Genomic DNA, 576716 nt, shown 5'->3' on the forward strand with positions numbered 1-576716 from the left:
GCTCGTGTCTGAAATCTTATCCTTGGAACTCAAAATGACACTAGTAATTATTACGGTAGTAACAACCCATAATTACACTAGTTATTGTTTTGTAATTGTTTTATCTGCATTAGTTTTCTCTCCCGAACCTAACAGGGCTTTTTGAGGACAGGTTTTGTGACTTTTTTTCCCCACCTTTCCCCATTGGACTCAAGTATCTGAAAGAATAAAAAGGCATTTCATTTCCATAACACCTATTCTCTTCCCGTTTCCTGAAAGGACATGATAAATAGAACTGAATTTTAAACTTGAGAGTTTTTTTTTTTTAAATTTGTTTGTTTGTTTATTTATTTAGAGACAGAGTCTTCCTCTGTTGCCCAGGCTGGAGTGCAGTGGTGCGATCACCACTCACTGCAACCTCCGCCTCCTGGATTCAAGCAGTTCTCCTGCCTCAGCCTCCCGAGTTGCCGGGATTACAGGCACATGACACCATGTCCGGCTACTTTTTGTATTTTTTTAGTAGAGATAGGTTTCACCACGTTGGCCAGGCTGGTCTCAAACTCCTGACCATGTGATTCGCCTGCCTCGGCCTCCCAAAGTGCTGGTATTACAGGTGTGAGCCACCATGCCCTGCCTATTTATTTTAGTTTTTGTTTCTGTTGCCCAGGCTGGAGTAGGGAGGCACGATCCTAGCTCACTGCAACCTCCATCTCTTGGGCTCAGAGAGCTTCCTGCCTCAGCCTTCTGAGTAGCTAGGACTGAGTAGCTAGGTGCATCACTATGCCCAGCTATTTTTCAGAGTTTTTGTAGAGACAGAGTCTTGCTATGTTGCTCAGGCTGGTCTTGGACGCCTGGCCTCAAGCAATCCTCCTGCCTTGGCCTCCCACAGTGCTGGGAGTATGGGGAGGAGCCACTGTGCTTGGCTTTGAGAAGTGTTTTAAATAGAGGTCACATACTTAGTGCATTGATAGTACTGTCTATTCTCTGGAAGAAATATTTTCATTGATCGGCATCCCCTGTCCCTGTTCCCTTAACCTCCCTAGTTATCTCTTTCTCTCTGTCAATGAATGTTGTTGTTTAAACACTGAAGTCTCATCCATCTTCTCGTATGCTGGAAAGCCTAGAATCAGTAGTTTAGGGCTTCCCATCTCAGCTATAACACTGTGACACTTGTGTCAACAACAGTCTATCACCCTGTTGGAATCAGCCACACGGGGCTCCCACTCTGTTCCTGTTTGTGTAGGGAGAAGGACACATTTCCTTGGGAGCAAATCTGTTTCTGAAGGGTAGTGATGGGCTTGGCAGGAGACTCAAGGTGATCAACATTGAGAGACTGTTGACCACAAGTGGCCCAGATGAGTGGAGACTGGGCCACACTGAGGAGATTCTAAGCATTGGGTTGGGACTGGTGACCTTTAAGATCATATCTATATTTTAGGATTTTGTGATAAGTGACAGGGTGGGATGGGGTGGGGCAGATGGCTGATAGATAGGTGATTTTGGCCCCGTCCCTTCCCTCTGGGAATGTCCTAACACCCAGTCAGAAGAAAATGGTTAAAACAGGAGAGTCAGCTGTGAATTTAGTAATCCCTCAGGGCAGATGGAGAGCTGGCAAAAATGCCTGCTAGGTCCCCATGCTCTTCGAATGTCTCACTCGTCTTTGTCTTGATCTTTTAGATACTCAATGTGTTTGCTATTTAAATAATAGATTGTAGTTTAAAGTCACTTCTGCTTGACATCAGGTCCTCTATTTGTAGAACTTTCCTGCAAAGTTGAGAGGCACCTAAATGTGGTCTTTTTGTGTCTCTGGGCCTCCCCTAAGATTCTGATAACCTGAGTTTACCCTACTGATTCTCTACCAAAATTTTCTATTTAGAAAATGCTTGTGTGTCAGCATGAGTAAGTCCCACGGAGGAGTTTCAGTTGAAGACAGGGGGAGGAAGCTGAGTTAACAGAGGCTGGGTTAACAGAGGCAGGAGGCCTGGAGAGTTTTGCAGGCTCTGCATTGGTGTGCAGAGCTTCTAGGCTCCAGCTATTGCCTAGCAGGAGTGTGTTAAATCTAGTCTCTGTGTTGGAGCCCAGTTTCTCCGGTGTCTGTTCTGGAGTGTGTGGCCCGGACATCTTTGGAAGTCCTTGGACGCTTGATGGACGATCAGGAAAGAGTATACAGCTTTTGGTCAGGCGTGGTGGCTCACGCCTGTAATCCCAGCACTTTGGGAGGCTTAGGCGGGTGGATCACCTGAGGTCAGGAGTTTGAGACCAGCCTGGTCGACATGGCAAAACCCAGTCTGTACTAAAAATACCAAAATTAGTTTGGCATGGTGGCGCGCGCCTGTAGTCCCAGCTACTCGGGAGATTGAGGCAGGAGAATCACGTGAACCCGGGAGGCATGTTCATGCCACTATACTCCAGCCTGGGTGATAGAGGGAGACTCTGTCACAAACAAACAACAAAAAAAGAGAATACAGCTCTTGAGATTCCCATAGATGTACGATGAAGGTAAAGTACATGATGAGATATGTGACCCCAGGTTCACTGTCACGATTCCCACCTCTGGCCGTGCGGGTTCTGCACTGTTGTGGGAAAGCATTATCATATCGTCTTAGAAAAAAAAGGGCGTTTCCTCGTGAGACTTCTTCTCCAAGTGATTTGCTGAGCAATTCTTTTTCTGTTCAGAATGACTTAAAATTTAGAAGGTCATTAATTTGCTAAATGAACTCAGCTCATGGAGCCCCTGAGCATAGAAAAAATAGTCACGGAGACCAGAAGTTTCCAGAAGTTTCCACCGTGCATGCACTCATCAAAGTCAGCAGAAACAATCCATGGAGCCTTTGGCCTCTTTTGGTTTTGCCACCTGCTTCCCGCTGCCTTCCGTCTTCCCTGGTCACTTGTTTCTTGTCCTTCCCTCTTTAGTCTCCTGCTATGAAGACCCAGATCTGATCCTGTTTTCTTACTCATCTGCCCCAGGGCTCAGTGCTGCTATGCGGGTGGCACCCCGCCTGCCAGGCCTGAACACACAGCATGGTGGTGAGTGCCCAGATAGGGAGAACTGAAGACCAGGTTCAAAGCAAGTTGTGCTCACTTGGATGAGATAAAATTTTTTTTTTTTTTTTGCGATGGGGTCTCACTCTGCCACCCAGGCTGGAGTGCAGTGGTGTGATCTATCTCAACTCACTGCAACCTCTGCCTCCCGGGTTCAAGCGATTCTCCTGCCTCAGCCTCTCGAGTAGCTGGGACTACAGGCGCCCTCCACCAAGCCTGGCTAATTTTTGTATTTTTAGTAAAGGCGGGATTTCGCCGTGTTGGCCAGGCTGGTCTCGAACTCCGGACCTCAAATGATCCACCCATCTCAGCCTTCCAAAGTGCTGGGGTTACAGACATGGGCCCCCGCGCCCGGCGTCGGATGAGATAATTAATGTCTCGCCATCTCATTGTATTTCTTTATATAATAAGAGTCCCTGGTATGGGGGTTAATAGCATGGACTCTGGCGCCAGACTGCCTGGGTTTGAGTTCTGGCCCTGTTAGCCGTGTGACTTTGGGCAGGCCACTTGGCTCTGTGCCGCAAGTGCCTTGTCTGTAAAATGATGAGTCATCATAGTTGGGTCTTTTTCCCCTCCAAACCTCATGCTGAAATTTGATTCCTAGTGTTGGAGGTAGGGCCTAGTGGGAGGTGTCTGGGTCTTGGGGGTGGATCCCTCATGAAAGCCTTGGTGCCATTCCCACAAGGAGCGAGTTCTCGCTCTATGAGTTCCCATCAGATCTGATTTTTTTTTTTTTTTTTTTTTGAGACGGAGTCTGGCTCTGTTGCCCAGGTTGGAGGGCAGTAATGCGATCTCAACTTGCTGCAACCTGTACCTCCCAGGTTCAAGTGATTCTCCTGCCTCAGCCTCCTAACTAGCTGAGATTACAGGTGTGTGCCACTACGCCTGGCTAATTTTTGTGTTTTTATTAGAGACAGGGTTTCACCACGTTGGCCAGGCTGGTCTCGAACTCCTTACCTCAGGTGATCGGCTTCCCAAAGTGCTGGGGTTACAGATATGAGCCACCGTGCCCAGCCTCAGATCCGATTATTAAAAAGAATCTGCCCCCTCTCTCTTTTCCTCCTCCCTTACCACATGACATGCCTGCTCCCCCTTTTCCTTACACCATGAGTGGAAGCTTCCTGAGGCCTCCCCAGAATCAGATGCTGCTGCCATTTTTCTTGTACAGTCTGCAGAACCATGAGCCAAATAGAGCCCTTTTCTTTATAATTACACAGTCTCAGGCGTTCCTTTATAGCAACACAAATGGACTAAGACAAGGATGTATCTGCCTCCCTGAGATGTTGGGAAGAGCTGATGAATCACATGATAGAAGTTTGGAATGGTACAAGGCACACACTAAATACTATGTAAGTTTTTGCTGTAATTATCTAGCTGAAGGAGCATTGCATGATAAAATGGATACAAAACTCTTGGGCATAGTATTCAATACACTTTAGCTCTTTTGCTTATAACCTTGGCAGAGAGTAAACTCTGATTATTCCTCCTGATTTCCCATTAGGTTTTCCATTTCTCTATTTCAAAGCTCTCAGGATCAAACCTTCACCAGCAAATGCTTTTTGCCATCTAGCAAGAGAATACAATTTTTGGGATTCACTACCTAATATAGTTGGATGTCCCCTCCAAATCTCTTGTTGAGATGTAACCCCCGCACACTGTGTTGGAGGAGGGGCCTGGTGGGAGGTGTTTGGGTTTTGGGGGCGGGTCCCTCCTGGCTTGGTGCAGTTCTTGCCATAGCGAGCCAGTTCTCGCAAGATCTGGCTTTTTTTTTTTTTTTTGAGACGGAGTCTCCGTCTGTCACCTAGGCTGGAGTACAGTGGCGCAATCTCGGCTCACTACAACCTCAGCCCTTCCAGGTTTAAGCAATTCTCTGCCTCAACCTCTGGAGTAGCTGGGATTACAGGTGCATGCCAGCACGCCCGGCTAATTTTTTTGTATTTTTAGTAGAGGTGGGGTTTCACCATCTTGGCCAGGCTGGTCTTGAACTCCTGACCTCGTGATCCACCCACCTCAGCCTCCCAAAGTGCTGGGATTACAGGCACGAGCCACCACGCCCGGCCAAGATCTGGTTGTTGTAAAGTGTGGCACCTCCCTCTAATCTTTCTTGCTCCTTCTCTGCCATGTGAGACTCCTATCCCCACTTCACGTGGCCCCATGAGTAGAAGCTCCCTGAGGCTTTCCCAGAAGCTGTACTTCTTGTACAACCTGCAGAACTATGAGCCAATTAAACCTCTTTTCTATGTAAATTACCCAGCCTTAGGTATTTCCTTATAGCAATGCAAAAATGGCCTGACACACTAGTCGCTAGTGGTGGAAGTGTATCCTGAGTCTTAGCTTTTTTTCACCTGAGTATTGGTAATTATTATGCCTGCAGAGCAGGCAGAGTACATACTATTTTTTTTTTTTTTTTTTTTTTGAGTCAGGGTCTGGCTTCGTCACCCAGGCTGGAGTGAGCATTGGGAATCATGCCTGCAGAGCAGATAGAGTTCATACTCATTTTTATTTTTATTTTCGAGACAGAGTCTGGCTCTGTCACCCAGACTGGAATGCAATGGTGCGATCTCAGCTCACTGCAACCTCCGCCTCCCGGGTTCAAGTGATTCTCGTGCCTCAGCCTCCCGGGTAGCTGAGATAACAGGCCACCATGCCCGGCTAATTTTTGTATTTTTAGTAGAGGGGTTTCGCCATGTTGGCCAGGCTGTTCTCGAACTCCTGACCTCAGGTGATCTGCCCGCCTTGGCCTCCCAAAGTGCTGGGATTACAGGCGTGAGCCACCTTGCCCCACTGAGTACTGTTATCTCCACTTTATTGATGAGCAAACTGAGATTCAGAGATGAAGAGATTTGCCCACAGTCACACAATTAGTCAGCAGCTGGGTGGAGCCTAGAGGCACTTCTGGCTGTATCCCTGATGGCTGGGAGCTTTGGCTATTTCATGCTGCTGCCCCGAACTATTAGTCTTCTTTCCTCACTTTTGAAATCCAGATATCTTTCTTAAAAGAGTCTTAAATGAGTGGTTCACATGACTTGTTCTCAGTTGGGAAGAAGATTTCTGCTGCTTATATAAAATCATTGTGTTTTAGTTTTTCTTAATTGCACTACTTGGGACTTTTTCTGCAAAAGCATTGAACTATTCAGTTCATTAAGCTATATTTAGTGAAAATTGCACCCAGTAAAATTTCAAGGCATCTTTTTTATATCTCGATGCTGTAGCTCTGTGCTTTGATATCGTTTGTAATGGGAAAATAAATATAACTTACATGTTCTGTTTGATTACCTCTCTTTGCAGGTACCTTTTATAAGGTGTGAAAAGTTGCAAAGAGAAATACTGTTTTGCAGAGGGGTTACTGCTGCTTAAAAACATGGCATTGGGTGCTGTTGAAGTCTGTGAATGATGACAGTTTCTTGAGAATGATTGAGAATGTGCTAAAAATTTATTTTACAGCTGGACAGTGAATTTTTGTGATTGCTCTTAAATTTAAATGACAGAATTCGTGGTTGTAGCTTAAAAACTTATCACATTGAAATATGGGGTAGGATTAGTTATGAGAATGGGAAAACAACCTTTTAATTTGTTGTTTTAATTGGTCAAATCAAAAGAAACTTCCCGGTCATCACTGTTTTCAATTCTTGATATGTTATAGCCAGTGATCCCATTTGGAGAGAACTTTACAAAGGACTGTTTCAGCTGGACAGATGGTCCTTACGGGTGTTGTGGAACATTCATGCTAGAAGCCTCCTTTGAGAGAACTGGTGGTCTGGCCCATTTACTACTGATGGGAAGCCTAAGGCCCAGCCCAGGAACAAGGGCTTCCTGATCATAAACAATTATGTTTAATAGTTTCATGGTGGGGACATGATTAATAATTATTATTATTATTTTGTTTTTTTTGGCGGGGGGATGGGGTTTCACTCTTGTTGCCCAGGCTGGAGTGCAATGGCACGATCTCGGCTCACTGCAACCTCTGCCTCCTGGGTTCAAGCGATTCTCCTGCCTCAGCCTACCGAGTAGCTGGGATTACAGGTATGCACTGCCATGCCTGGTTAATTTTTTTTTGTATTTTTAGTAGAGACGGGGTTTCTCTGTATTGGTCAGGCTGGTCTCGAACTCCTCACCTCAGGTAATCAGCCCATCTCGGCCTCCCAAAGTGTTGGAATTACAGGCATAAGCCACTGTGCCCAACAATAATTTCTTAATAATTAAAAATTATTAAGAATAATTAAGAATTATTAAGAGCCAAGATCGTGCCACTGCATTCTAACCTGAGCTACAGAGTGATACTCTGTCTAACAAACAAAAAACATGGAATTCTTATTCTCCTTTACTTTTTTTTTTGTGTGTGTGTGAGGCAGGGTCTTACTCTGTTGCCCAGGCTGGCATGCAATGGTACGAGTCATGGCTCACTACAGCCTTGAACTCCTGGGCTCAAGCGATCCTTCCACCTCAGCTTCCTGAATAGCTGGGACTACAGGTGCACACCACCACTACTGGCTAAGTTTTTAAATTTTTTGCAGAGATGGGTGTTGCTGTATTACCCGGGCTGGTCTTGAACTCCTAGCCTCATGTGATCCTCCCATCTCCACCTACCAAGTCACTGGGATTACAGATACGTACTCTTTTACCTTTTTAAGAGACTCAGTTGTGTATATCTGCTTTACATCATTTGCGATGTGAACATCAAGGCTCTGAGGATAAGTACTTTGCCCAGGGTCATGCAGCTAGTGACTGCTGGAACCTTAGGTTTTCTGGATCTCTAGAACATGATCTTGAAGAGAAACTCTAGAAACCTTTTTCTAATTTAAATGAAACCTTCCAGCTTGATATTTTGCCAGCTCTCTGGTCATTTCCAGTTATCTGGCCATAAAATAGAAAGCCGACCTCATTAAGAGTTTTAGGATGAGGGTTTCCTTTTAGAGAAGGTGGCAGAGTTGAGGCAATTAAGAGTAAATCTGGCAATCTATTCCTTCTTCAGAAGTGAAGGAACAAGCAAGCATAAAGCCACCTGATGCGTGAGTGCCTGCCTGGATGGAGTGAAAGGAAGCAAGCCTTGGGCATTTATTAAGCACCTGCTCTGTGGCAGGCTGTGTTCTTTCACACATGCGGTGTCTAAACCCCTGACATTTTCCAGGCATGGGGTATTTGCAGGATTCACGGTTACCTTACGAAGCAGTGTTCTTTCACCTTACAGAAAAGGCAGTGGAAGCCTGGGGAGTTTTTAATTGGTCCAGTGGTGGGAATTGGAGGGCGAAGCACGTCTTGAATTCAGCTTCTGACCCACGCCTCCTGGCCCACAGCTTAAGTTACATAATGTTTCTTTATGTTGACGTGCAACATAAATCTCCAATCGCACGGCTGGGAAGTGCTTTTCACTGGCCTTGTTGCTTCAGCTGTCCTAAAGGAATGGCTTTCATAAACACAGAGAGGGAGCTGGATTTTCACTTTGCGATCATTCATATTACAAAAGTGGAGAAGGTCATTGCCACAGGAATTCCATTAATCCCTGAAGCTGTGGGTCCTAAATGAGCTGGCCTGCCTCAGGACAGTACATTTCTTTGCTTTTGCTGTTTATACCACAAATGCCATTTAAGAGAAATTTCATGAATGAAAATTTAGGACTCAAAGGAAAAAGTAAATCCGCACTCACAAATCTGTTATTCTTAAACAGTTACTGCTAGTACTTCTTTTTTTTATTGCACTAAAATATGTATAACATCGTTTGTCATTTCAACCAATTTTTTTTTTTTTTTTTTTTTGAGACAGAGTTTCGATCTTGTCACCCAGGCTGGAGTGCAATGGTGCGATCTCAGCTCACCGCAACCTCCGCCTCCCGGGTTCAGGCGATTCTCCTGCCTCAGCCTCCCCAGTAGCTGGGATTATAGGCATGCGCCACCACGCCCAGCTAATTTTTGTGTTGTTAGTAGAGATGGGGTTTCTCCACGTTGGTCAGGCTGGTCTCGAACTCCCGACCTCAGGTGATCCACCTGCCTCAGCCTCCCAGAGTGCTGGGATTCAAGGCGTGAGCCACTGCGCCCGGCCCATTTTAACCATTTTAAAGTGTCAAGTTCAGTGGCATTAAGTACATTTACAATGTAACATTGCCTGGCCACCAGCCATCTCTAGAACTTTTCATCTTCCCAAACGGAAACTCCATACCCATTCAACAACAGCTCCCCCTTCCACCCTCCCTCCAGGCCCTGCCACCCACCATTGTGCTTTCTGCCTCTGTGTATTTGACTGCTCTAGGGACCTCATGTAAGTGGAATCTTAGCAGTGTTTGTCTTTTTTTGGCTTATTTATCTTAGCATCATGTTTTTAGGGTTCTGTGTTGCAGCATGTGCCAAAATTTCCTTCCCTTTTAAGGCTGAATAGTATTCCATTGTATGGATATACCACATTTTGCTTATCCATTCATGCGTCAAAGCACACTTGGGCTGCCTCCATCTTTTGACTGTTGTTAACAGGAATGTACAAATATCTGTTCAATTTCTTGCTTTCTTTGGGGTGTTTGCTCTGAAGTGGATTTGCTGGATCATATGGTAATTCTGTTTAATTTTTTTTTTTTTTTTTGAGACAGAATCTCACTCTGTGGCTCAGGCTGGAGTGCAGTAGCATGATCTCAGCTCACTGCAACCTCTGCTCCCCAGGTTCAATCAATTCTCCTGCCCCAACCTCCTGAGTAGCTGGGATTACAGACACGGGCCACAACGCCTGGCTAATATTGTGTATTTTTAGTAGAGGCGGGGTTTCACCATGTTGACCAGGCTAGTCTCGAACTCTTGAACTCAAGTGATCCTCCTGCCTTGTCCTCCCGAAGTGTTGGAATTACAGGCACATGTTAAGTTAGGTGAACCACTGCGCCTGGCCCCATTTGTCTTTTATTTGAAATCCAGAGTACATTTTCTGTAAAAACAATGTTACCAGGGTGATCGATTTCCAGACTGTGCCTAAAGGCCAGAAAGCGACATGTGGATTCACTGGACCCGACCAGGCATGCTGAGAAGATCAGATTGCTGTTGTTTGCACCTGGCTTTGCCCCAGCTCCATGATGTGAGCTGCCGCCCCGCTTTCCCAGTCTAAGTGTTCCTGTGCAGTGGGGGTGATACTGACTTGCCTGCATTATTGTTGAGAAAGATAGAGTGACGGATGATGGTATTTGTTTCCTAAGCCACAAATTCAGTAACTTAAAAAAACACTCATTTAGGGGAGGCCAAGGTGGGTGGATCACCTGAGGTCAGGAGTTCAAGACCAGTGTGACCAACATGGAGAAACCCCATCTCTACTAAAAATACAAAGTTAGCCAGAGTGGTGGTGCATGCCTGTAATCCCAGCTACTTGGGAGGCTGAGGCAGGAGAATCACTTGAACCCAGGAGGCGGAGGTTGTGGTGAGTCGTGCCACTGCACTGCAGCTTGGGCAGAAAGAGTGAAACTTTGTTTCAAAAAAAAAAAAAACCTTCAAAAAAAACCCGGCTCATTTATTGCTTTTAGGTTCTGAGACCAGAAGTCCCAAATGAGTACCACTGGCCCCAACTGTAATTGGCAGGGCTCTACTTATACCCAAGGCTCCAGGGGAGAACTCTTGCCCCTCCAGCTTCTGGAATGAGAGAGGGGGAATTTTTCTCCTCTACCCATTTTAGGATTTCTGGCTGAGGCCTTATATGTTAGATTAGCAAAAGACAGATTAACAGGAGAAAAGCGTGCATATTTTATTTAGTTATTTTTACAAGTCCATGGGAGCCCTCATGAGAAAAATGAAAACTTGAAGGAGCAGTGAGGGCTGAGAGCTCATATCCTTGTTTGGACCCAGCGTAGTAAACTATGGAAACGTGGCTAGACAGCGGGGTTTGGGCTAAGGGAGTTGATCATGGAGGAGTGACTGGGAAGATAAGGGTTAGTGTAACAAGGTTTGTTTGTACAGATTTCTTTTGGCCTTGACTCGCCATCTCTGGTGCTAAGGAAGTTTCCTTCCTCCTGGTACAAGAAGGACATCTTTTGCATGGTTTTATTTCTGGCTTGCAGGAAGAAAAAGGAGGTCAGAGTGCCCTTCTTGCATCTGCTCTTACTTATAAGTGTCTTTAACTCAAAACTTTCCTTAAGCCAAAGTGGCATGTGTGGGGGTGGCGTATTCTACCATTGTACCAGCATTCCTTGGCCTCTGGCTGTATTGCTCCATCTCTGCCTCTGTGGTCACATAGCTTTTTCCTCTTCTGTGTGTGTTTTCTTCTCTTAGGTCTATGTGGAATCTCCCTCTGCCTCCCTCTTTAGGGCCTGGGGACACCTTTGGGGACAGTTTTAGTCTTCCACAATGAGTAATAATAGTAATAGTATCATCCATTAATATTTTTATGTTATAGGACTGTTTTAAAGTTTTAAAAATTTATTTATTTACAGAGATGGTGTTTTGTCATGTTGCTCAGGCTATCTTGAACTCCTGGCCTCAAGTGATTCTCCCGCCCTGGCCTCCTAAAGTGCTGGGATTACAGGCACAAGCCATGACCCTCAGCCTGTTTTAAAGCTCTTTACACAGATCTCCTGAGATCGTGTGATGGAGCAGGGAACCCTTGTGTGGTCTGCCTTTAGAGTTACAGCCTTAACTGCTGCACTGTGAGCCTTGAAGACCCTGGCATAGTGCCTGGCAAACAGAGAAGCCTAGAACATATGAATTCATTATATTCCCTTCCCTCCCCTCTCCTCCTCCCCTCCCCTCCCCTCCCCTTCCCTCCCCTTTTCGAGACAGAGTCTTGCTCTGTCGCCCAGGCTGGAGTGTAGTGGCACGATCTTGGCTCACTGCAACCTCCGGCTCTTGGATTCAAGTGATTCTCCTGTCTCAACCTTCCTGAGTAGCTGGGACTACAGGCGCCCGCCACCACACCTGGCTAATTTTTGTATTTTTAGTAGAGATGGGGTTTCATCATATTGGTCAGGCTGGTCTTCAACTCCTGACCTCATGATCCGCCCTGGCCTGCGGAAGTGTTAGGATTACAGGCGTGAGCCACCGAGCCCGGCCTGAATTCATTATATTTCTAAGGATTTTGTGCTATGCTGGCCTGTTATTCAATTTTATTCTGATTTTTATCTTTCTTCTTCTTCTTTTTTTATTTTTAGGTAAGTCCAGTTGTGTGAGCACCAATAATGTGTTGAGTTTTGCAGTGTGGAAGCTTGGAATCAGTGGCTCTAAGGAGGCAAGAGGATGTCACACCAAATATTGTGGGTTAATTTCACTTACAGAATTCTCTTCCCTAGGGAGTGGTTCAGCTCTGCTGTCCTGATGGAGCCAGTGATGACTCCTTTTGAGACATAAACCAGTGTCATTCCCAACATTTCCCTGGTGTGTTTCACTTTTAAATTTTATTTATTAATTTTTTTGAGACAGAGTCTTGCTCTGTCGCCCAGGCTGGAGTGCAGTGGCGAAATCTCAGCTCACTGCAACCTCCACCTCCTGGGTTCAAACAATTCTCTTGCCTCAGCCTCACTGGTAGCTGGGATTATAGGCGCCTGCCACCACTCCTGGCTAATTTTTGTATTTTTAGTATCTTTTGGCCTCGACTTGCCATCTCTGGTGATAAAGTTTCCTTCCTCCTGGTATAAGAAGGACGTCTTTTGCATGGTTTTATTTCTGGCTTGCAGGAAGAAAAAGGAGGTCAGAGTAGAGACGGGTTTCACCATGTTGGCCAGGCTGGTCTTGAACTCCTGGCCTCAGGTGATCTGCCTGCCTTGGCCTCTCAGAGTACTGGGATTACAGGTGTGAGCCACTGTGCACAGCCCCTAGTGTGTTTTATTTTTACTTTTTTTTCTTTGAGATGGAGTCTCGCTCTGTCTCCCAGGCCGGAGTGCAGTGATGCCATCTTGGGTCACTGCAACCTCTGCCTTCTGGGGTCAAGTGATTCTTCTGCCTCAGCCTCCTGAGTAGCTGGGATTACAGGTGCGTGCCACCACACCCAGCTAATTTTTGTATTTTTAGTAGAAACGGGGTTTTGCCATGTTGGCCAGGCTAGTCTTGAACTCTTGACCTCAGGTGATCTGCCTGCCTTGGCCTCTCAAAGTTCTGGGATTACAGGCGTGAACCAAGTGCCCAGTCCCTAGTGTGTTTGAGAATCTTACTGCAGACAATGGTCATGAACAGGAGCCACACATTAATTTTTCTCAAATCACTTGCTCCATGGAAATTCTGACCGAGTCCGGTTTTATTCGGCAGGATTCCTGGGTGCTGCTGGCGCTACATGCCTGAACATGCTGGTGGAGGTTCAGTAGCCTGTAAGGTTGTCGATTTCACACTGCCCTTTTCTGTTTTAGAAGAGGTTATTTAGGTTAGTTCAACAAGTGGGTGTTTATAGGGTGCCTAGCTTGTGCCAGGCTCTGAGGGACTCACAATGACAGAGTCCTGAGCTAAGTAGGGAGGAGGTAAAGTAGTGATTATGGTTGCTGAAGTGGGCACAGCTTGAGTGGGCATCAGCACCCCCTGGAGGGCTTGTGAAAGCACAGATTGCTGGTTCACCCCAAGTTTCTGTTTCAGTAGGTCTGGGGTGCAGTGCACAGATTTTGATATTGATGCCACTGGCCCAGGGACTGCACTTTGAGGTTTTCTGTGCAATAGGATGGTGGATAGAGTATCTAACTCAACCTAGAGGATGGGTGAGATTTTCCTAGAGAGACAAAAGAAGAAGGGGCTGCATGGGGAGGGTGGGTCATGATTTTGGAGTCGAGGCACGTGGGTTGATAGTGAAGAAAGGAAAAAGGTAGAGAACAAAGGGTAGGAGTCGTTTTTGGTTAAGGGCCAAACTTGGGTTTCTGCAAAAGTGTTGTCAAATCCACAATGTCCTTTGGTAAGAGTCACCGAACCAGGCAAGGCCCTTCTGCTTACTTCTGGGTCTGGAAGCTGTCTTGTGCCTGTGTAATAGACATAATGAGAGTTGGAAGCAAGAAATAAAGTGACTCTATCTTGCTTTCCATCTCTCCCAACTCCTAACATCGGTTTTCCACGGGAACAAAGTCTGCCTTGTCCCGTGGTTCCACCCAGCTGTGGGCTGCAGGAGGCCTGTTTCTTGCAGAGAGAGGGCAGCACAGCTGCATCAGCAGGGACCACACTCCAGACGTCCAGGCGTGTGCTCTGCAGTTCAGAACGCTGGAAGTTTTGAGGATTGTGGTTGTATCCAAATTCAGATCAATGTGATTTTTTTTTTTTTTTTTTTTTTTTTAGATAGCGTCTCACTCCGTCGCCCAGGCTGGAGTGCAGCAGTGCAATCTTGGCTCACTGCAATCTCCACCTCCCAGGTTCAAGCGATTCTCGTGCCTCAGCCTGCTGAGTAGCTACGATTACAGGCGTGGCGCCTGCCACCACACCTGGTTATTTCTTTTTTTTTTGTATTTTTAGTGGAGACAGGGTTTCACCATCTTAGTCAGGCTGGTCTCAAACTCCTGGCCTCAGGTGATCTGCCCATTTTGGTCTCCCAGAGTTCAAAAATCAATATGATTTTTTAACTTTCCAGCTTGTAACTTAACATTTTTGGCAGCTGCTTTCCTGGCCCTGAGCAATTGGTGGCTAATCTTCAGAACCCTAGAAGGAAGAACGTAGAATTTGTAAATTCTCTCATTAAACCAGATTGGTTGGATAATTACCTTTTTGGTCTTAAACAGTTTTTATTTCTTTAATCTTGGGTTTGCATTATGTTTGGGGGCAAACATCTTTGATTGTACAAGTCAGGGAGTCTGTTCTTAATTTCACCTCTTAGATCATGAGATACAGTTGAGGGTGGGATGAGGGAGGAGGATGGGATCAGAGCCGCTTTTGAAATACAAGGGAATTTTCCCTCCAGAAATGTCCCTCTGTTGCAGTCCTTAGGGGGATGTGCCAGAGCCTTATTACTATTTTGAGATGGAGTTTCGCTCTTGTTGCCCAGGCTGGAGTGCAATGGCACAATCTCGGCTCACTACATCCTCCGCCTCCCAGGTTCAAGTGATTCTCCTGCCTCAGCCTCCTGAGTAGCTGGGGTTACAGGCATGCACCACCACGCCTGGCTAATTTTGTATTTTTAGTACAGACGGGGTTTCACTATGTTGGCCAGGCTGGTCTTGAACTCCTGACCTCAGGTGATCCACCCGCCTCGGCCTCCCAAAATGCTGGAATTACAGGCATGAGTCACCGCACCCGGCTCCAGAACCTTATTTTTCCAAGTAGGTAAAGAAAACAACTGAAGGGCATGGTTTCTATACAAGAGTTTCCGTTAAAACAGATCCACAAGTTAGCTCTTTCAATGTAGGTGTATTCTGGTTTCTAAGGGGCTGATTTTGACAGTCTGATTCCACTGCTAAAGGATATGGAAGGGATGACGACTGCTGACAGGGTGAGAGCTTGTGGATCACCCTCCTGAGTGGCAGGGCTGTTTGTTTAAGAGTTTGCTTTTTGCAACATGGTAGCATTGAAACTCAAGAGGAAGTTCCCTTAATAGCAAACAGGAGCACCTATTGAGATAGTGAGAAAATTGATGAAGAAATCAATTAGAGCAGCACAGACTAGTGGACTGGAATCCCAGCTCTTAACTTTGGGCAGGTAGCGTCTCTGGGCCTCAGTTTCCCCACCTGTAAAATGGTGTCATATAGTTTACCTATTTCATAGGGTCATTGTGAGGATTAAATGAGTTAATGTTTGTGAAGTGTTTAACATAGTGTATGGAATATGGTATGTGTATATGTATGGAACATATATATGGCACGTGTGGAAATGTTTATTAAACAAAATAAATAGCATTGTTTTAGAAGTTAAGAATTATTTGAAAAAAGAGTAAATGTTAAACACTGAATTTTTAGCATAGAACAGTTAGCCCTCTGGAAGCCCTGTTTCCTCATAGTCTTTAATGTCTAGTCTCATATTATTTATTTTAGAACATTATAGTTTCCCCTGTGGTTAGAAAAGACTGTCTTTGGCCAGGTGCCGTGTGTCATGCTTGTAATCACAGCAGTTTGTGAGGCTGAGGCAGGAGGATCGCTTGAACTCAGGAGTCTGAGACCAGTCTGGGCAACATGGTGAAATCCCGTCTCTACCAAAAATACAAAAAACGAAAACGAAAACAAAAGCAAACAAAAAACAAAAACAAACCTAACCAGGCATGGTGGTCGCAGCGGTAGTCCCAGCTACCTGGGAGGCTGAAGCGGGAGGATTGCTTGAGCCTGGGAGGTGGAGGTTGCAGTGAGCCAGGATCACGCCACTGCACTTTAGTCTGGGTGACAGAGTGAGACCCTGTCTCAAAAAAAAAAAAAAAAAAAAAAAAAAAAGGAAAGGAAAAAGGAAAAGGCAAGACTGTCTGTGACTCTGGAAAAGAAAAGAAGGTCCTGGGAGTTTTCCTCAGAATTTATTCCCTGGAGTTAAATATTCTGAAAAAACGATGTAGGAAGGATTTTGCAGAGGGCCATGTCCATAGTTTTCAAACTGGGTCACAGGCCATTCATCAGTTTGTGTAGTGCTGTTGTGACATCAGTAAAAATAAAATTGTGGCCAGATAACATGGCTCACATCTGTAATTCCAGCACTTTGGGAAGCCGAGGCAGGTGGATTACTTGAGCCCAGGAGTTTGAGACCAGCCTGGGCAATGCAGGGGAGGCCCAGCCTCTACAGAAAGTGAAAAAAAAAATTAGCTGGGTAGGGTGGTATGTGCCTGTAGTCTCGGCTACTCTGGAGGCTGAGGTGGGAGGATCGCTTGAACCTAGGAGGTCAAGGCTGCAGTGAGCCAAGGTTGTGCCACCGTACTCCAGCCTGGGCAACAGAGTGACACCCTGTCTCAAAAAATAAAATAAAATAAATTGCAGTAGGATAAGGAAATTCAGTGCATCCCATGCAGCTTAGGTAAATGTCTTGTCAACGTTTTTGTGTGTGACATACCCAGGAGTTTGTGCAGCAGGTTGCCACGGGCTGTGGTTTGCCACTTGACCCTAACCTGCCGCTCTCGCTCATGCCCATGGCTGAGATGGTGTCTCTCTTGTCTATTTCTGCCTGTCACTTCCAGCTGATTTTTCAAATAGATTCTCAAATTAAATTTTCTTGTTTTAATATTTTTCCCTTGCCCTAGCAACGAGGTGTAAGCTTGGGGCATTTTAATCATTTAGGAATATTTCCTTTGTATTATTACATTTCCCCTTTCTGCAAAGTGCCTTCCTGGAACTTTGGTGAATTTTAAGGTTACACATGATCAGTCCAGGATCAGGGAGGCCCGACCCAGGACTCTTTGAGATGTCACATACAACTGAGAGAAGCATGCTTCGGTGACATAACTCTTTGTCGGGACTTAGCAAACCCTCGCATGGCTTGGACTCGGTGCCAGGCATTGATTACTCTGTAAGTATTGCCTCGTGATTTTCCTAGCAGGATGAGCTAGATACTATTATTATCATGCCCTTTTTACAGATGAGGAAAACTGAGGCCCTAGGTGTGTGTGTCTTGGCCAAGGTCAGGTATCTGGTAAGGGACAGAGCAAGGTTCTGAACCCAGGCAGTCTGGCCACAGAGTCCGCACTGAGAATTCCTCTGCTAGGCTGCATTGCAAGTCAATTATTGAATTTTATTAAAAGGAAATAATGTTGACGGAGGCTTTCTATGTGTGGCTAAGTGGCCTCAGAGGTCTGAACCTTTAGTGCCCAGCCAACTGCTCACCCTGGTTTCCTAGGGCCGAGTGTCCTAGTTGCCCTAACAAAGTGCCACCAACAGGGTGACTTAGAACAACACAAGTTTATTCTCTCGTTCTGGAGAGCACAAACGCAGACTCGACGTGTCCATGGTATTGGTTCCTCCCGTGATTCTGTGTAGAATCCTTCTTTGCCTTTTCCTAACTTACGGTGCTTCTCAGCAACCTATGGCGTGCTTTGACTTTTCTCTCTTCTGTTGCCACATGGCGTTGTCCTGTGTGTCTCTGCTTTCAAATGGTTACCTTCCCTGGGTGCATCTTTGTGTCTCTTTTCTTCTTGCAAGGATTCCGCTCATAGAGAACTGAGGGACCACCCCATTCCAGTATGTCCTCACCTTCATGAATTACATCTGCAAGACATGATCGTAAAATAAACAGTTTTTTTGCTTTTTTTTTTTTTTTTTGAGATGGAGTTTCACTCTTGTTGCCTAGGTTGGAGTGCAGTGGTGCGATCTCAGCTCACTGCAACCTCCGTCTCCTGGTTTCGAGCAATTCTCCTGCCTCAGCCTCCCGAGTAGCTGGGATTACAGGTGCCTGCCACGACGCCCGGCTAATTTTTTGTATTTTTAGTAGAGACAGGGTTTTACCATGTGGGCCAGGCTGGTCTCGAACTCCTGACCTCAGGTGATCCACCTGCCTCGGCCTCTCAAAGTGCTGGGACTACAGGCGTGGGCCACTGCTCCCAGCCAAACAGTTTTCAAATGAGGTCTGTTACGGGCTGAAATGTGTCCTCCCAAAACGTCCTATGTTGAAACTTCGTATGTTGAATTCCGAACCCTCAGTATATCAGAATGTGATTGTATTTGGAGACAGGACTTCTAAAGAGGTGATGGAGTGCAAATGAGACCCTTAGGGTGGGATCTAATCCATCTGACCGTTGTCCTTACGAGAAGAGGAAATTTGGACATAGAGGCACCAGGGATGTGCACGCACAGAGCAGAGGCCATTTGAGGACACAGCAAGAAAGAAGGCAGCATCTGCCCGCTGAGGAGAGACCTCAGGAGAAACCACCCTGCTGGCCCCTTGGTCGCCGACTTCCGGAACTGTAAGACAATAAGATGCTGTTGTTCAAACCGCCTAGACTCTGGTATTTTGTTATGGCAAGCCTCGCAAACTGATCCAGTTACATTTACAGGTACCCCGGGTTAGGACTTCAGCATATCTCTTTGGGGGACACACTTCATCCCATAGCCCCAGGGTTTGTTATTAGGAGGTCCTTTGATGGCTGTGCCTCATAAAGATGCTGGTTCTGGTCTGGGGTTATGATTTTCATGTCTTTTCTGCCTGGGCACTAATAGCTCTGCTTGAGATAGATAAACATGCTCCCGTGGTGTGGAGGGACCGGCAGTGGGTGTCAAGGCAGCAATTGGCTGACTAATCCCTGAAGTTGGGCGGACTCTCCGGGCATGTGGAACTTGCTGGTAGCAAGAACTGACATTCCAGGTAGGGGGCGCCCCTGAGAGAGACTTGCAGTCCCGTGTTTGTTGCAAGGGAAGGGCCTCTGACTTTTATCCCTTTTAAAGATGATCTCTGTCTGACAGTGTAGACAAAGCACAGGGCATGGAACTGTCTAACTCCCTGCCCCTCTCCCCTCTCTGTGGCTCCGTGATGCCTGCAGGGGACTGAGAGAGGCGTGCCTCGGGAAGGAGATGAGGCATGAGGCATGCTATGAAACGGCTGGTTATTTTTTCTTCCTGCCGGGGTGTGGGTGTTTGTGTTGACAGTGGCGGAGGAGGTGCGGTGATGGGTGCTGGAACACTTGGGTGCCCGAGCAGTGGGTGGGAAGTGGCGCCTGTGCCAGGCAGGTGACTTGGCGCTCACATGGCCCTCGAGTGGGTCCTGGGGGCTTTGCAGGACTCCAGGAGAGCTGGGTTTGCTCCCCTGTACGGGGGATGTCTGCTTCCTTTTTCCATGTCGTATTCAGGAGGCTTCCCCATGCCGCGCCTGACGCATCCAACCAGGGCGGGACACTCCCAGTTGTAGTAGTGGTTCCCTAAGTGGGTGATTCTGCCTGGGGTGACCTCCCAGTCTCAGCAGGTAGCGTTTGTCGGGTAGTCCTGAAGAACCATTGTGCAGGGTGCCCTCCATCCCCCATAATCTCCACCACTGAGGCACACAGATCCTCCAAATGTATTCAAACGTAGATCTCATGGAAAGTCAGTGGCCTGCTCTATGACCCAGCTTTAAGACTGCTTCCCGGCCGGGCGCGGTGGCTCAAGCCTGTAATCTCAGCACTTTGGGAGGCCGAGATGGGCGGATCACGAGGTCAGGAGATGGAGACCATCCCGGCTAACACGGTGAAACCCCGTCTCTACTAAAAAATACAAAAAACTAGCCGGGCAAGGTGGCGGGCGCCTGTAGTCCCAGCTACTCGGGAGGCTGAGGCAGGAGAATGGCGTGAGCCCGGGAGGCGGAGCTTGCAGTGAGCTGAGATCTGGCCACTGCACTCCAGCCTGGGCGACAGAGCGAGACTCCGTTTCAAAAAAAAAAAAAAAAAAAGATTGATTCCCTCCAGGGAGTCTCACCTCTTGCTAGCTTCTCTAGCAATATGGGTGGAGGCATTTTTGTTCATGACAAGGCACGGGGGAGGTGCAGGGTGAGTTCCTAGCACAGCCCAGTTTGCTAAATGTCCTGCAGCGTGTCAAGTCTCAATACCAATAGTGTGCCCATTGGTCTCCCATGGTGATAATCGGGATCCGCCCCTGTGGGCCAGCTTGAAAAAAACTCCAAGGGAATCTTAGGATCCCTTCTGCTGAGATCTTGGATATAGTCTAAGGGCACACTCACTCTACAGAGTCAGAAGCTGAGACTCAGGTCCACAGGCCAGGATCAAAGGTTGGTTAGAAATTTAAAGATGAGTCCGGGCGCGGTGGCTTACGCCTGTAATCCTAGCACTTTGGGAGGCAGAGGTGGGCAGATCACCTGAGGTCAGGAGTTCGAGACCAGCCTGACAACATGGAGAAACCCCATCTCTACTAAAAATACAAAATTAGCCAGGCGTGATGGCACTTGCCTGTAGTCCCGGCTACTCAGGAGGCTGAGGCAGGAGAATTGCTTGAACCCGGGAGGCGGAGGTTGCGGTCAGCCAACATCGCGCCATTGCACTCCAACCTGGGCAACAAGAGCCAAACTCTGTCTCAAAAGAAAAAAAAAAAAAAGAAATTTCAATATGAAAACCTAATTCTTTATTTCTCTTATCTCTCTCCTCTCCACTCCAAGGAAAGGTAGAAAAGAATCCGACCTAGGACTTTGCCACATTCCACCCTGTAGGGTTTCCTAGGGCTGTGCTAACAGGGTACCATGGGGGGGACTGTCAAGCCGTGGAAATGCAGTCTCCCACAGTTCAGGAGGCTCGAGGTTCACGATTGAGGTGTGAGCAGGGCCACGTTCACTCTGAAGGCTCTAGGGAAGAACCTGTCCTTGCCTCTTCCAGCTTCTGGTGGCTTCCTCAGTGTGCAGCTGCGTCCTTCCTGTCCCTGCCTGTGTCTTCCATGTCCTCTTTCCCCATGTGTGTGTCCAAGTCTCCCTCTTTTTATTAGGATATTGGTCATTAGAATAGGGCCCACCTTAAACCAGTACGACTTCATCGTAACTTGATTATGTCTACAAAGACCCTATTTCCAGTTGGGTCACAGTCACAGGTTCTGGGAGGGGTAGGACTTCAGCATACCTTTTAAGGCTCTCAATTCAACCCACAGCACAGACCTGCCCCTGGGCTACTGCTCTAAAACACCTTCCCATGATATGATTGATGGCAGAGTTACTGCTGCCTGCGTCAGTTTCACTGTTGTCTGTCTGCTCCAGATAGCTGCCTGTGATCTGATTCCTGTCTGTCCCTCCTGCTAGACCGTCCCAAGAGGATGGGGACCATGACTTGAGGTCATGATTGATTGTATCCCTGGTACATAGCCCAAGGCCTATCATATAATTGGTGCTGAATAAACATTAGTTGAATAAAAAAGAAAACATACTTTGCTATTATCTGTAGTTGTGGAGAAGTGTGGTATAATTTTAAAAGGGACCAGGCACGTCCCTTTTACAGGCTCACACCTGTAATCCCACCACTTTGAGAGGCTGAGGTGGGTGGATCACCTGAGGTCAGGAGTTCAAGACCAGCCTGGCCAACATGGTGAAACCCCGTCTCTACTAAGAATACAAAAAAATTAGTGGGGCATGGTGGCAGGCACCTGTAATCCCAGCTACTCAGGAGGCTGAGGCAAGAGAATTGCTTGAACCTGGGAGGCAGAGGTTTCATGAGCTGAGATCCTTCCACTGTACTTCATCCTGGGTGACAGAGCAAGACTCTGTCTCAAAAAAAAAAAAAAAAAAGAAAAAGAAAAAAGGTGCATGCACCTCAAAAAATTAAAAATAGAATTACCATATGATCTAGCAATTTCACTTCTGGGTCTCTACCCAAAAGAATTGAAAGCAGATATTTAGAGAGATACTTGCATACCCACGCACATAACAGCATTATTCACAATAGTCAAAAGTAGAAGCCACCTAAGTGTCTGTTGATTGAATGGGTCAACAAAATGTGTATACATATGATGGAATATGATTTAGCCTTAAGAAGGAAGTTTTTTGTTTGTTTGTTTGAGACAGGGTCTCCCTCTGTCGCCTAGGCTGGAGTATAGTGGCACGATCTTGGCTTACTGCAACCTCTGGATCTTGGCTCACTGCAACCTCTGCCTCCCGGTTACAGAGATTCTCCTGCCTCAACCACCCAAGTAGCTAGGATTGCAGGCTTGTGCCACCATGCCTGGCTAAGTTTTGTATTTTTAATAGAGACGGGGTTTCACTATGTTGCGCGGGCTGGTCTTGAACTCTTGACCTTGAGTGATCCAAGTGCTTCAGCTTCCCAAAGTGCTGGGATTACAGGCATGAGCCACTGTGCCTGGCCAAAAAGGAAGGAAATTTTGACACATGCTCCAACATGGATCAACCTTGAAGACATTATGTTAAGTAAAATAAGTCAGTCACAAAGAGAAATACTATGTGATTCCACTTGTATGAGGGACCCACAGTAGTGAAATTCAAGGGAGTTTGTGTTGGATGGGTATAGACTTTCAATTTAGCAAGATGGAAAGAGTTCGGAAGATGGATGCTGGTGATATTTGCACAGTAATGTGAATGTACTTAATAACACTGAACTGTACACTTAAGAAGGGTTAAGATGATAAATGTTATGGTATGTGTATTTCACTATGCCTTTAAAAAAGATATGGAAGGAAGCAAAAAGAAGAGGAAAAAGATGCGTATGCGTGTGTGTATGTGTGTGTGTGTACGTGTGAGAGTGCATGAGTTTAGAGAGAGTGCTATTAAGGATGGGAAGAGAGATGAAAATGGGGAGGGAGCCTGTGTAGGTGGCTGATTTCCTGCTGTGAAGAGAAGTAGTCGTGCTGGGCAGAAACCTATGAGAGCAGCCATCAGTGCCTGGGTTATAATCAGAGCTGTCTCCAGCAAGCTGTGGGACCTTGAGCAAGTCGATGGTTTCCTGTTGTGGGCATCAGATTTTTTTTTTTTTTTTTTTTTTTTTTTTTTTTTTGAGACAGCGTCTCACTGTGTCGCCCAGGCTGGAGGGCTGGAGTGCAGTGGCACAAGATCTTGGCTCACTGCAACCTCCGCCTCCCAGGTTCAAGGAATTCTCCTGCCTCAGCCTCCTGAGTAGCTGGGACTATGGGCGCCCGCCACCACGCCTGGCTAATTTTTATATTTTTAGTAGAGACGGGGTGTCACCTTGTTGGCCACGTTGGTCTTGAACTCCCGACCTCAGGTGATCTGCCCGCATCAGCCTCCCAAATTGCTAGGATTACAGGCGTGAGCGACTGCACCCGGCCTGGCATCAGCTTTTAAAAGGAGCTGGAATAGCAACCTTTGACGATCTTCCCAGCTAAGAAAACTTCAGAGGCTTTAAACATCTAAGATGGTAATGCTGATTCACTGATTTTTTTTCCCCCACAATTCTCTGCAATATCTGTACTCAATGGGTGCTCTCCCAATTCCGTGGGCTCCAGAATGTGCTGTTGAAGCAGTTATCTTAGTCATCTTTTTGGTTAAGAATTCCTTGTGTTTGTGAATGACACCAGTGAGTTTGGCTTAGGAAGAATACATTTGCTTTTTTTCCCTTGATCTCTTTTTACTCTTTGTTTATCCAGTTTCCAGGTCTTCTAGTTTTAACATTTCCTTGACCTTTCCTATCTTTTAACATTTATACTTCTTGATCTTAGCATGTAATTATTCATGCTGATGATAATATCTCCTGTAGAGAGCTACACTTTTTTGCATGATCCTATGTCAACACTGGGAGGTGGATTCATGATCTCTATCTTGTAGGTGAGGAAACTGAGGGTTAAGTAGCTTGCATGGCCTTGTGGTCACACGGCCAGTGACTGAGTTGGGATTGAATCTGGTTTGTTCTTACACACCATGGGATGCCACTTTAGGCCCAGGGGGCCCTCACTTCTGCGTCCTAAGTCCCTTTATGACAGGGATCGTATCTTTTTATTTTTGGTGCTTCTAAGGTCTCCAGTATGGGGCTGTCAGAGGCTACTAACAAATTTGTTGAAGGTACTTGCTAATTTCTTTAAAAGAGGTCATTTCTGTCTAGCAGTATCAGGGGAGGAGTGTCTATTATGTGGAGGAGACCATAGCCATTAAGTTCTTAGCTTCTGGGAGAAGGGTCAGGTGTCTCTAAAAGTTTTTCTTTTTTTTTTTTTTTTTTTTTTTTAGTAACAGTGCTTATTAGTAAGCATGAGATCTTGAAAAAATTCAGGCCTGTGAGTACTACTTTAACATCCAAAGAAGAAGGGGATGACTTGGAATCTGAACATAGAAAAACCAAATTGAGTTCCTGCATTTCCCCCTCCACTGCAGAACTCATCAGCCCGTGGTGCAGTCAGAGACATTGACCTGGAGAACTAGCCTTGGTTCCACTGGGATGAGCTAACTGGGGAGTAGGAACTTTCCCGGCTTTGGAACTTTTCATGTTTTAGTCTTTTCAGATCTAACAGAGGAGCGACCTACATCCCAGCTCCCCATATTGCATCTGCTTCTTACGTTGGCATTCTTGAACTTGGAGGAGTGGTGCATTGCTCTCAAGGTGGCTTCTGAAATTGCCAGGTTGTGAACTTGTCGTACCTTCTTTTTGACATAGTGGCAGCCCATCCTTGAAAAGTATTGGGGAATGCATTACCCCAAAGGGTTGGATTCCTCGCTTCTCAGCGGACGTGCCTACTCTTCTGGATGCACCCTTGCATTTCTGTGAAGATTAAATCAGATCTCCCTTTTACCTGCAAAGGCAACCCATCTCAGGCTGTTGTTCGTTGTAGGGCTGGGTTGCCCTGTAATGCCTGTGTAGGCAAGCAGGAACCTGTCACTCCTCAGCAAGTCAAGACAGACAGCATGCCAGCCCTCTGCATGCCCATGCTTAACTTGGAGAGCGTTCATGCTTCGTCTGGAAGATCCAGGCTCCTGTTCACTGTAAGATTGGGCAGGGATTAACAGAAGGGACAGTTACTCTTTTATCCTTTTGTGAATGAAACCATATAAGCATTAGAGATCTGCTCTGGGAAAGTGGATGGGCTGATCCTAACTCTTCCCTGGAATACCGGGGATAGTTAATCTATCAAATCGTGCTTAGAAGTTTGAACGTGGAAGGGTACACAGTCTGGCCCTCACTTATTATTATTGTTTTTAATACATAAATTAACCTATTTATTTTAGGCTAGTGATGTCTCAAATGGTGGTGTTTCTCCTGGTCTTTCAACTTCTCCAGTCTTCTGAGGGTGGACTGTGATGATGAAGACATATTATGGGTGCTGATACTATCAGCCACTGTTTTCATGCAGGAACCACAGTGCTGGATCCCGACAACCTATCATCTTGGTTTTGTCAGAGAAAAGCAAGTGTATTTTGGCACGCTGACTGATTTCAGATTTCTTCACTTGTCTTTCTCTCTCTCTCTCTCTCTTTCTTTCTTCTTTCCTTTCTTTCTCCTTCCTTCCTTCCTTCCTTTTCTTTTGTCTCTCTCTTTCTTTCCCTCCCCTCCCCTCCTCTTCTCTCTTTCTCTCTCCTCCTTTCCCTTCTCTTCCCCTTCCCCTTCCCCTTCCGCTTCCCCTTCCCCTTCCCCTTCCCTTCCCCTTCCCTTCCCGTTTCATTGCCTGCCTCCTTGCATGCATATGATCCAGACCTGACTGTTGTAGTCAAAGTGAACAACACGAAGCAAGGCCTTTTTCAATGTCCGAGGAGCAAGGCTGGTCTCGAAGTCCTGGCCTCAAGCAGTCTGCCTGTCTCAGCCTCCCAAAGTGCTGGTATTACAGCTCTGAGCCACCATGCCTGGTGCTTTCTCTTTCCCTACCTTTCTTTCCTTTTTTTTTTTTTTTTTTTTAAGATGATTGCCCGGGTTGGAGTGCAGTGGTGCGATCTTGGCTCGCTGCAGCCTCTGCCTCCTGGGTTCAAGCAATTATCCTGCCTCAGCCTCTTGAGTAACTGGGATTACAGGCATGCGCCACCATGCCTGGCTAATTTTTTGTATTTTTAGTAGAGATGGGGTTTCACCATGTTGGCCAGGCTGATCTTGAACTCCTGACCTCAAGTGATCCTCCTGCCTTGGCCTCGTAAAGTGTTGCGATTACAGGCATGAGCCATTGCGCCAGTCCTTTTTTTTTCTCTATTTTTGAATTGGCTCCTGCCAAGTCAATTTCATCATCCTAACTCAAGTAAGAGGTTGGAATATGAGGGTGCCTTGCTTGACTGATTGGCTTTCTTTAAACTTCCTTTGCTGTCCCTCTGATGGGATGATCCTAAGCAGAGAAATGGCAGGCAACCAGAATTGGAGAGTATGGCCACCTGGATTAGCAATCCTTGAATCATGAGGATCTGAGCGTAAAGGGAAACTACGAAATGCTTTAAAGGGTGCAATCCAGAGTGAACCAGGAAACTCAAGACAGATGATCTGGGCAAAGTACATCTTAAGGCAGCTTCCGGAATGGAGCAGAAACTCCTCTAGGCTTCGTGATCTACTTTTTTTTCTAGCTGAAATCCTGTCCTTAGTTCCGTTTTCCTCACGCTTGGTGCCGGCCGACCCAGATTTCGGGGAGGGAGGTAGGAAGTGGTGGGTGATGGTGGTGGTTGTGGTAGTAATGGACAAAGAAGTCAGTCCTCTCTTAAAATTGCTTCCAGGCTGGGTGCGGTGGCTTACACCTGTAATCCCAGCCACTTGGGAGGCTGAGGCCGGGATAATTGCCTGAGCCCAGGAGTTCGAGGCTGCCGTGAGCCTAGATTGCCTCACTGCACTCCTGCCTGGGCAACAGAACGAGACCCTGTCTCAAAAGATGATTACATAAAAAACAGATAATAAAATTGCTTCCTTCCTGACAGTGTTTGTGGGCCCTGAAATGTCCTCTCTGGTATTTCTCCTTTTGCCTTTTTTTCCTTTAAGATACGTTACTTGGCAGACTGGTTTGGTAAGCTTATTAGAACTGAAGCTATTGAGTCATTAATTCTGCCCGTTGAATTCCTTGACATGGGAACTTTCCCCCAGCTCTCAAAACAGTTAAGTAAAACCTGGGGGAGAATAAATAGGATGGACAAGGCAGTGCCTGCTCTTAGTCTTACTCTGATTGAATTCCCAGGTGGCTGCGGATGGGGCATTCAGCCCATTGGTCCCACATTTCCAAGCAAATGGCTTGTTATTGGTAAAAACCATTTTATGAGGCTGGGCGCAGTGGCTCATGCCTGTAATCCCAGCACTTTGGGAGGCTGAGGTGGATAGATCACCTGAGGTCAGGAGTTCGAGACCAGCCCGGCCAACATGGTGAAATTACGTCTCTACTAAAAATACAAAAATTAGCCGGGCATGATGGTGGATGCCTGTAATCCCAGCTACTCTGGAGGCTGAGGCAGGAGAATCGCTTGAATCTGGGAGGCGGAGGTTGCAGCAAGCCGAGGTCGCACCACTGCACTCCAGCCTGGGCAACAGAGCAAGACCCTGTCTCAAAAAAACAAACAAACAAAAAAAACCACTTCATGGATTTGGTGGGTTCCAGTGAGAAATACCAGTTTTGTCTTGAGAGAACAACAGGTAGATATGAAAGGCCAAAGAAAGCCATAGAGCTTGGGTCACTTCGGTCAATCAGGCCCAAAGGTTACTTTTTTCCTCCTAGCTGTGTAGTTGCCTGGAAGAGTGATTTTCTGCTTTGCATTGACTCTTTTCCCCTCTCTTCTTCCCATCCTGATTGACCTGTGATTTGCTGAGAGCTGATTACATTTCACACACAAAAAATTCCAGCCCCCCAGTTCTTCACCATTGTGACTGAGCAGCATTGGCAAGGGCTCCTGGCAGGCGCAATGTACGTGGGGTGTGAACCAGCCTCTGCGGTAATGGAGTGTGTGGTCCTGACCTTCTGGACTGCGTTTGAAGGTCCTTCTTTAGCTGTATCTTTGTCCCTTGGGGGAATCATTAAACAACCCCAAGTGGTGGCGGGTCCAATATGAGAGGGGCAGGGAGGAGGAGAGAGGGAAAAAAAAAAGAACCAACAAAACACCCACATTTCTCTTTCTGCTGCCAGGGCTTATTAGCAAAGATAGCCTTTCCTGAAATGTTATTTATTAGTTGCTTTTGTAAAAGTGTCCTGTTTTCTCAGGCAAGTCAAGAATTTGGTTTTTGTAGAGGGGAGGAGGATGTAGCTGTTTCCTCGGACTGCCATTATAACATAGCACAAATTAGTAGCTTCCAACAACAGAGATGGATCCTCTCACAATTCTGGAGGCCAGAAGTCTAAAATCAAGATGTTGGCCAGGTAGGTTCATTCTGAGGACTCCATGGGACCATCAGTTCCATGCCTCTTCCTAATTTCTGGTGGTTTTTCTGTAAGCCTTGGAGTTCCTTGACTTGTGGAGGCCTCCCTCCATTTTGTGCCTCCATTGTCCCTGTGTGTCTCTGTCTCTCCTTCTTCTCCTTCTGAGGATGCTAACCATACTGAATTTTAGACTGCTGTGCCCCCGTGTGACCTCTTCTTAACTTGATTACATCTGCAGTGACCTTATTTCCAAATAAGGTCACATTCCAAGCTACTGGGGTTGTAAAGTAAGGACTTCAACATATCTTTCTGGGAGATCCAATTTAAAAAATTAACAAAGTTTAAACAAAAATTTGAAAAATAAAATTAAAAAATTAATTAAATTTTTAAAAAATAAAATTAAAAAATTAATTTAATTTTTAAAATTGGATCCAATTAAACCCCTAACAGAGGACTTATGTGCTTGGCCTGATGACAAAGGGGAAGAGCCTCGTTGGCCAGGGGTCTACTACATGGCAGATGCTGTGTTAGACACTTGCAACTTCACCTTTTTGAATGTCACAGTTGTTCTTTCCAGAGATAACTGAGTTTCAGGAGTGAAGTAGCTGGCCCAGTCACATGCCGCCTGTCAGTGAAGAGCTGGGCCCGAATCCAGCTTTCTGACAGCGAGCTGGCCTTTCCAAGGGTGTACCCTTCCTCCTTTGCTGCCACGCCTCTTTGTTTTTATTGATTCTATTTTATTTTTTGAGACGGAGTCTCGCTCTGTCACCCAGGCTGGAGTGCACTGGTGGGATCTTGGCTCACTGCAACCTCTGTCTCCTGGGTTCGAGTGATTCTCCTGCCTCAGGCTCTGACTAGCTGGGATTACAGGTGCCTACCACAGTGCCCAGCTAATTTCTGTATTTTTAGTGGAGACAGGGTTTCACCATGTTGGCCAGGCTGGTCTTGAACTCCTGACCTCAGGTGATCCACCGCCTTGACCTCCCAAAGTGCTGGGATTACAGGTGTGAGCCACCGCGTCCAGCCGATTTTGTTTTGTTTTGTTTTTTCCCTGAGATAGAGTCTTGCTCTATCACCCAGGCTGGAGTGCAGTGGCTCGGTCTTGGCTCACTGCAACCTCCGCCTCCCAGGTTCAAGCAATTCTCCTGCCTCAGCCTCCTGAGTAGCTGGGATTACAGGGGCATGCCACCACACCTGGCTAATTTCTGTATTTTTAGCAGAGACGGGGTTTCACCATGTCGGCCAGGCTGGTTTTGAACTCCTGGCTTTGTGATCTGCCTACCTCGGCCTCCCAAAGTGCTGGGATTACAGGCGTGAGCCACCGCACCTGGCCTTTTTTTTTTTAATCTTAATTTTTTTTCAGAGACAGGATCTTGCTCTCTGGTCCAGGCTGGAGAGCAGTGGCGTGATCATTGCTCACTGTAACCTTGAACTCCTGGCCTCAAGTGATCCTCCTGCCCTCGAGCAGCGTGTACTGCCATGCCCGGCTAATTTTTGGTATTTTTTGTAGCGATGCGATCTCACCATGTTGCCCAGGCTGGTCTCAAACTCCTGGGCTCAAGCGATTTGTCCACCTCAGCCTCCCAAAGTGCTGAGATTACAGGCATGAGCCACCGTGCCTGGCCATATCTTTGTTAAAGTATGTCACTTATGTGTGAATGTGCCTCCTTCGTAGCTCCCCAGGGAGATGGGGTAAGGACCCTCCCCATCCATTATTACTGGTGTTTGTCTCCCTCCGCTGGACTGGGAGCTCCTCACCTGTGTCTTTCCAGGGCTTTGCTCATTGAATGACAGAGCCAATGCTCAAGGTATCTTTGCCAAATAAATAGATCCCATCATCTTAATGTTCCGGGGGAAAAGGACCTTCCCTTCCCTTCCCTTCTCTCCTCTCCTCTCCTCTCTTCTCCCCCCCTCTCCTCTCCTCTCCCCTCCCCTCTCTGTCTCTTTTTTTTTTTTTTTTTTTGATGGAGTCTTGCTCTGTAGCCCAGGCTGGAGTGCAGTGGCATGATCTTGGCTCACTGCAACCTCCGTCTGCCAGGTTGAAGTGAGCCTCCTGCCTCAGTCTCCCAAGTAGCTGAGATTCCAGGTGCCTGCCATCACGCCTGGCAATTTTTTGTAGTTTTAGTAGAGATGGCGTTTCACCATGTTGGCCAGGCTGGTCTTGAACTCCTGACCTCAGGTGATCCATCCGCCTCAGCCTTCCAAAGTGCTGGCATTACAGATGTGAGCCACCGTGCCCGGCCAGGACCCTGTTTTCTCATCCCATATCTTGACTTGTCACTAGTCCCACACCCTTTTTCAAATACAAATATCAATCACATTTCAGGCTACAGTTGATGGGGTACAAACATACACAGGTGTGCCCGATCAAATCCTCCCCCAGAACACTAGAGACTGGGTCTTGGAGCCGGGATCTTGACTTGGAGAGCAGCTGTGGGTTTCCTTAAGGGAGAGTGGGGTACTACGGGGTCCCTTGCCTGGTGTTCTGACAATTGGGAAGCCAGATGAGCTCACCATCTTCTCAGCCTGGCTTCTGCAGACAGTAGTACCTTCTTATCTTTCTGTGGTTATCTGAGAACTTGCTCAAGTCCCATAAAGTTGAACATGGCGAGTCTAGGCTGGTGAGAAGGTTCATTTCTTCATTCAGAATTGCTCGCTGCTGGAATCATCTGTGATCATCTTGGAAAGCTCTTCTATAGATTCAAGAATCTCTTTCCTTCAGTGACACACCACCAAATGGCTTGTTGGCTGTTATCTCCAAGGGAGGGAGGCTGCCACTGAAGAGGGCTGGATACTGTTTATGTGAGGGTTTGTCCTTCCGAGGAATGGGATATCCTCCTGAGGGCTTAGCAGGTTGTGACAATCAGATGGAGGACAGGCGTGCCAGTGTGTCACGTGATTCAGTCGTAGAACCAGCAGTATCAGCTTGGGGGAACAGGGCGATGGGGAATTGTGGCTTGTAAATCAATCACATAATTTATTTTATGTGAAAGTTCTGTCCAATTTAGGCTGAAACTTGATAGAACATGTTTTTCCAAGCCCCCAGCTTTACTTGTCTGGAATAAGCCCTTTCTAAACAGGCAGCTCTCCAAGCACCGTGGCTCATGGGGTCACATCTGGGCAGCAGCCTGCCAGGTGGCTTTTAGCTGATTTCTTGTGTTTCTCTGGCCTAAGCCACTCCAAACTGCCTGCTCACAGTATTATTTTATTATTTTCCTTGAACATATTTTCAAAGTAATTGTATTTCCTTTATTTATATTTTAAATACACAACATGTTCACATGGTTCAAAATTCAAAATATATAAAAGTAAATCGTGAAAAGTCTCCATTCCAAAGAGGTAACTAATGGTACCAGTTTCTTATCTGCCATTACGGATATAATATCCAAATAAATATATATCAGTACATTTTCGTCTCCACTTCTGAAATGAGTGATAATATTCCATACGTCTCATTTTGCATTTTTATTTTGCATATTTTAAAGATCTTATCAGTATAAAGCTTCCTTACTCTTGTAACTATTTGTTTTGATATTATTTCAGTTTCAGACTTACAGAAAAGTCGCAAGAATAATACAAAAAACTTCCATACACAGTTATGCGTTGCTTAACGAGTGGGATATGTTCTGAGAAGTGTGTCGTTAGGCAATTTCATCCCTGTACAAACAACATAGGGTGTACTTTCCCAAACCTAGATGGTACAGCCTACAACACACCTACGCTGGATGATAGCCTAGGGGATCCCAATCCCTGGGTGTTGACCAGTATTTGTCAGTGGCCTGTTAGGAACAGGGCCGCACAGCCGGAGGTGAGCGGCGGGTGGGTGAGCATTACCGCCTGAACTCTGCCTCCTGTCAGATCAGTGGTGGGATTAGATTCTCATAGGAGTGTGAATCCTATTGTGAACTGCTCAAGTGAGGGATGTAGGTTGCGCGCTCCTTATGAGAATTTAACCAATGCCCGATGATCTGAGGTGGAGCAGCTTCATCCTGAAACCATCCTCCCCAACCCCCCACCCCAGTCCATGGAAAAATTGTCTTCCATGAAACCGGTCCCTGGTGCCAAAAGGTTGGGGACTGCTGGTATTGTTCCTGGGCTACACACTTGTACAGCGTAGTACTGTACTGAATACTGTAGGCAGCTGTAACACACGGGACATAGCTGTGCATCTAAACATAGGAAAGTTACTGCAACAATACAGAATAAAAGATAAAAATTGCTATGCCTGGTTGGGCACGGTGGCTCACGCCTGTAATCCCAGTACTTTCGGAGGCCGAGGCAGGCGGATCACAAGGTCAGGAGATCGACACCATCCTGGCTAATATGGTGAAACCCCATCTCTACTAAAAAATACAAAAAATTAGCCGGGCGTGGTGGCGGGCGCCTGTAGTCCTAGCTGCTCAGGAGGCTGAGGCAGGAGAATGGCGTGAACCTGGGAGGTGGAGCTTGTAGTGAGCGGAGACTGCGCCACTGTACTCCAGCCTGGGCGACAGAGCGAGACTCTGTCTCAAAAAAAAAAAAAAAAAAAAAAATTGCTACACCTGTAGAGGGTACTTGTCACGAGTGGAGCTTGCAGGACTGGAAGTTGTGGTGAGTGAATCAGTGAGTGAGTGGTGAGTGAATCTGAAGGCCTAGGACATTCTGGGCACTAACATAGACTTTATAAACATTGGAATTTAGGTTACACTAACGGTATAAAATTTTTTTTTCTTTAATAATAAAGTAACAATAGCTTACTGTAGCTTTTTAACTTCATAGACTTTGATTTTTTAAACACTTGACTCTGTTGTAACCCTGTTTAAAACATAAGCACAATATACAGCTGTACAAAAGATACTCTTTTGTTTTTTTTTTCTTTTTTGAGATGGAGTCGCCCAGGCTGGAGTGCAGTGGTGCAATCTTGGCTCACTGCAACCTTCGTCTCCTGGATTCTGGCAGTTCTCCCACGTCAGCCTCCCAAGTAGCTGGGACTACAGGTGCACGCCATCACACTCAGCTAATTTTTGTATTTTTAGTAGAGATGGGGTTTCACCATGTTGGTCAGGTTGGTCTCGACCTCCTGACCTCAAGTGATCCGCCTGCCTCGGCCTTCCAATGTGTTGGGATTACAGGTGTGAGCCACTGCCCCAGCCAGTGTTCTCCTTTACATCCTTTTTCTGTACACTATTTTCTATTTTTAAGCATTTCATTTTTTTTTAACTTTTTAAACTTTTAGTTAAAAACCAAGATACGGACACATTCATTGGCCTAGGCCTACACAGGAGCAGGGCCAGCAACTATCACTGTTGTCCACTTCCACATCTTGTCCTTGTCCTTCGGGAAAGTCTTCAGGGGCAGTGAGAGTTCCATTGTAAATTTTTTTTTTTGAGACAGACCCTCACTCTGTTGTTTGGGCTGGAGTACAGTGGAGCAATCTCCACCCACTGCAACCTCCGCCCCCAGGTTCAAGTGATTCTCCTGCCTCAGCCTTCTGAGTAGCTGGGATTATAGGTGCCTGCCTCTGCACCTGGCTAATTTTTGTATTTTTAGTAGAGATGGGGTTTCACCATGTTGGCCAGGCTGGTCTTGAACTCCTGACCTCAGGTGATCCCTCCCCATCCCCCCCAACCCCACCGCCCGCCTCAGCCTCCCAAGGTGCTGGGATTACAGGCGTGAGCCACCGCACCCAGACTCCATTGTAATCTATAAGACCACTGTCGTATGTGGTTCAGACCACTGTCACTGACTGAAATGTCAATGTGCAGTGCATGAATGTATTGCTGTGGTTTGAATGTGGCCCCTCCAAAATTCAGGTGTTTCCAGTATGATGATATTGGGAGGTGGAGCCTTTAAGAGGCAGTTAGGCCGTGAAGGCTTCTCCTCGTGAATGGCATTAGGCCCTTATAAAGGAGACTTTGCGCAGCATTTGGCTCTCTTGCCCTTCCACCTTCTGCCAGGTGAGAGCACAGCGCTGCTCCTCGCTGGAGGATGCCACATCAAAAGGTGCCATCTTGAAGGCAGAGAGCAGTCCTCCCCAGACAACTGAACCTGCCGCTGCCTTGATCTTGGACTTCCCAGCCTCCGGAACTGTGAGAAAATAAATTTCTCTTCTTTATAAATTACCTCGTCTCAGGTATGTTGTTGTAGCTGCACAAGCAGATTAAGACATGTAGATGTTACCGAATTTCACCAGTTGTTTGCATTTCGTCCCATTTGCTTTATAATTCTCTCTGTATATATAAATATGTGCCCACACACTTTTGCGCCTGACACATTTATCCTCATACACATTTATATGTGCACACTTACACACACACTGTTTTTTCCCTGACCTATTTTAGAGTACTTTGGTAACATCATGTCCCTTTGCTGCCTAAGTACTTCAGTGTGGTGGCCTGAAGAATGAGGACATCCTTGCACGTTCTCAGAGAACCTTTAATTGTGTTGCACTTTTCTGCAGGTGTTGCTTTGTGCTGGTTATGTGGGTATACATTTTTGTTAATTTTTAGGACTCTTCTTTTTTTTTTTTTGAGACAGAGTCTCGCTCTGTCGCCAGGCTGGAGTTCAGTGGCGCGATCTCAGCTCACTGCAACCTCTGCCTCCTGGGTTCAAGTGATTCTCCTGCTTCAGCCTCTCGAGTAGCTGGGACTACAGGCATGTGCCACCATGCCTGGCTAATTCTTGTATTTTTAGTAGACACGGGATTTCACCATGTTGGCCAGGATGGTCTCGATCTCTTGACCTCATGATCCACCTGCCTCGGCCTCCCAAAGTGCTGGGATAACAGGCCTGAACCTCTGTGCCTGGCTGAGTTTTAGGACTCATCTACACTGACTTTTCCCCTGTAGGAGCAGAGAGGTGGAAAGCATCTTACTTTTTCATATCAAGCTGGTAAGGTATTCTTTCTTGGACCTATAGCCCTTTCGTGAAGTGTTTGTTAAGCTTCTGTGCTTTCCTCAACTTTGCTTTGGGAGAAAGAGGATCCTCATTGGAAATAGGAAAAGGGAGGGTTTGTGTTGATCCTTGGTGTTTAATCTGTGTGCTTTTTAGATTGGATCGCTTGTAGAGGAAGAAGGGGCAAGAGGAGCTGGCATCATTAGTTAGTGCCTTATGTGTGTTCAGAGCCTGTAGAGGGTAGAGAAATAAATTATTAGATGGGCCAGGTGCGGTGGCTCACACCTGTAATCCCAGCACTTTGGGAGGCCAAGGTGGGCAGATCATTTGAGGTCAGGAGTTCGAGACCAGCCTGGCCAACATGGCAAAACCCCATCTTTATAAAAATACAAAAATTAGCTGGGCGTAGTGGCTCATGCCTGTAATCCCAGCTACTGGGGAGACTGAGGCATGAGAATCGCTTGAACCTGGGAGGTGGAGGTTGCAGTGAGCTGAGATCACGCCACTGTATTCCAGCCTGGGTGACAGAGTGAGACTTTTTTTTTTTTTAAAAAAGAAATAGATCTAATTCCTGCCCACGAGAAACCCAGTTCACTTTGGCAAATGTCTGTGGAGCTGTCTATGCTCTACCCACTGTGCTGCCGCCAGCCATGGTTATACACTCTCTGCTTCTGCCCTGAGTGAGTGCAGACGCTGCTGGCTGGTCCCTTCTCCAGCTCCAGACCAGTTTACCTGCTGCTGCAGGATCCGTTTATTTCTAAAGCACAGCTCCGATGTGTCACTGCCAAGCCAGCCTGTTGTCCTAACCCTTCACTGCCTCTCAAACCAAGGCAGCCTGGCATCTGGTACTGCAGGTCTTGCCATCTGCTTTTTTTCTAAACCCATGACTTTCCTATACATAAACTTGCACTCTAGCTTATCTTGATACTCTACATTGTTCCCAGAATTCTTCTTCAAATTTTCTGTTCTTTGTCGTTGCTTAAGCTGTTGGTAGCCTCTGAAAACGCCAGTCTACCTAATTTCCATCCTTTGGTTTTCATTGCCGATGCCGCCTCTCTCATGACACCTTTCCTGAAATTCTCCATGTGATCTCTTCCTCATTTAAAGCTATCATTTCATATCTCTTTTGATCATTGATTGATTGTGTGCCTTACGTTATATGTGTCTGTATTTACCCTTCACATATGCCTTCCTGCTCCTAATCAGATTATGCATTCTTAGAAGGTAAAATTCATCCTCCTTCATGCTTTCCCTCATTTCTCATGTTCCAGAAGGAGTTCAAGGCCACTAGGGCTGTAACTGAAATATAACTGAATTCTTGGCAGAACCTCATGGTACCTGGAATGTAGCTGGCCCTCAGATTATGCAGGATTGAGCTTAATAAAGGTAAGAAGCTCAGTGAGTGGTTTTGATGAACTTACAGTTCCAAGCACTGGAGATGTCTAAGAACGCACAGATACTCATCATCAACTTAAATGACTTCATTAAAAAAAACCAAACAAACATATTTTGGCCGGGCGCGGTGGCTCATGCCTGTAATCCCAGCACTTTGGGAGGCTGAGGCAGGCGGATCATGGCCGAGGCGGCCAAGGTCAGGAGATCGAGACCATCCTGGCTAACACGGTGAAACCCTGTCTCTACTAAAAAATACAAAAAATTAGCCAGGCGTGGTAATGGGCGCCTGTAGTCCCAGCTACTCGGAAGGCTGAGGCAGGAGAATAGCGTGAACCTGGGAGGCGGAGCTTGCAGTAAGCCGAGATCACACCACTACAAGCCAGCCTGGGCAACACAGCGAGACTTCGTCTCAAAAAAAAAAACAAAAAGAAAAAACAACATATTTTAACTATTAACTTACTTCATTAAAAAGGCAAATTCATTAAAACACATCTTAAAAAAAATCTTTATTCCTCCTTTATTCCTCCAGATTCTTTCTGGTCTTTTCACAGAGCAAATGCTTTCTTTTGGAACCAGTATATATGTAATGTGATAGAGGGATTTTTTTCACTTAACATTTTTATGTGTATACATATGTTTGTCTGTGTGTGTGTGCGCGCGCGTAGAACCCAAAATATCTCAGGTCTCAATTAATTTAGAAAGTTTATTTTGCCAAGGTTAAGGACGTGCCCATGACACAGCCTCAGGAGGTCCTAACGACATGGGTCCAAGGTGGTCAGGGCACAGGTTGCTTTTATACATTTTAGGGAGAAATGAGGCAGCAATCAATATGTGTAAGATGTACATTGGTTTGGTCTGGTAAGGCCGGAGAACTCTAAGCGAGGGGCTTCCAGGTCATAGGTAGTAAGAGACAAAAGGTTGCATTCTTTTGAGTTGTTGATGACTCTTTAAAGTTTTCTGTTCTTTGTATAAGTTTACACAATTTAGTCTGGCTCAGTGAATCTGCATTCTTACATAAACAGGGTGGTGCAGGAAGCAATCAGATATGCCTTTGTCTCAGGTGAGCAGAGGGATGACTTTCCTTCCCACACCTGTGAAGATCAACTTTCAGTTCAGAACTGTTTTAGGGTAAAGATCTTGAAATTCCAAATTGTGAGGGAGGTATGTAGCTTTTTAAAAATCTTTTTAACTATCATATTTAGGAATAAAATGGGAGGCAGGTGTATCTGATGTAGTTCCCAGCTTGACCTTTCCCTTGGCTTAATAATTTTAGGGTCTTGAGATTTATTTTCCTCTCTTTCTTTCTCTCTCTCTGTGTTTATATACATATTCATATGCATATACATACATATATACACACATATCACACATATATGTACACACACATATATAAGTAATTATTTTTAATGCTTATGTAGTCTCAGGAAGTTAGTTCTTGAAGAATAACCTTGCAGGCACATAGTAGAGAAATTTTCTATCCAGTCAGATGTGTTATCTTTTGTTTATGTCTGTTTCCTGAGCATGGAGAATCCTACATTAAATTCTTATCTTTAACAAGATGATTTATGTACTGATTTATCTAGCACTGTCTCCCCCACCAACCTCCATCCTTGAAAAAATTGCTTTGGAAGATTTTCTTCTCCAAAGTCTCATAGATTCATCAATCAGTTTTATTTAATGTCTAAACTTAGGGATGACATTTAGCAGTGGGTAGTCTATAAATTGTGAAAGCAAAGAGAGCTTTTGAATCCTGGCTTTCACTGCTCCTTCTCAGATGGCCACAAAGCATCAATTTTCTACCTCTTGAATATGTCATAAAAGATATCAGTTGGTCAGCCTTCTGTTAGGATGAGTTACAGTCAGAGTGTGGAGAAAGGAGGGTTGGAAAACAGGTTGGTGACTGACAGGAAGTCATCATGAAGGTCCTGGTCACCTCTCCTCTCTGTTCTTCTCTGTGCCTTGCTGGGGATCTGGTCCAGACAATCTGACACATTGTCTTTGGCTTTAATATGTTTGTAAGATTCCAGACTCTTAGTAATGAGCCTTGGTGTATGGTGTTGTATCAGTTAGGATTAATTCATTAATGCAGCGATGGCATCAGAATCATGAGTTCTTCCCACTTTTCTACTCCACTGTCCTCAGTTTCTTTGCTTGATCCTTGTCTTTCCCTCCCTCCCTCCTTCCTTCCTTCCTTGTCTCTGTCGCCAGGCTGGAGTGCAGTGGCGCGATCCTGGCTCACCTCAACCTCCGACACCCCAGGTCAAGCGATTCTCCTGCCTCAGCCTCCGGAGTAGTTGGGATTACAGGCACGCCCCACCACGCCTGGCTAATTTTTGTATTTTTAGTGGAGACGGTGTTTCACCGTGTTGGCCAGGCTGGTCTCGATTTCCAGACCTCGTGATCCGCTCGCCTCGGCCTCCCAAAGTGCTGGGATTACAGGCACGAGCCACCACGCCCTGCCAATCCTTGGGCTTATTTCTACACAGTAGCAGGGGTGGCAGCTGGAGTTGCAGCACTGCCAGTAATTACAACAACACTTGAATGAAGAGACAGGCATTTCTACCAGTTGGCCTCTTTTCATCGGCAAAGAGAATCCTTCCTGGAACGCCCTAGTTTACTTCCTGTCTGTTCCATTGGTGGCAGCTGAGTCACATGGCCAGCCCTAACCCAATCACAGGCAAAGATTAGTGGGAGGCTCCCATTGGTTTATATCTGGCTTATTTGAGGCTGGGGCTGGGCAGCGGCAGTTCCCGGAGTCTGTCCTGGCCTGAGAATGTGAACTTGGACGATCAGTGTTCTGTTGACGGAGGGAGGCAACCAGGGGTGCTGTTGGAAAGGCAACTAGGGATTTATTATTATTGTTGTTATTATAAAGGCTAGGTGTAGTCCTGCTGGCAGTCTAAAGAAAACATCATTTTATTTCATGCTTTAATCAATGGTGACGTTTGGGTATTTTGAATCTCTGCATTTTTGGGTGTCATATCTTAAACTTTTGAGATTCTTCTTTAAACTTGAAGATATCTGTAAGAATTTTTTTATAAAGCCACTTAATTATTTTACATAAAGTAGAATTAGAGAGGGCCTCACAGTGACCCCAAGTCATGGTCACAGGGCGAGAATAGAAGAACCTGCCTCTCTGAGTTAACAAGAATAATAACAAAAAAGATTTATTAGATCATGGGCACCTCTGCATACAGTAGGTTTTTATGGTGGAAGGAGACTCCAAACAGAGAATTAGCAGTAACACATGTACAAGTTTTTTGGGAAAAAATTGGAAAGGCACACTTTTCAGTGAATGCTATAATTCTTTTCCTTTTTTTCCCTAAAACAAACTTTCACATGAAGGCCTGGATAAAAAAGTCTTCTTTTTCCTCTTACTCCCGTCGGTTAATAAAACTGCTGAAGGACAATTGTAATGATCTGGAAACCTTGTTTTTCTGGAAGTTTCTTCAAGTGCTTTGAGCATGAGCATGAACAGCCGGATGAAGTGGGATGGGGAGGGGAGGGGGATTTGACCTTCCCCTCCAGGGCTCTCCCTCTGGGCACTTTCTGCCCTGAGATGGATGAGGGGCTGACGTGCTGTCTCAGACTCTGGGGAGTGTTTTTCTTCAGGAGTGGATCCCTTACAGGTGTGCTGTGAGTGTGGCCTCCTGAGGATGGCTTCCTAAGGTCACGGTTGTAGAGGTATGATGGGTCCAAGCAATCCAAGGTGGCCCCTCCCATCTGCCAAGGTGGGGGTCTGCACCTTTTCCCTTAGCACAACCAACCTACCTACCTTCCTTCCTTCCTTTCTCCCTCCCTGCCTCTGTCTCCCTCTCCTCTCCACTCCACTCCTCTTCTCTCTCTTTCTTTCTCCCTCCCTCCCTCCCTCCCTCCCTCCCTCCCTGCCTGCCTGCCTGCCTGCCTGCCTGCCTTCCTTCCTTCCTTCCTTCCTTCCTTCCTTCCTTCCTTCCTTCCTTCCTTCCTTCCTTCCTTCCTTCCTTCTTTCTTTCTCTTTCTTTCTTTCCTTCTTCTCCTTCTTGTTCTTCTCTTGTTCATCTTCCCTGCCCACCCCGCTTCTCTGTCACCAACACTAGAGTGCAGTGGTGTAATCATAGCTCATTGCAGCTCCTGGGTTCAAGCCGTCCTCCTGTCTCAGCCTCCCACAGTGCTGCGATTGCAGGCGTGAGCCACTGCACCAGCCCACAGTTATTATTGTTACCTTTTAGTTGGCTGGTGCTGACGAAAATCTTGAAATATATGCTTGGCAGGTTTTTTTTTTTTTTTTTTTTTTTTTTTTTTTTTCCTGATTGTAGCATGCATTTTCCTTGGAGAGAATACAGGCAATACAGGAAGGCATAGAGAAGACAACAAAGGTTATTCATAATTTTGCCACTTCTGAATAGCTGCTGTGAACATTTTCACCTATGCTTTTGCTGTCTTTTTTTCTCCTGTGTGTCTGTGTTCTTCCCTTGTTCTCTTTTTTCCTCTCCCCTCAGGGTAAGATTTGTGTCCCCACCGAAATCTCACCTTGAATTATAATAATCCCCATATGCCAAGGGTGGGGCGAGGTGGAGACAGTTGAATCATGGGGGCGATTTCCCTCATACTGTTCTCATGGTAGTGAATAAGTCTCACAAGATCTGATGGTTTTATAAATGGCAGTTCCCCAATGTACTCTCTCTTGTCCGTCACCATGTAAGACATGAGTTTGCTCCTCCTTCACCTTCCGCCCTGCGCCATGATTGTGAGGCCTCGCCAGCCATGTGGAACTGAGTCCATGAAACTTCTTTCCTTTGTAAATTACCCAGTCTCGTGTATGTCTTTATTAGCAGCGTGAGAGCAGACTAATACACCTCCCGTTTCCCCTTCCTCCCCTTCCTTTTCTTTTTTCTGTCTGTACATATGAGGATCACACAGAATACAGGTATAATTTTGTATCTCCCTTCCCTCTGCTTTGGGCGAAGTGGCCACACAGCAGAAAAGTCTCAGTGCTCCCTCATGTGACATCCAAGGACCCGAGTGGTGATGTGACTCTCATTACGTCCCAAGCTGTGGACCAAAGTTCTTCTGTCCTGGGACTGCTCCATATCAAGACCACCAGGCTTTACTGGTCCTTGGGCTTCCATCAGGAAGGATGGTCCAGCCTGTTCCCCTCCTTAGTGGAAAGGGTGGATGCAGGAAGTTTCCACCTGAGCCTGGCTGCCAAGCCCGTGACATGAGTGACTGGGCAGTGGTCACTGAGGAGCAGTTGAATATGAAAAAGCACAACCGAGCCCAGAGCAGCAGCTCAGGACACAGAATATTTGTCAGACCTAAATGAAGTGCTTTGTAAATCTTGCTGCCCAGAGAGGGACAGGCTGCTGGAGCTGCTGACACACCCCCCGCCTTGTTCTGACCCTGTAGGATGACGCAGAATAGCGGGATGGTCATTTCTGCTGCTCCAGGTTCTGAATGCAGCCTCAGACATGAGGGCAGGATGACGGTGGTGCGGCTGGCTTTCAGAGGGATGGTAGGGAGTTCCTTGGGGGCCGCTGACTGGCTGTCAGAGGGTGAGGGTTCTCATTTTTTTCCCCGGGATGATCCAGAGTGGAAAGTGTACTGTGTTCCAGTGCTGGATGGCTGGGACTCCCAGTCCTCCTACAGGGACACGGGTTTCACAGTGCCCCATGGCACCTCCCTCCCAACAGTTCATGTTTTACTGTGGGCAAGAACTGGTTTTGAATGGTGAATCATCAGGTGGTAGAAGGATGGGATGTGCTGTTGGTTTCCACTCAAGGGCGTGCAGCTTGTTCCTGAGCCCAACAGGGGAGCAGATCGTGTATGTGAAGACAGTTGCTCGGAATCAGGGAATCAGAGAACCAGGCCCTGCGAACATGTGGTTAGGCGGGGCATAGAGCTAAGAGGAAAGGTTCTGCAGCTGGACCGTGACCTTGTAAAGGGAACTCAGTCTCTTCGTGCCTGGGTTTCCTCTTCTACAGAGTAGGGACTTTAGTAGCACCTACCCCTCAGGCAGGTGCGAGGCTTCAGCGTGCTCATACACGTGGGGGCTTAGACCAGTATCCGGCCCTGGTTGGTACCCAGTGGCTGTTGGTGGTGGTGGTGTTGGAATTGTTGGCACCTTGCTGCTTCCCTGGGACACAAGCTGTGCAAGCCACTCCCTTCAGGAGTGTGCTGTCTCTGGAGGGTAGGCTGTCTCTGAGGATGTGAGAGCTTATTGAGGTTCCTGACACAATGGTGGCTACTGGAGTCCAGCAGAGAGAATATGGTCATTAGGTGTTGGAGATTCCAGGTCTGAATTTTGATCTGTTATCCCAGAGTTAGTGTTTTGCTTTCTCTCTGTCTCCTCTCTCCACACTCTTATGCAACAGTGCATTAAATGTTTTCATTTTTTTGTCTTGGGATTAGCACGTGAATTTTATAGGCTCCTAGACAATGCTGCAGTGAGTTATAAATTGACCCCCGAGTAGTGCCACCTGTTGGTGTCAGAGTCGTTTTATGTTGTCCATTGTAAGATGTGAGGGTGAGAATAGCCCATGCCTGCGAAGCCCCTGGGGCTCCTTTCTGGGGACCAGTTGGAATGTGTGCGAGCCGTGGAGTGAGGCGTGCCCTGGTTTGTGGGAAGGCAGCGTGGTGCTCTAGACTTGCTCTTCAGTCTCTGTTCCTGTGTGGATGTGTTAATGCTACGACTGGTGCTTGTCTTAGTCTGTGTTTTGCTGCCCTGAAAGAATAGAAATTATTCACAACTGGCTAATTTATAAAGAGCAGAAGTTTATGGCTCATGGTTCTGGAGGCTGGAAAGTCCAAGATCAAGGCACTGGCAGATTTGGTGTCTGGTGAAGACCTGCTTCCTGGTTCATAGAAGACTGTCTTCTCACTGAGTCCTCACATGGTGGAAGGGACTATGTACTGGCTAGTACTCTGAGGCCTCTTTTATAAGGGCACTAATCCCATTCACAGGGGTTCTGCCCTCCTACCCAGTCACCTCCGAAAGGCTCCACCTCCTGATACCATCACCTAGGGGGCTAGGATTTCAGGGAGATAGGAATTTGGAGAGGTGGGGCACAAACATTTAGGTGATAGCACTGGCTGTACTGGGGGAGCCTCAGAACGTGAAGATGGCTATGGCTGGGGTCAGGGTCCTAAAAAGTCTATCAGGCCCCCCTTCCTGGATAAGCAGGATACTGAGATTATAGGACGCACAGTGCTGTGGACTTTGGGGCCTGCTTTAATAGCTGGGCCTTGAGTAGGTTTACTACTAGAAAGTGGTGGGCAAAAGATTTGAAACCCATAGTAGTTTGCTCTTTCAGGCTTCCTCAGTCCTTTCTTTGTGTGTTTCTTCCCGATTTTCACATTGGTTAAGAGCTGCTGTTTAAGTAATGTCCCTGCCCTGGAGGCAGAGGCAAGCTGGGTTTGGAGGCCACCCACAGTGCTAGCTCCATGGTGCTAGTTCAACCAGCAGGTGTTGACGTATTGAGCTCATACCTGCGGGTATGTGCCTGCAGATGGACCAGGGAGCAAAGCCCACGCAGTCCCCACCCCGGAAGCCTCTTTGTGGAGTCCTGTGGGGGACACTCTTTAAGTGACAGGCAGTTGGGGTACAGTGTTCTTAGTGGGTGTCTTCATCTGTTTGGGTTGCTGGCGCAGAATACCATAGACTGGGTGACATATAAACAACACAGTTCTGGTGGCTGGGAAGTCCAGGATCAGGGAGCCAGCAGATTTGTGTCTGGTGAGGGCTGGCTTCCTGGCTTATAGACAGCCAACTTTTGCCGTGTTCTCACGTGGTAGAAGGGTGAGGGAGTTCTTTGGGGTCTCTTTTATAAAAGCACTAATCCCATACGTGAGGATTGCACCTTATGGCTGATTACCTTTCAAAGGCCATCACATTTCAGGTGAGGATTTGAATGTGTGAGTTCTGCAGGGGACCTAACCTTTCAGCCTATGGCAGTGAATTTTCTGACTCCTTTTCCGGCAATGACCAGGGTTCCATGATGCCCTGGTTCACACCCTTTTTCCAAGGCTGCCTCAGATCTGCTTGGGTGTTCCTCATATTGGACCCTACCAGATGGGGACAAGGGACATTGTCTGTGGTCCTATGTGCAGATTTGTCAGGCTTTTCCTCACCTGGATGCACGGACTCTGTCATGAAGCAGTGCCTCTTGCGATATCAACTAGATTGATGATAGTCTCATTTTTCTTGATTTTGTAGGTATCTTGAGTGCTCGCAGAGCTCACATTGCTCCTGCCCTGCATATAAAACCAATCTTGGCCCCTTGGGATCCTCTGGTTGTCCTGAAATGAATGGAAGAGACTGTCAGTAGAAGCAGCTGCTTCTACTCTTAGAAATCCACATAGCAAAAAATGAGTCTCACCATGTCGAAACTGTGACATGTGTTTGAAAATAAAGTTTTAATTAGAAGGAGCATTTCTCAGCCTCAACCTGGTGCTGGCTGTCTTAACATTGAGACTAAAATAAACTGGCTCCAACTTCTTGGCACAAGACCTACTCTGTCTTTTACACACTGAATCTCTCGGGTTGAAGCGTGGGGTGCAGTGCGTATGTGTCTTTTCAAGACCTCAGATTTCATAAAACAAAGGAGTGGGAGGGTGCTTGATCCCATGGTGGTGGGGACTGCAGCACCATTTGCTGCAAGTCCTGTTAGTTTTGGCCTACTTATGTTTGCTTATGTTTATAAAATATCTCCTTCTTTCTAAACATCAATCTGAGGACTTCATGGAAGGAGCCAGAGAGACAGCCCGCCATGGTGTGATGCCAAGACCATGGCCTTTGCAGCCAGATACACTTGGGTTTGTGTCCTTCATTTACTGGCTGTGTGGCCTGGGGCAGTCACCTAGTATTTGAGCCTCTGTATCCTCATCTGTAAAATGGGCAGAACACTTTCATTACCAGTTTGACAATGATTATATACACACAGTGCCCAGGGCCTGGCACAGTAGCTACTCAGTAAATGGTATCTGTTCTTATAATCTCTTACATTGCTCTGGGTCACTGCCAAGGGCTCCCACGCTATTTTCAGTGTTACGTTGGCCTTGACTGGGGCTGCTTCTGGTTCAGCTGAGGACTGGCAAGCTTCAAATTCACTTTACCAGATGCACATGGGCAGGCAGGTGGGCGTGTCCTGAGCGTCAGCTTGCATATTACATCACCCTTCTGTTGTGCTTCTGGGCTCCCACTCTGCGCTCTCTCCTCCAACCTCCCACCAGAAGCCATCACCAGACAGAAACAAAACAAACTGGTACTGCCTCAGAGCCAGAAAATAAGCCCTTTCTTGATTCCCTCATGCGCAGGCTGATTTAGCCTAGTTGACAAGAGGGTGCCATCTTTAGGTTGGTGTGCAAGGCAGAATTTCTGGTTAAGATGGGTGTGATGGGCTGGGTGTGCACCTGTAATCACAGCCCTTTGGGAGGCCGAGGTGGGTGAATCACCTGAGGTCAGGAGTTCGAGACCAGCCTGGACAATGTGGTGAAACCCTGTCTCTACTAAAAGTGCAAAAATTAGCTGGGCATGGTGGCAGGAGCCTGTAATCCCAGCTACTTGGGAGACTGAGGCAGGAGAATCACTTGAACCCAGGAGATGGAGGTTGCAGTGAGCCGAGATGGCACCATTGTATTCCAGATTGGGTGACAGAGTAAGATTCCATCTCAAAAAAAAAAGAAAAAAAAAAAGGATGATTGTTATGGTAAGAAAAAAATACACATATGTGTATATATATGTATGTAAATACATATGTGTATATATGTATATAAATACATATGTGTGTATATATGTACATATGTATACACACACGCATATATACTTTTTCCCAGTTCCTGGCACACAGTTCTCCAAACGCTTGGAATCTCTGGAGTGGTAGAATGTCTTTCTTTTGTACACTGGGGACCTCTTGATAGCTTCGGGCTGAGGGCTGGTCTCCAGAAAGACCAAACCATGTGATTAGAGGGTTGAAACTTTCAGCTCCATCCTCTCTTTAGGGAGAGGAGAGAGGGGTGAGAGATTGAATTAATCATCAATGGCCAATGATTTACTCACTCATGCCGTAAGATCTCTAAACAACAGAATTCAGAGAGCTTCTGAGTTGGTGGACACATGTTGGTCCTGTGAGGTGGTGTGCCCAGAGAGGGCATGGGAGCTGAGTGCCCTTCCCCACACCTTGTCCTGTGCATCTCTAACATTTGGCTGCTTCTGAGTTGTGTCCTTGATCATAAACCAGTAATAGTAAGTTGGATGTTTTCCTGAGTTCTGCAAGCCATTCTAGCAAATTATTGAGCCTGGGGAGAGGGTCATGGGAACTCCAGAATTTGTAGTTGGTTAAGCTGAAGTGTGGGCACTCCATTTGTAGCTGGTATCTGAAATGGGGGCAATCTTGTGGGACTGAGCCCTTAACTTGTAGGTTCTCTGCTAGCTGTGGGTAGTTAGCGACAGTCTTGAATTGAATTGTAGGACCTCCAGTTGGCGTCCAGAGAGTTGGAGCATTGGTTGGTGTAAGGAAAAACCCCACACATTTGGTGTCAGAAGTGTGAGTAAAAGTAGTTCATGATGTAGGATAGAAACAGGTACCCCAACAAGGAGCTATGGCTTAACTTGGAAGTGTTGACTATACCTTTGGCATCTGGGTTAAATCTTATTGTTGTGTGTACAGAGGAGAGGCCATGTGAGGACACAGAGAGAAGGTGGCTGTCCACAAGCCAAGAAGAAAGGCCTCACCAGAAACCAATGCAGATAGCACCCTGATGATGGACTTCAGTGTCTAGGAGTGTAAGAAAATAAATGTCTGTTGGTCGGGCGCAGTGGCTCATGCCTGTAATCCCAACACTTTGGGAGGCCAAAGTGGTGGATCATATGAGGTCAGCAGTTTGACACCAGCCTGACCAACATGGTGAAAACCCATCTCTACTAAAAATACAAAAAAATTAGTTGGGCCTGGGGGCTTATGCCTGTAATTATAGCTGCTTGGAAGGCTGAGGCAGGAGAATTGCCTGAACCTGGGAGACGGAGGTTGCAGTAAGCCAAGATTGTGCCACTGTACTCCAGCCTGGACAACAGAGTAAGACTACTCTGTCTCAAAAATGAATGAATGAATGAATGAATGAATGTTGTTGAATCTCCCAGTCTGCTATTTTGTTATGGCAGCCCAGGGAGACTAGGACACTTTCCCTCCTGCCTTCCAAAGGTGATAGAAGGGTGTGGCTCCATTTGCAGCCACTGTGGAGGCCAGGGCTGGCTGGTGTCCCTGCCTTTACTCTGGCATGGGGCAGTGTGGTGATTTCTTTCTTGTCTATGCTATTTCTAGTCTTATGTCTTCATTTAATGGATTGGGTAGCTAAGGATGAGAAAGCTTAAGCAGTTTGCTCCAAGTCACGTTAGTGTATTAGGCATAGAACCCAAGGTTGCACCCCAAGCCTCCCTTGGGTAAATCCAGGACAGAGACAGTTAATTCCTTATTTAAAAACGCAGTTCATACTGACATGTGGATGCCATTGAGTAGCCAAGAAATGAAGTGGGCCAGTGACACACTGCACTGCTTTGTGACAAAAGTAGGTTAACTGATTTAATGGCAAACCACAATGTAAGGGAAAGTGGACCCGGAAAGCTTAAGCCCTTGGGTAGCTCCTGCTACCCAGTGATGACCAGGATAGAAGAAGTGCTGCTCTTGGAGGCTGAACCTTTTATCATCAGATGTTTTTGCTCTGCCTTGCAGCTAAAACCATTGCTTTAATTTAAAATCGATGGATTGGATGGTGGCCATGTGTCTGTCTTTGTGCTAGGCATTAAGCACCAAGAGCTAAAATGCATAGTTGCTGTGCAGAATTAGCTGATGCTTTAGCGGGGCCGACTAAATGGACAGTGGCTGCACTGTGTAGTAGGTATTTCCTAGGAGGTTGGAGACGGGTAATCACTGCAACTGTGAGAGCACATGTAGTGGCATCTCAGGTGGAGGGCAGACGCTGGGAATGGCTTTTCTAAAAGAGGCAAAACAGGCAGGGAATCCCATTGGGGAATAGGGTTGCAGGTGGAGAAAATGTGAAGTGTATCAATGTGGAGATACGGGGGAACAGCCGACTTGGAGGACTTTGTAGGCACTTACAGGTACTGTTTCTTTATCTTTCTTCTCCCCTTCTTACCCTTCCTTTTTCCCTTCTATCAGTGGCGTATTAGTAAGTGGGCTTCCCAAGGTGAATAAAGAGGCTTGATTTGTAGTGTTTTGTCAATTTCTATGGTGTAAATTTCCCATCATGGCCAATTTCAAGCTATCAGTATGATGTCAACTGGTCTACAAAATTCCTAAAACTGTAACAATTGGTCACAAGTGTGTACGGTCCCACTCCAGCAGATCTCTGCCTTCCATCCATCCATCCATCCATCCTTCCTTCCATTCATCCATCCATCCATCTATCCATCCATCCATCCATCCAGTCATCCATCCACATACATAATTATAACCGAACAGAATCACAGGAATACATCATGTTACAGATTTTAGAGTTTTTAAAATCAATTCCTCTCATTTTATAGACAAGAAAACTAATGTCTAGAGAGGGGAAGTGGCTTTAAAAAATTCTGTTCATTGAGCTATTAAGACCATTTTCTCCAGAATTCAAGTAAAGAATATGGTTTAGCAGTTCTCGAGTTGAAGCAATGTGGAATCTCAGTTGTGCAGAGCACAGTTGTGACAGTCCTAATGCTCATGAAGCTGTTTTTGTTCCTTGTCTCAGTAGTTGCTTGTTCCCAGCAGGCTCACGATTTCTTTCACAGGTGGTTAAAAATGTCCTTGTAGAAATCACATTCTTTTCCTAGTGCATAGCAGATAGTTTCAGAATCTAATTTAGCAGTTGGCTCTTAATATTTCTTGAGTCTTCGGTGTTTCTGGATTTCATTTATCTCTTTTTGGGTGATGTAGACATCTTTCCTTTAGGATTCCAACTGAAGCCACGCATTTGGGATGTCAGCTAGTTGCCTCCACCGCATTTGTGTTGGACTGGATTTCCTTGACACATCTATGGGGTTGAAACACTTTGGCTTCTAACAGTGTGCTTTGGAGCTTTTGCGAAGATGAATAATTGATCATTGTTTTGGTGGTCTTTAAATTGTTGTAAACTCATAGGTAGGGAGGGGGTGATTCTTACCAACTAAGAAGTTTTATTTTGAACAAAAGAGATGAAAAGAAAAAAAGGACACATTGGCTGGTGAATACTGAATGTTCCAGAGGACTCCATTTAAAAGTAGTTTCTATGCTATAACGTTGAGTGAAAAAGTCAGTTGCCAGGATATGTATTAGAATGTGACTTTCGTAAAAAGTAGGCAAACAAATTGTAAGTTAACCTCTGGGGACTGACAATGAGGATTTGTTCACTTTTAACTCTACGTGTTTCTGTATGGATTGATTTTTTTAAACTTTTTAATTACAAGTAGGTAGTAAAGCAAATCCAGACTAAACACAAAGCTTGGTTCTATTTTAAGAGGACTCATCTGGGAATGGATGATAAACTTTCTATTGTCTTTTTAAGGCAAGTTGCCATTTGCCCAATGCAAAGTTTACATGTGTCTAGTTTATAAATTGTTAATAATCCTAGAAACAATTCATTTTGCTTGCTAAAAATTAAAATTGCATAGCTGTTCACACCTGCTCAATAAAGCCAGTAATCTAACCTTAAACGTCACTGCGAGTTCTCCCTTCACCTCATAATTTTTTCCCAATTCTTTCCTAATGAGGTTAATCACCTGCGCGCACACACTGCCTAAGCTGGTTGTTATTCTGGACTCCCAATGGTAATTCATTCTAAGAACCTCCTGGAGATACTCTGTGAACTAACATAGGGCCTTTCTGTTTCTTTAGCATTTCTTGACTGTGAGGCTCTCAGCTGCCTGGGACACGGAAAGTCATTAGACTTCATTTGCTTCCTGGGAATAGCATCATGCCATGATACCAACGTGCTGCCTTCCTTCCTCTTTCCTCCTAAATGAACTTCTTTCATGCAGTTGGCAGTTCCGTCCTCATCTTCAGGATGTCCTCTGGGGTTCCTGAACTCAATTTAAGAAAAATGCATTTAGAGTTCGAGACCAGCCTGGCCAACATGGTGAAACCCTGTCTCTACTAAAAATGCAAAAATCAGCTGGGCATGGTGGCGTGCACCTATAATGCCAGCTACTTGGGAGGCTGAGGCAGGAGAATTGCTTGAGTCGAGGTTGCGCCACTGCACCGCAGCCTGGGTGACAAAGTGAGATTCCGTCTCAAAAAATAAAAAGCATTTAGTTCCCTTTCCTGAGTCGCTGAATATTTGAAAAGGTGGGGAATGTGTGGATATTGTACAAGAATCAGTCAAATCAGATTGTGTTAGTCTAAAATGGAAAAATAACTCTGACTTCTTATTCAGGCATTTGCCAGCAGATTGCCTCTCCCAACTCTTTCTTATAAAAAGAATTTCAGGAAATATGTGCCTTAGGTAAGTGATGTGTTATTGATGCAAGGCCCTATTATGATTACGCTTGTGGAGGAAAATAGTTCTTCTATTTCACAGACTGTGGAAACCTCCCTCTGATTAGGTTGACCCATATGAATTGCCAAATTGAGCTACCAAAAGGGCAATTTCTCCCAGTTCAACCTGAGATTGCCTATTTGCTGAGTTGTAAGCGCAGGAAATACGTGTCTGCATTAAGAAAGGGTATGAGATGGGTGTGCTCTAAGGAAGCCAGGCATCCCTTTTTTATTTGAACCTGTCTCTAATGGTTAGTGTTTACTTAGTTGACACTTGGTTTTTGCCTCACTAGCTTTCAGAAAGTATCTAGAGCAAAATTCGTTGCCTAGCAACATCTTCCAGCCCAGAGGGGTTGGAGAATGGGTCAGTGATTAACAATTATATACAATCAAGTTTAAAAATGCTTAGCAGCCGGCACCATTCCTGCTTTGACCACCAGGAAGCATCAGCATTCTACTGCCCTGGGTTTTGGGCGATTGTAAGTAAATTTATTGCAGTTGTGATCTTGACCTCACGGTGGCAATTAAGAAAAACTGTTCTGGACTGAAATAGGCTCATGGCGCCCCTCTGTGCATGGATCGATTTTGCAAAAGCATCTGACACCCATCATTTGGTTGGCTGCCTGTCTGGACACTCATCCCCTTGGAAAATGAGAAGAGAACATGAAGAATCTGGATATTTATGATTGTTGTCATCTCAACAAATTGGCCCCTATTAGTGAATCTGTAATTTACTAAAGAACAAGTACACACAAAATGAGTGACAGCAGCTCCCTTGCTCAATCCAGATCGTTCTTTCAAGAATTACCAATGCAGTGCAGATGTTCTTCCTGAAATGGCCCAAGCCCTTAATCGTTTCTCTTCCTTCCGTTCCAGCAAAAGAGAAGACAAATTTTGCATCAGCCAGTCCTTACTTAATCTTTCTGTCAGCACAAATACCAATGGTGTAAATCGTGAAAATGGCAGTGAAGCTAGGAGACATTTTTATAACTCTGGCAAAGCTAATAATGCACATTTCATTGTTGAGAATCATTGAGTTTAATTGGCTAATCAATTTTTAGGCCCTTTCCATTTGTATTTTGTTTAATCAACAAAAATAAATCGCCCTGCCAACCTTGAAAGACCCAAGTTGGAGAACAGTGGCAGATATTTCGTTTGTCCTGCTAAAAGTGCTTTTCCAACAGAAATGTCTTAATTTAAGATGATTTATATTCAGAAGTGCTGATGTTTTATCATTTGTCTAAAGAAGGAAAGAGCTGTGTAAGCAGGCAGTAGGCAGCCGTTTTAGGCATTGTTTTAGACATTTATCTATACTCTTTATCCTTCAGATGTTTATATAAAAATGACCTGCCCTAGCCTTTCTTGCTAATGATTCGGACATCACCTCATGAAGTGGTTGTCAAGTTATTCCCATAACTTTCGGTTAGAATCAGGATTTGCTGAGAACTCCAGGCCCGGATCGTTGCGCTGTTTTCTCTGCGTTTCCTGACTCCTGCTCTCTGGGCCGTGGGTGGAAAATGGCTGACGTCTCAGCATTGGAGGACAGGCCACTTGGGTGTGCCCTGGTGAAGTGCGCCGATTCTTGGTTTCTTGGCAGGAAAACATTACTATTTCCAGCTGGGCATGATGTCTCAGGGTACCCTGGGGTCTTGATCTGGGTAGGTGACATGCTTTCTGAGAGTTGCAAGAATGTAGTGTTTGCTTTGATTGCCTCCTTTGCACCCCAAGGAAGGGGAAGAGATGAAGAAAATAACATTTATTTAATACCTACATGGTGTAGTCTCATTTCTTACAATTCCAGGAAGTGGCCAAATCCTATGTAGCTGGTGAAGAAGATGGGTTTCAGAGAACTTCGTAACTAAAATGGCTCACAGCGCCGGATGCAGTGGCTCACTCCTGTAATCCGTCATCCTAATGCTTTGGGAGGCTGAGGAGAGGGGGGATCACTTGAGCTCAGGAGTTTGAGACCAGCCCGGGCAACATGGAGAAACCCTGTCTCTACAAAGGAATACAGAAATCAGCTGGATGTGATGGCGTGCACCTGTAGTCCCAGATACTTGCGGGGCTGAGGTGGGAGAATCACCTGAACCTGGGGAGGTTGATGCTGCAGTGAGCTGTGATCACACCACTGCACTCCAGCCTGAGAGACAGAGTAAGACCTTGTCTAAAACTAATAATAATAATAATAATAATAATAATAATAATAAACCAGCTCACAGTAACTTATGTGTGGAGCGGCTGCAGTTTGAATCCTGTTCTGTTGGTCTCTAATTGTCTTCCCATTTCACTGGCTGCAGGGAGCTGGAAAAGTTCCCCTCCCTACCCGAAACAGGTTTTCCCTGTAGGGCTCCCAGGGCGCAAGAACTGAAGAATAATAAAGGCTAAAGGTTGGCCAGGAGCGGTGGCCTGTAATCCCAGCACTTTGGGAGGCCAAGGTGGGTGGATTACCTGAGGTCGGGAGTTTGAGACCAGCCTGACCGACTTGGAGAAACCCCATCTCTACCAACAATACAAAATTAGCCGGGCGAGGTGGCGCATGCCTATAATCCCAGATACTCAGGAGGCTGAGGCAGGCGAATCGCTTGAGCCTGGGAGGTGGAGGTTGGAGTGAGCCAAGATTGCATCATTGCACTTCAGCCTGGGCAACAAGAGCGAAGTTCCATCTCAAAAAAAAAAAAAAAAAAAAAAAGGCTAAAGGTTTGTAAGTGCTTGTTGTTTGCCACTTTTCCAAGAGCTTCATATATATTAATTCATTTACACCTTACTTCCTGTTAGCTGCTGCCATCCTTATCTTACAGATGAGAAAACTGAGGCACAGAGTGCCTGAGGCTGGACCAAGGTTGCATGGCTAAATGTTGAGGGAACCCAGATTTGAATTCAGGTGATCTGACCCAGAGTCCTTGCTCTTAGGATTCTACTTTTCATTGACTGTATCCTTACTGGTTTAATATTCTCTGATAAGGTTTGGATACTTGTTCCCTCCAAATCTCATGTTGAAATGTGATCTCCAGTATGGAAGGTGGGGTCTGGCGGGAGGTGTTTGGGTCATGGGGTAGATCCCTCATAGATGGCTTGGTGCCATCCCCATGGTGATGAGTGAGCTCTCCGTTAGTTCACGGGAGAGCTGATTGTTTGATGAGCTTGGCACCTCCTCTGTCTTGCGCTCTCTCTCGCTTTGTGACATGTCTGCTCCCCGTTTGCCTCTGTCGCGAGTGGAAGCTTCTTGAGGCCTCACCAGAAACAGATGCTGGTGCCATGCTTCTTGTGCAGCCTACAGAACCCTGAACCAAATAAACCTCTTTTCTTTATAAGTTACCCAGTCTCAGGTGTTTTTTTATAGCAATGCAAGAACAGACTAATGATTCTTCAAGTCTCCAGTGCAGCGAGGCACCAGCTAAGGTGACAGAGGAAGGGAAAATAGTGATTTGATGGAACTTATTTCAGACTTTGTTATGGACAGTGGAGGCCACTGATTTAGTGATTGTCTCAATTCCTGGCACACTCATTGATCTTTGACTGTACTGGGACCCCTTTCCTGCTACTTTTTCTCTTCACTTCTGATTGTTTTCCTTGTGTGCCCCTGCTAAAGGTTTATTTTCCATGAGTCCCTCAGACTGACGGGAGGCCAGCTGTGCCCCAGGGGCCACCAAGAAGCCAACATAGTGACCTGAAAATTACTCCCAAGGGCAAAAAAAAAAAAAAAAAAAAACCTTAAATCAACCTGCATCTAATATGCAACTTAGCAATTTCTAAGCCATGTTTTTTTTTTTTTTTTTTTTTTTTTTTTAAATTCCAGCATTGTTTATTGAACACGCCACATTGGGGAGGGGCGGCAGTGGTTTCCACGGTCACCAAAGTAAGGCTTGTGCACTTGCTGAGCTTCCAGATGCGAGTTAGTAAGCTAAATTCAAAAGTAGAACGGGCATCTCCAAAGAGTACGATAAAAACATTTTGTATCAAACGTGATTAAAAAAATACAAAAGTTAGGCTGGGCGCGGTGGCTCACGCCTGTAATCCCAGCACTTTGGGAGGCCGAGGCGGGCGGATAACAGGGTCAGGAGATCGAGACCACGGTGAAACCCCGTCTCTACTAAAAATACAAAAAATTAGCCGGGCGCGGTGGCGGGCGCCTGTAGTCCCAGCTACTCAGGAGGCTGAGGCAGGAGAATGGCGGGAACCCAGGAAGCGGAGTTTACAGTGAGCCGAGATCGCGCCACTGCACTCCAGCCTGGGTGACAGAGCGAGACTCCGTCTCAAAAAAAAAAAAAAAAAAAAAAACAAAAGTTAAACCCACAGGCAAAGAGGAAAATGACAATCCTGAGAGCTGCCCTGAAATGTGAGCCTCGAACCTCGTCTAAATCCTGTAAGAAGGCAAACCCTGGGGAGGCCAGCACCCCTCGGGAGAGTGGGAGTGAACGGGGAGCCCACCTGGCTTCTATCCGGGCAAACCTTCATAGTGCCTCTGGCAGGATATGTGTGCAGTCCCCCGATGGGCAGAGGCACTGCGGGGTGGACACACGAGGGCTGGGGGGCGGTGGCGGAGCCGAACCCTGCAGCCAGGGCAAAGTGGGAAAGGCCTGGCCTCTCCAGCATTTCCCAGCTTTGGTGCTCCCAAGAGATGGTGGTTCCCACTTGCCCTGCCACAGCTGTGGCCAGGCAGCAGGGTCGGACCTGAGCCTGTGGTCACAGCAGACCGGCTACCACTCAGCTCCAGGCCCTTGTTTCCAATCCTGGGTGTCCAGGGGAGAAAGCTGGTCCCAGAGGCCCCAGGCCAGGGGTGGGAGAAGAGAAGGAAGGCCAGGCCAGGCCTCTGGGACCAGCTGTAGCCCTTCTGAGCGGGGGCCCAGCACTCAGCAGAAGCCAGGTGGGGACAGAGCATGGAAGTGGCATTCCTGTACAGAGAGGACGCAGGCAGGAGTTGCAGACGGTGGCAGCTGCTAGGACAGCATGGACTGCTGCACGGCCTTCTGCAGTGACTGCCGTGTCACCAGCAGGCGTACCACCTCCTCCGAGCGCTTGGTGAGCCGCTTCCGGGCCTGGTCGTGTGTGACCATGGTCATGTCCCAGCTGTTCACCTGCATGATCTTGTCTCCAATCTGCAGCCCAGCGATTTCAGCAGGGCCTCCTTCGGACACCCGTGTGACATAAATACCCTTGTCCGTCTTGTCTTCGGAAAAGGGATTCTGGGAAGGATCCTGGTCGATTCCACCTCCGATGCTAAAACTCAGGATTAAGTTCTCACCTTGACGCAGCTTGTGAATTTCAACTCTGCACCACGGCGGTGACCGGCTGGCCCGGGATGTAGGACATCTCGACCCCACTCTGGACGGCCAGCCCTGCTCCGAGAATGCCCCCCCTTTTTTTTTTTTTTGAGATGGAGTCTCGCTCTGTCCCCCAGGCTGGAGTGCAGTGGTGCTATCTCGGCTCACTGCAAGCTCCACCTCCCGGGTTCACGCCATTCTCCTGCCTGAACCTCCAGAGTAGCTGGGATTACAGGCAAGTGCCACCACGCCTGGCTAATTTTGTATTTTTAGTAGAGATGGGGTTTCTCCATGTTGGTCAAGCTGGTTTCTTAACTCCCAACCTCAGGTGATCCGCCTGTCTCAGCCTCCCAAAAGTGCTGGGATCACAGGCCTGAGCCACCTCACCTAGCCCTTGCCACTGCCTTTGGGCAAGGGCCCTGTGGAACTGGGAAGTTGATTCCATCAACTTCCCTTGTCACCTGCTGTTTGTTTGTACCCATGATCACCCCTGCAAGGAAGAAAACAGAAGAACTTTGATACTTATCCTAACACACTTCTGAAGGCATTTCCTGGGTCTTGCTGACATACAAAGCACATTTTCTACTTTATACTACAGCAGCCCTATGAGGTTCATTCTGAATGATTGTGTCTTTGTGGTAAAGGGGGAACCGAGCCTAGTGGGAGGGAGCTGCTGATCCTCCCAGCACAGCTCCCGAGGGGCCGATAAGGGCTCTAGAAGGGCTGACTGCTCCTCACCTGGGGTGGGAATCTGCAGACAGCTCCGGGCTTCGTTGTGCCCACCTGGGCATTTCCTGTGTGGTCCACTCTGCTGTTCTGTTGTCTCCTGAGTGTTTTTTCCCTCCTGGTTTGCTGCCTGGAGACTCTCAGCAGCCTGGAGGTTTTCAGAACAACACGATGAGATTTTCCCCAGCCGGGGAACTGTTTTTGCTGTTGCTTGTGCATCCGACACCTGCTGGGCTGATGAGCTTTGCAAATGTCACTGAATGTTGAGAGGGAGCTGTGAGAGATTTGCAGGAATGCACCATCCCAGCTGCCCCCTCCAGGGTGGGCGGTGGCCGGGGTTGGGGGGTGGTGCTGGTCCTTCCTCCAGCCCAGCACCCCTTGGCAGGGGGAGAGGTGGCATTCCTGCTCATGGAGCTGACCTGGGTGCCGGCCACGTACCAGTTCCTCTTTCTTCTCCTGGGGAGACAGTGGCTGTTTCTACGTGGTTTTTCTGACAGCATTGTCTCTTAAAATTTTTGGTCACCTTTTGAGGATATAGAAACATTTTGACCTTTTCCTTTCTGGATTTCTCTTTTCAGAAAAATGCACACATACATACACACAATTTTGTGTAGAAAATTCGAGATTTTAGCCAGACGTGGTGACTCACGCCTGTAATCTAAGCTACTTGGTAGACTGAGGCAGGAGAATCACTTGAACACGTGAGGCATGGGTTGCAGTGAACTGAGCGTGCCACTGCACTCCAACCTGAGTGACAGAGCCAGACTCTGTCTCCAAAAAAAAAAAAGAAAAAAAAAATTCAAGGTTTTCACTGACACTCTTACACTTGGAGGCTCCTCAGACAGTGCTCCACACCTACCCCCTACCCATGCCTGAAAATCTAGCTTAAAAATCAGGTTCTCTGTTTCTTCCCTCTCCATTGAGGGCAACGATAGAAAATCGAATTTGAAATTCTCTGCCCCTCTTCTTCTACTGTTGTCAGTCAGAGGCTTGGCAGGAAAATATATGGCACAGTCACAGGTGACAGAAGAGAGTCACGAGAGACGGTGTTTTCACAGAGTTAAGAAAAGCAGACCGGCTGGGTGCGGTGGCTCATACCTCTAAGCTTAGCACTTTGGGAGTCTGAGGCAGGAGGATTGCTTGAGCCTGGGAGTTCGAGACCAGCCTGGGCAACATAATGAGACCCTGTCTCTACCAATCCTCCCCGCTGCTGCCCAAATTAGCCAGGTATGGTGTGGTGGTGTGTGCCTTTAGTCCCAGCTACTTGGGAGGCCGAGGGGCAAGATCATGTAAGCTCAGCACGGGAGTTCAGGACTGCAGTGAACTATGTTCGTACCACTGTACTCCAGCCTAGGTGACAGAATGAGACCCTGTCTCAAAAAAGACAGGGATTGGGTCCCCTGGGGCAGCAGGAGGAAGCCCCTTTGTTCCCTAGAACTGAAGCCTGAGAGAAACAGGGACTTGTGATGATGAGACCTCCAAGTGCTGCTGTGGGGAGGAAGCAGGGTGTCAGTACTCCTACTGTCTTGACCCTCCTCCTACCCTCATCCCTGCCCTGGGTGCCTCGCCAGGGCCAGAAGGTGAGGAAGGGCAGCCTCTCAGGCACAGATCCCAGGGGAAAAAGAGGGAACGTCACCTGAAGGGCAACCCAAGAGTGTTGAGCACATCGCCCTTCTAGGTTTTTTTTTTTTGGAGACAGTTTTGCTCTGTCACATAGGCTGGAGTGCAGTGGCGCCTATCGGGTTCTGGTCATTCTGCTTCAGCCTCCCGAGTAGCTGGGACTACAGGCACCCGCCACCACGCCTGGCTAATTTTGTTTTTGTATTTTCAGTAGAGACAAGGTTTCACCGTGTTAGCCAGGATGGTCTCCATCTCCTGACCTCGTGATCCACCTGCCTTGGCCTCCCAAAGTGCTGGGATTACAGGCGTGAGCCACCGCGCCTGGCCTTTTTTCTTTTGTTTTTTGAGATAGCCTCACTCTGTTGTCCAGGCTGGAGTGCAGTGGTGTGATCTTGGCTCACTGAAACCTCCGCCTTCTGGGTTCAAGCGATTCTCCTGCCTCAGCCTCCCAAGTAGCTGGGATTACAGGCATGCACCACCACGCCCAGCTAATTTTTTTTTTTCTATTTTTTGAGTGGAGATGGGCTTTTACCATGTTGGCCAGGCTAGTCTTGAACTCCTGACCTCCAGTGATCCGCCTGAGTTGGCCTCCCAAAGTGCTGGGATTACATGCATGAGCCACCATGTGTGCCAACCCTTCTGGATTCTTAAATAACTTCTGCCCAGCAAGTAGATCGCACTTTTGAGATCAAGGAAGGCAGTTGTATCATCTTTATTTATTTCTACTTTTTTTTTTTTTTTTTTTAAAAAGAGTTTTGCTCTTGTCGCCCAGGGTGGAGTGCGATGGTGTGATCTCGGCTCACTGCAACCTCCACCTCCCAGGTTCAAGCAATTCTCCTGCCTCAGTCTCCTGAGTAGCTGGGATTACAGGTGCCCACCACCACGTCCAACTAATTTTCATATTTTCAGTATAGACGGGGTTTCACCATGTTGGCCAGGCTGGTCTCGAACTCCTGCCACAGGTGATTCACCTGCCTTGGCCTCCCAAAGTGCTAGGATTATAGGCCTGAGCCACCGCACCTGCCCTATTTTTACTTTTATTATTATTTTAGAAATGGATATTCTGTAACCTTGAACCCTGAACTCGAGCAATCTTCCCACATCAGCGTCTCAAGTAGCTAGGACTAAAGGCATGCCACCACAACTGGCTAATTTTATTATTTATTTATTTATTTATTTATTTTTTTATTTATTGAGATGGAGCCTCACTCTGTTGCCCAAGCTGGAGTGCTGTGGCATGATCTCGTGTCACTGCAACCTCTGCCTCCTGGGTTCAAGGGCTTCTTCGGCCTCAGGCTCCTCAGTAGCGGGGATTATAGGCGTGTGCCGCCATGCCCAGTTAATTTTTGTATTGTTATTAGAGACAGGGTTTCACCATGTTGGCTAGGCTGGTCTCTAACTCTTGACCTCCTTACCCCCCGCCTCGGCTTCCCGAAGTGCTGGGATTACAGGCGTGAGCCACGGCGCCCGGTCTTATTTTTATTTTTTAAGAAACAGGGAGTCTCACTCTGCCACTCAGGCTGGAGTGCAGTGTTGTGAACGTAGTTCATTGCAGCCTGGAACTCCCGGACTCAAATGATGCTCTTGCCTCTGGCTCTGAAGTAGCCAGGGCAACAGGTGTGTGCCACCACGCCCACTTAATCTAAAAAAAAGTTTTTGTGGAGATGGGGTCTTGCTGTGTTGACCAGGCTGGGGTCAGCTTTAAGTGCTTTCCTTTGGATTGGGGGATCATGGAACTTTGTTTAACTTTGCTAGGGTAATTTAGTAATTCTGTTAGTGATCGCAGGCTTCCTGGTTTTTGCCAGAGGCTTTTAGATTCAGTCTTTTAGTTTCAGTTTTTTTTTTTGGCCTATTTTATTTGTATGCTTGTCATTACAAGGCCACTTTGAAAAGCATCATTATCTTCACGATGATGAATCAATCTGCCTCGGTATCACAGGGAATTGTATGTAAATTGCTCACACAGCATTATGTGCAAAGGTAGTTTCCTCTTATTGTATGGTAGCTTGATGTTTAGAAACGGCCATTTCTAGATTTTGCAAAAAAGCACAATAATTATAATTATACTTGGGAAGAAATGGAGAAACTAGAAGGTGTTATGCGGTGTCAGGTATTACCGGGCACCAGCTATAACTCACCCCGCTGAGCTTGGGGCTGGGACGTCTGGATTCTGCTCTTTGCTCTGGCTAGTACTTGCCTATTGCCTTGGGCACCACCTCGAGGTATCAGCACCTCTGTTTGTTCCCTGGAGTTACTATTAAGGATGAAGACTTGCTCCTTGACCAAACTTGAATCCGGCTTCTCTGAGCCCCCTTCTCAGCTAGGCCTTTAGCCCACCCCCACCTTCCAGGCCTTCCCAGCTAGTTTTAGCAAGAATCTTGCTAAAGTTAGAGAGCTGCTAGATGAGTTTAGAGAGATATCCTCTATTCTGAATGTCTGATCACACCTGATCAAGTTCCTAGTTCCTATCCCTGTTGTCTAAGTCAGACTGCCTTGACTGCCTTTAGCAGGAATGCTGTTAAGTTGATTTAGCAAGAATCCCCCTGACTTTAATGTCTCTTCTTAGTAATTTCCCCTCCATGGACACCTCCCCCTGCTCATTGGCTACAGATCTCCAGACGTCTTTGCTGTATTTGGAATTGAGCCCAATCTTTCTCCCTGTTGCAATGAGCTTTACACCTGTTGTAGTAATCCTAAATAAAGTCTGCCTTACCATGTGTAAAAAGTGTCAGAATAATTTTTTGCTTTGACGTGACCCATCATAAAACCTTGGAATTGATTGGGATCCTCAGACCTCTAGTTCAACCTCGCCTGATATCAAGACCTTGAGAGGATCACTGCTCACTGCCAGGGGCCCAGTCACCGCGCTTACAGGCTGATTCTCATGGTTAAGAAGCCCTGCCTTGGTCTCAAGCCTGAAGTCTGCCTCAACTTTTACTCATTCGTCTTAATTCTGTCTTTCTTTGAAACCTGTTCCCTCCCTTATTAAGAGAAGATATTAGCTTTTAAGTAAGTATAGTGGCACACGCCTGTAGTCCCAGCTACTTGGGAGGATCGTTTGAGTGCTGGAGTTCGAGGCTACAGATCATGCCACTGCACGCTGCACTTAAAAATAAATAAATAAATAAATAAATAAATAAATAAATAAATAAAAATAATAAAATAAAATAAGAATATATTAGCTTTGAAAATTTTAACCTTTTTTTCTTTTTTCTTTTTCTTTTTTTTTTCTTTTTGAGACAGGTTCTTACTCTGTTGCCCAGGCTGGAGTGCTATGGTGCAATCACGCAATCATGGTTCACTGCAGCCTTGACCTCCCAGGTTGAGGGAATCCTCCCACCTCAGCCTTTCTAGTAGCTGGGACTACAGGTGCACACCACCGTGCCAGGCTGATTTTTTTCATTTTTATTTTTAAATTTATTTTTATTTTTTTAGGCAGAGTCTTACTCTGTCCCCCAAGCTGGAGTGCGGTGGTGCCGTCTCAACTCATTGCAACTTCCGCCTCCTGGGTTCAATCAGTTCTCGTGTCTCAGCCTCTCAAAGTGCTGGGATTACAGGCGTGAGCCACCGCATCTGGCCATTTTTTTGTTTTGTTTTCGAGACGAAATCTTGCTCTATCACCCAGGCTGGAGTGCAGTGACTCGATCTTGGCTCACTGCAACCCCTGCCTCCCGAGTTCAAGGGAGTCTCCTGCCTCAGCCTCCCAAGTAGCTGGGATTACAGGTGCACACCACCATGCCTGGCTGATTTTTTTATCTTTAGTAGAGACAGGGTTTCACCATGTTGGCCAGGCTGGTCTTGAACTCCTAACCTCAAGTAATCCACCCACCTCAGACCTCAAGTAATCCACCCACCTCAGCCTTCCAAAGTGCTGGGATTACAGGCGTGAGCCACTGTGCCCAGCCTATATTTTTTATTTTTTGAAGAGACGGTGTTTTGACGTGTTGCCGAGACTGGTCTTGAACTCCTGGGGTCAAGCAATCTGTCAGCCTCAGCCTCTCAAAGTGCTGGGACTGAGGGTATGAACCACTGTGCCTGGCCCAATTTTAACCATCTTAAGAAAATAAAAATAAAAAAATAAAAACGTATCACTCATCTTGTTTCCTTGAACCGGATTCTGAGCCTGGTTTGAAACTGTGTTGCCGACCTGGGAATATTGTTACTGTGGAAGGCTGTTAGGGAGATGCACAGGGGTTGACTCTGTGGACTCCATCTTTGTTTCAAGGTCGTGGTTGGTTCTCCTCCTCTGCTTCTAATTTTAAGGCCTTTGTTTCTTTCCTCTGCTATTAGCAATGGCTGTTGCCTCCTCTGGTAGAGTTTTATAAATGACGCATTTCTTTTTCTTCTATGGAATAAAATGGATGGGCTTTGTGGAAGCTGTTTGTCACTTAGAAGTTTTTTTTTTTGGTTTGTTTTTCTTACCTTCCAGGTTGATGGTCACGTTCCAGATGTAAACAGCTTTAGAAGCCTGACCGTCATATGGTGAGCAGTTTACACTCTCATATACGCCCTGTCATGTGCTTTGAAGGACTTTCTAGGGGCATCAAGGGTACGTGAATACATTTGCTTTTTCACTTATTTGTCTGTTATCTAGCCCGAAATCTGTGCCTGCTGTTTGTTGATTTTCACTCCTGTTCTTTTTTTTTTTTTTTTTTTTTTTTTTTTCCTGGAGACGGAGCCTTACTCTGTTGCTGGAGTGCAGTAGCGCTATCTTGGCTCACTGCAACCTCCACCTCCCAGGTTCAAGCCATTCCCCTGCCTTGGCCTCCTGAGTAGCCGGGATTACAGGTGCCTGCTACAATGCCTGGCTAATTTTTGTATTTTTAGTAGAGACGGGGTCTCGTCACGTTGGCCAAGCTGGTCTTGAACTTGTTACCTCAAGTGATCCGTCTGCCTCAGCCTCCCAAAGTGCTGGGATTACAGGCGTGAGCCACTGTGCCCGGCCTCTTACTTCCTTTTTAACATGACACTATTCTGTTGGATATGAGGCAAGAGCAAAGTCAGGGAGACCAGTTAGGAGGTGACAGTGATGAGGGTGCTGGCAATGTAGCCGGTACTGGCGATGGGCTGCTGGTGGTGGAGATGAGGCAGATTCTGGAACCCTTTGAGGGTCGAATTGGCAGGGAATTTGCTCTGGGCGGATTGTGAGGTATGAGGGGAAGATGTGTCCAGGAGAGGGAAGAACCCATGTATTTGGGGTTTGTGACGTGACAGTGGTTGATCACGGCTGCTCTGGGCTCCCTGGGCTCTTCTTGGCCCTTCAGCAGGTAGGAGTTCAAAGCTGGAGTGCAAAGGCTTATCGCCTGAGCGCTCACTGAGTAATTGATTACTTCCTGGGTAGGGTAATTCCCTGGTAGACCAGTTACCTCATTTGAATTGGTGACCACAGCCTGCGTCCCCAGCCCTGGTGTGCTGCTAGACACAGGAAGAAGCAGGCCGGCCCAGAGTGGTGGCTCATGCCCCTATAATCCCAGCACTTTGGGAGACCGAGGTGGGTGGATCACCTGACGTCAGGAGTTTGAGACCAACCTGGCCAACATGGTGAAACTCTGTGTCTACTCCAAATACAAAAATTAGATGGGCGTGGTGGCAGGTGCCTGTAATCCCAGCTACTTGGGAGGCTGAGGCAGGAGAGTGGCGGAGGTTGCAGTGAGCCAAGATTGCGTCACTGCACTCTAGCCTGGGCAATAGAGTGAGACTTGGTCTCAAAAAAAAAAAAAAAAAAAAAAAAAAAAAAAGGCCGGGCGCGGTGGCTCAAGCCTGTAATCCCAGCACTTTGGGAGGCCGAGACGGGCGGATCACAAGGTCAGGAGATCGAGACCATCCTGGCTAACCCGGTGAAACCTCGTCTCTACTAAAAAATACAAAAAATTAGCCGGGCGAGGTGGCGGGCGCCTGTAGTCCCAGCTACTCGGAGGCTGAGGCCGGAGAATGGCGGGAACCCGGGAGGCGGAGCTTGCAGTGAGCTGAGATCTGGCCACTGCACTCCAGCCTGGGCGGCAGAGCCAGACTCCGTCTCAAAAAAAAAAAAAAAAAAAAAAAAGTGAGTTTAGGCAGGCAGTTTGGAGAGGTCACTATAGAACCTCTAGGGGGCCGGGCACTGTGGCTCACGCCGGTAATCCCAGCACTTTGGGAGGCCGAGGCCAGTGGATCACGAGGTCAGGAGATCGAGACCATCCTGGCTAACACGGTGAAACCCCGGTCTCTACTAAAAATACAAAAAAATTAGCCGGGCGTGGTGGCGGCGCCTGTAGTCCCAGCTACTCAGGAAGCTGAGGCAGGAGAATGGCATGAACCCAGGAGGCGGAGCTTGCAGTGAGCTGAGATGGCGCCAGAGGGAGACTCCATCTGAAAAAAAAAAAAGAACCTCCAGTGGACATGCAGTTCAGGGGACAGACTCCATGATGGAATGTCGTTGCTTCTGTGAGGGAGAGGCCCTCGCGTCTTGAGAGTTGTGGTTGTTGAGAAATGATGCCTCCCTGGTATTAGATTGGTGCAGAAGTTATTGCAGTTTTTTCATTACTTTCAGTGGCAAAAACAGCAATTACTTTTGCACCAACCTAATACCTCTAGACTTGGTTTTTGTCTTACGAAAATATTCCTGGGTATAATCGGCTCGGCCTGGTGGATACATTTGGATCAACTGGATCTCTTTGCTTATTCCTGCTGTATTCTTATAGGAGTGTCTTAAGTGTGTCTCTGCTTCACTCCTCCTTTCTAGCACTCTGAGAACTAGAATAGGGGTCAGCAAATCACAGCCTGTGGGCCTGTTTCTGTAAATAAAGTTTTATTGGAACACAGCCATACTCCTTTGTGTACGTGTTATCTATAGCTGTGCTTTCTTGGTACCATAGCAGAGTTGAGTAGTTGTGAAATATGGCCTATAAGGCCTGAGATCGTTACTATTTGACCCTTTATTTAAAAAAAAAGCTTGGTGATCTTTGGGTTAAAAGAGACACAGAGGATAAATAAGGCTATAGTAGATGGATCACACAGAAGTACTCCTTGTCCTGGACACACTGTTCAGCCTTAGTACATGTGAATGTGAAATTTGTAGCTCACAAACTGTGGCTTAAAAGTATCAAAACTGGCTGCACATGGTGGCTCATGCCTGTAATCCCGGCACTTTGGGAGGCTGAGGTGGGAGGATTGCTTGAACCCAGGAGTTCGAGGCCAGCCTGGGCAACATGGAGAGACCCCATCTCTACAAAAATATAGAAAAGTTAGCCAGGCGTGGTGGCACATGCCTGTGGTCCCAGTTAGCTGGGAGGCTGAGGTGGGAAAATCACCTGAGCCTGGGAAGTTGAGGCTGCAGTGAGCCATGATCACACTACTGCACTCCAGCCTGGGCAATAGAGCGAGATCAGGTCTCACACGCACACACAAAAGGGTCGAAATTATTTAATTTTCCTTATTTACTCTTGTAATGTGAGACATTATCCTTATATTTGAAATATTGAAATTCAGCATGGGTAGGTTCATACTAAATAATGGTGTCCTTTTACTTCATCGATAATTGAATGCTGGCAGTCCCCACATTCAGCATTTTAAATTTTTTTAATTTTTATTTTTTTGAGAGAGGGCCTCTCTCTGTTGCCCAGGCTACATTGCAAGTGGCATGATCTTGGTTCACTCCGATCTTGGTTCACTCCAACCCCCGCCTGCCGGGTTCAAACAATTCTTCTGCCTCAGCCTCCCGAGTAGCTGGGATTACCTACATGCACATCACGCCCAGCTAATTTTTTGTATTTTTAGTAGAGACGGGGTTTCACCATGTTGACCAGGCTGGTTTTGAACTCCTGACCTCCAGTGATCTGTCCGCCTCGGCCTCCCAAAGTGCTGGGATTACAGGTGTGAGCCACCGCACCCGGCCTCAAATTCAGCATTTTGAGACCCGATTCGCTGTCCCCTCTTCCTTTACAGAGTAAAGCTTTCTCTTTCATAGGAGTATGCTACCATGTGGTTTATTTTATTTGTGTTTGGTCGGGAGTTCCCCATGTTTTTATTGACTATTTCATGCTAAGGGCTTTCAAAATAAGTAGATTTGTATTTTTTTCTCCCTAAATGGAATTCATCTTGTTTTATCTAAGTTATTCATTTTGTCCTTTGGCTATATTGCATGCTACATTATAATGGATGGCTATTGAATTCTTTATGTAAAAAAAATGAAATAGATTGAAAATTTAAAGGACTTCTTTTTTAATTGCATCTGAATATAAAAACAGGAGTTTAATTATTAAAAATGGTGGAAGAAAAGAATTAAAACAGTAAAATTGCTTAGCAAAGATTCTGTTTTATAATGCATTCAGATATAATTGGTGTCATAATGTGTCATTAACAGTCTTTGAAGTGTGAAGCTTAAGTTTGGGTGGATGAAGGACCTCTTAGGATGTGGGGATGTCTATACTTGTTCTTGAACAGTAGCACTTCCTTTTTCATTTTTGTTTTTGAGACAAAGTCTCGCTCTGTTGCCCAGGCAGGAATGCAGTGGCACGATCTTGGCTCACTGCAACCTCTGCCTCCCAGTTCAAGCGATTCTCTAGCCTCAGCCTCTTAAGTAGCTGGGATTGCAGGTGCCACTACCACGCCTGGCTAATTTTTATATTTTTAGTAGAGATGGGGTTTCACTATGTTGGCCAGGCTGATCTCGAACTCCTGAACTCAAGTGATCCACCTGCCTCAGCTTCACAAAGTGCTGGGATTACAGTTGTGAGTCACCACGCCCGGCCTAGAACAGTGGCACTTCCGAAGTGGTGCACAGGTTGTGGGGCTTTGTTATCTGCCTTTATGTGCGTGTGGTCGAAGGAGATGGTAGAAGAAAGGCTAGGACAGAGGATCATCCTCCGATGCTTGACCACCCACCCGTTACTGCCTGGGGTTTGTCAGGGAGGAGAGGACAAACTCCTTAATATGGGCAGTGGCTTCAGCTTCAGATCTCAGGCTAACTTCCCGGGGAGTTGGAGTCTACAATGTGCTAGACTGGTCTGGGGCTTGCTGTGTAAAACCTGCAGAGGAGCCTTCTTGGTGCATTTTCTAGATCCACACCCTAACCTGCGTGTGAGTCCCCCATGGATCTTGTTGCCGTGCTGGCTGGGAATAATAAGTATGAGGAAAAGCACCCTGAAGAAAAAGAGGGGAAGAGAATGGAACCTCAGGCTGAGAGTCTCAGCACCCGTTTTTTCCATGCATCATCTGGCTCCAGTTGGCTCTTTGAAGACTAGGAGACTAGAATACTCGAGAACACAAAATATGAGAGAGAGCGTAGGAGGCGGATCTGAGCTTATATTCACTGTTACTCTGGTCCAAAAGTTCCTTGCCCATTACTCCCTCTGGCCAGGCTTCTCCCAGGTGGTGGGTGTTCTTCATCACCCTCTGATGGTCAAATCCCAGAGTCCCAGCCTGTTGTAGAAAGTTACTAAAGGCTTCACACCAGAGTTTCCGGTTGTGGACGCCATCTAGGGTGGGGTGGGGAGGCAAAACTGCCCAGTACCCTTACTGGAAAGAGACCACTAATAAACATCTGGGGCCTTTTCTCTTCTTTTGAAGTAGCTTTTAGAGTGTGAATTCTTCTTTGGAATATCTTCATCAATTGCAGATATTTCTCTTGTTGGGTGTAAAATTTCAGTAAATTTCAGTAAAATTCTTTTTTATTTTTTTTGAGACGGAGTCTCGCTCTGTCGCCCAGGCTGGAGGACAGTGGTGTGATCTTGGCTCACTGCAAGCTCCACCTCCCGGGTTCACGCCATTCTCCTGCCTCAGCCTCCCGAGTAGCTGGGACTACAGGCACCCGCCATCACGCATGGCTAATTTTTTGTATTTTTAGTAGAGACTGGGTTTCACCATGTTAGCCAAGATGGTCTCGATCTCCTGACCTTGTGATCCACCCGCCTCGGCCTCCCGAAGTGCTGGGATTACAGGTGTGAGCCACCGCGCCTGGCCAAATTTCAGTAAAATTCTTAGTGCAGTTGCCTCTCAGTTGGTGTTCTTCTTCATTCTTGTCTGCATAGTGTCCATTCTCCACACAATAGCTAGAGGGATCTAAATAGTTTGCATCTAGAAGTTCAAGACCAGCCTGGGCAACATAAATAAAAAGAATTAGCCGGGTGTGGTGGCACATGCCTGTAGTCCTAATTACTCAGGCTGAGGTGGGAGGATCGTGTGAGCCTGGAAGGTTGAGGCCCCAGTGATCTTTGATCTGCAGTCAGCCTGGGCGACAGAACAAGACCCTGTCTCAGTCAATCAATCAATCAATCAATCAATCAATCAATCAATAGCAATCAAGTCCCCTTACTCCTCTGGTTGAACTTCCAATGGCTTCCCATTATAGTTGGTTTGAAAGCCAGACTTTCTGCTGGGACTAGGAGGCCTGAAGTGATTTGGCCCTGCCTCCTTCTCACCTCCTGTCCTCTTCATTTAGGGCACTTCAGATGCCTTCCTTCTGGGACTAGAATACAAGCAGCGTGCCTCTGCTGCAGGCCATCCCACTGCATGCCCCCAGTACTCTCCCTCCAAGCTCTGCCTGGCCAGCCATTCACTTCCTTCAGGTCTTGCTCAAATATCGCTTCCCCGGGCAGACTTCCCTGAGAACCTAAGCTGAAGTAGCAGCCCTCTCCCCAGCCCCCTCCCTCCCCTCCCCTTCCTGTTCCCGCTGTGTTCTCATCATGGCACTCACGGCCATCTGACTCTTTCTCATGGATGTAGTCATCGTTGGTTGCTCCCATTAGAGTAAAGGGTTCCCAAAGATGTAGGTGCACATTGTCTAAATCAGTGCAGGTGCTGTCATTCAGAGACAGGCCTGCTAAGCAGGTATATTCTTCAACTGGACAGTGTCTGGTAAGTACAGTTTCCTAAGATGAATACATTGAGGGAATAGTTCAGATTCAGAAATATATATCGTGGTCTATCTTGGTAACAAAACCAAACCAGGACAGTGTTCTTTTTTCTTTTTTTTTTTTTGAGATGGAGTTTTGCTCTTGTTGCCCAGGCTGGAGTGCAACGGCATGATCTTGGCTCACTGCAACCTCCGTCTCCCAGGTTCAAGCGATTCTCCTGTGACAGCCTCCTGAGTAGCTGGGATTACAGGCGCCTGCCCCCTATGCCCAGCTAAGTTTTGTATTTTTAGTAGAGACGGGTTTCACTATGTTGGCTAGGCTGGTCTCGAACTCCTGACCTCAGGTGATCCACCCACCTTGGCCTCCCAAAGTGTTGGGATTACAGGTGTGAGCCACCGCACCCGACTGATTGTTTTCTTATCGAACCTCATGTGTTAGGGTAGCCCACAGTGTGGAGGATTATAACACAGGATGTCTGACTTCCTGTGGCTTCAGGCCTCAGTAACCTCCCAAGTCCCCTTGGCCTAGTACCGTTTCACTTGGGTAACAAGGGGACTTGCCTATCTCAGGATCTCTCAGTTTCTGAACTGCTGACATTGTGGGCTGGATAATTCTTTGTGGTGCATTCTGTGCCAAGTATTGAAGGATGTTTCAGCTCAGCCTTGGCCTCTTCCCTGTAGAAGTCAGGACACCCTCCTAGTTGGGACAACCAAAATGTCCCCAGACATTGCTAAATGGCCCCTGGAGGCAGGAGGTTGGGGGACATAAGATCACCCTGGTTGAGATCCACTGGTTTAGTGAAACACCTGCATACCCAAGGTTCCACTATTAGCCTTTTATACCATTCTTTATCATTTACCTATTAGTGTGGTTGAGATTTGCTAATGTATAAGAAAGTGCTTTGAAACATAGCGTGTTATTCAAATTTAGATATGTTGATGACTGATGTTTTCTTTTATCATCTACATTTGTGGTCTCCATTCCTTTGTTATCGTTGTCTTACTTTTCATTTGTCATTTATGAAATATTTATCCCCTAACCAGAATACTGTTCTTCACTAATGTATTTAAGTGTGTTTGATACTTAAAATCACAGAGAAAGTCTTGACTGGAAGGAATCTAGAGGGACCTTAGGGCAAACAGTAAATATCCTGTTAATGTCCTTGTCATGGCTGTCATTATCATGATCTTTCTGAATCCCTTTAATTTAAAGATGAGGAAGCGAAGAGGGACAGTGGTGCACCCAAATCTTGGTTAATGGTAGAGCAATGACTGTCTGGGTGTTTCTGTGGAATTTACTTGCACTTTTGTTTTCTGTGAAGTTGGTGCTGGAATTAGCAGAGCTCTCTACCTCCTCCACTGAGCTCCCTGCCGGAGCCTGAACATAAAGTGCTGTATTCTGGGCCCATGGAAGATTTGTTAGTAAGAAATTTTCTTTACAAAAAAAAATGATCAGGGAGGAGACATGGGGAGTCAGTGAAAAAGAGGGAGAGAAGAGCATCTTAAACTGCAAAGATGTTGGACTGGAAAAGGAAAACTATGAAAAACATTGCAAAAAGAAGAGAAATAGAAGGAATCTGTGGAAGGAACTGAAGAATCAATTCAACCAAGTGCAGTGTTGGATCTTGTATGGATCCTGATTTGAACACGATGACTGTGAGAGAAGGAGAGAGAGGGAGACAAAATCAGGGACATTTAACCAGGAAATGGTTAATTGGTGGTGTTAAGGATTTTTGGGGGCTGGGTGCATACGATGATGTTTAGTAAAAGGTCCTTCTCTTTTAGAAATAAGTGTTGAGGTATTAATGGATGATGGAATAGGATGCTTATTTTCTTCAAAATAAATAAGCCAGTGTTGGGGGAGTATAGCGAACTAGGATTGAATAGTTGAAGCCATATTGTGAGTCCATGGGGATTACATACCTATCATAAAACATTTCCAAGTAACAACTTTTAAAAACATGAACGTTGATCAACTGTAGTACATCACAAACCTCTTCGCAACCTAAAACAATAAAGAAAGAAACAGTGTGAGAAATTTGCCAACTTTTTCATCTTATCTTAAAGGATCTTCCAAATGCAGCAGATGTTTCCCAGTTTTCCCTGGCAAAGGCCCTTTGCCCTGAGTGACAAGCGGATATGGGAACAGGAGCTCGAGGAAGCTCACCCTTGCCAGGGCGGCAGGGAGGCTGCTGGTCCTCATGCACCTGCTCCCAGGTTCCGCCTGGTCCCAGATTCCGCCAGGTATGACCCTCTCTGTGCCAGCAGAGAATGCACAGTGTCCCCGCAGAGCTGATAGGAGCGTCTTCCTTCCTGAGCCTCCTCCGTCTCTCCTGCACCCTTCCAGAAATGATCTGTGGACCAACCTATCTTTTTTTGCAAATGCTTTATACTTTAGATAATATACAAATTTTAAACAGTCACAGAAAGATGACAATGTAATACAAAAGAGATTCCTCTTCCAACAGCCCCCTTCTGGAACCACTTGAGTGTGGTGACATATTGACACTCTGCTACCCTGGAATTCTCGGCATATGCTTCCCACAACGAGGAATGTTCTCCTACGTAATCACAAGATAGCCATTGATATCCGGAAATTAACATGGACACATTACCACCCTCTAGTCCTCAGACCCCAGTCAGATTTCTCCTGTTGTTCCTGGAATGTCCTTTATAAGCAAAAGGATCTAGTTCAGAATCATGCATCACATGTTGTGGTTTCCTTCAATTCAGATCATTTCCTCAGTTTTTCCTTGACAGCCATGATTTTCCTTAACACCTTTAAGGATGGCGGGCTATTGTTATTGTGTTCTAGAAGATTCCTTAATTTTGGTTTGCCTGATAATTTTCTCACGATTAGAATCTGGTTCTGCATTTTTGGCAGCAGCGTCACAGAATTGCTGTGTTCTAGCGCTTCCCATCTGGTGGTCCAGATTTTGAGCTGTTCTACTATTAACTCGTAGTTTACTGTGTCTTGTTCAGTGGCCTGTATTCCATTACTCTCATTCTACTAAAAGTACAGAAATTAGCCGGGCGTGGTGGTGAGTGCCTGTAGTCCCAGCTACTCAGGAGGCTGAGGCAGGAGAATAGCTTGAACCCGGGAGGCGGAGGTTTCAGTGAGCTGAGATCATGCCACTGAACTCCAGCCTGGGTGACAAGAGTGAGACTCTGTCTCCAAAATAAAAAAAAAATTAAAAAATTAAAAATAAAATTATTTTGATGCTCATATTCCCACTCATCTGGCTGAGAGCAGCTTGTTTCTCTGTGCTATCATTCTTTGAGTACTTCCTTATTTTCTAGCCTATGTTCTAGGCTCTTTTTTTTTTTTTTTTTTTAAACCTGGATTTTTCACTCTTGTTGCCCAGGCTGGAGTGCAATGGTGCGATCTCGACTCACTGCAACCTCTGCCTCTTGGATTCAAGCAATTCTCCTGCCTCAGCCACCCAAGTATCTGGGATTACAGGCATGTGCCACCATGCCCAGCTGATTCTGTATTTTTAGTAGAGGTGGGGTTTCTCCACATTGGTCAGGCTGGTCTCGAACTCCTGACCTAGGTGATCTACCCCTACTCAGCCTCTCAAAGTGCTGGGATTACAGGCATGAGCCACCGCACCTAGACTCTAGGCTCATCTTATTCTTTGCTTGCCCCAGCAGGGGAACCAGCCATTTCTCTAAGGAGTCGTGGTTTCTTTTAGTTGACACGGACATAGAAACCAAAATCTGGGCTTAAGGTGTGTTCATTGCTTATTGAGGAGTCACTGTCCCGAGATGCTCACTAGGGAGTTACATCTTCACACACATGAGTTCACACTGATGCCTTCAATTCTGATTCAGCTCCACAAGGTTCATTCTAGTTTTCTCCTTTTCCACATTTAAATGGCTTCTCCAGCAAGCAAAACTCTGGTGCCCATTATCCTTCATATCTTCACTTATTTGGTCAATTGGCATGTATGTAACCAATCTCTTTTTCCTGGCTCTGCCTCCTCCCACGTGGATGCCCTCCTTGTCATGCTTGGCTTGGACATGTGTACTGGGCTGCTGTTCCACATGGCCCCTTCCTCACCTTGCTAGGTCGGGTTGGACACCCTACTCAGTGACACCATGGCCTCCCCTTCCTGTGTGAACGCCTACCTTGCTCTGGCCCATGTTAAGACTTCAGGAATGGATTGCTAGGAAAGGAGAGTTTTTGTTTTATACATATATAAGAAAGATCATAGTACACATGTTGTTTTCTGACATGCTCTTAAAATTTTTAACCTTATGAAATCTCATGGGCATCTTACTATAGTAATACATGTAGATCCATCTCATTGCTTAATGACTGCCTTGAACCAGTTAGTAAATATTTTCCTGAGCATGTGTTTTGTGCTATGTATTGTTCCAAACTCTTGGAATTTATCAGCAAAAAATAGAGACAAAAATCGGTCTTTGTGGAGCTTGCATTCTAGCAGGGGGAGAAAGAAAACAATCAACATAACAAATAGTAAATCTTATAGCATGGCAGAAGCTGATAAATGGTCTGGATGAAAGTACAGCAGCTCATGAGGTAACTGAAGTGCAGTTAAAAATACATTGGTTAGGGTAGGCATTTATGGGAAAGACTTTGGGCAAACAATGGAAGAAAATGTGGCTATGGAGGAAGAGCATTCTGGGAAGAGGTAATAACAGCTCGTGCTGGAGTGGGAGCAACAGAAATGTGGCCAGTGTGCCTGGACCAGGCTGAGCAAAGAGCGTATAGAAGGTTCAGTGAGGTCAAGCAGGCCAGGTCATATCGGTCTTTGTAGCACATTGATTTTTCCCCCTTTTTTGTCCGTTTCCTTTTTAACCCATGGAAATGTATTCATTTTACTGCACTTCCTTTTTTTTTATTTTTAAAATTTTATTTATTTATTTATTTAGAGATGGAGTCTTGCTCTATTGCCCAGGCTGGAGTGCAGTGGCGCAATCTCACTGCAACCTCTGCCTCCCAGGTTTAAGTGATTCTCCTGCGTCAGCCTCCCGAGTAGCTGGGACTAGAGGCATGTGCCACCGCGCCTGGCTAATTTTTGTATTTTTGTAGACATAGAGTCTCGCCATGTTGGTCAGGCTGGTTGTGAACTCCTGACCTCATTACCCGCACATCTTGGCCTCCCTGCTGGGATTACAGGCGTGAGCCACTGTGCCCTGCCCCCTGGCTTCTTAATGACTGTCAGCTGGAGGTCACCTCAGCGCTTAGAGGCCATTCTCACTATCTATAGACATCCACAGTTCCTGCCACACAGCCCCTCCATGGGCAGTTCCAACATGGCAATTTGCTATTTTTCTTTTACAGTTGACCCTTTCCTCTACCACTGAAAAGCAGCTTTATTGCTAAAAAGCAATCCGTTTATTTAGACATTCTCTTCCTAGGCAACTTTGTTTTTCCACTGCCATAACACTACTCTATTTTTCACTTTCAGTCTTCAAACACTTTTTTCAGGAGAATCCTCATCACTGTCTCTGTTCCTGCTTCTTTATCCCCTCCAATGAGAAGATCCAATGTATCTCCCACTTTGACCATGCTATTTTTCTTCCATAACTTTTCCCCATTCAGCCTGAGTTCGCCTTTGTAGAATGCATCTTCCGCTTGGTTTCTCCCAGTATCTAGGCCTGTCTTCAGGATATCATCGTACTGAAAAGACTGCACTGCTTTTTCCAGGTCTTGATAGCTTTTGACTATAGTAGGGTCATCCTCAAGCTCCTCTTCCTGCTCACTCATCTCCTCGTGATCGCTTTCTTCATCAGAGTCCTCTTCATCTTCTACTTTTTGTGGTGACTTTGTAGTAGATTTATTAGAGCTTTTATTACTTTTGAGTCTTACGGGAAAGGGAAAAATATATTCTGGAGATATTAGAAGCCTTGAGAATTTCAGTGAGAAAATATTATGGATAAGTCTTTTATAATTTGGTGCATGTAACTTAGTGCTGTATTGATTCCAGGAAGTACAGAGTTTGTGTGACGAAGGTGTCCCTTGGAGAACACCCCAGAGTCCAATCCAGGCATCTGGCTTTCTTAAAACACCGGCAAGCAATTCGATGCTAGTCATAGCCATGGCGCTTATAACCTTTCTTTTGCTGTTGTTATTTTGAAATAGGGTCTTGCTCCGTGGCCCAGGCCGGAGTACAGTGGTGCAATTTGGCTCACTGCAATGTCCGCCTCCTGGGCTCAAGCAATTCTCATGCCTTAGCCTCCCCAGTAGCTGGGACTACAGGTGTGTGCCACCATGCCTGGCCAACTTTTTGTATTTTTGGTAGAGACAGGATTTCATCATGTTGGCCTGGCTGGTCTTGAACTCCTGAGCTCGGCAGTTTGCTTTTTCAAGGCCCAGCCTACTTAGATGAAGTGTTACATAATGAAATATCATCTGTGGAGTGACATCCCATCATTTTGTCATGTCCTGCCTACTTTCAAGGGGAGGGGTTATATAAGAAACATGGATCATTTGGGATCGATCACCTTAGGATGTGCCCTCTATAAGGTGGTCTGCCAATCTTGGAAGTTCAACCTGAAACCCAAACTCACTGTTTTTGCTCTTCCAACTTCTTCATCTCTATTAGCATCACCTCCAGTCTTCCAGCCACTGGATTTTTAGCCTGGGTGTTAGCACTGACCCTTCTTTTTCTTTGTCATTTTCAGTATCCTTGCACTTATGAAGTACTCTCAAATTTTCCTGGGCATGTCCTTTGTAAACCATCTTCCTAAACACTAGTTTTTGTATTTCTCACTCTCTCTTTATCTCTCTTTCTCTTTCTCTGTGTCTCTGACACACACACAGACACACACACACACACACACGCTTTCACTCTGTCTGGTACCGAGTTTCTCCCAGAGCCTGTTGCCTAGTGTTGGCTTAATTGTCCACCCTTTTCTCTATGAACAAATTGCTTCACTTCCACATTTCTGCTGTGTTGGTTCGGAGCTTGTCCGTCCTTCCTGGGATGTCCTTGGCCACATTTCCCATTACCCCTCCCAAGCCTCTGCGTTTGCTCTTTCTCTGAACTGCAGACTCTGGTCCACTTAGGCCCAGTGCCTTTCTTTACGTTAGGATCATCAAGGTCATTGAAATTGGATGACTCAGCCATGTGTAGACTTGGCTAACTTCCCTCTATGCAGTGTGTATATATACATCTATAAAAGGAATGCGGGGTGAATTATCTGAATTTAAAAATTCATGAGAAAAATATGATAATACTAAATCAAACATGCTGCTGTTTGGCAGCCGGAGTCACCAAGCCCTCCTATCCCTGTGGCCAACTCTGCCGGTGGCTGGGCAGCTTGGTATTAGCCAGTGTGATGGATGGCGCTGTGGCAAGCCTGTGGCTCGGTGGGCTGGCGGTGCCTGTGACTCTGGGCCTGATTTATGCTGGCCTCGGAGCCGCATATCACTCCACGGGATGACGAAGATGCTGGGGCCTGTCCTAGCATGTGGGACCTCAGCCATATCCATCCAGAGCGAACCTTTGTTTTTACTCTGAGAATCTCAGTTTAGCTTCTTAGCTTAATTGACTACTAGGTGGATTAGGAGCTGCTTAATGAATTCTGAAGCCCACAAGGACTGTTTTGATGGACTCTTGATATGGTTTGACTGTGTCCCCACCCAAATCTCATCTTGAATTATAGCTCCCATAATTCCCACATGTTGTGGGGGGGACCCGGTGGGAGGTAATTGAGTCATGGGGGTGGATTCCTCGGTACTGTTCTCCTGGTAGTGAATAAGTCTCGCGAGATCTGATGGTTTTAAAAAGGGAAACCCTTTTCACTCAGCTCTCATTCTCTCTGGCCTGACACCAATGTAAGACGTGCATTTCACCTTCCGCCATGATTGTGACGCCTCCCCAGCGATGTGGAACTGTGAGTCCCTTGCACTTTGTTCTTATAAATTACTCAGTCGCAGGTATGTCTTTATCAGCAGCGTGAAAACAGACTAATACAACTATCAAGGAGGGAAGAGAGTCCCCCTGTCCCCCTGGTGCTTCTGTGGGTCAGTGCTGCCCTTCACTGAGGTCCTTTGAGTATGTGCTCTGCATTTTCCCAGGCCCAGGAAAGCAGTATGCAGGGAGAAAGCACCTGTTCTGCCTTGAAGAATCTGAGATCTGGGTGGGAGGCAGGGTGCCCAGGGGCAGGAATGACATTTCCTAACAATAGAGCTGCAGGAGGAGCTGGCACCGTTAAACCCGACCTGCTTCTTGCAGAAAGTCAAGGAAACAGTCCAAGAAACATCTTGGACATGCTTCTCTTTGGAATATGAGAGAAGCACTGTTGTTTCTGTAGGGAAGTTGGATAGGGCCTCTCTAAAAAGAGGTAATTTGGAGGATTCCAGTTATGATAGGATACAGAGTTGTCTTGTATATTCTGGGAAGAAGGGAAATTGCATCTTGCCTTTGTCCAATAACAGGCAGTGGGGAAAAGGGTAGCAATGCTTTCGGGGCCCAGGAGGCCTGTTTGCTGCAGCTGCACGATTCACGAGCAGCTCCTTCCATTATCCCTTATATTCTGCGGGGAGGGAAGAGGCAAGCCAGTTATGTGGTTGCTGCCTGATTATTGGCCTGGCTGCCCAAAGAAGTCCCCCAGACCTCTCTGGCCTCCTTCTCAGCCAACCTGCCAGGCATTTGCTTTTCTGCCTAATTCAATTATGCTTCAGTGTGAACATTTTCTGCCTAAGCTTGGTCAATCTGCAGGGACCTCTCTTGGTACTTGACGTAGTCAGTTGTCTGACTGCAAATCCGTGTCTACCCTGGATAGAAAGAAAAGGGAGTTGTGACAGTTGCCAGGAAGATTTCTCTGTGGAAGTGGCTGGTGTGTTTCTGGGCAGAAACTTTGTGGAGGAAAAAGGCATTTAATTAAAAAACAGACCGGGTGCAGTGGCTCCCGCCTATAATCCCAGCCCTTTGGGAGGCCAGGCAGGTGGATCACCCGAGGTCACGAGTTCGAGACCAGCCTTATCAACATGGTGAACCCTTATCTTTACTAAAAGTAAGAAATTAGCTGGGTGTGGTAGCGTCTGCCTGTAATCCCAGCTATTCGGGAGGCTGAGGCAGGAGAATCGCTTGAACCTGGAAATTGGAGGTTGCAGTGGGCTGAGATTGTGCCACTGTATTCTAGCATGGGAGACAGAGCAAGACTCTGCCTCAAATAAATAAATAAATAAATAACAAAACAAAACAAAAAGAACTATGACTGTTTTTTTTTTGAGCGCCTCGTATGTGTGTGGTATTGAGCTAATTCCTTAGTATCCGTTGCTGCTTTCTCATCTCATAACAATCCTGGCCGGCCATGGTCCCTCACGCCTGTGATCCCAGCACTTTGGGAAACAGCAGTGTGAGGATCACTTGAGCCCAGGAGTTCAAGACCAGCCTGGGCAACATGGTGAAACCCCATCTTTACAAAAAAATACAAAAATTAGCTGGATGTGGTGACTCCTGCCTGTAGTCCCAGCTACTCGGGAGGCTGAGGTGGGAGGATCACCTGAGCCTGGGAAGTTGAGGCTGCAGTGAGCCATGATAGCACCATGACACTCCAGCCTGGGTGACAGAGTGACCCTGTCTCCGAAAAAAAAAACCAAAACAAGCCAATCGTAGCAGGTAGGTACTGTTATATTTGCTGTTGCAAATGGGGAAACTGATGTTGGGAGAGGTCAAGTACCTAAGCCACAGGACTTGCAGAAGTAGATGCCAGGGGACTCCACTTGGTAGAGCTGGACTTTCTGACCCCAAACCCATGCCTATAATTTGGGGATTTGCCATCCTGTCTTGTAGAGGTTCTGAGAGCTGCCCCAGTTCTGATTGTGGAGTCTTGAGTGACAGGGAAGTTGCAGCCTGAGGTCTGTGGTGGAGCTGGGAAGGAATATTTGCAAGATATCGCCATGCTCAGCACCTTCCTTGGGCTTCTCCAAGTTGCACTTCTTTTTTTTTTTTTTTTTAATTGAGATGGAGTCTCACTCTGTCACCCAGGCTGGAGTGCAGTGGCACAATCTTGGCTCACTGCAGTCTCTGCTGCCTAGGCTTGAGCAATTCTCGTGCCTCAGCCTCCCGAGTAGCTGGGACTACAGGCACGCAATACCATACCCGGCTAATTCTTTTGTATTTTAATAGAGGTGGGGTTTTGCCATGTTGGCCAGGCTGGTCTCAAACTCCTGACCTCAGGTAATCCGCCCGCCTACAACTCTCAAAGTGCTGCGATTAAAGGCATGAGCCACCACACCTGGCCTCCAAGTTGCACTTCTAATTTACATTTTGTCATCTAATCTTGGTCAATGTAGATGTTTTAGGAGTGACCAGTGTTCCTTATGTGTTTTTGTTGGGGCCTATTACACAGTGAGTGCTGTGGTGGTTAATTTTGTGTGTCAACTTGACTGGGCCACAAGGTGCCCAGATATCTGGTCAGATATTCTGGTTGTTTCTATGAGGGTGTTTTTGGATGAGGTGAACCTTGAAATCAGTAGACTGAGTGAAAGAGATTGGCCTCGTCTCTCCTCCTCTCCTTTCAGCTGAAGGCCTAAATAGAACAAAACTCTGGCCCTACCCCTGAGTGAGGGGGAATTTGTCCTGCCTGACGGTCTTTGGAGCTGGGACATCAGTTTTTCCCTCCTGCTTTTGGTCTTGGACTGCAACTCCATCATTGCTCTCTAAGTTCTCCAGTTTGCCAACTGCAGATCTTCAGATGTGTTAACCTCCATAATCACACGAGCCAATTCCTTATAATAAATATCTTTATGCAGATGTATACATGTGTGTTGTGCATGTATGTACATATGTATGGATTCTGTTTCTCATGAGAACCCTGACTAGTACAAGCACTCATCCCTAGTCACTGTCCGCCTCCTCATTTCTCAGGCTGGCAGGCATCTGACCAGCATTCCTGCAGATGCTTCGGGGAACCACGTGAGCCACAGTCTCTTCACTTTCATTGGCTTCTGCCCCTCTTATCTCCGAACTCACAGCTCAGTTTTTAACATATTCAGATCATTCTCATATTCTTCCTCCTTTATTCTAATTTATTGATCTTAAGAGAATTTATTTCCTCTTTCTCTGCTTTCTCCATTTTTCTTTCCTTTTTTCCTTCCCCTTGCTTTTCTTCCTTTTTGTTTTTTTAAATCTTCTCGAGATAGGGTCTCGCTCTGTTGCCCAGGCTGGAGTGCAGCAGCATGAACACAGCTCACTGCAGGCTTGACCTCCTGTGCTCAAGCAGTCCTTCCACCTCAGCCTCCTGAGAGCTGGGACTACAGGTGTACACCACTACACCCCGCTAATTAAAAAATTTTTTTTCCCAGTTGCTAGCAGCTATAGTAAAATGAAGAAAGAAAAATTGTGTAGAGTTGGGGTTTCCCTTCGTTGGTCAGGCTGGTCTCGCACTCCTGGACTCAAGTGATCTCCTTCCTCAGCCTCCCAAAGTGCTCGGATTACAGGTGTAAGCCACTGTGCCTGGCCTACTTTTCTGTGTTTCTTATTATCCTACCCTACCCTGTCTTACCTTAAGGCCCACAATGGCTGTAATAATTGTGGTTCATAGTGGTAAGAATAATACTGATATCATTTGTCTTAACACAAAATGCCTCATACTAAACAAAACCAATGGTTTTGCAAACCAGAATTTCCAAGAATGTCTCCAGCCATCCTACTTTCTTCAGAGTAAATCTTCTTTTCTTGAAGATGAATAAAGTATTTCTATTTGAGCTTTACTGTTTTGCATTTACTGCAAGATTTGCAACTTTTCTGTGCTTAGCATTTGTTTTCACTGAAGATGTGCAGCACATCAATAACATTTTGCACGAAAAGGCTGTGGTGGGTTGGCTGAGAGTGGCCTGGCGGCTGCTATGGTACCTGCCACTGTGGCTAGAGGTCTTCCTTGTTCTATTTCCTGTTTGTGGTGAGTGAATATCTCTCATCGTTATGTCAGGGGCATATGCTTTGTGTTTCTTTTCTGTTTTCTTTGCCTTCTCTACATCTTTCGTATTCATACTTCATCACTCTCCCTGGCCTTCTCTCAGTAGTGCCCATAAACGTTGACCTTGCAGTCCACCATGGAAACGAGTGTGTAAGGTTTCACTGGAAGCTCAGCGTGCTCTCTGAAAGTGATCACCCGTGAATCTTAGCATGAGACAGATGGAATTATGCATGCTGCCTGCTGCCTATGCCCCTAGAATGGCTGTTTGGGTCATGAGGGCCAGGACTTACATACCTATCTTAAGTAGAAAGCAACTGGAACTTGCTTCTATTTTTCAGCTGCAGAAATTCCAGCCAATGGTAGTGTTAGTTAAAAAATGAACACAGTGGCTGGGCTAGGTGGCTCATGCCGGTCATCCCAGCACTTTGGGAGGCTGAGGCAGGTGGATCACCTGAGGTCAGGAGTTCAAGACCAGCCTGGCCAACATGGTGAAACCCTGTCTCTACCCAAAATACAAACATTAGCCAGGCGTGGTGGCGGGTGCCTGTAATCCCAGCTACTTGGGAGGCTGAGGCAGGAGAATAGCTTGAACCTGGGAGGTAGGGATTGCAGTGAGCCAAGATCATGCCACTGCACTCCAGCCTGGGCAACAATAGCAAAACTCCATCTCAAAAATAAAAAAATAAATTAAATAAAAATAAAAACAAACATAGTCCTCAAAAAACCAAAAGCAAAACCATGAAAGCAACCTTTCCAAAACCCAAACGTTAAAATACAACCAACAAACCCCATTCTCTCCTTTATCGTCTCTCCTCCCCTCCTCCCCCTGGCTATACTCATGTCCCTGAGTCAGAGAGGGCTGTTAAAATTCAATGGGTATAGTCTGACCCAGGAAACAATGGATGATAGTCTTGAATAAACTCTTGAATTTTACAAGGATTGGGGATCTTCTGGGTCTCCCAATGAAGAGAACAGGTCTTTGGATACTGCCTGCAGTTTGAGTGCCTGAGATTTCTGCAGGTTGGCAGTGAGAGGTAAGCATTTGGCATAATAGAATTCTGTGCAGTCACCAATGGGCTGTGTCTCTACTAATTGGAATTATAGACAACATCCAGAATGGCAAGTGGGAATATAACATCTCCTGGGTTTACCAGATTATTTTCCACAAAGTTTGGAACTTACATAAAGGAGTCTTTTGGAGTGGCCATTGCCCCTCTTTCAGCAAAACCAGAGGAAATGTCATACAGAAGAACTGTGGTTAAAGAACATTCTGGAAGACACCCGTATTAAACAGAGTAAGGCTGGTCTTAGCATTACAGAAGGTTGAAGCCAGCAGGGGCACAGTAATACAATGGGCCTAGATTCTTTATTTTATAGATTTAAAAACAAAACCTGAGGCCTTGGAGTTTCCATGTCTGCTCAAAGTCACGATTCACTCATCACCATAGCCTGTTTCTCACATTAGCCTGTGACATTTGATGTTGTATCTCGTATGCTAGGAGACATTTCCCACAGAAACATTATCTACTTGTTACTGGTCGTAAAATTGCCTACATCTGAAGCAGTACTTGTCTTTGCATTCTGTTCTTCCTTCCTTCCCTTCTTTCTTTCTTTCTTTTTTTTTTTTGAGATGTAATTTCACTCTTGTTGCCCAGCCTGGAGTGCAATGGCACAATCTCAGCTCACTGCAACCTCCGCCTCCCAGGTTCAAGCAGTTCTCCTGCCTCAGCCTCCCAAGTAGTTCGGATTACAGGCATGTGCGACCACTCACGGCTAATTTTGTATTTTTAGTATAGGTGGAATTTCACCATGTTGGTCAGGCTGGTCTCAAACTCCTGACCTCAGGTGTTCCGCCCACCTCGGCCTTCCAAAGTGCTGGGATTACAGGTGTGAGCCACCGTGCCTGGCCTGCATTCTCTTACCTTTTTTTTTTTTTTTTTTTGAGATGGAATTTCGCTCTTGTTGCCCAGGCCGGAGTGCAATGGGGTGCGACTTCCGCTCACCGCAACCTCTGCCTCCTGGGTTCAAGCAATTCTCCTGTCTCAGCCTCCCGAGTAGGTGGGATTACAGGCATGCACCACTATGCCCGGCTAATTTTGTATTTTTAGTAGAGACAGGGTTTCTCCATGTTGGTCAGGCTAGTCTTGAACTCCCGACCTCAGGTGATCTGCCCGTGTTGACCTCCCAAAGTGCTGGGATTACAGGCGTGAGCCACCGTGCCCGGTCTCTCTTATTTCTTAGAAAAGTTTGCCGACTTTTTAAAAAAATTGTCACAAATTTAATGGCAGACTGTAGTTCTTTGGATATTGGATCATTATTTGCTGAGGTCTTGATAATTAGTCCAGTCTCATTTCCCTCAAGCTGACGAATTTTGCTTCATGCCTTATAGAGAATGTAAGTATGAAATTAATATTGTAGCAATTTGTCATCTATCCCTCATTTTTTTTCTATTAAAGTCCCACAGCACGAACATGAAATTCATCAGATCGAACCCCTTATACTTAAAAACCATTGTGGCATTCTAGATATTTCACCCCTCCTTTGAACTATAATGCAATAAGGAATTTAGCAGAAACTTTTAGTAGAAATGTACTGATTTATTTTTAAATCAGGAAGCTGTATTTCTCAACAGCTGTTTTCTTGTGGGGTTGCAGGCTGACTCAGCGCCACGCTGTGAACGACAGAAAAGCCAGTGTGGATTCTAAATTTTAGTGCCTCCACTTAAGAGTGCATTAAAGTTGTTTGATAACTGCTGCTGTAATTTCCGTGGGACAGCTTATCTTTAATGCTGTTCATATAAACACCGGTCCCGCTGCTGGGAGCTACAGAGGTTAGGATTGATTTTCATGAAATTTTTTACTTAATGAAATCTCATCAATTTCTATCCTCCTGGATATTTTAATTTGAGACCAAGGAGGGTCTAAGGATGAACTGCAGCTTTGCTTTGACTTTTGAGAGGCTGCCTCCCATGAGGTTCAGCTTTTATGAAACATGTTCTAAATGACTTGAACGGAAGCCAGCTCTGTCTGATGTTTTATATTACGTAACCAGTCAGATTTATGTTGCATACAGTGAATTTCAAATCCCCAGTTTTTAGGGATCTGCAGGGGGGATAGGGATGCCTGAGCTTATTTGAGAAGAAAACTTGGAAAAACACAATAGTTCAGGGCTCACTGTAGAAACCATGGCTATAAAATATGATTCTTTTTGCCTCTAATAAACATCAGAAATTGTATTTCAGAAGCTAAAAGAGATTCACCACTGCTGGACCACAGGAGTCTGATATCAGGGATTTTATTCCAGTGGTGGGTGGTGGTGACTGTGGGTCAGGTGAGATTTCTTACATGAGGGCATTTAAACTGGTCCTCGATGGTCAAGGAGGACTTCAACAGGCAGATTTGCAAGGAAGGCAAGAGAGGTTAAAAAGCAGGAGAATGCATCGAAGGAACATTAACACTTATCTCTGCATGATAACGTTTAAAAAACCATTAAAATATCAGATCTTTCCTTAAAAGGAAAAGAATTATGCCACTGACATATAGCTGCATGGTCCGTAGACTCTGAACCCAATTCTGTAAAGCATTTTGGGTTATGGGCGCATCTCTACTGTAATTGTCTTGTGGGAAGAGGTTGCCTCCCCTACTTCCCATGCCTTTATAATATCTGGGGAGCTGGCCCTGATATGTCTGTTCATTATTTCTTGTCTGTTACTAGGGGGTTTAATTATTCCCAACGACCAAAAGCAGCTGGGGAGTCCAACAGGCCCGGCGTTATCCCACGTTGGGCACTTCTGTAACCCATTCCTTTCCATCCTCTTTTCCCTTTGTCTTTTCCGAGTTAAAGTTGTAAAATGAAACTCCACAGTCTAAGGTTTCTACTTTTCAGGCAGATATGCTTTCTGCGGAAATTGCTTCAAGGCAGTTCAAAGTTGCTCTCAATCCTGTGTAACATGTATGGAGAGCCGCATTGCAGTTTACTACACTAGTTCATTGAAACACTGGATCCAACCTGACCAATCCCTGGGGACTTCTTCAGGTCCTGCCTATGTGACCTGGTGCAGGTCTTCCTCAGCTTATTTTTCTTTCTAAATCTTAGTGAGCTTGTTAAATACAGAATTCCAGAGTCCTACCTTGACAATAATTCCTTCCTTGATGAAACCATAGTCAGGCTCCTCTGAGCCCTCTTTTTGACTAGGCTGTGGCCCTGGCCCCATCCTCTCTTTGGCCTGTCCGGTCCAGTCTTAGCAAAGAATCCTGCTAGGTTATCCTCTCATTCTTGATATCTGAACACCCTTGATAATCTGATTAAGTTCCTCATTTTCCATCTTTGATGTGTAAGTCCTTGGCCTGTCTTTAGCAAGAATTCTATTAGGCCAGTTTTGCAAGATTGCAAGAATCTCCCGGGTGGGCTCGGTGGCTCATACCTGTAATCCCAGTGCCTTGGGAGGCTGAGGTGGGAGGATCACTTGAAGTGAGGAGTTCCATATCAGCCCGGCCAACATGGTAAAACCCTGTCTCCATTAAAAGTAAAAAAATTAGCCGGGCATGATGGCGTGTGCCTGTAGTCGCAGCTGCTTGGGAGTCTGCAGTGGTAGAATCACTTGAGCCCAGAAGGTGGAGGTTGCAGTGAGCCGAAATGGTGCCACTGCACTCCACCCTGGCAACAGAGGGAGACTCCATTTCAAAAAAAAAAAATCCCCCTACTCCTGATGTTTCCTCTTAGTAATTGTCCATTGACTGACTCTGTCAGCTTCGCTCCTTGTCTGTAAGTTCCCACTTGTCCTTGCTGTGTTTGGAGTTGAGCTTGATCTCTTTTCCCTGTTATAATACCGTTATATATATATACACATATGTATTGGTTTGTTTTTGAGATAGGGTCTCATTTCATTGCCCAGGCTAGAGTGCAGTGGCACTGTCTCAGCTCACTGTAATTCCCACCTCTTGAGCTGAAATGATCCTCCCACCTCAACCTCCTGAGTAGCTGGGACTCCAGACATGTGCCACCCTGCCTGGCTAATTTTTTTTTTTTTTTTTTGTAAATGACAGAGTTTCATCATGCTGCCCAGGCTAGTCTTGAAGTCCTGGGCTCAAGTGATCCACCCACCCTGGCCTCTCCCAAAGTACTAGCATTACAGGCGTGAGCCACCATGCTTAGCTGATAGTTTTGAATTAAGTCTTCGTTACTCTTTTAACAAGTGTCAGTTTTTTTCTTCAGTGACCTCCAGATCTTACTTGCTATGTCTAAGACAGGAAGTTAGGTAGGGAACAAGGTCTGAAATTACAGTGGCTTACCCCAACAAAAGGTTATTTCTTGCCCACATAAAAGTTCTTTACCAAATGGTGATTCCCAGACCCAGGCTCCTTCCATATTGTGGCTCTGCTGTTGCCAACTTGTGCTTTCCAACGTTGCCGTATTCCTGGGAGTCAAGTCCTAGAAGGGGAAAGTGCTTGTAGGTTTGTGAGAGGGGCAGACACATCTCTCCCACTCACATTCCTTATTGGCTAGAGTCAAGCCATGCAGCCACATTTAAGAAGAAGGAATGAGTTTGTCAAATACCAATGCATGAATCTGCATTTTAAACAGGTGTCACACATGATTCTTACGCAGGGAGATGCTTGGGCCACAACTTGGTAAATGCTGTTTATAATATTTGCTAAGTTCCCTCCAACCCTGACAGTCCATGATTCTGTTGTGCTGTGACTTTTCACATGGAAAAAGGCAAGCATTTCCCTCTAAGATGAAAAGAGAAATTGAACCAGCAAAATCACAATGGATTCTTCCCATATCCCGAGTTCATAAAAGCATGGTGACCTGTTAAGACCGGCTGATTACATAGCCACTGGTACCATAATCATCTTGCTGGGACTCTTCTGCTTTGGGAACCCACTGAGCTATTACCTTATGGTGTTTCCTTCCATGATGGGGTGCTGGGAACTAGAATGGGGAACACAGAAAATGTAAATGCTTGTTTTCCTTTGCAGCTAACGAAAGTGGACAGTTTACTACTTCATTTGTATTCCAATCCGTTGGAAATCTAAAGGTTTTCTTAACCTCTTCTGCTAAGAATCACTGATCTGGGACCAGGACAACGCTGATAGTATCTGTATTAACTTGATCATTTGTGTTGTGACTTTTTTTTTTTTAAAGGTCAAGACTTTAGGTTTATTTTGTGTCAGGAATTAGGCTATAATCAGATACGTGGGACTTGGGGTTGGGGGAGTCAGCAGTGTGGTGATCAGATTTTCTTAATTCCACTAAGGACTAGGTAAGAAGAAATATTTGGACCTGCATGAGATGTAGTTTGAGCACACTGAAATTATAAGGGAAAGCTAGATTGTGAATACAGCCTTTGAGTGAGACTTTTTCTGAGTTTCTCATTTCTTAACACCTTAAGTTGCTAAGCTGCTGGCAAATACGGCACAAGCTGTTGGATGCTTTCTCGATCGAATATAGTTCTGACATCACACAATATTAGCTAACATTTGTAGAATACTTACTGCATATGACTTTTGTTATTCTCTTATTGCTTCATCCTAACAACACTAGGAGGTATGAGTACTATTTTATCCCTGTTTTACCAAACAAGGGAAACTGAGACACAGAGAGGTTAAGTAACTGCAAGGTTACATTGCCAGTGATCAAGACCCTATTGACAATTGGAAGCATCAGCCATCCTTGGTTTTGTTCCATCTCAGTCTGGTTTGTTCTGCACTAGCCGTTATATTCTTAGACAACCAGTGGTTCTTCGAGAGAGCCGTCCCTCTTTTTTAAACATAGATTACATGGTTCAGCAGAAAGTGGTTCTATTTCCTTTCTTGATAATTATGGTTTCTGGGTTAGCACTCAGTGCTGCCAACTTTTTGAGGATGTGGGTAAAGTCAGTTCTATTTCTTACCAGCCTTTGATGGCGTACAGTGTGCTTGGATAGAATAGGAAGCTTATACATATTAATGACTGGTCAACTGTAGTTTCTTCTGGGGATCATTTTGTAGGATGTTATAATCAAATGCATGTTAAAGAATACAATACTGTATGGGCGTGGTGGCTCATGCCTGTAATGCCAGCACTTTGGGAGGCCAACGTGGGCGAATCACTTGAGGTCAGGAGTTCAAGACCAGCCTGGCCAACATGCTGAAACACTGTACTAAAAATACAAAAATTAGCTGGGCGTGATGGTACATGCCTGTAATCTGAGCTACCCGGGAGGCTGAGGCACAAGAGTCGCTTGAACCCAGGAAACGGAGGTTGCAATGAGCTGAGATCATGCCACTGCACTCTAGCCTGGGTGACAGAGCGAGACGCCATCTCAAACAAACAAACAAACAAAAACAAAGAATACAATGCTTTTAAGGTTTCTCTTATTCTTCTGTGGGTTCAAGGGAAGATGGTATTGGGTGTGGGTCTCTTGGGGCCAAGTCTAGTTTTAATCACTGTTACCACCCCCTGTTCCTGTTCAGCTGCCTCTGGTGAGGTGGTGGGGATGGCAGACTGCCTTTCCCTAACCTGTGGCAGACATCCCCAACCAATGGTAGCACTTTCCCCTGCATGACATCACGTGATCGCTACCAATTGATTATAGTCAGCATATTAATGTCATTGAAACTGAATTCTCACAGCTCTAGTGGATCTTATCCTTGACTTTATTATCAAATAAGTAAATGATCAATTTAGATTATTGTTTCTTAACTGGGGATGAAATTGCCTTGTAGGAGACAGACAGTTGCCAATGTCTAGAGTTGGTTTTGGTTGTTATAATGGGGTTGGGGTGGGTTGTTACTGGCATCCCAGTGGGTGGAGGCTAGGGATGCTGCTAAACATCCCACAATGCACAGAACCTTTCTCCTTCCCTGTGACAATGAATTATTCAGCCCAAAATGTCAATAGCACTGAGACTGAGACTTTTGGCCTTTGGAGGGTTTCTTAACAGGTAGTTGGTAGTAAGAAGTGGGATACAAAAGAGGACTTAGGGGAGAGCAGGACACGTGCAAGAAAAAGAGGGAAAAGGGTTACATCTTAACAGGTTAGCTTATGATACATTTGTGCACAGATCTTTTCATTCCCTCCAGTGCCCTATTTGACAAACACACCATAGAGAGTCAGCTCATGGAAAAGATCACAAATACGCTGGGTGCAGTGGCTCACACCTGTAGTCCCATCACATTGGGAGGCCGAGGTGGGTGGGTCACTTGAGGTCAGGAGTTCAAGACCAGCCTATCCAACGTGGCGAAACCCTGTCTCTACTAGAAATACAAAAATTAGCTGGGCGCCTGTAATCTCAGCTACTCGGAGAATCGCTTGAACCTGGGAGGCGGAGGTTGCAGTGAGCCCAGATCATGCCACTGTATTCCAGTCTGGACAACACAGCGAGACTCTGTCTCAAACAACAACAACAAAAAGATCACAAATATGCAATTACATATGTATAGCCTAGTAACATGGTCACTTCTTGGGACCTTTTGTTGTCTTATGTTTAAGGTTAGTTAGTAAAAAGTAGTTGATGAGGGTAGCTGCTCCAATCATAAATTCCTGCACCATCATCTTGGAAAGGTTAACCTCTTATTAAGAAAGCAAGCTTTTGAGATCTGCCTGACCAACATGGAGAAACCCCGTATCTACTAAAAATACAAAATTAGCCAGGTGTGCTGGCATATACCTGTTAATCCCAGCTACTTGGGAGGCTGAGGCAGGAGAATTGCTTGAACCCTGGTGGTGGAGGTTGCGGTGAGCCGAGATTGCGCCATTGTACTCCAGCCTGGGCAACAAGAGCAAAACTCTGTCTCAAAAAAAAAAAAAAAAAAAAGGAAAAGAAAGCAAGCTGAGATAATTTGTGAATGTTCAATTACCAGAGGTGATCTAACTATCCAAAAACAAAGAAATACTTAAATAAGTTATGGAATACCCGTATGTGCTAGTCTGTTCTCGTCTGTTCTCGCACTGCTATAGAGAAATATCTGAAATTTGGTAATTTATAAAGAAAAGAGGTTTAATTGGCTTATGGTCCTACAGGCTATACTGGAAGAATGGCTGGGAGGCCTCAGGAAACTTACTTTCATGGCAGAAGGTGAAGCAGGCAACTCTTCCGTGACCACAGCAGGCGGAAGAGAGAGAGGGTGGAGGTGTTATACACTTTCAAAAAACCAGATCTTACGAGAATTCACTCACTGTCATGAGAACAGCATGGGGGACGTCCACCCCCATGATCCAGTCACCTACCACCAGGCCCTTTCTCCAACATTGGGGATTATAATTCGAGGTGAGATTTGGGTGGAAACACAAATCCAAAGCATACCACCATATTATGTAGTTGCTTTCTTTTTTTTTTTTTTTTAAACCGGGTCTCTATGTCACCAAGGGTAGAGTGCAGTGGCGCAATCATGGTTCACTCCAGCCTCCACCTCCCAAGGTCAATTGATCCTCCTATCTCAGCCTCCTTGAGTAGCTGGGATTACAGGTGCCTGCCACCATGCCCAGCTAATTTTTTAGTGACATGGGAGTATGTTTAGGATATTGGATATAAAATAAACTAGACCAGTAACTATATACAATATGAGCTTAACTTTGATATATTTACATTAAAAATAGACTGGAAACCTATAGTTTCAACAGTGGAGAACTATTTTCTCCATAATGTGATATTTTACTACATTTTTTCTTTTACAAAGACATTACTTTTGAGATGAGAAAAATGTAAATATTTCAGAGTTTGCTGCAGTGGTGAAGTTTTTATGTTGTATCGTTTTTTATTTTTATTTTTATTTTTGAGATAGAGTCTCACTGTGTTGCCCAGGCTGGAGTGTAGTGGAGTGATCTCAGCTCACTGCAACCTCCACCTCCTGGGTTCAAGCAATTTTCCTGTGAGATCCTGAGTAGCTGGGATTACAGGCATGTGCCACCACGCCTGGCTAATTTTTGTATTTGTAGTAGAGATGAGGTTTCACCATATGGGCCAGGCTGATCTCGAACTGCTGACTGCCTACCTCAGCCTCCCAAAGTGCTGGGATTACAGGCGTCAGCTGCCACGCCTGACTCTGGCCTATAGTTCAGATAAATGAATTTATCTTTTGGGAACAAGAGTCCTTTGCTTATTAAGTGGCTGCTATGTGCCAGAGGCAGTGGTGGACACTGGCGATTGAGTGACATGTGTATATTACATAGTACTCGTCCTTGAGGAACCTGCAGTCTATAGTAGAGGCTGATAAATGAATAGATAGATCCCACTATAGTGCAGTAAGTGTTGTTGTAGGGATAAGAATAAAGTTCTATGGGACAATAGAGGTTGAATAGCCAAGTTTCTTCACAGATACAAAGGAAGGCTTTATGGACAAAGTGGCATATGTGAAGAATCTTGTCTTAGTTTTGGGCTGCTATAACAAAATACCACAGACTGCATAATTCATAAACAATAGAAGGTTATTTGACTCATGATTCTGGAGGCTGGGAAGTCCAAGATCAAGGGGCTGCATCTGGCGAGAACCTTCTTGCTGCCCTGATGGACGGCATCACATGGCAAGAGAGAGTGAGACAGAACAAGAAGGGGCCGAGCTTGCTTTTATAACAAACCCACTCCCGAGATAGTGACATTAATCCACTGATGACAGCAGAACCTTCTTGATCTGCTTACCTCTTAAAGGTCCTACCTCTCAACACTGTTGCATGGAGATTAAATTTCTAACCCGTGAATGTTGGGGAACACATTTCAAACCATGACAGATCTTGATGGCAGTGTAGAAGTTTACGAACTGAAGAGGGACCAGTAAACACTAGGCCAGTTTTTCATTTGCTTTCTGTACTGTGAATGGGAGCTGCCTACTTAGTTTTATCCCATAATCTATACATTGCTCTGTGAATGAAAATTATTATCATTAGTACTACATGGAGCAAACATGTATGAATGATGCGGGGCTCAAATTCTACTGGGCCTTTTAATATGAAAATTAGATTCATCAATTTCCTGGAATTAATTAAAATATCGTTTACAACAATTGACAAGGCATCTTGTGACCTTATAAGCATGTATCTTTAGAGTAACTTTAAAGTGACTCTACAAGCATGTATCTTTAGAGTAATTCCTGGGTGCATAAAATAAACCCTTTTTATCTTCTTGCCTTAAACTTGAAGACGAAGAGCATTTTAAAGATTAACTTGAATGAAGCAGGATGTTCGTTTTAAAGACATGAAGGCTGAGACTGCTGGTGTGCAATGTGGGTTTCAGTGTTCTTCTACAAACAGGTTCAGTTCAGGCAAAGGGGTAGTGTGGCCAGTAGCTCCAAAGTTCTTGGCAAAAACCTTGGGGATCACTCTTAGGGAAGGAAGCCAAGAATCTGCTTAGTAGCAAAGACATCTCTGTAGTCTGTTTAGACTCATCTAAACATGAACAGCATATGAATTTAGCAAAGAGGATACATGCTGCCTGAGACTTTTAACCATAATACTTTATTCATATACTAAGTAATTAATTAATTAAGCAGTTATTCCTTGCCTGCCTACTGAGTGCCAGGCCAGAGGTCACTTGTTGGCAAAAGTCTCCCTGGGACATTACAGATAACTGGGATGGCCAAGCTTTTAACACAGAGATCACCACAGTCTTCGTAGTAGTGCTTCACTCTGGAGGGTCACTGTGGGTCTCACCTAGAGCCTGTCCACACACTCAGAGCTACTGCGTTCGGGACTCAAAAGATGGAAGGTGCAATTAACTATAACTGCAATGAAAACACTCTTGTGGTTAGTTGCAGTGATGGACTGTTAGGAAGTGAGGAAGCAAAAATTCATTATAAGAGCGTGTCTGAATTTTAAAAAGTTTAGCAGTATTGAGAAGAAATCTTTCCAGCTCTTGACCATGGTCTTCACAATATTTGAGCATAACATAATATATAAGTGACCATTTGCCATCAAGAAGCAAACACTTTAGCATGCCCATTTCAAATGGTGGCATGGTCGTCTATTTCAGCTTTGACTTCTCAACTCCAGGGCACTACAGGTTCTATTCAAGTTCCCTCTCCCTGTGCTAAGGCCTAGCAGCTGGGACACTGGGGCAGATCGGAAGGCTCATCTGTTCGGTATTTAGTCTGTTAGAGATCAGTGTCCTATGCTACCTGTTGTTCAGTGTCTGAAAACCATTCTTTCATAGATTTTATCCAATTTTTAAATTGTTTCAGGTGGGAGTATAAATCTGGTCCCTGTTACTTCATCTTGGCTGGATGTGGAAGTTCTGCAACATATTTTACAATGCGTTTTTTTTTTCTTTAAAAATAGGGATTTAGGCTGGACGCGGTGGCTCAAGCCTGTAATCCCAGCACTTTGGGAGGCCGAGACGGGCGGATCATGAAGTCAGGAGATCGAGACCATCCTGGCTAACACGGTGAAACCCTGTCTCTACTAAAAAAATACAAAAAACTAGCCGGGCGAGGTGGCGGGCGCCTGTAGTCCCAGCTACTTGGGAGGCTGAGGCAGGAGAATGGCTTAAATCCGGGAGGCGGAGCTTGCGGTGAGCTGAGATCTGGCCACTGCACTCCAGCCTAGGCGACAAAGTGAGACTCCGTCTCAAAAAAAAATAAAAAAAAAAAATAAAAAAAATTAAAAATGGGGATTTAAACACATTTTTTTTTGAGACAGATGGAGTCTCGCTGTCTCCCAGGCTGGAGTGCAGTGGCGCGATCTCAGCTCACTGCAAGCTCTGCCTCCTGGGTTCACGCCATTCTCCTGCCTCAGCCTCCCGAGTAGCTGGGACTGCAGGCGCCCACTACCACGCCCAGCTAATTTTTTGCATTTTTAGTAGAGATGGGATTTCACCGTGTTAGCCAGGATGATCTCGATCTCCTGACCTTGTGATCCGCCTGCCTCGGCCTCCCAAAGTGCTGACATTACAAGCGTGAGCCACCACGCCTGGCCTAAATACATTTAAAAAAATATTTGGACATTTAGGCCAGGCACCGTGGCTGTAATCCTAGCACTTTGAGAGGCCGAAGTGGGTGGATCACTCGAGCTCAGGAGTTTGAGACCAGCCTGAGCAACATGGCAAAACCCTGTCTCTAACGAAAATGCAAAAATTAGCCGGGTGTGGTGGCACATGCCTGTGGTCCCAGCTACTCGGGAGGCTGAGGTGCGAGGATCACTTGAGCCTGGGAGGTGAAGGTTGCAGTGAGCCGAGATCAAACCACTGCACTCCAGCCTGGGAGACAGAGCGAGACTTTGTCTCAAAAAAAAAAAAAAAAGACATGAGCTTAGAAATATTAAACTTCAGTTATGTGGTAAATTCACATGTGTGGAATAATGTATTCCCTGACAATCTGATCATTAAGTGGTGTCTGTGTGTGAGCGCTGAGTTAAGATGTTTCAGAGTATAAGTCAATTACCACCCTCATCTTAAAGGATAATTAAAATCTCTCAGCCTCTAAGGGATCAATCCTTTTTTTTTTATTTGCTCCCTTTTCTTCTTATGTTCTGAGAAATTGTTCTAAAAAGAATGATTTGAGTTTCCAGAGTTTGATATGCATTGCCCTAGCTTCCGACTAAAAGAATGGACCATAAAGCATTATTGTAGTTGAAGTATAAATCTAATTATTCCATGTACTTTCAGAGGTTATATCTGCAAATGGCATAACTGATGTATTCGTTTTCATTCTCCTTCTACCCAGTGTGCTCAACCTAATCACCTGAATGATGTTAATTTGGGTTTAAGGCACATTTCAGAAGATTTTGGCTGTAAAGAGCAAGGCAAACTTAGCTCTTCTGCATAGCTCTAAATGATACCAATAACTATAAACGGCATCATTCACCCTGGTGAAGCTTTTCTTACTTTTTAAAGGCTAAGATCAAATCTAGGAAGGCTTGGGTGACTTCTCTGCTCTGAAGAGCTCTGGCTCTCAATTTCTCTAGTACCTATTGCTTCAATTGGTTATTTATCTACCTTATGTTGTTTTGGAAATGGCATGAGAGAGACGGAAAAGAGAACACAAAAGGCCTTTACTTCAATGTTGGATAAAGACATACCCACATACATTTTAATTTGCTGCATGTTTCCCTTGCAGTTTCATTTGGCATTTCTTTATCTGTAATGCACAGAATGTCCCCTCCAGTGCCCCCTCATCATTCATCCAGCCATTAGAGTTGTTTTCCAACATGTAATTCTGATCATTGCCACTCCCCTTTGACGGGAGCGACCACATACAGATTAAAGTCTGATCTTCGTGATATGGCACTTGAGACCTTCCACAGTCTGGCCCCAAATTATTTTCTGCTCCTATCTCCCATCACACATTTTGTTTCATCCACAAGGCACATTTCTTGACACTGCAGGGGCATGTCCTTTATTTTAACACCTCCGTGTTTCTATTGTTTCCCTGGAAAATCTTTCTCACTGTGCCTTCCCCTCCCACTTCATGCATGTTGCCACATCTTTCCAGCCCTTACAAGTGGAGTTGCTTCTCTTCTCTGCATTCCTATGGCTTTTTCACAAACTGGCCGGAGGGTGTGTCTGGGAAGGCCATGGTCACTGTTACCAGGAAGGTAATTTAGAAAGCAGGCCAGATCACCCGAGTCTGGCTCCTGGGTTTGGTACTGCCAGCCTGTCATCATTATAGAGGTAGAAACGCAGGGGCAGAGTAAAGAGTATGGAAGGCCGGGCATGGTGGCTCACACCTGTAATCCCAGCACTTTGGGAGCCTGAGGCAGGGCGGATCATAAAGTCAGGAGATCGAGACCATCCTGGCCAACATGGGTGAAACCCTGTGTCCACTAAAAATACAAAAATTAGCTGGGCATGGTGGCACATGCCTGTATTCCCAGATACTCAGGAGGCTGAGGCAAGAAAATCCCTTGAACCTGGGAGGCAGAGGTTGTAGTGAGTTGAGATTTCGCCACTGCATTCCAGCCTGGTGACAGAGCGAGACTCCGTCTCAAAAAAAAGGAATCTTAGAGTTTTGACATTTTCACCCTATATTTATTAAGGTTTCCAGATTTCACAAACATATGATCAAGGAAGTCATTGTAAGATGGCATGTAACTCTGCACAGCATGCGATGTGGCATTCTAGTGATGGCAGCCATATGTATGGGAAAGGGTTTTGTTTACAGTCGTTATGCAGTGCATGTTGCATTTCGGTTAATGGATCACATACATGATGGTGGTCCCGTAAGACTGCATATATGATGGTGGTCTCATATTTTGACTGTATTTTTTTCTTTATTGGGATATGTTTAGATATGCAAATACCATTGTATTATAGTTGCCTACAGTATTCAGCACAGTACCATACTGTACAGGTTTGTAGCCTACAAGCAATAGGCTATACCATCTAGGTTTGTCTAAGTACATTCTCTGGTGTTTGTACAATGACATAATTTCCTAATGGCGTTTCTCAACGTGTTATCTGTTGTTAAGTGATGCATGACTATATATGACTGTATTTTAAAAAGTAAAATAAATACAGTGATTTCTGACCGATCTTGCACTAAGTGTCAGGTACTGTTCTTGGGCCTTAGGATGCAACGTTGGATAAAAGTCCCCACTTCAGGAGTCTCAGAGTCTAGCTCAGTGGTTCTCCCATGACTGGGATGACTCTGCATGACTGGGAGCGGCGCACAGAAGACTCCACGCCCTGGCCGTTGGACTGCACAGTGCCTGACCCAGCAGCCCAAGGGACTGTGGGAGGCTGCAGCCACCGGTGGTGCGCCCACGCTGAACTGCACATTCTTGCCCACTCCCACACATCCCTAATCTACTGAATCAGAAGCTCTAGGGGTCTATAGCCCAGCAACTTGAGTTTTAACAAGCCTTACAGCTGGAGAGACGGACACATTCAGTACAGTCTGGTAAAAGCTACTGAACATATGTGGAGTGCATCTCAGAGTAGTTTGGGAGGTGAAGTTGAAGGCAGTGCAGACTTAGGTAAGTCTTCGGATGAACCAAGTTCAAATTAAGTCTTAGATGATGAGTGGTTGTTCTTCCAATGGATAAGGGGGAGAAGGAAAGCATTTCAAGCCAGGAGACCCATACATGCAGAAGTACAGAACAATCAAAGGGCTTGGTCACCTCTGGGGATGACAATTGTTATTACTGTCATATGTCCTTATTATTACTATTACATATTCTTAAGTCAGGGTTATAAGATGAGCTAAGCTGGCAAGATCAGTGACCAGATCATGCCAAGAAGTTTGGCTTTTCTTCTGGAAAATAACCAAAAGATATTTTTAGCAGTGAAATGAAGTAATATCATATTTGCAATTCTGTTGCATATATACAAAAAATAGGGCCTTTTTAAATTAGAAAAATTGCTTTATGATAGACTCAAAATCTAAGGTGAGAGTGGAGGAAAAGATACAGAACAATAAGGAATTTAAGTGAAGAAAACAATAAAGCATTTAGAACCTAATTCTTAGAAATTCATACAAAATCTTAAAAGAATTTTAATTCTAAAACAAATCCATACAGAAAATCTACAGAAAACTTTAAAAACGGAAGAAACAAAAGCTAACTCAGTTCAGCCTAGACTGAACTATTTTTACTTTGCAGGTATACTTTGATTTCATCTTTTTTTCCCCCTTTGTCTGGTCTTTATTATACATAATACGTAAGTTTAAATTCTAGCTTGATGTCTTTCCCATTTAATGGTAAAAATGGTTGTGTTGAAAGTCGCCTTAAATCATTTGTAAATGTTCATTTCACAAGTGTTTCCTATTCCATGGCTGCTGCACTGGGGTTTACTTAGCTCTTGTTTGCATGCATGGTAATTATCAGTTAGGGTTTGGTGAGGTGCATGGCAGAGGGCTTTATCTTGGGGATTCCCCACTGTGCGCGCATATATATATATATATATATTTTTTTTTTTTTTTGAGACGGAGTTTCGCTCTTGCCGCCCAGGCTGGAGTGCAATGGCGTGACTTCGGCTCACTGCAACCTCCACCACCTGGGTTAAAGCGATTCTCCAGCCTCAGCCTCCGGAGTAGCGGGATTGCAGGCACCCACCACCACACCTGGCTAATTTTTTTGATTTTTAGTAGAGACGGTGTTTCACCGTGTTGGCCAGGCTGGTGTTGAATTCCTGACCTCAAGTGATCCACCCGCCTAGGCCTCCCAGAGTGCTAGGATTACAAGCCTGTGCCACCATGCCCGGCTCCCCCTGTGCAATTGTGGGAGCTGGAAGAAGTCTGCCGAAGCTGTTGTCACTGCTTCTGGCTGGGCCAGGAGTCAAGAAGGCATGTGGAATGGAAGGAGCCAGTCCGCGGTGGAGCCCATGTCTTGTTTCTTCCACTTCCCATCTGCATGACTGGGAGCGGCGCACAGAAGACTCCACAGTGCCTGACCCAGGAGCCCAAGGGACTGTGGGAGGCTGCAGCCACAGGTGGTGCGCCCACGCCGAACTCCACTTGACCTGCTTCTCCACTCCTGCCTTCACATACTGTGCTAACGCCCCATGGCTGCCACTCACTCCCTGCCGTCCAGGAGAGGGAATTCTGGGAAATGAGGGCTCACTTAACTACAGTGGCAGGGCACACCCCTCCCCCTCCCCAGGGTGTATTTTCAATTTTTATTCTCTTCTTAGGAAATACTGCAGTGGATGTCTTTATTTTCAGGTACAACGTTTTCTAAATCCTGGATCATTTCCTTGGGACAGATCCTCAGAAAAAGAATGAATGGGTCAAAGGGTCTGAATATTTTTGAGTCTTTAGATGTTGCCAATTTACTTTCCACAAAGGTAGGTTGGCCAGCGCTGTGTCTGCAATCCCTTGCAATCCCAACACTTCGGGAGGCCAAGGCAGGCGGATCACTTGAGCCCAGCAGTTCCAGACCAGATTCAGCAACATAATGAAATCCCATCTGTACAAAAAATACAAAACCCAGCCGGCCGTAGTGGTGTGCACACCTGTGGTCCCAGCGACTCAGAAGGCTGAGGTGGGAGGATGGTATGAGCCCAGGAGGCGGAGGTTGCAGTGAGCCATGATTGCACTACTGCACTCCAGCCTGGGGAACAGAGTGAGACCCTGCCTTAAACAAACAAACAAACAGACAGACAAACAAACAAAGTTAGGTTGTATCAATTATGTCACCAGAGTAGGATATGAAGCATGTTATCTTACCTCACCTTGGATAGTACTGAGCACTGTATCCACTCTACTTTCACTGTTTTTTTTTTTTTTGAGACAGGATCTGGCTCTGTCACCCAGGCTGGAGTGCAGTGGTGTGATCTCAGGTAACTGCAACCTTGACCTCCTGGGCTCAAGAAGTCCTCCCACCTCAGCCTCCCCAGTAGCTGGGACTACAGGCATGTGCCACTATGCCTGGCTACAGTTTTTGTATTTTTTGTAGAGGTGGGGTTTTGCCATGTTGCCCAGACTGGTCTCGAACTCCTGGCCTCAAGCCATTTGCCCGCCTCGACCTCCCAAAGTGCTGGAATTACAGGCATGAGCCACTGTGCCTGGTTTCTCCTTTTACATCTTGAGGTTTCCGTTTGAATTGTTTATTTCCAACCTTTAAATTGAAGAGTGGTGTGTGTATATATTTAATTAAATTGACTTTACAACAAGTAAACATTAGTAGCTTTGAACCTTGAGATAATTGCTTAATATATATCATGAGTAATAGGTATACCACCCTCTCCTGTCCTGGGGACTTACTAATCATAATAGCAATAAAACGAGAAGGCAAATTAGCTGACACATATATAGGAAGGGTTTTTAACAAGTGCAGTGGAAGTTAGAAACTTATTTGGTGCACAGTTTGCCACATTCAGTTTCGTTCTTCTCTCTCTTTCTTGCTCCCTTTCCCTTTCCCTTTCCCTTTCCCTTTCCCTTTCCCTTTCCCTTCCTCTTCCTTTCCTTTCCTTCGGAATTTTGCTCCTGTTACCCAGGCTAGAGTGCAATGGTGTGAGCTCAGCTCACTGCAAGCTCCGCCTCCTGGGTTCAAGCGATTCTGCTGCCTCAGCTTCCCAAGTAGCTGAGATTATAGGCCACCAGGCCTGGTTAATTTTGTATTTTTAGTAGAGACAGGGTTTCACCATGTTGGTTAAGCTGGTCTTGAACTTCTGACCTCAGGTGGTCCACCTGCCTCAGCCTCCTAAAGTGCTGGGATTACAGGCATGAGCCACCTCGCTTGGCCACATTCAGTTTCTATAGAGGATTTTGGGATGGTTTTTGGTTGCAAGGAATCAATTATTTGCTTTCTCTTTTAAAAAAGTTTTTCTTTCCCTTTCTACAAGAAGACTGCTTTTAATTTAATGTATTTAATTTTTTTAAAATTGTTTTTGAGACGGGGTATTGCTCTGTTGTCCAGGCTGGAGTGCATGGGTATGATCACGGCTCACTGCAGCCTCAGTCTCCTGGGCTCAAGCAATCCTCCCGCCTCAGCTGCCTGAGTAGCTGGGACTATAGGTTCACACCACCACACCTGGATATTTTTAATTTTTAATTTTTAATTTTTTGTAGTTATGAGGTCTCGTTATGATGCCTAGTCTGGTCTTGAACTCCTGAGCTCAAGCAGTCCTCCCACCTCGGCCTCCTAAAATGCTGGGATTATAGGCATTAGCTACTGCGTCTGACTCAATAATGTTTTTAATTTTAATTGGTTATCTTTAATTTTTTTAAATTTATTTTTATTTATTTATTTTTGAGACAGAGTCTCGCTCTGTCCCCCACTCTGGAGTGCAGTGGCAACTCCGCCTTTTGGGTTCATGCCATTCTCCTGCCTCAGCCTCCCGGGAGGATTGCTTGAGCCCAGGAGTTGGAGGCTGCAATGAGATATGATTGTGCCACTGCACTTCAGCCTGAGCGACAAATCCTCTGTTTAAAAAGTAGTAATAAAATAAAAATAAAAACTAAAAACACCCACCCCAAACCCCCAAAAGCATAGCATATTATTAAATATTTTAATTTCCCTCAAGTGCTTGTCTTTATAGCATCTGTCTTGTTGGTCGATGAGGCTCTGGGCCTTACAAATCGCTTTTTCTTGCTGTTCTGATGACTTTTCTTTCTAGTTAATTTTCACTAAGAACTGGCATGAAACCCCAGACTTCATGAAAACCAAAGTTAAAAAAAATCTATGCTGTGACTCTCTGCAAAGCGAAATGTTTGGACTCTCTTTCAGTTGTAGCTCTTGACATTGTGGCTTACCGAGAGACCTGACTGCATTTCTGAATCAGTTATTAGACCACATTCCACTGACTTCTGAGTTTTAAGTCCTATTTCAGATTCCCTTTAGAAACAGACCACATTGGTTTCTTTTCTTCCCCTGCAATCAAGCAGCCAATCCACTGGCCTGGTTTTAACGTCATGAAGATTTCATTTTCACAAACTGTGGAAGTGAAATATGTATGTTTTCTAACTCAACCTAAAATGAGCTGAAATGTGTTGGCTTGTGATTGTGTGCTTAGATTTACTGAAAACAGAATGATCCCATGGAGCCCCAAGTCTGAGAAGGTGGCTTTTCATTTGGGGTAAGGAATGTGATGTAGTTTCATTGCTACCCCAGCTACTCAAAGTGTCAAAAAGCAGGCCCTTATGCAAAGACATAAGAATGATACAATGGACTTTGGGGACTCAGGAGGAAGGTTGCGAGGTGGGTGAAGGATAAAAGACAACATACTGGATACAGTGTACACTGCTTGGGTGATGGGTGCACCGAAATCTCAGAAATCACCGCTAAAGAACTTATCCATGTAACCAGAAACTGCCTGATCCCCGAAAACTATTGAAATGGGCCGGGCATGGTGGCTTATGCCTGTAATCCCAGCACTTTGGGAAGCCGAGGCAGGTGGATCACCTGAGGTCAGGAGTTTGAGGTCAGCCTAGCTAACATGGCAAAACCCCATCTCTATTAAAAATTAAAAAAATTAGCCAAGTGTGGTGGCATGTGTTTGTAATCCCAGCTACTTGGGAAGATGAGGCAGGAGAACTGCTTGAACTTGGGAGGTGGAGGTTGCAATGAGTCAAGATTGTGCCATTGCATCCCAGCCTGGGCGACAGAGTGAGACTGTCTCAAAAAGGAAGAGAGAGAGAGAGAGAGAGAAACAGAAAGAAAAGAAGGAAGGAAGGAAGAGAGCAAGGGAGGAAGGGAGGGAGGGAGAGAAGGAAAGAAAGGAAGGAAAGAAAAAGAAAGGATTGAAATAAAAATTAAAAAATTAAAAGTGGTCCCTGGACCAGCATCATCTAGGAGTTTGTTAGAAATGCATAATTGCAGACCAGCTAAACCAGAATCACAGAATCTCAAGATCCCTAGTTGACTTAAACTCATTGAAGTCTGAGAAGCTGTCTGGCCTGCTCGGCACTCAATACCAGATTATCTTTTGCTGCCATCCATTTACCTCTTGGCAGGGCTGTATTTTGGGAAGACTCAGACCTATGGAGTGGCCTCCATTTTATCGATCTGTGTACTGATTGGTCCTGCTGAGATTTGTTACAATTTTGAAATTCCTTGGAAGCAGCGACTTGGGCCTCTCTGATTTCTCCGTTGTGAAGTCTGAGCAGGCAGCCTGCTTTCCTTTCCGTCTGTGCATTCCACTGGGTCTGGGAAGGGCCACCGTGGAAGAGAGTTCAGGATGGGAGTTAGGAGACTTGACTTTGGATTTTAAAAAATAGTTTATTTTTAATTATGGTAAAATAATATAAAATTCGCCATCTTAGCTATTTTGTTTTTTCGTTGTTGTTGTTTGAGTCGGAGTCTTGCTCTGTTGCCTGGGCTGGAGTGCAGTGGCGTGATCTTTTCTCACTGCAACCTCCGCCTCCCCAGTTCAAGTGATTCTCCTGCCTCAGCCTCCCTAGTAATTGGGATTACAGGCATGCACCACCACACCCAGCTAATTTTTGTATTTTTTTTTTTTTTTTTTTTTTAGTGGAGATGGGATTTTACCATATTGGTCAGGCTGGTCTCGAACTCCTGGCCTCAAGTGATCCGCCTGCCTTGGCCTCCAGAAGTGTTGGGATTAGAGGTGTGAGCCACCGCGCCAGCCCATCTTAGCACTTTTGAGGTGTACAGTTCAGTAGTGTTAACTTCATTTACGTTCCAGTGCAGTCAGTCTCCAGAACTCTTTTCATCTTGCAAAATGGAAACTCTGTGTTCAATAAATAATAACTCTGCATCCTCCCCCCACTCCCCCAGCCCCTGGCAACCACCATTTTCCTTCCTTCTCTATGAATTTGGCTACTCTAGGCACCTCATATAAGTGGAAGCACACAGGATTTCTCTTTTTGCAACTGGTTTATTTCAGGTAACATAATGTCTTCAAGGTTCATCCATATTGTAGCATGTGTCAGAATTTTTTTCCTTTTAAGGCTGAATAATATTCCGTGGAATGTCTATACCGCATTTCATTTATCCACACACCTGTTGATGGGTACTTGGGTGGCATCCACAAATCCACCCTTTTTCTTCTGGGAATAATGTGCTGTGATTGAGTTTGAATCTTAGGCTTCCTCACACTGGCTGTGAGATTGTAGACAAATCACTGAACTTCTGAGTCTCAGTTTTTATTTCTTTAAAAATGAGCAGCTCAGACCAGATGTTCACAAACATTTAAGCTCTAGTTACAGGATACTAAATAAAACCGAATCTGCATCTATTAAAAACAAAAAAGAAGACCATGCGTCTTCTAAAAGATTTCCATGGTTTCTCCCAATTACACCATTTTCCTTTTCTGAGCAAACTTAATTTTCAAATATCTGTAACAGCAGAACTTCTATAACTTTAACAGCTTTATTGAGATATAATTCACACACCATGCAATTCATGCACATAAAGTGTACAATTCAGTGTTTTTTTTTTAGTATATTCTCAGTGTTGTGCAATCATCGCTACAATCAACTTCAGAACACTTGCATCATGCCCCAAATCATTCCCTATTTCTTCCCAAACTGCCTTGACCCCCAGACAATCATTAATATACTTTCTCTGTGGCCTTGCCCATTCTGGACGTTTCATATAAATGGGATCATAACATGTGTGATCTTTTGTGACTGACTGCTTTCACGTAGCATAATGTTTTCAAGGTTGTTTTTTTTTTTGTTTTTTTTTTTTAAAAAAAAAACAACTTTCTAGGATGCCAAATGATCTCACATGTGAAGGATTTGTTTCTCACTATGAGCTCGTTATAGGGCTAGGGCCTAGAGGTACAGCAGTAGATAGTAGACACAGCCCCTGGCTGCAGAGAGCTCACAGGCTTGTGGGGAAGATGGACATTAAGTGAATGAGTACACTGATCTTAATCACAGGTGTGCTAGTTTCTGTAAGGGAGAAACTGGATTCTCTGAATGTGTATAATGATGGGGCAGGGACAGCCAGGGTAGGCTACTGTTGACTTTTATTTCACATCTTCAAGATAGTGCTGTTCACAGTTCTCTTATCAGGAACCCCCTCGATCAGTGTGTATTAAGTGACTTTTAAGCGACTCTGTGAGGTGACAATGATACAGTAGAGAGAGAGAGACTCTGCCTGTGGGGAGCTCCCCATGTCATGGGGCAGACAGCTGTCTATGCTGCAGGCTGGTCCACTGTGCTGCAGGAGCGATGGATGATTCTCCCTTAAGCGTGCTAGGGAATCTTTAGGGATCGATGATGCTTAATTGGGATTTTGGAAGGTGGACAGAATTTCTTTAGAAAGCCAGTATGTCCATGGGGGCAGAGGAACTTCTGAGTAGAGATCATGAGCAAAGGTACAAAGATCCTCAGTGTGTTCATGAGAGGTGCCCATTGGTGTGAAGGTGGAGTGGAGATGGAGGCACAGGACGTTGCTGGCGGGGTCGTGGATGGTGTGAGCGCAGGTATCAAGGGGTCATCTGGTTTTGGGTTGCTGGAACAGGGAGTTTGATGAACATCCCCAGAGGATGTTTTTGTTATATGTATGCTCAGCTCCCAACAGAGTTCTCGTAAATGTGATCAGGAGGCCAGTGTCACTAGAATCTGGGGTTCCTTGTTAAAAATACCATCTGTTGCAACAGGATCTTGGGTGGGGATTTGGGCGTCTGCACTCTAATGTCTTGCCAGGTAACGCTTATGCACACCAATGCTTAGGCACCACTGCTCGGAGGAACAAGAAAACTGCTTATAAAACCTTAACTTTAGCTTTCAGCATTTCTTCAGAAGTGTACCTTCCATCCTTGACACATGTCCCGAGACGGAGCTGTAAAGTAACGTGTTCTTAATATTCTCTCCTCTCAGTAATCCCTCTTGTGTGTGATTTTCTTGTCTTTACTTTGAGGCTTTTGTTTGTAGGTTGTATTCGTTTTCTAGGGCTGCCATCACATATTACCAGCAACTTGGTGGCTTACGAAAACAGGAATATATTCTCTCCCAGTTCTCTGGAGGCCAGAAGCCTGAAGTCAAGGTGTTGGCAAGGTGTGCTACCTTTTTTGTGGTGTTCGTGTTTTTTAGAGACAGGATTTGTTTATTTTTACATGTCACCTATGTAGGCCTATGGAACTCTTGTTTACCTGTAGCAACTCGACTGGAGTGCAGTGGTGTGATTATAACTCACTGCAGTCTTGACCTCCTGGGCTCAAGAGAGCCACCTGCTTCAGCCTCATGAGTAGCTAGAAGTACTGGCGTGCACTACCATGCCTGACTATTTTTTTTTTTTTTTTGTAGAGAGGGGATCTCACTGTGTTGCCCAGGCTAGTCTTAAAAGTCTAGCCTCAAGCCATCCTCCTGCCTTGGCCTTCCACAGTGCTGGGATTACAGGCGTGGCTCCTGCAGCCAGCTGGTATGCTCCTTCTGAATGCCTTAGGGCAGTGTTCCCCAAGCTTTCTGGCACCAGGGACAAGTTTCATGGAAGACAGTTTTTCCCACGGACCCCAGGTTTCAAAATGAAACTGTTCCGCCTCACATCATCGGCGTTCGATTCTCATAAGGAGTGCGCAGCCTAGATCCCTCCCATGTGCAGTTCACAACAGGGTTCACGCTCCTGTGAGAAGCTAATGTCACCGCTGATCTGACAGGAGGCGGAGCTCAGGTGGTAATGCCCGCCCGCTCGCCCACTGCTCACCTGCTGTATGGCCTGGCTCCTAACAGACCACAGACTGGTATCGGTCAGCGGCCTGGGGGTTGGGGACCCCTGCTCTACGGAGGAATTCTTCCTGGCTTTTATTCTGGTGGCTCCTAGCAATCTTTAGCGTTCCTTGGCTTGTAGCTGCCTCTCTCTTCACTTGGCCTTCTCTGTATGTCCTCTCTTCTTTCAAGGCCACTAGTCGCCGGGCGCGGTGGCTCAAGCCTGTAATCCCAGCACTTTGGGAGGCCGAGATGGGCGGATCACGAGGTCAGGAGATCGAGACCATCCTGGCTAACACGGTGAAACCCCATCTCTACTAAAAATACATTTAAAAAAATTAGCTGGGCGCGGTGGCGGGTGCCTGTAGTCCCAGCTACATGGGAGGGTGAGGCAGGAGAATGGCGTGAACCCGGGAAGTGGAGCTTGCAGTGAGTGGAGGTCGCGTCACTGCACTCTAGCCTGGGCGACGGAGCAAGACTCTGTCGCCAAAAAAAAAAAAAAAAAAAAAAAAAAAAAAAAAAAACCCAAAAAAAAAAAGGCCGCTACTCATTGGATTTAGGGCCCATACTAATTTAGTATGACCTCATCTTTTTTTTTTTTTTTTCTTTCTTTTTTTTTTTGAGAGCAAGTCTCATTCTGTTGCTCAGGCTAGAGTGCAGTGGCACGATCTCGGCTCACTGCAACCTCTACCTCCTGGGTTCAAGCGATTCCCCTGCCTCAGCCTCCCAAGTAGCTGGGATTACAGGTGCCGCCACCATACCCGGCTAATTTTTGTATTTTTAGTAGAGACAGGGCTTCACCATGTTGGCCAGGCTGGTCTCAAACTCCTGACCTCAGGTGGTCCGCCCTCCTCAGCCTCCCAAAGTGCTGGGATTACAGGCGTGAGTCACTACGCTTGGCCGACTTTATCTTAACTTAATTATACCTGCAAAGACCCTATTTCCAAGCAACATCACCTTCTGAAGTTCTGAGTGGATGTGAATTTTTTGGGGAGACCCTACTTGACCCACTATTTTTGGGGAGACCCTATTTGATCCACTATGTAGAAGTTTGAGTTCCAAAGGCAATTCTACTCTGCTGGACAAAGTTTGAAAAATACACACTTGGTTAAAACCGCATCCAACACTAATGATGATACAGACAACAGTAAAACAAGTCAGGTGGTCATTTCAATGAATTCTAAGTTGTTGCGTCATTTTGGACAATCTTACATGCTTTGCTTCGAGCCTTTATTGCATGTACTTACCTTTAGACTCTTCAGGGTCTGGGATACTGAAAAAGTTTTTCACAAATTTCCCTTAAGTAAGCCTCCCTGGAAAGGTCAACTGGTTCTTTCTATTAGTTCCTGGAGTCTCTGTGGAGCTTGTGTTTACTGATATCCAGAGGAGATGCAACAGAAGAAGAGGAGGCTGTGGCCCATGGGTATTTTTTACAGACGTGGAGGCTGATGTGGCTCTACTGGGCTATGGTGTGTTTTCTTCCTTTCAAGGCTTGTTTTCTATACCATGACATATTATTATTATTATTAGGTGGCAAAGTCAGGAAATTGCATCTCATCCAACTTTGCTCCTTTGCTAGGTTCTCAGGTAGCTTAGGTTCTCCCGACAGATATTTTTCCTAAAGTCACTTTTTCAAAAATTGCAGAGAAGTTTCTCACAAAGATGTTACATAGTTTATTTATTTTTTATTTTTAGTTTTTGAAATGGAGTTTTGCTCTTGTTGCCCAGGCTGGAGTGCAATGGCACGATCTTGGCTCACTGCAACCTCCACCTTCCGGGTTCAAACGATTCTCCTGCCTCAGCCTCCCGAATAGCTGGGACCACAGACACGTGCCACCACGCCTGGCTAATTTTTGTATTTTTAAGTACAGATGGGGTTTCACCATGTTGGCCGGGCTGGTCTTAAACTCCTGACCTCAGGCGATCCACCCACCTTGACCTCCCAAAGTGCTGGGATTACAGGTGTGAGCCACCATTCTCAGTCTAGGATGTTACATAGTTTATTTAATTGCTTCTTTTTACTTATCATTTTGTTTTCCACTTTTGTTTTTCTACTTGTGGGGTGTATTAACTGCTTTGTGTGTAAATCTTTGTATCTTTTATTCTATCCTTATATTAAAAATTGTAGATACAGATTTACTGATTAAAGAGTTTAAACTGTTAAATGCATCTAATGCATATTATTGCTGAATTAGTGTCCAGAAAGAGGGTTTTAAATGCTGTCATCAGCATCTGACCGTACTAGTATTAACAGTTCACTTGTAAGTGTTGCTGAAGATTTTGTATCTCTGAAGGATCAAGATCTTGGGGAGGATGGCATTTAACTGAAGGTGAGTCTTCTGTTCCTTGAATAGATGTTTTAGATGACACATCAGTATACAAGGTGGGTCACTATCCTGTTTTTATCACTCTATTGTTTAATGATGATGCATCTATTGCTTATGGTAACAGTAAATGTTTTCATTATTTCACTTTACTTAAAATGAATTTCTCATGCATTCATGTGCAGGTGAAGAGAATTAGCAATAATGATCCCAAGAATAACTCCCCTTTGCTGGGTACCATCCTTGTGCTGAGTGCTCGTCAGAAGTGAATCTCATTGAATACCGATTTTTGGAGGAGAAGTGAGGAGGTTGGAGGAGTTTAGTTACCAGGGTCTCAGGTTGAGTTGATTCCAGAGCTAAAGCTACTTCAGGAGGGTCACTGGCCAGCCCTGGTGTGCCCGGCAAATCTTGTGGGGACCATGGGAGGCACAGAGAAGAGCAATTTGCACACGTCTTCAACCTAGGATTACTAGGCTAGACCACTCGGTGGGGGCCTGGGTTTCAAAGCCACCTGAGTGTGTGACCTTGACTTCTTTTTCTTTCCTTCAACTGCAGTAAAAGAAGGGGTAGTTCTAAGAGGCCTCGCCACCCTGCTTGCTGCAAAGGGCCTCTCTCTGAAGCTGATTCTGTGCAGAGTCCAGAGGCTTTGGTATTTTCAGGGCGCCTTTCTTCTCTGGCGGTGTGTGTTTTCCTCTGTTTCCAGGGGAGCTCCCAAGAGAAGGTTGTCTCTCAGTCTCCTTTTCATTTGAGGTGACCCCTCTAACTCCTGTGTTTTAAGCTGGGCCATGCTTATTGCTAACCTTTCTAATAGCTTCTGTGGAGTTGGCCTGAAAAACTACAGAGAGCTCTGCTTTCATCCCTCGCCAGGGTGCTGTAGATCTTTGTATCTGCAGCCGCCGGGGTAGGGGAGAGTGGACACCCTTGGCCATTTTCTTAAATTCAAGCTGGTAGCTGGTGCACAGTCCCTGCCTGAAAACAGCAGCGGTTTAATTTGCATTTGGATGCTGCTTTTTCTCTTGCCTTCTCACCACCCTGTCTCTTAAACAGCAGCCAGAGGGCAACTGTTTTTTTTTTTTTTTTTTTTTTTTTTTTTTTTTAAACAGAGTCTTGCTCTGTCGCCCAGGCTGGAGTGCAGTGGTGTGATCTTGGCTCACTGCAACCTCCGCTTCCCAGGTTCAAGTGATTCTCCTGTCCCAGCCTCCCAAGTAGCTGGGATTACAGGTGTGTACCACCACTCCTGGCTAATTTTTGTATTTTCAGTGGAGACGGGGTTTCGCCATGTCGGCCAGGCTGGTCTCAAACTCCTGACCTCAAGTGATCTGCCTGCCACGGCCTGCCAAAGTGCTGGGATTACAGGCATGAGCCACCGCACCTGCCCTAGAGGGCACCTTTTAAAAAGTCAGACAGTGTCACTCTGCTCAGTACCTTTTGGGCCTTTCCAATTGCCCCAAAATAAAAACTGAAGGCCCTACAGAGGTTCCTGGCTGACTCGAGCTGCCCCTTCCCATCTTCAATTTCTGTTTCTCTCTCCACTCGGCTGTTGCTCAGACATATGGCCCCAGGCAAATGCCTGCCTCAAGGCTCTTGTCCTTGCTGTGTCTCTACCTGGAGCACTCTTCCCCAGGTAGATGCATAATGTACCCCCTTCGGGTGTGGGTTCTGTCATGTTTCTTTTTCAGCAAGACTGTCCCTGGTCATCCTGTTGAAAAAAACCCAACCTCCATGTCCCTGACTGTGCAGGTAGAGTGCGGCAGGAACTGACCTGCACGTGTACATCTGTTCCCTTCTGTCCCTGATGGCAAGTGCTTGCTTTTTGCTTATTAGGGCACTGATATGGTTTGGCTGTGTCCCCACCCAAATCTCATCTTGAATTGTAGCTCCCATGATTCTCATGTATTGTGGGAGGTACTCAGTAGGAGATAATTGAATCACGGGGGCGGTTTCCCCCGTACTGTTCTCGTGGTAGTAAGTCTCATGAGATCTGATGTTTTCATAAGCGATTTCCCCATTTGCTTGATTCTCATTTTTCCCCTTTGCCTGCCACCATGTAAGGCATGCCTTTTGCCTTCCACTGTGATTGTGAGGTCTCCCCAGCAATGTGGAGCTGTGAGTCCATGTAAACCTCTTTTTGTTTATAAATTACTCAGTCGGCCGGGCGCGGTGGCTCACACCTGTAATGCCAGCACTTTGGGAGGCCAAGGTAGGCAGATCACTTGAGGTCAGGAGTTCAAGACCAGCCGGACAAACATAGTGAAACCCTGTCTCTACTAAATACAAAAAATTAGCCGGACATGGTGGCACATGTCTGTAGTCCCAGCTACTTGGGAGGCTGAAGCAGGAGAATTGCTTGAACCCGGGAGGCAGAGGTTGCAGTGAGCCAAGATTGCGCCATTACACTCCAGCCTGGGCAACAAGAGTGAAACTCTGTCTCAAAAAATAAAATAAAATAAAATAATTACTGAGTCTTGGATATGTCTTTATCAGCAGCATGAAAACAGATGAATACAGTCAGCGTCCCCGTTAAACACATTCCTTTCACTCGTGTGATTCAGTCCCGCACCAAGATCTTTGCTTGGATCATATCAGATGTTAATTTGATTCACTTTAGGGCCCACTACATGATATCTCAACATAGTTTCAGTAGTCCCCCTTAATATGTGTCGTGAAGTAAAGTGGTTGAGAGCCCTGATCACTTTTATCTGGATATTAAACTTCATTTTGTGTGCACAGTAGCCAATGAGTAGAAAAAGAAAACGTGGCATATATATATACACACCTTGGAATGTTACTCAGCCACCAAAAGGAATGAAGTCATGTCTTTTGTGCAACTTGGATGGAGCTGGAGGTCATTATTCTAAGTGAAGTAACTCAGGAATGGAAAACCAAATATTGTATGTTCTCACTTATAAGCAGGCGCTAAGCTATGAGGATGCAAAGGCGTAAGAGTGATATAATGGACTTTGGGACTTGGAGGGAAAGGCTGGGAAGGAGGAGAGGGATAAAAGACTACATATGGGGTACAGTGTATACTGCTTGGGTGATTGGTGCACTAAAATCTCAGAAATCACCACTGAAGAACTTACCCATGTAACCAGAAACCACCTGTACCCCCAAAACTATTGAAATAAAAAAAATTTCACTATGTGGAGTGCATAGTATTTGAGGCATATCTTGCAGGGTGCTTTGAAGACTAGCCAGAATTGGGAGGCATTAGGTGGCAAAGGCATGCAGGGAAATGGTGTAGTGTGAAGGTGCGGGGCACGATAGGAGAGGAGTTGTCCTATGGGGCTGGTATGTAGGGTTTGTGAGGATTTGGTGAGAAGGGAGAAGAGAAAGCCCCGTTGGAGTCACGTTATGGAGGTCTTCTTAAAGGTAACCCCAAAGACCTTGAATTTTACTAACAGAAAGTTAAAGCCACTGAAAGCTTTTCATTAGGGAAGAATGAAATCTATGTCCTGCCTTGGAGAGAAATCCCTTGGGCAGCACTGGGAAGGCTGGTTGGTCGGAGGAGGCCTACAAGGCAGGGATGTGTGTTAGGAGCCTGTGGTCATAAACTAGGATACAGATGATCTTGACCTGGGAGGTGGCTGAGACAGAGACACGGAGGAGACAGTGTGGGGAAGGCATTCTATTGGGTCATGACCAAAAATGATTGAGAGGCCAGTTTTGTCCCCACCATCACCCAGGAGCTCAAACGTTCAAATTCTCTTCCCTGACCAGTAAAATGGAGTCACAGAGCCCTTGGAAACAAAGCAATGTGAAGAAAAGGGCATAGAAGCTGAGAATGATAAAACCAGAAGAGGCCCCAGCAATCCTATCATTTCTTCATATAGTGGAGAAGTAAAGGAGGAGAGAAAAATTGTGGTGACAGAGAAAAGCAAGCTGGGTGAAGGCAGTGTGTTATATTTTAGTTGCAATGAGGACATTGGGTCCTAGCATCAGTAACTGATCCCCCATATCCCTGATTCCTGGGTTAGAAATGGGAGGGGAAGAAGGGGCAGACATTGTGAGTGTTTGCACGTGGGTGATAGTGGACTTTGAAGGCGTATTTTGAATAGCTATGATTTCCGAAAGTGGTTCATTAGCTAACTCAATGGGTTTGCTTAGACGGTAACTGAGTTTTTAATCTCTGGAGGGAACACCTGCTTCATTGGCAGCTATGCATGTTGTTGTTAATAAGATAACCAATAACAGTATAAATTTTGGTTAACTTTACTGAGAATTCCTGACCTTGTGCTAAGCACTTTGTAGAGACATCTTATATGGGATAGTGGGATTTTCTCTTACGCTTTGGGGCCTTTGGGATAGAAGACCTTTATAGCTGGGGCTTTCCCATTTGTTTTATATGGACTGCTGATTTTGCCTTAGCTTTAGTTTTACAGGTGGAAGGAGACACTCAGTGTTGGAAGAGTCACACAGAACATTCCCTATCCCTCATCTTTCAGTGACTTCCTGCCTTCTGGGGGCCATCTGACCACCTGACCACAGAAACTTTTCTCAGGGACCATTTGTGGGAATGTTCCTTGGAGTGCATGACGATTTCAAATCGGTGGTGGCTTTCTCCTGTTGTGGGCGGTGTGTGTCCGCCTGTGCCTTTTGGGACTCTCTTCATTTGGTTGACATATTTGTTTGGACGTGACCTTTTTCCAGTTCCTCTTCCCTGGGTTTTTGCCCGCTGAGGAAATGATCCTCGGATCTCATCCATCTGCACTGGTGGCAACAGAAGAGAGAATTTCTTTTTTCTGTGGTTCAGGTCCAACTGCCCAGACACCTGTCCTTCAGAGGCTCATATTGTTCTGGTTGGTATCACTTCCTGAAGTAGACACTCTTTAAATATTCTAGTTCTGGAAGTCATCAAGTTGGACAAGAGACAGGAGGAAATGGTGGAGGGTCCTCAGCTGACCTGGGATGCTTTTTTGATTGTTCACTGGCCACATAGAAAGGGACTGTTGCTCCCACCTCCGTCTGCCACTGGCCCCTGGAAATTGGCCCTGTTAGTAAGCTTTTCCCAGTGGTGGCTGATTCATTCTGAGAGCTTTTCATATCCTTTGGGATCCTTCACTGTTAGATTTGAGAAGGAAAAGAACAACTTTGCTTTTAAGTCTGATGAAAACCACCTACAGAAGACATGTGTACATAACCTGTGTATTTATGCTTTTCTTATGGATGCCTGACTGCTGCCTTGTTGTTAAGGAGATTCACAAGAGGATGGGAACCTTCACATGGGAACCCTTAGCTTGTGTGTTCTGCTGTCACAAAGCAAATGAGTTCTGGCCATTTTTGAGGCTTGCCAAAGATTTTTCTCTGCAACTCTGGAATTGTCTTTCTTGTGCTTTCAGAGTGGCAAAATCCATGGGCTCCTGAGAGCCTGAGGTGGTAGGGGATAACTTACAGAGTTGAGCCAAATCCTAACTCTCCTTTTAGGCCTTTGCCATCCGCCAGATGTCATGTTTGCAGTTACCTTGAACTTGGAAGAATGCTCCCCGAGCACCACTCCCATCGCCAGGGTTGCTCTGCTGCTTTCCAGATGTTGACCTTGTGCAGGTGACGTAACCCCAGCTAATGTTACAGCGGGACTGGCTGAGTCACACTCACAACTTTGGGACTGGATCTTCCTCTCATTTAGCGGCAGGAACCCTGTGGAAGGAGATGGCACCTGGTTGGTCTGTTTGCACGTTCTTTGCCTGGGACTTCAAATCTGATCTGGAGCAGGTATCAAGAAACAGCATATCTGTGATGAGGGGCCTGGCGAGTGCTAGATAATACATTTTACCCATTGTTTTTTAATGGAGCAGAATGATAATCAATTTAATCGTATTCCTTTCTCAGGGGCACAAAGACAGGAGCAAAACTGAGGGGAGAATGGAGTGCAATGAAATATGCAGAAAGAGGAAGACATGTACAAGCCAGGAGCAAGGGAGATACAAATTAGTGGATGTGGGGAGACCTTCCCATGCAGGAACAGAAGCATCTGAGAAAGCAGAATTATGATATTATTTTGTTTCTTTATATTTTAATATATTGGTCTAAATTTATGGAATACATGTACGATTTTGTTACATGAATAGATTGTATAGTGGTGAAGTCAGGACTTTTAGGGGAGGGGTCTCCAATCCCCAGGCCATGGACCAGTACCTCTCTGTGGTCTGTTAGGAACCCGGCCACACAGCAGGAGGTGAGCGACCTGTGAGTGAGCATTACTGCCTGAGTTCTGCCTCCTGTCAGATCGGCATTAGATTCTCATAGGAGCACAAGCCCTGTTGTGAACTGCACATGTGAGGGATCTAGGTTGCATGCCCTTTTTTTTTTTTTTTTTTTTTTTCAATCTGAGAGAGTCTTGCTCTGTTTCTTAGGCTGGAGGTCAGTGGCATGATCTCAGCTCACTGCAACCTCCCCCTCCCAGGTTCAAGTGATTCTCCTGCCTCAGCCTCCCAAGTAGCTGGGATTCCAGGTGTGCACTACCACGCCTGGCTGATTTTTGTAGTTTTAGTAGAGACGGGGTTTCACCATGTTGGCCAGGCTGGTCTCGAACTCCTGACCTCAGGTGATCCACCTGCCTCAGCCTCCCAAACTGCTGGGCTTATAGGCATGAGCCACTGTGCCCGGCTTTGTGCCCCTTGTAAGAATCTAATGCCTGATGATCTGAGGTGGAGCAGTTTCATCCCGAAACCATCCCCCACCCCCTCATCCATGGAAAAACTGTCTTCCATGAAACTGGTCCCTGGTGCCAAAAAGGTTAAGGACTGCTGTTATGGAGTACCCATGACCCAAATAACATACATTGTACCAATAAGTAATTTCTTATCATCTACCCCCTGTGCACCCCACCACCCTTTCAAGTCTTTATCGTCTATTGTTTCACACTCTGCATCCGTGAATACACATTATTTAGCTCCGACTTAGAAATGAGAACTTGGAATACTTGTCTTTCTGTGTCTGACTTAAGATAATGGCGTCCAGTTCCATCTAGGTTGCTGCAAAAGGCATGATTTCATTCATTTGTACAACTGAATACTATTCCATTGTGTGTATATATCACATTTCCTTTATCCAGTCATCTGTTGATAGACACCTAGGTCGATTCTGCATCTTTGCTACTGTGAATCTTGCTGCAATAAATATAAAATGCAGGTGTCTTTCTGATATAATGATTTCTTTTCCTTTGGGTAGCCGTCTTGTTTCTTTAAAAGCGCAGATGAAATGCGCTTTCTAATGCTGTCCAATTGCCCATTGCACACATTCTTACACTTGATACCCAGCGGTTGGCAAACCACAGCCCACAGGCCAGATCCAGCCCGCCATCTGGTTTTTTTTTTTTTTTTTTTTTTTTTTTTTTTTGAGATGGAGTCTTGCTCTGTCGCCCAGGCTGGAGTGCAGTGGCCGGATCTCAGCTCACTGCAAGCTCCGCCTCCCGGGTCTACGCCATTCTCCTGCCTCAGCCTCCCGAGTAGCTGGGACTATAGGCGCCCGCCACCTCGCCCGGCCAGTTTTTTGTATTTTCTTTGGTAGAGACGGGGTTTCACTGTGTTAGCCAGGCTGGTCTGGATCTCCTGACCTCGTGATCCGCCCGTCTCGGCCTCCCAAAGTGCTGGGATTACAGGCTTGAGCCACCGAGCCTGGCCTGTCATCTGTTTTTCTAAATAACGTTTATTGGGGCTGGGTGTGGTGGCTTAAGCCTGTAATTCCGCACTTTGGGAAGCCGAGATGGGTGGATCACTTGAGGCCAGGAGTTTGAGACTAGCCTGGCCAATATGGTCTCTATTAAAAATAAAAAATTAGCTGGGCATGGTGGCAGGCACCTGTAATCCCAGCTACTCGGGAGGCTGAGGCAGGAGAATTGCTTGAACTCGGGAGCAGAGGTTGCAGTGAGCCGAGACAGCACCATTGCACTCCAGCCTGGGCGAGGGAGTGAGACCCTGTCTCAAAAAAAAGAGAAAAGTTTCTTGGGAAATGGCCACATCTATTCATTTATCTTCCGTGACTGCTTTTGTGCCTCTGTGGCAGGGTTGGGACATGCTGAATAGCTCCTGGAGTTTGAGATACTTCTTTGCTGGCCTCTTACAAGAAGTTTGCTAACTTCTGCGCTACAGTAACCTTTATTCAGACAGTGAAATCTGGGACATCCCCTGTATTTAAAATCTCTAGCTTTTAATATTTGCTGCTTTTTGTTAGTATTTTAAATTCAAGGCACAGCCCCTGCCTCTTACTCTCCTCTTTGCCCTTGGATTATTTCAGGAGTTTCATTTTCTGTGGGGTGCTACTTCCCTCTTGAGGACATTTAGCATTACGAGGTAGGGGCTTTTATGATTGAGGTGGGAGGCAGAGAGATGTTCTGAATCATCCCCAGTGTGCAGGACAGTCCCATCCTCAACGTCAGGAGCCCACTCACCCTCGGAGCCACTTGCCTTGTGGCTGTGATGTAACGTGGAATGTTTTTCAGGGGCTGTTTGTAACATTGTCCAGTGAGGGGCTGGCCCCTAATGCTCTCACTTCAGCTGAGTTCTTGCTTTTGTATGCCTTATTTTAGGTGCTGTCAGACACAGGAAACCACCAGGTAATTTATCTGCCTGCAAGTGGGAGGACTTAGTTCACTGGATACAGACTCTCTCCCCTTTCTGTCTCTGCTGGTCTCTCTCTTCTCTCCCCTCCCTCTACCTCTCTCTCCTCCCTTTCTTTCTCTCTGTGTCTCTCTCACATACACACTCACACACACTCTCACACCCTGTCTCATACATATACACATCAGCACACACACTTACACATAGTCACTGACACACACTCACACTCATACAGTCACACACAGTCTCATGCACGTACACTCACACTCACATACACACACTCTTACACAGTTGCTCACACATGCTAACACTTACACATAAACTCAGTCTCATGCACTGTCTCACATACACATGCACACTGTCACACACACTTATGCAGTCATTCACACACGCTCACATACATAAGACTCACCCTCACACAGTCTCATACACATACACACATACTCTCACACTGTCCCATATACATACTGCCACACACACTCTTACACACAGTTGCTCACACACGCTCACACGTACATATACTCACACACTCGCAGTCTCATACATATACTCACACACTGTCTCATATTACACATACACTATCAGACACAGTCTGACACACCCACACAGATATATACACTATCACACACATGCTCACACTCACATAATGCAGTCTCACACACACATACTCGCAATCACTGTTTCACACTGACACACATACACCCTTTCTCACACACACATATGCTCTTTCACATGTACACTCACTCTCCACACTGTCACACACACACAATCTCTCACTCACACACACACACTGCTACGCCCTCAGTGCTGCTTCCATTGACTTTAATAACTGCTTCAGTCAGTTCCTAGAACAGGATGTTGCTGCGTTTCCCTGGCTTTCTCCTGTAGTGCCAGAGAAAACTTGGATCTCCTTTTTTCTCTCAAAGGAATCAACAGCCGGCTTTTATGAATCTTGCTTAAAACAAAACCCCAAACCCTGGCTCCCCCGCCAAAAAAAAAGGCCTCCTTAACCCTTTGCCCCTCACCTAGCTGTCATTGCTTTTGGGGACAGGGTTAGAACTTTTATCCAGAAAAAGCCAACTGTCCCCTTCCCCCCACCAGGGAGGGAGGCCTTTGGGAGAGAATGGATTTTTCCTCCAGCCCAGAGAAGGCCCCAAGGCCACTGGAGGAGAGATGGAGACGGGCAGGGGTGTACTTGCAGAAGTTGGGGGACAAGCCGTGACTGCAAAGGAGGTGGGCCGGTGGTGTGGAGGTCTGAACGGGGCTCTGAGAGGGGTGGATCACCACTCCATACAGCTCTGGTGTGTGGAGCTGAGCGTGGAGTCCTGTGTGCTTGGCATCTGAGGAGCAGGAAGTCAGTGTGCAGAGTGACCGTGGGCTGTGGAACCTCAACCTAGAGGGATGTGGGGAGTGGGAGGTGGGGGTGGTGGGGCAGCCTGTGAGAAAACTCAACTTTGAGACTGTCAGAGAGATCTAAGAAAGGAGAAGGTCTGGCTTGGTGTTGTGGCTCACTCCTGTAATCCCAGCACTTTGGGAGGCCCAGGCAGGTGGATCATGAGGTCAGGAGTTCAAGACCAGCCTGGCCAACATAGTGAGACCCCGTCTCTACTAAAAATACAAAAATTGCTTGTATTTTTGGTGGCGGACGCCTGTAATCCCAGCTATTCGGGAGGCTGAGACAGGAGAATCCTTGAACCCAGGAGGTGGAGGTTGCAGTGAGCCGCGATGGTGCCACTGCACTCCAGCCTGGGTGACAGTGCGGGACTCTGTCTCAACAACAAAAAAAGAAACGAGAAGGTCTGAGTTGCTGCCATGTAGGGGAGTGAGGAGCATGAGTGTGGTACCAATGTGTTTACAGAGACCTTCTCAGGACCCACAGCACTGGTGAAGCCTGGAGGGGGGCAATGTGGATGATACAGGTGGTGGTGTTTTGGTGGCCGACAGCAGTGGCACTCAAAGCGTGTTGCATCACTGCCACCTGGAAGCTTCGTAAGGCATAGATCGCTCCACTTCTAGGTTTCTGATTCATTAGGTCTCAGGTCAGGCCCGAAAATGTGCGTGTCTAACGGTTCCTGGGTGATGCTGACGCTCATGTGGGGACCATACTTAGAGAACCACTCTCCTCGTGTGAGAACAGTAAACAGAGCTCATCCATGTCCTCAAAATAGAACTAATCTAAGACATGGGGAGAAGATGAAAAATAAAACTGGTTAGATATTAAGAATAGGAATTTGGTCCCCATTCACATTGATGAGAGTGACAGAATTTTCTAAGTTCTGGAAAGGGTTAAGCCAGTTTAGCCAAAATGTTATTGAGCAATAGCATGATAGTGGAGACTTTCATTAAAATCTAATTCCTCTGCATTTGGGGAATGTATTCACTATAAACAGGAAGAGTGTTTCAAAACTGGAGTTTTGGCTCTTTGTAATTTTGAATCCTTTTAGCTGACTCAGGAAAGAGAGTCCCTCATTTGAACTTTTATTTATAAAAGAAGAGAATTCAAGTGCCTGAGCGGTTTGTATCTTTCACCATCCTGGCTTGTCCCCTTGATAGCAGGATGACCACTTGATGTCAGCGACCTAAATTTTCAGTTGACAGACTCTCATTCCTTCTCTTTTTGTCTTTCTCTTTTCTTGACAAGTGTAAGATTTTGGCCACAAATGTAAACATAACTAAAATATAAACAAGAGAAGGATAGATAGACACATAGTAAACAGTATAATCAGGTGCTTCGAGAATATCCTGAATGATTTAGAAGTGAATCCTAGGTTTTTAACAGAACTGATGTCTTTGCCCTAAGTTTGGATTTGTTTTCTGTAATGTGAGATACAGCAAAACTTCAGGGAACCTTTTCATTTGCAAGCATGCAAGTTTCCAAAGAGCTCTTACTTCCTTGTGTGGGCACATTGGACAGGTCAGCCATTCATCTATTTCTTAAATATCCTTAAAAGGATTGATTTAGGCTGGGCCCGGTGGCTGATGCCTGTTATCCTAGTATTTTGAGAGGCTGAGGCTGGCTGATCACCCCAGGTCAGGAGTTCAAAACCAGCCTGGCCAACATGGTGAAGCCCCGTCTCTACTGAAAATACAAAAAAAGTTACCCGGGTGTGGTGGCAGGCGCTTGTAATCCCAGCTACTCGGGAGGCTGAGGCAGGAGAACTGCATAAACACGGGAGGTGGAGGTTGCAGCAACCGAGAGTGCACCAGTGCACTCCAGCCCGGGCGACAGAGTGAGACTGTGTCAAAAAAAAAAAAAAAAAAAAAAAATTAAGAGCAAATGACTCATTTGAAAAGGACAGTATTGAAATCCTTAACCTTGGAACTGGAGCCTGCTCCCGATGGCTCAAGCCATGGACTTTCTTTTGGTTTTAACCAGGATATCCGGTGGCTCACCTCAGCACCAGTGGTAGCACTAGTGCTTGGGAGGGGAGGTTGAGACTTCCGGGTCTTTTAGAGCTATGTTTATTTACAGGTTGTTGGGATCTTTGCCGAGGTGCTTGAGCTGCTTCTTCGTGTTTTGGTCCCACCATCTGTGAACTCCACTGATGGTGTGTAAATTAATAAAATGCTCCGTGAGCCCCGGATGAGAGACTTTGGAGGTGCCAAGAGGAATCGTAATAAATAATATTAAACAACTCCAGGGATTTTAGCAGTGTTTACAATTTTGGCTTCACACACTTAGAGGTTTGGAATCATTTTATAAAACTACTTGAAAACCATGTATTAGGCTTTCTTTGTGTGATTGGCAACACTTCAGAAACCACAAGGATCCCTGCTTCTCAGAGATGTTTCGAGAGAACCTCATCAATATGGCACGGAGCTCTGCCTCCTTGTGAGAGCTGTCACTTTCCCGGAATCCTTCCCTTGCTCATGGGAATGTCGGGGATGTCATTGGTGTATGACCGTAAAAGTGTCCTAGGAAAGAAGGAGAAGAAGAGAGGAGCATGGTTGTAGCCAGTAGTTCAGTGTTATTGGTATGTCTGGTGTTTTAATAGAATGATCTGCATTAAAAAACTCGTCTGATGGCACAAACTTTGTGTGAAACAGGGCAGTGCATTTGGGAATTTGTTTATTTATTTATTTTATTTTTATTTTTATTTTTTGAGACAGAGTCTTGCTCTGTCGCCCAGGCTGCAGTGCAGTGGCACGATCTTAGCTCACTGCAAGCTCCACCTCCCGGGGTCACGCCATTCTCCTGCCTCAGCCTCCCGAGTAGCTGGGACTACAGGCGCCCACCACCATGCCCAGCTAATTTTTTGTATTTTTAGTAGAGATGGGGTTTCACTGTGTTAGCCAGGATGGTCTTATCTCCTGACCTCGTGATCCACCCACCTCGGCCTCCCAAAGTGCTGGGATTACTTTTTCAAGGTGAAACTTGAATGAGGAGGGGCAGGGTGACACATACCACTGACATTTCACATCTGCTTTGTTGGAGTTTTATTTGTGACTCGTAAGTTCTACCTACAGGGCTGATAGCTCCGTTGGGCTGGTGGCACCAGCATCGTCTGACCTTTCTCTGTCTGAATATTTAGTAACATGCAGATTCTTCCAGAATCATGGCTGTGCCTTCTTGTATCTTGGATTCGTAGAGTTTGGGACCTAGGTGCTTGATAAAAGGTTATTGCGTTAGTAATAATAGTAGACAACACGTGCTTGCTATAGAGCAGGCCCTGTTCAAAAGCTTTTTTGTATTAATTATTTAATCTTCCCCAGAATTATAATGAAGCAGGATTCTAACTAATCCTATCATTATCTCCATTTTGTAGAGAAAGTTTAAGTAACTTGCTTAAGGTTATTCAGGTCTTAAAGGGTGGGTTATATACGCATCCAGCTAAAGGGATTTGACCTCTTTAGCATCAAATTCCTTCTCTTAATCATTGCTCTAGTATTAAAGTTCTCAAAAGTTTAATAAATTATAATGATGTCTGGATTTTATCTTGGGAACCTGCTCAAGAGTGACAATATTAGGAGTGATTTTTTTTTTTTTTTTTTTTTTTTTAAGATAACGTTTAAGCCATGGGACTCAATTTGTGTTGAGGTCGGGTAGGGGTGGGAGTTGAGCCATATTAATGACTGCCAAGGGGATCACCAGCGGGGCTTGCATGTTTGTATATCTTTGAGAAGAATTTAGGATGATGGCAATCTCTTTGAGTATGTCTTGTGTTTTGAATTCCACAGGAGCCCAGTCGTTTATACTTTTAAAGCAAATGTGGTTGAGGTTCATTAGAGTTAAGGCTTAGGAAGGTGGAGGTGAGTTTTGTGGTTGGAGACTGACTTGGGTTTGCTTTTCTTAATATTATTTCACTTTTAAATGTCTCCCATCTGTGTTCTGCGTGTTGGGAGGTGATGTGGTTTGGCCCTGTGTCCCCACCCAAATCTCATCTTAGAGCTCCCATGATTCCCATGTCTTGTGGGAGGGACCCAGTGGGAGATGATTAAATCATGGGGGCGGGTCTTTCCCCTGCTGTTCTTGTGATAGTGAATGGGGCTCACGAGATCTGATGGTTTTAAAAACGAGAGTTTCTCTGCACAAGCTCTCTCTTTGCCTGCTGCCATCCGTGTAAGATGTGTCTTGCGCCTCCTTCCCTTCCACCATGATTGTGAGGCCTCCCCAGCCATGTGTAACTGTAAGTCCAATAAACCTTTCTTTTGTAAATTGCCCAGTCTCAGGTGTATCTTTATCAGCAGTGTGAAAACGGACTAATACAGGGGAAATGGGCTCAGGAAGAGGGATTGGGGCAGAGCAAAGCAAAGGAATCTGTCCAGGGTGGGGATAGGCTGAGGACATTGACTTTCATGGACTCTTGAAGAGAACGAACTGTGCTGGAACTTTCTGGCTGCCGCTCCCAGGAGCAGGGTCATGTATTTGCTGAATTGTACCTGTAAGTTTTTTGTTATTGTGATTTATTCATTTATTTATTTTTGAGACAGGGTCTCGCCCTGTCATCCAGGTTGGAGTGCAGTGGCATGATCATGGCTCACTGTAACCTTGACCTCCTGGGGTCAAGTGATCCTCCTGTCTTTAGCCTTCCGAGTAGCTGGGACCATAGGTGTGCACCACCATACCTGGCTAATTTTTAATTTTTGTGTGGAGATGGGGGGTGGTCTCAGTTTCTCACCCAGGCTGATCTCAAACTCCTGGGCTCAAACATTCCTCCTGCCTCGGCCTCCCAAAGTGCTGAGATTACAGGCATGCCCACTATGCCTGGCCTGTATCTGCAAATTTTAAGGGCCAATATCAAAGTATTAGGATCTAGGAGGAAAAGGGAGCTGTTGGGTATTGGCAGAGCTCTGCAAAGTCATAAATGCCATGAGCGTTTTTTTAAACTTTTTATTTTGAAATAATTGTGGACTGACTTACAAGAAGTTGAAAAATAATAGAGAGGTCCTGGGTACCCACCACCCAGTTTCCCCCAGTGGTGACATCTTCCTTAGCTATACTGCATTATCGAAACCAGGAAACTGAAATTGGCACAGTGCAAGTCACAGAACTGCAGACGATAGGTGGAAGTGGTGGCTCAAGTCTGTAATCCCAGCTACTCAGGAGGCTGAGGTAGGAGGACCACTTGAGTTAGGAGTTCCAGACCAGACTGGGCAATATAAAGAGACCCCATCTCTTAAAAAACAAACAAACAAACAAAAAAGACCTTACTAGAATTTCACCAGCTTGGCATACACTCCCCCACCCCCGCTTTAAAATAGGACTTAGTGTAGAATTTGACCAGTGTTTTTTGATGAGGGACAGAACCTCTGAGTAAGACTGTAATAAATGTTTACAGACGCGTGGTTTTTTAGCATAGCTCTGTTTGCTAAAGTGTTACTACCACGGCAAACAGTTGAGTGGAATGTGAAGTCCAGCAGCTCAGTTACGGGGTAGAGACCAAGCAATTTGGTTATTTTCATTTATGGTCTTGAACTCTTTGGGGATATTATCTTCACTTTTTTGTTGCCTTTTCAGAGGGAGGATATTTTCTAAAGATAAAAGGATAATTCAAGGTCATCGTGTCATCTTAAGAGCTCTTGGAGGGAATGATAAACAAATGTTGTTTTTCCTGGAAAAGGTTGGGATTTCGATTAGTCAGATAAAAGGTAGGGACTGATAGGACTTAAAGATCATGGATACAATTTCATGATAACTGTTAGAGTGGATTTCCTTTTATAATGACAGCCCTGTGTGAGTTGCGGCCAAGTGTCGCCTGCCTGGCTTGCCTGTGATTAATTGCTCCTGCCTCTGTGATCCCATCACGCTTTGCTGAGACTTCCAATTAGCCTCTGTCACTATCTGCCCTGGATTTGAGCTATTTGTGAGGGTGACTGTCTTCTCAGCTAGACTAGGAAGTCTTTGAGGGCAGGGACTGTCTAATTCATTTTTTGACTTTTCTCCTCCTCCTTTCTCCCAGTATCGAGCAAGATGCATCGAGCAGAAGGAATCTCTCTATTCTCTAGCCCCCAGCAATTTTTAGACTCTTCCTTATTCTAGCTTCACTTCTTTATATATTTATCTGGGCATCTGTTTATATGTTATGTGTATTTGAAACCAGTAAGGCTGAATCCATACTAGATTATTTTGTAATTTTGAGCTATCATGAGTCAGACTGGCCTTGTTCTGTAGTGCTACCTGAAGAGCAGAAAAACAACCTAAGAGCTTGGTAGATTTTCTTCAAAAAAAAGCAGTGGGGAGTTGTTTTTGTTTTCTCTGTACTATGGATTTTTTTCTTAAAAAAGTATGTCAGCGGCCGGGTGCGGTGGCTCACGCCTGTAATCCCAGCACTTTAGGAGGCTGAGTCGGGCAGATCATGAGGTCAAGAGATCAAGACCATCCTGGCTAATACAGTGAAACCGCGTCTCTACTAAAAATACGAAAAATTAGCCGGGTGTGGTGGCGGGCACCTGTAGTCCCAGCTACTCAGGAGGCTGAGGCAGGAGAATCGCTTGAACCCAAGAGGCGGAGCTTGCAGTGAGCCGAGATCGCGCCACTGCACTCCAGCCTGGGTGACAGAGTGAGATTCTGTCTTAAAAAAAAAAAAAAAAAGTATATAATCTTTATATACTGTTAACTGTTAACCTTGGGATCATTCAAATTCTTCTGAGTCATACTGCCTTTTGTGATTTGGCATTTCAGGGATGTTGGCAATAGTCTGTGATTATGAGCCCTGCACATCAGCCGTGGCGCTGTGAGCCCCTGTCTTCTTGGAGACGTACAGAAAGATACATTTTTTAGTCACTTTTTCTTTTTGAGACGGAGTCTCGCCCTGTCGCCCAGGCTGGAGTGCAGTGGCGCGATCTTAGTTCACTGCAAGCTCCGCCTCCCGTGTTCACGCCATTCTCCCGCCTCAGCCTCCCGAGTAGCTGGGACTACAGGTGCCTGCTACCACACCCGGCTAATTTTTTGTGTGTGTTTTTAGTAGAGACGGGGTTTCACTGTATTAGCTAGGATGGTCTCATCTCCTGACCTCGTGATCCCCCCGCCTTGGCCTCTCATAGTGCTGGGATTACAGGCGTGAGCCCGGTCTTAATTCCAGATTTTTAAGTGAGAGTCTGTTTGGCCAATACCGAGTCATGTATTCACCTAGCTTCTGCTGGAATGCAAGGGTGCATGTATGATGGATGGTCTCAGACTTGCCCAGGCGGGCTCTCCAAAAAGCGGGGTTGTTGGGAAGCAATGATTGACGTGGCTGCCGTATCCCAATAAAGGAACAGTTTACTATTGTTTATATTCAGCTCTAGGCTACATTAGGAGGGCAGGGCCCATTTTTTCCTGCGTTGCGTTAGCTTCCAGCTTTTCCCAGTTAAAATTTCGGGTCTAGGCAGTCGAATGAGGAAGAAGTACAGAAGTGCTGGGGTCTATCTGTAGCTGATGAAGAGCTGGTTACTAACACTGACTAGGGACAGAGGTCATTGGATACATGACATCACCAATGAGTATTTAGTTTAAAAAATACTTTCATTCATGCTTTTGGATTAAATTAGTGCATATGAATTTATCTTTTCATATGCACTTGTTTACTTTTTGAGTTCCTAACTTCGACTTAAAAAATGCAGACTTACCCTGCAGTGATTCCACTTTATTTCTTTATGTATTTATGTATTTATTTATTTTGTGATGGAGTTTTGCTCTCGTTGCCCAGGCTGGAGTGCAAAGGCACAATCTCGGCTCACCGCAACCTCTGCCTCCCGGGTTCAAGCGATTCTCCTGCCTCAGCCTCCTGAGTAGCTGGGATTACAGGAGCCTGCCACAATGCCTGGCTAATTTTTGTCTTTTTAGTAGAGACAGGGTTTCTCCTTGTTGGTCAGGCTGGTCTTGAACTGCCGACCTCAGGTGATCCACCCGTCTCGGCCTCCCAAAGTGCTGGGATTACAGGCATGAGCCACTGCGCCTGGCCGGGATTCCACTTTAAAAATAGTCAAGGACTTCTGATGTGTGTTGAAGTCATTGGATGACAGGAATACAGTAACCAAATGGTAAAGACAGAGAAGAGGACTGGGCAAGACTTAAAGGCTTCTATGCCCCCTTAACCAGCTGTGTCACTTTGGTAACGGAGTTCTTTGAATTTCAGTTTCTTAGCTGTAAAACAGGGTAGGTATAGTACCTGTCTCATGATGTCGTTGAGAGGATTCCATGAGCTGAAATCTACTCAAAGGCACTTTACTAAGCAGTTGGGATATAGGAGTGCACAAAATCCACAAAGATATTGCTCTCCCGGAGTGTATATTCCAGCATATGCTGCCACCACTCTAATTTATAAATCGAAAAATATGGTGTCTGACCGGGCACAGTGGCTCATGCCTGCAGTCCCAGCATTTTGGGTAGCTGAGGCGGGCAGATCACCTGAGGTCAGGAGTTTGAGACCAGCTTGGCTAACATGGTGGAATCCCATCTCTACTAAAATTACAAAAATAATTTGCCAGGTATGGTGGCAGGTGCCTGTAGTCCTAGCTACTCAGGAGGCTGAGGTAGGAGAATTGCTTGAACCCAGGGAGCGGAGCTTGCAGTGAGCGAAGATCACGCCACTGCACTCCAGCCTGGGTTTCAGAGGGAGACTCTGTCTCAAAAAAAGAAAAGAAAAACAAAAAAGAGAAAGAGTGGTGTCCTTATATTTCGCCTTGTATTTCTTTCCAATTCTTTAAAATTTTAGTTTAGCTTTTTTTGTTTGTGGTTTTTTTTTTTTTTTTTTTTTGGGTAGATAGGACCATATATAGCTGACAGTCAGGTTTTTCTGACTTAGAAAAATCAGGATGTGTGAGTGTGTGTATGTGTGTGCCCATATACTATCAGGAACCCTTAGAAATCAACGAAAGTGTCAACATTCTTTGAAAAAGTTCTGTTTTCCAAGGCAAACGTGAAGTTAGCTTTATTTGAGTTAGGGGAATAGAGAACACTTGTGAGAGACATTTATGAGCTGGAATATTGGCTTTGAAGATCCCAGGAAAGGCGTGCCTATTTGTGCAGGGGGCCACTCATTTCGCTTGTATCAACTCAAAGTCAAAAATCTTCATGGGTTTTAATAATCCTAAATGTCATATTGAATTTAAGCTTGGAAACTTTCAGATAACACCTCTTTGTAACAGCTATGGTTTACTCATCTCTTGGGCTATAACATAGATCTCAAGATACAAATCATCCATTTTAAAAACGTTCACATTTTGCAACGTTTGCTGTGAGCAGTAGAAACTTTTGGGGCAAGCTCTCTCAGATGAAGGAAGCATTTCCCCCCACGGTGGATGCATACAATTCATTCTCTCAGCTAGAAGAAGCAATTTCCTTTCTTTGCCTTGGGATTTAAAGCAATAATATATTGTATATAATTATTTAATTTAGTTGACCTAAACGTTAATTTATTATTTTTAAAACTTTAATAGATTGTAATATATCTTAAAATCAGTTTAAAATGGCACGAAGTATTTAAGGATACTCTGGTATAAATTTTAAAGAGAGAACTTATCCAAGCCAATATTAAAAAAAAATAATTTCCTTGCTTTATAGACAAATTTTAGTATATCTCAGGGGGCATTAATGTTATATCTAAAATGTCAAAGTAAGATTTATAATAATAGAAATGTATTATTCTTTATTATACATAGTATAAATGAGTAAAGCAACCAGTTCTGCCTTGTGGAATTAATTTTGGCTTTGCTGTTTCTTTTTAGTTTCTGGAAAACGCTAATTTTATTTTATTTTATTTATCTATTTATTTTGTATTTTTAGTAGAGCTGGGGTTTCTCCATGTTGGCTAAGCTGGTCTTGAACTTCTGGCCTCAAGTGAGCTGCCAGCCTTGGCCTCCCAAAGTGCTGGGATTACAGGCGTGAGCCACCAGGCCCATCCCAAAGGCTATTTTTAATTGTTTGAGAAGAGACAGAGCCTGGGTGATAAGAGATGCTGACGTTTATATTTCTCTTTCTTCTTCAGTTTCACAAGATAAATGATCAACTCTGTATTCTCATATCACACTAAATAGTTCTCCATATCTGCCCAGGCACAGACTGAAGCCTGCTTAGATATTTATCAAAGTGGCTAATGCCCTTGATATTATAATTGGTTATAATTTTTTTTCTCCTTTACTGAGGGAGCACACAGAATTTTCCTGTCTGGGAACTGTGTACTGTGCTGTGAGGATGGCAGAGTTCTGCCTGCAGTGGGAATTTGGCAATGATAGCACAGCCACCATTTCTTTATGTGCTTGATCAGGAGTTTAGATAATTTGAAGTGTGATGGGAGAATAGAAAAGATGTGGGCTACGTCCCATGGCTATGTTATTTTTCATTTTTAGTGGAGTAAAGTTTTGTGGTGGTTTATTTAAGAAAAAAATTTTGACATTTTCTTCACTAACACAAACCATTACCACTGTGTGGGAAAACTGACCAGGTCTCCCCCAGGCCCAGTTCATCCATAGTTCTTCATTCAGAAGGATGGCATAAAAAGAAAGATTGTTTTACAATTTTCCACGCCTTTCTGAGAACAGGTGCTTCCTTTGTGAATTCGTTAGTGAATTTATGTGGTCATTTCAACCTAGTTTCAACTCTGGTTCTAAAGAACAAAGCGTTTTTTTTTTTTTTTTTTTTTGCCCTGAAGATTGACATTTGCTTGCAGAGATTAGGCACTTCCTGTGCTCCTGGGTCCCATTCTGCTGGTGCAGAGGGGAGGTTGGGAGGGGGTTGTAGAGGGGAGGTCAAAGGGAAGCCACCACATTGGTCCATGTTCATCCCATGGCAGTGGGAGGTGCTTAGAGTCTGTGCAAATCTACACAGGGGCAGGCTGAAGCTTGCTTAGAAGTTTTTCAGGTATTCCATGGTTCATCCATTCTACAAGGTAACAGGGAAGAATTCTGCAGTTCCTTTGTTCCTGTAAATGGTTAGTGTGAGACCTGTTGCCTCTGCCCCTTCTCATTTTCCCGTTTTCCATGTCTTTCCTTCTGCCCTGGCAGAAAGCAGCCCGGCATCTTCACATTCTGACTTCTGGAATGGAATGAAAGAGTTTCTTTCTGTATAGAGAGGTTTGTTTTACACAGAGCTGCCTTTGACTGGGAAGACTCCCCCTAACAGATTTGGATCATAACGTGTTGGCACCAAGCCAGGAAGGATGGCCATAAATTGTAATTTGAATGAGGTTTCACCAACTCTTTGTCCTGTTATCTCATTTCTGTTGCGGGGATATTGGGAAACTTAAACCAAGAGCTGATTTGGTCAATGTGATTGTCATTATTTAAATTAGAAATGTTCATTTTGGGTGGCAGGTATCAAGATTTTTGTATGTTGGTTTCTACTTTATGAGTTTTTTTTTCCAAAGGAATTAAAATGGGAGGAAAAGAGGAGGAGAGAAGGAAGAGAGGAAGGAAGCTATTTGAAACATGGACCCTTAGCAGAGCTTTTGGATGCAAAAAGATCTGTATAGGAATTTGGCACTTGCTGTATGTGTGACTTTGGCCAACTTCTCTGCCTCAGTTTTTGCTATTTATAAAATGACACTAATAAATGAGCATGATAGTTCTTTGTTAAGAGATCATACCTCTTCAGAGCCAAACATAGTGGTTAGTATATAAAAGATAACCTCGAAAATCTCAATTCCCTTTCATTACCTCTTTGATGTTGCATCTGAAGATCTGCAGCTAAATTGAACGCAGACCTTATCACTTCTAGGCCGGTCTGAATATAGGTCTTGCTAGATGTTGTTCACTTAAATACAATGATATCACAGCGATCCCAGGTCCTTTTGCTTTGGTTTCTTTCCACCAGCCTGGAGTACAGTGGTACCATCTCAGCTCACTGCAACCTCCACCCCAGGTTCAAGTGATTCTCCTGTCTCAGCCTCCTGAGTAGCTGGGATTACAGGCGTCTGCCATCAGGCCCAGCTAATTTTTGTATTTTTAGTAGAGGCGGGATTTCACCATGTTGGCCAGGCTGTTCTCGAGCTCCTGACCTCAAGTGATCCACCCGCCTTGGCCTCCCAAAGTGCTGGGATTACAGGCGTAAGCCACGGCACCTGGCCCGATATTTTGTTTTATATTAATATTCTTAAATATAATATGTGATTGTTATAATTGCTAATGTAATTAATATATAATATTTTATATTATTATATCATATTAAACATTTTTTATATATATATTTTGTATTTATTGAGGACCAACTGAGAGCCAGACAGTGTTTCGGGAGCTACAGTGGGGCAGGTAAGAGAATAGACATGGAGAGGGTGGTGGGTGTCTTGTTTTAGACAGGGTGGTCTGGGGATCCTTCTCCCAGGAGGTGTGATCCTGAGATCTGCATGGAGGAAGGGACCCCATGGAAATCCGGAGAAAGAACATTCCAGGCAGAGGGACCTGCGAATGCGTCGAAGATTGGCAGGAGGCATGTGTGGGAAAGGCAGGAATGGGGCAGGCACGGAGGTCACAGCCCAAGTCACTGCAGGAACGAGGTTTTTGTGTGGATTTTGGGCAGTAGGAATCGGCATAAGTTGAACCACAAAACAAGCCCCTGTACCCTTAAGAGACTTTGTTAGATGTGTTTAGCAGAGAAGATGGAAAATAATAGTGTATCTGTTACTTTGATTACAATTCCCATCATATAATAATTAACTGCTAGCTATAATTATAGGACTTCCTCTAATTTAGTTTAGCACTCTGGGGACCTCCATTAGCTTATATCCCAATCAATGTCACAGCCGTTACGGAGGAAAAAAGCCATGTTCCTGTTGAATTTTAAATCTAGAGGGAGAATGATGCACCCATTTGCTAGACATGCCTTATTTTGTTTTTGCTCCTTATTTTCTTTCTGTCCTGGCTCTCCCTGCTGGCCTGCTGTTTCAGGCATGTACATGTTGTTTCCTAATTAGGATAGATTTTTCACAGATAGTTGTTCATGAATTCCATGCATCTCACGTCCTTTTAGTAACCTCCCCAATTTATAAAGCAAAAATTTTCACCTGACAGCCAGGGGGAACGCGTGTGTTCCCTCCCCAAGATAGATGTTTTAGTCAATATTTATTCTCTTGTCTAGCACCTTTTACTACCCCCATGCCCTCTGTGTAAGTTCATTTATGTGGAGACGTGTAACGCAATCTGCTTTCTCAGTTGGAGAGAACAATACATTCTCTTGTGGCAGAAAATGCAAGGTTGGCCCTCCTCTTCGCCTCTGTGGCGTATCTGGTGATTGGCTGTGTTTAGATGACCTCGGCCTCCGAGGGCCCCTCTTGTCCAATTTTCTCTGCTGCTCTGGTGGCGAAAGCCGTCCTTACTGTCACATGGCTGCAGCGGCACCGTGTCCCCAGTGGACTGCTTCTCTCTGGAGGCAAGCAGTGATCTGTGTGTGGGGCCATTTGTCACTTCTCTAGAAGTAGCTCCCTGAGACATAGTGACATCTCCAGAGAGCGCCACTTACTAGTTTTGCTCTCCTCCACCTCTTCTTTTTTTTTTTTTTGAGACAGAGTCTCACTCTGTTGCCCAGGTTGGAGTGCGGTGGCGTGATCTCAGCTCACTGCAACCTCTGCCTCCTGGGCTCAAGCAATTCTGGTGCCACAGCCTCAGAGTAGCTGGGACTACAGGCACGTGCCACCATGTCTGGCTAATGTTTGTATTTTTGGTAGATATAGGGGTCTCACTGTGTTGTCCAGGCTGGTCTTGAACTTCTGACCTCAAATAATCTGCCCACCTTGGCCTCCCAAAGTGCTGGGATTACAGGTGTGAGCCATCATGCCTGGCCCCACTTACTAGTTTTGTAATAATGCTTGTAGCTCGTGGGTAGCAACTGGAATCGCTTCATACCTTGGAAGAAGAAAGCAAGGCTGTGGGCAAGGAGGTGGAGAGAATGGTTGCCCACTGCTGTCAGGCAAGTGGCCATAAACATGAGCCCTGTGTGTTTACTCTGGCTCCTCTGGCTGTGTGTGTGTGTGTGTGTGTGTGTGTGTGTGTGTGTGTGTGTGAGAGAGAGAGAGAGAGAATGAGAGAGGAGTAGATTTTCATTTTTAGAGCAGTTTTAGGTGGCCAGCCAAATTGGTGGAAAGCGCAGAGAGTTCCCATACACCCCTTCCTCCCTCACTCCTGGTCCACCTCCCGCACCATCAACATCCTGCCCCAGACTGGTGCATTTTTTACAAACAGCAAACCAATGTTCAACTGTCATCACCACCCAGAGTTCATAGTTTACCCTGGGCTTCACTCTTGCTGTTGTACCTTCTGTGCATTTGGACAAATGTATAATGACGTGTGTTCACCACATAGTATCCCACAAAATTGGTTTCACTGCTCTAAAAGTCTTTTGTGCTCTGCCTGTTCATCCCTCCTTTCCCCCACCCCTGGCAACCACTGCTCTTGTTACTGTCTCTATCGTTTTACCTTTTCCAGGATGTCATGTAGTTGGAGTCGTACAGTGTGTAGCTTTTTCAGATGGGCCTCTTTCACTTAGTAATATGTATTCAGGGTTCTTCCGTATGTTTCTGTGGCTTGCTAGCTCATTTTTTCTTAGTGCCGGATAGTATTCCTTTGTGTGATATACCATTGATTATCCCTTCACCTACTGAAGGACATTGTGGCTGCTTCCGAGTTTTAGCCATTATGAATAAAATTGCTATAAGCATTCACATGCGGGTTTTTGTATACACACAATATAAATATAAATGTATATTTACATAATATATAAATGAGGTTTATTTGTTTCTGATTAGGAAAAAACATGTGCTTTATTGTATAACATTTGGAAAATGTTAAAAAAGAAGAAAATCTTTAAGAATCAGTATAAGTCTATTTATTAATTTAATGTAATAAGATACATGAAATCGGAACTCTCCTGGAAATGCAGGCCATATGGTTATTATATAGCGTAACAGTCAGTGGTAAAGTCAGGAAGGACTTAGGGCGTTCCAAGTGCTGGTTCTGTTTCTATTAAAACCACTTCTTAAGTGACGTTTTATGATACTCCACATTCAAACAAACACTCTCAGCTTTAGAAAATGGCTAAGTTAGAAGTCCTCACAAACAACTGAAGTCCAAGGAGGTACTGAAATTCTTCTCTTAAAAAATTCAGATATACTTTAGCCATGGTTCTCAGCGGTGGTGGAGGGGATTCCCGACATTCATGTGGAATCCAGGAGTTCGGACACACACGGGTTTTATAAGGCACAATATGACTGCATTCACCTCTGGGAGCCTTCGTGTCTGTTGGGCATGTTCTGGGTGCAGAGGTAGAGGATGCTGCTGGGGAGGACAGGGTGGTGTTGAGCTCATGGAATAGTAATGCCTCAAAAGCAGCCTCAGAAGTGGACGTCAGTGGACAGCCTGTTGCATTTCATTTTTCATTTTTAAGAATTCTGGCAAAGTACTGTGTTAATCCATTTTTCATCGCTATAAAGCAATACCTGAGGCTCGGTAATTTATAAAGAGAGGGCCGGGCACAGTAGCTCACGCCTGTAATCCCAGCACTTTGGGAGGCCAAAGCAGGCGAATCACTTGAGGTCAGGGGTTCGAGACCAGCCTGGCCAACATAGTGAAAGCCTGTCCTAACTAAAAATACAAAAATTAGCCAGACATTGTGGCGGGCACCTGTAGACCCAGCTACTCGGGAGGCTGAGGCAGGAGAATGTCTTGAGCCCAAGAGGTGCAAGTTGCTGTGAGCTGAGATCGCACCACTGCACTCTAGCCGGGCAACAGAGTGAGACTCAGTCTCAAAAAAAAAAAAAAAAAAAAACCAGAAGAGAGGTTTATATGGCTCATGGTTCTGTATAAGCAAGGCACCAGTATTGGCCTGGCTTCTGTGAGGCCGCAAGAAGCTTTTACTCATGGCAGAAGATGAAGGGGGAGCAAGCATGTCACATGGTGAAAAGGAACAAGAGAGAGTGTAGGAGGTGCCAGTCTCTCTTAAACAACCCACTCTTGCTTGAACTAATAGAGCAAGAACTCACTCATGACCACAAGGATGGCACCAAGCCATTCATGAGGGATCCGCCCCCATGACCAGAACACCTGCTACCAGGTCCCACCTCCAATATTGGAGGTCACATTTCAGTATGGGATTTGGAGGAGACAAATGTCTACACTATATCAGGTATTGAAGATCATTTTCAGCACTTTTTTTTTTTTTTGGAGACAGAGTTTCACTCTTGTTGCCCAGGCTGGAGTGCAGTGGTGCCATCTCAGCTCACCACAACCTTCACCTCCCGGGTTCAAGTAATTCTCCTGCCTCAGCCTCCCGAGTAGCCGGGATTACAGGTGCCTGCCACCACGCCCGGCTAATTTTGTAATTTTTACTAGAGACGGGGTTTCACCATGTTGGTCAGGCTGGTCTCGAACTCCCGACCTCTGGTGATCTGCCCGCTTTGGCCTCCCAGAGTGCTGGGATTACAGGTGTGAGCCGCTGCACCCAGCCTCATTTTTGGCTTTTTAACAAGGCAGACAATACCAAATCAACCTAAAAATACCATCTTTTCATGGCTTCTGAGAATGAGAGTACAGATGCTCATCAGCTTACAATGAGGCTACGACTCAGGAAACCCATTGTAAGTTGAAAATACCTTAAGGTGAAAATACATTTAATACACTTAATTTACCGAACATCCTAGCTTAGCCTAGCCTACCTTAAATGTGCTCAAACGCTTACATTAGCCCACAGTTAGGCAGAATTATCTAACACAAAGCCTATTTTATAACAAAGTGTTGAGTATCTCATGTAATGTATTAAGTACTGTACTGAAAGTGAAAAACAGCATGGGTGTATGGGTACTTAAAGTATGATTTCTGCTGAATGCTTATTGCTTTTGTGCCATTGTAAAGTCAAAAACTGAAGTCGAACCTTCCTAAATCAGGTACTCTCTTTATATATCTAGCAGCTTTTAATTAAAAAAAAAAAAAAAAAGTTAGGCATTCATGGTCTCTTTTTGGTGGAAGAAAGCAGGCCTGTGAGCAAGAATACAAAAGAAGGTGCATATTACCTTTGTCTGGATATATAAAAGTTGTTGTAAGTCAAGCTAACAAATTGTAAAATAAAATGTATTCTCCTACCTTGACAAATAGACTTTCCATTGTTCATTTATTTATTTATTTGTTGTTGATGTTTTAGACAGAGTCTTGCTCTATCACCCAGGCTGGAGTGCAGTGGTGCAATCTTAGCTCACTGCAACCTCCACCTCCTGGGTTCAAGCGATTCTCCTACCTCAGCCTCTTGAGTAGCTGGGATTATAGGCGCCTGCCACCATGCCCAGCTAAGTTTTGTATTTTTAGTAGAGCCACAGTTTTGCCATGTTGGCCAGGCTGGTATCAAACTCCTGACCTCAGGTGATCCACCTACCTCGGCCTCCCAAAGTGCTAGGATTACAGGGGTGAGCCACTGTGCCCGGCCTAGACTTTCATAATGACTTGGAAAGCTGGATTCAGAGTTATAATTGTCAGACTCCTTGGAATACCATGTGGGATCATAAGGTAGGGGAAAGCCGGCCCCAGCCATGACCCCTCCTTATCCTCCTACCCTTGGCTCCATCTGGGACCATGAAAGGTTTTGTGGACACAACAGCGTATACAAAGAAGCCTCCTCTAAAATCCCCACCAAGAGCTGCCCTCGGACCTATGAGTGCACATGTAGTATCGTCCACTACCTTGGTAGGTCAGAACTAAGAAAGAGCCCCTAGAGGGCCTGGACGTGGACATTGGGTCCAGGGTGCCCTGGTATCTTCGAGAAAGGTATCTGCTTGTCTGCCCGGGAATCCTTGCCCCTTTAAGAAGGGGCGTGACTGGTAGAAGGCCAGGCAAGTCCCTTTGATGTGAGTGCCCAGGTCTGACTACGAATCTTTGAATGCTAGTCTGGTTTTGATCCTGGAAAAGCTAGTCATCACTTTCAGCATGAAGAAAGGAGAACGAGAAGCCTCCATTTGGAATGTATTAGAATTCAGCAGCATGCAATTAAAAAGTTGTTTTTAATGAGTGACCATCAGTGTTTTCTGGCATAGGTTCATTTAAAAAGCTCTGGGCTTGATCAAATGGCAAAATATACAATACATTTATACAAGGTGGTTTGTTTTTGTTTTCAGACTTTACTTTTCAAGAACCATAGTGAAGTTTTGATTAAAAACTGTCAGTCTTTGGTCCCATGGATCATGGCTGTCTTCTGGGCTGATACAATGTTTCACCTCCTGGAATCTTGTCTGGTGGCCTTCTTCCTGCTTGGAACATCTGTGATTGCACAGGTGCTCCTGCATGATTACTTCTTACTTCTAAGGGGATGCTGATGAGAAGAACTAATGTAATTTCAGTATATAGGAAAAGGCAAAGCCAAGATCAAGTTTAAATTGGAAGATACTATCTTAAAGGGTACAATAGTGAAGTGAACGTGTATACTGGCAAATCACTTGTCATTTTTGATAACAGTAATACAAAAGTTTTACAACTTGTCCATTAGTGAGATTCTCAAATTGCTTTAGAGAACAGAGAAAAACAAGCAAGTTGGAGTCCTGAGGTTCTGTTCTTCTGGTGATTGGAGAGAATTTAAATAATACCTTTTTACATCATTAATTATGTAATCAAAACTGAAAACATTATGCCCATAATACTGCATCCACAAAGTGGGTACTGAGGAATGAATGAATATAAATTCTCCAGACATCTCTCATTTCTCATTCTTGCTTAAGAAAGTATTTGTGCTTTCTAAAAAATTCCTCTGATAGATTTTTTAAAAGTATATCTTTAAAATGAGGAATCCATACTGAAAAGTGGTATGTTCCAAGGCTTCTTCCCACCACTGGAAATATTCCTGATTACTGAATGTAATGAAATAAATTTGTCATGTTGGACATAATGTGTGGTGGAGTGCAGAATGAAGAGCCCAAAACTCCGAGTGGAGCCTTGACGTTTATAGTTATAAATATGTGCTTTAGGAATTGATTTATGTAGAAAAATACCAGGGCTAAGATAGATAAATTGAAGCTTGTTCTCACTAAGTAGTTTAGACAGTTCATCAAATATTGGTTAAAATCTTTCTTTCTCTGGAGATCGAAAATAAGAGATTAAATGGCAGTGTCCCATGCATGGGACTCTGATTGTCTCGCTGACCAGTCTGTTCATATGAATATAAATGTAGTTGGGCAGCCTGTGTGTGCCTGGTGTGTAGCATGTGGTTCAGCAACTTAGCCGACCACTGCCTTGTTTCGTTACTTAGGCTAAGAATAGACTGTTTGGTTTTAAATGGTTGGGGAGCCTGGGGGCCATGGCTCATGCCTGTAATCCTAGCATTTTGGGAGGCTGAGGCAGGCAGATCACCTGGGGTCAGGAGTTCCAGACCAGCCTGGCCCACATGGCAAAACGCTGTCTCTATTAAAAATACTAAAATTAGCTGGGTGTGGTGGAAGGCACCTGTAATCCCAGCTACTCGGGAGACTGAGGCAGGAGAATTGCTTGGACCCGGGAGGCGGAGGTTGCAGTGAGCTGAGATCATGCCACTGCACTCCAGCCTGGGTGACAGAGAGAGCCTCCGTCTCAATAAAATAAAATAAAAATAATTAAAAAAAAAGTTGGGGAAAATATCCTAAGAAGAATAATGCTTTGTGATATGGGAAAGTTATATGAAATTCAAATGTCAGCATCCATGAGTAAAATTTTATTGGAATGTAGCCACACCCATTCATGTACATATTGCCCGTGGCTTGTTTCATGCTCCAGTGGTGGAGTTGAGTGCTTGTGACACAGACCTTATGGCCAGGAAGGCCTAAAATGTTTACCATCTGGCCCTTTGCAGAGAAAGTTTTCTGGACCCTGGCTTAGCAGAGCCAGTGCTTGTTGCTGCTGGCAGCCTGTGGTCACCCCTTCTTTTCCCTTGTCTTCTTGCTTTTACCTTAAATTTGTGTTGAATTTTAGTGATAGGTAATGCTTCTGTTGAGTGCTTACTATTTTTAATTTATTCAATTCTCATATGAACTCTGTGATGTAGATTCAATTATTATCCCCATTTTACAGATGAAGAAATTGAGGCATAAAAACATAAGCAGCAGGGCTTAACGTCTAGCCTCCTGGCTCCCTCCACTTTCCCTGTTTTTATTTTTATTTTTTATTTTTTAAGAGACAAGGTTTTGCTCAGTCACCCAGGCTGGAATGCAGTGGCATTATCATAGCCTTCAAGTCCTCGGCTCAAATGATCCTCCTGCCTCAGCCTTTTGAGTAGCTGTAGGTGTGCATCACCATACTTGGCTTTTATTTTATTTTATTTTAATTTTTTTGTAGAGATGGGGTGTTGCTTTATTGCCCAGACTGGTCTTGAACTCCTGGTCTCAAGTGATCCTCCTGCCTCAGCCTCCCAAAAAGTGTTGGGATTATAGGCGTGAGCCACCATGCCTGGCTCTGCACTTTCTCTTGACCACCTTGTCCCCTGTGTCTTGGATATCAACTTCTGGCATTTGTACCCTTCTTTATCAGATTCACCATATTCACTTAAGAGGTGTATGTGTACGTGTGTGTGTGTGTGTGTGTATATATTAGGGTCTTCTTGCATTGGATAAAGAAATACCTAAGACTGGGTAATTTATAAAGAAAAGGGCTTTAATTGGCTCGTCATTTTGCAGACAGTACAAGTAGCTTTTTGCTGGCATCCACTAGGCTTCTAGGGAGGCCTCAGGAAACCTATAATCATGGTGGAGAGTGAAGGGGGAACAGGCATGTCACATGGTGAAAGCCTGAGCAAGAGAGTGAGAGAAGGTGCCACACACTTTTAAACAACCAGATCTCATGAGAACTCACTATTCACAGAAGTCGTGCTCGGGCAGCCTGCGTGCTCGCAGCAGGAACCAGGCTCCAGGCCCCCTCATTAGGGCCACTGGGAAGAGGTGACTTCACTCTATACACCTGGCCCTGGGAAAGGTGCACCTGGGAGAGACCCACACACTGCTGCTGCCAGCTTCCCTCCAGGTCCACCTCCTCCCCCAGTGACGCTCACCATGGGCCACCATGCATGGCTACCTGGCACCAACTCACTGAGCCACCCACCACTGGGGCTGGCACCCTGCACCTTGGACCAGTGTCTGCAGCTGTGGAGAGAAGTCCCTGGTCTTCCCCTTCATCCTCGCTGGCTGCCTCCATGGGACAAGGACCGATTCACCCAGGTTCCTCTTTTCCCCTTCCCGACATCGTCAGAAGACGGCATCCCTACACACCATCCATATACAGCCCCTCCTTGAAAAAAGACAGAGGCCAGGCTCGGTGGCTCATGCTGTAATCCCAGCACCTGGGGAGGCCGAGGTAGGTGGGTCATTTCAGGTCAGGAGTTAGAAACCAGCCTGCCCAACATGGAGAAACCCTGTCTCTGCTAAGAATATAAAAATTATCTGGGCGGGGTGGTGGGCGCCTGTAGTCCCAGCCACTCAAGAGGCTGAGGCAGGAGAATTGGTTGAACCCGGGAGGCAGATCTTTCAGTGAGTTGAGATGGTGCCCCTGCACTCTAACCTGGGTGACAAGAGGGAAACCCTGTCTCAACCACCTCCCCCCCACCAAAAAAAAAAAGAGAATAAATTTCTACAAACGCCCTGTACTGAGCTTCAGTCTGCTCTCAGGGTGGGACGGGGTTTCCTCACATCTCTGGGAGAAGAGAAGGCTGTGACCACCTGGGGGGCCCAGGGTGGTGGGTCTGGCATGTGGTGACACAGCTAAGAGAGCAGGTACCGGAAGTTCTAAGAGGTGCTTAGACAAGAGCTGGTGCCGGGCCACGGGTGCCCATCCCAGCGGGACCATTCCACAGCAGATAAAGCTCAGGACGTCAAAAACACCCTGGACACCAAGGCAGAAACCAAGGACCTTCCGCAGGCAAATAAGCACCCAGCATCCATTCCGGCTGTCTGTGCCCCTGTATCTTGTAGTTATTCTTTTAATAATAACAAAAGCCGTTTATGGATTCCATCTAGAAGGAAAACCTTGTTTCAGTCACCTCTCTCTGGCTGTTACTTTCCTTCCACCTGCACCCTCCCTAGAATGTGTGTACCTGGCCTGTCCTCCCTGGGCCGTAGCTGTGGCGCATGTTGCACACGTGCACAGGCACAAGGATGTCTTTGGGTCCCTTGCCCTGCAGTTTCCAGGGGTCTCTGCTCCGAGTTCCCGAGCAGGCCCCTCAGGGAGAAATAGCCTCACATGGAATACGGATGTCTCAGTGGCCCGTCTGGAAGGGCTGCAACAGCTCCCCCATGTCTCCAGGTAGCCACTTACCTCTTGGGCTTAGACACCTTTGCACATGGTTGCATTTCTTTAGTCAACTGTGGGTCTTTCGGTGTGGGTTTGATTTTGCTTTTGCTTTTCTAGGTGAGATTTCCCAAATGCATCCTCAGAAGCTCTGGGCATGCCAGAGGACCCCCAGAACCAAGAAGGGAGGGTGAGTGGGTCTCCATTCCCTGAGAAGCCAGGGGCAGAGTGGGATGGGGGAGACCAGGAGCAGAGTTGAGCATCACAGAAGCCAACACAAGTCTCTTTAGCACCCGTGCCAGGGCTGCGGGCCCAGGGAAACAGCCCCATTTCATCACAGCCCCTCTCAGGGCCTCAAGACGGCTGGCGCGGGCTGCTGGCAGGAGAGGGATGCCCTGTCCCTTGCGGCCACTCCACATAGCATACCCCAGCATCTGCCACTACCTTGGCCCTTGCTTTGACCTTGAAGTTAACTCTCTTAGAGTCTAACTTTGGTTCATTTCTGCATAGGTACAATAAAAGATTTATTTGTTAAAAATGTTTATTATATATAATATAATATATTAATATCAGTATAAATAACTAATATACCATCAATTAATGTATTGATATATAAATAAATTAATATACCAATTAATATTGGTATATATAATTATATATTAAACATTTTAATTTTAAATCAAATATTTAAATGTATTATATATACATATTTGTTCATAAGATTTATGTTTTAAACAGCTGGTGTAGAGTACCTTTTTAAAAAAAAAAAAAAAAAATCTTCCAGTGCAGTATATTTTTTAAAGCACAAAATCGGTGCCAAGACTGGGTGAGGAATATACATTTCCCTCTTATTATTTTGTAGTTTTGGGACGTTACCTGTAAGACTCTTAAAGATTTTCCTCCCTCCTATTTCAGGGTGGGTTACATTCTGGTGAATGTTTCACTTGTACAGATCCTAGCTTATTGCCTTGACCCAGCCATCCCCACAGACACTGGGTGACTCTCTGGCTCTCCCTGTGTCTCCCACCCCAAAATGCCTTGGGACCCTCGACCCCACCCTTCTTTTGTTCCAGCCTTGTGGTTTGTATGGTTTGGAAACTCCCATTCTATTTTATGATGGTTGATTAAAATTATTAACCTAATAAAGTTTGTTTTTAAAAAATCTGTGTCTGTCTGTAAAGAACTCCCTATTGAAAGGACAGCATTGCCTGGTCAAATGGTGAAACCCTGTCTCTACTAAAACTACAAAAAATTAGCCAGGCATGGTGGCAGGTGCTTGTAATCCCAGCTGCTTGTGAGGCTGAGGCAGGAGAATCGCTTGAACCTGGGAGGCGGAGGTTGCAGTGAACCTAGATCACGCCATTGCTTTTCAGCCTGGGCAATAAGAGTGAAACTCTGTCTCAAAAAAAAAAAAAAAAAAAAAAAAAAGACAGCATGAAGCCATGTGGAATCTGTTCCTATGACCCAAACACCTCCCGCTAGCCCCCACCTCCAACTGTGGGGATTCCATTTCAACAAAAGATTTAGAGGGGACAGCATTCAAATCATGTCAGTGTGTGTGTGCTTGTGTGGGTGTGAGGTTACTTTACGTAGTCCTGATGTCATGGGCTTAATGTGCTGCTAATACATTTTTTAATACACATTGAAAAATAATTATAACTATAAAGATTAAACATAGTTTTCCATGTACCACTAAAAACGGTTTCCTGTTCCATCAGTGGTATGTGTAGCGCTTGTGTGCAACCCTCTTGGGTCTCCACTCACAGCTCTTGACCTATTTGTGGGACTTAAGGAAAGATATTTGTGGATTCTGGTTTTTAAATTTAAAGCAAACTCAAGCTGTATGATCCTGAAGTATAAGAGACGATACAGAATAATTCAAGGAGGTTGGGAAAGCTTTCTTTCTTTTGTTTTTTAGAAACAGATCTTGCTTTGTCACCCAGGCTGGAGTGCAGTGGTGCGATCATAGCTCACTATAGCCTCAAACTACTGTGCTCAAGCAATTCTCCCACTTCAACTTCCTGAGTAGCTGGGACTACTAATGTGTGCCACCATGCTAGCTAATTAAAAAAAAGAAAGATTTTTTTTTTTTGTAGAGATGGGGTCTTGCCATGTTGCCCGGGCTGGTCTTGACCTCTTGACTGCAAGCAATTCTTCTGCTTTGGCCTCCCAGGAAAAACATTTTTAATTTGGGTCCCTTCCCCCTTGATCTTTGACATTCCTTTTTTCATTTGATGGTGTGTTTGCTTGAATACTTCTATTTCCAAGGCCTCTTCAGATGTTACATATTTCCTTGAGTATCTTAATTGCCTTTTTCGTTCATTAAACTTACGAGGTGCCCAGTGCCCTGCTTGAGACTGGAAGCGCATCTATGAACACCACAGGATATGTGGCCCCAGAGTGCGTTACAAGAATATGGTCATCAGCCAGCAAATGTCTTCACCTGCTCTACTTAGATTTTAGCAATTTGCATTGCTCCTGAGGTGCTCGATTGCATATGATAATTTCAACACAGCAGGTCCCAGCAGATAGAGGAGCAGCTGTCAGATCAAGAAACCTGTCCATTGGCCCAGATTGTTCTGATGATTTGCAGCATAACCTTGGAAGCGCCGTTTCATTTTCTGTTCCAGGTTTTCACTCTGGAAAGTGGAGAATAGCAGCAAATGAAGCTGGTCTGAAAGAAATCAGGTGCCCCACGTACTGTAATGAGCTCTGCTTTTCATTTCTCATGCCTGCCTTATTTACGTGGACATGTCCTGTTGGTGTGTAACCTTATGTAGTAGATAGATACAAGCTATGAAGATACACATATGCAGTGTGATACCTGCAGTGTGATGTAGATACAGGAGGTTTTCTTTCCGAAGGCATATCAGGAATTGTCCCTGGAAATGACAGCCTGAAAGAGATAGGTGTGCAGTGTTGGTGGACAAGGCCGGTATCAGTTTGGTGAATCTGTGAAAGCCCATTTTGAGCCTGTTTGTAAGGCTGAGTGAAAGAACTGTTGAAGTGTAAAGAGGTGCCTGGGAAAGGACTCAACCTGCCAACTTTTGAGTTCCTGGGGAGTGGGATGTAGCCTAGGGTCGGGCACATAATAGGTGTTCACTGAACATCATTTTGCACAATCCCTGTAATACTTAGTGGCCCCTGTCTCTGAGAGAATCACTGTATGTTTAGATCGTGACAGGGCTGGGATTAAAAGCGTTACTCTTTTAAGTATTCTGAATTTATGAAACTATTATGTTTTACACTTTTTTTTTTTTTTTTTGAGAAGAAGTCTCGCTTTGTTGCCCAGTGTGGATTGCAGTGGCACCATCTCCGCCCACTGCAACCTCCGCCTCTTGGGTCCAAGTGATTCTCCTGCCTCAGCCTCCCGAGTAGCTGAGATTACAGGCGCCCACCACCACACTAGGCTAATTTTCATAATTTTAGTAGAGATGGGGTTTCACCTTGTTGGCCAGGCTGGTCTCAAACTCTTGACCTCAGGTGATCTGCCCTTTTCGGCCTCCCAAAGTGCTGGGGTTACAAGTGTAAGCCACCATGCCTGGCCTATGTTTTACACTTTTAAAAGATATTGATAATATTCAGACATCTAGTTTAAACATAAGTGCATAATGGTAATTCGCCAAGGTGAAATTGATTACTTTTCCATATCGAAGGCACAAAAGCGTATTTCTTGAACCAATAATGTCACGTGGGTGTTCTTTTACACTAGAATCACATGCTTTCATTAATTTTTTTAGTTTGCCGTGTCTTTTGTAGCAAAGACCTTGACTTTTGTGATCTCATTTAAAATATCACCAATTGACTGACATGTTAAAAAAATCTGTTTTTTAAACTGTCAAAAGAAAAAGCATAGGTACTTCAATCCTCTCATTCAGTGTGCTACATCCGTCTCATTAATTGCCTTTTCAGAGAGCAATGTCATTGGAGGTAATCAGTCTTTTGGAAAAAAAAAACAGACCAAAGAGTTGTCAGGAGGTTGTTTGGCTCTGAGATAATTCATTTCTTGCTTGCTTTCATAAGATACATAGGAATGTGGTAGCTAATGATCAGAAATGTGGAAATTGAAAATTGAAATTTATGTACTTGATCCTTGTACCTTGGTCAAAATATACAATCAATCTCGCTGCTTTTCATTTTCTTCTACCTTTATGTTCTAGACAGGGCGTAAATCTCAAGTCATGCCTTTTGTCACCTATGATTTTAGCCAATGGTTTCTACATTACCTTGTGGTTTTTCATACAGATATACAGTGTGCTGATAATCGTTGAAACATCTAGCCCCGGGGTCTCTGGTGTTTGGATAAGAGTTAGCAAAAGCATATTGCATGGGAGACGTGCTTATCGTTTTGTTCCTTTCCTTCCCTCTTTTCATTCTCTAATTCAAGAATTTCCGCTTGACCCAGTTTAAATGTCTTCTGCACAAATCTCTCCTCATAATGCTTTATTGGTCTTTGTCTTAGGCAGTTTGAACTGCTGTAAAGAAATACCACAAACAGGGCAGCTTAATCCACAAACTTATTTCTCACAGTTCTGAAGGTGAGGAAGTCCAAGACCAAGGTCCCTGCTGATTGGGTTCCTGGTTTGAAGACAGTCTCCTCTCTCTCTCTCTATCCTAACATGGCAGAGAGAGAGGATCTCTCTAGTGTCTGTTCTTTTTGTTTTTTATTTTTGAGATAGGGTCTTACTCTGTTACCCAGACTGGAGTACAGTGGTGTGATCATGACTCACTGCAGCCTCGACCTCCCAGCCTCAGGTGATCCTCTCACCACAACCCCCCAAGTAGTTGGGACTACAGGTGTGCACCACCATGTCTGGCTATTTTTTGTTTTCTTTGAGACAGAGTCTCACTCTGTTGCCCAGGCTGGAGTGCAGTGGCATGATCGCAGCTTACTGCAACTTCCACCTCCCACATTCAAGTGATTCCTGTGCCTCAGCCTCTCGAGTATCTGGGAGTACAGGCATGTACCATCATGCCCAGCTACGTTTTGTATTTTTAGTAGAGGTAGGGATTCACCATGTTGACCAGGCTGGTCTCAAACTCCTGGGCTCACGTGATCCACCTGCCTCGGCCTCCCAAAGTGCTAGGATTACAGGTGTGAGCCACTGTGCCCAGCTGCCGCCTGGCTAATTTTTTTCTATTTTTTGTAGAGGTGGGGTTTCAGCATGTTGTCTAGGCTGGTAGTGTCTCTTCTTATAAGAACACCAATACCATTCATGAGGACTCTACTCATGCCTAATCACCCCACAAAGGCTCCACCTCCAAATACATCACCTTGTGGATTAGAATTTCAACATACGGATTTTTAGGGGACACAAATGTTCAGTCCATAGCATTCTTATTATTGCAGCACTAAACAGCTTGGTGTAATAATCTGATCGAAGAAAGGGGCTGTATTATCTGTGTCTTCTAGCAAGGTTTAGTATGTTGCACACAAGTACTTGGTTTTGTTGTTGTTATTTATTTACTTATAAAGTTACTGTTTGAGTGCTGCACTGTGTCAGGTACTCACTCATCGGTGAAAGAAGCACTATTATTTTCCTCATTTTACATATAGAGAAGCTGGGGCTTGGAGGAGGATCCAAGGTCATTCAACATGTGAGTGAAGGGGTTGGGACTTAAACCTAGTTTCATTCCAAAGCCCCCTAACTAATCTGGTACAATGCAAATTATATGGAATTAACTATATAAACTGCTTTATGAACATTGTGGATATATTAAATTTAGGATTTTGACCCACATTTTAATGAACTAAAAAAACTAGGGTATTGAGTCTATTCCTTTTCTTTATACTGTGGTAATAGATTAATTATCCTCTAATGGATTTTTAAAAAAACAGCTTTGTTGAACTATAATTCATACCCCTTCCAATTCATCCATTTAAAATGTACACTTCCATAATTTTATTTTATTTTATTTTATTTTATTTTATTTTATTTATTTTATTTTATTTTTTGAGACGGAGTTTCGCTCTTGTTGCCCAGGCTGGAGTGCAATGACGCAATCTCAGCTCACTGCAGCCTCCACCTCCTGGATTCAAGTGATTCTCCTGCCTCAGCCTCCTGAGTAACTGGGATTACCAGCATGTGCCACCACGCCCAGCTAACTTTGTATTTTTAGTAGAGACGGGGTTTCACCATGTTGGTCAGGCTGGTCTCGAACTCCTGACCTCAAGTGATCCACCCACCTCGGCCTCCCAAAGTTCTGGGATTACAGGCATGAGCCACTTATATTTATTGTTTGAGACAAAGTCTCACTGTTTTGCCCAGGCTGGAGTGCAGTGGCGTGATCTCACTGCAACCTCCACCTCTCAGGTTCAAGCGATTCTCATGCCCAGCCTCCCGAGTAGCTGAGATTACAGGTGTGCACCATCATGCCTGGCCAATTTTTTGCATTTTTAGTAGAGAGAGGGTTTCACCATGTTGGTCAGGCTGATCTTGAACTCCTGAGTCAAATGATCCGCCTCCCAAAAGTGCTGGGATTACACGCATGAACCACCATACCCAGCTGGTTCCGTAATTTCAGTACATTTATAAAGTTTTGCCACTATCCTCAAAATTGTTTTTAGGACAGAAGAAACTCTGTACCCATTACCAGCCATCCATATTTCCCTCCAACTCTTCCTACCCAATTGCCATCCCCAACCATTTAATTTGTCTCCATAGATTTCCTGTTCTGGACATTTTATATAAAAGGAATTATGCAGTATGGAGTCTTTTTTGACTGGCTTCTTTCACTTGGCATGTTTTTGAGGTTCCTCTTTGTTGTATCGTGTCTCAGTACTTCACTTCCTTTTATTGCTGAGTAATACTCTATTGTATGGCTGTACCATATTTTATTTATCCACTCATTAATTGATGGATATTTGGGTTATGTTTCTTTTTGGCTATTACAGCCAGTGCTGCTAGGAAATACTTGTGTACAAGCTTTTGTGTGGACATACATTTCCACATTTTTTTTTTCTTAGGGGCAGAGTCTTCTGTTATCAATTTGGAGTCTAGAGTTACTTGTAACTTTTCTAAAGTCCAACCTTGGGTGATTCTTTGGCTGGGACGCCATGCAGTGTTTTTGGAAGCAGAAATTATTCATTGATATTATTTCATTAATGTCACCGTACTGTCATCCCTTGGTATTCATGGGGAATTGGATCCAGACCTCTGCTCCCCCATAGATACTAAAATCCATGGGTGCTCAAGTTCCTTATATAAAATAGTGTAGGCCAGGTGAGGCGGCTCATGCCTGTAATCCCCGCACTTTGGGAGGCTGAAGCGGGCAGATTACCTGAGGTCAGGAGTTCAAGACCAGCCTGACCAACATGACGAAGCCTTGTCTTTACTAAAAATACAAAAATTAGCCAGGTGTGGTGGCAGGTGCCTGTAATCCCAGCTACTTGGGAGGGATTCAGGAGAATCGCTTGAACCCGGGTGATGGAGGTTGCACTCCAGCTTGGGCGACAGAGCGAGACTCCATCTCAGTTAAAAAACAAAACCAAACAAAATAGTATTTGCACAAAATCTATGCATGTTCTCCAGTATATTTAAAGCAATCTCTAGATTGCTTATAATACCTGATGCTATGTAAATAGTTGTTATACTGTATTGTTTAGGGAATAGTGACAAGCAAAACAAGCCTGTACATATGCAGTACAGATACGATACAACCATCTATTTTTTCTTTTTAAAAATATTTTGGATCTGCAGTTCGTGGAACCCAGGGATGCAGAACCCATGGATACCGAAGGCCAACTCCCTTGGCCAGATTGTGTGGCAGCAAGTATGAGTGGGAAAAAGATGGACTTCGGGGAATCAGGGAAGCCAAGGAGAAGTGAGAGTACAATGGTTGAAAGCCTTGAGGGTTAAGATAATAAAATGCCCTTTGGAGAGCAGGGATCCTTGAGGATTTGAAGCAGGCTGGAACAGACCAAAGAAAGTTAATTACTGAATCAGCATCACCCTGGCAGGACAGGCTGCCCAATACCTTAATAGTAATTGGCAAAGTACCTTATGTAGGACACTCACTTTTTCTACCAGAATAGTTTCTATGTTAGATGGGACTCCTGTTTGCAAATAACATACATCAAGCCAAGATCATGTGAATTGTTTTTAAAGGAGGTTGGTGTTAGTTTTTTATGAAGACACAAGGTGCCTCCTGGCCAACATGAGCAGTAATGTTGTCTGTCTCGGGATTGTGCTGATGGTGAGGCCCCCCAGGATTCTGGGTTCTGTGGCTCTTTTGGCTCATCTTGTTTCTGCTTATTTATGTCATTCTCTCTCCTGCAGCTTTTAATGACTTAAAAAAATTTTTTTTTGAGACGGAGTTTCACTCTTGTTGCCCAGGCTGGAGTGCAACGGCGCGATCTCAGCTCACCGCAACCTCCACCTCCCAGGTTCAAGCAATTCTCCTGCCTCAGCCTCCCGAGTAGCTGGGATTACAGGCATGTACCACAATGCCCAGCTAATTTTGTATTTTTAATAGAGATGGGGTTTCTCCATGTTGGTCAGGCTGGTCTTAAACTCCCGTCTTCATGTCATCTGCCTGCCTCGGCCTCCCAAAGTGCTGGGATTACAGGCATGAGCCACTGAGCCCAGCCCACTTTTTTTTTTTTTTTTTTTTTTCCTGTATTCCTGAATGGACACAGCCAAAAATGTGGCTGCTGACTATTTCTGAACTGGATATCGCATCTGGATGGGAGACGTGGTATCCGAGAAGACCCCTGCAGGATCTTCGGTACAACGTCTAAATACCCTTAATAGCCCAGGATGGCAGACAGAAGAAACCTGCCAGATAACCTTTAAAAAGCAGGAATGTGATGTCCTGTACAGTTTGGGGACAATCAGATGAAAAGAATAAATTGTTGTACGTATACAGAAGGTTTGGCTTGGCATCAGTGTCTGTCAGAGGCGTGATGTGGTCACTGCACATAAATGAGCCTGCTCTTGGGCTAAAGGGAGCATAGTGTCCTGATCCCACTGAATTTTCAGGAGGGCACTCCAGCCCTTGAGGACTATAGCCAGCTCCATGGTCAGCGTTTTAAGGAAGACCTTGAGTGAGTGGAGTAGTCACACGAGCAGAACCAAAATGGTGACAGGACACCCTGCCAAGAGTAACAGCTTACCCAGAGGAGGAAGCAGTAAGGGAAGACAGGACCACTTTCTTCTGTTATTTGAAGGTTACCATACAGAAACGATAGAGAATTGGTCTGAGTTTCTCCAGCAGATGGGAGTTGTAGAAAGGCATCTCTTAAATCTATCTTAAAAAAAAAAAAAAAGTTTCAGCCGGGTGCAGTGGCTCACACCTGTACTTGTAGCACTTTGGGAAGCTGAGGCGGGCGGATCACTTCAGGTCAGGAGTTCGAGACCAGCTGGGCATGGTGGCATCCGCCTGTTATTCCAGCTACTTGTAAGGCTGAGGCAGGAGAATCGCTGGAACCCGGGAGGCAGAAGTTGCAGTGAGCTGAGATCGCGGCACTGCACCCCAGCCCGGATGACAGAGGGAGACTCTGATTCAAAAAATAAAATAAAATAAAATAAAAATTGCTGTCTCAGAAGCAGAGCAAGGAGTTGCCTAACTAGATTGAAGCTCCAATACTTACCATTCATCCAGGATATTATAGAATGTATTCTAGATTTCCTCTGCACTTTTAAGACCAGTTCAACTTGACATTAGTCAGCATGTAGGCGTTGAGTATGGAAAAGGTTCTTTTCTTTGAGGCCGATTTCACAGTTTTGCCATCCCTCCATCACCCACAAGTCCTTTCGATTGGCATCTCCTCCTCCCTCTGCTGTGCGTGTGTTTGGGGGAACACTAACTAATTTTGATGGTAGCCTAAGCAAAATGCAATTAGGGAAATCTCGTGCCAAACACGCATCTGTGCCAATGTTTGCCTTCATTAGCGTGCATAATCAGGAGTTTGCTTTAAACACTGTATGTCTTTTCCTGTGGGAACATGAAACAGAGAGGGTGCAGAGGGAGACCTGGGTACCCTGCATACCGTGGAGTGTGAGAAAGTGAGCCCAGTAGCCTGGGATAGCACCTGTAGTTTGGGGAGAATTATGTTCTTAGTGATTGGTGTTATGGTCAGAGACTGAGATGCATATATCAGGGATGGTGTGTGAGTGTGCGCACATGTACATGCATGTGTGAGTGTACACACCCATTCATGCTACCCATTTTAGCTCTACGTGGAGAAGCACAATTAAGGACATAGAGAACCAGAGATCTCAAAAAACAAAGGGTAAAATGTGGCGGTATCATTTATGAAACACTTGAAGGATATGTGTAGCAATTTGACAACGGACTCTATTTTCTTCTACTCTTTTTTTTTTTTTTTTTTTTTTTTGAGGTGGAGTCTTGCTCTGTCACCCAGGCTGGAGTACAGTGGTGCAATCTCAGCTCACTGCAACCTCTGCCTCCTGGGTTCCAGTGATTCTCCTGCCTCAGCCTCCCAAGTAACTGGGATTATAGGTGCCCACCTGGCTAATTTTTGTATTTTTAGTAGAAACAGGGTTTCACCATGTTGGTCAGGCTGGTCTTGAACTCCTGACCTTGTGATCCTCCTGCCTCAGCCTCCCAATGTGCTGGGATTACACGCGTGAGCCACTGCACCCAGCCTTTTTTCTACTCTTAATAAAAAGTTTTGCATATAGTAAAAAAAAGAGAAACTCAGCTTCACTTTCCAATTTATGGGTTTTTTTTGGTGGCACAGGGTGTGTGGGTTTCTATTTAGTGCCTGGCTTTTTTGATATGAGGAGATGAGCATACCTTATAAAAACATACATCTTCACATGTGTGATAAAAATAAAGTTGTTGATTTTTCCTTTTCTATATACGAATGATCACGGTGGGAAGTTTGAAAAAACAGAAAAGGTGGAAGAAGGGGAAAATAATTGTTATTTACTTACCACTGAAAGTGATTCTGATAGTTTTGGTATTTTGCCCATTCTTTAGTCTTTATTACTTGAACATACACTACACATGTATATGTGTATACTACATGGAGATATATACATATTCATGCACATAATGCATGTACATTTTTGTACCCACACACCACATATACCTAGATGTAGATGACTTTGCTCTGTTAGTGTTTGTTAGAATGTTGGTGGTAATTGGAAATTACTTTTTTTTTTCTATTAAACAGTGACTTTCTGATATTTTATTTATCTGAAATGTTGGTGAAGGCCAACCCCATACTGGATGTTTTTTAGCATATTATTTAGTAGTAAAGAATAAAGAGCCAAAATTAAGAGTTCAAAAGTGGGCATATTTCTCTGCTGTGTGTATAAAACATACAGAGAATTCTAGTGTAAGGTCAAGAATCTGAGTCACTGTGTCTAATATAAAGACCAGAAATTTTACCCTTTCTCTGCCATTTCTTGCTGATTTTCTCTCTGCCTTCCCCTCAGCACTGAACCTACGCCAAACTTCATTTTTAGTGGTTGAAAATAGAAATTTAATCTGTTTTTAAAGGAGGGCATTATCTGTTTAAAATAATGTAATGACCCAGAGGAATAATGAATATTTATTTTTCTTTTATAAACATATTCCAAATTTATCAGTTGGCTGGTTGTCGCTTTGGTCCTAGAAGTTGAATAAATAAATTCTGGGAACCAAGTGTTATCCCATATTGCCTTGGGACAGTCTGTCCCCCTGCTGGGAACCTGATGTTTTCCTTCACTTTGATGGGATGAACGTCTTTGCAGGAGCAGCGTGATGGGTGGGAACCCAGAGCAAGTGTCAGCTTCCCCCAGGGAGTCTTGGGTTTCACAGCCCCTCCTGTTCCTGTCCATCTCTTTCTTCCACCCTGAGATTCAGGTCAATTTGAGGAGTCAGGGAGGCAGGATAGCTGATCCTTTAGTCCTGAGTGCTGGATTCTAGTGGATGTGTGAAGCTGCTGAAGTTCCCTAGATGGTATCAGTGATGTAAAAGAAGAGCGTTCCAATGGGCATTTGGAGGGACGGATGCAGAATATTCCATATATGTAGGTATATGAGGTGGGAGAAAGAATGGGAGCCGGGGGAAGTTTGGGAAGAAATCGTCAAAGCTATAGGAGGGAAACTTGGATGCTGTAGTGGATATTTTTGGATAGTTTGCTCAGTGGTTGTTTCCCATCCTCTTCTTAGCAGCACCCAGTATCTGTTTTATGGGAGCACCCCCTGCCCGCTGCACACCAACCGTGCCATTTGGGAGGAATGGGTTCCATACTTGGTGTTTGCATTCTTCACAGTGCCAAGCACCGAGCGAGCTGGGCCTGGAACTTACTTGGAATTTTCTATAATTGGTACAGAATTTAAATGAGAGGATTCCCCAACAAGGGCATGGCTGGTGGTTTCAGGGGCATTTAGAGTGACACCAAGGAGGGGAAAGGCCATTTAGAGTGACAGAAGTGGTGGGGGTGGGGCTTCTGGTGACCTTGACTGGGGCTGTGCTTGAGTGAGGAGAGAGGATGCTGCTGCTTCCAGAGGGAGCTGTTGTAGATGATGGCGGCTTTGAGGACATGGGAGGTGTGGGGAGAGGAAGAGGGAACGACCAGATAAGAGGGATTTTGATTTAAATGATGGGGGAGAAGGAAGTATATTTATGTAGATGCGTGGCTAGATTTGATCATTTTCTTGAATTAGTTATCTCTAGTTTCTTCTGCTCATCAGCTTTCTCTTTAACTCAGCATCTCTCTGAATGGGCTTATTACTCTCCTCTCATCTCTAGTACTCCCTTGAAAGAAAAAAATTCCAGACACCTCCTGCCTCTCTTTCTGTTTCTTCCCTGTTCTTTTCTGCTGTCTCTTGTATCCTAGTGCTTTGCACAGTACCTGCCATATGTTAGGTGCTCAAGACATATTTGTTATATGAGCATGATATGGTTTGGCTTATAAAAAAGTCTCATGAGATCTGATGGGTTTATCAGGGGTTTCCGCTTTTGCTTCTCTCTCATTTTTCTCTTGCTGCCATGTAAGAAGTGCTTTTCGCTTCCTGCCATGATTCTGAGGCCTCGCCAGCCATGTGGAACTGTAAGTCCAATTAAACCTCTTTTTGTTTCCAGTTTTGGGTATGTCTTTATCAGCAGTGTGAAAACAGACTAATACAGAGCAAAAGAAAGGAGGTTTTATGACAGGGTCTCATCCTGTATCCCAAGCTGGAGTGCAGTGGTGCAGTCTTACCTCACTGCAACCTCTGCCTCCCGGGCTCAAGTGATCCTCCTGCTTCAGCCTCCTGAGTAGCTGGGGGACCACAGGCATGTGCCACCATGCCCAGCTAATTTTTGTGTTTGTTTTTATTTTTAGTAGAGAAGGAATTTCTTTTCTTTCTTTTTTTCTTTTTTCTTCTGTTTGTTTTGTTTTGTTTTGTTTTGTTTTGTTTTTGAGATGGAGTTTCACTCTTGTTGCCCAGGCTGGACTGCAATGGTGCAATCTTGGCTCACTGCAACCTCTGCTTCCTGGGTTCAAGTGATTCTCCTGCCTCACCCTCCTGAGTAGCTGCTGTTACAGGCAAGTGCCACCACACCTGGCTAATTTTGTATTTTTAGTAGAGATGGGGTTTCTTCGTGTTGGTCAGGCTGGTCTCAAACTCCCAACCTCAGGTGATCTGCCTGCCTTGGCCTCTCAAAGTGCTGGGATTACAGGCGTGAACCACCGCACCACTGAGTTGCCCAGGCTGGTCTCATAGTGATCCTCCTGCCTCGGCCTTCCAATGTGCTGGGGGATTACAGGTGTAAGCCATCTACCCAGCCAGTTTTGTATCTTTTATATCATGTTGGTACGTAACCTCTCTAGCTACCTAGTTTTTCAAACCCTGCCCCCACCCTTACCCTCCCCTGCCCCTTCCCATCCACGTCTTCTCTTCACCTCTGTGGCCACTGTCTCAGTTTCAGCTTTGGCCTTGTCTTGCCAGACTGATTTCTGTGGCTCCTCTCCCACTGCTCTCATGGTTCTCAGGTTCTGGCTGAGCCGGGGTTGGCCACAGATGTCCCCCTAAGGCTCCAAAGCCTCCATATTTCCTCCTGGGCACTGAGTTCAAACCTTCTCAGCTTACAGTGGTGGTGAGCAATTATGAGTTATAACCCGTTCATTTGTAGACTAATTAATGTGATAGAACCTGTGACCACTGGCCCAGAAGGAGCTCCTCGAGCCCAGTTTTTGATGCCCAGAAAACTGGGGAACCCCAGCCAAGTGATTGCTATGGTGCCTGTAGACCTTGGATGGCAAAATCTGATGATGTTTTCCTACTTTTTTAATGGGAGAAAAGAGTTGCTAACTTAAAGCCCATCAGAAGTGAGGAGAAAGCTGATGGGATGTGTGAGCCCATGAGGTGGAACTAGAGGAAAATGATCCTTCCATGTTGGGGAGCTGGGAGTATTACATGTACTCACTGTCCAAACTCATACTGCCTCAGGGTTGCTTTAATGTCTCTTCTTTCAGCTTGTCTGCCGTTGAATTAATTAAATTTAAAGAATAGTCTATTGTTAAGTGGGTGAGTTCACTTTGGGAAGAACCCATGTTCACCGAGGGTGGGCTCGGCAAACATGGCGGCCACTACATGATGTTGAGAATTTCCTTTGACTCAGCCGAGCTGAAGGGGTGAATGAATCTGAGAGCTGTTATGAAGAGCCTAGGATCTAAAAGAGTCTTCAGAGAACCTGAGGAGTTAGAAGGACTTTCCTGCCCTTCCTCTTACTTGTCTTCTTGCCTAATGAGAAGTAATTGTACAAGTGAGGAACATCAGCTAGGTGCTAGGAGAACTCGTCAAGAGTCATTCCTCTTACAGTGGTCCATTGAACAGGAATATCAGGACCCAAGTGGTTCAACCCTTCGTTCTTTTTAAGGTTGAAAATCTATCTTTTTCTAGAGAAATGTTGCTCTTGTTCCATAATCATACTGGAAAAGTATTTTGCAGGGAGTAAAAACGTGCAGGAACAAATTGTCATCCAGTAACTCTGGGATGTGTATAGGAGCTGTCAGCGCTCCATCTCACATTACATTTTCGTTCCCATCCCTTCCTCCAGAGACCCCTTGGAAAGTGGTGGGGTGAATTACTCAACCTCCCTTGGCTTGAGTCTCATTGTAAAATGAGGAGTAAGGTACTAAATGAGCTCTCAGCCCCCTTCCTGCCTTTGCATTCTGGGAGTCTGTGGAGCAAGACAGGAGCCAGTCCTGTTGCCTGAATGATAAGGAGAGTCGGCAGAACCGGCCAGAGGTCCTCAAGCCAAATAAACTTCAGAAACTCTGGGGTTTTCTTTTGCAGTCTGTTGACTACCCATATGTTTTGAATCACCGCTTTGTGTAATATAAACTAAAACTCTTCAAGTGCTTGAATTGAAGTTGTTGTCAGGAACTTTTGATGACTGGTCAGAAAACAAAGCTCTAGGAGTCTGGGCTGAGAGAAGAACACAGTCATTCTGGAAAGTTTGTCCCTGGCGGTTGGCACTGAGTTGCTGCTCTGAAAAGCCCGGGACACTGGGGGCCAAACTCAAATGGCCACAGACCAGGGAGGCCCCAGAAGTGTGTGGGTGCTGGGTCTGAGAGAGGGCGGCACAGTCTTCATTCCAGGGCTTGTTGCTATAGCCTACTGTTGCCAGATCTTTCTGTTTTTTCAAGATTAGTTGGAAATCCTAATTTTTATGTGAAGTCTTCTTATTTTTAAATATTGGATCAAAAAGGAAACAACATTTTTTTAAACAGTCCACTGTCCAAACAAAATATGTCTGCAGGCCACACACACCCTCAGGCCACCCGGAGGTATAGTCTGGGCATATAGACTACAGTATGTCTTGTACATATTGTTTTTTGAAAACCTTTTTATTGCGGGTAATTTCAAACATTTACACATTGAGAGGATAGTATATAAACCCCCACAGAAACTCTCACATACTCATCACCCACCTTCGAGGAATATCAACCTGTGGCCAATCTACTTTGACCTCCAGCCACTACACACATGTGCGTGCACACACACAAACACACCCACATACCCATACTGGATTGTCTGGATACGAATCACAGATACGCTCTCATTTCATCTGTATATACTGCTAAAGATAAGAACATAAAAAAGCCATATTGTTCCAGCCTCTGTCTGGGTTCAAAAAATAAAAAGAAAAGCCATATTGCCTATATATCTCAATATTATCAAGCATATGGTGAGTTTTCAAACTTAACCTCTGTCTCATAATTTTTTAACAGCTTATCTTTTTGAATCATGATCCGAATAACACCCATACATTGTGTCTTAGTCCATTCGGCTCCTACAACAAAGCACCCTAATCTGGGTAGCTTAGATACAACAGAAATTTATTTCTCATGGTTCTCGGGGATAGGAAATCCAAAACCAAGGCAGATTCAGTGCCTGGTGAGGGCCTGCTTCGTGCTTCACAGACTACTGTCTTTTCACTGTGTCCTTATGTGGTGGAAGGGAAAGGGGTCTCTCTTAGGCCACCTTTATAGGGACACCAATTATTTCCCAAAAGCCCTACTCCAGGCTGGAGTGCAGCGGTGTGATCTCAGCTCATTGCAGCCTCTGCCTCCCGGGTTCAAGCGATTCTCCTGCCTCAGCCTCCTGAGTAGTTGGGATTACAGGCGCGTACCACCACGCCTGGCTAATTTTTGTATTAGTAGAGATGGGGTTTCACAATGTTGATTCAGCAGGTCTCAAATTCCTGACCTTGTGATCCACTCACCTTGGCCTCCTAACCCTTATTCTTCTTTTAAATGTATTTTCCTTTTATTTTTAGTTGACATGTAATAATTGTACATATTTATGGGATACAGAGTGATATTTTGATACATGTATACAATGTGTAATGATCAAATCAAATTAGCATATCCATCATTTCAGACATTATTTTTTTTACATTGGGAACATTCAGAATCCTTTCTTCTAGCTTTTTGAAAATGTACAGTAAATTATTGTGAACTGTAGTCACCCTACAGTGGTATAGATCACTAGAACATATTCCTGCCATCTAGCTGTAATTTTGTATCTGTTAAGCAACTCTCCTTATCCTCCTTTCCCTCCTACCCTTCCCACCATCTAATATTTCACCGTCTAATACCATTTTCTTGGAGGTTAGGATTTCAGCATATGAATCCGAAGGACACACGGACATTGAGACCAAAGCACCTTGCAATGCGTGGGTACCTTCAGTCTCATGTAGCTTCCTCATTATCATCCCTTTCTTTCTTCTCTTTCCTCTTTACTTAAGAGTCCAAGTCCTTTGCTTTGTAAAGTATCTTACGTTCTGAAGTTTGCTGATTGCGTTATTATGGATTTGTTGAAAATCGACATGCTAATTTAATATCTTTAGTTTTATACTAAAGAAGAGTCTAGATGCTTGTATTTTACCAGTTTTGCCATATTTCCCCCTGCTGCTACTCTATGTCGTTTATCATTATGAGCTGCTGTTTTACTGAGTTTTTCTCCTGTCCTTTTCCTCTTACAAATAAATAAAAGTATACTGGAGACGGTCAAATCTAAAGTCTTGTCGGCCTGTGCCTGCCTTTTGGGATCTGTTCATGAATCTATTTGAAGCTTGTACGCTTTCTTGAAATGCTTTTTTCTGCCTTGTGATGTGAAAGTTTGGTCGCTATTTTTAGCTTTTTATACTCCTGGCAGCAAATCCGAAGCCTACAGAATAATTTTGGATTGGGATATTTTGGATTTGAAGTCAACTGTGGCACTCTAATTAAAAATGTTATGCGTGTGGCTCAGCCAGCTCAAACGAATAATTTGTTGAGCTACAAACAGTAACAAATTGCGGAAATGATTCACCTGGAGTTTGAGAAAAGGTTATTAAGAAAGCGTAAAATAAAATTATGATGGAGTATTAGAGCCCTTTTAAGAATGGGGCCTATGGAACAAAATAGGAAGTTATTAATAGGTCTTAAATAGTTTCCCTTAAAACCTTTGATGAAGTTAAAATAATTGGTGGACATCTTTTGTTAGGCTTGCCATCAAGTTGGTTAAAGTCCCTTTAACATCATATAAATAACTGAGTTTAAAATCAGAGAACGTGTTTTGAAATGAATTCTTTGAAAGTGAAACTTGGTGTGAAGTTTCCAGTTATACTGAGAAGCCTCTCATGAATACTCTAGAGTGATTATTTTTGGGTTCAGCTCATTGATCCGTTGGAACTGAGCCTCAGATGTTTTTTAGATCTTCTTTTGTGGTCCATGAAGCAGTTTAGGGAAGATAAATACCCAGTAAAGTAATATTGATTACGTGATTCCAAATTAGATGTCGTTTGAAGTTAAAATATTATAATTTAATGGCCCATGAGGATGTGGAAAATATAATATCAACACACAAGAACAAATATGTGACAAATGGGAACAAGCCTGTTTAGGGCTATAATTAATAAAGGACGGAGTTACCCAAATGGCGAAGAAACGGAATGTTGATGTCTTTGCTAATAAACAGGTCTCTTGGTTGCCTGCTCTTTGGTCTCAGATAGAACGCACGAGTCCTGTCAGAATTTCTGGATCCTCTTAAATGTGGCCTTTGGTAAGAAAAGAATAAAAACATTCTTGCCAAACTTATTAGGTAGGTAAGCTTGGGTTGAATACCAAGGTATACAAGTTCAGTTGCTATGGAGACTTCTTCACAAAGAGAAAAAGAATCCAAATGCCATTTAAAATGGAGAACTAGTGAATTCAAAAATGTACAGAATGAGGTTATTTTGGCCTGTTGGTCTGGGTACTTCTAGTCCCATTCTGTTGACTGGGAAACTACGTCTTGGTGCAAATCAAGCAAAGAGTTACTGATAGACCTACCTAGAGAAAGGCAATAGTGGTGGTCTTTAAGCTCTGTGTCCCCTTTGCTGTTCATAGGGCTTGCAACTGAAAGATACTGCTGGGGTGGGTGGGGATTGAGGGTGAACCAGGTGAGTTTCTCTGTTTGTGCCCTTCTTCTCTTCCTCCCTTCCTCCTTTCTTCTGTCCCTCCCTCTTTCCTTCTCTCCTTACTTTTTCCCTGCTTACCTGCCTGCCTGGCTTCCTGCCTGAGATTGCAATTATGTTTCTGGAGCTATTTTCTAGGACCCATCCAAATCTGAATACTCATTTCCATACAGATTCTCCTGTGGTTCTTTTTATTCCCTTTGTATATAGATTTGACCCTGGCATACATCTATTCAAGATTTCCAATAAAGTGTTAAAAAGAGGCTGGGCATGGTGACTCATGCCTGTAAACCCAGCACTTCGGTAGGCTGAGGAGGGCGGATCACATGAAGTTAGGAGTTCAAGACCAGCCTGGCCAACGTGGCGAAACCCGGTCTCCATTGAAAGTAGAGAAAGTAGCCAGGTGTGGTGGCGCATGCCTGTAATTCCCGGCTACTCGGGAGGTTGAGGCAGGAGAATCGCTTGAACCTGGGATGTAGAGGTTGCAGTGAGACAAGATCATGCCACCGCACTCCAGCCTGGGTGACAGAGCAAGACTCTGGCTGAAAAAAGAAAGCCCCTGAGCACCCTCTTTTTAATAGTCTCTGCCTTCCTTGGAAACTTAAGTATTGCAAAGAAAGCCTGTAGGATATGGCTACACAGTCCTCACCATGAAGATGACATTGAGCTTTCTCCTGATGGATGGCCTGGAGGGAGAGATGGATGGGGAAGAAAAGGAACCAGTAGTGTGTTCATTGCCCATCAATTCCCAAACTCAGGAGCCAAAGGGTGACATGTTTTTCATTCTCTGTTAATGGATGGATATGTTTCTCTTCATTTGGGACATGCATATGTTAAGTAACATCTGTGTGGTCACGGCAAGAATAAGGTAACTAGTTTCCTGCCTTTTACAGTGTGACAAACTAAGAGTTGCTTTTGGCAAAGGGTGAAATCCAGCTTCAAGGTAATGAGTACGGTTTATTTCCTATGACTTCTGTCAACCATCCCAAGGGCATAGTATTCATGGCTGTGATATCAGATAGGGGATGCCTGGTATCAAGGTGGATTGCCCTTCATGTCAGACTTTTTTTTTTTTTTTTTTTTTTTTTTTTTTTTTTTTTTTGAGACAGAGTCTTGCTCTGTCTCCAGGCTGGAGTGCAGTGGCACTATCTCGGCTCACTGCAACTTCCACATCCCAGGTTAAGCGATTCTCCTGCCTCAGCCTCCTGAGTAGCTGGGACTACAGGCGCGGCTAATTTTTTTATTTTTTTTATTTTTATTTATTTTATTTTTTTAATTTTTTTATTTTTTAGTAGAGACAGGGTTTCACCATGTTGGCCAGGACGATCTTGATCTCTTGACCTCATGATCTGCCTGGCTCAGCCTCCTAAACTGCTGGGATTATAGGCGTGAGCCTCCGTGCCTGGCCTCACGTCATGCTTTGACAGTGAAATCTTGTGGTTGTTGGGGAGTATGGTTTGATTCAGGGAATACCTCTCAAGCACCTGTTATATTCCAGGTACTATGCCAGGTGCTGAAGGTTTAGAAAGATGTGAGACACAGCCCGGGCATGGTGGCTCATGCCTGTAATCCCAGCACTTTGGGAGGCCAAGGCAGGCGGATCATGAGGTCAGGAGATCGAGACCATCCTGGCTCACATAGTGTGAAACCCCGTCTCTACTAAAAAATACAAAAAATTAACTGGGCGCGGTGGCGGGCGCTTGTAGTCCCACCTACTTGGGAGGCTGAGGCAGGAGAATGGCGTCAACCCGGGAGGCGGAGCTTGCAGTGAGCCGAGATCTCGCCACTGCACTCCAGCCTGGGCGACAGAGTGAGACTCTGTCTCAAAAAAAAAAAAAGAAATATGTGAGACACAGACCCTGCCAACAGGTGCTTCCTATATCCCAGTGGGCAAGATGGAAACATCAGCGCGTCCTTGCAGAATTATGCAATAAAGACAGAAGGAGAAGTATATACAGAGCACAGAATAGAAAATGTGCGTTGTGTTAGATCTCTGCCCAGGATCTGCTGGTGAGGTCTTCTTTCCTGATCACTATCCTGAGTGACTGGCGTGTTTGGACACTAGATCTGGGGTCCTCGAATTCTGGCCTGAGGGCCAAATTGCACTGATTCTTGGAAGATCCTTGAACTAAAAATGTCTTTTACATTTTTAAGCGGCTGGGGGGAAAAGAAGAATAATTGGTTTCATGTGAAAATCATGTGAAATTCAGATTTCAGCATTCATGAATAAAGTTTTATTGGAACAAAGTCATTTTTATTTACTTATTGTCTTTGGTTGCTTTTACATAACAAGGGCAGAGCTGAACAGTCACAAGAGAGAGTATATGGCTCGCAAAGGTTAAAATATTTATCTGGTTCTTTAAAGAAAAACTTCGCCCACTCTGGATTGTGCCATTACTCAGCAGTTATGGTGTGGTTGGCCTGTCCTCTGTCCTTCCTCCTCCATCAACACACACCCACTCAGTTGCAACTGCCACCATTCTTTATTCAGTCTGTCCGTTTGTCCATCCACCCATCCATCAATCCATCCATCCATGGTCCCTGGCCATCATGGTGTCAGCTGTTCCAAGATTTGTTAACAGAGAGTATAGAACTCTTATTATTAATGATTCCTATAGGTAGAGCTGCTCTTTCCTCTCCATCCGTGGCTGATATCTCCGTGCTTTCTCCATTCTACCGTCATGGGCTCAAACATAACCTCCTGCACTCCCCCACACCCACTTCAGTTGCTGGGGTCATTCATTGGCTCCCTCTGCAGAGGCTTAGATGTAAGTGAGGTATTCAGCAGAGATCTTTGGAGGGTTTTTCATCTGATCACAATCTTAGTTTGAGAAACGGAGCCTCATTCATTAAGCTGTAAGAGAACTCTCTACAAGCAATTTTATTTTTAAGTAGCCCTTTCGTTAACAAGTTTACTCCACTTGGGATGCTTTTTTATTTTTGGTGGCCCACAGAAATCTGAAACAGTGCAGTGCTGGGGCCTCTAATCTGTCTTTAGGAACGGGGGATACCGTGAAGCTCACCATGCAATTACTTAAGAAAGCTCCTGGCTAGTGCTACCGTGAATGTGTTTTTACCTTCCTGTAAAATGCTGAACTCACAGACTTTATTACTGGGATAATGGAGAAATGTATAAATTCAATGCAAGTGACATGACACCAGCAAGCCTGCGTGTTGGGTAGAGATGTCCTGGGGCCGTTTTGTCCTGCACTTTTCTTCATGGGTGTTTCTTTCTTGAAATTGAACACCACTGATCTCTCTTTAAGCAAAATGCTTCAGCAGATATACAGGAAGAGCCCCCCCCCCCCCCCTTTTCTTCCTGTGGTTTCATTGCATGTTGTGTGGTTTCAGAGGTACTTCCTTGGGTTGCCCCCAACCAACCAGAGTTTCCTCAGAACCGGAGAGCTTTCTTTTGGAAGAACTCGAAGATTGTAATCTGGATGCTAGCAAAGCATCTCCAGCTGCTCCATTTTTAATTCTTAATTTGGGAGTGATCAGCAGTTTCACAGAAGAGAGAAAAATCTTAAGACATTCATCGTGTGATCATTCAGCATTTGGAAAAGGGAAAAGGAGGACTGAATGAGGTAATAAACAAGGATGTTAATCAAGGAGAAGACATGTAAGGTGCAGTTTTAAAAGACATCATTAGAGGAAGCTTAGGGGACTAACAAGATGTTTTTGCACAAATATGTGGTATGGAGGAATGTTGTGGATCACAGGAGCAGATCTCCTCTGCTTCTTACCCCTGCAAAACAACATCAGCAATGAAATCATTTAAAAAACCCAGAAAGAACAAAATCCTGGTCCTGTTAGAATGTTGGATTGTAAGGATCAGAAACCTAAGTTGATTTAGGACCAAAGTGGAACTACGTTTGGCTGTGTACCAATCAGGGTAAGGCTGGGGTTAGGGGACAGTTGGACCTGGGGAAGTTAACACGATCAGATGCTCTCTGTCTTTCATCCCTGTTTTCCCTGGATCAGATTAGTTCTTCTCAGGCTAGCTTGCATCTGCAGTTTTAAAAGAAAAAAGTTCCCAAGGAAGTTCTCTGATTAGCTAATATCAATTGTGAACCCACCTCTGGACCAATCACTGTATACAGGGTTTGAGGTTCAATGACGATCCCAGCTGGATCCTGTGTCCAACGTGTGGTTAAGGACGGTGGAAGAAGTATGGAGGTACAGTACAGAGGAAAACAATTACAAATAAAGGAGGAAAGGAATGGTCTCTTCCACCAATCATATGCAGAAAAAACACCCATCAGAGAACGCGATGTCCTGTTCTGTAGGGCATCCTAATCAGAAAATACAGTGATGAACCACCTTACAGTGTAAGCAAGAATGAGAGTGAGCACTCCCTGCCCTAAGGGTTGATGGACTAACATTGCTTTAAAAATAATTGTCGGCTGGGCGCAGTGGTTCATGCCTGTATCCCAGCACTTTGGGAGGCTGAGGTGGATGGATCACTTGAGGACAAGAGTTCGTGACCAGCCTGGCCAACATGGTGAAATCCCATCTCTACTAAAAATACAAAAATTAGCCAGGTGTGGTGGGGGGCACCTGTAATCACAGCTACTCGGGAGGCTGAGGCAGAAGAATGGCTTGAACCCGGAGCCAGATGTTGCAGTGAGCCAAGATTGCACCACTGTACTCCAGCCTGGGTGACAAAGTGAGACTTTTTCTCAACTAATAATAATAATAATAATAATAATAATAATAGAACCTGTGTTAATGGGAAATGGATCTGACTCGTCATGAGGAGAAGGGCAAACCTTGGGTGGCTGGTTTGAATCTGTGGGCTCAGTGTGGGATAAGTCAGCTGTTCCCTCCTCACTTACTTTCTAGTGCCCTTGGGCTGGAAGTGTCAGGTCCATAACTCATCCAGGTCCGTGACACCAGAGAGAGAGTGAAGGAAGAGGGTGGATGCACTGAACTCACTCTTATGCTGCCTTCATTTTCAAATAAAGTCACAGTAAAGAGTATATTCTTTTTTTTTTTTTTTTTAAAGAGACAGGGCGACAGCTCTGTAACCGAAGGTGTAGTACAGTGGCACAATCATACCTCACTGTAACCTTGAATTCCTGGGCTCAAGCAATCCCTCTGTCTAGCAGTCCCTCTGTCTAGCCTCCCTGGTAGCTGGGACTACAAGCATGAGCCCCTGTGCCCAGCCAAGGAGCATGTTTTTGTATCAGTCATATATGTATACTTGAATGCATATATATGTGTATGTGTATATACACTTACATGCATGTATATATGTGTATATGTATACATGCCGAATGTATATACATGTCTGTCTATCCATCCATCCATCCATCCATCTATCTGTCTTTTCTTCCTTAAAGGAATCTGTGATAATATCATCTGCTATTAGTTTAATAGCTGGAAGAGGAGAATGTCTTAATGGACTAAATATCACCTTTAGTTGTCTAATCTGTCATTAAATGTCTTACTCATTGGGCTTTTGAGTGGTTTCATGAAGCAGTGGTATTTAGACAAGATTTTATATTTATAGCCAAAATCTAAAAGGCTTTCTGAATTGGGGAGGGGTTCCTATTCAGTGGGAAATATTTGTCTACAAGATAGTTTATGTGGATTTTATTAACTCTTCTTAAATTGTGAAACGTGCCACACATTCAGAACAGTGCACAACATGTGACTGTACAGCCTACTGGGTAATGTGGCCATCACCAGCTCGAGAAATGCAACATTGCCAACCCTCAAGAAAGCCTCCTCTCCCATCCTCAATCACAGTTTCTCCCTGCCTCCTAAAGATAACAACTGGGCTTGATTTTTACGGAATCATATTTTTGCTTCTTGTCACACATTTAGTACTTGAGTGTACATTCTTAAGCACTGTGGTTTAATTTTGCTTGTTTTTGAACTGTGTATCAGTGGAATCATACTTTATTAAGTATTCTGGGTCTAGCTTTATTTCCTCAACTTTTCTCTTGGGTGTATCTCTAGTTTGTACACTTTAATTATTATCCAATTTCATGGTATAAATAGGCTATAACTTCATAATCCATTCTGCTGATGATCATTTGGATTAATTCCAATGTTTGACTATTGTGAATAGTTCTACAATGGACTTTTTTTGGAGATACGTTCCCCAGCACTCATGTCCATGTATTTCTTGGGGTGTATTTCTAGAATTGAAATTGCTGATTTTTCATCTTTACTAAAGTGGCTGACCCAGTTACACTCTCCCTAGGAGGATAAGGGAGTTCCTCTTGCCTTATGCCCTCAGAAAACCTTGGTGTTGTTAGTCATTTTAATTCTAGATATTCTGGTCATAAGTGGATTTCCTGGTTTGAGTTTGCATTTTGTAAATGTGAAAAAACAGCATGGCCAAGCTCCTATTCGTAGGTTTATTGGTCATTGGAATATTTTCTTTTGTGAACTGCCTGTCAAATCACTTGTCATTTTTTATTTGGTAGTTGATGTTTTTCTATTGATTTGTACAGTTGTGTGCATGTGTGTGTTTTAACCTATTCTGCATGATATCTCCTTGTGGGTTGCATGAGTTGCAAATATTGTCTCTTCATGTGGCTTGCATTTTATTGTCTTGTTTATTTTTTAAGTAAATAACTAAGTTTTTACCCGAATGTAGTCAGAGTGATTAGTTACTGGCTTTTTGATGTCTGTCCTATTAAAAAACTCAGGATTTACCATAGCTACCTTGGATTGCAAAGTCATATATAAATTGATACTTCGAAGCCTTCCTAGATAATACAAGGACATTAGAGTATATTAACTCCTTTTATTCTCTACTGGATTATAAGATACAGTAAAATTTTTTCTTTTATACTATTCTAAACATCTAAGACATTATTGTTAATTATTATTATTATACTTCTGTCCATCTTAAATTATCTTTATTTCTGCTGCATATAGAATTCTCCGTTGGCAGTGATTTTCTTCAAACACTTAGAAGACACCAGTTCATTATCTTCTGGCATCTGTTCTTGCTGAGAAGTCGGCTGTCTGCCTAATTGTTGCTTCTTTGTACAATAACTCATCAGTCTCCTTGTTGCTTTTATGGTTTTTCTCTTTGCCTTTGGCTTTCCTGTTCTACTATGACATATCTAGGTGTAAGTATATTTTTATTTATTCTGTTCAGGGTTTGTAGGACTTCTTGAATCTATGGGTTGGTATCTTTTTTTGCATTTTGGGATATTTCCAACCTGTATCTCTTTAGTCCAGTTCTCTTTTTTTCTTCATATTACATCCTTTCATTGTATTTTCTTTTTCTTTTTCTTTTTTTTTTCTTGGAAACAGAGTTGTGGACTGTCTCCTGGGCTGGTGTGCAGTGATGTGATCTCGACTTGCTGCAACCTCCGCCTCCCGGGTTCAAGTGATTCTCTGCCTCAGCCTCCCGAGTAGCTAGGATTACAGGCACCCACCACCATGCCTGGCTAATTTTTTGTATTTTTAGTAGAGACAGGGTTTCACTGTGTTGACTAGGCTGGTCTCGAACTCCTGACCTCGTGATCCGCCTGCCTCGGCCTCCCAAAGTGCTGGGATTACAGGCATGAGCCACTGCGCCTGGCCCTTTCACTGTATATTCTGTGTCCCCTGCTTTCTCTTTCATTGTTTTATTTTTGTCCCTTTATGCTTCATTCTGCCAACCTAATGTTGTGAAGACAAAATACTATTTGTTCACTCAACAAATGTTCTTATTTTGAGATCCTACTGTGTGCTAGGCAGTGTCCTAGGTACTTGGGATACTTTGGTGATCAAAAAAGGCAAAGATCCTTGTCTTTGTGAATTGCTATTAAAAAATAAATAATTGTGTATTGTAATGAGTTATTATGTCTTCATTTTTAATTAAATTTAACTTAATGATTCAGTGTGTTGGAGGTGGGAAATGATATTTTAAAAAAGCAAAGTAGACCTGCTTTGGGTGGGTGGGCAGTTTTGGGAGGTAAGTGGGGCAGATTAGGGTATAGTGATGAGATGGTACCATTTGAATGAAGACTAAAAGAATGTAAAGAAATTAGCTAGCAGCCTACCTGGAATGTTCCAGAAAGAAGGAGTGTGTCTGGAAAGTTCAGGGAACATTGAGGAAGCCAAGCGTGGCTTTAATGGCATGAACAAAGGGAGAAGCAGCAGGAGATGAAGACAGGGAAGTAGTAATGAGGCCAGAGGGGTGACATGTTTTGTGGGTCCCTCTAGGGAGTTTGGCTTTTACCCCTTGAGCAGAGGAATGATGTGTCTGATTTATACTTTAAAAGGATCACCATGGTCCTGGATGAAGATGGATTGTAGAAGGACAAGAGTAGAAACAGGGAGACTTGTTAGGGGGCTTTGTTGTAATCTAGTAGAAAGAGAATGGTGGCTTAGATTATAGTGGCAACAGTGGGAGGGGGTGAGAAGAGATTTGGATTTGCACATATTTGGAAAGTGGGTGCAACAGAATTTTCAGACTGATTTGATGTGGGATGTGAAAGAAAGGGAAGGCAAGTATGGCACCAAGTATTTTGGTCTGAATAGTTGGGAGGGTTCAGTTGCCCTTAGCTCAGCTGGGAAAGGCATCTGGAAGATACCCAGAGGGTGTAAGTGCCCAGTGCGGTATTTGATTGTGGAGTCTAGGGGAAAAAGCACTGGCTAGGGACATGCATTGGGAGTTGTTAGCATATAGACGGTATTCACAGTCATGAGACTGGATGGGATCTCCAAGAATTGTAGGTTGATTTCTCCAGAAACAGGCAAGAAGATGGCATTTAGATGATCTGCGAAAGAAAGAGGAAGGAAGTAGGAGTGTGTGGAGAAGTCAAACAGTGATGTAGAACAACCTGGCTGGAAGCTCTGGAATTAATACTGCCCATCATCCTTGCCCTGCAGAGGCAGATATGACCAGTCCTTCATCCCCACCTCACTCAGTCACCAGATGTGGGCTACCCTCGGATGCCGCCCTCTGCTCTGAGACAGATCCTGCAGGAGCTGAAGGCTGGAGGCTGCCTTTTGACCACAGCCCCCATAGCTGAACAGCAAGTCTTTCCTTGGGGTAAGATTGGGACAGTGGATCTACGTATCTCCCTCACTGAGGACCGCAGTACAGAAAGAAGAGAGAAGAGGGCCAAGGACAAAGCCCTGTGGTTCCCCAACATTAAGAGGTCTGGGAAAAGAGGAGGAACGAGCAAAGGCAGCCAGCAAGGCAGAAGAATTATGGTGTCTTGGAAGCAATTGAAGAAAGTACACCAGAGCAGAATGAGTAATCAGTGGTGTCAAATGCTACTGATAGAATAGGTCAAGTACAATGAAGACAAGAAAGAAACATTGGCTTTATAAACTGGGAGGTCATTAGTGCCCTTGAGAACAGCACGTGGATGGATGGAAGACTCACTGGAGTGGGTTTAAGAGAGAATGGGAAAAATGGCAACATGGCAAATACAGATGCCTCTTTTAATATTTCTGCAAAGGAGAGGGAGAAAGCAGCAAATTTTCATGCTTATAATTTGATGATGTGGAGGAAAGAGAGGAAAATTGCTGGAACATTGTCTTTGAGTGAGCAAAGGGTGGAGATTGGACCTCATCACAGGTGGAGGGGTTGGCTTTAGAGAGGAGCATCGATAGTTGTCTACATCAACAGGCAGAAAGGTAGAGTATATACCTACATGCAGATAGATCACCAGAGAATATATATAGTCTTAGAAGTTGGTGGTAGTCCTCTCTGATTGCTTCATTTTTCTCAGAGAAGTAGGACGAAAGGTCATCAGATGGGAAGAAATTATTGGGAATTTGGAAGGAAAACAGAAGATAGTGGGTGAGAGAATAGACCGAGAATTTTGGGATGATTGCCAGTGGCATTTAAGGGAACACGTGACATTAGGGGTCATGAATTTAAAGTGAGACCAGCCAACAAGTTTGCATGCTTTTCCCTAGCCACAGTCGGCTGTCTGGGTACAGGTGTGAACTGGGCAGTCTGATGGGTTTAACCAGGTGTTTTTGCCAAAAAGATGTGACCAAGTAAAAGACGGGACCAAGTAAAAGATGGGCCAGGGAGATGTGACCAAGTAAAAGAGGGAGGGAAAGTAATGATAGATGATGGAATCTACACTTCTTTTTAAAAATTTTAAAAATGTTTATTCATTCATTTATTTTTTAAAGATGGGCTCTTGCTATGTTGCCCAGGCTGGTCTTGAACCCATGGGCTCAAGCCATTCTCCTGTCTCGGTGTCCCAAAGTGCTAAGATTGCAGGCCTGAGCCACTGTGCCCAGCTGGAATCTACGTTTCTTAAGGAGGAGCATGAAACATCGAAGATATGAAGGGATTCTTGGAGTGTGTCTTAGTCCATTGGTGCTATCACAGAATACCACAGACTGGATATTTTATAAACAACAGAAATGTATTTCACAGTCCGGAGGCTGAGAAGTCCAAGATCAAGGCAACAGCAGATGGAGTGTTTAGTGAGGGGCTGCTGCCTCTGGACAGCGCCTTGTGGCTGTGTCCTCACACAGCGAAAGAGATGAATGAACTCTGAGACCTCTTTTTAAAAGAGCACTAATCCCAATCCTGGGGGCTCTGCTGTCATAATCTAGTCCTCTCCCAAAGGCCCCCACCTTAGAATACCATCACCTTGGGGGTTAGGATTTCAACATATGAATTTCGAGGGGATACAAACATTCAGACCATAACAGAGTATGAGACTGAGTGGTCTGAAGAGATGGGAGGTGTGAGCTGCTGGGGGGATGCATGACGATGATGGCTCACAGGCAATTGGTATCTTTACCCCTTTTTGTTAATAATCTGTGTATTTCAGAGATTTGGCATGCAGTGTCTTGAAAATCCTTAGCAAATGTTATAGTATAAGTTGAAAACTCCAAGTGTTTGTGTATTATTGACATAAATGTCTATATCTCCTATTCCTTATTTCTCTCTTTGCTGTTAAGGATTTAGAAGGAATTGGTAAAAAGGGACTTTTTTGCTATGGTTAAAGAAGAGACCTCAGACCTGGGTGATTTTGATCGTGCTTCTTGTCTTGAATTATCATCACGGGGTAATGAATGACCGTTGTTCAAATCATCAAATATTTGTTGAGAGTCTACTGTGTATGAAGCCCTCTTCTAGGCACTTGCAATAGAATTGTGAGCAAAATAGATAAAAGTGCCTGCTCTTGTGGGGCTTATGTTCTAGTGGAGGACAGAAACAATGAACAAGAAAAAGTAAAATAAGAAAATATTCAGCGTGTGTATAAAGGAGAGAAAAATAGCCGGGCGCGCGGTGGCTCACAACTGTAATCCCAGCACTTTGGGAAGTTGAGGTGGGCAGATCACTTGAGGCTAGGAGTTTGAGACCAGCCTGGCCAACATGACAAAACCCCATCTCTACTAAAAATACAAAAATTAGCCGAGTGTGGTGGTGCATGCCTGTAGTCCCAGCTACTCAGGAGGCTGAGGCAGGAGCATTACTTGAACCTGGGACGTGGAGGTTGCAGTGAGTCAAGATCGTGCCCCTGCACTCCAGCCTGAGCAACGAGGCGAGACTCTTTCTCAACTAACTAACTAACTAACTAACTAACTAACTAACTAACTAAATGGAGAGAAAAATAAATCAGGGAAGTAAGAAAGGAAATGTGCCAGGGATGAGGGATGGGGCCACTGGCCAGGAGGACACCTTGATTGAGAAGGTGACGTTGGACAAAGACCTCAAGTCTTAAGGTTACCTGCACATGTGGAAGAAGAATAAGTTTGCATGGGAACGAATAGACCAAGTTGGCCACACGTCCTTAAGAAAATAAAAACCCATATTCATGCCAAAGGCCAAGAATATTGTTTTTGGTTAATTGAAATGGAATGAGTCAGTGGTGTCTGTGTGTATGTGTCTACCAGACGGGTAATGGGCAGTTCATTGCCGCTACCTTTTTTTTTTTTTTTTTTGCTGGTGGGGGAACAGTGTCTGGTGGGTGTTTCTGCAGAAGACTGCTGACTTCAGACCTAGCCGACCTGACTAATTTTTGCCAATGGAAAGTTATGTGTAAGGGATAACAGCTGTTCTTTAATGGGCTGAGTTCATCTGTGGCCAGAAAAAGAACAAAGGCTCCCAGGGTACGGGACTTTGGGAGGGGTGAGAAGCCTGAATCATAAGCCTGAGCCTAAGCAAGGTGTGTGAAGTTGTTGAGACTGAGAAAAGTAAAAGTCAGAGATGGCTTATGTTGGCGTCCACCAGCCCACAGCAAGGATTCTCAGCTGGGCAGGTTGTCAGCGTCGTGGTCCCATGCTGAGAAATTCCCTTTCTCAGAAACCAGGCATCCGAGAGCTAAACATTCCTTGGTGTTTTAGGTGATGTGGCGAAGTGTTTGTCAACTTGCTGGCTGAGCCTACTCCACACGAGTAGTAACTCCTGGTACCTGTGCCAGGAACTGTGTCATCCCTGTGAGTCACCTGTCATGTTTTACCGGGAAGTTGGGTGGTTCAGCTGCGAGCACGATGCTGTTCAGTACGTATTTCTTTTGATTGTGAACCAACATTAGTACTTCAGGGAGGTGTTATAAATAGTTCAGTATAAAATATTCACCAGCAGTTAATAATCTCAGTCTAGAGTTTGAACTTGCCTCTTCGTGTGGTGGGGGCGGGGGTTTGGGGGGGAGGTCCTTGGTTCTGTGAAAGGACCCCATGAATAAATTTAGGAATCTCCCACACATGCATTATGCATATTATTTGCCTCTTGTGCAGTTTAGCTGGCTCACGTTAGATACCTTGTTCACTCACCTTTCTCAGACGGAGTGATGACTAACTTCCAGGAGCTTCATGACAAACTCTGAAATATGTTGCTTGCCTGCCACATTTGTCCTTGAAAGGCAATGAGGTTCTCCATGAGTAAGTGTAGGCTTTGGGAGTCACACTCAGCCCTCTGACTTTGTGAACCCAGAAGCTGAGATTCATGACACGAAAGGTAGTGTTAGGAATAATAAGGCTGGGCATGGTGGCTCACGCCTGTAATCCAGCACTTTGGGAGGCTGAGGTGGGCAGAACGTGTGGGGATAGGTGTTCGAGACCAGCCTGGCCAACATGGTGAAATCCCGCCTGTACAAAAAATATACAAATTAGCTGGGCCTGGTGGTGGGCACCTGTAATTCCAGCTACTTGGGAGTCTGAGACACAGAATCACTTGAACCCAAGAGGCAGAGGTTGCAGTGAGCTGAGATCACTCCACTGCACTCCAGCCTGGGCAACAGAGTGAGACTCTGTCTTTAAAAAAAAAAAAAAAAAGATAAATAAATAAATAAAAACAAATAAATCAAGTGTAAGGATGTCAGGGATGATAATGACAAGACTGTAGCCCAAATGCAGTAGTGAGGTTGGAGAGAGCTGGGGTCCCAGCTTCACAGAGACTAGATTAGAATTTTAGACCTGCCTCTTGTTGAGTGGCTTTGGGCCGTTCATTTGAGCGCTCTGTGCCTCAGTTTCTTTATCTGTTAAATGGGTCTAGTGATAAGTAGTACCTTGCTGAGCTGTCATGAGGACCAGGTATAAAAATGAATAAGCAGCCCCTAGCCTAGTGGCTTTCACAGAGAAAGTGCTCAGAAAGTGTCCGCAACTCGTCATCAGAGTTGTCTTCACATAGCTTTATGAGGGAAATGTTCTTATTCCCATTTTACAGATGAGGGACTGAGGCTTTATGAAGATGAAGGGATAGGCCTGTGACTGGAAGAGGAATTCCTGGCTGACTCACAATTCTCACGTAGACTGCCTGACACCCCTGCTTATGTCTTAACTCCTGAAATTACTGTGGGTCGAGGGTACACCTGAATGTGGTTAGTTAACAGGTGTACCATTTAATATTTGCAATAAAGAGTTTGGGTTTGATTCATTTCCCCCACTGTTAGGGTTTTGGACTCGTATCTGACCCTTTTTGGTTTCTTGATGTGCTTTGAAATTTGGGATTGGGATGGGTTGGTGGAAGCAGCTGTTCCCTACTGCTGTGACTCCAGCATACTGTGCAAAGGTGTGCCTTGGTTTATCTTCATAACTGCGAAGGATTTACCTTGATAGGTGAGGCAATGTCATTTTATCTCTTACCACCAGAGAAAATCGCTTATCTGGGTGTGCGGAGATCATAGTGATATGACAGGGAGAGTTGGTTTATTGGAAGGCTTGGTTAATGTGCGTAAAGTTTTGATTAGTTTTGTTTTTAGCAGTAGCTTTTTGGTTTTTTTTTTTTTTTGAGACAGAGTCTTGCTTTTTTGCCCAGGCTACAGTGCAGTGGCATGATTACAGCTCACTGCAACCTTTGCCTCCCGGGTTCAAGCTATTCTTCTGCCTCAGCCACCCAAATAGCTGAGATTACAGGCGTGCGTCACCATCCCTGGCTAATTTTTATTTATTTATTTATTTATTTTAAGTAGAGATGGGGTTTCACTGTGTTGGCCAGGGTGGTCTTGAACTCCTGACCTCAAGTGATCTGCCCACCTCAGCTTCCCAAAGTGCTGGGATTATAGGCATGAGCCATTGCACCAGGCCAGCAGTTTTTTTTTTTTTTTTTTTTTTTTTTTTTTTTTTAATAGCTACATATATCTGAGCCAAAAAGTTGAAAATGATATTTTTGGAATATTTTTTAAAAGTTGTGGTAAAATATATATAACATAAGACTTGGCATTTTAGCTGTTTTTAAGTACACACTTCAGTGGCATTAATTACATTCACAATGTTGTACAGCCATCACCACTATCTATGTTCAAAACTTGGATATAAGTGGAATTATGCAATATTTGTTCTTTTGTGTCTGACTTCTTTCACTTAACATAATATTTTCAAGGTTCATCCATGTAGCAGCACAGATCAGAACTTCATTACTTTAAATGGCTGAGTAATATTCCATTGCAGAGATACACCACGTCTTGTCTATTCATTCATCTGCTGATGGGCACATAGATTGTTTACACCTCTTGGCTATCGTGAGTAAATGCTGCAATGAATATTCACAGACAAGTGAAAATGATGGTATTTTGTGGCATTAGCAGAGATGCACTTTTTGTTTGTTTTGGTTTTTTTTGAGACAGAGTCTTGCTCTGTTGCTTAGGCTGGAGTACAGTGGTGTGATCCTGGCTCACTGCAACCTCTGCTTCCCGGGTTCAAGCGATTCTCCTGCCTCAGCTTCGTAAGTAGCTGGGAGTACAGGCACACACCACCAGACCCGGCTAATTTTTGTATTTTTAGTAGAGATGGGGTTTCGCCATGTTGGCCAGGCTGGTCTTGAACTCCTGACCTCAGGTGATCTGCTCACCTCTGCCTCCCAAAGTGCTAGGATTATAGGCATGAGCCACCACGCCTGGCCAGAGATGAACTTTAAGTTCTTGGTATTCCAGGGGTAGAGCTTTCCTAACTGAGGAAGTCTGTGTCTTTGACCAGGTTGCTATCTTAACCCCTTGGGCACATGTGGATCTTTCTCCTGCATTCTTGCTGAGCCTGCCACTGTAATTTGTTTGGGAGGACGCTGGCTGCTGGTGAGTCAGATTGCCTCCAGCCATCTGGGTTTGACTGCGTCCTCCCTGCCAGGTCTCTGGGCCCCTTGCTTGCTTGTCTGGGGCTGAGCCAAGAATTTCTCATGTACCCACTTATTACGGTTTGCTTATTAATTCTAGATGGGCTCAATTTATATTTTTTAATTTGTATGTGCCTTTTGTGCTAGGTTGGGACCCCAAATTATATGTACATATACTGCATTGAATGTGCATTTTATGGAAATATTTTTTACAGGAGGTAATGAGTGGAACATACAGCAAGTTTATTTCTGTTGACCTGGGTACTGGGCTGAAGCTATCATGGTTTTATTATGTGAGCTTGAACAAGTCACTTACTCCTTCTGACTTCAGATGAATGAGTGACTTATAAGACCTCCTTTCTGCTCTTACGTACAGAGGTCTATGACCCTAAATGTGTCACCCCTATGTTAGATCATTTAATATTCTGAGACACAGGTTTGTCGTATTCTCTGATTGAAAGTAACCTTTGCATGTTTGGTTTTCGTTTGCATTAGGGAAGATGGCAGCAAATGCTCCTAGAGTGAAATCAAATGCCTGTATTATTGGAAGGGAACACAAGACGAGTGGATTCTCATTAACATGTTTCCCTGGCCATTATTCATTAGAAGTCACCTAATTTTAATTGATTATGTGCCTGTGTTTAGTACAAAACTCTGTAAGGTGTCATGTGTTACAAACAGGTCTATGGGTGGGGTCCTTTTCACTTCACCATCCTACCCCTGTGCTAGGTATCTCCTCATGTATTGGGCCATTCTTGCACTGCTGTAAAGAAATACCCGAGATTGGGTAATTTATAAAGAAAAGGGTTTAGTTGGCTCATGGTTCTGCAGGCTGACAGGACGCATGATGCTGGCATCTGCTGGTCTTCTGGGGAGACCTCAGAAAACTTACAGTTACGGCAGAAAGAGAAGCAGGAGCAGGCATGTCATGTGCCAGAGCAGGAGCCAAAGAGAGATGCGGGGAGATGCCACAAACTTTTGTACAACCAGATCTTGCGAGAACTGACTCACTAGCACGAGAACAGCACCAAGGGGATGGTGCTAAACTATCTATGAGAAATCCACCTCCATGATCTAATCACCTCCCACCAGGCCCTACCTGCAACACTAAGAATTACAATTCAACATAAGATTTGGGTGGGTACAAATATCCAAACTAGATCACCTTCTTAGCCAGTGTCATTCTCCACTCCCCGCCCCAGTATGTTTTGGCCGCCCCAAATTTTAAAGTGACAGTTACTGTATCTTAGTATAAAATAAAAATCAAAATGATTCCCACCCATAAATAACCATTAAATACCATTAGATTGGTTGGACCTGGTTGGTGCCAGGCCTTTGTCGCTCACCGTGTCTACCCTCACAAGGGTGGCCTGCTCCTGTCCCATAGTAGGGACTCTCTGGGAAGGCTTAGGGCTCAAGAGGTGAGCCCTCTGGGACCCCATCGGGAGGGGCCTCTGTTCTCTCTTGTGACACATAACTAGTGCCAGAACTGCACTTTTTACCAAAATAGCACTGTCAACGTGATAACATTGAGAACATTATAAACGCTAAGATCGTTTAAGATACAGGGTTGGCTTATTTCCTGATTGAAAATTGTCTTGACATGATTAGTGCCCATTTGCCCATTTAGAGGCAGTGTTGGGCATGTGCCCAGTCCAAAGCCTGTTAACCCATGCATTCCATCGCCAATAGGCATCTATTATTTGTAGTTCCCACTTTACTGAAGGGTAGGCAGAGTGGCTTCCTCTAAGTTACTCTTCTGGTTGTCTTTGGACCCTGGAGTTGAACCAGGTCTTCTCATTTTGTATCCTTGCTTCTCTCATGACCAAATGAGGCCTCCCCGATGGGATACTCCCTGACCCAGCTTTTTCAAGAGGCTATACTGAGGATTATACAGCTATCCTGGCATTCTTTGAAGAAATGGCAGGACTGAAGTTAGAACTTGACTCTTTGTCTTCTTAGTTATTCTATATGATCTTACTTCTAGTGCCAGTAACAATTAGTATTGTTTATTGTTGCCGAGCAGGGAGGTATCTGAAACGTCCCAAACTAGGAAAAGCTTAGATGCTTTTACCCCCATGAACACATGCACCATTTGTGCAAGACACTCAGGGCCCTTGAAATCAAAAGCCTTACTGTGTGTGTGGGTGGGACAGCATCTGGCCCCATATGGTTTATTGCTGGTGGGAGCTAAGAGCTCACGGATGTTTCCTTAGCCTTCTTTGTTACCTTTATCTGACTCTGGTTGCACTTCCTCCCTTTTCCCTTCACACTTTCAGTTACAAACCTGGCTTCACTTACAAGAATGTGGGCTACCAAGGAGCCCTGACCTTGTGGACTTTGACTTGTTAGATGAAAGTTGTTCTTCTGTAAGGAAATCTAATTTGGGGTAATGAAAGCAATGGGGCCTTTAAAATCGTGGAAACATATAATTGGAAGATAGAGCTCAGAAGGCAGAGAAAATTAAATCGAACATCATCATTTTATAGTCAAGGAAATTGAAGCCCTTGGATTTTAGAGAATTTGCCACACAGTCCCTGTGATGCATTCTAGAGGTGGTGTTTAAAAGCTATTAGAGTTTTCTGGCCTCTTTTTGGCTGGCCCTCTATTTTTTTAAGAATATCTCTATGTATTTGTTAGGTATTTCATTTTCAGATAGAGAGAACTATGTAAAGAGTCTGTGAGTTTGGTTGGCATAAGGTTTACTCTGAAGTTGTAAAATATTCTTGTATTAAATCAAATTTAATGAAGACTATGCTTTAAAACTTTGCCTAAAAAAGGTGAACCTTGTTTGTCTCTCAGAGAAAAGAAAGACCCCATCCAGGGCTGAAACAAGTGTTTCCAGTGTTTTCAAACATGTCCGTATTCCCGAGCAGACCCTCAGATTACCTAGCATGGGAGTGTGTGGGATGGATCCATATTTAGACCTTTCATCAGTTTCAAATATAAAGAATTGATTTTGGCAATCCGTTGGTAGTCAACCACAAAATGTATTTATGAAAAACCTTCTGCATTTCCATAGCGGTTCCAAATATGGATTCCGTTAACAAGATCCACATTTGGAACTTCAGTGATGCTGGGAAATCGTGTTTGGATTCAGGTAATTTGATGGTGTTAACACCCCTGTTGCGTATCACCCAATTTGAGGAGGAGGAGACTCTTCCCTGGCCTTGCTGCTGCTAACACTGTTGCTAGGTGACGTAGGTGAGGATGGGTTGGTGCCAGCACTTCTTACCTTGTTTTTGTTCTATGGAGGCTTGAAAAGGTGGAGGTAAGCTCCATTATGGCTGATGGCTTCAAATTCACAGATCTTGAAGACACCTTGATTCCTGACCAAGTTGGTTCTGGAGACCCCTGAAGAGAAATCCAGAAAATGCTTGCTTTTGGAAGTCATCTATGTCACTGAGAATGCAATTTGAAAGGAATTTTAAAGCCCAGCTATTGTAGATCTAATATATACATATATAGAGAGAGAGCAAGCAAGCTAAACACTGAGTTAAAATTTTTGGAGAGAATATACTTAAATAAACTCTCCATAGGTTTTCATTTCTGAGTGTAAATCCACTTGACAAAGGGAAAAAGAAGTTTAACCCTTTGTGACCTTTTCTCCACATGCCACATACTATTTTCCAACATGAATTTATTTTTTATGTAGTCCTCTTCTGTCTGTTTAGCCAGCTCTTGTGCAAATATCCACTGACAATTCACATACCTTCTAAGGATGTCATGGTTTACAGTTTCTCCAAATGTTCGTGCATAAATCTTTTCTTTTGTGGTGATGTGTATTGTTTTTGTATCATTTAGCATCATCCCCAGGTTCATCCCGATCTTGAGAAATTAACAACAAAAGTCAGCTGTGCTCCCTCTACTGGTTGCATTTCTTTGGAGCAGAAATACCATGCATTTGTGTGTAAGTTCATTGTTGCTGATGGAGCTCGGACCTGTGTTCACGTTTTCTTTTCCAAAATGTGCATAACTTTAAAAAAGCAAAACTAGTGGCTTTCAAAACCGCGGGTTAAGAAACTGGTACCTTTAGAAGGATAGGGCATCTTCCTTACTGCCCACTTGTCTAGTAGTGTTGTGGCGGAATCTTCCTGGGCAGGAGGACACAGCCCTTCTGCTCTAGGAGTAAATTCTTGGATGCTAAGTCCTGCTTCCCTCTGAGGCCCGAGGCCAATGCCTGGGGCCTCTCCAGTTCTGATATTGTTGTATTTTCACCCATATCAGGTCAGCCCTTCTGTTCAGATCTCTGAAAACCTGCCCGCCACTGTATGGAGCCAGCGGAGTTTATGTCACGTGTTCACATGTTGCTCGGACTCTTGATCTCAGGGTGTTCTTCTCTAGAAGCATCTACAGGGGACCCTTTATTTTTAGGCCTGAGCGATAGGGAAGCAGGTGGGGACTATTTGGTTTAATCCATCATGTATGTATTGCATCCCCACCACATATGTGGCTTTAAGAAAATTCAAGATGAGCAAACCTACTGTTCCCCACCTCCCCTTTTGAGAAACACTAAGTAACAACAACCAAAAGCTCTTCTGCCCTTCCATGCAGAAATTAAATAATAATATCAGAAAGAAGGGAAAAAAAGTATATGCCCCCCACCCCGCCCCCAGAGCTAAAAGAAACCTTCTTAGGTAATCATGAGACCAGAAAACCTGTAGGCAAGATGTGCTCCCTGTGTAAGCCCACTGCTCTGATGCTCTGACTGCTGACTTCATGGTGTTTGCCTTCCTCTTCTCATGAGTGATTTGAGACATTCTTTTCTATATGCTGTAATGAGATGAAATGCCTTCCTGTTCTGTGTAGAGTAGTTCCAGTGTAGACTCATAGTGGTCAATGGAGAAGTGACTGATGGGCCTCGCTAAGGCCGCTTTGTCTCTGTATCTGTCACATCTCTCGCTGCATACCATGTCGGCTTCTTGGAAGTGTGTGATCTCTGATTCTCAAACCAGTCTCTCCTGGCTTTACATCCTCCTTCACCCATCCCCTTCCTGATTGTTTTCATCCAGATTCAGCGTAAGTCCGTAGCTTGGTGATTGCATGGATGGCAAGGCTGCACCCAAAACCATGGGATGCTTTCCTGCCTCTGATCTCAGTGTCTGCTTTCTTCTGAGTCCATATGTATGGTTCTCAGCAATTGAATGCTGCACAGTGGAAAAAGAGAAGTGTTGTTTCATGGTTTTATAAGTCCCTGGAGACTCTCTTCAAATTGATGATGCTATATGGAATAGATGGAATACATTAATTAAATGACAGGTGATAGTGAAACTTCTAAATCAGGGTTTCTCAGCAGCAGCACTATTGGCATTTGTGGCTGGATAATTCTTTGTTGTGGGGGCCTGTTATATGCATGATAGGATGTAGAGCAGCATCTCCGGACTCTCCCTACTAGATGTCAGTAGCACCCCCCAGCTGTGACAGCCAAAAATGCCTCCAGATACTGCCAAATGTTCCCCGGAGAGGCAAAATCACCTCCAACTAAGGAGCTTTGCTGTATCCAAACATTATTCTCTTCCTTCGTTCTGTTCATTCATTTCTTTACTTATTTATTTATTTATTTTTAAGACAGAGTCTCACTCTGTCACCCAGGCTGGAAGTGCAGTGGTGTGATCTTGGCTCACTGCAACCTCCGCCTCCTGGGTTCAAGCAATTCTCATGCCTCAACCTCCCGAGTAGCTGGAATTACAGGTGCACACCACCATGCCTGGCTAATTTTTGTATTTTTAGTAGAGACGGGGTTTCACCATGTTTCCAGGCTGGTCTCAAACTTTAGACCTCAGGTGATCCACCTGCCTCGGCCTCCCAAAGTGCTGGGATTATAGGCGTGAGCCACCGTGCCCATTCTGTTCCTTTAGGTGTGTTTGTGGGCAGTCTTTTATTTGCTTAATTCATTTATCAGGTAGTTATTAAATTTTCTGCCATACCAGCCTTGATACCAGCCTATATTCTTTACCAAGAATATAAAGATGAACCAGGCATCTCTTTCTTCATGTTCATATACATATGAATATATATGTGAATACATATGATATATATGAATATATATGGATATATATACTATATATTTGAGTCAAGTTTAAATGTATCTCAGAGTTCCCTTTTTGGAGTTTTGTTTCCAGGCTGCATCCCTGGCTGGCATTTGAGTCATTATGACTTCTTTAATGAATGTTGGGTTTCTATTTTTGTAGCCTGTATCTTTGAGGAAAGTCCCTTGCAGGTGGATGAGTAGCCTAAGTTTTTGGCACAGCTTTTAACCTTATAAAATGATAATGCTCTATTAATCTATCAATTTCATCCATGAATGCTTCAACCATTTCGGATGTAGCCTCTCACTTGTCACTTCAGATTTACTGTTTTCTTCTTTTGTGATTTCTTTCATTCTCTTTAACCAGCCACCTGAGGCTTCATTTACCCTGAGGTCATTTAAAGTTTTATTTAAGGAAACTTCTGTTTGGAAACCAAGGTCAAGCACAGCAGAGGGATGTTCATTGCATGGCTTTCCGGTAAACTTGAAGTTAGCATGTTCTCTTTAACATTTTTAGAAACCGTGATATAAAAATTGCTCATGGGAAATCAAATTTGGGGCAGTTTTCTTTCCAGGGGGTAGGAAAGAGGGATGTGCATCAGCGAGGAAGAGGCTCACAGATAGTTTACACTATGTGAATAATTTTCATTTTTTATGCTACATGGTGGGCATGTGGGTGTTCATTATATTATTTTCAAATATATGTTGTATATTGGAAATACTTTCTAGTACCTATTAAAGAAAAGGCAGCCAACTGAAAGTTTGCTTCCTGTTTTTCTGCCCTCCACTCGTTTTCAATAGATGTTTAGGAGTTAGGTCTCCACTTGATGAGCTACCCACGTTTCTGCCCGTGAAGGGCTGGTGGTGGGCGCCTATGTAACATTGCTGGCCTTTTATATCTTTTAAGAGGCGCTGCTTTTTTGCCATGTGCTGTAGAAAATTGTCTGACAGGCGCCCATGCTTTGTGCAGGGTGACCAGGTTCATCTGTAAATTGGGTAAGACCTTTTTGAAATACATTGCCCCCAAGGATGCGGTAGGGAGGGTGCTGGGATTCTGAGTGACAGCCGGCGAATGCCAGAGGGAAGAATTAAATTGGAGAGGGAGGCGGAGAGGAGGGAGGTGATGGTGGGAGGAGGAAGGGAGGAGCGACCAACCCTCTCCAACACACCCAAGTGACCAGATTCATCATAGCACGAAACTTCACAAGTTACACCCACTGCCTCCGCCAGCAGCCGGGGAAGGCTGCTGCTTCCTCATTTGTGTTACTGGAAGTTCGAGACATGTGAAGCCAGACCGGGAGAAACGTGCGCGCCTTGTTGAGCAGGGGTGAGCTTGAATTTTGAAATCGATTCTTTCCACCGGCGAATCTCTTTGTGTCGGGTGGTCGGGGGAGGCAGCCGAATGTGGCTCTGAACGAGGATAGGTGAGAGCCCCGAGCTCGCTGCGCTGCTGGGGCAGGGGAACCGTGCGCCCCGGAGCCCCTTCCCAGAAAGAGCAAGCGCGTCTCCAAGCTGCGTCCCGAGGCTCGGCGCGCGTTGCGGGCTGAGCTGCAGGGGACGCCGGCGACGTTGGTTCCGGCTCCAGGGTAGAGATTCGGTCTTTGAAAGCTTCATCTTTCCCCTTTGACTTCTGTAAGCAAGGATCGTTGTATGGGATACGGGGTCGGGGAGGAGACTGCGGGATCACGTCACCCACCCAGGATGCGTCCTGCCCGGGGCTGTCCTGCTGCGCGTTGGGTAATTGCAGGTCAGTGCCATTGAAAAAGAACCCCATGGCAGGCTTGGGAATCAAGTGAGAAAAAAAGTTCCGAAGGAATATTCAGAAGGTGCGGCTCCCGACCGCACCTGGATGGGAGTTCTGGAGTGGGACATCGGAAGTCTCGTGTTTCTCATTAATTTTACAGCTGATTAAATTAGTTCGGCTCTAGGTTCCTGGCTGTGGATGTGTGATTTATTTATCTGGATAATTTTTTCTTTTTCTTTTTTTTTAAAAATGTCTGTCTTTCTGTGAAAGCTAGCTTATCTTCGGATTGATTGCCTAAATCAATTTTGGGTGGGGTGTGAGAGGAAGTTTGGGTGGAAGGTGGCACTGGGGGCTGGGCTTATTGCAAGTGACAGTATCTACCCGCAAAGGATAAACCTGGCTCAAATGAGGCTTCTCGCAGATAGGCTTTAGATTTTATTTCAAGTTTGGAGCTGGTCAGGGGGCTTCCATTTGGCCTGTGTAGCTTTTGCTCAGTGTGTAGAGGTCAGAGGGAGGCTATTGGGTTAACTGTTACCTGTTGCACTTACTTCATACCTGATCAACAGCTTAGTGATACACCAGCAGTTGGAGCTGGCTTTTGTTCTTTGTAAGCGAATCCTTTCATGAGAATGTTTACAGAATCATCTTACTTTTAGGGGAAGAAATGAAGGTGAAAAATGTGTGGCTTCTGTTGTATTTATAGCAAGCCAAATGTTCTTTCCCGGGTCTGGTGGGGGGGGACAATCAGGAAAATGTCAGTAGCTGATTTTATCATTTTTCTAATATCAAAGTGGAATTGCCTGACTCTCTCAGCATACCTTCCCTTGAACTTTGGGGGTCAGGAGGCAGGTTGCTGGGGCCACAGTTCACTTAGCTTGCTCTGACTCTCCCACTTCCTTGAAGTTAAAGATACAGATGGAAAGGAAATTACTTTTCAACCAAATCAGACATAGCTTAGGGAAGACCAACAGGTTGCATGATCCAGGGCTAGAGCCCTGAGTTCTAGCTCATTTTGGGCTCAAGAAAGGACCCAGCAGCAGGTCGATGTGAAACTGATGCTGACACGAGGCCTGTGACCTGCTCCCTCACGCCCCTCCACCCCACAAGGAACCTTTAGTAACTCACTCAACAGGAAAGACAACCAAATTGGATCTCATGATAATGCTGGTGAAACTGACTAATAGACGGAGTTTTATGGAACAATAATTCTTAGCTACAAAAAGGGGAACTGCACGGTTCACAGAGCAAAGGTTTTTAGATATTGTCACATGTGACTGTTAGAAGATACCATCATGAGGACATTTGAAATTGAGGTTAATGCTACTGTATGACCGTGTAGATGTGAGAGAAAGTGGCAATTTCTATATCATTATCTTTTCATGTTGTCTCCCTGCCTCTCCCAGTAAATAAGCTGGTTTGTCTCTGGTTGGTTATATTTTTAAATTTTATTCACTCATTTCTTCTTTTTAGAGATGGAGTCTTGCTCTGTTGCCCAGGCTAGACTGGAGCTCCTGGGCTCAGGTGATCCTCTCGCCCCAACTTCCTGTTGTAGCTAGGACTATAGGCGTCTGCCACCTTATCTGACTGTTCTTAAATTGTAAATTTGTTTAATAGGTACCAGATCATTAAAATTGTTTGTTTTAATAACTAATTTTTACAGAAATTTTCCCATTTTATGTACAATTTAAAATTTATTGGTATCATATTGAACATGATATCCTCATAACATTTTTAAAGACTGTATATCTGTAGATATGTTTCCTTTTTCATTCATGGCGTTATTTGTACCTTTTCCCCATCAGTCTTGCTAATGTATTATCAATTTTATTGGTCTTTTGGAAGAACCAACTTCGATTTTTGATGGTATCTTAATTGGAACACAAACAAAGGCCACCTCCTTTCTTGAGTTTATATTCATTTTAAAAATTCTGCCCAGTGGAACTCTGTCAAAAAGGACCTTAAACAGCCTTTGAAAATTAGCAACTGAGTTCCTTAGCTGTAAGTGGGAGGACACCACATATTTATCTTTGTATCTTTGACATAGATTATATTTTTTCAGTTTTATTAAAATATACTTTCTGTTTGTGAGCACCATGCACAGTGGACCAAATTGTTCCAAGATGGGTTTTGTGTATTCATTGAGGCACACCCTGTGATATTGTTCTGGAAAAATGTAACTAGAATTTACATAAGACTTACTGGTAATTTAAAGTGAATTGTAGGTACTTTCAACCCACTTGACAGTACAGATTTACCTTGTACAACAGCAGAACAAATTTGCTGTAATGACTGGAGAAGACACTTTATTTTGGTTCATATTTAATGCACGAGTCTGAGCATTTTAAAGTTTTCTCAGAACAGATTCTTTCTGAGTATATCAGAAAGGATGCTGGAGTCAGAAAGACCTGGCTTTGAATTCTTGCTCTGCCACTTTTGACTGTGTGGCCTCAGGAAAATTGCCTAACCTCTCTGAACTTGTATTTCCTCAAATGTGATCTGGAAACTGATTGTGAAATTGCACTGTGAATTCAGCGTATAATGAGATTTCATTATGAATATTCATGTAAGATTTCTATCCTTCATTTGGCACAAAGTAGGCATTTAATAGTGACATTGAGTGTTTTCAGTGTAACGATTAGTATTTTCTGCCTCCTACCCTTTCTTGTCCTACCTCCAACCTTACCACCTCTCTCAATGGAAGGTGAAGGAAGGTGAAGTTACTGTAGTAGAATAAAACAAAAACCACTTCCCCCATTTGTTCTCTCTTCATTATGGGCAAGTTCCATATTTTCAGTATTTTTATCTTATTTTCCTAGTTGATTATGTTACCATTTCTTCCCTCCAATTTTTATCTTACTTTCCCAGGATTTTCTTTTTTCTTTTTTTTTCCTGTCTCATCTCGTTGAGGATCTTATCCACTGCTCTGTTATTTTTTTCTTTCTTTTTTTTTGCCTGCCTTTAGTGTAAAAATGAAATGAGTACAAAGCCCAAAACTTGGCAGTGACTGGGATGTAAGTTAGTGGGTTGCTTCTATGAAGGCAAAGTGTGTTAAATTTAGTTACTCAAGAATTTAACTTGGAAGCTGATCATGGTGGTGTGTGCCTGTAGTTTCAGCTACTCAGGAGGCTGAGGCAGGAGGGTTCCTTGAGCCCAGGAGTTTGAGGCCGTCCTGGGCAACACAGTGAGACCCCATCTCTAAAAATTAAATTAAAACAGGAAAAGAATTAAACTTGAAGATAGAGAATGCTGGTGACTGCCATAGCATTTTTGTGCCACAGACCTTGGAGTACTGTTTCAGACCCTGGAGTTTCTAAGCACTTTTGGGCAAGTGTTGATTGTTTGGTATTATGGTTGATGTTGTAACCAAAAAGGGACAATAAGAGCATAGGATAGAGGAGCTTGACTGGTTAATATTCCCCGACAAGGGAATCTAGCATTATTGAGTTTGCCCAACCCTGAGCCATTGGTTCTTCTAGGGTCTCTCAGTTGACAAGGTCCTAGGGTATTAGGACCTTGTCCTATGTAATGGCGTCATTAGTTAGCATTTATTTATGCATCTAGTATTGCAAGGGACTGGACTGGGGATGGGAAGGGATTGTGAGCTGGGAAAAGGCTTCATTGGCTTTATGGTGCTATGCTAAAGTCGTTCTGCTTTGCTCAAGGAGTGAGTCTTAGTTTACATTTGGGGTAGTGAATCAGCTTCGAGTGTGGAGTTATTTTCGATGAAGACAGATTGACTAGCTGCACCTGGTCTGGCCTGCCCGCTATGACCCGGTGGTGCTATTTTGTTCTAGCCAATGCTTTCATGAGAATAGAGAACAAGGAGGCGTAGTTTTCATAAGTATTTTGCAACACCCGCTTCTCCAGTTTATTTTGATGCCGTTGCTTGAAAACAAGTGTTAGCATGGCTTTCATTGGTAAAACTTTTAGGGAAGAGATCATCACTTTTGGAAAGTTTTGTTTCTTGAAATGGTTAGGGTGGATTGATGTGTGAGCTCTTGTACTGAATGGTAGAGCTGCCTCTAGTACCTTGCAGCCACATGCTTCAGTGTTTCCATAGGCTATGAGATTTTGCTGGGCAAGAATCTTTATAGTCGAGGTGCTTTCTACAAAGCTGTAGAGAACTAAGCCTGGTAAATACTTCTTTATTAAAATATGAATTGCTTATTAAAATGTCAATACTAAATACTCATGTATTGAGTGTCTGCAACGTGTGAAGTACTTTTCCTGTGTTACCACATTAATGTTTCTGAGGATAATCTTGCAACCTCTAGAGGTATATAAAAAAGAAGCACAAAACCCATTATTTTCTTATGTTGCTCTTACAGGTAGAATCACTGTGGACTGAGACCTACCTTTCTAGACCGGAAGCCCAGGAGGAAGAGGAGGAGGCTGGTTGGTACCACGGGGGATGATGCTCTGAATCCTAGCGTCTCACCTAGTATGTGAGCAGTCCCTGCAGATGGCACATTTGGAGATCTTGATAAAGCCTCTTCTGTTTCCAATGGGGTAAGTGTGGTGTTTGCAGAAGGCTGGGGAATGAGGATTGAAGCTTTTAAAGTCTTCATTATCTTGATCCTGCCCAAATCCACCTTTTTTGGTACAATAGAAAGTTCATTGTTTGTGACGATTGTTTTGGTGGTTAAAGGGTTGCTGAGTCTCCCCACTTGCAATCTGAGGCTTTGAAATGGGTTTCCTGGGAACCCTTCCCATTCTTCCTGGGTGGTTCCCATGGTTATTTTGTTTTGGAGTTGGCTGCGGGTAATCCTCTGTCTTTCTGACTTCTCTTTTGCCTGCCCCCATGATACTAGGAAAGGGGAAGAAGGAATTGATTTGGATGCAGCTGGGGAAACTTGGTATCAACATGCTGGTTTGGGGGTTGTTGGGTGTGGGTTCACATCACTTTTAACGAGACAGGGTGAGCACTGATGTAAACTGCTAAGTGGTTTTGTTCAAGTGGGAATATTTCATGCGGTCCTCCCTGCTGCGGTGAAACTAGACGTCTTTATTGCGTGACAGGCTTGGGACTTTCACAGAATGGATCAAGTGGTCGCCGTGCAACGTTGGCAGTTACTCCAAGAGAAGAAATATGCTGCAAAGACACCCTCCCTACTTCCTGTATGTGGCACAGACCCCTTCTAGGGAATTCCAGCAGAAAGGGCTGTGCATACTTCAGTTTCCCTTCTGCTAAGTGGGAATGGTCACCTCTGCCCATGCAGTCCCCGTGTACTTCCTAGGAGGAGAATGACGTAGACCAAAAGGGGCTTTCTAGCTATGCGAAGTTGCTCTTGTTCTTTTCAACTTTGCCTTCCTCTCATGGACGAACCCACCTCGACCTTGTTAGCAGGTGACATCGGGATGCATGATTTAACCTTTACCAGGTTTGGCTCCTATGTTGTTGGTCCAGAAATTGAACACAATAGGAGACTGCGGACTTGAGAGAAAGCAGGAATCACAGATGCTTCCTGAGGCATGCGTGATTCCTGTAACTTTCAGTTTCCCACCCTGCATTCCGGGTCCTGCTTTGCAGATCTTGCTGTGACTTGTTCCTCCAGTCTTACCTGCTGCTCCGCTCTGCCTGCATCCAGACGCACAGCGGCGTAGCCACTCCTTTCTCTGAATGTACACAGTGGCTTGGAAAAACCTTTCTTTCAAGGGCTCTCTGGACACGCAGCAGATAAGACCTCCAAGTTGACCTGGAATAAGTGCACCCTCCTCAGGGTTAGCCCTTGCTAGGGATGCCCTGGGGATACAGGGACTCCCAGGTAGTTAGTTAAAGGGAATCCAGCCCCTAAGGGTACCCTCTAACAGAGAGCACAGCCAAAGCACTCACTTTCCCTGTGATAATACAGACACATTGTATTATCATAATTAGGTTACGTCCCTTTTTCAAGGGGTAAAAATAATAATAGGCCGGGCACAGTGGCTTATGTCTGTAATCTCAGCACTTAGGGAGGCCGAGGTGGGCGGATTACTTGAGGTCAGGAGTTCGAGCCAGTCTGGCCCACATGGTGAAACCCTGTCTCTACTAAAATACAAAAATCAGCCAGGTGTGGTGGCGCATACCTGTAATCCCAGCTACGCGGGGAGGCAGGAGAATCGCTTGAACCCAGGAGGTGGAGCTTGCAGTGAGCTGAGATCGCACTACCACACTCCAGCCTGGGCAACAGAGCGAGAGACTGTCTCAAAATGATAATAATAAAAACAACAACAATTAACCCTTTGGGGCACTGGCTGTCCACGTTCAGTCCCTATCCCTTTGGATCCCCTTCACCTGTCTAGTGAATTCCCTCTCCCTGAGTGCTTTTGCTCCTGCTGTCTTTGGTGGAGGGTGCCCTTAGGGGCTGGATTCCCTTTGGCCAACTACCTGGTAGTCTCTATACCCCCAGGGCATCCCTAGCAAGGGCTAACCCTGAGAAGGTTGCACTTATTCCAGGCCATCGCCTGGATAAGAGGTCTTATCTGTCCTGGGTCTAGAGTGCCCCCAGGGCTTCCATCCCTCCAAGATCTCCCCTACCTACTTTCTGGTTTTCTCTGAAAACACTTTCTAATCAAAAATGTATTCATGACTTCTCACCTCTGGCCTCAGTAACCTATTCAAAACAATAGCATTCAAAAGTGAGGTACCAGGATTTGAACCCAGGCAGCCTGGCCCACTGAGTCTGGTCTCCTGATCACTGTGCTATTGTGTATTGCTCCAGGGTGGGCTGCTTGGACTTCTTTATACTTGCCCCAGCATGGCTATAGTGACTGCCATGGTGTCCCTAGTAAATGTTGGCTGAACAAGCGGCCACACAGCCTGCCAGAATCCGCTTTGCTTTGCTGAGTCCTGTCTCAGGGCGCCTGTCCTTGTTGGTTACCCCCAGTGGCCTCCTGTCTGCTCTCTGCCGATTCAGATTTTACCTCGTTCAAGGTCAGTTCAAGTCCACCTCCTCCCGGCTGTCCTTCTGGACTGCCCCAGTCACTGTGATTTTTGCCCCTTGGAACCAGTGTTCCTTCTCAGATGATGTTACCCTTCCGAGCTGTCCCCCGAAGTAGGATCCTGAGTCCCTGAGAGCTGTGACTGTGCCCTGTGCTACATGTGCCACAGTGTTGAGGGATTCTTTTTGGGATTAAAATCTGGTCAGAGCTGTCCAGAGAAACGCCAACGTTGCTTCCAGGTTCTGTGAGCAAAGGAAAATAATGAGGTTAAAGAGCAAAACTAAAAAAAAAACACACACACACAAGGGGCAAATCTAAAACTTGTTAGCCCATTTCTTTGTGAGCCTGTGTGTGTATTTTCACACTGCAGCTGCTCGAGTTGAGTCATAGAATGGATGTGTCATCTCTTGGCTTCAGGCACAGTGGCTAGCCCGTCTTCCCCCCAGAGGGAGTTTAAGCACATTTATGTGATGAATAATGTGGATTCTCCCCCAATACTTGGAATGTAGTTCAACAGATTTCATGCAAATGGTAGGTGAAACATGTCAAGTGTCTTTTGTCCCCCATTCGAAAGATAACAGAAATATGCCTCAGCAGAGTCAGTGCGCTGAGTCTTAGCTGATGGCCAGCCGAATGCTCCGCGGTGGCTTCTCTCTTCACCTGTGCCGTCTTGTACATCTTCTGTCTCCTGGGTGCGCCCCCTATTGTAAGGCTGTGGAAGGAGGGCTAGGGCTGGAAAGGAAGATGCAAACATTGAATGCCTACTGTGTGCCTGGCATTCTTCTGCTTTGTGACCTCTAACAGAATACACGATTGCAGCTCACAGCCCCTCTGGGCCTGTGCGTATTCTCATCTCCAAGTCTACTTGGTGGAACCTAGGTAACTTGACTAAAATTACACTACTGTGGCAGTGACCCTGGACTTGAACTGGATTTTATCTGATTTCTAAACTCGTGACCATTCCCACACATCTTGACCGCTGGTTCTGAACATAAACAGAGACATTTAGATGAGGATGTCTAATGGTCATATTAACTCTAGAATTTGGAGATTCTTGAGTTTATTTCTTCTTCTTTTTTTTTTTTTTTTGAAACAGAGTCTCGCTCTGTCACCTAGGCTGGAGTGCAGCGGTGCGATCTCGGCTCGCTGCAACCTCCGCCTCCCAGGTTCAAGCAATTCTCCCACCTCAGTCTCCCAAGTAGCTGGGATTACAGATGTGCACCACCATGCCCAACTAATTTTTGTATTTTTAATAAAGACGGGGTTTCACCATGTTTGCCAGGATGGTCTTGAACTCCTGACCTCAGGTGATCCACACGCCTCAGCCTCCCAAAGTGCTGGGATTACAAGCATGAGCCACCGCACCTGGCTTGAATTTAGTTCTGATCTAAATCTTTTCTACATTAGCCAATTCCTCCTGGCACTTCACTGTTCATGAACCTGTTGAAGTCATCATTGTCTGAAATACCATGTTTAGGTTTAACTTTGTGGAGGGTTGTCGGGGGGCGGTCAGGTAATATTTTTAAAACTGCAAAATTAGGGATCTCATGTTATTTTTAGATGCTCATCCACAGGTGAAACATATCAGGCTGGTTCTTTGAACACCCTCAGGAAAGTTAAAGAGATTTGATGCTTCTCTTTAGGAACCAGGAACCTCTCCGGTTAGATGGAGGACTCTTCTTTCACTGTCGTATTTTGTGGCACAAACGGCCTGGGATGTCGATGCCTTGGGTCTGATGCAAGATACCCTGGAGCCTTCCCTGACCTGTCCCTCTTCTGCCCATGTTGCGTAAACATTGGCATGGCAGGGACAGATGGCCACTCCGGGAACTCCTTGGATGTCACATTTGGTTGCCTGGGTGGGGGGTAGGGAGGTTGCAGCCAGTCTCCGCTGGGGGGAGGAGAGGCCGACTGGGAAATACCCCCACGGCAGTGGGTAAACACCAGCTCACCTCCGGAAAGGCTGGGCGCCCCGTTACGTGTGCAGGCTGGGGCGGTAATGGAGTCAGATGCACATAAGTGTGTTTAGCTTGGGAAGGAGCCAGTCTGCTCAGAGCACACAGCCTTTTCCCCCTGCTCCTAATTGATGCTCAGCAGAGTTCGGTTTGCTTACGGGGATGGGAATGAACCGTGTGGGGGCTGTCAAGGGAGGGATGGGCTACAGATAACTACTTTCAGAGCTCGGAAAAAATTCTTTCCAGAGGCCTGGGTTAGCTTTACTGGAGGCGCAGGTGAGGGTATCTGAAATCCCCAGAGAGTCAAGATAGAGCAGTTAGATGCCCTTATCAGTGGGATTATTTTTGCTGATCAAACAGCTTCAATATGTGTAATGAGGACTGAAGCATTGATGAAGAACAGCCGAGTGCAGCGTTTCCTGCATAAAATCCCGTCGATTCCGGAGACTGAGCAGGGGAAGAATCCCTTGAGCCACGGAGTTTGAGGCTGTAGTGAGTCAGAACCACGCCATTGCACTCCAGCCTGGGCAACAGAGTGACATCCCAAGTCAGAAAAAAAAAGGGGGGAGGATAATAAAGAAACAGCGCCCAGGTGGGGAGGGCTGGAGGCAGCAGGATCCCTCTTCAAAGAAAGCACAAGAGTTGACATTAGGTGAAAATAAAATGGGTTTTCCGCGGTTTCAGCTTTAGAGTGGAACACCAGGGGTGGTTGCAATTGCCTGCATGCAAACCAAGTGTGGGGTTGGATCGAAGTGGAAAAGCCTATAGCCATAAGCGTTGATTGGAAGCGTTTCGGATTCTCACCTCTATGTAGTAACTGTTGCTGTTTATCTTTCTAATGTATTTGCAGAAGTCTTAAGAAGCCAAGGTAAGGTAGTGTATTCAAGTTAGCAGAGTGACATCTAGTTACTATGCTTCATATTAATTTTTTGGAGGGAGAGGGTGGTGTCGTTAGCTCATTCATTCTTTCAACCAATCATTTGTTGGGTAGCTATGAATATCATCTTTGGGATACAGTGTAGAATATCATCTTTGGGGTACAGTGTAGAATATCATCTTTGGGGTACAGTGTAGCTTACAGTATAGAAGGGAAGAAAAGATATACCATCAGGAATTCATAAGTGTTCAGGCCAGGCGTGGTGGCTCATGCCCAGAGTTGCAGCACTTTGGGAGGCTGAGGTGGGAAGATCACTTGAGCCTAAGGGTTTGAGACCAGCCTGGGCAATAAAGTGAGGCCTGGTCTCTACAAGAAAATAAAAAATATTAGCCAGGGTGTGGTGATGCATGCCTGTGGTCCCAGCTACACAGGAAGCTGAGGCAGGAGGATTGCTTGAGCCCAGAAGGTTGAGGCTGCAGTGAGCCATGTTTGCGTCACTGCACTCCAGCCTGGGCGACAGAGCCAGACCCTGTCTCAAAAGAAAAAACAAAAAGAGAGACAGTTCATATAAGGGTTCAAATGAGAGGTATAAACTAGAAGTTTGAGAAATTTGAAGAGTCAGGACATTTAATCTTCAAAGTAATCCAATGAGCTGTTATCATTCTAGTTTTACAGCTGAAAAAACGGAGGTGGAGAGCAGTAAAGTGCCTCAGCTAGGCTCAGCAGCCACCAGGCGGACACACCACGCCTACCCAGGTCCTCAGCCCTCTGGGCAGCTGAGAAACCCCGGCCTCTGTGGTCCTGATTTCCCTGTGTTGGTAGCTCAAGCAGTGAACTGTGCATCTACAGTCTTTAATTCATTTATTTATTTGAAATAAAAATTGTTTTTGAGAGATGGGATTTCGCCGTGTTGCCCAGGCTGGCCTTGAAATCCTGGCCTCAAGCAATCCTCCTGCCTCAGCCTCCTGAGTGGCTGGGACCGCAGTCACACATCACCATGCCTGGTTTATTTAGTTCTTTTTTTTTCTTTTCTTTTTTTTTTTTTTTTTGAGACAGAGTCTGGCTCTGCTGCCCAGGTGGGAGTGCAGTGGCACGATCTCCCCTCACTGCAAGCTCCGCCTGCCGGGTTCCCGCCATTCTCCTGCCTCAGCCTCCCGAGTAGCTGGGACTACAGGCGCCCGCCCCCGCGCTCAGCTAATTTTGTTTTGTATTTTTAGTAGAGACAGAATTTCACCGTGTTAGCCAGGATGGTCTCGATCTCCTGACCTCGTGATCCGCCCACCTCGGCCTCCCAAAGTGCCGGGATTACAGGCATGAGCCACCGCACCCGGCCTTATTTAGTTCTTTTTAAGAGTTGGGATAGAAAACCAATATGGACTCTTAGTATTTCTGCTTCACCTTCCTCAGTGTTTAGAGGAATCTAGTTTGCGCAGATGTCTGATGAGCCATTTAGGAAGAACTCTAACCAACAGACTTTTTTTTTTGTAGGTCATTGGAGGGTGATTTTAATGATCACCTACGAAGTGTGAATGTGAGTGTGGGCGTTTAATCGCGAGTTCCTTGGTGGTGGTTTGAGCATTTTCTCTGGGTGGTTCCACTGGCAGTGTTGATACAGCTAGAAATTGTTCCTGCTCAGGGCACAGTGATTTTTCTCTTTTGGTGAAAAAAAAATTTTTTTTGAATGAGGTGAATGAGGGTATTTCTGGTAAACTCAGTCATTTATGTTTAAACAAAATGATCACATATATATGATTTATATATGATTAATAATTATGAAAATAATTATTACAATTATTAATGAAATATGAGAGGGTGAGCACTGGGCTAGAAAGAGGTCAAGAGACCGAAGTTCTTATACTGGGCTCTTCCTGACTCTTCGAGCCCATTGCTCAGGGCTGTGTGAGTTGCATCCTTAGGTTCCTTGAGATGTAGAGAAGTTTCTCTCTCTATAGTTGGCAAAACCTGTAATATGGATATTAGTGCTTTTAGCTTGATAGTGCTGCATTATTTATGTACACATTTATTTGTTTCTTTCAGTCTCAGATGCTGTGGCTGGATTTTATATTTTTGGTGTTGTATTTTAAAATACCGTGTTAACTTCTGGTGGTTTTCTTTTCTTTCTTTCCTTTTTACTCCAGGAGTAGGGGTTTTCGTGTAGGATGAAAATGAAAACTAAAGAAAAAAATAGGATCTGGAAGTAATTTTGAGAGCAGAAAAATTAAACAAAATGGGAAAATACACCATTTTGTTACTAGCCAGGTGAAGAGAACACAGGACCGTGTACGTGCTTTTTCTCAGTAACTGGATATGTTAGACGCGGATTATGTTTTCGCTGGGACCTTGTAGTTAAAAGAAAGCAAAAAGCAGGTCTGGATGTTCAATATTTCCCTCTTCTCAAGAGCACATGAAGTTGGTATTGAAATGGGACTTGCCTGCCTCTTATTTTCATTGTTTGAAATCAGACTGAAATCCTGCATGTGGGACCCTCATTCTGTGACCCCTGTCTGTGTAGCCACCAGGCTTCCTTGCCAGCCCTCCTTTTGACTCACAAATGGCAGTGGGTGTGAGTGCCCAGGAATACTTAGTGGTCAGTACAGGATTTGGGAAATTTATCTGCAGAATGTCAGCCCTCAATAGGAAAGTAGTGCTGTCCAATGGGAGGTCTGGTCAGATGCCTTTTGATTGGATATTTCAAGCTGGTGTGGCATAGCCGGAGATTCCCAGTCCTCAGGAGTGTGGTAGGGTAGGCTCTGTCCTACCAGGAATGCATTTGGACTTCAGAGATAGTTGAGAAGTAATTTCTTTTGGAATCACATTTAGGGCACGTTTGGGTTCTGGGACATCCTCCTTCCTCATTTTTCCCCTGGGAGTCGTCGTGGCCGGTTGGGCCTGTGGGCCTGCAGGCTGTGTTTGATGTGATGAGCTCCCCTTTTCTTTTCTTTTCTTTTTTTTTTTTGAGACGGAGTCTCGCTCTGTCGCCTGGGCTGGAGTGCAGTGGCCAGATCTCAGTTCACTGCAAGCTCCGCCTCCCGGGTTCACGCCATTCTCCTGCCTCAGCCTCCCAAGTAGCTGGGACTACAGGCGCCCGCCACCTCGCCCGGCTAGTTTTTTGTATTTTTTAGTAGAGACGGGGTTTCACCGTGTTAGCCAGGATGGTCTCGATCTCCTGACCTCGTGATCCGCCCGTCTCAGCCTCCCTAAGTGCTGGGATTACAGGCTTGAGCCACCGCGCCCAGCCTGAGCTCCCCTTTTCTAAGGGATGGACCTATCTGCCTTGAGATGCCTACATTTTTGCAACTTTGGTTTAACCATTATATGTGGACTTACAGACATAATTGGTGGGATGGATGCTTACTTTCCTAATTCATTTCTACTCCTGTGTCCAGAAATTTGTAGGCATCTTTGTTTTAAAGTTTGTCATCATCTTTGTTGACTAGTTGAATCTTTGAAACGCATTCAACCCAGCTTTTTTTTTTTTTTTCTTTCTTAGCACTGGCTCTGTATGCCAGAGCAGTAGGTGCCTCACAGAACACGTGGGCTGGTAGTACCAGTTGGGCACACACAGCCTAAGTATAATGGAATATATAGCGCAGTTCCACACATGTGTTTATTTAACAGGGACAAAAGAAAATATTCAAATCACATTTTACCTTTCAGAGTTTATAAATCCATCTGAAGTGCTTGGAAAAAAAATCATAGTATTAGAAATGGATGCATGTGTATATAAAACTAACACTAGACTTCTTTGCCAGATTTAACTTCTCAAAAGTGTTCTTAGAAAGAGGAACTTTGTTGGAGAGTATGAAGTCTATTTTGTCTCTAACTCGCTAAGGTCATTCTTTTCATTTCTCTCTCGGTGTGTCTCCCCACACCACACTGCTATTAAAAACATACAGAGAACTTTGGGAGGCCGAGGCAGGCAGATCACTTGAGGTCAGGAGTTCGAGACGAGCCTGGCCAACATGGTGGAACCCCATCTCTACAAAAATACAAAAATTAGCCGGGCATGGTGGTGAACGCCTGTAATCTCAGCTACTCGGGAGGCTGAGGCACGAGAGTTACTTGAGTCTGGAATGGGGAGGTTGCAGTGAGCTGAGATTGTGCCACTCCAGCCTGGCAACAGAGGGAAACTGTCCCCCAAAAAGAAAAACAAAAACAAACAAAAAATACAAAGAACCATGCGAGAAATCAAAAACAACCCTGCACGTGGATGTTTATGGCAGCTTTATTGGAAACTTGGAAACAACCAAGATGTCCTTCAGTAAGTGAATATATAAACTGTGGTACATCCAGATAATGGAATATTATTCAGCACCGAAATGAAATGAGCTAGTCATGAAAGGACGTGGAAGAACCATCAAGGTGGTTGCCAGGGGCTAGGGAGGAGAGAGGGATGAACAGGCAGGGCACACAGGACTGGTGATCCCAGGGTGGTGAAACTACTCAGTATGAGACTGTGATGGTAGATACATGTCATTATATGTTCGTCCAAAGCCATGAAATGTACAGCTCTAAGACTGAACCCTAATGTAAACTATGGACTTTGGGTAATAATGATGTGTTAATATATGTTTATTGATTGCAACAAACGGACCATTGTGGTGAAAGATGTTGGTAGTCGGGGAGGCTATGCATGTGGGCAGGAGGTATACGGGAAATCTCTGTGCTTTCTGCGTAATTTTGCTGTGAACCTTGAACTGCTCTATAAAATGGTTTTATGAAACAGCAACAACATTCAAACCAAAGCTGAGGAGACACAGCACCGCATTCTACTCCTGACATCCAGTAAAGTGTCTTTTGACCTAGATTACTTCTCGAAGTTCTTTGCAGCCTGTCGGCTTGGGCAGCAGTCACTGGGCAGCGGGGGAGAATCCCTCATCAAGCAGGAGGCTCTGATACTCTGAGAATGGGATTTTCCCTGGCGGCTTCATAGCTGTGAAAGCGCTGACTTCACGTTCATGTTTTCTTCCTTCTGGCCATGTGCTGCGCTGTGGACACTAAGGATGCATTTTCTGGTGAGCCGATTCATATGGTAGATGCCGTGTTTGCCACACTTTCCTGCATCAAGGGTGGTTAGGGAGAGTAGGGATTTGGTCGTATTTGAAAGTACTGTGACCTGGGGACCAGAAATGGTCAAATCCCGCCTCAGTCTTATCACCCTTCCCACGAGGAGTCGCCAGGACTGTGTGCACAGGCACCTTAGCACGAAAGTGAGCAATTATGAGGATTTTTCCGGGAGCCGACCTCAGTGTTTCTCCTTGTGGGTTGTGTCTGACTTTTGAAGTCAGCATCTGTGTGTTGACTGTATTCACGTGCTCAGTTGCAGATAGTAAGGAGACAATAGGGCAGAAGGCTGGGAAGCATCTTTACCCTCAGGGAACTGATATTCTGAATACAGACAATATCAAGAGGTGTTGTCCATGCATATCTGTGGGGAGTTGGTTCCAGGACGACCCCTCCCTGCCCTGAGGACACCAAAATCCACAGATGCTTAATCTCTTATGGAAAGTGGCATAGCATTTGCATATAATTGAGGCACATCCTTCCACACTTTTAAAATCATCTACAGATACCTAAAACAAAATAAATGCCATGTAATAGTTGTTATACTGTATTGTTTAGGGAATGACGACGAGAAAAAAAAGTCTGGGCTAGGCATGGTGGCTCACACCTGTAATTCCAGCACTTTGGGAGGCTACGGCAGGAATATCACTTGAGCCTGGGAGTTGGAGACCAGTCTGAGCAACATAGCGAGACCCCATCTCTACAAAAAATAGAAAAATTCACCACAGGTTCTCACTCATAAGTGGGAGCTGATCAGTGAGGACACATGGACACAGGGAGGGGAACATCACACACTAGGGCCTGTCGGGGAGTGGGGGTCAAGGGGAGGGAGACAAATACCTAATGCATGCAGGGCTTAAAACCTAGATGACGGGTTGATGGGTGCAACAAACCACCATGGCACATATATACCTGTGTAACAAACCTGCATGTTCTGCACATGTATCCCAGAACTTAGAGTGGAAAAAAAAAAAAAATTAGCCAGGAATGGTGCGGTGTGCCTGTGTTCCCAGCCACTTAGGAGGCTGAGGCGGGAGGATCATGTGAGCCCAGGAAGCTGAGGCTGCAGTGAGCTGTGATTGTGCTGCTGCTTTCCAGCCTGGGCGACAGAGTGACACCTTGTCTCAAAAAATAAAATAAAATATGTACGTATTCAGTACAGGCACAATCATTTCTTGATTTATTTAGAATATTTTTGATCCACGGTTGGTTGAGTCCACAGATATGGAAGCCATGGATACTGAACCCGTAGATAGGGAGAGGCGACTGTAGTTATAACATGTACCATGTGGGAAGGTGATTGTTACAGTGGAGACCTTTGAAGCAAGGAAGTGTTGGGTGTTTGAGCTTTTGAACATAGGGGAGTTCGGAAGGCCCCACTGCATGGGTGACATTGGAGCCAGGATGGCAAGGGGTTGAGGAAGCGAGCCCTGGGCTGACAGAGGGAGCATTGAAGCAGAGGGCAGAGAGCTGGGCTGGGCATGTTGGAAGTTTGGATGGAAAGAGCAAAGTGGGAGAGCCAAGGCGATGCAGACAGAGGAGGGTCGTCAGTCCAGGGCTGCCGGACTGCTGATGAGATGAGAAGCCTTTGAGGGTTGTGGGTAGGATTAGGGAGACGCGGTCTGGTTTAGGTTCATAGGTTCTCCCTGATGGCTGCATTGGGAGGAGGCTACACACCATTTCATGTGGACTGTGGTTCTCAGTAAGCCTGTGTTTGAGCGTCCATTAGACTTTGTTATTGCTTACACAGTCTGATCCCACTGGTACAGAGTGGTGGGGGTGGGCACAAATATTTGCTTTTCTTTTATTTATTTATTTCTTTTTTTTCTTTTTTGAGATGGCATTTCACTTTGTTGCCCAGGCTGGAGTGCAGTGGTGCGATCTAGGCTCACTGCAACCTCTGCCTCTCTTGGGTTCAAGCGATTTTCGTGCCTCAGCCTCCCAAGTAGTGGGATCACAGGTGTGCGTCACCATATCAGGCTAATTTTTTCTATGTTTAGTAGAGATGGGTTTTGTCATGTTGGCCAGGTTGGTCTCGAACTCCTGACCTCAAATGGTCTGCCTACCTCGACCTCCCAAAGTGCTGGGATTACAGGCATGAGTCACCGCGCCCGGCCCACAGATCTCTTTATTTACAGAGGATGAGGAAAGGGACTTTTTATCCTACGAGGGTACTTAGCTGATGAATTCTAGAATGAGTTCAAGCATGGCTAAAAAATGCTCGAAGATAATTTCGGGTTCCCTGCAGCCCAGTGTTTCATTTGCCTTCGAGACAGAAAGCTCCTCCTCCCTGCACATGCTCCGTGTTGCCCCCTTGCCTTGCCCGTGAGCAGACTCGACCCTCTTTTCCATTGATCACTTCCCTTTTTGGTTCAGGCTGCTCCTCTGGGGTTTTAGTTCTGACATAAGTGAACCGTTTGTCATATCTGCTTCCTTCTCACTGGAGCTGCATGTTAAATCACGGCCAGAACACATCTGTCAGATCTCTGAGCTTTTCAAAAATGCAAACCTGAACGTTTTGGCATATGACCCTGTTAGCCTGTTTTAAGTGGCATGTGGTACACTTGCCCGCAGATGTTAGTATACCCGTCTGCTTTGAACAAAATAATAATAACTTTCACATCTGGTTCTCTTTTCATCTAGGGATCTTAAAACCCCAAGTGCATATTAATTAAACCTCACATCACTGGAAGGTAGGGAAGGGATGGAGGGCAATTGCTTTAATCACCACTGCAAGAAACTTAGAGGGATTGCCCCTGGGTAACAGATGCCTTTCATCTAGCATGTTAAATACTTCCCGAGTATTACCTGGTGGGAAGTGTATGACCACGTACATCTGCAGGGCGTGGGGAATACCCTGAGATACTAGGGACTTGCCCTATCTTTTTGGTGTTGTCATTGCAGAAGCCGCCTTTCTTTCCAGTTCATGGGCTTTTTACCACTTAATATGGATTATTTGGAGTCTGATGGTTTGCACTGAAGGATGGTGTCGTTAACTGGTAAAGCTGTTTGGTTTTCCTTCCATCTTTTTAGTTTGGTATGCAGATAGGCAGGAAGTTCCTTTGAAAATTTCAGCTGCCTTCCAAGCTGGTCATTGGGAAATCTCCATGAATGGCATGGTACATCCCCTTCCCTCTGAGTCTCTTCCCAGAAAGTCTCTCAGGTGAGCTGGGACAACAGAAAGACAGGAGAGGACCGTGACTTTGATCAGAGGACGGAGTGGCAGCTGCTCAACTCCATTCCTAGAGAATGGGGCATTCTATAAGAAAAATGGAGCAAAATAAAATCAGGAAATGGTATGGTCATGTCATTCACAGGTGAGGAATCCGGCTGCTCACCTGTGGGAGGGGAGATGGGGGTCTCACTGGGGTCAGGGTGTTCATATGCACAGCAGTTGTTCTCCAGGGGGACTCTGCTTGGCAGTGGAAAAGCAGAGGCCTCGGTGGGGTCTGGAGGGTCTGGACGGCGTGAGATACGTGGTTGGATGCTCTTCTTCAATTTTAAATGGAAAGTCTTTAGCTCCATTTTAAACAATTTCTAAATGCCATTGTGTAGTGTATCTACTGCTTTTATTCCCAGTTGCATTGAAAGTAAACAGTAAAGGAGAAGAATATTGAAAAGTGTGGGTTCTTCAATGCCCCCTCCATGTGACACCACTTAACTCACTGATGGCTGGTTTCTTTCCAGCTTTATGATTTAAAAGGTGGAAACCTATTTATGTTTCCCTAGATACACGATGAATATTTATGTTATTTTAGATGAACATTCTTCTGAATAAATTCATTTTTTTTTTTTTTTTTTTTTTTTTTTTTTTTTGATGCAGAGTCTCGCTCTTTTGCCTAGGCTAGAGTGCAGAGGTGCCATCTTGGCTCACTGCAACCTCTGCATCCGGGTTTCAAGTGTTTCTCATGCCTCAGCCTCCCAAGTAGCTGGGATTACAGGCGAGCGCCACTACACCTGGCTAGTTTTTTTATTTTTAGTAAAGACAGCGTTTTGCCATGGTGGCCAGGCTGGTCTCGAACTCCTGACCTCAAGTGATCCACCTGCCTCGGCCTCACAAAGTGCTGGGATTACAGGCGTGAGCCACTGCACCTGGCCCCTTCTGAATACATTCTAAAAACATACTCTGTGAGAATGTATCTTTCCATGATTCTTCTCTAGTAGTATGGAACTGTCAAAACTACTTTTCTTTTTTTTTTTTTTTTATTTTTGAGACAGGGCCTCCCTCTGTCACCCAGGCTAGAGTGCAGGGGCATGACTGATCACAGCTTACCGCACCCTCAACCTCCTAGGCTCAAGGGGTCTTCCCACCTCTGCCTCCCGAGTAGTTGGGACTACAGGTACACACCACCATTCCTGGCTAATTTTTGAATCTTTTTTTTTTTTTTTTTTCTTTGGTGGAGATGGGGTGTTGCCATGTTGTCCAGGCTGCTCTTGAACTCCTGGGCTCAAGTGATCTGCCTGCCTCGGCCTTCCAAAGTGCTGGGATTACAGGTGTGAGCCACCGCGCCTGGCCTGTAAAAAAACACTTCTGATCTTTCATTTGATTGTTACAGCGTTGGTATATTCATTGTTTACCCTGGTGGTACTACCGAGGTTTGCCGGTGTGGAGTAGGTATTCACCATTTCCCTATACTTTGGGGGCAGTACAGGGAAACATGACCAACATATTTCTTAAATAGGTTAATAATTGGAGCAAAGAAATGACTTTGTTATTTGGAAACCAAGTGAAGCCAAAACCTTTGTCTCCAGCCTGAATGTCACATATTCTAGTTGGGCAGTTAATCTCTTTGCTTTTGGCAATGTAGGGGGCCCTGTGGATAGAATCCTAGAATTCAGAGGTAGGCTCGAGGCAGCTTTCTGAAAGGTACAGGCAGAAAAGATGGCTGAGAGCAGCACCGTGGGAATAAAAATCACCAGCTCCACCATTTATAGGCTGTTTGGCCTTGGATAAGTCACCGAAGCTCTCTATGCTTTGGATTCTTCATTTATAAATGGGGATAAGTACTTTCCTGATAGAATTGTTAGAAAATTAAGAAACTTCTTCAGCATCTGACTTATATTAGGTCTGCTACAAGTGTCAATTACTATTACTGTTTTTATCACCATCATGGACATCATCCCTCTGCCCATAAGCAGGCACCAATTGAATTTTTTTTACCTTTTTTTTTTTTTTGAGACAGTTTCTCTCCGTTGCCCAGGCTGGAGTGCAGTGGTGTGACCTAAGCTCCCTGCAACCTCCACCTCCCGGGTTCGAGTGATTCTCCTTTACGGTATCCACCCACAGTCTGTCCACTGAATTGAGTTACTGTGGAATGTTAGAACACAATGAATTAAACTTACCTATGCATGCAGTTGTAGTTCTGTTTCCAAGGGGTCAAGCAGCCATTACAGTATCCACCATTACAGTATCATTCAGAATAGTTTCACTGTCCTAAAATCCTTTGTGCTCCACCGATTCTTCCCCTTTCTTGCTAATTCCAGGAAGTTGCTGATTTTTTTTTTTGAGACAGGATCTTTCTCCGTCGCCCAGGCTGGAATGCACTGGTGTGATCATAACTCACTGTAGCCTTGAACTCCTGGGTTCCAGTGATCCTCCCACCTCAGCCACCTGAGTAGCTGGGACTACAAACACACACCACCACACCCAGCTAATTTTTAAATTCTTGTTTCTTTCTTTTTTGAGACAGAGCCCCACTCTGTCACCCAGACTGGAGTGCAATGACGCAATCCCAGTTTGCTGCAACCTCCACCTCCCAGCCTCTAGCGATTTTCCTGCCTTAGCCTCCCAAGTATCTGGGATTACAGGCCCAGCTAATTTTTATGTTTTTAGTAGAGACGGGGTTTTGTCATGTTGGCCAGGCTGGTCTCAAACTCCTGATCTCAGGTGATTCGCCCACCTTGGCCTCCCAAAGTGCTGGGGTTACAGGCATGAGCCATCATGCCTGGCCTAATTTTTAAACTTTTTATAGAGACGGTGTTTTACCTTGTCGTCCAGGTTGGTCTTGAACTCCAGGGCTGAAGTGATTCGCCCATGTTGGCCTCCCAAAGTGCTGGGATTATAGGCATGAGCCACTGTGCCTGGCCTACCACTGATGTCCCTGAATAGTTTTGTTTTTTTCTGGAATGTCATGTACTTGGAATCCTGCAATGCGTAGTCTTTTCAGACTGGCTTAGCACCAGTTTTTTATGGCTTTATGCACTTTTTCTTTTTCTTTTTCTTTTTTTTTGAGATGAAGTCTAGCTCTGTTGCCCAGGCTGGAGTGCAGTGGCATGATCTTGGCTCACTGCAAGCTCCACCTCCTGGGTTCAACGATTCTCCTGCCTCAGCCTCCCGAATAGCTGGGACTACAGGTGGGTGCCACCATGACCTGCTAATTTTTGTATTTTTAGTAGAGACGGGGTTTCATCATATTGGCCAGGATGGTCTCGATCTCTTGACTTCATGATCCACCTGCCTCGGTATCCCATAGTACCAGGATTACAGGCATGAGCCATGGCGCCCGGCCTCTTATCTTTCTTTACATTGGCTGTGGAGCCCTGAAGTGCACCTATCAGTGTTCTACTATGGACTCCACCAAGGAATCGAGTTCCCTGAAGGGCACTTTGTCTCACCTGTGGGAGTTGCGTGGGAAAACCGTGAAGTGGGCCCTGCCTTGCTGAAGTGACCAGTGGCTGCTTGACCCCCTTGTGGAAATAGAAATACAATTGCATGCGTAGATAGGTTTAAAATGTCATTGCGTTTGGGACCTAATTTTCAGCCGTAGTTCAATTAAGTGGACAGACTGTGGGTTAGCTATTCCAGGTAGGGCCACAGCCCCTGCTTCACAGTGTGGCGGAGGTGACAGAAAAGTCAATGCATTGTGACACAGAGACAGGCAGTGGTGAAAATAGAAACACCCACGGGAGGGGCCAGGTTGTTGAGGCCAAGAGGCTGGGTTCAGGATTCAGTATGGATTTGAAGCCAGGTCTGTCACAGGCGAGCAGGGTGCCCGGGGACAAGTTGCTGTCTTTCTCAGGACTTCAGTTCCTTCCCCTATAAGATGGCAGATGATGGCACCCCCCTCACAGAGGTATCGTGAGTAGAACATGAATTGACATGTGTCATGACTTAGAGGAGTGCTCTCCACAGGTACACCTTTGTGAATATGAGCTAGAATTGTCCTCCCCATCATTATGAGGCAGATGCAACACACAGAGTGAGAGGGAAGACTGTGGTCAGGGAGGAGAAGGAGCAAGGAGAGTTGGAAGAAGCTGGACTCCAAGCTAGCATTTTCTTTCCTTTTTGTATATGATATTCTTAGATAATCATGCACATTCATTATAGGAACACTCGAATATATGGTTAAGCAAAAAGATGGCAATCAAAACTACCAGAGGTATTCACTATTCCTATTTAGGTGATTTCTTTCTAGGTTTTTATTTCTTCCTCTGCTGAGATTTTTTTTTTTTTTGATATGGAGTCTCACGCTGGTGGCAGGATCTTGGCTCACCTCCTGGGTTCAAGCCATTCTTGTGCCTCAGCCTCACGAGCAGCTGGGATTACAGGTGCCCGCCACCACACTTGGCTAATTTTTGTATTTTTAGTAGAGGTGGGGTTTCACCATTTTGGCCAGGCTGGTCTTGAACTCCTGACCTCAGGTGATCTGCCCACCTCCCAAGGTGCTGGGATTACAGGTGTGAGCCATGGTGCCCGGCCTGAGATGGTTTTTGAAGGCTGTCGAGGAGATTTAAAGTTTCAATCTGTTTGGCTTCTTATGTCATAAGGAGCAATTTTTACTGCTTTTAAAATTCTTTCCTGAACTGTTTTTAAAACACAGAAGAGGCTGGGCATGGTGGCTCACGCTTATAATCCCAACACTTTGGGAGGCCGAGGCAGGTGGATCACCTGAGGTCAGGAGTTCGAGACCAGCCTGGCCAACATGACAAAACCCTGTCTCTACTAAAAATGCTAAATTAACTGGGTTTGGTGGCACGTACCTGTTATCCCAGCTACTCTGGAGGCTGAGGAAGGAGAATCGCTTGAGCCCAGGAGGCGGAGGTTGCAGTGAGCCAAGATCGTGCCATTGCGCTCCAGCCTGGCCAACAAGAGCGAAACTCCATCTCAAAAACAAACAAGCAAGCAAAAAGACAGAAGAGCATGGACAATAATGTACTCTAAGAAGGCAGTGTGGACTGGCCTCAGATTATGTGTAGGAACCTCAGTCTGAGGTGGACGTGCAGGCCTACTGATGCTGAATGGCTTCTTTGGCCAGTCCCTGCACTGAGCACATCACTTAGGGAATTTCCTCTATCTCTCCCATAACTCTCAGGTCATCCCCTCACCCCCCCTTTTTCTGTGGCCCAGGCTGGAGCGCAGTAGTGCAATCATAGCTCACTGTAGTCTCAAACTCCTGGATTCAGGTGATCCTCTTGCTTCAGCCTCCCAAGTAGCTGGGACAACAGGTGCACACCACCGTACCCAGCTCTCCTTATTTTATTTTATTTTTATTTATTTATTTTGAGACAGAGTCTTGCTCTGTCGCCCAGACTGGAGTATAGTGGCACGATCTCGGCTCATTGCAAGCTCCGCCTCCCAAGTTCACGCCATTCTCCTTCCTCACCCTCCCGAGTAGCTGGGACTACAGGCGCCCGCCACCACGCCCGGCTAATTTTTTGTATTTTTAATGGGGACGGGGTTTCACCGTGTTAGCCAGGTTGGTCTTGATCTCCTGACCTCGTGATCTGCCCACCTCAGCCTCCCAAAGTGCTGGGATTACAGGCGTGAGCCACCGCGCCCGGTCTGTTGTTGTTGTTGTTGTTGTTGTTGTTGAGAGAGAGTCTCACTCTGTCACCCAGGCTGGAGAGAAATGGTACGAACTCAGCTCACTGCAGCCTCTACCTCCCAGGTTCCAGCAGTTCTGCAGCCTCAGCCTCTCAAGTAGCTGGGATTACAGGTGCGTGCCACCACGCTGGCTAATTATTGTAGTTTCCGTGGAGACGGGTTTCACCATGTTGGCCAGGCTGGTCTGGAACTTGTGGCATCAAGTGATCCGCCTTCTTCGGCCTCCCAAAGTGCTGGGATTACAGGCGTGAGCCACCGCGCCCAGCCCAGCTCTCCTTTTTTTCAATTCCACATTTAGCGAGGCTCTGAGAGGTAGAGGGAGTCACCGACCATTGCTCACTGGTCAGTGTGCAGCTGGGGTTGTCCTAAGCTTCTGATACCACATACCCTGAATGCCATTTTCTGGCTCATTCCTGCCTTGGAGACCTTAGACTCAACCATCATTGACCAAAGCCATTATTTTTTTTAATGTTACGGATTTTTTTTTGACTAATGATATTTAGAAGTACAAAGTGACTTTTTTGCTTTTGATAAAATATCTGTAATAAAATTTACTACTGTAGCCATTTTTAAGTGAACAATTGCACAGCCATTACCATGATCTATTTCCAGAACTTTTTCATCATCCCAAACAGAAAATGTACCCAGCAAGCAATAGCTCCCATTTCTCATCCTCCACCTCCCTGCCCCTGCTAACCTCCATTCTACTTTCTGTGTATGAATTTGCCTATTCCAGGTAGCTCGTATAAGTGGAATCATACATCATACTTAGCATCATGTTTTCAAGATTCATTCATGTTGTAGCATGTGTCAGAATTTCATTCCTGTTTTGGGTTGATGATTTTATATATATGCATCTTTTATATACGTTTATATGCACGTAAGCATAGGTGTATATATACATACGTTTTGTTGTTCTGTAAATGAGCATTTGGGTTGTTTCAGTTTTTTGGCTATTGTGAATAATATTGCTATAAACACTGTGAAACAACTCAGCGACAACGAAAAACCATGCAATTTAAAAAATAAGCATAGGACTTGGATAGACACTTTTCCAAAGAAAATATACAGGTAGCCAAATCAGCACATGCAAAGATGCTCAATATCTGTAGGGAACCGCAAATCAAAACCAATGGTGAGGTACCACCTTATGCACAGTAGAAAGGTTACGGTAATTTTTTTAAATGGAAAATAATAAAGTGTTGGAAGGAATGTAGAGAAATTGGAACCCTTGTGCATTGTTGGTGGGAACATAAAATAGCACAGCTACTGTGCAAAACAATTTACTGCTTCCTCAAAATGTTAAACATAGAATTTCTGTGTGACCCCACAATTCTACTGCCACGTATATGCCCAAAAGAATTGAAAACGGGGACTCAACTATGCACTTGTGTACCAACTGAGCAGCTTTGGAACATGTATTTTTTTTTTTTTTTTAAGTCAGATCACCCTTCCTAAGGCTGGTTAGTCACTGTCTGGGTGTTTAGCCTGTTGCATAGCGGAAACTGAAGCTCCAGAAAGAAGAGGCCTGGCAACCTTTATGCTGTACTTCATGATGGGAAGCCAAATGAGTAGAAACTGAGGCCCGGTTGTGATGCGCTGGAGACACACAAAAAATTTGATTCAAAATCAGAAGTTTAGCTGGGTATGGTGTTACAGGCCTGTAATTGTAGCCAGCTGGGAGGCTGGGGCAGGAGGGTCTCAGGAGCGTAGGAGTTCAAGGTTGCAGTGAGCTGTGATTGCGCTACTGCACTTCAGCCTGAGTGACAGAGCGAGACCCCGTCTGTGTAAAAAACAACAAAAACAAAAACCACCAACTCGAAGGGCATCTTGTAGTGTTTTGTTACCGAGGAAGCATCCTGAATGAGAAACCAGTCTGAATCAGATTTTATCTTTCTAGTAACATTGTCAAGATAAAGGCAAAATAATACCAAGAAGATTTATGTGCAGAAATCTTTCCATTTTTTCCCCTCCCAGACTCAAAGCCAGAAAGAACTATTTCCAGAGTAGTAAATTTTGTTGACCTTACCATGATGAAATTGACAGATTTTGCTAATCAGATTCGTAAACAGAAAATCTAAGTAGGAACCAGTAGGTTTTGGGTTCTTGGATGCTCTCTGTCTGCAGAGGAGAGCCTCTTGACTGCCTAGCAAATTGTTGGTAATTCATCCTGAATTTTTATTAGCCTGTGGGAATGTCTTGGGACACTCACCCTTGATATTTGTTATTTTGGAAATTCACTTTGAATGATAGAATTTGATCCTCTGGCTGGGCATGGTGGCTCACACCTGTAATCCCAGCACTTTGGGAGGCTAAGGCGGGCAGATCACTTAAGCTCAGGAGTTCGAAACCAGCCTGGCCGACATGGTGAAACCCTGTCTCCTGTCTCTACAAAAAAATACAAAAATTAGCCGGGTGTAGTGGTGTGTACCTGTGGTCCCAGCTACTCGGGAACCTTGGGTGGGAGAATCACATGAGCCTGGGAGGCAGAAGTTGCAGTGAGCTGAGATGGTGCCAGTGCACCCCCACCGAGGTGACAGACTGAGACTGTCTCAAAAAAGAAAAAATAATTTGATCCTCTTTCTGCCTAGACCTGGGAGCTGTACCCAAATTACCGTTTAACTCACTCTGCAAAGCTGCTGTTCCTCTGTGATTGTGCAGTAACCTAAAGAAAAATATCTTCTTTTTGAAATCCTGCTGAGCTGGGTCATTAGTTATGTTTTGATTTCTAGGAACTTCTCTGCTGTGTTGGGGCTGCCTGAGAATATGAATAAGACCTATAGTTGTCTCATCAAGTTGTCTCATCAAAACGCACATGTGGTTTTGTCCTAAAATTGGAAAGTCACAGATGAGTTAAGCAGTGGTGAGTTTTTCTGTTTGTTTGTTTTTTGGGTTTTTTTTTTGAGACAGAGTCTCACTCTGTTGCCCAGGTTGGAATGTAGTGGCATGATGTCGGCTCACGATACCCTCTGCCTCCTGGGTTCTAGGGATTCTCCTGCCTCAGCTTCCCGAGTAGCTGGGACTACAAGTGCGTGCCACCACGCCCGGCTGATTTTTTAATTTATAGTGGAGACTGGGTTTCACTGTGTTGGCCAGGGAGGTCTCGAACTCCTGACCTCAGGTGATCCACTCACTTTGGCCTCCCAAAGTGCTGGGATTATAGGCATGAGCCGCCATGCCCCGCCAAGCAGTGTTTTAAGTGTCGTCAATCCACTTGAAATTGAGAAGATGGAGAGGACAGAGTTTATTGGGATTTGAGCTCTTTTTCCTGCTTAATTTCTAGACCAACTGAGACAAACAAAGGGTTCAGCAAGTGGAGACCAAAAGCTCAGCTTTATTATTGGTAAATGTAGGATTGGAGGTTGTGACTCAGAGGTACAGCAATGTAGGGTTCCCGGACATCCCTGGCCATTTGAGTTAGGTAGACTTACCCACCTAGGCAGACCTGGCACTGGATAACAGGCCTCCATCCTGGGAGGCAGGATCTCTCCAGTTACCTCGCGATCCATGGCAGTTCCCCAGAGGCCTGGATTCCTAAGCAACTGGAAAAGAAGGACTTGATTTAGGCAAGTGTGGGTCATTCTCCCAAACCCTCTCCTCTGTTCACATCAATGACTCACCTTCCCAGAGCCATCCTGAGGGGTCAGAGAGGCCAAGAAGTTTACTGTAGTTGAGAATCCTTGATGTGGAAGGAAACAAGAGGCACAGGCATGCCAATTACACAATCCTATCTTGGCTCAGAACACTTTAGATCCAATAAGTCAAACCACACAGTCTTGATTACTTCTTAGCCAGAGAGCTTATTGTGCTCCAACCATAGGGTGAGGAGAAGAATGCACTGTTAGTGTTTTAATGGGCTTTCAAGTGGAAATGCAGTTTTTGATTTAGCCCTTGCAAAATAGTCTCCTTTATGAAAAATACTCATGCCTTTTCATCTGAGGGTGGCTACATCTCACCATTGTCTCAATCAATCAGTATAAACCTTTCCTTGAAATATTTTGGCTGTTAATTGGGACCAAACAGTGATAAAACGATATGATTTTTGGTTGAAACTCATCCTCTTTCAGAGCATTCTGTCAGGTTCTCTGTGGGAGGCAGGAAATAGGTGACAATCTTCAATTTTGTGGATTTCAGAATTGTAGTGTAATTACACTAGAACACTACAGAGGACATCAGGGTACCTCTCATGTAACTTCCTCCTTTTCCAGTTTAACCCAGAATCTTAATACAGTTGATCATCCTTGGTAGGCACTCAATATGAAGAAACGAATGAAAGTTATTGACAGTTGGCCGTGTTGCCACTCTTTGTTTTGTGACACAATTTCAGGGTCGTCATGGTTGGGATGATCTCCTCTCATCCCATGTTTATTTTTTGAGACGGAGTCTCGCTCTGTCGCCCAGGCTGGAGTGCAGTGGCACGATCTCGGCTCACTGCAAGCTCCGCCTCCCAGGTTCACGCCATTCTCCTGCCTCAGCCTCCCGAGTAGCTGGGACTACAGGTGCCCGTCACCAGGCCCAGCTAATTTTTTGTATTTTTAGTAGAGATGGGTTTTCAACATGTTAGCCAGGATGGTCTCGATCTCCTGACCTTGTGATCTGCCCGCCTCGGCGTCCCAAAGTGCTGGGATTACAGGGGTGAGCCCTGATGCCCGGCCCTGTGCTGCTAGTAGAGATGGCGTTTCACCATGTTGGTCAGGCTGGTCTCCGACCCCGGACTTCAGGTGATCCATCCGCCATGGCCTCTCAAAGTGCTGGGATTACAGGCGTGAGCCACCACGCCCAGCCTCATTGCATGTTAATTTTATTTATATTTAACCAAAATGTGGTTTTGATGCGAGGTTTGGTGACTCTCACCAAAAAATTAAAGTAGTTAACTAAATAAATACCTGAAACTTGGATGGATCCCACTTTTATAAAGCTGGTAGAAGCCATGGAACTACTCTTTATACAAATGCAGGTATGTCCCTGCACATAATTTTTACACTCAATTCCAAAAGGTTCAGATACCTTTGAAAGTCCTCCAGGGATCCTATGCTAAGCATTCTTGTCCTGGGTCCATTCCCAGGGCCTATGCAAAAGTGCTGAAATTAGCAAGTCTTTGTGATCCCTACCTTTACAAGCATGCACGTTTTAAAAATACAAATAGCTCCGTGTGCAAAATTGTAATTTCCGTCTGGGTAGCACATTTCAACTAAGAGTTGAAACCTTTTTGGAGTTTATAAAATAATTTTAGTGGTTTGTAGCCAATATTTCTAAAAAGTATATTGGAATAGGATAGAAAATAAACCAAGCTATTATGTGCGTGTACTGGGGTTGAGAAATAAAAATATGGGCCCCTGTTTAAGAAAAACTGATGTATGTGCTGCTTGTTTTACTATATATTTAGGGCAGTGGGAGCAATTTAAAGAAATATTTGCTTTCCTTTTCATTATATGCTTTGACTTTGTTGGCGCTTTTTCTTCTTCATAAGTAGGGTCAAAGAGTTTAGTGGGCTTGCTAACATTTTATATAATACATCCTACTGCCAATCATCATTTATCCACAGTTATTCTCAGGATACCTTTATTATCAGTGAACTTAAATCTGCTGAATGTTCTGATTTTCTGTAATAGTAAAGCTTAAAAAAAAAGAAAATCCTAGCCAGGGATCAGTGTGACTGGCCACTAGTTAACAATTTCACATGGGAGACCTCTCCTCCTTGGCCTCACTTTTCTCATTTGTAAGTGAGAAATGGTCCTGATAATAATGATATTTTTCTCTCTGGATTGTTGGGGAAGACTGAATGAGCTTTTATATGTGAAATTCATAGTATAATTTCTCCATAAACATTATTTTTAGTAGTGGTTGTACTGTTTGTCTACTATGCAGGAATCACATCTTAGACTCCCTTTAGGATTTCTGAGAATCTGTTAAGTTGTCCATTCTGACTGCATTAACTTAATGAATGGGCACTCTGGAGCATCTAGTAATACCTTTGTTTCAAAAGCACCTGTTTAATCTTTTTTTAAAAAGTGTGCTGGGCACAGTGGCTCATGCCTATAATCCCACCACTTTGGGAGGCTGAGGCGGGCAGATTACGTGAGGTCAGGAGTTTGAGATCAGCCTGGACAACATGGTGAAACCCCATCTCTACTGAAAATACAAAAAATTAGCTGGGTGTGGAGGTGCACTCCTGTAAATCCCCAGTTACCTGGGAGGCTGAGGCAGGAGAATCGGTTGAACCCTGGAGGCGGAGGTTGCAGTGAGCCAAGATCGCGCCACTGGATGCCAGCCTGGGCAACAGGGCAAGACTCTGTCTCAAAGAAAATGAAGCGTACTCTATTGAGCTCCTGAATTTTTGTATAAATTATTTTGCCCCCACACATCATGAATGACATTAAAAGAACAATCTTTCTTTTCTCTATATTGTGAACCAACAGACTGTTCACCTACAAATGTTGCAAATGGTGATTATTTGGAACCCAGATAGGAACCTCCCAGAAGACTCAGAATAGCATTGAAACTCCACTGCAAGGATTTGTTATTAAAGTAAATGTAGTGGGAAAAAAACACACAAAGAGCTAAGCAATTTTGCTGGTGTACTCCTCCCCACCCCCATCCCCCTCCAGAAGTACTTTTTGTAGGTATCATGTTGATTTTTAAGGAAAGAAACATACTGAATTTCCAGCATTATTAAGTATACTAAAAGCAAATGTCTGCTGCAAATAAATGTATTCACATTCTTAGAAAAGAAAATTATGCATGAAAACTTTGCTTCTGCACCACTGTGAACAATTTGCAAGAAGAATGTTTGGGCTTGTCGTATCTTATTAAATAATATGTAGGACACACTATGCACAGAAACATTCTTTTTGCACCGGGCAGGTGAGTAGCTGCCATAATTTAAGGGTTGTGTGTGATGTGGGCTGGAGAAGATTGCCGAGCTATGTCTCAGAGGGCCTGACCTTTGTTAAAAATGATGCCCCCGGCACACATTTCTGTATCATAACCTACCTCTTTCATTCGTCTTTTTTACATATTTTCATATTTTTTTCCTTTTCTTCCCCTCATTCTGTCTGGCTATAAAAAGCTTCCCTTAGAGAGAATGCAGTTACTGTATCTAGCAGAACCCTCCGGGAAAGGAGCATGAACTTAAGAGCAAGTGGACCTGTGTTGGAATTTCTACTCAGCTACTTTTGAGAACTTGGACAATATAGTTGACCTCTCCAAGCCTCAGTTTGCTCATTGTAAAGTGACCCTATTATTACGGATGGATTCAGTGAAAACACCTTCATTCGGATCAGGCTCAAATTTTTTTCCTTTTGGGCGTATGTATGTTTCTTAAGAAGAGAAATAATTAAAAAATCAAACAGTGAAATTTTGGATGAGGGAAAGTGTTTTGTGAACAAGGAGGGTCTTTTTTAGAACTCCTGAAATCTCATTATTTCTCATCTTCCCATGATCTGTAAGGGATCTGCCACTACAGGCTGCATATACTAATGACGCTAACTCACCTTTCATATTGTTTCCCTTCCAAGACCGGTATTATGTGCTTAACTCTCATAGCTCACCTGGGAGGGGGTCATTATTAGGAAGCTCATTTATGGATGAAAACCTGATGTTTAGTGTGTAAACCCCTTGTATTAGGGTTCTCTACAGGGACAGAACTAATAGAGTAGATGTATATATGAAGGGAAGTTTGTGGCAGAATTGACTCACACTGTCACAAGGTGAAGTCCCTCAGTAGGCCATCTGCAAGCTGAGGAGCCAGGAAGCCAGGTCGAGTCCCCATACCTCAAAAGTAGGGAAGCCAACAGTGCATCCTTCAGTCTGTGGCCAAAGGCCCAAGAGCCCCAGGCAAATCACTGGTGTAGGTCCAAGAGTCCAAAAGCTGAAGAACTTGGAGTCTGACGTTTGAGGGCAGGAAGCATCCAGCATGGGAGAAAGATGGAGGCCAGAAGACTCAGCCAGTCTAGTCTTTCCTCGTTCTTCTGCCTTCTTTGATTCTGGCTGTGCTGGTGGCTGATTAGATGGTGCCTCCCCAGATTAAGGGTGGGTCTGCGTCTCCCAGTCCACTGACTCAAATGTTAATCTCCTTTGGCAACACCCTCACAGACGCACCCAGAACAATACTTTGCATCCTTCAATCCAATCAAGTTGACACTCAGTATAACTATCACATTTCTCATCGTCTTTCTGGCCGCAGAGGTTAAATTCTTAATCACTGCTCAGTCCATATGAAGAAGTGGGTACTAGAGACTTTTGTGGCAGTAAGTACCAGGCATAAATAGGCTGGTGAGGAGATGTAGAGAATCCTCTTCTCCCCCTGAATTCATAGACTGCTCATCACACACTTAATACGTTCCATTGTGGCAGCAATGGAGCTATTTTGGCATTTTTGCTTAAACCCAGGTGTGAGATGGTCTTCAGGAAATTATTTGGACAAGGGTGATGGTAAAGCACCTTCCATTCTGTTTGGGCCATAATCCCTGGAACCCATGGTGGGCATATTTGAAATGATTTGACTTCAATGTTTAAAGCTTTAGTCTTTCATTGGGTAGTGTCTTAGAGAAAACAACTTCTTAGTAATATGAATTGTTCCCAAAGTGAAGTCCATCCCCTTTTTAGGAAACTGGCAGCCCAATCCAGGCCCTCCTGCCCCGCCTTTGGAGGGTCTTCGTTCCCCTGAGTTAACAATTTTGACAATATTCCTCTTGCTATATTGACCCCCCTCCCCCCAAAAAAATATTTCCTGACGGCAGAAACATCAGGGAGAGGAATCAAGTTTCTTCTCCTTTGTTCTGGAAAGAGCTTATTGGCAGTTCATTATTTACATATCGTGAGAGAGTCCTGCCAGGCCAATGCAGGTGTTACTGACTTGCTAAGACAAGTTTGCGCTCTATTTTCTCTTAAGAAAAGTTGGAATGCGGCCCTTTGTCAGAGGATTGCATTGCGCGAGTCACTGAGCTAAATGTAAATATCTGAAAATGCAAATTATGCTTTGCTGTAGAAATAAACATTTTGACATCCTGCCTTAAATAATTTTCCTCAATGACGGTTGTTAGTGCCATCCTTCTTCTCTCATCTCGCGTTGTGTAACCTTTCCTTTAGGGTTTTTGGCTACGCTAACAAGAGCACTTTTCTAACTTGTCTGCTTTGTCATTTTGGGGTCACCAAATTGGTAGTAGAAAGAAATGCAGTAGGTAGCGTTTTCCATCAGGGAGTGGTTACCTTCTGCATCTGAAAGGCAGCGAGTGACCTGGATTTTTAGGAATCAGGTGTGTCCAGGTGGTAAGTCTGTGAAATTAATTTAACTTCCATGGGGGTAAATGTCCCAGACTTTATTGGAGTGGTTTTGGTAGCTTTGTGACTACCTAGAAGATTCTCACAAAAGTTCTTTAACCCAAGGCCATTTTTCACCCAGACAGGCTGACTCCTGTAACGCACAACCCCAAATTTCAGTGGCTTCATGGATTTAGAGGTTTACTTACTGCCTATGTCACAGGCCAAAGCTGGCTGGCTGTGGCAGGGGACTGCTTTCTGTCCGTCCATGTGGTCATACAGGGACCCAAGCTTCCTCTATCTAGTTGGTTCTAAGCTCTCCGAATCCCCACCTGGCTTCTCTGCATTTGGTGTGCAGCGAATATTAGAGATAGAGCTTGGAAGCCCTCCAGGGAGGTGACTGGGGCAGGGTCTGGAAGTGGCCATCATTCCTTGCACCCACATTTCACTGGCCTGAACTCAGGTGTGTGGCCCCCACATAGCTGTGATGGGCCTGGAAATGTACATATCCTTACTTCCCAGGTAGAAAAGGAATTGATTTAGCATCTCTGCCACTGCTGAGTATTTAAACTTAGTCTTAAGGTAAAGTGTATCTAGTAGGAAGACGTTGGCTGTGCAATTTACTTCACTTGGTAGCTGGGTATTTGATTTGCATTTCTGGAGTTATTTTTGCCTTAGGTGGTTACGAGCTTCTCACAGATGGGAAATGAGGGGATTTGGGTTTTTTACTTTTTAAAATGCTGCACTGGAGACTTTTCTTCTTTGCCTGATGAAGTCTTTATATCCAGCTCAGAGGGCCAGAATGAATGTCTGGTCACGCATGATGGATTTTAGTTGAAATCTGATTTGGGTTTTTCGTATAGTTTCTTATAGGGATCTATGCTGACTTCAGAGATACCCTTAAGTTTGTCCTGAGTCTCTCACTGATCCTGGCTTTCCAGGGCTTGTAGACCGCATCTTCGTTTTTTTTCATTTCTGAAGCATTCTCGTGACTTCAGGAGGATGCCAACCAGACTCTCCAGTGCAGGACTCCAGAATTCTAGGTACATGACTCTTCCTGCTGAAATATTTTTTTCCCTCTAAGTTTGAAAGCTTTTCACCTTTGAAATAATTTTGCAGGACTTTTATTTTATTTGTTTTTTCATTTATTTATTTAGTTTTGAGATGGAGTCTCACTCTGTCGTCCGGGATGGAGTGCAGTGGTGCGATCTTGGCTCACTGCGACCTCTGCCTCGGAGGTTCAAGTGATTCTCCCGCTGCAGCCTCCTGAGTGACTGAGATTACAGGTGCATGCCACCGCACCTGGCTATTTTTTGTGTTTTTAGTAGAGACAGGGTTTTACCATGTTGGTCTGGCTGGTCTTGGACTCCTGACCACAGGTGATCTGCCTGCCTCTGCTGCCCAAAGTGCTGGGACTACAGGTTGCGCCACTGCACCCGGCCCAATTTTGGAAGACCTTTAAACCTTTCATTTGTTACTAGTCATCTTTGACAGAATATGTTAAATTACTCTAAATTGATCTTTAGTCAGTGTTCCCCTCCCACAGAATTGATTGGCATATCGTGCTGAGATGTGGTGAGGTGGAGGTCGTGGAGCTTGTAAGGCCTAGAATGGTGACGTTTTCAAGCTACCTGCATTTGCCTCCTATAGTTGCTTCATTTTTCATCCCCGTTTCCTCCTCTGCATCAGCACTAACTCCGTGCTGCCCCCCGCCCGCCCTGCAACGCCCAGCCTTTAGTTTGCTGTAGGCTGTCAAACCAGATAACCAGGCTTGTTAAATTGAGAATCAATAGGCTGTACATAGGGACTACAACAGAATGACTCTCATTATCGACAGAATCAGGTTCAGACTTCTTGTCCTGGCGTCTGTGGGCCTCTGGCAGCTGGCTCATCTGGCCTTCGCTGGTTGCACGAGTTGCTGCAACTGTCCCACCGCCATCACACACACACTGCATCCCCTTCCCGAATCACACCAGATTATAATGGACATTATCAATATCATCATAACAAATTACAACACGTGTTTATTGAGTGCATACTATGTGCCAGGTCCTTTTATAGAGTTAACTATAGTAAACATTACTGGAGACTGAAGCATTTAGAATATAGTAAATGTAGATTAAATTATGAAATGTTTAAAATAATTATATGTAATTACTATATAATATAAACCATATATTAGTGATTTAATAATTAAATATAGGTTAAATATTAAATATGTAAAATATATAGGCATATAGAATATATGAAAACATTGAACCCTCCTCCCAAGGATGAGTTAGATAATGCCATTATGTTCCTGTACAAATGAGGAAACGAGACAGAGGTTACCTAACTTGCCCAAGGTCATGCAGACTAACCATCGTGCAGCTTTTTGTTTTTTGTTTTGAGAAGATATCTCACTCCATCTCCCAGGCTGGAGTGCAGTGGCGAGATCTCAGCTCACTGCAGCCTCCACCTCCTGGGCTCAAGCAATCCTCCCACTTCAGCCTCCTGAATAGCTGGGTCTACAGGTGCACACCACCACACCCAACTAATTTTTGTAGTTTTAGTAGAGACGAGGTTTTGCCATGTTACCCAGGCTGGTCTTGAACCCTGACAGGGATTCCAATTTTGTTTCTCAAGCGATGTGCCTGCGTTGGCCTCCCAAAATGCTGGGATTTCAGGTGTGAGCTGCTGCACCCAGCCCATTGTGTAATATTGACTCTGATTGAAGTAACTTCACCCTCTTCTCCCCATCCTTTTATTTCACTTAGGGAAAGCCTCGTTTTTTTATCCTGTAAATTCAGCTGAGATTCTCCATCTTCCTGTAACCTTCCCTCCTCTCCAGTGTCTTCTTCCTGAACAGGATGGAGCCTGTGCTGTCTAATGAGATAATGTCCCATCTCCCCTTGCCCCTCAGTTTTCTAGAGGCATCTGTTTGCAAACCCCTCCTTGCTAGACTTGAGCTCCTTGAAGACAGAACCAGGACCCGGCCAAAGGGAAGATCTTTATTAAATGCTAGTGGAGTTGATCAGAATTAGATGTTCGCGCCCACCTCCCCAATTTCCAGATAGCAAAACCGAGGCCCAGTGTGATATTGTCACACAGTTCTCCGGGGTAGATCCGGGACTAGAACCCGTGTATTCAGAGTCTGTGACAGCATGGCCTTTGAAAGCAGAAGACCCGACAGGGATTCCGATTGCGTTCCTTAGTTCCGGCCGTGTTCTGGATGGTGTCCCGGGGCTCTTGGATGCAGGAGGTGTTTCTGAGCCCTCCGTGTACTCAGAGGGTTGGTAATGGTCATAAGAGTGGCTTGGCATAAAAAGACAGAGCAAAGCCCTGCATTTGCACAACCTGCTGGCTGAGGGTGTGGATACTCTGGTGAGGACAAGAAGAGCACATTAACCCATGTGGCTAAAGGGCCTTTTGTTTTTCCTAATAAGAAATTAGCAAATTTTATACATTGTCATTAATTCTCACATTAGTAGACTAAGTGATGTGGTAATTTGTGCCTCATTTCATTATATCAGTTATCCATATCTGTTTTCACTTGTATATGTAACTAAGAATAAATCAGCTGTCAGGTTTAAGATTTTTTTTTGTTTTGAAATTGCCACAAACTTCTAGAAAAGTTGGCGATGCAATACAGCATGAAGAATTTTATTTTCTGTAAATCATTTGAGAGTCCATGGCTCTTACCAAAGACATTAGTGTTTTTCAAGGCCACTGTTCTATACAGCAACCATACAGGGGTCAGAGGCTGGTCCATTCCTGCCAGTCGGTCGGGGAGCTGGAAAACAGCGAAGGTTTCCAGCAGAGGATCATGCCTTGCATGTGATTGTCTCGTGTCTTTAGACTCCTTCCGTCAGGAACCGTTGTGCAGTCTTTCCTGGACTTACGACCTTGATACTTCAGAAGAGTCCAGGCAAATTGTTGTGTAGGATGCCCCTCAGTTTGGTTTGTCCAGATATTTCCTCACGATTCACTCCACACTGGATCGTGGCATCACTGGCAGACACACCACAGGCCACGAAGGAGGGCGTCCTTCTCCTCTGTCTTCTCTGAGTGCTCCCAAAGTTGACCTGTCCTACTTCTGATGCTGCCGACTCACCTTGGCCACTTGGTTAAGACAGCATTGCCAGCCTTCCCGCTTGTGAAGTTATTCTTCCTCTTTGTCAAGGAAAGAAGTGTTAGTAAATGTTTTGTGGTGGGATCCTTTGAAATTAATGTCTCTTCTTACTCATCAGACTTCCAATTTTATTTTTCTCTATGTAGACTCACAGTTTCCTATTTTCTTCAGTGGGTTATAATCTCTAGTGGGGTATTATTTATTGATATATTTTTTAGAGACAGGGTATTGTTCTGTCACCCAAGCTGGAGTGCAGTGGTGCAGTCAGAGCTCACCACAGCCTCAAACTCCTGGGCTTGAGCGATCCTCCTCCTTCAGCCTCTTCAGTAGCTGGGACTACAGGTGCATGTCGCCATGCCTGGCTTATTTTTTAATTTTTTGTAGAGATGAGGTCTTGCTGGGTTGCCAGGCCATTCTGTTGTTTATTTTGATACTCAAATTGGCCCTGACTTGGCCTGTCAGTGTGCTTCTCTGTCTCATTGTGTCTCACCATCCTGTGCTCTGCCTGGACTGTGAGGACCCTGGCGGTCTCCCCCGGGGGACTTGCCCTTTGGGGCTTCTGACACCACCATGGCAGTCACCCCCGTGAGCAGACACTTCTGGCTCCAGTCACCACGTTTTTAAAAAAGTGTATCTTCTGGTTAGGTTGGGTTAAATAAGCCATAGACATTTTTTTTTTCCTGAAGGTTTTAGGGAGAGTTGTTTTTGTGCCTAAATTGAAAATAATGAGGCCTGTTTAGAATTCATAAACTGGCACAGAAGGGTAGCTCTGCGCCTCCAGGCAAATTCTCATACGAATTATTAAAAGACTCAGGAGGGGTTCGGTTGTATTAAAACCCCAGTTTGAAAATGTCGTAATCACTTTTCTCTCAGCACCTGGGTGTTGATAAAATTTCCAGGGAGCTAGGGGGGCAGCTTTTTAAAGAGCGGTGTGGGTGAGAGAGAAGAAGGTGAGCCTCCGTGAGGGGCAGCTGTCAGTGGAAACTTTGGGGATTGTTTTAAAATTCTCATCAAAGGTCCTGTAAGGAAGGAAAAAAGCTGAGAACTGTTCTTCTTTTTTTCATAGTTAATGTCCATTGCTCCTTCCCTAATCCATTTGCCACCCCCTTGCTGCTGAATCCTACCATCCAGCCTTTTTGGCCAGTTGTAGAACCAATCGCTCATTCAGTATCACCTAATTTCCTATATGGTTTATTCTCATTTATCACACGGAAAGTAATCAGTGAAAACTCTTGGCTCCAAATTTAATTTAAAACATTGTTTATAGATAGATTTTTTAAAAAATCAGCAGTTTAGTGGAGTGAGGTCCTAATGGACACTTCCAGAGGCACATCTTTGTTGAGAAAAATATTTTAAATTTTTACCATTTATTTTATAAATGTTGTCTCTCTGTCTCTTGCACACATTACTACAAAGCAGTGTGTGAAAGGTACTTATTGGAGACAGGAGTTGGGTGAATTAGAAATTCAGTAGGCTGGGTGTGGTGGCTCACACCTATAATCCCCAGCACTTTTGGAGGCCGAGGTAGGTGGATCATTTGACATCAGGAGTTCAAGACCATCCTGGCCAACATGGTGAAACCCCGTCTCTACTAAAAATACAAAAATTAGCCTGGCATGGTGGCAGGCACCTGTACTCCCAGCTATTTGGGAGACTGAGGCACGAGAATCGCTTAAACCCAGGAGGTGGAGGTTGCAGTGAGCTGAGATCGTGCCACTGCACTCCAGCCTGGGCAATGGAGTGAGATTCGCTCTCAAAAAATAAAAAAAATAAAAAATTCAAGACATACCAATGATACAATATTCTAATCTGTTGTCAGGATTTACTAAGACTGAAAAATTCTTTTTGTCTTATTGAAGTTTCAGCAGCCACAACCACATTTCTAAAAGAATCTCAGCCATGTTCATATTTTAGCACGATGCTCTTATCTGTGGCACACGGTACTGGTTTGGTTGAATGGAATTGAACTGGGCCCCTAGTTTTGAGACTGTAAGATGGATTTCTTTTCTTTTTTTTTTTTTTTTTTTTTGAGACGGAGCTTGCTCTGTCGCCCGGGCTGGAGTGCAGTGGCCGGATCTCAGCTCACTGCAAGCTCCGCCTCCCGGGTTTACGCCATTCTCCTGCCTCAGCCTCCCGAGTAGCTGGGACTACAGGCGCCCACCACCTCGCCCGGCTAGTTTTTTCTATTTTTTAGTAGAGACGGGGTTTCACCGCGTTAGCCAGGATGGTCTCGATCTCCTGACCTCGTGATCCGCCCGTCTCGGCCTCCCAAAGTGCTGGGATTACAGGCTTGAGCCAACGTGCCCGGCCAGATGGATTTCTTAAAAGCAGCTTTTCCTGATAGCTTCCAATGAATAAAGAGTATTTAAAAACTTCAGACTGGGATTTAATCTGTGTATCCTGATTCCCTTTTGACAAAAGCTTCCAAGATTATTTTGTCTTTTACTTTGTAATTTTATTTTCTTCCTTCTCTTCGTTTTCCTTCCCTCTAACTACATATTTGCATGGTTGCTATATTTACCATTTATTAATGCCTCTGGTACTAAGTTAGATAGGAAACCTTTAAGTTGGCCTGGAGTTTCTGAGAAAACTGGAAAAAGGACTTTTTCTTTGCTAGAGGAGTAAATGAAGTATATGAACGTGTGTGTAGCTCTCACAGCCAAATGAAGGCCAGAGCTCTCAGAAGCCCCACCAAGCCAGCATCTTCCATTTCGTTGCTTTTAGAAAGTAGAACCTCGGGACAGAGCTATGTTGTATTCTTCTGTCTCATTTGCTTTTTCTTTTCTCTCTCTTTTTTTTCTTTTTTTTTGAAGATGGCGTCTCACTCTGTTGCCCAGGCTGGAGTGCAGCAGTGCGATCTTGGCTCACTGCAACCTCTGCCTCCAGGGTTCAAGCAATTCTACTGCCTCAGCCTCCCGAGTAGCTGGGATTACAGGTGCCTGCCACCACACCTGGCTAATTTTTGTGTTTTTAGTAGAGACAAGGCTTCACTATTTTGGCCAGGCTGAACTCCTGACCTCAGGTGACTCACCCGCGTCAGCCTCCCAAAGTGCTGAGTTTACAGGTGTGAACCACTGCGCTGGACCACTTTTTGTTTTCTTTTGGTGGTTTTTTTCCCTAAGGGTGTTTTTTTAAAGGTCTAGTTCTTTTTTGTTTTGATAATTATAAATCATTTTGATGCTAATTATAATGAAGACAGTGCTGCCCTGTAAGCCAGAAGATTTAAGTTCAAAAGTTACTTAAATATCACAACATTACAAGAAAAAAAATAAACCAATTCTTTGTATTCAGTTTCCTAATGGGGTGCCATCAATAAGCTGAAATACAGCCCCAGAATTCAGTCAGCCACTCCTACCCACATCCTATTGGCCTTATTCATTTAAAATGAGTTAATGAATCCGCCAGATCTGTGAATGACAGAGATTGTGCTAAATTAATGCTGATTCTTTGTGTGTGTAGAAAACCTCTATAGAGCGCCTTTTCTTTCTTAGAGTAGGTAACCCAGTACAGTAGTTGTGAAACTGAATAATTAAAACTTTGGCTTCTCCTAGGAAAATAAGAGTTCCTAGTCATAGGTGTCCTATGGGGAAATTTAGTTTTTTAATGTCCTGTTCCTTAATGCTGCAAATTATCAGTATTTATAAAGTAACTGATTTTATACCTCTCTTTTATTACTGTGACTGTGGCAGAACAATGTCTTTTAGACTGTGTCTATGTGAAGTTGTTAGAATGCTATCTTGTTCATTTTAGTGATGTGAAGATGCTACTAACATCAGAGTTTGCCAGTTCAAATTCAGCGTGGCTGCAGCTGGTTAAGAAGTTGATATGATTATTCTTTGCTAGTCTCTCTTACTAATGAAATTATATATTGGCCAGTAAAATGGGCCTCCCAATTGCTGTTTCAGGAGATTTTTTAAAATCAAGGAACACTAGTTAGGAAAATAGCTCCAGAAAATATAGATAGATTTTATTTTTATTAAAATGGCAGTCTACATCATAATTGTCTTTTCCTGAGACTGTCTTTACCAGAATCTCTGTGAAATAATTAATCTTTTTCTACCGAAAGCAGTGAAAGCGGTCCAGTCTCCTTGAAAAGAAAATCTCTTGGATGTTTAGGAAGGCAGACTTGGCCATGATGCGGCATCCTGGCTTTTGTGGTGTAGTGCTGTGTGTTTGGAGTTAGTATGAAAACATGGATTACACCAAGTGGAAGAAATGTCTTCTTGCCCAGCTCATTCTTAGAACTTGAACAACACAACAGCTTCCACTTTGGCAATTATGTTGTAGCACCAGAGCCTTTTACGTGGGAGACAATGAGGGCTTGCGGTATGTCAAAGACAGCATTAATACAGCATTAACGTGTTACTCTTGCCTTGGAATCTGAAGGTCCTTAAGACTTCTTGGGTTTTGTTTTTAAGCAAAACAATGTGAAAACATTCAAGGTTGAAATGTTGCATTTGAAGTTATGATAGTTAAATATATTCATATTACCAAGACTATTGTACTGGAAGTGGTTTCTTTTTGTGTTACAAAGGTTTAATTTTACATAAGGCAGTTAGTTACTTAATGTGATTTTTAACCCTTAAAAAGGTGGAGATGTATACATTTGTTCACAATGCCATGAAAACATTTTCTTTCTCCTGAGGAAAAGTGAATTTCTTATCACAATATCAGGCTGGCCCTGTAATTTAAATTAAAATGCAATTTTGGAGAAACAAAAGGTAACTTAAAATTGATTATGGATAGCATTGCAGGCTATTTACATCTCCATTTTATATATGTTTTATATCTACACACACATATATACACACACATATATATTATCTCTCTCTCTCTCTCTCTATGTATATATATTATTTATTTATTTATTTTTTGAGACGGAGTTTCACTCTTGTTGCCCAGGCTGGAGTGCAATGGCGCGATCTCAGCTCACTGCAACCTCTGCCTCCCAGGTTCAAGCAATTCTCCTGCCTTGGCCTCCCGAGTAGCTAGGATTACAGGTGTGTGTGAAAATAGATTTAGAAACTTAGAAACCTTTAGAAACTTAGAGACTTAGAAACTTAGGAGCTTAGAAACTTATAGACTTAGAAACTTAGAGACTTAGAAACTTAGAACCTTAGAAAAGCCACACCAGGTGGCCATCTAAAAGCACCCACCCAATGACCAGGTGGCCATCGAAAAGCACCCACCCAATGACCAGGTGGCCATCTAAAGCACACGCCCAATGACCAGGTGGCCATCTAAAGCACCCGCCCGATGTCCGTGTGGCTATCTAAAACACCCACCCAAATTCCTGGAACTCAAACAGAAGAACAAGTCCGGGAAATACCCCGCGCGGGTTCAAACCAGGTTCAAACCAACCAATCAGAGTAAGACACCTTGCTCAGGCCATAACCTGCTCCAATCATCTTGCGCCTCAAGCTTTGTGAATTTTTGTGGTTTTTGCCTTTATAAACTGTCTGTACTAGGCATTCGGGGTCCTGTGGCCAACTTTGGACATAGGACCCTAGCGCGCTAGCAATAAATCTCTCCGCTGTGACTTCCGTGTCGAGTGGTCTCTCGCGGCGACCCCTGCCCAGGAAGGAATCTAAAAACTAGGTTCCTACATGTGCCACCATGCTCAGCTAATTTTTGTATTTTTAGTAGAGGGGATGTCACCATGTTGGCCAGGCTTGTCTCGAACTCCTAACCTCAGGTGATCCACTCTCCTCTGCCTCCCAAAGTGGTGGGATTACAGGCGTGAGCCACTGCGCCGTAATTTACCTAGAATGTGATTCCTGTCTGGTCTTATTTTTATGCTGTAGAATCCCAATGGTGTATTTTTTTAATACCCTCATCTATCTTTCATAGTTATGGGCTGCTTATTAAGAGAATCTAGAGAAGAATGAGAAATTGAACCCAGAGTTTTTATTGTAGAATTTTAAATCCCACTGTATTAATCTGGTTCTTAGGAATTAGGCCTTCTAGAAACAGGCCACTGGCTTCCTGGCCTGTTGTGGTCTGGGTCCTTCCAGGAGAACTCATGAGGATAGCACATCTGTATTCGAGCTGATACAACTTCCATCTCGCCCCTGTCCTAAGGACTGGGAATATTTGTAATAGCTGTTGTGTATGGTTGTTAACAAAAAGTGATCACATCTTATAATCTCACTCGGCTCCAAAATTCACAATGCAGTTTCATCGTTACTGTTATTTTCAAACATAACTGGGGGTTGTCTACTATAAGCCATATTTTTGGTGCTGGCTTTCTTGAGTCAACTTAGCAGCAAATACATTTTACTACTGGCACCTGCTACCATGAGATAGCTGGAATTTGATTATGCCTCAAAGGTGTGACTTTAAACATCTAAATATTATAGAATTAGTATTTTACCATATCTATGTTTGGTAAATCTGATTTGCTTTGTGCCTTTCTGATAAGTTCTGGAGCAATAAATAATGTTTGCCATTGGCAATGTTCTTTCCAAGATCCTTACATTTTTGCTTCTATTCATCTTTAGTCAACAACGGTTGCTTATGTTTAGAAGATGAGCTGTCTGTGACTTTAATCTTGAGCAACAATAATCTTTTGCAAAAAATGTAGTAAAGACATGAAGAAGCTAGAGAATTAGTGTATTATTACTTTGCAAGGCAGTAGTCCTTTGCATTGTCACTTCTTATCCTTGACGTTTATCATTGACGAGGGGTTCAGGATGCCCCTACCTCTGTTCTATGTTGTGCCTTCCTCTGGCCATGAAAGAGTTTGTGTGTTTTCATTGTAATCAAGAAGGAATGAGATTCTATGAATTCAGGCACTAATTTCAGAGAGCGTTTTTCATACTTGTTTATTTTTTGAAAAATCCCAGTTATTGTGGCTCATGCCATTCTTGCATTGCTATAGAGAAATACCTAAGACTTGATAATTTATAAAGAAAAGTTTAATTGGCTCACGGGTCTGTATAGGAAGCATGATGCTGACATCTGCTTCTGGGGAGACCTTAGGAAACTTCCATTCATGGCAGAGGGTGAAGTCAGAGGAGCAGGAGCAAGACAGCAAGTGGGGAGGTGCTGCACTGTTTTAAATGAACAGATCTCACGGAACTCACTCACTCAATCACAAGGACAGTACCAAGGGGGGTTGGTACTAACCCATTCCGTCATGTCCACCAGGCCCCACCTCCAACGCTGGGAATGACATTTCAATATGAGATTTGGGCAAGGACAATATCCAAGCTCTATCAGCCCAGGAGACTGGAGATTATGATGGCCAATCAATATGCAGATGTAAGGAAAGATCCCACTTTTTTTTTTTTTTTCCAGGCTGCCATTTATTGATCACTTTTGTGTTTCAGGCAGTGGGCTGTGATTTCCAACAGATTGTTCCGTGTACTCTTATTATTCCCATTTTACCAGTGAGGAAACCGAGGCTTGGTGATGTGAAGTGACTTTCCACTGTCATTTGGGCATCAAGCAGCAGAGGCAAAATCCCCGCCGATTCTGTCTGGCTCTGAAGTCCATTCCCCAAGCATGAATCCCTTACTCCCTACCACTTAATGGCGAACGTCGTGCCGTGGGACTTGAGACTGCTCTCGTCTGGGAACAGTCCCCATTTTAACTAATGCTGTTGGGTCTATTTCACAGTTGCTCAAGACCCGTTCATTATCTGTTTCAGATTTCAAGATTAATAATTAACCCGTAAGGGCTTTTCCATTGTGTCAAGTTCAAACAAAATAAGCTGACAAACTCCATTATAAACTGAACATACGTAACAAACAGTGCAAGCCCCAACAAGAAATAACAGTTGATAGGTTTAGTGTTTTCTCCACTGAAGCCTGGGCCAGTGTCAGCAGTTAATTGCCTTCTCAGAAATGTCATGGAAAGGAGAGGGTGGCGACGTGGTAGCATGACCAGGTTTACAAGTTAAAAAGGAGGGCTGTGAAAAGCATAGGGAGGGGCATTTATTTTTAATTGAATCCCAGAAGAAGCTATTGAAGTATTTTCAATAGTTAAATATGCCTATCATATTATAGATCATTTTTGAACAATTTGTTGCGTTATCTTAAAGGTTTATGGATGCACTGTGTTCAAAACAAAACAAGACAAGAAACCCATGATTAGAAATGTTGGTCTGTGGTTGTTGATGTTTTTGTTTCAATTAGTGTGAAGAGACTGCTAATGAGGTATATTAAACTCCAGATCTAAGTATTGTTGTTGAACCTGTGTTCCTGTTCGCCCTACGCCTCCCTCCTCCGATAACATTTGTTTAACACAGAGTGATATATTTGCTTCTTTCTCTGACTCATTTGTAGCAGGCCTGTGAAGAGGGATTTGAGGTGGGGAGGATATATACCATTATACTTCTCATGGCCCAGTTTCTCTCTTTCTCTCTCTCTCTCTCTCTCTCTCTCTCTCTCTCTCTCTCTCTCTCTCTCTCATTGTTTTTCTCTCTCTCTCTCTCTGTTTCACACACACACACACACGAACCCTCATTTGAATCACATCTGATCCATGCTTGGTGAGTAAGAACTACAGGAGCCAAGGATGACGTCTGTCAGGTTAGTTATTACCTTCTTCATGACCTATTGTGTGCGGTACTTTTATGGTTGTTGGAAAGTTTTAGATGAGGGAAGATAGACAATAAGAGAGGGAAGAGTACCAGATGGGAGTAGAGCTGACCAGGCATGACATTGATATTTGGAAATGTCAATTAAGTAAACACCTTGATCACTTGATTATTGCAAGTAGACAGAATCTGTAGGAATAGAACTGAGCACATTTCATTACGATTATTCCCACGGTAGTCACCGTGACACACTAACTCTTTCACAGGCTTTCAATAGACAGTTTACAAAATCAGTTTTCATGATTAAGAACGTTTAGGAAACACTAGGTTATATAAAGTGAAATCCATTTCTTTACTGTTGGAGTTGGAGTTCCCAACTTTGGCCGTAGAATGCATATTTCTTGGAGCACCTGGTAACATTCCTGTATTTCTACAGAAATATGCACAACTATTGGAAGGCAGTGTGGAGGAGTGAAAGGGGCACTGCAGGTTTGGAAGGAAGCCCACTTGGGTTCTGATGACAGTCAAGCCACTCCATCTGCTCAGCTGTGGACATGCTACTTACATAGAAATGGGTGTAAGAGTAAGTCATGTGTCCTCCCCCAGGTGGCTGTGATGATTAAATTATCTAATGTACATAGAAGCCTTTTTCAAATTACGAAGCACCCTGCAAATAGTAGTTATTATTATACCCTCTAATATTTTTGTTACCATAATATATGTATCGTCATACTCGGGCAATTGGCATTCCTTTTGAGCACCAGGATAACCTGTTAACTGTTCATCATAAAGAATTTCATTAAGTTGCACCCCTCCCTCTTCATAGCCCTCTGAGTTCATCGTATGGCACTTAACTCTTGAGCATTATATTGTATTTTTGGGGTGCCACAACCCTAACGTAAAACACACAATTGGCCATTGTAACCATTTTCAGGTGAACAGCTCAGTGGCATGAAGTACATTCACATCGGCCAGGTACGGTGGCTCAAGCCTGTGATCCCAGCACTTTGGGAGGCCAAGGCGGGTGGATCTCCTGAGGTCAGGATGTCGAAACCAGCCTGGCCAACATGGTGAAACCTAAAATACAAAAATTAGCCATGCGTTGTGGCAGGCGCCTGTGATCCCAGCTACTCAGGAGACCGAGGCAGGAGAATCTCCTGAACCCAGGAGACAGAGATTGCAGTGAGCCGAGATCTCGCCGTTGCACTCCAGTGTGGGTGATAGAGCGAGACTCCGTCTGAAAAGAAAGTACATTCTCACTGTTGTGTGGCCATCACCGCCATCCATCTCCAGAAGTCTTTTCATCTTGCAGAACCGAAACTGTGTGCCCATTCAACAACAGCTTGCCATCCACCTTTCCATTTCCGCCTTCATGAGTCTGACTGTTCTAGGTACCCCGTATTAGTGGAATCATACAGTATTTGTCCTCTTGTGTCCGTTTTATTCAATTAGCATAATGCTTTCAAGTATACCCTCTAGTTTGGTATAGTGTGAAATTTTAATTTTTATTCATTTTCTTAATTTACTCACCCCTAGTGCCATTCTTTTACATAGCATGAAGTTGGAAGGGTGCATGTATCCCTAGAGTGTTCCTCTAGAACAGCCCTGAAGAGTTAGTAGCATGATTTTAGGAGAAGGGATGTCAAGGATATGCCTTTAAGAAATGCTGATCAGAAATCCAGTCCAGGCTGGACGCGGTGGCTCACACCTGTAATCCCAGCACTTTGGGAGGCCGTGGTGGGTGGATCATGAGGTCAGAAAATCAAGACCATCCTGGCTAACACAATGACACCCCATCTCTACTAAAAATACAAAAAATTAGCTGGGCATGGTGGTACATGCCTATAGTCGCAGCTACTCAGGAGGCTGAGGCAGGAGAATTGCTTGAACCTGGGAGGCAGAGGTTGCAGTGAGCTGAGATCACACCATTGCACTCCAGCCTGGGTGACAGATTGAGACTCTGTCTCAAAAAAAAATTCCAGTCCAACCTCAAAATGAAACTAAAAGGACCCTGGACTCCCCTGATAAGAAGTCTCATTTTGTTTCTTCTGCAGCCAGGGATTTGAAATAGAAGGACATGAGTGTCAGCACCTAAGTATTGTCTTTTTCTCTTGTGGATTATCTTGCAGATTATTCATGCATAAGCAGGAGTTTTAAAAATTATGTATTTTGTCATTTCTACCTGTCTTAAAATGGTTATTCTTGATTTGGGGCTCTGTTGGGGAAGTCCTTTGTCACTTTTAGGTGATGATCACTTCAAATTTAAATAGTTGAAAATTTGAAATTATCTGTTTTTATTCATTTAAATAAAGGTTAAACCTTTTGAATGTGTGCATATTTTTTTTGGAATGAGTATTCTCTTCTATACCAGGATTTTAGGGTAAAAGTATATCCAAATACTCCTTATTACCCCAAGAAATAGAAATGTTTCCTTTCCCAAGGATTGCAATAGTATTCTGATTATACATTAAATAGTATATCAAAATGATCAAAATGATCATATTCTTTTCCTGAATAATCATCAAATCCAGGTTAAAAGAAATAAGAATTGACCATGTGCGGTGGCTCACGGCTGTAATCCCAGTACTTCGGGAGACTGAGGGGGGCAGATCACCTGAGGTCAGGAGTTCAAGACCTGTGTGCCCAACATGGTGAAAATCCATGCCTACTAAACATACAAACGATTAGCCGGGCTTGGTGTTGGATGCTTGTAGTTGTAGTTACTCAGGAGGATGAGGCAGGAGAATCACTTGAATCTGGGAGGCGGAGCTTGCAGTGAGCCAAGATCACTCCACTGCACTCCAGCCTGGGCAACAAGAGTGAAACTCCGTCTCGGGGGGAGGGGGTGGAAATCAGAGTGAAGAATCTTAGAATCCTAATATGCATATTCTCGAAAGGTACATGTATTCTGTACCTTTGTCCTGTTAAGGGCTTCTGCTGAATTGTAGAGACTCTGAGCTGTATTACCATACTGTGGCAATTGGCATTCCTTTTGAGCACCCGCATAACCTGTTAACCATTCACCATAAAGAATTTCATTAAGCTGCGCACCTCCCTCTTCATAACCTCTGAGTTTTGTTGTATAGCACCTAACTTTTGAGCCTTAGATTACATTTTTGGGGTCCCTGTCTCATTTCTTCATTCCTACCCATCCAAATAATATCTAAGACTCTTTTTTTTTTTGGGGGATGGAGTCTCGCTCTGTCGCCCGGGCTGGAGTGCAGTGCCGTGATCTCGGCTCACTGCAAGCTCTGCCTCGTGGGTTCACGCCATTCTCCTACCTCAGCCCCCCTAGTAGCTGGGACTACAGGCGCCTGCCACCAGGCCTGGCTAATTTTTCGTATTTTTAGTAGAGATGGGGTTTCACTGTGTTAGCCTGGATAGTCTGGATCTCCTGACCTCGTGATCTGCCCGCCTCGGCCTCCCAAAGTGCTGGAATTACAGGCGTGAGTCACCGTGCCTGGCCCTTTAAGACCCTTTAAGAAGTCTTAAGCCTTCCTTGTCCTACCATCCTGTGTGGAATCTTGAACCATGCCATCCACTAGGTGCGTGCTCAGCGTATGGTGACAGTGAATGGGGTTGAGTTGAATTGAGATGGAGGTCTGGAAGCCATAATTGAAGGGAAATTTTTAGATGAAAAATAGCGTCAGGATCTTATTTACCTTTTTGGAAAACCGAGCTGTGCTGGGTGGTGCAGCACAGATGGCAGGCTGTTCCTGTGAGTGTGGGGACGGAGTGAGAGAAACAGAACCAAACAGGTGGCTCAAGAGCTGCCACCCTGGTGCCAACATGCGTTCGGGCTGTGTGCGGGGCCCCCTTCCCTGTGCTTGTGCGAGTGAGGCAGCCGCAGAACCAGAAGGCTGATGTTATTTTGATCACCAAGCTCTATTTAGTGAATACACTTGATTAATTTCCCTCCTTCTTCTCATGGATGCTATTTTGAATGGAAAATCACTACTGGAAAAATAAATCTCTACATTAATGATGCCCACAATCCTGTTTTTTTTCTCTTTACATACCATACCCAATGACTCTCTTTTCTGTGAAGCCCAACATTTTTAAAGCCCTTACTAAGTGCTACATTTTACTGAGGAAGAACCTGAAACCACAGAGAAATTATCTGATTTTTCCCTAAGTTAACAGGTTACCCTGGTGCCCAAAGTGGAATAACAATTGCTTACCCACTGTGTATGTTCTTTGATTTGACCCTTGAAAATTCGAACTCCCTGCTCCATGGTGGAGAAGCAGAGTTAGAAAAGACTCCTAAGCCAACAGTCTCAGCTTGTTTTCTGTCTAGGTGGATATTTTCAGAAAGGGGTATACTTAGGGCTTGGAGGGGCTGAGTGGCTTCTGAGCCTTCTTGGGATTGGTTTGGTTTAAATGTGACTTGTCAGTTCTTACTAGCTGGGAGGAAATGCTCTCCCGGTGTGATGCATTAGTCATGAGCAGGGAGTGGGAGGCTGTTGAACAATCCTTCCAACCTCCCTCCCCACTGCTGGCCTTTCATGCTGAACTTTAAGCCCAGCTGCATTGGAATTGAGGACTTGCTGGGGACACCCCCCACCCCCGCCATGCTGTGTGCTTGAAGTCTTGGCTTAGAGGTGGGAGAGGGTAATGATTTCAGATCCAAGACTAGAGCAGAAATAATACCAACAAGGGTAGCTTATGTACCCAGGACCTCCATAATTTATGTTTGTTGGGAGGGGAGGGAGGGTGGTTAAAAGTAGGGGCTGTTTTAAGAACCAGAAGCTGTGGTATAAACTACCACATTGTTCCTGGATATGTGTGTTTTCTAATCTGTAAATATATTGTAATACAGTTTTCCATGTTGAAATAAAAGGTAGTCACCACTCTTGATGATGTTGGCTACCAAGAGACATAAACTTGGATGGTTGCAATTGTCTTGAAATATATGCAGAGGAAGACATTCTGTAAGCCTTGCCGCTCTTCTCAGCGACCTCTTCATGCCCCGGGGACTGTGGCTACCTGGAACACCTGAGCTGACCTCCCTACAGAGCACAGGATGGGTGGCTTTGTGGGATAGAAGAGAGTCTGTCAAGAGCACCTGTTGGATATTGCATTGTAGACATTCTGTGGAGAAATACATTTTATTCTCTTTCTTCCATTGGCTAATATTGATGGCATTCCTAGGTACTGGAGAAAAAGTCTGTTGTGTAGGGAATGATGATTCATTTGATCTGTCAACTTGGTAGGTTGTGGTGCCTAGTCGTTTGGTTAAATACCAGTCTAGATGTCTAGATGTTGCTGTCAGTTATGTTTGGATATCAGCATCTACATCAGTAGTGGTTGAGTAAAGCAAATGACCCTTCATAACATTGGTAGACCTCATCCAATCTTAGTCAAAGATCTTAAGACAAAAGACTGAGGTCCCCAAGAAGGAAGAAATTCTGCCTCCAAATATGCTTTTGAACTCAAACTGCAGCATCATTTTTTCCCTGGGTCTCCAACCCTACCTTGCAGATTTCAAACTTGAGAGTACCCACAAACACATGAGCCAATTCTTTAAAGTAAATCTTGGCCAGGCACGGTGACTCACATCTGTAATCCCAACACTTTGGGAGGCCCAGGAGGGCGGATCACTTGAGGTCAGTAGCTCAACACCATCCTGGCCAACATGCCGAAACTTCATCTCTACTACAAATACAAAAGTTACGGACTTTGAGAGAGTTAAACATTTTCTCCAAGAGTAATTAAGATGTGGCCGGGCACGGTGGCTCACACCTGTAATCCCAGCACTTTGGGAGGCTGAGGTAGGTGGATCACCTGAGGTCAGGAATGTGAGACCAGCCTGGCCAACATGGTGAAACCATGTCTGTACTAAAAATACAAAAATTAGCCGGGCATGGTGGTGTGCACCTGTCATCCCAGCTACCTGGAGGGCTGAGGCACAAGAATCCTTGAACCTGGGAAGTAGAGGTTACAGGGAGTCGAGATCATGCCACTGTACTGTAGTCTGGGCTACAGAGCAAGACTCTGCCTCAAATAAACAAACAAACAAGTAAATAAAAAAGTAAATCTTTTTCTTTCTGTCTTCATATAGATGTAGAAGTGTAACTATATTTCTCTCTATATAGGTTTTTTTTCTCTGGAGCACTTTGACTAACCCAGGGAGGCATGGGCCATCCAGCACTATGACAAAACGGAATGAGCTGTGGTCCCTTCTCTCATGGAACTTGTGATTCAACCAGAGAATAGGATTAAGTCAAGTATTCAAAAATCTGATAACCATGGGGATTCAGAGAAGAAAAGTGAAAAAGACAATTTTGGAAGATCAGAGGTTTGCAAAGTTTTCCAGTGAAACATCCCAACATAAAAAGAGAACGAGCTTCTAACCATTTCATGTGCCATTTTATTTTTAGGGGAAGATAGATATTTCATTTTAGAAATTCATACATATTTAAAATTGCATTCCAGTATCAATCTGCCCCACCTCCCCTGCTCACCCTAACTTCCAAGTAGAACTTTAGCACCCCTCTCTGCTGTGTATGCTGTGGTTGTTTGCACCTCAAGTTAGCAGAGCAGGGATAGGAGTGGTGGCATTTTTGAAGACAGTCAATGCACTTTCAATGTGGATTAGTTTAGTTGTACAGTGACATATGCATTAGGTAAATAGGACAGAAAAGAGATATTCACAATGGCAACTGAGGCCCGGATATGGTGGCTCAAATCAGCACTTTGGGAGGCCAAGGCAAGCAGATTGCTTGAGCTGAGGAATTCGAGACCAACCTGGGCAATATGGTGAAACCCTGTCTCTACCAAAGATATAAAAATGAGCCGGGTGTGGTGGTGTGCGCGTGTAGTCCCAGCTATTTGTGGGGTTGAGGCATGAGAATCACTTGAACCTGGGAGTTGGAGGTTGCAGTGAGCTGAGATCACCTCGCTGCACTCCAGCCTAGGTGACAAAGTGAGACCTTGTCTTTTTTTTTTTTTTTTTTTTTTTTTAAAGCAAGGTGCGGTGGCTCATGCCTGTAATCCCAGCACTTTGGGAGGCCGAGGCGGGTGAATCACTTGAGGCCAGGAGTTTGAGACCAGCCTAGCCAACATGGTGAAACTCTGTCTCTACTAAAAATACAAAAATTATCCTGGCATGGTGGCGCATGCCTGTAATCCCAGCTACTCGGGAGGCTGAGGCACGAGAATCACTTGAACCCGGGAGGCAGAGGCTGCAGTGAGTCAAGATCATATCCCTTCACTCCAGCCTAGGCCACAGAGCAAGACTCTGTCTCCAAAACAAACAAACAAACAAACAAGCAAACAACAACAACAACAACAAAAAACAATGGCAATTTTGAAAGTAAAGTGACCTGGATTAGAAAGGTAGGAATAGAAAGGACAAGATGTAGAAGATACTTCAGGGACCTTGGGGGAAGAACAAGGGGAAGAAGGAGACAAGAGGAAAAGAAAGAAATGAACATTTATTAAGCCCCGACTAAATACCAAGGAAAGGTGTGTTTACATACCTTGCCTCACTTAATTCCCAGTACAAACCTGCAGGCAGGTTTCCTGTTTTGCAGATGGAGAAAGTGGTTCATAGGGATGTTAAGTGCCTGGCTTAAGGTCACAGGTGCAGTGAACGGCAGGTTAGGGTCAGGTCTCTCAGATCCTAAGCCTATGTTACATTTATCAATCACGCTGCCCTCCTAAGGGTGGAAGATTTTGACCCTAAGTGGTGGATCATCAATAGGATAATCCCAGGAGGTGAGAAAGAGGGGTTTGTGCTGAAGAAGAGTCTGGAAGGAACTAGATGGAGCCAAGTAGAAGGCTGTGGGCAGAACCTACAGTTGGGGCAAGAGGAATATCTGACAGGTATACAGGCTCATGCCTGTAATCCCAGCACTTTGGGAGGCCAAGGCAGGCAGATCATCTGAGGTCAGGAGTTCAAGACCAGCCTGGCCAACATGGCGAAACCCTGTCTCAACTGAAAATACAAAAATTAGCCGGGTATTGTAGCGCGTCCTGTAATCCCACTTACTCGGGAGGCTGAGGCAGGAGAATCACTTGAACCTGGGAGCGGAGGTTGCAGTGAGCCGTGATCGCGCCATTGCATTGTTACCTGGGCGACAGAGCGAGACTCCATCTCAGTAAATAAGAAATAAAGGCATGGCATTCAAGGGAAGGGTGTGTATTTTGGAGGGGGTGCAGATGAGCAGGATCAGATGCAGATGGGAGGCCATAGCCATATGAGTTCCTAAGGAGAGCTCCTTCCATCTTCAGCAGTGACTTTCTGGATTGGAAGCTGGCCAGAGACAGGTTTCTGGAAGATGAAGCTTCTTTGTTGTTTTTTCTATCTGTGAGGAGAAAAGTTTTGTATAAAAATTTTTTTAATACTTTTCCATTGCTCATTATTGTTAGCCTTTATTCTTCCAGACTATAGAACTGGCATTTCTTGGCTGCTTATCCTGACTGTGTCTGAAATCACCCGCACCGAGAAATGCCATTATGGTTGGAAAGGTGTTTTTTGTTTACTGCGTCTTGGTGAATCACAATACACTCTATTGTCTTGACTGGTGGTGGGTGGGGATGAGTCCTTCTGTCTTACAATTTTCTTCTTCTATGTATGGTGCCGTTTTATTAACTACTGGTGAAGGGATAATTTGTTATTATCGTTGTTGCAAAAGCACAACTAATTTTAATGGTCCCTAGTGAGCGCTAGTGCTATCAGCAGATGATTTCAGAGCAGCCAGAGGATTTCGGCACATGTCTCCTGAATGGTGGTGTGCTACCTTCCTGAAGATTCTGGGAGATTTTGGCCGTCACACATAATGTGACTTCGTAATATGGCTAAAATGTGGATAATATTTTGACTGTACAGATGGGGAAACTGAGGAAGCACAGGTGGGGGTTTGCAAGTTGCAAAAGCACTCTTCAGCAGCAGAAAACAGATCCTCTTTGGTAAAAAGCTATTCCACAATCTGTTGTTAATTTTTTTTTTTTTTTTTTTTTTTTGAGATGGAGTCTTGCTCCGTTGCCCGGGCTGGAGTGCAGTGGCGCGACCTCGGCTCACTGCAACCTCTGCCTCCCGGGTTCCAACGATTCTCCTGCCTCAGCCTCTAGAGTAGCTGGGATTACAGGCATGCACCACCATTCCAGCTAATTTTTGTATTTTTTTTTTTTAGTAGAGATGAGGTTTCACCATGTTAGCCAGGTTGGTCTTGAACTCCTGACTCAGGTGATCTGCCTGCTGTGGCCTCCCAAAGTGATAGGATTATAGGTGTGAGTCACCATGCCTGGCCAATGTTTGTTTTTTTGAGCCTGAGTTCTGCACAGGTTGCCTTTTCTGATTTTTTTGGTAGGTTCCAGATTGGCCCTGTATTTCCTTGAGCAGTGGTCTTCAATATCAGAGGAATTTGCAAGATGAATTCATCAGGGCATGGAAGGAAATTTCAAAATATATGTTTCTTTTTATCTTTTGCCTTTAGATTTCTGTGTATTTCTGTTGGTTCAAATAAATTATGTGCTTTATAAATACATATAGAAAATTGAAATGTGCATAATGTATTTGAACAGTACTTCATGTATATAATCTATATATTAAATAAATAAGCAATGATAGGCATCCTCTTTTCGGTGGGTATGCTTAGAACTATTGTTTTGAATGGGGATGCCAATAAAACCATTTGCGTTGTAGTGCCCTGGACAGGAGTATACTCATTGATTCTTAGAAGGCAAGCCTAGCGTCTGTTTCACTTGCATTGTGTGTGGTCCCCTAGATATTACTTGGCAATGAATGTCAAGCTTTTAAAGCCCGTTGCTGTCATACTAGAAACAGATTTGCTTTGTGATTTTATATATCGGTTTTCTACATGGGGACTTTGATGTGTCATTGTTTGAGAAACGTTCCCATGACTCCCCGGGAACAGCCTTTATGTTAAAAGAGGCTGATTATCCTCTTATGATTTTTAGGGAGGGGAATATGGGGTCTGTTTGATTTTTTGTTTTCTTCTACTTTAACAAATCTGATTTGCAATGACTTCATATGCTTTTTATTCTTTCCCAATTTGTCATTTGGCTAGGATGAACATTAATTGTTGTACAGCCAAAAAATCTTGCACCGGCTTTTAAATGAGCTTAGGTCACTTTTCTGGGGTGCAGCTCAGTGGTACTTTTGCCTTAATTGAATCACTTAGATCCTGAAAAAAGAATACCCTGTAGAGAAAAATCTCATGGTGGTTACCATTGTGATGCCTGTGGCTTTTGACTTGAGCAAGTTAAGGAAACATGGACTTCGTTCCAGATGTAGGGAACACAAAAATTTCCAGACCATCCTCCTAACTTTAAAAAGAGTGGATACCCAGGAGAGTTGGGCCGAGTCACTTGTGACCCATAGTTAACCCATGTCTTTGTTGCCATCCCTCTATGCCCATCACCATGTGCTCTACTCTCATCCTTTGCTGGTCTGGTCACTCACATAAACCAGGGCATTGCCTGAGGTCTGCTTGGTGTTGCAAAGCTATTGACTTCTTATTTTATACACTCACAGAAAAGTTAAATGATTGTTCTTAAATGCTACATGTGTTTAAGTGGCACTTGGGCATGCTTATTTATGCATTGCAGATATATCGCACTGTGATGTGTACAGCTTTGATCACTTCCTGCATTCAGTGATACTATTTAAATAATAAGAGTGAGTTCAAGGTGTGAGTCAAGAGCATGATGGGTTTCCTGCAGCCTGAGAGTATTTTGGAGGCTGAACCTAAATCTAATTTACTTTTTAACTTCATGACGCCAAGGCCGAGATGTCCTATTTTTATTTTTGCATTAAATTATTGAAGCTGTTAAATCCATTTATTATTATGGGTATTGATTTAGTCCATATAAAGTGTGGTTGAGATAATGTTAGAAACTTCTGGTCTCTCATGGATAATTAGAGGGTTTGGTTTTTGGTTTTGTGTGTGTTTTAAGTTCCATAAATCTGCATTGAAATTGGCCATTATTTGTGTCTCCATTCCAATAGCCTTCTTGGTCTAAGGTTTTTGGGAGGTGCTATGCTCTGAATGTTGGTGTAAATTCATATGTTGGAACCTAATACCTGGATGTGATAGTATCATGTGGTGGGGACTTTAGGACGTGATTAGGTCTTCAGAGCTCAGCCCTCGTAAATGGGATTCGTGCCCTTATGAAAGAGACTTGAGGGAGCCTGTTTGCCCCTTTCACTAGGAGAGGATGTAGCAGGAAGCTTCCGTCTGTGAGGAACAGGCCCTCATCAGATGCTGAATCTGCTGGCAACCTGAACTTGGACTTCCCAGCCCCTAGAACTGTAAGCAAGAAATTTCTGTTGTTTATAAATTACTCAGTCTAAGTTATTTTGTTATAGCAGCCCAAACACACTAAGTCAGGAGTTTTTTTTTTTTTTTCTCACTGTATTGCTGTTCTAATGGGTTCCAGTCCTTTGTTTTTGAGGTCCTTTGTGGAATGGACACCAAATCTCCAGTCAGATCACTGTAAGTGAATTGTGGCCTGTCAGGGATAACATTTTAACCTGGTGCTTGATTATACCTCAGAGTGGAAGGTGTTATTGTCGCCTTCCATTTCAGTTACCAAACCAGGAACTTGAGAGAAGTCTGTGCCTCCTCGTTCTTCCTCCTTCTTTCCTCAAAGCATGTATGTGACCACTGAGTCCTGGTGATCCTACCTGTCATTCTCACTACTCCAAGGCACTCACTGTCCATGTTGGGCCATCCCATGTGATTGGTTGCTTGCAATAAGTCTTACCCTTCTCTTCCGAGCTACCCAGGTGGGGAAACTATGTTTGATCATGTAACTACCATAATAAAATATCATCACGTAATCCCATAAAATATAATCATGTTCAGTTCCTTTGTGTAGCATCCGTAGCCCCAGCCCATCTTTTTAGCTTCATCATCTCCAGCTTTTTCCCATGCACTCGCCTCCCTACAACTTTGGGCTAATGATACTTCGATTCCTCAGAGTCTTTGCTTATACTAACCTTCTCTTTTACTGGAAATTTCTGTTCTTCTCTTTGTGTAAACTCTCTCCTATCCCTGTTCATTTCCTCCCATCCTCCTAAGCTAAGCCAAATCCTATTAACCTGTCAGGACGAGGTTCAACTGAGAGCCTCTCCTAGCAGAATTAGTCTATTTCTCCACATCCTTCACTATTATTAATGCCAGACCAGCTGTTACAGCCCTGTCTGACTGGGTGAATGCCCACTGTCTCCCCAGATTATAGACATCATAAAGAAAGGGTCTATTTCCTCATTTCAAACGTGTAACAGGTGCCCAGTAAAATGTTGGCTGAGTTGAACTGAATGTGTGATCATCAGTAAAATTCTACATAGATACTCTGCCTTACCCAAACAATTCGTAAGCAGTTTTTAGATAGTCCTAAGTGTAGCTATTTAGAAGCCTATTTTTATATACTCTATTTCATAAGATGCTGTCATTTGTAAAATGCACCACTGTTTTGCATACCACTAAGAAGCAAAGAAAATGGCACCAACTAAATCCCAGTACACCATTGTGATTATAAGATATATTCAATTTCAGGGATGTTAAGAGTGAAAAATGGTGTTTCTTAAAATCAATGAGATAAATAATTATGTTTTTACATGTTAGAGCTTGTAGTCTTAATTGTATAACTGTGAAACAACTTGAAATGATTTGCAAATAAGAACTTAAGGTCATTTTTTTCCCCCCATTTTAAAATGAGGAGTGACTAAAGGAGAATTTGGGACCAAGTGCCCAGGGAGTGACTTGGGACTCAAGGCCTTTTGACCATGGTTACGTCACTCTATCTTGTGGTACCTCTGACAAAGTCCTCAAGTTTCAACCTCAGTTCTTCTCTTTCAAAAGATGAGTATTTTTGGGTAAAGAATCACATGTATTTTGAAAATCTGTGGGAAGAATTTCTTTAAATAAATAAATGCGCACACACACACATTTGTTGAGACAGGATCTCTCTCTGTTGCCTAGGGTGGAGTACCATGGCACAGCCACAGCTCGTTGCAGGCTTGATCTCCTGGGCTTAAGTGATCCTCCCGGACCAGCCACCCCAGCAGCTGGGACTACAGGTGCATGCCACCACACCTGGCTAATTTTTTTTTTTTTTTTTTAATTTCTTGTAGAGATGATGTCCTATTGTGTTACCCAGGTTGGTCTTGAACTTCTCAGCTCAAGTGATCTTCCTGTTTTGGCTTCCCAAAATGCTCAGATCACAGGCATGAGCCCAGTCCTGTAAATGTTATTATTTTAAAGAAATAGAGATGAGGTCTACCATGTTGCCCATACTGGTCTCGAACTCCTGGGCCCAAGTCGTCCTCCTGCCTCAGCCTCCCAACATGCTAGGATTACAGGCATGAGCCACTTACTGTGCCTTGGCCCTTTAAATATATTTTTTTAAATCATTAATTTTAAAGTGCAATATTTTTTTGCTGCACTGTGATGTTTGTTTAGTCTTTGATTAAAATCCTTTTGTTAGGTTATGCCACCTAAACACATATCAAGGTTGATGTTCATAATACCCCTCTAGCAATGGTGCAACACAGGATCCTATCACAATTTCACTTTTTACATATGGCAGCTCTTATTTCTCAACTATCGTGCTTGCCCAGTGCCTTTTAGTTATTAAATTAAGTTGCTGATCAATTATATACACACTCTTACATACTTAATATTTCTAGATTCTCTTGCTTCCTCTCCACTTACAATGTTATAACCTTAAAAGCTTTCTCATTATCTGAAGGATTGAAATCTCTCTTTTAATTAATTAATTTATTCATTTATTTATTTATTGAGCTGGAGTCTCACTCTATGCCCAGGCTGGAGTGCAGTGGTGCGATCTTGGCTCACTGCAGCCTCCACCTCCTGGATTCAAGCAATTCTCCTGCCTCAGCCTCCCAAGTAGCTGAGATTACAGGTGTGTGCCACCACACTCAGCTAATTTTTGTATTTTTAGTAGAGACAGGGTTTTACCGTGTTGGACAGGCTGGACTCTTTAACTCCTGACCTCAAGTTTTCCACCCACCCTGGCCTCCCAAAGTGCTGGGATTATAGGTGTGAGCCACCGCGCCTGGCCAGAAATCTCTCTTTAACCATGTTCTGTTAAAAGAATTTCATGCCGTCAACACAAGCGCAACAGCAGCAGAGACAGCCCCAAGGTGGAAGCAGCAAGTCCATGGGGGGAGTGATTCTTTTTGGATGGGCCCTTTAGACTCAAAGCATCCAGGGACAGCAAGGCAGATTTTCACACCCCATCCCTGTGACCTTGCCGGCGGGGCTTGGGGTTATCTTCTCTGTTGTCTGGGTGCAGGCAGTTCCAGCCCTTGTTGCCAACAGGCTTAGTTGCCACACTGGCCTCTCGAGTGCATGGCCTCACCAACCCCCACAAGCTCTTCCCTGATTCCAGAGTGGCCGCACCCCTCTGTGCGAAGGCAGCTCTGGGTCAGGAATTGGCTTGGGGGGTGGCTTTGGGAAGGAAATGTTTGATGACCACATCCTGTTCTGCTTCCTAATGAAGGAAGGGGACCCCTTGATATCCTGAGTGTATTTTCAGCTGAAAGACTTTCCTCTTGGCTGCGTGGGAAGGGAACAGGTCGGGGAAGCCAGGCTGCAGGGGTCAGAGGCTATCAGGGAAATTGCAGGTTGCACTTTCATGCTTTTGGGTCACTGGGGCTGGTCTGGAGAATGTCTTGGAGGTAGACCGAAGCTCTGAGTCTGAGAGTTCCTTGCCTTGCCTTTTTCCTTGACTTCCCACATTGGGCCATGTCTCTTAGAATGGAGATTCCCTTGTCTCCAGGCTGGCTCAAGGCTGAACCTCAGACTTGGAAAACAGAGAATTAGAACCAAATTTCTCACTTTGGGAGGCCAAGGTGGGCAGATCACTTGAGGTCAGGAGTTCAAGACCAGTCTGGCTAACTTGGTGAAACCCCATCTCTACTAAAAAAATAAGATAAAAAAATATTAGCTGGGTATGGTGGCACATGCCTGTAGTCCCAGCTACTCGGGAGGTTGAGGCAAGAGAATCGCTTGAACTTGAGAGGTGGAGGTTGTAGTGAGCCAAGATCGCACCGCTGCACTCCAGCCTGGGGACAGAGCAAGACTCCACCTCAAAAAAATAAAAAATAAATTCCTTTCCTGGAACTTCAGTCTTTGACAGTGAAAGAGGAGCTCTCTTTACCCCCCATCCACCCTGCCGTGTGTCCCAGGAAGCGTGACTTCTTCCTGCATCTGGTGCAGCTTCTACAACTTACATGGGAGTGGGAGGCAGCTCTGTCCAAGGGAAGAGACCTAAGGGTAGCTCAATTTTGGAAAATGAGTTGTTGAGTAAAGTGATTTGATTTTGACGTCTCTTCTAAACCAAGAGACGTTGATATGTTCTTGAGGCGATTATTTTGGTGTGCGGTTTAAGGATTATTACTCTCCTGTGTTTCATAGGAGGTATGAAAACACTGAGAATGAATACTGTCCTCTCCCACGGTCTTCTTGCACGATTAGCTAGTTCTGTCACAGGGAACACCCTGTACGTTAAGCCACAGTGTGGTGAAATAGCAAAGGACAGATCTCAGCGTTAGAAGTTAATGACATTCAGCTCCGTTTCTGTTTTCTTTGGGGATCAAATGTTCTACCCTGCCTTACGATGTAAACGTGCTTTTTTGATGTGACTGAAACTTGGAATTTAGGATCCAGGAGCGAGCCCAAAGCTGTGTTCTAGCATTCCATGGTCACTACTCTTGGAGTTTGGGATGGAATTCCCAAGTGTTCAGTAGCTTTGCGGGTTTAAGAAATGGGAAAAGGGGGTGGGTGCGGTGGCTTATGCCTGTAATCCCAGCCCTTTGGGAAGCCGAGGCAGGTGGGTTACCTGAACTTGGGAGTTTGAGACCAGCCTGACCAATATGGTGAAACTCCGTTTCTACTAAAAATTCAAAAATTAACTGGGCGTGGTGATGTGCGCTTGTAATCCCAGCTACTTAGGAGGCTGGGGCAGGAGAATTGCTTGAACCCTGGAGGCGGAGGTTGCAGTGAGCAGAGATCATGCCACTGCACTCCAGCCTGGGCGACAGAGCGACACCATCTCAAAAAAAAAAAAAAAAAAAAAAAAAAGAAAGAAATGAGAAAAGAGATGCTGCTTGGATTTTGGAGAAAGCACGTGATTCTCATGGTGTGTCCTGAAAAAGTTATTACATCCATTTCAGCGAGCTGGGGCCTCATCTGAACCATTCTTAGAGTCAGGCTGTATAAGTATTTGGGAGATTTGGACACTGGCTGTGTGACATAGCCCTTGGGAGTTGAGTGGCTTCCTAACCCTGTTGGGAGCAAGCTTTACAGGAAGTGACATGCTGTCAGTGTTGCAGTACGTTGGCAGCTGTCAGTCAGAGGTGTAGTTCCAAGGTGATAAACACCAAGAACTTAGGAGAAGTCTAAAGAGTATTTTGGCCTGATGCCATGAACACAGTGCCAGCCAGATAGTAAGCTTTCCATAAATGGTAGCTCGCCCTAAGTTGAGGTACATATTAACTTCACTTTGAAATGTACCGACTTTACTCCTGAGAAATATGGTAATGTCTATCCTGGCTGAACCTGTTGGTTAAGTATTGCCAAAGATTTACTACTCTAAAATTAAAGTTATGATTTTAGATAGTTCCCGACTTGTGGTTGACTTAAACATATTGATTGTGTGAATATGTTTTCTTGCTTAGTTTATTTAGGATATATTTGGATACATTAGGAAGTCACATTGCCCAAAACTAGGGCAGTCTATGGATATGGAAACTTCTGGGGTCTTTTTAATAATTTTCTGATTTGGATGTCTTTTTATACCTGCCTTAAAACAATGGTGGGGCTAAAACTATTTCATCATGCTTTATGGAGTAGGAACTTGGGGCCCCTAACACGGCTCATTCATCTGTTCGAAGGGATTGGTCTTTCACTGGGAGTCCTGGCCCTGCCCCAGGGCCATCAGTGGGAAGGTGGAGCAGCTCTGCTTTGTGCATGAATCCTTACTGCCATGTCAGCTTTCACAGAAGCCAGACAAACACACCCTTGGTGAAACAGTGGCTTTACACCAGATGGGGTGTGGTCATCTGTCAGCATGTCCTAGCTACAATCAGCTGTGAGCCAGAGAGTCCATCTCAAGGTCACCCCCCTCAGTCATGCTTCTGCACTCCGTGGAGGGCAGGCAGTGCTCAAGAAGAATTTCCTGGAAGGAACACCGTCTGTCCCTTCTGCAGCAGTATCCTGCATCTTCAAGACGGCTGTTTGCTGCTGAATTGTGATTTTTTAAAAAATAATTGTTGAGAGAAGAAGCATTTCTATGAAATTTGTCACTGAGCCTTCGTGGAAGGATGAGGTCTAGAGCATTGCTCATCACATCACAGTGGCCTCAGAGGACCACCAGTGGAGACTCCTGTCTGATCCGAGTACCAAGAACCAAGAACTTTTGTGCTTCCTTTGAGCCATCGATTTGGACATTGTGAATTTTACAACTGCCATGTTGTTCCTATTTGACTTGGCTGTTATAAAGCTTACTGTTAAATGGAGCTAGGTATGCAGCTCAATAGGATATGCATGGTTACCCTCTTTCCTCCTATTACTTTTTAAATTCTGTATCCTTGGAAGTCATTCCCAAGTTTTTTCTTAAGTAACAGTTTAAAAAGTGATGAGACTTCTTTAACTTTAATTTAATATCTGAGCCATTTAAAATTTTCTAATGCGCTAGATCCATCCATCTACATCTATCCATCAACCATCCATCAATGATCCATTCACCATCCACTATCCCTCTATCCATCCATCCACCCATCTACTATTCATCCGTATCTCTATCTCCATCCACCACCCATCCATCCATCTACCATTCATCCATGTATCTATTATCTATCACCATCTGTCCATCCACCATCCATCCACCATCCATCCATCCATCCATCCATCCATCCATCCATCCATCCCTCCATCCATCCACTTATCTGTCCATCCGTCTACCCATCTGCCATCCACCTATTTATCTGTCAGTACTGATTTGGGGTCTAAGTATGACTATTAAAAACTAAGGTTGTTGGTGCTTATTGCATATGAAATAAATGTTTAGGATTTTGATCCAAGACCTCTGCCCACACCGTTTAAGCTCCGTGTAAAGGAAAACTTCCTGATTGTCATTAACCTACTGGTTATGGAAAATTTGGGGACACTAAATCATAGTAAACACAGTAAGAATTTACATACTTATATAAATTTTACAGTTTATAGTGTTATAAACTTATAGGAATCTTATAGGAATCTTACAGTTACATAGCCATGCAGCTGTATACAGCTGTTAGCTGTACAGTTATACAGCTTATAGGGATCTTACAGTTTCCTATAAGAAAAGATATTAGAGGTAAGTATTGGTGAGGCAAACATATTATATCCTCATTTTTACTGATGGTTTTCAGAATGGGTAATTTACTATCCAAAAGTCACTTAATTTATGAAGTAATAGCACCTGGTAATTGAACTTGGGTATTTCCAGGGCAAATACAATACAGTATCTTTTTCCCTATACACTGATCCCTGGGACTTGCAAGGACTTAAAAATGACAGAATGCCCCTTATGAGTGTGTTTTTGTTGTTTGTTTTTTGAGTGAGGGTCTCACTCTGTTGCCCAGGCTATAACCTCAAACTCCTGGGCTCAAGTGATCCTCTGACCTCAGTCTCCCAAGTAGCCGGGAATACACATACGCCACCATGCCCAGCTAATTTTTTAAATATTTTTGTAGAGGTGGGTGTCTCACTGTTTTGCTCAGGCTAGTCTTGAACTCCTGTCCTCAAGCCATCCTCCCACCTCAACCTCCCAAAGCACTGTGGTTACAGGCATGAGCCTCTGTGTCTGTCCCCCGTCCCCCACCCCCAAGTGTCTTTGATACTTTGAAGGTGAAAAAGAAAGTTCTGGTTTGGCAGACATTTTTGGAAAAGCCAAGGATTAAATGCTGTAGACACACTATTTCTGACACTTACCGTATTTTCATCTTAAATAATATTACAGGAGTGGAGCAGTGGGACTTCTCAGCCCTATCAATTTTTGCAGGTATTTGAAGCCTGAGATTAGTTTTGGTAATACCTTCCTCACTTCCAGTACACGCATATTCCTGTGAAAACTGGTCATTTGACATATGACACGGGAATTGGCCATATGAATTGAGGATTGTATTAGTCCATTTTCATGCTACTAATGAACACATACCCCAAACTGGGCAATTTATGAAAGAAAGAGGTTTAGCTGGACTCACAGTTCCACGTGGCTGGGGACACCTCACAATCAAGGCAGAAGGCAAGGAAGAGAAAATCCCATCTTATTTGGCCACAGGCAAAGAGAGAGCTTGTGCAGGGGAACTCCTCTTTGTAAAACCATCAGATCTCTCGAGACCCACTCACCAACTGGGAGAACAGCACAGGAAAGACCTGCCATGATGATTCAACTGCCTTTCACTGGGTCCCTCCCATGACACATGGGAATTGTGGGAGTTAGAATTCAAGATGAGATTTGGGTGGGGACACTCCCAAACCATATCAAGGATGTCTCAGAGTGAGACTGAAAAACTTGGTAATCTCAGCATTCGGTTCCCTAAGAGTCATCTTAATGTAATGTAAGCAGGCCTACTGGTACTGCTGGATTTCATCAGTATGGCTCTGTGTGTGTGTGTGTGTGTGTGTGTGTGTGTGTGTGTGCGTGTGCGTGTGCGCGCGCGCGCATGTGTTGTAGCCAATTGAGTAGACCGCATGCATCTGATAGCTGGATTAGTTAATTCTCCAATTTGTTCCACAGCAAATTTAAGGTGAGTGATGTCATTCAATTTATAACATATGATTCAGTTTCAGTGAAGTGGGTATCATTTTGCTAAGGAGGCCTGCATAATACTGGCCCATTCTGTAGCACATTCCTTATGGTTTAAACATTTTAAATAGTAGTGGAAATAATAGCTAATGTTTATCGAGAACCGATCATGGGATATGGTAACGTTTATTGAGAACTGATAATGGGATGATTCTGTAACATAGATGATCTCATTTAATGCTCATGACAGCCCAATGATTTAGGAATCTTATCGTCCCCACTTGTTAGAGGGATAAGACATTTAGAGTTTGCTGCAGGTCACGCTGAAAGATTTGACTTGCAAAGCCAAGATGTGACCGGATACATGCAGCCCGACTCCCAGTTTGGACTGCCAACACTGAGCTTGGTGCGTAGCTGTCTCCCAGTGAAACAGTTCTTTGCAGCTCTTGGAGAAAACCCAGAGTACTGACAGTTCCCAAATTGCCGTGGTGGCATCCATTCACAAGGCCATGATGCAATTAACTTGCTGTAAGGGAAATGGATACGTACTTGTTGGCACGTTTTGACCTTAGCATATCTGCTGATTGTGGAGCTCTTCATTAGGCCGCGTCGTGGATCAGTTCCACAACCAGGGTCATAGGCAAATTTTTTCCCCACCAAAATCAGAAAGAAGTTATACCAAATCAACTCCGTTTTGCTCTCCTTTGTGTTTTACAAATAATGCCCTTTCTCCCTGTACTGTTTGTTTATTTGTTTATTTATTTATTTATTTATTTATTTATTTATTTATTTGCTCAGGGACTAGAAGAATATAGATAGAGAAAAAAATGTATTCTATCTGAATACGTAATTTTTTTTAAAGTATAGAAAATGCATTATCGGCCTCCGTTGTGCAGGTGGAAGGACAGCCGCCTGCCGGCCTCCTTTGCCAGCAAGAATCCAGCCTTGCAAATTATTGGCAGCTGGCACCGTAATGAGTCCATTTCAGCATAAATGGGCTATTGCTTATTAATTTCTGCCAGTTCCTAAGCAATTCAGGAACTGCTTTGGAAATGTGGAAATTTGCAGAGAGCATTTTAAGGAGGATGCCTAGGGAAAGGGAGTGAACTGGGTAGCAATGGGGGCATTGTAGAAAGGGAACATATTGTGGGGTAATAATGGGGTGTTGCTGAGAACTTGTGCTCCTTTCCCTGCAAGCATGAGTCACTAACTTCATGGTTAAATAGCATATTTTCCAAGATAAGGAAGAACTTTATTTGCTTACTGTTCCATTCTGGATAGACATATATATTTATTTACTTACTGCCTGTATGTGGCTCCTTTCCACAAAACAGGCAGTTTTCTTCAAGTTCCTGCTCAAAGTATTTGCCATCTCAGGTTCCCACCTGCTGAAATCACCAGGAGTGGGCAACCCAGGGAAATGTCTGGGAAGAAAGTACTAAAATGAAGCCACCCAAAGAGGCCCTTAAGGCCTTTGTTTTGCTTTCCTTAGAATTTGTCATTTCACCTCTACCAGCAGGCTTTAAAAAGATGAAGGAAATAAAACAACCCCATTAACCCGTGTGTTCCTGGAGCCCTTGTTCATTGATTTGCCATGTTAAATTACAGTTTGGATCTTTTACCTGAATTCTTTCCCATGCATATTCTTCATGTGTTTTCTCTGAATTTGATGTTTGCCTTCGCAAGAAAACGTGTATACAATGGAAAGTTCTATGTAATGGATTTGGGCTTCTGTTTTACTCTCTTTCCACATTTTCTTCAATATTTGTTATAAATACAGCACTACTTTGAGAATAACTGAGGGTTGCTGGTTTCCTCTCATTTCTGTTTCTTGAGACTCTGAAGATTGAGTGGGACATGGGAACCATTCCGTAATAACCTGTTTCTGTTCTCCAACACCTTAATATAAACAGATTAAAATAATAAGATTACTTAGTCTATAGGGCTATGGATTACCCTAAATGTTAATAGGCTGGTATTTATTTATTTATTTATTTATCTATTTATCTGATTTAAGCCTGTCATTTTATGCCTGTATCCAAATGTTACATCATTTGATTTGGGATGTCATATTGTTATAGGAAAGGGGTCCTGACCCAGACCCCAAGCGAGTGTTCTCGGATCTCGCGCAAGAAAGAATTCAGGGAGAGTTTTTAAAGTCAAAGCAAGTTTATTAAGAAAGTGAAGGAATAGCCGGGCGCAGTGGCTCAAGCCTGTAATCCCAGCACTTTGGGAGGCCGAGACGGGTGGATCACGAGGTCAGGAGATCGAGACCATCCTGGCTAACACAGTGAAACCCCGTCTCTACTAAAAAATACAAAAAACTATCCGGGCGAGGTGGCGGCGCCTGTAGTCCCAGCTACTCGGGAGGCTGAGGCAGGAGAATGGTGTGAACCCCGGAGGTGGAGCTTGCAGTGAGCCGACAAGCACGAGATTCCGCCTCAAAAAAAAAAAAAAAAAAAAAAGAAAGTGAGGGAATAAAAGAATGGCTACTCCATAGACAGAGCAGCCCCGAGGGTTGCTGGTTGCCCATTTTTATAGTTATTTCTTGATTTTATGCTAAACGGGGTGGATTATTCATGCCTCCCAGGCTGGAGTGCAAAGGTGTGATCTTGGCTCACTGAAACCTCCACCTCCTGGGTTCCAGCAATTCTCCCGCCATAGCCTCCTGAGTATCTGGGATTACAGGCACCCACCATCATGCCCAGCTAATTTTTGTATTTTAGTAAAGATGGGGTTTCACCATGTTGGCCAGACTGGTCTTGAACTCCTGACCTCAGGTAATCCGCCTGCCTTGGCCTCCCAATGTGCTGGGATTACAGGCGTGACCCAACGTGCCCAGCCCATGCCTCCCCTTTCTAGACCATATAAGGTAATTTCCTGACATTGCTGTGGCATTGTAAACTATCATGGCGCTGGTGGGAGTGTAGCAGTGAGGATGACCAGAGGTCAGTCTCGTCACCATCTTGGTTTTGGTGGGGTTTAGCAGACTTCTTTACTGCAGTCTGTTTTATCAGCAAGGTCTTTATGACCTGTATCTTGTGCTGACCTCCTGCCTCATCCTGTGACTTAGAATGCCTTAACTGCCTGGGAATGCAGACCAGTAGGTTTCAGCCTCATTTTACCCAGCTCCTATTTAAGATGGAGTTGCTGTGGTTCAAATGCCTCTGACAGTATTTCACAAAAAGTTGATGTCATAGAGTTGATGAAACGGGTTTGACAGAAAATGCCTATTTCCTTCCTTCTGCCTCATCATTTCCTTTCTGTTTTTCTATCTCCTCTGACCCGCTCCTCTCCAGGTTTTTGGCACATTCTTACAGACTTAGATGAAACTGTGATGGCCACCCCAGGGCGCAGGTGCTGACATCGTCCCCAGCCCAGTGGCTGTTCATCAGGACATCATTTCCAACCTCAATATCTAAATGCCACAGTGCTCTTGGAGCAAGTTGGGCTGGGGACCACTGTTGCCTTTTAAGGTAGGTTTGCATATGTATATTTGAGCCTATTATGTTTGTATGAATTAATGGAAATGCTTCAAAGGTGCTGGGACAGATGCATTTTACTATCGTTGTGTGTAGCTCGTGGGAAAAAGAATTTGGAATCACTTCCTTGAATTAGGGTTACACCTATCTGACAATTCAAAAGCATTAGCATTAAAACAAAACAGAAAAAACAAAGTAGGTGCCTATGAAATCCTTTTCTCCCTTGTGAATTGCCCTCAGGATCTCGTACATTTATCCCTGGGCTTCACCATCTTTATATCGGATTATGTTTGAAAAAGGCAAACCCGAGCTTCAAAATCTGACTTGAAAACAATGGTGAGTTTTGTTTCTGCTTTGGATAATCTTTAAAAAGTAAAAATAAACACAGTCAAAATAATAATCTTTTCGAAATCAAAGATCATCTTATATTTGTTGCAAAACTTTCCTGCTTAGTCTCTGGTGTTCAGGGTATTTGTGTGTGACTTCGCAAAACTCTTTTCATGGGTTGTAACGATTTAGCGAAAACTTTCAGAACTTTGTCTCAGTTTAATCTTAGCTCTCTCCCTCACCCCCACCCCCCAACACCGTCTTCAAGCTCAGCCTCCAGTAGGGAAAAAACAGGCTTGAAACCAAGACCTCCCACTAGAATCTAATTTTAAATTTGCAATCTGTTGTCTTGTGATTTCGCTTCAAATTTAACTTAGAAATAAATACATTTCATCCTTTCTCCTGCAGTTTTGGAGGCCTGTTTTCAAGTCATAGAAGGGTAATGATTACGTTTATTTTAATAAGTTTCTAAATACCTCAGGGGAGTGAGATTTTATATTATTAATCATCATAACTTACATCATTAAATGCCTTCTGGTCAGATTTCACAACGTCCTTCCCAACGACAGAGAAGCCTTGCTTTCACAGTTAACTGTTGACTTGAATATGATATAAATTGGATTATCATGGGCCCACCAGTGAGATCTAAGGTTTTATGTATTTGCAGTACCCTTGTTATAAGGGAGTGTCGGTGTTGAACATTCCCACTCAGAAGAGCTAGACTAAAATTTCAATCACAAGTAAGATATGGTTTCTGCCATTGAGATTTTTATAATAAAATGAGAAGAGGGTACTTCAAAACAAGACAGATGTGCCAGTGTACAAATAACCCTGCCATAGATACAATGAGAGGAGGTCAGTGTGCCATTGAAACATAGTGAAAAAGTGGAGTAAGTTCAAGCTAGGTTGTATTTTCTTCATCTTAGGTAATTTTCCCAGGCCATCTGTTTTAGAGTTTGGGTTTGATGCCGTTTTGTTGTAGCTGTCAGCATAGTGCCCACATCCTCACTCTCTTCAACTGTAAAAAAAAATTCAGTGACTTAAAAACCTGTTGGCATGTTCTATTTATTTTACTTTCCTTAAAATGAATTACATATTTAGTATAAAAACATTAGAAAATACCAAAAAAAGGTATAATTGTGAAAATTGCCCTACAAGCAATCCATCCGGAATAATTGCTTTTTAAAATTCTTACACAGATTTATCATGTATATAGGCATGTGAAATATTTACATATTAATATTCTTTTTTTTTTTTTTTTTTTCCTCCTGAGACAGCGTTTTGCTGTCACCTAGGCTAGAGTGCAGTGGTGTAATTCACTACAACCTCCGCCTCCCGGGTTCAAGCGATTCTTGTGCCTCAGCCTCCGGAGTAACTGGGATTACAGACTTCCCCCCCCACCACGCCCAGCTAAGTTTTGTAGTTTTAGTAGAGATGGGGTTTCACCATGTTGGCCAGACTAGTCTCAAACTCCTGACCTCAAGTGATCCACCTGCCTCAGCCTCCCGAAGTGCCAGGATTACAGGTGTGAGCCACTGTGCCCGGCCACATCTTAATACTCTTGGAGAGAATTTTTAACTCTCTCAAAGTCCGTATCTTAAATGTGCATCTCAAATCTAAGATTTTAATTCTGGAGGATGAGAAGAATTTGCACTAGAGATGTTTGATCCCAGTGGTGGAATCACCTTTTGGATTATTTACTCCCACACAGGAAAAGCCCTGGCCAGCTGACCCACAGGGCTAGGCATTGTTCATGTGGAACTTTCCTGTTCTTCCGCTAGAGGGTGGGGCATCCTACTGTCTGCCAGGAGCACCACTGGAACCTCTGGGATAATTGAGGGCATTAGACATCCTAATATTATTACAACCTCCTTAGTCCTCAAGGTGATGAAGTTGTTTCCAGATTCCCTTGTGTCTTTTTCTTTCCTTCCCTGTTTTCCCTCTCAACAATCTGTGGTTGTGGAAGTGTTTTTCTATGTTCTTTATACCCAGGACTTTGACCACAGGTTGGCTTTCTGTTAACTGGAATATTTCCTTACGCAGTACAGGTGGTTTAAAAATGCAAGGTATGTGCTGTATCTTGGGTCATATAGGGTTGACCTTTCTTTTTTATGTGTGTTCTATTTGTTTACTCATGTACTTTTTTTTTTTTTTTGAGAAGGAATCTCGCTCTATTTCCCAGGCTGGAGTGCAGTGGCACAATCTTGGCTCACTGCAGCCTCTGCCTTCTGGGTTCAAGTGATTCTCCTGCCTCAGCCTCCCAAGTAGGGTTGGGATGACAGGCGTGTACTTTGCCTGACTAATTTTTGTATTTTTGTAGAGATGGGGTTTTGCCATGTTGGTCAGGCTGGTCTCCAACTCCTGACTTCAAGTGATCCACCCTCCTTGGCCTCCCAAAGTGCAGGCATGAGCCACCACGCCCAGCCTTTACTCATGTATTAATATCATCATTGATGTTCATAATGATCTTACACAGGCATTGCAAGCAGTTAAGTTTCTCATTAATTTCAAGGGTGTTTACTTTTACTCAGGAAGCACACTTGCAATAGTTGCTTTAAAAGTCTGATAATTCCAACATCTGGGCCACCTTGGGATTGGCATCTATTGATTGTCCTTACCCCTGAGAGCTAATCAAATTTTCCTGGTTCTTTGAAATGCATTGTGGGCATTTTGAATATTATGTCGTGATACTCCAGGTCTTGCTTCATCATCTGGAGAATATTGATTTTTCCTTGTTGTTATTTTGCAGGCAGTCAACCTGACTGGGTTCAGATTGTAAGTGCTGTCTCACCTCCGTGGGTGGAGGCTCTAATGTCAGTTCAGTTTTCAAAGCCTTTGGTATACTACTTTGAATTTGTCCTGTTTGTGCACCACTCAGGTGTTAGTCTGAGGGTTGGGCTGTGGTTTATGTCTTGATTCAGTTCTCAAAGCTTTTGCTGTCTTGCTTTGAATCAGTCCTAGGCATGTGCATCTGAGGAGTGAGCCTGGCACTTGTGCAGATTTATATGCACCATTATGGGATGTTATTTTCCAGTTCTCTTTTCTCTGAGATCTCCACACTCTCTCTGGCTTACAGGGACCATTCTTGATTCCTCTGGGTAGAACAACAAGGTCTGATCCAGAGTTTTTGTTGCCTGTGTCGTAGCTTCACTGGAGCTATACTCACCCTTGGTATAAGGCTGGGTGAGAAATTAGGACAATAAAAACAAAATAGGAAACTCACCCTTAAATGGGTGGCATCCTCAGGTTTTGATCTTTTTTTTTTTGCTTTTGTTTACTTGTTAGTCCAGAGTTTTTAGTTGTCATTAGCTGGGGCAAGATAGGCGTTAGTTGGTTTACTCCAACTTGCTGGCACCAGATATTAAAAACTTATATTTTTCACTAGTTTGTTAAGACAGAAGCTTTATCCTCAGATAATCAATGTCACCTCTTTATTAAACCTCATTTTGGACCACTGTTCTGTGTTTGCTTTGTACTTTCTGATCACATTTTGCTAGATGATGCTCAATAAATGCTTGTTTTTTTTGTTGTTGTTGCCTAATTCATTGAAATTATGTTAGAATATTCTAGATGCTTTTCAGCTAAAAATAAAAGGGGATTCAACTACATTTTTTTTGGAAGAACTCTCACTTTAACCTACAGTTTCATTAGACTATTCAGTTAGTTAATTAAGACTCATTTTGTTTGTTTAACTTTTTATTTCAAAATAATTATGATTCACAGGAAATTGTATGCAGGAAATGTAACCATCACCCAGTTTTTTCTGATGGTTGCATCTTGCATAATTATAGTAAAATACCAAAGCCAGGAATTTGACATTGTTTCAATGTATGTGTATAGTTCTATATCTTTTTTTTTTTTTAAAGACTTAGTAACCTAATAAATCTATAAAAGCAGTCCCTGAGAAATGACCACCTATCAGATATATATGAACCACCCTAACAAACAAGTATTTATGCATATTGATAAAGTTTCTTAAAATACCTTTTGACTCCTTTACTATGTATAGACAGTCCCCAACTTAGGGTGGTTTGACTTGTGTTTTTTTTAACTTTACAGTGGTACACATGCAATCCTTTTGTTTTTCACTTTCAGCACAGTATTCAATAAGTTGCATGAAATATGTGTTGAATATGAAATACTCAACACTTATTATATATAAATATTCAACAAATATTCAATACTTAAAATAGACTTTGTGTCAGATGATTTTGCTCAACTGTAGGCTAATGTAAGTGTTCTGAGCACATTTAGGGTAAGCTAGGCTCAGGTATGATGTTTGGTAGGTTAGGTGTATTAAATGTATTTTTGACTTAGGATATCTTCACCTTACAGTGGGTTTATGATGATATGACCCCATAATAAATGGAGGAGCATCTGCATTTAATTTGATGGGATTTAAAGGCCTTTAAGGTGATTACTTACTGAAAAGTTTAACTCATCACTTTAAGAGAGGATCGTGGTATTGGTAAGAATAGAAAAATCACACTCATCCTATTGTCTTTGATCCCTGGCCCTAAGCACTCCCCTGGGAACTCCTGATGCTTTGACCCCATACCACTTTCAGATGACACTCTTGCCCATCATGCCACTTAGTCTCCTTTGCCCCCACTTTCTCTGGATCCTCCTAGGCCTGAGCAGTTCTGCACTCATTGCCCTGACTATGGGGAGAGCTGCTCTCTCAATTCTTAACCTCATTCCTGAACCTCTGCACTGCAGCTCCAAAAGGAAGAGGAAGATAGTAACTGAAGGCAAGAACTCAGTGGAATGAAACAGGTGCAAGCCCTTAATTCTTTCCCCAGGAAGCACTGGGGGTGGGGAGGGGAACACACTGGAGCACAAGCTGAACACCCTCACCCCTAAGTTCATAGATCAGGGTGACCTTCAACCCAGTGGTCCAGAGTAAGGGACGGACACAGACCTGCAGGTGGAAAGGGCCCAGGGAGCAGCGAGCTGATGGGGAAGTATCTTCCAGGCATCCTGAGAGAAGAGACTAGTGTATTTAAGACTGATGTGTGCTGTGTCTCATTCGCATTATGGTCATGTTCTCACCTATGTTGCATTGTAGTTGTATGAGTTTTCACATCTTACATTAAAGTGTCTGTCATTCATTCATTCCAGTATTTTTTTTTTCCTTTGAGTTTTTAGTGCTTTTTTAATGGACCACTTACAACCTCTCAGGCTGGGTTCTAGGCACTGAGGATACAGCAGGAAACAAGACAGTTCCCGCCCTCCTGAAGCTTAGGCTCTAGTGGGAAGAGAGAATAAGAGAGACCAGTAGAGAATAGGAAAGACCAGTAAGTGAAATATATATTGTTGGTTACAATTATGATCAATGTGAAGGCGAAAAGCGAAAGAAGAGGGGTAAGAAATGTTGAGTTCTGCAGCACTCGGTGTCATTTTAGATGGAGGGGTCAGGAAAGGCCTCCTTGACAAGGGGACATTTGATTGAAGGTCTGAAGGAACTTGGTGGAGGAGGCGGAAAGGCGGAGCGTTCTAGGCAGAGGGACAGGCACAGGCCCTGAGGCAGGCTAAGGAAGCCAGAACTCAGAACAGGGATGTCCAGTCTTTTGGCTTCCCTGGGCCACATTGGAAGAAGAAGAGTTGTCTTGGGCCACACATAAGATACACTAACACTAACGATAACAGATGAGCCAAAAAAACCCAAAATCGCAAAAAAATCTCCTAGTGTTTTAAGAAAGTGTATGCATTTGTGTTGGGCTGCATTCAAAGCTATCCACGTGGTCTGCGGGCTACGCGTTGAACAAGCTTGACTTAGAAGATTGGAACGAAAGAAAAGCACGAGAAGCCAGACTTGAGGTTTGAATATTGAGAGTTGTTCTTAGGCTAAAAACTTGTCCTACCTACCTCCTACCTAGTCCCTAAACATGAGAGCATGGGACCACTAACATTCTATAGAAGTAAGTCATAGTCGGAAATTAAGAGTTTAATGAATTTAAACCTGGTAATGTTTTCCAGCTTGAGATCTAGTACCAGTTTTCTGGCATCCTCCTTTTCACTGTCAATCCCAGTTTCTGCATTTCAGCTTGTCCTTCTTGTCCCAAATATTCTCTCTCCTACCTAGTGACTGTGTGATGATGTTGGTGAGGTGCTGGTCCTTCACTTTTTGCTTTTGTTACTAAAATGCACCAATATTTATGATTCTTTATCATGCGTAGAATATTTCTAGTCTTATGGAAGCCATAAAAAAAGTAAAAGTAAATTTCTGCCCTGAATTTGCTTCCTTTGTACTACAGGAGCAACAAAACCCAGGCAAATATAAAATGCAAATCAGGTTTTGTTTGTTGAAGATAAAAATAAAAAGGGTTAAGTAAGATGGAATAGGAAGAAATTAAGATGATGGAAGTAGCTGGCATTTTACATATGTACATGGAAAGGGTAAAACTTAAATTCACTGGCTGGGTGTGGTGGCTCATGACTGTAATCCCAGCACTTTGGGAGGCCGAGGCGGGCGGATCACGAGGTCGGGAGATCAAGACCATCCTGGCTAACACAGTGAAACCCCGTCTGTATTAAAAATGCAAAAAATTAGCTGGGCGTCGTGGCGGGCGCCTATAGTCCCAGCTACTCAGGAGGCTGAGGCAGGAGAATGGCGTGAACCCGGGAGGAGGAGCTAGCAGTGAGCTGAGATCGCGCCACTGCACTCCAGCATGGGCGACAGAGCGAGACTCTGTCTCCAAAAAAAAAAAAAAACTTATAATTCACCAACTTTCTGGGGCTTGCCAGTGGGGCAGGGGTTGTTTCTGAAGCGGAGATGCCGTCTCCTGTATGCAATGAGCTATTTCAACTTTTCACACTGATGTTATTTCAGAGTCCTCCACTGATCCACATGGGCTTTCATCGTTCTTACTAACCTTTCAGGAACAGCTTTCAAATTGAAAGGTGTTTCAGCAGTCCCTAGAAACTTATTTTTCTTAACTTCAGTTGCTTCAAACTTGCCACTTACGCTCCTTAGGCCATCCCCTGAGAGTTTCTCTTAGTAGGATTTAGGAGATTTGGCATTCCTGTCTACATTCTAGTTCTGAAGATAAAAGTGGCTTCTTGCCTACCTTGGCCAGCTGAAAAGAATCTTGCTACTAAAAATGCTATGAATATAACAGAGCCGTCAGCGTGATACATGGAGTGCGGTAATTCTTGAAGGTTGGGGCCATTTCCTTCAGGAAAACCTCTCCTGAGGCTTTTAACTTGATGAGTTTTCTGTTGGCAGAAACAAGCCTTACCAGAAAGCTGTTGTTGAAAATATATCTGTCAATTTATATTTGCAAACTTTTGATATATGTGCTAGAGGAGGGTAAATCTTAGCATATTTGAGGCAACAGTTTTGCCTTTTCTTTTACTCGATTTATTTCATCATAGTCCTTTCCTCTTTTAAATTGAAACCTTTGTGCTTCTTAAAATGGGGCTGTGACTAACTTTGGTTCTAAGTCTTTATTTATTGGCAAAACATATAGTTACATAGGCACATCCAGGTATCTCAATATATCCTTTAAAAAACTAAAGAACTCCAAGGCATTGGTTAAAGCCTTTAGTGTTATTGAAATGCACATTTATTTATTTTACTTGTAAGAAATGTAGCATGTGCCATTCTTAGGAATTTAGATAATATAAATGGTTGTGCACAGACCGTTGATCTTTTCGTTTTTATCTTTTTTCTTGCTTCTTAAAGATACCAGAGAAGCATGAACATATTGCTTTGAAATCTACTTGCTACTAGTAAAAAGGAGATTGTCTTTCTTGGAAAATTCCCTCTGAGATTCCTCTGATGTGTGACCTGGTGGGGAATATTCCAGACTGGGAATAGCTTAACATCTGGTGTCTGTATGAGTTATCCCTGAACTCACTGGAACATTCAATGGAGGGTTTCCCTTTGTATTGCAACAAATTTTATTTCAGTAAAGATGTGCTGGTGAGAGTTTCAGTAACATTTTAGCCTGAACAGTGGAATTATAGAGTAAGTCTAGGATCAATGTGAAGGTATATTGTATTCCAGGCTGTTTCGATCTCTTTGCAATGATCACGGTAATATCACTTCCTGCTTTGCCACCATGCCTTTTACTTTCTTGTGTATTGCGTGCCTTCCCTGGCTAGAATTTAGCTTCATGAGAGTAGGGGATGTGTCCCTTTTGTTCCCTGCTGTATCTCTGGCTTCTAGAACGTGGTAGGTGCTCAATGTGTATTTTCTGAATGAATGACTCGCTAGGTGGTTAAAAGAACCACCTCAGAGATATGCCTAGTTACTCTGTTTTTCTTCTTTCCTTTCCAACTATTTTCATGTGCGTTATCTTAAGTGCATAGAATTTGAAGTGTGCCAGAGAGACCTCACGGATCAAGGAGAATAGGCTAAGTAGAGTCACAGTTGTCGAGCTTTGAAGATGTGTCTCTTTCCCACTGTGGATAACAGAATTGTGTCATCGGGTCAGTGAGAGAGACTGTAAAAATATTAAGGAGGGACTTGAATTAATTGGGGGGCCCCAGAAGGCTGAATCACACTTAGTGGTTTCACAATGTGAATTTCTGTTTGCAGGGCACGCTGTACCAGATTAATGTTCGCAGGTTGGATTTGCTCCCAGAAATAAACCCATTAATCTACTGCTAAGCAGAGAGCGGAGTTTCTATTTTGTTTTGCCCATCCCCACCACTCCTCCATAGCCCTCCCAAAATGCCCCTAAAAATCCAGGTTCTCAGAAGACTGTGACATTAAAAGTCAAAAGCTTTTTTAAATTTTTGACTTTGATTTACTAGGAAAAGTTGATCAGACTTATACTTTGAGGTTTTCCATTTTTGATTGATTTTGAAGTATTATTAGAGCTCAAATAGAGAAAAAAAAAAAAAAAAAAAAAACCAAAAGTACCCATTGGCAGGGAGGGAAGGAGGTTACCAAACGCACCTCTAAGTTTTGTGTTTTGAAATATGTATATCATTTCAAACAGAAATTACTCCTTTGGTAAACATTTTGGTTTGTACTTTCAGAGTTTTCAATTTACAGATAGGAGTAGAGCTTCAGATATTTAGTAAGGAAGACCAGGTCAGCGGAGTTTCCGGCTGTACAAAAGCAGCGCTCTCAGCTGTGGCTTGTGGCCATCGTCCCTCTGGGCAGAGACAAATCTAACTGTCTGATGCTCATGTTTAAGAGCTCATTTCACATCTCAGGGGGCAGTCTCAGTAGATGATGTTACTGTTGACCTGCTCCCAGGTAAGAGTCCAAGAACCTACCAGGTGCATGGAGGAAGTTGTGCTGTTACTTTCCCGACAACCCCTGTGAGCCAAGGTGTTCTAACCCTCCCTGCAGGCTGAGCTCTTTCTCTGAGATGCCTATACCTGTACTGATAGTGACTCGGTTCTCCCCCTTTCCCCCCGCTTTGCTGCAGACCATAAAACCATGGGAAACGCAGAAAGTCAACATGTAGAGCACGAGTTTTATGGAGAAAAGCATGCCAGCCTGGGGCGCAAGCACACGTCCCGCTCCCTCCGCCTCTCGCACAAGACGCGGCGGACCAGGCACGCTTCCTCGGGGAAGGTGATCCACAGGAACTCCGAAGTAAGCACGCGATCCAGCAGCACCCCCAGCATCCCCCAGTCCCTGGCTGAAAATGGCCTGGAGCCCTTCTCCCAAGATGGTACCCTAGAAGACTTCGGGAGCCCCATCTGGGTGGACCGAGTGGACATGGGCTTGAGACCTGTGTCTTACACTGACTCTTCTGTCACTCCCAGCGTAGACAGCAGCATCGTGCTCACGGCAGCCTCTGTGCAGAGCATGCCAGACTCTGAGGAGAGCAGGCTTTACGGGGATGACGCTACATATTTGGCTGAGGGAGGCAGGAGGCAGCATTCCTATACATCCAATGGGCCCACTTTCATGGAGACGGCGAGCTTTAAGAAGAAACGCTCCAAATCTGCAGACATCTGGCGGGAGGACAGCCTGGAATTCTCACTCTCTGATCTGAGCCAAGAACATTTAACAAGCAACGAAGAAATCTTGGGTTCCGCGGAAGAGAAGGACTGTGAGGAGGCTCGGGGGATGGAAACGCGGGCGAGTCCGCGGCAGCTCAGCACCTGTCAGAGAGCCAATTCCTTGGGTGACTTGTATGCTCAGAAAAACTCTGGAGTGACAGCAAACGGGGGGCCGGGGAGCAAATTTGCAGGCTACTGTCGGAATTTGGTGTCTGATATTCCCAATCTTGCAAACCATAAGATGCCACCAGCTGCTGCTGAAGAGACTCCTCCGTACAGTAATTATAACACACTTCCCTGTAGGAAATCTCACTGTCTCTCTGAAGGTGCCACCAACCCACAAATTAGCCATAGCAACAGCATGCAAGGCAGAAGAGCTAAAACAACTCAGGTAAAGTGATTGAAATTTGTTTCAATATTTTGGGAATGGTGCATGAGTCTTTCAGTGCATGACTTTGCTCTTAGAATATTTCCATCTTTTAATCGGGTTTTACCCTGTGTGCCTGGTAGTTGCTGCAGCTGGTGCTGTTTTGGGAGGATTTCTGTCTCTTCTGCTTTGCCCCTCTTACAGTTCTGTGGTTAAGGGGTGGGGATTAAGGGAAGTGTGTGGGGGGAGTGGCGATGTGATAGGAGTGGGAAAAAAGCTAGTAAGTTCATATTGGGAAACTGCTTCTACATCTTAGTTCTTCAACAGCATCCCACTTATTCCAGCTTCCTTTCTAACTTGGTCCTTCCCGTGGAAAAACAGGCATGGTGGGTTGCAGACTCTTGGAACTTATTTCTTCACTGCAGCAGGTGGGAGGAGGTTAGTCGGCAACTCCTTTGAGGAGGCATTTTAAATTCTGGGCGGGTTTGGGTCACTTGTCAGCTCCTCTCGGTAGTTGGCAGGCTCGCTGCCTTACCGGGAGCCATTTCAATTTCCTGTTCCGTGCGATGCTGGCCAGCCCTGTCTCTGGAGGGAGGTGTAGCGGAAGGAATAACATGAGTGGCTTCCAGTTCTTACTTTGCAACCAGCTAGTTGTTTGACCTTGGGCAAACCCTGACTTCTAGTCGTTCCTCTGAAAAATGGGGATAAAGATGCTCAGCTTGCCTGCTTCGGGGTCTAGTGCACGAAACCGTGGGGAGGAAACTAAGAGACTTCGCTCCAGCCCGGGTGACAAAAGCAAGACTCCATCTCCAAAAAAAAAAAAAAAAAAAAAGACTTTGAAAGTGTTTTCCCAGTGAAAGGAGGCACCATTACCTTAGTTGGCAGTGATAATTAAGATTAGGATAATAAAATGTTGAGGAATTGAGCCGGCATGGTGGCTGCGGCACGGGGATGCTTTGAACCTAGGAGTTTAAATCCCACCTGGGCAACATACTGAGACTCTGTGTCAATAAAAGAAAGAAAGGAAGGTGGAGTAATCCTGCATGCATTGGGCCTTTTCTGGTACTTCCGTTCTCCAAGGCAGAGTTCAGGGAGTCTTGGCTTTTGCTGAGGATGGGGAGGTGGTTTGTAGATGGTGCTTCAGGTTAAAATTGCAGACTGGGCCCATTTGCCTTGACGGCGGAGCAGCCTCAAGGTTGAGCAGCAGACTTCCCTGCACAGCACTCTGATTGCCCAGTAGGAGGTGGTGCTGCACCTTCCGGCCTTGCTCCAGTGCAAGTCAAATGGGCATTTTGAAGGTATGTTCTGCCGGAAAGGGGGTCTAAATATAATGGGCATAGGATGGAGGACGTAGGGGGAGCTGATAAAAAGAAAACTGGCATTAGACTGTCTGTGTTCCTGCCTGAGGACAGGTTTTGCTGTTGGTGTCCAAGCCAGGTATCTTAACTCCACCTCTTCTTACCTGAGTGACTTTGGGTAAGTTGTTCACTTTCTTGTAGCCTTAATTTCTTCATCTGTCAAATGGAGATGATAAGGTTTTTTGAGAAAGTAGAATGAAATAATATGTGAAGCAAAGTGCCTGGTTCTTAGGAAGCAGCCAGTAAGGGCAACTTTGTTAGCTGTTGTAATATTCATCATTGTTGGTGGAACCATATGGGTTGAGGACCCGGGGTAGTTGTTTGTATCAGTATCTTGAGTACCTCATAAAGGTGGAAACAGTGGACACTAGGGATGCTAAAAGCTGGGAGGGAGGGGAGCAAGAGTTGAAAAATGAATTATTGGGTACCGTGTTCACTGTTTGGGTGATGGGTTCAGTAGAAGCCCAAACCTCAGTGTTGCACAATATGTCCATGTAACAAACATGCACATGTACCCCTTGACTCTGAGGAAAGAAAAAAACCGTTGTGTCCTAGAAATCAAGTTGCTACCAGGGCTGCATCTGTGGTCTGAGAAGGTAAGCCCGAAGCTTGCCTCTAGATGCACTCCCTGAATTTTAAACCCATCTCTTCTGAATTGAGAGTATAATGACACAAGTGACCAGATAACCCATCTGCAGCCCCTCTGTCTGCCCTGCGAGGGCTACTTCTGCACTGCCAATTGGACATCATGGAGATATGTGACCTATTAAAGAGTCACCTGAAAGGGATCGAAGGGCTGTCTTGAAGGCATCGTCAGATTGGCAGTGCAGGGCTGATTCAAAGAGATGATCTGTAGGGCCTTTGGAGCTTAGAGAAGGATACAGTGACACAGACTGTTAAAAACAGAACATCACCTTCGACTTTCACTTTCACCTGAACGGTGCTAAGTTAGTGCATATGCTATGTAAGGGTTGAGAGGGGTGCCCTGTTGTATTTTGGCTCTCCGTGGTTCTGACTCTAGGGATGGCTAGACCCCTGCTCTCCTTCACACTCCATGGCTGATAGAGATTTGAGCTTTTGAGTTATGGTTACCCCCAGAAAATCGGCAAAGCAAAGGACAGTTCTCCCCTCCAGGTCTGGTACCACTGAAAGCTCTCATGTGTCATTGTTCTATGAAATTTCCATTCTTTGGCTTGTCACCTTCTAAAATTGTTAATATATGGAAGTGAGATCATCTAAAGGTGGTGTCTCATAAAATCACTGCTTAGGCAGCTTAATGTAATGGGAAGTGCCATTGGCCAGGAATCCTAAGACGTGCATTTGCATCCTGGTGTGAGTGCTTACCCAGTGGTGACCTTGGGCCAGTCACTCCATCTTTTGTGGCCCAAGATCTCTTGCTGTCCAGTCTAAGTGACACTAGCCTCCCACAGGGCCATTAGGAGAACCAAATAGGATGCCATGCATGGAAACCTCTTGTGGAGCCTATAAAATGCACGGAAGTATTATTTTTGTATTGACTTTATATGTTGAGTGAGGATCTTTAATGACTTGAAACAAACCCCAGAATTATGCACAACACTATCCACCCGCCCACATTTCCTAGTCTAAGTTTGGTGTGTTCATCCAACGCGATTTCTTGAGAGCCCACTATGTTCCAAACAGTGTATTTTAAGAGGCAGTGGGTGTGGAAGCTTCCTTGAAAAGAACGCTTTTTAAAAATTTTTTTTTCTTTTTTTTTTTGGTAAAAGTTTTTGACCCAGGAGACCTCTCCAGTGAGCTTGAATCGTAGATATTAAGTCTCCTCGGCCGCCCTGGTGATGTAGTTGAATCTGTAATCGTCCTGTCAGCAGTTTTACTCCCCAGAAAAGAGTTCCTGGCAGACATTTGACCCAGGAGCGTGACCTCTAAGCCTGGAAGAAAACACATGTTATCTGAAATAATGTGAACAACTTCATTTGATTTGAAAATGATGAAAAAAGGGTTTTTGGCCCTTTTTCCTGTTTTTGGATGTTTTCAGTAGTTGGATGGATTATTGAAATGTGAAGGCACTGGAGTTCACATTTCAGTCTTGAACGGTGGCACATATGTTCTTCAGGGTCTGGCTGGCAATTTTTGGTTTAATCCGGGTATTTTATGAGCATGTTTGTTGTGCATGTGCACTGTGCAGAAAAGTTTGTCTTGGGGGTCAACACGAGTAAAGCCTCATGCTATTTGAAGCAGAATTTATTTCTGTTGGTTTCTGTAAAAGTACTTAATAGGTTACTCCTTGGATTTAATTGATGGCTAGTTCGTCTTTGGGCCTGAACTTTATGAATTTCTTTAGTTACAGACAGAGGAGGGGGCTGCCTAGTGTCAGACAAAGAAGTTAGCAGCATATCTGAGCTTGCAATTTTGAGGCTGTTACCTCTTGGTTATTTAACTTCTGTGGATCTCAGTGCCTCTTAAATGAGGTTGGAGATTCTGCAAATGAATGAATGGAGAACTCGCGGCATAGTTTTACACATACAGATGCTTAATAGGAATTGTTGTGATAGTGAAGACTGCCTCATTGTTCTAGGGTTCAGCTCTCCTGTGTCTTTGAGACTTTCAGTATGTGAGTTGGCGAGAGAACCCTACCGTTTGATGGAGTCTTATAGCCAGGTTCTGTGTTCTGTGGGAAGCTTTGGCGTGGAGCCGTTGTGCATGCTTGCAAGGAGAGCTTCATTCACCCACTTGGGAGATGAAGGAACATGGCCATGTTCTACTGAGCATGTCTCTGGGAACCTCAGCCTCAGGAGAGCAGCAGGGAGCCCTGCTCTCCGAGCATCCCTAGCCAGGTGTGGTGCTGGTGAATAGGTTTGTGAGTTTCACTGGCCAGTTTCAGACACAGCAGCATTCCCAGAAAATAAAGAAATTAGGAGATAAGGTGTCACAACCGGATGAAAACCCAGGTTATTCTTTTTTTTTGAGATGGAATCTCACTCTTTTGCCCAGGATGGAATGCAGTGGCACGGTCTTGGCTCACTGCAACCTCTGCCTCCCAGGTTCAAGCGATTCTCATGCCTCAGCCCCCAGAGTAGCTGGAATTACAGGCACGCACCACTGTGCCTGGCTAATTTTTTGTATTTTTAGTAGAAACAGGGTTTCACCATGTTGACCAGGCTGATCTTGAATTCCTGATCTCCAGTGATCACCCTCCCGCCTCAACCTCTCAAGTGCTAGGATTACAGGCGTGAACCTCTGCACATGGTCAAAAATCCAAGTCTTCTGACTTGCTAATCAGGGAGGGCCTTTTCTTCCAAAGCACACACCCACACTGCACTGCCTCCCTGTGCTTGAAAAGGTTTCAGCTCAATATCCTCAGATTTTAAGATCAAAACCCTCAATTGTGGTACACACACACACACACACACACACACACACACGGGCTTGGCTGAAAAGAAAATTGTTACTGCCCACTCTTGTCACCTAAAACAGTGATTACGGAGAGAGGTGGCCAGGATAACTCTAGCAGAGCCATCCCTCACGGCTGCCTTCTTTGATAAGCAAGTAGTCGCGTTGATGATTTCATTAATAACAAGGTAGAGTGCAGCATTGTCAGAAGAGGAGCTTGAGTTCCTAGAAAAATTGTCTTGATGTTTAAAATTTTGTTTTATTTTGCAACTGAGCTTCAATGCCTCAGAGATAAGTTTGTTTCATGGGCTGAAAATGCACATCAACAACCACATGATTCTTGACCTTTGCTTACAGACTCTTGAGAATCAGATGAAAAATGTGGACCTTTTCCTTAGAATAAAGACTTCTGCATATCATTTCAAGGGATCCATAGGTCCCCTAACGTTCATTCCATCTAGAGGCTTCTTTCTGGTTAAGAACCTCAGGTTTTTGAGAAACAAATTTTTTCACGTAAAATCGATTTGTAAAACACCCTTGTCTTTTTTCCCTTCTCCTCTGTCTTCTGTTTGATGCCTTTTTTTTTTTTTCTTTTCTCTTTATCTTTCCTTTTCTGACACGTAAGTTAAGCAGTGAGATATTTATTTTGAAATCGAACCCATGCATTTTCAACAAGAATATATATCTTCTTTGCCAAGATCTTTTTTTGGGAAGTGGGATAGTGGGTAGGTAGTTGAGAGATAGCTTATGTCAGCAGTTCTTAGACCTTTTTATACTCTTAAAAAAGTAATTCAGGCGGCCTAGGTGGGTGGATCATTTCAGGTCAGGAGTTGGAGACCAGCCTCTCCTACATGGTGAAACCCCATCTCTACTAAAAATACAAAAATTAGCCAGGCATGGTGGCGGGTGCCTGTAATCCCAACTACTGGAGAGGCTGAGGCACGAGAATCATTTGAACCCAGGAGATGGAGGTTGCAGTGAGCTGAGATTGCACCACTGCATTCCAGCCTGGACTACAGAGCAAGACTCCGTCTCAAAAAATATACACATATATATCTCTCTATATAAATATATATCAAATATATATGATATATATCAAATATATATGATATATATTTATATATCAAATATATATGATATATATTTATATATCAAATATATTTATATATCAAATATATGATACATATCAAATATATATGATATATATTTATATATAAAATATATTTGATATATTTTCTATATAACAAATATATTTGATTTATTTTATATGTTTTTATATATTGTATAAATATATATTTATATTAAAAATATATATATTTTGACCAGTCTAGGAAACATAGTGAGACCTCGCCTCTACAAAAAGAAAAGGAAAAATTAGCTGACCATGGTGAGTACCTGTTGTCCCAGCTACTTGTACAGCTGAGGTGGAAAGATGGCTTGAACTCAGGAATTTGAGGCTTTCATGAGCTAGGTCACACTGTACTCCAGCCTGGGTGACAGAATGAGACCCCTATCTCTAGAAGAATACAATGTTTTCTTGTCTAAAATAAAAGATGTGGGACAGAGGCATTGTTTTCCATTTTTGCAGATCTCTATGACTTACAGCTTAATAGAAGACACTAGCATCTCATACCTACTTTTGCATTCACTCTGTTGCAATATGCTGTTTGGTTGGACCCTATGAGCAGAACCTGGCCTTGCACAGGGTAGTTGGAAAAGGAAGAGCCTCACGGATTCCCTGGACGTATTTTAGGGAACCGTAGTCCATACTTTGAGAGCTGGTCATTTATGCTAATACAGGTTGGGAACATTCAGGATTATGAGTATTATTATTATTATTTGAGACAGGTCTTGCTGTGTTTCCCAGGCTGGAGTGCAGTGACTGTTTACAGGTATCATCATTGTGCATTGCAGCCTTGAACTGGGCTCAAGTGATCCTCCTGCCTCAGCCTCTTGGGTGGCTGGGACTACAGGCATGGACCACTATGGCCACCAGTTCAGCTTTTGAGGATCACATTCTTAGGTCGGGCACAGTGGCTCATGCCTATAATCCCAGCATTTTGGGAGGCTGAGGTGGGAGGATCACTTGAGCTCAGGAGTTCAAGACCAACCCAGGCAACATAGTGAGACTTTGTATCCACCAAATTTCAAAAAAATTAGCCAGGTTTGGTGGTGTGTGCCTGTAGTCTCAGCTTTGTAGTAGGCTGAGGTGAGAGGATTGCTTCAGCCTGGGAGGTCAAGGCTGTGGCAAGCTATGATTATGTCACTATATTCCACCAGCCTGCATGACAGAATGAGACCCTGTCTCAAAAAAGAAAAAAGAAAAAAAAAAAGATCACATTCCTAGTATAAGAATAGAGGAAAGTTGTGCCCCTTAACTCAAATTGGGTCATCATTGTTTTCTTACAGCATAAATGTACATGTATGACTGTTGGATGTGGCCATGAAGCCAGCCTGCCCTAAAGGCCTCACAGGGTCTCCATGGGTCCTAGGGGAGAACTTAGGAAACTCACCTGACTGGCCTGTCACATTGTCATTTGGGCCCAGTTGGCTTTGGACCACCAGTTGACTGAGCATCTAGCTTGGGCCATAAGATAGTTCAATATATCTTTCTTTCTTTTTTTTTTTTTTTTTTTTTTGAGGTGGAGTCTCGCACTGTTGCCAGGCTGGAGTGCAGTGGCACAATCTCAGCTCACTGCAACCTCTGCCTCCCCGGTTCAAGTGATTCTCCTGCCTCAGCCTCCGGAGTAGCTGGGACTAGAGGCACCTGCCACCACACCCAGCTAATATTTGTATTTTTAGTAGAGATGGGGTTTCACTATGTTGACCAGGATGGTGTAGATCTCTTGACCTCATGATCTGCCCGCCTCGGCCTCCCAAAGTGCTGGGATTACAGGGATGAGCCACCACGCCCGGCCTAATATATCTTTCTTACTTTCTCAATTTTTTAAAAGAGGTAACAAAAATTTAACATCCACACAAGACATAATCCATCTGGGTTGCGTGAAACCTACAAATGTAAGCTTTATAGCTAGGACTCATTTGTCACCTCAACTTTAGTTGAGCATGAGCTGAGTTGAGAAATGACAAAACCTTTAACTCCAGCTGCAGCGCATTCCATGAGAAACTGTTTTCCTTGTTTTGAGATTGTGGTGGAAAATGAGCAACAGTGAGTTCATTCAGCAATTATTTTTGAAGTACCTTCCCCATGCCAGGCTCTATTCTTGGCACTTGGGATGCGTCAACAAGGAACGATCCACGAGCTCGTGGAGCTCGTTGGGGTGAAGTGGGTGTGTGTGGCAGAAAACAGCACAATAAGTAAGCGATGTGCTGTGGAAGAAAGACAGGGCGTGTTGAGGAAGATGGAGTGTGGGGGATGCTGGGAGCAATTTCCGACAGGGTGGTCAGGGTGGGCACTCTTGAGAGGGCAGACCTGGATAGGGACTTGAAGGAGAGGAGGGGAGGAGGGAACTGGCTCCTGAGTTGCAATATGGGAGGATACATGGCACATTTCAGCAAGGATGAGGAGCTCAGTGTGGCTGGGGTGGGGTGGGAGTGGAAGAGGAGATGCTGTGGAGAGGTTGGCATGGCAGTTGGAGGAAGCACAGAGAAGGCTTCTGGTTGTAGTAAAGGGAGGACCTAAGTATTCTTGGGAGCGAGAAAGGTTGGGAGTATGCCCTGGAATGAGTTCTTCAATTTCACTGGTGGGCCAGGACATCTGAAGCCCAAGTGCTAAAGCCGGACACTGGGGGAGGGTCTGGAACAGCAGTCTGAGGAGTCCTCCTCATTGCTCCTGGAACATTTACCTGGCAGTGGTGTGCCAGATGGATTGATGGAAGGAAGATGGTTTAGGAGAGAGAGCTTATTGATCAACCAGTGATGTGGCACTCAGAAGGGAAGAGAAAAAACTGAGTCTCTGATATATCATGGATAGTGAGGAGGGAGGGGAGGGATGACCGTAAAGTATAAGCACATACATAGAAAAGCAGATGAAAGGAGAGGTGATGATTCGTTTAACTTAGAAATAAAGCGTCTCCAATCAGGAGTTACCTGAAGGAACATTTCAAGCTTTTGCCAGCGTACTTTGGAATCCCTTTTTGGTAACAGTAAGAATTTTGGTTCCAATGCTTGTAGCTGAAATTGTGAGTCACTCCCATTGGAAATCATTAGAAGAAAAGGAATGGGTGTTGGAAACATAAAAAGAAGGGCATAGAAATTTTGCCCTAAGAAAGGAAGGGGAGGGAAAATAGAGTTGATTTCCTATGCTGGCAAATCAAGGATGGCAATTATTAGTAATTCATAATAGTGACCAGTAGTTACTAATTTACGATGTAGAGAACGTCACCATTTTCCTAGTTTAGTGTGCTGTTTTATGAATGTGAAAACAGTGAACAAGCCTAATTAGTATTAGGCTAGCACCAGCATTGGTATGCCTGTGTTTTTCCCAGGTTTCTCAGAGACCTTTCTTCCATGTTGGTGCAGGAAGTGAGCAACTGAGTTCAGGCAATGCCTTCTCTCCTTGGGCCGAGATGTAAGTAGGGCTGAAGGTGGAGATGACCATAATTATAGTTAACATTTTTGAGCAAGTACTATGTGCTGGGCTCAGTTCAAGATACTTTTCCTGGGTAACTCAATCTCACAGTGTCTTACAAAGTGTCTTACAAAGTACATGTGTTGCTCTCCCCATTATACATATCAAGAAATTGAGGCACAGATTGGTTCAGAGTCGTTTACCTAGAATTGATACTTGCTGTACTGAGATTATTAAAGGAGAGTGTACTGAGAATACCAAGGAGATAATACTGAGAACCAAAGATGATATTCGTGTGTGTGTGTGTGTGTGTGTGTGTGTGTGTGTGTGTGTGTGTCTAATGAGAGGTACTTAACATTTTGGGGTTAGGAAGAAGATGATAAATCAGAGGAAGGACATGTTAGAATTTAACAAGCCAGAAACAGTGCTAATTCAGGATTTCTGCAGGTCCACATTTCTTTAACCCCTGGAATTCAGTGAATTCTGCATTATATTTAGCATCTTAACACAGGTATATTCAAGCTAAGCTGGATATATCAGGGAAATTAAAGTGACAAAGGAAACATTATCTAATTGCATTCGACTTATAACTTAACTACAAGTGGCCAATTGATTCTACTCGTCCTGGAATTGTCCCAGAGCCTTTGCACTTTCTGGCTAATTGCATTTTCAAAATTGTGTTCGCACATCATTAGCTCAGAAAACCTCTCCCTTTCGTAGTATTTGAAGTCTCCTGTCAAAACAACTGGAGCCTTACCACAATGTGTCATTAGTCTACATTCATGCTGCGTGACCCTCCAGTTTTTAAGGCGGTGAAAACAGGCTTTGAATTTGCCTCTTGCCTCCCTCATTTTAGTGTGGGAGCTCATTTAAGCATTTGTTGCCCAGCTCAAATGCTAAGAAAACTCTTGCCCACAGCTGTTGTATGTATTAGGCTACAGCTGGCCACTTGTGCATACATTCATTTTGGAGAAGCTGCCAGTAGAATGGAAACTGGTGAGTGCCCTGAAAATCTGGCTTCAGAGAATTTGTCCTGGGAGAACAGGATTGAAGAGCCTCTCTGCCCCGTGAATGTTGTTCGTGATCGGAAATCTCTTCAACGGAGTGCTTCTAACATGGAGAGTTTATTTGGAGCTGTTTTCTGGAAATCTCGGCTAGATCATGAACCATGTTAAGAATGATTTCTCTGTCTAGCCAGGATCTTACCATTTCTCTTGATTTCCTCTGCCTTTTTTGATTAAAATTTGGTATTTAACTGTAAGAGGGAATCTATCTTGCAGTTGCTACAAAAACTGCTGAAGCTGCCCTGGGACTATTCTGTGGTGTCAGTCTTCGGTATTTGTCGCTCCTGGGAAGACTGCGGAAGTTTCCAGGTGCTTCTGGGTAGGGGAAGGATCGGGATTCTCAGGTGGGTAGTAGGAGGAGCCCCCCTGAAAGATGACCACTAAGTGAATTTGCAACACAATGAAGGAAAGAACGGTGTTGAGTAGCACCTCTGGCTGGGTCATCACTATTTCCAGCAATGCTGGAGAATGGACTTCTGGGAATTTGGGACATCCCAAGCTTCATGACTAAATAAGGGCTGGGGCTGGGCAACCTGCATCCGTTTCTCAATGGGCTGGGTCACATATCAGTGGGGGCATGTGTACCACTGAGCCTGAATAACCACTTAAGGATTCAAGGTGGAGTTGTCTTGGATCACAGATGACAAGAGCATTCCCGGGTAGTGACACGGAGCTGTGTGCTTCCAAAGCATCCAAGCTCAGCTGGGGCCCAGGTCTTTTACCTGGAGTAATCACTTCCTTCATTAGTTTAGTGGTTGTCCCCGAGTTGAACACACATAGTCTGGGCCATGGCAGAGCTACAGTGTCAGTTGGCACGAGCACATGTTCAGGTCTTATACAGAGGTGAGTGTCCATTGAGGCCTTACTCTTAGTTTAAATACAGACAGATGTGAAGACCTTCTGTAAAGGGATGGATGGTATTGGGAATATAGTGGAATCTTACGAGACATGCTCTTGAGAGTCGGTCTTTCAGGTCTCTGCCTCTCTTTTCCTTATCCTTTCTTCATCTCCTCCTTCCACTTTCTTCCACTTGAAGGTTTTAGCTTTTTGCCAGGCAGGTCAAGGCAACTGGATAAACAGTCACTCAGCTTTTGCTGAAAAAAAGCTAGAAGAGCCATTGTTGGTAAGAAAAAGGGGAAGGCATGGGATTGGTTGGTTTGTTTTGTTTGTTTGTTTTGTTTTGTTTTGTTTTGAGACAGGGTCTCACTCTGTTGCCCAGGCTGGAGTGCAGTGTGCAGTCCTGGGTCACTGCAACCCCCGCCTCCTGGACTCAAGCGATCCTCCCGCCTGCCTCAACTTCCCTAGTATCTGGGACTACAGCCACCATGTCCGGCTGATTTTTTTGTAGTTTTATTAGAGACAGGGTTTCACCTTGTTGCCCAGGCTGGTCATGAACTCCTGACCTCAGGTGATCCACCTGCTTCAGCCTCCCAAAGTGCTGGGATTATAGGCATGAGCCACCATGCCCTGCTGGGACTGAATATTTAGACAGAATCTGGTCAGGTGCTACCTCCAGCTGAGCCGTGAGGTCGCCATATAATAGTGGAAAGTGTACTTGGAAGGATAGGTTTCAACCTCCCATCTGCCACCAGCCAGACTTGTGATTTTCTGAGCCGCAGGCTGTTAATCAATGAGATGACTTTGCCAAGTCCCTTCCTCTTCTGGAACTCTGGGAATTACAAGACGCCTGGGATCATTTCTCTCCTTTGTACCAAAGTCTCTCTTATGGAATAGTGATGTTACCTGTGTAGCTAAATTTCCCTGTCTTGTAGAGAAACATTTCACCTCTTCGCATTTTAGAAGAGAGAACTTAATAGCTGATTTTTTCATGCATACCAAACCTTCTTCTCAGAAGGACTGAGACTTGAAAATGAATCCAAAAGTTTGGAAAATTCACCCACTTATCTTCTATAACTCAGTGGTTATCCTGAATAATCAACAATTGTCAAATTTTCTTTTTGTCTTATATCAAGAAGGAAGCATATGGTCAGTGTCCCTGCCAGGGAGAAATGTGGGTTGATAACAGTGTTTTCCTGTTTGTGTAGAGGATTTTTACCAATTGGCTCTAGGTCTTTCATGACCACCCGTGGATGTTAATAAGCAGGATAGCAGATAGCAAAGCTGTGGGAACCAGCAGTTACAGGGGTCTGCATCTGAGCTGCATTCGTGGTTTCTTTCTTTCCTTAAGTCCCTCTAACTCCCAGGGGTCTAAGCTCCATTTATAATGGAGTTGATCCCTAGAAGCTCACCCAGCAATCTCCTGCTGCCATTCTACTCCCAGCACCCTCTTTTTTCCATGTCTTGCTATACACCTCTTTTAGTTGCTCACTTAATATTTCTTCATGATGAAGGTGAACTTTGAACAATTCTCAGAACCGACTAAGTGAGGTTCGTGGAGACAGAGGCACAGTGTCTGTCTGGGGCCTTGTGTAGGCCAGTATTAGTTTGTGGCATGGCTCGTACTACCCCCATTGCCTCTCAGCAAAGATAGGAGCCCAGAGCATTCGTTTGTATTGTAATTCAGAATATCTGGTTAGTTCTTACATGTTTGAACCAGAATTAGCCATTTGTGAGACTAAAGGCCCCCAAATTGATGAAACCGCCAAACCGTGTATTACTTTGGCATCTTCTATATTAGACTCAGGCTCCCATTCTCTTCCTTGGAGAACAGTCCGGCTCCTTTCTTATGCATAAGACTGTTGAGCTGTTCTGTCCAATATTGCAGTCAGTATCCTTCCTTGATGACTACCATAAGTTAATTATTGTTTATGGAAATGCCTGTAGCACTTCAGAGCAATTAAGATACGGATTTAAGAACAGACCTATCTGTCTCAGAAATGTTCAACTTCAGAGCAGAAGCAGTTTTGGAAGTTTCCAATGTTTTTAAACTGGGAATTGATGCCCCTAGTATCTTGGCAGTTGCCCTGAGCTGTCCCATGGCCCTGGGGCAGCAGGTAGCCTGCCCAAGGCTCCTAGCATCCCAGCTTTGAAAGGGCAAGGTAATTGGAGAGCTGGATGGAGCTGTGGGCCCTACAGACTTACTGAGCACAATGCAGAGTGCGAGGCTGCTTGTTTTCAAGAAGCGAAGCTGATTAGAGGATGAGGGTTCTTGCCTGCTCCTGGAACATGGGGCTGTGCCAGGTGAGTGGGTGAGGCGGTGCCCTAGCTATCTTTTCAGTCACCCCATTATAAAAGAGACTCCTAAGCAGGCCTTTTATTTATTTATTTTTAAAGATATCAGCTATAAAGACCTAGTTATTCATGGTCACTCCCTACGTCTGGAACAACTAACTCATCTGCCTGCAGAATTTCCTGGAGTTCAGGGCAAGCTGATGAGGCTGAGGGTGCTGGGTTCTCAGCATGGCAGCTGTAGAATCTCAATCGCGAATTTGCCAATTCGTTAATTATCTTAGAGAAATAATAAGCTCTTTGAAGTGTTCCTTATTTCTTTTATATTTCTTGAACATTCCAAATCGTTTGCTCTCATGGAGGGTGGCTGAAGGTTTCTTGAGCAGCTCTGCTGGGTCTGTGCAGGTCCGGGGTTGAGCAGGACCTGGTCCAGGAGCCGTCGGGAGTGGTGGTGCCTTATGCATCTCCCGGTGCTACAGAGCCCTGGCTGGACCCACAGGAGCTCCCAGGTTCCTTCTCTACGTGACGCTTGTCTTCTTTGCTCTCCCTTTCTGCTCCCAAGGATATTAATGCAGGCGAGGGCAGTGAGTTTGCAGACAGTGGGATTGAAGGGGCCACCACCGACACGGACCTCCTGTCCAGGCGATCCAATGCCACCAACTCCAGCTACTCACCGACCACAGGCCGGGCCTTTGTGGGCAGCGACAGCGGCAGCAGCTCCACTGGGGATGCGGCTCGTCAGGGGGTGTACGAGAACTTCCGGCGGGAGCTGGAGATGAGCACCACCAACAGCGAGAGCCTGGAGGAGGCCGGCTCAGCGCACAGCGATGAGCAGAGCAGCGGCACCCTGAGCTCCCCGGGCCAGTCGGACATCCTGCTGACTGCCGCGCAGGGCACGGTGCGCAAGGCCGGCGCCCTGGCCGTCAAGAACTTCCTGGTGCACAAGAAGAACAAGAAGGTGGAGTCAGCCACCCGGAGGAAGTGGAAGCACTACTGGGTGTCCCTGAAAGGTGAGAGCGGGACGGCCCTGGCTATGTGCCAAATGCACTAATAGATGTGCTCCGTGGTGCACATACTCATGGGATGGGTGGGTTTATTGTTGTTATATAGAATTTGAAAGTTATACTAATTTTAACAATTTATCATGGTAAGAGCATTTCGAATGAAATCTACCCTCTTAACACATTTTAAAATGTGCAATATGGTATTATCAACTACAAGTGCAATGTTGTAAGGCAGATTTCTAGAACCTAGTCATTGGGGCTGGGCATAGTGGCTCACGCCTATAATCCCAGCACTTTGGGAGGCTGAGGCAGGAGGTTCACTTGAGCCCAGGAGTTCAAGGCCAGCCTGGGCAACATAGCAAGACACCAGCTCATAATAAACAAACAAACAAATAAGCTAGAACCTATTCATGTGACTTAAGTGAAACTTTATGCCCTCTGAGTAGTAGCTCTCCCATCCCCACCCCTGCAAATGATATTTTATTTTCTTTTTTCAGTTATGCTAGAGGAGCATCTCATGTCTAGTTTTGGCATATATGCAACTGGTTTGATGACAGTTTCAAAGGATGAGTTCCAAAAACAAATCTTTTTGGAATCATTCAGCTTTGCATCTTTCAAAGTGACTATTTTGGAGGGAAATTTATTAGCTTGAATTCTATGAAATTGCCGTTTTTTAAGGTAAAGAATTGGTAGAATAACGTTAATTTCATAGGATTCAACCTGATATTAATGGAATGTATAGGCCATCATGTTTATGAAAAAGTCAGTCACTATTTAATAGTCAAACTTTGTGTTTTTTACTGTGTATATATAGATACAGACATGTATGTTAGATCACTTTATTTTCTGTTTATATAACCATGCTTGTATTTGTTGGTATTTGTTGTTATTTTGCACATTTTCGTGAATTACATGTACGTATTGTTGCACGTATCTGCGTACGTCCTGGCAGCGTAGAAAATGTAATTTATTTGTGAGCTCTGTATTTTAAAAAGAAAAACACTTCTCAAACACACAGAGTTTTCATCCCAAGCTAGACTTGAAACAGTGTTAATACATGGCAGGCTAGGTTAGCTATGTCAACAGGATTGATGGAAAGGCACAAGAGGAAGAAGCCTGGGCTTACCAGTATCAAACTAGACCATTTGATACTGGATTTCACAGACTGTCATTGGTTTGGGAACATGCAATCCTAGAGACGTGGAGCAGCCTAGAGCTCTGCTTAGTGAGGTGAACACAAATGCCTATGCAGGTGCAGATCAACCCTTGCACGAGTAGGACTTGGGTTAGCCCCATTACTCTTGGTGCCAGCTGTTGCTCAGATGCCTGATGACATAGGAAGGGAGGGTTTTGGTTAGGATATAGGTTTTGCATGTGCCAGAGACCCGCCATGCCATTCCCAATGCCGTAAGCAAGACAGAAATTTATTTCCCTCCCACCTATCAGAAATAGACGATCGAAGGCTTGTGTGATAACTCTTTTCTATGAAGTCACTCAGAGGCCCCGGCTCCTTCTGAAGTTTTGATGCTCAGCTATTCCTAGAGCATTATCTTTTCTTTTTTTTCTCTTTGAGACAGGGTCTCACTCTGTCTTCCAGGCTGGAATGCAGTGACACAGTTATAGCTCACTGCAGCCACAAATTCTTGGGCTCAAGTGATCCTCCTGCTTCAGCCTTCCAAGTAGCTGGGATTACAGGCATGTGCCACCATGCCTGGCTAATGTTTTTATTTTTTGTTGAGACAGGGTCTTGCTATGTTGCCCAGGCTGATCTCCAACTTTTGGCCTCAAGCAATCCTCCTGCTTTGGCCTTGGGTTTACAGGTGCATTGGTTCCTGGCCTCCTAGAACATTATCTTTTGATGCTTTTTTGCTGTTGTGGTCTTGCATATGAGACATAGATGTGCATCGTGTGGAAGCATTTTGGAGAACTGCAGTGTTCTTTCTCATGTGTGACCTGCCTCGTCTTAATGTGGAGGTGCTACAGGCTTATGTCTGAGGGGCCTGGATCACACCAGCTGCTCTGCTCTGGGAGAGTGAGAGGAGATGAGGGGAAAGGCTTCTTCTTCTTCCACTTCCTGCTTCTCCCCTAGATGGTCACACCACTGGACGCTGCAGCCTCTTATCCTTAGCAGCCCATCTTAGTGTTCATTTTATTAATTAGTGCCAAGTTCTTAATAGCTTGATCTGAAGATCACCTGCAGCACAGCCTCTTGAGGGTCTTTCTGGGTTGTACCCCACACCTTCTGAATCACAAGATTTGGATGTGGGCCCTGGATGAGTTTGCTGGGACTGCCATAGCAAAGCACCACAGCCTGGATGGTGGAAATAACAGAAATGTATCATCTCACGGTCGTGGAGGCTGGAAGTCCAAGATCAAGGTGTTGGCAGGGTCGGTTTCTTCTGAGACTGCTCTCCTTGACTTGGAGATGGCTGTCTTCTTCCGGTATCTTCACATGGTCTTCCCTTTACTTGTCTGTGTTCAAATTCCTTCTTCTTATAAGGGTACCATTTACATTGGATCAGGGCCTACCCATGTGACCTCATATTATCTTAATTACCTCTTTAAAGGCCGTATTTCCAAATACGATCATATTCTGAGCTAACTGGATTTAGGATGTTTGGAGGACACAATTCAGCCTGCAACAGGCCTTGACTTTGTGATTTAAACAAGCTTCCCAGGGGATTCTCACTCTCCGGTTGAGAGCAGCAGTGTTAGTGGTGTAAAATAAAAATGATTAGTTGGCTTTTTTTACTTTTGACATATCAGAGGGGTTTATTTTGTTTCTGCCATTCCCTCCAAGAGTAAATGATACAGGAAGTCAGGGTGCAGGTGTCCAGGAGCACAGCCCACAGGCTCTTTAGGGAAGGGAGTCTTTACTTTCTTGCTGACGCAGATCTGAGTGACACAACCTGTTGGAATTCAGGCCCAGAACATGGAGCCACTGAGTTCTTTGCTTCATCCTGATGGTTTCCCAGTATTTGTTGACAACCTCAGGGCTTTGTCCTTGCTGCTCAAAAGCAAGACTTGCCGCTGACTTTTTCTTAACAATGCTTGAATATTGGGAAATAAAAAGCAGAACACATTGGAACTGTGGGATAGAGATTTTTTTTCCCCCAAAGATTCTTTCCCATTAGGCAAAGTAGTTGATTTTTTTAAAAAAAGATTTCATTTGGAATTAGTCTCTGGAGTGTTTCCATGGGCAACGGAAGAACGTACAGATTATGTTCCAGGGAAGATGAAGGTAAACAGACTTTCATCAGGGGGAATGTGGTTCTCAGATTTGCTGCTTCGTGTTCATCTTAAAATTGGAACAAGTTAATCATTGAGTAAAAGCTGATTTTAGTCACCTTTGGTGGTGCTTTGTTGTGGATGATTCGAAATCAAAGTTGAAAAATTATAAAAACAATTACCTGATAGGACCATACAACATTCAGTAGGTGTACATGTTAGGATTTGTGAGTGTCCCCTAATGCATTATCCATAGACTTCTTTCTCTGTTCTTAACCCACGCTAAGGTGTGTTGCTCCTTTTATGTTAAGAATCTACTTTTCATTAGTGTTGAATTAGTCACAAAAACTATTTAGAGCAGGGTTTCTCAACAGTGACACTGTTGACATTTTCTGGATAATTCTTTGTTGTGAGGGCTGTCCTGGGCATTGTAGATGCTTAACAGCTTCCTTAGGTTCTGTCCACTAGATACCAATAGCACCTTCCCCCAAGTTGTGACAGCCAGAAACGTCACCAGACATTGCCAAGTTTGCCCCACCATGAGACCCTCTGATTTAGAGGAAAACAGTTTCGGCCTCCCAGTTTTGTTATTTCTTTCTGTCTCTAATCTATGCTAGCCTAAGGCATGGAAATAGGAGGTACAGATGATTCTGCTTTTTGATACAAGTGTTCCTGAAAAGCCTTGATATTCTCAAAATCTTTGGGATTTGAGAAAAATAGAGTTGGGGCAGGCTACTCTACAGGTATGTATTTAAATTACACCATGCAACTTTTAAACCCCAAACTAAAAAAAAAATAGCTTAGTGTGGTGGCTCACTCCTGTAATCCCAGCACTACAGGAGGCTGATGCAGGAGGATCACTTGAGGCCAGGAATTTGAAACCAGCCTGGGTAACATTGTGAGACCTTGTCTTTACAAAAAAAAAATATATACAGATTAGCCAGGTATGGTGGCATATGCCTGTAGTTCCAGCTACTTGGGAGACTGAGATAGGAGGTTCACTTGAGCTCAGGAGTTCAAGGCTGCAGTGAGCTATGACTGTGCCACTGTACCCTGGCCTGGGCAACAGTGGGACCCCATATCTAAAAAAAAAAATAGTAATAAAAAATAGAAATAACCCTGCAGAACTCCACTCAAATTTTTTAACAATAAGCAACATAAAACTTTATCTTTTTTTTTTTTTTTTTTTTTGGAGACGAAGTCTCACTCTGTTGCCCAGGCTGGAGTGCAGTGGCACAATTTTGGCTCACTGCAAGCTCTGCCTCCCAGGTTCACGCCATTCTCCTGCCTCAGCCTCCCGAGTAGCTGGGACTACAGGCGCCTGCCACCACGCCCAGCTAATTTTTTTGTATTTTTAGTAGAGATGGGGTTTCACCATGTGAGCCAGGCCAAAACTTTATCTTTCATTTAAATTTTTTTGTGGCAGGGTCTTGCTCTGTTGCCCAGGCTGGAGTGCAGTGGCATGATCATGGCTCAGTGCAGCTTCAACCTCCTGGGCTCAAATAATCCTCCCAGCTCAGTCACCTGAGTCGCTGGGACCATAGGCATGTCCGGCGAATTTTTTTTTTATTTTTAGTAGAGATGAGGCCTCACTATATTGCCCAGGCTGGTGTTGAACTCCTGGGCTCAAGTATTCCTTCCACCTTGATCTCCCAAAGTGCTGGGTTTATAGGCATAAGCCACTGTGCCTAGAAAACTTTATCTTTCTAAAAAGCGTTAGTATAAGGGGTTACCTTTGAAAAAAGAAGCAACTGTAATTTGAATGGGTAGAAGGAACAATTGAGACTCCTGAATTATGGAAACAAGGACCACAAGTATGAAATCATGATGCTCAGCAGCACCGTGCAATAAGGACTTGTAAGCAGAGCCCGTGGTCAGACTGTGCCAAGAGAAAAAATGTGAAATGAGTGGGCAGGGCATATCAATATGCTTCATTCATCTGTGTGAAAGGATGTAGAGTTCAACAGCTCTTCTATGGTAATGTGAAGTATTATAGGCTAGGAAAAGTTGCCCTTGAACCAGTGTGACCTTTCCATTGATCTGCATCATTCTACACTACTAATCGCATATAAGCAAATTTGCTTTACAGATTCCCATTGTAGCTGAATAGATTGAACTTTCAAGGGTTGTGCAGTTCACAGGAAGTGTGGCACTTGTTTGTGGTAAGGAAGATGGTGAAAATGTACGGATAGCTTATGTTGAAGTTGAGGAAGAGTCATAAAGTTATACCCTGGCTTCCCCTGAAATTGATTTCAGTTAGTTGAGAGTAAGTGTTCAGCTAGTAGTTGCTATTAAAGTGAGCCTCGAGTTTAGGTGATAATGGAGGGAATCTATGGAAGCCATCTTGCCACAAGTCTATGAAATATTCTGTTGCTACTATCTTGTTAGTTTCACAATGCAATTATGTATGGACCAGGACTCTGGCTTCTCCCAGGCCTTTGTATGTGTGCTATGGATTTCCTCTTTCAGTAGGAACAAGGGCATGGTTGGCTTCTAGAAAAAAATATAGATAAGATGTGAGACCAAAAATGTATCATTGTTTTTCTTATCCTTAACGTACTTAATGCTGGCATTATATATTGTTTTATCCAAGGGCATGGTCTGGAAACTACTGTTTCTAGATTTTTCTGGTTGCATATCATGTGAGACATATTTGAATAAGCTTCAGTCAGACGGTAGTGACTTGCAGTCCTCACACAGTGCCAGGCACAGTTCTGGCCTGGAGGACCATGTTTGTACTTGCCTCGGGACAGACGAGTCACAAGACCCTATGTCTGTGAAGAGACCTGTAATGAATCAATCTAAAACCCAGAGGCAGGGTTCGAGAGAACTTGAGGGCGTGCAGGAAGGAATCCCAGGCAGGCTGAGAAGCTACAATTTAAGATCTTTGACCTTCTTTAGTCCCATCCAAGACTTAAGTCCAAGCCTGGCTCCATTCTCTTTACTTCCTGGGTTCCACGTGCTTTAATTTTCAGCCTCTGACAGGGTGCACGTGTTAGATTCCACCATGGGTTCTTTTGTTTCCCAAGCACTAAATACTCATGCACACCCCTGTTCTGTTTCCTCAGGATGCACGCTATTTTTCTACGAGAGCGACGGCAGGTCTGGGATAGACCACAACAGCATCCCCAAACACGCCGTCTGGGTGGAGAACAGCATTGTGCAGGCGGTGCCTGAGCACCCCAAGAAGGACTTTGTCTTCTGCCTCAGCAATTCCCTGGGTGATGCCTTCCTTTTTCAGGTTTGTTGGGCACTTCCTTTGCAGGGCATTTCAAATCTTCTTTCCTTTTTCTTGCCTAGGTACCCAGTCTTCCTCCACTGCTTTTTTTTTTTTTTTTTTTTGGTGGTGAGATTAATCTGTTGTTCATTATAAAAACAAAAATGGTGAATGACAAAATAAACATCTATACTAAATTCCAAGAATAGGTACATTCAGAGGTTTTCCAAGTAAAGGCTAAGGAGGGCTATGAGTTGGATGTGAGAAACTTGCTCTGTTTGTCATGAGTTGAAGGATGTCTTTGTGTGGTCTCAGTACCACTTCTGTTGCATTTAAGAAAAGGATCATGAATTTCTTCTTTTAGACGTGATTTGAGCTGTCAAAAATTTTTATTTATAATATATTGTTTTCTAATATTAATCATAAAGTAAAATAATGACATCTTAGAAATGACTGGCGTCACCTAACAGTTTCTCTTCCTCATCTGATCAAAACTTTCTACTCAGCATCCTTGAATTTCAACTTGTAAAAAAAATATTTCTCTGCTAACTGCTTCAGGATTAACATTTTCTTTGATATGGAATCTTTTGAGTTTGGATAGTTGTAATATACTCAGCAAGAACTTTTTTATGTTTTTATGTAGGAAAGCTTTCTTCATTGATTCCATTCAAGAAATAATTTCTCAAATCTTTATTCTGTGCTTCCTATGTGCCCTGCATAGTGCTACTGAGCACACCAAGAAGATTTTGACAGTTTGTCTTTTTTTTTTTTTTTTTTTTTCACCCAGGCTGTAGTGCAGTGGCACAATCTCAGCTCACTACAATCTCTGCCTCCCAGGTTCAAGCAATTCTCCTGTCTCAGCCTCCTGAGTAGCTGGGACTATAGGCACCTGCTGCCATGCCTGGCTAAGTTTTGTATTTTTAGTAGAGATGGGGTTCCACCATATTGGTCAGGCTGGTCTTGAACTTCTGATCTCAGGTGAGCCACCCACTTCAGCCTCCCAAAGTGCTGTGATTACAGGTGTGAGCCACTATGCCGAGCTGACATTTCATCTTCTTCAAAGTGTTCACATAGAGCAGAGGAGACAGACACAGTAAATCTTTATAATATGGTAAAGCCTAACAATGACTATTAAAGGAAGAGCAGGTATAAATGGCATGACAAGGACAGTAAGAATATAACATGGAAGGAGGGGGCTGGAACAAAGGTATAGAGGAAGGAAATCATTTATTTCACCAAGTTTTTGGCTTTGGCTTCAGAAGCTGTTTCTATTTGGACAATTAAAGTAAGAAATATAAAGTGCTAATTTTGATTATGTAAAGACAAAGCATCTGTGTTTTCTTTTTTAAAAATCTGTGATGTAAAACACAGAAAGAAGAGTGCACACAACATAAGTGTACTGCTCAATGAGCTACCGTAAAGTAATTATGCAACCACTAACTAGGACAAGAAATAGAAGTTTCAGGCACCTAAGCCTCTTCCCCAACCCCACCCCACTCACAAACGCAACCTGCTAGTTGAATTGAGTGAATATGTCTTTTATCATCCAAGCCAAGACACTTTTGTTTATCTGGGAATGACTTAATTTCCCCTTCATTTTTGAAGGATAGTTTTGCTGGATATAGAATTCTTAATTGACCATCTTATTTCAGTGCTTTGAAAATGTCATCCTACTACTTTCTGGCCTTCATGGTTTTTGAAGAAAAATCAGCTGTTTATCCTATGAGGCTCCCTTGCTGATTTGAAGATCGTGACTTTGTCTTTAAACAGTTTGAGTATTATGCGTCTAGGTATATCATTCTCTTTGAGTTTACTTTACCTGGAATTGTCTTTCAGGTACATATCTTTTAATATTTTTTAAATTTTAAAAATTGTGAGTACTAGTGGCCACAAAATAAAATGTGTATATATTTATGGGGTAGTATTTTTTGGATCTGTAGGTTTCTGTGTATGTGTTTGTGTATTTAAATCACATTTGGAAAGTTTTTAGCTATTATTTCTTCAAATAATCTTCCTGCTTATTTATCTTGCTCCACTCCTTTGGTGACTCATGTTCTGTTTACATTAGTATGCTTGATGAAGTCCCACAAGCCTCTGAGACTCTGTGCATTTTTTTTTCATTCTATTCCTTAATCTCACTTGATCTGTCATAATTGATCTGTCATAAGTTCACTGGTTCTTTTTTCTTCCAACTCAAATCTGTTGTTGAGCTCTTCTGGTTATTTTTTTATATATACATTATATATAGTGTATATAATATACACTATATATTATGTATAATACATACAATATGTGTTATATAATACATAATATACAATATATAGTATATATAATATATACAATATATAAAAATATATATATATACATACATTTTTTTGTTTTTGAGACAGAGTTTTGCTTTTGTTGCCCAGGCTGGAGTGCAATGGCACAATCTCAGCTCACCACAACCTCTGCCTCCCAGGGTCAAGCAATTCTCCTGCCTCAGCCTCCCAAGTAGCTGGGATTACAGGCATGCACCACCAAACCCGGCTAAGTTTGTATTTTTTTTTTTAAGTGGAGGTGGGGTTTCTCAATGTTGGTCAGCCTGGCCTCAAACTCCCAAACTCAGGTGATCCACCTGCCTTGGCCTCCCAAAGTGCTGGGATTACAGGTGTGAGCCACTGCACCTGGCTATTTTTTCTTTTTCTTTCTTTTTCTTTTTATTTTGAGACAGAGTCTTGTTCTGTCCCCCAGGCTGCAGTGCAGTGGTGTGCTGATTTTGGATCTGACTTTTCTGAGACAGTTTCTATTGACTACTAGAATGTCAATAGAAGCAGTCCTCCCATTTTGGTCTCCCAACCCACTTTATTGTTGTTTATTGTTTATTTGCATGTCTCATAAATTGCCAAGTCTCTGCTCAGCTAGTTGAGTAGTCAGCTAATTATTAGAGAGAGATTTCCTTAAATGTACAGAAGCAATAAGTTTCCTAGTCTTTCCCAAGAACAGAAGTTTACAAGTTCAAGCACATCATCGATGCTCAGGCAACTAGCTTTCATCTCTGCCTTAGCCTTCATCTCTGCTTTCACCAAGCTGTAGGATAAGTGGTGTACTGATCACAGCTCACTGCAACCTCAGCCTCCTGGGCTGAGCAGTCCTCCCAGCTCAGCCTCCTGAATAGCTGAGGCTACAGGCGTGCACCACCACACCCAGCTCATTTTTTCTATTTTTTGTAGAGATAGGGGTCTCACTTTATTGCCCAGGATGGTCTCAAACTCCTGGCCTCAAGTGATTTTCCCGCCTCAGCCTCCTAAAGTGCTGGGATTACAGGCATGAGCCACTGTGCCTGGCCTGATTCTTTCAAACAAAAATTACATTTCTTTATTGACATTCTCTATTTAATGTGATATTAGTCTCATACTTTATTTCTTTAGACATGGTTTATTTTAGTTCTTTGAATATGTTCAAAATAGTTGCTTGAAATCTTTGTCTAGTACTCAACATGGGACTTTTCTGAGACAGTTTCTATTGACTACTTCTTCTTCTGTGTATGGGCCATACTTTATTTAATTGTTTTAGAGATAGGGTCTTGCTCTATTACCCAGGCTGGAGTACAGTGGTGCAATCATAGCTCACTGTAACCTTGAACTCCTGGACTCAAGCAGTCTTCCCACCTCAGTCTCTCAAGTAGCTGGGACTACAAGTGTGCACCACCACACCTGGCTAATTTTTAAAAAATATTTTTTAAAGACAGAATCTTGCTATGATGACCAGACTGGTCTCAAACTCCTGGCCTCAAGAAGTCCTCCCATTTTGGTCTACCAATCCTCTGGGATGATAGGCATGAATCACCATTCCTGGCCCATACTTTATTGTTGTTTATTTTTTATTTGCATGTCTCATACTTTTTTGGTTTAAATTGTACGTTTAAAATAATATAAATGTGGCAACTCTGAAAGCAGATCCACCTCCCATCCTCTGGGATTTGCTATTGTTGTTGATTATTGGTAGTGATAGTGCTTCTTTGTTTAGTGACTTTCTTGAGATCTGTAAAATATTTAGGTTTTGTCATGTGTGCCCACTGAAGTCTCTGCTCAGCTAGTTGAGTAGTCAGCTAACTATTAGAGAGAGATTTCCTTGAATGTACAGAAGCAATAAGTTTCCTAGTCTTTCCTAAGAACAGAAGTTTCCAAGTTCCTGCACATCGTCAATGCTCGGGCAACTAACTTTCTTCTCTGCCTTAGCCTTCATCTCTGCTTTCACCGAGCTGTAGGGTAAGTCAAACGGTGAGCTTAGGAACTTCTTGGGACTATCTGGGCTTGTGGACAGCCTTATACGTATTTGTGACTGTATTAGTCAATTCTCACGCCCCTATTAAAGACATACCTGAGACTGGGTAATTTATAAGGAAAAGAGGCTTAATGGACTCACAGTTCCACATGGCTGGGGAGGCCTCACAATCATGGCAGAAGGCAAAGGAGGAGCAAAGTCCTCTTACATGGCAGCAGACGAGAGAGTGTATGCAGGGGAACTCCCCTTTATAAAACCATCAGATTTCATGAGACTTACTATCACGAGAACAGCATGGAAAGACCTGCACCCATGATTTAATTACCTCCCACTGGGTCCATTCCACGACACTTGGGAATTATGGTAGCTACAAATGAAGATGAGATTTGGGTGGAGACACAGCCAAACCATATCAGTGACCTTACAGATTACAAGAACTGTGTCATAGCTTTTCAGAGGCTTTTGTGGAAATTGTATTCCCCGGCTTTTCCTCAAGTTTCTTGGTCAACTTCTCATTTGCTCGACTGTTATCACTGCTTCAGGCGACTGCAGTGTTAAACAATTGTCATTAATTGTTTTTCACAAGCGCCCCCTGGAGTGAAGAGTGTTTGCATGAATGAGGTCTGAGTCAGGTCAAATAGCAACAAGCTCTGTGAAGAGGTTTTTCTGGGACCTGTTAGACAGGTTGCTTAGTGATGGTTCTCTGAGAAAGGTGTTTTGGGAAAGATAGAGAGATCTACCTTGGAATGCCATGTTTAGTTCCATGTGTCAGACTTGAGGAAGGTAGTTTCCTCCTGTGGGGCTACGCAGCTGGTTTTCATGTGATTGTATAGATGAGGAGACAAAGATGGAAATAGAGCGATTTAAAATATCACAAAACTTGCTGTTTTTACTGAGGTTCAGCCATTTGTCTTTAATAAATGCAGCTCAGATTGTTACAGAACTTAAATTAATTTCTGGAATTGTGAAAAAGTTGATTTTGACCATTTTTTACCACTGTTCTTGTTGCTTTTGTGAAGGAATGGCTCTTTGGAGGTTCTTAACCCTCCTACCCCACCCCAACCCCCACTGATGTTGATGGCATTCACCAGGACACTTTAGAGAGTAGACACTATTAACAGATATGCCAGTATACCAGGTATAAGTGGCAACAGTCCCAGGCCAGCTGGGACATATAGCAGTCATTCCATAGGTACATCTGAGTTGTTCCCAGGTGTTAAGGATCGCAAGCAATGTTGTTGTGAGCACTCTTGTACCTGTTCTCAGATTATGTTTGTCCACATTTCTGCTGGACAAACATATATACCTAGGAGTGGCATGCAGGGTCATGGGTTAGGCACATATTCAGGATATGCCAGTTTTCAAAATGATTAGTGTGATTTATATTCTCATCAGCAGCCTCGGAGAATTCTAGTTATTCCTCATGTTTGCCAACTTGATATTGAGATTTTAAAAAATCCTTTTTAAGATATTAATGTGAAATTGAGTGCATTTTCATGCACTTAGTGACCATTTCAATATCATCTTTTGTGAAGTGCTTATTTTACTTTCTTGTCAATTTTTTTTCCATCAGAGTTTCTTTGTTAATGATTTATGGCAGCTCTTTGCATATTTTGTATATCATCTGTGTTGATTATATTCATTGCAAGTATCTTTTTCTACTCTGTGGCTTGCTTTTTACTCTCTTAAGGGTGCCATTTGTTGCCGTGAAACTTAATTGTAACCCATGCTCACTTCTCAAGCCTTCCTTAATGGGTAATGCTTTGAGTATCTTATTTTTTAAATCTACATGCTATAGCGTCATGAAAATTTTCTCGTATATATGTTATAAACAATTGTTTTGGCTGGGCATGACGGCTCATGCTTGTAATCTCAGCACTTTGTGGGGCCAAGGCAGGCAGATCACTGAGCCCAGGAGGTTGTGACCAGCCTGGACAACATGGAAAGACCCTGTCTCTACCAAAAAATAAAAATGAAAAAAATTAGCTGGACATGATGGCATATACCTGTAGTCCTAGCTAGTTGAGAGGCTGAGGTGGGAAGATCACTTGCTCCAAGGAGGTCAAGGCTGCAGTGATCCATGGTTGCACCATTGCACTCCAGCCTGGGTGACAGAGCAAGATCCTATCTTAAAAAAAAAAAAAAAAATTGTTTTTCTGCATCTGCCATAGTTTTTATTAATTGGAAATCTTGCAAATGAGGAAATGTCTAACTGTCTGACAGCAACAGTAACGTTCTTGTGAAATTAGTGGCTGTGTTTTACTTAGCCCTTATTGTATACTACCATCTTAATGTGAGTCACATGTAATTCTTAGAGCAGTAGTTAGTTGGATTATGTATCCACATTTTAACCCATTGATGCGTGTTGTATACCCCATTTGTTGAAGTCGAGGCTTACAGAAGCTAGTAATTGGACCCAAAGTCACATACTTACTCAACTCAAACCAAGCCTCTGTTTCTCCAAACCTTTTATTGTCTGAGTATACTATTTGTCCTATCACGATTGACCCTAAGAAGAACAAGGGTAAGAGTCAGTGGCTACCATAAAAAGGGACTAGCTTTTTCTCAATCCTAGAATTAAGCTACTCATTGGAAATATTTCTAAAGTGAAACCTAATTTTGGTCCTGCCTTGCCTCACTACACAGGTTAGATGATTATCAGATGGATTTCAGAAAGGCTCCCTTAAAAATTTGTTTTTAACCCTCAAGTGGAACCGGAAGGTTTTCTTTTTCACTTACACTTTTCTGATGTGAATTCCTTTTGAAAGGACCTTCATGGCCATGAAATTGCTAGTAGAATGTAAATACCCAATAGATCACATGGAGTAAACTTTTTTGTATGTGACAACATAGGATCTTATTTTTGAAAACCTTTGTGTTTTCACATACATTCTCTCTTTCAAAGAGAATGTTTGAAAACATTCTCTGCCTTCTGCTTATTATAAATCCACGTAACTCTGGAGCAGCCAAATCAGAATGAAACTTGTGTGTGTAGGGGTGAGGCTAAAGCACAGGCGATCAGCCATGATTATGGAAGTAATTTGTAGGTTGTTCCAGCCCCAGGGCTCAATTCAGTGCACACAGCTTCCAGAGCCTGTGTGCTGCTGATTCGACGCTGTTACTCAAATACCCACAGACTCACCCATGGAAAGGAGATTCATGTTACCAACAAAAGTAGGAAAGGAATTTTTATGTGTGAGGTCGGAGGAGGGTGGGAATGAGCAGGAATGTTAGAGCCGGGTATATGGAAGAAGTGCTAAGCTGTCTGCACTATTTTAATTTGAGTTCTTTCCTTCAACTTGAAGCCAGAGACAGTACCTACCACCTACAAAGTACAACTTCCTATTGGGCCTTCATTCATTCATTATCTTAGGATGTCACATGCAATTCCAAAAAGCTCACCCACCTTTATGATAATATATCCTAATATTAGTTATTAATTTGTCTGTTAAACGCCTTGGGAACATAGCTAGCAGGCAAATAAGAAAGATAATAGAGTAGAAAATCATATGCTGTTGTGTATCTAAAGGGGTATAGAAAATGTTATCTCTAGGAATTGATTGCCTTTTCCTTCCATAGAAAGTTTTCTCATCATTTACAAAGTCACTTGTGTGAGGGTATTACATGCATATTAAGAGACTCATATGCCATTAAGTTGAGTTGAAGATTTAGTGTGATGATGATGGTGTCTGATAGATAGCAAACGCTTAACAGTTACCATTTTAGTAATAAAGAAAAAAAGACCATTCCATGGGCTCCTCTTAAATAAGCAACTTTACAGAAATTAAGTGCGGCTTCACTGTGAAAAGACTAAGGTCTTGAGTTTCATCAGGGTCTAGAGAACTCCCTTGGAAGCCATGTCTAGCTGTGTGTGTCAGACTTGAGGAAGGTCATGGCCGCATGCCCTGGACAAGGGCAGCCAGGCTGGGGAAGAAGCTGTAAATCATCTTTCACAAGGAGGTGTCAAGTGGACTTGTGGTAGAAAAGACTTTAGTGGAGATTTGGCATCTTGACCCAGTGCCCCTCTCAAAGGGAGGTACGGTCCCTGCAAGACCCTGGCCAACAGGTGAGCCTACTCTCTGGGCAGCATCTCCCATTCCTGGAGATCTCCCAGCTTTCAACCATCTGTTTTGTTAGGCAACCGTAAGTCCTAGAAAGTTTTTCGTCGTGTTGAGACAATATGTTCTTTCTAGTGAGTCTTGCCATTTCTCTTTGTTTCTGTATTCACCCCCAGAGTCCTGTGCAAGTCTTCTGCTTATCCTCCTCATCACCTTTTAGATACTTAAAAACAGCTTTCATTTACCTCCTGCCACGTCTCTTTGGGCTACCCTGCGTAAGGTTTCCAAGCCATTCTCCCTGTTCTTACTTGTAAGTGAGCTTAGCATCCTGTGTGAGCCTCTGTGTGGTCTGCCCCATGCAGCCTGCAGTGAGGTTCCTATTGTCCTTGTTTCCTCTAGAGTCAATTCCTTTTATTAAAAGCCACATCAAACTGTTGACCAGACTGAGCTCATGGTATCTTAAACCCTCAAAATCAATTCTTACCCAACAAGACCTTCCCCATCTTATTTTAATAGATTTTTTTTTCAAAAACCCAACTCAGAACTTAAATGTACCTCTTTGATATGTTATCCTTGTGACTTTTATCCTTCTAATAAACTGTTGAAATCCTCTGGGATCCTTATTTGATCTTCCCTGGTGTTTATATTCCTCTTAACTTCACATTATCCGCTGATATGACAAGCTGAGTACAAGGTCTTCGTTCTCTTTGTTGGTTTCTGTGTTGACTTTTCTGTAGTTAAGTCCTGTTTTCCCAACTCCGTAGATTATATCCCTCCTCCTAGCCAGCCACTGTAGAAATATTTACCTTTGATTTTGGCATGGATTAGTTGTGGAGAAGGGCCAACTCTAGGATATGTGGAGCCCCAGGAAAATATTTTTTTATGGAGGCTTTATCTATATAAAGAATTTGGCTTACCTTGGATCAACTGTCAGCACCATTCTGGTGGCCCAAACTCAAGCAATCTGGTGAAAGAAATACCACACAGGCTGGTGGGTACGACTCACTAGCTACAGACTCAAGTTCGAGAGTTTTGGGCATCTTTTTGAGACCGCATAGCTGGTACAGGGTGAGAGAACTCCCTGAAGGGGAGAAACCTCCTGAAACCTCCCCTTTCCAGGAGCCAGAGAGAGACTTGGAAAATTTCAAGAAAAACCCTCCAAACTATGGGACCTCCTGAGGTGCAGAGCTCTGGCAGGGGCCCCACTTGCCTACCTCTTAGGAGACTATTAATGGAGAATATGGATATTGAAGTGCAAAATGAATATAAAAGGCTGGAAATCAGTTAGATTGCATGCCTTCTTGTGGGTGCCTCAGAGGTTTCCCCACACTTCAGAGGTATAATTGTGGTTGAGCTGGATCTTCCTATACAGTTTCTATACTGTTATGTATCATGCAAATTATGTTACTAATGGTATTCTTCCTTTTCTTACATTAGTTTAAATTTGTATTAAATCAATATCAGCATAGTTTAAAAGAATTCAGCTAACATTAAAAGGCTTAGAGTGAAATTATTTTCTTCCTTTTGCCCTCTTCGCCTCATGAGGCTTATTCCCAGAAGCAACTATACAAAACTATTTTAGCTGATGTTTTTGTTTCTTTGTTTTCTTGCATTTGCTCTCATTTCTCATTAACATGTTTATACTGCTGTTTCTAATGGATTTTAGGTACTACTGACTTTCTATTATGATAGATGAACATTTAGCTGTGTTAGCTATAAATTCTTCTTTCCTCATCTTCCCATATAGGTATATGAATATTTAGGATTAAAGCACTAGTCAGTGTTATTACATTGTTATGACTATATAAATAGTATTGGCTGCAGAGTCAAGTAGTGTACTGTGATCTTATTTCTTTTCTGTAACAATTTCTTGTTTGTTTTTTTCTATAGTTAATGACTGCCCTCTTTTTTTTGGGCGGGGGGAGAGGCTCATATTGCTTATTTTCCTGGTTATGTGGCAGTGATATTTTCTAAATCTCCAGCGTGTTAGCTGTTTCATCAGTGATGTTTTCCTTTGAAGCCTGCCCTCCCTGGCACATTGTCCTGCTCCCATATGGCTGCTCTACAGGCCTCATGTACAACAGCCTCCCTAGAATCACCAGCTGCTTCTTTTTCATGAAAATAACCTGTAGTAACTTCCTATAAAATGATGCATATTTTTAAATGTCTTCATTCTACCTTTTACTTGCATAATATTTGAGTAATTTGGAATTTTGGCTTGGAAGTCATTTCCCCTTGGTTTAATTATTTTCTGATAATGTTCTCATTTCTGATTAGCATATGTGTGTGTTTTTTTTTTTTCTTCTTTGAATCATTTAACATCATTTCTTTATCACTAGTATTCTGATCCTTGTTTAGTATATATGCTGCCGAAGCAAGCACAATTTCTTTTCTTTGGTTTTTTTTGGAGACAGGGTCTTACTCTGTTGCCCAGGCTGGAGTGCAGTGGTATAATCATGGCTGATTGCAGCCTCAGCCTCCCAGGTTCTCCCACCTCAGCCTTTCAAATAGCTGGGATGACAGGTGCACACCACCATGCTTGGCTAATGTTTGTGTTTTACGTAGAGATGGGGTTTTGCCATGTTGCCCAGGCTGGTCTTGAACTCCTGGGGTCAAGTGATCCACCTGCCTTGGCCTCCCGAAGTGCTGGGATTACAGGTGTAAGCCACTGCACCTTGTTGGTGTTCTGATCCTTCACAATGATTTCCTTCTATTGACATTTTAATTTTGGTTATTTTTTTTTTTTTAATTCTTAAAAGAAGCTTTCTCTCCCTCCTTCCCTCCCTCCCTTCCTTACTTCCTTCCCCACCTCCTCCCTCCCTTCCCCCTTCCCTGCCTCCCTTCCCCTCTCCCACTCTCTTTTCAATCTCGTTGTTCCTTTTTATTGTAAACTGTACTTTTCGTTCACTTGTTTATAGCTTTAGATTCCCTTGCTTCTCCAAAGGTTGTGTAGATTTCAGGGAAGCTTTCTCTGTTTCAGGCATGGCTTCTCCTTTCTCCTAGTACATTTTCTCCTGTGTGCTTTAGTCTCTGCCTTTCATGCTGGGGGTTTTCAGCAAATGTCTGGTGATCCTTGACTGTTTGGTCATATTTACGTGTGAGATACGAAAAAGCTGCTTATATCATCTGTGCACGTTAGAAGTACTGGGGCCTTTCATAGTATGGACAGATAGTAAGTGGCCTTGTGGAGAGACTCCAGTTGACCATATTTGTGAGTCTTTTCTTGGAGGTGACTGAGCTTTGCCAGAGATGAATCCTGCCACTGCCCTCCATCAGGCAGGCTGCCATCTGTTTGCCTCTTTGCAACACACGGCCCGTTTCCCTTGTGTCTGTCTTCCTGGAGTCTTCTCCAAAGAATGAACCTGGTGTGGGTGAGGGTGAGAGGGATCCATTATATCACTATTTTCAGTGAGGGAGGGGAACCTCAAATTTAAAGTGTTTTTTTTTTTTTTTGAGACGGAGTCTTGCTCTTGTCGCCCAGGCTAGAGTGCAGTGGCTCCATCTTGGCTCACTGCATCCTCCGCCTGCCAGGTTCAAGCAATTCTCCTGCCTCAGCCTCCCAGGTAGCTTAGATTACAGGCATGCACCACCACGCCTGGCTAATTTTTATATTTTTAGTAGAGATGGAGTTTTACCATGTTGGCCAGGCTGGTCTTGAACTCCTGATCTCAAGTGATCCCACTTCAGCCTCCCAAAGTGCTGGGATTACAGGCGTGAGCCACTATGCCTGGCCTTAAGTTCTCTTTACAGATATTAAAAATAATGGCTTAAATAAGTCTTATGTAAACAAAATATGATGAGTGTAGAATCAACAAGAAAAAAGCCTTTTAAGAATTCACACTGGAACTTTATTCCTATCTAGCCTCTTAAAAAATGGTAACTTTCTTTTTCTTCTCTTTTAAAATGAAAACGTTTGACCTACTTTACAATTATTCTTCTGCTTCTATAAACTTGGATTATCCAAAATTTTAGTTTCCTAGATTTGGCATACATTCCCTAGTATTTCTTGTGTTTAAAATGAATTTCCCTTTTCCTGCCACTTACGTAAACCATTGATTATCTGAAATCACCAAGTGTCCTCCATGCCGTTGGATAATTGAAGCTGGATCTATTTAAATACATAATGAAGCCCTGAGCTTCATCTTATCTCTGCACTCAAAGGGGCTGTTATGCAAAATGCATTTTTTGCTGATTATATTTGTCTGTTGGCAAGAACTTTGCTTATTCCCTTCACTGAACTGTATACAGTATTTATAGCATCCCCAGAAGGCAAAGGAAGAATCACAAAATTCACTCTCTTTACCTGTTTGCTGCTGTTTGTTTAATGGAAGGTGATTTGTGGTTAGCAAGTTGAGAGGGTACCATTGGGTGATCTCTCCTTCCTGCCCTTTTGACCTCTGGATTCTGACAAAGGGACCCTTCATGAGTCTGATGTCCCTAACTAACCTTGCCTGGTTCAAGAAGGGGAGGCAAGGTTAGTGGCTTCAGATGGCTTTTTCTAGCATGTCAGAATTTATATCCTGGAGAGACCTTGAGGAACAACATTGTGTCAGGTCAGGAGTCCCCAGTTGAGGTGTTAAGCCAATGAATGGTCAAGAAATGTTGCAAGACTTTTCTCCACCCAACTAGCTGTTGAAAGCAGTCAATGGAGAGTTCGTCTCCTCTCTTGTGGACACACAGCTCCCTGCGTGCCACTGCAAAAGGACAAAGTTTGCAGAAAAGCTCATTTATTGAATTGTCCTTCTGAGAAATTGATTTGGCTTAATGATAGAGAATGGTAGGGGCTGTCATTTTATTTAGACAGGACAGTGGGAGCAAAAGTTCTCTCTAATGGAACTGCCTTCAGCCATTGACAGATTTTTAAAAAGTTTGGGGGAACTGAGGCATACTTAATGGTGAAAAGGGCTGATGGCTAAATTTTTCGTACAGCTGTCATCACACATTTCTATATACGTTTCTCTAGGTTTGGGGGCTCTTTTTATTTTATAATGATTTTTTCTTTTAAATTGTGGTACACCACACATAAAATTTATCATCTAGCCATTTTTAAGTGGACAGTTGAGTGGCATTAAGTACATTCACACTGTTGTACAACTGTCACCATTATTAATCGCCAGAACTTTTTTTTTTTTTTTTTTTGAGATGGAGTCTCGCTCTGTCACCCAGGCTGGAGTGCAGTGGCGTGATCTCGGCTCAGTGCAAGCTCCACCTTCCGGGTTCAAGCGATTCTTGTGCCTCAGCCTCCCGAGTAGCTAGGACTACAGGCATGTGCCACCATGTCCAGCTAATTTTGTATTGTTAGTAAAGATGGGGTTTCACCACGCCCAGGCTGGTCTCCAACTCCTGGCCTCAAGTGATTTGCCCGCCTTGGCCTCCCAAAGTGCTGGGATGACAAGCATGAACCATTCTGCCCAGCCCATAACTCTTTTTCATCATGCAAAGCTTAAGCGCGATCCCCATTACTTAACAACATTCCATATCCCCTTCACTCCGGCCCCTAGCAACCACTGTCTGTCTTTATAAGTTCCAGGATAGCTGCTTTGCCAACATTAAATAGATACCATTCAAAGGGTGTTTAACTTTCGTCAGCTTCCTTCATTTTTACTTCTTAAGTGGAAGACAAAGGTGAACTCTCTGACGTCAGAATGGAGTGTGTTGCTGTTGGCTGAATTTGGCTGGGGTCTGCACAGGGGGAAGAAGAAGACCCACTTTCATTAAATAGGGAGAGCAAAAGGCTGTTGTTTCACAGAACATATCAGATTGTGGTCTTCCTTGGGCTTCCACGTGCACTACACAGACGCCTTTGTTTTTGAGACATCCCCTGTGTTGCAGTGGAATTCTTACTTTGCTGGGAGATCAGTCAGGATGGGTAGAATTATGCTGAAGTAAGGAGCACTTAAATCTCAGTGGTTTAACGTGCTTTCTCCTTCCTGGCATGATCGAGGCTGGCTCCAGAGCCGTACTCATCCTAGACTCTTTTGGATCCAGGCAGACAGAAGCTCTATCTTGACACAATGCTTCTGTGACTGTGGCACAGGGGCAAAAGCCAATCAGGCTTTTGTTGAGTAGTGTCGTCACTTCTACTGACATTTTACTGGCAAAAGCCAAGTGCCATGGCCATGCCTGGCTTCAGAGGGGGTCAGAAAGTTCTATTCTCCCATATTCCAGAATGAGAAGAGCTCAAAATATTGAATGGTCATGCCTGTAATCCCAGCACTTTGGGAGGCCGAGTCAGGGTGATCACCTGAGGTCAGGAGTTTAGGACCACCCTGGCCAACATGGTGAAACCCCTCTCTACTAAAAATACAAAAATTACCTGAGCTTGGTGGTGCATGCCTGTAATCCCAGCACTTTGGTAGGCTGAGGTGGGCGGATCACTTGAGCTCAGGAGTTCAAGACCAGACTGGCCAACATGGGGAAACCCCATCTCTACTAAAAATACAAAAGTTAGCTGGGTGTGTGGTTCCTTAGTAGCCTGTAGTCCCAGCTAGGGACTAGGGAGGCTGAGGCAGGAGGACCACGTGAACCTAGGAGGCGGAGGTTGCAATGAGCTGAGATTGTGCGCAGGCACACTAGCCTGGGTGACAGAGTGAGATTCTGTCTAAAATAATAATAATAATAATAATAATAATAATAATAATAATAATAATAATGGCTGGGTGCAGTGGGTCACGCCTGTAATCCCAGCACTTTGGGAGGCTGAGGTAGGCAGATCACGAGGTCAGGAGATCGAGACCATCCTGGCTAACATGGTGAAACCCTGCCTCTACTAAAAATACAAAAATTAGCCAAGCATGGTGTCGGGTGCCTGTAGTCCCAGGTACTAGGGAGGCTGAGGCAGGAGAATGGCGTGAACCCAGGAGGCGGAGCTTGCAGTGAGCTGAGATTGCACCACTGCACTCCAGCCTGGGCAACAGAGCCAGACTCCATCTTTAAAAAATAATAATAATAATAGTAATTGAATGGGTAATGCTCATGATGCTGCAGCCTGGCTTTCAGAGCAATTAACAAGAGCTGGGGGTCAGGATCAGTGTGTCATATTAAACAGGGAAAAAACAGAACCAAAGCATTTTTTTTTTTTCTAAGAACAGGGTTGGTGGAGATTGGGATTTATAATAAATGACTGTGTTTCCTACTTTTTCTGGGCTTTTTTTCCCTCCATCTGTGAAAAATGGTCATCTGAGTCCCTTCTGGATAAATATTTTTATTTAAATTCTTAAGTTCATAACACATATTCAACCAAGCTTGCTGTCAGAAATTTCAGATCTTTCTATCCGTTGCTCAGGTATTATGTCAGGGTTGTAGGTATTTCCTTTTCTTACTCCATGAGTTAGGGGGTAAGGGTAGGGGCTGGGAGGTTCTAACTGAGGCAGAGATGAGAGAGGTTTGCCTTGAAGAGATGGATGTGGACTGCCCCTGAGCTTCCACCTGCCAGGTGCTGGTGCAGTAACCATAGCCTCTCCTTAGTGCTCCATGCACCTCCGCAGGGATTGCATCTGGATGCCCCACATTATCCTTTAAAAATGGGTGAAGATGACCAGGCGTGGTGGCTCATGCCTGTAATCCCAGCACTTTGGGAGGCCAAGGCTAGTAGATCGCCTGAGGTCAGGAGTTCGAGACCAGCCTGGCCAACATGGAGAAACCCCATCTCTACTAAAAGTACAAAAATTAGCTGGGCGTGGTGGCGGATGCCTGTAATCCCACCTCCTCGGGAGGCTGAGGCAGGAGAATCTCTTGAACTCAGGAGGCGGAGGTTGCAGTGAGCCGAGATTCTGCTGCTACTGTGCTCCAGCCTGGGCGACAGAGAGACTCCGTCTCAAAGAAAAAACAGGTGTGAAAAAATGGACTCCACTAAAATCTAAAAGCTCCTCATTTCCACTGAGCCATACAAACAAAATGGAAAGCAAGTTTCGGGTCAAGGAACCAGCTTTTTATCAGGTACTACCAGGCACTTGGGAGGACAAGGAAATGGTGGAGAAGGGTGAAGCTTCTTGGAACTTCCTTTGTAGTTTTGTAAGGACAATATTTAATGAAAACTAAAAATATGAAGTATCGTATTTTTAGCATAGTTATAGAAAAATTATACTCAACTATTAGGATAATATACCTTGGAAGGATGTTCTTTGAAATTTTCTATGATAGTATAATGTATACACAGAAAAGGCACATTTTGATGGTGTTTAACAAACTGAACATACCCCTGTCATACACCCATGTAAGCAGCACCCAGATGAAGAAACAGAAGGTGGCCAGCACCCCAGAAACCTCTCTTGTGCTTCTTACCAGATTCTACCCATTGCATCTCATCCCACCAAAAAAACCTGCCCTCTTGACTTCTAATAGTATGTATTAGTTTATCTGTGTTGGTACTTGATATGGTTTGGCTGTGTCCCCACCCAAATCTCATCTTGAATTGTAGTTCCTATAATCCCCACTTGTCATGGGAGGGAGCCATTGGGAGGTAATTGAATCATGAGGGCAGTTACCTCCATACTGTTCTCATGATAGTGAGTGAGTTCTCACTAGATCTGATGGTTTTATAAGGGGCTTTCCCCCCTGCTTCATTCTGTACTTCTCGCTGCCACCATGAGAAGAAGTTGTTTGCTTCCCCTTTGCCATGATTGTAAGTTTCCTGAGGCCTCCTCAGCCATGCTGAACTGTGAGTCAATTAAACTTCTTTCTTTTATGAATTACCCACTCTTGGATATGTCTTTGTTAGCAGCATGAGAATGGACTAATACAGTACTTCATATAAATAGAATCCTACCGTATATATACTGCAGTGCATCTGATTCCTTCCCCAAAATGATGTGTGCAAGATTTATGTGTGTTAGTCTATAGTTATAGTTCCTCCATTCTTGCTGTATAGTATTTCATTGTGTGATTATCCCACATATTCATCCATTCCCCTATTGGTTGCATCTGGATGGTGTCCAGTTTCACCCATGATATGCTGCTGTGCATGTTCTGGTGTGTATATTTTTGTGTGCATATGAATGTGTTTCTCTTGAGTATGTAATTAGAGTGCATTTTCTGGGTCACAGGGTGTACATATATTCAACTTTAGTAAGTAATATCCAACAGCTTTCTAAAGCAGTTGTACAAGTTTACTTTCCAGCCAGCAGTCAGCAGTGCATAGCAGTTCTGGTTACTCCGTATGTTTGCCAACACTGGGTATTTTCATCTTGAAAGTTTTTTTGTTTTTTTTTTTTAAGGAAAAATACTTACCAGATTATTTTTCCATCTGAGCTGGTTCCTTTCCTAATTAAAACACAAAAAATGAGGCTGGGCGTGGTGGTGGCTCACACCTGTAATCCCAGCACTTAGGGAGGCTGAGGCAGGCAGATCACAAGGTCAAGAGATTGAGACCATCCTGGCCAACATGGTGAAACCCTGTCTCTACTAAAAAAAATACAAAAATTAGCTGGGAATGGTGGCGCACGCCTGTAGTCCCAGCTACTCGGGAGACTGAGGCAGGAGAATCGCTTGAACCCGGGAGGCGGAGGTTGCAGTGAGTCAAGATTGCACCACTGCACTCCAGCCTGGTGACAGAGCGAGACTCCATCTCAAAAAAAAAAAAAAAACAACGTGTGGAGGGAATAATCCCACCTAACGAGATAACCATTTATTGTGAGGCACTGAGAGATCCCGTGATCGAGCTTTGTACAGAACACCAGCAGGAACAAGCTTGGTGCTTTCATTAGCTGTAGGAGGGCCTCTCTTTTTCTGGTGGAACTTCAAGGTGATACATAAGGACAAACTATGAGATAATGACCTGCAAAGACGAGATAACTATAACATAAAGTAAAGTAAACTTAATCTCATAAATAGACATGCATTTTTTTCCCCCTAAGTTTCTCCATCTACAAGTCCTCACCTGTGGCTTCCAATGTCTTTATCGCCTCGCCACCTCCCACTCAGTCTTTACAAAGTGATTCCATTTGCTTTGTCAGGTGGTGCTTCTGCTGTTTCTTCTTGGATTGTCTAGCATATTGAAATCTTCTTTATCCACAGGCAAAATATTTGTTATCCACATAACAACTGCTGGACCAGTTAGGTTTGCCCAGTGGGAGGTGACTTTGTTGGTTGACACCATTTTTAATATTTGATGCTGTTTCTTATGTGGAATACAAAACTGATCCGATAAAGTACTCTCTTGACTTAAGTTCCAACTGCCAGCCAGCATAGAGTCATGTGCTGGTGGGGTCCTGTTAATAAAATGTTGTTTACAAGTGGCTGGGCAAGGTGGCTCACATCTGTAATCCCAGCACTTTGGGAGGCCGAGGCAGGTGGATCACTTGAGGTCAGGAGTTCGAGACCAGCCTAGGCAACATGATGAAACCCCATCTCTACTAAAAATATAAAACTTAGCCAGGCGTGGTGGCACGTGCCTGTAGTCCCGGCTGCTCGGGAGGCTGCATGAGAATTGCTTGAACCTGGGAGGCAGAGGCTGTAGTAAGCCAAGATCGCTCCACTGCACTCCAGCCTGGGTGACAGAGCAAGACCCTGTCTCCAAAAATAAAAAAAAAAACCCACCACCACCAACAAAAACCCAGAATTTTGTTTAAAAGCCATCACTCAAATGAGTCAGAAAACTAAGAAGGTGCTTCAGAGGAAAAAACAATGAAGTGTTTTTGTGCATGAAAAATGATGTTAGTAGCTCCTTTAGTATTGTCGTGGCTGAATAGACTATTTCTTGAGATGGGCTAACTTCTGAGCATTTATTTCACCTCTCTGGACTTAAGAGAATACCTGGAAAAGTCCAGTATCTCCTCACTTGTAAAAACTCATTGATTGAATTCCTAAAGAATCATTAATAGTGAGTTATCACACATGTGCTGTCTCTTGAAAACTATTCTGACGTGCCTTTCAGAACACCGAGTCACGCCAGTCCCACTTAGGTCACCATTGGTGGGTGTTGCTCACCATTTTCTTAATGCCCATCTCAAACAGGCCACTTTTAGCACGTGGAGTGTTGTTGGGCGGCTGCAATTCTTAGAGGCTCCCATGGAGTCCCCAAAGACAGTATTTCTTCTGGCTACCTGACCTCTTCCCGAACCCTAGTTCTGTCTTGCTGCTTAGCACCAGGATAGGACCTTTGGATCTGGGTTGCAGTGGTTCACGAGGGCAGGGCTGTTGTAGCTTCCTATGTCAGTAATGTCCCTCAGTCCCACTCATGCCCTGTAACTGACCAGACTTACCTGGAAACCGACCTTTGCATCACAGGCACCCTCCTGAGTAGACACCAATTTGTCTGTGTTAGGAGTGTCACTTTCACATGTGAATTCAGTAAGTACATTGAGTGAGCGGACGTGGTGGCTTCATTCAGGACAGCCCTTGAAGGGGAGGAGGGGAGAGTAGGCATCTGACCTGAGACTCACTTTTTGTTACTAATTTCCTGAAGGAAGAGGTGGTCAGGTTAGCCTTATCCATGGGTGTCTAGACCTGTCACCTCGACTGCCAGGCAGTGCTTCTCTGGAAATGCTCCAGTTCATTTTTCTTAAGTTCCTAAGAGGTGTCTTTTTCTTCCTGCCCCTTCTTCCTGGTACAGACCACTAGCCAGACGGAGCTCGAAAACTGGATCACCGCCATCCACTCTGCCTGCGCCACTGCGGTCGCAAGACACCACCACAAGGAAGACACGCTCCGACTCCTGAAATCAGAGATCAAAAAACTGGAACAGAAGATTGACATGGATGAAAAGATGAAGAAAATGGGCGAAATGCAGCTGTCTTCAGTCACTGACTCAAAGAAAAAGAAAACAATATTAGACCAGGTAATCGTTCTTCCGTGTTTAGATCCAGACAAAATTGTTAGGTCTCTAAAAGGTTTTTTTTTTGGCTGTTTTGGAATCGTGAAACATCATCAGATATCTCCTCGACAGCCTGTCATCCAGGATGCTGAGTTCTTTATTGTGACTGTCGGTGTTCTTCACTCTTTGTTTGTAGCTGATTGTTAACAGCTAAACGGAACAATATTACATTGAATGAAAGACAGAAACCCAATAGAGGAGCCCCCGGCCCCCACCAAGGATGTGCTGTTCTAGGGGGATCTGTGTAATTAGAAAGTTTGCAATTTCATTTCCCATATTATCAGACTGACCTGGAGTCCTCTTATGGTGGGGACTCGTTTCTGACTCCTCAGTAAATTTTGAATTCTTAATTTGGAAAAGGTAAAGTACATTCAAAAGATATATCTGGCTGGGTGTGGTGGCTCATGCCTGTAATCCTAGCACTTTGGGAGGCTGAGGTGGGCATATTCGGTTGAGCCCAGGGTTCAAGACCAGCCTGGCCAACATGGCAAAACCCCGTCTCTACACAAAAAATACAAAAATTAGCCACACCTATAGTCTCAGGAGGCCGAGATGGGAGGATCACCTGAGCCTGGGAGGTGGAGGCTGTAGTGGGCCAAGATTGTGCCATTGTACTCAAGCCTGGGTGACAGAGCAAGACTATCTCTCTATATATCTAGATATAAGTGTGTGTATATATATATATAATTGCTTTATATGTGCATAAGTATATTTCATGCTAAACAGAAAAGATTGAGTGAAATGAACAAAGGACATCTTTGCCTGCTATTGAGCTGTCAGTAACAGCCATCTGGTAATGCTTTGACACTTTGCCCTAATGCTTAGGAAATAATTACATGAATAAATGATATTTAAATATTTGAACAAATGACATGGGCCTTCCACATTTCTCTCCCTCTGGGGTTTCCCTTTGTTACCTGACATTGTGTTTTTTTAAATTGACGCAAAAATCACGTAATGTAAAATCAACCATTTTAACACGAACAATTCAGTAGCATTGAGTACGTGTACAATGTGGTGCAGCCACTACCCCATCTAGCCCTGAAATGTGTTAATCTGCCCCAAAAGGTAACCCCATACCTGTGAAGCAGTTGCTTGCCTCTGCCCCCGGCACTGTCTTCATGGATTTGCCTATTCTAGATGTTTCATGTGAATAGAATTCCACAGTATGTGGCCTTTTGTGTCTGGCTCCTTCCCTGAGCTTCATGTTTTGGAGGTGGGTCCACGTGGTAGCGTACATCAGCACTTTACTCCTGAGTGCTGGCTGAATCGTATTGCGTTGTATGTATACACCATGGCGTGTTTATTGGCCATTTGTTGATGGACATTCGAGCTGTTTCCACCTTTTGCGAGCAGTGCTGCTGTGAACACGTGTGTACAGTGATACTATATTCTGTTGAAGCGCAAAGGGAGATTTCAACCATTCATCATTATCTGTCAGCATCACTGAGCCTTTGCTCTATGCCAGACCTTGTCCTTAGGCTTGTATTATCTTTTTCAAACATTCCAACAGCCTTATGAGGTAGGTATTATTTTGCCACTTTGAAAAATGAGGGAATGTCTCAGAGACATGCTACAGTTGGAACTTTGTATTCCAGAGCCTAGGTCTCCACCATCTTGTGTTCCACTTCCACCCTTTGTTCCAGGCTACCACACTCTTCCCAAAAGCACTTGGTCGATTGCTTCTAGCCTTTAATTCGTCTCACTGTTCTTTATATGAAAACCCACCTCTTGTTAAGTCATATAGTTCTCTGGTGATGGAAATCTCTACATTTTTACTTCTTCAGTCTTGTGTTTGTGGCCCAGAGCTTGGAGTTGACAGACCTATCATGCCCCCAGTACGAACTCCAAGATAGGAGGGAACAGAAGAACTTGTCATTTTCTATTTATTATGCTGAATTTATGGCTGTAGATCTTTGCAGAAGGAAACATAAGTAACTAAGAAACTTAGGTACCTGTTGTTTATTCCTTAGGATTATAATGAATGTCTTTACGACATGTAGATTTGTATAGGATGAAAATATTAACATTTGTTTCCCGTTTTCTCACTTTTTCTTTTCCCATGTTTTCACTACCGTAGATCTTTGTCTGGGAGCAAAATCTCGAGCAGTTCCAAATGGACCTCTTTCGTTTCCGCTGTTATTTAGCCAGCCTTCAGGGTGGGGAGCTGCCAAACCCCAAAAGGCTTCTTGCTTTTGCAAGTCGACCAACGAAAGTGGCCATGGGCCGCCTTGGAATCTTTTCCGTATCATCGTTTCATGCCCTGGTGAGTAGAAGCTAATGAATTTTTGAAAAACATTAAGCTTGACACTTAATCCTGAGCAGGACTTGACAAGACTCTCCTAACTGTTTTTCGAGCTTCCTGCTGTATGTGGATTTCTGAAATGCCCTCCTATTGCAGTGGATGCAAATTTCCATTTAAACCTGTCCAAAATATATTACTTAAGCATCTCTTGATGGGGGGGCCTAAGCTGTTGTGCAAAGAAAATATGAAAGGTACCATCTTCAGCGTTGTTCATATGTAGTATTTGTTGATAGCTCTTGTCGTCTTCAGTGTCATGTTTGGAACCCAAATACCTATTTTTTATATTAACTTTGTGGGAATGGTGACTGGAGTGCTCACTCTCATACATCAATGCATTCTCAGGCTGGGTACGATGGCTCAGTACTGTGGGAGGCCAACGCGGGCAGATCACCTGAGGTCAGGAGTTCGAGACCAGCCTGGCCAACATGGTGAAACCCCGTTTCTATTTAAAGTACAGAAATTACCTAGGTGTGTTGGCACACACCTGTAATCCCAGATACTCGGGAGACTGAGGCCTGAGAATTGCTTGAACCTGGGAAGAGGTTGCAGTGAGCCAAGATCGTACCATTGCACTCCAGCCTAGGCGACAGAGTGAGACTCTATCTCAAAAAAAAAAAAAAAAAAAAAATATATATATATATATATATACACACACACACACACACACACACACGCATTCTCATTCTGTCTCTTTCTCTCAATCACTCACATACACATAATACATACACCATATATGGAACACAGATCTCTTTGGAGATCTCCATTTCACTTTATTTTTACTGTTGTTTTGATGACCACGAATACCCGATGCATTAGAGCAAGGCGACCTCTGTGATTCGCTGGCTGAACATATGCGTTGCTTGAGGAAGGGAATTTCCATCTGACCTCTACGGCGGCAGACTGTGTAGTTGTGTTGTGTGTTTATAATCTGTAATTTCATGTACTTGCTAAATTGCGAGCAGCTTTGTGTACTTTTGGCTCCTTCTCAAAAATTGCTGTATGAGTAACATGGTTTTAGTCTATCCAAGTTGACACCCACTTAAAATGTACTGCACCTTAGCACATTTGCTAGGGAATTAAATGTTAAGTCTCAGGTTCCAGAAACAGCTTTGTAAAACCTTAGCTGTGCTGTTCTTCTCTTGCTTTGTCAGCTGTACCCTTCGATTGCATTCAGAGCTATAATTCAGTCAGAGGCGTTTGTATTCTTTATAAATAGATTAGCATCATCATTCAGATAATTAGGGGTAGATTTACATTTTTAAAGAAGTCTTAAACCAATTTCTGGAGTTATTAAAACTGGCATCCTGATTTGTTCTGCTAATTACAGCTCAGCTCTTGGTCTCCCTGGCTACCACCTCTCTATACAGCTATTAAACCCTGTTTTTTCAGTGGTGGGACAAAGTGCTGTGTTGAATAAACTTACAAAAGGTTTTCAGTTTTTGACTCCAGATCTATTTCTTGGAGACCTGGACACCCATTTTTAACTTAGCCAAATCTCAGTTCACCTATTCTGCAAATCAAAAACAAACAAAAAAAAACTAGGATAGAAATTCTTCTTTATCTCCTCGTCAGAATATCATCCATTGAGGGCGCATTTTTATGAAGGGAACTCGTGGTGTCATTGAGGTACCATCTGTATTAATACTAAACCTTGAGCATCGAAGTGGCTCCCTCCTCTTACTGTACCTTCTAGATTTTGGAGAAAATAATTTTGCTTTCTCCCTAAAACTGGTACGCTTTCATTATTTTCTTCAAAGTCATTGGGCGCAACCTCCCTGAGAAGGTTACCATTTTACTCTTTCATAATTCATCTTCGGACCCTCTAATTTCCTTCGTCTCAATGTCTGTGATGTGTGTGTATACTTTTCTTTCAGGAGCAGGCTATTAAAATTTGGCCAGCTGAAGATGGGGATGGGAGAGTTAGTTACTGTGAGGTGTTTTGGTCAGTGGTTTTAAAGAGTATTGAAGTCCATACGTTCAACTGTCTGTTCCTTTGTTGGATTTTTGCTCGCTTTGTCAGTGATACAAGTCTGGGTGTTTCAGTATGTTCCTGCAACTTCTTTTTTCTGTGAGGGGTTTCATTTCAGACAGAACAAATCAGGCGAGCCTGTTGGGTGTCTGTTCCTGTTTGTTGCTTTAGCTCCTGTGGAAGATCCCGGGCAGGGAATTTTAGTCTGATTTATTAGGGACTCTTATTTTCTTTCCCTCCTCTCCTTGTCATTTGACCCCTGGGATTTTTTTTCTCCTTGGGGTTGAAACATTCTTCAATTTAGTCTTTGTCCAGATTTTTTTTTTTTCTTCTTTTTGGTAGGGGAGGAGGAAGGAGGAGGTATGAGGGTATCAGGGCTGGGTCGGAGAGAGTGGAGCTACAATTGAAGTAGCATTCACTGAGAAAGCTTCCCATAATGCTGCGTGATTTGCAGTAATTAACTGAAGGGCCCCCGCTGTACTCTTTGAAAGAAGGTTATCATTGTTCTTGTTTGCACAGATGAGCAGAATGATAGAGTAATCAGGTTCAGGCCACAAAGGGAGGCATTGTCTGGGCAAAGATCATTGAGAAACTCTTGAGCTCTGGTCCAGCAGTTCTTCTGCCAGCCCTTTTTCTAAATCCCTTTGCTCATTTTGAGTCATTATTGTCTTGGAGGTAGTGGTTACTTTTGCAGTTTACAAGGCTCCAAGCAATTTAGAATACTGCTTATAAGAAACTTAAGTAAAGTATTTTGTTAAACAGGCTAAACTAACTAGTCAGCTGGTTAACTGAGAATACTTTTGGGTGTATGGATTTCTCTTTCATGCTCTCTTTGTCTGGAAATTGTAAACTGAAGAGTTACCTTTTCATTTTTGTCACCATGTTACATAGGATATGCTTTTGCTTTGTGGTATTTATGTATTTATTTGTTCAAGCAACAAATATATGTAAGTTCCTGGCATCTGTCAGTTTTATCCTTGTGATTAGGACTATAGTGAACAGCACAGAGTTCCTGTCCTCTTGAAGCTTTTATTCTTGTGGGAGAGAAGGGTAAGAAATAAGTAAACAATTAACTAGACGCGGTAAGTACAGGTATTGCTGTGTGTATGAAGAAAGCAAATGGTAATATATGTCGACATATTTATACGGCTGCCTCTATGTATGTGTCACTATTAATGACTGGATTTGTTTATAAAATGACTGTATGACCGTGAGACCAAATGGACATTTTTTTTTCCTCTAGAATTTAAAATTTTTAACACCATTTATTCAGTGTTGACATAGTCATGTGAGCCTATGCATGTCTGCATGTTATAATTTATTCCTTTTACAACCTTTGTTTACCTTTAACAGAGAAAGTGATGAAAATAGAGAAAATTTTTGCATATCTTACGGTGTGTTTGTCTTGTGATTTTGTTCCCTGTGATGTCTCCAGTGTAATCTTAGATTAAGATCTTTCTCGTGAAAATTCCCACCAGTGTCTTGGATACCACATTTTTCTATGCCCTGATCTGGTTTTTTTTGTTTTGTTTTGTTTTGTTTTTAACCTGCTAAGCTGAGAAAATGCAAAATGCAAGACCTCTTAGCTCCCTCATCTTCCTATTTTTGTTTGGGTCCAAAAACCTTCCCTCTAATACCCTTGTAGAGAAGCTGTTTTGATTCCTGTTTTTAATGTACGTAGGGGTCCCTGCCAATCCACCCATGGGACTTCTGTGGTGTTTACATTGTCAATACTGAAGCCCCAGAGAGGCATGCCTTCCAACCAACACGCTGACTGCTGGGGAGGCCCCTCATGTTACCAACAGTGCCTCATCCCCTACATTGCTGCCAATTGGCATCTGTCACATCGGGAGCTGCCTGTGTGGGAATCTACAAGTAGGTTCCAAGACATTCACCTCTGGCAACAAAAGAGTGGGTGGAGAAGTTTCATTTCAAGTCTGACTTGCTGTTCCTCCGGCCACTCCCTTTTTTCTGAAAGGCAAGCCCGTGGGTGGCCCATGGAGACACCTTCTGGCAGAAGTTCTCTTAAGTTCCTGGGACTTTGCTTTTGCCACCTGGAGGATAAAGTTCAAGCCTGAATGTTTTGCCTGGGAGGACTTTCTGGAGTCCTTGTAGAGATTCTACTTGAGCAATTATCCTGTGACAGATTTACATTTAGGGCGTTCCCTTGTGAAATGCTTCTCTGGGATCACGCCACTGGACCCCATCCTGGGCGACAGAGCGAGACTCCATCTCAAAAGAAAAAGAAGAAATGCTTCTCTGGGTTGCTGGCACATTGTAATATCTCGACAGAGTTTAGCTTTTGTTTAACAAAAAAATACAAGTTTTCTTTCCCATTTACCTAAACATAGGACATGTAAGTGATGCAAGTCTGGTAAGGTGCCTTCATCTTCAGTGAGTCCGGTCCCTTTTGTCTTGTTATTCTGCCATCCTTGAACAAGCTTGGGTAGGGACATCCTCAACCACAACACATACCTTCCTTTTATCAGGAAAAAGAAAACAGATAGGATAGCGGAAAGGATAACAGAAAACCCCCTCCCATTGAGCACAGTTCCTGGAAGTTGCAAATAGTTGTTTTGCTTATGTGCCATTGACCAGAACTTAAGCCCAATCCATGCCCTGCTGCAAGGAGAATAAGTCATCTTGGACTTAGTGGCTGCATGCTCGCTTACATTTGAGATTTTCCTTTTTTTTTGAGACAGAGTCTCGCTCTGTCGCCCAGGCTAGAGTGCAGTGGCGTGATCTCAGCTCACTTCAACCTCCACCTCCTGGGTTCAAGCAATTCTCCTGTCTCAGCCTCCCAAGTAGCTGGAATTACAGGTGACTGTCACCACGCCCGGATAATTTTTGTATTTTTTTAGTAAAGACAGGGTTTCACCGTGCTGGCCAGGCTGGTCTCGAACTCCTGACCTCAGGTGATCCGCCCGCCTCAGCCTCCCAAAGTGCTCCCAAAGTGCCACCGCACCTGGCCTACTTTTGAGATTTTTCTGACTAAGATGGAATAGAGGATGGATATTGGGGGCCAACCATCAAATTGCCTGATTTTAAAACGCGATTATATCTATCCTAAGAAAACAAAATAGTAGAGATTGGTAATTTTAGATTTAACCTGGAAACCCAGGGGCAAAACTCTGCTGTTTTTCCACTATTGTTGCTGACGCTTGAGCACCATTTTTCAGTAGAATGCAGAAACAGCTCTGTGGCATTTGGAGAGAAAGCCTGGCTCATTTCCCTTGCTGTTGTAGTTCAAGCCTGTGACCAGAAGGACATGTCATGTTTGGAAACAGAACATATATGTTTTATTCCTATATTATGTATTTTTGCTGGTGATTTCAAACAAGGATTGAATTTGCAAACCTTTCATTTCCATTCTGAATCCATGAAGGGCTCTCAAAGTCCCAATATGTCTGGGTCATAGATTAAATAGGCGTTGGGGTCAGGGTAGGCTGGCATGATGGAGGAGGGTTTTTTGAAGGGTGGGACTTAATGGGGGCCTCAAGACATAGGTGGATGGTCCTGACGCATCTCCCTTGTGGCTGCTTGTCCTTGCCGTCCTCAGGTGGCAGCACGCACTGGTGAAACTGGAGTGAGAAGACGTACTCAGGCCATGTCCAGATCCGCAAGCAAGCGAAGGAGCAGGTTTTCTTCTCTGTGGGGTCTGGATACTACCTCCAAAAAGAAGCAGGGACGTCCAAGTATCAATCAGGTAGGTTCCAGAGCAGATGAAAAGCGAGCCCGCACAGATCGCTTCTGTGGCCACCTCAATTTGGGATGTATGTGTTTCTTCATTGAGGCTGAGTGTTATTTAAAATCAACTAGTTGACACAAAGAAGCTAGCTGTGCTAGACACTTTTAATAGGTAATGCATACCCATAATGTTGAACTCTACCATTAGTCTGTCACCAAGCTGCAGTTTCCCACCTGCATCCTTTCCAAACCCTTGTTAATTACAGACCTACTCAAAGCACACAATTCACCCTGAGTCTTCAGGAAAAAGCAGGGCTCTGCAGTGAAGCCAAGTGGGCACCTGAGTGCAGTCTTTGTTTTTTTTTTTTTTTGAGACGGAGTTTTACTTTGTCACCAGACTGGAGTGCAGTGGCACAATCTCGGCTCACTGCAACCTCCACCTCCCTGGTTCAAGTGATTCTTCTGCCTCAGCCTCCCGAATAGCTGGGACTATGGACATGCACCACCACGCCCAGCTAATTTTTGTATTTTTAGTAGAGGTGGGATGTCACCATATTGGCCAGGCTGGTCTTGAACTCCTGACCTCGTGATCCACCTGCCTTAGCCTCCCCAAGTGCTGGGATTACAGGTGTGAGCTACTGTGCCTGGCCATGCTTTTTAAGCTGCCTCTGGCACTGCATGAAAGGCATCTTCCAGGGAAATCTGATTATTCTATGCCCTTGACTTTTTGGAGTTGACATTAAATGGGCAGATCCTCTGCCTACTAGAATGAGGAGCCAGGAATCCGAGAGAGCTCACCCACTGCCACGGCCTCCTTCTGCTCAGGTCCAGGGGCTGGAACGGGATTTCGGTATGTCATGAGGGTGTAACATAGCCTGGTGCCGTGACGGGTGTCCTCTGACCATGTGCAGCCACCCAGTTCTTCCCCATTAATTTGACTTCTTCACTCGCCAAGGCCAGTCTCCTGCTGGGGTTACTTCCGGGAAGCTCACTGTCTGTTGTTATTGTCATCCTTGTCCTTTGACTTTGAGAAATGAGTAGCTCCAGAACTGCTTGTTTAGATTTGAGGGACTAAAGGTACATGAACATCTGTAGTCTTTCGGAAGAAGAATGTCCTGTTTGTGGGCTGCAGTGGCTGGAAAGTCAGGCCTTCAGCATTTTGGAGGTCATGACTAAGACTGCTAGTTTGACCTGTTCACCCCGTGCCCTTATGCAAAGTGAGAAGACGTCATCAACTGACTTGATAGAATGATCTCTCTTTTTTTGCTCTGACAGTTCCAGCCATTAACTTACTTAAGAAATGAATTTTAGAAAAGAGATTAGTCCTGAAAGCTCATGCACTGAGTCCCTTAGCTGACTATGATACTCACTGGCTTGTTTTGTTTTGTTTGTGATGGAGCCTCGCTCTGTCGCCCAGGATGGAGTGCAGTGGTGCAGTCTTGGCTCACTGCATCCTCTGCCTCCCAGTTAAAGCGGTTCTCCTGCCTCAGCCTGAGTGACTGGGATTACAGATGCTTACCACCATACACAGCTAATAGCTAATTATTTTTATAATTTTAGTAGAGACAGGGTTTCACTATGTTGGCCAGACTGATCTCGAACTCTTAACCTCAAGTGATCTGCCTACTTCGGCCTCCCAAAGTGCTGGGATTATAGACGTGGGCCACCACGCCTGGCTGATACTCACTGTTTCAATGTGGCATTTCCCTATCCTTGATGGAACCTGCAGAGAGCAGATGAGCAAATGCTAAGCGAGTGTGAGACTGAAGCAGTTTTGCAGTTTGTCCTGTGGTCTTTGGGGAGAGTAGATCATTGAGCTTTCTTCCATGGGTTTTGCTTTTATGTAAATCTAAAGAAAAAACTGTGGAGGAAAGTCAGCATTTCATCAGAAAAAATCACATAAGAGACTTGATGGTTCTCAGTTAAAACCTGCAAAAGGAGGACATGAATGATCAGCATTTCTCTCTCTTTTTTTTTTTTTTGAGACAGAGTCTCACTCTGTCACCCATGCTGGAGTGCAATGGCGTGATCTCAGCTCAGTGCAACCTCTGCCTCCCGGGTTCAAGCGATTCTCCTGCCTCAGCCTCCTGAGTAGCTGGGATTACAGTCGCCGGCCACCATACCCGGCTAATTTTTGTGTTTTTAGTAGAGACGAGATTTCACCATGTTGGTCAGGCTGGTCTCGAACTCCTGACCCTGTGATCTACCCGTTTTGGGCTCCCAAAGTGCTGGGATTGTAGGCATGAGCCACCACGCCCAGCCCGTTTCTCTTCTTTTGGGAGGTGGTGGTGTCACTGTGTATGTATCTTCTGCCCTGAGCGTTGGCTTAGCCCACTGCTTCTGGACTTCACAGTTTGGACTTGTTTTCTAGCAATACCCTTTGTTCATGTGCTTCTGCTTGATTGGCACCAGGTTACGTTACCGCCCATTTCTACTGAAATATATGACTGAATTTAAATGGATTCAATAGAATGTTTTCACATTTTTCTAAAATCAAAGCACAATGTAATGTCAAACAATTCTTTTGATTTTTTCTTAAAGTATGAGGTTTTTTTTATTATTATCCTTTAAGTTCTAGGGTACATGTGCACAACGTGCAGGTTTGTTACATATGTATACTTGTGCCGTGTTGGTGTGCTGCACCCATCAACTCGTCAGCACCCATCAGCTCGTCATTTACATCAGGTGTAACTCCCAATGCCATCCCTCACCCCTCCCCTCTAAAGTATGAGTTTTTAAGAACCTTTTGCTTAGCCATAAACATCCCAGTAGAAATCTACTCATTAATTCTGTAATTCAAAATGGACAAAAATTATGTTTTTTTTTTTTTTTTTTTGGCTAGGCGTGGTGGCTCATGCCTGTAATCCTAGCACTTTAGGAAGCAAAAGTGGGAGGATTCTTTGAGGCCAGGAGTTTGAGACCAGCTTGGGCAACAGAGCAACACCCTATCTCTACCAAAAAAAAGTTTAAAGCATTGTATGTTTTTGTATGTTTTATTTGCATGGAGGAAAGGCTTTTTCTTAATTGTGTACATTATCCTGATACTACATGCTATTCTAATTTTCATGATATCTTTAAGTTAGCAGGATTGATTACATTTCAAAGAAGAGACAATTTTCTATTTTTTAAATTAGGAATCCCTATGTTGCCATGTTGAGGTAAAAAACTATAATATTCTCATGCTCTACTTAGGAAAGTATCACAAAGCAAACATTTTTATTTATAAGTATCTAGTCGGGTATATGAGACTATAAGAGAAATGCTTCATTGTGGGTTTATCTAGCTCGTTGCTTTTGCTAGTTTCTTTTATTTATATTTATATTTTTCTCTTTCTTTTTTTTTTTTTTTTTTTTTGAGACAAGGTCTCAGTCTGTTGCCCAGGCTGGAGTACAGTGGTGTGGTCTCAGCTCACTGCAACCTTGACCTCCAGGGCTCAAGTCATCCTCCCACCTCAGCTTCCCAAGTAGCTGGGACTCCAGGAACATGCCAGTATACATGGCTAATTTTCAAAGTTTTTGTAGAGACGGGGTCTCACTCTGTTGAGCAAACTGGTCTAGAACTCCTGGGCTCAAGCAATCCTGCTGCCTCAGCCTCCCAAAGTACCAGGATTACAGATATGAGCCACCATGCCTAGCCTATTGTCTTTCTTTCTTTACTTTTTTTGAGATAAGGTCTTCCCCCATTGCCCAGATTGTAGTGCAATGATGTGATCTTGTGATCCTCCCACCTTAGCCTCTGGAGTAGTTGGGACTACAGGTGCGCACCACCATGCCTGGCTGATTTAATATAATTCTTTTTTTTTTTTTGTAGAGATGAGGTCTCACTATATTGCCCAGGCTGGTCTCAAACTCCTAGGCTTAAGCAGTCCTCCCGCCTCAGCTTTCCAAAGTGCTAGGGATTATGGGCTTGAGCCACCATGCCCAGCCTATTTTCTTTAAGTAGAGATGAATTATCCAGATTTGAGAGCAAATTTTTTTTTTTCCCCCCCAACTGTCAAAGACATAGGGAAGTGATCTAGATAGAGGGATGTGTTTTTCCAGGTCTGCTCCCATAAATTATTGTACCTGCTTTGGGATTTGATGTAGTAGTATCCGAACACGTGTGAAAGGTTTTGTCATAGCCTTGCCCATTTCCTTCCCCGCTCCTAGGTTTCGTATGCCCTGTTGCCCAGATTCCTTTTTAAGATGGTACTTTTGTATATGCAGGTGTTTGGAGAGGGAACTGAAGCTGTAAAGAAGTCTTTAGAGGGAATATTTGATGACATTGTTCCAGATGGCAAGGTAAAAATAAACATGTGTTTTCTTTTCTGAAAGTACCGCAAGTGCATCAACATATACATGGTGCCGTGTTGTCTTGAGCTACTAAAATTAAGTAAACTCAATATTAAAAGCTGAAATGATCAGTTTTTAAAAGTTATGTAATAAGTCAACAAGAGATGGAAAATCATTTTATATTTAAAACGGAGTGGTAGCGAGAACATTCTCCTGCTGACATCACATTTCCCATACTTACCATTCGATGTGTGAGTTTCTCACTAGAATGTAAGAGGAAATTTGGGTTCTGAATAGCTGAATACTTTATGCCATTGCCAATTTCTCTCTGTGTACAACTTCTCTTCCGAAGAGGTGTGTTCTTACTACCTCCCTCTGTGCCCACACATGCTGTTTTGCTCCCATTAGTTTCAAGGAACTGTTCCGATAGCGTGTTCGTTTAAAAAAGAAAAACAGCAAAAACGCATTTGCCTCCCAAGTCAAGTATTCAATTAAATATTCGGCCGGGCACGGTGGCTCATGCCTGTAATCCCAGCACTTTGGGAGGCCGAGGTGGGCGGATCACGAGGTCAGGAGATCAAGACCATCCTGGCTAACATGGTGAAACCCCATCTCTACTAAAAATACAGAAAAACATTAGCCAGGCATGGTGGCGGGCGCCTGTAGTCCCAGCTACTCGGGAGGCTGAGGCAGCAGAATGGCGTGAACCCAGGAGGCAGAGCTTGCAGTGAGCGGAGATGGAGCCACTGCACTCCAGCCTGTGACAGAGCGAGATGCTGTCTCAAAAAAAAGAAAAAAGAAAAGAAAAGAAAAAGAGATTCACAGACTTAGTTCAGCCTTGTGCTTGGATTTAACAGGGGCTTTCAAACCGCTCTGATTGAAAGCCCATAAAAATACTGATTTTCTTTTTTTATTGGGCACTTTTTTCAGTCTCTAAATAAATAGATGTCTCTCATTTTCAAGACCCTAGTAGTGATACTGGGAACCTGTTTGTGTGGGGGATGGGGGTGGTCTGATGTTGATAATGTGACCTTGGTGTGATCCTCTGGTTCTCAGGCTCAGAATCAATATGACAGAATTCAGCCCTCAGTTGCCATGTAACCAAGTAGTGTCAGTCATCAGTGGCTCAGCCTCATGTTGTAGATGGAACTGAGTTTCAGAATCCAGAGTGCCATGAGGAGTTCTGCTATTGGAGGGGGGAAGAGAGAAGAGTGGTCATGGGAAGGCCTTTTCTTTCCTTCATACCCAAACTGTTAATGAATGATGCTATCCTGGATATAAAGGCCACTGTCTTTGGAAATACTCATCCATGGCCACTTTCTGAGCATCTGTCTCTGATGAAATTTGAAGAAATTCAGTTTTTGGGCCTATGTGCAATGCAACCATAGTTTTTGATGTTAACTTGGTCATTTCTGAGGTTGGCCGGTTTATCTTGCATACCGTTATTAGTCCACATTTGATACTGAGATATCTTCTCTAGACCACAGAACTTGGAAACTGCAAAAGTTTGTCCATTGGATTTCTATGTAGCATTTTTGGTTTTCCATTTTTCCAAGATACCTCTTTCTCCCACATCCGGGCTAGAATGCCTTGTTCTCAGAGTATTTAGATGCAAAACTTGGGTTGATTCAGTGCTAAGGGGTATTTATTTAATGTGGCATGCTGGAACAGAGTCAGAAGATTCCAATTACAGTTAATGGAATTTAGGTATGCTGATTGCTTTTTGACAGTTCCTTCCCTGGAGTCCAGCTTATCTGCTAAAGCAACTCTGTTGAAAGTCAAGGCTGAAATTACCCTCCGCAGTTGGGTTTAGTTTAGTGGCTTTTATTAAAACATTTTCCCCATTCTTGGATCCCATTCTTCGTATGAAGGGAGGTTGTATTACCACTTCTCAACTTTCATTGGGAAATTTGTTTCTTGTAATTTGCTGATACCAGCCTTGTTCTTACTGATCAGTAGGTACATATTTACCAACTGGTGGCCTGCTTATAAATCAATAATGAAGGCCTATTACTTAGCATATATTGAACATCAATATTATGTTTACATTGCTGAAATCTAACATCATTCTTTCCTTGCTTACTTGTTGTGGGGGTGGGTGGGGGATGGGCTCCTAACATTGTATCAATCTAAGCAACATAACATTGTATCAATCTAAGGAACATCCTCTGCTTCATCTGCTTAGCTTGCTTAGGTTTAACCCAGCTGCTGAAGGAGGACTTCGGACCCTTCTCCCACATTCACAAATTTTCCTCCACTCCCTGGTCCTCAGGCACAGTGATGGGGGGGATATACAGTGATGGCAGCAAAGGAGGCTTGTTTTTGCTACATTGTGCCATGAGGTTATCTGTCAAGTTCTTTGACCTCCATCTGGAAAATGGAACTGTCTCTTTCCCCGGGGTCGTGCTGAAGGTCCAAGGAGAGCACAAAAATGATGCTCTCTATAAATATAAATATGTAGTGCTAACACATTATCTTTTTGAAAAAAAAGTATTGGGGCATCATCATTGCTTTGAACTATAAAGTTCACATGGCAGATATGCTTGCTGTAGGAATTCCCTGCTTGAAACTTGAAATGAGTTTGTGGAAGAAATAAGAACCATGAAGCTGAGCCAAATGGGTGACCCCTTTCTTTCTTTCTTCCAAATTTTGATGCCCATTCATTCATGCCGTGATCACCTATGGATGCTGTGGGCCAGGTGTGAAGCCTGCCTCACAGCTGAAGTTTGAAATCTCCCCATTGCACCATAAATCTGCCTTCTCAGTAGTTTCTCTCTCTCCAAGGGTTCCCCTGCCTCCCACCACTGCCTCTGCTTCTGCCGTGGGCCATGTTCATAGGAATCGGTGATTCCCGTGTGCAGTCTGGGGATCTAGGGTTGTCAGAGCTCCACTGCTGGTGCCCTGCTAACTTTGTTTCTTGTTATAGAGGGAGAAAGAAGTGGTCTTACCTAACGTTCACCAGCACAACCCTGACTGCGACATTTGGGTCCACGAGTATTTCACTCCATCCTGGTTCTGTCTGCCCAATAATCAGCCTGCCCTGACGGTCGTCCGGCCGGGGGACACTGCACGGGACACCCTGGAGCTGATTTGCAAGGTATGGAGCTGCTTTGGGTTGTTTCTCCAAGAACAGATTGGGTGTAGGAATCTTCTAAGGCACACGTGGAAACCTAGAGTCATGTGGGAGAGGAAGGTGCTTAAAACACACCTCTCTTTCATTTCCAGCAGCATTGCATTCCTTTGTGATAATATTCATAATTATATTAGTGAATGCTTTACCTTTGGAAGGAGAGGAACTCTTCTAAGTAGCATCTTTCAACGTGTGTGTTTGATAGATTTCTAATGCACGTATCACATGCTCATTGCAAACCTTTTAGAAAATCTAGGTGAAGAACACAACAGAAAATTAAGGCCACTTTTATTGACAAAATCCAAAAATAATTATTGTAAACGTTTAGACGTTTGACCATTCATTCTTTTCCCCACACACACACGTACATGTGTTCAGTGGCATATTATGGGTACCGTTTTGTCACCTGCTCTTTAATCAGTAACCGATACACTATGGGCATCTTTAGAATTTGGGAAAATGGAAGGAAATATAAGTTTGACCTCCACTGGTGGGAAATTCCTCTTTTGTGAACACAGAATTAGCCTTTTTAGAAACAGGACAAATGATTGAGCTCCTTTTCTCTACTTTCACCTTAAACCATGGAAGAAATGCCTTGATCTTTTTCAAAGTGAACCTGGTTTCATTTTTTTCCCCCTGACGGGTCGCCAGGTGAATGGCGTTAAGTTAGGGGAGAGAGCGGAAAGAAGAACTTTACTTGCATGCTTGTTTTTATTTTTACATAATGAATAGCATTAATAGTTCTATGTAGTAGTCATATCAGGTCTGAGCCTGAGAAAGAGCTGAGACTTTGTCATTGTACCCATGGAGGAAGTGAAGTTCAGAGGACCTTAGCTGCTTACCTGAGCTCACGTCACAGACAGTTGCAAAGGAGAGACTGAACCCACGTCTGGCTTCTCTACAGCTGGGTGCATCCTGCGGTGCCGGGTGTCTACAAGAACTCTCAGAACCTGGGTTTAGTCTTCAGGAAGGACAATCAGTAAGGCTCAGAAGAATCTAGAATATATTCTTAGGGGAGCGAATTGGTCTTCTTTGGGGCTGCTAAAAGAAAAAAAAATGAAAAGTTTTTCTATCACAATTTTATCCTAGAAGAGTTGGATGGATAAAATGACGTTTTAAAGATCTCATCATTCAACACAATGTTTGTAAATACTGAATGACTTTCACTACCTCCACAGGTACCTCAGTTTTGTAGTTCTACAATCAGCAATTTTTGTATTTTAAAAAAAGCAAATCACAGGCGGCTTTTTAAAGAAAAAACATGGCTCTTCATATGAATCAGGGAAATGGAACAGTCCAGCTCAAATTAGCCTCTTAAAATGTCTTATGGATGTGGAGGATAAACAGAAGAATCACTTGTTTTGGGCCATAACCAAAGTCAGCCCTGACATGGATGTTAAAAATAAATGATAGCACCTCTCTATGTGCTTTGAATCCTTCATGTACGAGGGTTCTGGCTTTTGGAGATAATGGTATCTCTGTTCACAATTTTTTTCATGTTAATTACTTAACAAAATTGGTCTGTAGAGGATTTCTGCATTCCTTTATTTATAGATTAGCACAATTCTTTAGAGACCCATTAACATTCTGCAGAGCTGAAGAGTTATTGTCAGATCCGCAGATGAAGGTGTTAAAAGTAGGACTTTCTGGCCTTTTTGTATAAGCCCAACTCTGGAAGGTGTTTCCAGAGGAATAACATGGCTTTGGAGCATCTTGCACACTGGCTTTCAACTCAGTCAGGAATAGAAGGTTAAGCCAAAGTTTTCCAATTACCATTGATTGGTGGAAGATTGATCAATGAGTGAAGCAATGAATGATTGGCCCAGTTTACATATATTTCAAGCTTTTGCTTTGGAAGAAACTAGGGGAATGAAGAATAATGTTGTCATTGCCAGTTAGAGACCATATCTAGATAATGTAGTGGACTGATCCCTTTTAAAGTGTTTATTCCTGTCACTTGAAGGGTTTCTGATGGCATTATTAAGGTACAAAATCCCTTTCTCCAACAGTAAAAGTCCTGCCCAATTTTCCCTAGGCCTTCAGTTGTTTTTCCCAAGACATAGAAATAAAAGCAAAGACAAGGTGGTGTAGAACAAGCTTTATATTTCATAAGTTTATGCCGGGCACGGTGGCTCACGCCTGTAATCCCAGCAATTTGGGAGGCTGAGGAGGGAGTCCAGGAGTTCGAAAGCAGCCTGGCCAACATGGCAAAACCGCATCTGTACTAGAAATACACAGAAAAAATCTCATGAGTTTAAAAATGGAAGACTTGTGTGTGCGTTTCAGAATTTGATGGTCTTTGGGAAAACACCCCTGTAGGAAAAGTGATATAGTATGCTCAGGGCCAGGTGCCTTCTAAAGCTTACTTCTTCCTTGGAAAACACCTTATTGTAATTAGTGGATCTGATTTTATTCTTAAGAGGGAAGGAGATAATGGGGAAAACAGTGCCCCATGTTATTAACAATCTAATGTCATGGTGAATCCCCCCCTCCCCCCCGCCATTGAAAACAAAGATGATTGTAAAAATGCCTGTCTTTTGTTTCATTATTGTTGTTCTCAATGTCTGGTGATAGATGCTTTCTCTAATATTTAATAATCAATCTGTTTCTTCTGTCTCTTGCATTCAGCTCATTCTCTTTCCTATTCTATTTGATCCACATCATTTCACATCAGTTTGCCATCTGCCATCTGAGCACCAGTCAAGTTCTGGTATAGTAAAAGTTTCAAGATCTTCATTTCATATACAATTCATGTCAGAGATGTTACTGGAATGATTGTTGCTAAGTATAGCAGGTAACGATGTTGGCCTATAGGTTTTGGATATATTCTGATCGTTACAAGTACAAAAATAATTGCAACATATTTTCATTCATTTATACCTACTGATATTATTCACATATGACCATGTGTCAGTTTTATTTCATACTTTTACTACGTCAGCTATGGCTTTGGATAGCTATAACCATTGGCGTTTAAAGAAAGAAAAAGTTACTTTGAAGGGGAGGGAAAATATCTTTAGAAATTCTGGCCGGGCGCGGTGGCTCACGCCTGTAATCCCAGCACTTTGGGAGGCCGAGATGGGCGGATCACGAGGTCAGGAGATCGAGACCATCCTGACTAACACGGTGAAACCCCGTCTCTACTAAAAAAATGCAAAAATTAGCCGGGCGCGGTGGCGGGCGCCTGTAGTCCCAGCCACACGGGAGGCTGAGGCAGGAGAATGGCGTGAACCCGGGAGGCGGAGCTTGCAGTGAGCTGAGATCCGGCCACTGCACTCCAGCCTGGGTGACAGAGCGAGACTCCGTCTCAAAAAAAAAAAAAAAAAAAAAAGAAAAGAAAAGAAATTCTACGATAGCACTTTGTGTGTGTGTATGTGGATACATATTTCTGTATGCAGTGACTACATGTTTGTATTTCTGTATACAGTAATTGCACGTTTATATGTCTTCTAGAAGTTTGACTGAAATGGAAGAATATGAAGAGAAATAGAAGAGCAAAACATAATGGATTAGGAGATCTAAGGCAATAAACTCTGAGACATGTTATCTATTTTAATTGGTGCAAACTATTTACTGAAAATATCTACATTGTGTTTTGCTGTTTCATCCTTTGAAATAGTCATAGTAAGATGCGAATTTTAAAAACTATGCCAACGAAACTAAAAATTGTTGTACCATAATACTTATGGTATAATTTGTGGCTCCATTGCCTGAAAATGAATCAAATGCTAGTAACTTAAGTACATGTACATTGGAAAACAAATTTATACCATTTAAATTTTTTCCTAAGTGACTTTTCCTTGACTGTTTTACAAGTCTGAATTTTCTTTTGAATTTTCACTTGAATGTTTTATGTCTAAAGCAAGGCCACACGTTTAGAATTACTATGTTTAAATATCCATTAACATTTGAAATTCTTTTGCACAAAGATATATTCTGAACATAGTTAGTTGTTTGACTTGCTTTGATATTGACTAACAGGTATCTGAGGAGCGTAAAATTGTTCTTGTTAGTTCTGATGATCTGATTTAATTAATTCATTAAGATTTTCTTTTTATGTTAAACCAGCCATGATTAACAAGGGAAGCTTTTACCAAAATAATAAGACACACTGGTATATATTTTGATCCACTGTCCTGTTTTGAGAGTAACTATTTACTGACCAAAATTAGGGCTCTTAAGTTACAAGTAAGACCATTATAATTTTTATGTTCGCTGCTTGTGCTGATTTTTTTTTTTTAAGTTATCAAGATACTATTGTAACTTAAACAAGTTTGAAAAATATGATGGTTGGTGGCAAGAATCTTTTTTTCCTTTTACTTATTTATTTATTTTTTTGAGACAGGGTCTCACTGTGTCTCCCAGCTGAAGTACAGTGGTGCAGTCATAGCTCACTGCAGCTTTGACCTCCCAGGCTCAAGCAATCCTCCCACCTCAACTTGCCGAATAGCTGGGACTGCAGGCTCACCCCCACCATGCCTGGCTAATTTTTGTATTTTTGATACAGACAGGGTTTCACCGTGTTACCCAGGCTGGTCTCAAACTCCTGGGCTCAAGCAACTCGCCCACCTTGGCCTCCCAAAGTGATGGGATTACAGGCGTGAGCCACCACGCCCAGCCAAGAATCATTCTTATTGCCATTGCTACAGTTATCATTCTTTAGTTCTCCGCAGTGCATTACACAGTTTAAGTGAGGTGCCTTGACATTCTCTGCATGTATGCAGAAACGTTTTCAGCACTGTAGCATTTAGGGGATGATGGAGTTCTCCATAGTCCACACCAGGACCACCTTAGGCTATCTGTGCCTGACAGTGGGCTGTCTCTCATACTGAAGTTTCAGGAACCAGAATCTTCTTAGGTGAGGTTGCTGTTTTGGCCTGATTTCTGGAAGACAGTCTGTTTCCGTGGCAGTCTCATTAAGGAGTGCCCACAAAGTGTTTATTAATGATGATGATAAGGTTTCCAAGTGGATTTGTTCCTGTTACTAAGAACCCATGAAATTTCATTTCTTTCTCTTCCGCCTCAGTCGGAAACAGATGGTGAACCAAAATTTTTGCTTCTAATTAAAGATTTCAGTGAGGACCCAGGTAGGTGGGAAGCATTTGCAGCTTCGATCTCTCTTAGGAAAACTTTTCTTGCTCAACACATCACCCTAAATATTAGTATTTTGCTGTTGTTTATTTATCTTGATTCTCCAGCAGTAGGTAGCACACTTAAAAAGTCCCTGTTTTATGTTTCCCCGGGCTTTCACCTCCACCCTTATTATCTTTGACATCAACAATCATGGATCTGTTGGACATTGAGCATCCGGTCTCAAATACAGACAGTGAAAGGACAAAAGCCAGGTGCACTGGGACGTGTTCAGTGAATGGCATCTGTGTCCGGCACAGCAGGCTGCAAACTATCATATTACTCAGGAGAGGAGAAAGGTTAGGGTTCCCAAGAATCACTGATAGAAAACTTTATCCTTCTGCTGTGTGTTCAGAGTGAACTCATTTCCACTTTCTGGAAATGTGCTTTTGCAAGAATGCAGGTTGCCTGTCTTGCATGTACGTATTTATTTAAAATGCTAAACCACTGTTGCCTCACCTCCCACATCTACATGGTTTTTACTTGCAGCTGCAGACAGTCCTGAAGACTGCATTTATGTTTTGTTAGTTTCTGTATTCTCACTACTGCACAAGGTGTCTGGCATATCTAAGAGTTGGTTAGATATAACTGAATATATATTACTGGAATAGTTATTGGAATGCTGTTAGTTTGACTTTAAAAGTATTATTTTGAGGGTGGGTTAAGTAGAAAGAGTACTGAACCAGTTAAAAATTAATTTTATTTATTTTGAAATAATTCTTACCTGTAGAGCTTTGAATGCGAAGAGGTTTTATATTTATTTTGTGAAAAATTTCCAATTTGTATAAAAGTAGGGAACAATGTAATAAATTCCCATGTATCTATCACCTAGAATCTGTAACGATCAAGTTAAGTTTTATCTATTTACTCACTCCCACCCCCAGCTCTTATTTATTTTGGAATCAAATTCCAGATATTATATCATTTCTATCTATTAGCGCTTTAGGATATATCTCTAAAAGATAAGGATGCTTTAAAAAATTAATTGGTTTAAACATTTTATCTCTAGCAATATATTTTCATGTTGCTGTGTAACTTTCGGAGAGCATTTTCTTTTTTCCCTGTATCCTCTTGACTGTCTACTATAAAACCATGTTGCTGTTATTACTTATTCCTCAAAATTAATTCAAGGATTACTTTTTAGACAGAAAAAAAAAAAAAAATCTATTGTCCCATCCTAGACCAAAGGAGAAGCCTTGAAAATTTCAATTTTAGAATTGTTTTCTTTAAGCAAGTCATTCAGTGTGTTTCCGTAGTTGGACACATGCCTATTAGCACTGCCCCCGGAGAGAGTCTCACTTGGGGAGTATATAAATAAGACTGAAGTCCAACACTTCACTTCGAGTAAGTCTTCACACTGACTCGCTTGCAAATGAACTGTTAATAACTGTCCCACTGTCCCCATGTGGTTAAAAAAACAACTTTGTCCGGGCACAGCCTTCTTCTTTCATTGTAAATACAGTATTTTCTTGCCTCTCTTGTTACCCTGTTCTTTGATCACCTGTCTATGAAGTTATATTTAAGAACCTTTTTGATCTGCTGTGTTTTGTTGAAAATTTCACCAGTGTTAGCACAATGAATCAAGTAAGATGTGGAGATGTGAGTCAGTTGTTGCCACTAAATCCTGCGATACCCTTGGAATGTTACCGATGTGTTCAATGAAAGTTATTTAAAAATTTTTTTGTATTTACGATACAGACTTTTTAAGACGTGTAGAAACCTTATACCCCCATTTAGTATCAAATCTCTATTGAGCCGGGCGCAGTGACTCACACCAGCACTTGGGGAGGCCAAGGCGAGTGAATCACCTGAGGTCAGGAGTTCGAGACCAGCCTGGCCAACATAGTGAAACCCCATCTCCACTAAGAATACAAAAATCAACTGGGTGTGGTGGTGGGTGCCTGTAATCCTAGCTACTCAGGAGACTGAGGCAGGAGAATGGCTTGAACCCAGGAGGCGAAGGTTGCAGTGAGCCAAGATTGCGCCATTGCACTCCAGGCTGGGCGACAAGTGAAACTCCGTCTCAAAAACAAAACAAAACAGGAAAAAACACAAAAAATCTCTCTTGGTCGTGGGAATACATAATATGTTGGTGGAGAACTAATTGTGCTTATTTACTATTGAACGGGCGTTTTCTTTCTTTCTTTCTTTCTTTTGTCCCAGACACATCAACTGGATCATTCTGCTCATTACCTGCGCCTGAAATTTCTAATAGAAAACAAAATGCAGCACTATGTTCCACAGCCCGAGGAAGACATCTATGAGCTGGTAATGTTATGACTGTTGTCCAGGCACATTTTATGGGAGATTATTTTCAAATTATGAGTGTTCTTGTGTTAATTGTAGTTGGTGGAGTGGAACGAGTTCAGAAATAAATGAGCTTCATGCAGAGCCCCTAAGTTGGTGGAGATGGCCTTACTTAGCTCAGTATTTCCAGAGTGGCATGACCACCTTCGTTTACACGAGAAGCAGTGCAGTGCTATCATGAAAAGCAAAATCTAGAGCTCTCTCTTACATTGAACTTTAGTCATTATTGTAATACTAGCTTTCCTTGCATTGGCAGTCTTTTATTTTATTGTATTTTAGTGTTTTTATTTTGTTGTTTAGAGACAGGATCTCACTCTGTCACCGAGGCTGGATGGAGTACAGTCGTGTGGTCATAGCTCACTGCAACGTTGGGCTACTGGGCTTAAGTGATCCTTCTGTGCCAGCTTCCCGAGTAACTGGAACCACAGGCACACAGCACCATGGCCGACAAATTTTTATTTTTCATTTTTATTTTTTTTAGAGACAGGATCCTGCTTTGTTGCCCAGGCTGGTCTTAAACTCCTGGGCTCAAGTGATCCTCCCCACAGTCTCCCGAAGTGCTAGAATTACAGGTGTGAGCCACTGCGCACAACCAGTCTTTTATTTTAAATTGATGACTTAAAGATCAGCTGCTTGTCGTTACAGAAAACAGTGCTAATTCTAATTTTGTGTGGCATCCGTAGGCGTGTTGAAGCTGCTGGGTCAAATCTTGTTGGGTGAAGAAAGCTACCATCTATGTTCTAGTCTTTTGGAACTGTATTTATATAGCTTCTCGGGGACATTTACATATATTTGAGTTTGAACATACTTATGGGACTGGGGTTGTGAATCAGACCTGCTTACTAATCATATGGAACTGGCCAAGAAAAAAAAAAAGAAATGCTAATAGTTAATTTCTAGGATTTTACACAGATTAGAGATAATACGCTTACTTGGTAAATTACAATGGTTGTTACTGCAGTAAGCCAGTGACAAGCTCTTTGCTTGTTAGCAAAGTGTTGCGTTTGTCAGTTCCAGGAAAGAAACATTTTGGGAGCAAGGCGCCTCTATTTTGGAGTTCCTGTGCTCTTTCTGTACTTAGTCATTCCTCTGGGGGCTCTGACTGCTTGCCATGGATGTGTGAATAACAGTGACTTCAGACAGGGTTTCACCACAGAAAGCGGAACTGAACGTTTAAACCCAAGTATTATTCTCTTTTTGGAAAAGGGAAGCATGATTTAAAAATGAGTAGGAAATTGTGTTTTTAGTCAACTTTATTGAGGTATATTTTACATTTAAGAAAACCCTCGCCAACTTTAAGGACACAATCCAATGAGTTTGGACAAACGTATACAATCTTGTTTCCACTACTGCGATCATGCTTTGGAACATTTCTGTTACCTAAAAAGTTACCTCGTGCCCCTTTAAGGGCTTTTAAGGAAATATAAGAGAGGGTGTGCTTTTGTAACACTTTTAGCATGTTATGCAATAGAAGATGATCAAAATAATGAGCCCTTTTTAAACTATCACTTAAATCGGTAACTGTTCTGTGTTCAGTACATTTAACAGAGAGAGCTGATGTATTTTTCTGGCCTAGGGAAAAGGCCAGATCTTGGTGCTGCTGTATGAGTAGAGGAAAGAAAACCCTTTTTTCTTACTTAAAAAAGGGAAGTGCTTTCCTACTAACACTAGAAGAGTTACTGGATTACGTATTTTGCATCTTGGGGTTAATGAATATTTTGCATCCTGAATTGTAGGGATCTTACCTAACCAGGTTCCGTGTTCCTCATATTTTACACATAAGAGGCATAGGTACCTCAGACATAGTTTTTGAAATTATATGGACTCATTTATTATTCTTAAGCCTTGCCCATTGTGTGGTCTCCTGCAACATAGGAGACTAAGGTGTGGCAAGCTTAGTCTGTTTGGATCTACAATTTTTGTATGCAGATAGCTATATATGTATTTTAAAAGAATCTAAAGTACAGGGAGACCATGGTATTATTTCTTGGCCTGTTGAAGAAGGTCTCCAGCCCATAGATCTCTAAGGAGGCAAATGCCACAGTCTTGCAAAACCTCTGTTTTGACCAAGGTTCTTAACTGTTTTGTCCTTTGGATATTTTTGGTAGCCTGGTGGAGCCTCTAGACCCCTTCTCAGAATGATATTTTCAATCGCATGAAATAGAATACATAGGCTTACCTGTGCCCTAAATATATTGAAATAGTTCTCAAAAATATTTTTTGAATTATAGGTAATATATGTTCTTATTTATTAGCTCATTAAATTATAAGACTTAATAGGTAGACATAAACCTAATAGCTAGACCATTAAATTACAAGACCTAGCGGTAAATCTAATAGCTACCACTGTTCTGAGGAATGATGAGAATAAGTAATATTTTGAGACATTAGCAGCAGCTAAAACATGATACGAAAATAACTGTGATTTCTGTTCGTGACAGAGTCACAGGCACTGGTACTATTTTACTATGTTTGTTGCCTACGTTCATTTAGGATAAAAGGAAATGCTAATTTTCAGTTTAAGGTTTATAAATACAAAGATATCACCTTTTGTGTGTGTGTGTGACGAAGTTTTGCTCTGTCACCCAGTCTGGAGTGCAGAGGCGCAATCTTGGCTCACTTCAACCTCCGTCTCCCAGGTTCAAACAACTCCCTGCCTCAGCCTCCCGAGTAGCTGGGATTACAGGTGCCTGCTACCATGCCCTACTACTTTTTGTATTTTTAATAGAGATGGGGTTTCACCATCTTGGCCAGGCTGATCTTGAACTCCTGACCTCGTGATCCACCTGCCTCGGCCTCCCAAAGTGCTGGGATTACAGGCGTGAGCCACCGCACCTAGCCAATATCACTGTTTTTTATCATCCGCATTCACAGACCACTTGAACTCTATCCATGGGTCTCTGGTTTTGAATCCCTGCTTTAGGCCATTAAGCTGCACGTAGTGTCATTCTGGAGACAGGGAGTTTCTGAACAGCATTCCTGGATGCTTTTTGAGAGTCTGCAGGTATTCAATGTCTTGTCCTTACTGAATAAGCATCAGACCACATACAGTTAATTGGTTTCCCTGGCTCACCTCCATTTTGATTTTGATGGACATGGGAAGCTTCAAGTGTTACAAGCCATTTCCCTATAAATGACTCATTCATGTATGACTCTCCCAGGATATTTTATTCTATGCCATTGTTTTGTCAAACAGTCTTTAGTAGCAAGACCAATAGTTATTAGCAAAAGTATGTGGTACATTTTAAAGATCTTTTTGGAGGGTCTAGTGTGTTTATTTTGGGGGTCAGGGGATTCTCTTGCTTATAGATAACCAGGAATAGTTAGCCATTGGTTTATCTCCTTTGCTGATTGTGCTGTTAATACAAGTAATACCTGTTTGGCCACTTTTCACGATGACTTGTTTGTTGGGTCTGGTCCACGGAGTGATCATGTACATGACTGTAGTCTGTGGAAGCGCTTTTCAAAAACCCACACTAAATGCATTTTTTTATAAAGTGACAGGTAGAAATAAAGTTTGCAGAAACACTGATCAATTTATTTATTCACTCATCCAGCAAATACATATACATTTTAAAATAGAGTCTCATTCTGTCGCCCAGGCTGGAGTGGGACAGTCTCAGCTCACTGCAACCTCTGCCTCCTGGGTTCAGGTGATTCTCTTGCCTCAGCCTCCCAAGTAACTGGGACTACAGGTGCCCACCACCACACCCAGCTATCATCTAGCAAATATTTAGCATTTGTATGCCTGGCACCATTCTAGCTGTTCTAGGCACTGGGGATACACCAAAACAATTCTGTTCCTGGTGGAACCTGTATTCAGGTTTGCAGAAACAGGTAAAAATACGTGCGAATGTGTAACATGTCAGGGAATGTTCAAAGCCTAGAGAGACAAGAAGTTGGGGCAAGTAGAGAGAGGGAGATGATGCATCTGCAGTGGGTCTTGTTGCTTTTTAATTTTATTTTATTTATTTTTCGTGTTTTTTTTTTTTTTTTTTTTTAAGATGTGATGTTTGAACAGGGTGAGTGAGTGAAGTGAGGGAGTGGAATCATAGAGGTATTTTGCAGACAAGTGTTATAGGCTGGTGCACGCCTGTAATCCCATCACTTTGGGAGGCTGAGGCAGGTGGATCCCCTCAGATCAGGAGTTCGAGACCAGCCTGGCCAACATGGTGAAACTCCGTCTCTACTAAAAATACAAAAATTCGCCAGACGTGGTGGAACACGCCTATAGTTGCAGCTATTCGGGAAGCTGAGACAGGAGAATCAACTGGACCCAGGAGGCAGAGGTTACAGGGAGCCGAGATCGCGCCACTGCACTCCAGCCTGGGTAGCACTCCAGCCTGGTAGAGGGCGCAAAATGGGGGATGCAGGAGATGAGGGGAGGAGGGAGAAAGGATAGGCCATGTAGAGCCTAAGTGCCATGGGAACGCCCAGAGAGCTGTTTTGAAAGGCTCACTGTGGCGGATGAGTGGCCCACAGGGCAGGAGAGGATGAGTAGCCAGGGCCCACAGGAGGCTGCAGAGAGTCTTTGTCAGGTAAGAGCATGACGGTGGCTCAGATCAAACCACCCAAAGGAGACAGAGAAAGAAATGATCCTGATTTTGTGAGAACTCAAGAGCCTAGGTAAGCAATTTGTTTCTTAAAATCTGGTGCTCTTCTCATCCAATTTTTGAAAACAGGGAAAGTTGCAACATTATCAGTTTAATAAAAGAAAGGGAAGATGTGAGCTATTTCATCGTTAAGTGCATTGATGTATAAAACTACTGGATTTCAAAACTTCTGGTTCCAGATATTGTGGTTGCATTGAAAATACATTTTAAAGTATAAACCCTTCTTGAAATTCTATATAGTTTTAGTGTTGTTCACTAAACCTGGCTTTAGTGTAACCAGCCTAAGGATGTTGTGGCCAGCCGGCCTGTCTATATGATACTGCATTGCTGTCTGAGACCAGCAAAAGACACAATGATATTCACACTAATTCCAAAGAAAACTAGGAAGTAGTAGTATGAAAAAATAGGAAAGATAATGCACAAAGCTCGATTCCCACTAGATCCTGTGGAAATGATTAAAACAAACAGTTGTATACTGCCACCTGGAGGTAGGGTTTGGCACTTGACGAAAGTTTTAAAAAATAAAACTAAGGGCCGGGCACGGTGGCTCAAGCCTGTAATCCCAGCACTTTGGGAGGCCGAGACGGGCGGATCACGAGGTCAGGAGATCCAGACCATCCTGGCTAACACGGTGAAACCCCGTCTCTACTAAAAAAACACAAAAAACTAGCCGGGCGAGGTGGCGGGCGCCTGTAGTCCCAGCTACTCGGGAGGCTGAGGCAGGAGAATGGCGTGAACCCGGGAGGCGGAGCTTGCAGTGAGCTGAGATCCGGCCACTGCACTCCAGCCTGGGCGACAGAGCGAGACTCCGTCTCAAAAAAAATTAAAATAAAATAAAATAAAATAAAACTAAGGCTCCTACTGAGTTGAAGTGAACGTAGTTGATAACGTTCCATTGAGCATTCTGTGTTGTTAGGGTATATACTGTAAACCTTATTGAATTTAGTATTTAGAGTTTTGGTGGCTGTTTTCTGAATGAAAAAGTAGTATAACTGATTTCTTCTTACTTGTAAATTTATTTGTATGAAACATTTCTAAAGTATAGCACTAAAGCCACATTCAGTCGTGCCCTTGACACGTTGCATGTGGTGGGAGTTGCATTAAATTAAGATGTTTAAGAGGATCCAAGCCGTCCTGTCCACGTTCCTACCCCCTACACTCCTTAGCCTTCTATTATAGCAAACGCTTTCCAGGCTCCTGAGTCATAAGTATTATGCTGACCTCTCAAATGCCCCAAGCAAATAAAGACAAGAGACTGGCCACTCTTTTCTACCTGCCCGAATAAAATTGTTTTTGGACAAAATGGCGGTGTGGTCAGAGATGTGGGCAAGTTTAAATAATCATCAAGACTTCTCTTTAGTGCTAACGGCCACAGTTTTTGTTCTTGACCTTGGCTCAAAATTGGTTTTCATTTCAAGATAGAGTAATAATTTTAAAAATCTATATGAGCATTTGACACATCTATTTGTTTGTGAGTTTTTATTGTAAATTTTGGATTTGAACCTTTGACTGACCTAGGAGAGTAGGTTCCCTTTGCTTTCATACCCTGTGTTCCGGTGAGGGCTGATCTGGGAGGCATTGTAGTGTAGTGGAAAGAGTGCAGCTCTGGAGCCAGTGAGCCCTGGGTTCATAATCCCAGCTGTGTGTGAACGGGTCTTCTGAACTTAGGAAAGTACATTCTCTTTAGGCTCTTGCCTTTATTTGTAAAATGGAGATCACGCTTGTCTCTTGGAGTTAGCGTGAGAGGCATGACATATGGTCAGAACTCCGTAAGTTATTGTCTTGATGATAGATCTTGACATTTGAAAATGAAATATCGATTAATTTAAACAATTTCTGATGTGTGAACTTTGCACCGTTCTCATCTTGACTATGCATAAAGCTCTTTTTCCAGCCTTTTTTGTTTAAAAAAATTTTTAAATAATGTTAACTCTTATTTTAGATTCAAGGGGCACATGTGCAAGTTTGTTACCTGAGTATATTCCATGATGCTGAGGTTTGGGGTACTATTGATCCTGTCACCTAGGTAGTAAGCCTAGTGCCCAGCAGTTAGTTCCACAACCCTTCTCCTCCTCTCTCCTTCCCCCTCTGGTAGTCCCCAGTATCTATTGTTGCCATTTTTATGTCCATGAGTACTCGTTGTTTAGCCCCTAGTTGTAAGTGAGAAGGTATTTGGTTTTCTGTTCCTGTGTTAATTCATGTAGGAAAATGGCTTCCAGCTGCTTCCGTGTTGCTGCAAAGGACATGATTTTGTTCTTTTCCATGGCTACCTAGTATTCCGTGGTATACGTGTACCACGTTTTCTTTATCCAGTCCACCCTGGGTGGGCATATAGATTGATTCCACATCTTTGCTATTGTGAATAGTGCTGCCATGAACATACAAGTGCATGTGTCTTTTTGGTAGAATGATTTATTTTCATCTGGATATATACCAAGTAATGGGATAGCTGAGTCAAGTGGTAGTTCTGTTTTAAGTTTTTTGAGAAATCTCCAAACTGCTTTCCACAGTGGCTGAACTAATTTACATTCCCAACAACAGTGTATAAGCGTTTCCTTCTCGGCTGGGCATGGTGGCTCACGCCTGTAACCCCTGCGCTTTGGGAGGCTGAGGCGGGCGGATCATTTGAGATCAGAGTTCGAGACCAGCATGGCCAACATGGCGAAACCCTATCTCTACTAAAAATACAAAAAAAAAAAAAAGCCAGATGTGGCAGCAAATGCCTGTAATCCCAGCTACTCGGGAGGCTAAGGCAGGAGAGTTGCTTGAACCCTGGAGATAGAGGTTGCAGCGAGCCGAGATCTCACCGCTGCACTCCAGCCTGGGCAACAGAGCAACACTCCGTCTCAAAAGAAAAAAAAAAAAAAAAAAAAAAAGCATTCCCTTCTCTCTGCAGCCTCACCAGCATTTGTTGTTTTTTTGACTTTTTAATAATAGCCATTCTGACTGGTGTGAGATGGTGTCTCATTGTGGTTTTGGTTTACGTTTCTCTGATGATTAGCGATGTGTACATTTTTTCATGTATTTATTGGCCACATATATGTCTTGAGAAGTGCCTGTTCATGTCTTTTGCCCATTTTTTGATGAGATTATTCATTTTTTGTTGATTTGAGTTCCTTGTAGATTCTGGATAGTACACCTTTGTCAGATGCATAGCTTGTAAATATTTTCTCCCATACTGTAGGTTGTCTGTGTATTGATAATTTCTTTTTCTGTGCAGAAGCTCTTTAGTTTAATTAGGTCTCACTTTTCCATTTTCTTTTTTGTTGCAATTGCTTTTGAGGACTTAGTCATAAGTGATTTCCTTTCTTGGGCTTTTAGAGGGCTGATTAATTTGTGTACTTCAGTATTCTAGCTAATTTCGATAAAGTTCAGTGGCTAAAAAAAGAATATCCTCTTTATGTAATTTGTTTTCTGTTTCAATGCTAACATTTGTCTCTACTTATTTGTACTATCATGAACTTTTTGGAAGGGAAGCATGGAGATTTATCTTATTTCCATGAATTCCATACCAAGATCTTTATAACCTCTTCCTGATTTTAATAAACTTTTTTCTCCCCACAGCTAGAGGCCTCCATTACTTTAGCATTATTTTTCAGGTCTATGAAAGACATTGGGTAGGAATAGATAGAGAGTGATGTGGAGGAATTATTTAGAAACCAAACTGTGGCTATGTTTGAGGATGACAGTTGTAAGTTTTTACTTTTTCTTTTTACTCTTAATGAGTTCCGTTTAATGAAAAGATTATGAAGTGCAAATTCACATAAGTATCACTTGTGAAAAAATAGACTTATGAAATGACGATTTTTTAACGTTAGTTATAATGAAATTCTAATTAGATTTCTCTTTGTAACTTTCAGCTATACAAAGAAATTGAAATCTGTCCAAAAGTCACTCAGAGCATCCACATTGAGAAGTCAGACACAGCTGCCGATACTTACGGTAAGTTTGTGTTTCTTTGTGTTTTAAGGTAAAGCATTTCTTATGTAAGCGTGTATTTATTTACAGTTCAACAAAATGCCTTTGGGTCCTGTCTAAAACAGACAGTGTATCTGGCTCCTGTGCTGTGGGGGGTAGCCACACTAGGGAAAAAAAGGGATATTTACTCTGGGTACGCTGTAGACTTTGGTGTTAAATTTCATAACTTTAGTTACTGGGGTTCTACTGTCATAAAAAGGAAGTGGGTAGGTTATTTTATATGTCAAAAGATAAAATTACAACTAGTTTAGTTATAAATCTGATTGGCTTTCATTTGTGATTCGTGCATGGGGCAGCCTCCGTTCTAGAAAATAGAATGAGAGCTCCCTCTGGGCAATGGCAGAACAGTGATTTTTGTAAGGTGGAGACAAGGAAACAGAACAGTGGAAGAAGAAACTTGATTGTCTAACATTAGCTTACTTCAGGTTACTTTTTTGTAAGGGTTAAAGCAGAGGGGACATACTTATTTTGCTGATTATGGTAGACCAGAATCTCTTGTTTTCAGGAAAAACTGGTCTGTTTGGGGATCTACCTGCTTCCTGAAAGTTTTAGTTTGATTATGTGGCATCCAGCATGAGTGATTCCATTTTTTATTTGATCTGGCCTTTTGGGCGTAATGCAGGAACTCAGTTCACAACAGCAGCCTCCCATAATTTTTGTTTAACATGTACTATGATGTACCTTAGTAATGTAGGAATTCTTCTTTTACACCCCTCTCTTGAAAACATAGACATTATCCTCCCTTCCCATACAAGTCATGTTAAAGGAACTTACTTTGGTTTTGTGTTGCGGGATCCCCAAGACCATCCCGAGGTTTGCTGATTCACTAGGAAGACCCGCAGAGCTCAGCATCTGGTCGTACTCACAACTGTTTTTTTAATAGCAAAATTATACTGAAGTGGCTTCATTGTCTTGGGTGAATACCCAAGGTTCATTGTCTCACACCAAGGGAATCGCGGATGCAGACACACAGGTGGGTTTAGGAGTAGAGGTTTAATAGGCAAAAAAAGAGAAAGGAGAATAGCTGTCTCTCCTGCAGGGAGAGAGGGGTGCCCGAGTGGGTCTTCCGGCCATCGGTGGAAGATTTTATAGCCAGGCTTGAGGAGGTGGTGTCAGATTTACATAGGGCCCACAGATTGGTTGGACCAGGTGTGACGTCTACACAGCATGCAGGGAAGCTGGCTGCCCTGTCCTAACTTTATTATGCAAATGGCGTCTTTGCCTGGCGGGGGCCATGTTCACTGCTCCTTACTGTACAGGTGGCTGGCAAAGAGAAGAGAGGATGGAGCCACCGTTTTGAACATGCTTAGTTCCAGCTCGCCTTTTCCTATTGGCACAACTGCCAGCATTCACCAGTGTCTATGTGTGCGGCTCAATTTTGCAGGCTGCTTTTTGTTAGAAAAGAAAATTATTTGGGGGCTGCTTTTCATTAAAAGGAAAACCTTACTGAGGACTTTCTTCCCTTCACTCTGTGCCTAAATCATTTCATCTTAACTCCTATATCAATACAAAGCAAAATCTGCAAAGGGAAAAGACGCGTGGAACAAAGTCTAGGGGAAACCAGGTGTGACTTCAGCGAGCCCTGTTTCAGTGGAGTCACGTAGAATGAGGATAACTTCCCCAGCACCAAGTTGTGAGGACACCTGAGAAATGCTCCCTCCTGGGGAAGGTGGTTAGAGACTCAATGCCCAGGGCTTTTCTGGGGAGGCCGGTTCCCTAGGCAAGCTCTGCCTAGCACGCACCAAAATTCCAGACTCCCAGGAGGAAAGTAGGCGTTCACCATGAATCCCATTGTTTGTACACACAGTTTAGGCACCGTGAGCCACGTAGGGTGTTGGGAACCCTCCCAAAATCCAGGTTCTCAGGATGCCAGCCAAGGTCCAAATTTGTAAGCGGGCCTTTCGAAGAATAGCAGTCAAGCCTACTGTGTTAATGCTTTCCTAGGCGGTTGTCTACGTTCTGGTGGAGTTAAATATATATTCCTTTCCATATGTTTAAGACCAGTCTTCTTTACTTAGCATTACAGTGTATGGCTTGAATAGTAACAGAATTGGTGCCTGAGTAAATTAAGTGAGGAAAATCCATACTGTGCTCAGTCAGGAGCGGCGAGGTTAGCTGAGGTGACAGACAGCCACCGAAGCCCAGTGGCTCGAAACAGTGACATTTATTTCTCACATTCACCATGCATCCTTTGTGGGTTGGCTGGGACTCCATACGTTGTCCTCATTCCACACCCAGGCCTGGAGCAGCTGCCACCTGGGACAGTGCTTGTCACTAAGCAGAGGGGGAAGAGGAGGTGGGAAAGCAGATGTTGTCCCACTCCCAATTCATTGGGAGTCACAGCCATACCTACCTACAACGGAGCGTAGAAGTGTGATTCTACTGTTTGGCAGAAGGAGAACAAAGTTCCTGGTGGAAAGACATAAAGACTACCGCATATGTTCACTTAAGATTTCTCTCTGAACCGGCCGGGCACGGTGGCTCACGCCTGTAATCCCAGCACTTTGGGACACCGAGGCGGGCAGATCACGAAGTCAGGAGATCGAGAGCATCCCGGCTAACATGGTGAAACCCCAGCTCTACTTAAAATACAAAAAATTAGCCGGACAGTGGTGGGCACCTGTAGTCCCAGGTAATCGGGAGGCTGAGGCAAGAGAATGGTGTGAACCCGGGAGGCGGAGCTTGCAGTGAGCCAAGATCATGCCACTGCACTTCAGCCTGGGTGATAGAGTGAGACTCCGTCTCAAAAAAAAAAAAAAGATTTCTCTCTGAATCAAGTTATTAAGCTTGCTTTCTTTCTTTTTTTTTTTTTTTTTAAGGACACAGTTTCCCTCTGTCGCCCAGGCTGGAGTGCAGTGATGCGATCTCAGCTCACTGCAACCTCTGCCTCCCGAGTAGCTGAAATTACAGGCATGTGCCAACATGCCCGGCTAATTTTTGAACTTTTAGAAGAGACGAGTTTTACTGTGTTGGCCAGGATGGTCTTGAACTCCTGACCTCAACTGATCCACCCACCTTGGCCTTCCAAAGTGCTGGGATTACAGGCGTGAGCCACTGCGCCTGGCCAAAGTTACTAAGCGTTTTAGCATTTGAAAATCTTTAAACTCTTTTCTGAGCAGTGGGATATTGCATTCCTTCTGCACCTTCCCCTGTAGGCCACCAATCTTCATCTCAGAATACTCAATAGAGGATTTGGGCCTAATGAAGAGAACCCATTTTTGAATCCTGGCCACTTGCATTATAACTTTATGCTGTTTATTTCTTGACCTTAAAACTAAAGACATCATAAAGCCAGGAGAATGTTTCTCATGGCAAGGAATAAATGTTTATGAGCGGCTTATTATGCAGCAAAAAGCCGACCTCAGTAATTGGTGGCAGTGAAGTGCCTGGATCCTCCAAAATTAGATGCTCCCGTAATGATGATTCTTTTTCTCTTCAGTTTACTTAATTTTTGTTGAGTAAGGATAAACTAGCAAGGATCAAGTTCAGAAGGCTGAATTTCAAAGCTCTTGGACTCTGATTCTAAGATTGAGTGATTCAGGGACCCCAAAATTGGAACTGGGCATAAAACTGCTATCGTTTGTATACTATTTAATACTTTTTGTTAAAGTGACTGAATTACTCACAGAACCCATTTACTTTTACCCCCTGAGGAAGGTATGACAGGGCACCAGGCATCAGTCTTGAGAGTATTACAGACAGTGCTTCTCAACCCATCTGATGCAAAGAAGCAGGTATTTTGTTTTGTTTTAATTTCCACTCTTTTGTAACTACCACTGCTTTTGTGAAATACTAAATTCCACGCTTGGAGGTTGTGGCAATGTCAAGGTTCCAAGAGGTTCTCAATGCTTAGTCTCGATTTCTGTCCTTACGTTACTGCCGTTAGCCAACAGTTGGCCCCGTTCCTGGACTTCACTTTGAAAAGCCCTGCCACAGGCCAGACGCAGAGGCTCACGCCTGTAATCCCAGCATTTTGGGAGGCCAAGGCGGACGGATCACGAGGTCAAGAGATCGAGATCATCCTGGCCAACATGATGAAACCCCGTCTCTACTAAAGATACAAAAATTAGCTGGGCGTGGTGACACGCGCCTGTAGTCCCAGGTACTCAGGAGGCTGAGGCAGGAGAATCACTTGAACCTGGGAGGCAGAGGTTGCAGTGAGCCGAGATCGCGCCACTGCACTCCAGCCCGGTGACAGAGTGAGACTCCGTTTCAAAGAAAAATGAAAAGCCCTGCCACGCATGGCTAATGAGCTCAGTTAAATCACTTCTTCTCCGTGCTCGGGTTGGTTTTGGCGTGTGATGTTCCAACAGCATATTGATTGAAGAGGTGAAAGATTCCCCCAATCCTCAGAGATCTGATTGCCTCTGGATTAAAAGCTACCACAGCATCGAAATTCAGCCCATCTGTATCTAATATTAACACCCCGCTAAGTGGCTTCCGGTTAGATACTGAGTTTGGTACAAGTAAAAGCTACTAGCGCAAACACAAAAACACCTCACCATACAGATCAAATGCTGCTTTCTATTTTAGAACACTTTAGGGAGGAAAATATAATTTAATAATCCAACTGACTGAACACATTTAAAGAGGGAACATTTACTTAATTTCTCTCTCTTGCCCGTCTCTCCACCTTCAGCTCACTCCCAGACCTTACTGTTGAAATTGGTTCACATATCCAATTACATGATACTTAGACTAAGCATGAGGCCCTAGGCTGCCTTGAAGTAGAATGCGTCATTTCAGCAGCTTAGTATTCCTTTTCTCTGGGTACTTCTAGTACTATTATATTTTTTAGTCATGTGTTCTCCTCATGTTATAGGTGCCTGTGCTTGTTATCTGAATTTTTGTTGTATCCTGGACTCTAGTTTTGAGTAATTCTCTATTGTTTATCATGTTATGGTTTTTCCAGGGTGAGGAATCTTTTGGTGGTTCATCTCATGAGTTTGTTCTTAGTTTCTTTTTTCTTTTTTGAGACAGGATCTTACTCTGTCACCCAGGCTGGAGTGCAGTGGTGGGATCATGACTCCCTGCAGCCTCAACCTCCTAGGCTCGAGCCATCCTTCCCACCTCAGCCTCCCAAGTAGCTGGGACTATAAGGCACTTGCTACCACGCCCAGCTAATGTTTAAAAAAATTTTTTGTTGAGACAGGGTCTCACTGTGTTGCCAGGTCTAGTCTCAAACTCCTGGGCTCATGCATTCCTCCCGCCTCAGCCTCCCAAGAGTGCTAAGATTATAGGCATGAGCCACCACACCCAACCTTAGTTTCATCACTTAGTTTTAAGCACTTCCTTCATTCTCCTGATCATTATTATTCCACTTGCCACTCATGATCCCTTCCTGTGTTTGAAGCAAACAGCCTTCCAATTGGTGGATACATCGATTTATATTGAATAATTTCCCTCCGCCCCCTGTTGGCAATCATTTTAGACGATATTAGAGTTGTCTGCTGAGAGTTACAGCATTGCTATCCTATTTAAAAGAAATAGATCTGACTTTGCTGATTAACTGTTACAATCATCATGTTCTTCATTCAGCTCCACTTAATCCTGCTGTAGGATATTTCATAATTTTCTTTATATTTGTTCATATAGGAGATGGTTATAATGTTTTCCCCCTAGTGTGCAAAGTATTGGCAACTTTAAATGGAAGCCGCTCACATGTTTGTTGCAAGGCAAGGTGTGGGGAGGGCTTCCTTCCTGGAACAGTGAGAGGGGGCTCCTGTTTGACCACTAAACCAGTGTCCAGTATGAATTCCAGTACAGAGCTAAAGTGCTATTCACTTTGGTAAATTTTTGGCTTTCATTCGGGTGATCTTCAAAAAAGGAGCTTAGGCCCATTATCCTTTCTCCCATCCTCTTTCCTGTCATAGAGATTTCCCCACTAATTAGAGATGTCTGATCTGTTTCTTCGACCTGTTCTTTTTACCCAGTTGTCCGGTACAAATTACATAATCAATTGCAGTCCTCAGACTGGAAGTCTCCTCTGTTCTCACTTCTATTTTTAACCTTTTGATTATAAAAAAAGAAGACCAAGAAAACAGGGAATGGCCGGGTATGGTGGCTCACACCTGTAATCCCAGCACTTCGGGAAGCCGAGGCGGGTGGATCACTTGAAGTCAGGAGTTTGAGACCAGTCTGTCCAGCAGACGAAATCTCATCTCTACCAAAATTAGAAAAATTAGCTGAGTGTGATGGTGTGTGCCTGTAATCCCAGCTACTAGGGATTTACTTTGTAAAACAAGAAATCGCTTTAACCCAGGAGGCAGAGGTTGTAGTGAGCTGAGATCGCACCACTGCACTCCAGCCTAGACAACAGAATGAGACTCCATCTCAAAAAAAAAAAACAAAAACAAAAACCAAACAAACAAAAAACACACACAAGAGGGAATGGAGCAAATCAATACCTGAGGTGTCTCCATATCTCCATCGACTCGGCTTCAGGTGACTTGCAGCAGGCTCTCACCGTGTTGCCTCTTCTGCCATCTTCCAGTTAAGCAAAGGTGTTTCCTGGTACCCCACAGGGGTGCTAATTTTTTAATAGAAAAAAAACTGGGGCCGGGCTCAGTAGTGCACACGTGTAATCTCAACACTGTGAGAGGCAGAGGTGGGAGGATCGCATGAGGCCAGGAGTTTGAGACCAGCCTGGGCAACATAGTAAGACCCCATCTCTACAAAAAAATTAAAAAATTAAAAAAATTAGCCAAGCGTGGTAGCACTTACGTGTAGTCCCAGCTCTTCTGGTAGATGAGGTAGGGAATTGCCTGAACCCAGGAGTTTGAAGCTACAATAAGCTATGATCACACCACTGCATTCCAGCCTAGGGGACAGAGCAAGACCTTGTCTCTTTAAAAAGAAAAAAAAAAAAGGTCTCATTGTAATAGAATGGTGGCATTTCAGAAAGGAAATTCCGATATTTAGATGAGTCCTATTCATTCTTTCCGATGACATAGCCCTTGATTCTCTCTGTCCTAACAGATTTTTAAAGAAATTTTCTACTACAATGCAGATAAATACACCTGTGTTAAGGCTCATGTAACTTAAATGATTCTTGTGTAAAAATATTTTGATTTCAGCAGGGCTTCTTGACTCTTAATCTGAAAGTTAGAAGTTGCTGAAAGGAGAGAATTTAAAATAAGAGAATGAAATGACTTTGGAGAGTCTTCAGGGGTGGCCCTGTGCCGTTCCCTATCTGAGGGGGTTATGGGACTTGAGAGGGCGATGGCAATTAGCACTTTTGCTGATGTGAGGTAATCCATTTCCTGGTCCTATAAACTAAACAAAAAGCCATATGTTCATCATGACATGGCCTCAAAAGGCTCAATGACTCCCTGGGACCCAGTCTTGATTCTGTTTTGCTGTTTGCCTGTTTGTTTTTTTGTTTTTTTTTCAACCACTGCTTTCCCCTCAGCATTAAGACAGCTATCTATATTATGGGATGATTTTTCTTCCAGAGCTGAAATTATTGCAGATATATACAATGACGTGTGTTCCCATTGTCCTTTGTAGAAATATCTGCAAAGGTATTTCTTTCCTTTAGCAAAATAGGTATTCATTGTGGACCCTGACGTAATTGATTAGGGAAGAATTTTACATGAGGCGGTCTGGAAACAGGAGTGACCAGGACCGGTAACCATAGAGTTTTGAGTACCTAAAATCCTCAAGCCACATAGAATACCTGGGCCTCACTCTGCTTTGCTCTCTGAAGGATGAAACAGAGCCCAAGGTTAATTAGCAAATTGGCTTTGAGCTCTGGAAGTCCAGAGAAGTATAAGATAATCTTCTGATCCAATACTGCTAGAGTGTGAAATCAGGTACAGTTTCTGTAATGTGTTATTCACATCACAGATTCGTAATGTGAGTTGCATCTTGCTCCTATTTGCACAATTGCATTAAATGAAACCAGTGTCCATATAGTCATACACGTGGATGAACACACACCCTCCAACAGTACAGTTGTAACATATTCTAGGACATAGATTGGATGAAAAATGTCTGGGGACTCTGAGGTAAGCTAATCTTTCTGTTTTCTGCTTTGGAGGAGAGTATGGAAAAAAAAAAAAAAATGATGGAGTTTACCAGGAAGCAGGATTAAACAAAATAATTTGCTTTCCTTTGAGTTGATTGGTAGGTAATATGAAGATAGGCATACCTAGTAATCTCTGTTTTTACAAGTAGTGACTTCCAGAGTGATCTAAAAATATACCTTTTCTGCTTTGTAAAACAAGAAGAAACAATCACTCCAAACTATAATGACAAACATGAAACATACCTAGTTCACAGCAGGCACTTCCTGTTGTTTGCTAAACATTCAGAAGGTGTGAGCCCTGCCATTCTGCCTTTCTGTGTTTCACAGGGTTTTTACTTTCTTCTGTGGAAGAAGATGGTATTCGAAGGCTGTACGTGAATAGTGTGAAGGAAACTGGTTTAGCTTCCAAGAAAGGTAAGTCAATGAAGGGCTGGTCTGTCCATCTTAAATGCCCTTTGGGGCTTCTCTAGTTTTTGAATGAGAAAGATTTGCCCAAAGGATTCATTTGTGAAAAGTATTTGAACATTTTCTCATTGAAAACCCTTCCAGGGAATGTGCATTTTATTCCATTAACTTAAGTGTACCAGAAAGGTCATATTCTTGAACTTTTTTTTTTTAAATTTTTAGAGACAAGGTCTTGCTCTGTCACCCAGGCTGGAGTCCAGTAGCGCAATCATAGGTCACTGCAGCCTTGAAATCCTGGGCTCAAGCCGTCCTCTCATCTCAGCCTCCCGAGTCGCTAAGAGAGTACAGGTGCATGCCACCACACCTGACTGATTTATTTACTTGCTTATTTTTCAGAGTCAGGGGTCTTGCTGTGTTGCCCAGGCTGTTCTTGAGCTTCTGGCCTCAAGCAATCCTTGTGTCTCAGCCTCTCAAATCACACATTTTTGGATTTTAAATCTGATTGAGCCCATTTCCATGGGGCTGGTGGGAAATCCCATTCTAATCATGTGGTCGTCCTTCTCCATCTTCTAGGATGGTGTGGGGTTCCTGGGGGGGTTCTTCCTGGAGCAGAGCATGGGGGAAGAACCCTCTGTACTTTGGTCCACCCTGATCAAAGCTGGCATTGGCCATTACCTGAGCCTGCAGAGCTCTTTCAAACCAGATGTTCTGTTGCTTCCATTCATAGAAGAATCTGCAGAAGTTGAGAACCTAGGGATTTGAGATCCAGCCTCCCTCCCCTTCCTTAGACAGCACTTCCCTGCTACATCCTGCCTGTTTCATTTCAGCCCTTCAATGGCCCATAATGCATTTGGGCTACTTGGCGAACCCCAGCTCTCCATCCTGGAAAGTCTTTTTTTTTTTTTTTTTTTTTTTTTTTTTTGTTGAGACGAGGTCTCTCTTTGTCGCCCAGGCTGGAGTGCAGTGGCCAGATCTCACCTCACTACAAGCTCCGCCTCCCGGGTTTACGCCATTCTCCTGCCTCAGCCTCCCAAGTAGCTGGGACTACAGGCGCCTGCCACCTCGCCCGGCTAGTTTTTTGTATTTTTTTAGTAGAGACGGGGTTTCACCGTGTTAGCCAGGATGGTCTCGATCTCCTGACCTCGTGATCCGCCCGTCTCGGCCTCCCAAAGTGCTGGGATTACAGGCTTGAGCCACCGCGCCCGGCCCCATCCTGGAAAGTCTTTGCAACCTAGATTATTTGCTTGCAGTGCTAATATCTTAGAGCTACTGTAATAAACTACTACACACTGGGTGGCTTAAAATAACAGAAATTTATCCTCTCACAGTTTAGGAGGCCAGAAGTCTGAAATTAAGGTATTGGCAAGATTGATTCCTCTGGAGCCCCTGAGGGAAGAATGGCTTCATGCCTCCTTCTGGTTTCTGGTGTGAAAGCAGCGTTTGGCATTCTGTGGCTTATGGCTGTATCACTTCAATCTCTGCCTGAAGTCACATGGCTTCTGCCCTGTCTCTGTGTCATTAACATGGCCTTTTTATAATAACACCAGTCATTGGATTTAGGACCTACTCTAAATCATTAGGAGTTGATTGTAACTTTCATGTATATTATTTAATTATAATGATTATAATTATTATATAATTATATAATTATAATGATACTATAATTATATAATTATAATGATTAATTATTATATAATATTATCTTGATAGATATGATATATATAAAAAATATGATATATATTAACTTATATAAATATATAATATAATCATTAATATAATTATACTATAGTACATATGATTATATAACAATTGTATATAAGTATAATTGTTTTATAATTATGTTGAGTTATTATATAATTACAATGATTCTATTATTATAATTTCATCTGTAATATATATCTATCCCTATTTCCAAAGAAGGTTGCATTTTGACATTCTAGGTGGACATGAATGTGGGGGGACACTCTGTTGGACCCACTATACTCACTGTAAATAAATGGGACAGGTAGGTAGGGCTGGAAATCCACCTTTGTTTCTTCTTGCTATGGGATTTGTAGTTTCATCCAAGCAGTGGCAAAATAATACATGCTGAATCTCAGAGATCAACACATCCAGGTCAACCGTGCTTAGATGTACTTACCTTGCATCTGTTTTGTTAACTACTGCTGAATGGAGCAGAAAAGGGAAATGGAGCGTTGGTCTTCGCCACTGCTTTTTTTGTCCTAGTTCAGCTGAGTTCTGGGTAGTTCATGGCTAGCTTTGCAAAGCCACCTGTGCAGGTTATATTGACCTGTCCTGTCAACACTGGAGAAGTGCAACCGCAGACTTGGCTCTGCATGGAAAAGCAAAGGCGTGATGAGTGGGAAGTAAAGTCAGAATAATGTATCTGCTGCTGACTGTCATGGAGGAGCATTTTTCTTCTTTTTTCCTTCCATACTTTCTAGGCCATAGGCAGCCTGGGGCCAGAGTTTGACACAGTCACTGAGCTGTATCTCAGCAAAGAGCAGAGATGACAGGATTTCTTCCCCTTCAAGCCCAAAGACTGATTTTTATCTCTTTCAGCACAACGAGTGTGCCGGTTTGCGTGGCACGGGGGTGGGGAATCTGCCGCCCTGGTTTCAGTCACATCCTGTTTTAGTTCTTTGAATCCGAGAACCCTGGTGTTAAATGAAGATGAACGGTCATCTGTACCAACCCCCTTGCTGTGTTCTCAACAGATGCAGGAGTGATGTCCATTCTGTCCTTCTGGTCCACAAACACGATCCCAACATCCAGCGTGTCTAGAAAGATATTAGGGGTATTTTACATTAAATTTAGCTGTGAATTGGCCGGGCACGGTGGCTCACACCTGTAATCCCAGCACTTTGGGAGCCCGAGGCAGGTAGATCGCCTGAGGTGAGGAGTTCCAGACCAGCCTGGCTAACATGGTGAAACCCTGTCTCTACTAAAAGTACAAAAATTAGCTGGGCTTGGTGGTGCGTACCCATAATCCTAGCTACACGGGAGGCTGAGGCAGGAGAATCACTCAAACTGGGGAGGTGGAGGTTACAGTGAGCTGAGATCGTTACAGTGAGCTGAGATTGAACTCCAGCCTGGGCAACAAGAGCAAAACTCTGGCTCAAAAACAAAACAGAACAAAAATTAGCCAGGCATGGTGGCACATGCCTGCAGCCCCACCTACTCAGAAGGATGAGACACGAGAACCCGGGAGACAGAGGTTGCAGTGAGCCAAGATCGTGCCACTGCACTCCAGCCTGGGCAACAGAGCAAGACTTTGTTTCAGAAAAATAAATAAATAAGCAAACATTTAAAAAAACTGTGGATCACCTGAGGTCAGCAGACCAGCCTGGCCAATATGGTGAAACTCTGTCCCTATTGAAAATACAAAAAATAGCTGGGTGTGGTGGTGAGTGCCTGTAATCCCAGCTACTCTGGACGCTGAGGCAGGAGAATCGCTTGAACCCGGGAGGCAGAGGTTGCAGTGAGCCAAGATCTTACCACTGCACTCCAGCCTGGGCAACAGAGTGAGACTCTGTCTCAAAAAACAAGCAAACAAACTGATTTCAGATATTTTCGAAACCTGAATAAGGATGTCCAGGGCGTGTGACTCTGTGAAGCTGGAAAGTGACTTCTTTGTGGGTCATTTTCTGCAGAATCTGAGTGGGATGCCCGAGGACCTGGGAGGCTTCTCGTTCCTGCAATTTATCATTTGTCTTTGCCTGCCCTTCACTCACTCCGTTTTTCAAGTTGGTTTTTCCATATTGGTATATAAAATTAGAAATTGGGCTCCTTCTCTCTTCCTAGCTGAAAGGATTATTTTATTTTCTTTCATGTTCTTCTCAACCTCTCCCTTTCTCAGGCTGCTGGAATGTTCTTCCAGTGCCGGTTTGAACTGCACCTTGGTGTCTCAACTTCCTGTTCTTCTAGGTTGGGCTTGCTCATGGTCATTCCCTTGGGTCACAAACTTTGGCAGTTCCCCTAGCTGATCCTTTGGGGATCTACTGAAAGAGATTCATCCCAAGGTTCTGATGTAGTTTGAAAACAAAACAAAAAAGGGCAAAAATGATTGCATTGGGTTCTTGAAACTGTCATCTTAGAGACATCCTTACTTCTGTCCTCATAGCCAGAGTGAATACCCTGCATTTTGGTTCCATGGAAATAATCAATAGATATTAGCTGGCTGTGACTTGAGTGTGCACTGAGGCATGAACATGCACAAAACACAGTGATGGCAGTCATCAGAGAGCACTGTCATTCCACCCTCACCCCGCCCCAAAAGTGTAGGAAGATAGCCTGAATTAATTAACATTTGTGAGAAGTTGGCAGATGCTTGGAACACTTAGATTAACGAAGGAGTAAGTTTGTTTGCTTGATGTATGAGGGACCGGCTAGGCATGTTGTCACCTGCAAATCTAGAACCTTCAGAATCTGAGGCCCACGTCCTCTCCTGAGGATCACTTCTGAGCACCGCAGCCTGTGTGCAGCAGCACCTGGGGCTGTGAGACCCACAGCAGGTGTGCCTTGTATGGCAGAGCTCCTAAGCTGTCGTGTTCTGATTATGTGTGTGAAATTAAAAATTTTCCATCTTGCGTTGGCAGGCCTGAAAGCAGGAGATGAGATTCTTGAGATCAATAATCGTGCTGCTGACGCCCTGAACTCTTCTATGCTCAAAGATTTCCTCTCACAGCCCTCGCTGGGCCTCCTGGTGAGGACCTACCCCGAGCTGGAGGAAGGAGTGGAGCTGCTGGAAAGCCCTCCCCACCGAGTGGACGGCCCTGCGGACCTCGGCGAGAGCCCCCTCGCCTTTCTCACCAGCAACCCAGGTATGACTGTGCGGGGTGGTGCTGGGGGTGAGTCTGAACTCCGTTCTGCCACGACCTGGGGGTTTATCACGCGGCTTGTGTGTTTCAGTGAGTGCCTCTGTCTGGCAGGTGGTATAAAATGTGTGCACAAGATGTGCTGATGACTGGCCCAGCATTTCCTGTTGAAATTTCAAAGGCAGAGGGATCTTTCTTTTCTCATAGAACTGTTTTGCTACAAATCCACCTGTCACCCATGGGCAGCTTTATAGTGCTTCTGCTGTTTCTCATTTTGGAGAAAGGTGAATGTTTAGAGGCCTTTGGCTGTGGATAGAGATACGGAGGCACAGAAGTGTTGGGAATTGGGCCACGTGTGGTGGCTCGCACCTGTAATCCCAGCACTTGGGAGGCGGAAGTGGGAGGATAACTTGTGGTCAGGAGTTTGAGACCAGCCTGGGCAACATAATGAGACTCTATCTGTATGGGAAAAAAAAAAAAAAAATGAGCTGGACACAGTGGAGAGCACCTGTAGTTCCAGCTCCTTGGGAGGCTGAGTCAGGAGGATTGCTTAAGCCCAGGAGTTTGAGGCTACAGGAAGCTGTGATTGCACCACTGCATTCCAGCCTGGGAGACAGAGGCCTGTCTGTTAAAGAAAAAAAAAAGAACAAGTGCTGGGAATCACATAAGATGCTGAGACTAAGTCCTACCTTCTCTGTCGTCATCTTCCAAACCACCCAGCCCTGCTTTCCTACTGTCTGAGAGGACATGAGTTGAGATGCTGAGAGGCCCAGAGTGGAAATGTGTGCGGAGCTCTTGTTTGCTCTGTCTTTTGGACTTCTTCACCCTGAAGGCTGAACCTGAGCCCATCAGTGACCCCCCTGCCCTTCCTTCCTCACCCCCTCCTTCTGGCAACCTGTGCTCATTCTACTAGAAGCAGTGTGAGTGCCACCTGCCTTTCGAAGTCTTCCTGTGACCCCACAGAGTTAGCTCTGTCCTCTGGGCCCCCACGACCCCTGCACGTTTGACTTCCATGTGGGCTCTCATTAGATCATGCGATTCTTACTTGCTTGTGTCTCTCTTTTTGCCTAAATGTGTTTCCTGAGACTGGATTTCTATTCCTCATTTTCGTCTTCCTGGCTCTTTACGTGTGGTTCACTACGTGGGTGGCCCCGTCTTGTTCAGCAAGGGAGTGAGTGGATGATGGAACAGATGAGCAGCATAGATTGCTATCGTTTATTTCTCCATGACTGGGTTCTAGGGTTTGGGTTGATTTAGCAAGTTGGGGTTTTGTCATTATTTTCTCTTTTCAAAGCTTGGGATTAAAAAAAAGAGGGTTCCGTTCAAAATCTGAAATGGAAGCCTCTTGGGTCCTTGGATGTTCTTGCCCTGCTATTGTTTTTCAAATCGTTTTCTGAAGCTTGGCTTGCTGAGGAAGCAGGAGCCCTCATTCTTTTGTTCATTGACTCCTTGGAATATTTTGACAAGTTGAAGCTTCAGAAAATTGATTGCCCTCAGTTACAGTTGACTTCCTTGACTCATTGTGTTATTGTGGTCCCCACATTTCAATCACGTTTTGGAAAAGTGACTCCAGTGAGTTGTGTACCCTTAATAAAGGAGAATGAAGACCATAAAGGCTGTTGTTTCATGTGACCACAAGATGGCAGGCTCGACCCCATCAAACGGTTCACAGATACAGTTGTTTCTGGAATATGACTTTGAATGAGACATGTTATGTTAGATTAGATTATTTAAAGGATTTTATAAGCTTGCACCTACGTGGTATAAGCAACAGTGTGTACTCAACTTTCTTTGGATATTTTTCTTCTGTCTGAGCCCTTCTTCTGCGTTACAGATATGGAAAAAAAAAAGAAAAAAAACCAGGTTGGTAAACTACAACCCATAGGCTAAAAGCAGCCCACCACCTGTTTTTGTAAATAAAGTTTTATTGGAACACAGTCATGCCATTTATTTACACCTTGTCTCTGACTGCTTTCCCTCTGCAATGGCAGAGTTGAGTAGTTGTGACAAGGACTTAGAGTCTGCAGAGCCAAAACTATTTACTCTATGGCCCTTTACACATAAAACTTGCTGTCCCCTAATGTAAAGTATGACTGAGATTGCTCACAATTTGTTTTTTAAAGGATAGCCACTGTTAATGTGTTGGTCTATTTCTTCTTTTTTTTAAAAAAATCTGTGTATGCATATGTACATGTACATGTGTTTGCTTAAAAATCTATTAAAATACATTTAATAGAGTTTAAAATGCATTGAACAAATCTTTACATGCATTTAAAAGATTTTTAAAATGCATTTTATATATATCTATTTCAGAAATATCTGTGTATTTCTGTGTATACAGTTGCTGTCTGGTCTTTTGTGTGGTGGAATTTTAAACAACTAGACTTTACACCTGACTACGTTACCTCCTTCAGACCACTCACCTTTGGAGGCTGTGCACTAAATCCATGGACCCTGCCGTTATTTTGAAACACATTAAAACTACAATTTTGGGATCATCTTTGGAAGGTTTATTATTATGCTTTTTTCAATTAAATGGCCATAACTCGGAACTATTTTTTAAGTATTTATTTACTATGTGCCAGGCATGGAGCTGAAAGTATGATAATAAGTATGACTCAGTTTTGTGCTCCAATTTATGTTTTAGTGTAGTTTTTTTGTTTTTTCATTGCTTTATCTTTGTTTTTTTTTTTTTGTAACGGAGTTTCACTCTTGTTCCCATGGCTGGAGTGCAATGGCACCATCTTGGCTCACTGCAACCTCCGCCTCCTGGGTTCAAGCGATTCTCCTGCCTCAGCCTCTTGAGTAGCTGGGATTACAGGCACCTGCCACCTCGCCTGGCTAATTTTTGTATTTTTAGTAGAGATGGGGTTTCACCATGTTGGTTAGGCTGGTCTCAAACTCCTGACCTCAGGTGATCTGCCTGCCTCGGCCTCCCAAAGTGCTGGGATTACAGGCATGAGCCACCGCACCTGGCCACATTGCTTTATCTCTTGAAATTTTGCAATTTTACAATCATCAAAAATCCTTCAGGCTAGGCATTAGGATTAGGGTTAGGGTAATCCCAGCCCTTTGGGAGGCCAGGGCAGGTGGATCACCTGAGGTTGGGAGTTCGAGACCAGCCTGACCAACATGGAGAAACTCCGTCTCTACTAAAAATACAAAATTAGCTGGGCGTGGTGGCACGCCTGTAATCTCAGCTACTAGGGAGGCTGAGGCAGTAGAATTGCTTGAACCCAGGAGGCAGAGGTTGCAGTGAGCCGAGATTGTGCCATTGCACTCTAGCCTGGGCAACAAGAGCGAAACTCTGTCAAAAAAATAAAAAAATTCCTTCAGAACAGAGTCTGCTTTGTCAAGTTAGGTAATCAGACTGACTGAAGAATAAAGCATGAAAGTAAAGCCACTGTATTGTTTGTTTTTTTTATTTTATTTATTATTTATTTTTGGTAAGATTTCTAAACTGGCTTCAAAATTAGTAAATTTCAGAAGAATTTCTGAATACTCTGGTCAAGTAGCAGCCCAATTGGACCTGCTGGCGGGGAGAAGGCGCTTCAGTTCCCCACCTGGGTCTCTGCCTATCTACCTTCTAATTGCTTCTGCTTCCTAGTCCCCACTTAACAATGGAAGATAAAAGTGGAGGCAAGTAAACAGGATAAAATAACTGAAAGATTGCTCCGTGATGGGGCAGAGACAAGCAGTATCAACAGACAGCTGCAGTTAAAATAGAAAACAACCAAGAAAATTGTGTACAATGGGCAGGCTGGACTACAGCCTTAGTCTAAATTTAGAAGTAACTAAAAATAGGAAACATCCTGAGTGGCAGGTTTGAGGTTTGATGGGAGTAAGTTAAGGTGGATGATTGGTGTCCTTGACAGAGAGCCTTGCTGAGTCTCAGGGACCCTGGGTTCCACGTGAGTGCTGGCTGCTGCCTGGCTGCTGGAGGCTGGTCCTGCAGAGCTCCACGGTCTCACAAACTCAAGTGTGCAGACTTGGCCAGGTCCTCCCCTAAGAACCCTGAGTAAGTATGGGATTAGCTTTCAAAGTTGTATTGTTTCTGAAATGCTTTCTCATAGAGAGGTTTGTTTCTTCTATGTGGAAGCATCACAGCCTAGTGGCTAAGAGTAGGGCCTGGGACCAAGTTCTTTGGAACTTAGTCCATTTCTTTGGAACTCAGTCATTGGCCGGGGGGACAGAGTCTTACTCTGTCACCCAGCCTGGAGTGCAGTGGCAGGATCTCGGCTCACTGCAACCTCTGCCTTCTGGGTTCAACTGATTCTCCTGCCTCAGCCTCCCAAATAGCCAGGATTATAGGCACCCACCACCACGCCCAGGTAAATTTTGTATTTTTAGTAGAGACCGGGTTTCACCATGTTGGCCAGGCTGGTCTCGAACTCCTGGCCTCAGGTGATCCGCCCGCCTCGCCCTCGGAAAGTACTGGGATTGTAGGCATGAGCCACCGTACCCGGCCAGAACTCAGTCCATTTCTGTGTTCATCAGCTTCATGACCGTAACCTGGTCATGCTTAATCCCTCTGTGCCTCAGTGTCCTCACCTATAAAATGGGGATAACGCCACCCTGTCATCTCACTGGGCTATTGTAAGGACTAAATGACGCATAAAAGTAAAGCGTTTAGAATATTACCCACTAAGCGCTCAATAAATGTTCTGTATATGAAGCCATTCCCTTATGGGGCACAGGAGGATTCCCTGGCCTATGACCAGAGATTGCTCTTTTTCAGTCTTCTCCCTGCCTTCTATGCCGCCTCAGTCTGCAACAGGTGAATTACCTGATAACTAAGTTTATGAATGACACCTTTTTATGTTTTCCTTTCTCAAGTAGAAAGAAATGAAATCTGAGGTTCCTGGGTCCTTTTTCAGAGCTCATGGAGTCATCTAGTCTGGGATGGGGTCTGCGTCTGCATTTGTTCTAGTGTCCAGCCCTGCTTGGGAGCCACTGCCTTAGGTCACCAGCTCTTTCTGGTTATTGCTCCCCGCCCTTTTTCTTGTCTTGGTGGAATCATAAGATAATTGGAATTTTACAGTGACATGCAAACCTTCTCTAGTTTCTTGATCACATTTTGTGATCTGCTTCGTTGAGATTTTTTTGTAATGAAAATTTGTTAGGCGGTCCTGTAGTACATTCTCCATTCTCCCGTTCCTTGGTTTACGAGGGAAGCCTGCTGCATGGGTTGCCACGTTGGCTTAGAAAGCCAGGATCTGCATAAGGAGAGTCTATCCTGAGTGTTCTCTGTAAGACTCAGTTTCCTATCTTTGGCTGTTTGCCATCCCCGAGTTCTGGCTGCAATCTTACTGGAGCTACTTTCATCTGTTTGGGTTTTTTTCAAAGCATTTGTTTTCGTACGTATTGGTAGGAAAAAAAGGGAAGGATGTCTAGGACAAAAAGATAGTTCCTTCAGTGGCTGCTTTTATAAAAAGATCTTAGCAGTGAACGGGAAGCTAGAATAGGAAGTTGCAGAACTGTATTTGTGTGAGGTTTCAAAAAAGTCTCTCTTATGTTCTTGTGTGATTTATTTTGAATACTGATCTTATCTAGCAATATTAAGAATCTGGGCTAGGTAATGCTTTGCTGTGGGGAGCTGTCCTGTGTGTTGATGTTAGGCAGTACCCCCGCAAGCCACTACAAGACAATAGTATGCCACCTCCCCAAGTTGTGCCCATCAAACATATCTTCAGACGTTGCCAAAAGGCCACTGGGCAGCAAAATCTCCCCCAGTTGAGAACTACCAGCCTAATTTATTAAAAGGTATAGCTCTATCACCCTGTTAGGAAAATGTTGCAGGGAACATCAGTATAGGAAAGTAAAGCAAATCTAGACGTAAAATAGTTTTTAAAAAAGTTTTATAGGCCAGGTGCAGTGGCTGACACCTGTAATCCCAGCACTTTGGGAGGCTGAGGCAGGTGGATCACCTAAGGTCAGGAGTTCTAGACCAGCCTGACCAATATGGTGGAACCCCGTCTCTACTAAAAATACAAACATTAGCTGGGCGTGGTGGCACACGCCTGTAACCCAGCTACTTGGGAGGCTGAGCCAGGAGACTCACTTGAACCTGGAAGGTGGAGGTTGCTGTGAGCCGAGATTGCACCACTGCACTCTAGCCTGGGCGATGGAGGGAGACTCCGTCTCAAGGGAAAAAAAAAAAAAAGTTTTATAAAGCATTTGAGAGAATTCCAACACAAATACCCTTTTATGGCCTTGTTTTTCCTTCTTACATCAAAGAGAAAGCAAAGAAAAAATAAATGCAATTATATAAAAGTAATTATGCAAAACCCCAGCTTTTATGCAAATTATAAGAATCATAGTTCAAGTGACACCATTAGTGTCTTTCCAAAGTTTCAAACGCTTGTTTTTCTCTCTCTTTGGGTTCACGTTCACTTTATTTTTATGGTACATGCAGCTCTGCAGTGATTGTCCCTAGAATTCCACTTGACCAGTTGGGGCGAAGCAGGTGCCTTTGGTTTACCTCAATGAGTAGCCCACAGGATTACATTAAAAGTGCCAGAGGCCAGTGTTGGTTGTGGCTCACATCTGTAATCCCACCACTTTGGGAGGCTGAGGCGGGAGGATTACCTGAGCTCAGGAGTTTGAGACCAGTTTGGGCAACATAGTGAGACTTTGTCTCTACTAAAAATTTAAAAATTAGCCAGGCATGGTGGTGTGTACCTGTAGTCCCAGCTACTCAGGCAGCTGAGGCAGGAAGATCACTTGAGCACAAAAGGTTGAGGCTGCAGAGATCCTTGATCACACCACTGCACTCCAGCCTGTGAGACAAGGCAAGACGCTATCTCTAAAAAAGAAAGTAACAGGCTGGGCACGGTGGCTCACGCCTGTAATCCCAGCACTTTGGGAGGCTGAGGGTGAATCACCTGAGGTCAGGAGTTCAAGACCAGCCTGGCCAACACAGCGAAACCCTCTCTCTACTAAAAGTACAAAAAATTAGCCAGGAGTAGTGGCAGGTGCCTGTAATCCCAGCTACTCAGGAGGCTGAGGTAGGAGAATCTCTTGAACCCGGGAGGCGGAAGTTGCAGTGAGCTGGGATCGCACCATTGCACTCTAGCCTGGGAGACAACAGCGAAACTCTGTCTCAAAAAAAAAATTTAAAAAAAAGGTAACAACTTTAAAAATAATAAAAGTTCCAGCGTTCTAACTGCTGTTTGTTGTTCAAAAAATGGTTATTCCTGCTACTGTGTTGGAGAAAGCCCAGTGCGTGTGGCTAACAGCAGGCCCATGGCATGTTAAAGGCAATTAGGGCCGGCGCTGGAGTTGGAGAGTCAGACCGTTTGATAAACCTCAGGCGTGTCTGTCTGATGCCAAGTGGAAGCCTGTGCTCTGCAGTCCAGACCAGTGTCCCTCCTGCAGGAAGTAGATTAAACAGCGTTTGTTGAACAGGAAAGGCCTCTGTGATAGCCGTGAAAGTCCAAGGCACCTTGCTTCAGAGCGAGGAATTGCCAAGTGCTGAGCATGGACAGCCGCTTGGTCTGCGTGGGCGGGACGTGCCTCTGTGCAGTACCCGGGAAGTGTGAGGTTCTATTTTGGTCTGATGTTCCATGGAGATGGCCTGGAGCTCGATTCTGAAAACCAAAGACAGTCAGGCAGCAGGGAGGGGCAGCAAAGGAAGAGGAACTGCACAGATTTCTCTTCCCACAAACAAATATGGTCCAGGGCTTCAGGTTCTCTGAAGTCTCACAGATACCCGGGCAGCACATGGTCCTCTGTTTGTTTGTCGATAACATTTGGAGCCATGCGCGCCTGGTAAACTGTCGGCCTGCTGTGCTTCTTGTCACACAGCACATGGCCTGCTTGGGGTAGGCCACGGGGTAACTTCCAGTGAGATTTGACTGATGACACCATCAAATCCTGCGTGTGAGAAAAACATGTTTCGGAGACTGAGATGCTCTATTTTGATATTTTTAAAGATTATTAATGTACTTTATACTTGACTTTCACAACAAGCTAACAGGATTAGTAAGTTTTTACGGATTTTTGAATTTCTCTCTATAGGAAACAAAGACAGATTTTGTGACATTTGATTAAAAAGAAGTTATTATTTGTCTACCAAGTTCAAGTTGTAACGTTCCTTTCTCTCTCTCTCTCTCTTTCTTTCTTTCTTTCTTTCTTTCTTTCTTTCTCTCTCTCTCTCTCTCTCTCTCTCTCTCTCTTTATTTTGGTTTGTTTTTTAGCTTTGTTGGACGGGTGAGCATTTATGCTGATCTTATTATGGGTGCTCATATGGAATTCTTAAAATCTTGTAACAGTAAAATGACTGAAACGCAAAATAAAATTATATCCTAACGGTTGAGTTCCAGCTAAATAGCTTTATAGACAGTGTCTAAGCTTTCTTTTGCCCCCACCCCCGGTCGTTCTTTTTCCATCAGGGATTTAAACTCAGGCATTTAAAAGACTTAAGTGTAGTGTTGTAATTGTTTCTCTTTGTCAGTGTTTGAATTGGAGGATCTGCTTAAAACACAGTGTTAAGGCATCTCACGAGGCCAGAATATTTTTTCTTCCTCCTTTAAGCTTAAGTCTCACATGGACTTGAACGAAGCCAAAGTAGATGTGTCTAATCTGGGTAAATGAAAGGTAAATCTCAACGTAAACTTACACTAATATGTTTGTACTTTCCCAAGTCTCCTCATTGTCTGTCCTGCTAATGGTGTGTGGGAGGTACTGATTGCAAACATTTTCACAGTGACAAAAATATTATTAATGGAAGTAACTTAAAAGGCAAAGCATTGATTTTACCTGTTCACAACAATGAATTTTATTTACAGCATTACCGCAGTTTTTTTTTTTTCTTTCAAGCAGAATTGGGGTTTCACTCTGTTACCCAGGCTGGAATGCAGTGTCACAATCATGGTTCACTGCAGCCTTGAACTCCTGGACTCAAGCGATCCTACTGCTCTAGCCTTTCAGGAGTTTGGGATTACAGTTGGGAGCCACTGCGCCCGGCTCTATGGAGGCTTTTGACTTGGCCTATGGACCCTGTCTGAGAGGGTCCATAGTCCTGCTCTGGGCTTCTTCATTCCCTGAGGCTTTGTCTCTCTAGATTGAGCCCTCTTCCCTCTCCCCTGCGCCCCTGCTGCATGCCTGGCCATGTGCTTGGTACCGAAATATGGACGGGCATTCTGCTTGCTCTGCTGCTTCTTTGGCCACCGCCAAGCCTTATCTTCAGCCTTCCCTCTCTGACTGGTAGCAGAGCTGTTGTGCATTGTTTCCTGGTAAGTAGGTGGGGACAGGAATGTCCAGAACAAAGAAGATAATTCCTTCAATTTCTATCATTAGGGGAAAGCCTCTTGCCTACTACTGTTGTGAGTAGTACAGAGGAAGCTAGAATAGGAAGTGGCTAAATTCTGTTTGTATGGGATTTAAAAAAAAAAACAACTTGACAATGGTGTTGCCTGCATTTCTTAAGCTGGGAGTGTTTAGAGAAGGCCCTAAAGTATGGGAGTCAGAACAATGGCCTTTCCCACTTGAATTCCCTCTTCCTGCCATGCTGGTGTCTCTCCTCAGCTTCCTTGAGGTGTACCACTGTCAACTCCTGTGTTTCTGGCTTTCTTGTATCATGAAATTCCCCCTAATCACTTACTGGTTATCTCCTACCACACAACAAATTTGCTCACTGTTCTGTGGTTCAGCAGTTTGGGCTGGGCTCAGCTGGTTGGTTGTTCTGCTGATCTTCCCTGGAGTCACTCATGTGGCTCTGTGATCAGTGGCTTGACTGGGGCTGGAGGGTTTAAGATGGCCTAACTCACTCCCACGTATGGTGACTAGACAGCTGGGCCTCCTTTCCTTGGGGTCTCTCATTGGAGGCTAGCTTGAGATTTCTTTGTATGGTGGGCTCAGAGTTACCAGCAGGGCAAGATCAGAGACTGCAAAGTCACTTGAGGCCTTGGCTCACAATTAACATATTATCTCCTAAGTTGCATTCTGTTGGTCAAAGCAAATCACAACACCAGCCCAAATTCATGGAATGGCAAAACAGACACAAAAGTCTGTGCTTAAAGAGATGAAATAAATAATCACTGTCATCTTTGCAAATGATCTGCTGCAAACTGCATTGCCTATTTTAATTCATTTTATTCAGTTAAGGGTAGAAAACATGACATACGGGGGTAAAAAAAATATATGCTTTAGAATCAGATACACCTCCAGTTATTGATTTGTAGGAGTTCTTTTATATTTTAGATGTTAATATTTTGCTAGTTATATGTATTGAAGATAACTTTTTCAGTCTGTAACATGTCTTCTTGTATTTATGGTGCCTTTTTACAAACAAAAGTGTTTAATTTCAGCAAAATCTGAATTTTCAATCTTACATGGTTTGTACTCTTTATATCTTGTTTAAGAAATCTCTCTCTCTCCTGAAGTAATAAACACTGTCTTCTATATTTTCTTCTAAAAGATTTACAGTTTGGGCTATTCACATACTGATTTATATCTCTGGTACTGATTTTTGTCAATGGTGTGAGTTGGGATCCAATGTTATGTTTCTTCATATGGCTACTGTCCTAGCATCATTTATCAAATATTCTATTCCTTTCTCACTGGTCTGCAATGGCACAACTGCTGTATTTCATATTTCCATATACAGATGGCCCCCACTATTTTTTTTTGAGATGGCATTTCACTCTGCTGCCCAGGCTGGAGTGCAGTGGCACAGTCTCAGTTCACTGTAACCTCCGTCTCCTGGGTTCAAGTGATTCTCCTGCCTCAGCCTCCTGAGTGGCTGGGATTATAGGTGTGTGCCACTACACCTGGCTAATTTTTGTATTTTTATTAGAGATGGGGTTTCACCATGTTGGTCAGGCTGGTCTCGAACTCCTGACCTCACGATCCGCCTGCCTCGGCCTCCCAAAGTGCTGGGATTACAGGTGTGAACCACCACGCCTGGCCAGATGGTCTCCAATGTATGATGATTTGACTTAATGATTTTTTGACTTTGTGATGGGTTTATTGGGGCATAACCCCATCATAAGTTGAGGAACATCTGCATGGGATAAAGGCACTGTTTCTGAGCTCTCTGTTCTGTTAGCCTATTCTGCACTGCTTTAGATTACTGTAATTTTATAATATGTTTTGAGATCTGGTAGGTAAAATCCCCTAATCTTGTTTTTCTTTTTTAAAATTGTCTTTAGTGTTATTGGCCTTTTTTTCTTTCATAAAATATTTAATTCCAAGAAAAATGTTGCCGTTGTGGTCTGCATCCATACAGATTCTTTGGTATTGCTTAAAACTTATACTGTGGTCTGATATGTGGCCAATTTGCATAAATTGCTAATTTTTATGGAAAATGTATATTCACCAATTTCTTGGGTGTAGGTTTGAAACGCATTCATGGATCAAGCTGTATAATTACTGATGTTTACGTCTTCAGTATCCTGACTAATTGATTGTATCTGACATTTTTGAAACTTTCTTTATGTTTGCCTAATACAGTTTTCCAACCTTTTAATCTTCTGTGTCTTTTATGTTTAAGTCTATCACTTCCATACAGCATGCAGCTGGGGCTTTGTTTTGCACTGTTTTTTTCTATAATCTAAACATGAAATTTAAGTATTATGTTAGGCTGTCTTACATTTATTTAGAATATCTACATATTTTTATTTGTTTCTATTATCTTGTTTTGCTCAGTTTGTCTCGCTTGTTTTTCTTTTCCTTTCCTGTCCTCTTCCAGGTTGCATTGATAAATTCTGCTTTCTCCTTTCAACCTGTATAATCTATTTCTGTTCTTTTAGTGGTTGATCTTAAAATTTTAACATGATTATTAACAGAAACCAAAGTTAGTGTTTCTAGTTCCCTCTTGCATAAAATTATGAAATGGCTTTAAATATAATCATTTCCACCATTGTTTTAGTTGCAGTTTGTATTTTTTTTTGCCCCCAAGTACCTTTTTTGGGGAGTTGAGGGGGAGTTGTCGTATATACTAAGACTTATCTGTGTGTGTATCAGCTGTTTATCATTTTCACTTGTGTACCAGATCTTTCTTTCCTCACCTGAAAGTACATCCTTTAGAGAACTTTTTCAGTGAGATTCTGTTCTTGGTAAACTTTCTCATTCTTTGTTTCTCAAAAGTCTTTATTAAAGTCTCTTTCTTGGGTAATATTTTAGCTGAAAATGCAATTCCATTTTGATAGTTTTAACATTTGAAGATTTCTTTAGGAGCTCTAGTAAGGTAATGTCTTTGGATAGATGTTCTAGTCTTTTCTCATTTCATCAATTTACATCTCATCTATTGAGTATTTCCTTTCATTGGTTATAGTTTCTATTTCTAAAATTTCTATTAATTTACTTGGTGTTTTTTGAAATTATCTCTTTCTTCTTCTGTTCTATTATTATTATTTTTGAGATGGAGTCTCACTCTGTCTCCCAGGCTGGAGTGCAGTGGTGCAGTCTTGACTCACTGCAACCTCTGCCTTCCAGGTTCAAGCGATTCTCCTGCCTCAGCCTCCCAAGTAGCTGGGATTACAGGCACGTGCCACCACCCCCGGCTAATTTTTGTATTTTTAGTAGAGACGACATTTTCACCATGTTGGCCAGACTGGTCTTGAACTCCTGACCTCAGATGATCCGCCTGCCTCGGCCTCCCAAAAGTGCTGGGATTACAGGCATGAGCCACCATGTCCGGCCCCCTTTCTTCTTCTTTTGAAAAAGTATTTTAAGCATATTTATTTGATATTCTACATCTGATCATTGCAGTATCATTCCTTGGGGGTCTGATTTTGTCCGTTACTGTGTCTGTTGCTTCTTGCTCATAGTGATGCGTTGCCTCTTGTGTTTTATAATATGGGATTATGGGTCCTTGTTTGACCAAGCTCTATCTCTGGGTATTATGTGATATCATCATTAAGGGTGAAATCTTCCAGAGTAGATTTGTTTTTGCTCCTACCAGATGCCTTGGAATGCAAACACATGAAGTCAGTCCTATGACTAGAATCTCAGGGAACAGGCCAAGCCCTGTGGCTCATGCCTGTAATCCCAGCACTTTGGGAGGCTGAGGCGGGCAGATCACCTGAGGTCAGGAGTTCAAGACCAGCCTGGCAAATATGGCAAAACCCCATTTCTACTAAATATACAAAAATTAGCCAACATGGTGATGGGCATCTGTAATCCCAGCTACTCAGGAGGCTGAGGCAGGAGAATCACTTGAACCCAGAGGGCGGAGGTTGCAGTGAACTGAGATCACACCACTGCACTCCAGCCTGGGTGACGGAGTGAGAATCCGTCTCCCAAAAAAAAAAAAAAAAAAAAAAAAAATCTCAGGGAAGAAACCTGCTGTGTTCCCTTTCCACTCTCCTACCCCAAAGTATAGGCAGAATTTCTTTTTCCATCTCTTTTTCTTTTACCAGTGAGCACTTTTTTCTTGTAGTCTATGTCTTTTTAGACTGAGGGGTGTCGCCCCTCGGGAACCATATGAACGTGGGAAATTCACTTCTAACTCCCGAAGTTATATTGACCCAAGCCCTGTTTTCTGTATCATGTATCATGGGCTTACAGTTAAAACCAAAGGCTCCAGGGCAGTGGTCTCAAACTGGGTGGTGCTGCTGTTGAGAAATGTGTGGGTGCATTTTTGATTGTCACAGTGGCAGTCAAGTCCTAATCGTTTGGTACTCAGAAGCCAAGGAGCCTAGTGCCAGGTGTCCCTACCAAGTGCACAATTCTATCCCAAAAGAGTTGTCACCCTGCTAACACTAACAGGTTCTCACACCCTTTGGGAAACACTGCTTTAGGGCTTGGGGATTGATGGATATGCTTAGGCTGCCATAGCATGGACACTACCCTCCTTCCTTTATCAACTTTATCTTCTTCATTTGGGCTTTGGAGAGTTTTTTTTAACAAAGCTCAGCTTTGTTTAAAAAAGACATTTGTTTTACTTTATTTAGCATTTCTAAGTGTTTTGTAGAAGTAGATTTATTTGTTTGCTCTTCAGGAAACCTGGCTCTCACAGTATTATTAAAAATGAAAATCCAACCAGGCACTGTAGCTCATGCCTGTAATCCCAGCACTTTGGGAGGCCGAGGTGGGCGGATTCAGGAGTTCAAGACCAGCCTTACCAACATGGTGAAACCCTGTCCCTACTAAAAATACAAAAGTTAGCTGGACATGGTGGTGGGCACCTGTAATCCCAGCTACTCGGGAGGCTGAGGCAGGAGAATCACTTGAACCCAGGACGCAGAAGTTGAAGTGAGCTGAGATTGTACCACTGCACTCCAGCCTGAGTGACAAGAGTGAAACTCCGTCTCAAAACCAAAACCAAAAACAAAAACAAAGGAAAATCCTTTTATTTCCTTTCCCACTATTTACTGAGCACCAGCTATCCTAGGCATTGTGAGCAATGGGATGTGCAGGGTTACAGCATTTCTCTGCACAGTCTATGGGTTGTTCAACTCCAGGAGGTTGTGATTCTGCAGACCACAGTGTGAAGGGGGCCCCTATCCGTCGTGCCTCCTGGCTGCTCTGGACGTCGCACTGAGGATGCTGTCGTTCCTGTGATCAGAGCACTGAGTGCTGTTGCCATTGTGTTCCCAGACGAGCTGGTCAGCTGTTCCAGATCAGGGATGAATACTTGTACCTAGGTCATTGCCCCTGTGCAAAATATTCAAGCACTTTTGCTTTGGCAATGACAGTTGACATAGATGATATCTGCCAAGTTAACTGAGCTTCCTTCTTTGACCACTACCACCTTAAGAGCAAGTAATGAGTGATCGAATAATGAAAAGAAACACAAGAAAATCCAAGAGCCAGAGCCAAAAGGTGGGGAAACAGACAGAAACCTCTAAGCCATTCGGGGTACACTCACTTAGTTGGTGCTTCATTCCAGAGAAGAAAGGGACAGTAGGAGGCAGCATGGGTGCCAGGTTTGCTCAGAGGCCCACTTCCTCCCTAACTTTCCTGGCCAGCGTGGACCTGAATAGAAAGTGTTGCCAAGCAGCTTATGGCTGTAATGGTGTCATTGGAGCAAGGCAGCCACTTTGCAGACTGAATCTTTCATCTAAAGCATCAGAGGCTCCTTCTGCTCCCATTTTTTCTCTTTCCTTCTCTCTTGTCTGGTTATATTGATAGTGCTCTAGTCCGTGGTCCAGTGCCTCATATTGTAGGACAGTGGTACTCAAACTACTGTCTTCTCAGCTGCAACTAGAGAAAGTTTTTGATGTTCTAGAGGCTTTCTATTCCAAGTGTGGCCCATGGACCTGCAGTTTTGATTAGCATCATTCGGAACTGGTAAGACATGCAGTATCTTAGGCCCAACCCCATGCCTACTGAATGGGAATCTGCATTTAACATGTTCCCCTGGGGATCCAGATGCTCCGTCAGTTTGAGAAGCACCCCAGGGGAAAGTGATCCTCACATTCTCTTCTCAATGTGGAGAACCACTGTAGAGAACCACTGTGGTAGGCACTCAGTAAATAGCAAAGGAAGAAAGTTGCTTGCACTTTTGCACAGAATATCATGGGAAGAGCAGGTATTATAAGATGTTTATAGTTTGCCAGACTTGGCAAAAACAGATGTTGCAGGATTTTTCGGGTAATGGATATGGGACAGTCATTTTTTGGTTGTACTGTTCTCAGTATGGCTTATTTATTTTAGTAATTAATGAATTAATTAATCAATTTGCTACTTGTAAAATCAACAAAATCAGTTAATTTTTTAGTATATTATATATGTGTTCTTTTATTATAAACTATTATTGTCTTAGCTTAGGCTGCTATAACAAAATACCATAAATTGAGTGGCTTAAGCAACAGTCATTTATTGCTTATGGTTTTAGAACCTGGGATCCCCCATCATCTGGGTACTAACCAATTCAGTTGCCTGATGAGGGCTCTTTTCCTGGCTTACAGACAGCTGCCTTCTTACTTTGTCATCACATGGTGGAGAGAGAACGAACTCTGGTTTCTCTCTCTTCTTACAAGGACACTAATCTCATCCATGGGGACCTCACCCTTATGACCTCATCTAAACTTAATTATTTCCCAGACATCCCCCTTCTAACTACTATTACAATGGGGGGTAGGTCTTCCACATAAAAATTTATATGGGGGGAGACAAAGACATTCAATCCACAATTATTATTTATTATGAAAAATATAAAGTAATAATACTAGTTCTAACAGTAACAACTATCATTTGAATTTGATTGAGCCAAGGTGATGGAGCTTGTACTTGGAGGGTCTTACAGTATGTGTACACGTCATGAGCGGGATCCCTTGTCCCCCTCACACAGGGTTGGCTTTTAAGCAATTACTATCCATGTTGACCCACATTTTCTTCCGATTTCATCTGACAGGGCACAGCCTCTGCAGCGAGCAGGGCAGCAGTGCTGAGACCGCTCCAGAGGAGACCGAGGGGCCAGACTTGGAATCCTCAGATGAGACTGATCATAGCAGCAAGGTGAGAGATTTTCATTTTCACATCCCATGCCTTGAACCACTGAAGAATCACAGCTGACAACGTCACCTATGCAGCTGTAGGTGGTTACCAGGCCTCTCCATGGAAGAAGTGTTTTTACTTCTGAGATGTTGCTGAATAGCAGGATATGAAATCCAAATTACAGCCTTGGTAACAAACCTGTATGTGAGAATATAGGGCAGAAATTACTCGTAATGAAATAAAATCCCTTTTCTTTAATTTCTGCCGCTGCTGGAGCTCCCAGTTAATGCCATAATTTTTTGCCATTTCCTTATTACATCTTCATTTGTGTAGGATGAAACAGCATCCAAACTACGTGAGATTCAGTCAGCTCTGCTTTCTTGCTACTTAGGGTTTCTGTAATGAACTCCTTTTGAATCACCTGCATTGAGCTCTTGTTAAAAGTGAGCAACTTTTATGTTAAAGGGAAAGAAACCGTATTTTAAAATTAATCCAAATACGCTTTCCCTTAGTTGAACATAGTAAGAAAGTTCTTCTTCTGACTCTTTGGTGCAAGACACTGAAATCGTTGCCCATAATTTATCATGCGTCTATTCCACTTCATAAAGTGTTCCATGGGTCAGCAGCCTCTTTTCACCACAGTCTTCAAAACACAACCCAACTTAAAATCTCTGTGTTACCTGAATCCAAAAGACATGCCCCCGCCCCCACAAAAAGCAATTGCTTGTGATTATGGTTCTATACTTATCTTTTTCTATAATGTTGTTGAGATATTTATATTCCTCTGCGATCTCAATTTTTTGCTTGACACTTACTAGTCACTTAACCTAAGCAAATCATGTAACTTTATACCTTTGTTTTCTTATCTGCAAAATTAGGGTGATTCTTGCCTTTGCTTGGAGATTGGATTTTTGGGTGGGTCAAATAATATAACTCTGAGAAAGCACATTGATAACTGAAAAATGCTTTTCAAACATAAACTATTCTTTTGAAAACCTACATTTGTACATTTCCTGTTTTGATTCCCTCTGTATGTGTATATTCTGTAGGACTTTCTTGTGTGCACACATTTGATTCTTCAGTGTCTTTTATCCGTATTTGTTTCTCTTTCCTGACTGCAGGATCTTCATTCTCAGTGTCTTTTTAAGTTGGGCACAATATAAAAGCAACATTATTTGAAAGCAACATTAATATTTATAGACTGAAAGGCATTATGTTGTTGGTTGTTAATTAAAAAGCAGATATTGGAAATGCAGGTGTTTCCTTTTAAGGCAAATTTTAAAAACCAACTGCTTAAAGTTACTTTTTATTTAGGTGATCCTTACATTTCTTTTACCCACTTACTTTTGTGGGGTTGGTCAGTTGTCCTCAGGAGAAACAGATATTTCTATACTGATGTAAGACAATTTGAAGGGTATCTATTAAGTTACTATATTATGGGAACTAAAAATATTAATTTTCAATTTCTAACTGGATTTAGTCAAACAGCAATTTTTCCTGTATCTAAAACATTTATTTCTGAACACTTAAAAAGTATTGGATCCAAAATGATTGGATCCTTTTTACTTTACCGTAATAGTCAGTGTTCTCATCTCCTTGTGGATTTTGAGAGAGATCGTTTCCGTGTTAAATATAGTGAGTCATGAGGTCATACACAGAGTCCTGTATAATGTGAGGGTCTGGCAGTGGAGAGGACGGAAGAGGCTCCAGGGCTTTGCTGACTGGTCCCATGTGTCACTCTAACTCCACAGATCTTTTTCCACAGAACAAGGCTCTTGAACTTATCTGGAACACAAAGGGTCAAATACAGAAATCGATGGTGCTGTTCGAAGATTTTCTTGTAGAAATTCTTAGTGGGCTTTCTAAAAAGGGACAGAATTTTCTCAAAATTATTGACAAGCTACTCGGGAGGCTGAGGCAGGAGAATTGCTTGAACCTGGGAGACAGAGGTTGCAGTGAGCCGAGATCGCGCCACTGCACTCCAGCCTGGGAGACAGAGGGGGACTCCATCTCCAAAAAAAAAAAAAAAAGATTAAGAAGTTTGGGTGGTGATTTGAATATTTTTGAAGACCATGCTGTAGACTGCATTCAAGCCATAAGCTGGTATTTCATTCTGCTAGGTTGGATGTGGGGAGCACTGTGTGTCCGAAATACTTCCTAGTTTTGCTTTGATTCAGACTTCATCTTCTTTGTTTGAAAGTTTGTTATGCAACCCAAATTAGTTAGCTAAATAACCTTTGGTCAATTAAATTTCTCACTTAAGATATTTGAACACAAAAAGCTTAAATGAGCAGTTCTTGGTGACTGGGTTCTACTGTGTGTTAGTAATAATAAATGAGAAGTAATACTTATTTAAGGGCTTGTATATGTTAAGTACTGTTCTATATAAATTCATCTTAGCCTTATAACACCCTTGAGAGAGATACTATTATTTGCCCTATTTTATAGATGAGGGCACTAGAACAGAGAGGTTAAGCGACTTGCTGAAGGTCACACAGCTCTGTAATGACAAAACCAGGATTCAAGCCCAGTTTGCTCCAGGTCTTGTGTTGTTAATGGCTATGTTAAAACTACTTTGTGTCCAGACTGTTAACATCTGGTGTTAAATACCAGGCTTCATAAAAAGAAGGCATTAATTTATTAGTGGTGCTGTAGGCCATTTATATATACAGCCATAAACCACTTAAATTTTTTCCTAATGCTTAATATTTCTGTGTGTCTCTTTTTATGATTTAAAGTTAGAGCAAGCAAACACCGTAAGTTTCTTGATTAAGGCTAAATATTTTTTGATGCATCTCCTATATAAGTGTGAAATTTTCTTGAGAATAAACTGAAAATTAATTTTGAAATCATTAGCTGTCTAAACTTGGAAGCATGATATAGCCTTGTCTGAATGCACCAGGCTGAGTGTAGAGATGTAAATATGTAAATAACTAAACAAACAGAAACAAATAATCACTTTTTATTCCAGCTGAATATGTTAGAGCTGTTGATTTTGTTTAATGTTCTTGGTTTCTTTCTAAATGGGCTGTTTGGCATAATATTGGTCAGGATAAAGAAAAAGCATGTTGGAGTTCTGTGCTTTTCACTTGTATTGGATAGCAGTTTTTGCTATGTGTGGCCTTTTAGAATTGAGCAAGTAAATAATTGTATGCTTGTTGTTGAGCGTGGTGGTGCTGGAATGTCACAGCCCCTAGGGAGGGGCGGGGGAACATCACACTGCAGGGACAGTCTAGCAGCCTTTCTGTTTCTGAGCCGCCTCCTTTCTCCTGTGATTGTGGGTGACAACCTCAGAAAGCCTCATCACCGCTGGCTACTTTTTTCTCTGCTTCTCATTGAAAACTCTCGTTTCTGGAAATGAATGCTAATTAGCTTCAGGGCAGCGCGGTCATGTGTCATGCATTCCAGGCCTCCTGGCAGCTGTGATTTTGTTTTCCATTTAGCAAATGTATGAGAATAATTTTCAGGACATTTCCATGAAGAAGGACTTTTTTTTCTTTCTCATCCATATTGTTTTTGTCTCAGAAATGTCTGCTTTTATAACAAAGCATGAGTGGAAAAATGCGAAACTATCAACGTTAAAAACACACATGCACGCACACACCAAACTTTTTTTTAGTTGCCTGCTCTTGACTCAGTGTGGAATGCCTTGAAAGTCGTCGGAGCCAGGCAGGTTTAGTATTCCTGTGCAGTGCAGGATGCTGGCCAATCAGCTGATCTCGGACTGCAGGGCAGAGACGCTTGCATCCCGGGAGGCATTCTGTGCTTTGTTTTCTTGCCAGTTGCAGCTCTCCCTTTTTGGAACTTTTGTTGTTTAGCCAGGTGAAATCAAAGCCTGAGTTCTGGTCCACAGTTTAGCCTTTTGACAGCTTCCCAGAGGGCAATGGTGGGAAACGAGTGCAGCTCTGGGGTTGCACCGTCGCTGTCCTTGCTGCGTTGAGACGTGGCCGTAGATTTTCATGGGAAAACCAGCATGGGACGTCCATATGAGAGGATGCTCTCTTCGGAGCTAGGAGGCGTTTGGTGCTCTGGGAATATTTTAAGAAACTTCTGTCTCCGTGCTGAACACGTCAGGTGGTAGAATTAATTACCATGAGAATACATTCCTGATGATGTCTGCACTGTGGAAAATAAAGCGCAAGCCCAGGATTGAAAACAATGACAAGTCCGGTGACTCTATATATCGAACCCTTCATCTGGTGAGCGCCTTTGCTGTTTGAATCCTATCTGGCTAGGTTTGATTATGTTATGACTTTCTAGCTCAGTTGTTTTTCAATCCAAATGACAGTGATTATACCTTTCCCATTTCCCCATATTCTGTCCTTTTACCCTCTGGATCCCCTTGTTCATAAAGTCTGTATTGTAGCTTTTGGTGGGGAGGTTTGGAGTTGGTATGGAGTTGCATTTGCCTGGTGTCTTTACGTTTTTCAACTCTTTCATACTTAAATGGCAGAAAGCTGTAATCTGCATTTTTTTTTGTTTGTTTGTTTAATTAATTGTCAGTTGCAATTTTTGCCTTTGTTTTGGTTATTGAGATTTTGATTGTGTCTTGCGTTATGTGCATGGTGAGGCTCTCCCATCCCCACTGAGAACGGGCAGTCTGAGTAATCGGCAGGGAGGTCTGGAAATAGGATGTTCAATTTGTTTCCTTTTATAAGGCTTGAGGTGTTTTTGACTTTATTTCTGCTTCCTTGAAAGGGAGATAGATATGGAAGGGTTGGCTCAGGGGACGTGTTATTGGTTTGATGGCAACTGACCTATCTGAACAGGTCTAGTCTTACAGTAAATGTTAACTCTCCAGTAAGGAAGTGTAGTGGGGTAATGGCAAGAAATAATTTATCAAAATCAGATTCAACCTTTTGATAGTTTATTATTAATAGCGCAGTCTGTCGACTATTAGACATTGTGTCATCTAATCAAACTTAAACTTCTACAGCGCGTGCACCTGATTTGCTCAAATAAGCCTTCTTCCTTCTTGGATATTTCTTCTTTGAAGTTTGTTCAACAGGAAACTGAAAAGGTGATTGAGAACCGTAGGGATTACCATTGTACATCAGGTCTCTGAAATTATGGAGTGCATTGTCCCCAAAAAAAGCTTAAGTAAAGGCTATAAGATTTTAGGCCACTCTGGCCCCTTTTAAATCTGTGGGATGTGTTAAATCGGTCAGACTCAAAGAACAGTTTTAGAACTGTGAACTCATCTAGAGTTAGAAATTGCCTTTGGTGGTTGCATAACAGGAAGAGCTTAAACAGCTGGGTGGCTTGAGTTGATAGTGTGTACTTAAAAGTCTACCCCCCTCTTTTTGTACTTTCTTTTCATCTTCCACAGGAGGAAAGCAGCATTCTAAACATTGAGCATCACGCTGGTCTCAGTAAAGTGGCCCATTTCCTCTTGCCATTGTCCTCTCCTTGTCTGTATGTTGGTTGGATAATTCTTAGTCCTGACAGTGGAAGAGCTCTCCTACCCTTTAACAGTTTTAAACTCTCAAAATGCCTGTAAGTGCTTTTTTGGTTTCCAGGGTGACTGATTACAGTCCTCAAGCAGGGGAGAGGTTTGTATTTGCCCCATTGGAGAAACCTGGTCTGTCTTCCCTTTGCTGGAGCCCTAAGCTGCTTGTCCCACATCCAGGCTACTTGGCTTTTGGGAGCATGTTGGGAACCTCCCATTGAGGCAACCTTTCTGGGCACCTGTGGCGACACGCTTGGTGTGGGAATGACTAGGATGCCATCTCTAACACTCAGTGGTGGAGCGGGGCAAAGCCCTGCACCCAGCTCCTCCTACATTCTACATCATGGCTAAGCTGCATGGAGAAGGGCCTGATGGATTTTGATGTAAAGAAGTTTGGCCACAGTAAAGAGGGAGGGGGATTTAAAAGCTGAGCCCCACAGTACAGAAAAATCTCTAGCTTAGAGGTATTCTAAAGAAAACCTGCATTTTATAATTCCTTCTGAAAAAAATTTTGGGGGGTATTAGTTTAATCAAACAGAATTTTCAAACTTGATGACATCCTTTAAAGTTGTTTCCAAGCAAATTTTAAGAGCCTTGTATATAACACCCCTTAACAACATGTATGTGCATTATAACTTGTAATTATGCATATGGTACCTTTTTATTCTTTATTCAAATAACGTGCAGTTGACAGTAAAGAGATTACATCCATTTGGACTCAGTTCCTTGTGCTGCACCTGAGGGTTGGTGCCTTGAGTCTTAAATAAGGTTGCCAGTGGAGAAACCATTTTGCGTCTTGCTCAACTTGAGAGACCACTCAGCTAAGTCTATCCTAGGCTTACGTTGTATATAAGGAAGGGATACTTAAGGCTGTGAAATGTCCAAAGAGGACCCAAGGGAATTTTAGCTGTCCCCTGAGATGCTAAAGGTGTTTCCTAATATAATCCAGAACTTAGCTCTGGTTGTCTGAGGGTGAGGTTGGGGTAGGAGACAGCTGGATTTAGAGCCCTGAAGCCCTAGCCTGCGTCCTACTAACCTGAGCTCACCCCACACGCCTGCTTCAAACTAATGATACCAAACCTTAGAGATGGTAAACTTTGCATAGACCAAGTCAGAAACCCTGTTCACACTCTTAAAAATGGAATTCTGCAAGTATTTATGGTAGAACAGATGGAATGAAAACCCAGAGGTAGTAAGGTGTGAATTGGAAGCACAAAGGAATATGTTAGGTTCCTTTGTCTTCTGGATTTCCTGCCTTTGATATGTGTCAGATCCCCATGTTTGTAACATTTTGCCTTTCGTGAATCACCGATTTCACACGGGCAGTTTGCCTAAATGATAAGAGGTGTGCTGTGCCTCTGTGGCAGGTGCTCAGATAACATTTTGTTCAACATCCTTTCATCATAATGTTTATGTGAAAATAATTGATTTCTGGCCAGGACCACTGTCTACGTGGAATTTGCGTGTTCAATCCAGGTCTTCGTGGGTTTTCTCTGGGTACTCGGGTTTGCTCTCACATCCCAAAAACAGGCACGTGGGATTAACTGGCATGTCTCAGTGGTCCCTGAGTGAGTGTGTATGTGTGTGCACCCCGTGATGGAGTGACATTCTATTCAGGGTTGGTTTCTGCCTTGTACCCTGAGCTGTCAAGATAGGCTCCAGTCACCCATGATCCTGAGCTGGAATAAGTAGGTTGGAAAATGAGTGAATAAATGAATGCAAATCATTATAAAATAAAAATTTGTAAAGTATACAAATGCATAGCAGTCAACTATGCAGTACAAAAGTATTCAGAGATCCTGCCAAAGTTGCTGTTGCTAGTTTTTGAACTGCATGGTGGTAGGAGGTGGTCCTTACAATTTTTGCTTTGCAAACATTTATTGCTTGACTTAACGCACTACCGCTATGACCACTGTCACTCACCAGTTCACCAAAAGTTGGGTAAATAGTTCTCTTAACTTGTTTTTATTTATCTTACTTAAATGTATATTTAGCTTACATTTATTTCAGTGTTTAATATTCGAAGTCTTTTGGTCTTTATTTAGAAGTGTGGTGATGTTTTTTTGTGACCAGAAATGTGCTATAGGAAGTTAACTTTTTCATATCAATTAGCCTACAGTAAAAATGGTTTCTTTATGCCATTTAAAGTCAGTTTCCAAGAACCTATAAACCACGTGAAGTAAGGACTCACTGTATTAGACTGCAGTGAAGGATGTATTTGCTATAAACAGTAGCTTTCCTATTAATTCTGTGAGAAACAGGCAGCTATGGTTACAGTTGGAACCTTTAGAATTGTATGGTAGAAAGGGAGGTGCCAATTATACATTTGTTGTGTTAGATGCCTTTGCCAGGTACCAAATCAAAGCAACCATGGAGAGTCTGGGATAAGATAAGGGCAGGAAACAGTTAGTTGTCAGCTGTTACCACTGTCTGTCCATGGATTTTCATTTTGTCAGGGGTTTGCTTTCTTTCTTATTATGACTATGTTATAATGAGTTTTCTATTACAGTTATCAGTGGATCATCTAAAAGACACATGAAGATTTTTGCTAAAATGGATGTATTTGTTCCTATGTAATTTTTAAGACGAAGCCCTATTTGACTGTATTATTTAATGATGATTTTGAGTTAGTGAAATTCTAGCATAACTAAATAAAATTGTTAGTTTATTTCTACTGAAACAAGCTTTGATCAAAAACACATAGTTTTTCTTTTTTAACAGCCCTGTTGAGATATAATTTACATACCATACAGCTCAGCCCATTTTGGTCAGTTTTTCCAGTCGGTCACCTAAGGGAAAATTGTTTGTGTCAGAAACATGCATTTCTACAGAAAACACTGGATAGTGCCACTGAGAGGTGACTGACACCTTCTGGCACATAAGACCAGGGTTAGTGCTAGCAACGAATAAGCTGTGGTGATTGTAAGATAATTAGCATAATAATTATGTGGATGTGGGTCCTGGCTCTCCTCTGTCCTGTCGTGCCACTGCGGCGAATGCATTCTTGTTAGGTTCTGATTTTCCCTGTCCTTGCCTCATCTTTATTCCAGACTTCCTTCCCTTTTGGATATGCTAATGAGGGAAAGGCTCTTCAATGTTAGCTGCCTTCCTCTGTGTTTAAAACTGCTCCATGGCATACGCTTGATTTTAGGTTTTCTGCCCTATACAAAACACCAGCCTTGACTTTCAGCTCTGTGCACCAACTGTTGTTTTTGGGAGGATATTCTTATGTTCTTGCTGGGTAGATGGGTAATAGAGGAAGTTATTATTTATTTGCACCGGGATTTACTGGAAATACTTGGTGCCTAGAGTTGAATTAGACAACAGAAGCAGAGAAAGAAGTGTAAGAAGGGCAGCCACTAACTTCAAGAAAGTTTCCGGGGCCAGGCACGGTGGCTCACGCCTGTAATCCCAGCACTTGGGGAGGCCGAGGCGGGTGGATCACGAGGTCAGGAGATCCAGACCATCCTGGCTAACACGGTGAAACTCCATCTCTATTAAAAATACAAAAATTTAGCCAGGCGTGGTGGCAGGCACCTGTAGTTCCAGCTCCTCGGGAGGCTGAGGCAGGAGAATGGCGTGAACCTGGAAGGCAGAGGTTGCAGTGAGCCAAGATCGTGCCTCTGCACTCCAGCCTGGGCAACAAAGCCAGACTCTGTCTCCAAAAACAAAAGAAAGAAAATTTCCATCAAACATTCATTGAGTGGTGCATTGGAACAAGTTTTAGTGAATGAAATTTTGTGCTACTACATAGCCTCTAGAGCAATTACATGGAGAGCTTTAAAAAATACTGATATCTGCATATCCCACCCCAAAGATTCTGATGAAATTGATCTCTGGTGTTCACCGGCATTGGGATGTTGTAAAGCTCCCTAGGTGATTCTCATAAGCAGCCAAAGTGGAGAACTACTGGTCTCATGGGTTTTTACAGTAGCCCATGCTTTGGAGAACTGTTTGTGTAACTGCAAAAGTTGGAATTTTAGAATCCTAGAATCCTAGATTTCAAATGGATGACAAAATACTTGCAACCCTTATGGTCTGCACCTGATTCATCCCCGGTAGGTGTGGAGACTGGGATCTCCCGTTGAGGCCCGTTTTAGGGCTAATTACCTTATTCTTAAAGGGGAGTAGTATCTTTTTGCCTTTGGAGAAGGTGGAGAGGGAGAAATTTTTTTTTTTAAGTACAGGTATCTTTCTTAATCTAGAAAGTTGACTCAGTGTCCATTTTTAACTGGAAGAACCATAGCTTGTAAAATCATCTTTGCAACATTGCAAAGTAGATAGTGTACTGAACTGGGAGTCTGAATTTAGGCTTGTACCTTGGGTGAAATGCAGCTAACTTTTATGTCTCCTGATTTATCAACTTCTTCTTTGGGGAGTGGTTGAGATCTATAGGCTTTGGAACCAGGTTGCCTGGTTCAAATCCCAGCTCTGCCACTTATGTACTGCATCATCTTGGATGAGTTACTTAACCCCTCTGGGCTTCCGTTGTCCTTCCCGTGTGGGCAGGTGAAATGCATCAGACTGGCGTAGGCGTGTGGTAAGTGATTAGTGTATGGTAGCAATTGTTATCCTGGTTGTTTTGAGCATCCAAGAAGCTCTCCTAAATGTGGAGCAATTTGTGGAAACACAAGACAACATTCGTATGTGACATTTCATTAACCAGGAAGAACACCTCTAGGTGGTCCAGGTGTCAGGTGCGTCTAATGAGGGATAATGACCTCTGCCTTCCCTTCCCCCCTGTGCTCTGAAGAGTACAGAACAGGTGGCTGCATTTTGCCGCAGTTTGCATGAGATGAACCCCTCTGACCAGAGCCCATCTCCTCAGGACTCCACGGGGCCTCAGCTGGCGACCATGAGACAACTCTCGGATGCGGATAAGCTGCGTAAGGTGATCTGCGAGCTCCTGGAGACGGAGCGCACCTATGTGAAGGTATATTTCTTCCCCTCCCCTCCCTCTGCCTCGTAAAGGAGAAGTCTGTTTTTGCTGGTTTTCACTAACAGCTGAGTCAAACCGTGGTCGTGAAGAGTGTCTTGGGTTCTCCTGGAATTTTGCCTTTACTCTGAATGTTAAAAGCTTGTTTTGAATTGTTGTGTTTTTTTAAGATAGTCTCACTCTGTTGGCCAGGCTGGAGTACAGTGGTGTGATCATAGCTCATTGCAGCCTTGACCTCCTGGGCTCAAGTGATCCTCCCAGCTCAGCCTCCTGAGGAGCTGAGACCACAGGTGCACACCACCATGCCTAGTCCCGTTTTCTATTTTTTTGTAGACAGGGAGTTTCACCATGTTGCCCACACTGGTTTCGAACTCATGGGCTCAAGCGATCCTCCCACCTTGGCTTCCCAAAGTGCTGGGATTATAGACGTGAGGGCTACCACGCCCAGCCTCCTTGTGATTTTTTTTTTTTTTTTTTTTTTTTTTTTTAAAGACGGAGTCTCACTCTGTCGCCCAGGCTGGAGTGCAGTGGCGGGATCTGGGCTCATTGCAAGCTCCGCCTCCCAGGTTCATGCCATTCTCCTGCCTCAGCCTCCTGAGTAGCTGGGACTACAGGCGCCCGCCACCCTGCCTGGTTAATTTTTTGTATTTTTAGTAGAAACGGGGTTTCACCGTGTTAGCCAGGATGGTCTCGATCTCCTGACCTCGCGATCCGCCCGCCTGGGCCTCCCAAAGTGCTGGGATTACAGGCGTGAGCAGCCTGGCCGCCTCCTTGTGATTTTTAAGGAAGCCTAGCAATTCTTGGAGCCGTTCATTTTTATGTGTGTGTGTGTGTGTGTGTGTGTGTGTGTGTGTGTGTGTGTGTTTGACCTAATAAGAAAGCTAAATTTAATTTTTAAAAAAGTTGAGGGTATGATCTTCCTAATCTAATTAGAGTCTAGCCAGAAGAGTGTCAGGTCTGTTGTCTTTGTGTTATCACTTGTTTTGACACCTGGTCACATTCCCCATGAGAAAGCAGGGTGATCTGTTTAAGTATCTGTGTTTTAGTCTTTAAATCAGAGGTTAGCAAACGAAGGCCCTCGGGTCAAATCCAGCCCGCTGCCTGTTTTCGCAAATAAAGTTTGATGAGAACACAGCCACACTCATTCCTTGACGTATTGTGTATGCCTGCTTTGGTGCTACAGTTGAGGAAGTTGCAATGGAGACCGTATTGTAGTCCTCGAAGCCTAAAATATTGACAGAAACTCCTGCTTGAAATGGACCTTACTGACCTGAAGTCTCTAATGTTAGCCTTCAGGACATGATCTGTTTGTTCTCTTCTAGATCCTTTTGTAGACATTAACATATGCTAATGAGGTCTCTTTTCAATTCTTAGGATTTAAACTGTCTCATGGAGAGATACCTAAAGCCTCTTCAAAAAGAAACTTTTCTCACCCAAGATGAGGTATTGTGGAAATGGTTTCAACTTTGTGAATATCATACCGTGGTTTGACTTGTTGGTAAAAAGGGAAAATGGGGACACCTGTAACACTGAAAACATTTTAAGTTTATGTAATTGTAGTAAGGAGGTGAAATTATTGCCTGCTCAGCTTTGGCGTGCTCGTGGAGAGTGAAAAACCGCCCCACTCTCTAGTGGGATTATTCTCTTAATTGTTAAGAATTGATGGAAAAACCTTGTAATCAGATATAAATAAAGTTTAGGAAGACTAATGAGATATGAGGTGGATTAAATTCTGTTCATTTCTAGCTTGACGTGCTTTTTGGAAATTTAACGGAAATGGTGGAGTTTCAAGTAGAATTCCTTAAAACTCTAGAAGATGGAGTGAGACTGGTACCTGATTTGGAAAAGCTTGAGAAGGTCGACCAATTTAAGGTAAGTAGTGCAAAGCTGCGTCTGGCGTCAGGGCCGTAGTGTGGCTCAAGTTGAATCCCCTGATCGTGTTGACGTCTTCCTTGGAGGGCCACAGTGGCGTCCGTTCCTTAAGGGTATCTGAGAGGAGAACAGAGTGTGTCTTGCCGGTCTGGCTAAGGGAAGACCAAGGCCATCAATTTGCATTAAACTGGTGCAGCTGCTGGCTTTTAGGTGTGAAGTACCAACCTTCACCTTTTGTTTGGTTTATGCGGGGGGCCTTTAGTGCTTTAGCTACTAGTGAATTAGAATAAGCATTCCTGGCTGGACACGGTGGGTCACGCCTGTAATCCTGGCACTTTGGGAGGCCAAGGCGGGCGAATCACCCGAGGTCAGGAGTTCGAGACCAGCCTGGCCAACATGGCAAAATCCCATCTCTACTAAAAGTACAAAAATTAGCTGGGCATGGTGACGGGCACCTGTAATCCCAGCTACTCAGGGGGCTGAGGCAGGAGAATCTCTTGAACCCGGGATGCAGAGGTTGCAGTGAGCTGAGATCACGGCACTGCAGTCTAGTCTGGGGGACAAGAACAAGACTCTGTCTTAAAAAAAAAAAAAGGCACTTCTGGTCACCCAGTAGACACATTAATTTACCTTGTTCTGGGAAACTTTGCTTAATGGAAATGCTTATAATTATCCAGGAGGAAGACAATCTTCCAGCACACCGTGTCCTTGCAGCCTAATGAGGATTTATGACTAGTGCCTTAGCAAGGCTGCTTACTTCCTCTCCCCTGCTTGGCTTTCTTTTATTGCAGATTTCCTGTGTTGCATCTCCAATTAACAAAGCACACTGCTTCATGTGTTGGCTTACATGTCACCCTCATGTGCTTTAACAAACAGATTAAAGTATAATTGTGCAGTAGAGTATGCCGCATATGTTTAGTGTGGAATTTGATGAATTCACACACACACCCCCCTGTGAAACCTTTACCACAATCAGGACAATGCACATAATCATTACTCCTAAAAGTCTTGTCCTGCCGTTTTGTGGTTTTTCTCTCCTGCTTCTTACTGCCCTCCTACTCTACCCCGGCTCCCGGTTGTTATAAATAACGTTTGCATTCTGGAATTTTATATTGGTGGAATCCCATACCAAGTACCCGTTTTTTGGGGGGGCTCCTTCCACTCAGCGTAGTTTTACTGAGATCCGTCCATATTGCTGTGTGTATCAAGAGCTCATTCCTTTTCATTGCTGCATTGTCTTCCATTGAATGGATAGACTACACTTTGTTATCCACTCACCTTTCTTGGGCATTTGGGTTGTTTCCAGTTTTTGGTAATTACAAATAAAGCTGCTGTGAACATTGGTGTACAAGTTTTAGTATGGATATATGCTCTCATTTCTCTTAAGTACCCAGGAAGGGAATGGGTGGGTCATATGGTAAGGGTATGTGTAACTTTTTAAGAAACTGCTAAACTGTTCTACAGAGTGGTTATACCATTGCAGCTCCCTCCATCTGTTCTTCCTCATTGTTCTGCTGAGGTCACGGTCCCTTTTTTAGCCATTCTAACAGGTGTGTGGTAGCACCTCATTATGGTTCTAATTTTAATTTGCCTAATGACTTACAATGATGAGCATCTTCTTTTATGTGCTTTTTTTTTTTTTTTTTTTTTTTTTTTTTGCCCTCGGTGTGTCCACCTTGGTGAAGTGTTTGTTCAAATAATTTGCTTATTTTACTGGGTTATTTGTTTACTTATACTGAGTTTTGAGAGTTCTTTGTATATCCTGAATATAAGTCCTTTATCAGATACATGATTTGTAAATTTTGTTTCTGTGTTTGAGGCCCGTCTTTTCATTCTCTTGACAGTGCCCTTCACAGAGCAGAAGTTTTTAATTTTGATGAAGTACAGTTTTTTACATTTTCCCTTTTTGAATCACACTTTTGGTGTCTTCTCTATGAAATCTTTGCCTAAACCAGGATCATAAAGATTTTTTCCTGTGTTTTCTCTTAGAAGTTTTGTAGTTTTCTCTTAGAAGTTTCATAGTTTTACATTTAGACTTCCGATCTATTTGAACTTAAATTTGTTATGGTTTAATGTAGGAATCAAAGTTAACTTGTGTATGTATGAATATCCAATTTTTCTCATCCTGTTTGTTGCAGTGACTATCGTTTGATCCTTTTTCCACTCAATATCTTTTGCATTTGTGGTAAGAATCAGTTGTTCATGTATTTGTAGGCCCCCATACTCTTTGCCTGTCTTCTAACACTTGCAGAAATCTAGCTGTGTAATGTTAGGGTACAACTTTCGGAGCTGAGGTAAAGACTGCCTCACCTCAATACTCTACCTCAATATATGTTTGTGTGTGTGTGTGTGTGTGTTATCTCTTTACATTGCCTCTCTGCAACAGGAGCTACTAAGAATTACATACAAACACACATAAGTATGTGAATATATATGTATATATTATAGGTGTTCATTTTTGTTTGGATATAATTTCAGACTTACAGAAAAGTTACAAGAATAGTGCAAAGAATTCCTGAATACCCTTCATCTAGATTCCCCAAATGGTACCATTGGGCTACATTTGCTTTATTCTTTCTTCCCCTCCCTGTCTCCTGTGCGCATATGTATCTATACGTGCATGTGTGTACATTATGCATGTATGGTGTGTCTGTGTGTACATATAAAGTATTTTCTTCCTAAACCATTTAAGAGAAAGTTGTAGGCACAATATATCTTTCACCCTAAATACTTCATATAGTTCATTTTTGTATTCAAAAATTGCTTCTTGGTGGTTAATGCTCTTCATTTGAAATACAGTTACGTTCCTTGTAGTGATATCTGTTTTCTAAATTAGTAAATTAATAATTTGCACAGTAGAACACATGATGTGTCCCGGTAGTTAGATAAACAAAAAAACTGCTTAATAAAAATGGATGTATTCTGGAGGCCAGGGTTGGTTAAAAGATGGATATAGATGTACTTTAAATATTGTTTTAACCTAACGTAGCTAATACTCATTATATTCATTCGTAAGTCTTTTGCTGTGCGACTGGTTCTTTGAGTTTGGGTCCAGTTCATCACTGAAAGGAGTCACAAGAAGACGACTTTGGGTAACAGAACTTTGATATGAACTTGAGTGTACTGAGAGTGGTGTTATTCTAGGGAGGGGCTGGTACATTACTTCTTTTAGCTACAGGTGGAGCTTCTCAAATCTGAAAATCTGAAATCTGAACTGCTATATCAGCAACTTTTTGAGTACCCACATGATGCTGAAAGGAAATGGCCATTGGAGCATTCTGGATTTTCGATTTTTGATGCTCAACCAGTAAATATAATGCAGATATTCCCAAATCTGAAAAAAATACGAAATCTGAAATACTTCTGGTCCCAAGCATTTTGGATCAAGGATACCAAACCTGTACTTCCATACTCAACAGTCACTCTTCTCAATTCCACGTAAGCGGGACCCTCTTCATAGACCTTCACTTGGCTGCTTACAGCACAATCTGATTGTCTCCATTCCATCTGTAAGGCGAGATGGCTGATGGGCACTGAGCCTGCCTACCTGCGGGATTCTCTCCGGGCTCTCTGAGTTGATTTCCACACAGTCGCTGTTTGCTCCCAAACCTATTGCTGTCGATTTCCACGATTGCTGCCCTTTTTAAAATTATCATTGTCGGCTGGGCGCGGTGGCTCACGCCTGTAATCCCAGCACTTTGGGAGGCCGAGGCGGGCGGATCACGAGGTCAGGAGATCCAGACCATCCTGGCTAACACAGTGAAACCCTGTCTCTACTAAAAAATACAAAACATTAGCCGGGCGTGGCGGCGGGCGCCTGTAGTCCCAGCTACTCGGGAGGCTGAGGCAGGAGAATGGCGTAAACCCGGGAGGCGGAGCTTGTAGTGAGCCGAGATCGCGCCACTGCACTCCAGCCTGGGCAACAGAGCGAGACTCCATCTCAAAAAGAAAACTAAAAATGAAATTCCTCATTGTGTATTTGACAAAAAAGAAAAAAGAAAAACTTGTTAACATCTTCAAACTGAGTTGCATAGAGCATTAGTCTCAGGTAGTATCAGAAGGAAATAATTAGTTCTCATGTTAAATAAGTTTTGATAAAATTTTCATTTGGAAATTTGCAGTGTACATCAGCCTGTGAGAAGCGTTCTTAAGTCCTGCAAAACAGAAACACTGGGGAAGTGCAGTCTTTGTGTATAAACCCCTCATACTTGTGTGCACTGTGTTCCCTGATAATCATAAGGCAGGAGGAATAAGAGAATACCTTAATGTTTCATCTGTGGTTACGGTAGGGTAAATAGACACTTAGTAAATATTAAGTTAAACAAATGAATGGCTTTAGGATGGCTAAAGGGAGGGGTTACATTTAGCATATTTTCTTCCACAACTTTTTTTTTGCTTAATTCTTGGCGTATGACTCTGTATTAGTTAATTTTCACATTGCTATGAAGAAATACTTGAGACTGGGTAATTTGTAAAGAAAAAGAGGTTTAATGGATTCACAGTTCCACATGGCTGGGGAGGCCTCAGGAGGAGCAAAGTCACGTCTTACATAGTGGCGGGCAAGAGAGCGTGTGCAAGGGAACTGCCCTTTATAAAAACCATCAGATCTCATGAGACTTAGTCGCTATCATGGGAACAGCACAGGAAAAACCTGCCTCCATTATTCAGTTACTTCCCACAACATATGGGGACTATAGGAGCTACACTTAAAGGAGAGATTTGGTTGAGGACACAGCCAAACCATATCAGGCTCCAAGGATAACTGTCCCTCTCAAAGTCCGACGGCAGTACCCAGGGTACTCCTGCTGACACCCTCCACGCTAGGGTAGAGATTTGGGGAGGACTTGGAAAGTAAAGGAGAAAAAGGAGAACATGCAAGAAGAGAAGTGAGGCCTCTAATTACCAATTACGTGTGATTTAAAATAAACTTTTTTGTGTGTGTGTGTCATGGACAGACTGTCAGTGTTCATTAGATAAATTGCATTTTGGGGAACCTAGTTCATTACTCAAATTCAAAACCTTATTTCTTTGCTTGAAGTCTGCCTTTTAATTCTAAACCTCGATAAACTAAATAAGGCCTCTCTGAACAAGACTCTTTCAGTGTGAAACTCGCAGAAGATGTTTTTCTGAGGAGATATATATATATATATATATATATATAAAAAATGTGGGATGCAAAGTATCCTGTCAGGCATAGTAAAATCTTAATGAGAAGGCCTCTACCCAGTTGTGAACCTACTGGGACAGGGCAGGCTGGGGAGATGATACTGATTTCCATAGTTGAGCGTGTTTCTTCTTTTAATATTGCTTATGTTCTTAGCCGCTAGAGGAGAGGGTGGTTTTGGAAGGCATGAAGATAGCGATCAGAGGAACGTGTTCTACTTCGGGAGCAGGGGGTATGAGCATTTCCTGCCTTTATTTAGTTTGCCAGCAGGAGCTAATGAGAGAATTGAGATTTCTGATTTTTCCAAAATATATACTTTCTCATCAACATTCAAACAGCCTAGATAGGTTATTAAAAGACACAGACCTGGAAAACCAGGGACATCTCCCCTGTAAATACTGAGAAGACAAAAGTCCAACACCTTGTACACAAACCTGTACATGCACATACTTTGTAATGGGCAATTTTAGGGCCTTTGATAACAAAGAAAGGCTCTGACAGGCACGGAAGGTGTTGATTTGTGGGGTGAGCCAGGCAGATGTGAGCTCCCTGCCATAACCTGCTGGTATTTCCAGTGGAGGAAGGAAACAAACCAACTCTGCGTTTTCTCATCAAATCCAGAAAGTGCTGTTCTCTCTGGGGGGATCGTTCCTGTATTATGCTGACCGCTTCAAGCTCTACAGTGCCTTCTGCGCCAGCCACACAAAAGTTCCCAAGGTCCTCGTGAAAGGTAAGACCTCTGAGGATGTGGAGGTGGGGGTGTGCTGCTTCTCAGTTGTGTGGCTGACAGTGGTTGGGGGCTTTCGGACAGAAATCTAAGAGTCATTGATTGCCAGATAGATGTTCCAGCAAGCCACTGATAGGGGTGCTGAACAATGCAATGTGTTCTTTTTTTTTTTTTTTTTTTTTTTTTTTTTCCTTTTCTTTTTGAGACAGAGTCTCACTGTTGCCCAGGCTGGAGTGCAGTGGCACGATCTCGGCTCACTGCACCTCCCAGGATCAAGTGATTCTCCTGCCTCAGCCTCCTGAGTTGCTAGGATTACAGGCATGTACCACCACACCTGGCTAATTTTTGTATTTTTAGCAGAGATGGGGTTTCACCATGTTGGCCAGGCTGGTCTCCAACACTTGACCTCAGGTAATCCACCTGCCTCGGCTTCCCAAAGTGCTGGGATTACAGGTGTGAGCTACTGCCCCATGCCTTTTTTTTGAGACAGTCTTGCTCTCTCACTCGGGCTGGAGTGCAGTGGCGCAATCTTGGCTCACTGCAACCTCCACTTCCCAGGTCAAGCTATTCTCCTGCCTCAGCCTCCTGAGTAGCTGGGACTACAGGCACCTGCCACCACACCTGGCTAATTTTTGTATTTTTTGGTAGAGATGGGGTTTCACCATGTTGGCCAGACTGGTCTTGAATTCCTGACCTCAAGTGATCTGCCCACCTCAGCCTCCCACAGTGCTGGGATTACAGGCATGAGCCACCACACCTGGCTAATATCTTGAATTAATGATTTTGTCAGTTTTCTTGTAATGAAAGTTTTACCTTGCTATTTGGGGCCAGAATTGATGGGTCATTTTGCAGTTATATAAAAATGTAGGGAGTTTAGAAATTCCCTGCTTTATTTCTGTTTTTCATTAGTTTCGATTATAACCTACCACTTCATAACTAAGTCCTCACTTCATGTTGTTGGTAGGTTCTTGGAAACTGTGACTTTTAAGTGACACGATGTACAGCAGGTCCCCAACTAATGTATTCTGTTCAACATCATTTCACTATAATGTTGATGAGGAAAAAAATTGGTTTCATTATATGTCATTTTGCATAAAGTTGCAGTTTCTAAGAACTTACTGACTACATTAAGTGAGGACTTACTGTATACCTTTTTGTGGAATTTTATCTTTCCTTCACCTACTTTTGTTCCTGGGAGTGTGATAACAGCTCCCAAAAGCACTTCTAGAGTTGTCTCAGTTATCCTTGAAAATTCTTGCATTTGTGGTTTATTTTTGTGCAGGACAAAGTAGAATTTTTATATTGGCAAGCTGCTTTTTCTTAAGTATTCTGAGAAGACGGTGGAACATTCTGAGAGTCTCCAGAAAGTGGTTATGTCTCCATAGTTCAGCATATGGTGGTTTTTGATGGTAAAAGGATTAAGGAAACATTTTCTTGGCAAACAGTAGCACCAACAGAAAGTTTGATTTCAAAGAATCTCTGGAAATCAGCTTGCTGTTCCTTAACACTTTACTGTAGCTGCCAAGTAAACAGCTGCTGATCAGGTCCCCGGATATGTAAATAATGTTCTTGTGTTGTGTTTATGTTTGCTACCAAAGAGAACTAGCTTGACTTAATTTAAAACCTATTATAGGAAGTATTAGCACAATACAGATCTCCGGGTAACAAAGAGCCTGCCCCAGATAAAAACAGTCTTAATGGTAGTGGTGATCTGTGCAACAGAGTTCTGGTGGAACCTCAAATGAAAAGGGAACCTGGGATTCTCCTTGTCATGCTGCCTGACCTTTCCCATGTGCTGTGTTGGGCATATGGCTCTACGTGTGCAGTGTGTTTCTTTTACAACCTTTATTGAATGCTAATTGTTAGGAGATTGTTAAAGTAACAATTTTAGAGTGCTTTGCTCCACAGTGAAATGATATACCCACCTCAGCCCTTGAGCAATTTGTGTTATTTTTAATCACTCAATTAGATTAAATTCTGCCCCCATGGATTGTTTCTTAATTCAATAAGAAAAATATTATATTATCTTTCAAAACTATCACTTAAAACAGTGGGTATGACCCATATTTTTCTTTTTCTTTTTTTTTTTTTTGCTGAGATGGAGTCTTACTCTGTCACCCAGGCTGGAGCGCAGTGGTGTGATCTCAGCTCACTGCAACCTCTGCCTCCCGGGTTCAAGTGATTCTCCTGCCTCAGCCTCCTGAGTAGCTGGGATTACAGATGCACACTACCATGCCCAGCTAATTTTTGTATTTTCAGTAGAGGTGGGGTCTCACCATGTTGGCCAGGCTGGTCTTGAGCTCCTGATCTCAGGTGATCCGCCCACCTTGGCTTCCCGGAGTGCTAGGATTACAGGTGTGATCCACTGTGTCCAGCCAACCCATATTTTTCTAATTGTCTAATGAGCCTAGAGGGTCGGGATAACTTTGAGAATAACAAAGTGCATGTTCATGTTCATCACGGACTCACAGCTGGACTGGAGGAGTGATGCTCCCGTACTGCACCAAGCGCTGTGAACCGTGCACTCTTTTGCTCTGATACGGAATTCAGTTGATGGGTGAAATACCCACAGGCATATTTTTGGACATGAATATTTTGTTGAGGAAGAGTTCCCAGGTCCCTTCTAGACGTGGCCCTAGATTCGGGATGCCCCAAAAAATCCATTGCTTCCCCATATTCTGGCCCCAAGCCTGGCCCAGCCCTTCTGTCACATGGGGCCAGTCGGCCACTTTTCCCAGTATCCTTTCTCTTCAGGAATTTGTGCTTTGGAGAGACAAGAAATGATGCCAATTCAGGGAGTCTGATTGCTCTTAATGGGGCTTAACGGGGATTATAAGATTGTGGTCTTATGAGGTCTTCTCCCATGATTGCTGTTTTTTAAAATTAAAGACAGGGCCAGGTGCGGTGGCTCACGCCTGTAATCCCAGCCTTTGGGAGGCTGAGGCAGGCAGATTGTTTGAGGTCAGGAGTTGGAGACCAGCCTAACCAACATGGTGAAACCCCATCTCTGCTAAAAATACAAAAAAAAAAAAATTAGCCAGACATGATGGTGCATGCCTGTAGTCCCAGCTACTCGGGAGGGTGAGGCAGGAGAATCGCTTGAACTCGGGAGGTGGAGGTTGCGGTGATCCACAGTGTGCCATCGCACTCTATCCTGGGTGACAGATTGAGACTCCGTCTCAGGAAAAAAAAAATAAAGACAGAAGAATCATGTTCTGATGCCCTTTTATAGCATCTTTAGTCTTAGCTCATACCCCTAACCACTGCGGATGGAAAGATATTTTTATTAGACAGTTTAAAAGTTTAATATTTAAACTTTCTAATAAAATCTATAAATATCATTAAACTTTTAAATTTTTATATTTTAAGCTTTCTAATAAAATATATATATCAGTAAACTTAAATTTCTATATTTTAAACTTTGTAATAAAATATACGTGTGTGTGTTTATATATATATTTTAAAAATTATATATACACTCCCCCTGTTTTTTGCAGGGAGAGGGTATTTATTTATTGAAGAGATTTTTGAGTTCCCGTGACATTCCAGGTGCTGTTACGAAAAGTATCGAGCCATTGGAGTGCCATGTAACATTTCCAATGGAGGAAAGTCATCCAGATGAATATTTAGGTTCTGAATGTGAAGACTGCTTTTTCCAATGTTGATTGTGTTCATTTACTGGTTTATCATAAAAGGTGCTACTCAGGAATAGCCAAATGGAGAGGTGATTGGGCGAAGTATGGGGCAGGGGTGTGTGGAGTTTCTGCGCCCATGCTGGCCGGGCCACACCCCCCAGCACCCCCACATGCTCGCCAACCCAGAGGCAGTGTGTCCACTGTTAGGTTGCTTGGATACATTGTTTCTTCCTCTTCCCTTATTTTGCCCTCCCCCCGACATTCTTTTGTACCTGGAAGGCATTAGCCATGGCTTCCTATCAGCCCCTGCCAGGTACCTCTGTCTGGGGCCCCACAACCCCCCAGGGCTGCTTCCCAAACCAGCTGGGACACAGAGGAAGGAGGCAAGGCTGGTGAGGAAAGTGCTGCCTGAATTGCATCAGATCAGATCCCACAGACGCTAAGGTGGTGCCACCGAGTTAACTTTGAGCAGATCACTGTGGGAGAGCCTGCCTCTGTGTGCTTCACCGGCACTGCGAGGTGCTGCTGCTTCTGCATCTGCTTGCCGTTCTTTTTAATTTTCATTCTTTTTTATTTTTTATTTTTTGAGACGGAGTCTCCCTGTGTCACCCAGGCTGGAGTGTAGTGGCGCGATCTCAGCTCACTGCAACCTTCGCCTCCCGGGTTCGAGTGATTCTCCTGCCTCCGCCTCCTGAGTAGCTGGGATTACGAGCACCTGCCACCAGCCCGGCTAATGTTTTTGTATTTTTAGTAGAGATGAGATTTCAGCAGGTTGGCCCGGCTGGTTTCAAACTCCTGACCTCAAGTGATCCAACTGCCTCGGCCTCCCAAACTGCTAGGATTACATTCATGAGCCACTGCGCCCGGCCTGCTTGCCTTTTTCAAAACAGATTTTTCCAGCAGTGAAATGCTTGAAAGATTAGGAAAACTAGGGTAAGGAGTGTTCAGAATATAGCTTTATCTTTATTTTGGGATGACAAAGCCAACAGCTCAGGGGATGGATGATTACCAGTTTGTCACTCACGGTTCCCAAGAGGCAGGGGCACCCCATGCCATGCGGGCCAGATGAGGACCTGCAGGGTCAGTCAGGAGGCAGAGGGAGCGAGGGGAAGATGTGGTCAAGAGCCTTTCTTGGGGTTTCTGAGGGAAGGAACTGGGGAGGCCGGGCTCTGGGGTGCACTCGAAGCCAAGGTGTCTGCTCCCTACCCTGAGATGATTAGGATGGGAATGGTGGCCCAGAGTATAAGAGCCTCAGAGAGGAGGTGACAGTGTGTGGGGACTCTATAAAAGGCACATTTCCTGGCAAGTCTTTTACTATCTCCAGGCACTGACCAGCGTGGGTGGGGCAGTCTCCCCATGGACAGTAAAGCCCCAGGTGTCAAAACATCAGGATAAAAAAACATGTGTAATAGGAGGAGGATAAAGAGCAGCCGCTGGAAATCCGGGTGTCTGCCGTCTACACTCTGTCATCCTGTAACTCATCAGGCTTCTCCCCACCCCACCCCAACACATAAATACGTAGATCTGACTGCCTGTGGTCTCCCTGACCGCCCTCCCCTACCTTTCCCTCTTCCTGCCACCCACTCTCTGCTCAGTCCTGCAAAAAGGCACCTCGGAGTCACTGAGGAAGGGAGGGAAATTGTGGGAAGGGAGTCACGTGGGCGTTCCACCCCGATGACCTGTGTTTAAACCCTGCCAGCCAAGACAGACACGGCTTTCAAGGCGTTCTTGGATGCCCAGAACCCGAAGCAGCAGCACTCATCCACGCTCGAGTCGTACCTCATCAAGCCCATCCAGAGGATCCTCAAGTACCCACTTCTGCTCAGGGAGCTGTTCGCCCTGACCGATGCCGAGAGCGAGGAGCACTACCACCTGGACGGTAGGCCTCGGCCCGGGACCCCCCGCAGACCTGAGTCTCCATGAGGGTCTCTAAATAGCTTCTCATTTCACGGCCTGTTTTCTTCCAGTGGCCATTAAGACCATGAACAAGGTTGCCAGTCACATCAATGAGATGCAGAAAATCCATGAAGAGTTTGGGGCTGTGTTTGACCAGCTGATCGCTGAACAGACTGGTGAGAAAAAAGAGGTGAGGTTCCCCATCTTCTCAGGACACATCTGTCAGGAAAGCTGAATTTGAGTTTGCTTTTTTTTTTTTTTTTTTTTTTAAAAAAGGTGTTACTTGTAAGTAAAATAGTTAGGATGCTGTTGTTTTTCTTAGTGGAACATCTGTGCTTTATCCAAGGCTGCAATGTGAATTTTCTTCCTCAGCTGGACTGTTTCTTCCTGTAGGAAATGTTTTCCTGATGTTCAGCTCCTCACCCTGGGGATCTCTGGCTTTATTCTGTGTTAAGTGTGAAAGTGAACTTCCATTACCACAGTCTGGGCTGTTTCTAGAAGTGTCATTAAAGCCCAGGGCTCTACCTCCAGAGATTAGAATGACACAGGCACATAGTGGGTGCTCAATAAACAGTTGTCAAAGGAATGAAAATGTCAGATGACTCTGAATCAGATCTACCCAAAAACCTACTTAGAAGAGCAGTGGCAGGAACAGATACACCTGAGAAAGACTGAAGGTAAGCTAAAAGTGGTGCCTGAGTCATTAAGAAGCTCTTACCTGAATAAGAGTTTGTTGCTAACACAGAGAAGTGGTAGATGTTTGAGATGCATGGAGAAGTTAATTGCTCTGATCTGATGAGTTACACACATTGCTATACAACGTGTATCAAAGCATCGCTATGTACCCCTGAATACATACAATTATTATTTTTCAATTTAAAAAGCCAGTAATACTTAGAGGAATCGTAGGGATATGATATATGGTAACATTCATCAATGCCTCTGTACACTCAGATTCAACTAGAATATTAGACTCAGTTTTTCTTTCCACCTTAAAAAAGAGAAAATGTGGGAAGGAACCTAGAGGAAAAACACTCTTGCTGTGACTAGCAGCAGGGTTAAAAGCCGTGTGGGTGGGACAAAGTTTGGTTGTTTAGTGTAGACTAGAGAAAGCACCTTATCTCCAGAGATATTAAAGGCCATTATCCAGACTCATTTTTTTTTTTTTTGTCCTTAATGAAACAAAACAAGTTTTCAGACTGTTAAAGGATAATTTTCTGAAAGAGGTAAAATGATGATATCTCATAGTTTATTTTACTCATAAGATGTGGGGGACCCAGGCAGGTGTTGTAAAAGTTCATTGGAAAGTCACAATTACACAGGTTTATATATGGAGTGAAGAAATGTTGAGATGAATTGTAAATGAGACAAACTGGTTTTTCCACAGCTGGAGGAAATCAACTAGACCAGTATCAGACTGGACAGAATTTACCCATCTCTGTTACCTACACCTTATAAAGAGTTGCACAGGCTCTCCAAGACAGTGTACAGTCAGAATCTGATTGCCCAGGAAGGTCTGCTATAGAGGATGTATAGTTTTCAACTGAAACACAATTTTGTTTTTACATAACAAGCAGAGCATGAGAATGTTCTGAGACTATTTGGCAGATAATTTAATCTATCAGAGTATAGAAAAGATGAAGGTTGCCACCCTGGACTGAGTTCTCACTTTCTTATAAAACTTTATAAGAAGAAAAAAATTATGCTTATTAAAAAAAGAGGGCAAAATACAGAAAAAGGCAAGAAGAAAACTATGGTTTCAAGACGTAGAACTTACCATATTTTGGTGTTGATTTTGATTATTTTTAATATCTATGTATATGTTTAGTTATGTCTTGAAGGTAATTTTATACCTTGATTTTATGTTGATCACAGAATTTTAATGCTTTTTTAAATTGACTAATATGAATAATACTGTAAAGTTTTTTATTCTAAGGAGTCCTCCCCTCCTTTGGTTTATTTCATTCTAACAGAAGTGCATTTTACTGGGCTATGGAAGTGAACATTTTCATTACATCGTATTATATTTTCTTTATATGCCAAATTAATTATTGGATTTTAATGACCTTAGGAGCAAATGACCATGATGCTAAAGATTAGAAGGCGAGATGGATAGTGGGTTACAAAGAATTTAGGAAAAAAAGATGAATATGATCAGAAGTCAGAGACTATTAAAGGGAATATGGCTTCAGTGAAACTGGAAGTCCTTTAAAATGAAATTCTGACATGTAAGAAATCTTTCCAGTGAGGAACAAAGCCATATAGTGCTATACAAAGTATTTTTTGTGGGCTGAGGTTGTAAAAAGAAATATGCAAAAGATGGAAGGAGGGACACTGGCTGAGTACCAGGACTGAAGAGGAGGAAAATCCTACTTTTACCAGGAGGTGCAAAGCCCAGAGAATTTCTGGCTTGGAAAAGATGCCAAAGAGAGCAAGAGAAGATATTGTTGTGGCAGGATAAGACAAACGAGCAGGAAATAGACCCCCAGTGGGAATCAATTACTCAAAGGCCGTTGGTCACTCAAGTCTCAGGCCCCATTTCATCTCTCTCTCTTCCATTGAGGAGAATGGCCTTTAAACTGGAGAGGATGCAGCAGCCTCAATGCTGTAAGACCAAAACCCTAGGGAAAATGAGTCTTGGGAAATAGGATGGCCTATGCCAAGATCAGTGACAATTCTACTCCACTGCTCTCAGCAGTATATTGGAAGAATTACGGATACTGAGGCAGGTGATTGTGGAGGTACCCAAATTATATTCAGATTTTCACAAAAGCAATTCTTGAACTCTTGATCCTTGTGGTTCCCTCTTAGTGGCGATATGAAGTAACAGCCTAGAATGGATTGATGAAGTTTGTAAACAGGAATAGGAACATTTATCAGTATCTGCTAGTAACAGCAGGTTTATTGTGAAACGTTAACATTCTAGAAACACAGGGTACCTGAATCCTGTCTTCAGCCAACATTCCTTAAGATATCTCTGAAGGCAAGTAGGTTCATAGAGAACAAAGCTGGCAAAGAAACAGCTTTTTGATGAAACTGGGTCTTCAACCTCATACCCCCATGTTAAACTCTGGGGGAGTTGGGCTAAGGAATCCCTTTGGCTTAACTAGGAGGAAGAAGAATGCAAGAGGGCATTTCCCCTTAAAAGAAGTCCTTAAAAATGCTGGCTCAGTAGGGCGTCCCAGTCCTTAGGAAGGTAGAGGCCTCCCGGCAGAACTCTCTCTTGGGATTTGGGAGGAAGATTCAGAAGGGAACCAGGGGAAGCGCTGTGGCCAGAGGGAGCACCCTGACCCCCTATTCCACTTGCCATGGGAAGCTTGTCCAGAGAGAAACCTTGTGCACAGGCACAGCATCAGCCCATTTTAAGTTGTGTAACAAGTAACTTAAAATCTCAGTGGTTCTCTACAACAAATATTTATCTCATATATGGCTTTGTAGGTCAACCAAGGTTTGGTTTCTCTTGGTTAGCTCCAGTTCTGAAGGTTCTGGTGTGCTCCTTGTCTCTTCCTTCCAGGATCCAGGCTGAAGCAGCAGTGGCTGTCTTGGGCAAGTCCTTCCCATGGCTGGAAGGTGGGCGCTAAGTCAAATGCCTACACCCAAAGTCATCTGGGCAGTGATGTATGTACCCTGCCTAGTCTAGTGGGAGGTGCTGGAAAATCACATGGCAGAAGGCGCAGATAATGTAATTCTGTGGGAGGAAGTAGAGTTGGACAGTCTACCATGTTGGCCTTTAATCACTTTTAAAGATATACCCCCAGGGGCTGTGGCCCCTGGGAATTTGACTTTTGTATATAATTCCTCCTCTTCTGTGTGGGTCTTTGGGGGATAGGTAGTGGAGACTATGTCCTTACCTTGGCTGATAATATCCTGGAAGTTTGGTTGATGAGTTACTTAATACCTATAGACAAAATAATATAGCTGCTTAAAAATTATTTTAACCCTTGGTTATACTAATGGTACTACAGCTCAGTAATAATGACAGTGATGATTATAATAATCCCAATGAAGGGAGGCAGTAATGCATCTGTACTCTGTACTGATGGAGCCACATCTCAGCATGGTAGCCTGTTTTGGTGGCTTGAGAAGGGCCATCCCAACTGCACTGCATTCAGTGGAAGGTTGCCAGGTTGCTACTGTATAGGAAACTCAGCTCGGTTTGGAAGGAGGTCAGTGACTCCAGTGAGAAAAGCAGATGTGTCTGTTGTGAGGCAGACATTGAACTTCCTTCAGACTCTCTGGATCATCGTGTCTAGATGGTTCTGCAACCAGCACTTGTCTGAGGCAGTTTAGCATGTGACCGCTGGGGGCGAGTGACTACACCTCATGGTCTGTTGGGGTTCCAGCACTCACGCTGCCCGTGTCAGTAGAGGAATTTTCAAACTCTTCCTTTGGCTTCTTTCTCCCTCATCTAAAGTGAAATAAAGTCATCTTTGAAATGGATTGGAAGAAGAAATAATTTGCTTACACTTTCAAAAAGTGGATACTCACTGGTGGAAATGTCTGCAGTTATCTGGGGGTGGATCTTTGTTGTGGACGACCATTAGCATCTCCTTGGGAAACTGTCTCTGTTTGAACACAAAACATCTCCAGTTTCGTAGATCAGTTTTAACAGACTAATTGCATGTGAATTTCAGAGCCCCAGTTTGTACCTATTTGCCATCTTATTCTGAAATTCTAGTAGACGAACATGGCATAAAGGGGGGAAAAAAAAGACAAGCCTTTTCTCTCCCCTCTATTCCGTATGTTTCTTTGGGAATAGAGAGGATTTATTTTTCAATTAGGAGATTTCATATGAGTTAAAGGATTTTCTTGTTAAAATTTCATTGTATTGTTCCTAGCTCAAACATGGCTAGAACATAATGATACTATTATTTCCCATTGGAAAGGTTAACTGGATATTGTATCTTCAGCCTGTTTGGTGGTGGTTGTTGAGACAGTCACAAATCGAAAGTGTTTTTTAAAAATGTAATCTGTCATTTTGGTGCTATTTCTTTTCTCAAAAACATGAAATTGACAAGTAAAAATTTTATATATTTATGGTGTACAGCGTGATGTTTTGATATGTTACATTGTGGAATGGCTACATCAAGCAGTTTAACTTACGCGTTATCTCGTATATTTAAGGAAATGTTTTTAGGAGCAGTATTTTCTTGAAGTAAAATTAATACCAGTGTGCTGAATTTTCAGACGTCATAAAAATCTGAGTGTTAATAATACTGTCCAGTAAGCTTTGTCACGTCTCTGGCTTTCAGGTTGCAGATCTGAGCATGGGGGACCTGCTTTTGCACACCACCGTGATCTGGCTGAACCCGCCGGCCTCGCTGGGCAAGTGGAAAAAGGAACCAGAGCTGGCAGCCTTTGGTGTGTATCAGAAAAGGGTTTTATGGAGGGGGAAAAGTCTAGCTTATTTTTCAAAACAAGAACATTTCTTTTTCAAGACCCAGTTGATTAAAAATAAAGTTAATTGCAGTTACTTGAATCGGTCTTCCTGCCGTAGCCACCAACATCTCGCAAACACTAAATGAAACCTTTGAGTTAAATTACACTGTGTGGTCACTCAGCCACATGGGTGGGCGGAAGTGGCTGTGCCCAAGTCTATCCCAGACATAAACACACAGGCAGGAAAATAATTTTTTTCTTTTTTCTTTTTTTTTTTTTTTTTGGCTACTGCTCTGAGTATCTTTTCAAAATAATGGGTTAATTATAAACCAAGGAAAAATAAAGTGAAAATTCAAGACAAAATGGCCTCTGTTTCTGAGACCCCCAAATCCTAGATCTTTCATTTTCTTCCTGACTTTGTTACTGTTTGGTCTTAAAACCAGGATTTAGGATGCTGGTTCTCAGCTGAGCTGTTGCGGCAAACTCTGGAGTGCCTGGATCAGCTGTGAGGTGCATCTCAATCACATTGCCACTCAATGCTAGTGAAATTAGAGATGTTTGCGAATGATTTATTCTTTAATAAACCAGTTTAGATGGATGCAATTGCTGCAATTAGAGATCTCATGTGATTGTATTGTAATACGCTTTTTGAGAGGAGAAAAAACATGGGTTAGCTTACTGGGAATTATGTATAATTTAGGAAACATAGCTTGTTGTTGCAATGGAAATGCTTATTGGCATATTGCTGTGTTGTTCATGAATATAAAACTATCAACACTCCATGCTTTTGTTTTAGGTTGTGTTTTGTCCTAGCCTCCTGCTAAAAGACTCATTGGTAGGAACATAATATAATGGAAATGTGGCTTATTCTCTTGCCTTATATTATTTGTGTGGGCTTGTGGGGAATGGAGGTTGCTTACTCCTTCTTAACTAAACCTTTTTTTTCTCCATGATGTGAACAAAGTATCCCCAAATGAAATGTCCTAGTGATTCTAAAATCAAAGTATTTCATGCAAAGATTCATTGAACTTTGTATTCAGATCACCTAGCCTTCATTGAAAAGTTACTGATATTCCTAGAATTTCTAAAGAGCCCCTGTAGCTGTTGATGCCATTTCATTAAAAATAACAAAGGAGGCCAGGTGCGGTGGCTCACGCCTGTAATCCCAGCACTTTGGGAGGCCAAGGCGGGCGGATCACTTGAGGTCAGGAGTTCAAGACTAACCTGGCTAATATGGTAAAACCCCGTCCTTACTAAAAATCCAAAAATTAGCTGGATGTGGTGGCAGGCGCCTGTAATCCCAGCGACTTGAGAGGCTGAGGCAGGAGAATCGCTTGTACCCGGGAAGCAGAGGTTGTAGTGAGCTGAGATTGTGCCACAGGACTCCAGCCTGGGTGACAGAGAAAGACTCTGTCTAAAACAAAACAAGACAAAACAAAATATATAAATGCAGAGAAAGCATGTGACTAAATAGGCCATTCAAAGGAATATTGGGGGTATTTTACCAAGTTGTTAGTTTTTGATGGGGTAGGTATTTTGGGGAGGGGCGGGCAGTAGTAGTTGCTTTCTTTTCAACATCACCACTTGTGTTTCTTCTATAGTGATTTCTTCTTGGAGGAGTCTGGGATCTCCCTGATGCTGCTTAATGGCTCATTCATGGGATGGAGGATATTGATATAAATGACCCACACCATGATGTAGGACTACAGACTAGCAATTCTAGAGGTCAACATTTAGATTCGTTATGGCTTTGCCCTCAATTTTACAGATTCACTGTAGTTAGAAATCAACAGATTTAGAATAAGAAAATAATTTAAGTAGGAGAAAATGGGTTGACAAACTCTTTTCTGTTTTTTTTGTTTGTTTGTTGGGGGGCAGTGGTACAGAGTCTCGCTATGTCTCCAGGCTGGAGTGCGATGGTGCATTCTCAGCTCACTGCAACCTCTGCCTCCCGGGTTCAAGCAATTCTTCTGTCTCAGCCTCCCGAGTAGCTGGGACTACAGGCGTGTGCCATGGCGCCCAGCTAATTTTTGTATTTTTTGTAGAGACGGAGTTTCACCATGTTGGTCAGCATGATCTCAATCTCTTGACCTTGTGATCTGACTACCTTGGCCTCCCAAAGTGTTGGGATTACAGGCATGAGCCACCGTGCCTGGCCCTCTTTTCTTTTAAAGGCTACATAGTACATTTTAGGCTTTGGGCCAGGAGGCCACATGCTTTTCCACTGGAGCCAGAAGCAGCCATAGATAACGTGTAAATGAATGAGATGGCTGGATCCGCGGTTGGATCAGCAGCTGCACCACACAGGTGGCAGCAGTCCTGGGTCTGGCCTGAGGGCCCTTGTTTGCCAGCCCATGGTGTAAGTGATTCAGGAAAATGCTGGTTTTGAGGTTGGGGATTTAGGTGCCACTTTCTGCACAGGCTCAGATAGTGGACTCTGCATTACTCTGTTCCCTGCCTCCTGGGCTGTTTATGAGAGGTCGGTGTGGGAGCTGCCTCCAGGAAGGTGGGCCCACAACACCTGTCCCAGGTGTAAATGGAGACTGCATACTCCAGCTTCAGGGCATCACACCATCAGCAAACTCAGCAGGGGCCGTAGTTCACAAGAGAAAAACTGAAGGCTCTGAGATACAAGACAGGTTTATCATTACTCAGAATCCTCTCTAGAGTAATAGGAAAGAGAAGGGGAAGGATTAAAACTGGGATTATGAACAAAGGCTGTAGTCATGATGAGCTTCTGTGGATTCCCAGTCGTTAAAGAGACAAGTTTGATGGTTTGGGTGTGATTTCAAGTAGCAAGGCAGAACTAGCAGAGAGGCTGAGCAAGGAGTTGAAATAAGGAAGAGTTGCTGTGAAGGAAGGATCACGGTTCCCCTCAGTCGGCAGATTTGGGGTTAAAATGTGGTTGTCATCTTGTTTTGGTTTAAACCTCTAACCTCAGGAAATAGTGCAGCTTTCTTCTGAAACCGAAGTCGACTTGCTGGCAACGAAGCACCTTGATGTTTCACTCACAGGATGGCTCGTGTGTACCAAATGTTGGTGATCGTTGCCTTAAACAAAAAACAAACACAAATAGAAATAGGCTTCTGCCTTGAAGGGTATTTGACATTCACCTTTTTGGGCGCAGAGTGGAAGCTTTAGGCTGGCAAAGGTAGCGTGAGTTTTGGAGATCATCAAGGCCATGTCTGAAGGGATTGGGCAACGCTGTGGAGTCACTTGAGGAACACTGTCTCCGAGGGTTTGGGGGAAGTTTAAGGGAGAGGCGGAGGTCCTGGTGCCAGGCTGACGCTCACTCTCTGGCCCTCCTGCTGTGATCCACGATGGTTAAGATTGAGGGACATGGGGGCAGTCATACCATTGAGCTATGGTCCCAGTGGCAGGGTGGCGCTTCTGAGATGAGAGGCGTTGGGGTAGAGCTCTTTCCTTTCTAAGAGGACCTAGCTGTCCCAGCCTCTGTGATTTCTGAAGGCTTCATAGTGGGAATGAAGGGCCTTCTCAGGTTGCTTGTGCTCAGCTGCTGTGAAGAGGCTGGTGTGGCCGCCTCAGGTCAGTGTGAACCTTTGGAGGGAACTTGCCAGTCTGTGCTCTGGGAACCTGGAGGGGTCAGATGCTGTGAGGTGTGAAGGGCTATGGGCAGTCTAGACCTGGTGACTGGAGTCAGTTTCTTTGCATCTCAGGGCTTATTTCCCCGCAGTGGAGATTAGCATGATCTTACACAAAGAGGAGACAAGACCGACTTGCCCTACATAGGATAGAAATTGAACCAGATACTTCCGGTTGGCCTCCAAAGGTCCTGTGAGCCTGGTGGCCCATCCCTGAGAATTCTCTGAGTGTTCGTTCCTTTTGTAATTCTGTGTCTGGTCTACAAGGCTGTGCCTCCTTCAGCTGCTGTGTGACTGGGGTATTCCTTGGGGTCAGAGTATGAAGGGATAATGGAGACTATCTTAGTCCATTTGGGCTGCTATAACAAAATATCATAAACTGGCCAGCTTCCAAACAACAGATTTATTTCTCACAGTTGTGGAGGCTGGAAGTCCAAGATCCTGCTTTCTCATACTTCCTACCTGTGGCTTCACGTGGCGAAAGAGTCAAGGCATCTCTCTCAAGTCTATTTTATAAGGACACTAATCCCATTCATGAGGACAGAGTCCTCACGGCCTGATCACTTCTCAAAGGCCCACCTCCTGAAACCACAAGGGTGATTGGTTTCAAGATTTGAATTTTGGGGAAACACAAACATGTGGACCATAGCAGAGACCCGGACACAGAGAACAAAGGACAGGCAGGAGTCGGTCACCCTTCCAGTCCTTCTGGGTGCCAACTCTACCTCCCCTTCTAGGAAGAATCAGAATCACTGCATGTTAAATGTGCTTGGCATTGCTTAACGAATTCTCTGGAAAATTATGCATAACTCCGTTGTATCTCCCCACCCCCGAAAGAATATAAGAATGAAACTACTACATGTTTACCACTCCTAGAGAACTTACTCTGATTCAGTCATTCTGGAAGAAGTACATTTGAATCCTCTTTCATAAACTCATTTTTGTTTCTTTAGGTGAAACGATGAGTTATATTTCCTATATTATCACTGTCTATGTGCACTATTACCTTAATTTGCATAAGTGTAAATCATCTTCAGCAATTGCATTGTTATTGTGAAAGACATTTATATTAGTCCTCCATCGACTGAATTAGTACAGTTTTGTTGAATATGTATCAGCTGAAGTTTTAACCTTGAAATGATAGCATACCTAACGTATTGTACCCAAAAGTGTTTTGGGGCATAGGTTATTTCCATTTATGTAGGCTTTCTGTGTTTATTTTGAACCTGGAAAATTGTGTGTCTCAATAGGCTTTTGATTTTCACTGATGTGATGAATGAATGGGAGGTGGGTGGGAGTCAGTTAACTGGGATCTCAACGTCCTCTTCATAACTGTAGTGTTTATTACCACAAGTTAGTGATGTCAAGAGGAAAACCCTACACATAACCTGCCATAACTATCTTTATTTTATTTTTTCCAGTCTTCAAAACTGCTGTGGTCCTTGTGTATAAAGATGGTTCCAAACAGAAGAAGAAACTTGTAAGACTTCTTTTGTCACCCCATGGTTTGAAACTATTTCTCTATCTGCTCATCAGTTATGTCTGCATAATTCTACCATTTTGTCAGTATGAGCCTTTTTATGATCTTGTTTATTTCTTAAGCGTTGCTAAGGATGCTTGAGATCATCCATCCTGCCCTCTTTTCAGGCAGGCTTATGTTTAGAGCACAAAAATGAATTGGTCTCATTTTTGTGAATTGGAACCAACTGGACCCAATCGCTGATTGGGTCTGCCATGGCCCAGAACCTTCCTAACGCTACTTTTCCCCTTCTCTGTTGCCCCTGTTCTTGTTTTGGGATCCCTTTTCTCCTCTTCCCTGTGTGTGTCTCTCTTCACTGCATTTGCTTAGCAAACTTATTTGCCCACCCTCCCCTCAACATATTTATCACGCAGCCTCTCACTCCCTGCTGGATGAACAGAAGCTCGTGGGGGTGAAGATCCTTTGGGCACGCCTGGAGTTACTGCGTGCGAGTCTGTCGCTGGTTTAGCAAATGCAGGGAACTGGTCCGGGGCAGGTTAGATTCTTCTTACGCAGCTGACTCCTTCTCCCCTGCAGGTGGGATCCCACAGGCTTTCCATTTATGAGGACTGGGACCCCTGCAGATTTCGACACATGATCCCCACGGAAGCGCTGCAGGTTCGAGCTCTGGCGAGTGCAGGTAAACTCTCACCTGTGCTGGGTATTTCACACACTTATCTCTGGTGTGTGTAGGAATTACTTGTTTGAATCCACACTCTAGGTCTAACCCTTCTACTGTCTTTTTTTTTTTTTTTTTCCTATGCTTAACTCTCTTGTCTCTCAGTCTCTTTATGGCCTCTTATTTACCCAGCCATTGATTAAATATTGAATGAATGAATGAATGAATGAATGAATGAATGAACCAAGTGAATGAATGAACTGAGTGAATGGATGTGTAATGTCTTCAAAATTCCTGGAAGAGATTCTAGTTATTCCATTCTGTACATCAATACTATAGCGACTGCCATCTGAGTACGGTGAGCCTGTGCTTCTTGAAACAATCCTTGAGACTGTGAGCAGACAAAGCCCAGGTAAACTACTCCCTTGCCTTTCACCTGAGAGATCCAAAAATACCACCCAAAGCACTAAAAAGCATTGACTACACATGTTTTTTCCCTAAAGTATTACAAATCTTTATCTTTGGTATTAGCGTGAAGGCTTTTGAATGTTGATTCTTTTTTAAATTTATTTTAATTGTTTTAGAGACAGGATCTCATTCCGTTGCCCAGGCTGGAGAGCAGTGGTGCTATCGTAGCTCACTGTGGCCTCAAATTTCTAGGCTCAGGCTATCCTTTCCAAGTACGTGGGACTACAGGCGTATGCCAACACACCCAGCTAGTTTTTTAAATATTTTGTAGAAGTGGGGTTTTGCTATTTTGCCCAGGCTAGTCTTGAACTCCTGGGCTCAAGCAAGCCTCCCGCCTTGGCCTCCCAAAGTGCTGGGATTACAGACGTGAGCTGCCACGCCCAGTCTGAAATGCTGGTTCTTTTTCTATGATCCACATAGCCGTCAAGTGAGTTGTTGGGTAGCTGTGAGTATACTTGATAATATAATTAGACGATGCTTTGAACACATGAGTAGCAGGGTACTGACTAAGAAAAGTGATATTTTTGTGACTCAGAAGCTCCCCATCCTGGGCCTAATTTGAGGCCAAGTTCTCGAGAGGAGGGATGGGCTGTGTGGCTCTCCCAGGCGCACCCTGGAAAGAGCATCTCTGGGGAGTCACGTGGACACTCTAGCCACACCTGTTCCCTGACCCACTTGGACAGCAGGTACAGCTTTGGTAAAGAACAGCCCTGGCGGTGGAGACCGGCAGGTGTGTGATCAAGTGAATTTCTATGTGATGCTTTGGCATCTAACGTGAACATTAAGTTCTTACTATCCAATTTCTGTTGTGTAGCCTCTCCTTGTTTCCACTTGTCATAAGCGGTAAAACTGGATCCGATCCTCAGAAAACCAGCTCACACTAGTCCAACATCATGAGGAGAACCTCTTGCCATATTGTGCACACTTTGAGTTACTCTTCCAAATTAAAGGTGTTTCTCCCTTCACAGTTTTTCTGCCTTACAGGAGGAAATCTCCAATGCACAAACCACGTAGGGCAAATATATTTGGAATGATTGTTTGTTTTAGAAGATTTCTCTCTAATCTCCCAGCAGTGATTTGCTGGATGCCCTTTTACTTACGATGTGATTTGCAAAATTGATTTACACGTACATTTGCAGGCACCTGTAAGTCGTGAGTCTAGGGCAGCTACAAATAGCATTTTGAGGTTTGGGCACTTAAATACTAAAGTCTTACTTTAGAATCGTAGGTTATGAATTATCCAGTTCCTTTGTTTCCTCGTGCCAGGTTTACAAATGGGAAAGTTTATTTTTGTAGCAGACTGACAGCTTCTAAGCCAGGAATTTCGCCTGCATTGAGGAGTAAACACATAAAGACTTCAAATTTTGAAGACAATGCCATCTTTGTAATACGACGCTCCATTCTCACTCTCTAGTTTTCATTCAAGTCAAGTTTAAAACCATCAAGATAAAAACTTATTTTACTTGAGTTATAAAGACTCGTCAAGATGTTTTTCATTATGAAATCCACTCTAGTGGATTTGAGAATCAGAATGTGGAATTTCTAGGTTTTTATCTTAGTTTGGAAAGTTTGTAAAATTTTTTTGCAGATAGATTCTGGTTAGGGTTAAATCATGCAACCACAGTGAGGGTTTGTGACCAGGGTTCTGAGCCACTGGATAAAAGTGAGACTTCACAGTGTATGGCCTGAATGTCTGCAGTGAATTGTTCCTTTCACGAACACTTTATTCGTGACTTAAAGTACTATGCCATTATAGGCACTACAGAGCTTCCAAATTATTTTAAAATTGTTCCTTCCTTTCTTGGCATACCATTTCTGCTGTGTTCAAAGTAGACTCCAGGGGTAGGCGGGGGGCGAGAAACCCCATTAGGTCTCCAGGGCTTTAGGCCCAGCCACCTGGGGAAGACTCCCTTAACAGACAGCAAGGGCTTACCTGTCATATCACTGCCCAGGTGAAATCTGCATAGGAGGCTTTGGCTCCATTTAGTCCAACTGTTGCCAAAACAACTAATCATTTAATTGAAATGCACAGTTCAGTTAAACAGACTGCACGGCTGAAAGAGTGAGTTCAGGCCGGGCGTGGTGGCTCATGCCTATAATCCCAGCACTTTGGGAGGCCGAGGCGGGTGGATCATGAGGTCAGGAGTTTGAGACCAGCTTGACCAGCATGGTGAAACCCTGTCTCTACCAAAAATACAAAAATTAGCCAGGCAGGGTGGTGCACATCCAGCTACTCAGGAAGCTGAGGCAGGAGAATTGCTCGCTTGAACCCGGGAGGCAGAGGTTGCAGTGAGCTGAGATCCGGCCACTGCACTCCAGCCTGGATGACAGAGCAAGACTCCATCTCAAAAAAAAAAAAAAAAAAAAAAAAAAAAGTGAGTTCAGTCAGTATGATTGACTGGCCTTTTAGACCATCTAGAAGATTTTACCAACTGGAAATTTTCCGAGTATTCTCTTCTTAGCATCCATTAAGCTTTCAGTCGCTTCATCTCTTTAGATCGTGGAATAGTAGGAAAATACCTTTGACCTTGTACATTTCTGCATTATTAATTCTCTATCACAGCTGGAAAATGCTTTTGTAAACGTGTAAATAAATCCATTAGAAACATACCCTGATTCACTGTTGTTTTAATGTCTTTAGACGCAGACGCAAATGCCGTGTGTGAAATTGTCCACGTCAAATCCGAGTCTGAAGGGAGGCCGGAGAGGGTCTTCCACTTGTGCTGCAGGTGAGCCTGGGCCTGTGAGTCGAGGCCGTGATGACATTTCTGCAGATTGGAATGGTTTGGTGTCTTATGTTGTATTCTGGTGTTTGGTACATTGCTTGTACTGTAACATCGCTGAGATGCAGTAAACGGAGAGTCAGCTGGGAGGAGGTGACAGCGTGTGAAGGTGGTGTTATCGGGATTCCTGATCATTTGGAGCACATAGGGCGGTTGCCCTGTGTTGATCACCTGCACATCTTGAGAGGAAGCTGGGCTTATGTGGGCTTCTACTTATTTCTTGTTGTTTTTCTTCTACCCTGCCACCCTCTTTCTTTCCTTCCTTCTCTTCTCTCCCTCCCCCATGAGAATTTGAGGTCTTCCCTCATATGCAACCATTTATTTTTCTAAAAATATAAGATGGATGACCCCAACAGATGGCATTTAATATATTTGGCTTTAAATGTGCCCATATTGAATCATGCTTTAATTTAATCATAGACACGCAGTGATTTACTCAGTAAATTACCCAGTACCTCACACAGTGAGTACTAATATACTATGGATTATCTACAAAAGACAATAGAATCAATATTGTATGATTAGTAGGAATGTTTTATAATGTTAGTATGGTAGGAAGGTACCTTTACCAAGCATAAACTTTGCTAAACACCTTACATTCATTATTTCATTATTTCGGTTAGTCAGACCAGGGTATTAGGTTGGTACAAAAAGAAACTGCAGTTTTTACCATTAAAAGTAATTAAAAGTGCCATTAATTTTAATGGAAAAAACTGCAATTATTTTTTGCACCAGCCTAGTACTATTCTTACTCCAGTTTACAAATGGGGAAGCAAGGCTTAGAGATGGTACTTTGCCTAAGGCCTTGTAGAAAATGAACGCTGGTGCCGGGCATGGTGGCTCACACCTGTAATCCCAGCAAGGCAGGCGGATCACTTGAGGTCAGGAGTTTGAGGCCAGCCTGGCCAACATGGTGAAACCCTGTCTCTACTAAAAATACAAAAATTAGCCAGGCAGGTGCAGGTGCACCTGTGGTGGCAGGTGCCTGTAATCACAGCTACTTGGGAGGCTGAGGCAGGAGAATCACTTGAACCTGGGAGGTGGAGTTTGCAGTGAGCCAAGATCATACCACTGCACTCCAGCCTGGGCCACAGAGAAAGACTGTCTCAAAAAAAGAAACACAAAGAAAATGAATGGTGGGTTTAACCTCACAACCCATGTTTTGTGTTGCTACATCAGATCTTTCTGTGTTGGGTGACAGAGGTCAACAAAGGGCAGATCCCTGGGAAGCTGTCGGGACTACAAGTGAAATGTTGTTTGTATAACCCTATGGGGTTTGAGCACCACCTTTACCGTCTATTTTGGCTCATCTGTTTGTGATTTTGTTGGTAAGGTCCGTGGAGTTTAGTAAGCCTGCTTACACGGATGCCATATGTATTGTTAATAAGGAATACTAGGTGAAACTTACCTGGGTAAAAATATTGGGAATATAACAAGAAAAATAACTCTCACCTAGGAAGCACTTTTTTTTTTTTTTTTTTTTTTTAACCATGGGAATTGGGACTTGGGAAGATTTGATAGTTCTTTACAGCCTTAATATATACATGTTGAAATGTGTCATGGGAATCGTTGATATTTACCAGGAGGGAGCTCAGCTCTAGAGGACATTAGGAACGTTGAGACATCAGCCTTTGGGTGCTTTGCAGAGCCGCAAGAATCTTGTGGTTCATTTGCCCTCAAAAGCATTTTACAATGAAAAGCTCTACCTTAAGTGCCAGGAGCAGAATTTGGCAGCTTCATGGTACAAACTCCCACTGTCCATAGATCTGTTCATTAATGGGCTGCTCTGCCCCACATCGGTGGCAGGAGATGGATCACAAAGCATGAAGGGAAAGGAGTTATGTGCTCTTTCTCCCTGGCTGTGAAATCACCACTCAGCATAGAAATTGGAGTCAAGGCCTCAGTCTTTAGCCTTTGGCCCTAAGGGATATTTGTTTGGTTGCACCTGATAACCTTAGAAGTTTCCCCATGTGTTAAGCCCTGGTTCTCTAACACCTGTAAATCTTCTTTTCCTAGCTCCCCAGAGAGCCGAAAGGATTTCCTGAAGGCCGTGCATTCAATCCTGCGCGATAAGCACAGAAGACAGCTCCTCAAAACCGAGAGCCTTCCCTCATCCCAGCAATATGTCCCTTTTGGAGGGAAAAGATTGTGTGCACTGAAGGGGGCCAGGCCGGCCATGAGCAGGGCAGGTACTGTGGGGATTCAGATGTTCAAGATTCCCGTCACCCCGACTCCGCAGTAGAACTCCAGTGAGCTTGACCTCCTTGTTGAGTGGGGGTGAGGTGTGGCCTGGTGGGGACTGATGTAGGAGGACGGTTCTTCCCTGGTGTGAGGTTCCTTGCCCTTGCCTCCTTCCTGGTGGCTCCTGGGGATCCGCCCTATATCTACATTCCTCTTGTCCTCCCTCAAACCTTCCCTTTGCCTCCCTTCTCCTTTTGGCTGGTGAGCTCCTCTCTCATTTGCCAAGCCGGGATGCAGACACGTCCTCTTTCTGGAGAGGCTGTCTCCGCCTGCTTGCGGAATGAGAGTCGCTGCTTTGCATGACAGCCAGCTTTGTCTAGCAGAAAGCCGTGTGTCACATTTCAGCAAGGTCACAGCCCTCTGTTCTGAGAACATGGTGGCTTCACGGTCTGGCAGCACAGCAATGCCTGCTCTGAGTAGTAAGGATTCTAGGTTTGGTAGCCCACACGACACTTCCAGGTTTTATCCTGGCCTTGTGCCTGCAGCTTTATTTTTAGTCTCCATGTTAATTTGGGGAAGCCTCGAACTATTCTTGGAAACAAGAATCTAGAGTTTAAATGGCCCTAGCATAAATATTCTTGTAGGACTTAATCCATTACGGTGGAGCAGCAAAGAAGTAAAATAAATACTACCACCCGTTAATGGTAGCAAAATTTGTCTAGGGATAAAGCTGTTTTCATACTTAGGGACTTAATGACATCAAGATACTAACATTTTTATCAAAACTTTCTTAAGAGGCAGCCTAGAATTTTGAAGGGAGGATTTCATTAAAAGAGGCCCCCTTTGCACTTGCCAGAAAAGTGTCTGGCCTTTGTCCCCGTTACCATTCTACCTGTCGAAGAGGCATGGACAGAAGTATGAACGCCTGAGGGTTTTCATAGACAAAACCTACCTGGCTTGACATGGGATATTACATTCTTTAAGAACCTTACATTTGGCCAGGCGCAGTGGCTCAAGCCTGTCATCCCAGCACTTTGGGAGGCCGAGACGGGCAGATCACGAGGTCAGGAGACCGAGACCATCCTGGCTAACACAGTGAAACCCCGTCTCTACTAAAAAAATACAAAAAACTAGCCAGGCATGGTGGTGGCGCCTGTAATCCCAGCTACTCGGGAGGCTGAGGCAGGAGAATGGCGTAAACCCGGGAGGTGGAACTTGCAGTGAGCTGAGATCCGGCCACTGCACTCCAGCCTGGGTGACAGAGCGAGACTCTGTCTCCAAAGAGAAAAAAAAAAGAACCTTAAATTTAACTAATGTTCGGGGACTAGTTAGTGTAAACCTTCTCCAATCGGTTGATAAGTGTTTATTGAAAGCTTAGTGCAGTGAACACCCAGCACTTTGCTAAGTTTTCTGAGGTATCCTAAGAGTCTTGCGTACCTCCATGTGCACAGTTTCTCATGGGGTCCCCATGGAAGAATAGTTTATTAGTCCTTTATAACTCACTTTAGAGATTTTTAGCTTGGATTTGTCTTATCTACCCCTCTTGTTTGCTAGGGAAATGTTTAAAACGGTTTGGATAGGCCGGGCGCGGTGGCTCAAGCCTGTAATCCCAGCACTTTGGGAGGCCGAGATGGGCGGATCACAAGGTCAGGAGATCGAGACCATCCTGGCTAACACGGTGAAACCCCATCTCTACTAAAAATACAAAAAACTAGCCGGGCGAGGTGGCGGGCGCCTGTAGTCCCAGCTACTCGGGAGGCTGAGGCAAGAGAATGGCGTAAACCCGGGAGGCGGAGCTTGCAGTGAGCTGACATTCGGCCACTGCACTCCAGCCCGGGTGACAGAGCAAGACTCCGTCTCAAAAAAAAACAAACAAACAAACAAACAAACAAACAAACAAACAAACAAAAACAACGGTTTGGATATACGTGTCTCAACCTCAGGGAACTCGCCTGTTTCAGTTGTTAATCAATGAACCTAAATTCAGGGCTGCATTTACTTTGAAACTAAGCGCGGTTAGTCTGTCACTCAGTTTTCGGGCTGAGATCCATTCGGAAAGAAAACAAAACCAGCCCACAATGTAACCCCATCATCCATCATCATAATTACCAAGAGAAAGCCTTGACGTCATAGCCTTTTGGATTTAGCTGATTGAGAGATTTTTCTGCCTGATGGCTCATTTTTGCCTGAAGAAAGTCTGTATCACTTTGCTTTGGAGGCATCTCACTATCCTCAGAATCTTCATGTTAGAGGAGTTTAAAATGGTGCCTGAGTGGAATAGCACAGCAATTCCCGGCAGTCTTAACAGTGAACACTGGAAATAGTCAAAGATTGCATCCCTAAAAGACTGGGAAGAACCCAGAAACGGTAGCCGGGTTCTTCAGCATACTAGGAACAGATACTCATGCTTATTTTGCTTTGTCCTGAATACGCAGCTAGTTTATTTCGCCCTCTGTTCTGTTTGGCTAGGATAGTAAAGCCAAATTCTCTGCCTCCGTATTAAGCCTAAAGTGCTATATACATCTGCCAATAACGAATTAAAAAGATTTTTTCTTTGTTCTACTTTCTAAGAAAATTTTCAAACTTACAGAAGAGCTGAAAGAATTCCCACCTACCATGTATATTCTATATTTTTCTATCTTCTCATTATCACTCATCTATTAGAATCCATCTATCATTCGTCACTTCATCTTATTTTTGACACATTTCCAAGATGTAGACATTAACACACTTGACCCCTAAATACTTCAGCATGCAAATCATTAACAGATGTTTCCAGTAGCTTTGAGCTGGGGTAGTTCTAATGTAGTAATTGGAGAGAGGGGTGCTGTATTTTGCTGGTGCTGAGATAAAAGTGAACAAGAATTTTTGTCTCTTCTCAATAGAAGTTGGTGTTGTTTTTTGTTTGTTTCTTTTTTCTCCTCTTTTCTATTCCCTTCTTCCATTTTGCCTGGAAATGGCTTTTATTCCCATCCTCAACCAACAGTAGTGTCCATTTGTTCCATGGTTTTAGATGGCAGAATTCTCAGGAATAGTGATGGACACACAGGGTCTGAGGCAGAGCCTGGTCTGCAGTGGGAGCCAGTTCAGCTCCTCGTTGACCTCTCTAACCTTGCGCCTGCTGGGTTTGAAGTCAAGGCTGCGTTTGGCAGTAACTGAGACACGAGGCATCTTCTAGTAGCACAGAAGCAATTAGATGGTTTCTGGGGCTTTGGTTTCAGGAAAGCAGCTCCCAGTTGGCTTTGAGACTCTGCCCCTCCACTGGAAAGCCCGTGTTGCATTTCACCTTTTTGTGTCTAATGCAACAGCCGCTTCACTCTCGAGGGAGAAGCAGCGGCCTTCCCTGTGAATAGTCTCCTGTAGGCGTGTGATGGGATTGTTGGCTTGATTGGATGGTGTCTTTTGTTTGCTTGTTTTTAATTCTGGCTTCCTAGAGGGCAGTAGGTGAAAGAATGAAGTTTTCGTAACTGGTAGTCACTTTATACAGCACTTTGTTGATCAAACTGCTTGGGTATTACCAGTTTTTTATTTCTCATTCCACTGAGGCACTGATAACATTAATTGCTTCGTAGAAGAGTGAGCGATACACAGACTGTAACTGGGGGAGACTAAGGCTCACATTTGCTTAGCCTCCTACCGGATGTGGGACTTGGTCAGAAAGAAGGCAGGGAAATGACTGAAGATTCCATGTCTTTGAGAGCCACTCTCTTTTCATAGGCTCTCTAAGAGGGATGTGGTACCCTTAATCTAACTGCAGATCCCAAGAAATGTTACGTTCAAGTTCCCAGAAAACAAGTAACTTAGACCGGTGCTTCTGCCTCCTTGATGCATTTTCTACAAAGACAGCAAAACCAGAGATGTACCCCCACCCTTACTAAAAACCTGTTCCAGCTAAACAACCCTGGGACAGCCCTGGGGATCTTCATAGCACTGGACCATGGGACATGACCAGGATTGAGGACACTAACTCACTAACTCATCCCCAAATCAGTGGTCTGTCTACTTGAGAGCAGCTGTAGTCTATGTTACCGATCTCTTAGGTGCACAGGTTAGAATAGTAGATAATTTCACAGGGAGTTGAGTGCCCCTTTGCCCATAACCTACAACCTCTGCTGTGTGCCCCAGTTCCCCCTTACCCTTCCATCAGTTGCTAGAACATCTAAGTCCAGATACCTCGACAAGGTAAATGCTCCGAGACAGACTGGTGATATCTAGACTGTAAGCCCCAAAAGACATCAAGGCATTCGGTGCATACCATTTCAGTTTTTATTTTCTCCTGTCCTTTGCTTTCTGGATTTTCATCTCACATAAAGCATGTGGGGGTTTTATTTTTATATTTTTGTGTGTGTGTGCAGTGTCTGCCCCAAGCAAGTCTCTTGGGAGGAGGAGGCGGCGGCTGGCTCGAAACAGGTTTACCATTGATTCTGATGCCGTCTCCGCAAGCAGCCCGGAGAAAGAGTCCCAGCAGCCCCCCGGTGGTGGGGACACTGACCGATGGGTAGAGGAGCAGTTTGATCTTGCTCAGTATGAGGAGCAAGATGACATCAAGGAGACAGACATCCTCAGTGACGATGATGAGTTCTGTGAGTCCGTGAAGGGCGCCTCAGTGGACAGAGACCTGCAGGAGCGGCTTCAGGCTGCCTCCATCAGTCAGCGGGAAAGAGGCCGGAAAACCCTGGATAGTCACGCGTCCCGCATGGCGCAGCTCAAGAAGCAAGCTGCCCTGTCGGGGATCAATGGAGGCCTGGAGAGCGCAAGCGAGGAAGTCATTTGGGTTAGGCGCGAAGACTTTGCCCCCTCCAGGAAACTGAACACTGAGATCTGACTGTGTCACCTGCCCCGTAGAGAATGTGTGTAGATACTTCCTGCCCTAACTCTGCCCACCCTCCTGTACCGTCGACGAATGTCCCCTTAGGTCGCGCTCTTGCACACACGGTTTTGGCAGCTGACTTGGTTCTGAAGCCATGTAGCCACCCAACTTTGTCATTTTCAACAACATCAGAAATAATTCCTCAGAATCCCAAATAAGCTTGAGTCCTATCTTCTGTATATTACTAAGGGCTTTTATTTATTCTCAGTTAATCAGGGCCTGAAAAATTAAAAGAAAAAAGATTCTATAGCACTGGAAAGCAGATCACCCCCAGGAGTTAACAGATGTACAGCAGATTAATTTAAGGGATAGTAGCACATACACGATCCTTCTATCTGAAATCAGTCCCTAGTTGGGGAAACCTCTTTCAAACACAAAATGAAATGAAATGTGTACAGCTTGCAGTGTTCTGACTGTACCCTTCCCTCTTCCATGTCTCAGAATCTCTGTGTATTTTAAGAATGTGTGAGGAGAGGGTGGCAATTCATGTTTCAATGAGCCTTTTTTTTTCCTTCCTGTTTTGGTCTATAGCTGGTCTTACTCTGTGTCCATGTTCGGAAGCTCTAGTTTTGCATAGAATTATAGAGATGCCAAACTCTTTGAAAAGAGATCCAAATTTATCGCTTGAGAGAAAGAAGAAACACTATTTTTTGTATTTTACCTGAGATACAGGGGCACAAATAGATGAGGATTTTACAGTGTTAGTGTCACCCTGAGCCTAAAAAATGAGGATATAACCTTTTACAGAGAGAGTGAGGTGTGGTGGTTTTATATTTATACATGAAAGGCCAACAAGCTCATGCTAAGGATATACTTTTCTTCCAAGAAGCGGATTTTTTTTTTTTCTTTTTAATGTTTGAATCTGTATTTGAGCTGGGAGTTTGGTTGGATTAAACATGACACCCAGGTGGGCGGGGGTGTGTGTCTGTTGCACATGGCAGGGAGGGGAGCCTCCTTCTCATGGGGTTGCCATGGTGATCATTGGTTTTTCCATTAAAATTGCATCTTCATCCATAGATTACCTTCCCCTTCCCTGACAGTTCATAACCAAACCTTTAAACAGAACAGCCTCTTGAAAAACTTCTCTTGTGTCGAACACTTCCTTCATGCCAACGAAACAGGGTAAACACGCTCAACACGTTAATGGTCTAAACAGATATCCAAATACTAAGAAGAAAAACAAGTTATAGCACTTTCAATTTTTTTTTTTTTTTTAAAAAAAGGGTTTATAGCTTTTTCTTTTCCCATGTCACAATGTCCACTTCCTAAGAAAGGTTTAAAATACTATGAAAACTTTCTTTTTGGGGAAAATATCTATTTGGTGTTTGACACATCAGTAGGTACTTTAGACCTGAATTTTATAGTAGCTTTAGGAGTTATATTTTATAAAAATCAGTTATGACTTTATATTTCCAGACAATAGAGAGTTCAGTACATCATGCTCTTGTGCCTCTGCCTGCTTTTCCTGCGTTCCCATCCTGTATCCCCATCCCCCCGCCTTTCGGGTTTCCAGGGCTTCGAGCTTGATCTTTTGAAAGTTTTATTCTATTAAATTTTTGCTATATCTTCTGGTTTTCTTAAAAAGCTTTAGAATGGTTTCTATACCCTTTGTACCACTGCATTTTTCCATATCATCTCCGGTTCGATCGTGTCCAGATGGAAAACGGAAGCAGAGGCTTCTAATCGTCGCATTTACTGGTTCCAGTGCAACACATCCATCTGAAAACACTCGGAAGTCTGGTGCTTGGAGAGGGTGCCATTGTCTCTTGTACATAAGGTCATGACGTGTCTATGTCAAAAGTTCTTATATATTTCTTTTATAAGCTGAAAGAAGGTCTATTTTTATGTTTTTAGGTCTATGAATGGAACGTTGTCAATGCTTGTCAAACAATAAAAATACTGAAAAGTGTCTGGGCGGTTCTATGCCTTTTTGGATGGGAGGATGAGTATGAATTGTTGGCGGGAGAGAGGCCGTGGGAGAAGATTCCTGGGAATGCCGTTCGTTGAAGTAACTCGTGATCATCAGGAGGACGCTGTTGTGGTAGTGCTTGAAGCTTTAACAGGAAAACTGGTGCGTTGCAGTTGCTTGTCAGCTTGACCTAACGTTACCCTACTGGGTACTGCTTCTTTTCCAGTCTCCTGCCTATCCCACTGGGAGCAGGCTGGGGGATTCCCATGAAAATACTGGGGTGAAGTGCAGAGCTCCGACCGGCCTGACTGAGCTCTTGAATCACTCCACATTTTATCACCGGGGATCCGCTGCCTGAGCCTTTCACAGAATCACAAAACAAGGTAAATAGTGTCTTGGGCTGCCTTTCTCTTCCCATCAGAGTCCCCAGATCTGACCCTCCTGAGTCCCTTAACAAACCTTACCCGTCAATGTTACCCCATCTGTCCCTGCCCTCGGTGAAAACATTGTCTCCTGTCTCTAGAGGAGCCTCTCTCTGGCACATGGTGAGCCCTATGGTGTAGCTACTTGCTCCTCGCAGTGGAGGTCCTGACACCAGCAGCGTCATAATGTCGCTGGGAGCTTGTTGGAAGTGCAAAGAAGTGGGAGGCAGGAGGAGCACTTGAGGCTAAAAGTTCAAGACCAGCCTGGCCAACAAAGTGAGACCCCATCTCTATGAAAAATAAAATACTTAGCTAGTCGTCGTGGTTCACACCTTTAGTCCCAGCTACTCAGGAGGCTGAGGTGGGAGGATTGCTTGAGCTCAGGAATTTGAGGCTTGCAGTGAACTGTGATCACACTATTGCACTCCAGCCTGGGTAGCAGAGAGAGACCGTGTCTCAGAAAAGAAAAATGCAGAAACTTGGGCCCCACCCAGAGGCACTAAACCAGAACTTCTATCTTAACGGGATCCTCTGATGACTCATCCATGTTCATGTTTGAGTCACATTCATTTGGTGGCCTCCAAACATTTTGATGTTGAGCAGTGATTTGGAGCACATTCTTCTTTATTTTAAATGTATTCAGGCATTACAACAACAATATGTACATCTGTAAGACACAAGATTTCTTTCTGTAGCCAATGCATCCGTCTTGGGGGATGACTGAAGCCAGCTTGAACACCTGCTCCATGAAGTTCTTCCAGCAGTTAGAACTCTGGTGTAAATGAGATTTAGCAGTTTGGGCTGCTTTCCTCACCAATAGCTGAGTCTATGTGTGCAGAGGAAATGAGTGCTCAAAGTCGACTGTAGAGGAATAATCATACCTCTTTCCCCACTAGCTTCGTTTATTTTCAGGCTCATCTCCCACCAGGCTGGTAGAAAACATCCTCAGTTTTCCTCTCCCTTTTTGTTCGTGAGGTTTGGGGGCAGTGTGCTCCCTTCTGCAAAGATAACTGTAGCAGCGACCAGCGTCCTCATCCATCCACGGGCTCCTTCACGCGTGATGGTGGGCTCTCTAGTGTATCCTGCTCACCCAGGACATGTCTGCAGCCTGGTCCCCGGTATTCTGTCTCATCTCTGGGACATTGCCAGGATGCTTTGCCCAAGTTCTGGTCCGTCCCCTTCCACAGCTCTCCTGCCTGTATCCCCAGCCAGGGGCTAGTGCCGTTTTTGTTTGTTTGTTTGAGACGGAGTCTCGCACTGTCGCCCAGGGTGAAGTGCAGTGGCATGATCTCGGCTCACTGTGACCACCGCCTCCCAGGTTCAAGGGATTCTCCTGTCTCAGCCTCCTGAGTAGCTAGGATAACAGGCGCCCGCCACCATGCCCAGCTAATTTTGTTTTGTATTTTTAGTAGAGACGGGGTTTCACTGTGTTGGTCAGGCTGGTCTCGAACGCCTGACCTCGTGATCCACCCACCTCGGCCTCCCAGAGTGCTGGGATTACAGGCATGAGCCATCGTGCCCTGCTGGCTATTGCCTTTTCTGTGTGTGGGTGGTTATGGGGATGAGGACAGAGAAGCTGGGTTGCAGCAGGGAGCCCTTGTGTTTTTTTGCAAGCTTGTTGATACCCAAGTTTTACAGGCAATTCTGCTTTTTGGCGCAAACCTATTCCAGGATAGGGAACCTCTGACAGTTGCCTTAGAAGGGAGGTGCTGAGCAGGTTGTGGGGAAGTTGTGTAAATACAAGGAGAGAAAGAAATAGTCAAAATATTCAGCCACTTACATAGAGAATGTGTGAGATCAAAATTGCAGTGTCAACGGCCGGGCGCAGTGGCTCGTGCCTGTAATCCCAGCACTTTGGGGGGCCGAGGCGGGTGGATCACTTGAGGTCAGGAGTTCGAGATCAGCCTGGCCAACGTGGTGAAATCCCATCTTGACTAAAAATACAAAAGTTAGTCGGCCATGGTGGCACACATCTGTAATTCCAGCAACTTGGGAGGCTGAGGCAGGAGAATCGCTTGAACCCGAGAGGTGGGACTGCAGTGAGCTGAGATTGCCACACTGCACTTCAGTGTCCTATCACTCCTCAACTCCAGCAGATAGGACAGTGGTAATGGCTCCAGGAACACTCCAGCCTGGGTGACAGAGTGAGACTCCATCTGAAAAAAAAAAAAAAAAAAATGCAGTGTCACAATCCCCCTAGGCTTCTCTAAAGGAAGTTGTTGGAAGAAGGAAAAAGGAATACTCAGAACACAAATCATGAATGTGTAAGGCTTCTGTAAACACATGGAGTATGGATACTGTTGGCAAGATACTGCCTTCTGCTGAACAGTGTAGGGGTAGAAACCCTCCCAGGTCGTGTTCCTGGGATCGCCTTGTTTCCATTCTTCTGCCTGTCATATGCCTCCCCACCCCCACCATATACCAATAGAATGCATTCCATAGAAATCCTCATTCATCAACAATAGAGTTTATTCTGGTCTATTCTTTCTACATCATGAAGCAACCTTTAGCCTATACATTCTGCTGTTTTAGTAAGTCAATTTCTACTGTCACAGTCCACCACCTCGACCGTGTTCCTGAGTGAGATGTGACTCATGCACATCTTCATGTCACTGCTGTCAAACTGGGCTGACGGCTTCTCACTTGGGTGCAGTAGGTCCTCTGCTGTTGTCTAGTCACTTGGGATCTCTCTCTGTCTCTCTCTCTCTGTCTGTCTGTCTTCTCACTCTGTCGCCCAGGTTGGAGTGCAGTGGTGCGATCTCGGCTCACTGCAACCTCTGCCTCCCAGGTTCAAGCAGTTCTACCTGCCTCAGCCTCCCAAGTAGCTAGGATCACATGCCCAGCTAATTTTTGTATATTTTGATAGAGACAGGGTTTCACCACGTTGGCCAGGCTGGTCTCGAACTCTTGACCTCAGGTGATCCACCCACCTTGGCCTCCCAAAGTGCTGTGATTACAGGCGGTCCCTTGGGATTAAAAATGACAAGGGATTGGCTGGGTGCAGTGGCTCATGCGTGTAATCCCAGCACTTTGGGAGGCTGAGGCAGATGGATCACAAGGTCAGGAGTTCAAGACCAGCTTGGCCAAGATGGTGGAACCCTGTCTCTACTAAAAATACAAAAATTAGCCGGACATGATGGCACTTGCCTATAATCCCAACTACTCAGGAGGCTGAGGCAGAGAATTGCTTGAACCTGGAGGCGGAGGTTGCAGTGAGCCAAGATCGCGCCACTGCACTTCAGCCTGGGCGACAGAGTGAGACTCCGTCTCAAAAAAAAGAAAAAAGACAAGGGATTTAGACTATATGTGCACGCCTTGCACTTTCTGTACAGTCAACTACCCTCAAGTTAGGGAGGTGTGACACTTTTTTAAAAAATGCAAATCCAGGGTCCCTAATATTTTTTTAAAAATTCAGGAATCACATAATGCTTCAGAATTTCTTTTTGCTTGTTCTTCAACATACTTCATACCCAGGTCAAGCCAAAGTTAGATTTTTTTAGCCCGTGAGGCCCTGGTGGGATTGCTTTCACCTTTCTGGGCACCAGCTTCATCCTTTTTGACTTCAATACTTAGTTTCTTTTCTTGAACACCACCCGGGGCTTCCTGGGCTGCTCCCAAGAATGATTTGGTTACAGGATGTCCTGTGTTTTGTTCTACTCAGCTCTGTGCTTGTGTGTTCTGCCTGGTGACTGTTACCTTGTATTTTAAACATTAATGGTTGGTTAATTATAGGCCCCTCACTTTCTTTTTTTTTTTTTTTTTTTTTTTTTTTTTGAGACAGAGTCTCGCTCTGTCACCCAGGCTGGAGTGCAGTGGCGCGATCTCGGCTCACTGCAAGCTCCGCCTCCCGGGTTTTATGCCATTCTCCTGCCTCAGCCTCTGAGTAGCTGGGACTACAGGCGCCCGCCACCACGCCCGGCTAGTTTTTTGTATTTTTAGTAGAGACGGGGTTTCACGGTGTTAGCCAGGATGGTCTCAATCTCCTGACCTCGTGATCCACCCGCCTCGGCCTCCCAAAGTGCTGGGATTACAGGCTTGAGCCACCGCGCCCGGCCAGGCCCCTCACTTTCAATCAAGATGGTAACATTTGATTGTCCTTGATGGGTTTGTTGAATATAGGCATGGTTTAAGTGCATGCATACACACACTTAAAAATGAGTTTATATTTTGTTAACATACTGTTTTGTTAACCTGATTTTTACTCTTAATGATGACATTTTCATGACATTCTAAAAAGGTCTGCATCACTGTAAGACATGGTCACGTCCATCTTAATGGTCATAGTTCACCGTAATTTACATAACCAATTCCCACTTTACATAACCAATAACCAATGGGCATTAAGGATTCCAGGGGTTTTGTTATTAAGAAAACACGATGAACACCTGTATTGGATATTTCTGTGCATTGGTCCAGTTACTTCCTGAGGGAATACTGAAGAGGTAGCTTTGCGTACATTTATATACATTTTAACGATCCTGATGGCCATTTCTAAATTCTAGGATGCTGTATTCCTGTTTGTCTTCTGGTGAGATGTCAAGATCCTACTTCCTGTCTAATGTCTCCACTTTGTCACAGAAATGGCTTTTCCACCTGAGTGTGTATTTCGATTATTTTGGCCGGATAGGCTTGGTGAGCTGGGCCTTCTCCCACTCCTGTCCTCCTTTCTCTGTTCACACTCAGTTTTTTGTTTTGTTTTGTTTTGTTTTGTTTTGTTTTGTTTTGAGACAGAGTCTCGCTCTGTCACCAGGCTGGAGTGCAATGACGCGATCTCGGCTCACTGCAACCTCTGTCACCTGGGTTCAAGCAATTGCCCTGCCTCAGCCTCCCGAGTAGCTGGGACTACAGGTGTGTGCCACCAGTCCCAGCTAATTTTTTTGTATTTTAGTAGAGATGGGGTTTCACCATGTTGGCCAGGATGATCTCGATCTCCTGACCTCATGATCCACCCACCTCGGCCTCCCAAAGTGCTGGGATTACAGGCACACTCAGTTTTACTGTCAGTCGTCAGGGTGTTAGGGGTTTCTGGTGATAGGAATAGCATCCATGCACTCCCCTTCAAAGTTTCAGAGATTTTAAATATTCCCCCACCTCATACATGCTGTGTGATGTCTTGCCTCCAAATTTAAATGAAGGTTGAGTTTTTTACGATACTGATAAAATCAGTTTTATGTAACAGACATGGCCATTTTGAGGAATAAGCATTTATTGTCTCTCTTTTTTTTTTTTTTTAAAAAGGTTTGACTAGACTTAATAGTTGGACCAGTGATGTCACAGGACTAGGTTGTGGCTTAAGCGACTGTAATGTTATAATTCACTCCTGAACTCCAGCAGATGGGAAAGTGGTAATGGCCCCAGGAACAGAGTTGTTTAGTTTGGGGAATGGATAGAAAGTCAAGGTAGGGTGGAGTGTCATTCACTTGAAACAAATCTTGATACCTTTTACTAAAAGCCCTTGCATAAAAGTAGCGTTTTTGTGGAAAATCAGGGAAACAGACAATGACTGGCAGGTCTCCTGTTAAACTTTCAAGTCTCAGGGAGTTTCTCGCCAGCAGCTGGAGTAAGGTGCATCGGACCCAAAAGAGCAATGATCCTTGAACCAAAATGTGACTTTCCAAGGGTTCCAGGATGCAGATGGTTTAAGGGGAATCCATATCTAGATACTCAGTGTCAAGTGCCCTTTCCTAAAACTGATCTGCCTGGGAATGTGCTTGTGATAAAGTGCATACTGTCTTCCCTCCCTCCTTTTTCACAGTCATCTTGCTCCCATTTTATTAAAAAAAAAAAAAAGGCCGGGCGCGGTGGCTCATGCCTGTAATCCCAGCACTTGGGGAGGCCGAGGTGGGCGGATCACAATGTCAGGAGATCGAGACCACAATGAAACCCCGTCTCTACTAAAAATACAAAAAAAAAAAAAAACTAGCCGGGCCCCATGGCGGGCACCTGTAGTCCCAGCTACTCGGAGGCTGAGGCAGGAGAATGGCGTGAACCCAGGAGGCGGAGCTTGCAGTGAGCCGAGATCGCGCCACTGCACTCCAGCCTGGGCGACAGAGTGAGACTCTGTCTCAAAAAAAAAAAAAAAAAAAAAAGAGAGAGAGAGACTCCTCTCAGCTGTCCTGTCCTGGATTGTACTTAGGGGGAAGAACCTCTGGGATACCAAAAACAAACGGTCACAGAGAAATGGTGTGTTCAGAAAGTAAATGACACCACCGACCAGGGAGCTAATCCTTCGGTAAGTCAGGTGGTTTCTAATTGTTTGCTCCTAATCAGTTTGAAGAAGGACCTAATCAAGTCGTCAGGTGATAAATGATTAATTATGGATGATATCTCTGATTTGGTGCAGATAATTCAAGAGGTCAGAGAATTGAGTGACACATAAAACTGCCGTAATTAAACTCCTTTCACTCCCAGTAGTCTTCAAACAAGGCTTTTCTGTGCTTGCAGCTACAAAAATGAAAAATAGAGATAGAATTGATGCACAACTCTGCCTAGCTAAAAATAAGAGCCACTGAATGGATACATGAACTAATTGAAAAATAAAAATATCCATTTCATTAAGAGATTATTTCCAGTGAAGTTTTACTCTTTATATTTGATATTTTTATGTCTCTTTCTCTCTCCCTCTATATATACACACACACACACACACACACATAAACTCTCTCTTTCTCTCCATATATATGTGTATATATATAAACTCCAGCAGATGGGAAAGTGGTAATGGCCCCAGAAACAGAGTTGTTTAGTTTGGGGAATGGATAGAAAGTCAAGGCAGGGATGGAGTGTCATTCACTTGAAATAAACCTTGATACATTTTACTAAAAAAAAATATATATATACACACACACACACACACACACACATTTTTTGGCGGGGGATGGGGGACAGGACCTCACTCTGTCACCCAGGCTGGAGTGCAGGAGTGCAATTATAGCTCACTGCAGCCTCAAACTGGACTCAGACGATCCTCACACCTCAGCCTCCAGAACAGCTGGGACTACAGACACATACCATGGCCCTGGGGCTAATTTTTACATTTTTTGTAAAAATTACAAAATTTTTATAGAGACAGGATCTCCATATGTCACCCAAGCTGGTCTGGAACTCCTAGTTTCAAGCAGTTTTCCCCCCTTAGCCTCCCAAAGTGCTGGGATCACAGGCATGGGCTACTGTGCCTAGCTGATATATTTTTATGTTGGTCAATCATGTACCAATAATACCTACTTTATGGTAACACAATCCATAAGTGATTTAAAAAAAAAAATAGTTGGAGCTTTATGGCATAGGAAATGCCAAAACTTTTAACATAGACATTTATCCAGATATCTTTGTTTTAAAGAAGTATGATAGGGTAATAGGATATAATAGGATATTAGAAAAATGGGGCTAAAAGAAAAAAGGAATGATGTGAAATTTTTGAGTTTTTAAATGTATCTTTTGAATGGATGATGGGCATCAAATTGATTTGGGATTTTGGATACACTGGATACATTGAAACTGACATAATAGTTTTATTTGAAAATCTCAAATTTTATAATATGTAAGTGTATCAGTTGCTAGGTAACGAAAGCACGCTAAGGCTTAGTGGCTTGATACAACAAGCATTTATAATGTTCATGAATCTGGGGGTTAGCTGGGTAGTTCTGGACTTGGCTGAGCTGCTGGATCTCTGTGGTCAGCTGGCGGTTCAGCTCAACCCGTGCCGCATGTTCTCACACCCTGTGGCCTCACATACGTGTCAGTTGGAGGGCTGCTTGGTCTAGGAACCTCAGCCAGGACAGCTCGTTTCTGCTTCACGTGGTCTCTCTTCCACTAGTAGACTAGCAGAGGCTTCCTTATGTGGTGACCGCAGGTTCCAAAGAGTAGCAGGAGCAAGTCCCAGAACACAAGTGATTTTCAGGCTTCCTCCTGACTCCCCTTTTCATAACCCTTGGCAAAAGCAAGCCATGTGTCCAGTTGGGAAGGAACTCTCCAGGGTCATGGATCCAGGGAAGTGTGACTCCTTAGGGATCATCACTGCAGTAATCTACCATAGCATCCTTTGAAACTGCTTGAATTGATGATAAAAACATTTATTATGACATTTAGCTGTCAGAGGGAATATATTTTCAAAATTATCTTAGGGAGTTTCTGAGGAGAAATTGGAAATTATTGCTGAGAAGTTGGAGTTATTGTCGAGAGCAGTCCAGGCTCTCACGCTTCCCTGCTCTGTTGAGAACAGGGCATCTGAATGGAGAGGAAGTGCATGGGCTTTGGGGTGGGACGCCTGTGTGCTTGAACCTTGGCATTTCCGTTGACCAGCTGTGTGAACCCGGGCAAAACACCAATCCTTGTGTGACTCTTTCTGCACCGCTACTGTGGGGATGATACTACCTACTTTATCACGTGACCAATTAGTGGTCACCACCTGCTGTGTCTCCCTCTCCCTCCCGCAGCCCACATCGAGGAAGCAGCAGGGCCTCAATGTTCTCAGTGTTCTGAGATGATGAGACGGTGCCAAGTTTGCTTTGGAAGCTTCTAGCTCTGGTTTTGACTAATCAAGTGAAAATTGGCATTTGTAGAGAAGATGCTGGAAAATGCCTTTATTCTCATTAGGGTTTTCTATTCACTTGTAAACTTATGCACCACCCTGTTAAATATATAAAAGTCAATTTAGACTTAAAAGTGATCTAAGTGATTAGAATAAAAATAAACATTTTTGTATTGAATTTTTTAAAAATGGAAAAGCTACCTCAAAAGTGTGTTCAATTTTTGTACCTGTTTTTTTGTTTGTTTGTTTGTTTGTTTGTTTTTTTGAGACGGAGTCTCACTGTGTTGCCCAGGCTAGAGTGCAGTGGCACGATCTCGGCTCACCACAACCTCCACCTCCTGGGTTCAAGCGATTCTCCTGCCTCAGCCTCCCAAGTAGCTGGGACTACAGGTGGTGCCACCATGCCTGGCTAATTTTTGTATTTTTAGTAGAGATGGGGTTTCACTATGTTGGCCAGGATGGTCTTGAACTCCTGACCTCATGATCCGCCCACCTCGGCCTCCCAAAGTGCTAGGCATGAGCCACTGCGCCTGGCCTGATTTTTAAAGCAAATATGGAAGCTGTAATCAGACGAGCAATTTGTGGGTAAGCCCTGTGTTACTGCCGTATTACTCAATAATTCACATTCAGATAGCTGAGTCTGAAGTACCCCAGTTTGGGAATTACATTCTATATCTTAGCTAAGATAGGAAGAATTTACTAAAATATTTTTTTCTGGTTGACTTTCAGATTTCTCCTATAACTCTGCACACCAGAAAGAAATCTATAGTACAAATAAATACACATGAAATTCCATCAACTGTTTCCTTTTTTTTTTTCCTTAATCTTGTTCAGGGCATATACAATTTGTTTTAGTTAAAATTACATTATTCACTCAATTTTTATAAGGAACACCCTTGAGAATTCTACCAGAGTTTTATTGATACTTCTGTTTCTTAAGCAGTTGATCTTGAAATTCTCTTAAAAAATGATATTTGAGTTTTAAAACTTGTAGTTGCCTGTGAGAAAAATAATTTTTCTTTCTGTCCTTCTCAGTTTTTACAAAAAAAAGACAGATTATCAAAAGAAAAGCAAACAAGTACATTTCATATACACATGGGAGCAAACTCAGAGAGAGTAACTGTCAAAGAGGTGACTGAGAACTTTGATGTATATAGTACCTGTAAACAAAGAGCATTACATCTTTAGAGAAGTGACAAGACAAGGAAAAGGACCTTCAGTCTTTAGGGGTGGCAAATTGTAGGAAGGCAAATAGGAAAGGAAACTAAGGGTGGATAAAGGCTAGTTTGTCATGTAGATTCCTCTGGTGCCATCTTCAGATTGATAAGGTTGTAAAGTCATCTCTTTTTGGTAGAGAGGAGGTGGGGACCCGGATGTAAATCTATGTTTTGCTTTTAGGCAAATAGAGGAAGGGCAGAGAGCTTTTATCTATCTGCTTCTTCTCAATTGCCTTCATGTCAAAAGAATCCTTATGCCGACCGGGCGCAGTGGCTCACGCCTGTAATCCCAGCATTTTGGGAGGTCAAGGCGGGCAGATCACTTGAGGTCAGGAGTTCGTGACCAGCCTGACCAACATGGTGAAACCCCGTCTCTACTAAAAATACAAAACTTACCCAGACGTGGTGGTGCATGCCTGTAATCCCAGCTACTTAGGAGGCTGAGGCAGGAGAATCGCATCGCTTGAACCTGGGAGGCAGAGGTTGCAGTGAGGAGAGATCATGCCACTGCACTCCAGCCTGGGCAACAGAGCGAGATTCAGTCTCAAAAAAAAAAAAAGAAAAAAGAAAAAAGAAAAAAAGGATCCTTATGCCAAAGTGTCATATTTTGGGTTATTATATTCGCTACCCTTCAGTTGTTATTTTCTTTTGCTCATTTTTCTGTAATAGCCCAGAAAAGTTGGTCTGGTTTTTATTTATGAAGAGCTCTGTTATGAAGACAGCTGGTTCAGGATAATCTCTTATGTTTCAGATCTACAGACTCCAGCAATATCACTAATCCCGGGAGTGGGATCCCAGGCTGCCACTGCCATGCGGTGGGGCCTCAGAGGGGATCCCTCTCTGCCTTGGAGCTTGTTTTTATAAGTTAAGAAATGGTCGTGCTTTCTACAAGGAAATGTTCCTATGGTACCTTGGCAGATCTTACGTTTAAGAAATTTTGACATGGCAAAAATAAAATTATCTTGGGGAGGCAAGAGGAAAGCTGGCATCTCAAGCTGGAAACATGCAAGTCATCGCTAGATTCTGAACTGACTCTGAGACGTTTTATTAATTGTATTAGTCCATTCTCACATTGCTATAAAGAACTACATGAGACTGGGTAATTTATTAAAGAAAAGAGGCTTAATTGGCTCACGGTTTCACAGGACGTACAGGAAGCATGGACAATCATGGTGGAAGGCAAAGGGGAAGCCAGCTGGAGCAGGAGGAAGAGAGCAAAAGCAGAAGTGCTACATACTGTTTTGTTTTGTTCTGTTTTGTTTTTTTGAGATGGAGTCTTGCACTGTCGCCCAGGCTGGAGTGCAGTGGTGCAATCTCAGCCCATTGCAACCTCTACCTCCCAGGTTCAAGCGATTCTCAAGCCTCAGCCTCCCAGGTAGCTGGGGATTACAGGCGTGCACCACCACACCCAGCTAATTTTTGTATTTTTAGTAGAGAGACAGGTTTTACCACGTTGCGCAGGCTGGTCTCAAACTCCTGGCCTCAAGTGATCCATCTGCCTCATCCTCCCAAAAGGCTGTGATTACAGGCGTGAGCCACCGCAGCCGGCTGCTACATGCTTTTAAACAACCAGATCTTGTGAGAACTCACTATCATGAGAACAGCAAAGGGGAAGCACTCCCCCATGATCCAATCCCCTTCTACCAGGCCCCTCCTCCAACACTGCGGATTACAATTCAACATGAGATTTTGGTAGGGACACAAATCCAAACCATGTCATTTTACTCTGGCCCCTCCCAAATCTGTTGTCCTTCTCACATTGCAAAATGCAATCATCCCTTCTCAACAGTCCCCTGAGCCTTAACTCACTTCTGCATTAACTCAGAAGTCCACAGTCCAAAGTCTCATCTGAGATAAGACAAGTCCCTTTTGCCTATGAGCCTGTAAAATGAAAAACAAGTTAGTTACTTCCAAGATACAATGGAGGTACAGGCATCTGTTACAGGCACCCATTCCTAGTGGGAGAAATTGGCCAAAACAAAAGGGTTACAGGCCCCATGAAGTTCAAACCCAGCAGGGAAGTCATTAAGTCTTAAAGCTCCAAAATAATCTCCTCTGACTCTGTGTCTCACATTCAGGCCACATGGATGCAATGGGTGGGCTCCTAAGGCCTTGGGTAGCTCTACCCCTATGGCTCTGCAGGGTATAACTGCCATAGCTGTCTTCATGGTGTGGTGTTGAGTGCCTGTGGCCTTTCCAAGCTCACAGTGCAAGCTGTCGGTGGATCTACCATTCTAGGGGCTGGAGGATGGTGACCCTACTTCTCGCAGCGCCACTAGGCAGTGCTTGAGTGGGGACTCTGTGTGAGGGCTCCAACTCCACATTTGCCCTCCATAGTTCCCTAGAAGAGGTTCTCCATGAAGGCTCTGCCCCTGCAATAGACTTCTGCCTGGACATGCAAGCATTTCCATACATCCTCTGAAATCTAGGCAGAGGCTCCCAAACCTCAACCCTTGCCCTCTGTGCACCCACAGGCTTAACACCACATGGAAGCTGCTAAGGGTTATGGCTTGCACTCTCTGAAGCAGTGGCGTGAGCTATACGTTGGCCCCTTTTAGCCACAGCTGGAGCTGGAACAGTTGGGATGCAGGGAGTGGTGTCCTGAGGTTGCCCAGGGCAGCAGGGCCCAGGGTCTGGCCTACAGAACCATTTTTCCTTCCTGTGTCTCCAGGCCTGTGATGGGAGGGGCTGCTGCAAAGGTCTCTAAGGTGTCTTTGAGGTATTTTCCCCATTGTCTTGACTATTAAGATTCAGCTTATTTGCTTATGCAAATTTCTGTAGCCAGCTTGAATTCCTCCCCAGAAAATGGGTTTTTCTTTTCTACCACATGGCCAGCCTGCAAATTTTCTAAACGTTTACACTCTGTATCTTTTAAAATATAAGTTCCAGTTCCAGATTATTTCTTTGCTCATGAATATAAGCATAGGCTGCTAGAAGCAACCAGGCCACATATTGAACATTTTGCTACTTAGAAATTTATTCCACCAGATACTCTAAATCGTCACTCTCAAGTTCAAAGTTCCACAGATCTCTAGGGCAGGGGCACAATGCCTCCAACCTCTTTGCTAACACATAACACAAGTCACCTTTGCTCCAGTTTCCAATAAGTTCCTCATCTCCTTCTGAGACCTTTTCAGGCTTGACTATATCACTATAGCATTTTGGTCACAACAATTTAACAACTCTCTAGGAAGTTCCAAACTTTCCCTTATCTTCCTGTCTTCTTCTGAGCCCTCCAAACTGTTCCAACCTCTGCCCATTACTCAGTTCCAAAGCTGCTTCCACATTTTCAGGTGGAATGTGGCACCTTTATAGCAATGCCTCACACTCTCTGTACCAATTTTCTGCGTTAGCTAATTCTCACAATGCTAAAAAGAACTACCTGAGACTGGGTAATTTATTAAAAAAATAAAAAGAGGTTTAGTTGGCTCACAGTTCCACAGGCTGTATAGGAAACATGGGTGGGGAGGCCTCAGGAAACTTACAATCATGGTGGGAGGAAAGGGAAAACCAGCATGTCCTACATGGCTAGAGCAGAAGGAAGAGAGCCCAAAAGGGAAGTGCTACACACTTTTAAACAACCAGATCTTGTGAGAATTCACTATCATGAGAACAGCAAGAGGGAAGTCTGTCTCCATGATCCCATCACCTCCCACCAGGCCCTGCCTCCAACATTTGGGATTACAATTCAACATGAGATTTTGACAAGGACACAAATCCAAAGCATATCATTAATTTACTGATAACTAGATGAGAAAAAGGAATTAGAGGGAATTTCCAGAGAGGGAGAGGGATCTTTTTAAAAATGACTTAAAATTGAGGTAAATGGTATATATACACCAAAGTGTACTACGTAAGTGAATACTATAAACCAAAAATCAAATTCCATTCCCCCCAACCATCTGTATAGACCCCTCCTCTTGGCCCAGGGCATTTTAAAGTTAACTGAAAAGCTAGTTCAGACCATGATGGGAAGGGGGAGCCAGACATTATACTCATTATACTCTCCTCCCTTTTGGAATTACTGATAGAATAGGCTCTTTAGGTCTGATAAGAAATATTTACAATCTATTCTCTCTGAAGCCTGCTACCTGGAGGCTTCCTCTGTGTGATAAAATCCTTGGTCTCCATAATGCCTTATCATAACTCTATTCATTACAGGTCTTTAGATAATAGCTTTTTCAACCAATTGCTAATCGGAAAATCTTTGAATCTACCTACAACTTGGAAGCCCCTGCTTCCCACCTTTGTAGACTGAACCAGTGTACATCATACATGTACTGATTGACGTCTTATGTCTCTCTGAAATGTATAAAACCAAGCTGTAGTAAGACCACCTTGGGCACATGTTCTCCCCAGGATCTCCTGAGGATTGTGTCATGGGTCACTGGTCACTCATAGTTGGCTCAGAATAAATCTCTTCAAATCTTTTACAGTTTGACTCTTTTTGCCAGCAATACCTTGGTGATGTAGAAGAGGAAAAAATAATTTTCCCTCTGCTTTTCTGGGTTCTTAGGATCTTTGTAATAACAGATTAATAAGAGGAAAACGGCTGGGTGCTGTGGCTCACGTCTGTAAGCCCAGCACTTTGGGAGGCTGAGGCGGGCAGATCACAAGGTCAGGAAATCGAGATCATCCTGGCTAACACGGTGAAACCCCGTCTCCACTAAAAATACAAAAAATTAGCTGGGCGTGGTGGCAGGTGCCTGTAGTCCCAGCTACTCAGGAGGCTGAGGCAGGAGAATGGTGTGAACCTGGGAGGTGGAGCTTGCAGTGAGCCGAGATCGCACCACTGCACTCCAGCCTGGGCGGCAGAGCGAGCCTCTGTCTCAAAAAATAAATAAATAAATAAGAAGAAAACAAGCTGAAGTTTATTAATCTATTTCATATATACATGGGAGGTGCCCAGAGAAATGAGTAAATCTCAAAGCTTGGCATAGAACCCTGGCTTATATAGCCTTACCAGAGAAAACAAAAACAAGAGGGGTATGGGGGAGGCGATTTATAGGAAGGTGACCAGGAAAGGAGGCACAGTAACAAGAATAAGGTTTGTTATGCAGATTTAAGTCAGTGCCTTCTCCATTGATAGCAGTCTCATGTGATTTAGTCATCCTTTTATTCCTGTTAGAGAGGGAGACACCTTTACAAATGGAGATTTCCTTTATAGTGGTATATTTCCCATACAAAAGGTTAACTTCTACTTTAAGAGCTTCTCCTGTGTCTGCTGTTTCTCAAAATAATCAGTGCAAAATAATCCTTATGCCAAAGAGGCATATTTTGGGGTGGCTTACTCTGGTCTCCTACAGTGATTTTTAAAATATGTGCACCTTGATGCAACTGCCAGAGTAAGATGTGGAACATTTCCAGCACCCCATAAAGTTCCCCTGTGTCTGCTCCATCATGATCAATTAGTTTTGTCTGTTTTTGCACTTCATGTAAATGGGATCAGGTAAAATGTACTCTTTGTGACTGGCTGCTTTTACTCATCCTAAACCTGTGAGCTTCATCTGAATGTTCAAGTAGTATGTTCTTTCTCTGTTGCTGTATTACATTGTATGAACAACCCAAAATGTGTCTCTCCATTGGTGATGGATCTTTAAACAGGCTGCCCAAGAGAAGCAATGGCACCCACCATCCAGGCTACAAAGTGACTAATGGGACCAGGCTTCACTGCTTGCCTAGGACAATTTATTCACTTATTCAACAAATATTTATTGAGCACATAGTGTATTTGTGAAGCACCAGGCATTGTTCTTTGTGCTGGGGGTGTCAAGATAAAATCCTTGTCCTCATGGGAGCTTATGTTACAGTGGGAAGACATGATGACTTAGTTCATTTATGTTGCTAAAAGAAAACATCTCAGACTGGATAATTTATGAACAACAGAAATTTATTTCTCACAGTTCTGGAGGCTGAGAAGTCCAAGATCAAGACACTGGTATTCGGTGTCTGGTAAGGGTTTTTTTGCTTGGCAGATGAGCCCAAGAGCAAAGAAGCCTAAGCTAATTCCCTCCAATCCTTTTTATAAGACACTAATCTATTTATGAACAAGGAGCCCTCATGACTTAATCTTCCCAAAAGGCTCCACCTCTTACACACCACAATAGGGATTAAGTTTTGATATGGTTTGGCTGTGTCCCCACCCAAATCTCATCTTGAATGGTAGCTCCCATAATCCCTATGTGTCATGGGAGAGACCCAGTGAGAGGTAATTTAATCACAGGGGCGGATTTTTCCCTTGCTGTTCTCATGATAGTGAGTGAGTCTCACGAGATCTGATAGTTTTATAAAGGGCAGTTCCCCAGCACACACTCTCTTGCCTTCTGCCATGTAAGATGTGCCTTTGCTCCTCCCTAGCCTTCTGCCATGATTGTGAGGCCTCCCCAGTCATGTAGAACTGTGAGTCCATTAAACCTCTTTTTAAAAAGTTAATTATCCAGTCTCAGGTATTTCTCCATAGCCGTATGAAAATGGACTAATACAGTAAATTGGTGCCTTTAGAGTAGGGTACTGCTATTAAGATACTTGAAAATGTGGAAGTGACTTTGGAACTGGGTAACAAGCAGAGCTTGGAACAGTTTGGAGTGCTCAGAAAATAGAAAAACGTAAGAAAGTTTGGAACTTCCTAGGGATTTGGAGGGCTCAGAAGACAGAAAGATGTGGGAAAGTTTGGAACTTCCTATAAACTTGTTGAATAGCTTTGACTGCAATGCTGATAGTGATATGGACAATAAAGTCCAGGCTGAGGTGTTTTCAGATGGCGATGAGGAACTTGTTGAGAACTGGAGCAAAGGTGATTCTTGTTATACTTTAGCGAAGAGACTGGCAGCATTTTGCTACAGCCCTAGAGATCTGTGGAACTTTGAACTTGAGAGAGATGATTTAGGATATCTGGCGGAAGAAATTACTAAGTGGCAAAGTGTTCAAGAGGAAGCAGAGCATAAAAATTTGGAAAATTTGCAGTCTAATGATGCAACAGAAAAGAAAAATGCATTTTCTAGGGAGAAATTCAAGCCTGCTGCAGAAATTTGCATAAGTAACAAGGAGCCAAATGTTAATCACCAAAACAATGGGGATGATATCTCCAGAGCATGTCAGAGACCTTCACAGTAGCACCTACCATCATAGGCCTGAGGCCTAGGAGGGAAAAATGGGTTTGTGGGCCAGGTCTGGGGCTCCCCTGCTGTGTGCAGCCTAGGGACTTGGTGCCGTGTTTTCTCCTAGCTGCTCTAGCCATAGCTAAAAGGGGCCAAGGTAGAGCTCAGACTGTGGTTTCAGAGGGTGCAAGCCCCAAGCCTTGGCAGCTTCCACATGGTGAGCCTGTGGGTGCACAGAAGTAAAGAACTGAGGTTTGGGAACTTCTGCCTAGATTTCCGAGGATGTATGGAAATGCCTAGATTTCAGAGGATGTATGGAAATGCCTGGATGTCCAGGCAGAAGTTTCCTGCAGGGGCAGGGCCCTCATGGAGAACCTCTGCTAGGGCAGTGTGGAAGAGAAATGTGGGGTGGGAGCCCCCACACAGAGTCCCCACTGAGGCACTGCCTGTTGAAACTGTGAGAAGAGGGCCACCATCCTCCAGACCCCAGAATGGTAGATCCACTGACAGATTGCACCATGCACCTGGAAAAGCTGCAGACATTTAATGCCAGGCCTTGAAAGCAGCTGGGAGCAGGGCTATACCCTTCAAAGCCACAGGAGTGGAGCTGTCCAAAGCCATGGGAATCCACCTCTTGCATCAGCATGAACTAGATGTAAGAAATGGAGTCAAAAGGGGATCATTTTGGAACTTTAAGATTTAATGATTGACCTGTTGGATTTTGAACTTCATGGGGACTGTAACCCCTTTGTTTTGGGCAGTTTCTTCCATTTGGAGCAGGTATATTTACCCAATGCCTATACCCTCATTGTGTCTAGGAAGTAACTAACTTACTTTTGATTTTACAAGATCATAAGTGGAAAGGACTTGCCTTGTCTCAGATGAGACTTTGGAATGTGGACTTTGGAGTTAATGCTGTAATGAGTTAAGACTTTGGATGACTGCTGGGAAGGCACAATTGGTTTTGAAATGTGAGGACATGAGATTCGGGTGGGGCTAGGGGTGGAATTATATGGTTTGCCTGTCTCCCCACCCAAATCTCATCTTGAAATGTAGCTCCCATAATCCCTACATGTTGTAGGAGAGACCTGGTGGGAGGTAATTGTACCATGGGGGTGGGTTTTTCCTGTGCTGTTCTCATAATAGTGAATAAATTTCATGAGCTCTGATGGTTTTATAAAGGGCAGTTCCCCTGCACATATCCTCTTGCCTGTCACCTTGTAAGATGTGCCTCTGTTCTTCCTTAGCCTTCCACCATGATTGTGAAGACTCTCCAGCCATGTGAAACTGTGAGTCCATGAAATCTCTTTTTCTTTATAAATTACCCAGTCTCAGGCATTTCTTCATAGCAGTATGAAAATGGACTAATACAACTTTCTACATGAATTTGAGAAGGGGGCATATTCAAACCATAGCAGATGGGTAAAGATGCTTCAGGTATGGCCGAACTCACCAACACACTAAAACAATCTTAGTGACTGCTATGATTTGAATGTGTTCCCCAAAAAGTATGTGTTGGAAAATTAGTCCCCAATGCAACAGAATCTGGAGGTGGGGCTTAGCTGGAGATTACAAGTTTGACCTCGTTGGGGCTCAGAAAGCAATACCTCACAATATGGCATTTTTGCTATGCTGAACTGAAGAAGCCTCAAAGTCTCCGACCACCTACCCCCAAGATCTCTCCCAAACAAACTGAAGTTCCTTTATCTGCCTAAGATACAAACTGATATAGGTTGGTTGTGTCCCCACCCAAGTGAATTGTAGCTGCCATAATCCCCATGTGTTGTGGGAGAGACCCGATGGGAGGTAATTGAATCATGGGGGCGGGTTTTTCCCATGCTGTCCTTGCAATAGTGAATAAGTCTCATGAGATCTGATGGTTTATAAAGGGCAGTTCCCCTGCACATGTCCCCTTGTCTGCCACCATGTTAGACATGCCTCTGCTCTCTTCCTTTGCCTTCTGCCATGATTGGGAGGCCTCTCCAGCCATGTGGAACTGTAAGTCCATTAAACCTCTTTCCTTTATAAATTACCCAGTCTTGGGTATGTCTTTTATTAGCAGCCTGAGAACAGACTAATACACAGAGCCACCAAGGAGAACAATGACTCTTCCTTCCTCTTCCTGTTATCTCATTATCTATTGCAGAAAAGAAAATTAAGATCTTAATTTTCCAGCCTTATATGGCAGATCCTATTTACCCTTATATAACCATTGCTAAAATTTGGGTATTGCTCCCATATTTACATATGTATACACATGTCTAACTTATACACATATATAAATGCATATTTAAATAGAATCATATTGTACCTTATTGTAGTATCATCTGCCTTCTTTCATTTATTATCCATCATGAGTAGTTCCCCTTATCATTAAGCATCTTCCTATAACATATTTTTTAATGGTTACAAAGATTCCCTTTGGAATGACATACCGTATGATAGAGTTTGGACGTGTGCCCCCTCCAAATCTCAGGTTGAAATGTGATTTCCAATATTGAAGGTGAGGCCTGGTGGGGGTGATTGGATCATGGGGCAGGACTCTCGTAAATGGTTTAGCACCATCACCAGGTGATAAGTGAGTTCTTACTCGGTGAGTTCACATGAGACCTGGTTGTATAAAAGTCTGGAACCTCTCGGCAACCCTGGATCTTGCCATGTGACATCACTGCCTCTCCCTTCTCCAACTGCCATGACTGGAAGCTTCCTGAGGCCTCACCAGAGGCAGACACTGGAGCCATGCTTGTACAGCCTGCAGAACCATGAGCCAATTAAACTGCTTTTATTATAAATTACCCTGCCTCAGGTTTTTTTTTTTTTTTTTTTTTTTTTTTTTTGAGATGGAGTCTCACTCTGTCACCCAGGCTGGAGTGCAGTGGCATGATCTTGGCTCACTGCAACCTCTGCCTCCTGTGTTCAAGTGATTATTCTGCCTCAGCCTCCCGAGTAGCTGGGACTACAGGCATGCACCATCACGCCCAGCTAATTTTTGTATTTTTAGTAGAGACAGGTTTTACCATATTGGCCAGGCTGGTCTCGAACTCCTGACCTCGTGATCTGCCCACCTTGGCCTCCCAAAATGCTGGGATTACAGGCGTGAGCCACTGAGCCCAGCTGAGATATTCCTTTATAGCAATGCAAAAACAGACTAACACGCTATAGGTCCTCAAATACTTGCTGACAAAAAGAAGGTCTCAACTTGATATTTGATAATTTTGGACATTTAGATCATTTACATTTTAGCTATTGTAAATAAAAGACTGTGATGTGAACATTGCCTTGAAAATAGTGACACCCTTGTATAATTACATTATTCATGGTATAATGAATCACACCTTTAAAATAACTCTACCTGGAGTTTGCATTTGTATTATACACTTCACAACATGTACATATACATTTATCTGGTCCTCACAAACCCCATCAGATGAATTGGGCAGATATGCTTATCTTTTCTCACCATCTTGGAGGTGAGAGAGGAAGGTGTGGCTCCTACCACAAACAGCAGCTTTTGTGTTCCGTGTTCACGACCAGGATTAGACTGCACACAGAGGGAAAGACTGGCAAGGCCATGCATTTCCAAGCCAGAAAGTTCATCGATTAGCTATTAAAACAGGACTGTACGCTGGAAATCCAAGGATCAAGATTCTGCCCTGCTTCTCGTAGTAAGGATAACAGAGCAAGCTCGCCACATATCAAGAGCTTTTCGCCGAAACAGCTTTGAGGGTACCACGTGTGCCCCCAGTGCTCCCCGCTGGAAACCTGTAGGATTGTCTCAAGTTTTTTTGTCAATGTCCACAAAGGAGTTAAATCTGACTTAGCAACCAGGCTGTGATTTCCGGGGGCCAGGAGTGGGAGGCGAGCAGGAATCCGTCCCAAGCTGGAATCTGTCCCGAGTTCATCTTTTAGCTGATGGGAAGGCTGTGGCCCCTCGCGCTGCTGTGGTTGGGAGCGGAGCATCGGTGTATTTAAGAGCGTCCAGGTGACTGTAATGTGCCAATTGGATCTAATTTACCTCGAAAATTCAGGCATGTAACTAACACTCTGGCAGTGAAGAGCCGGACAGTGCTTTTTGTCTTGATAAAGGGAATAAATAGAATGTTGGCTGCGGTTGCTGCTTATCGAACGTTTTTCCTAGATCTAAGGGTTTGCCCGAGTGTGAAGGATGCGGAAGGATGGCGTTCCACCTTACTTCCACCTCCCTCGCTGCATCCCCCCGGTACCCTCCCTGGCTGGCTCGGGGCACTTCCAGCGCAGTCCTGTGCGAGGACGTTTCTCTGGTGCCCTCTCGCGGTGGATCAGCGAAGTGCCGCATTTTATTTAGAACCAGAGTGGACCTAGAAGGACCCTTGGACGTCATCTTTTGCAACCCTATCGTTTTATAGATGAGGAACCGAGGCCTAGAGCAGTGAAGTGGTTTGCCCAGGCTCACGTGCCTAGTAATTAGGTTAAATGGGGTTTGGCTGGGGACAGTGTTTAGGACTAGGAGAGGGTAACCCAGATCCCTGGCATTCGACAGCCTGAACAAAGGCTTGGGAAATGAGAATCAGCTGGTGATGGATGGCATTAGAACAAACGCTGGGTGCCACACAAAGGCCGCGAGTGATTGCTGCTGCCACCACTGGAGCCTCAGAACCTGGCAATTTACAAAGCTCCTCAAGGCCAATATGTCCCAAACTGAACTTATCATTTCCACCTTCACTTTATCTTCTTCCGTCATGTTTCATCTCAATAAATGGCCTCACCTGCTCTCAGGTTGCTCAAGCTGGGCAACTAGTCATCTCTCTCTGTAGTCCACATCCAATCCATCACTGAGTCCTGCTTCCTGTAAAATTTAGGCGTGGTGCGGCAGCTTACGCCTGTAATCCCAGCACTTTGGAAGGCGGGCAGATCACTTGAGGTCAGGAGTTTGAGACCAGTCTGGCCAACACGGCAAAACTCCATCTCTTCTAAAATACAAAAATTAGCAGGGCATGATGGTGGGCGCCTATAATCCCAGCTACTTGAGAGGCTGACGCAGGAGAATGGCTTGAATCCGGGAGGTGGAGATTGCAGTGAGCCAAGATCACACCACTGCACTCCGGCCTGGGTGACAGAGCAAGACTGTCTCAAAAAAATAAAAATAATTTTAAAAATTATCTTGAATCCTCCACTGTCAAAACTTCTCCTTGCCTATGACTGTGAAAACCTGGGTAGTGGGCATCTTCCAGCTGTGGCTGTCCAAATGGTGAACACCCTCCTTGCATAGATAGCATCTCACCTCAGGAGCATTGTCCTGCTTTCTCAAGGTAGAATCTGGTCAGCTTCCTTTCCCAGCCCTCCCACACACCCCTTGCAACTGGAATGTAGACGTGTGTGCTGGGTTTTACCCAATTAGGTGCAAAGCCAGGAAGCTGCAATATGGAAGTGAGTGACGTGATGAAGCCTGAGGATGGAGCTGGCCTTTCATCAGGGTTTGAACATCCTGGAGGGCACAAGGGGATGATTTGGGAGGAAGAGAGGCAAAGGGCACAGAGCAGAAGGAACACGAGGAGAAAGGAGATGTCAGATGATTATGGGGAACTACATTTTGGGTTATGACCCAGTGTGATGGTTAATACCGAGTGTCAAATTGATTGGATTGAAGGATGCAAAGTATTCTTCCTGGGTGTGTCTGTGAGGGTGTTCTCAGAAAAGATTAACATTTGAGTCAGTGGACTGGGAGAGGCAGACCCACCCTCAGTCTGGGTGGGCACCATCTAATCAGCTGCTAGCTCAGCCAGAATAAAAAATGGCAGGAGGACATGGAAAGACTAGACTAGCTTCCTCTTCCGGCCTCCATCTTTCTCCCGCGCTGGATGCTTCCTGCCCTCAAACATCAGACTCCAAGTTCTTCAGCTTTGGGACTTGGATTGGCTTCCTTACTCCTCAGCTTGCAGATGGCCTGTTCTGGGACCTCATCTTGTGATGGTGTGAGTCAATACTCCTTAATTAACTCCCTCGTATATGTACATCTATCCTATTAGTTCTGTCCCTCTAGAGGACCCTGGCTAATACACCCGGGGCGACATAGAGATAACACATGGTGGTGCTGGATTTCTCAGGCTTTCTTTTTTTTTCTTTTTTTTTTTTTTTTTTGAGACAGAGTCTTGCTCAGTCACCCAGGCTGGAGTGCAGTGGCACGATCTCAGTTCACTGCAAGCTCCGTCTCCTGGGTTCACACCATTCTCCTGCCTCAGCCTCCCTAGTAGCTGGGACTACAGGTGCCCGCCACCATGCCCGGCTAATTTTTTTGTATTTTTAGTAGAGACGGGGTTTCGCTGTGTTAGCCAGGATGGTCTCGATCTCCTGACCTTGTGATCTGCCTACCTCAGCCTCCCGAAGTGCTGGGATTACAGGCGTGAGCCACCGTGCCCAGCCATTTCTCAGGCTTTCAAACTCGGATTCACAAAAACTGTTGCCTTGGTGCAGAACAAGCTAACGCCACAGGTAGAACAGATGAGCTGGTGAGGCTGCCACAGGGGCTTGGGTCTGTGGTGGGTGCTCTGAAGGCCTGTGCAGAAACATACACAAGCTCTGACTGGAAACACAACCTCATATATAAGACAACAAAGCTGATGTAGGAAACAGTAAACAAGTAGCTAACATGCTTTTAAAAAATTTCACTCCAAACCAACATGTGACCTGATTGGAATTAGAATGTGTGTGTGTAGATGTGTGGATGTATATATGTATGCATGTGTTAAGCCTATCCTGAGAGCAACAGTTGCCATAGAGAATTTTCGAGTAAAATCACCCTCTTTGGGAATATACTTTCTTCCCCATGGGATCACTTTTGGGATCAAAACTTATTTGGTTGTATCGGCTTGGGTGACGTCCTTGCCACAGACATTATTTCATAGGCATTGTTTTTAGCAAAGATACTAGGTCCCTCCCACAACATGAGGGAATTATGTGAGCTAAAATTCAGGATGAGATTTGTGTGGGGACACAGGTAAGTCATATCACCACCTAAAATGATCTACAGAATCAATGCAATCTCTATCAAAATACCAGTGACACTTGTCTTAGTCTACTTATGTTGCTGTAAAGGAATACTTGGTTAATTTGTAAAGAAAAGATGTTTATTTGGCTTATGGTTCTGTAGGCTGTACAAGAAGCATGGCATCAGCATCTGCTTCTGGCAAGGGCCTTAGATTGCTTCTACTCATCGTAGAAGCTGAAAAGGATCCGGTGAGATCATGTGACAAGACAGGGAGGAAGAGAGCAGGTAAGGAGGTGCCAGGCCTTTTTTTTTAACGATCAGATCTTGTAAATAGAGCAAGAACTCATTACCAGGCGGATGGCAACAAGCCATTCATGAGGAATCTGCCTCCGTGATGCAAACACCTCCTGCCAGTCTCCACTTCCAACATCAGGGATCACATTTCAATGTGAGATTTGGTGGTGGGGTGGGGGTGTCAAATATCCAGCTATAGCAACACTCTTCACAGAAACAGAAAAAAAAAATCCTAAAATTCGCTTGGAACAAAAGACCCTGAATAACCAAAGCAATTTTGAACAAAAAGAACAGAGCTGGAGGTATCACACTAACAGATTTCAAAATGTACTACAAAGCTATAGTAACCAAAAATAGCATAGTACTGGCACAAAAACAGACGCATAGACCAAATGGAACAGAATAGAGAGCCCAGAAATAAATCTATGCATATATAGCCAACTCATTTTTGACAAAGATGCCAAGAACATACATTGGGGAAAGAACTGTCTCGTCAATAAATGGTGCTGGGAAAACTGGCTATCCATACGTGGAAGAATAAAACTAGGACCCTTTCTCTCACCATATTAAAAAATCAAATCAAATGGATTAAATACTTAAATGTAAGACCTGTAACTATGACACTACTAGAAGAAAATACTGGGGAAATGCTTCAGGACATTAGTCTGGGCGAAGATTTTTTTTTTTAGTACAACCTCACAAGTACAGGCAACAAAAGCAAAAATCAACAAATAGGATTATATCAAGCTAAAAAACTTCTTACACAGCAAGAAAATAATCAGCAGAGTGAAGAGGCAACCTACAGAATGGGAGGAAATATTTATATCCATTTGACAAAGGATTAATAACCAAAATATATAAGAAATTCAAACAACAGCAAAAAACCTGAATAATCTGATTAAAGAATGGGCAAATGATCTGAATAGACATTTCACAAAAGAAGACATATAAATGGCCAACAGGTATATGGCAAAATGTTCAACATCACTAGTCATCAGGAAAATGCAAACCAGATATTATATGCAATGAGATATTATCTTCCCCAGTAAAAATAGCTATTATAAAAAATACAAGAAATGACAAATGCATGCCAGTACACTGTTGATGAGAATGTAAATTAGTATAGCCACTATGGAAAACAGTATGGAGGTTCTTCAAAAGTTCAAAATAGATTTACGGTAGGATCCAGCAATCCCAGTACTGGGTATATATCCAAAAGAAAAGAAATCAGTGGCGGGGTGTGGTGGCTTACACCTGTAATCCCAGGATTTTGGGAGGGTGGATCATTTGAGGTCAGGAGTTTGAGACCAGCCTGGCCAACATGGTGAAACCCCGTTTCTACTAAAAATACAAAAATGAGCCAGTAGTGGTGGTGCAGGCCTGTAATCCCAGTTACTCAGGGGGCTGAGGCAGGAGAATCACTTGAACCCGGAAGGCAGAGGTTGTGGTGAGTCGAGATTGTGCCACTGCACTCTAATCTGGGTGACAGAGCAAGACCTTGTCTCAAAAAAAAAAAAAAAAAAAAAAAAAAAAAAAAAAAAAAAAGATGTTGAAGAGATATCTGCATTTCTATATTTATTGCAGCACTATTCACAGTAGCCAAGATATGAAAACAACCTGAGTATCCATCAGTGGATAAATGAATTAAAAAATAAGGCACAGATACACAATGGAATACTGTTCAGCCATTAAAAGGAATGAAATTCTGTCATTTGTGACAGCATGGATGAATCTGGAGGACCTGACATAAGTGAAATAAGTCAGGCACAGGAAGACACGTATATCACATCTTCTCATTCATATGTCTCAATCAAAGTGGATTTTATGAAAGTAGAACATAGAAGGATGGTTACCAGAGGGTGAGAAGGCTGGTGGGGATTGGGGATGTGTTTCCTTACCCAATAAAGGAAATGCAGTTAAATAGAAGGAATGTGTTCTAATGTTTGGTAGAGCAATAAAGTGACAATAGTTATTAATAATTTATTGTGCCTTTCACAATAGCTAGAAGACAAGATCTGGCATTTCTCTGTTAGAAACACAAAGAAAGGATAAATGAGGTGATAGATATCCTAATTACCCTAATTTGATTATACATTGTAGACATTTAACCAAATATCACATGTACTCCATAATTATGTGTAATTATTATATATCAATAAAAAACTATAGAAGAGAAAAAAGAATTTTAAATAGTTAATTATATAAATTATATTTAATTAAAACCCATATGTCTTAATGATGAGTAAAAAAATAGCAATGCTTCATTTTTTATTCAGGGTGTCTATAGTTCATTCTTCTTTCTTATCAAATTGACTAAAAAATTATTGCTTTTTGGTAAGACTTTATCTGAATGTTTGCCTTTTGAAGGGGTTACTTTATTGAGATACTATCCCAAACCTGAGACATATCCTCTATAAAATACAGAGGAATAAAATCAGAAAATGTTTGACACATTATGATGAATTAAGGGTATCTAAGTCAGTATTTACAGTTTGAGAATAAAATCATAAGAGAAAAAAAACTACGTGTAAATATGCAGAAAATCAAGTATAATTTTGAAATAAAATGTCAAAAATTTCATTTGAAATTTCATTTGGAGTGGATGTCTCATATAAATGAAAGCCAAAAATACGTATATAAATAATCTTACAGCTCATTAAAATTTTGTTTTATTTAAAACCCAAAAGCAGAAAGAAAAAAAAATTCACTCAAAATAAGTCAATGACTTAAATATAGAAGCTAAAACCTTAACACTTTTAGGAGAAAACATAGGGATAAATCTTCATCATCTTGGATTTGGCAATAAGTTCTTATATATGACACAAAAAGCTTGGCAACAAAAGCAAAAACAGACAGATGGGACTACATCAAACTTAAAAACTTTTGCACATCAAAGGAAAGAGTCAGCAGAGTGAAAAGCAAATCTACAGAATGGGTGAAAATATTTGCAAATCATATATCTGACAAGGGATAAATACCCAGAATATATAAAGAGTGACTATAACTCAACAACAAATAACTCAGTTAAAAATGGGTAAGGTACCTGAATATACATTTCTCCAGGGATGGTGTCCAAATGGCCACCAAGCATATGAAAAGATGCTCAACATCACTAATCATTAGAGAAATGCAAATCAAAACCACAATGAAATGTCACTTCATACCCATATTAGTATGGCCACTATATAAAAAAACACAAAATAACAAGTGTTGGAGAGGATATGGGGAAACTGGAACCCTTGTGCACTGTTGGTGGGAAGGTAAAATGGTACAGGCTGCTATGAAGAACAATATGGAGATTCCTAAAAAAATTAAAAACAGATTTAGCATATAATCTAGCAACTTCACTTCTGGGTATATAGCCAAAAGAATTGAAAGCAGGATCTTGAAGAGATATTTTCACACCAATGTTCATTGCAGCATTATTCACAGTAGCCAAGAGGTAGAAGCAACCCAAATATCCGCTGATGGAAGAATGGAAAAAGTAAATGCAATATACATACAGAGGAATACTACTCAGCTTTAAAAAAGAAGAAAATCCTGTTACATGTGACAACTTGGAGGAACTTTGAGGAAATTGTGCTAAGGGAAGCCAGCCAGTCATAAAAAGACAAACATTGTGTGATTCCATTGATATGAGGTATCTAAAGTAGCCAAACTCATAGAAACAAAGTAGATTGAAAGTTACCAGGAGCTGGGAAAGAGGAAAGCAGGAGTTGTTGCTTAATGGGTAGGAAGTTTCTGTTTGGAGTGAGGAAAAAGGTGGTTGCTAAGGGTAGGGGGAAGGAAAACAAAGTTGTTTAATGGATACAGAGTTTCAGTTTTGCACAATGAAAAATCCCCTGTCAGCAACTGTTGGCAATAATATGTGGAAATTGGAACCCTTGTAGATTGCTTGTGGGAATGTAAAATGGTACACCTGATGTGGAAAACACGATGGTGGTGGTTCCAAAAAAAAAAAAAAAAAAAAATATATATATATATATATATATACACACACACACACACATACACACACACACACATATATATGAAGCCTAGCTGGGTGTGGTGGCTCATGTCTGTAATACAAACTACTTGGGAGGCTGAGATAGGAAGATTGCTTCAATCCAGGAGTTGGAGACTAGCCTGTGTAAGATAGTGAGACTCCGTCTATAAAAAAATGAAAAAAATGAAACATAGAATTTACCATATGATCCAGAAATTCCACTTCTGGGTATACATCCAAAAGATCTGAAAGCAGTGGCCTGAATAGATACTTGTGCACCAATGCTTATTATTCACAATAGCCAAAAGGTGGAAATTACTCAGTGTCTATCAACAGGTAAATGGCTAAACAAAATGTACATCTACGTAAGGAAATATTCAGCAACAAAAACGAATAAAGTCTTGTTTTGTTTGTTTGTTTGTTTTTTGTTTTTTTCTGAGACACGCTCTTGCTCTGTCGCCCAGGCTGGAGTGCAATGGCACGATCTTGGCTCACTGCAACCTCCGCCTCCTGGGTTCAAGCGATTCTCATCTCTCAGCCTCCCAAGTAGCTGGGATTATAGGTGTGGCCCACCACACCTGGCTAATTTTTGTATTTTTGGTAGAGACAGGATTTCACCGTGTTGCCCAGACTGGTCTCAAACTCCCGACCTTAGGTGATTCGCCTGCCTTGGCCTCCCAAAGTGCTAGGATTTCAGACGTGAGCCACTGTACCCCATGTAATAAAGTTTTGATGCATGCTACAACATGAATGAATCTCAAAAATATTATGACAAGTGAAATAAGCCACCCACAAAAGGACAAATATTGCATAATCCCACTTACATGAAATATCTAAAATAGGCAAATTCATAGAGACAGAAAGTAGATTAGAAGTTACCAGGAATGAGAGGAGGCGGCCGGGAGGAGGAATTATTTCTTATTGGACACAACGTTTCCATTTGGAGTGATGAAAAAGCTTTGGAAATGGATAGTGGTGATGGTTGGACAATATTGCGAATATAATTGATGCCACTGAAATATACACTTACAAATGGTTAGAATGGCAAATTATATTTTATCAAATGTCACATGTTTTACCCCAATAAAAGTTATCAAGACGATCTTTACTTTCATAAATAAGTAAAACATAAAAACAGAACAACAAATACACAAATATTAGACATACAACTGAAATGAGCTACCAGTTCTATTGGATTCAGCGGTAGCAACAGGAAGGGGCCCTGACGTTGTCAAAATTTTCCCTACACACTTAGTGCTTTGTGCGTGCTTTCACTGTATCTGCAGAGAAGCCCTGAGAGGTGCTACGGGGCCTATTTAGGTGGAAAAACAGACTAAGTCCTGGCCCAAAGTTATGAAGTTCTATAAATCCAGCCTTCAAATCTAGGTCTATCTGGCTCCAAACGGAGTACAAGCAGACCTTGGTGACCATTTTGGGAAAATTGTTTCACCCTGGAGGATAATTTTGAGTTTTTACTTAACTAGGGAAGATCACTGTGAGGGAGAATAGACTAAATGTGAACAAGATCCTATCCAACTGTAATTTCTCATAGGATTTTGCTGGAACTCATCACCCTCAGAACACTGATTTTGGGTTGAGTTTTCTAGTTTATAAGATTTTAGTGCACAATGGCAGATTTAGTAAATGCCGAATACAGTTCTTTTCCAATGTAATAATCCATCCATTTTCAGTTTAAAATTGACTTTGGTTGAGAAAGAGAAGTTCTTGAATTTCCTGCCTGTGACCAGAGGAGGTCGCTCTTTCACTATGAATGTTTTTAGGGTCAAACGCAAACTCAAGCATGTTGCTAGGACCCAAAATTATGGTTCTTATTTTCATACTCTCTTTCTCTTCCTCCCTCCTCTCTCTCCTGTCCTCCTTTCCTTTCCCTTTTTCATTTCCTTCTCCTCCTATTATTTCAACAAGTCAGCTCAGATGTGATAACAGGAAGGGGATGTTTCTCTTCATCACATTCTTTGAACATTTATTCACCTGTTCCCCGACAAATAACTGTTTCCTTTGTTTGTTTGTCTGTTTATTTGAGATGGCGTCTTGCTCTTTCGCCCAGGCTGGAATGCAATGGCACGATTTCAGCTCACTGTAACCTCCATCTCCTGGGTTCAAGCAATTCTCCTGCCTCAGCCTCCCGAGTAGTTGGGATTACAGGCGCCCGCCACCACGCCTGGCTAATTTTTGTATTTTTAGTAGAGACGGGGTTTCGCCATGTTGATCAGGGTGGTCTGGAACTCCTGACCTCAGGTGATCCGCCTGCCTCAGCCTCACAAAGTGCTGGGATTACAGGAGTGAGTCACCGAGCCTAGCTTACTGTTTCTTTTAATAACAAACTTTCCAAGAAAATGGATCAAATGGAAAAGATACTTTTCCTTCCCCTTTACTATTTTTAAGGATGGAAATGGACTTTCATTTTTGGGTGTAGATAAACAGTTGAACAGTCACATGGCAGAGTTCAGTTTTCCTTTCCTCAACCTTTCATTTTCATAGTTTCGTCTGTCCTGGCCCCAGAGAGGGCAATGTGGGAGTTGTTTAGAAAAATCCATTGTTGGCCAGGCGCGGTGGCTCACGCCTGTAATCCCAGCACTTTGGGAGGCCGAGGCGGGCGGATCACAAGGTCAGGAGATCAAGACCACGGTGAAACCCCGTCTCTACTAAAAATACAAAAATGAGCCGGGCGCAGTGGCGGGCGCCTGTAGTCCCAGCTACTCGGGAGGCTGAGGCAGGAGAATGGTGTGAACCCAGGAGGCGGAGCTTTCAGTGAGCCAGGATTGCGCCACTGCACTCCAGCCTGGGCGACAGAGTGAGACTCCGTCTCAAAAAAAAAAAAAAAAAAAAAAAAAAAAAGAAAAATCCATTGTCAAATCTGGAGAGCATTTAGATTTTGACATTTGATAACTACAACTCATTTTCTGCATGGAGACTATAGCTTTCCAGAAGTTCCTTTGGTTAAGCAACTGAAAAGAAATTTAGGTTTCCTTTCTTTCTTTTTTTCTCTTTTTCTTTCCTTCCTTCCTTCCTTCCTTCCTTCCTTCCTTCCTTCCTTCCTTCCTTCCTCTCTTTCTTTCTCTTTCTTTCTGTTCCTTCCTTCCTTTTTCTCTTTCCTCTTTTTCTTTCTCTTTCTTTCTTTCTCTTCCTTCCTTTCTCTCCTTTCTTTCTTTCTTTTCTTTCTTTCTTTCTTTCTTTCTTTCTTTCTTTCTTTCTTTCTTTCTTTCTTTCTTTCTTTCTTTCTTTCTTTCTTTCTTTCTTTCTTTCTTTCTTTCTTTCTTTCTTTCTTTCTGCTTTCCTTTCTCTCTCTCTCTCCCTCCCTCCCTTCTTCCCTTGCTTCCTTCCTTCTTTCTTTCTCTCTCTTTTTCTCTCTCTCTTCCTCCCTCCCTCCCTCCCTCCCTTCTTCCCTTGCTTCCTTCCTTCTTTCTTTCTCTCTCTTTTTCTCTCTCTCTTCCTCCCTCCCCCCCTCCCTCCTTCCCTCCTTCCTTTCTTTTTTTCTCTCTGATCACTAATGAATCTTTCTAGAAAAGAAACATTTCAGTGCTTTCACCAATGTTTTTGATCTTTGCTTTCCGGTATCTCCATCTGTGTTACTTTAAAAAGTATCCAGCCTTTTAACTGGGAGAGTTAACAAGCAAAATACAATTTTGTCAATTAGAAAATTTTTTTTTTTTTTTTTTTTTTTTTTTGAGACGGAGTCTCGCTCTGTCGCCCAGGCTGGAGTGCAGTGGCCAGATCTCAGCTCACTACAAGCTCTGCCTCCCAGGTTTACGCCATTCTCCTGCCTCAGCCTCCCGAGTAGCTGGGACTACAGGCACCCGCCACCTCGCCCGGCTAGTTTTTTTTTTTTTTTTTTTTAGCAGAGGCGGGGTTTCACCGAGTTAGCCAGGATGGTCTCGATCTCCTGACCTCGTGATCCGCCCGTCTCGGCCTCCCAAAGTGCTGGGATTACAGGCTTGAGCCACCGCACCCGGCCAAAAAAATATTTTTTAAAAGGAACTTTGTAGCCTGAAAGATGAGGGGATCAAGGTGCATGTGTGTTGGGGGCAGGGAAGGTGGGTTACAAACACAATCTTCTTTATTCTAAATTACCTTCTGGGGGCGGGCGGGGGGTGGGGGAAGAATTATTTAAGGATGAGATGGTTTAGAGCTCCAAAGAAATATTCATCTGCAGAAGTGCCTCATCACATAACTTGGTTATTGAGACCTTCAGTGGGCTTGGTATTTGTTTCTTGGATACTACTTTTTTTTTTAAAGGGCCTGAAGGATATTTAGGGAGTTAGGAGGCAGATGAGCTTTTCTGTTTCTAATTGGTATTACTGCTGCTTTTCCTTCTCATTCAGGCTATTCAAACTAACAAGAGGAGGTTGGTAGTGGCCCTCCTACTAAATTGATTTCAACTACATTTTCCATTGTGTGTGACCTTGAACTAGTTCCTGAATCTGTCAAGGTTTCAGCTGTCCAAATCACACAATGAGACGTAGAATGATGTGATCTGCAATGGTTTCTTGAATGCCAGCTCTTTAGGGTTCTCCGTGTCTTTGTTGCCTTAGAAGCACCATGTTCAGATTCTGATTCACTATTCCAAGGAACTGTCTCACCTTACAGTAAAAGTAGACAGAATATCAGTTAATACAATATGGTCTTTTTCTTTTCTTTTGGTTATGGAAAGACTTTGGACACAAATCTTAGCCGTTAGTTGAACAGGAATGGGGAAAAAAGGAAAGTAAATCAATAAATTGAAAGAAGACTTTGGAGGGTCTGACTTCCTGGGTTCAAGTCCCAGCTTTGCTACTTCTACCAGTAAGTGGGCAAGCTTTTAAAATTATTTGTCCTTCCATTTTCTCATCTCAAAAAATAGGATAAAAATATTACCAACCTCGTGGGTGGGATTGTTGTAAAGACAGCTATCACCATAATAATTATTACAGGCTGGGTGCGGTGGCTCACACCTGTAATCCCAGCACTTTGGGAGGCTGAGGCGGGCAGATCACGAGGTCAGGAGATTGAGACCATCCTGGCTAACATGGTGAAACCCCGTTTCTACTAAAAATACAAAAAATTAGCCAGGCGTGGTGGCATGTGCCTGTAGTTCCAGCTACTTGGAGGCTGAGGCAGGAGAATCTCTTGAACCAGGGAGGCGGAGGTTGCAGTGAGCTGAGATCACGCCACTGCACTCCAGCCTGGGCAACAGAGCAAGACTTTGGCTCAAAAAAAAATTACTATATAATTATTATTTCTGCCAACTTATAATTATGCCTTTTATTTATTTGTTTATTTTTGGAGATAGGGATCATAGTTCACTGCAACTTTGAACTCCCAAGCTAAAGTGATCCTCTTGCCTTCGCCTCCTGAGTAGCTGGGACTACAGGCACGTGCCGGGCTTTTTTTTTTTTTTTTTTTTTAATTCTAGCAGAGATTGAATCTTGCTGTGTTGCCCAGGCTGGTCTCAAACTTCTGGGCCCAAGTGATCCTCCTACTTTGGCCTCCCAAAGTGCTGGGATTACAGGCGTGACCCCCACCCCGTGCCTGGCCTATGCTTTTTGGAAGATTAGCATCTTCCATTTTCCACTGTGACTCATTAACCAAAGTGAGAAACTAGTTTTTGTGAAAAACACTGTCCTGGGCCCATTTTCCTGCCTTTGTAGTGTATATTTACAAAGGAGTTGGAAAGATAAGCCCGCCATAAGTAAAATGTAAGTGGATAGCCTGAGGGGTCTGTTGGGGGAAGGTGCTTCCGAGGTAATGGATCTCCACTGGTGGCTGTTTTGCTGACACTCCTTCAGGGAACTGGGACCGTGCAGTCCTGTTCAAAAGACATGAGCAAACCATTCACCTGGTGTTACAGGCTGAAAACCACTCAACAAGATGGGCTTGAAACCTTCATGTGGGCTCCATTCAAAGGGTGGTCTGAGGGCCAACAGCATGGGCATTTGGCATTACCTGAGAGCTTGTTGGAAATGCAGGATCTTGGTTACCATCCCACAACTGCTAAATCAGAATCCGTATTAGAACGAGATCCCCAGATATTTGGGGAGATTTCTGGGCAATTGCTGAGCACATTAAATTTGAGAAACACAGCCACCTGTGTTCTATTATTCTTTTCTTTTCTTTGAGACAGAGTCTCACTGTGTCACCCAGGCTGGAGTGCAGTGGTACGATCTCCGCTCACTGCAACCTCTGCCTCCCGGGTTCAAGTGATTCTTGTGCCTCAGTCTCCCGAGTAGTTGGGACTACAGGCATGCCACCACCCCCAGCTATTTTTTTTTTTTTTTTTTTTGTATTTTTAGTAGAGACGAGGTTTCACTGCGTTGGCCAGGCTAGTCTCGAACTCCTGACCTCAGGTGATCTAGCCGTCTTGACCTCCCAAAGTGCCGGGATTACAGGTTGTGAGCCTCTGTGCCTGGCCGGTCTATTCCTTTACGTTTTGATTTCACCTACTGAAGTAGATTGTCAGTAATGATAAAGAAGTGACATGGAGCAGAAACTGACGAAAATTACCTTGGGGATTTCACTGAAGACACAGTGACCACAATTACAATAGTCATCAGCCAGATTCTCCAGTTTGGAACCTGTGAATTCACGAGAGAAATCTGCATTTCCATGAAGTCAAAACAACTCATCATTTTTCCCCTTGCCCTATCTTCCACTATTATTATAGGGGTAAGGAAAATTATTCTGCATTTCTATGTGAAATGAAAAGGGAAAAAAATTTCGAATATCTCAAAAAGGCAATATTAAAAATGGTAAATTTTGTGCTATATACTGTAAATTAATTGCCTTTCAGTCTCACAGTTCTATTTCTCTTTTAACTTGTTTTGATTTTGAAAGTAATACATACCTATTTTAGAAAAGCTATGTATATAGAAGATGACAAAGAAAAAATGAAAACCATCATCCAGAAATAACCACCCTTGATATTTTGTTTATAGATTTCTAGGAGATTTTTTTCCCTAAAAAACTGAAATGGATTGAACACACTTCTTTGCAGACTGCCTTTTCTCCCATATTATTATTATTGCTTATACTTTCTATGCCGTGAATATTCCACACCACAGAGGTTCTCAAACATGAGTGAGTTTCAGAATTGCAGATTGCTGGCTTTACCCCCAGAGTGTCTGTTTTAGGAGTAAGACCAGGGTAAGACCGGGGAAGTTGCATTTCTGCGAGTTCCAGGAAACCACATTTGGAGAACCACTGCTATGTAGCAGTCTCATTAAACTTGGAATCTGTTTTTCTCTCAGGTTTTTTTTTTTTTTTTTTTTGATGGAGTATCACCTTGTTGCCCAGGCTGGAGTGCAGTGGCATGATCTTGGTTCACTGCAAGCTCCGCCTCCCAGGTTCATGCCATTCTCTTGCCTCAGCCTCCTGAGTAGCTGGGACTACAGGCTCCCACCACCACGCAAGGCTAATTTTGTTTTTGTATTTTTAGTAGAGACAAAGTTTTACCATTTTAGCCAGGATGGTCTCGATCTCCTGACCTCTCCTGAGCCACCATGCCTGGCCTCTCTCAGGCTTTTGAGGTGATTTGGATGGTCCATCAGGTCTGAGAACTATGATTGAAGCATCGTCATAGCACTGATCTGATGATGCAGTGGCAGGAGGAGAGAGAAATGTGTAGGCTCTAATCAGGCTGCCTTTCTAAAGATGATTTGTTTTTAGAAAATGCACAGGTAAAGGGGGCCTTGGCCATTTTGGTTTAGTCTCGTGAAGGGTTTTTTAAAGAGTTGCAAACTTTGTACACCTTCAACTTCAAAAAATAGTTTTACCACAACTGTGTTGGCTCAAAATGAAGGGAAATTGATTAATGATCATGGACTGCTATTATTGTTACAAGAAAAGAAACAAGTGGAACAGATTTTATAAAAGCAAGCAAGAGCCTAAAAGCCAGGGGAATACTGTAGAATTGAGTAGTCATTGGTGAAAATTGACTTCCTATGCTGATCTTCCTCTAATGTCTGATACATATCTTTCCAGCTTCTTCTATCATGCCAAGAAAACAATATAACACATCTCATAAAATCTGTGGGTCAGGAGTCCAGGCCTGGCTTAGCTGGATCCTCTGTAAAACTGCAATCAAGGTGTTGACCAGGACTGTGGTTTCAACTAAGGCTCAACTGGGGAAGGATTTGCTTCCAAGGATGCATGGTTATCAGCAGAATTCAGTTGCTGGCAGGTTGTTGAATTGTGGGCTTCAGTTTCTTGCTATCGGCCAAAGGCCACTGACACGTGTCCACGCCATAGACAGTTCACAACATGGCGGTTTGCTGCTTCAAAGCCACCAAAGGAGAGACAGTCTCCTAGCAAGGTGGGCGTTACAATCTTATGTTACATAATCATGCATACATAGTCATGTTGCTCATTTTCTCCCGAACTGAGCAACTTATTTTACCTTCCAGAGCTTCGATTTCTTCATTTACACAGGGAAGGAAACATGCCTTCCATAAAGGAGCTGGGTCATCAGCATTAAATAAGATGACACATAAGTGGCGGCTGGTGCAGTACAGGGTACCTGGATTATTCCCTCCTTTTTCCCAGCCCGCCTCTCTCTGCCCTGGCTGTCCACCCCTGTACACGCAGATCCTCCCAATGCCCAGTGCCCTTCAGTTTTCATTCCTCTCCTCACTCACATTCAAGTCTGCTCTTAGGAAGCCTTGCATTTGGGGGCAGTGGGTGGTGGAAGAGTAAAATGGGAGGCTGGTGAGAAATCATTGGGAAATGTAGGTGAAAGGGATGATTGTGGGGTGATTTCACAGTTATGGTGAATTCCTGTTTGATGTTATGCAGTTTTTTTTTAGTCGAGGTCTAAAGGTGGAATAAAAGGCTCTCTTGCTCCAATTTCAGATGTAGTGGGAGCTGGGGTGGGGAGGAGGTCATTGGGGACGTAGGGATTTCTCAGCTCTGGAATCATGCAATAGACTTGTTTCTCTTTTCATCTACAGCTGTAGTCAGCCAAATCAAAAAAGAAAAGCCTATCCAGGCCTTTGTTTAGTGACTTGGGAGATAGTGGAGGGGATGCAAAGCTTCATTGTTCTCTTATTGAGGCAAAAGAAGCATTCCTTAGATTCACTGTTATATCGTGATGGCATGGGTCTTGTTTTTAGAGTCACCAGCTCTTTGGCCTACAAGTAACCCCTCAACTTTACTGAGCCTCAGTTTCCTCATCTGTAGCAGGCCAGGGTACCATTCTGTCCTTGCCTACCATGGAAGGCTGGAGGTAGAGAAAATTAAATAAGAAAATAGATAAGAAAGCATTTTGGCTATGAGCGATGGCTCATGCCTGTCATCCCAGCACTTTGGGATGCTGAGGTGGGAGGATTGCTTGAGCCCAGGAGTTCGAGACCAGCTTGGGCAACATAGTAAGACCCCATCTCTATTGAAAAATAAAAATAAATGTAAAAAGAGAGCACTTCATAAGTTATAAAGTGCCATACACATCTCAAACATTGAATATCTTTGCTAACAGCTTGGATGGATTCTGGCTCCCAGTAAGAGGAATGTGACTTGACCATTGTTTCCAGCAGGACATGAAGCAATGTCTTTACCTAGTTAACGTCATGTTTGGTACATTCTGCTCCTCTTTTCCCATGTCAACAAAGCTATTATTTTGTACGCCACTTCCCTGAAGGCTGGAAGATTGGCTAGAGATGCTGATAGGAGGCAAGATTGAATTACCAACTTTGAACTGAAAAGACAGGTGACTCAAAGCCACAGTAGCCAGGACTGGGTGGGGTGATGTCATAGAAAACTGATCTGCAGACAAAATTCATGTTTTGATTTGTTCTTTCTCTTTCTCTTGGACTAACTTTAAAACCAAAAACTGATGAGAATCATCACTCAAATGAACATTGGCTTTCAGGCGCTTCTCACAGGAAACCTCAGGCATTGCTTATGCTCTTGGGGTCTGCATTGCTTTGTGTCCTGAATCAAGTCAGTTGCAAGTGAAAAAAAGGTCAATAAACTCAAATTAATAAAGCAAGGACATATTATCTCACTTAACTGAAAAGCTCAGGGGTTCCAGGGTGTTTTGGGGTGTTGCCTTGATGTCTCTGTTTCCAACTCTGCTCTTTTCTGTGTTGATTCTGATTTCAGCCCGATATCCCTCTGTGGTCTCAAGGTAGCTCCCGACAGCTCCCACTAATCCCCTGTCCTCTCTTCCAAGCGATTTCAACAAGAATCCCATACTGAGTCTTCTGCTGGCACTGAAGGGGTTTCTGTCACAAATTATCACAAATTATGCAGCTTCTCCATCCTGGCTAACACGGTGAAACCCCGTCTCTACTGAAAAATACAAAAAAACTAGCCGGGCGAGGTGGTGGGCGCCTGTAGTCCCAGCTACTCGGGAGGCTGAGGCAGGAGAATGGCGTGAACCTGGGAGGTGGAGCTTGCAGTGAGCCGGGATGGCGCCACTGCACTCCAGCCTGGGCGACAGACCGAGACTCCGTCTCCACAAAAAAAAAAAAAAAAAAATTATGCAGCTTCAAACAGAAACTTATTCTCTCAGAGTTCTGGAGGCCAGGAGTCTGAAATGGAGGTGTCGTCAGGGTCAGGGCTATACTCCTGGAAGCTCTAGAAGATATTCCATCCATTGCCCCTCTGGCTTCTGATTGCTGTTGGCATGCTTGGGCGTGTGGTTGCTTCTCTCCAATCTCCTCCTCCATGGTTACATTGCTTCCTCCTATTCTCTGTGTCTTCCCCTCTTCTGTCTCAAATCTCCCTCTGCCCTTTATTTATAAGGACACTTGTCATTGAATTCAGGGCCCACTTAATTATCCAGGATCATCTTATCTCAAGATTCTTAATCACAACTACAAACATACTTTTCCCCAATAAATTAACCTTTACAGGTTTTGGGAATTAGGATGGGAACGTATCTTTTTAATTTTTATTTATTTTTTTGAGACACAGTTTCCCTTTGTCACCTAAGCTGGAGTGCAGTGGTGTGACCATAGCTCACTGCAGGCTCGAACTTTGGGGCTCAAGAGATCCTCCTGCCTCAGCCTCCCTAGTAGCTAGTCCTATAAGCATGCAACATCACATTCAGCTAATTTTTTTTTTTTTTAGAGATGGGGTCTTGCTGTGTTGCCCAGGTTGGTCTTGAATTCCTGGGCTCAAATGATCCTCTCACATCGGCTTCCTAAAATGTTGGGACTACTGGTGTGAGCCACCACACCTGACCCTATTTTTGGGAACCACCATTCCACCTATTATACTATACCAAGATATGTATAAATGTTCTCCTGAAATTCTCTCTAGGTCTTGAATATTTTTCTCTGGTTGCTTAAGCTCTAATTTAAGTCATGTTTTCAGAGCCAATTTCTGCAGCAGACCTGTAAAATATCTAAACTCTACTTTGAATCCTCAAATGGAGGTGGGGGCAAGACTTGAAGGCAGTGAGAGGAACTGATTTGGAACTATGATTGCTGAGGAGGGGAAGAAGAGCCTGTGGGCAGGTGGGGAGCATACTCCAGCGAGTGCAATTTACTGGCTCCTAAGAGAGGCTATTGCTTGAGACCATTCCTCGCAGACCCTGCCTCGCCCATAGGCTGACAGTAAGAAACCACGTGTGATAACCTTTTCAGAGTCTTCAGGGAAATTTAGCTTTCTGTAACAGCACAAAGCTCATACAAACGCATCTCCTATAACTGTTTCCATATAGGGTTGCATATTTCATTTATAATAAATTATATTTTTTCTCATCCCAGGTAGGACATCATTTCCTAAGAGTTGCTAATCTTACTGGATGAAAGAAAGATAATTCATGAACTCCATGTTTATCTGGTGAATATAATACCATATTGCAAAGAAACAGATCTTCTGTATGTCTTTTTCATGCAGACACTAGTTTTGGGCCCAGCTGCACTCTGCTTATGGCTGTGATCACCGTAGCTGCTTCTCCCAGCACCCAGTGGTCTGTGATAATTAGCAAGTGCACCTGGAAGGTTCTAGAACTGCTTGAAAATGGAAGTGCCAAGTGATATGATTCCGTGACTACAAAAGAAATGTTAGGATTAAGGCAGGGCTGGTCCTGAGCCCTCATGTACTCTCTGTCTTTGGGAGAGTCACAGCGAGTTGAAAGTTTCACACTCGTCTATAGCCTTTGGGTGATTCAGGTCTCATGGCCAGAGCTTTGCACAATTAGTGCAGAAGGGCAAATAGGGAATGTAGTTCCCCTCATCTGCACTGGGCCACCCGTGATATGCTCCTGGAAGAGCCCCAGGGTTGTCTTCACCTTCTTGCCATCTTGTTCACTTTCAGGTTTTCAAGGTCACTAGGACCTCTGTCTTCTTCTACTTGGAAGACAGAAGTCTGATTATCTTTCCATTCATCTCTGCCTTCGTTCTTCATGCCACCAGCAGGATTATCTTCTGAAACTCTATACACAAGTCATTCTTCAGTAGATAACCGTTCCCTGCTTGCCTCATTGTCACCAAATAATATTCCAACTCTACAGCCCAGCTCTGAAGACCCTCCTGGGTCTGGGGGTTGTCTACCCCTTAAAAATATATTTTTCTTTTCTCCTCAATGAGCCCTCAACTCTTCCACATCTTTAGCTCTTTTTGCCACTTTGAATGACCTTCACTAAACTGTATCGTCAGCTTCCTTATTAGTTGAATGGGAATAACATCTTTAACTCTCCCAGACCAGAGCAGTAGATTAAATGGACTATTTCATGGAAAGTTTCTAGGACAGCTCCTGATGCACTTACGTGATCACAGCATGATTATGCAACCTCCATCTTTGGGAGTTACTTATTACAAGCTCTCCCTCATGGCTTAGCTTGAGAGCTGCTGCTTTTCTGATGCTGTCTTTGTCCCCTCACCTTTGGGAGACTTTTTTCCCACTGAAATTCAAAGCACTTCATCGCCATGTCAGAATTTGGTGTTATGTACAAATTACTAGGTGCTTGGTTTGGTATCAGGTCCAATTTTATGTGCCTCTCTGTGCCCCATGTTATATCTTTTCTTTTCCATAAGTCTTGAACCATAACTTCCTCTGCGGCAAGGGCTCTCTGGGCAGCTGTGCCCCTGGCTCACTTCCTCCACATCACAGAGCTCACTGCAACTGTGCAGCGTGGCTGCTGTGACCTCCACTGTACTCATGGATGTAGAACCACAGCAGATCCAGCACTCGAGTGATACAGAGTCTTGGTCCTGTGGCCAAGAAGCAGCAAGATGGAAGCCCAACTAGTTTCCCTGGAGATGAATTGTCTTAACTAGGTTCCCGGGGCCTTGAATGTAGTAGCTAAAGACAGACCAGGGGGTTTGAGGCCCCATGCTTCCATCAGGGTCTGTCCTGCAAAGGCATCCCTAGAGACAATGGATCAGTTGAGTTTGAACTTGGAGTTAGCTAAGACCAGGCTCACAGGACTCTGGCCTTCCTACTTCTTCAGAACTGAGATAAAGACTGTGTTCAGGGAATGTGGTCTGGCTTCCCAGTGGATTCCCAGAGGGAGCAGGTAACACAACTTGTATGAACTTGGACTGATGAGAAGGGGAGACAAGAGCAAGCCTACAGATCAGTTGCTCTCCTTCCCTCCCCATGTGGTTCTAGTTTCCGTGTAGCATCTGGAGGCTGTCCATGTGCTAGGCAGATATACTTGATGTTGAGGATGTGACCAGCTGGGAGAGGATCCCCTTCTATTTGCTATGTTTTGCCACTCTGCTATCCTTTCCTCCCACTCCAGATTCCAGTGTGTTGCACTCCTCAGGAAAACTGGATGCAAGCGTTGCGTAAGTTTTTGCTTCCTAAGGAAGCATGCCCTGAAAATTTTTATCTACCATCTCTCTTTTTCCTCCTCTCCTCCCTTTCCTTTCCCTCTCATTTCCTCTTCTCCTCTGGTCTTCTCTCTTTTTCTTTCTCCTCCTCTATTACTTATTTTGTTCGAAAACCAAATCATAGAAATTTGATTTTTCTGATGAGGGCTCCCACATTGCTTCCCTGTTGAGGCTAAAGCCTTAAGGAATCGTGGGGCAGTAGCTTTCTGAGTGGGATTCAGGATGCTGAACTTGAGAAAATACTCTTTCTTTTTCTTTTTTGGAGATACAGTGTCACTCTGTTGCCCAGGCTGGAGTGCAGTGGCATGATCATAGCTCACTGCAGCCTCAAACTCCTGGGCTCAAGCAATCCTCCTGCCTCAGCCTCCCAAATATCTGGGATTACAGATGCTGGAGCTTGACAAAATAAACATGGGTACACCCCAATTTTTAGTGATCCTCTGGTTTTAACTTTGTTTTCTTTATAAAAGAGATTCCCATAACCTTCTATCACATATAAAAATTATTTGATTAATATATTTCAGTTGGCAATGAACTTTGCAGTTGCAGCCCCAGTGCGAGAAGTCAAGGGAGAGGCTGGTCGTTGCTGCGGGCTGCTTCACAGAGGAGAAGACACGTACTCACTCTCCCCTGGAAGGTGGGGGTAGTGGCATCTTTCATCTGCTCTATTTTTATCTCTCTGGTGGGAGCAATGTGAAAACTTCTAAACATCCTCTGTCTCAGCACTGGGGAGCTTCACAAATGTCTGACATGGCCACATAGTCATTTGTGTGTTTGTGTGTGTGTGTGTGTGTGTGCATGTGTTTGTGATGGGGGAGTGGTGGTAGGTAGAACAGTGGCCCCCAAATGTCCACATCCTAAACCCTGAAATCTACGAATATGTTACCTAACATGGCAAAAGGGAGTTTGCAGATGAGATTAAGTTAAGGGTCTTGAGATGGGAAGCTTTTTGGATTACTCTGGTTGCCTGTAATCACAATTGTCCTTATTAAGAGGGAGGCAAAAGTGTCTGAGTCACAGAGAGAGATTTGAAGATGCTACCCTGCTGGCTTTGAAGATGGAGGGAGGGACTGTGAGCCAACGAATGCAGTCCACCTTTAGGAGTTGAGAAAGGCAAGGAAACAGATTCTCCCCTCCAGCCTTCAGAATGAGCTTAGCCCTACACCTAGACACCTAGCCCTCCTTACACCTAGATTTTAGTCCAGTTAGATTTTAGACTTACAGAACTACAGGACAATAAATCTGTGTCATTTTAAGCCACTAAGTTTGTGGTAATTTGTTGCAGTAGCAATAGAAAACTAATATGGTGTGGGGGGGTGTTGAAATATTAACTTTTGAGTTGCTTGTACTTAATTAGTTAAATATATTTGTTGAGCTTCTCTGTGTTGGGCACAAAGATGAATCTTTCCCCTTGGAGGCTGCAGTCTGAGGAAGCAATTATTCTAGTGAGTTCTACTGTGCATAGCTGTATTAAATTGCCTGGTTTCGTTGGTGGATAGGATATTTTGGTTAGGATACTTCTTTTTCTCCATGTAATTTTTTTTTTTTCACTAAGAAGTCATTTCTAATTTAAACCATTGAGCACTTTATATTTATTATGTGGAAGGCATGATAAATGGTTGCTAGGGAGATAAAGATTTTCTTCACGGGGTTTCCAATCTATTAGTGAAATTGGAAAGAGTCTAAAATAGACAACTAATTCTACAAGGTGGTGTATGATTTTTAATAGGATGGGATTGGGCCAGAAGCAGAACCCAGGTCTCCTTGAATCTCCCTTCAGCTGCCAGCCTCTGTCCTAGTTAAATGCCATGTACAGAACCCTGCAAGTAAGGAATTCTTTATTACCTGTGGACCTAGTTTCTCTGGAGACTCCAACCCTGCTGCTAGTCTGAATTATGCCCAGCTTCAAGGGCTCTCTGTATCCCTGTAAATTTAGACTTAGACTAGAGGTAGATCAAGGTTATACCAAATGCTGATCTTGACCTGATAAATTTTACTTATAGCCTATGCCACACACAAGAGAAGAAAATCCCTTTAAATCTTTTTAAAAGCAGACTATTCACCTCATTTTTATTCCTCTAGCTAAACATCTTCTTCCTGTGCCCTGTCAGCTCTGTGACCCAGTTGTACCTCTGTTCTTCAAAATATCCCTGGACTTTCTGGCAGGGTGCAAGGATATTTTTTATAAGTTGTCCAAACAGCAGGAGAGAAGCCTTGGGATTTCCCTCGAGGTCAGGGTGCGTGACCAGCTATGCAAAGTGCCTCAAGAGACTCTTGCAATTTCAGGGGATTCCTGTATCCCAGGGGAGGGATGTACCAGAGGTCAGTGGGTCGCAGAACTTTTCATGGAGGAAGGGAATGACATATGCCTCAAAGGACATGGAGGATTTAACTGAACAAAGGGGAGGGAGCATTTTCCAGGTAGGGGCCTGGGGTAAATAAAGTAGAAAGTGGGAATCTGTAGTGTTTAGGGTCCAGAACCTATTTAGAACTGACTTCGTGCATGCAATTCTAGTTATCTGATTTGAGTCTTTCTCAAAATATGACTGGTATTTATAAGAGTGCTCTAGCCAAAGTTCTTGGAACAAAAGTGATTGTATGAGAAATCTGGGAAACTCAGGGCAGGGATATGTTCTTAATCCTTTTTAATTGGAAGCCCCTGAGGAAACACAGCTGTCTGAGCCGTCTATTCACCTGCACATTAAATGAGACAGGTATTAATTGACAATTTCTCTTGTCCTTGGTTAAGAAATCTGTTTCATAGAAGAACATAACGGAACATCTGCAAGATGGTACAGATTGCAGTAGTTTACTCCGATTACACTGTTAGTGTGCACAGAGAAAAACAAGCAGCACAAGATAACGCAGATGGGCCTCAATCCCAGGAATTTATTATTTGAGCAATCTGCAGTAAAACTTGCTCCTAACAGTGAAAGAGTAGATGATACCTTTTTAAAAACAATTTGCAGAGTTTTCTTTTTACGCATTTTGAATTAAACCCCAATAAATGTGTCTGCACTGGGTATGGAAGAGCATGGAATGGCTGAGCATAAGTTGTCACGGTCCTGGGTACAATGTTCAGTAACTAGTTAATTAAGAATTGATACAGAGGCCGGGCGCGGTGGCTCAAGCCTGTAATCCCAGCACTTTGGGAGGCCGAGGCGGGTGGATCACGAGGTCAGGAGATCGAGACCATCCTGGCTAACATGGTGAAACCCCGTCTCTACTAAAAATACAAAAAACTAGCCGGGCGTGGTGGCGGGCGCCTGTAGTCCCAGCTACTCGGAGGCTGAGGCAGGAGAATGGCGTAAACCCGGGAGGCGGAGCTTGCAGTGAGCCGAGATCGCGCCACTGCACTCCAGCCTGGGTGACACAGTGAGACTCCGTCTCAAAAAAAAAAAAAAAAAAAAAAAAAAAAAAGAATTGATACAGAGAGAGTCCTTGAGTGGGGAATGCCATGAATTGTGGAGGGTCTTGGAAGACACTGTTGAGATTACACAGGATGATTTATTGTACATATTTTCTTAGTATATGTGGAATTTCACAATTAGTGTCTCACTCTTCTGTGTCTGCCACATTTTCTACTTTTTTGTTTGTTTTTGTTTGAGACAGGGTTTCACTCTGTCGCCTAGGCTGGAGTGCAGTGGGGGGATCTTGGCTCACTGCAACCTGCGCCTCTGGGTTCAAGCGATTCTGGTGCCTCAGCTTCCCAAGTAGCCCGAACTACAGGTGTGTGCCACCACATCCAGCTAATGTTTGTATTTTTTTTTTGGTAGAGACGAGATTTCGCCATGTTGCCTAGGCTGGTCTCAAACTTCTGACCTCAAATGATCCACCTACCAAAGTTCTGAAATTACAGACATGAGCCACTGCACCAGGCCACATTTTCTAGTTTTTTTTTTGTGTTTCCTACTGAGATAAAATCTCTTTTAGTGGATGATGCAACCCTAGCTATTATCATTCATTATCGTCTCAGAAGGGATTAGCTGACCATGGCAAATTGATAATGAAAGTGCACATCCTGTAAACACAGGTGGAAAGAGACACAAGCATCCAGGAAAGAGAGACCCAGGGAGCCCAATGTCACAATTTGTTCCAGGGCAGTGACTTGTAAATGCCCTACGTATCCTATCAATGGTTGGATGGTCAGCTCCGGCACTTTGGTTGCTGGCAACAGAAGCTACCTCTAGCTAATAATAAGGAGAGAAAAATAAAGAAATGTACTGGAAGGATATGGGATAGCACACAGAACTGAAGAAAAAGATGAATAAATAAGCAATAAGTGGGACAAGCATGTGGGCAGAGTAAGAAGAATAATGGACAGTGTCTGGGAGCATCACTTTTGGGAAAAATCTGCTCCACATGTTTTCTGTCTTTGGAGTTTGCTGCACAATATTTGAATCGTTGTTGGGGACAGGGAGAATCTGACCTAGTTTATTACCCCGAATCAGGAAAGGGGAGGCATCCTAAATGACAACTCCATCAACACCACCAGCGAGGACGAGGGTGATTCTCCACAGGAGGGCAAGACGTTGCCCCCAAGTCAAGTGAGATAGGCTTTGGGCTCCTCGTAACAATAGATGTCATCTCCAGGTAGCTAGAAGTTTTCTAATGCTTTCTAAATGGGAGAAAATTTTTTTTTTCTATTCACTTTCCATAAAAATGTCAAGGCTTCCAAACAACTTTTGTCAAGACTTAAACACAAGGGCACTTGTAAACTGGGTAATAAAAACTGAAGAAGAGGGGACAATTGGTAGAGGCTGCAGATGAGTCCGAAGTCCCCTTTGGAGACTCATGACTTTATTTTCATTCTGAAATCTTAAAAAGGTAAGTGATCTACAACGATCTCAGAATTTCTAAGAGGAGTTTATATAAGATTGTATATGAATTCAATAGAATATGTGGAGAAAATGTGGACTTTTGAGTTGGAGGGGTTTATAAACTCAGATTTTTTTTTTTTTTTTTGCAATTCTTTCCTTTGTAATATGGAAATAACCAGATCTCTTAAGGTTTTGTAAGGTACCTGAAGCTCTTGGTATATATTAAGCCTTAATACATGCTAGCTTTCTTCCCTCCCACTGTGTGTTTATGTATATGTTCCTCTTTATGTATGAATCACATACACTAATGTAGTTTTCCTTTCCCTATAATGAGCTGAAAACAAATTCTCTTCTCCTCAATTCTATTTTTCTTCTTTGGAGCTGATGTTGGTAACAGGAGTATATAGCCAACAAGTTCATCCCTATCCTGAGGTTCGTATTACAAGATACAATCATTTTTCCCTTGGCGATAGATGAGACAATTTATATCTCTGGTTGTCTTAAACATCTCCTACAGCAAGTCAGTTATAGTTTAAAGTCTCAATGAAATCCTCTGTGGATTTGAATCATAGCTAGAAGCAAGGCCATCAAGTTAGCAGTGCTTGATTGAGCGAAGTTAAAAAAAAAAAAAGGCTTAGAACACCTAAATTACAATGAATGGTAGTAATATGTCATTCATGGCAACTTCAGTATTCTCAAATATTTTGTTTGATTTGCTCAACCAATTCCTCATATTAAAATGGATTGATGGGGTGAGTCTTCCTAATTTTTATTTTAAATGGGGCTGAAAGTAGAAACTGTTGTAGAAATAAACAAGAAGCTGTTTAAGGAGACAACCAGAGGGAGAAGCAGCAAATAATCTTGGAACATGTAGGAGAAGGAGCAAGTCATCTCGCAAAATATGGTAAGAAAAATCACCATCCCTGCCCCAGCCCAAGTGAGAGAGTAATCCTGGATACCCAGAACATGGAAAAGGAGCTTCAAAGTCGACCAGAACAAAATTGGAATTCCAGCCTTGCCACTTTCTTTCTAGTTGCTGATCAACTTTGGAAACATGTCTTAGCCTCTTTGATTTTCATTGTTCTTATCTGTAGGATAAGGCTAAAAAATATCTCCATTTGCAGGACTCCTGTGAGGATGAATTGAGAATGTAAAGCACTTTGGAGTGGTTGGAACATACAAAACATTTGATAAATGATGTAGTGTTATTGTCTTAATATATTTAATACAGTATATATTCTAAGATGTATATTAAAATATGCATGCATTAAGATTTGACCTGAAAAATGGGGAATTATGCTTTATTATGTGAAAGTTAATAATCTTATAATAATTATGAATAGTAACCATATTAATTCTTTTTTTTTTTTTTTTTTTTGAGACAGAGTTTCACTCTTGTTGCCCAGGCTGGAGTGCAATGGTGTGATCTTGGCTCACTGCAACCTCCGCCTCCTGAGTTCAAGTGATTCTCCTGCCTCAGCCTCTCGAATAGCTGGGATTACAGGCATGCACCACCATGCTTGGCTAATTTTGTATTTTTAGTGGAGATAGGGTTTCTCCATGTTGGTCAGGCTGGTCTCGAACTCCCGACCTCAGGTGATCCACCTGACTCAGACTTCCAAAGTGCTGAGATTACAGGCACGAGCCACTGTGCCTAACCCATATTCATTCTTACATAAAAATGCTGAAACTTGAGGTGATACAGATAAGAAAAAACATGGGGTTGGGGTCAGAAAATTTTCAGTTTCTTCTGATTGGTGGCTGAGATGTTTGAGTAAGTTACTATAACTTGCTGAATTTCAGTGTCTTTATCCATACAGAGGGGATAATAACACTTACTTTTTAGAGTTTTGGGAGGATTATAAAACAACTAATGAAGACTGCCTAGCATATGGTAAACAAAAAACACCTGTTCTCTTCCCTTTTTGGTATTGTTCTGAGACTACTATATAATCCTACTATATCTCGTAGTCACTTTAGAATACAGACAGAATATAGAGTCTCAAAATCTCACAGATAGCATATAACATATTGGAATCATCAAATACAAATATAAAATTTAAAAGTGAACCTGGTGAATATTTCAACTCCACTAACTGATGCATCAGGGCTTCTGATGTGTCCCTGGTAAGTAAGTCGCTAGGTAATTTCTGTAGTACTAAGCCCTTACTACCTTAGAACAGACAGGCCATTCCTTTGAGGCAGTTTTAATTGTCAGAAAGTTCTTAATATTGAACAGAAATCTCCTCCTGGCAATTTCCCTTCAGTGGTTATAGTTCTAGATGTTGATCATATTCACATCGCAGGCCTTTGTTTATTTTAAGTCTGCTGTCTTAGAACAGCACCCGGCCAATGGTAGGTACTTAGCCACTGTTTCCTCAGTGAATGAATGAGTGGATGAATGGGACAGGAAATGAGAACCATTTAACAGTGTGAGTGCTTTACTGCCTATGCTGAGAACATTAGCACAATTTCTTTTGCACAAAATGGTAATATATTGTATCAGTCATGGTACAATAAAGACAGCAGAACCATTATGAGTTTTATAGAATAAGGGATTTATCATAGAAATAAGGCCTTATACCATTATGGAAGGGGCTGGAGAAGTATAGTTTACAAGGAGGGTTGCGAGGATCAGAGAAATGTCTATAACCGTGCCTTCTGAAATGCTAGTGCAAGTGGACAAGGGCAGAGTTCACAAAGGAATATGCGAAGGCAGGGACAGCAGCTGAGGAGTGAAACTGGGAAGGAGCCTGGGAACCCTGTTGTTGCCTCTGCATTTGGTTATGGGCCTGGAAAGACTGTTGGCCCGTGTGTTCAGGCTTTCCAGAGAAAAAGAACCAGTAGGATCTATCTGCCTGCCTATCTATCTATCTATCTATCTATCTATCTATCTATCTATCTACCTACCTATCTATCGTCTATCCATCTATCTGTATATCACCTGTCTGTGTATCATCTATCTGTGTATCATCTATCTATCTATCTATCTATCTATCTATCTATCTATCTATCATCTATCTGTATCTATCCATCTATCTGTCTATCATCTCTCTGTGTATCTATCTCTATCTATCCATCCATCCACCCATCTTTCTATCTATGGAATTGCCTCACGTGATTACGAAGTCTGGGAAGTCTTGAAATCTGCAGGGGGACTGTCAAGCCTGAGATCCTGGAGAGCTGGTAGTGCAGATAAAGGCTGAAGGCAGTCTGTTGGAGAAGTTCCTCTTGCTCAAAGAGGCTGATCTTTTTGTTCAGTTCAAGCCTTTAATGTGTTGGATGAGGCCCACCCACATTATGGAAGGCAATCTACTTTACCTAAAGTTCACTGATTTAAATGTTAATTTCATCTCAAAACGCCCTCTGAGTTGACACATAAAATTACCCATCACAGTCAGCAAAGCTTGCAGTCAGGAAGAGGAGCTAGATACAGAGGAGGGAAAACATGAATGAGGGCTGGAATCTGCCAGCACTTTAGCCTCTATCCCTTGTTGCGCTAACAATGATGGTCTTTGAAGAGTCAATGGCTACCGTTCACTTCTGCCTTCCAAATCTTGCTCAGGTTTCCCAGAAGATAATTCTGGGAATCATAGTGCTAGTAGACCAGTTGTCATGCATAAAACTACGTAGTCAACCCATTGTTAACTTGGCACCATATATACCTTTTAAACCTATATTTAACTTTCTAACATGTTGCAACCACCCCTCAAGCAACCTCACACCTGCTAACCTTCTTGCCCCAAAAGGATACAAAGTCTCATGTGTCATCTAGTCCATCTCTGGGTGATGTTATTACCCTTTAAGCTGCATCACACTTTTCCTTTGATATCTTGTACCTAAATACTGAGGTATAAGACTAACCAACTATTGGTACATCTGATGATCAATACTAGCTTAATGGGAGAAGGGGAAAAAAGGAACATAATTGGTTAATATATACACAAATATTCATATGAAAGTAAGAAAAACAATAGTCAAAATTACTAGTCTTTGTTTTTATAACTGGACAGACAGGCTTAACTGGTGTTATCATTCCCTTCTTCCTCTGCGCATTCCTGCTGGTCATCGTTCTTTCCTAGTGGGATAACTAAAAGTTTCATTCCTTATTATATAATATGATATAACTAGCTATAACTTCCCTGCCAAGTGTTGTCCCCAAGCTGGTGTCATAACTAAGTTTCCCAAAGGTTATTCAGCTGTTCTATCAGACCAGTGGCTGATTGGGAGCATGGTAAGACTAGTCAGTACTATACATGTGAGCTTATTGTCATATTTTATTTGATAGAATATGATCTCCTGGTTTGGAAACAAGGCTGTGTGTAACACTTTGATAATTAATGAGGCCTTTTCTGAGTCTACAAGAACTGATTTTGGCAGGAGCATTGTGGGCAGGGAAGGCACATTTACATGCAGAGTAAGTGTCTTTTCCAGTGAGAACAAACCACTGCCCTTCCATGGTGCCTCCAGATGACTAGAGGATTCTCTCAGGTAGTGAAGCTACATCAGAGATTCAGGGATGGGCTCTGCTGCTGGCAGATTGAGCACTCAGCAGTGGCTGGATCAGATCCACCTTACTGAGTCCATATATAACCTTCAACTCTACCACCATGGCCAATTGATTAGTGAGGTTGTTGGGCAAGAAGTGGGATGACGTGGAAAACAGCCAGATGGATATCTGTATACTAGGTCATCTTGTCTATGTTATTAATAAGATCCTCCTCTGCTGAGATAACTCTTCAGTGAACAGTCACATGGAATCTGAACATTTTTACACTGTGGGCATTCAGAGAACTCCATTTATATTCCCTTTCTCAATAATTATTTTGTCGTCATTTTTTCTAATCATGTTTTTCCCCCCACAGACTCTGCCCAATCAGTCAAATATTAAGCTACTTCCCATAAATCAGTGAAGGTCTCTACCTGCTGGGAGGATTTCACTTCCTATTGTCCCTCACAGCCACACCTGGGTGGGCTGTGGTGCTATCGTTGTCTATTTCTGAGTGATGCTTGCATATCTTGCAGAACCATCTAAATCAGGCCTAACATTTCCTTTTCAATCAACTGATTATGAGGAACTCGCCACAAGACCACTTCTATTGTTACATGAAAAACACCCACTACGTTTAGTAGCTTAAAAGAATAACAATTTTATTTGATTGCTATTCTGTGGGTCAGGAATTCACAAGGTGCATAGTGGGAACAGCTTGCCTCTGCTTCATGTGATATATGCTGGACTAGACCACATCAGATGACTGACTTGAGATCATTACGTCTGGGGCCTCAGTTCTTGCTGTTGCTTGCACTCTGATTCTCCTTCGTATCCTCTCCTTCTGTTTGTGTCATCCTCACATCATCAGTCTGGAAGAATAGCTGTACTTCCATGGCTGTGCAGAGCTCCTAGCAGCAACAAAGGTGGGATGCCAGCCCTTCTAAAGGCTCAGTTCCAGAGCTGCAGAGCATCACCTCCGCTGAATTCTAGTGTTTATAAAGTAACCTGGTTTATTCAGCATCAATTGAAGGTGCAAGAGCTACACCAGGGCATGAATTTTGGGAGGCATAAATCTTTGAGAACTTCTGCAACTGACTAGTGTATGTACTTTTGGAATTTTTTTTTTAAAGAAAATGTTGTTGCCTACATAAAAATCATAAACTGGGCTGGGCATGGTGGCTCATGCCTGTAATCCCAGCACTTTGGGAGGCCAAGGTGGGCAGATCACAAGGTCAGGAGTTTGAGATCAGCCTGGCCAACATGGTGAAACCCCGTCTCTACTAAAAATACAAAATTAGCCAGGTGTGGTGGTGGATGCCTGTAATCCCAGCTACTTGGGAGGCTGAGGCAGGAGAATCGCTTAAAACTGGTAGGTGGAGGTTGCAGTGAGCCTAGATCATGCCACTGCATTCCAGCCTGGGCAACAAGAGCGAAACTCTGTCTCAAAAAAAAAAAAAAAAAAAAAAAAAATCATAGCCCCATAGCTCTATAACCTATAATTTACATACAGAGGGATAATGTTTATAGCAATATTCAGGGTTTCTCCTAACATCATAGAAATACATTGATAGAGATAGCTCTTGAGTGAAAGGCAAATTCATTCTCTTGTTTCTCTGTTGGAAATACCACAGGAATAGTAAATGAAATGTCCCCAGCCGTGGTCAACGTATTTATTTTTCCTGCATTGCTCATTGGCTGTTATCAAACCTTTAGAATAAACTTGTTCAGCAAGTTTATTGGGCATTGCTCGGTGTCCCAAATTGCTAGCTGATATTTTAAAATCTGATCTCATGTGTTTTTCTTTCTCGTCACCACTTGTGATCCTGTCGCTCTTTGGCCATTTAAACCAAGCCACAAATCTCAGAAGACCAAAAAGAACACAGCGTGAACAAAGAGTCAAATCCTTAGCTTTTTGTTCTAAAATGAGCTTTTGTAATTCTTAATAGAGTGATAGCATTTTGTATTTGTAAAATCTGAAGTTTTTAGGGAAGAAAATATGTGGGGCTTTAAGGCAGCCATTGCTTGGAGGATAAGAATGTAGAACTTATATCTTAAACAACAGAATAGAAGAAGATGTGAGATTACTAAGAGCAGTTTCCCTCCAAAAAGACTAAGTACAGTCACTTCGGAAAACTGTTCGGCAGTTTCTAATAAAGTAGAACATTCATCTACCCTTTGACCCAGCAAGTTTACACCTTGTCTAGGGACATATGGTGCTAGTAGATCAATTTACCCAAGAGAAATAAAAATATATGTCCGAAAGTATTTGTGTGTAAACATTCATAGCCATTTTATTCATAGTATTAGAAAATTGGGAATAATCTAAATGTCTATTAGGTGACTAGATAAACAAGCTGTAAAATTTTCATATGGATTTTAAAGATGTGACTGACTTAACAGAAGAGAAGGTATATGAAATTCTGGAATTATGTAGAGAAAGAGGATTATTCCCCTTTAATCTGTGTTACTGGAAGAGTTTTTTCTAGTACTGAGGCATTGGTACAGAGCTTCCGGAAAGTTAACACACCGAGGAAGAACTGAAGTCTCTTCAGGCAAAGGATGAAGACAAGGATGAAAATGAAAATGAAAAAGCTGCATCTTCTGCTGCTGCTATGGTAGAAGACTCAGAAGCATCTTCCTCAAGGACAGGTGATAGCTCACAGGGAGACAACAATTTGCAAAAATTAGGCCCCGGTCATGTGTCTGTGGATATTGATGCCATCAACAAGGTCTACACCAGATTGCTCTCTAATGAAAAAATTCAAACAGCCTTTCTCAATGCACTTGTATATTTGTCACCTAATGTGGAATGTGACTTGATGTATCACAACGTATACTCTCAAGATCCTAATTATCTGAATTTGTTCATTATCGTAATGGAGAATAGAAATCTCCACAGTCCTGAATATCTGGAAATGACTTTGCCATGATTTTGCAAAGCAATGAGCAAGCTACCCCTTGCAGTCCAAGGAAAACTGATCAGACTATGGTCTAAATACAATGCAGACCAGATTCGGAGAATGATGGAGACATATCAGCAACTTATTACTTACAAAGTCATAAGCAATGAATTTAACAGTCGAAATCTAGTGAACGATGATGATGCCATTGTTGCTGCTTCGAAGTGCTTGAAAATGGTTTACTATGCAAATGTAGTGGGAGGGGAAGTGGACACAAACCACAATGAGGAAGATGATGAAGAGTCCATCCCTGAGTCCAGTGAGCTGACACTTCAGGAGCTTTTGGGAGAAGAAAGAAGAAACAAGAAAGGTCCTTGAGTGGACCCTCTGGAAACTGAACTTGGTGTTAAAACCCTGGATTGTCAAAAATCACTTACCCCTTTTGAAGAGTTTATTAATGAACCGCTGAAGGAGGTTCTAGAAATGCATAAAGATTATACTGTTTTCAAAGTAGAAGCAGAGAACAAATTCTCTTTTATGGCATATCCCTTTATAGTGTATGCTGTCACAAAGAATCTGGGATCATATTACGACAATAGAATTCACATGTACAGTGAACGAAGAATCACTGTTCTCTACAGCTTAGTTCAAGGACAGCAGTTGAATCCATATTTGAGACTCATCGTTAGATGTGACCATATAATAGATGATGCATTTGTCTGGCTATAGATGATTACTATGGAAAATCCTGCAGACTTGAAGAAGCAGTTCTATGTGGAATTTGAAGGAGAACAAGGAGTTGATGAGGGAGGTGTTTCCAAATAATTTTTTCAGCTGATTGTGGAGGAAATCTTCAATCCAGATATTGGTATGTTCACATACGATGAACCTACAAAATTGCTTTGGTTTAATCCATCTTCTTTTCTTTTCCTTTTCTGAGATGTAGTCTCGCTCTGTCACCCAGGCTGGAGTACAGTGGCATGATCTCTGCTCACTGCAACCTCTGCCTCCTGGGTTCACGCCATTCTACTGCCTCAGCCTCCCAAGTAACTGGGACTACAGGCGCCCACCACCACGCCCGGCTAATTTTTTTTTTGTACCCTTTAGTAGAGACGGGGTTTCACTATGTTAGCCACGATGGTCTCAATCTCCTGACCTCGTGATCCACCCACCTCGGCTTCCCAAAGTGCTGGGATTACAGGCGTGAGCCACCATGCCCAGCTAATCCATCTTTCCAAACTGAGGGTCAGTTTACTCTGATTGGCATAGTACTGGGTCTGGCTATTTACAATAACTGTATACTGGATGTACATTTTCCCATGGTTGTCTACAGGAAGCTAATGGGGAAAAAAGGAACTTTTCGTGACTTGGGAGACTCTCACCCAGTTCTGTATCAGAGTTAAAAAGATTTATTGGCGTATGAAGGGAATGTGGAAGATGATATGATGATCACTTTCCAGGTATCACAGACAGATCTTTTTGGTAACCCAATGATGTATGATCTAAAGGAAAATGGTGATAAAATTCCAATGACAAATGAAAACAGGAAGGAATTTGTCAATCTTTATTCTGACTACATTCTCAATAAATCAGTAGATAAACAGTTCAAGGCTTTTTGGAGAGGTTTTCATATGGTGACCAATGAATCACCCTTAAAGTATTTATTCAGACCAGAAGAAATTGAATTGTTTATATGTGGAAGCCAGAATCTAGATTTCCAAGCACTAGAAGAAACTACGGGAATACGATGGTGGCTATACCAGGAACTCCGTTCTGATTAGGGAGTTCTGGGAAATCATTAATTCATTTACAGATGAACAGAAAAGACTCTTCTTGCAGTTTACAATGGGCACAGACAGAGCACCTGTGGGAGGACTAGGAAAATGAAAGAAGATTATAGCCAAAAATGGCCCAGACACAGAAAGGTTACCTACATCTCATACTTGCTTTCATGTGCTTTTACTTCCGGAGTATTCAAGCAAAGAAAAACTTAAAGAGAGATTGTTGAAGGCCATCACATATGTCAAAGGATTTGGCATGCTGTAAAACAAAACAAAATAAAACAGAAAAAAAAAAGGAAGAAAAAATTAAAAACATTTAAAAATAAAACAAGAGGGATAAATTTTTGGTGGTAAAAGTGTCCCAGTACAAAAAGGCTGTAAGAAAACCACAGTGGTCACCTATGTCTGTGACTCCCTTCTGAGAACATGTGGGCTGGAACAGCAGATTTCAGCTCCATGTATGAACAAATCCTTTATTATTATTATAATTTTTTGAGTGAAAGTGTTACATATTCTTTCACTTGTATGTACAGAGAGGCTTTTCTGAATATTTATTTTAAGGGTTAAATCACTTTTGCTTGTGTTTATTACTGCTTGAAGTTGAGCCTTTTGAGTATTTAAAAAATAAATACCAACAGAACTGCTCTCCCAAGCAAAATATTGCCACCATTTGTAGACCATGTAACCTTCAAGTATGTGCTGCTTTTTTGTCCCTGTATCTAACTCAAATCAGGAGCTATATATATATTTTAAGGATTTGCTTTTGAAACCTGAAATTTTGAAAACAGTGTGATGCAATTACTGCTGTTCTAGCCCCCAAAGAGTTTTCTGTGCAAAATCTTGAGAATCAATAAAGATGGATGGGAGAAATTGGGAAAAAAATTTCATACAATGCAACATAATGGAATAAATTACTAATAGTGCCACATGCATGCATCTCAAAAACATGACGCTGAGTGGATGAAGCCAGACCCCAAATAGCACACACTGCATGATTTAATTTATATGAAATTCTGGCACACTCAAAATTAATCTGTGATGATAGAAATCAGGAAAGTGCTTAGGAGTGATAATTGATGGGGGAGTGGGAAGCATAAGAAAAATTTCTGGAGTGATAGAATATTCTATATCTTGATAAGGCTATAGGTTACAAAAGTGTATGCATTTATTAAAACTCATTGAATTGTTCATACACTCTATGTAAGTTATACCTTAGTGAAAGAAAGGAGATAAAAGTCTATCCAGCGGAAGTGAGGAGGAGATTTGGAGAGAAAGTACACATGGTTTGGATACTAGTGTGTACTGAAGATACCTCTTTCCCCAGCCTTGCTGACCACACTTTGTTTCTCTTGACCCAAGAATGTCCAACATGGCATCGGAGACTGTATGGCTAAGGTGTCCAGGTAATGAACTGAGAGAGTCTAACAGAATCTAGCCGATATGTTTGGCTGTGTTCCCACCCAAATCTCATCTTGAGCTGTAGCTCCCATAATCCTCATGGTTTGTGGGAGGGATCTGGTGGGAGGTAATTGAATCATGGGGACAGATTTTTTCCCATGATGTTCTTGTGATAGCGAATATGTCCTGTGAGAACTGATGGTTTTATAAAGGACAATTATTTTGCACACACTTTCTTGCCCGTCGCCATGTAAGACGTCCCTTTGCTCCTCCTTCACCTTCCGCCATGATCGTGAGGCCTCCCCAGCCATGTGGAACTGTGAGTCCATTAAACCTCTTTTTCTTTATAAACTGCCCAGTCTCTGGTATTTCTTCACAGCAGTATGAAGATGGACTAATACACTAGACCTCACTGTGTATGAGGTAGAGCAAAGAAAAGCCACTTAGATTTTCCCAATCCCTTCATTCTATGTCCTCTTTTCCTACTGGAGGTGGGTTGCAGCATTCTGGGACAGAGCTAGTGAACCTAAGGCAAACTTGACTGGGTTTGGAGGAAGTCAGTTGTGGATGCCAACTCCAGTTGCCTCTTACACCTGGTGCCAGGACAGTGCAAACCCACCCACCAGTAAAAACCATTCCCAGGGAGAAAGGAGCTGAGGAACAAAGGTTTGAATTGACTGAGTTTAATATTGAGTCGCTACATTTTAAAATGGTAGCAATTGAGTTTAACTTGAATGACAAGGTAAGATGTTTCAATCGTCAAGGAGAAATATGTTGGCAAGAGCCAAGTTGATTTTAGTTAAACAAAGTCTTCTCATCCTCAATAGATGCTCAGAGCCATTTATAAGAATCTTCCTCTCTCTTTCCCTCTCTCAAATAAACATTAATAACTTAAGGCTATATTTGTGAGAGGAAATCCTACAGCACCTACCAGTGGGCATGTGAGCTCAGCTGAGGTGGCAGGGAAGAACTCCAGACATGAAATTGATAGAATTACAAAAATTAAAATGCAGCAACATTTAGAAATATGACACTAACCGTGAAAAATAATTTTTGCAATTATAGACCAAAATTTGATTTTTTTCAAGGATGAATGGTATCTGGAAAAAAGCACTGACAATTTAAAAATGAAAACTAAAAATTACTTTGTCAGCAACATTTTAAAGATTTTTTTTAAAAAGTGAACTTAAACATATTTTTATTTGATACTCTGATAATTTCAATTATTTGCTTCAGTGGTCAATTCATCTGGTAATTTTGAATGAATTTTTAATATGGAAGCCTGCATTTATGGAAAAACAACCTTTCATGTAGGGCATTGTAAAGCTTCCGTTACTGATCTATATGAACAATTAAAATTATTTAGAGCATGTTACCTAATGACATGGAAACAGAGAAATCTTAGCTGCTGAGCTAGAGGAGGGTCTCTTTTGGGACTGTGTTTTCTCAGTCTAATTTGTGCATTCCTCTGAGTTTCTATAACTGAATCCATGTATTATTTTTCCAAATTGAACTAGTTTTTTTCTGATAATTTCTTATGAGTGTTTCAATCACCTTTCAGGCACAATGCAGTGAATCATGGTGTTTTAAGCACCCCAAGAACATGAATTTTCCAGAAAGTGGAGAAGCTGTATTGTTCAGGGATGATATGGTTTGGCCGTGTCCCCACCCAAATCTCATCTTGATTTGTAGCTCCCATGATTCCCATGTGTTGTGGGAGGGACCCGGTGGGAAGTGATTGAATCATGGGGGCAGGTCTTCACAATGCTGTTCTCATGATAGTGAATAAGTGTCATGAGATCTGATGGCTTTATGAAGGGGAGTTTCCCTACACAAGCCTCCCACCTTACATGTAAGATGGGCTTTTGCTGCTCCTTGCCTTCCACCAGGATTATGAGGCCTCCCTAGCCATGTGGAACTGTGAGCTCATTAAACCTGTTTTTCTTTATAAATTACCCAGTCTCGCGTATGTCTTTATTAGCAGCAAGAGAATGAGCTAATACAAGGAACATTGAGGCACTGACTACCCTCACCCCCTGGAGGAGGATGGGGCCTTGCTAGTGCTAATTTGGGTTCAAGAAGCAGGAGAGCTTGATGTTTGTAAAAGTTTTGTTAAAGGGTAGCACACAGATTTTAATGTACCTCATTTATTTTAATATAAATGCTTCTGAAATGATGATATATAAGCCATGTATACTAAAAGGGCAGTGACTTGGCAGTTTTCCACCAAGACCTTACCTTGAGCCAAAAAAGTCAATGGTGACTACATGCCCTCCATGAAACATTTTGAGGGTGAAGTATATCACATCTGTTTCTGCCCTGCATGGCCACTATGCTTTCAGTAGGGTTTGTAACCTTGCTAAAGTAGTGTGGGAGTATAATCTAATCTCACAGTGGGGTATGATTTTGTGGTTACTCCCCATCAATATATATAGCCCACCAGAAAAATCTATAAAATTTTTGGAAAAATTTTATTTTTCCTTTGCAGAAAGAAGCATTATTAAGAATAGGTAGGTTCTATGCTTTCAGGGGCTAAATGTTCAACATAATCCAAGGATGTTGGGTATCTCTGGAAGTGACTTGTCACTGTTTCATGGTTGGCTCAAGTCCAGTAGTGCAAAGAGACTTTCAGTTTAGTGGGAGAAATCCTTTCAAGATTGAGAGTGAAGAACTGGTATAAATATGTATGTATATAATATATAATTTATATATAATATATAAAACAATGAACTGAATTGTGTCCCTCAAAAATTTGTGTGTTGAAGCCTTAACCGCCATTGTGATTGTATTTAGAGATTGAGTTTTTAGGAGGCAATTAAGGGTAGGTGAGGTCATAAGGGTGGGGCCCTAAACTGATAGGATTAGTGTCCTTATAAGAAGAGAGAGAAACCAGCTGGGCATGGTGGCTTATGCCTGTAATCCTAGCACTTTGGGAGGCTGAGGTAGGCAGATTAGGTTAGAGAGCTCGGGAGTTAGAGACCAACCTGGGCAACATGGTGAAACCCTGTCTCTACTAAAATACAAAAAATTAGACGGGCATTGTGGTGCACACCTGTAATCCCAGGTACTCGGGAGGCTGAGGCAAGAGAATCCTTTGAACCCCGGAGGCAGAGGTTGCAGTAAGCCAAGATTGTGCCACTGCACTCTAGCCTGGGCGACAGGCCAAGACTCCATCTCAAGAAAAAAAGAGAGAGAGAGAGAGAGAGTGAGAGAGCAAGAAAGAGAGAGCTTTGCTTTGCTCTCTCTTTCTCTCTCTGTCATATAAGAACATAGGGAGAAGGTGAGTGTCTACAAGCCAAGAGAAGAGGCCCCAGAATGAAACATATCTTGCTGGCACCTTAATCTTGGACTTCTCAGCCTCTAGAATGGTGATAAATAAATTTCTGTTGTCTAAGCCACCCAGTCTGTGGCATTTCGTTATGGCAACCTAACCAAACTAATACAATTATTGAGCACCAACTTAAGTATTTATTGAGTTTCACAAGCTATATATGCTTGCTGGGTTGTTAGATTTATTCAATCAGTTGTTTTACACACACACATCACACACACACACACACATACACACACACATACACTCACACACACACACACGATACCAGTATTCGCCTTTAGAAGTGGGCATGGTGGTTAAACCTTATGACAGATGAAGCCAGTTCTGGGGTGCTATCAGAGTGGTTCTGCAGTCACTGGCCAGGTTACCTGATTTTATCCTCTAGTGACATCCCACAGTGAAGCCACACGGGCCTTTACATTATTCACATTCCTGACAAAGTAATCTGTTTCTCTCTGGTGATGGATTTCTTAACCTTGGGTCTACAGGTAGACTTCATGGTTTTATACATTTCATGAAATTTTATGCCAAATAGATCTATGTGCATTTTCAGAGGAGAAGATTTGTAGTTTTAAACAGATTCGCTAGTAATTCCAGACTCTAAGGTTAAGACCAATGGCTTCAGGCCAACGTGTGGTGGAGATCTTATCAATAGTGAAGAGTCCAGCTCCAGGTTAAAGTCCTGGGTACGATCTCTCAGGTCTGACCAAAGACAATTGCAAGGCTTTTCCTGGCAGGTCTCAGGGGAGAAAGTTGACCTCCCCACATCGCAGTCTCTGGAGGAGGGAGGTGCAGTCAAGGATTCAAATCCCCCCACACTTACTGCTCATACACTTACGGATATTCACATTCATAGCCAAGACATCTCCATTTGGGGTCCTCCTTATCTATAGCCCTGCAAGAGCGGGGGCACTTTTCAGGTACATCCACCAAGATGTTCCTTATGGGGGGACCTTGACTAAGACTCTTCTCTCCATTGGGTACTCTGACCCAGTACCTTTTAACCCTAGTTCTTCCCCCTCCCTCCTTTTTCTCTTTCTTTGTCTCTTGCCTTCACTCTTGTGATAAATGAATAAAAGCCTGGTTGTTTCTTTCAGTTTGGCTTGTTGTCCTCCTTGATCACCTTGGGATCTGGCAGCTCAACAGGAGCCGAGGGACTTTAAGAGGTCTCTCCTCCTTGGGAAGGTCACACTAAAATAATCACTTAAGGGAGATCTTTACAGAAGAATATGAATATCTCAGAGACATGGTTAATTCCAAGGAGCCTCAAAATGACCCATGTTCTTAATAATTCATGTGGATTCTTCTTTACTTGGCCAGTAATCTGATTTTAGTTCTATTTGGCATTTGGAAACTGGTGAACATACTCCATCAAATTCTGGCTTTTTCTTCCAAATGTTCCACTAGGGTCACCTGTGGCCTTTGGTGTTAGTCAGACTATCCAACTACAATTATAGCACAAAACCACTCATTAGAATGGATCCCAGGCTTACACAGTAGGCTCAGAGAACAGCCACACCTGCCCCATGTTAGGTACCTCACCCATGCATTTGTGCACACACTCAGGCTTACATGCATTTATTTCACTCAGTAATTTTTACTCATCTATTTGGCATTTTCCAATTATCTTAGAACCAAGGCCTTACTACTCCTACGTAACTGAGTTGGACAGGAAGATGAGGGCAGGGCATTGACATATGCTAAGCAGTGACCTTTAAGAACTATGAAAAATGCTTTTATAAACCTTATCTCCTGTGATCCTTCTGTGAGTGTCATTTCGCAGAAGAGGATATGGATTCGCAGGTTAAGTAACATGCCCAAGGGAGCAAGTGGAGGCTTGGGATATGATTGCAAAGTCTGTGTCCTTTACCCCTACCCCCACAGTATTTCCCTGGATGGAGGTCTGCTCTGTCCAACTTACCATTGTCTATTGAAGTTATCCATGAGGTAATAAGACTACTCTGTTAATGTTTGTATTAGTCTGTTCAGGCTGTGATAACAAAATACCACAGACTGGGTGGCTTAAACAACAGAAATTTATTTTCTCACAGTTCAGGAGGCTGGAACTCCAAAATCAAGGCCCGTGGGACTGTTTTTTTCTGAGGCCTCTCTCCTTGGCTTGTAGCTGGGCCACCTCCTGGTTGTGAACTCATGTGGTCTTCTCTCCATGTGTGCACATTCCTAGTGTTTCTCTGTGTGCCCAAATATCCTTTTTTTTTTTTTTTTTAGATGGAGTCTCGCTATGTTGCCCAGGCTGGAGTGCAGTGGATTGATCCTGGCTCGCTGCAACCTCTGCCTCCCGGGTTCAAGTGATTCTCCTGCCTCAGCCTCCTGAGTAGCTGGGACTACAGGAACGTGCCACCATGCCCGGTTAATTTTTGAAAAACATTTTTAGTAGAGATGGGGTTTCATCATATTGGTCAGGCTGCTCTTGAACTCCTGACATCATGATCTGCCCGCCTCAGCCTCCCAAAGTGCTGGGATTACAGGTGTGAGCCACCGGGCGTGGCCGACAAATATGCTTTCATGTAGCTTTGAATTTAAAGGGCATATACAGAGTGATGCCTTTAGCATTTTAGCCTTATTAGAGCCAGAGAAATGTATTAGTATTTGATAAAGTACAGTGAAGGAAGAATATAATAATAGTGATGATAATGATGACAATGTGAACATAAAAAAATTCATTTATTGAAGTCTTATCACATACCAGACACTTGGCTACAAACATTTCTGAGAACAATTCATTCAGTCCCTACAACACATTTTTAGAGTCTGGACCCTCAGTCTCTTCAGCTGTAACTTCTCTTAACTTCGTGGGATGGCTAATTTCATGTGTCAACTTGGCTGGGCTAAAGGATGCCCAGATAACTAAGAAAATATTATTTTTGTGTTGTCTGTGAGGGGTTTCAAGAAGAAGTTAACATTTGAATCAATCTGCTGAATTAAAGAATCGCTCACACCAATGTGGGCAGACATCACCCAATACTTTGAGTCTCTAAATAGAATGAAGAGGCAGAGGAAGGGCAAATTTGCTCTCTCTATTTGAGTTGGAACATACACCTTCTTGTGTCTCAAGAACCAAGGCTATCAGAGCTCCTGGTTCTTGTAGCTTTGGACTTCACCTGGTATACCATTGGCTCCTCTGGCTCTCGGGCCAGAGGACTTGGATTGAACTACACCACTGGCTTTCTTGCTTCTCCATCTTGCAGTGGCATATGACGGGGCTTCTTGGCTTCCAAAGTTGCATGAGACAATTTCCATTATAAACTTCTCTCTGTCTCATATATATATATGAGACATATATATGAGACATATATGTATATATATATGAGACAGAGAGAGATTTATAAATATATGTACACACACACACACACACACACATTCTATTTTCCTGTTTCTCTGGAAAACCCTGACTAGTACACTTCATTAGACCTCTGTTTTCTCATCTGAAAAGTAAGGACAGTAATTTTTACCTCTAGAGTCGTTGCAAAGATTACATGAGACAATGGACCCAAGGCCCATAGCACAGCGTCTGTTACTGAGTAAGCATTCACTAGAAATTGTATTTATGTTTGTGACTATTATAAGGAAATGTCTTTAGGCGTGTGTCCAAGGGCTGAATTCAGCTGTGTCTCTTGCTCCTCGCTGAGGGCTGTGCCGTGGCCAGGTGGTTTCCAATCTGCACGCAACTGTTACTGTACAGACTGTTTCTTTTTTAGTGGCAGCCCCTTAGGTCCCAAGGTGAATAGGCCACTACTTAGAAGAAGCTCATGTTTTGTGACCCCCCCAACATTTATTACCCTATGAGAGTGGGTAATGCCCTGCTGTGGGCCTGAGGGATGCCCACAAGTGCTTTTAGAAGTCCCAGTATTATGATACCTTTCCAGCCTTCTCCTGCTTCCACTGTTCTCAACCCCTTGGCAACCCACATCCCAAAAGCAAGAGGAGGTAAATTTTCAGATGTATTTCTGTATTAGTGTTTTCTAGAGAAACAAAACCAACAAGATGTATATATGTAGAAAGAGATTTATTACAAGAAATTGGTTCATGCAATCATGGAGGCTGAGCAGTCTTAATATCTGCAGGGTGGGTTGGTAGGCTGGAGACCCAGGAGAGCTGATGGTTTGGTTCCAGTCTGAATCTGAAGGCCTGAGAACCAGGAGAGTCTGTGTTGTAGTACCAGTCCAAAGCCTGGCAGGCTGAAGACTCAGGAAGAGCCAGTGCATCAGTGTGAGTCTGAAGGCAGGAAAAAATCTCATGTCAGTCAAAAGGCAGTCAGGCAGGAGAGATACCCTCCTACTTGGGCAATAGTTGGCTTTTTAGCTCTATTTAGACCTTCAGCTGATTGGATGAGGCTCACTGACACTAGGGAAGGCAATTGCTTCACTTAGTCCATTGGTTTAAATGTTAATCCATCCAAAACACTTTTGCAGAAACACCAGGAGAAATACTTAACCTTGAATTTTGCTTGATATTCTTGAATATCAAGCACTCCATGACCCAGTCAGTTTGCCAAATAAAAGTAACCATCATAATTTTGGTTCTCATCAGTCTTGAAGAACCCTTCCTCACCCTCCAGTAAACTGGCATTTTGTTCAAAGCTTCTAAGTTATTTAAAGTTTTACACAACAATGAGGGTGAGTTTTTAATCTAAGGGGTAGGAAAGGAAGAATAGGGTGAGGAGGGAATAGCAGAAGTAATTAAAAGTAATTGTCATAATTGCTTCTTGTTAAACCCAGCTAATTGGTAAAAAGTAACAAGGAGGAGGCCATTATGCAAATATATGACCACTCTGTTCGGCTCCAGTTGAAGATATCAGAGCAGAGAACAGGAACATTTCTACTAGCCAGTTACATGATGGTCTGTTCATTGTCCTTCCTTATCAGTAACCCTTGGCCTCTTGCAGCATCAGACTTCTGCAATCTTGTTAGTTTTTCCCAACCTGTCCAAATCCAATTCAGTATATTTAGAGTCATTCCTGACCCTTAAGTTATAGTATTTTCCTCTGTGTCTTCCAACTACTACCACCCTTTCACGCCCAGCTCAAATTCTGTCTTCCCCTTGATGCGTTCTGTGACTATTTCAGTCCTTAGTCTTCCATTTTCTCTGTATTCTTTTCTTCTTGCCTTTTCTGTACACTGACAGCTGCCTGTATGACCTGTGTTACTAGTGGCTGCTTTTCCCTGTTATTTCCCAATCAGGAGAGTAAAAAAACTTACAACAAAGCTCTGTTTCTTGTGTACCTTCTTTAGTACCAAGAATAATCCCAGGAATAGGGTTGCTAATAGATACTTATGAATAATGAGTGACTCTAACATGTAAGCCAAATCATATCATTCCTCTGGGCAAAACTCTCTAATGACTCCCCATCTTACAAGAAAACCTAAAGTTCTATAACAGACAACATGGGAAAGTTTGATCAGATCCCTTGTCCCTTCTCTTGTCTCCTTAATTCTCCACCTTGTTCACTGGAGCATCATCTAAATTGTCTTCCACGAAAACCTCTCAAGTGTAGGGGTTTCTAGGTACTGTAAGGGCAAATATAAACAAAAATAAGAGGCTGGGCCTGTAATCCCAGCACTTTGGGAGGCTGAGGCAGGTGGATCACCTGAGGTCAGGAGTTTGGGACCAGCCTGGCCAACATGGTGAAACCCTGTCTCTACTAAAAATACAAAAAATTAGCTGGGCATGGTGGCAGGCACCTGTAATCCCAGCTACTCAGGAGGCTGAGGCAATAGAATTGCCCGAACCGGGGAGGCGGAGATGGCAGTAAGCTGAGATGGTCCTATTGCACTCCAGCCTGGGTGACAAGAGCCAGACTCCATCTCAAAAAAAAAAAAAAAAAAAAAAAAAAAGTGTCATTGTCTCTGTTGAAAATAAGGGAAGATACCTCCTTTTTCTTAGAGAATTTACTTTAGAAAACTTGTCATTGTAAATTCTCTGTCACTTTGGTAGGTGTCTTGATCCCAAACTACCTTCTATCATCAGGATATAAGAAGTTTATTTTTCCTTTGAATAAAGCCAATTGGGAAACACAGATGGTCACTGCAATTACTCGGTGAATCTAGGATGAGCTATGTGTGACAAATCGTGCTGCCAAGTCCTCTTGTGGAGACGTAGGTGTTGTTTATTTTGAGAACATGTATGTAACGGGCTGTCGCTGCTTGGCTGTATAAAAAGGTGAGACTTCTTTCTGTCTTCGCAATTTCTTAGTGGGTCGCCTGTGATGTGCACCACATTCTGGTTCAATGTTTATTCCATAACGAAATTGTTTTCTTCCTCTTGTGCCTTCGTGGGAAGTTTTCTGGGTTGGAGATGTGCTGTTGTTAATTGTATTTCTCTAACAGTAGCTGCCTGGATGTCTCTAGTTGCCCTTCACACTACAGACTTCTGTCTTGAGAAGGGGAAGGTGAGGACTCGTGTCTACGATTTCTTCCTCCCACCCTTTGTTTTATACTCCAGTGCGTTATACAGAGTGGATGCTACAGTCTGAATGCTTGTGTCTCCTCCAAATTCCTATGTTGGAATTCTAACCCCTGAGATGACGGTGTTAGGAGGTGGGGCTTTGGGAAGGTGATTAGGTAGTGAGGACATAGCTTGCATGAATGGCGTTAGTGTCCTCATAAAAGGGAACCCAGAGAGCGAGCTTGCCTCTTCCACCATGAGAGAACACAGGGAGAAGGTGCCATCTACGAATGAGGGAGCAGACCCTCACCAGACACCAAATCTACTGGCACCTTGATCTCAGACTTCCCAGACTCTCGAACTGTGAGAAATAGATTTCTCTTGATATAAGCCATCCATTTTATGGTTTTAAAAAATAGCAGCCTGAATGGACTGAAACAGTAGATTGTCTTTGTTCTTTTCCTTCTTGGAAAGGATTTCATTATACTATATCCTTCTTCTTCCTGGTCACATTAATCTCTACACATTGGTTTTTTTTTTAAATAGAAGAAACTCTATGATCTGTGTCTACCAGGCATATATATATATATTTGATATGGGAGCTGTTTAGTTTGGCTTCTCCCAAAGATAGATCCTTGGATAAAGATTTGAGTGCAAGTAGTTTATTCGGGAGGGGGAGGGAACAGACGTAGGGGAGTGGGAAAGTGAGAAATGGAGGGGAAGATGGACAGCAAAGGGTGGGCTATTAAGACAGTTCCTGCAGTGGGTGACTGGCACTTAATCTCCCATGGAAACTGGAGGAATAGCGGGAAACATACATCAGAACTAGCTCATGGAGGGGCTAGGTAGCTGGGTCTTTATTAACTCCCAAGAGTCAGTGATTAACGGCTGCTGGTGGGAGGGAGGGAGATATTAATTCCCTGGCACTTCCAAATGTTCTCACTTATGAGCAAAGCTGCCTTTAGTGGTTCAGCCAAAAGCTGGGAGCCACAGTGATGTGGATTACATCTGTGGGAGGTGTATTAGTCCATTCTCTGACTGCTATAAAGAACTACCAGGTCATGCCTGTAATCCTAGCACTTTGGGAGGCCGAGGCAGGCAGATCATGAGGTCAGGAATTTGAGACCAGCCTGGCCAATATGGTGAAACCTCACGCTACTAAAAAAATATATATAAAAATTAGCCAAGCGTGGTGGTGCATGCCTGTAGTCCCAGCTGCTCTGGAGGCTGAGGCAGGAGAATTGCTTGAACCCAGGAGGAGGAGGTTGCAATGAGCCGAGATTGTACCACTGCACTCCAACCTGGGTGACAGAGTGAGACTCCATCTTAAAAAACAACAACAACAACAACAACAACAAAAACAGAAAAAGAACTACTAGAGACTGGGTAATTTAAGAAGAAAAGAGGTTTAATTGACTCACAGTTCTGCAGGCTGTACAGGAAGCATGACTGGGAGGCCTCAGGAAACTTACAATCATGGCGGAAAGGTGAAGGGGAAACAAGCACCTTCTTCACATGGTGGCAAGACAGAGAGTGAAGGGGGAGGTGCTACACACTTTTATACCACCAGATCTCATAAGAACTCACTCACTGTCACGAGAGCAGCAAGGGGGAAGTCCACCCCCATGATTCAGTCACCTCCCACCAGGCACTTCATCCAACACGTGGGGATTACAATTCGACATGAGATTTCGGTGGGGACACAGAGCCAAACTGTAACAGGAGGACTGCTGGCATTAAGGATCTAACCATACAGGCGGTTCCAGGGCAGCATCTGCAGCAGGAGCCTGGGGTAGCATGTACTCAACACCGGGATGTGCTGCCAGATCCCCTCCAAGAACTGACTTGTTCCCCAGGCACTGGGAGCATGGTGAGTACACAACCTGCAGCTGTGAGCATGGTGAGTACACAACCTGCAGCTGTGAGCATGGTGAGTACACAACCTGCAGCTGTGAGCATGGTGAGTCTACAACCTGCAGCTGTGAGCATGGTGAGTACACAACCTGCAGCTGTGAGCCCCTTCCAGGATTGGCTCAGCTGCTGAGCTGCTCACCCAAGCTCACACTTCTTCCCACATTTGATGACTGATCAGTATAGGAATATAAAGGCCTGGCCATCTAACACAGCACTGCAAGGGCCAGTCTAGCTGCAGAGGACCTGAGACGTCAGCCCAGGCTCCCTTCCTTAGGGCGGATCCTAGGGCTCTCCTTACTAAACATCCCACACTCCCAACTCCTTTCCCAAATCGGTTTCCCAGAGAACCCCAGTGCTTTCATGTGGTTGCAGATATTGCCAAGAATGAAAGCACATCAGCTTGATATCCTAGGACTAGTATGCCAGCTAAACAACGATAAAGGAGCTACAAATCCCGGTTTCCACAGAGTAAGTAAGAGTGGGTCTTTGTAAAGGCAATGATTATTTTAATCATGATTATCTCCATTTTTTCTCAGAAAAAAACATTATCTTCCAATCTGGGTTCTCTTCTTTGTGCCCTGATTCTTGCATTGGATCTCTTTTCCTCATTTCTGATAGCTTATTTTTCTGTCTTTAAAGGCAGGTTTTCTCTCAATCTTTATCAGTTGATTTCTAAGGATGTATTTATTTTTCTGTACTGTCTGCCAAAAGCTGGCTGCCTCCTTAAAGAATTTTGGCCTGAGACTGCAGCTCTGGGCCTCGCCGGCCTGAATGCTCTTACTCTGTGGTCTTCTTTTTCCAGCTGCATTTGTTTCTCTGATGTGATGGAGGTTCTGCTTGCTGTGGCAGTAGGAGAGGTGTTTGGATTCCCTTGAGTGGGAGGAAGCACTTTCTCCCCGGTGTCCAGGCTGAAGACACACTCCCCTTGGTAGAACATCAGGGCTCCTTACAAGCGATGCCATGACTCAGCTCTCTGGCAGAAGCAGCTCGAGAGTATTACCTTGGGGTCACATAGCATCCAGGATTTGGGCTGTGCTTTTATATCCTAAAACTTAGTAGGGCCCATAAATGGAGAGAAACAATAAAAGTGTGTATCAGTGTTTTTATATAAACACAAAATTTCTGCTTATATACGTTTAAAAATAGCCTCCTTACATCACTGACTATAAAGACGTATATATGTGTATGTGTGTATATATGTGTGTATGTATATATGTACATGTGCATATATGTACATATATGTGTGTATATACATATGTGTGTATATGTGTATGTATATACGTGTGTACACGTGTATATATTGTTAGCTCTGCAAGAATATGTAAGTATGTATATATTTGTGTGTGTACACACATATATCTCGCTAGCTCTGTAAGTCAACTCAGTTTAGGGGAATGATTTAACCATGAATATCAGATCAGTACTTTCTCAGGTATAATTTATGCCTATTACCAAAACTACACTAGTGCTGCTAAATATATATATATATTTTTTGAGACGGAGTTTTGCTCTGTTGCCCAGGCTGGAGTGCAGTGGAGCGATCTCAGCTCACTGCAAGCTCCACCTCCCAGGTTCACGCCATTCTCCTGCCTCAGCCTCCTGAGTAGCTGGGACTACAGGTGCCACCACCACACCTGGCTAATTTTTTGTATTTTTAGTAGAGACAGAGTTTCACTATGTTAGCCAGGATGGTCTTGATCTCCTGACCTCACGATCCACGCACCTCGGCCTCCCAAAGTGCTGGGATTATAGGCGTGAGCCACCGCACCCGGCTAATATATTACTTTTAACAACTCTTGTGCAAGAAAGAGTTGGGCTTCAACTTTCCTCTGTAAACCTATAAACCAGCAGTGGTAAGAGGAGGCAGGGTGGACCTCTCTTAAGCATCGGTCTCACCTCTAGGCTGCTCTGACTCTTCTGGGGTTAAAACAGGGAGTGGGGGAGAGATGCATGCCTCTGACAATCTGATCAGAGGGTTCTCTGAATTGTGCATCTTTTGAAGCTGACTCTTGCATTCATGGGCCTCTCATCAGTGCTCTGGTATAACAATCCCTCTAGTGGACTGCTCACATCCTCCCTCACTTTCTGCATCTCATGGGACCATCCTAATTGCTTTGGCTGAGGTTGCTTCACCCTCTTGACCAGGATCCCTTTTAAATCAGCTCAGTGGCGTTCCCACCCCAGATTCCTATCTGGCGGCCAGGAACCATGTATCTTTGAACAGTCACAGACTGGGGCAAGGTTACTCTAAAACTCAGCCCTGGCTCATTGCCATGGACTGTTCAGCCCTGTCTCTCACCTGTAATCACTTTCCCAGCCCTGAGTCAGAGAGCAGTTGGCTGTGTCTTCCAAATTCAAGGGATACAATACACTTCCCATGGAAGTTGGCCAGAAAATGCCCAGGTTCTTGAAAACCATTTCCAAAGAAATCTCTTCCCCTTCCTAATGCTTGGCCTCTCCAGCGTATTTCATGATTGGAGATAGGAGCTTAGTGTAACTGGCCAATGGGTTCTTGCCTGCTGCCTAGACAGAGCCAATTTATCAAGATGGGGAAATTGCAATAGAGAATTTAATTCTCATGGAGCCAGCTGTACAGGAGACTGGAGTTTTATTATTACTCAAATCAGTCTCCCTGAAAATGTGAGGATCAGGGTTTTTAAGGATAATTTGGTGGGTAGGGGATCGGGAAGTGGGGGGTACTGAGTGGCTGGGTCAGGATGAAATCAGCGGGCTGAAGTGGGTTTTCTTGTTATCTTCTGTTTCTGGGTGGGATTGCAGAACTCGTTGAGCCAGGTTACTTGTCTGGGTGGCATCCCTTGGTTCATCAGAAGGCAAAGTCTGCCAAATATTTCAAGTGTTGATCTTAGATTTTACGACACTGATGTTATCCCCAGGAGCAACTCGGGGAGGTTGAGAATCTTGCAGCTGGAGCCTCTGGCTGCATGACACTGAATTCACACTTCTTAATCTTTTTTTTTTTTTTTTTTGAGATGGAGTCTCGCTCTGTCGCCCAGGCTGGAGTGCAGTGGTACAATCTTGGCTCACTGCAACTTCCACCTCCTGGGTTCAAGCAATTCTCCTGCCTCAGCCTCCCGAGTAGCTGGGACTACAGGCGCCCACCACCACACCTGGCTAATTTTTATATTTTTAGTAGAGATGGGGTTTCACCATATAGGTCAGGCTGATCTCAAACTCCTGACCTCAGGTGAGCCACTGCACCTGGCCTCTAATCTTATAATTCATTTGTTAGTCCTACAAAGGCAGACTGGTCCTCATGCAAGAAGGGGCTTTATCTCAGGAAAGGGCTGTTATCATCTTTGTTTTGAAGTTAAACTACAAATTCCTCCCAAAGTTAGTTTGGCCTACACCCAGGAATGAACAAGGACAGCTTAGAGGTTAAAAGCAAGAAGGAGTCGGTTAGATCAGATCTCTGTCACTGTTATAATTTTCTCAGATCTCTTTCACTGTTATAATTTTCTCAGTTAAAATTATTGCAAAGGGGGTTTCAATTAGTTGCAGACTGCAGATCTAGGTTTCTACAGCTCCCTTTGCAAGTCCTTCTTAGGTAGATTATCACCTTTCTTTGTAATGTGAGAGCTGTTGTCACTGATGATACAGGTCCTCAGCTAAAACTAAGAGTCCTATTTTACATGTTGTTTTGCTTTAGTATTTATCTCTTGGTGAATACATATACTTTTAACTCTAAGACAAGAAGGAGTTGGGCTTCAACTTTCCACTTCAAAACTTTTGAACCTATCTTTGTTCTCCCCTCTCAGTTTTACATCTCTTGAACAATCAGTGCAACAAGCATCTCGATTGTAATCACATTGAGAATAAGTGGGCGTGACGTTCAGTTTTCACTTGCTAATTTTAGTCCTTTGAGTTCTGGCCCAAAGGAAGGGAACAGACCAATCAGCATATAGATCAAAAATCAACATGAGAAAGCTCACCAGCCCAGAAAGCAAAGAAAAGTTTTCATTTTTCTGTTGTGATAATACAATATTTCTTGCTTTTGCCTTTGTTGTTCAACATCTATAAAATGTGATGATGAAAAGAAAGAGGTGAAAGTGAATGATTTAGGTTCTAGTCTGGGTTTTGTCACTCACTGGGTGATCTGACCAGTCTTCTCCAATGCTGTTTCATCATCTGTAAAATAAGAGGTTACACCAGTTCCAATATTATATTATTCTACCTGAAGTGATTATTAATAGTATATAGAATAATTCTACTGCTTATGTGTTTGAAATTGGTTTTGATACCAATGGTTAAGTAGTAATGATTCTGACCCTCATCATGAACACTTCAGTGGGTTTCATTCTTCAAAAACAAAATGTCATATTTAAGTATTTTTAATTTTACATATTTCTGTAAATTATAGTTTAATTAAGGTTTCCTTAGAGAACAGAAGATGGAATCCCAGAATTTGGAAAACAACTTTTTAAAACCTCTTTCCTGATCGTGTTAGAAATTCAGTAAGGCAGGGAGGGCTGCCTGCCCACGTGTGGCTGTGGAGTCAGATGCATAGAGCCAATACTCAGATGTTAATCTCTTTAGAAGATTATTATTCTTATTTTTTATTTCTAGTTTTTTAGATGGAGTTTCACTCTTGTTGCCCAGGCTGGAGTGCAATGGCGCGATCTCAGCTCACTGCAACCTCTGCCTCCTGGTTTCAAGTAAATTTCGCGCCACTGCACTCCAGCCTGGGCGACAAAGCGAGACTCCGTCTCAAAAACAAACAAACAAACAAAACAAACAAACAAACAAAAAAAACATAGCAGCCCAGATCCCTGAGTCACTATAGGAGAGCTCCAAGGAGAACTGACTCACTGAGTAAGACTTAGACAAGAGTCATAAATAAGTTTATTGGATTAAGCCTGAGATTTGAGGGTGTACTTGTTATTGCAGTATAGCCTATATTATCCTAATACCAAAACATTATTCCAAATCATAAACACAAATATTTCTTGATCTGAAGTCAATTGGGATTCAACTGTTTCAAATTACCTACAACACAAATTAGACATTATAGAGGAACTAGCAAAACCTTACTTCTTTACTATAAATATCATTTATAGTCAACTAATAATAGATAAGAAAATAGCCAATAAATCAGAGGAATTTACAAAATGCACAGAGATTTTGTTTTGTTTTGTTTTGTTTTGTTTTGTTTTGTTTTACTACTTACAAGCACTTCCAGATAGTAGTCACCCAAAGTTTAATTTTAAAAATACTTTTTGGGCCGGGCGTGGTGGCTTACGTCTGTAATCCCAGCACTTTGGGAGGCTGAGGTGGGCGGATCACGAGGTCAGGAGATAAAGACCAACCTGGCTAACACGGTGAAACCCCATCTCTACTAAAAATACGAAAAATTAGCCGGGCATGGTGGCAGGCGCCTGTAGTCCCAGCTACTCGGGAGGCTTAGGCAGGAGACTGGCGTGAACCCAGAAGGCAGAGCTTGCAATGAGCCGAGATCGCGCCACTGCACTCCAGCCTGAGCAACAGAGCGAGACTCCGTCTCAAAATTAAAAAAAAATACTAATTGTGGCTAGGTACGGTGGCTCACACCTGTAATCCCAGCACTTTGAGAGGCTGAGGCAGGTGAATTGCTTGAGCTCAGAGGTTCAAGACGAGTCTAGGCAACATGGTGAAACCCTGTCTCTACCAAAAATACAAAAATTAGGCGGGCATGGTGGTGCATGCTCCCCAGCTACTTGGGAGGCTGAGGAATGAGAATCACTTGAGCCCAGGAAGCGGAGGTTGCAGTGAGCCGAGATCATGCTGCTACACTCCAGCCTGGGTGATAGAGTAAGACCTGTCTCAAAAAATAAAATAAAAATAAAAAATAAAAAAATTCTGATTTTAAGTAACACTGAAAAATTATTCCTAACAAATGTTCTGAACCTTATCAGACCCTGGCTTATTTTGCCACATAGGATTAGTGCTAATTAGGTTCCAGCACAAACATGTGTTTTTTTAAAGCCTCCAGTCCTGGTGTCGTGGGAGGTAGAGAATGTCATCTCTCTCTGGGTCATCCGAATGGTTCTTAAAGGCTTCCTTTCACGTAAGATGTGAGCTTGGCATTCTATTTAGCTAGTGAGTTGGGGATGAATGGACATTTTTCCTCTAAGCCTTGAAAGTTTAATCCATTCTGTGCAAGATAAATCTCAGCAGGCATTTGGGGAAAGTTGAATTTACTGAGAGGTTCATATGTGGTATATTATTTCTGTCAAATAGAAGATACTAGCTGCCAATGGGGTTATAAAAGCAACTGCCTGGTCAGGATTTGTGCTGATCACTATGTTTATCACCCTCACGAGTAACTCCTAGTTCTCAAGTCATTGTTTATCCACATATATTTTTCAGACACATTCATTAGCATGAGGAATGTTTGATATCAACATCAATTGTGTTAAATCTCAGATCTGCTATCCCAAACACATCAGGCAACACTATTGAAATGCTGAAGGCTTTATATAAAATCATGAATACTGTTGCCTAACTAATATATCCTTGAGAAACACAAAGGATATTATTAACTGTGTATCTTTACTTATCCAAACCATTTTAATAGAGTAGATAAATTAATTAAAGGAATGGCAAACACCATTTTTGTTAATAGATTTGCATCTTTCCTATCAGCATAACAAATTTTTTCATGATATTCCAAAGAATAATTTAGCCTATTATGTAATTTTCAAAAATTATCTAGAATAATTTTTAGGCATCAAAATTCCCTTTGAAGTTTTGTTGATATTGAGCTAAACTTGTTTTCTCTGTTAATCATACACATCTCCTACTCATATCACCCACAGCACACTCAGTAAATATACTCCATGTCCATTGAGCAAAATGTACTTCCTATTTAAACTAAAGAGAGAAACCCATATGTGAGCAAGTTTCTTAATTCATGTTTTTTACTTGATTTTCTTTGTGGTTACTGTTTAACTTTCTTTAGGTCTTATTCTTTCAGATGTGATTAGATTTGTGACTAACGATACTAATACCATGTGTATATCCTGAAGTTGAGGCTTAGGCACATTAGGAGAAACTTTCCTAATCTTCTCCTAAATTTTGGAATAGAAACTCACCACCCCCTTCTCAGACCTCCCTTCCCCATCTATGCCTCTATTATGGGCTGCCATATTTTGAGTTTCTTGACATCAAAAGCTATGGATTATTCATCTGAAATTTCCATATGTGCAGCCAGCATGTAATACAAAGTGGGTCCTCAAAAAATTTTGAACCATCTGAATTATCTGCTCCTAGAAGGCACTTCAAATCATGGAATATTATTAATTTTTAGACTATTTTATATCAAAATATAACAAACATGCTGAAAAACACACACAGCATAAATTTAATGACTTAGAAAGAACCTCCATGTAACCACTGCCAGATCAAAATGTGGAACATTGCCTGCACCTCAGAAGCCCCCCTCGAGTCTTCCCGTGAATACTGTGTTCCCAAAGGTAATGACTATCCTGACTTCTAACCCTGTAATCTCATTTTTCTTGTCTAAAAACTGAAATAAATGGGCTCATACTGTATTTATTCTATTATGCCTGGGTTCTTTCACTCCACATTATGATTGTGAGGTTCAGCCAGGTTGTCGCCTGTAGCTCTAGTTTGGCCATTGTCATTGCTGTGTAATATTCCATTGTAAGAATATACTGCAATTTATTTTTCCATTATAATGTTGATAGACATTAGGTTGTTTATGGTGAAGTCCAAATGTGCACATTTTCTAGTTATGTGGCAAATATCTGTAGCTTGCCTTGAAAGCAAATAATTTTTCATACATGTTTCTTGACAAAATGCAAGGCATTCTGCCCAACCCTGTAAGGTTGTACATATGGAGTGCTACTGTTGAGCTTTTTTGTCAGCTACTGGGACAAAAATAAATTCTACCTAGGGTGAGAGATGTTTGACCAGACTTTGTGAGTATGTTTGTGTGTAAGAGGAAATGGGGTGAGAAGAGGGTGGAGAGCTGTAAAAGAACACCATTATCCCCAAACCACTGGACAGATTAAAAATGATTTAATATTATAACACCGATGAGCAAGTTTCTTAATCCACAAATATTCTTGACTGCCTTATACGTGCCAGGTATTGTCATGACCACAGAATATACAATGGTGAAGGCACGCACACAGGCCCTGGAAGCTTGGGTCTGGTTCTGTGAAATGAATCGATAGAAATGAAACCAAGTGAGATATATCAGCCACAGAAAGACAAATACTGCCCAATTCCACTTTACATGAGGCATCCAAAAGAGTCAAATTTGTAGAATCCAAGAGTAGAATGGCAGTTACCAGGAGCTGGGGGAAGGGGGAAATGGAGAGTTACTGACAAAAAGACATGAAGTTTCAGTCAGGCAAGGTGAACGGACTCTAGAGATCAGCTGTACAGTATGGTACCTGTAGTCAGCAATAATGTATGGTTGACTCAAAAAGTTGTTAGGAGGGTAGATCTCATGTTAAGTGTTCTTACCAAAATAAAATAGAAAAAAAAAATTTCAACCAAATTTGCTCTACTGTTAAAATTAGTTTATTGAAATAGAAGAGTTGGTGCCATGTTGATATATTAATAAGGGAAGAGAGGGATTCACAGCTTGAAAGGTGGGATTCTAGGTCATTCTACAGGAAGGGTTCCCCTTGTTGTTGCCACTGTTTCTGTTGTGTTTGTTGCCAGAATTGAGTCTTCACTTTGAAGAGTTCACAAGGCACCCTTTGCTGCTTTGTCTGGTTTATCAAGAAAGTGGCTGTGCAGTTGACAGAGGGGGTAAAAAGACCTGAAAGGAGAATTAAGTCAGGATGATACACAGATTCTAGTGATCCAAAGAATGAGTTCACTCTTCAGTAGAAGCTAGAGAATCCATATCCTCCATAGTATAATGGTCAGCAGCAGCTATATCCACAGCCTCCATAGCCACAGCCATAGCCTAGCCTGCGGAAGCTGCCACAACCACAGCCATAGCCATAGACCCAGCCACCAAAGCCTCCAGAACCACAGCCCAGGCCTCCATAATAGCTGCTGTAGTAGCTCATGGTTCAGCAACTGTAGATGTATTTGGAGGTCAAGGGCAAGTTTCCTGAGTACAACTATCACCAGCTTCCCTGGGACTTTTGTACATCCTCAGTGATGGGTAGGGTAGACTTCTCATGGCGTAGATTCAATTGCCTGAAAAAAATCTCATTCATCTTAAAACTGTAGGACAATTCCTGAAACTAAGTAAAGATGTCTTCATTTGATTTCTGGATGATTTGGATTCCACAGGTGGTTATGCTGTCTTCAAAGCCCTCCTGCTTTGCCCATCATAGTTAAAGCTCTATAATCAGACATAAGAGCAGCAGTCAGCTTCAATTTTGTCACGTAAAATTGTTCTTTCATTACAGCCCCTTCCCAGTATCTGATTCTTAATGTATTCCTTTCACAAATATTTAATGCCCAACTAATGCATCCCAGGCACTATGCTCAAAGCTAGGGATACAACTGTAAATAAGAACTGCCCTTCCCAATCCCATGAGTTTTGCCCCTTCATCTTTGTTATTTAAGTTATTGAAGTAATAGAAGAGGTACACTTACTGTATAAATCCAACAAAATGTAACCAACAGCACAATAAGATCACATTTATTTTTTTAGGAGAGAGAAAAAAACCCAAATGGCAAAATTTTGTTTCCTTACACATTACTACCCTTTTACTCAATGTTGTTTATGAAACTTTTGATGGCTCTTAGCTCTTACTGCAAGATTTTTTTCCATTATTCAGTGTTTATATAGGAAATACCACTGGGGGCAAGAGCTGTGGGTGTGATTTTTGCAAAGTAATACCATATTCTTCATCTTTGTAATCTTCTTCTTTTTTAAAAATAAACTTTTAAGGCCAGGCGCGGTGGCTGAAGCCTGTAATCCCAGCACTTTGGGAGGCCGAGATGGGCGGATCATGAGGTCAGGAGATCGAGACCATCCTTGCTAACATGAAACCCCGTCTCTACTAAAAAATACAAAAAAAATTAGCTGGGCCAGGTGGCAGGCGCCTGTAGTCCCAGCTACTCGGGAGGCTGAGGCAGGAGAATGGCGTGAACCCGGGAGGCGGAGCTTGCAGTGAGCCAAGATGGCGCCACTGCACTCCAGCCTGGGCGACAGAGACTCTGTTTCAAAAAACAAAACAAAACAAAAAAACAAAAGAAAAATGGTGGTAGACCTGGGTTGTTTAAATGTGTTTTATTTATTTTAAAATTTCTTCTTTCCTTTAGGAAGCAGAGGTCTACTCTTCTGAGCAAGATAATTCTGAAGGTAAATTTAACGTCTGATGCAGTTTAACACTTACGCAGGGAAATATTTTTCTACTCTCATTTTCAGGCATACTTTATTACCACAGCCTCTTGGGTTTTGCCAACAAAATGTCTTTTTGTGACCTCAATTATATGCTGCTGATTTCTTTAAGCCACGCTATTTCCACCTAAGCAGTGATCCAACTTGTTGGCATTGGATAGACCTTCAGGTTCATTGTTATGTGAATAGACACTTAAAACCACTACCACGTGGTAAAAGAAAGTAACTAAATTTAGGTTATTAAAGAAAACTCCTGCTGAATTCTTTGACCCTGAGCTCCAAAGAGCATAGTATAAATGCTGGGCAAACTATTTTTGTCCTCTGCTCTATAAATGAGTTCTGTTCTTTCTTCCATTGAGTACTGCTGGGCACAGCTGCTGTTTTTAGAGCCGAAAAAAAAAAAAAAAGATGGGAACTGAAAATAAAGAAACAAAACCTTGTCTGAAACACCTGAGCCTGTGACTCATGGCCTGCTTCCTGCACAGACTGTGTGTAGCTGCTAAGTAATTTATGAATGAGGGAGTGTAGATGAGGGATGACATCAACGAAAAGAACTAAGACTGATGGATTCTATTTCTAGTTCCAAACTGATGATGAAATGACTTCAGATAAGTAACTTAAACTTCTTTTGGGATCTCTATCTGTAAAATAGGAAGAAATTCATTTTTTTCTTGACAGTGATATAAAGACCTGCTTAGCTTCTCACCTTTGCAGACTTCTCATTTAAGGCTTGATTCTCTTCAGCTCCTCTTTTAATATTCAACCCTGTACAACAGCGATGGAATCCATGCTTTTCCTTGGGACAAAGGAACTCAGGACAATAATTCAAATGATTCAGCCTTAGTGCTGGTTCACTTGGAGTGTTGGCCCTGGTTGGGTTCTGGCTTCATTCTATGTCATCTATCCCTTTCCTATGACCTCGTTCTAGTAACTGGATCCCCAGATTGTTTTATTACATCTGAGCTTCTCCACTGGTTTTCGATCTGCTGTGCCACTTCCTCTGAGACTAAGGTTCTGCAGCTGATCCTCTTTGTCCCTCCTGTCATATTTCAGCCAGAGTATCCAGTCTAGGTAAGGTTCCAACACTTTTTGTTCATCTATGCCGCTACTTCTTGAAAGACAATCCTTGAAGACCATTCGTTAAAAAATTTTAAATTCAATATTGAGGAGACCCCCAAAATACTTGTAAACTATGTATAAAATATAAAAACTAATGATACAATGAACATCTGGAGTATCCCACCTGGTTACCACCACTACCACTACCAAAAAAAAAAAATTATTGTTATCCTTGAAGTCCTTGTCCCATTCCCTTTCCTCTCTACTCAGAGGAAACCACCCTGGCTGAATTAACTTGTGTTTATCTCTCTGTCTCTCTCCTGGAGTGCAGTGGTGCCATCTCAGCTCACTGCAAGCTCTGCCTCCCAGATTCATGGCCTTCCAGCCATTCTCCTGCTTCAGCATCCCACGTAGCTGGGACAACAGGTGCCTGCCACCACGCCCTGCTAATTTTTTTGTATTTTTAGTAGAGACGGGGTTTCACTGTGTTAGCCAGGATGGTCTTGATCTCCTGACCTCGTGATCCACCCGCTTCAGCCTCCCAAAGCTGGGATTACAGGTGTGAGCCACTGCGCCCGGCCTCTCTCTGTCTTTTTTTAACTTTAGTTTTCCCAGATGGTATTTTCCTAAGTAACATATTATTTAATGTTGCATATTTTTGAACTTTATATAGATAAAATTATAGTGTATGTGTTATATTTCCTTTTTAGTTCAACATTATGTCTCTGAGATTCTCCATGTTTTTACATTTACCTATAATTTATTCATTGTCACAAGAAGGCAGTGTTTTCATTGTATGACTCTCACATAGTTTGTTACCTCTGCTATCTTTGATGAACATTCGGATTTTTCCTATTTTTGTTATGAAAACGAGTGCTATGAATATACACCTGTCTTCTAGAAGAAACACTTGCTGGTTGATAACAGTTTTCAAAGATGCTTGTCTCAATTTATGATCCCACCAGAAGGATAATTCCATATCCTTGCCAACGTTAGATTTTGTTAGGTTCTTCAACTTTTGTCAGTCTGGAAGTCATAATATAGTACCTAATGGTGTTTTGAATTTTTATTTTCTTGGCGATTAACAAAGCTGAGAATCTTACTTGTATTTTTTTGATCCTTTGGATTTTCTCTCCTCTGAAGAACTGTTTAAATTTTTTGTTTCAGTTTCCTATCAAGTAATTTGCTTTTTAAAATGATTTGCAGAAGTTCTTTGCTCAGTTACTATTCCTTTGTCAGTAACATATAGGGCAAGCATTTTTTTTTTCCAGTTTGTCTTTTATGTTTGTCTTGTTATATTTGTCTTGTTGTTTGTCTTGTTGTATTTGTCTTGTTGTATTTGTCTTGTTATATTTGTTTTGTTGTTTGTCTTTTTATATTTCATATCTTTTAGAGACCAAAAATCCTTAATTTTAATTTAGCTAATTTATCACTTTTAAAAAATGACTTGCATCTTTTGCATCTTAAGACAATTTTCCTGGCCCAGTGTGGTGGCTCCTACCTGTAATCCCAGAACTTTGGAAGACCAAGGTGGGAGGATTGCTTAAGGTCAGGAGTGAGACCAGCCTCAGCAACATAGTGAGATCCCATGTCTACCAAAAAAAAAAAAAAAAAAAAAAAAAAGAGAGAGACTTTTTCCTTCTCCTAATATTACAAATATGTTGTCCTATATTTTGACTGAAAGTTGTGTAGTTTTGCCTTTCATATTTATGTCTTTAATCTGTCTGGAATCTGTTTCTGTGCAAGAAGTTAAAAGGGGCTTTGATTTAATTTTTTCCACACCAATAACAATTGTCTAAGTAATGTTTATTTAAAGTCTATACTTTCCCACTGGTTTGCAATGCCAGCTCTGACATAAATCAACTTTCAAGTCTGTTTCATTGATCTGTTTGCTTTTCCCTATAATAATTCTATAGTGTCATGAATGTAAACATTTTGTAAGAATTCTTGATATCTGGTAAAGCAAGTTTCACTAACTTGTTGTCTTAAAATGTCTTGGTTATCCTGGCTCCATGTTTTTCCATATATATTTTGGAAACTTCTTTTGACAAGTTAAATATACACACATACATACAAATTCATTGCAACTTAGACTGCAAATACCTTTGATCTATACATGAATTTGCAGAGAACTGACTTGTTTTATATTGCTTCTTCCAATCCACGAACATGGTATATCTTGTATATCTCTCCATTTAATTAGGACTTATTTGAAGTCTTTTAATAATTAATATGTCTATCATAGTCTTATGCATATTTTGCTTAATTTGTTGCTAGGAATGCACACACACATTTGCTATGATTAATCATGATATGGGATTTTAATTGCGTGCACTTGAATTGTATTTGCATATTCTCAGCACACTTCATCATTTTCATTCCATGCTGTGATAAATCATTAATATTCTCATTTGTGATGTCTAGATCAGGTCTATTTTCCTGCCTTCCCTCCCACTTTAATTGGATAGTCTTTATTTTTCTTACTGGTTAATAGACATCACATTAAAAAATTAAATTATGAATGTACATTTTTGTCATACATAAATATATAAATAAATATATTTACTGTCTCTATACATAGAGTAAATATCTTTTTCTACTAATGGCTTGCCATTTTACTTTTTATTTCTGAATGAACCAGATATAAATATATATAATTCTGGCATATATAAAAACGCAGATAAACACATATATGATTTTTACATTGCTATTTGGAAGATTGGTCTGTAATTTTTCATTCTCGTAATGCCCTTGACAGTTTTTCATACAAAGTGATACTAACTGTATAAAATGAATTGGGGAGTGTCTCTCTCCTTTTATTCTTAGAAACTTACCTTTTCAGGAATTACTTGTTCCTAGAGCTGGCTAATCAAACTACGTGGAACTAGTATTTTCTTTTCAGAAAGTTGTTTTTGACTTATTCAATTCAAAAAAATGTTAATACGCCTATTTATTGTTTTTTAGTTGTTCCCTAAGACATTTTGTAAATTATATTTTTCAATGATCTGCTCGTCTGTTTTCATATTTATTAGTACTAAGTTATTATCTTTTTAATATCTATAGTGTCTATAATTTTGGTTAAAGTTCATTCCAATATTATTTATTCTATCTCTCTCTTTTTTTAGATTAAACTTGTTAGAGGGCTGTCAGTTTTATTATTCTTTCAAATAACCAAGTTCTCACATCACCATTCCTTTCTGTGTTTACTTTCCTCTATTATATGTTCTTATCTTTAGTTTTACATCCTTTACCACTCTTTGGACATACAGATACATTTTCAGCATATTAACTTTTTAATTATAATCACATTACTTTATAAATCTTACTCTACGTACCACTTTGCCTTTATATCACAAGTTTTATGGGGCATGTGCTATTTTTGTTATTTAAATTCTAAATATTTATAATTTCTCTTGTGATTTCTTCTTTGACTTGCGAGTTATTCAATTTGTGCATTTAAATTATCAAACATGTGGGTGTTTTCATGTATGGTTTTGTCATTAGAAGTAATAATTAAATTGACTTTTGGTTGAAAAGTGATCTCTATATGAGATCAATTATATGACATGTTTAAAGACTTTAAGAGGTGGTCAGTTTTAATGGTTTTTTAAATATAAATATTCTTCATGTTCTTGAAAATAATGTATTTCGAAGATATAGTGCTCAATATATGCATGTAAGATAATGTTTTGGGTAGTGTTCAATCTGTATCCTTACCAATTTATTTTCTGTTTGATCTATTGTTGGAAAAAGTATGTTAAAATATCATGCTACAATGGTGGGAAGTGCCTATTTTTTTCTGTACTGCTCTGAATTTTTGTTTTAAATATTCTGAAGCTATGTTGTTTACTGCTTTATTGCATCATAACACCTTTGACATTGATGCCTAAGAGATATATATCTCTATATAACTTAATATATATATAGAATTGAGTTTATATATTTATTAACTCAAATGTATATATACATGTATGTATATGTATATAATACTAAGTATACAATACTATATATACATATATGTATATGTATATAATACTATATATATACTTGGCTAGATTAGGGCTAATTTTCAATGAACAATCCTCAATTCTGCAAAAGATCTCTCCATTGTCTAGACATACAAATAAAATAAAGATTAAATAAGTGATATGTGTAAATTACTAGCTTTGTTCTTTAATGGTGGGAAGGGTTAGGTTTGTGCTTTTGTTGGATTCATTAAATAGGGTTACTATCATTTTTAAAAACATACGTGATGCATTTGCTTGTTTGTGACTCTGAGTCCATTTTATCCTCAGAGGGGAAAAACATGATGCTGGGGACCATGAGTCAAGGATGAAAGAAGGAAAAGAGAAGGAACCATAGAAGAGGATCCAGTTGGTTAATGTCTTAACAGCCTCCTTTCCTTTTTAGCTTCTTGGTTCCTTAAGGATGTAGGAAGAAGACAGGTTTTGAGAAAATTTCACTTTCAAGGGAAATGTTATTGGTTCAGTTTCAACCATCATGTGAGATATCCTTAAATAATATTATACAGGGCGTGGACATGGATAACATTAAATGTTGGACACCTAGACCAGCATTTTTGAAATCTTAGCTTGGTGGCACCATTTCATAAAGTCCAGGCTACCTTTAATCCTAAACATATTCAAAATGTGATAGCAATTACCCATAGTTTTTGAAGATATGAAAAAACAATACATTCTGAAACTGACAGAGCAAAGTTCCTTTGGAAGTACTTTATCAGGAATGATCATGATGAAGTGTGCTGAGAATATGCAAATATAATTCAAGTGCACACAATTAAAATCCCAAGATGTGTTTTATGATAAACCATTTCACTGCAGTAGCAAGAATTAGCAATAGGAATTCAAATTGATAATTATGATTATATGATTTTTAGAATAGCTAACCATTTTCCATTTTCATCTGCTCTTTGAAATAAAAAGAAGAACATAATATCTTAAAACCAATCTATGAAAGGCAGATTGTATTTCAAATGTACAGGAAATTATTTTTTTCTGCCTAGCAGTCTTCTGTACCTTGAGAAAACCACAAATAGAATTTTTTAAAAAGTCTGGTCCTATCTCCCATCTCCACCTCCCAACCTCAGAGTAAACTCTAAAACTTGTTTCAGTTCCAAAACTATTTCCACTACAGGCCTTAAAGAAAGACAGTAGGTGCTCTATGCTCCCATTACAGTGCAAATGTCCTATTGGAAGTTAAGCCACTTCTAACCAATCCCTTCGGTGAGCAAGCTCTGAACTGATAGAATCACCGTATGATGAACGTGTGTGGAGGGCTGTGTAAGAGGAGGACTGCTACGACGTTTTTGATTTAGGCATTTATCATCAGCTAGGCCATTTCTTGTCTGCTTTCTGTTGCCTGTTCAGCTTGAAGGAATAACTCAAGCTCAGCAGACAATCTTCCAATTCAGAAATCATATTGATTGCACATGTGATGGCTTTGCAGGGGTTCAGGAGGGAGAGGCAGATGTTAGGATTATCCTTCATCTGCTGGTCCAAGCTTCTTTTAATTTTTAATTTCTTTAGAGTTTAATGAATACAAGAGAAGAAATGTGCATGTTTTCAAATGTAGGTTTCATTATTATTTGGATATAGTGAGGCAAACGGGTCAGTAGATAACTGCCATTGAAAAGATGACTTGTCACAGATTTGAAACAGAGGGGTCATGCCATGCCACGGGGAGTCGGGGCACACAGAGAGGCATCAGCGTTGGTCAGGAGGCAGAGGGAGAGAGGGGAAAACATGGGCAAGACTTTTTACTGTGATTTCCAGGGGAAAGAGCAGGTGAGGCAGGGTAAACCAGCTTAGAATTGGTTCGCTTGAATAATTTCAGCAGTTTTTGAGGTGCAGAAGATGTTCTCACTTGTCTAGTACCAGGCTCTGGGGTGATTAGGGCAAAGAAATAATGGCCTAGAGTGTCAGAGCCCAGTAAAAGAGGTGGTTGAGAGGCATGGGCTCTATTGCCTCTCAAGAGATTGGTTGGTTTGCATATGGAAAGCATGCTTGCAGAAGAGTCCTTTACTATTTCCAGTCATTGGGGAAGTGGTGGTGGGGGTCTGTGGCAGGGGGTCACAGTGTCTCCAAGATTAGCAAGGCCCCAAGATGTCAAAGCATCGGAAACACATGGTCAATACGGTGTTGTACTAAACAAGTGTCACCCTTCCTGTGGTGGCTTTGTAAGGCTTCATACAATTGTCCAAGGTTGACTGGACCCAAGGTAGTCCCATGACCTGGACAAGGGAGACTGCAGAGACTGCTTCTTGCTCCTATGCCTTGCTCTGGATAGTGGATTCTGCCAAAGGCTTTGCTTAAGTCTGCATTTTCCCTCTTTGAGTTTCATCTGTGAAATGTGGACAAGAGCTGCCGTGTCTATTGAGGATGAATTAGAAAACAGGCACGAAGAGGGATTTAAAGCAAAAGATACTGTACTTTGCAAGTGTAATTCATGATTACTTAATAGGGAAAAGAAGCAGGTACTTCAAAAGAAGCATAAACGGAAAATGAAAAAAACATACTACCAACAATAAAATAAAATTTTAGTTTCTGATTTAAAGCATACATAGTAGGCATGGATTTCATTTAGCATTCCCAGACTCAGAATCATGGCTCTGTGTTGCGGTAATTCAGAGAATCTGGCAATCCTGTAACTCTGTTGAGATGTTGGCCAATTCTATTGCAATCCTTAATCAAATTTTCGCAGTGCAGTATCTGTGTGCTCTTGTCTATTTCTTTTAAAGTGAGAGTTGGGAAGTTTCCCCTCAGGCCCTTGAGCATTTCAGGTTCCCTCAAAACAGCTTCCACAACATTGTTTTCCTTTATTGCCAGGTACAAAATCCTAGAGAGATCCTGATTATACGATTTGCCAATCCAATTAAAAAAAAAATGCAGAAAAAAAAAAAGCTTTCTCTTGGCCGGGGATCCTCCACGCAAGCTTGATTTATTTCCTTATGCGCCTGGTGTATAACTAGTTAGTAGCTGCCCAGTGTCCCAGATGTTAAAATAGAAGGTGGCGAGGCTTTCTATACGATTATTGAAGTTCCCAAGAAGCAAATGTAAACAAGGCATAAAGATGATTGCATTTGTGTTTTGAGGACCTCAGCAAGCAGAGACAATGGAAATATACCATCAACAGGAAGGAAATAGAGATGTATGCATTTATAAAGCAGGATTAGAAATGAGTTTCCTGAATAAAAGACAGGAAGCTGAGAACACTTGTGTTCAAATGCCACCTCTGTTGAGAATATGCCTGTTGTTCCTATTTATTATTCAAAAAGTGGAATACACCATCCTATTCTATAAGAAGGTCACAGGCACCAGCCAACTGATGACACTGAAACTCTCAGAAGCTTCAAATTTCTCTAGAAATGCAAAATAGTGCTCTTCAGTGGAGATGGTAAAATAATGATGTTTGCCATTTCCGCAGCTTTAAGTGTACACTTTGCACTTTAATCCCAGGAACAATATTGCTCTGTGAAAGGTATTATTCTCAGTAAATAGAGAAACTTAAAACATAAAAACCAATGATGAGACTGGGTGCGGTGGCTCATGGCTGTTATCCCAGCACTTTGGGAGGCTGAGCTGGGAGGGCTGCTTGAGGCCAGGAGTTCAAGAGCAGCCTGGGTACCATAGTGAGACCACCATCTCTAAAAAAATAAAAAAAATTAAGTTAGCTGGGCATTGTGGTGCTGCCTGTAGTCATGGCTATTTGGGAGGTTGAAGTGGGAGGACTGCTTGAGCCTAGGCGTTTGAGGCAGCAGTGAGCCATGATCCTGTTATTGCACTCCAGCCTGGGTGACAGAGTGAGACTATGCGTCAACACAACAACAAAAACCAGTGATGAGATTTGCCTTACCCAAAGGGGAGCAAAAATCATGTGCAAAATGAAGATTAAAAACCTAACGCCCTCTTAGTGGAAACATTCAGCTGTCCCCAAGCAGTAGACCTTAGACTCTGTGGCATTCTTCACCACACGGCTGTTTGATGTTGCTACTATCCCAATGTGTGCCTTATGGGTCATGTCCTTAGTCCCTGTTTTCATAAGACTTTGGAAATCTGGAATAAAGCAAATACTTGGTGGGGATAGTTCCAGGTTCCTTGAGAAAATCTAGGTCCTACTTATTATTAGAGAGTCCACGGAAACTGATATAGTTGGTCCTGGGGTAGATGGCTTAGAGTGGGCGTCTCTGGGTTTAATAGCAGACCTGGTTCTCAGCATACGCAGGGGATGTGGACCTTCTAGTAGTATTCTTTATCATCTCCCAGGCCTTTGTCAGATCTGGACTCTCTCCTTCTCCAACCCTCATGTTCTCATTCGTGTTGAAGTGGCTCTTCATCCTCACTGGGACATCTGCTCCCACAGCTCCGGTCTCTTGTCTGAACTCTTTGCCCCAGTCGGCCACAGTTGTTCCTCTACCCAGCCTGGACCCCATGGCTCCTTTGCACAGTTTCCTCGCCAGTACCTTAGCATCCCTCACCACGCTTAGCCCTTCACTATCCCCATTTGTCACATCCATATCTGGATACTTCTTACTGAACCCTTCTCATGCCATTTCTGTGTGACAGGACCTGATAGAGGAAGCTGAGAAACAGTGCTGAGGGCTTGGGGGTAAATTCAAGTTATCTGGGTGCCCAGCTCCTTCTGCTGTTCAGCAATCCTCTGAATCAGCTGTCAATCCTCAGCTCTCCTCTCCCCACAGAAAACTCTCACCTCTTCCTTTACCGAGATCATCAAATCCATCTAATGAAAACTCCTCTCATTTTCTCTTATTTCATTTCTAAAGTTCTCTGAGGGTTCGGATCATATTTTTGAGATATTAACCTCTATCAACTTGTTTTCTTCCAACATTTCCTGCTTTTCCTTCCTGTCCATAGAAGCAGTAAATTATCTCCATGTTCATTGTCTCAATGGAGAGGTAGGACAGGATAGGTCTTAATGGTTTTGGTTTCAAATACTCTAAGCTCTGAAGAAAAAGAGGGCAACTGAGGACGGACCCAATGGTGGGGAAAAACATGAAAGAAGAAGAATTCTCATCCCTGCCCCACTTCAGTCCTTCCCAAAACTAGAAGATTCCTCTGGGATGATGCGAGAACAGAGGATCTGCTCTTTGTAAATCCTGGAGAAAGTGCACCTGCTACCTTGTCTAGCAGAATTGCAGAGAGAAATTGGACTCATGGTGTATAGCAGATGGGCCCTTAGTCTAGTAGAGATTACTGCACCCCTGGTGTGGCACAAAGGTGATAGTGAGAGTCCCTTGCCACTGGCATTATATGGAAACAGCAGATAAGCCAGCAGACCTGAAGTCACCACGAGCAGAAACAAGCATGACTTGACAGAAAACTTCACAGACCAATATTTCAGCTCCCTTCCCCCAAGCCATGTTTCAGGATTCTGTAAGCACCCCAGAACATTGATAGAACTCTGGAGAAGAAAGCAGGGAGGCCAGAACCAACTAGGATAAAATGTCCACCAACCCAGTGGGAGGGGGGCTTATAATAGCAATTAGGTTGAGTTATAGAAAAATACAATATTTATTGTGAGTTAAAGACTGAGATTTAGACCCACTTCATCTGTGTCTTTAACCGTCTTCATTCTTTCACATTAACGAGAAGTGTTTTATTGCCTTATGTTTCATTTCAACTTTAAGAATAGTGTGCCATCGTCCTAAATCATTGTCCTAATATTTCCAACATCTACCAAACCTTCGTTACATCTATCCCTTCTTGTATTAGGTCATTTGATGTCTCAAGGGGGCACATACATAACTCAGAGGACTTATGTTAGTTCATGGAAAGTAAGAAAATGTGGCATGGGAAACCACTGGGCAGGCAGAATGTGGTTGTGCCTCCGAAATAACTGGAACTAGGGTCTAGCTGCCCTTAGGATTCTTGCTCTTCATTTCTTAGATCTGCTTCTCTCTGAGAACTGGAATCATTATCTTTGCACAGTGACTGGCTTAGCACAGCAGGGAAGAAATATGACATCTGAAAACACCAAAGTTTTTCATCTTAAAATTTTTACCACACGGGAAGGACGGACTCATGCTTTCTCTCTGGTACCTCATTTAGAAATCCATATATTGGCCAGATGCAGTGGCCGGATTACGTCTGTAATCCCAGCACTTTGGGAGGCTGAGGCGGGTGGATCACAAAGTCAGGAGATCGAGACCAGCCTGGCCAACATGGTGAATTTAGAAATCCATATATTGGCCGGATGCAGTGGCTCACGTCTGTAATCCCAGCACTTTGGGAGGCTGAGGCGGGTGGATCACAAAGTCAGGAGATCGAGACCAGCCTGGCCAACATGGTGAAACTCCGTCTCCACTAAAAATACAAAAATTAGCCGGGCATGGTGGTGCGCGCCTGTAATCCCAGCTACTCAGGAGGCTGAGGCAGGAGAATCGCTTGAACCAGGGAGTCAGAGGTTGCAGTGAGCTGAGATTGCGCCACAGCACTCCAGCCTGGGCGACAGAGTGAGACTCCATCTCAGAAAAGAAAAAATAAAATCCATGTATTGTTCATGTCACCTTCAAGGTTTGAGGTATGGGGAGAAGTAGTTTAAAGAACAAGTTGGGGATGGGGGAGGACAGAAAAAACAATAGATGTCTATGACCCATTTTTAAGAGAGAGAAGCTGCCTTTAGTAGTACTGACTGTCATTTCAGTGGCCTATAAACACATGCATGTTCAGTCGCAGAAAGTAAATACTCACAAAAGAATGAGTATATTATCTATACTGCTTCCCCTTCCTCACTATTTTCTCTCTTCTCTATTTCTTGCAATCTAGTGTCTGCTTCGATGCCCCTGAAGAAATTCTCTTAAGGGCTGCTCTGAATGACCTCATACTTCTCAAATTCAGCTGCTTCTTTTTTCCCGAAATAGTTGATTTTGTTAATGGCCTATTTTTGTTAATGGCTAAAACATTTTTTCCTAGCTCAGATTCCAAGTACTTGTCTTTATCTGGTTCTCTTCCTACCTCTCAGATAATGCTTTTTGGTTTCCTTTGCTAATTTTGCTTTCTCCTTTTGCCCTTAATTGTAGGTAACCATCACATTTCTGACTTAATCTATTCTTCTCTACTCTCAGTCTCGTGGTAGTTCAAAGACTTCAATAGCCTTTTTATTTTCTAAAGCATGAAACCAAAGATATTGAAAGCATCAAAGAGCTAGTGCAAAGTTAACATTCCATAAAAACAATGTGATGAATGATAATGAGAACAGCAAGAGTTGACAGTTAGTGAGCACTGGCCATTGCTCTAAACACTTGACTTGAATTAAGTCCTTTGATCTTCACCCTATACGATGAATACTATTTTTATGATTTCCATTTTAACAGGTGCGGGCAAGGTATTGTTCAGAGCTTGGATGCTTGTCCCAAATCAAATAGTAGGAAAGGCAGCAGTAAGCAAACTTGGGTGGTCTCCTAAACATGTCTACAGCTTCCTTGCATTCTGTGTTTGCTCCGGGTGATGGTCCTTGTACCCAACTCCATCATTCAACATTCCGCTCCTCCTTCAAGTTAGAAGTTTCCAGATTACCTCTTCCAAGTGACCTGTAAGATGAATTTCTTCCCTCTTTTAAACTTCCATGGTGTTTTATTTGTGCCTTTGTTATACATTTTTTATTCTATTTTCCATGTGTTTAAAATATGTCATCTTGTCTAATAGACTGTAAGTAACTGTAGGCTTGTGTGTCCCCATCCTACCCCACCATAGTACCTCTTACTGCCATCTTCCATCATGAATGCTTTGTCAATGTCTGTTAAGTGAACAGATGAGCCATTTGTCAAACAACCAATATTTATTGAGAATTTGAAATAGACCTTTATAGAAAATCTCTATAGACCAGTCCTACTCAAAGTATGGTCCACAGACTGGTGTTTTTCCCAGAACCATTTGTTATGGTGAGATACGAAGCTTATTCCAGAAAGGTGAATCAACATACAGATTCCTTCTTCAAGAAAGTCCTTCTCAGAAAAAAATGTTGGCTCAACTGAACAGTGTGCTTAGTGACATAGTTGATCTACTGTGTGGTTGAATTATATTTTGGTATAAGCTCCTGATCTCATCAGGGACCAGTAACAAATAGTTTGAGGCCAAGTACTTTGAGTAGCACCACTGTAGGGAATTTCTGTGGTTTAAATGTATGCGTCCCTCCAAAACTCGTATGTTGGAACGTAAACCCCAAGGTGATGGTCTTAAAAGGTAGGGCCTTGAGAGGTGACTAGGTCATGAAAGCTTCACCCTCATGAATGAGGTTAATATTACTATAAAAAGGATGGAAGGAACTAGCTGCACCCCTTTTTGCCCTTCCATTTTCTGTCATTTGAAGACACCGCATTCATCTTTTCTGCCAGGTATGGATATAGGAACAGGGTGCCATCTTGGAAGCAAAGAACAGCCCTCACCAGACATAGAATCTACTGGTGCCTTGATCTTAGATTTCCCAGCCTCCAGAACTATAAGAGATGCATTTCTATTTTTGTAAATTACTTAGTCTCATTTTGTTATAGCAGCAAACTCAAACTGAGGTGGAGATATAAAACAGATATGGTACGATTTCTGCTTCCAAGAGCTTAACATTTGAATTGAAGAAATACAATGTGAAATTTTAAAGCAAGAATAGCAACAACTAGATCACAAGATGATAAACATGCAGGTCAATAAAAAGAATAAAGAAATTAAAATGCCTCTTAACTGTTAGTCCAATTCTCTAAGTTTTGCAGATCAAGAAACAAAGGCTTGGACAGGCCATTTTAAGCAAGTCTTAATAAGGCAAAAATGTTTCCATGGAAACAAAACATTAGATGTACATTTTAAAATATGACTAGACGTTAACTGTGATTTGAACATTCACAACAGTCATAGGTGAGCGTAGGTTCCACAAGGAAGTTTTCTGGTCTTTATTTGTAGATTTAATAAAATCCAAAAGTTTTCTTCTTTGTTTGTTCGTTTTCAGATGGAGTCTCGCTCTGTCGCCCAGGCTGGAGTGCAGTGACGTGATCTTGGCTCACTGCAACCTCCACCTGCTGGGTTTAGCAATTCTCCTGCCTCAGCCTCCTGAGTAGCTGGGATTACAGGCATATGCCACCATGCCTGGCTAATTTTTGTATGTTTAGTAGAGATGGGGTTTTGCCATGTTGGGTAGGCTGGTCTGGAACTCCTGGCCTCAAGTGATCTGCCTGCCTCAGACTCCCAAAGTACTGGAATTATAGGCATGAGTCACCACGCCTGACCCAAAAGTTTATACAATGAAATATAACATTAGCATACAAATAAAATGTATTTCTGCAGTCTATACATCTTTGCTCTACTTAAAAATTCGAATTTGCCAGGTGTGGTGGCTCACACTTTTAATCCCAACACTCTGGGAGGCAAAGGTGGGAAGATTGCTTGAGTCTAGGAGTTCGAAACCAGCCTGGGCAACATAGCAAGACCCCATCTCTAAAAAAAATTAAAAAATAAGAACTTAGCCAAGTGTGGTGGTGTGTGCCTGTAGTTTCAGCTACTTGGGAGGTCAAGTAAGGAGGATCACTTGAGCCCAGGAGGTCGAGGCTGCAGTAAGTTATGATTGTACCACGGTACTTCATGCTGGGTGACAGAGCAGGACTCTGTCTCTCGCAAAAAAAAAAAAAAAAAAAAAAAAAAAATTCTAATTTATCTTATTAAAAAAAGGATTGTAAATATTTAAGAAAGACTTTCTGGGTGTTTTCTTCCAAGGGCCTCTCAGTGTACATAGTTTGCAGCACGGCTTTCAAATACTTATTTGTTGGTTGCAAATGCAATTTTAAGTAGTCTGACCATCATTCATTTTCTGAAATATTATCAACAAGAGTAGACTTACTGAAGCAGCCATTAGCAGAACTGATTATAAATATCAGTTTGTATGTGCCAGATGCCTTGAACTGTCACCTCTTAGAGACATATGAGTTAAATCAGCAGATTGCTGTGGAATTAGAAAAAGAAACGAAGACATCTTTAGGAACAAAATACACGATTTGACAGTACAAATGTATGCTGTTGCAGGCAAAGGAGAAAGAAAAATCTTTACTCCAAGACAAAGTGAACACAGTTGTGGTTCATGGGCTTCCTGACAAAATATTTGATCTGCTTGCGTGCACACAAGATGGGTCATAGCTGGCAAGAGATAGAGCTACGAGCACAGGAGTATTCTAGCACATTCTTAGAAATGTGTTAGAGAAAACACCTGATTTACAATTCTGCTCTCTATTAGCTCCATCCTTGTCCCTGAGCTAAGGGAACACACACTAAAACTCACACATCAAAATGAAATCCCAAGGAAACCTAAGCAAAATGTAAACAAAAATATAACCCTTGAAAAAGACAGCGGGTCCAACAGTCACAGTAAGAAAGGTCTGGATAATTTTGTTCAAAAGCTGTTGCTTTGTTCAAATGTACTTTGAAATATTCATTAAAAAAGTTTTTTTTGACCCGTTGGGGCTTCTTTGGAGGAAATCTATGCAAAGATAAACAGAACAGATGAAGAAGGTGGGAGAATCATGATGGAGAGGTTTACAAGCTGATTTGTTAAAATGATCTTTTTTGATTGGAGATGAACTGTGGATAAATGAACACTGTCTGTGAGTGACTTTTCTGTTTTTGTTTTTGCACTTTCTAATCCCCTCAGAGATGAGAGGGCATCTGGAGGTCTTTCTCTTGAGATTCTAATGAGGCTAAGGCAGAGAGCAATTGCAGAAACTTATATGAGCATTACTCTTTTTATGGACCGAATTCTGTCTCCTCAAATTCGTATGGTAATGTTCTAACCCCCAATGTGACTGCATTTGCAAATAGGACTTTAATGAGAAAATGAGTGTTAAATGAAGCCATAAGGTTGGGACCCTAACTCAATAAGACTGGTGTCCTTATAAGAAGAGAGAGGGATACAAGTGCACAGAGGAAAGGCCAGATGAGGACACAGCAAGAAGGAAGCCACCTGCAAGCCAAGGAGAAAGGCCTTTGGAGAGATGAAACCTACTGACAGCTTGATCTTGGACGTCTAGTATCCAGAACTGTGAGAAATGTGTTTCTGTTAAGTCACCCTGCCTGGGGCACTGTGTTATAGCAGCCCCAGCTGACTAAGATATCGCAATAGCTGTTCTGTTCAACTTGTAGTCTGTGGACCAGTGCCGGTGCTTGACCTGTTAGATCACAGTAAGACAAGTACTAAAATTGAGAGTAAGACTTAAGAAACTTAAAAAAAAAAAAAGCAATTTGACAGAATTACTTTATGTCTCTTGAATTGATAATATTAAGATATGTATTTTATATGATTTAAAAATGTTCACTTTCCCAGTAATTCAATTTTCTTTTCCTTCCTTCCTTCCTTCCTTCCTTCCTTCCCTCCCTCCCTCCCTCCCTCCTTCCTTCCTGCCTTCCTTCCTGCCTTGCGTTGCCTTCCCTTTCCCCTTCCCCTTCTCCTTCCTTCCTTCCTTCCTTCCTTCCTTCCTTCCTTCCTGCCTGCCTGCCTGCCTGCCTGCCTGCCTTGCCTTCCCTTGCCTTGCCTTGCCTTGCCTTGCCTTCCCCTTCCCCTTCCTTCCTTTCTTTTCTTTATTTCTTTATTTCTTTCCAAAGTTTCACTCTTATTGCCCAGGCTGGAGTATAGTGTCACTATCTCGTCTCACTGCAAACTGCATCTCCTGGGTTCAAACAAGTCTCCCACCTCAGCCTCCCAAGTAGCTGAGATTACAGGCATGCACCACCACACCGGGCTCATTTTATATTTTTAGTAGAGGTTGGGTTTCACCATGTTGGCTAGGCTGGTCTTGAACTCCTGACCTTAGGTGATCTGCCTGCCTTGGCCTCCCAAAGTGCCAGGATGACAGGTATGAGCCACCATGCCTGGCTTTAGTTTTTTCGTATTTTATAAAAGTATAGCTCTGTGATGGATTGGAAAACAACTCTGCTCCTTCACCATAGGCTCTGATTTGGAAGGAAACTGGTTCCCCAGTTCTCCTCTGTGTTCTGAATCTGAGACATAATTAAATACTGTGCTCTCTGTTCTGAAGTGAAGTAGATACTAGAGACCAAAGACGGATTGACTTGTAACTTACCTACTCAGATTTTCCTTGAGCAAGGGCCCAGAATTTGATGATCACATATCTTGTATTAAATTGTCTCTCTCTTCTGTTGAAAAAATGCCATGTGAGAAGAAGAAGCTGATTAGTTTCTTCTTAGGTCAGATATTTTGAGGCTTTCCTTAGCTTCAAAGTAGCAACAAGCTAAACTCAATAGAATATTTTTTTACAGATTTGTTTCAACCCACAAGAAAAGGGAAGCTCTAACAGAGTTTGGGTTTCGCTGCATATATCAAAACAATCCAAATAATAGTGGCTTAGTGTTTTATGATCCTTTCAAATGACCAAGAAGTTTTGGGATAGACAGATCATAGTTTGTGGAACAGCTCAAGAATGTCCAGATGGATTTTTGAAGTTCTTTAGATTTTCTTTCATTTTCAGTTGTAATATGTCTGCTGCAGCTCCTGCTGTCATAGCTGCACTTCAATCAGAGAGAAGAGGAAAGCAAAGAGGACAATCCTAACTTACTGTGTATCAACTGATTCTATTCCATTTGAAGGTGCTTCCTGGTAGCCACACAAAAAAATGCTGCTTAATTATTATCGGCTAGAACTGTGTCCCATAGCCATTTCTAACTACAATTGATGCTGGAAAATGAGGAGGTGTTGTTTTGGTTTGGTTTTAGCTAGGCACATTGGTTCTATTTGTAGAGAGGAAGGGGAGAGTAATGATTGAGAGGGCAGCTAACACTGTCTGCCACAGATTAATGCAGAGTGCATCTTCCAACTCAAGTAGTGAGCTGCTTGACTGGGTTGCTAAAGAGAGAAATTCTCCTCACCTGACCACCTTACTGGATAGGCTGATTGGGGATAAGAGAGGAGACAGTCAGTGAGTACCATATACACCTCTTCACAGAAATCAGATCACAGAAGTGTTCTGAAAGTTTCATGCTTCTCTGAAAGCGTCAGTGTGTTTCTTTTTTGCCTTATTTTTGGGTCTTAGCAGTTTTTGCCATAATATGCCTTGGTGTGGATTTCTTTGTGATTGTCTTGCACGTGGTTTGCAGAACTTCTTGAGTCTATGGCTGCCTTTCAGTGTCAGAAAAGGCTCATTCATAATCTCTTCAAATATTTCTTCTGTTCGTTCTCTCTTCCTTTGCCTCCTGGAACTCCACTTATTCATGCTTTAGGCCTTTTACCTTGTTCCATAGAGCAATTCCACTCTTAAGTATTTCCTTTTTTTCCCTCTCATGCTTCAATAGTTATTTTTATAACGAGCAATATCAGTTCATTAATCATTTCTTCTATTTATCTAAGCTGGTGTTAACCCTGTTTCTTGAGTTATTAATTTCAGCTAATGACTTTATTATTTCTAAATTTTATATATTGTTTCTTAGTAGATTTTAACTCTCTGATAAAATTCCCCATCTTGCTATCTTATATTCTTGAACACATCAATCACATTTATTTTAAAGAGCTGTGGGTATCTTTCTATTGTCCATTTTCCTTCCTCCTCTCTTTTTTACAATTACTTGGTTCTACTTCTTGACATGCCTGGTGTTTTTCTGATGGCAGGAGGATGGCTTGAGCCCAGGAGTTCAAGACCAGCCTGGGGAACATAAAGAGATGCGTCTCTGCAAAAAATTAGAAACATTAGTTGAGTGTGATGGCATGCACCTCAGTTTCTCAGGAGGCTGAGGTGGGAAGATTGCTCGCGGCCAGGAAATCAAGGCTGCAGTGAGTTGTGTTCACGCCACTGCACTCCAGCCCAGCCTGGATGACAGAGCAACATCCTGTCTAAAAACAAACAAACAAACAACAACAAAAAAGGAAAGCAATCAATAAAAAGAACACAAATAAAATGCAATACAGTATAACGACTTATATAGCATTTACATTGTATTAGGTATTATAAGTAACCTAGAGATGATTAAAGTATAAGGAAGGATGTGCATAGGTTATAGGCAAATACTATACCATTTTATATGAGGGACTCTTTTTTTTTTTGAGATGGAGTCTTGCTCTGTTGCCAGGCTGGAGTGCAATGGCGCGACTCTTGGCTCACTGCAACCTCCGCCTCCCGGGTTCAAGAGATTCTCCTGCTTCAGCCTCCTGAGTAGCTGGGACTGCATACGCATGACACCATGCCTGGCTAATTTTTTGTATTTTTAGTAGAGATGGGGTTTCACTGTATTAGCCAGTATGGTCTCCATCTCCTGATCTCGTGTTCCCTCATCCCTCCTTCCTTGTTTCATTCCTTCCTTCTTTCCTTGCTCTTTTTTGAGACAAAGTCTTGCTCTGTCACCCAGGCTGGAGTGCAGTGGTGTGATCTTGGCTCACTGCAGCCTTGACCTCCTGGGCTCAATCCCTTGGGAGGCCGAGGGATTACAGGCATGAGCCACCGCGCCCAGCCTGTGAGTGACTCTTAAGTCCCTTGCATCCACAAATATCAGTATTGGAGTTGCGGGGGTGGGTCTTAGAACCTATCCCCATGGATACTGAGGGATAATTGTATGTAGTGACTCTTTTGTCTCTTCTCCCATGCCACTGAGAAATTGGCAAACTCTAGGAGGAGAAATGTGGCAGAGAATGTTATGATCATATCAGTGCATTTTATTTGTCTTTGGATCTTGATTCCTCAAATGTTGGCTACTTTGCTTTATCTGCTGTGGTTTGAAATAGCTACTTTAAACAGAAATTCAGCTTTTATAGTTTATCTAAGGGAAAGCTGCTTTGAAGCAAGCTATGCTCTCATAGCCAGAAGTTGAAATTTCACAGTTTAATTTAGCTTTTTCTGGGGTCACTAGGCACTGGTCCTTGGAGTCATCCAACTACAGAAAACATGGTTTTAAAGCACCCTAGAGTAGAAGCCCTTCTCATCACACTCGAGATGAGGATGGCAGCTCTGGGGGCTCAGCTACAGGATATTACCAGCTCTCACCAAAGACACCTTCCTTCTAAATTGCCACTCCCTTTAGTCTTTATATTCCTGAAATAGGTGAGGGGATTCAAGAATCCTGGAGCAGGTCTTCAATTCACAGTGTAAACTTTCTTTTCTGTCCCTCCCTCCCTCACTCTCTCCTTCCCTTCCACGCCTCACCTCCCTCCCTCCCTCCCTCCCTCCCTTCCTTCCTTCTTTTTTGAGACAGGGTCTTGCTCTGTCACCCAGGCTGGAGTGCAGTGGTGTGATCTTGGCTCACCGTAGTCTTGACCTCCTGGGCTCAAGCGATTCTCCCACTTCAGTCTCCTGAGTAAGTGGAACCACAGGTGTGTGCCACCATGCTGACGAAATAATTTTTTTTTTTTTTTATTTTAGAGACGGGGGTCTTGCTATATTGCCCAGGCTGGTCTTGAACTCCTGGGCTCATCTGATCCTCTCTCCTCAGCCTCCCAAAGTTCTGGGATTATAGGCATGAACCACTACATCCAGCCTGTCAATTTTCTTGGTGGAGCTTTGAATTTTACAGTCACATGAGTATTGTCTGATTGGTGCCTAAGTTAATCCTGAGTCAGAAAAAGCCCCAGTCTATATCCTGTTGCGCAGTCAAACCAAATTTAACATGAAAACATCCACTGCTTCCTGGAGGTAAAATAAATATGAGAACTAAAAACATTTGAAAAGTGGCTTTCCCTTTGGAAGTACAGGAACCCTTGCTCCCAGGATGTCCGACTCAGCCTACTCTTTTGGGAATGGTACTTCAGTGACATTATGGATTAAACAGTTTTTTTTTTCTTGAACTGCCTAGGATTCTTTCACTCATAATATTATCACTATGAGAAAATGCTTCGTAATGAGACCATTTTATAAATAATCTCTGGAACACAGCTCATGTGAAAGCTTTGGTTTTGGATTACCTTTGTTAAACTTGTTAATTCAGGAAGCTAAAGATTTAGAAAAGGGAATTGGAACCCTTTGGGGAAAACTGTGCATCTCCTGAATTTCCCTGATAACCACTCAAATAAGGCATTTGAGAGCCTTGTGCTTTCTTGTGATGACAGCTCTGTACACAGTTTATAAAAGGAAAAGTACATTTAAAAAATCTGTTGCCGGGAGCGGTGGCTCACGCCTGTAATCCCAGCACTTTGGGAGACTGAGGCCGGCAGATCACAAGGTCAGGAGATCGAGACCATACTGGCTAACATGGTGAAACCCGTCTCTACTGAAAATACAAAAAAAAAAAAATTAGCCTGGCATGGTGGCGGGCGCCTGTAATCCCAGCTACTTGGGACGTTGAGGCAGGAGAATGGCGTGAACCCAGGAGGTGGAGATTGCAGTGAGCCCAGATCACGCCACTGCATTCCAGCCTGAGCAACAGAGTAAGACTCCATCTCAGGGCCGGGCGCGGTGGCTCAAGCCTGTGATCCCAGCACTTTGGGAGGCCGAGACGGGTGGATCACGAGGTCAGGAGATCAAGACCATCCTGGCTAACACGGTGAAACCCCGTCTCTACTAAAAAATACAAAAAATCTAGCTGGGCGAGGTGGCGGGCGCCTGTAGTCCCAGCTACTCGGGAGGCTGAGGCAGGAGAATGGCGTGAACCCGGGAGGCGGAGCTTGCAGTGAGCTGAGATCCGGCCACTGCACTCCAGCCTGGGCGACAGAGCGAGACTCCGCCTCAAAAAAAAAAAAAAAAAAAAAAAAAAAAAGACTCCATCTCAAAGAAGAAAAAAAAAAAGTCTGTTTCATGCAAGCTTCTGGAGCCTATACAAAGAAACAAAAATTATGTTCTGGTGGAAGGAAAGGAAAGTTTCAGAGCTGTGAGGGCCAATGGTTTTGAGCTTATGGACATAAGTGACCTCGGCTGAAACCTGCAAGTGTGCTTGGAAGTACCAGAGTTCTTGAGGCCTCTGATGTGACCGTCTGGGCAGCACTTGAATTGTACTCACTTTGAAAAAGGTAATTTCTGTTGATGCCATTTGCTCGAATCTAGTGGGAGCTATTTTAGCCACGCCAGTTTGAAAACGATTATCTGCCGCATGTCCTGGAGGTGGCTGGACAGAGGTCAGTTAGAGCAGAGCTAGAAAAAGGGTTCTTCAATTCATTGTCTGAGGCTGCTGTCACAAAGTCCCACAGACTGGGTGACTTAAGCTACAGAAATGTATTCTCTCACAGTTCTGGAAGCCAGAAGTCTGAGATCCAGGTGTCAGCAGGGCTGGTTCCTTCTGAGGTTGGGAGGAAGAGTCTGCTCCAGGCCTCTCTTTCAGCCTTTGGTGGTTTGCTGGCAAGTTTGGACATTCCTTGACTTGTAGATGCATCACCCCAATCCCTCTGCTTTCATCTTCACATGGGGTTCTCCCTGTGTCTGTGTCCAGATTTCCTCTTTTTACGAGACACCAGTCATATTGGATTAGGGGCCCATCCTACTCCAGCATGACTTCATCTTAACTGATTATATCTGTAATAACCCTATTCCCAAATAAGGTCCCATTCTGAGCTACGGAGGGTTAGGTCTTCAATATATTAATTTTAGGTTGCCGGGGGCAGGACACAATTCAACCCATAACATTTCTGTTAACTTGAGATTCCCAGACACTCTTCCCCTAACTTCCAAGCACCACATCCATGAGAGTTAAGAATCTGATATATCACTTCACTCCGGGTAGCTATTATCATTGAATCTGGGTGTGAGCCATTAGCTATCAGACTTTGCTGGTAATAGGCAGGTTAATCTATTACGCTGAGAAACTCTCTCTGGGGTCACAGCTTCCTGGCACGGAGAACCTACCCCTGAAACCTTTCATTAGGTGCGTGCACAATTGTGTTGATTGATCTGTTTTTAGAAACTTGCATTTTATAGCCATTCATTTTCAAATCTGATAATCAGGTTGATTAAACTTTGACAAGCATTTAAAAAAAAAAGGAACATGGAGAAGAGAGCTGACAGTCCTAGGAGGGAAAAATAATGGGTCTTTAAAAAATAAAATTTGAAAATACAATGGGCATCTGGAGGGTACTTGTTAAAATACTTGTTAAAATAATTAGTGACAAAGCTTTGAATCTCAAATCATCTCCAGATTTTTCAGCTTGATTAACATGAATGAAGAGTCTTAAAGTGATATATGGCGTTTTGGTTTTGATTGCTTTTTTTTTTTTTTTTTCTTTTTTTTGAGTTTCAGGGTCTCTGAGTGCTGAACCACTTTCTAATCTCATCATTCTACGCCACTGGTTCTCAACTAGGGGCAGTTTTGTGCCCTCCTCTCCACTCTGGGGATATTTGGCAATATCTGGAGACATCTTTGGTCTCAACTTGGAGGCAGGGGCAGTGCTACTGGCACCCAGTGGGCAGAGGCCAGGCAATATGGTTTGGCTGTGTCCTCACCCAAATCTCAAATTGTAGCTCCCATAATTCCCATGTGTTGTGGAAGGTCCCTGGTGGGAGGTAATTTAATGGTGGGGGTGGGTATTTCCCATGCTGTTCTTGTGATAGTGAATAAGTCTCATGAGATCTGATGGTTTTATAAAGGGGAGTTCCCCTGCACACTCTCTCTCTTGCCTGCCGCCATATAAGATGTGACTTTGCTCCTCCTTCACCTTCCATCATGATTGTAAGGCCTCCCCAGCCATGTGGACCCATGAGTCCATTAAACCTCTTTCCTTTATAGATTACTCAGTCTGAGGTATGTCTTTATTAGCAGTGTGAGAGCAGACTAATACACCAGGGATGCTGCTTAACTTCCTACACTGTATGCAGCACAGCCCCTCACAACAAAAAATTGTTAGCCTGAAATGTTAAGAGTGCCAAGGTTGAGAAACCATTATCTTTTTCCATTTAGTTCTGCTGGGAAGTCCTGGTTCTGTTCTTTTTAACTGCAGCTTAGATGTCACCTGGCATTCACACTGTGTGTGGAGAGTTAGCTACCACTATGGGGAGGTCAATCCAACATTTCAAGGGAGGTCCAAGGTCCTCCTCAAGGCTTTTGAAAATGACTGTGAGCTCATGTTTTCCTAGACATCAAAAAAATGTCACATAATATAAAAAGGTCCTACAGGCTGGGGCTTCTGCTTTTAGTAAGCCTGCAGATTTTAATCCCATCTTCTCTCCTACTGTTACTCTATCTGCTCACTGCTAAAACAGATGTGGAACTTGACCTCCCAATCTTTATATTCTCCAGTAGGCATTGGTGTAACAGATTTTGCTTCAGTTTTTTTCTTTTTTCTTTTTTGGAAGGGGGCAGGGACATGCATTTAGTTTTCATAGTCACACAAGAGCAGACAAAAGGTCATCATAATTTAGTCATCCTACATGCTTCTTGGTTATATATTTTTTGACTCAACTCCCTTCTGTGGGTTTGTAGGCCTCCTCAGGTTCCCCAGTGAAATTCAATTCCTCTGTACCTGAAGGTGCACTGTAATTTAGTATTCTGGGTTCAGCTTGGTTCCAAATCTCCCTTTGCATAACTTGGGGCTCATTACTGCGATACACTCTGCTGTCCCCTGTCCTCCCTAGGTCTTGCTTTAACTCACACACAGATCAGGTGAAGGGCTGATGTTCTGATTTATCCCTTTCATGCTCTGAGACCAGTCCCTAGAGGAGACAAAAGAAACAGAGATTTCTGTTCCCACTCCAGTGACGATGCAGCCCCATTCCTCCAGACCCCTCTTAGTAGTTCTACTTGCCTTTCCCACCCTTCTCCTATTTTTTTCCTTGTTCACAAAACTATTTGATCCTGCACAAGTCAGTCAATTTAGAATCATTGAAAGTGCAGCTTAAGGAAACCCTAGAAAACATTTATTTTAAGCTTCTCATTTCAGAACTAAGAAAACTGCTTAGGATTAACCCAAGGTTAATTAATGGTATTTGGGACCAAGATCCAAGAGCCTATTGTCTGGTAGTATTTTCAAGATTACTAGGAGAAAAACACCGAAATCTTAGTTCTTAGGGAAATCTCTCTTTTTTTTTTTTTTTTTTTTTTTTTTTTTTTTTTTTTTTTTTTTTTGAGACACATTCTCACTCTGTCGCCCAGGCTGGAGTGCAGTGGCACCATCTTGGCTCACTGCAAGCTCCGCCTCCTGGGTTCACACCATTCTCCTGCCTCAGCCTCCAGACTAGCTGGGACTACAGGTGCCTGCCACCACACCAGGCTAATTTTTTTGTATTTTTAATAGAGACAGGGTTTCACCACATTAGCCAGGATGGTCTCGATCTCCTGACCTCGTGATCCACCAGCCTCGACCTCCCAAAGTGCTGGAATTAAAGGAGTGAGCCACTGCGCCTGGCCCCAGGGAAATCTCTTTATTACTCTGAGCCTCAGTCTCCTTGATAAAAAATGGGAAGAGTTGGATTAGATGATCTCTAGGTTTTCTTTTTTTTTTTTGCACTAACAATAAAATAATTTTTACAAATTGCTTGGAGACCCAGAACATCCCGCAATTTAGACCAAAAAACCCTAAAATATTTTTCTTACATATTGAACGTGTTTAACTTTTTTCACTCTTGTGACATTTTCACCCATGTGACATTTTCAGAGAGACATAAGAGTGTAATAATGGGTAAGAACACAGACGTTAAATATGGAACATCCAGGTATGAATACAGGCTTGGCTTCTTACAGGACAAGCTGTGTGATCTTGGGCAAGCTACTTAACCTCTCTGTGCCTTTGTTTCATAATCTTTAAAAGGCTCTTGATAATCATAATACCTGTCCTAAAATAGTCTGAGGGATTAGATGTGTTCAGAAAAGCACTTCAACTGGTAATTGGCACGTGGTAAGTACCATGTAAGTGCTACCACTTATTATTTCTGACACCTGCAATTAGTAGGATATAGATCATGAAATAAAATAATTTGGTTGGAATAGAAAGATTAGAGGGATACACTTTTCACCTTACATCACTTCTTTTCTTGCCATAGAGCAACTGAGTCAATATATAAGAGGCTCTCACGGTATTATTTTTAGACTGTTATGAGGAGAAATGTCTAACCTTATTCACACTTGAGATAACAAATTATTAATGTCATGAGAATTATCCATTACCGAGGGTGGGCTGAGAACCATCAAGATTGTGCTATGTAAGCACTTTGGCTTGTGCTGTTGGGTGAGGCTCTTTGGAATGTATTGCAGACAATTTATGTTTCCTGCAAAAATGCAGAGAAAAGCCAAAATCTTGCAAAGCAGGGCTTCAGAGCATTGGTTTTTTAAATGTAATTTTTCTAATCCTTGCCATCAGAGGAGATGTGTTTTGCCCTGGGAACCCCAACTGTATTTAAGTTAAATTATTTTTAATTAGTCTCAAATTATTTTCCTGGGAGGTCGTAGATGTGAACATTCCTCCTCCCCTTCTCCATTATCCGATTCAGGAGCATCCAGTCAGAGCCACGGACCCAACTTTGGGCAAGAGTTTATCCCAAAGTCATTTGATCTTAGACCAGTTGCCAAAGGAGATGGAAAGGTGGTAACAGCTTGGGGATGGTTCTGAAACAGAAGTCCCCCAGTGAGGGCCCTGCCCGATCCAACACCACGTGACTGTTTCCATTGGATGAGATGACAGAGGGGCTTGCGTCTTCCCTTCCTCCCTCTGCATCTTAGAGTTGAGGACCATGAGGTGCCACTGTGGGGAGATGAATACCAGCCATCAGCAGCCTCCGCCTCTGCCAGCAAGTCAAGGGGTGAGCAAGCAGCCACTGAGAATCACAGGTGCAGAGTCACCAGGCAGGTGAGGAAGACGTGTTCCAGGGGCCCCTGTTGACAATGAAGGACAGCCAAGTTACAAGGAGTCACCTGTTATGCCAAGACAATTTATACATAAATCAGTCTCCACCAGGGGTGAATATTAGGTGGAAAATGTGCCAGGCTATGGAGTTTGCTCGTTGCCGTGCCAGGTATGAACCTGTGGCTTGAAAGAAAAATCAAAGCAGGCAGAGGAATGTCGGAGCAAGAACAAGGATGCTCAGAGGGGGGCTGGGGCTTCCCATGCCTTTTGAAGGCTCTTTCTAATGTTCTCTTTGAGGTGTTAAATTCTACAGCTCCTGTCCTTTCAGAAGCCAATGGCTTAGTCTCAGTACATTCAGGTGTTTTCTCTGCTCCATGATGATTTAGTGGTTGCACATTCCAGACCCTTTTCCTCTCAATGCCCACATTCTTTCTACGCTGGACCCTAAATTTGATCCCAGACTGTCATTTGTGATGGCATGAGGGGTCATTGTAGCTCTGGAGAAACTGAATCAATACCAGAGAGGTGAGTTACTGGTTTCATGTGATCCTTTGAGGCCAGCCTGGGGCAAGACATTTTTCTAAGCTTTAGCAACCATGAAAGTTTCCATGGATTTTCTAGGACAAGGGGTCTTGAGAAGAAGCATCGGGAATTAGAATCTAATGTACAAGAGGATCATGAAATGCAGTAAGAGCACTGGGGCTGCAGGCTGTGTAATCCTGAGACAAGAGAAGAGGAAACCAAGGAGGGCTGGTCAGAAAGTTGATGTGAGACTTTACAGAGTCCCTGAGGAATAAAGTTGAAGGAGCCTAGACCTTTCTGGACCTTTGGACGCTCCGGCAGCTATGCAGATAGAAGGTGTGTTCTCCTCCCCGGGCCCCTTGGCTGACAGCCATGATGATAGCCGATTCCCTTCCTTCTGAGCAACAGGGCGTCCAGTTCTCACTGCAGACTCCACCCTGCTTCATCCACATCTTGCTGTCCTCCAGTTCCTGCACCTCTATGGAGCCCTTTTCAGCGTTCCCAGGTTGTCAGACGCCTCTCTGAGGGCCCTGCCCCGGTACCGTGCCTCTATTAGAACCTGGCTCACCGTGTCTGGCGAGGCTTTGCTCTGCTCCTCAGTGGGCCACTAGATGGTGGAACCCTGGCGAACCAGAACTGTGCCACAGTCTTCTCTCTGTCCGTTCTCACGCTCATATGGAGCGTGGCATAAACTAGGCACCATTTGTTTGTTAAATAAAAACAAAATTCTTTCTCCTCATTTCCCATGAAAGTTGCAATCTAAACCAGCATAATTAAGAACAATGTAATTCACTTTAAAATTAGCATTTACTTTGAAAAACTCTATTATAATTTTTTTTAAAGGGGCAGGGATGAGAGGATAGACCAAAACCTTAGAGAATCTCTGGCACTGCCTAAAGTGTTATATACACCTGTTATCTCACTGAATCCTGAATGTAACTTGTGGGAATTGTTTGCACCATTTTATAAATCAAGAAACAGAAGTTCAAGGGGTAGAGGTGGGATGCCGACGTGAGTTATAAAGTTGAATTTCAAACTTAGGTTCTGCTGACTCAAAGCCGGAGGTTACCCTACACTGCCTAGTACAACGAAGAGTGTTTCACTTTTCTCTGCAGTGTGAAGATTCCAATTTCGAATTCTTCTAGGAGCCATATGTAACTTAGCATGTGTGCACAATATAGTTAAAAAGACACATACATCTACTGAAATTCATGCTTAAAATGCACAAAGCCAGGGTACGTTGGAAATACTTTCTAAATGAAGTTCATTGCCCACCTCCCCCCGCAGTTTTAAAAAAATTATTTATTTTTCACTAGGCCAAGTTAGAAGCAGAGGAAAAGGATTTTAGTAGCAGACCATTTCCCTGAGGAAAGTGATTTGTCTTCATTAGTATTCCAATTTTTAGTATGCAAATTGTATGTGCTTTTTTCCCTCCTTTATATTCATGGCAAATTATAATTCACTCTCACTGAGGGAATGGCATGGAAAATGAAAAGAGCCTAATCTTTAACATGAGTCAGACTTTCTCTGATTTGGGTGGAAGTGTAGGGGCCTGCCTCAAGGCATGGGGTCAGCTGAAAGACCTTTCCAGGTTTTCTTCTAGTCCTAGAAGTCATTTAATTATTGTCCTTTTCTGATTAGTTTTTCCCATCACATTTTAATATTTATGAAATTGAGAAGGACCTTACTGTTGATTGAATGCTTAAAATTTTGATGAATTGTTATTTCCTCCCATTTTTTGTTGTGTCTCACAGTTGATGGTATCTTCGAATTGAGTAAATCTAGGAATCCTTGTTGGGATGCTCAGGAGCTGTTCTGATTCCCTTTAGCCCTCTACTTCCAAGAAATGGGGGGCTAGCATCAAGGCTGCCCTGGTTAATATTTCCTTCCAAATTTTCTCCTGGTTGACCCGTGTCACAACCTTGTAACATCCTTTAATTCTTATCTATTAAACAACGTTATAGCAGTAATCAGCTGTTCCTTATATCTTAGAATATTCTTCCTTTGCTTGATGAATAGGATCAATGTAATTTGGAATGTTTTCTCATCTATTGATGCTGCACATGGAGAGGGCTGAAAGTCCAAGAGGAAGAGGTAAGCAACACAAGATCCCCAGAGTTCCCAAGAGAAAACAGACCCTGAGCACAAACATCTCCACGTTAGTGACAGGCTGATGCCTCCTGGTTGGCATGGTGATGGGAGGGGCTATATCAGGAGACAGTCTTGGGATGTCACTATGGGATGAGGGTTTCTCTTATTCTCCTCTTTGTGATGTGAGCCTGGCTCAGGTTGTCACTTTAGAGCTACGGTAAGGATGGTCATCCCTGAGGTCCCTTTGAGGATCTTCATGGCGTCAACACGTCCTCCCTATTTCTGTGTGTGAGACTGAGCTTTATTTCCTCATGTTACTGCAGGATCCCAAATAGCCATGGGCTCTTGGTAACATCTTCATGATGCTGGCATGTGATACGTTTATTTCTTCCTTTTCTTCCTGCTGTCACTACCCTTGCCTTCCCAGTGTTTATTTTGCATGCCTTAGCACAGACGCTGCCCAGCTGAGTTACTATTAGATGCAGTAGGATCTATTATATCTGGTGGGATAAACCCTCTACCTGGTCAACATCTCCGACTGACAAGGATTTAAATAATACTTTTTTTTTTTTTTTTTTTTTTTTTTTAGACAGAGTCTCATTCTGTCACCCAGGCTGGAGAGGAGTGGCACAATCTCGGCTCCCTGCAACTTCTACCTCCTGGGTTCAAGCGATCCAGGTGCCTCAGCATGTGAGTACCTCCCTGAGTAGCTGGGATTACAGGCGCGTGCCACCACGCCCAGTTAATTTTTTGTATTTTTAGTAGAGACAAGGTTGCGCCATGTTGCCCAGACTGGTCTTGAACTCCTGGCCTCAGGTGATCTGCCCACCTCAGCCTCCCAAAGAGCTAGGATTACAGGCATGAGTCACGGTACCCGGCCAATAATACTATCTATAATGCAGCTGTACACAGATCAACAGGATGTTGAAGAAGACATTTCCTGTGGTCAGGGCTTTCAGCTAAAGTCCCAAAGCTGAGGATAATAAGCAGGAAGTGTTTCCATATTTTAAAGGGAATGCTAGGAAGTGGCAAATCCCTCTTCCAAATGCCTCGGTAAAGAGGAGTGGATTGTTGTGCTACTCCCACACTCTATGTAAAGAGAAGACTAGATTTCATGGCATTTCATTCAAGAAGAGCATTGGTAGAAAGGGAGATTCATAGAAAGAGTGGTTGCTGATCTAGCAAGAGGTCTTAGGCAGTGAGACTGTGTTTCCTCCTTGTGCTGCCTAAGGGCCAGGGCTCCAGGTTGCCTTTTGGAGATAGGAGCATGCCAACAAGAGTGGAGACTGATTCACTGACTGGAGGCCTGCTTAGCTGAAGAAATCCAAAGATCCATCTCCGTGTGGTAGAGGGTAGTGAGAACCTTCTTGGGAGAACCTGACACATTTCCTGAAATCTGTGCATGTAAGTAAGTTTATGAGCTTTTTCTTCTCCTCTTGCCTTGCTTTCATAACTGTGGAGGGAGAAGGCTGATAAGAGCAGTTAGTGATGTCAGGAAGTTGAGAGAAGGCAGCTGGGAGGGTGACACTCACACCTTTTGTCTGGTACGAAGGTATGCGTTCCTATGGACCAAATGAAATAATGGGCAATAACCTGGCAAAAAGTTCTTTGAGGATACAATGGCCAAGAGGATATTCTGTGGTGGTCAGGGAATTACAGCAGTAACAGTTGTGTGGGTGCACTATTAGGGCAGGAACTGGAGACCGCAGAACATATCACCCCTATATGGGACCTAGTAGGGTAGAGTTCCCTGCAGGCTTTTGAAAACTCTTCCATGCACCCCAAGAAAGAGGCAGTATGTGAACATCTCCCAGTGGGTCACTCACTAGCACCCGGGGGGAGGGATGTGTACTTCTTCTTCTGTGATCTGGTTCCCACCTGCCTGGCTCTGGAGGAAGAGGTGTCAGGACAGGGAGGGAGAAGACAGAGTATGGCCCCCATTACACATCCCCACTCCAGGGCCAGGCTTGTGTTGTGACATGGACCTGAGGCAGAAGTTTAAGTTACATTAGTGAATCATGTCTACACAAATCAATTTATGAGAAGGCCCTTCTTACCCACTACAACTGACCAATAAGCTCCTTTGCCATCAAGAACTGGGAGCAGGACTCAGACCAGGTACGTTGGAAGGAAGTGCTTGGAGAAAAATGAAGCCTGTTTCAAAAGAAGCTCATCAACGTCAGATGTTCAATAAACTCATCACTCACCTTGGGTCACAACGATGACATTCGGGACAAGCCATCAACAGGCGTTGCATGGCCTTCCTGAGCTACATCTACTGTTAAAGGATTTGAGGGCCTGGTTGTTAATTAAAGCCTCCTTATGTCTGCTCAGAAGACGTTACTCAGACATTATTTCTTCCTTTTCTTCCCGCTGTCACTACGCTTGCCTTCCCAGTGTTTATTTTGCATGCCTTAGCATAGACCCTGGCCAGTTGAGTTACTATTAGATGCAATAGGGTCTATCTTTTATTATATCTGGTGGGATAAATCTTCTCAGCGCGAAGGATTATGAATTGTTATCCAAATAATCACAACTTGTATTTTATATTTAATTTGCTATATTCAGGCACTTGTGCTAAAATCTTCATATGTTTTTTATCCTCACAATTACCTATGAAGTAGAGATTCATTGTTATCATTTTAAAGATGAGAAATTGGGCCTGGCATGGTGGCTCATGCTTGTAATCCCAGCACTTTGGGAGGCCGAGGTGGGTAGATTGCCTGAGGTCAGGAGTTTGAGACCAGCCTGGCCAAGATGGTGAAACCCCATCTCTGTGAAAAATACAAAAATTAGCTGTGTGTGGTGGCACTGGCCCGTAGTCTCAGCTACTCAGGAGGCTGAGGCAGGAGGATTGCTTGAACCTGGGAGGTGGAGGTTGCAGTGAGCCGAGATCACGCCACTGCACTCCAGCCTGGGTGATAGAGCAAGACTCTGTCTCAAAAAATAAAATAAAATAAAATAAAATAAAATAAAATAAGGATGAAAAATCAGAGGCTTAGAGAAGTCAGTTGCCTGAGGTCACACAGCAGGTAAGTGGCATAGCCAGCACTTGGATTTGGATAAGTTTGTTTTTCTCAGGTCATCTGGCCTCTCTGCCTTGGACGGGGTCAGGGGTCCTGGACCAGGAATGATTTTGCCTCACTCCTTGACAATGTCAGGAGACATATCTGGATGTCCACAAACTGGAGAGGGAGGTGTGCTTCTAGCATCTAGTGAATGAAGGCCAGGGATGCTGCTTAACATCCTACAATGCACAAAAAACTCCCTCCAACAAAAGTCGGTAGTGCTGAGGCCAAGAACCCCTGGATTAGGCCCCCCACCCCTTTATCAAAGGAATGCAGCAATATTCAGGTTTTAAAAATACATTTTTTATTTTAGAATAGTTTTAGATTTTTTTTTTCTTTTTTTGAGACAGTGTCTCGCTCTTGTTTCCTAGTCTGGAGTGCAATGGTGTGATCTCAGTTCACTGCAAACTCCGCCTCCCAGGTTCAAGGGATTCTCCTGTCTCAGGATTTCGAGTAGCTGGAATTACAGGCACGTGCCACCACACCCGGCTAATTTTTTGTATTTTTAGTACAGACGGGGTTTTGCCATGTTGGCCAGGTTGGTCTCGAACTCCTGACCTCAGGTGATTTACCTGCCTCGGCCTCCCAACGTGCTGGGATTACAGGTGGAGCCACCATGCCTGGATCAGTTTTAGATTTAAAGAAAAGCTGCAAAGATAGATAGTTCAGAGTGTTTTCATAGACCCCAGGCCTGGCTATCCTTATCTCACATTACTATAGTTCACCTGTCACAGCTAATAAACCAGCATTGTTACATTGCTGTTAACTAAAGTCCACCCTTCTTTCAGACTTCCTGAGTTTTTACTGAACCTCCTTTTTTCCTGTCCAGGATCCTGCATTATGCTTTGTCATCCCATCTCATTAGGCTCCTTTAAGACTGTGATGTTTTTTCAGACTTTGGTTTTGGTGACCTTGAGAAGCTTTGAGGAGTACTAGTCATGCATTTTGTAGATTTTTTTTTCAAAGAAGCTTTTTCTGATGTTTTTTTCAGCGTTAGAGGGTGTTATGGGTTTTTTCTTTTTTTCTTTTTTTTTTTAGTTTTGGAAGACAACAGAAACAAATGCCATTCTCTTCACATTATGCTATTAACGTGATTCTTTGCTGTTGACATTAACGTTGATCACCTGGCTTGGGTAGTGTTCGTTAGCTTTCTCCACTGTAGAGTTACTGTCTCCCCAACCCCTCTCACACTGTACTCTTTGGAAGGAAGTCACTATGTACAGCCCATGTTTAAGGAGTGGAAAATTTTGTTCCACCTCCTTGAGTGGGGAGTAGCTCCATAAATTATTTAAAATTCTCTTGCATGGGAGAGTTGGCTATCCTCTCCATGTATTTGCCTGTTTACTCAGCCATTTATTCAATCAATCATTCGTTTATTTCAGCATAGTGGTTTGAATGGTGGCTGCCAAAAAGATATGCCCACTACCTAATCCCTGCAACTTGTGATGTGACCTTATTTGCAAAGAAGTCATCACAGTCGTAACTAAGTTAAGAATTTCAAAATGAGATTTCCTGGATTATCTAGGTGGATCCTAAATCCAATGCCAAGTGTCCTTATAAGACACAGAAGAGGAGGTGCACCCAGGAGAAGGCCCTGTGGAGATGGAGGCAGAGCTTGGAGTTTTGCAGACACAAGACCAGGGACATTTGAGCCACCAGAAGCTGGAGGAGACAAAGAATGGATTCTCCCCTAGGGTCTCAGAGGGAGTGTAGCCCAGCCAACATCTTAATTTCAGATTTTTATCCTTGAGAATTGTGAGAAAACAAATTTCTGTTGTCTAAGTCACCGACTGGGTGTTAATTTGTTGTGGCAGCCATAGGAAAGTAATACAATGAGTATGAGTTTATGAATGCTTATTTTATATTTTGCATTATAATCTCATATAATGTTATTTTATTGCTCAGCTTCTTCCAGCTTTGGTCATTGGGAGCCCTTTCAGTTGGTGGCAGTGGTTGTTAACAGGCATCCCTGTCTCCCATCCTGGTGTGTGCTGCTGGCCTCTGCTTTGTAGAGCATTTTAATCTGCCCTATGCAAGCACCGCCTCTGAGTCAAGTCCAGAGCCTCTGACTCAGTTTGCCTGGAGCTAGGTCATCTCCAAATCCGGAACCAGAAAGTGACCTTTAGTGTTTTATTACTCTTTAATCATTCTGTTACCCATCAGCACACCTGGGAGTTTACTACATTCCAGAAGGTTTGCCAGGAGAGGGAAGAATTAAACAGGAATGCTGGCATCAAGCAGGTTTCTCTATGCCCTGAAATGTTTACATGTTTTAGCAACACACTTGCATAGCATTAATGAGAGGAGGCAGAAGCAAAAACGTGCTTTCAGACTGCTTCAAATTGAGTCTCCTTAGCTGACATGTTTTCATGCAAAGGCAAAAATTCATGTTTTTTGTTGGCAAATTTGAAATTTCAGATACTTTAGGTCAAATGTACATCCAAGTTCACCAAGGTGTCTTTAGCTACTGTAAATGAGAGCCAGCATTCTAGGTTTCCTGGGGGAATTTCCTGGAAGATTTTGAGGATTAAGATTGAAGTTGCTCTCCAGATGTAATACGGATAAACAACATTTCTTGGGTAAATTTAGACTTTCTCTCTTTGTAAGCCAGAGGGGCCTTGGTATCCAGTTGCTACAAAGCTTGTAGAATTATTATCTTCATTTCCTTTGCAGTAGAATGATTTGTTTCGAGGATGGAATGTGATAAAAAGAGTAGAGATAATTGTGAGAAATGATAAGGCTCCAAATCTCCCCCACCCCCACTCCCCGTCCCAAGCTTGTACCCCTTCAGGATTTCCTGTGTTCGTAAATGCTCCTTATTGATCAGCCTTGAAGCTGGGCTGTCATTTTTTTCCACTTTCCTTCTTCTCATCTCCCTTCCTTTTTTGGTTCCTCTTTCACTCTCCCCCACCCCATCCAAACTCCAAGTGCAGCCCATTTTTCTTCCTTTCATCTCTGTATCTATTTAACTTTGTCTCTTATAGCCAGCACCCTAATGCAGACCCACATAACCTTATTTCTGAAATACTGCAAGACTTTTAATGGAATTATGACTTTTTGACTCCCCTTTACATTTCTCTAAGTGCATTAATGCATAATCACATCTCCTAAACATAATCTTGTGTCTTTATATTCCCCAGCTCATTATCCTTTAAGGTTTCCTCAATGCTGGAATACGAAAGTCCACACTCTTTCCTGTAACTTTTAAGTTCTCCCAGATCAAGCTTAGCGTGCCTGCCTAACTATAAATCCTGTAATTCGAAAATGGCATGAAACTTCTGTGCCCACCGAAGTGATTATTGATGCGTAGATCTGCCTATTGTCATTTTCATTTTCTTCTTTTCCACTGTGCAATCCATTATTTCAATGCCCCATCTTATAGATGAGCTCTTCTGTTTTAAGGGTCTACAGGCTGTTCCTGCCTCAGGCAATGACCTCCCTCATTAAACTCCTGTGTTCTTATTGGCTATGGCAATATTTTTCAAACTGAGGTCTGCAGAGACATACGATAGTCATGGTTCTCAAACTTTTAGCATTCCATCAAAACCACCTGGAGGGCTCGTTAAACAGCGATCGCTGAGTCTATTGCCAGAATTTTTGATGCGGTAGGTCCGTGGTGTAGGGACACATTCTCATTACTGATAAGATTCAGGTGATTCAGATGTTGCTGGTCTGGTAACCACATTTCAATAAAAAATGTAGTCTTATGGCTTTAAGATTTTAGTATCCACTGGAATACTTGGAGAGCTGATTCAAAGTTAGATTCCAGGGCACTCACCCTCATAGTCTGATGAGGTAGGTGTGTGCTGGGCAGGCCCTTTATCAGTCCCAGGTGGTTCTTATCCTTGGTTCTTAGCCCTGCCCGAGAAGTCTTGTTCTGGAAGGCGCAAGCACGCTCATTTCGGAGAACGGTGGTGAGCCATTAGGCTCTTATCCCCTAGCATCCTGGTCTGCTCATTTCTGTGCATTTGATTTATTGCTTCAATTAAAAGTTTACGTTTATTAGGAAGAGTTTCTTTTGATTCTCAGTCTCTGGCATGGTTTTTCCCAAGGAGTAGATACCCAAGACAGATCTTTTGGATTTTATCCAGTTTGAAAAGGTAATTCCTATCTATTTTGATGCACTGTGAAAGTAAGAGTTGAATTGGGAGTGGGGGTGGGAGGGCTTGATTGGGCTTCGTGAAAAGGCTTCAGGCTGTTTGAATTCCCAAAACGAGCTTCCACTTTCCCTGATGTGGGCGCGATAAGGCCAAGTCTCATTTTTCTCTTTTGCTGGAGGTGAGAATTGAATATCCATATGCGTGTGGTTAAGTGGCATTCTGATTGCTAGGTTAAAAGTAAGCCACTTCCCTCCATACTTTCAGGTAGTTTCTTATGACTGACAAACTTTTAAGAAGTGAAACCAGATGTGACTTTCATTTTAGCCTTAAGAATAAAAAAGATTGAGGGCACAGAAAAAATGAGGAGGATGATTTTTTACTTCTGTCTGGACTGATTGCTTAATGTTTCAGCAAGGGACAATGTATGCAGAATAAAGAGGTGTGCTGAGAAGGGGTGGGCAGGGATACTGGAGGGCTACATATATTTGCCTCGTGGCTCTGTGTGCCTGGTACTAGGGACCTTGCAGTATGAGGTCCTCTGTATCTGGTCAGTACAGTTGAGACATACAGATGTATAGATGTGCAGGTGTATAGATGTACAGTAAAGATGTACAGATGTACATACAAATGGTAGAGATTGTAGATGTACAGATGTACACTAGAGACATGCAGATGTACAGACTTACGATAGAGACGTGCAGATGTATAGATATACAGTAGAGATGTGCAGGTCTCTACTGCACAGAGGTACAGTACAGATGTACAGATATATAGATGTACAGATATATAGATGTATAGTAGAGATGTACACATGTACAGACATACAATAGAGACATACAGATGTATAGATGTACCATAGACACGTACAGATGTATAGATGTACAGTAGATATATACAGATGTACAGACGTGCAGTAGAGATGTATAGATGTATAGATGTACAGTAGAGCTATACAGATGTACAGATGTTTAGTAGAGATGTACAGATATATAGGTATAGTAGAGATGTGTAGATGTACAGACATACAATAGAGACATACAGATGTATAGATGTACCATAGACACGTACAGATGCATAGATGTACAGTAGATATATACAGATGTACAGATGTTTAGTAGAGATGTACAGATGTATAGATGTATAGTAGAGATGTATAGATGTACAGACATACAGTAGAGATGTACAGATGTGCAGTAAAGATGAGCAGATGTATAGATGTACAGTAGAGATGTAGAGATGTATAGATGTACGGTAGAGATGTATAGATGTACAGTGGAGGTGTATAGATGTACATAGAGTAGAGACATGCAGATGTATAGATGTACAGTAAAGACATAGATGTTTAGACGTACAATAGAGATGTAGAGATGTATAGATGTACAGTAGAGATGTATAGATGTATAGATGTACGGTAGAGATGTATAGATGTACAGTAGAGATGTATAGATGTACAGACATACAGTAGAGACATGCAGATGTATAGATGTACAGTAGCGACATAGATGTTTAGATGTACAATAGAGATGTAGAGATGTATAGACACACAGTAGAGACATACGGATGTATAGATATACAGTAGGGATGTAAAGATACACAGATGTTCAATAAAGATGTTCAGATGTATCTCTGTTGCTTAAGAGGAAGGCTAGGGAAAGAGATTAGAAGTGATCACCTTCACAAGAGAATCAGAATTTAAAAATCGTATATTTAATTTTAAACTGAGTGGCCTAAACTTACTTGATGACTCTTAGCATTTCCCTAGACAGTGTTTCCCAGAACACCATGTAGAAAATGTTTGTATAAATACATACACAACTGAATCTGTGTTACAGTAATACAATTGTGCCAGAATTTTCAGCAGCATATTTTACTTATTTTAAAGGAATCATGGAGGTGTGAACATTCCCCGTTATAAAAGTACTATTCTAGAACATTCTGATGTCCTGAAGAATATCAGAATATTCTAAAGTTCAGATCCAAGTTAGTTTTAAGACATTCAATTTAATAAATATTTACTAATTTGACCAAGAAAATAGCTTTTCTGTTTCTTTCTCCAAAGAACTGGATTTTATTTTAGGTGAATTCAAAATTTTAGAGTTAGAGAAAAGCTTAGAGTACAAACTAAGGTAGACAAATGAAGTGAGTTGTCCAGTGGAAAACTTCTGATTGTTCAATGATAGGAAAAGTTGAAAAAAATAGTATATGTGCACAAGGGAATATAATGTAAGTATGGAAAAGAAGGAGAATAATTGATAAGGTGACCTGGAAAAGGGTTCTTTATGCATTGGTGAGTAAAAAACAAGCAAGTTGCAAAATAATATGTATAATATGCTTTTTTTTTTTTTTTGCCAAAAAGAAATTTTTTGTCAAAAAGAAAAAAGAACCCAAACAAACAAACAAGCAAAAACCCCCAAACCAACCAACCAACTAACCAAAAGCTGTATGTAAAGATACACGTTTTGGTGTATTTCAGCAAGAAAAACATGAAAACATACTTCAAATCGGTTATCTTGGAAGGGTGGAGTGGGATGGGGAGTGATTTCTTGGGTTTTTCTTTTAAATGTCTCTATTGTTTGCTTAATGGTTTTGTAGGTAAATGGAAAATTCAACAGTATATTTGTTTGAAAAAGCTCTTAAAAGAGGAGGCCTGAAAGTGTTAGAAATACCTCGTTAGGAAAACAACTCACTGTTTTTCCTTTCCTTTAAATGAGCTGTGAGTGAGCTTGTCAACTCTAAAGTAAATGGGGATTTCAGAAGGTCTTGAGCATACTTGTTTTGTCCTTAAGTACGAAGTGTTCTTCCCCGAGATGTTGTTTAAATGATCAACTGACCTGTGAAGTAGGAACTTGCAAGCAAAGGTGAACTTCACTTCTGCCTAAATTATTTCAAAAAAAAAAAAAAAAAAATTGCATGAAGTTTTCAGACTATTAAGATTGGAAATGTCCAGTTAGAGGATGTTATAGTAGCTCTATTTGTGCAAAAAATTTACTAAATAGCATTATCATGTTAGTCCCAGAGGAGATTCAAAGATATGCCCTAAAACACTGTCCATGGTCTCTAGGGTTTTAGCATGGAGATGAAGAGACAGATTTAAGTACACATCAAAAATGGAGAATATTGGCCAGGCGCGGTGGCTCTTACCTGTAATCTCAGCACTTTGGGAGGCAGAGGCGGGTAGATCACCTGAGGTCAGAAGTTTGAGACCAGCCTGAACAACATGGTGAAACCCTGTCTCTACTAAAAATACAAAAATTAGCTGGGCGTGGTGGCAGGTGCCTGTAATCCCAGCTGCTCAGGAGGCTGAGGCAGGAGAATCGCTTGAACCCGGGAGGCGGAGGTTGCAGTGAGCCGAGATCGCGCCATTGCACTTCAGCCTGGGCGACAGAGTGAGACTCCGTCTCAAAAAGGAGAATAGGATGAGACGATATACAACCTGTTTGTGTAGTGCCCACTTTCAGCAGTGTAGACATCCAAAAATGGAGAAATGAGTGAAGGCTGCAGATTTTGAACAAATGCTGCAATGAAAATTTTTGTACAACTAGGAAGTAATAAAATATAAAATAAAAATCCAAGTCTCTGCAAAAAGCTACAGTTACTCCCAGGTAAATGATCCACACACACACAAAACTAGACTATAAAAGAATTAGAATTGCTTTTAAAATTGTTCAATGGGCAGCGTCTACCATCTGACATTCTCCTTGAAATCTTATTGATGTTAATTGGGATTATGAAGGTGGCTAGTGAGGGTGGCTGAGTTTTTTGGTATTATTTAAACATTTTCTCAGTGTCTGCTGCTTCTAGGGGCTCTGCTGCTTCTAGTGTAGATTTCCACTTTAGTGAATCTACAAGTGAGCTTGCTGCTCCAAATATTCTTTAAGGAATGGAACGATTTTCCCTGGCAATGTTTACATCTTCCGTGGAGCTCTCAGGAATGATCTCCTGAGCTCTATGGGCTTGTCGTCTTTTCTGGGCAGTCTTCCAGCCGGGGCAGGTATGTGAAAAATCGTATGCTTAGGCCTTTGGACATTAGTGGTATCCCTGCTGAGGCTGCCTGTGTCTAAACTGCTTCCTGAGTGCTGTGATTACCTAGAACACCATTATTATTGATGACAGGGACATACTCATAGTGTCCTCTCCATTTGCAAAGTGCTTTACCATGGCATTCACTTATTATTTATTAGATGTTAATGTCTAATTATAGCACGCCTTTGCCAAGCCTTAGAAAGGTTGTCTGGGTAGGCTTGGCTTCTGGGCTGGGATGCCCAGCCCCGCTCTCCCTGCTGGGTTGAAAGCACGTGGGCTCATTCTGCGTCAGTCCTTCAGTCCAGCATACCAGCCTCTTACGTGTCTGTGACCCGAGGACAGGAGACTGGGGCAAAGCAGGCAGAACTCGCCCTGATCCTGGGCTGGATTCAGCCCTTCAGTATCAGGCCACCAACTCCTGCTCCTTCTGTGAGGACTGGGTACTTATGACTTTTCTTTGCAGCAAGGACCGTGTCCTTCCCTTTGGCCTGACAAATGTATACAGTTGCAATCACTAGGAAATAAATCTACTTAAAACCTATGAATAGTTTGAGTGTCCTTTCATAATACAGTGGAGGTACCTACCACAGTGCATTGTGCGTTGAGTAGATAAATGTTTGTCTTTTCTAAAATGGGGGCCATTTAAAAAAATGCAGACAAAAACCCCTCTTCTTGTTACAGATCTATTGGCATTAGTTTTGAGGATTTATAACCCAGCTGAGCACTTGAGTTAACAAAACATTCTTTGTCCAAAGAAATTTAGAAATGTAGTCTGAGTTTCTTTTTAATTATGAAAGAGAAGTAATTAAGAACTGGATGGCTTTAGATTTTGATAAACTCTGGGGCTGTGAGTGTCTCTTATGGGAGTGGGTTGACTGAACCTGGGGCTTCCAGCCCAAGGCGAAAGTCAGTGTGTTGATATCACATAGCTGTGCTATTGATTAGCTTTCCACATTTGGGTGTTTAGGAGCTGACCAGAAAATACTGCTGCTGTGCGTGTCTGCAGCTATCTCATTGTTGGTTGGGGATCCTTCAGTCCTAAGTCTCTTCTCTGTTCTGTGGAGTTGAAGCTGAAGGTTCCCAATACTTCTCGACATGCACTTCATTGTTGGGATAAACATGGGCACTTCCTCCTTTCACTGGGACCTAACCGTCTTGCTGTTCTCCACTGTCTTCCTAAACTACCCCAACTGCCACAGCTCAATGGAACTGCAGTACTCACATTATATTGCTGTGGAAGGCGTGTGAGGAGCAGATGTTGACCTTAAGTTCCCCCTCACTGGTTTCAATTCTAGAAGCACTAGAAAAGCATGCAGAAGTGAAGTGTTATTGCTCCAGAAGATAAGACTGACCATAGAACATTTATGGTATATAGTACTTAGACTTATACTTCATCTAGTATTGTAATTTATTTCCTTTTTTTGTGTAATAGTGATAGCTGTGTTTATTTTGCAGTTCCTTGAGAAAGGGGAGGCAAATCCAAAAACCTCATTAGTTGAGACTCTGAAGACCATCCCTATTTTGGGAAAGCTCAAGATGGGTGGCAGCAGGGCCCTGGTTCCCATTAAGGAGGCCTGAGTTTCCAGCTGCTCTGCTCCCATTTCCTTGTAGCAAGGCAATGGACATTTGAATAAGGTAAGCCGTAGGTAGGTGTGTTCCTACCTTGGATTTTGACTCTGGGGCCATGGGGCAAAGAAGCAGTGGGCATTCTAGAATTCCCTGTCCAGGGTTGGCAGTGGTGCTAGTAAAATGAGGCCACAGTGAGAATCTACGTAGGATCTTCTACTAGGATTTTGGCTGTGGTTCTGGCCTCTTTTTATTTTGTCTGCTTTTCTCTGCTTGGTTGACTAGCCTTTGCCTGAATCTTGTCATCTACCCTACATCCTTCTGATAAATTGCATTTTGCCTTCAAGTCACCAAAGTTGGTTTCCTTTACATGGAATCAAGGACCCTGCACAGCACTCCTGTTCTGGGCCCAGGACATTGACTACAAAGGTTAGTCGAAACTATTTTGCCCAGTACCTCTTTTTAATCGTAGAAGAAAGTTTTCTTACAACTTGAGAATGAGACTTTGTGTCAGCTACCGTATATATTCCAAGTCAAGTGTCTGAAGCACTCAAAGCTTTAGCCACTGTGTTTCTATTATTCTAATGCTTTATGCTCTTAATGGCTAATTGTGCATTCCATGTAAGTGCTGATGGTAGAAACTTGCTCCAAATTCTTGTTTTGACTGGTTCTGCTAATATCTCTTTTACATATTCCTGATGTAATTACTTGTGAATTCATGCTGTAATGAGAGAAATTCTATAAATATTCTCAGCTTTATGAGGGAAAACAATAACTTCTAGTGGAGAGTTATCCAAAGAATGTTTTTGCTATTACTTAGGAAAAGGGTTCTTTGGTTTGTCTTACTCCCAAATATTCTCCCAGATTCAACAGTCGAAAGTTGTCTGTGTTGCTTTCCTAGGAATTTGCTTTCTTCTTCATGGATATTTACAAGAGGGGTTATGTTTACTTGGCATTTGGGAAATGTTTGCACAATGCTCATTTCATATAGCAGATTCTCATTTCGTGAATGAATATCATCTTGGTCCATGTGACAAAATCTCTGGAATGGTCTGTAGGGGCAGATACACTGTCAGGGCAGATCTGCTATCTTACATTTGTGTATATAGAATTCCTTATGTATGGCATAGTGATGTGTGCATGCAAATACTTATGTAAGTTAATATGATCACATGAAAATATATTAAATACCCAGAATTATGTCAATAATTAACACACAGTTGCAGTATGTAACAAGCAGCAAATTCTGAATCCATAGAACATTTGAACATTTATTCAGCAAGTATTTACAATGGCATCTTACTAGGTACGAGGCAGTTTGAGGACAGCTAAAGCTAGCATGCTTTCCACTCCAGGGATTATTGATTTAATTGGGGAAACTTACAGTTTCACTGGAAGTTTATACTCTAATAGCTTTTATGGGATTTTAGTCAACCCACAGATATGAGCTCCTCTCTGGCTTACATGTTCCTGGCAAAACTTTGGAAGTAGGCATTTGGAAGTAATAAAACAAACATCTTTTAAAGGTTTTAGGTTCCTAGTACAAAAGTCTCCGATATCTCAGAACTGAAATTCTAAGGTTGACTTCTAAGCTATTTTCATAGTGACCCTAAATAGGATAACAGTAACGTTTTGAAATCTGAGGCCTGAAAGGGAACAAAAATAGGAAATTGGGGCATCTTGGACCTGGAATGAAGCCCAGATCATTTGGCTTCACCAGGAGCTCGGAAACTTTTTAGATCATTTGTATGTGAGAAACCCCTGACTTGACTGCCATGGTCTTTTTTTTTTTTTTTTTTTTCTTTCTTTCTACTTCCCCTCCCACCCCATTTTACTCTTCTAGAATCCCAAAAGATACCTGTTCTGGGCCTCAGTGGTTTTGGGTTTAAAAATTTTTTAGGCCGGGTGCAGTGGCTCATGCCTGTAATTGCAGCACTTTGGGAGGCCAAGGTGGGTGTATCACGAGGTCCACAGTTGGAGACCAGCCTGACCAACATGGTGAAACCTTGTCTGTACTAAAAATACAAAAATTAACCAGGCATGGTGGCGGGTGCCTGTAGTCCCAGCTACTCAGGAAGCTGAGGCAGGAGAATCGCTTGAACCCAGGAGGTGGAGGTTGCAGTGAGCCAAGACTGCACCATTGCACTCCAGCCTGGGCAACAGAGCGAGACTCCATTAAAAAAAATTTCTTTTTTTTTTTAGTAGAAGGCAGAAATACCAGTGCTACTTGGGAGACACCCACCATTGTTCTAGGGAGTGAACTGGACCCAGACTACCTCTTCCTACTGATGTCACCTCCTTTTCCATGGCCTTCTTCATGATTGTGGAGCAGTTTTCTGTAAAGGGCCACAGAGTAAATATTCTAGGCCTTGTGTGCTGTATGCACACTCAGTTGCAATTACTCTACTCTGCCATTGTAGTGTGAAAGTAGCCAGGGTGACACAAACAAATAAGCAGGGCTGGGTTCCAATAAAACTGTATTTATAGAAGCTCAATTTTGAATTTCATATAATTTTCATAGGTTATAAAATATTTTTCTTTTGATCTTTTCCAACCTTTTAAAAATTATTCTTAGCTCACGAGTGGTACAAAAACAGGTGGCAGCCTGGCTTACACGAGGGTCTGTTAGTTTGTCTATCCCTCCTGTGGAGACCCATTATGGAATGTTTCCCTGAGGAATCCTAGTTAGAACTGATGCCCCAAGAAAATCAATGCAAAAGAAACATAATCGGCCAGGCGTGGTGGCTCACACCTGTAATCCTAGCACTTTGGGAGGCCAAGGCGGGTGGATTACCTGAGGTTGGGAGTTCAAGACCAGCCTTGCCAACATGGTGAAACCCCATCTCTACTAAGAGTACAAAAAATTAGCTGGGTGCAGTGGTGCGTGCCTGTAATCCCAACTACTCTGGAGGCTGAGGCAGGAGAATCACTTGAACCTGGGAGGCAGAGGTTGTGGTGAGCTGAGATCACACCACTGCACTCCAGCCTGGGCTACAGAGCAAGACTTTGTCTAAAAAAAAAAAAAAGAAAGAAAGAAAGAAACATAATCACGTCGACACTAATTAGAATCCCAGAATTTTAGGAATTACTTTTCTCACATTACTACATTTAGAGATGCTTAGGTGGTGGCCTAGAGGGACACGAGTGCCTCTTGTGACCTGGTTCCTCCTGATTCACAATTGTTAGCTTCTCTGTCCCATGCTCATGCAGAGACCCAGGACCCTGGACTACATTCCACGTTTGTTTATTCATTAAAACAATTCTTTTCTTTATTTTCCTTTCTCCTCTCAGTTGGGATTCTCCTGGGATGATGATCTGCTAGCATTTGCGGAGAGACAGATGCCTGCTTGCCTAGTGGCCTTGAACCTCAACGAGGCTTCCCAGGGAGGATTTTGGATGAAGACCTTTATAAAGGGGTGAGGTAGCTGCTCAAACTCTTGAGTCACTGCTGTGTCATCTTTTATAGGTTGCCATCTCTAGTACAAGATGAATATGAGGGTGTGTGAATGTATGTGTACTTTATAAGAACAAAATCGGTGATACGTTTGCCTATAGCTTTATGAAGGGTGGATCAAAAGGAGTGAAGCCCATAGACTGAAAATAAAAATGAAATTCAGATTCATCATGGCCCAGCTTCTAGCCACACATCAAAGATGTTTGGTCTGTTGGCTTGGCTTAAGAACACACTTAAGTTATTGTATAATTTATTTCCCAGAGTGAAGATTTTAAGCGTTGAGGGACTCGAGACACTGTGAGTGAGAAAACCAGTTTTCTTTTGGATATTCATCTGAAGGTAAATAATTCAAAGGTAAATTTAAATGTGTGGGATAAATAGTCTACCTCTCCCGAATACTCTTTCCTATCTCATTTTTGGTTGATAATTCCAAGATAGTGCCTCAGCGACTCCCATATTCCAAAGCGCAAGACTGGGGACTCCAAAGTCCCCGGAACTGGCAAAGGAGGTGGCCAAAATCCTGTTTTGTGGCCCTTAGCTGACCTCCTACACAAGGCCATAAAAGAGGTCGGGGAGTCTGAGAGAAGAACCTGGAGTTTGGAGAGAGGATTGGTTTGGGAAAACTTGGGCTTTGAGTTTCATTTTTCATCCAAGCTCCAGACTTCTCTTGCCCACTCCTCACCCCCTAACCTAAAAATGATTCACTTTTCTCAGGGTAAGAGAGGTGGCTTTAAGGGGCTTATTTGCACAGCTGGAGCTGTGAACCCTGTGATGAATAACATATGCCTACAAAAGCAATCTTCACAGGTGAGAGGCTGGCTGGACCAGCTGTGGCAGCTGAGGACAGGGCTGGGTTTGGGTCTGGTGTCCTCCGTCTGATGGTGGGTCAGACGTTTCTGTCACCTGGGGGCCAGATGAAGGCCACATGTCAAGGCAGCAGCTTGGGGTTGTTTTAGATCCTGCCAGCAGGGCTTCCAGGAGGAGCAAGAAAATATCAACAGAGTGGGGTTGGAGGTGTGCCACTAGACGCCAGGACCGAAGAAGGAATTCTAAGCTCTAAGCAAAATACATTTATATTCATCAAGGGAACTACAGGTGAGGGACCCCCAGCTTGGAGATGTTGTCCAAAGAAGATGGAAAGCATCCTACAGCAGCGTTGTCATTAAACACCAGCAAGAACCAAAGCTAGATCACAGAGATGCCCCTCAAGTGAGTTCTTTCCTGTCTCCTTACCTCTTCTCTCCTCTTTGGCTCTGGTCCTAGAGGAATTGGAAGCCACAGCTGGGAGGGTGAGGTATTCAGGGCAGAGGCCCTTCCTCCTCTCACTTTGAAATAAAGTCTGGAGTTTGACTGTTACACAGGATGTTATATTTAATTACTGAAATGAAACTACCCTTAGGAGTGTAAGTGAATAGAGGGCACTTAGTAACCATAGAGTGAAGGGATGTCCTATGGGGTTTCATACAAGAGTTTACCAAGAGCAAGACAAGATTTTATCCACAGGCAGAGAGAATCAGCAACACAAAATGGCCTTGACTAGCAGGGGGAGAAAACAATAAAGTTGGTTTTGATTGTTCCTTGCCAATATCACCTATTTAATATCTGGGTTACACCTATAATTTGCAACAGCAAATTACAGGTATATAAAATCTCAGTTTCCTATAGTTTTCTTGTCAGTGTTACAGGATTAGACTCCCATAGGAACAGAAACTTTAAACCAGAGTCTTCTGTAAATTTTTCACAAATATTTTTTGCTTGTTTGTTTGTTCTTTGATGATTTTAATTTTGATTTCCAAACTGAACAAATTCAGCCTAAAAAAGAAAACCACAGGCTAACTTTATTTACACAAATAAATTCAAAAATTCAAAGGAAAATATTTGCCAAGGAAACCTAGTGATGATCAAAAGGAATAGCACATCAGGACTGAGTAGTTATTTCAGAAATGAAGCATGTTTCTATACTATGAAACCTATTAGCATTTTTCAGTTTGTTAAAGAAAAAGAGAAAAATTACATGATTATCTTGCCAGGTACAGAAAAAGCAATTTATAAAAATTCAACAGATATTCCTGGTAAAAACTAGGAAGAAATAGCCTCTTAAACTTAGATAAAAGGTATCTGCCAAAAGAGCAAACATCTTATGTAACAGTGAAACACTGGGAGCATATTAATTAAAATCAAGAGCTCTATTATTACTCCTGATTGTACTGCAGATACCAGCCAATGAAATATGATGGGAGAAATAGTGTACAAACATTGAAATGGAAGTGATAAAACCACAATCATCTCTAGTTGGCATGATTTTCTACCTAGAAAAGCAAAGGCAAACTAAAAAGCTTTTAGAACTAATATGATAATTCATTGAATTGCCCGAATGTAAGACCAAACATTGAGATCACAAATTTACTGCTATCTAAGAGTACCTCATAAAAATAGATGTTATTCATAATAATAAAAACATCAAAATGCCTAGGAATAAGTGCAGAACCTCAGAAACACTGAAATGCCTAAGGATAAACCTCAGAGACTAAGAAGCTTACAAGGAAAATTAGAACACTGTATTGAAAAACATAAAAGAAGTGATGAATAATACACAGTATTTCTGGATGGGAAGACAGAACTGTAAACTGGTAATTTCTTCCTAATTTATAAATTCAGTGTAATTCCAATAACATTTTTTTTTTTTTAGATTTTTCTTCAAGTAAAAATATGCTTTGGGCCGGGCGTGGTGTCTCATGCCTGTAATCTTGGCACTTTGGGAGGCCGAGGCAGGTGGATCACGAGGTCAGGAGATCGAGACCATCCTGGCTAACACGGTGAAACCCCGTCTCTACTAAAAATACAAAAAATTAGCCAGGCGTGGTGGTGGGCACCTGTAGTCCCAGCTACTCGGGAGGCTGAGGCAGGAGAATGGCCTGAACCCGGGAGGCAGAGCTTGCAGTGACCTGAGATCGCGCCACTGCAGTCCAGCCTGGGCGACAGAGTGAGACTCTGTCTCACAAAAAAAAAAAAAAAAAAAAAAGGAAAGAAAGAAAAGAGAGGGAACTTTCCACAGCAGTGTGGTTTTGTGTGGCACGGAAATGGAAAACTAAATAAATGGGATAGAATTGAGAATCCACAGAATAATGTGTCTTTTGTAATTAAGCATTTATGAATGGACAGTTTCATAAATGATGCATGGACAATAATGTTTGAAAAAATTATTCTATACTTTATACCATATACAAAAATAAATTCCATATGGTTTAAAGACATAAAAACACCCTATAAATATAAGAAGAACATGCAGGACATTTTAATAACCTTCCAGTGGCGAAGAGTTTCCTAATTAAGACACAGAACACAGATACTATAAAGATATACAGTTTAAAATTTTTAAACTTGCCCATAAGCAAAGTTAAAATATAGGTAGCATAATGAGAAAAACAATATAAGTAATAAACAAAAGATTAATTTCTATAATATATAAGGCATCCTCCAGTCAATAAAACAAATTACCCAATAGAAAAATGGACAGTGATAAGGAAAAATCTATTCACAGTCCATGTGAATGTGAAAAATTAGTAAGCTAACTTAACCAAAAAATGCAAATTAAAATAACAAAAAATGAGCATTTTTCATCCATTGGGCTAGCAAAAATAATATTTATGTTAGAAATGGTGTGGAAAAGTGAACATTTGTTACATGTTATTGATGGGAATGTAAAGTAGCAAATAATGCTTGAAGGGATTTGGCAATTTTCACCTGAATTTAAAATACCGATTTCCTTTAACCTAGGTTTTCTGTCACACAGAACATTTACATATATGCACAAAGAAAAACATATAAAATTATTTATTTGTCAGATTAAATAAATTGGAAATAACTTATATGTCCATCATTAGAAATTGGTATGAATGAAACCAATAAAAAGAATCCAATAAAAAAAAATGAAATAAAAAGAATCCAGTAGATCTATAGGTACTGAAAGGAAAGGAACTCCAAGATGTAACATTAAGTAAAAAAGTTACAAGTTTCAGAGTTTCAGAGTAATATGTGTCATATAAATTAATGTTTGTAAGTGTGAAAAGATACCTACATCTGTATCTGTAGCTATAAATCTGTATTTATTCACATGAATGCATAAAGAAAGTTCTAGAAGGATACTCTGATTGCCTAAGGGAGTGGTCTTATTTTAAGAGGATGGAATGGGTAATTTTGTCTCTTATATCTAATCCTTTAAAATTTGAATTTAAAAAAGAGCATGATTTTTATATTACTGTTGTAATTTTAAATGTTGTTACTCTACTTGCCCTTGTATGCATTGGACAAAAAAAGTCCTGGGCTTTCAATAACTCCCACTCTTCCTGCAAGGGAAGTGGTGTTTTTAGCAGCCCTAATGGGTTTGCATATGCCTGGGGCTCACCTCCCTAGGGTCTCACATTCAACTGCTGGTCCTGCTAAACAGAGCTGCAAACACAGCTGGATGAATCTGAATCACAAGCTCATAGTAAAGTAGAGAATTAGAAAGTGATTTAATGATTTAGAATTTAGAATTATTGTATAGAATACAGAGTTGTGAAAGATCAGATGGCTGTAGATGTGTGGTATTATTTCTGAGGACTCTGTTCTGTTCCATTGGTCTATATCTCTGTTTTGGTACCAGTACCATGCTGTTTTGGTTACTGTAGCCTTGTAGTATAGTTTGAAGTCAGGTAGCGTGATGCCTCCAGCTTTGTTCTTTTGACTTAGGATTGTCTTGGAGATGCAGGCTCTTTTTTGGTTCCATATGAACTTTAAAGCAGTTTTTTCCAATTCTGTGAAGAAACTCGTTGGTAGCTTGATGGGGATGGCATTAAATCTATAAATAACCTTGGGCAGTATGGCCATTTTCACGATGTTGATTCTTCCTATCCATGAGCATGGTATGTTCTTCCATTTGTTTGTGTCCTCTTTGATTTCACTGAGCAGTGGTTTGTAGTTCTCCTTGAAGAGGTCCTTTACATCCCTTGTAAGTTGGATTCCTAGGTATTTTATTCTCTTTGAAGCAATTGTGAATGGAAGTTCATTCATGATTACAAACCTGAGAGAAACAAGAAATGGGGAAAGGATTCCCTATTTAATAGATGGTGCTGGGAAAATTGGCTAGCCATAAGTAGAAAGCTGAAACTGGATCCTTTCCTTACTCCTTATACGAAAATTAATTCAAGATGGATTAGAGACTTAAATGTTAGACCTAATACCATAAAAACCCTAGAGGAAAACCTAGGTAGTACCATTCAGGACATAGGCATGGGCAAAGACTTCATGTCTAAAACACCAAAAGCAACGGCAGCAAAAGCCAAAATTGACAAATGGGATCTCATTAAACTAAAGAGCTTCTGCACAGCAAAAGAAACTACCATCAGAGTGAACAGGCAACCTACAGAATGGGAGAAAATTTTTGCAATCTACTCATCTGACAAAGGGCTAATATCCAGAACCTACAAGGAACTCAAACAAATTTACAAGAAAAAAATAAACAACCCCATCAAAAAGTGGGCAAAGCATATGAACAGACATTTCTCAAAAGAAGACATTCATACAGCCAACAGACACATGAAAAAATGCTCATCATCACTGGCCATCAGAGAAATGCAAATCAAAACCATAATGAGATACCATCTCACACCAGTTAGAATGGCGATCATTAAAAAGTCAGGAAACAACAGGTGCTGGAGAGGATGTGGAGAAATAGGAACACTTTTACACTGTTGGTGGGATTGTAAACTAGTTCAACCATTATGGAAAACAGTATGGCGATTCCTCAAGGATCTAGAACTAGATGTACCATATGACCCAGCCATCCCATTACTGGGTATATACCCAAAGGATTATAAATCATGCTGCTATAAAGACACATGCACACGTATGTTTATTGCGGCACTATTCACAATAGCAAAGACTTGGAATCAACCCAAATGTCCATCAGTGACAGACTGGATTAAGAAAATGTGGCACATATACACCATGGAATACTATACAGCCATAAAAAAGGATGAGTTTGTGTCCTTTGTAGGGACATGGATGCAGCTGGAAACCATCATTCTTAGCAAACTATCACAAGAACAGAAAACCAAACACCGCATGTTCTCACTCATAGGTGGGAACTGAACAATGAGATCACTTGGACTCGGGAAGGGGAACATCACACACCGGGGCCTATCATGGGGAGGGGGGAGGGGGGAGGGATTGCATTGGGAGTTATACCTGATGTAAATGACGAGTTGATGGGTGCTGACGAGTTGATGGGTGCAGCACAGTAACATGGCACAAGTATACATATGTAACAGACCTGCACATCATGCACATGTACCCCAGAACTTAAAGTATAATAATAAAAAATAATTAAAAAAAACACGTTGAAAGAGAGAGAGAAAAAAAAAGAATACAGAGTTGTGGAGAATTAGAAATAAATGGTTTGATCCAATGTTAGAAACTATTATCGATGGAAAGACCCAATAACTACAAGAATTGTGAATAAAGCAAAAACCTTAGAAACTCAGAGTTACATAGAAATGTAGAGCCATCTCTTTGGATATTTCCATTTCACAGACGAAGAACGGGAGCTGATGGACTTTTGGTGACTTTCCACAGGACTCCTGAATCCTAGTGCTCACTTAACTGTAATATCCCCAGAGCTGTTGTTGTTGCATGAACTTATAAGGGAAACCATATTATTAGGAAAAGCAATTCTATTAAAATAATAAAAAAGGAAAATGCTTAAGCAAGAAAAGAACTACAGACATGAACAGAACTTTCTGTTTTATTCTTCTTCAACTTGGCCTCACCAAAGTATAAGAAAAGATTTCGTCGGTGATGAGGAAAATTGAAGACACTAGTAGGAAGGCCATGACAATGAAAAAAATTCTAAATATGAATATTTCCATAATAAAGTGCCATAAAATAACTGTGGGAGAAGACTAAGTATGAGATTATGGCTATTGAGAAAAGAAAGAACTGATTCTACCCAGAAAAAATGAGAAGAATCCCAGAGACAAATGGGAAAGTGGGTAGGGTAGGTAAACTTATTTCATAGCTAATCTTTGATTTTTCAGGTTCAAAATTTGACTTTAAAAACTATGCAATGCATTAAAAAATGAAAGAAAAGAAAGTGGTAAAGCTGGCCGTGCAGGGGATTGAAATGAAGCCCTATACATTTTCAGCTGCTGCACAAAAGTTTCATCATAAAACTGAGCATCTATGCTGTGAATGCGGAGTATTTTTGGTTACTATGAATAATCAAATCTCATAGTATATACACAGTTTAGTTTAGCACATACTTTTAATGGACTTCATCACCATACTTTTCCTAGAATGCTTCAGAAGGAACAATCCTAAGTACTTGAGTTTTATCTTGTGATTTTCCTGAATCTGAATTTTTCCTTTCAGGATCCATCTGCACCTCCCTTCATTCACTGGAAAGTGACTGTTTCTAAAGTATAGAAACATTCTAAAGTTTGCAATGCTCACACCAATCACCAACAAAATATGGGTTGGCCACTTTTCATGTAAAGACCAGATAGTACATGTTTTAAGCTTTGTGAGCCATGAGGTCTCACAACTGCTCAGTCTGCCTCATCGCACAAAAGCAGCCTCAGACACCACGTAAACGAATAAGCTGGTCGGGTTCCAGTTATCTTTTATTTAGGGAAACTTACATTTCATATAATTTTCAGATGTCATGCAATAGTCGTCTTCTTTTCGTTTTTTATTCTCAATCATTTAAAAATGTAAAAGCCACTCTTAGATGGCTGGTCGTACAAAAAGATAGTGGGCTGGATTTGGCCCACTAGCAGCAGTTTGCTAAGCCCTGACCTAAAATCTTAGAAAGAAGGCAGGGACTACAGGCGCCCGCCACCTCGCCCAGCTAGTTTTTTGTATTTTTAGTAGAGACGGGGTTTCACTGTGTTAGCCAGGATGGTCTCGATCTCCTGACCTCGTGATCCGCCCGCCTTGGCCTCCCAAAGTGCTGGGATTATAGGCTTGAGCCAGCCACGGTAAGGCTGAGGCAGGAGAATGGCATAAACTCGGGAGGCGCAGCTTGCAGTGAGCAGAGATCCGGCCACTGCACTCCAGCCTGGGAAAAAATGAGTGTGTGTTTATCATGAAACTGCTTTAATATTTTTTTCTTTGAAGGATCAGGAGGGAGATTGTTTGCGTTGCTATAATGATAGCAGTAATAATGGTCAATATTGTATTTCTATAGCACTTTCTTTGTGCCTGCTGCTTTTCAAAGTACCTTTACCTTGAGTGACTCCCTTAATTCTCACAGTAAACCAATGAGATAAGAACCATTATTACCATGCCCATTTTGCGGATAAGGAAACTGAAGCACAGAAACTTTAAATAATGTGCCCCAAATTCTTAGTGTTAGTAAAAATAGTAAGGCTGAGATGAGAACTCAGGCAGTCTAGTTCCAGCGTGTGCACACTCAACTTTAATGCTAGTTTCCAAGTTAATTTAGTTACATACCCTATGAAGCCCACTGTGTGTCTTTCTGTTTGAATATTCTTCACAAGGTCTAGATAATTTAGTAGGCTGTTTTCGTTGAGAAATCTGTCCATGAAACAGTATTGGAAGTGAGAGGGTTGGGAAAATGCTAAGTAACTTTTTTTTTTTAAGTCAATACATAGTTTTAAAAAATTCTTGAGTAACATAATTTTAGCAGGCAGATTGAAAATCACAGGAAGTCTTCTAAAACATTTCAAAAATGAAAATTAAAGAAGTTTTATTTGCTTGATTAGTTGACACTGGAGTTAGGAAAGACTTTAGGACTTTGTGTGTGTATTATTTGAGTTAAAAATAAAAAATGCTATTGAAGTGGGTGGGGTTCATTGGGGGATGGCGTCACTATGTTGTCCTTGGAGAACCCAGCAGGCCCCCAAGCATCAGAGTGTTTCACTTTCTCTTTTTTTTTTTTTTTTTTTTTTTTTTTTTGAGTCAGAATCTCACTCTGTCGCCCAGGCTGGAGTGCAGGGGCGCGATCTCGGCTCACTGCAAGCTCCGCCTCCCGGGTTCACGCCATTCTCCTGCCTCAGCCTCCCGAGTAGCTGGGACTACAGGCGCCGCCACCACGCCCGGCTAATTTTTTGTATTTTTAGTAGATACGGGGTTTCACCGTGTTAGCCAGGATGCTCTCGATCTCCTGACCTCGTGATCCGCCTGCCTCGGCCTCCCAAAGTGCTGGGATTACAGGCGTGAGCCGCCGCGCCCGGGCGTGTTTCACTTTCAATTTAACTTGGAAGTCACTAAGTAATCAAACAAAGACTACAGGCAATAAGGAGAAAATTGGTTATCAAAGCTTTCAAGTCTATGAAGAATTTCTCAGATAAATCACCAGTTGTTTTAAGTTTTTGAAACAAGCTGTATCTTATGTGTATGAGTGTGTACTTGTTGGTGGGGGGTAACTCATTCATTTATGTGAGGAAGACAAGATATACTGTCTAAAAGCTGGTTGGTTCTACTGAATTCTTCTGTACCTCTTTTGAGTTGATTAATATTTGGCAAACATTCATTCCTTCTCCAGCATCTAATTACTTCACTAAAAATGATGATAATATTACCAAACTCACAGGCTGGTTGGAAAGATTAAATGAGATAATGTATGTGCATTGGAAATTGTGAAAGGATAATACATATATTAATCTCTTTTAATAAAGCCAGTGGAGAAGACAAATCTAGCTGTACCTCTCTGTTTAAATGTAAAAGATCTCTATTACTATCTGCATCAGCAAATTCAGATAAGACGTTCACTATTTATATTTTCAGCAAGAGCTGGAAAGCAACTAACAGTGTAACTGCTATCAAAGATGGTTTCAGAGATCTGTGAAAATGGATATATTCGTTTTAATTTACACTGAGGCATGCAGTGTCAGCATCACCTCAGAAATGTCTTAGGGGATAGATTTTATTAAAATATTTGTTTTATATTCTTTCTAATGAGAAGCATTTTCCCAGCTTTGATCTAAACTTCTATTTTTTAAGATAAAAACTCATCTGTTCAAGTGAAAAATGTGTGTGGTGATATCTCTAGGAGGAGAGGCATGCTATTATATAAAAACCTCAACACTTTTGGTAGTTCTTAGCCAGGTTTAACATTAAAAAATAAACTGAAATTTTATCCTTCAGCTTTGTGTCCTTTAAAACTGCCAATATTATTTTCAAGGTTAACCTTTATTTTTACTAGACTACTCTGTTATTCTCTAAAATTAAATTATTGGCTTTCTTTAAAATTACTTTATTTTTAATGGGATAAATTGTCCTTATTTGCAGTTTCAAGATGGATGGAGTAGGCTGGGCACAGTGGCTCACGCCTGTAATCTTAGCGCTTTGGGAGGCCGAGGTGGGTGGATCGCCTGAGCTCAAGAGTTGGAGACCAGCCTGGATAACACGGTGAAACCCTGTCTCTACTAAAATACAAAAAATTGGCCAGGCATGGTGGCGTGAGCCTGTAATCCCACCTACTCTGGAGGCTGAGACAGGAGAATCACTTGAACCTGGGAGGTGGAGGTTGCAGTGAGCTAGGATCGCATCATTGCACTCCAGCCTGGGTGACAGAGTGAGACTCCATCTCAAAAAAAAAAAAAAAAAAAAGAAAAAAAAAAAGACAAATGGGGTAGACATGTGTCTTAGTCTGTTTTCTGTTATTATTACTGAATACCTGAGACTGGATAATTTATAAAGAAATAATTTTAGCTCTCGGCTTTCAGCTCGGAGGAGGCGAAGGTGCAACTTTCTTCGGTCGTCCCAAATCCGGGTTCATCCGACGCCAGCCGCCTCCACCATGCCGCCGAAGTTCGACCCCAATGAGATCAAAGTCATATACCTGAGGTGCACCGGAGGCGAGGTCGGTGCCACTTCTGTGCTGGCCCCCAAGATCGGCCCCCTGGGTCTGTCTCCAGAAAACGTTGGTGATGACATTGCCAAGGCAGCGGGTGACTGGAAGGGCCTGAAGATTACAGTGAAACTGACCATTCAGAACAGACAGGCCCAGATTGAGGTGGTGCCTTCTGCCTCTGCCCTGATCATCAAAGCCCTCAAGGAACCACCAAGAGACGGAAAGAAACAGAAAAACATTAAACACAGTGGGAATATCACTTTTGATGAGATCGTCAACATTGCTCAACAGATGCGGCACCGATCCTTAGCCAGAGAACTCTCTGGAACCATTAAAGAGATCCTGGGGACTGGGGATGGCCGCCACCCTCATGACATCATAGATGACATCAACAGTGGTGCTGTGGAATGCCCAGCCAGTTAAGCACAAAGGAAAATATTTCAATGAAGGATCATATGACAAAAAAAAAAAAAAAAAAAATTATTTCATACAGTTCTGGAGGCTGGGAAGTCCAAAGTCTAGGGTCCACATCTGGTGAGAACTTTCTTGCTGTTGGGGACTCTCTGCAGAATCCTGAGGTGGTGCCGGGAATTGACGGCAAGGAGGCGCGTGAATGATGGCCAAACTGGTTTTTATAACAGACCCACTTTTATGATAGCAAACCTCCTCCCTTGATAATAATCTGTTAATCAATTAATCCATTAATCCATAAGTGTATTCATCCATTCATGAAGGCAAAGCCCTCATGACCTTGTCCCCTTTTAAAGGGCCCATCTGTTAAGTCTGTTACATTGAGGATTAAGTTTCAGCTTGAGTGTTGGAGAGGACAAACATTCAAACCACAGCAGCATAAGTTTTGGGCTGTGTGTTATTTGGAAGTAAAGTTCTTTGGCGGCAAGGTCATGCTGAGTGATTTCTGTTAGATGTAAACACACACACAGCAAAGAGAAATGCCATCTAGGAGTGTCTTTGCTGCAAACCCTCAAATGGGGTTGTTCCTGCTTGCTCTGGAGACAAAATATGAACATTTATCAGTTATTCCAAAGATGACCAAACAGTCACTGCAAATGGATGTGGAAGAATCACATAGAATTTCATGTATAACTTTTGAGAACAAACAAAGTGGTCCCTGGAGTAACCTGGTACAAGGATGATTTGAGTAAGAAACAGCTCTTGAACACAGGTAAAATCTCATTTTAATGAATTTGAGGGAGTTGGAAATAGCTTTGTTACATTCCAATTATATGTAATTGGAAATGTACGTGTGTTCAATATATACAGAGCGCAGAGGTAGTGCTATTTACTTGATTTAGTTTATCTAAATAAAGCAGGCATTTCATTTCTATGTCCTGGTTTTGCGATTTCTTAAAAAAACAGCACGTCTTTTATCATCTTCCTTTTATTCTGTATCATGTTGAGGTACTTGCCTTGGAGGTATTCCATCCCTGACCCCTAGTCCTGGTAATTTCCTCTCTCTCATTCCTTTCCAACCTTCTTTACTCTTCTGAGATGCTAATATAACAATACTGTAACAGTAGAAAGCACAATTCTGAACCATAGCGGTGTTTTCATTAAGCAGTTTGGCTGTTATGTGGACAGGGACTTGTGAGCACATCTGTTCTACAGGATTTTTCATTTAATATAATTTTCTGAAACCACATTGGCAAAGCACCATTATTATAAGCCATCCCCAAGGACATGGAAATAATTTTGCTAAACAGAACTCTAAGTTAAAATGCTATTTATAATTAGGAGATTCTACTTGCATTTATTAGCCGTCTCCTTCCCAGCTATATGAAGATCAACTCTGAGCTAGTGTTATTTAGATGTGGATTTTGGGCTTTGTCCTCACCTAGTTATGGAACTGGGCCTCATGGAGTCTGTTCCTTCTGAGTTATTTGACACATAATGGCAAGGCTGTTGGCCTTGGGTAGGAAGACAATTTATGGAAGAACAAGCATTATTTCTGGCCCTACTGAAATTATATCTGTTAATCTCATTTAATAAGATTATGATCAACTGAGATTGCAAAAGGCAAGAGCATGAATGATATCAGCTCGATATTTTTTCCATCAGTTTATTTATTTTTATTTATTTTTGAGATGGAGTCTCACTCTGTCACCCAGGCTGGAGTGCAGTGGCATGATCTCAGCTCACTGCAGCCTCCGCCTCCCATGTTCCAGAGATTCTCCTGCCTCAGCCTCCCAAGTAGCTGGGATTACAGGTGCCCACCACCATGCCTGACTGGTTTTTTGTATTTTTAGTAGAGATGAGGTTTCACCGTGTTGGCCAGGCTGGTCTTGAAGTCATAGCTTGAAGTCCTGCCTCGGCCTCCCCAAGTTTGGGGTTACAGGCATGAGCCACTGTGCCCAGCCTCAAGTAGTTTATTTGATTGGAGGGGTTAGTGTTATTAATTCCTTGAATCATATCTCTTGTTTCTTTTCCAAACTCTTATAAAGTGTATCTTAGACTGAGGGCGCAGCAAAACTGTGTCTCTGACCCTTGCTTTCAGGTGGGTGACATGAAATGCAGACTGTAGTATTTTATGTCTGCCTGTAACTAGATTAAGAAAGTTTTCTCAGGAGAAGAAACCTGGCTGTAGGTGAGTAGTCCCTGAAGTCTTTAGGATGGATTTGAGGCATGTTCTCAATTTGGGGCAATTCTATCTCCCCCTGTCCTCCAGGGGACATTTGGCAATGTCTGGAGACAATTCTGGTTGCTAGAACTTGGGTGTGGTGGTATACCCTGTGAGTCAAGGCCAGGGATGCTGCTAAACACCCTACAGTACACAGGACAGCCCTCCACAACAAAGAATAATTTGACCCAAAATGTAAGTAGAGCTGAGGTTGAGAAACTGTGAGATTTAGGTAAGAAGCTTGTTTGAACCTTCATAGTCTGAAGGCTGAATAATTATGACAATCCACTCTATAGACTTTAATGCAGCTGTTCAAGAGAGATACCTAGATCTATATTGGTGGAGCTTATGATGATGTATTAAGTGACTAAAAGCAACTCTCCAAGTGATGATAATAATAATAAACAAATATTATGATTTATGATTTATCGCCAACCTTCATTGAGAACCTACTGTTGGTCAGGCATTGCACTAGTGCTGTAGTTGTATCATCCAATGTCATTTTTCCAACCGTATGAAGTAGGCATTAGTACATTATTACCAGTCCTGTTTTATAAATGAGGACACTGTGGCATGGGAAAGTTAGATAAAGTTGCCGAAAATCACATAGCTGGTAAGGTCTCATAATTTCTTTCTTTTTTTTTTTTTTTTTTCCTGAGACAGAGTCTTGCTCTGTTGCCCAAGCTGCAGTGCAGTGGTGCGATCTAGGCTCACTATAACCTCCACCTCCTGGGTTCAAGCAAATTTTCTGCCTCAGCCTCCTGAGTTGCTGTGATTACAGGCGCACACCACCACACCTGGCTAATTTTTGTATTTTTAGTAGAGATGGGGTTTCACCATGTTGGCCAGGCTGGTCTTGAATTTCTGACCTCGTGATCTGCCCACGTCAGCCTCCCAAAGTGCTGGGATTACATGTGTGAGCCATCGCGCCCAGCCAAGTCTCAGAGTTTCTATACCTTGTCACTGTCTCATGCACATGCATAGAAACCATGATGTAATACTGGAGATTTTATAAAAAGCAGTCGTTTCCCCCCAGCCCTTCTCTGACATCAGTTCCACTGCCTGGAGAAAACTCCTTTGATTTTTTTTTTTTTTTTTTGGTTGTTCTGTCTTCACAACTCAAAAAATTACTTCATTAAAAAAAATTAGGTCCTGTTTATTGATTTCCCACTATGATAAAGGTTTGACTTACACTACTACGATACTCTCTGATCACCTCCTTCCCCTCCTCTTTTTCCCCTCACTCTGTTGCCCAGCCTGGAGTGCAGTGGCCTGATCTGGGCTCACTGCAAGCTCCGCCTCCCGGGTTCACACCATTCTCCTGCTTCAGCCTCCCGAGTAGCTGGGACTACAGGCACCCGCCACCATGCCTGGCTAATTTTTTTGTATTTTTTTAGTAGAGATGGGGTTTCACCATGTTTGCCAGGATGGTCTCGATGTCCTGACCTCGTAATCCGCCCGCCTTGGCCTCCCAAAGTGCTGGGATTACGGGCGTGAGCCACCGCGCCTGGCCCTTCCCTTCCTTTGGTTGTTTTTTGTATTTTCTAAAATTACTGTTGATCATTATTGTAAGTTTAAATAATAAAGCAGTAAGCCATTTTTCCATTCTATACATTTTCATCACAATTTTCCTTTTCATCCACTCTCTATCTTAATACCCCTGACTCCTCCTCCTCGTTCCCTCCTCTCCTCTCACTGTTGCCAGAATCTTTCACATTGATGTGGTTCTGCCGATATCGGCAAGTCTTCTGAGGCTGTCAGCGAGTTGATGTGGAGAGCTGAAACCCGCTAGCTGTTGTTTACGTAGCTGTGGTGATGGGTTATTCTCGAATCATGTAGGGGCCTAGGATTACATTTCCTTTACTCCAGACCCAATGTCTCCAGCCTTTAGCTCAGGAGGGTATAAGCACCAGTGGATTCTGTTTTTCTGAATAAAGACCATTAGCAAATCCCCTGTTTCCCAGCCCGTTTCTTACTCCTGTTCACTGTGTACCTAACATCTCTCCTGGATTCTAAAGAACCCTTCTCCAGCCACCTCTCTAGTTGCTACATGGACCTAATGGTTTTGAAAAGTCTGTCAGAATATGCAACTCTACCGAATTTTATTTCTTTTTGTGAATATTTTGTTTTATGTGTTGACATTTTACTACTTATTTTAATGGATAACAAAGAGCGTATAAGACAGTCTAGACTGTAGCCTCCCAGAAGGGAGTCTGGATGTGGTTTTTTCCCTTTGATGTACGAGCCCAGCGTGGTTCCTTAGCACTTTGGAGAGTCAGTTCCTGAGGGTCCCTTTGACCTTTGAAGACAGCCTCTGAGGAGAGCTGGCACCGCACTTCTAAGATTGCTGCTCTTGGCAACCATTAAATTCAAAGAATATTCCCTTAAGATAGCAACAGTGCTCTTCAGAACATTCCCAGGTGAAGGAACATTCGGCTGTACATGAGAGGCCTGTGAAGTAGAAGCTTTGAGCCCACCGGGCTTCAGTGTAATATTGAACCAGTCTCGAGTTAACCCATGTCATAGGCTGAGAAGTGCAGGAAGTTGTAGCAAAAGGAGACTCCTTGGTCATCCTATCATAAGTTGAACTCTCAAAAATAGACAAAGGGTCTGAAAAATTCTGTAAGGCTCTGGGGAAGGAGGCTTGAGAGCTCATCTGCCCTGAAGGGGGATGGCTGTAGTGGTGGGAGAGGGTTTAGACGGGCTGAGGAGAGGTTTCTGTCCCTGCTCCTCCACCCCCACGTCTCAGTAATCCCCTGTAATGATGCATGGGTTCTGTAAGATGCCTTGCAGACATGTTTCCAGCTCCCTGCCTGTTTTTGAGAGTTAAACTCGTGAAAGGATGGCCTGAGGGGTATCCTCTTAGTGTGGTTTCCTCCACTTCTCAGTCCTTGCCATGGGTTAGAGAGAGACTGGTTCAGTGTCAGACTGATACACAGTGAACTCCTGTACACAATTCTCCTGACATCAGCCACCCTTGAATAAACTTGAGTGAATGAATTTGTTTTGCATCCTGAAAAAATTATGAAAAGTTTTCCAGTATATAGGAATGATTTCCTCCTTAGAGTGGGGAAACTGACTATGGCTCTCTCAAAACAGATCTTTAGAATAAAATGGTGGTTTGCCTGATTTACTTATCTTGATTACAAATAGAAAACGGTCCACTCCGCTTCCTGCCCCACCACAAAAAGAGAAACAAAAAATCAAACAAAAATCAAACACAATAGGATGGGTGCGGTGGCTCACGCCTGTAATCCCAGCACTTTTGGAGGCCAAGGTGGGTGGATCATGAGGTCAGGAGTTTGAGACCAGCGTGGCCAACATGGTGAAACCCCGTTTCTACTAAAAATACAAAAATTAGCTGGGCATGGTGGCACACACATGTAATCCCAGCTACTCGGGAAGCTGAGGCGGGGAATTGCTTGAACCGAGAGGTGAAGGTTGCAGTGAACTGACATTATGCCACTGCACTGTGGCCTGGGTGACAGAGTGAGACTCTGTCTCAGGAAAAAAATAGAAAAAATCAAACACAATAAAACAGAGAAACTTGAAAATAGAAACTTGTGTGATTTGCTTTGACCATGCAGAGTTTGTGTCTTTTGTGAAGGGGTCTGTGAGTCCTAGGGCAGTGGGGGAGGAGCTCTTTCTGACCTCAGGGAGGAGAGCCAGCTGCCATCTTGCGGGAGCTGGGAACCTTCCAGAAAAACTGACAACTATGCAGCTAAGGTCAGTTTTGTTACACTGAACAATCTGACTCTGCTGAGTTATTGCTTAAAATGTGTACCTGGAACATCCTGCCATCCATGGAATTTTCCAGAGTGGTATTCATGTACCAGACAATCTCATTTTACTTTCCTATTCCCATATTCTCTTTTCTGAAGTTGTGACCATTTCAGGGGTATTTTGAAACACCCTCTCCAGTCACTAAAAAATCCTCTGGTGATAGGAGGAGGGGGTAAAAACGCAAAAAAAACTCCTACCTTTTTAATCTTAGATTTTAACACCATCTGATTTAAAGACCCTTGACTTTTAAAAGTCATTTCTCCCGTGTTTAGGGTTTAAAGTCTTTTTCTTAGGCTCCTGGGAAAGGAATTTCGATAGCAGAGCAGAGCAAAGAGATACCCTAATCTCAGTGAACACTTGAAGGACAACTTAGGGCTTTCACTGAAATTGACTCCTTCTGATTCCACTTCTTGGTAAGATGTAGCGTGTCCCAAAGCAATAATTTCCTGACATGGCTGCATGCTGAGATTACATGTGACATTTACACACACACACAAAAACCACACACACACACACACATCAGAGATGCACACCTACCGAATCAGAATCTCCAGCATGTGGGCCCAGGAATCTCCATACATTACAAACTCTCCAAATGATTCTGATGTGGGCCACCTGTGCAGGTTATTGCAGGTCTTAATATAAGGATCCCTGCTGACAATTTCTTTATAAGCCTTCTCATATCTGGATACAATTTGATAAGCTTTTGAATTTTATTTACTTTAATCACTGGGACTGGCTACATAATTTTCAGGGCCCAGTGCAAAATGACAAGGCAGGCTCTTTGTTCAAAACGTTATTAAGAATTTTGGCTGGGCGCGGCGGCTCATGCCTGTAATCCCAGCACTTTGGGAGGCTGAGGCGAGCGGATCATGAGGTCAGGAGTTTGAGACCACCCTGACCAACATGGTGAAACCCTGTCTCTACTAAAAGTACAAAAATTAGCCAGGCATGGTGGCGGGCGCCTGCAATCCCAGCTACTCAGGAGGCTCAGGCAGAAAAATCACTTGAACCTGGGAGGCAGAGGTTGCTGTGAGCCAAGATCGTGCCACTGCACTCTAGCCTGGGCAACAGAGCAAGACTCCATCTCAAAAAAAAAAAAAAAAAAAAAAAAGTTTCAAGATGGAGACAACAAAGCATTAAACCAAGTCCAGGGCCTGATGTTTCTGCACAGGCTACATGCCTGTCTATAAAACCAGCCCTACTAATCATCTATTAACTGATAATAAGAGACAGAAAGTTTAGGATAAACAACATTTCCAAAGCTCAATTAGTAGGGAATCTGGAAGGTGAAGACTGTATATCTATGGGCTATTTCTTGGAAGATAGGTGCCTGAGTAACAGAGGAAAGTATTTGGCCAAACCAGGCTGCCGTGTAGAGCTAGGTAGGTCTGTTCTGCAAAACTCTAGAGGACATCAGGCTATGTGATGTCACCCTCCTGTGTGTGCAGTGCACAACCTGCACAACCGCGTGTAGCACAGCTAGGTAAAGATAAATGCTGCTTGGAAACCTGGAAGACATGGCTGGAAAAAAATGCCTGCATATCTCTGGTCAAGATTCAGATGAATTGATTATTTAAGTAACTAGTCCTGCCAGGCATTGTGACATGCACCAATAGTACAAGCTACTTGAGAGTGTGAGATAGGAGGATCATTTGAGCCCAGGAACTGGAGTTTAGCCTCCACAATGTAGCAAGGCTCCATCTCTAAAAAATTCAAAACGAAAGGACCACAAACCAAAAACGAAACAACAAAGCCTTATTTATTTACCTCTGTGGTAGATAATTAACTAAGACTTTGTGTGAAATGACTAATTCCCCTTCTAACGTGCTGTTTTAAGTCTGACCAGATGTTTAACAGAAGCCAAAAGTTCTAGGAGTAGAGAGATTGAGTGGGAGACAAGAGCTCCAATTTTCAAAGTAACTTTTTGAAATCCTAAGAGTGCTCAGCACTATGCTTGAGGTCTTTTGGAAAAGGTTTCTTCACTAATAATACCAATTAACATTTGCATGATAGTTTCAGAAGTTTTTTCTAACACAGCAGCTCATTGAAATTTATCTGGATACAGTTTTGTCCTTATCTCCTTTTGATAGATGAATAATTGAGGCTCAGAGTGGTTAAGTGATGCCTTGAGGGGCTCTGTGCAAGCAGTTAGTAGAGTTGGGACAGGACCTGGGACCATCTGATGCCAGATTCCACTACTTTTCTTTTTAGAGATTCTAGGTTTCTCCTCAGCAGGGGCACAGTTATCACATCCATCTTCAAATATCAGATCAATCATAAGAAACTGGACAGGACCTGAGGATAAAAATCTCTTGCATGAAAAGAGTTTAGATTCTGCTCAGAATGAAGGTCTTAATTCTTGACAACTATGTTCTTTTATAATTATAATCCTCCTGGAAAAATCTTCTCAGATTATATACAAATGTAGTTTACTCAATGTTGTCACCAGTTTGAGCTGCTATAACGAAATACCATAGACTCATGTGGCTTAAACCAACAGACTCTATTTCTCCTAGTTCTGGGGGCCGGAAAGTCTAAGATCAAGGTGCTGACAGATTTGGTGTCTGGGGAGGCCTCTCTTTCTGGCTTGCAGATGGCCACCTTCTTGCCATGTGCTTGCATGGCCTTTCCTCAGTGTATATACTGTCTTCCTCTTCTTATAAGGGGACTAATCTCATCATGAGAGCCCTATCTTCATGACCTCATCTAAGCCTAATTGTCTTCCAAAGATCCCACCTCCAGATGCCATCACATTTGAGGTTAGGACTTCACATATGAATTTTGGGAGGACATAAATATTCAGCTCATAACACTAAATTTAGAAAAAAGTGATTCCTTTAATTCAAAAATTGTCTCACCTGTATCATTTTTGCTTACATTTATGGAGTGATAATTCTCTGCCAGATATATTTCTTAAATGTACAGAATTCATCACTGTCCATGACAATGCTATGAAGTCATTATTATTATCATTCCCATTTTACTGGTGAGGGCATTGAGGCATAGTGATTAGGTGACTTGCTAAAAATTACACATCTAGTAAAAGGTTGAACCAGGATTGGTACTCAGGCTACAGACTCTAGAGTTTACTCTTAAACTCTGCCTGTTAGTCAAATATTCCTTTACTTTTCCTTTCCTTCCTTCCTTCCTTCCTTCCTTCCTTCCTTCCTTCCTTCCTTCCTCCCTCCCTCCCTCCTCTCTCCCTCCTTCCCTCCTTCCCTCCTTCCCTGCTTCTCTCCTTCCTTCCTTCCTTCCTTCCTTCCTTCCTTCCTTCCTTCCTTCCTTCCTTCCTTCCTTCCTTCCTTCCTTCCTTCCTTCTCTTTCTCTGTTTTTTTCAGGACTTTGTTGCCCAGGCTGGATGGCAGCATGATCTTGGCTCACTACTGCAACCTCCATCTTCCTAGCTCAAGTGACTCTTCCACCTCAGCTTCCCAGGTAACTGAAACTACAGGCCTGCGCCACCACGCCTAGCTAATTTTTTTTTTTTTTGTAGAGGTGGGGTTTTGCCATGTTGCCCAGGCTGGTCTCAAACTTGTAGGCTCAAATGATCTGTCTGCTTCAGCCTCCCAAAGTGCTGGGATTACAGGTGTGAGCCACTGTGCCCAACCAGATGATTATTTCTTTACATCAATTTGCCAACTTGTTTTTCAACAAAGCAACCTGGTCTTTCTAACTACTATTTTGTTACTGATCAATGCTATTTTGCTGAATTTCTCTCCTCTCTATTGTGGTATTTGGAAGCTTGGGAGCTGAAATTTTAAGAATCCTTAGCCCGAACCTAAGCCAGTCTTGGTTTAGGTTCTACTATTGGGGTAGGAGGGGATTTATTCATGATTTGGAAGGCATAGACCAAAACCAAAATTCTAAGCCCCACAACTGATTGAATGGACCCCTTATCTCAGCCAAGAGGATATCAATGAAACCTGAAAAACTAGTTCAGGCCATGATGGGAACGGTGGGTCAGACATGCTTCATTATTCTGTCTATCCTTTGGAATTCAGGCACAACTGACCAGCATTAACATTAAACCAGAGATTTTAAGAGTGACTAAACAGTTTGTTTGTAGCAATAAAGTACCATATTCCAGCCTGATTCTGGGATAGCATCACATTAAGAGATAGTAAGCCCTGAAATAAATGGAAGTATTTTACCCCAAAATACATTTTTTTGACCTATTTCGAAATGTCCCTGCAAAACTGTCTCTTGTGGGAAAAATCTACATTCTGTAGAGAATCCCCTCCCCTTTCCAGGTATTTTCCTGATCCAGGAGAGATCTAACTAAGAGTCTGATGCCTCTTAAGTTTTGATAAAAGACATTTATCATCTATTCTTTCTGAAGCCTGCTATTTGGAGGCTTCATCTACATAACAAGAACCTTGGCTTCCACCCCCAACTCCCACTTTATTCTAACCCCAAGCATTTCTTTCTGCTGACTTTAACTCTTTAGGCAAAACTTTACTCTTTCAGCCACTTGCCAATTAGGAATTCTTTGCATCCACTTATGACCTGTAAGCTTCCTCCTGCCCACTTCGAGATGGTCTACTTCTCCAGGCTGAATCAATGTAAAACTTACATGTATTGATTTATGTCATTGCCTGTAACTTCTGTCTCCTTAAAATATATAAAATCAAGCTGGAACCTGACCACTTTAGGAACATGTTCTCAGGACCTCCTGAGGCTATGTCATGGGTCATGGTCCTCACATTTGGCTCAGAATAAATTTATTCAAATATTTTACAGAGTTTGGCTTTTTCATCAACAAAGGAGAAAGGGAAGCATGGGCTGTGATTATACAACATGTGGAAGGTCATCTACTATGGACTAAATGTTTGTGTACCCCCTACATTCATATTTTGAAACTAATCCTCAATGTGATGGGGCCTTTGGAAGGTAATTAAGGTAGAGCCCTCATGATAAGATTAGAGCCTTTATAAGAATAGAAAGCTTGCTTCCTCTCTGTCTGCGTGCAGGAAAGATCATGGGGGGACATAACCATGAAGGGCGCCCTCATCAAGAGCCTGACCATGCTAGCACCTTTGTCTCAGACTTCCAGCCTCCAAAACTGTGAAAAATCCAGGTTTAAGTCATCCAGTCTTTGTTAACTTACTATAGCAGCCTGGACTTACTAGGACACCAACCCTTGCAAGATCCTTTAGGTATTCTCTGGCATCTCACCACTCTGGGGATTCACACATCAGTGGTCATCAGCAGTGTTCTTCCAATTCCAGGTCTAGAAAATAGTAGCAATTTCTTGATTCTCTGAAAATGAATGGCATGCTTGAGAGCTAGCAACAGTGTGGGCTGAGCTTGACTCTTCCACTTCTTTGAGATTTGTAATCATTTAACTCTGTATTAAATCACATCCTACTTGGAATTTCCTAGAAGAGTTTCTGTGTTTTTGGCCAAAACACTAAATGATATAATTATCCTTTGTTTTGTTTTCCTCTTGAAAAACAGACAATGTAATGACAAAGTAAAATATTTTGTGTCAATCTTTGCTCTCTCTTTAGCTTTTGTAGGTAGAAGTCATGTATGAACCAAGCTTTCAGTATAGAAGTTTTAAAGCATATATACGAATCTATTTTAGCATCATAGTTGATAAGGGCAAATATTAATTTTAAAGGGCAGAAAGTGGTGATTCTCAACTTTGGCTGTCTATTTAGAATAATCTCAGTAACTTTTGAAAATTATCTGTGCTTGGGTCTCACTCTATTGTAAATCAGAATTTCTGCTGTCTTAACCCTCATTCTTTTAAATTTAAAATTTAAATAATTTGGAATAACTATTGGGTTCGCTGAATGTATGCATCCCTGCCACTTTACGTCCCATCTCAATCCCAGTGTGACTGCACTGGTCTATACAATCACATAGCAGCAGAGTATAAAAATCATCTGGATGTCCATGCACTTCATTTCTGGAACTTGCTAAAGTAGCAATTCTCAAACTTGCATGTGCATACATATCACCTGGAAATCTGATTAAAATTCAGATTCTGATAAAGTAGAACTGGGATAAGCATTGAGATTCTACATTTCCTAGGTGATTCCAATGCTGTTGGAATCCATAGAAAACTTCTAACCAATTTTTGCTTTTCTAGTCCTAGTGTTTTATTTCTCTTTTTCATCAACCTTGTTCTTCCTCCTCTCAGTTTGACTCCACATGTTAACTTCTATTCTCCATCTAGTCTGTTTTATTAATCCATCTGTTTCAACTTATGACCTCAACAAATATTTTCATAACACACAAATTCTAGTGTAGTCCTCTGGTTCTATGTAGCTCACGAGGCATAGCTATCACCTCACTGCATGGACACGTTGGACACTGTGTAACTCCCCTCCAGACCTGCCTCCTATCAAAGTTCTCTGGCAGCGGAGAGGGATTGTTCAGTCACAGTAAATGGAGATCCAGATGCGCTTCTTCATGCTAGAGATATTTTTGTACCTTTGTATCTACAGGAGTGTTATTGACCCTGGATGCACATTTAAAATCATCTGGAAAACTGCAAAAAAAATCACACTGTATTCCATAAATATGTACAATTCTTATGGGTGAAATAAAAATAATAAAAAAGCTAAAAGCTAGAAATAAAGGCTTATCTCTAGGAGCTACTGCTAGAGATTCTGAAACAACTGGTCTAAGATGAGACTTGGGCACTGGTATTCTGACGATTGAATATCCATTTTATTGTACACTCAGGTTTGAGAATCAATGATCCATACAAAATCTTAAGAAGCTGCTGAATATTTTGGTGTACTAAGAATGCATCAATGAGCTATTGCTGTGTAACAGACAATCACAAAATTTCACAGCAATGAGCATCTATTGTCCACTTGTGCACCCCAGGAGTGGCTGGGGAGCTCTAATGATCCCAATATGGTTGGCTGGGCTTGGCTTCCAGCCATGAGTTTACTTTATCTGGGATTCACCTGACTCTCATTTTTTGGGGACAAGCAGGGTATTCATGACAATGGTAGAAATGCAAGGGAAGGGAGTGGAAACACTTGATGTCTCCTAAGGCCTAGGCTTGGTACTGTTAGTCTTTCCCTTCTGCCCATGTTCCACTGGCCAAAGTCAGTCATGTGGCCAAGCCCAGCATTACTGGGCTCTGCAATCTGACGGTACTTTTAAGCTACATTCCTTGGTCAGACCTCTCATGGTGAATGTTTTGAGCAGAGTTACAATTGAGAATTACTGTTTCATGCTGCGTGAGTCTCCCAGACCTAACAAGACTGCAAGAAGATAATTACTGTTTCCTTCATTTAGTGAAATCGATAATTTAAAAATTATCTCCCAAATCACCAGCTTTCTACAACCACATATTCACCCTCCTTTTTTTAAAAAAACACTTTTGTTAGCTCTCTGTTGGTGTTGTGCAAAGCCCTATTGAATCCTGAAGCAAAGGGAAAAGTTAGTAATATTAATCCTCATTTATAATATTTTGTTCATCATTAACTTTTTCTATTCATTGTTATATTTTCAAGTATTGAATTAAATTGTTATGTATATTGATCCCTGAGTTTTCTGGTCTCCCCTTAATTCTGGTTGTGCTCTTCATGAATATGTGGCTAGGTGTGTTTGTGGCCTCCAAGGATGTGTCCTTGTTCCCAAGGATGCTGCTGGGTGTGCCCAGGAGCTTTCTTTTCTACGTCAGCTCTTTCTATAAACTGCCTTTCTAGAACAAAACTCAGAAGTCTGCATTTGCTGAGTAAATATGCTTATGTGACGCAGCCTCCGTTTCTGTTTCGGGTTGGGCCAGGACTCCCTGCTTCATCTGCTACCAGGCTGACCTCCAGAAGTTCTGGTGGGAAGCCCGCCCCTACCTCCCAGCAGTCTCTGATCTCAGGATCTGGGGAACTCAGCAGTCAGCCAAAAGATTCTTCATCCATTCCTCCACAGGGCACCAGGGCATATGGTAGGTACAAATTAAACACAGTAGCAACCTAGATATCTAATTATTCCCTAAGGCAGATATGTAACTCAAGTATAACTCTGGGTTATAAAATTAAACCTTTTACTATTAATTTTGTAAAATGCACAGGGAGAAAAATGTACCATTTTAGTAGCCTTAGAAAGGTGACTTTTGGATTCATAGAGCCACGTGGGATAATGACACAGCACAGATTTTGGAGTCAGAAAGACAAGAGTATGTATCTTGGATCAACTAGGTGGCATATGTGTGACTTTGAGAACATTTCTTAACCTCTCTGAGTCTCAATTTAATGAGGGTAATGGCCTTTGTCTTTGAGGTGGAGGAACATGTATATAACTCATAGCATATAATAGAGCTTAAAAGAAATAGTAGGAGATACCTGAGATTTTGACCTGGAAATACGTTGACTTCAGTCTCAAAGCTCTCTAACAGCTTAACTCTTTAGATAGAAGACCTTAAAATTGTATTTTACCTTCACTTTGCTGCTTACATAGAATAGACTGGGCTTGCATTATCTTTTCCGGATACACCAAGGCCATTAATAGGCACGGCTGTTTTCTGCGCTCTGCTGAAATGTGGAATGCCTCAGGACTTATTGATTCATGAAGGGCAGCTCATCCTTGTATGCCTCGCTTGACGTGTCAGTGTGCTTATCTGCGTTTTATGCTCTTTGGTCTTCTCCCTAGCTGTCACAAGTTTGCTGTCACTTGTCCTTGCTCTTGCTTGCCTCCTTTTACTTGCTAGTCCTGACTTGTGGTAGCCTTGTAAGCCAGATATTAGCTTAATACAACTGTGGACACGAAAAAGTATTAATAGGCTGTAAGGACCAAGGGAATCCCTACGCATAGTGCATGCATTTGGTGGCATCTCTCTCACAAAGGGATTGCTTCTTGGTGGCAACCTAAACAGACAAAGTTGCCAGGTGTCTGGATTTTTGATGTGAGGTGCCATTATAATAGTTCACATTTCTTTGAATGAATGGAAGGGCTTAAATCTTTTCTCAACTAGGATCATGGCTGTATCCTGAGAACCAAGACTTTGTTTTGTGTGACTTGATCGCCTTCACAATGCCCAGCATATTCCGTATTCATAGTAGTTGCTAAATAGTTCATGGCATTACATTAGATTTAATGTGATTTGCTTGTCTAGAAGAAAGTAAATGTCTCCAAATCATATTAACAGAGGATCAAAAACAAAACATAAATTATTGAAGAGGACTTACTTTTCCCTTAGAAAAACTATAAATATAATTTAAGAGAAACTCTGTGGAATGTTGTTTGAGGGTGTAGGGATGCTACCTCTTAGCCATGGTGTTAGTCTGTCAGTGACTGTATCCACTGGTGTGGAACTGCCCCTGGTACAGGAAATTTCAGATGAGAGAAACATGTAGACAGAAAGAGAAACAAGTATCCTGGCCTTAAATTATTCCCGGTATGTGTAGGTTAGGGTAGATAAAAGTGAAATGAACTAGCTTGGAACTCAGGTGAAATTCTACTGCTGAGTATCCATCTAGAGAAACTCTTAAGAAGGATACCTCCTTGTAATGTTCCCCAAATGCGAACCTAAGTGTGGATCAATGTTGGAATGGATAAATCATGGCATATTCATGCAGTGGAATGCTATGTAGTTGTAAAATTAACGAACTACATACAACATGTTCAACTCATACACAATATGACTAACTTTAAAAATAAAACACTGGAAAATCACAGGATAGTGTGTGTCACTGGCTTGCACTTAGGTAAGGATAACAGACAGTCAAACTGAACAATATGCTGTTTGCAGTTGTACTCAATGAATAAAAACTATATTGAGAAGCACAGGAATTGTATTGGCCAGGGGAGCCTATGCTCTGCTGTGGTCACCAACAATCCCAAAACTTCAGTGGCTGGAAGTCATAGTTTTGTTTCTTTAGGATTTGAGCTTCGGAGCAGCTACCATCCTGAGCATGGCCAGAGGCAGACAGAAAAAGAAGATGTGGCAAAGCTCCCATTGATTTTTAAAAGCTTCCAACCCAGTCACTTCTGACCATGTTTCTTTTGCCAAAAAAGTGACACGACCAAGCGTAGTATCAAATGTATGGACAAGTGCAGTTCTACCGAAGTGGCCAGAAGGAGAGAGCCAGGACAATCATGAACAAATCTAATGATCACCAAGGGAATGCTGGACATAAAAATCAGGATACCTTTAAGGGGCTGGAAGGGGAATGCAATTTGGGAAAGATATAGGAGGGTTTCTGAGGAATGTTAATTCTCTCTTACTTTATCTGGGTAGTGAGTTTACAGGTTTGAGTATTCTTTAAACTGTCCATGTATGTTTTCTTATATACCTTGTTTCTATGCAAAATAGCCTTTTAGGACATACAGGTCATATATATGATAATATCGTTAGAGAAGATACTTAGCAGGATTTTAGAGATAGTGTCAACTCTGGAGAGATGGAGGAGAGATTGGGAGAGATGAAAAGGAAAATTTCAATTTGTTTTATATCCTTCTGTTTAAATTTCTTTCTTATAACGTATGGTGTTTGCTACTCAATGAAAGATTAATTTAAAAAAGAATCTTTTAAAAATCAAGATATAGAATTAAAAAAAAAAAAAACCATGGGCCTAGGTGTGAAACATGCTTTTTTGTTCCCCAACTCCAGATTGAGACTGGCATTGGGAGATGAGGGGAGAAGGCATTGAAAGGGCATCTCAAATGAAGCCAGGAGCAGACAGCCCTCAAAGTGGGAAGCAGACAAAGGACCACCAGCCACAATATCAGAAAGAGGCCTGCATGTGATTTGGCACCAGCCACCCCAGAGTGTGGAGCTCTGAGGACCCATGACTAGGGGTCACTGTCCAGCAGTTGAGATGCTTACAGGGAACAGAGGGTGAAGGATTTGGTCGGTTTGTGTGGGGATAAGGGTCTGATCCGCCTCCTGCCATGGTTCGACTGAGCTGAACAAACCAGAAACTTCTCTAGGAACTGGGCTATACTATATATGTAATTAAAAGTTAATTCTCTAAAAAAAAAAAAAAGCATTAAATCTGTCTTTGATCTTGGTGGTTGTAGACATGTGCTTTGGAGAGCCCTTCATTTGGACATTGAAATCCCAACCTCAAATGTGGAGAATGTGACATGAGAATTATTTTTTTGAGGATTGATAAGGTTTATTTCAGAGAAATGGGGTGGAGTGTTCTAATCAAGAAAGCAATAGAGACATAGATGTGTATAATAGGGACGGCGAATTTATTTTGGATGACATGGGGGGCTGGAAGATAAGTAGAAAAATAAGGCGACTTGAGTCTATGTCTTAGTTTCTTGTGACTGCTGTGACAACTTACTGTGCACTGGGTGGTTTATTCTCTCACATTTCTAGAGGCCAGAAGTTCAACCTCAGTTTCCCTGGGCTGAAGTCAAGGTGTAGGCAGGGCTGTGTTCCCTCTGGGAAGGTTTAGTTTCTTGCCTCTTCCAGCTTCTGGTGCCCACCAGAGTTCCTTGACTTGTGCCCACATCACTCCAGTCTCTGCATCTCTCTTCATACTGCCTTCTCCTCTGTGTATGCATAATTGCTCTCTGCCTCTTTCTTGTAAAGGCATCCCCCCGTCTTTTTTTTTGAGGCCGAGTTTCACTCTTGTTGCCCAAGCTGGAGTGCAATGGCGCCATCTCGGCTCACTGCAACCTCCGCCTCCCGGGTTCAAGCGATTCTCCTGCCTCAGCCTCCCCAGTAGCTGGGACGACAGGCACGCACCACCAGGCCCAGCTAATTTTGTGTTTTTAGTAGAGACGGGGTTTCACCATGTTGGTCAGGCTGGTCTTGAACTCCTGACCTCAGGTGATCCGCCCACCTCAGCCTCCCAAAATGCTGGGATTGTAGGCGTGAGCCACCGTGCCCTGCCGTAAGGACACTTTTGATTGCACTTAAAGCCCAACTGCATAATCCAGGACAACTTCCCCATTAATCACATGCGCAAAGATCTTTTTTTCCTTCTAAAGTAACATATGTTCCAGCTATGGGACCTGGTGTCTTTGGGTGGGCCATTATAAAGCCTACTAGGATCCAAATCATCAAAGTTAGTCCTTGAGGTTTCTGTGCATAAACGGAGAATGTGGGGAATGCAAGGACTTACGGATACAATTATCTGATAAATAAGTCCTGCTGCCTTCAGCCTGGACAGGTGTTTCTTTTTGGTTTATGGTTCCTGCCTTGCGTCTTTGGGCAACAGCAGGTATGTGGCCCTTAGACATTGCAATCCCTTCATGGCACTCCATGCCTGAGAAAATGTTCCGATTTGATAGCTCCTGGTACTATTATTATTTCTTTTGAATACAGGGTGGGAGACATTTGTATCTGAGTAATTTGGGAGCCACCTGGTGTGTACATTCAAATGAAAGGGTCAAAATCTTCTCTGAGTCCAGTTTCCTGCGAAGTGAACATCAAGCATATTCATTCAGAATCATAATTGCCTTCACTGACAGAACCACATGAGGTTGGTGCAAAATTGCTAGGGAGATCCTGATACACATATTCTATTTATTTCTGTCCCAAGTGGAATCAGTAAGGCAAATCACAAATAAAAATAGGAAGCGATTTTACTCGATGTATTAGCGTGAAAACAATTCAGTGTTGCCGAAGAGAATAGGAACAACTATTTGTAAGTAGGAGCAAGTGATATATTTCTCACTGTGATCAATTTTTGATTCAGTAAAAAGTTACTGCTGCTCCTGTGATTATTTCCGATGCTTCTATCTTTATCCTTTTTGGAAATAATTTTATTCATCTCTCATTTGAAAGTCTTCTTTAAACATTTAGAACAGTATTTTTGGTAGGTTTTATTCTTTTTCTTTTTTTTTTTTTTGTGTGTGGTGAGGTCGGTAAGGCAGAAACAGAAACAACTCTTGTTTCCAGTATTTTCTTGGCTACATGGGACATAAATATATTACTTTTTTTTTTTTTTTTTTTTTTTTTTTTTGAGACAGACTCTCACTCTGTTGCCCAGGCTGGAGTGCAGTGGTGAGATCTCAACTCACCACAACCTTTGCCTCCCGGGTTCAAGCGACTCAAGCGATTCTCCTGCCTCAGCCTCCTGAGTAGCTGGTGCTACAAGCACATGCTGCCACGCCTGGCTAAGTTTTGTATTTCTAGTAGAGCTGGAGCTTCAGTATGTTGGCCAGGGTGGTCTCAAACTCCTGACCTCGTGATCAGCCCACCTCGGCCTCCCAAAGTCCTGGGACTACAGGCATGAGCCACTGCGCTCAGCCAAAAATATATTACTTTTGAACTTTCGGGGTCTTTCAAAGGGCAAGTCAAAACTTCCAGACCAGACATTTCAAGTTAATACCACCAGTGTTACTCTCAGATAGCCCAAGAATGAGTGAGTGAAGATTAGACCCTGTTTGTGGCCGTGTGGATAGAAGCCAGTGAAACAGAATGAACAGCCCTTATGAAATTACTAAGATGAAGAGGATGTTGCACAGAGCAGAAATATAAAATATAAAAGGCTTTTGATACTGAGGAGGAAATAATTTTATAAATCAACATTGAAAAGGAATACATTTTTATTGCATTATCCTGTTTACAAGTTTCTTTCACATACAATTTTTTGAGTCCTCCTGAAGTTTTGTGAAGCAAGATAGGTATTACTGTCTCCATCTTACAGATGAAAAAATGGAAAGCTAGAGAGGCTGTGATATGATCAGTGTCAGCTGGCTCCTAAGAGGCAGAGGTGGGATCAGAGCCCAGTGTCCCACCGTTCCACTGTGGTAGTTGATTAAGTCTGTTTCAAAGGCTGAGTGCTTGTGTGCACGTGCACACACACACACTAAAAATCTGGATTTTTTCCTTCTCATTGCTGACCTGTGAAGCAGATGTTGCTTAGGTACACTAATATTTGAGTATTATTATCTTTGACTACCTTGCTCTCTGGTATGTGTGTGTGTGTATATATATGTATGTATGTATTTCTTCTTATTCCTTCCTCATTCCATCTGAAACACCAAGTAATGTTGCTATAGGCACAAATAATTGCAGACTTATTTGGCTGAAGGAGTCCAGCCCATAGTATCCCTATCTCATTGCTTACTAGTGGTAGGGAGAAGAATTATACTGAATGGCTGGAGTCTGTTCTAAAAAACCTGCCGGGGTTTGCTTGGTTAGGCCCTAGAGATCCAAGTAGCAGCACAATGGCAGAACACCAGCTTCTGTGTCCTCTTCCTGGCCCTGCTCCATTGGAAGGGTCAGGGTTGGATCTAGCTGACTGGGCAGCAGGGGCAGGTAAAAGGGAGTGCTCAGGGAGTCTGTGGTAGTTATATGAGGCTGAGATCTGATTGGGAGTCCTATCATAGTCCTATTGTAACCAGTGTTCTTTCAGTTAAAAGGAAAAAAAAAGATAAATTTCCTTTTATTTATTTGACTTATGTTTGGGATTTTTTTTTTTTTTTTTTTTTTTTTTTTTTTTTTTTTTTTTGACAGAGTCTCACTCTGCCACCCAGGCTGGAGTGCAGTGGCACGATCTTGGCTCACTGCAACTTCCGCCTCCCGGGTTCAAGCTATTCTCCTGCCTCAGTCTCCCAAGTACCTGGGATTACGGGTGTGCACCACCACTCCCGGCTAATTTTTGCATTTTTAATAGAGATGGGGTTTCACTATGTTGGCCAAGCTGGTCTTGAACTCCTGACCTCAAGCAATCTGCTGGCCTTGGCCTCCCAAAGTGCTGGGATTACAGGCGTGAGCCACTGTGCCCAGCCATGTTTGGGATTATTAATTTTGCTTTTAGAAATCCTGCTACTGCTTATACCTCATTCCCCTCCCCAACCGCTGCCCACATTCTTCCTTGCTAACCAAACAGTATTTTGTACATTTCCCACTCTTTATCTGTCTTGGGAAGCACAATTTAGAATCAGTCACTAGGAATGAGCAATGCTTGGTCTAAGCTAGCCAAGGAGGAGCTGTACCCCTTGCCAATGATTGGTCCAGGTCAAGTCATGTGATACGATTCTGGCCAATGCGATACAAAGGGAAATCTGCCATGGGAATTCTGAAAAATGTTTTCCTCATTCTTAAAAATGGATGGACATGAAGAAGAAGTTATTTTCTGCTGCTGCTATTTTTGTTTCTGCATGTGATGCTTGAAATTGTGGCAGACGTCTTGGGACAATAAAGGGAACTAACCTGAGGAGACCATGCTAAGATTGGCTGAGAGGAACCGCAGAAGGAACATTGGGTCCCTGGTGAACTCACTGGGCTGCCTAATTGACTAACCCTGCAACTTCTTCATCTTAGTACCTCTTGTTATATGAGATAATAAATCCTCTTGAGTTACTGAGCTTGTGCATATATGTGCACGTGTGTGCCTGCTTGTTTGTGTTTACTTGCAGCTAAAAGCTTCCTAAGGGATACATACCTAAAAAAGAAAAGCAATTCTGACCCATGATGTGAATGGGGAGGGAAATGGCAAATACACATATTTGAACTTACTGGGCACTGAGCAGAAATTCAAGGAGGAAGTTTGTGCTTTAGAATGAGGTATCAGTTCATTCTTGCATTGCAATAAAGAAATATCTGACACTGGGTAATTTATAAAGAAAAGAGGATTAATTGGTTCATGGTTCCACAGGCAGTGTCTACTTGGCTTCCAGGGAGGCCTTAGGAAACTTACAATCACGGTGGAAGGTGAACAGGGAGCCCGGTCTCTTACGTAGTGGAGCAGGAGCAAGAGAGAAAAGGGGGAGGTGCCACACACTTTTAAACAACCAGATTTCATGAGAACTCACTCACTATCACCAGAAGAGCACCAAGGTGGAAGTCGGCCCTCATGATCCAATCACCTCCCACCAAGCCCCACTTCCAACACTGGGGATTACAATTCGACATGAAATTTGGGTGGGGACACAGACCCTGACTATATCAGATGGAGATCCTAGAACAGTGTTTCCCAAATTTAATATGTATTCAGAGCACCTGGGGATCTTGTGAAAGTACAGATTTGATTGAGAAATTCTGGTCTGGGACCCCAAATTCCAGGAAATGACACTGCTGCTAGTCCACAGACAGCAATTCCAGGCATTAGAGGTTGGACACTAATCGGGCTCAACTTCCCTACACCTGTGTGGCTTTTGGGTCCAGCATCAAACTTGGAAACAATTTTTGTGTTGGAAAAAGTACACTTTTATAGAAAGTTTGAGATTGAGGTCTCTAAGGTAAAATCCTGTAGAAATGCTACTTAGCTCATAGAATAAAAACCTAAAAAGTCTCATTTTGATTTCACACCATCTTACATCTGTGACAGAGACAAACTTCTCACCTCCCTACAGGAGAAAGATTTTAAAAAGTGATATTCTTTTTCTTCTGTACCATAGATTGCAATAGGAAATGGGTGAACACACACTAGCAATTGATTGTAAATGTTTAGACAGCCATAGGAAACCTAAGATAATAGATGTTTCAACTCCAAGAAAATATGTTGTCATTCAAACCCAGAGATAATGCCACCAGCAGTTCCCAGGAGCAGTCCCTGCTTCCAGTAGTGGTAAAGAAATGACAGAGTCATCCCATATGAAATTTGACTTATCTCATAAAAAGTTATGAGAGTGCCGGACTGGTCAAGGGTGAAGACTGCTCTCCGGAAAAAAACTTATTTGCACATCCGAATGTTGAAAGTGTGACGTTAGTCTCAGGAACACTGTGATTCAACTAAATTACACCTCTTCATTTTTTCACTAATTCATTGAATAGATACTGAGAACATACTATGTGCTAGAAGAGTGTTTCCCAAATTCAATATGAATCCTGGATTCTAGAGCATTAGACTTTGAGATAATACACCTACAATGAGGATATAAAGAGAATATACACTAAATATGTTTAAAATTATTAAGACATGATGGAATTGAAACCCAAGGACTAGGGTTGGGAGTGGTGGTGGATAATGCAATATACAAAAAAAGAGATTTAAAGAAGAATCAAGTAAAATTTCCACATCCAACACTAAAGAAATGTATTCTCATTACAAAGAAAGCTCAATGAACTTTAGAATTAGTTTTACCAATTAAAAAAGAATATTGGTATTTTATTGGGAATTGTGTTGGAATTTATAAATTAAATGATGGAATAATAAGCAACAAGAACCGCTAGGAAAAATAGTCTGAAAATTACAAGCAAAACAAGGACACAGTACTACTGGATTGATGTTAAAACATCATAGAGGTGTAGTGGTTATTGGCACTTGACTAGAAAGTCCAGAAATAGATCTAAGCCTATATGATTATTTAGTAAATGATACAGATCAAATTTCAGAAGGGAAAAAATGAAGCCATTTAGAAACAAATAACTGTGTGTTTGGATTCATAACTCACACCTTATCTCAGGATGAATTCTGGATTAATCTAAAAGCTAAATGGTAAAAGAAAACAGCATTAAATCTTATCTGCTATAACAGAGAGGACATACAATTTGTTTAAAAAGAAAATGCTAAGTTATTTTCCTGTTAAAATAAAAATCTTGGAGTGAATGGTTTAGAGTGGTGATTAGCTCTGCTTCCCATGGTCTGTCAAAGACACAATTTCCTTCCCTCTTATTGTATCACATTTGCTAGGAAAATGTCCCCTGCTGTAGGAGTGAAGCCAGTTTGCAGGCACATTGTGTTCCTGCTCTGAGGAAGTCATCCCTAGAAGTTACATATATTTGCTTATATTTTGCTGATAGTTACTTAACCATGTGGTTTCACACAGATGCAAGGGATTCTGGGAAATAAGGTCTTGAGCTGCAACATCATTTGCTCAACTTCAATTCTTTATGGTAAAAGCGCAAAACAGATTTTGGTGGACATCCAGCAGTCTCTGCCACCCTTGTTCTTTGACATTTTAATAATTTCACAACATAGAAGGCCCTGTTAGATACGTTACAAAATTTGTGGGCAATAAAAAGTATTAATTAAATTTAACAACATAAAAATACAAAACTTATTGCCTGGCAAAACCTTTATGAGCAAAGTCAAACAACATGATAATCTTGGAAACTTGGAATACCTACAACTCATTTGTCAGATAATGGACGAATTCCACAATTGTGATGTTTATGTATATAAAACATATATATATATATATATATATATATTTTTTTTTTTTTCCCACAGCTTCTGTCTCGTAACTCCCATAGCTCTTGTATTTTTCTCCCCAAAGCTGAACAGGCATGCCCTGCTGGGTTTCCCTACTCAGTCTATTAGTATTAGATCATACTCTTTTGGTCCAGTCACATTTCTACATGGTTGTCAATCATGCCTAGCCCATGAAGTCTCCATAAAAGACCCAGGAGGACAGGATTCAAAGAGCTTCCTGATAGCTGAACATGTGGAATTTGCTTGGGGGTGCCATGCCCTTTCCCCTGTACCTCACTGTATACATCTTTTTATTTGTGTCATTTGTAATATTTTTAATGATAGACTGGTAAATGTAAGTAAGTGTTTCTCTGAGTTCTGTGAGCCTCTCTAGCAAATTAATTGGACTCAAGGAGGAGGTAGTGGGATCCCAGATTTATAGGCAGCCAGTCAGAAGTGCAGGTAAAAACAATCTGGGGCTTGCAATTGGCATCTGAAGGTGGGGCAGGCTCGGGGACCCAGCCCTCGACCTGTAGCATCTGCTGCTATCTCCAGGTAGATAGCATCTGAATTGAGTTGGATTGGAGGACACCCAGCTTGTGTCCCATGGCAAATTCATTGCTTGCTTGCTAGTGAGGTGGCGCTCCTATACTCTGGGTCACAGAAATTGTCTATGTTGGTTGTTATGGTGTGAGAGCAAAGGAAAGACAGTTTTTGCTTTTCCACTCAGGCCTGCATATAAAGAAACCTAAAATCAAAATCAAAATGTTATGCTTATGTTTTCTTCTAAGAGTGTTATAGTTTTAGTTCTTACAGTTAGGTCTTTGGTCCATTTTGAGTTAATCTCTGTATATGGTGTGAGGTAGGAATTTGACTTTACTCTTTTTTGCATGTAGATACTCATTTGTTACAGCATCAGTGTTAAGGCTATTGTTTCTCTAATTGAATTTTTAAAATATCTTTGTCAAAAATCAATTGACTATAAATGTAAGAATTTATTCCTGTACTCTCATTTTATCAAATTAATCTGTATGTCTATCCTTAAGTAGATACCATACAATTTTGATCATAGTAGATTTGTAGTTAGTTTTGAAATTAAGATGTGTGTGTGTTGCAGCTTTTCTTTTTTTTTTTTCGAGATCAGTTTGGCTATTCTGGGTACCATGCATTTGCATATGAATTTTAGAATCAACATGTCAGTTTTGCAAAAAAGGCAGCCGAGAGCTTTATAGGAAATTGTATAGAATCAAAAAAGGAAGTATTGTCATCTTAATAATAAGTTTTTAGATCCACAAACAGTCTTTCCATTTATTTAGGTCTTCTTTAATTTTTTTCAGCAATATTTTATATTTTCACTGTATAAGTCTTACACTTATTTGGTTAAATTTTTTCCTAAGTATTTTCTTATTTTCAATTCTATTATAAAGATTTTTTAAAAATTCATTCTTAAATTGTTCATTTAGTATATAAAAATATAATTGATTTTTGTACATTTATCTTCTACCCTGCAACCTTGCTGCAGTCATTTATTAGCTCTAATAGTTTTTTTGGATTCCTCAGGATTTTCTACATAGAAGATAATGTAATCTGCACATAAAGATGGTTTTACTTCTTCCTCTCCAATCTGAATGACTTTTATTTATTTTTCTTGCCTAATTGCCCTACTAGAACTTCCAGTACAATACTGGATAGAATGGTGACAGCAGATATTCTTGTCTTAGTTCTGATCTTTGGTTGGGGGGACTATTAGTCTTTACTTATTAAGTATGATGTCAGTTGTGAATTTTTTTGTAGATAGCTTTTATCAGGTGAGAGATTAGCTTCTATTCCTTATTTGTTGAATATTTTTATCATAACGTTGTTAGATTTTGTAAAATGCTTTTTCTACATCACCGAGGTAATCATGTTCTTATTGTTCTTTATTAATATGATGTATTACATTGGTTGATTTTCGCCTGTTGAGCCAATCTTGCCTTTCTGGGAGAAATTCCACTTGACCATGGCATGTTATCCTTTCAATATGTTGCTGGCTCCAGTTTATTGGTATTTTGTTGAGGACTTTTACATCTATATCCATAAAGGATGTTGGTTGATCTATAGTTGTCTTGTGATATCTTTGCTTGGTTTTGTATCCTGCAACTTCAGTGAATTCATTTATCAGTTTCTAAGAGTTTTTTGGTGGAGTCTTGAGATTTTTCTAACTATAAGATCATGTCATCAGCCCGGCATGGTGGCTCATGCCTGTAATCCCAGCACTCTGGGAGGCAGAGGCGGGCAGATCACTTGAGGTCAGGAGTTTGAGACCAACCTGGCCAACATGGTGAAACCCTGTCTCTACCCAAAATACAAAAATTAGCTGGGCATGGTGGCATGCACCTGTAGTCCCAGCTACTCAGGAGGCTGAGGCAGGAGAATCGCTTGAACCTGGGAGGCAGAGGTTGCAGTGAGCCAAGATCATGCCACTGCACTCCAGCTTGGGAGACAGAGCGAGACTCTGTCTCCAAAAAAAAAAAACAAAAACAAAAAACAAAAAGAGATGATGTCATCTGCAAATAAAATGCACATCCAGTCATCACACTCCAGCTAAAATGACTATTATCAAAACGACAATAACATATGCTGGTGAGGATGTGGACACTGTTCGTGGGGATGTAAATTAGTATTAGTATTGCCACTATGAAAAACAGTATGGAGTTTCCTCAAAAATTAAAAATAGAACTATCATATGATCTAGCAACCCTACCGCTGGGTATACGAGATGTCTGCATTTTCATGTTTATTACAGCACTATTCACAATAGCCAAGATATGGAATCAACTTAAATGTCCTTCATCAACAGATGAATGGATAAAGAAAATGTGGTATGTATACACAATGGAACACTATTTAGCCGCGGAAAGAATAAAATCCTGTCATTTGCAGCAACATGAGTGGAACTGGAGTTTATTAAGTGAAATAAACTAGGCACAGATGGACAAATATTGCATGTTCTCATTTATATATAGGAGCTAAAATAGTGGATTTCGGTATAAAATAGTGGCACGGTTGTTCATACCTGTAATCCCTGCACTTTGGGAGGCCGAGGTGGGTGGATCACCTGAGGTCTGGAGTTCAAGACCAGCCTCGCCAATATGATGAAACCCCATATCTACTAAAAATACAAAAAAAAAAAAAAAAAAAAAACAAACCAAAAAAGCCAGTCAGATGTGGTGATGCACACCTGTAATCCCAGCCAGTTAGGAGGCTGAGGCAGGAGAATCACTTGAACCCAGGAGGTGGAGGTTGTGGTGAGCTGAGATCACGCCACTGTGCTCCAGCCTGGATGACAGAGCGACTCTGTTCCCTCCTACAGCACCCCCCATCCGCCTCACAGAAAAATAGTGGATTTCATCGAGGGGGAAGGTAGAATGGTGGTTCCCAAGTCTGGGAAAAGTAGGGGGAAGGGAGTAGTAAAGGGAAGTTGGTTAATGGGTAGAAAAATACAGTTAGGTGGAAGAAATAAATTCTAGTGTTTGATAGAACGATAGGGTGGCTATAGTTAACATTAACTCATTGTATATTTCAAAATAGCTAGAAGAGAATTGGAATTTTTCAATACAAAGACATGACAAATGCTTGAGATAATGGACATCCCGATTACCCTGATTTGATCTTTATATGTTGTATACATGTATCAAAATATCACATGTATCCCCAAAATATGTACAATTATTATGTATCAACAAAAAAGTGAAAACATATTGTAGAATGTTTGATTGCATGGTTATTTATAATTAATGGTGACTTCATTGTTGGATGATTAAGCTCTTTCACCTTTTTTGTCCTTTTATGAATGCTGCTGTGACAAGTATCTTTACTGATGCTATTATTAAGCACATAAATTATTTGGTATTATAGAAAATCTGGTGCCTTCTGGGTCACTGAAGATTATTGGGTTATTTGGCATTACATAAAATGAATTATGTTTTTGATTCTCATAATCTCTCTTGTTTTAATTTTTTATCTTCTCCCTTGATGTCCGATTGTCCATTGTTCATTCAAATGTTACCTCTTTAATTCCATTTTTTAAATGTTTCTAATCAGCTGTGAAGTGGGAAACTCAGAAACTGATTGTTTTATACTTACTTATGAAGAAAAAGTAGGTACAGAGTAAGTGCCTTGTAGGAAAAATATTCAAGTTTTATTAAATACAATTATTGACTCAGCTCAGACAATTTTTTAAACTAAGCCCCAGGTTTTTTTCCTTTTGGCTGAAGTTCTTGTTACTCCACTAAATTAAAAAATAAATCTAACAATAATAAGAAATGGTTTCAGATGAGGTATGCTGCAGCTAACAAAACAGACCAACTGAGATTTGTGAGTGAGGGTAAATATCTTATTTTCACGATGGGTGAAGTAGTATGAGTTCAGGAGA

The 576716-nt window shown here is 43.1% G+C and overlaps 3 protein-coding genes, 2 long non-coding RNA genes and 4 pseudogenes across 11 annotated transcripts; 6 read left to right on the forward strand and 3 right to left on the reverse strand.

Moving 5' to 3' along the window:
- Positions 1-55939: 55939 nt before the first annotated feature.
- On the reverse strand, positions 55940-56547 carry LOC119621442 (tax1-binding protein 3 pseudogene; annotated as a pseudogene).
- Positions 56548-63273: 6726 nt separating this feature from the next.
- On the forward strand, positions 63274-411763 carry TIAM1 (TIAM Rac1 associated GEF 1). 7 transcript variants are annotated; one of them, XM_073009851.1, is made up of 29 exons: positions 182618-182778; positions 187524-187704; positions 251838-252014; positions 252261-252356; positions 261737-262710; positions 276703-277150; positions 283441-283613; positions 303465-303689; positions 305806-305991; positions 311559-311705; positions 315892-315966; positions 318884-319054; positions 326381-326485; positions 334998-335079; positions 343472-343558; positions 348148-348372; positions 364670-364773; positions 374955-375134; positions 376512-376580; positions 376884-377009; positions 382795-382903; positions 388235-388414; positions 388503-388621; positions 393684-393792; positions 398834-398892; positions 399469-399571; positions 402660-402747; positions 404818-404990; positions 409338-411763. In XM_073009851.1, the coding sequence occupies exons 5-29, from the start codon at positions 261748-261750 to the stop codon at positions 409805-409807; spliced, it is 4776 nt and encodes a 1591-aa protein (XP_072865952.1). In that variant the 5' UTR covers positions 182618-182778; positions 187524-187704; positions 251838-252014; positions 252261-252356; positions 261737-261747; the 3' UTR covers positions 409808-411763. The 7 variants fall into 7 exon arrangements, with proteins under 7 accessions (XP_037846558.1, XP_072865957.1, XP_072865952.1 ...); XM_037990630.2 differs by lacking the exons at positions 182618-182778; positions 252261-252356 and adding an exon at positions 63274-63393; XM_073009856.1 differs by lacking the exon at positions 252261-252356 and having other exon boundaries at positions 182617-182778; positions 375030-375134.
- On the reverse strand, positions 74887-75745 carry LOC103217207 (mitochondrial transcription rescue factor 1 pseudogene; annotated as a pseudogene).
- On the forward strand, positions 136347-141070 carry LOC140708647 (uncharacterized; annotated as a pseudogene).
- Positions 411764-465647: 53884 nt separating the features above from the next.
- LOC103217231 (ubiquitin-protein ligase E3A-like) lies at positions 465648-469691 on the forward strand (annotated as a pseudogene).
- Positions 469692-489331: 19640 nt separating this feature from the next.
- KRTAP19-8 (keratin associated protein 19-8) lies at positions 489332-490354 on the reverse strand. Its single transcript, XM_037990867.2, is given in 1 exon segment — positions 489332-490354. A coding segment is annotated over 1 exon segment (192 nt). The 5' UTR covers positions 490143-490354; the 3' UTR covers positions 489332-489950.
- Positions 490355-520202: 29848 nt separating this feature from the next.
- On the forward strand, positions 520203-533621 carry LOC140710456 (uncharacterized). The gene is made up of 4 exons (XR_012091477.1): positions 520203-520807; positions 521394-521494; positions 522036-522208; positions 533451-533621. It is a non-coding gene; the product is annotated as an uncharacterized lncRNA (long non-coding RNA).
- A 220-nt stretch (positions 533622-533841) lies between these two features.
- LOC103217239 (uncharacterized) lies at positions 533842-537744 on the forward strand. Its single transcript, XR_005238068.2, has 3 exons — positions 533842-533990; positions 536853-536977; positions 537277-537744. It is a non-coding gene; the product is annotated as an uncharacterized lncRNA (long non-coding RNA).
- A 356-nt stretch (positions 537745-538100) lies between these two features.
- LOC119621494 (large ribosomal subunit protein uL11-like) lies at positions 538101-548366 on the forward strand. Its single transcript, XM_037990868.2, has 2 exons — positions 538101-538224; positions 547746-548366. The coding sequence occupies exon 2, from the start codon at positions 547820-547822 to the stop codon at positions 548294-548296; it is 477 nt and encodes a 158-aa protein (XP_037846796.1). The 5' UTR covers positions 538101-538224; positions 547746-547819; the 3' UTR covers positions 548297-548366.
- The last annotated feature ends 28350 nt before the right edge of the window (positions 548367-576716 follow it).

This window comes from Chlorocebus sabaeus, chromosome 2, assembly GCF_047675955.1.
Source record: "Chlorocebus sabaeus isolate Y175 chromosome 2, mChlSab1.0.hap1, whole genome shotgun sequence".
Classification (NCBI taxonomy): domain Eukaryota; kingdom Metazoa; phylum Chordata; class Mammalia; order Primates; family Cercopithecidae; genus Chlorocebus; species Chlorocebus sabaeus.

Excerpts from the sequence above, each read along its gene's own strand:
- LOC119621494 (XM_037990868.2), top strand. The coding sequence starts at position 547,820 with ATGCCGCCGAAGTTCGACCCCAATGAGATCAAAGTCATATACCTGAGG.
- TIAM1 (XM_037990630.2), top strand. The coding sequence starts at position 261,748 with ATGGGAAACGCAGAAAGTCAACATGTAGAGCACGAGTTTTATGGAGAA. Across the intron at positions 283,614-303,464 it reads GTGATGCCTTCCTTTTTCAG|ACCACTAGCCAGACGGAGCT; the intron begins GTTTGTTGGGCA and ends TTCCTGGTACAG. Across the intron at positions 315,967-318,883 it reads ACATTGTTCCAGATGGCAAG|AGGGAGAAAGAAGTGGTCTT; the intron begins GTAAAAATAAAC and ends TTCTTGTTATAG.